Raw genomic sequence first — 435,537 nt, 5'->3', positions numbered from 1 at the left:
ATAGCAATACAATGTACGTATTAAATAGCACTATAATAGAATGATTTGATATAACTTTCAACAAAACTTTTTTTTAATTACAAAAGAGGAGAAATCACCCACTTTTATCAAATGGGTCAACGAGACAAACTAATTCAGTGACTTACTAGATCTATCCTATTGCACACACTGACAACAGAATTGTAATTTTTAAAGAAAAAAGTTCAAAAGTAACACGAAAGAATCGCTGCTCTATTTGAACATAACCCATTCTTTTGGAATGTGGTGAAAATATTTTCTTGAATTAATTGAAATGGTTCCTACATAGTCACCACAAATACAATGCAATAGTTGAAAATAGAAATAAAATAGCTTTATATGAAAATATAACATTCTATGATTATATACCATAGATACAAAGTTTCAAGAAGATGGTTATTAAAGCAAAAAACCTAGGTACATTAAAATTAAAAAAAAATCATGATAAGGACTATCATTATAAATGGAATATAAAGAAAGAAGTTATGCAACTGTGGTGCCAAATTGATCATAAAACCCACTGTCAGTTAAAAAAAAAACATTTTCCATGAGAAATTAATGTTGTACGCGAGAAACGATAAAAAGACAAATGATAAAAAGCCATAACCCCAAATGTTGGAGAACTGTGATTTTATTTAACAACCTCCCTCTGAGGAGAAGAAATAAACAAAACATTAATGAAATATCTCTCTTCATTTATTAGATGTAAGAGTTCATTTTCAGACATTGAGAATGTCCTTCTGTGAGAAAAAAGCGAAGGAGAGTCCTTCATTTGAGATAAACCCTAGCATGATATTGATGAGAATGGGCTCAAAAATACCCATGTGTACTGCCTAGTTATCATTCCAGACAGCGGTAAATGAAGAATGGTTTCTTTAATTGTCTTCAAAGTAAATCCTGACAGAGTAACAGAGGTGGTAAGCTCTCAATAAGATTTAAGTACTGAAATTGTTAAAATAACTATAAAATAACATTAAACACAAAAGCAGATGCAGGGACATTTGCGGTAGTTTGTATGTATAAAACACACTAACCCAATCAAATTTCTGTCAGGAAACAAAGCGTCTCAAATCACATTGGAAATTTCCATCCCAGAAAATGCAAACATTCTCATTGCTGTAATGCTGTGGCAACGCTGCACATCACAGCAACGCTGTGACGTTGTCTGTTCCCTGGGAACGCCTTTCATTCAGCCACACAATCGACACTAACACAGATACAGAAAAAACATCAGCTCCCATTTCCTTACTGAAACAAGTGTGTATCTTTGGTAAAACTGCTAAATTACATTTCCCCCAATTTGTTTGTTTGCGGATTTAAAGGATGACAAATCTTACTGTACCACGGTGTTTGTGCTGTATGAAGAATAGCTTAGTTTTTTTCCAATCAAGGCTGCACTTTCTCTGTCTGTCCCTAAATGAACATATCCAGCGATATTCCGTGTTAGAGGAAGAGAGAGAACAAGGCAATGTTGATGTTACAGTATACTATCATGTGCTTTGACTAGCATCATTTTTGGATAACTGCTTTGCTTAAGCACAAAAAAGGAAAAGTTGCCCAGGATTTCAGGAGAAAAGGTATATACCAAATTTGAGCTCTGTGTGTATGAAATAAATCACAACCAAAGGTCAGCCTGCCAGACTGTTGTTAAGGATAAATCCTTGAAATACACCATCCATCAAGGATCAATGACATTCACACAAATCTTCGGTGTAAATCGCCTATGATAGAGTTTTTATCCAGTGTAGACTGTTGGAGTTTAACTAACACTTCACTGTGTGAGGTACATAATTTTCCTGACTTTCATACTGAAATATGAAAGATAAACACTCACAAAGGAGAATGATAATTGCAGTTTTTTTCAGAGATAATGAGATTATCCAAATGTGCATCACATTGTATAGGACACTGGCTGTTCTCTTGGTTCGTGGTTACCATACATTGGAAATTCCATCATTGGCAGGCAGCAGCAAAATATATGCAACAGAAAGACCTTAGGACCACACAGTCTAGACAAGGCAGACAGGAAACAGGAAATCAACGTATAGTAAATGTAATCTCGGTTGTGTGTCAAAGCATTGGACCAGTTCTGGAAAGAAGTGGTTGAGGGGCTTCAGCAAAGGCAAACACTTATACAAAACCACATGTTCACATGAGTAAGCATATATTTGTTTGTTTGTATATATGTATATATATATATATATTAAAAATCAATATAAATCTCAGGGAAAAAGAATTCAAGTTCACAGTAGCTGTTGTAATACCACCTATAAAAAAATTAAATATGGAATTCACTTACAAATAAATCAGAGAGATTATGTTAAATGATATACGATTAGAATGCAAAGTGAGAACCCTATTGTTTTAGGGTGCTATTATATGAATTAACATGGTGGATTTATAAGATCAACATGTGGTTTCCAGTTCAGAGAAGGGTACGTCCAAAAAATCTGCACCATGACTTGGCAATGCAATACACGGTGCACTGGGAGCAGGAGTGGTAAGAAATCACGTCAACTGCTTCAAAATCTTCATCCATTGTCTTCCTCCATACAGCGAGCTGCAGGTGGGACCATGGGGATTCCTGTTCACAGTCGGACCAAGGAAAAAAGGGGCGGAGCCACACTGCAGAATGACTCAGGTCTTGATGATGGACATCACCAACTGAATCATCTTTAGGCAGTAACACTGGCAATATAGTGCAAACTAGAAAGAACTGCGCTTCTTGCTTCTTTGTGTGAACTTCAAACAGAGGTGCAAACGCTCAGTAGGATAACATTAAGACAAAAACAAAAACCAAAAAAATGGCAAAAATAAATATCAAAAACTTTTTATCAGTGTAAAAAAGTAATCAGGTTATTAATTTAAGCAAGAGTCTGGCAAAAAAGGCCTTGAAAAAAGTCTGCCCTTGTCCTTTGTTTTTGTTTAACAAATTTAAGTGCCTCTCTGCACCTCGGCCATCTTCAGACCAGCGACTCCATGCTTTCTGCAGGATCCGACTCGTCCGTGATGATCACCGTGCCATTTCTGTCTGAAGACATTAGGCCCATCACATTTTCCTTGGTGCTGACCAGGCTGAGCATAGCTTTATAAAGGTACTGGTACTGCTCCTGAAAGAACAAAAACAAAGAGTTACCAGGGAATGGAGTTCAACTCAATATGGATAACCTCTCTTATATGGTATCCTTAGAGAATATTAAGCTATGCCGTCCAAAATTTCAGTTGCTTATGAGCATTGGACTTTACATAACAGTTGACTTGGACAAAAATAAATGAGTTTATCAAGAGTATTTTTTTTAAAAACCAAGAAGCTGAGGTGAAGGGGGTGGGAAAAGTGGCAAAACCTGCAACCTGTGAACACACTCATATATATCCTGCATCTCATGTGATACTGCTTCATAAATGGGGGTGCAGTAAGGCCCCTCATTAAGAACATATATGATGAGTTGTGCTATAAAAATTAGCTAGATGTTGAAAAGCCTACCACATCAATACCTTTATTACTGAGCTGGGTATTTAGCCATTGCTAGCTTGTTAGCAATACTGCTAAGGGTCTGGGCACCAAGGCTATTGCATTTTCTGCCCTTCCAGAGCTCACAATACCTGCATAGAAACTCTAATGCACTCATGTTGAGACTTTTATAAAATAACCAACCATGAATCTATCATATGATCACAGGTGCTGATACACTTACTGGTCAATGAAATTAAGCTAGCTATTCCCCACAAAATTGAGCATTTCACTGGCTGTAAAAGCAAACATTGTAGCAATTCATTTTCCATAGTTTTGTCCATTTTCTATAAATGTCTCTGTACCTCCAGGATTAAATGCTGTGAAGGACCCAGAGAACACAACACACAGTAGACCTGGTCACTCTTTCACACTCACAATGTCCGTGAAAACTCCAGGCCGCATGAGGTTGATCATTTTGGCCACCTGATAGACGTCCACCACGTTTTCACTCTCCAGCTGTTGGGACAGGGTGGAGAGAGCACACAGCATTCCAGCAGAAACTGCCCCAAACCTGAGGAAAGCACCAAAAATCAGAAAACAGAACCCCGGTCAAACTGCCCCAAACCCAAGGAAGGCACCCAAAGTAAAATATTAAATGAAATGAAATTAAATAACACTGGTCAAACTGCCCCAAACCTGAGGAAACAGAAAAAGACAAGCTACGTCAAGAAGCAGCATTGTGCGCACATTCTGCTGGGGTTGGTACATGTCACTTCTGCTCCCAACCACTGAACCCAGATCAGTTTAATGTTTCTCCTCATTATGCCTGGGTTGTAAACTTAGCCTGGGACGACTAGGACTGCGTACGAAACCTAGTTTCTAAATTAAATCTACCACACCTACATATACACATCTGCGGAAATGTTGATTATTTTGCATTGTTCCTGTTAAATTAGCATAACAGTAAAGTAAATTTATTGAGATTTATATTTACATCCATGTATTCATACGTAACACAGGCGTTACTTGCCACCTTTTTATTTTTTGTATGGTTTATACCTGTGCAGCCTCTGCCTCCGCCATTTTAACATTTAAGAGGGTGCCAGTTTGTATTCCTAATGTGTATTTGTATCTATTTTTGCCAAAAATTTCCGGGGACATATCAGGGATAGGCGGACACTCACTCATCATGCACTATGGTTGGTCCGTCCCTTGTCATGGCCTCCTCCTTGATCACGTTGATAAGTTCAAAAGTGCTGCTGATTGGAGCATCTGGGTTCGGCCATTTCGGGCACTGGAAGTGACGCACCTCCAGTACATAATCATCCTGAGGCAAAAGGGAACGCATCACACACACAAATCTCAGGGATGACGCTGCACATGTTCACTGGTCTGGGAATGTCAATAACCATGCAGGTCTTGCACTGTTTTGCCAGCTGTGGGGCTTGGAAGCTTGGGAGCTGAGGTAAACAAGTACGATGTAAACTATCATTATATATAGCCAACAGTCGTATTGATTGTTCATGTTTAAAATGAACGATTCAAAATAATGATGCTTTCTAAATAGCATGTCTGTTTAACAACTTCTAAAGCCAAAGAAGAATTGTATAGACTGATCAGCCTATGACTGCCTATCAGCAAAAATTTTGAAGAATATGCAGTGATGACCAAGGTTACAGGCCTACAAGAATGCTTGTCCAACTGTTTAATCAAAGTGTGCTATGCCCCACATTGGAGGTTTGACGTAATAGCTTTGCCTAACCTAGAGACCCAAGTGCCGCTTAACAGTGATACGATACAAGTATGATTACTCCAGAGAACATTTTGTCAGTAAACCGGCTCTCAGCAAGATTGCGGGCAGGGTGGGTGAAGGTAATGATTGTAGAATAAGCGGGGGGGGGGGGGGGCACCAACTATAATGGATGTGACACATACTTTTTTTTTTTACAACTCCCAAAATTCTGGTGCCCCTGGCTACTCAGAAATAAGCTCCTCAAAGATAAAATAGTTTAAAAGAGTTTGTTTTAAAGCACAAGCAGAACAGGATGTGACCCTTTGTTCCGTCCATCAAGTGTAATGACGACAAGCAAGTAAATGTCCGCAATGTCTCTACTTAACAGGGAGAGTAAGGATATTGAAAAGGGCTTGCATCCTCAAGTAGGCTGTAAATGCAAGTAGTGATAGATGAGTGGCATGAATAGCAATGATTGGCGCCAACATTGCTGAGAAATTAGGCAATATCGCACTCCAATATTGCAGCGTTGCCGCTGCTTGATGAATACCATGGAAACGCTGATGTGTACTATGTCCAGAGGCTGAAAATATCTGGTAAATATTCAGCTGTCAGCCTTCTAATTATTTGTCCAATTTCCTAGCCCCTACAGCTGGGACCTCGAACTCAGACCCTGGAAAGTGCTTGCTAGTACTTGTGGTTTCCTTTCAATTAGCAGCAATGTAGACCATGGATATCACATGCTCTAGAGACACCACAGCCCTCCAGGACTGGAGTTGGAGATCTCTGTTCTACAACATCCAGCTAACCCTAGTTTCTTCATGAATGCTGATACCCATAAAGTGAACCTTTCTGCATACACAAGCACATCAGCTGAAATACTGGACAGACTAATGACAGCGATTGCGAGTCAGTGTGGAGGGACCAGAGAAGAGTAACGACCTGAGTGGCCTCCAGGATGAAGTCATGGATAACAATCTGCTCCTCGTTGGAGAGGCACAGGCGGTCCTTGCTGATTAGCGTGACGGTGAAGGCCTCACAGTTCATGGCCTCCTCTCGGCTCGGCCAGTAGACAAACTCGTCTTCCGCCTACCAAAACACAAACGTGCGTTAGCCCTCAGCCACCGCTGCCACTTGATGGTACACCCAAACAACGCGCACACCCTCAATCCCGAACTATAAAAACAGGGTCAGACAGTAAGCAGGAGCACGTTCTCGTGTGTACGATCAAACGGGATTGCTCTAATCAAATGTAATTCATTTTAATTTGAGCATTTCATAAAACATCTCTTGCTATATGTGTCACAACAGCCTGAAACCCCACAAAGCAAGCTGTTAGTGCCAAGGAAAAACTCTCTCAGTTGGAAAACAGGAAAGAACCTTGGTAAGATCCAGACTCAACAAGGGGAGCCCATCCTCTTCATTTTTTTAACACTTATATTTTCATCAAAAATGGAAGAAGAACGTGAATAAGCAGGAACAGAAGAGTTTGAGTCTAACTGGAGTGTTTATGTATGAGGTTCAGCGGATATACTTGGACTGCAGAGCAAACTATGACAACGGTTTATATGGTGGTTTGATTAAGCACTCAGTTCGGGTTGTGAGGGTATTGATTATTTTATTACAGCCTGCACTGCCTGAAAAATGGTCTAATGCATGGTTATGAAGTGGTTCCAGCGAAAGTGGCCAGACCACTGCTCAAAATGAATAAATGAGCCCATTCAACATCGTATTTCACTGGAACATTCTGTTTACAAATGAAAATCATGGCAAAAAAGTAACAAGGTAATAGCACCACCACCAATTTTGTTTGTTTAAAATATGTTAAAAGTTCATCCTCCATTTTGCACACACGTGTATTTATTAATGGTGTAACACTTCGGTTGACGGTAGTTGTTTTAAATGTGCTCTGGAAATACACTAGACGTGACAAAATTGTATTTTAGCGTTGAATTGTATCTGTTCCAAATAGCCATAGTAAAAGTGGAATAAAACAATTGGGGAGGGTTAACCCATCGGTTTTGCTTTGGGAGCACCACTGGTTTATTTTCAGACACCTGCACAGCCCGATGTGGTTTATTCCTATTCTATTACATGGAAAACACATTTTTATGAATGGAAGTGGAAAGCAGAGGCCATGGTTGGTGCACTCACCAAGCCCTGGTTGTCTGGGAGCATGACAATAATTTGTGCATTGTGGTCCCAGATCATCCGCCAGAAGTCCTTTGTTGTGTGGGGCAAAGGATGCTGCGTAACGATGAACTCATTACTCCTGTAGTAACCCTGTGAGGTGGTCAAGTCACAGATGCTGTCACATCAGCTCAAATGTACTTCTGCATTTCTTGACACTTCTGACATTTAGCATTCTCTCAGCATTTATTCCCTATTGTGTCCACTGCACAGTGAACTGGAAGGTCAAATCACTGGGAGACTCGGAGCAACATAGTGACTAAGTGTTTCTACCACTAGATTTCCCTGTACGATTCCAGGTTTGATGGATAATAGCCACGTATGACAGGCTAATAATTTCTGCCATTAGACCAGGAACAGCAGTTCAGAGCAAAAACCCACCCACTTTTTGGGATAAAACCAATATGTCACCAATCACATCAACTCAGTGAATCTGGGTCCAAGGCAAGCGTCTTCAATCATCCAAAAATGGCCGGTGTGGTTGCAGGCTTTGGTTTCAACCAAGCATTAACACATTTTGATTCTACTACTCAAGGTCCTTAGAAAAGACTCTGCTGGTTGATTAGTAGAATCAGGTGTTTAACTGCTTGGCTGGAACGAAAGTCTGCACCCACACGGGCCCTTTCTGGATAAGATTGAGGACCCCTGGTCTAAGGTGGAATTCAATTCCAAACCAGGAGACACATGGAAGTGGGTGAGCAGCAAGAAGAGGAATCTCAATATGTCACATTTACATAAACAGGGCCCTCAGAATCTGACCAGTGCCTGAGCTGATACATCCCAGGCACGCCTATCACCGCTACAGTTAGTGCTGTGCTCAGATGGTAAGGTCAGAGTATCTTGAGCTCTCCTCAAAATCTGACTGTCTTGGATTCAATTGTAGATGACCAAGAGCTGCCAGTAGGTGAAATGGTGGCAGAACTTTACCATTATGTAAGAAGCATTGATGTAATCCGTTCCTTTTGTTCCGGGTAGTGGTGCCAGACCCACTCTGGCTCGCTCCGCTTGAAGGGGAAGAAAATAAATGTAATTAATCATATCACAGCATAGCGAGCTTAGCTTTATGCATCCACATTGGTGCAATGTATTTAAACACATCACACACTGCATCGCAAACTTAGATCAATGCTACTCACTGATCCAAAAGCAGTGCTGGCGATATTGTTAAGTTAAAACTCAGTTGCAATGTCATGAGAGAATATACTCTAATAGTAATGAAAAAAATCATAGTACTCATATTAGTCTTGATATATCATCAATGTTGTTAATTTAAAATCAGGGTAGCATTGTTATAGGCAGATTACAATTATCATAGACAGAATAGCATTGTCATAGTCATAGGCAGAATAGCATTTTCATAGACAAGATAGCACATACAATTCATCAACCTTCAATCGAAGAGTAGTGACAGCAACAGATCAGGATCCACAATTTCTTATTCTTCAGGAATTCCCTGGAGGCTTGGCACCAGGCTCAGGTTATTTCAGACAGGTAGGCATTTAAGTTTTACGGGGGACCAATTAACTTTATTTCAAACTGATTTGGCAAATTCAATTCTGATCATGGACAGCACATGGGGGGAGGTGGGGCAGGAGGGGGGGGGGGTGTATTGAAACTGTGACTGCGGATTGGAAGAACTCTCAGTTTGGTAAAAAAGTAGTGTACTGACACAGCTCGCGCTGTTAGTTTTAAAAATTTGATGCACAGGAGTCCATTTGGAAGAGGGGTGGGCAGGCCCTCTAATGTACCCCCTAGCACCAACCCTGATCCCCTGAAGTGCATACACTCACTCATCATCTCAGTGACAGCTAACTTGCAAACACCAATACCCAGAATCAAAGACAGTTCCATTGTAAATTGAGGCTGAATTTATGATTCCTGAGCTCACTTACAGGGCACAACAGAGGAGTTTCGGTTCTTCTCCTTGTTGAGCTCTTTCTGCGCGCTGAAGCACTCGACAAATCTGGCATTGCACTGCGTCACCAGCTGCATGAGGAAGAACAAAAAGCATACACTTAAAAGAAGGCCTCACCTGCAGAGCAACTGACCTCATTTCTATTGTGTCCCAAAAGTTAACAACAAATTGTCCACAACAAAAACAATTTACAGAGCTCCACCCCAAACAATGTGACCTCGGCATCACCCCGCGACTTTCCCCCCACTTAGAGAAAATGGATTCAGAATGGATTTACATGCCCTTGAGCTATTAATGTTATTAAAGCCACTGACTGGATGGGAGTCTAACATGTCCCCGGTCTCAGTTAGGTGCCAGTGCTTTTTGAAACCCTAAAAACCAAAGGATATTGAAGACTAGGGTACAGACCTGGATACTTCAAATCTTTAAATTCCAATAAAATATGAATATGAAAACATTTAGTAATATTAAATAGAATTTTGTTTTTACTACTGGTTAAAGCAATGTTTCTTTTCAAAGTGTCAGTAATCTGCAGAAATTCAAGTTCTTCAAATGAAGTATGTGATCCAGCTCTGGTTCGACAAACAATCTATGCAGTGATAGGACTGTGCCCCTAACCTCACACCTGTACGCCTCATTCAGACTTCCTGTTTAAATAACAATGACTTCCTGAAGGCTTCCTCATGTCATTGACCACTTTAATCAATAAAAAAGGAAATTAATCAGAGATCGGTGACCAATCAGAAGCCAGCGATTCTGTGTATGTCTGTTTCAGATGAGAGAAAACCAAAGGCTGGGAGCTACAGAATAAATGTGCAAATATTCCATTACTTCTTTATGAGCTGACATTTTAGACTGCGTCCAAGTTTAATGCAGTGCATCCTGGTGGGAAAGGTCAGTCTCAGATGAGCTCAAATGGATCTGTTTTTACAACGTCTCTCTGAGCCCATTAAAAAATGCCTACGTTGGGTATCAAACACAACGGTAAAGCCAAAACTTGATGCAACTCCTCCATTATTACAAGCTGTTCAAAGTTCTTTATACACTTTTAATGTCAATTGAAGGATTTGTCCTCTTAATGCCAGAGTATGTGAGAAATATCTCTGCATGCCACGAAGAATATGTAACATATCCAAACAAGTTTGTACTACCTACATGGAAAACAAACTTTTAACCTGTTTGCTTTTCCTGTTGCTTCATCATGCATATAAAAACCGACTGAATGATTTCACATTGTTCTTCATTTAGCAAGTGACTACTGTCACGGTTGACACAGTCACCATTCTATCATAAGGGCTAGGAGGCACACACACACAGTCTTGCAGGTTTTGAAAACAACTAACTCCAAATTTCAGACTGAGGGTCTAACATCATTAAAATAGGAAGCAGTTCAATATAGGAAAGCAATGTTCTTATTTTGTAAAGGTCCATGAGGGGTTTGAGTCATGGCATTGACAATGTTGAGCATGCAATTAGCAGGTAGTGAATGAGGAAGGTACCTCACATTTTGGCTTGCATTTCTATTTTTTTTAAAACATCAATAAAAACGTCAATTCTGATTTCTCAAATGTTGGTTTTAAACCAACACATTTTGAAATTGGTGAGATTAGCAGGATGTTCAACATGCCAGAGATTTCCCATATTTACGGGCTACTGTTGTATTTCAAGCCACAGAACAAAACAAGATGTGCAAACATTCATATCATAAGCCAGGGAAGTCAAACTTGTGTCCCAAAGGCCGGGGTTTTGGATGTGTTTCAGCAACAAAAATTTAATTAAGACATTTATAAATTATCCTTGATTATGTAACTTTGTTTTTGGCTGGACCACAACAACGGGGCCAGCCCTATAAACGCGAATGTCTGTGACTGAGTGACTGACTGATGAAGTTACACCATTGGCCGGCCGGTTTGGTCCAGCCATATACTAGGTTTTGACCTGGTCTTGTTAAGTTCCTTTGTTTGCATGGCCTAAATTGCCTTCTGAGTCAAAGGAAGGGACTGGAGTTTGACAATCCTGCTTTATTTGTTATTGCCAATTTAAACAGTGTGTGAAGGCTACAAATTGAAAGAGGTGACTACAAACAGAAAAAATGACCCCAGGGCATGTTGCCTTTGTCCCAGCCTTACCTTGAACTGTTTTTCCAAGCCAGTTTTGCCCCCTGGGCCTGGCATTAGGATACTGTTGACGTAGCTGTGGAACTGACAAGCTGGGATCTCCGTCTCTTTGCCCAGAATGGCTTCCAGCAAGGCATCGTGGATAAAAATGTACTGCTCCTGAAATATGGAATGGAATATGAGTTTGATGTCGTGTTTGGTAAGTTTGCTTTTTGCTGAAAAGATTATCAGAAAGTATCTGACAAATCCTTGTCTGCTCAGAAAAACAGGTCAAATGTTGTCCTATTACCACGAACTGCATGCACTTGTGTCATAACAAAATTGATACTGTTTGTAAATATTTTGTTATTGATTGGTTTAAGTTTGAGTTGAGATTTCTTGGGAAATCTTGAATCATGTCCATGTCTTGTTTGCAAAATTTTCATTCTTGCTCATTCTTAAAATATATTCATATATTGCATACAGTGGGTACAACATATGCAATATGTTTCATGCTTCCTAAAGCAGTGGTCAAATTAAATGGATCACACATACAGACACATACACACACACACACACACACGCGCGCGTGGATACACACTGTTCAGGCTCACACCCATAGCACGTTGTGACAAGAACGCGGTCGTACCTCGGTCTGGACCAGGTAGTTGCGCTGAGTGCGGATGTGTTTGAGGAAGCCCAGGACGTTGACAGAGCTCTTATCCTTAATCTGCTGCAGCATGCTGTCAATCACCATGTACGTCCCCGTCCTGCCCACCCCAGCGCTATAACAGACAAGGGTAAACACGCCCGCTCAGGAGACATCACAAGCGCCATTCTTATTCACGTGTCAGGGACGCAGCACACGCTTTGTGTCGTTTTAAGCACCCTTCAGCCAGCAGACGGAACAGAAAAACACGCTCATGTGAGGTCAAGGTTCACGTTCACAGAGCTTCCCAATCTAAAATTCAAATCGGTTCAATCTGAATTCATTAGTGTACAGCTTTTCACAGAGTTGGTGTCACAAAGATGCTTTACTAGAAAACAGGAAATAGAAATATCTGCAAAGGCAGTCAGTGAAAATGAGTCAGTGCTCCAATTTATATTGCCCCCTGCAAACTGATACTAACCTTGTTGTAGCACTGCTTATCTCTACCTATTGTGGTGTTTGCTTACCACGTGCAATGCACTTTTTAATACAATCCTGCTACAATGTACACATACAACCAAAATAAGGCAGAGAGTGGAAGAACTTACTGACGTCACGTTTAACAGAAGGAAAAATGGCACTAGTGCAAGGGTTGATCGAATCGGAAACAATGATTTTGGCATTGTTGCTAGAGAGCAAAAAGCCATAAGATATGGGGAATGTCAGACTTTTGAAGGCAAAATGAAACCTCCCCAATGTAATTTTGAAACTCGATTACAATCATTATGATTCATATGAAAAGCAGATTGTGATGTAATCTGTAATAAAATACGTACGTTTGAATAAATATTTTTTATATATTTATCACAAAATATTGACCATTGAGGTTTTCTTTGGTTGTTAAATAACCTTAGTTTTCTACATTGAAGTCAATGGGCAGCAAGCTCTTTTGCACATTGAGGCTGTTTCCCGTTACCCCCTAGGCTTCACCACCTGGCCCTTCCTTCCTCCCTAGTTCATATGTATGCTCTATGGTCTGCAAGTCCATGTCAGATCAGCTGTCTGTCCTGGCCCCCCGGTGGTGGAATGACCTCCCAACAGCAGTCAGAACAGCAGAGACACTTCCCACCTCCTGCCACAGACTGAAGGACTCACCAATTCAAATCATGACTACTGCAGCTGTGATTGATTACACTTGTATTGATTGCATTTCTATTTTGTTGTTACATTATTTGCTGTTGATGTTTTTGTCATTTTTTAAAAGTTGTACATCTTTTCTATCTTGTAATCCTCTTGTATTTCCCCTAACAGGCTGAACTAGCTAGCAGTCAATCCAAGGTTTTCACATTTGTGGTCTGAGAGTATGTACCTCCCACCTCAAAGGTCACCGTTGCACTTAACGATACATACACTTGTCTTCTCATTCAAGTGACTCTGGATAAGAGCATCTGCCAAATGCCAGTAATGTAATGCAATACATTACTGATCTTTGATAAAGCTCCTTTGACTTATGGCAGACGTTAGCCCCAGAACTTGACCTCTGTACCGGTTGCTCTCCTCTTCCGAGCACTCACAATAAACTGCCTGAGAATCAGACCTCGACTCCACCAGGTACTTTCTTCAACTGGTACTGCTGGATAGCCTCCGCACTGTTCCCTAAACACTTCAAGTGAGGTAAAAAAAGAAAAAAGAAAACTCCCCAGTGGGAAGAGAAAGCTCTCAAATGCTAGCGAGAAAAAAGTCCCCGGTGGGAGCAAATCTCGGGGGAGGAACACCGAACTGTAAAGGAGGAAGCCATCCTTCGCTGGCTGGCCTGATGTCTGCAGTTAAAAATTTCATTTTAATAGAGAGGTAATGGGAAATCTTATCTGAGCAAATAATTACAATAGTTGGGCAGATTATAGCCTGAGGTATTAAACTAGCTGTAAAAATGGATGGTTCAAGCAAAGACCTGTATATTAAAATGGAAGAGCAAGGCGATAAAACTAGGCTCCGGGTTGCATCATGTCAAAAGCCCCAGAAATGAAAGGCTGTTGCAGGAACATAACTTCAGGATTCTGTGCCTACAGAGTCTGAGACGATAGCATGTCTTGCGAGAACGTATGACCTAATAATAACAAAAATAACAGATTCCAACAGAATCGCACTCCATCTACACAGCCCCACAATGAAAATATGTGATTGGAATTTTAAGATGAACTCCAGATCACTGCTAATAATCTACGACATTCACATAAAACTACAACTACAGTATAAATACTGAAACAAAAAAGTACAAAGTACGCCCCTGGTGTAGCGTGTGTGGAGTGCAGCAGAGCAAGTGTGTTGGGCCCCACGGCCGGCTCACCTGCAGTGCACCAGTACAGGGCCCATGTCCGGGGTCCGGGCGGCGGACGAGCGGCTGACGAAGGTGAGGACGGGCATCGTGTACTCGGGCACGCCCATGTCGGGCCACTGGGTGTAGTGATACTGCAGCACGGCACGCTCGTTCTGACGCCCTTTCGGGGTCCCTTTCTGACCCTGGAATGGGATAGTCACCCAAACAGCACAGAGATGAATGAATTGGTTTAACACAGACGAAAAGGGGAATATCCATCCATCCATCTATCCTGTGCAGGGTTGCAAGAGATGCTGGTGCCTATTTCAGTATGCATTGGGCAAGAGGCAGGAATACACCCTGGACAGGCCGCAAATCTATCACAGCTGGGCACACACACCATTCACTCACACACTCATATCTATGGGCAATTTAGAGTCTCCAACTAGCCTACCTGCACATCTTTGGACTGCGGGAGGAAACCAGAGTACCCACAAGAAACACACACAGACACGAGGAGAACATGCAAACTCCACACTGAAAGGCCCCAGAACTGATTCAAACCCATTATTATTATTATTATTATTATTATTATAACAGTTAACAAATGTATTAAGATTTAGAACTACTCATGAACTGACAGTCTCTTTGGAGCTGTGGTAAAGATGGAGGTCCATAACTGGAGTATATGACCATAAAGCAGCCTCCCCTTTGTATTTAAGTTTAACAGCAGTAATAACTAACAGGGTAGTGATTGCAGAGTGGAACGCTCACTGAGTCATTAATATATTCAGCCACTCAAACAATAAGTGAGTTAAAACCAATAAAAGAACCTAAAAATCAATAAAAAAGACACTATTAGCCAATATAGAGAACAAGCACATTAGCAAATAAATAAGTTTTACACAAAGATGAGTGGGCGAATGCATTTGACACAAAGATGAGAGGACAAACAGGTTTAACACAAAAATAACCCAGCTGAAGGTTGGCCTACTGCTCGCAGGGATGCTAACCTTCTTTACTTTGGTGTTCCGTATGAGGAAGTGGCGAAGTGTGTAGCAGGCGTGCACTTTGGTGCTCTTCAGGGTCACCACAATGTTGCCGTACTCCTCGCTGTTCTCTGAGGGCCAGTACTGATCGCACTTCCTCTGTTAAAGAGAGTCAAAGAACAGGTGAGGGCCTGGCCCTGCAGCTTTTACCATTCATTTCCTTGTTATTATGGCCCTCAACAATGTATTCAAAGTTTCAACTTTACAACTGAAACGAACATGTTAATCTAAACCAGCACAGTGTGTTTTTTTTTTCTCAAGTGCAATCAAAGACGCCCACTAAGTATTCAAGTGCTCCAGCTGAATGCTGCCACTTCAGATTGATTGAGCTGTTAATTGAATAATTACACTCATATTTTATTTCCCAATCTGAATCAGACAACTGTTGACATGCATAATATGTCCCCTCCCCAAGGTGTTTTTTGTCCAATTTTAAAATAAATGATTAAAATATCCACAATTAAAGGCAGCTCCTACTTTTATTCAAAACCTTCAATTGGTTTTTCACTCAGGGTAATGTCCTTTAACCAGTAAGCACTCCAAACATGGTGACTACATCCACACATCGATGAAGGGTGCTGTGCATGCCTTTCACTGTGTGTGTGTGGGGGCGTGCATATCGGTGCTATCTGTGATGAGGGGTTGTTTATGTGTGTGCTTGTGTGTGTCTGTGTGTGAGAGTCTGTGTGTGCCTGATTAAGTAGGCAGATACTTATTTTCAATCAACAGCTCAGTCAAGGCTGGTTAACAAGGAGCTGAAGTGGACCGATTACGCACTCTCCCTTTCTCCACCAGGTTGGTGATCATGACGATGATGCTCGTGTTCTGCTCCCAGATCATCCTCCAGAAGTCCTCGAAAGTGGACTTGAGAGGGCCCTGTGCCGCGATGTAGGCCTTTGGCTTGTTATAGCCCTGGTGGTTAGAAGAGCAGAGTGAGCCCACACATAAAATACAAACGCATCTATTCACACGCAGATACAAACATGTATGCGCATAACCATACACGGAAATGCTTAAAGGGACAATGTGCATGCCGTCAAACAACACAAGCACACCTGAGCAAGTGCTTGCACACACGCACTACACAAACGCATGCTCCCACACAACACCAAAAACACCGAAACGTATCTCCCGCCCCCCCACTCACGTCCACATAGTTGGCATTGATGTAGTCGCTGTGCTTGGAGTCCTTTCCGGCCAGAGGCCGTAACTTAACTCTGCTGTGGTCATCTGTGAAGGAAAGAGGGAGGAGAGGAAGAACAGGGTTTAACCGCCATTTAAGGCAAAGCCTGCAGCGCTCCACACAACGGGCCTTTCTCATTGGACGCCGTGCGTCGCCGGCCACTCACAGGCCATGATGTTGATGTATCTGTTCTTGTGTTTGTTGTCGGGGTGGTTGGAGTGCTCGGCTGTGATCTTCATATCAGCCGTACAGCGCTGAACCTCCTGCAGAGAGAGACAGAGAGAATAAATATACGTTTGGTTTATTTAATTTATTTTACAGAGACAATGCACATTAATAATAGCTGGCTGGTACACAAGACCTCCTTATTGCTAGGCAACAGTGCTAACCACTGCGCCACCGAGCCGCTCAGTACAGTAGTTATTCGATACATTCAGCTGCAGATGCATTCAACAATAACATCAGCTACTAACTTGTAATAACACACCTATTGATCTCGACACACACTGTATGGTTATTCTGTATCTGTCTGCCATGTTTCGTGTGCCATTGTTTAATCACTAGCTCCAGCTAGTTTCAAACCTCCCTCCATTTTAGTTTCTTTGTTCTCCGTGAACACGTGTCTTTAGTGCGCACTCAACATGCTACATAACCCCACATGCAGGAGAACATAGAACACTACTCACATGCTTGTGTAGATGTACCCGCAGTGCTAACACACACACACACAGACACACATACACAAAATCACACATGCACTCACACAGTTTGTTGTGCATTATAGTAATGAATTGTGCTCCTTCTACAAATGGTGGCATAATTTTAGGATAATAAATCAGTCTCATTAAGGAAATAGACTGACTATAAACTGCCGATTCCATTTCATAATTAAATTGTTTATTGTTAAAGGGGAATTTTATAATTCACTTTATGACACTTCTGGGCTCATATTATCAGTCATGAGAAGCAGTCTAACGTGGAGTTTGATGTTGAATGAGCTTCTATTGGATGGGGGGGGTTCTCACAAGGGAATCAAAAATCTACAAATATCTAAATATTGAAGCAAGCAACCTAAAAACCGTCTGGGATGCACACAAAACTCCAGGTAGGTGTGAAAATGAGCCCAGAAGTGTTATAAAGTGCAATTCCCCTTTAAACTTGCACATTAATACTTAGCCTTAACAAAATCATGATACTATATAGTTAGTTGATGCCACATTAATAAAAATGATTCAGCTAAGACGTACAGGCATTTTGGGAGTTATTTTGATTAACAGTGACTGACTTAATTCAAAAATTAAGTTTATTGAACACAAAATACCAAAAAGGGCAGAGCACAATTCATTGTGTAAAACCATTGTTGTCCACTTGGAAAAAACTGAAGAAATTCAGCCATAATCCTATGTTGGCCAATAGGTTTTCCCTATTTATTCCAGCTTTGCAAGAAAAGGCTGCATAGATGAAGCTCCATAAAAGGAGATAAATCTCAAGCCAGGATTCATATACCCTAGAATTCAAAGGGACACACCTTCTTGTCAGTGAGATGCCATCCAAGCCCCCCATTTATCATATTTCCATTCATCATATTTCCCCCCTGTGAATCCACAAGTTACACAGGACGCGAATGAGGAAAAGGAACTCTTAACTCATAACTAGCGCGGAAATTAGAGATAATTTTGAGATAGTCAGAGATAATTTCTCTCTTCCATGTCAGGCCAAGATTGGGACCTACGCTACACTGACAGATACCGCAAATGCACTGGAAATGAACACTTCCCAGACAGAATTATGAATTATGAATGAGGTTTATCGCAATAGAGACAATGCCACGTCCAGCATTTTAAAGATGTCTGGTTCGAAGGAATGCCCAGAGGACAGCAGAATTCCCGGTGCCAGCTGTTTGCAATACTTCCTCTATTCCGGGCAGCTCTGGGTCCGTTCGCTGGTCAGATGTGTTTCTCACACGGCCCAGCAGAGGGAGCTCTGCACACACTGATGGATGCACTGTCACAACACTGCATGGAGATCAGCGTCTCTGCTTCTTCGATCAACACCAAATCTTTTCACCCAGACAAAAGCACTATTTATTTTTGCATGATTTGCAGTTTATGGTATACTGTATATTACAAAGCGATTTACATAAGCAGAGGATGTTGTTGGATAGGTCAGATACTCTTTGACTTACTGTCCAAGGAAGGAGCCACTTTCTAAATCAAGACCGCAGATCTCTGCTAAACATAAGCCGGTATCAGAGATTGTAACTGTGCCTCTAGCTCCAGTGGTCCTTTCCTTAATGTGCTAAATGCATATTTTATCAGCTACTTCGGCTACTAACAAAGCAACCAAAGCAACTTTGCAAATGACAAATGGCTCAATTAGAAATACTACATTACTGACCGCTTCTAAACAGACTTTGGTGATCAGAGATCTATCTCTCTTTAATAGACGTGAGATTATATTTTCTAAATAGATACTGGCCCATTCTGATCTATTTTCCAAAACATATCTCAGAAATTGATAAAATGTCTCCCAAATATAAATTGATCTTCCTCTCCTAAATAGATATCAGACTGATGACCTTTCACATACAAATAAATATAAGAGATTTATGATACAGCTCTTCCTGAATCATCTGTCTGAGATCTGGCCATTGGGAAGAAGCCTGAGGTCCCTGTCAAAAGTGGTAACCAACCCTGTTCCTGGAGACCATTTTGTAGGGTTTCACTCTAACCCTAACAAAGCACACCCCATTCATAGTTTTGCTGAGCTGCCAATCAGTAGTCAGGTGTGCCAAATTAGGGTTGAAATGTAAACCTATAGGGTGGCAGATCTCCAGAAACAGGGTTGGTTATCACTGCTTTTAAAACTCAACAACTTTGTGCTTGTTTGCCTCAGCAATGACACAGCACACCTTAAATTTAATGGCTACTCAAATTTTAATGTAGTCCAAAATGCAATTTAGTTCAGTGTTCTAGTTCTATGTAATTTATTAATGGAACTTCTTACTAGAATTCCCCTTCATAATTTCTAATTTGCAAATAAATAAATGTAATATAGAAACCACTAGATGCAATTTCTCTCATTTTATTGTTTAATGCAATTTATGTAAATTGTTTATTTAATTTTTGCATGCCGGCTACTTCATATGAAGTTCCCCCTGGGAATAATAAAGTTATTCTATTCTATTCTATTCTATTCTATTCGATTCTATTCTAAATGCATATCAGAGATTGATGATTTATTTCATTTAAATACATATCAGAGACTTATGTTCTATCTCTCCCAAAAAGATATGAGAGAGCAGGCATTAGAAAGGAGAAACGGAGATTAAAAGTAGAGATTCTATAAACAAAGGAGAAGCAGCAGAGATAAAGGAGTCTTAGAAAGCTACAGAAACATGGCTTAGCCAGGTTCAGAAAACAGCATGGGGCTTGCGTAAGTTCTGAAATACAGCTTAGCCAGATTTGGAAACCAGAACAGCAAGGGGCTTGTGTAAGAACAATCATCATCAAAGTTCAATCATCATTCAAAGCAGTAGGCAGCTGGGACCCACGGATGAAATAAACCCAGCACTGACAACGCTGATAGAACATTCTTAAATATCTTCTTTTTTTTTGGGAACCTGCGTACTGCCCTCATAAAAATATCCACTTGAACCTCATCACATCCCACAACCCAGCTGAACCTAGAGATGAACTCAAATCCAAGATATGCAGATACCACAGACTTGTCATAATCACAGAACCCCAAAAGAAACTTTTTGTTTTTAGTCAGTGTCGGGTTTGACTGTGTAGGTAATAATTACTCCTTCAAGCAAAAAGTTACAACTTTTTCATGCTCACTCTCAAAGTTTCTTTAAAAAGAACTTCAGTTACTACCATTGCCGTGGACATGATATAAAACATTAAAAAAGAAAAAAACACTGAACTGTCAATTACCCATAATGACCTTGCATACCTGAAGAAGTACATGAAAGATAAAAAACAAACTTGGAACAAAAAAAAAAAAAAAAAAAATGTTCTGACTGGGCAACAAAAGCCCCCTGCAGTGGGACACTTCACTGACAGCAGCTACCGACATAAAGAAGCAAGCAACAGAAGGATTATGAAGGAAGGGCTGCAAATTTTTAATGTCCTTCAGTGGTAAAATGGCAGGTATGTGGGTGCGAAGAAAAGACTTAAAACGAATAGGAAAAAAAAGACTTTATCTAACACCTCTCTGTGTGAGAAATGACTCAACAGCCAGGACTACACACTTACTGTAGATTCCTGATACAAATGCTGTTGTAACCAACTTACAAAATCAAACAAAATGCGAATCTAGAGCATCCTTGGTGCATAGACAAGGACAAAACTATTCAAAGGAAAAGAAAGAAATCCACACTCATTTACATTTTTATTTGAGTTCAGTGCATGCAGACCTTCAGCTTGCGCCTTCATCAGCGCATGCTAATTAAAGGTTTCAAAAACGCCTTAGATAGGGCATTGTCAATTAGAGCAAATTGCAATTTTATTATTCTACGATGATGGGTGCAATGCTTATGCATATGGGATATATTTTCTGGCTAACTTTTCAAAATGGTGAACTACTTAAAAACAATGGTGCTGAAAGAAATATACTTACAAAGGCAGTAATGTCTGAAAATCCTGTCGCAGGAAAGTAAAAGCACAAAATAACATATTCCCAAAAATTTACAGATGTGTTCCACTGCATTTGGATAAGCAGAATATTAAGAAAATATTTTTCAATACCCAAAAATATTTATAAATATGTTTATAAAAACGATTCATTCCTCACAAACAGTGCCAGATTTGTCTTATCTGTGAATGCCAAAAGCACAACCAATGCTTCATCCGGTCTCGGTTGTCTGAAATGTTAAAGACATGTCATCTAACATTGTCATCAGTGTGTGAAATACCAATCACTTAATTCCCAGATGATCTGGCATCATAGCAAATCAGCCAGGCATAAGCATATGGTCAGGCCAACTATTCAGATTTATTAATAACTGCATATTCAGAAGGTGATCACAAAACTCATATTTCTAACTAACTAATTTTTAACTAATGTAACGGTAACAAAGTTGCCCGCAAACTCTGTTCTGAACATCTACAGTTGGAAGATTGGCTGCGTTCACATGGCAACGACTTATTTGGAAACACCGAACACTTGCAAACGCCGTCAGTGCAAAGTGTTCAGGTCAGCGCTGAACCAGAGGGTATCCACCCCTCCTGAACACTGAACACCTGAACATCTGATTCCCCACATTTCCTGGGCTGCTCCATCATTACAACAGGCAGGTGGTGCTCCCTGACAGAGCCTGACTGCACTCAGGGAAGAAGCCTGGACACTGTGCTGCCTTATTTTCACGCATCAGAAAAGCGAATTGATTTGTGAAACCCTGCTGGACACTACTTCAAAGACTCTTCGGCCATTCTGAATGCTTAAACTCGTCATAGTAACTGAGTGGGTCCAGAGCAATGAACACACAGTATATTAATATAAACGAGCCAGATACTCAGCTCCACATTCTTAATGATGATAGTTCTGTCTTTTTCTTCTATTCAAGTAGAAAATAGCCTTCCAGTTTTGGAAAACAGCAGAAACTCATGCTACTACCCGATGCCTCCTCTAGTTACAAAGAAAGAAAAGGTGGTTGGTGCCAACTCTCTGGTTAGTTCATTTTATCTATAGTTGACCTATTTCCTCATTCTCTGGGAGTGTTGACAGCTTTGCATCATGTGACCCCTTGGCCACACCCCTAATTCTCTGCCCTGAACCCTGCTGTATGAGACTGTGGCTCCAGAAAAGGAAGACTGTTCAACCTCCTGCCTCATTCCCCCTTTCCAAACCTTCCTGCATTCTGGGAGTGACAGTGAAAGGCACAGAACAGCTCTATGTGGAGTCAAGGAGACAAAAAGACAAAGAGAGGTCTCCCCTTCGCTCATTATGTTCATTAGTAACCTCTGGGTCTGGCCCCACTCCGGATTTGATTATGTAAATGAGCAAGCTGTGATTGGCAGGGTGACAACTGACAAAATCCAGACCACAGCTGGACCTCTATATCATCTTTATCCATCATGAGCTGCATAGCCACTAATCTGATTCCACTATTTGTTAACATGATACAAGACATTTTTCTTATTAAGGCCTTTAGACACCATTCCAGCCAACAATTACAACCCCTGAATTGTAACTAGCTGTTAATTGCTCTTAATTCGACACTGAGGGACCGTTTACCCTGTTAAAGTCAAACTGTGTCAGAAATAGCCATGCATTCCTGGAATAATAGACTAAATGTCCCATTATCTCATTCCAGGACTTTTAAATCAGGCAGACCCACTAATTCTTTCATTTTCTGTAATGTGCAGTATGTCAAACAAATCCTACATCGTAGACTGGCAGGTGAAATGAGTGGGTAATTTAGGTAATTTGGGTAATTTGCGTAAAACAAAGTGATCAAACAAAGCAAATGCAAATGAGCCAAATCTGCACTGTGTTAAAATAAGCTCGAGGAAAAAAATAAACACATTTTTTTGACAACCTTAATTGATCAACACATTGGCTGTAACAAAAACCAGTAGTCATAACGCCACACCAGGACAGTTTTCTCTGGAACAATCCATATTTGTAAGCACACTGTGACATTACCCAATGACATGAGGATGTGGCAGCCCCCTTCATTTTAAGCGAGAATGATTCATTAATTAATTAGCCATCAAGGACAACCTTGTTCTTAAACCACAGGGAGGAAAAGAGTGAAGAGTACAATGTTTAAGCTCCTGTAATAGCAGCCTTCTGTTGTCGAGACTATTATCACCACAAACTCCCGTGAGGCTTTGGAGTGAAGCATTAGCTCACATCTGGCAAAACCCTCAGCACCAGCACCAGGCAGCAACCGAGAACGAAGACTGACTGAAAACAAAGATGATTGTGTACTTGAGGTGCCAGAGACACAGCTGTGATCAATAGCAGAGCAGAGGGGGACCATAAATAATTTACGGCAGCACTGCGCATTTGATAAGCTCAGTTACAGCGGGTTCTCCAGAGGCGGGTCTAACGGATGAGCCTTAACCCCGGCTGCTGTGATCCCCCTGGTCCTGCACAGCCAACCAAGCAGAGAAATGCCTGAGACATAGCCTCATTCCTGCACCATCTGTTCCATGCGTTAGCAGACACACATACACACCCTCTCACACACACGACACACAGGCACAGACACGTATACAAAGAAAACACATGTTGAGACTGTCCTCAGAGAGACACTCTAACCACACTCACCCTCTCCCCGGGAGCAGAGAAGAACCTCACAGCCAAGCAGAGAGAGCTCTCACCTCAAATTCTTCAGAGAAGCCGTGCTGGTTGTTTGAGTACAGCTCCATGACGTGTTTCACAAACTGCTTCACAGGAATGGCCTCTGTGTCATCTGAAAGGGGAAACACACTGCCTTCAATGCCCGTGCAGATCAAACACAAAACAGCGCATATAGTATGTGCGTGTGCATGCATGCTTGTGCGTGTGTAGGCAAATGTGTCTGTTTGAGTATGTGTATGTGTGGATCATGTCTGTGTGTAGTGTGTGCATACATCATGTTTTGTGCAAATTCAGTGCCTGTGCATATGTGTGATACATGTGCATCTGTGATTCCATGATTATATATAAGCTTAAGTATATGTAGACCCATAAACCACTTGGACAAATGAGAGAAGCCCATGTATCTCAAGGTGCTGGTATTGACACTATTTCACTATTTCAGAATGACAAATGAACGCATGGGTTATTCATGTCCTTCAAGTGCATGTTTCCTATAGGTCATATGAGTTCAGGGCTTTCATCCTGTGGCAGTAAATCAATAAATAAAGACCAATCTGTCAGTATCTCTTCCATATGAGACTGAGCCACAGCAGGTCTTGAGTGAGATTTGCTGTCTTCGACAAATCAATGCTCTTCTGCTGGGAGGTCATGCAGGGGAACAACACCCAAACAGCGCAGTAGTGTTATTCATGTTTGATGTGACGCGACTTTACTGAGGTAGTTTGCAACCAAAGCTAGTTTTAATGTTCGAACTCTCTCTGGTCTTTCACTGAAGTTTATGCTAAATATTGCATCTGACAGGTAAGAGATGAAGTGGGGGTGGAGCCTCCAGCACAGAGGATGTAAGACATGTTTCCCTGCAGCTCTGTGAGGATGTGTCAACGTTTTTTTTTACTTTTTGAAAAGCACTCCTCTCATATTTTTGTGACCGAAAAGCATCTATTTTTGAAACTGACTGGTTCGCTTTCCTGCCTCTGTAACTTTTGCAATGTCATCCGTTAGACTGAAAGGAGATTCTACGCGCACAGGCAGCGGCAAACCCTTGCACTTTCTTGAACTGGCAACCCCGGCGGATGGCGGTGCAGGTGCTCCTGCTAATGCCCTTAGCCCAGCTGCTGCATCAGTGTCCAATGGACTCGGTGAAAATGATATCTACGGTAAGACTGATTCCCTGGCATCCGACCTACGTTGCAAGATTACCTCAGTCAGGCAGGAACTGAAAAGCAAGGTGGAGCCCCTGCGGCAAAAAGTAAGCATCAAGAATCATATGCCATCCATGAGCTGGAACGCAGTGACCAGATTTTGCTGCTGGATTCCAAGATGAATAAGCTCATGGGTCAGATGAAAGTGGTCACGGACAAATGTGGGGACTTGGAAAGGAGATCGAGGAGAAACAACATTCGCCTGGAGGGGTCGCCGGAGGGCATGGAGAGTGTCCGCGGCCCACAGACTTTGCTGCTCAGCTGCTGAAGGATGTTGACCCACCTGGACGTGAAGTGGCTTCTCGACCAGGCCCACCACACACCATGAGGAGCAGGCACCCTTTGTTATCCGTGTGCATTTTCTCCACTTCCCACAACAGAGATTTTGCACCGGGAGGGGAAATCCTACCAGCAGTCCCCTCCCCTGTTTAGAGGCAAGAAACTATCCATCTTCCCGGAGCACACCGCATCTGCTGCCAAGAACTGGGCAGCCAACGCCAATGTTAAGTGCCAGCTGCACTCCAGTTCCAAGGTTCAGTTTTGATTGCATTTTCCAGCAGTCCTGAGGATCACCCCGCCTGGCGGAGCGACACACAGGTTCGAGGACCCAGCTGCTGTCATGGACTTCGTCCAGGTGAAGGTGACCGCAAAAGGCCGTCACACCTGCTGCGGCAGTTTAGCCGGTGATGGAATTGCTGGACTGGGAATTTTCTGCATTGGACGGACTAGCACATCATGCAGGGTAAGAAATCACTGGACTGAATAATTTTACTTCAGCTTTGATTAGGGGGCCAAACAGAAAGGCTTGTGGTATTTGTATTATTACACTTCTGCCGTGTTTTTTTCAATTCTGCCAAAAACGCCTGGTTGTTTTTTTTTACAAAACCTGGTACACTGATAGAACGTTACCCTAAACAGTGATGATTTTGGCCACGACTGTCCACTTTTTGGCGCTGCAGGAAACAGTTGAAAATGCAAACTTTGACAGCCCATAACTCATGACCCCTTTGACCAAGAAAATAAATTATGTTTTCCTAGATTCCTCTTCGCTCATAGAACAAATTAATAGCTACCGCAAAACATTTTCAGAGGTCAGACTTTCTGCAATTTGGAATTTTTTGAAAAACGTAAAAATCGATCTCCTCAAATAACCATCTGCACAAAACTTGGAATATAGCATCTATTTGTGAATATCTTATAAAGGAACTTGCTTAGTTTAAGTTCAAGCACACAGTAAGCCAACAAATTTTCATGTGGGTATGGCTTTTTACCCAAAAAACTAATAAATCACAAATGGTTCCACATAACTTGGTGTCTATAGACAACTCCATCCTGAGGACACAAAGAATCAGCCTGAATAAACCACAGGGTGGCGCTATAGAGCTCCCAGCTAATGACTGTCTGACTTTTTGTACAAGTAAAAGATACAATTAAGAAATCACAATTCAGTGTGTTCCACGTGAGTAATAATCAACTGAGCAGACAACTAAAACCTATTTGTTAAAATAATACTTTCTTTTTCCTTTTTTCCTTTACAAATATAAGAATAATGTTTATACTAACTTCTGTAATATCAAACACAATTACAATATCTAGGCAAGTTTTTGGGACTGATACCTTAAAACAAATTAAAACTGTGACTTCTGAGAATGTCTCTTTCTTACAGAAAGTTTCAAAGGAAAGAAGTATGCCTTTTGTAAAACTTGCCACACAGCTTTTTCCATTGAGCGTGGGGGTCGCGACAATGTTAATAGTTAAATGAATGAACATAGTTAAATTTGATTTTTTCTAAAGGATTATTTCACTGTATTTCAACTGTATTTCCTGTATGAACAGACATTCTTAAATTGAACATTTGTAGGAAATGTATTTTTTAAAGTGAAAAATATTAACATAAAACGCAGTCGCAGTGTGCCTATTTTGTTATTTTTATGCTTTAGAAATCATCAGAATGCAGGAAATGAAGTCCTTGAAATCCTGAAAATTTGGAAAATGTCCTATTTCTGAGGACCTGAGGATGGCAAATATGGATATACTGTACCTCCCAGAGAAACCCTAGTGACATTTCACACGGACACACCTTTCATAACCTTAACGCACCGTCTGATCCCATACGCTGTACAGGCCACCTCAACCACAGCAGTGGGTTTTGTATTCACTCTGCAATATCCGATGGCCGTTTGGCAGTTGTAATGCCAGGGAGCTTAAAATCCCCTGCCACACTTAAAGAGAGATTAGGGAGATCCTGTAGAGACTATTAACTGTCCAAACAGTGGATCCATTACAGTCACGCCTGACCTTGCTTTGCTCTGTGTCTGTTGCGCACCTCTCCCTCGGAAGGATCAATAAATGCACACGGGCCTTTCCAAGCACAGCACACTCGTGCAGAGACACACAGACTACACGCACAGGAACGGGCCCTATTACAAAATACATGGATTTAAAATATGCATTTGTTATGAATGCATTTCATTTGTGAAATGAGCTGCTTGCTTCTTTTTTTTTGTATGGTTTGTACCTCTGTGCCACCTGTAAAGCAAGATACAGTTATTTGGGAGGTATTTCTAACAAAATACAGAAGTGAATTTTTGTCTATCCATGTAAAACACATGCTTGCACAGCATGTAGCCACAAATACACCGAATCAGAAGAACAAGACAAAAGGAAACAGCAAACAGCTGTAGGTCAGCCTGCAAACAGCAAAAAGATTATCATTATCTCATGATAATCCATGATAATGATGAAAATGATCATTTGTAATCCCTGGTGCTAATCTATCTACAATCTCCCCAATTCATTATAGAATAACTGACAGTGTCAAAGAACATTTCATTGTCACAAAAATGTATTGTTTTGTAAAAACAAGAAATTCAATTACGTCATCACACATTTTATTCTTCCTGTGTTCATAACCCATAAATATTGAGGTAATTTGAATACCTCAGTACGTAGCTGATTCTATGTTTAAACAAACAAACTGATCTATGCTGAATCTCAGATTGGTGAACACAATTCCCAGAATCCAATCTTGCCACCTTTCATAATTGAGACGAGAACAAATTGCATTGGCAGCGTTGGGAAGGAAGGAGAATTGGTCCAGTACTGAGCCCATCATTGACAATTTCCTCACAGACTGGAGGAAGAGTGCCATGCGCATGTCAAAATAAACCTGCTCTCTCTCGAGCTGAATGATCCCATTACCTCACATACTGGCACCCTGTCACATGAGGACACCACACACACAAAGCTGTATGTCACTGCTAGACCTGGAACAGCAATCACTTCCCCCGTCAGTTTCCCATAATCCTACTCTCCAACTGTTCCTGCCCACATGCCACAAGGGGTTTGAAGGAGAAGTGTCGAGCAGTGGTCTGGGAGCTGAACATGTAACTGGAAGATTGCAAGCTCAAATCCCAGCTGAGGCACAGTCATTGTGCCCTTGAGCAATGGAACGTTGTGTGAAACGCTTCCTAAAAATATCCAGCAGAAATAGCTGAAATGTCTCCCAGGGGTACAGCGTTCCCACGCTCAAGCAGAAAGCAGAAAAAAAACAGCTCCTGAGACTGACCGTGTTGCTACTTTATGGACAGGCAATCCTTCTCGCGCTGGGGTCAGGATAAATCAGGCAAATCAGGTGAGTAAAAGTGACAAATACCAACATCTTCATTTCATGGCATTCATTTAGCAGATGCTTTTATTTAGAGCAAATTATAGTGTAGGAGAACCTAAGTACATTCACCTGCTTTATTTGCGTAATAGTGCTAGACTTGGCTAACAGCATTCCTGGACCAGCAAGTGTATAAAGTGAGCTCCATAATGTTTGGGACAAAGACCTGATTTGGCTCTGTACTCCACAATTATAGATGTTTACTCATACAATCCATATGTGGTTAAAGTGCAGATTCTCAGCTTCTTAAAAGGCATTTTTATACATTTTGTTTTCACCATGTAGGAATTACAGAACTTTTTTTAGGGAGCCAGTGTTTTTAAATCATCTGTATTTATTTATTGATGACCATTGCAAATGGCTTTTAGAATTTTCCTATCATCTTATTTCATCTATTTTCATTTTAATGTCACCTTCTTTTCCTCTACATCGTTTTGTTGGGAATGAGTTGTCTTTTTATCCAGTATGGCCTCACATAGAGGGAAGCAGGTTATTCTTTCTTTTAATAATTTTAATGTCTTTCTGGAGAAGCACATTGAATTTTCCTTGTTCTGTATAAAATTTGCCTTGTTGAGCCTCTACAGAGGGAGTCACAGAGGAAGGGGAGGGAAGAGGAGGAAGAAAGAAAGATACAAATTAGCTGGAGAACCGTGAGGCTGGAGGTGGAGCAGGCTGTCAGGGGGACTAGGCCCAGCTGATTGCTTTGTGCTTGGGAGGGGACTGTGCCAAAGTGAAGTCAAAAGAGTGGAGGAGGGGAGGAATCTGGAGATTGAGTGCCACCCAGACAAACAGGAAAATTGCCCAGAAAGATTGGGGAGTTCCATCCTCTGGGAACGAGCCGAGAAGTAAATCCAACTCCTCAAGGAACCTTTTGTCACCATGTCCACCCTCAAGCCGTCGACATCTAAAGTCTAAGAACTCGCATACGTTTGATTGTATATTCATTATTTTTTTTCCAAATGTTCTAAGACTTGAGTGCACACCTCTTCAGTGTTGTGCTTTCATGGGTTGTAATGATTCCAATGATATCATTGCACATGAATCTGTTTCAATGTGCTTTTAAAAACATGGTCCTGCTCTCATCGGAATCAAGAAATTCGCTGCTCATTCCCTGCTGGGAAATGTGATGACGAGTTATAAATACATTGTACTATTAAATAGCCTAGAGCAAGTTAATAACTACAGCAGAAATCCTAACGTGTGATTCATGTTACAGAAATACATGTCCTCACAGCAGTTCCGTATTTTATTAGCCTAACTTGTGTAACCAACATTGACTTCTGCCAATTAACAGAAATCAATACCATTAATTTATAATTTTGTTTCCTGATTGTAATTGGTTTTTGTCTTGAAAGAATTATGACCAGTTCTCTTCACCAAAGTGTCCAAAGATGCAGACTTCTGAGAAGGGCTCATTAAAGATGGTGTCAAGCCGCCCCTGCCCGTACTACTCATACGGACCAACCCTAAATTGTGCGAGGGGTCATGAGTAGACTTTCGTGATGTAAATTGCAACAATGTATGAAATATGTATGATGGAGGGGAAGAACAGAGAATCCCCATGACTTTGAAACGAGTAAGGTAGTTCTGCCAGCCTGGGCCAGTTGGGCAGGTTGTGTGGAAGAAAGAAGACAGCAGAAAAGGCTGTAGGGGTTGCATTGGCATCTGGGGTGATCCAGGTTTCGGTGGAGGTGTATATCGGTGATGACTCTCACTGACATCATCAGTGATCAGAAAAAAAGTGCTGGTGCTCAAGTTAACAACTTGCCCATGAATATGCACTTTTTAACATTTAATAGGCTATTAAACTCCAAGAACCCATAGTAGGCATGTTTTCAGATGGTAAATAAATTCAAATGAACTTGATGTAAAATTGAAGAACAATTATGTTTATTTTGAATAAAAATTGAACTGTGGTTCAAAGGCAGAATTGTACAATTATTTCTCTCTTCAAAAGCTGACTGACTGTACTACATTGCATATAATTAAATAGTAAAAAATATAATAAAAATAAAAAGTTCACTATATCCTTACCATTCTTTTGGGGGGCACTGTATCTTAGAATTTGGAGAGATGATAAATGTACTTGTAAGGCACACATTGAGACACTTGTCATAAAGCTGAGATTAAATCTGAGCTTATTTTATAAAAATAAAGCCTCTCTTCTCAAGTCATGTAGACAGAGGGTTGTGGAAGCAAACTTACTCTCAGTATTAGATTATGGAGATGTCATCTATAGCCATGCTTCCTTGTCTATATTAAGACCATTAGATGCTATCTATCATTCAGCATTGTAATTTATGACAGGTGAAGCATGTTAGCCATCACTGTATTTTGTATAAAAAGTGGGTTGGCCTCATTATGTGAGAAGAGAGCAGCATTGGATTATGTTAATTTATAAGACCATTAGACAGAAACTCTCATCTTATCTCCACAAGCTTATTAGTTGAAGGGTTGGACTTTATCAGACTTATTCTTAGGAATGGTTGCTGCTCCGGGTGTGTGCTGTTAACAGAGCTAGGCAAAACTGCCTTTAGACACTGTGCACCATATACGTAGAATAAATTACAGCAGTCTTTGAAGCTCAATACCTTAGCTCCTATTTGCACGTTTTCAGAGGTAGAAAGTCCAGGGGGCAGAAAGTAAAAGTCCTGCCATGTATTTCTTCCACCCATGAACTCAGCCAGCTAATTAGTTTTACCTCATGACTGAAGAATTGTACTAATTAGCAAATCCAGGTGATTGGAACAACATACTGGGGAGGACTTTTACCTTCTGGACCTGAATTTTCCACCTTTATCCTTTTTAGAGGTCTGATAAAAAACCTGATTAGATTTAATTTAGAACATTTTAATTAATGTTGCATTACTGTTTGTATGTTTTGACTAGTGCCTAATCTACTGATCGTTTTCATTTTGTGTTTTGTAAATAGTGTTGCTTTGTCTGTAAAATCTGCACTATCAAAAAAGTATTTTTTATTTGTTTTGTTTTTGAGTACTAAATAGACGTAAATAACAAAAGGATAACAGGAACACTTCCTTGTTGAACAGTATGGAACCACAGGAACAAGGCTTTCTCCAAAAAGGAATTATTTGAGAGCATTTCCTGCTGCTATTTTGATCAGGGCCTTACCTCTCATGCATACATTATCTGGCTGACAAGCTTTGCATTTTTAGATGCAGACTGACAACACATTTAGTCGTTTCCTGCCAGTGTTATCTGTGTGCATTTTAACCTATTTTTTTTCCTACTGGGGTTATAACAAGTTTTTTAAACAATGCATTTGCAGATCAGGTTGTTGGCAGATTGCAGGCAGTGGGGGGTGATATAGTGGGGTAGAAATACAATGGTTGCAGGTGATAAGCAAGGATGGTGGTATAAAAAAGGTGTGATGGAGAACTGATCATCATAAACATTAGCAGATTTATCGTTCTGTGTTAATACACTGTGTTAATATATACACGTATATTACATTCACCCCACTTGGAATAGAGGCAATTATTTTTTAAAGGAATAAAGGAGAAAGATAAAATAAAAAAATAATTTGAGATGGACAGCCAATCAAAGTAATACCTAAGCAACGCAGCCATAAAACATATAATTACCAAAGTAATAGGCTTAAACAAAGAGCAGAAGTCTCATCATTGACTGCCTACCACAACTGCAATACAGCAATGCGTTTCAAGGCAAAATGAATAAGCAAAAGAAAATGGAGATTCTTTGTTCGTTTAGTGAACACATGCTGATGTTAAAGCTAATTGGAAAGGATTCATTTCCAAATAAATTAAACAAGTGAAATATATTTACATGCACACATCTCTCTCTCTCTCTCTCTTTCACACACACACACACACACACACACACACATTCAATAATACAGCCAAAGATAAGAATTAATTATCCAGTTAACAGAACAAAGGTAGCGTAAAAATAGGATAATTTACAATCATTCATTTTTTCTTCTTTGTGGCTCTGCTTATTGATTTAAGCAAATTAATTCTCAAAGTCTGCTCCAGCACTAATGGCGGTTGAGAAAACTAGTTACAGAGCCGGATGATATTGGAAAGCTGCCACGATTTGCAAAGGCTAACATACAGACTGAGTTCATCAACAGCTGCCTTCATTACAGTGCACTGCTGCAGGAAAGAAAAAAAAAAACAACCCTAGAACATTAGGAAAAAATAAACCTAAAGGCTGACATCGGAAACTTTCTTATGAGAGCAAGGTTTCCATGGAAACCAATGATCAGAGGGGAGGAGCCAGAGTTAGGGCAGTGGCCCCTGCCCTTACCTGGCCGTAGCAGGCCAGGAATGAAGCTCACCTGGAATAGGAATGACAGGGATGCTCTCATTGAGCACCACGCGAGGGGAGCTGCTGTCTTCCACGTAAAAGTGAGCCGTTTGGAAAAACCTCCTGCGAGACAGAGGGGAGAGAGGAAGAACATTAAGGAACCCCACATTTAATTGTGTTTTCTTTTGTATAGTAGTAACGTGCAATGTTAGCAATGTAGCAATGTCAGTAAATGTAGCTTGATTCCCTTTCATACGTTTTAAATCGGATGCCTTACAATTTGCCATTGTACTACGTTTCCCATCAGCCATTTTACCAACATCTCATAAGCATCATAGACAACAAACTATGGGAGCTTGAAGCAAGGGAAACACAGAAATGGCGGCAATACAATTTCTTTCAAGATCAAGGATAAAAGATAAGACAATCATGATGACACACCGCCTTTCATGACTCAAGACTTGTGTATGTAGACATTTCAGCCTCATTACCGTAAACCCAAATTCATATCAACCTTATCACAGTATTATAGGCAGTTCAGCCATCTTGTCATATCCCATATTACCATCAGGCTCCCGGTCAATCAAGCTATTTTATTTTTACACAGCACTCTTCATCTCAATGCGTCTCAGGTTGCTGAACAGATAAAAACCACAAGTGAAATACAAACCAAGCCACAATCCAGTCAGTCACATGCAGATTACTGTATATAAATCACAAGCAAGGAGAAGTGTCTTTGTCTAAAAGTAGCCATCGCTTCAGCATTTCTTTTATTAGTTGCCAGGGAGGTTCACAATTCAGAAGCACCATAGTCATTATCCTACCTTCGAACAGGCGGCCCCATTAATTACACATTAGTCTCCTACACTCTCAAAACAGATGTGCTAAAAACAGCACTTTACGTGTTCTGTTACTTACAACACAGTCTGTTAACAAGCCTCCTTTTGTAACACATAAATTGTATATTTGTAACGCAAAAGTAGTTACTTTGACACAAAATGTGTTGAAAGTAACACAAAAGCAGTAAAACAAAAAGTGATGGATATTAAGAGCTATCAACAACCATATATTCACTTTAGCTCTGTTTTCACAGTCTATAACCACACCAGAGTCCCAAGTTCATAGTCTTTCTTCTTTCTGTAAAAATGTATATTGGTATAGGAATATATGCATTCCATGTATTCCAAATGAGATTAATTATCCCACTTGTTAAAGATGTTCCTCAAAACCTAAAATGATGTCTGGCTAAAGTTCTAAAATCACAGCCACTCTCTCTTCAGTAGTCCAAAGCAACTCATCTTTCCATCATGGGAAATTCATGGTGCCTTACCCTGTACATCCCACACACAGGCTGCAGCGCATGCCCAGCACAGACACATGAAGTACCATCATCAGAGCATAGTGTGGTGCATATGACTGTCACACACACACGCGCACATGCCCACGCAACAAACTCATGCACACGCGCATGCACACAAACACACGCACAAGCACATGCACAAACACATTCACACACACAAGCACAAACACAAACAGAAGCACAAGCACACACACACACGCACACTTGCACATGCACACACACGAAAAAACAAGCATACACATACGAATACAAACATATACACATAGATACAGTGAGCTCCATAATGCTTGGGACAAAGACATATTTTTTTTTTATTTGACTCTGCACTTTTTGAGGGTATTTATATACATTTCGGTTACACCAGGAAAGAATAACTGCACTTTATATACATAGTCTCTCCATTTCAGGGCCCCATAATGTTTGGGACATATTAATGTTACGTGATGAAAGTAGTCCTGTTAAGTACTTTTGAGCATATCATTTGCATGCAATGATTGCTTGAAGTCTGTGACCCACACCCTCCAGGTGCTGAGTATCTTCTCTGGCGATGCTCTGCCAGGCCTGTACTGGAGCCATCTTAAGCTCCTGCTTGTTTCAGTGGCTAGTGGCCTCTAAGTTTTCTCTTCAGCATATGAAACGCATGTTCAGCTGGATTCAGATTGGGTACATGATTTGGCCAATCAAGAATTTTCATGTTTTTGACTTTCAAAAACTCCTATTGTTGCTTTAACAGTATGTTTGGGATCATTGTCTTGTTGTAGGATAAAGCACTGTTCAATGATTTTGGAGGCATTTGCTTGAACTTGAGCAGATAGGATGCTTCTATACATCTCAGTTGCAACTCTGCTGCTTCTATCAGCAGTTGCATCATCAATGAAAACAAGTAAGCCAGTATCTGAGGCAGCTACGTATGCGCAAACCATACCACCATTTCACAGATGAGTTTGGGTGTTTTGATTCTTGGGCAATTCCTTTTAGCCTCCACATCCTTGCCATTACTCGGATACAGCTAAATCTTAATCGCATCTGTCCACAAGACAGATGAGATCAAGATTTTGGCCAATGTCACTGACTGTTTTTTTTTTCTTATTTCGCATATCTCAACCTCATAAAGGCTTCTTTGACTTTCATTGGCACAACACTGAACTCTGTTGACAAACACCAATAACAACTCCAAATAAAATCAAACGCCTAGAATCAAGACTAGAACAAGACTAACGTATCCAATTAATCAGAAACACCTGGAAAGCCATTTGTCCGAAACGTTGTGATGCCCTGGGGTTGCCATTTATAAAAAATGCTGTAATTTCTACATGGTGAAACCAAATGTATAAAATACCCTCTAATTAAAGCTGAGAATCTGCACTTAACCACACATGAATTGTTTGATTAAAAATCCAAAATTCTGGAGTACAGAGTCAAATAAAGAACAAATATGTCTTTGTCCCAAACATTATGAAGCTCACCGTACACACACACGGAGACACACAAATACATAAACACACACACACACCTACATACATGCATGCATGCCTACAGCCATGCTTAAAAATTATGCTTTAAAAGTTTGTGAATGAAGCCAACTCTCACTGCTGTTTCTCTTGTAGAATCAAATCAGTAGCCAACCTCACAACACATAGGAAAGCAGGTCCTAATGCTATTAGCCCATAATGCCGCATCTTCCTTCACTAGCCTCTTCATCACAGGACCGAGGTCAAGCTACACAACCTTGCTTATGACAGGCAGGAAAGTTAGCCAGCAGTAAGCGAGTGAGAGCCCTAGCTCTCCCAGCACGTCGTCCTCAGAGACAGAGCACACACAGAGCCGCTGGGGCAGAGCAGCCGCCCAGTCACACGCTCGTATCTGCCCCCCGAAGCTTCTCCTACCTGTACTGGAGGCAAAAAAGGGAGCATATCCCAGCCATCCTGGACAGCAGCAGGACCAACACAGAGGAGAGTGCCTGCTGCATGGCTCTATGGAGAGAGAGAGCCAGCAAAAGAGAGGGGGGGAGGTGGGGTCTTCCCCAGACTGTGTTACTGACTGGGGTGGGGTGAGGGGGGGGGGGCATGGTGGCAGCATGCAAAGAGCTAGCGTTGCTCTGGCTACCAGAGGGGGAGGGGACTTGGTGCGTTTGTTGTCTCAATGGAATTAGCATCACACAACACTGCCTCTCTCTTACTGACGGCTCTTAATAAACTCCTCTTTTTCTACACCTGCTCCCACTACGCACCCCCCCCCCCAGTACCCCCTGCCTCCCCAGTAACCCCCCTGCCCCCTCTACACCATCCCACTGTCTGCTTCCCTTTGTTCCCCCATTTTTAAAAGCAACCTTGTTGACACTCCCTACCCTAGCTCTCCTGACGTTTATAAAGTACTACATCTTCAAGAATGTAAGAATTCACATGAGATCTCTGAAAACAACCTTTGAGTTCCAAACTAATAAATGGTTTTGCCCTTTCCGACCCGATACCAGTTACAGGCAATGCTTCGCTGTTTGGCATTGGGTTTCTCCTCACGACAAGAATAACAAGAATTACAAGTACAAGAATGTTCAAGGTTTTATGGAGAGTTCCAACTTGAGATCTACAAATTCTCCCATTGTCTGCATGTAATGCCACGCACAAAAGTGGAGTTCAGTAAAAGCACTCAGCCCTCTACATCTCCTCATTAAGATGTCAGTGTTCCCAGGAATCTGTGCTGCTGGCACTCCCTTTCAGAAGATTAGAGTAGAGAGAGAGAGAGAGAGAGAGAGAACACACAGAGAATGGGCCTTTCAGGAGAAGGCAGATTCCCTGAGGCACTCAGCACTGCAAGGGCGTAATAACTCCTCCTCACAGAGTAAACTGTGGGCACGAAATAAACTCACTAGGACTAAAAACTCACCCCCCTAAAAGACAAAGGGGCTTGACCAAAAACTCACCTCATTAAAAGACAAAGGGGCTGGACCAAAAACTCACCTCATTAAAAGACAAGGGGGTTGGACCCAAACTTACCTCACCCAAAGATAAAGGGGCATGACCCAAACTCACCTTATTAAAAGACAAGCGGGGTTGGACCCAAATTTACCACACACAAAGATATGGGAGTGGGACCCAAACTCACCTCATTAAAAGACAAGGGGGATGGACTCAAACTCACCTCACACAAAGACAAGGGGGCTGGACCCAAACTCAACTCATTAAAAGGCAAGGGGGCTGGACCCAAACACACCTCACTAAAAAAACTCAGAGACTGGACAAAAAAACTCACCTCCCTAAAATAAAAGAGACAGGATCCAATCCAAACCTCACTAAAAGACAAGGGAGTGTGGGCCCAAACACACCTCACTAAAAGGCAAGGGAGTGTGGGCCCAAACACACCTCACTAAAAGACAAGGGAGTGTGGGCCCAAACACACCTCACTAAAAGACAAGGGAGTGTGGGCCCAAACACACCTCACTGAAAGACAAGGGAGTGTGGGCCCAAACACACCTCACTAAAAGACAAGGGGGCTGGACCAGAAACTCACATCACGAAAAGACAAGGGACAGAATCCTAACTCACTGCATTAAAAGATAATGGGCTGCACCCAAAACTCACTTCACTAAAACACAGGGGACTGGAACCACGCTCATAATCCCACTCATTATTTAGGCAGGGACTGAAACTATGCATATGGCCACGGTTGTACTTTTATTTTTAAAAAGTATGTTTGTAAATATCTCACATACAATCTGGTAATGCGGGACATGTCCTGGATGTTTTGCGTGACCTGGAGGGCAAACCTGAATAGCAGATTTGATTTAAGCCAAGCCAGGAGGTTTGTTAGCGGAAGGTTAACAATTTTGAGGGTTATTAAATAAAAGTCACTAAATATTAGAAGCCAGTCGTTTCTTTCTGTTGTCTCAGTACTGTTATCACTGATGAAATAATCTGCATTGATGTGTGTGTGTGTGTGTGTGTTTGTGTGTGTGTGTGTGAGAGAGAGAGAGAGAGAGCAATGCTCCTTTGAGTATTCTTTTTGTACCAATTTTAAATGAGTAGTGATGTCGCATTGTTATGAGGGATGAAAGTAACAAACATTTCTTGATAAAAATTGAGTTGATGAAAGTCCAATTGAATTGTTAATTTGTCTGTTATGAGATAAAAAATCATAAGATAGAACTGCGAGTGATTTGATAAAAACCTAAACGATTTCATTAACAGCCTCGATCTGATAAATGAAAACACTCCTTTTTATTGTCCACCACCGCTGCTCTGTCAGTTCATTGTTTAATGCTTGCACTACCAAGCCATTTATTGTTTAGCGTGTGCATTAAGCCTCCTGTCAATCAAAAGGCCACACCCATCAAATTAGATTTTTTTCTGCTCCCGATTGCTTTTCTCCCACAGCCTTCAAGCAGCCAATCAGACCTGTTCCTAATTCTTAAACATGTCGAGGGAAAGTCAAAATAACAGGGAGCTTTGAGACTTTGTCCTACAAAAATGTATTTCTGCAAGAATCTCCTCTAGTAATTCTAGTCACAATGTGATACAGTATCAAATTGATTGGCTGCAGCCAAAAATACACAAGCCAGTGGTACTGAAGTGAATCCTACACTACTACAGATAGTTTGGGAGGTGGCAGCTGAGGTCACAGCAGATGATTTACTTACAGAAGATTTGCAATCAAGGGGCAGAAAACTTGGATCAAATTCGGCGGGCACGACTTTTTGATTGACGGGAGGCGTAATGCACACGCTACTCTATAAATGGTCAGGCGGTGCACACGGTAAACGATGAACGGGCAGAGCGGTGGTGGTGGTGGTGGTGAATGATAAAAAGGAAGGTTTGTGTTTATCAAATCGAGCCCGTTTTATTCATTCATTTTCTTATGAAATCACTAGGGCTTTTATCTGCTAATTTTTTCATAATTGAACTGCAAATTTATCTACATCACTCGCACTTTCATAAACTCCATTTTTATCGTGTAATATTTGCAATTTCCACCCCTCACACACTGTCACAGATCTCGCTGCTGAGGTGACAGGTGGGAGGATGCAATAATAAATTGAACTGTCACAAGTTCCCGCACTGCTGCTAGGTCAATGTGGGCTCGAGTGATGCACGGATGCTGTTTCGAAGCCTGGTGATAAGGGTAGCAGTGTCGAGCGGTGGGAAGTGGAAAAGAACACCTTCACGTGCTTCAGCAGAAGAGAAACAAGCATTCTCTGCATGGCCTGTGGTGGGTGCAGTGTGTAGGTCTCTCCAGGCTTTTGTGAGGGTCCAGTGTGTAGGTCTCGCTAGGCTTTTATGAGAGTGCAGTATGTTGGTCTCTCTAGGCTTTTATGAGAGTGCAGTATGTTGGTCTCTCTAGGCTTTTATGAGAGTGCAGTATGTTGGTCTCTCCAGGCTCTAATGATAGTGCAGTATGTTCGTGAGTGCAATCTGTAGGTCTCTCCAGGCTTTCCGGAGGGTGCAGGGTGAGAGGGGCGTTCCAGGTTTTTATGAGGGTGTAGTGTCTAGGTTTCTCCAGGTTTGAATGAAGGTGCAATGTGTGGGTCGTTTTTGGGTTTTGACTGGGTTTGATTTGTGTGGAACCAACATTATGCAATATGTAATGAGACCAGATTGCTTATGTAAATTATTTAGTCCCACCCAGAGGTGGAACTCCAGCAGGGGTCCAGTTACCATGGAAGCACACACATTCTGACAGCCCTCCAACCACATCACCACCAGCTGTGGTCCTTCCCCATTTCACTGTCAAACAATTGCACGAATGCGGAATTCTGGATCCTATGCACACCACACAGAGCACAGCTGTAGCTCGTTATACGAGGAGGTGAAGCACCAATATCTGGGCCAGTAGCCCAGGAGAGCAGCTGGACCAATCAGTCTGGAACCTCACTCTCTACAATGAGCAGAGCAGAAACCACAGCACACAGAGCTCTCCGAGGCATCTTCGTAGTCCTCTTACAACCCAGTTCATTTAAATTACTCCACAGCAACCAACTCCTCTGTTTCTAGAACGACACAGGCTTGCTTTCGTGTACGAAAAACACGGACAGCATCCTTGAACTCCGTGACAAATTAACAGAACAGACAGCGCTCTGATCAAACCTCTAAGAGCCAGTCCCTTCAGGGGTATCTGCAGATGTAAATAAATCAGCCGACGCTAATGAACTGCCATTCAGCCGCTCGATGGCCTGTGCCCGTGCGTGCGCATGTGCACACATCTTGATCGCAGGGCCCATTTTATGCGCAGGCGGGGGCCAAGCAGACGAGCACGCAGCTGGTGACCTGGCACCACCGGGCCCCTGAGGGCCACAGACAGGATGGAGTCGATTAATGAGCACGGACAGTGAAATACATGTATCTTAAATATGAATTTGCACATGTGAAGTCTATATGCGATTTAAGTAGCTCACAGGGCTCCAGGGATGGACAGAAATCCAGGTCACCAGCCCTGGTCTACTACTATAGACAACATATGCAGACTCTAAAATGTCTTTCTGCTTTAACAAGTCATCGTCCAAGGACGTTTTTTTTTCAAAGCACACAGGGTGATGCAGAAGCTGATACATTGGTGTGTGTGTACATAGCGTGCACCCATCAGAAATTAGCATGTGGCTGTGTCAAGTACTGAGCAGAAGCACAGCAAACACAAAATGTTATCACAATGTTACAGGAATGTATTGTGAACATTATAACGTTGTCACTACACGGCAGTAACATTGTGAGAATGTTTTGTGTTAGCTGAGAGGAGGCCTTGCATTGCAGCTGTGTGCACATATCGGAATCAGCAGATATTAAAGCAGAGCAAGACTGCATGATTCCTCCTCCAATATGTTTTATTACACTTTTACATTGCGACTACTGTTATTACAGTTGATGTTATCAGAAACAGTAACAAGAAGAAATAAATACAAGGCAGCATTTCATGATGGTGGCCTTGTTTTTATTTTTTACTCTTTAAAATATGAGCATGCAAATCTTGCATAACCTAAAATGTAAATTTGACGGTTATATAATATTTTGGAAAAAAAAACCTTTCACATACCCTTCCATACTTTCAAGAGAATGCCTCCAAAACAAAATGCACTGAAAGCCTACGCAATTACCCTACTACTAAATGAGATAAGCCACCCTTGGCCATGGTTTTCGATCACTGAATTTGAAGACAAATGATTTTCAAATAGGCTGACAGGACCTGATGTATACAAATAAAAGAGAGAGTAATGTCCCACTCATTTATTTGACTGACCTTGGCTCTCTGTCCTTCAGCAGAGAATCAGCACTCAAATGTACCATGATTACTTTCAGTTCACCAGGACGGATGTCTGCCAGTGAGTTTACAACGCTGGTAAAAGGCACCTGTCTCCTGTCAGCTGCAGCTCACAGGTCAGGATGAGCACCTCTGCAGTCCTGTGGCTAACATAATCACTCTGCATTTACTGTGCTGCGATCCTTCATTTTGACCACGCCGCAGAAGCCCATGTTTCTAATTTGCACAAAATGTCCGCCTACTGTTACAACACCACTGCTGGGGTGACCTGTGCCATTTGGCACTGGCCATTAAAACCCATTGATGACATAGGACACAGAGCTCCAGCTGTTCTTTATACCGCCGTGTTAGCCCAACTCTTTTTTGCAGGGCTTATACCGCTGTGCCACCTGCTAAGCGACCGGCACCTCTACCGTTTCTATAGCAGTTAACGGATACATTTATTTGGAAGCCGCCTTCCAAATAATTTAAGGAAAGACATTTTTTTTGTTCTCTGTTCACAGTGTCCCGTGAAGGGCAGCAGATGGCCTATGGCTCCCCGGGGGGTTCTGCGGACTCCTGGGGGAGGGGAGCCGGGACGAGACAGACAGATGAGGAGTTGAAAGATGAAAGCTGGAACCAGCCGTAATTGGCCAAATTGCACTGGATGTGGGAGTGGTCCGGGGGGGGGGAGATGGGGGGGGGGGGCGTGGCTAAAACCAGGCGATATTAAAGACAAATGAAGGTAGCTCCTGCATTGCTTTGTATCCCAGCTGCGCATTTATATTTCACTATGGTTTACATTTCTATGGTTTATGGTTTGTCTCCTTAAAGTTGACAGAGCTGCAAATTTTAGTGTGTGTATATTTATATGAGAGCTGTCAATGGCTCACTGTTTCACCCTATAACTGATGAGAGTTAAGGATGAGTAAAAGTATAAATGTTTTCCAAAATTTTTCTTCCATTTATTTTTTGCTCTATATTTTTTAATAACTCACTTTTTACACTCATAAAGCCTTCTTTCCTTTTATGGCCAGTGATATTCTATGACTGTTTCAAGCACTGTTACTTTAAGTTTCTGCACAGGCTTGCAGGGTGAAAATCCTCTTAATCAGCCGCTGGAATATGCTGACTAGTTACTCTTACCGTGGCTGCGATAACACCAGAGAATTTGTTTTGAAAAAGGTTTTTTTAATTCTTTTATTTATCACTTTAAGTTATTTAATCAAGGCACCTTTGTTTTTTGTTTCTATTTTAAAATGAAAAAAAAGGCAGAAAAAAGAGGTAAGGTCCCGGTAAGAACGGAGGTGGAGGAAGCGCGGGCCTGGTTTTGTAAGCGGTAAATCTCCCCCCCCCCCCCCCACTGTTTGGAGCGGGCTCGGTCTGCGCAGTCGGCCGTAGGGAATGTCTCAGCTGTGCTGACAGTAATGGCGAAGTAATGTATCCCTGAGGAAGGCCTTCAGCGCTCCTGCCTGGCTTACTATCACCAGAACACAATCACCCACTTCCAACCTGACACCGTTCCTCTTCTGCGCTGCCATAAAGCCAAGGCGAGACAACCCTAATAATGACGTCTTACGCTTCTCAAGGTAAAACACATTTCCCCCCTCGCAAAAGTGCTATAATTCTGCGTAACCAAGTTAAATATCTTGGCTAAGGATACTAATGTTTCAATTTCGCATGGGAGAGGGAAGCTGGCGGAGATAAAACATTAGAGAAAGACGCAGAGGACATTAGTGGGACAGAAGCGGAGCTGCAGAGGGGAAGCAAGGCTGCAGTAGAGGAGTAGGTGGGGCTACAGTGGGGGAGTGAGCAGAGCTTCAGTAGGGGAGTGGGCGGGGCTGCAGTTGTGGAGTAGGTGGGGCTACGGTAGGGGAGTGTGCAGGGCTGCAGTAGGGGAGTGGGCGGGGCTGCAGTAGTGAAGTGGGCGAGGCTGCAGTAAGGGAGTGGGTGTGAAAGGTCAGGGCAGGGCTTTCATCACAACCCAGATGGGTAAGGGTAAAATGGAGGCATTGTCAGTAGAGTGGTTGGGCTGAGTGGGGGCTTTGTGTTAGGTGTGGTTAAAGGAAGGCGATGAAGGCCTGTGGGTCTCACCTCCAGTACACCAGCACAGCCAGCAGCAGGATGAGGCAGACGAAGGTCAGGGCAGAGACCACCACCAGGGGGATGATCCATTCCACCCTGCTGACCCCATGGACGGGATTCCTAGTCATGTTGGAGATGCTGTTCCTCTCTGTGGAAGAGAGAGAGAGAGATAGATACACACCTGGGTTAGAACTTGTGTTTAATTTGCTAAATTTGCATTTCATTTAAGTCACAGATTGGCTAAGGAATCCACACACCTTGTTCTCAAGGCCTTAATTGGCAGCTGATTGAAAGGAAACCACAAAAACACACACAGTTTTACACCCCTGGTTTAAATGAATGGACAGTGTGCTATTGAATGTGTTGTTTACCTATGTTTAGGTCACAATCAGAATATTTAAGACACAATTGAAGGTTTAGAGTCTTGTGTGGTTAATGGAGACACATACCTGTTCTTTCATGACATATCACAGGAGGCAGTTTCAACTAATAAACAGCATATTCAATTTCAATTTCCCACATTCACACATCACACCCACCCCACAGCCGACAGAGTGGAGTAGGAGGGAAAACCTTTCTTATGTGGCTTTAGCATGCAGTCTAATAGACCAGCAGGGGTTGCTAGATAGGGATGAACGCAGAAACCCAGTAGTTCTCAAACTCTTGGAGGACCCCTATGTATGCTGGTTTTTGGTCACAGCTAATCTCTGGCTCAATTCAATTTGCTGAACATGTGTTTAAGTTCTTTCATAATTTTAACACAAAGCAAGTTTGGACATTTATCATTTGTTCTTTGAATTATTCATTTTATACTAAATGATTAGTTTTAGTGGCCACGTGTCCACACTTTCACCAATTAGGAGCCTACTGATTCACCTCAGCCTTCAATTTCATGCCATGCACACCTATTTTGGACATAATATTCTGGGATTGTGATTGTGGATGGAACGAAAACCAGAATACACAGGGGTCCTCCAGGACTGAGTTTGAGAACCACTGAACCCATCCGTACCCTGGGTGACCAAACGGCCAATTGCCTGTCGCCCTATGGAGTTACCAGCCACAGTCGACACTGGCACGGTCCAGATTCAATCTGAGGCTGTGAGGCTCATGCTTAACCAAATGAGCCACCCAGCAGCCCCCAGAAATGCTTATTTAACTGAAAAGGGAGAACTCATTCATTATTTAGCTACTTAACATGGGCGAGAGCTGAAAAATGTCCTCCACTTTTATGAGCAGGGGACACATCCCCATAAGCAACATATCAACTGACGCTTGGTGTAAAATGGCCATAATAAATGAGATTAGATGATACTCAATTGTCTGTTTTACAGAAAATCATTTCACGTAACAAAGCTGTTCGCCCTCCATACAGAGAACACCAAGAACAGTACAAGCAACAAAAACACTGCATTACAGATGATGGACATACTGCATCAACTACATGCACCACACACCACCCACACCACAGAAGTTCCTGTAATTGCATACTACCATCTATAATTGCTCTGTTTTCCACATCCACCTACACTGCCAAAGGCCCTGTAATCCCACTTCACCTGGACATTCTCATATTAATGTTTTTTTGCTGATTGAGTGGTTTGGCTGAATATTGAACAACTTGATTTTAAGACTTACTACTGTGGTCTAGAAGTTGAAAATGGCTCCTCCTTGACATGAGCTGATACTCTCCATAGAAATTATGGGAAGCCAATCCTAGCATGCTTTTAATGTGGGAGTCTTAGGAAATCTGTTCAAGCATATGACCGTCAACATATTCTCAGGAGTACAAGTATCTTGGACTTATACTGTAAAGAGATGTAAAGTTGTAGCAAATAGTCATACCCTACTGAATGACATTTTGGACTATAGAAAAATATATAGAAATATGGAAATAAGACTGCACGGCCCAAAAGATTGAAAGCTGGAACCTGAACCGGGTTGGCTGCTTAACGTATTTACTTCATTTTTAATCCGTCAGTTTCTGATCGTTTTTGATGGCGTGTGCCTACCTGCTCACAGGCGGGTTTCAGAAAGGGGCTCTTTGAAACGAGCGTCACCTCTCGCCGCTTCGTTTCAACATCAAAACAGCAGCTAAACAAAAAGGCATTTCGCGAATTCGATACGGCGATCTCTCTCTCTCTCTCTCTCACAGCGTGTGCTAAAGATTGCTCGGACGCACCTGCCATTTCCCGGTCAATTTGCCGGGAATACAGATCATGAGCGGCTCGTATCTTCGCGGCGCAGCTGCCGTTTGGCGAAAGCCCCACTCCACCGCGCGGCTGTCACCAATCAACTGGTAAAAGGGGCGAGGCGGCATGCTGGGTGTAATTCCAGGAAGGGGCCGGCTAGCCTCGCTGTCATTACCACCGCCGTCTGCGCAATACCGGGCCCCTGCTGAGGAACTCTGGGAAATTGCTGTTTTCAGGCATCCCTGATAAGCGTCTGTCAACCTGGGGATGTGTGTTACGCGCGTTCCTGTTACGTCTCTTCGCGTGGGAGTGGCTGTAGAGTATTGGCGGTCGTAATGCTTCAGATTAAGCTGTTGTGTTTGTGCTGAAAGCTTCCGATGAAGCGGTTGTGTTCACGTTCGTAGGCTGACGCGTCAGACGAAACAGGTGTATTTGTGATGAACGGCTAAATCTTCAGATGAAGCAGCTGTATTTGTGTTACGGAGCTGAAGGTTCAGTGCGTTTGGATTGGCGTGCCAAGCGTTTGGGAATTCACGCTTGACGCACGCGTGCGTGGCACCGCTACCTAAAGTGAAAAGTTGCAGCGAAGTTTCAACGAGGCATAAATGTCACTGAAGCATTATATTATGAACTGCTGCAGAGAGTGGCCCTAGTTGCCTTTAGGAGATCTGATTGGCTCGGATGGGCGATAGTGGAACAGCTCTCTCTGCTCCTGTATATTGTACTGCGCTGTTTCTTCAGCACCTCAGGTGACCTGGGAGAGCTGCAGGACCACGGACAGCACCAGGCCCTCTGGCAGGCATGGTAGCAGGCACCCAAATAAATACAAACTGTCTAATTATTTGGGTCTATAAAAGGCCTAGCTCTGGGGCCTAGAAGAGAGGAGAGATTTTTTTTTTAAGTCACCACATGGTCCGGTCCTCTAATTCTCCGGGCGCCTGTTTGTTCTGTTTTTTTTTACAGTGGCACATTCTTGTTCCCTTTTTCAAGTTATGTTTGTGTCAACATTTTCATCGCTTGAATTCATGAAGTAAATAAAAGCTAGTATGCTGCCGGCTGTTCACTACTTGACACAGTGACGACCCCCAGCACAGAGCCACAATGGTGGAGAATGCAGGCGCAGTATTCCCAGGAATTGCAGTGCTTGGCTGCAGAGGCGTATCTGGGAACCAGCGGGCACCTGGATCTGTAGCCCTCTGTAGAATTCCAGGGCAGCCTGAACACAGAGCTGCAGGCCAAGGGTATAGCGGGTCCCCACCCTCAGGACCTCCAAGGATCCAGAGGCCTGACTGATGCTACAGTGTTCATTACGTTACATTACAGGCATTTAGCAGACGCTCTTATCCAGAGCAACTTACACAACTCTTTACATAGTAAATACACTGCACCCATTTATACAGCTTGATATATGCTGAAGCAATGAAGGTTAAGTACCTACTGTAGCTCAAGGGTACAACAGCAGTGTCCTAGCTGGGAATCGAACCTGTGACCTTTATGTCACAAGGCCAAATTACAGGCCACGTCAATCCTTTGTGTGATGTGGCACCTCTGCGGAGCTTACCCACCTCTGATTAGTGTGCCCAACTTTGGGCCCTGACCATGGGGGGGGGGGGGGGGGGGGGGGGGGGGGCTCCACTTTAGACCCAGCGCCAGTGCCCAGTGCCAGAATACCCTGCCTTAACACTGGCTCCTGCAGTGTTTAGGCAGGGAGAGGGAAGCACTCATTTAATATGGGGATTCTGACTTCTCTCATTAATGTGAAAATAATGCTTCACAGTACTGTTATAATGGAAAGACGCTGGCTTTATTATGCGGTAGCCTGGTGCATGGGAAGGCCTCGTTTAGAGGTCTTCAGGTGAAGAGGTGATTAAAGCTTGGAGGAGCAGCCCCAGATCAATATCTCCATTTCTCTGCAAGGCCTCCACTACGCTGAGAGCGGAGATTACTGCGGGAGATTTCACGGCGATTCCAGGTAATGGGGGTTAATAGATTATCTACACACTTACTCTGGTGATAGCAAGTGCACGGGCACTGGATAAGGACACTCTGCTTCTCTGCCAGCCCAGATTCTCTTATATCGAACTTTTCTGGTAAAAAAAAAAAAAAAAACACTTGCATGCCCACCTGGGACTGCGGTAACCTTGAATGTCTTCCTCAAGACAATGGTTTTCAAACTTGGAAACTTCCTATAAATCACATCCCGGGCTTCAGTTAAAGCCTCTTGAAATCTCTTCGTAAATTGAGGTTGTAGAAAGCATAGATTTAAGGTGTTCGATTATTTTGTACTTAAGTGTATTTTTACATAATGCGGGTTTGGCTCATTGTCGCTTGTTTTTCCTTTGAACTCTTCACTTTTCCAAAGTTTTTAATTTAGTTACCAACTGTTCAAACTTTCAGTAATTACGACCCCACTGATTTCACCTGCTGGAATAGATTTAAAACCACTTTAAAAAATGAATCTTTTTCTAACAGAGTTATTCACCATATACAACATAACAAAAATCATAAAATGAAAGTACTATTTAGTAATTGTTAGTCCACTAGACAGGCTTCTGGTTGTCTAGTTCTTGGATGTGAACGTTCTTGGTTGTGAACATGGAACATTTATTTTCCAAAGTAGCTTGTAAAGAACCACTATGCTTCCAATGGTCGTATGCATGTATATTTCCTGATTATTCTTCAAAAAAATGTTCAGTATTATTATGGGTCAGAACTATTTCCTGTAGTGCAAACAACCTGAGACTGCTGTGCTCAATGAAAAAATTAACATTACAATAAATTAAAGTGTACACAAATATATTTAAACATAAGAACTGAAATGTATGTTTGTAATCATGAATAAACACTATTAAATTAATCTGTTCATGTGTACAGCCTCAGGAAACAGTATATCTCTGTACACGCTGCAACCTAAGCTTTAGATCATAAACCCCCAAATGCCCCTATGCTTGCCATCATAAAGTCAGCAGGTCATCACGAATAAAAAGAGGCTGATTGTGTGTGGGCTGACTGAACATATCCAGTAGCTTTAAAAACACTATGCAAGGTCATAAAGACCTACTTAGTCACCGTTCTGTGATTTCCTGACACGGGGCAGGAGAGTGCAGAATCTGTACTGCATGATGGAGACACGTGGACAGACACCGCAGAGATTCTCTCACCTGTGTGAACTGAGAAAGGCCAGTGACTCCTCTCTCCTCCTCCAGTCTTAATGGTCAGCGTGGGGCTGTTGGGAAGCTGGATCTCAAGCGTGTCATTCTCAGGTTCCCAGGTAGGGGGCGTCACACTCCCCTGCGCGGGGCTCTGACTGCCCTTCGCCAGCTGGTCCTCCCCAGCAGCGGCGGTCGGAGCCGCGCCGGACTCCGGCGTTTTCTCTTTGGCGGTGGACGTCGGGGCGGTCGCCGTGGCGTTCTCCCGGGCGACGGTATCGTTCGCTCGAGCCTCCGCGTCCCCCGGCGCCGTTTTGTCCTTCTTCGTCCTCACTTCCTCCTCGTCCTCGCCTTCCTCGTCTTCCTCCTCTCCTTCCCTCTCCCCCTCCTGCCCCTTCTCGCCCTCGCGGGCGCCGTCGCTGTCTTTGCCGGCGGCGGCATCGGCGTCGGGGCTCTGAGAGGCCGCTGGCTGTTTGGCGGCGGGTTGGCGGCTGGGGCTGGGGGCGGGGGTGGGGGGCGAGGCGGGGCTGGAGGGTGTGGTTCGGGCGGGCCAAACGGAGCTGGGGAAGGAGGACAGGACCCCCCCACTGAAGCCCAGGCCTGCCAGCAGGGTGCTGGTTACCACGGACGCCACCGTCGCCTGGCTGCCGCTGGACGAAGGGCCCATCCCTGTCGCCATGGAGACGAAGGAGAAGGGGAGGCCGGAGGAGGTCCAGGTGGACGAGCCCGAGCTGATGGGGGCCATGTCTGCAGAAGAGGCTGGAGATACTGTGGGCTGAGAGAGAGAACAATAGAGAGATAGAGGGATAGAGAGAGAGAAAGAGAGAGGCACAAAAAAAGTACAATTTTACATTTACATCCGATAAAGATACGTGTCAAAATTAGCAGTATCAGGTATAGGGGCTGCAAATGTTTTTTGTTTTAAAATACACTTCCAACAACTGCAAAGCTCCAATGTGGGTTAAAAAGTTTAAGCCTATACAAATAGCACTGTAGGCTACATTAAGTTTGACAGTTACCATACAATACTGCCGAAATATCATGAAAATCCTAAAAACAAAGGAATCATGGAAATGCCTAAAAATGGGGAAAGTCACGAAATCCGTGGCACCAGCGACTTCCATGACAAACGCCAAGCCTTACCAGTATATCCCCATCACTTCATGAAATCCCCACCTTAATTATATGCAATTATTACTATTGTCATCATCATGCTATATTATTGTGGGGGGGTACTGTTGCCAATGTACTTTATGTGAACTAGACTGAATGTCAAAAAAGAATAAATAAATTTGAAATCAAATTTACATGCAGCAACATGCAACTGAAGTAATAATATTGCCATTTCGTAAGCCTATCAAAACAGTTCATGCAGTCCCAAATGAGCTGCTAGACATTAGCCAACACATACCATTCCAGTTTTCACTATTCTTGTCCCCTCAAATATCCTGGTGGTATTTGCTGGAATAAAGCATAAGAACACGTTTTACATCAGCATCAGATCACAATCGCACATGCACAAATGTACCCACAAACAAAAACACATTCAAAGTTACCCAGACGATCTATTCAGAAATACTGGAGAAATAAACCTTCACAGCTTATCAAAAAAATAATTTCAGCCACTTTATTTCTCTCAAGTAGAATGCTAGCGGGGAATATTGCGGTTGTCAAAACCACCATAACAGAAGTAAAACTCAAAGGAGCAGACCTTAGTTAACAAACAATAGCTATGATTTATTCATGCGAGGCCCATGGATTGCCTAAAAAAAGGTCTTCAGGTTGAACCGCAGAGCGGTTGTGTTCCACATTCGTGTTTTTCCATTTTTGTTCTCGCCTGAAAGCACAATGTTAAGTTCTTCAAAACAGCAATTTCTGTTGCCTACAAGCAATGCATCACATAACATTTTTTCACGTCTTCATTTCCAAACAATCATGAACTTGGAAAAACCCATCTCTGTCACATTTTATATTTTGTAAACAAATCATTAAAGACAAGATGGCTTCCAGACCGGCAGACGTGGATGTGATCATGACGCATTTTCATGCATTTTTTTTTATCCTGTAACTACAAAAGCAGCAAAGGAACACTTGTTCCATGTGCCATAGGGTAGCATCATATGAGCACCATAATGTTTGGGACTTTTTTTTTCTTCTTGATTAGGCTTTGTACTCCACAGATTTAGATTTGTAATCAAATGATTCACGTGTGGTTAAAGTGCAGATTCTCAGCTTTTATTAAACAGGTATTTTCATACACTTTGGTTCACCATGTAGAAATAACAGTACTTTTTATACATGGTCCCCCCAATTTCAGGGTGTCATAATGTTTGGGACAAATGTCTTCACGGGTGTTTCTAATCAGTCAGATGTGTTCAACTGCTTGCTTAGACCAGGTGTAAGAGAGCTTTCAGTATCCAGTCTTGATCTAGACTTGCCTTTGGAGTCCCTTCTTAAATCTATGGATGTGTGTATGTGTGTGCGTGTGTGTGTCCGATCCTTGATATTTGCTTCAAAAGGCTTTGCTTCCTTTAAATGGATAAAGCAGACCCAGGAATTGAAGAAGTGTGTGTGTCTGTGTGTGTGTGTGTATGTGTGTGTGTGGAAAGGCTAAGCCGGGTTTAAGTGGATAAAGCAGCCCCAGGAGTCAAACCTGCACCCTCAGATTGTGTGCAGCATTGCCAAAATGTTCCAGCCAGGTCTGGCAACTTAACTGCAATCATCAGCTGCCTTTTTTCAAATATCTGCCTGTGTCAGTTACCAGGGCTTTCCGAACCAGGCAGCTGCACACAGTCAGAGGAAGACTTTGATTGAAGGCGCTTCGCAAACACGGAACAAAATGACACCTTTCATGTTAAATTCAGCAACGTGACCTTACACGTTCCAGCATTCCCCTCTCCGGGAAGACAAGTCCTCTTTATTGTTTGAGAGTTTTTTTTTCCCCGGTACTTTCTCTCCGCACTGACCTCTGAAGAGAAGGGTCTGGCTGAAATCGCTGCGCAGGTCCCTCTGACACACGGCCTGCACTCTGAAGAGGTACAGCACGTCAGGAGACACCTGTGTGATGACAGCCTCCTGTGGAGGAAAGGCACGCACGCACGCCCACACACAGACGCACGCGCGCATAGGCGCACAAGCACGCGCACACACACAGACACACGCACAAGCACAACAGCGCCGCCGCACACCCACAGCAGCACGCACACCCACACCAGCAGCATGCACACACACACACACAGACACACGCACAAGCACACACAAGCAGGCACGCACACACACACACAAACATACAATTGTATTACTCTATGTGAGAACTACAGTCAAACATAGGAAAGGGCTCCATGTGTGCACACACCCACAGTCACACACATATACACACGCGTGAGCACACGCACATACGCACACATACACGCACACGCTTGCATAACCTTCAGAGCCCACCATGAAACTCCAGCCCGTTGATCTGTGTTGTGATTGGCGAGCTGCAGTATGCGCTGGACGTATCTGTGCTTTAACGGCACACGCGCTAGTGTTTGGACCCAGAAAAAGCAGCAGATCAGCCACGGTGCTGGGGGCACCGCTTTGATACGGGCATGGCGTGGGGCATGTACCCGCGGCTCCCCGCAGGTCAGGGACACGTGGGGGAGGAGGGGGGGCTGGGGAAAAACAGCCCATGGAAACACACAAACGCAATGCAGGAACAGCCAATGCCACGAATATATGATGGGAGACATATTGCTTGGTTCCTGCAACATCTGCTTTACGTTACATCGCGTAACTCGCCTGTACCAAAAAAAAACCTTAGCCAGGGCGACCATTTTCACACGTCATCCATTCATAGAACTGAATATTTAATGAGAAAGAATCCAGAACCTTGCTGAGTGATAAATAAATAAATAAATAAATAAATAACGCAGTCCCGCTGCCCCCTGGTTATAAGTTCAGGGGCTGTGAACGCACAGTTCCGCGCGATTAAGCAAAAACAGCAGCCGTGACGCATCCGTCAAACTCTTGAGCTCTTCGGCGAAGCGCGCGGGTCAAGGAAGGGTGAGATTAGCACAGCAAAGCCGCGTCCCGCTCCTCCTTCCTCTCCCTTCCTCCCCCTGCCTCTCCCGTTCCACCTGCCCGTTCGCGCACCTCTCCTGACCTTTCCCGAGCCGGCGGGGGAGACGCTCGCCTCTCGTCTTCCTCTCCCGTCAAGTTCGCCTCCTCCCCGCGTTTGCGGGAGTTTTCGGCGGCGAGCCGGCGTAACAGATGGCGTTCGCGGCGCCCGCTTTCCTCCCGCCCGGGTTTTCTATTGACACTCTGACTCAGCTGAATTCAGATTCTCGCGATCCCCCCCCGCCGGACATGGCGGGGGCAAACGAGAAGCCGAGCCGTGTTTTCCGGCACTTTTCCGGCGACGGTGCTTTCCAGAAGCGCCGCGATCTCCGAGCGTGCCGCGTATCCGCGTGTCATTAACACACAGCAGCGGATAGCGGAGCTTCGCTGCGACTGCGCTAACGTCGTGACGAGAAACGCCCGCGGTACGGGCGCGTTTAGAACCGCCCCTCCCCGCGCGTTTACGATTCACTTTCCGTCGCACTGAAATCGGACCCGCGAATCACCACGTCCCCTGAAAGGCGGGAATTAATAGCGTATTAAAATCGGGACGGGCCCCCGTTCCGTAATTTGCCCGCGGGGGTTCTCCAGGCCACGGGCCGCCCGGCCGGGGGGTAAATTTGGCAGTAAGTAACGGCGCTTGTCCTTTGTCCGCCTCTCCGCGCTCTGATTTACGCAAGTGGCACTCGGTCTAATTTTTGCTGAGGACCTTTTTCCCCCGGAGTGGCCCGTGGTAATGAGCGAGCGGCCGCAAAGTGGCGAGGCGTCGAGTGGCTTCCGACTGATTCGCCGCTGATTGCGCGCGGACCGCCGGTCCCTTAATGTGACCCAGATAACAATGATGTCTCGGGAGGAAATTGAAAATAAAAATGGAAATTAAATGCGAGAGAGACAGGAAGAGGGGGGAAGAGAGAGAGAGTTAGAGAGAGAGAGAGAGAGAGAGAGATGGAGAGAGAGATGGAGAGAGAGATGGGGGAGTGGTGCAAGGAAATTAGATTTTGCCGCTGATTGCAAGGAGTGAACACACAAAGAATGAAAGCCGTGAGCTGAAAGAGCCCGGACTATTCCGGCTAGCGGTCTTCAGACACTGTCATCAGACCCTAGACTCCCTCTGAAATGAGTTCCCTTTTTTCGTGAGGAAGACCCTTCCGCACTTTAATACGGTCGTTGCTTGGCTGCCTGCTTCTCCCAGATTGATATTAAATTGTTTACACCGAGAGCAGTAAGTGTCTGGAATGCTGTCAACCGTCCCAGGCCCGCTGGCATAAATTCAGTTTTACAGAGAACATACGTCAAAGATCAGACATATTTTATACCACAGCTTGGTTAAATACGTGCTTCGGACTGGTGGAGAGGGTGTTGAATATTTCTTCTATAAACTGCATGGAGTAAGAGTACAGCAGCTATGAAGTAGTTCCAGGGAAAATGACCTTTGCGCCATTCCAAATCAAGACTCTCAATAATCTGTTTCAGTGAAACATTCTATTTAAAACAGAAGAAGGAAAAAAACCTATCAAGTTAATAACAACAACAACAACATAACACTCCTACATATTTGTTTAACTGCATTTGAATGTTGAATTTTTTCTGGCGCAGGTACCCAAGTTATAACCGATATAAACCACTATGGCCTGTGGATTTATATGAAAATAAACCTCAGCTTTGCCTCAGCACCGTATCTCACCACCCTGTCATGACCGTGGTTCATTCCTCACTTACAAGGCTTATTTCTATAGCATCACGGAGCGCTAGTCATCACACTGACAGCAATCCCCAGTGTGGCTGCTGAGATGGAACAGAACCTGGCCGGGTCCACACTGAGTGACTAGGGGGATGGGGGGCGGTGACCGGGTTGGTTCTCACCAGGTCCTGGTCGATGTCTTTGCTGAAGGTCCTCTCGTACGCCTCCTCATTCTTAGTCCAGCTGTAGGAGACCATGAAGCTGACGATGGGGTGGTAAACCGTCAGCGGTCGAGACCAGGTCACCACCAGCGCGGTCCTGTTCAGCGGGTGGACCTTCATGTTTATGGGGGCGCTGCTGCACACTGCAAGAAGGGAAGGGAACACCAAAAACGGTCGTTAGGAACGCAAACATGACTCCAAAACCTAGTGGCTGCATAGTTACACAGATATCTGGAGAAGCCTGTGAAGCCAATTCATTTTAAAATCAGCAGACCATGAGGGTAAAGATGGAGGACAAAAAATGCCTTACCGCTTCACCTTTCATCTGTTCTAGCCAGAACGTGGCGTGGTTGAGCCACCTGAGGTAAAGGCTAAAATCCTTCATTATGAAGCATTCAGTGCTGAATCATCAGGCCATCTGGCCGCAGCAGTTTCAAAAGGGCCAAATAATGCATGAGTTCATATATTTCCGCCTTCGGGCATTTTGGTCAGTTCCTGCCTGCACTTGCAATCCTACATGCCACCACTAGATGCTGCTGTAAGCCAAGGTTGAGGCAGAGTCCCTGGCTTTGTGCAACAGCCGTGCTTTTCGAAAGCAGCCTGCATCCCAGCTCCCGGTAATCTCCAAAGCAGAAGGTGTTTAATCATTGAGCATGTCAGGAAATGGAATAAATTGCCGAAACCTGAAACTTGGATTAATTTGCGAAGGAGATCAAGCAGAAATGCTCCTCTCCTTTTGTTCTGTCAAGACAGTGGCCTGCACTGCTGGGCCATTTACCAGCATATGGGAACCATTTCCAGATTATTATTATTATTATTATTATTATTATTATTATTATTATTATTATTTTATATGGAAATTATACAACTGGAATATTACCCACTCATTTGAGTACTTTTTGACAGTTATGAGGCAGATAGGAGGTGTCTGTTCCTGCCACCCAGCCTGGTGCTGTTTGCAGACTGGGAGAGACACTGTAGGTGGGGGGTTCGGGGTCTTGGGGAAATCGTACAGAATGTTTTTTCTGGGGTACAGCATTGTTTGTTGTTCCGCTCCTGTGAGTCTCCGTGTTCTTTTTCTGCTAGGCCAGTACTATGCAAACCCCTCTCTTTGTTATTAATGTAGCCATGCAACCAAGTGAGGGGGGGAGGGGGGAGGGAGAGAGAGAGAGAGAGAGAGAGAGAGAGAGAGAGAGAGACAGCACAAGAGAGAGATAGAGAGAGAGAATGAGGGAGAAAGAGAAAGTGAGAGAGAGAGAGAGAGAGAGCAAGTGAGAGACAGACAGAGAGAGAGAAAGAGAGAGAGAGAGAGAGAGATCCACAAAATTTTATAGGGCATCCATAAAGTCCAAACAATTCTTTATAAAATACAGCTTTAAAAAACCCAAGCGAACAGCTCAGAAAACCTTCCCCTCTGAAACCTCTAAACTAACACTAACTCATACTGACAGAAACCAGCTTCAGGTAAGCACTGTTTCAAAACTGACAATTATAAACAATCAAACAATGCAACAAATCAAAATGAATATTTCCCAACGATCAAAAATAAACTTCACTGCTATCAGGTTCTAAAAACACACTAGCTAGGTATTGTTCTTTGTCAGAGATACAAGTAAAGGCTCAGTGACTGTACCTTACTAATGAAAATGGGTAGACATAAAAAGTAATTAACCAAAGATTAATATTTATTTGATAACTATAGGGTGGGAAAGGTAGACAGGGACTTTCTCCTACATTATCAGCCATAATTTTTTTTTTTAAGAGTAAATTTTCTGAACACAAAAAAAAAAAAAAAATTCTTCCCTGACAGATGAAGACAAGCTTCAAGTCCTTTCAGCGTAAAAACCAATAGCTCCACTCTCTGTGTAAAAGGAAGATGTCCAATGTGCTTCAAGCCAGCTAAATAAAAGAGGTGCTCAATGGTCAAACTAGAAAAGTCAGACAAGCCTGTTCATTAAACAGTGCCTTTTGCCCTGAGCAGAGTGTGCTCCAGTGTTCCTTATTCCGGGCCAGTCCCTGTGAGGTGTCTGGGGTAAAGATTTTTTCTCTAGCTCAACTCTTAGCTCAATATGCATCAGCCAGCTACAACAAGTGAGTGACCCACGACACGGCCTAATCAATAATAACATAATAGAGATATACCTTAGGAACATAAAAATAATATCTACAATGTTTTTTCCCTCTTTTACAGCATCAGTCAAAATGTGTTATAATTTCAGTATTTTTTCACATGTTCATTGGTTAAAATGTATATATTTAAATTACACTGTGACAGAAAGACAGAGAGAATGAGCGAGACAAAAATAATCATAGAGATGAAAACACAGGCAGAGTCAGCACAATGCAGACAGAGTAAGTGACACATGAAAGCAGACAGTGGGAAAAAGAGTTAGTCAGGCAGTTTAACAGCATGCAGGACATGGAGTGTGTGTGTGTGTGTGTGTCTGTGTGTGTATGTCTGTATGTATGCAAGTGTCTCTGTGTGTGTACCTGTGTGTGCGTACCTATCTGCGAGTCTGTGCGCCTATGTGTGTGTGTATCTGTGTGTATGTGTCTGTCTGTCTGTGTGTAAGTGTCTGTGTGTGTGAGTGTGTCTGTCTGTCTGTGTGCGTGAGTGTGTCTGTGTGTGTGTACGCGTGTAGTAGCCAGAGCAGAATCAAAGATGTTTATGCTAAATGAAAGCCTTTCGTCCTTTACCACCTGAAGCTCCATTCACTCCTCACACTGATGGATGAGCGCTGGCAGTTCACGAGCCCCACAGTCTTCACAGCAAGCAATCACACCTACAGCTATGACTACAGCTGCAGGTACAGCTACAGCTAAAGCTACAGCTAAATCTAAAACTACACCTACAGCTATGATTACAGCTACAAATACAGCCACAGCTAAAGCTACAGTACATCATGTACAGCTAAAGCTAAAACCACAATACAGCTGCAACTACAGCCACAGCTAAAGCTACAACCAAATCTAAAACTACACCTACAGCTATGATTACAGCTACAGACACAGCTACAGCTAAATCTAAAATTGCACATATAGTTAGAACTGTAGCTACAGCAACAGCCACAGCTACAGCTAAAGCTAAAGCTGCCAATACTGCTGCAGCTACAGCCATAGATAAAGCTACAGTACAGTGAGGTGGATTTATCCACAGAGCACAGAACAGAGGTGGAGGTCCAGGTATAGGAAGGGGCACCATTACCTCACTGCGGCACAGAAGGGGAGGGGCAACTACCGCTCTCAGTCAGCTATTACGAAAATATAATGGGGAATTCAGCAGAACCATAGTGACGCAGACCTCAGATTTATGAACTTACCATTCACTTGAACAGGGTATGAACACAGTAGCAGCATAAAGAGTTATGCATATTCCAGCATCTCGTCATATAACGCAGATTCTCTTTGATAGAATCACTGATATGGAGTGAGCAAGACACACTTTCCATTTCTCTCCCTCTGCACGTTGAATCTAAAATCAGCAGGATAGGAGCACATTTCCAAGGGAGCGGTAATAATGAAGCAAAAGCAACTGCGCTTTTGCGCCTACACGTAAGGCGTCGTTTAAATGCACTGCTCAGGACATTGGCAGATGCTTTTATTAATGAACAGTGGTAGAAGCGGTTTCGTATGACTTACGCATAGATCTGTCTCGGCAACTCGCTGGCAGATTGCTGTTCTCTCCTCAATGTGCCCTCATTGATGCCGTGTCTGTCATGATATTGCAGCTATAACTACCCTTGCTTGCATTAAAACTCACTCACAGTCCAGCCAGCAAGCTTAAACTCAATATTAGCAAGACTGGTACAGTAGCATATTTAAGAGTTGTCAACTGCAGACAAGTCTCTATTAACTTGGGGGGTAACTATTGATGAAAACAATTACATTACAATACATTACATTACAATATACAAAGAATAATCATACCATGGAATGGAAGGCAAAAACAATCTCATAAAAGCTTCTAGTAGGATTACCAAATTATTTTAGTTCCCATAAATGAAATCCAGTCCAGATCCTTCCATCTGTTTCACTGCACATTTCATACGCAGAATGTAAATAATAAAACAGGGCTTCATGGCTTTCGCGTGTCTGTGAAGAGACAGGACCGTGAACCAAAATGGGCATTCCATTCACAGGATGTGACACACGGAAGTTTCCTGAAGGCTGTAAGATCTGAGGATCTGAGCACAGTGCCCTCCCCTGTTCAGTTTCATTCAGTTTTCTTAAGTTTTTAATTTTCTTTTTTGTATATGTATGAAATGTATAAAATACACAACAGCAAATTGTGCAAGTGGGAGAAAGAAACAATGACTCCCTTATAAAATTAAAGACAAAATGGGTAATCTGATAGAAGAGCAAGTAACCTATATGAAGAGCAGGTAATCTAATAGAAGGGAAGATAATCTAACAGATGAGCAGGTATTCTAATGGAGGAGCAGGTAATCTAATGTAGGAGCAGTTTATCTAATGGAAGAGCAGGTGATCTAATTAAAGATCAGATAATCGGATGGAGGGGCAGGTAATCTAATTAAAGATCAGATAATTGGATAGAGTGGCAGTGATCTAATTAAAGAGCATGATATCTGATGGAGAAGCAGGTAATCTAATAAAACAACAGGTAATCTATTGGAAGAATAGATAATCTAATATAGGGGCATGTTATTTAATGGAACAACAGGGAATCTACTAGAAAAGCAGGGATTGTAATGGAGGAGGAGATAATCTAATGGTGGAGCAGGTAATTTAACAGAAGACCACGTAATCTATTGTAAGAACAGATCATCTAACAGACGAGCAGATATTCTAATGGAGGAGCGGGTATTCTAATGAAGGAGTAGCTTGTCTAATGGAAAAACAGATAATCTATTAAAAGAGCACGTATTCTAGTCGAGGAGAAGGTAATCTAATGGCAGAGCATGGAATCTACTTGAAGTGCAGATAATCTGACTATTTAATGGAGGAGCAGCTAATGTAATGAAGGAGCAGGTAATCCAATTTAAGATCAGGTAATCTGATGGAGGAGCAGGTCATCTGAAGGAGAAGCAGGTAATCTAATGAAACAGCAGTTAATATACTAGAAGAGCAGCTATTCTAAAGGAGGAGAAGGTTATCTAATGGAGAAGAGGCTAATCTACTGGAGGACCACGTGATCCATTTAAAAAGGGGGTAATCTGATGGAGGAGCAAGTAATCTAATATAAAAACAGGAAATCTAATGAAACAGCATGTAATCTACTAGAAGAGCAGCTATTCTAATGGAGGAGCAGGTTATCTAATGGAGAAGAGGCTAATCTACTGGAGGACCACATGATCCATTTAAAAAGGGGGTAATCTGATGGAGGAGCAGGTAATCTAATATAAGAACAGGAAATCTAATGAAACAGCAGGTAATCTACTAGAAGAGCAGCTATTCTAATGGAGGAGCAGGTTATCTAATGGAGAAGAGGCTAATCTACTGGAGGACCACATAATCCATTTAAAAAGGGGGTAATCTGATCAAGGAGCAGGTAATCTAATAGAAAAACAGATAACATCATGGAAGAATACGTAATCCAGCTAATCCAGTTAAAGAGCAGGTATTCTAATGGAGGAGCAGCTAATCTAATGAAGGAAGCAGGTCATATAATAAAGGAGCAGGTAATCTAATTTGTGCATGGTTTATTTACATAAGTGAGTGAGAGAAGGCAGAAGCAGCAGCAGAAGCAGTTCATGTGTGACAGCATTTGCTTTCAGAAAGGCAGTAAACCGCAGCGATTCTGGGCCGTGGCGCTTGGAGGGAGCAGGCGGGCGGAGGGGTGGGGCCGCCACGGTGACGTTAGCTCTGCACCCCGGGCTCGCGTCTCGCACCGAAAGCAGCGCGGTTCAGAACAACAAACCCACCGGATTTACGGAGGGAAGCCGGTATTTTCAAACTAATCACGCCACCTGAGCGGAGCAGGGTTTAAAACGGCGCTGACTGAAGCGGAAACTAAGAGACAAGCGGTTAAATAACAACAGCCAGGAGTCAAGTGCCTCACAATTCGGCTAACGGCACTCCGAGTTTCTGACCGGTGTCTGAGCTGGCACGACCCTGGCAGTGCCCATGTCTGCTACTGTGCTACTTTCAGACAGCAAGGGGAGAGCGTGTTGAGATCCAGCAGCTTGAGTTCCAAGACTAGAGCAGGCAGCAGTGAAGCATGATGGGTACGGACCTGGGCTTGTAACCTAAAGGTTACACGCTACTGTTGTATCCTTGAGCAAGGTACTTAACCTGCTATTGCTTCAGTGTATATCCAGCCATGTAAATGGATACTAGGTATTAAAAAAAGTGATAAAATTATGTAAGTTTCTCAGGATAACAGTATCTGCTAAATGCCAGCGAGGTAATGCAAAATACCACATTAGTGTGAGCGGCATTCAGTGAGCAGACACAGAGTAAGCATAGCAAGCAGTGCGTCGACTCTGCTCTCTTCTCTTTCAGCTGTTTTCCCTCCCTTCATTTCTGGGTCACTGTGAGAAACCCGCTACGGGAAAGAGAACGAAAAAGCTGTCACTTCTCTGTTTTTGAAGTTTGATGTTTTTATCGCACGTGCAGAAATAACTAGCCTAGAGAAAGCCGCGGCTCTTTCCCCTTCATACCAGTGCGTTGAGTCTTCAGCGGCTCCAGAGTCTATTACTGTCATTACACCCTGCGCTCCTTTTGACATTTCTCTCTTTAACTTCACTCAAATCACTTTCTGAGCTTGCACACGGCGCTACGCACACAGCCACCGTGCACACATTCACATATATCAGCCTTTCCCCCAGAAATTGTGTTTGGATAGGAGGTGACCCCGAGAAGGGGGGCGGGGGGGGGGGGGGGGGGGTTCGGTGGTTGGTGGGAGAGGTGGAATACTTGCTGAAAAAAGAAAGTGCTTTTCTTATGGGGGAAAGAGACGCATGCTAATGATAACTTTTTTATTATTATTTACAAGCATAACATAGCCAGTTACCCAACATCTGCGCATTTCGCAGCATATTCTAAATTGCTTTCAACCCATGAGATTCTGATATGTACCACCTAGTAGAAGCATTTTATTTACTGCTAATAGTATCCAATCACATCAATTCAAGACTTAATTCAGAGAAAATTATTGGTCCAAATGCACGTCACGTTTTATCAATGTTACTGAGTTTGCTGCTGTTTCACGCTCAGTTAGAGGCAGTGCCATGCAAGGTCACCGCATATGTCTCTGATTCCCATGGTCTCGTTAAAGGAATCAGATCTCATTTGCTTGAGAGGGTTAGCATCAACCCAGTGTCCTTTACCAACAGGCTATTTAATACAACTGTTTCCAATAAAGTTAATATTTTATATTGGAAGCTATAATATCAGTTTGTTGTGAAAGCGTTTAACTAAAATAGAATAAGCGATAAATAGTCTTGACCAAGAAAAACCTGAAGATGTCATCATTGACAATACTTGCCATATTTGAGGAACTAGGGTTCTGCAAAATGGTAAGAAAAACTTATTTTAATACTCATTTTAGGCTACTCGTTTAATTTGAGTTACTGACATACCTAAGCGTTATCAAATATGTTATTCAAAAAGCCTGTGTTTGTCCAATGTTAGCAACGTTAAGTTACATTAAAATTGAAGTGTTTCTCCCCCTCAGTTGGTTCAAAACATTCTCTTGTTTATTGTCTTCAATTTTAGTTATTCACAATAAGACAGCAGTGGGAAATGCTTAGCTAGGTGGGTATTATTGTATAGTTGCCTGTTTTTTTAAATCTTTTATCACAGAATACATCCATCCATCCATTATCTACACCCGCTTATCCTGGCCAGGGTTTCGGGAGGTGCTGGAGCCTATCCCAGCGTGCATTGGGTGAGAGGCTGGAACACACCCTGGACAGGCCGCCACTCTATCACAGTGCACATACACCATTCAATAAACACACTCATACCTTTGGGCAATCTAGAGTGTCCAATTAGCCTTTCTGTATGTCTTTGGAATGTGGGAGGAAACCAGAGTACAGAATACAGCAAGTGCCTATTTCTGTATTTTCCCCCTAATGTTGGTGGAGGTGTTAGGCATTCCGCCTCTCATATAAAGCACAGGGGGAAACCCTGGATATATAAATCATTGACATTTATGTTACATAAACAGGCACATGCATGTGCATACGCATGTGTGCTTATGCCCACACATATACAGACACACACATACACACACAAACACACACACAGTAGTGGTGGATGTATGGGGACAAATAGGATGGGACATACTTCACTTGCGAATATCCCAAACCTGTCCATGATGGTTCTGCACAACTGCACCACAATTATGGGAATCAGGCATTGCCAATAACACCCTTTCACTTGATTCCATCTAGTGCTTTTATCCAAAGTGTCGTACAATAAGTGCATAAATTAAGTAACAAGGAATTAAATGCTGAAGGGTGATGCTTATTAAATCTGACAAGCTCAGCTATTAACGCTTTGTATTTCAACACAAACTGAACAGGATGGGAAGGTTAATTCTGACCCAGAAACATTTTTTCAATTTTGATGGTTTTCTTTAAGAACATGAATGAATAGACAACTAAATTAATTAATTAATATAAAATTGGAATTAATACATTTAATAGAATTATATTTAAAACACCACAGGCCCGTTCTGAGGGCCTAGAGGACCATGACGGTTCCCCACTGCCTCTCACACACATAAAAGTTTTTCTGATATACGGTATATTATCTTACCACTCACATACACAATTGTACCTCTCTCACACAGAAAATGTACTCTTACATACATTATTTTTCCTCTCACAAACTTAAAAGTTTCCCTCACATACATCATTTTTTCACTCACATACTCAAAATTGGCTTATTTTTAGAGTATGAGAGTGACTTCTGCGTGTGAGAGGTAAAATAGTAGGTTATGTAAGCCACTCTGCTGCCTGTTTGTTACCTCTAGTGGCATGGCAACAAGAGACACACAGCCAGCCTGAAATGGAGCCATTTTAAGAGGAGTTATGTGAACAGGAGGACTGAGCATTGATCTGCTCCAAAAGCCAAGGGTAAGTCTGTTACTTTCTATAGCACACTTCTCCTGTCTGATCAACAACAAAAGACAAAAGCAAGGACAGAGACAGAGAGAGACAAAGAGAGACAGAAAGGAGGAGGGAGGGAGGGAGAGAGAGAGAGAGAGAGAGAGAAAGAGAGAGAGAGATAAAAAAAAAACCCAAGCGAGCACCCCAGAAAACTTTCCCCTCAGTCGCCTGGTTCTGAAACCCTCAAAAGAAAGGTAAAATGGTCTATATGTAAGCAACCTCTGTGTGTGTGAGAAGTAAAAGGTGAGATGGTGTGTGCGAGAGCAGCTTTTGTGTACGCAAGGGGTAAAATCGTGTATGTGAGAGGCAAAAAAGTCTCTGTGAGAGTTAGAATAATGTATATGAAAGCAGTGGTTGCATATGTGAGAGGCAATTCTATGTAAATGAGAGGTAAATATGAATAGTGGGCTACGCAGCCCCACATATTTCCGCACCTCTGGAAGCTTCCGTGCCGTGTGGGTTCCCCACTCCATCCGTCAGGTCTGGCAGCCAGGCGTCCTTGATGGCAGACTTATACACCAGGCGGTTGTCCAGGTCCTGCAGAGGCCGGAAGTTGTTCCTCAGGTACTCCACAGACTTGACGTGGTCCTGCTGCTCGGTGGTGAAGATGGAGTAGAAAGCCTCCAGCTGTGAGGGGACAGGACCCATTGAGAAAAGGCCAGAATCTAGATGGCTAGAGAGGTGGGAATCTAGGATTTGACATAAAGACTAGGCTAGGTTAAACCCAATATACACAGGCTTCATCAGGATATAGGCTGGCTATGTCCTAGTCAGCTAGAACACTTTCATTTTTCAAACCGAATGTAGCCGAGTTTTCACCAGAACACCTAGAAGGTTTCATCCAATTTTCAGATTTTTCAGCAGAAAAATGTTCACTGAGAGCAGGCAGGCAGTGGCCCACGTCAGGAGGGGAAACCAAAAGAACAGAACAGCCACATCCCAGACCTGATAAATCCCCTTACAGAATATGCCCCCACCCCTCCCCCACACCCAAAACCCCCTCCCCGTCTTTCTGCAAGGAGACTACACCAGCTGCGCCCAGATCAGTGGCCTCATGACAGATTCCAGTGATTTCCATTCATCAAGGCTCATTCCCATTTGAAGCCACCCAACAGAAATGGCACATAAAGCAAACGCAAAAAAAAGAAACAAAACAAAAAACAAAAAGACACTCAGAACAAAAACATGTACTTGCTCTCTCAGAGTCAGTAATTTGCTTTGGAGAAAGGTTTACTTAGTCCCTTAAAACCCAGGGCTATTTGTCAGAATCCCCCAAGTCTTAAATAAACCCCATTATCTCCAAAACTATATACAGTATAGACAAGGTTCAAGGCTTGAAATAAAGAGAACTTTGTACCAAAAGGACCAAATCCCCTGATCCTATGGGAGTCTCAATCAGTAAACATAAAGGACATATTAATTCTGAAAAACAACAAAGAAACCCAAAAATCCTTTTGTGTTTTCTTTATTCTGTATTACATGTACTTCTGATACTGAACAAAACCAGATTTATTTTTCCAATCTTCCCCCCAGGATGTCTACAACACAAGGAAAGCCATTTTTGCAGTTAACTAGTGGTTTGCATCTTGCAGTGTATCCTCTGTAGTTCTGTGTGTGAAGTCTTCTGCAGACAGTAGTCACTGAAACATCCGTGCCGCCTGAAGAGTGGTTCTGATCTGTCAGACAGGTGTTTGGGGTTTGTTTCTTCACTATGGTGAGAATTCTTCAGTCATGAATTGTAGAAGTCTTCCTTGGCCTACCAGACCCTTCTGATTACTGAGCTCACCAGTACTCTCTTTCTCCTAAATGACGTTCCAAGCAGTTGATTTTGGTAAACCTAATATTTGGCCTATATCTCTGGCTATTTTTTTCTTCTTATTATTTCTCAGTGTCATTATGGCTTCTATGACTTTCATTGGCACAAATCTGATCCTCATGTTGACAAATGCTAAAAAGAGACTCCAAAGGCAATGAAACACCTAAAATCAAGACTAAATAGGAAGCAATTTAACACACACGGGGAGAAAATGTATTAAAAGTGCTATTATTTCTACACTGTGAAACCAAAATGCATAAACAATACTCTAATAAAAGCTGTGAATCTGCACTGTAACCTCAAGTGAATTGTTTGATTACGAATCTAAATTTATGGAGTACAAAGCCAAATCAAGGCTCTGCATTGACGTTTCCTGGCCTATGTATAAAGAGTGCATTCATTTGTTTTGACTCATTTGTTTACACAAATGCCAGTAGAGGATTAGCAGTTGTTTGTCTTGTTTTTTAGATTTTACAATACTGTCATCATCAACCTAGGGTATCAATTCCAGCCCTCCTTTGGGAGGAGAGACTGCCTTGTTATTTTGTTTGTTATCTCTTGTGGTTTTACTGATCAAGACAGGGTTTTTTGCATCACAGTGCAAAGACTCTATACTTTACAACATTATATGAGTTATAGTGCTCAACTCAATGACTGAAAAAAAACAATCATTTAAGACCAGTGTTTACAGCCAAATATGACCTGTTCAGAAGTCCAGGTAGTCAGAGGGGGCCGGAGTGTTGATTTTGTTTTTGAGCGGTTTATATCTGGCCCTGAGATGCCGATATAGAGGCCCTGAGTTGGCAGAAGAAAATAATCCTTCACTTCTCTCACAGATGGGACTTCACTGAGACTTCAGTGAAGTCCCAAGATGAGACTTCACTGGGTCCTCAACTGTGCAATGCTCACACTCATTGCTCTCTAAGTGCAATTACAACACAATTGTATGTATATTGCTGAGTAAAATAAGTTGCATACACTGTAGTAAAAAAAAAAAAAAAAAAAACTTGTTGACTGTTACAAACATCGTCTTTAAATTTTAATGCTCTGAGCTTTCTATGGACAAATTCACCCAAGAAATATTTCAAATGTGTCAAAACATCCAGATTTTTTTTGTTTGTTTGCTTTTACCTTGCAATATATAGCCAGCTTTGTTCCCTTTGAATTGCCCCCTGCCCCCATTTCGAGCAATTTTGTTTTGTTGTGACAGACCAATCATACTGGGCGTCTGTCCGGCCCGGGTGAATGACTGACAGATGAAATGGCTAAATGACAGGCGTGTGTGTGGAGCGAAGGTGATGGGGGCAGGGAGGACTGCTGCTGACGGTGGAACACGGTAATGACCCCATTTGCTCACCCCAAGCCTCTGTCATTTTAATATGGTGAAATTTTCTGAGATTGATCTCTTTGGCACGGTCTCCGTGCCGTAGGATGCTTTCATGAATATCATCATAGGGGTACGTGTAAAGCAAACAGCAGGATTCAGGAGTCAAAATCTGTGAGAGCGGCAAACAGTGCTGAGGCGATCAATGCCACCCAGTGCGTAATTCTACCAGAAATTGCTTCACATTTGTTAATGTGGGTAAATACACAAAAAAACCTAAGAGAGCCATTTTCTCTGCCCCTAGCGTACTGTCCATAAGCTATGTTAATCAATATATACAGCAATACATTTAATTAAACACATCACAACCGTGGTCAATGCGCAGTATGGTCAGTGCACCCTGCGCCTGTCAATTATAACAAGGTGCAGTTGCGATCAACATACCTGTTGATGTGCATCTACAGTCAAGGTACTGTGCATATGTCTGTCATTCACTCAATGATCCAAATGCAGTAAGCATGACTTTCTTTCAGTTATGGTGTGGCTACACCTTAAATGTAAGAGGAACAGCATTCCCTAATGCTACAGTACCGCTTATATTGAGAATATCATGACTGAACTAAAGCCGAATTAAAAAATAATGCAGACTAGCTTCAGTTGAGACTTTTTTTATTTTTAGAAATTCTATATAGTGATGATAGCTATCATTCTCATTAAGAAGTCAATGCTTTCTTTTACATACAGAGATGAAACTTAAATTAAGATATGAAAACTTCCCATCCCTTACTTTTACCATTCTTTAATGCTTCATCCCTTAACTCGCACCAGCCTGCATTTGGACCGGAGTCTGTATATTAGCATTCATTGTGTTTTTATGGTGAAATTTTCAATCAGCCTGGTCACACAATATAACATTTGAATGTGTTAAAACACAGCCCTATCTCTAGAAACTATCTTACAATCCCAATGTTATAGTGATGGTGGTTCCTTATTTTTTTTAACATGTGTGGACACAAAACAAGCTTGGGGGTCCTCACCTTCTATGTGTTTTGAAAATCCAGATGACAAGAATTATGGTAAAGACAGCAAATTTATCACAGCAAGGGTCCAGCAAACAAAACCAAACTAAGACCCATTTAGTCCAAAAAACATGCTAACTTGGACAAATATTAGTAGAATATCCATTGTTTACAGGGGTGAAGGGGTAAAGTCTACTTCTTTGTTCCACACAGCCTTTAGTTGGGTAAAATTTAGGGTTGCATTTGGGTTCCCTGGTCCTGAACTAAAGCAGCCATCAATGTGTGATCATGTGGCTTGAACCCTTTGTGTTTCATTCTCCACACATCTAATCTCTGCAAGTGATTCGACACATGTATACCACTGCACTGCCCCACTATGGCTGTGGTGTCAGCTGAGGTCAAAGGTTACATAAGCTACTCTTCCGCCTGTCTGTTACTTCCAGCGTCATGGCAACAGGAGACACACAGCCAGCCTGAAATGGAGCCATTTTAAGAGGAGTTGTGTGAGCAGGTGGGCTGAACATCAATTTGCTCAAAAAGCTAAAGGTAAGTCTGTTACTTTCTATGGCATACTTTGCCTCACTGATCAACAACAGAAGACAAAAGAAATCAGAGAGACAGAGGGAGTGAGACAGACAGACAGAGAGTGAGAGAGAGAGGGAGAGAGAGACAGAGAAAGAAAGAGAGAGTGAGGGAGGGAAAGAGAAAGAGAGAGAGAAGGAACATGAAAGAGAAATTTAAAAAAAATAAATTAAACCTCAGCTGGAAATCCTATAAGCAATAAGAGAAAGAAGCTATTACAGAAACCTGATCATTTCAACACCCACAAAAAACACTAAAAAGCAATTCCACCTAACTCCCTTTCCCTAGTCACTGAACCTAAAAAAACCTCTACTCCACAGATCCCCAGAAAACGCTGTACATTTGTCACTAATTTGTAATATGCCAGCCGTATGGACAATCCCTCCTTAATTAAACCCCTGAGATCACTTACAGGGCCCATTGGACCTCTGCCTCAGACCTTGTTGCGCTGGGATGGCTAAATTGCCATCTTTGCTCTGCTTGACAAAAAAGTTAAGCATCACCACTTTCTGCGTTTGCAGGACACGGTACTCTGGACCACAACTGAAAAGCGAGCTTGAATAAACTCCACCTGAAGCAGTAAACCCTCCAGATGTGCACATTCAACTAAAACAGTATCTCTAAAACCCCACAAAAGGAACATCCCCCCTCTACTGCAGGATCCAGGTGTGCCTTATAGTAACCGTCTGTTCTCGGCCATCACCCCCATGCATGACCCTTCCCCACTGATCACCTGATCTTTTCAATGGATCAACAGGGGGCTTGTGCAGGCCCTCCAGCTACCTTTCAGAAAAGAAATATAGAGGGAAAGAGAGACGAGGAAGGGAGAGGGGGAAATCAACAGAGAGAAAAAGAATGAGAAATGTGCTGCCCTCCTCAAGTCACCCTCCACGGGAATGAATTCTTTAATTAAAATGCAGCACAATGGAAAGCATTCACCCCTGAAAGTGTTAAAATCAGAAAGGAAACTAAAGGCAGAGGTGGAAAATCTGACTAAAGGAATCTAGTAGTGAGAGATGAATAGGAGGACAGAAGTGTATAATAACAGTTTTTTTTTATAGTGAGCAGGCCTGCTGTTCAAATTCACTTTTTTATTATTAAAAAAAAAACCCTTTTGTCCAGAGCAGCCACCTTGTGTATCGGTGAGGCTCATATGATGATTTCAACTGCTATGGTATAACATGGATGGCCAAAGGAGGAGCAGACTGAATAACAAGGACAAATTTTAAATTCTTTTAATTCAGGATAATAATATAACTGCTCTATGCTAGAATTCAGTTAGATCATTCCAATGTACTGCATTACTACTGCTTTATAAATAGTTAAATATGTGTACAATTCCTATTCAAACCATTTAATAATTATTTATGGAATGTGTATATGATTTCAAAAAAGACTTACAAATTGCTTGCAAATGGTAATTCATTTTTTAATAAAACAATTTTTAATATATTCATGCAATAAAGTTTTATTTCATAGTACTGAACAACCCCATGTTCATGTCAAACCAAAGTCTGTAAAAGAGTCTGTAAAACCAAAACATTTTTTTTTCATGTTACTTCAGTTTTAGAGTAGGTTTTTCGATTGGCCTCGTATCCATGTGTAGTGAAGAATCTGCTTTACAATGGCAGGTCCAGGTGTATTTGGGCACTGCATTTTAAAGCAAGGAAACACTTTAAAATAATTGCACAATGGCGCTTGTACAGCAATGGCATGTCAATGTTTGTTCCGGTAACATTTACATATGGGGCCAGAACGCATTTCTGCCTTAGTTCCCAAGCTTGTCGCTCCTTCACTCCAGTTCCAAACAAAAAGAAGATTAAAGTTATTTTTTTGGAATGAAGATACAGTGGGGGTCCATTTTATTATTTTTGTAATGAAAACAGACAAAACAACGAGAAGGATAAACACAACGTAAGATGCAAAACTCAGCACTAAAATGTCACTATCAGTAAAATTTAGGCCTGACTACTGTACTTCACTGTATATATTACTCCTATATATACAGGAGTCCATGTGTGTAATTGCAGCAACTGCTTTTTACATGGAAGAGAAGCCTGGAAACAAATCAATTCTCCCTTTCTGATATCAGCAAGTAGAGTCAATAAAGAGTATTGGGTCATTTAACGGCAGTAGATTAGACCGAGGAACACCTTGCTTGAATCTCGTTTGCCTCTGCTCTGCATTGGCTGCTGTCTCTTCTACAAGAGCACATAACCCTGCTTTCATTATTCACTCTAAGCAGGCTGCAACATCCATAAAATACACAAATAAACACACGCGCACACACACACACACACGGACTTGCACGCACACACACACACACACACACACACACACACACACAGTACAGTACAGTAAACAATCAAAACCAGATTGTATTTGAGGAGCTAAGCGATATCAATACACGGCAACCGCATAGTGAAAGAAAATAAATAAAAGGTAAAGATGCCTTCAGGATAACAAGCGTGCTTTTCCCGCACGTATTATTCCATTTCATTTTCCTTGATGGCAAAGCTGACGCACGGCTAAGCGCTACCTCCCGTTATTCTTTCCAACTTTCACACATCTTTAAAAAGGCAAATAGGCTTAAGTGTGCGTAAAAATACCATAGAAACGGGTGCTCTCCGCACCTTTCAGAATATACAAGACCGGAAAAAAAATGGAGGCAGACGGGAATGATGGTGCGATGAATTCTAATAGACTGAAACTGGTGAGTGATGAGGACTGGTGAATGAGGATGCACCTGCCTCAACAAAATAAATCTTTAATCCTGCTACACAAAAGGTGAAGAGTGACAGGACCCCGTCAGCCAGTTCTCCGATCTGGGCCCACTGAACTCTACACTAAATCACTCCTTCCCACCCGGCTTCAGGTCAACTCATTTAGGCTAGTTGTGCTTAACCCCTTGCTTTCAATTACCAGTAGTGATTGTTACATTTATCATTCAAAAGTTCAGCTAAGAACCCGCTAATCACGTATTTGTTACCTCACACATCAAAGAGTTAAATGTTCCAAATGTTCCTGGTATTTGTGAGGGGAAATAATCTTGTTAGTTGTACCTCACTGCTGTTAGCAGGTCTGGACTACAGGAGTGTTACCATAATCCTGACACAAAAGTGTGCAAATAAATGTACCTTACAGGGACCTCAGTAATACTAACTCATAGTGACATTTCGGGTCACACTTTGAATTATACACAGTTCAAGGGAACAAATTCAACATTCAACATTTAAATGATATATGTTTGTCTTGTGCAAACTCAGGTAGTGATCTGAGGAGAATGGGGGGTGGGTTGTCAGTCTGATCCACAAGAGGTAGAGTGGGGCAAAGTTGGTTGGGGATTGACTGTGTCCAGTCTCACCTGATTGGGTGAAGCTGAGGGTAATGAGATGCTGTTGGTGTGAGCTTTAAAGAGCGGGGCATGGCAGAAAGGGGTCAGGGCGTGTCCACGCTCACCTGTCTGTGAGAGATGAGCACGGGCCTGCTGAAGATGATCCACTCCACCACCTTGCTGCAGGGGGGCGTGGTCAGGGAGCCGGTGTAGCGGTAGTAGCTGCCCAGCGAGGACGGCAGCAGGTCTCTCAGGATGAAGGGATCCAGCAGAGTTTCCTTCTCTGGTGGAGAGAAAACACACACACACACATACACACACACACATGCACGCACGCACAAATGCAAATGGACATGCACACACACACACACACACACAGGGGATGAATGAGCATAAGCAGAGATCAGACAGACCAGAGGCCGACATTGCTGTTCCTTTGCTGAACATCACCAGGGCAGGGAAACAGAGTATGCTGTCTAGTTACCTGAGTCTGAGTTATCTTATTAAAGAGTTATTCACAACCTTTGAGATTAATGCCCTGTGTTAAAAAGGACATTAGAATAAGTGTACTTTAATGACACAGAACATCGCACGAGGAATGACATTTTTACTGCTGCCATTATGAGCCGACCTTGCATGCAAATAAACTTCCCGATGAGTGACTGAAATTGTTTAGCCTGTCCAAACATTTCATTTCTCAGAATTGAATGACCCCCTCGAGACGAGTAAAACACAATGATAGCACACGCTCAATACCCATACCTTTTAAAACACCAAATGGAAGGCTTAGGCACAGATAATGGTAATGGTAATTTACTGGGTATATTTTTCTAAACACTTTCAAAATTGTTGCATTTCAAAAATTTCCAGAGCCCAAACTAGAGACCCGTTACATGGTCTTTGAAAGGTAAACTAAAAGAAAACTTTTAATACATAGTTTTAAAAAAGCGTTTGGCAAACACAAGGAATCAGAGTTTATTTTGAAGGGGTTGCATTAATGTTCAAATATAATTGAGGGAAACAGACTGGTATTTTTTTCTTTTAATATTCAAAATGATATTCATGTTATCATAGTGCAGATGCTGAGGGATTTTGAGAAACCACGGGCGGGGCATGTGAGGTAGCAGAGTAAAAGATCAGCGTAATGCATCCAGACACATGTCTAAAAGACATTCGAGCACGAGCGCAAACACAGCACTGAGGTATATATTGCGAATTGTCAGTGCAGCTTTCCCGCAAACGGTGACCGTACAGTGCTGGATTGGCCGTCTTGTCGCCGGGGTGATGGATGTCTGGCGGTAATGATCCTTTGGAAATTTACCGCCACCACAGATGCGTGGACATAACTTTTACTGCCCGTTCAGGAAAACCACCGAAAGAAGCCATTCGCTGAGCCGTTGGTGACAGGGCAGTAACACGGGGAGCCTATGCCTCACATGAAAAGCACATTCCAAGAACATGAACTAGAAATGGGTATCAATTTGCACCATCCAGGCATGTTTAAGAGCATGCAACTGGAGAAAAATTGAAGGGATGATTAAATGTGCAGACAGATTTCCTGTTTCCACAAGCAACATGGGCCTAAGATTTCCCCAAATCCACAATGTTAATGCTATGGTAGACCAGCGAGACTAACCAGGCATAAGCATGGTGAATCAAAGGAATCAATGAAACAGCTGATGTGTTTGAGCCATGGATTTCATGACAAAGATTAGGTCATGAGTGACTTAAAGAGGCACAAATACATCAAATATTTTAAATATTAACGATGCACAATTAATTAAATGATGCACAATTACAGATAACTGCAACACAACTGACAAGCTAAAATGGCCCATACTGGATGTAACCTTGGGTGCAGGGTGAGAATAAAAATGCCATCAACAGTTATAGATGGATGAAAAAGAACAAGAAATACTGAATAAAAACAAGACATAGAAAAACAATGCATTCTGGCACAACTGTCTGATTACTAACAAAGCATCATCACCCAACCCTGAGAGAACAACATCCTTTATCTGAGAGAGTGTGTAAGCAATAAATCTAAGCACATAAATCTCTTCACCCCACCCTACTCCACACTCATACTGTAAAAGACAGCAGAAAATGACAGTCTCTTTAATGAAGAGCAAGGATGGATAGTATCTTCAATGCATCTCCTAAAAGTTCATAGTTGTACATGTGTATGTATTTAATATGTAATACAATAGTAATAGCAATCTGAGTGATAATAATAATAATAATAATAATAATTGCAGAGTGAAGAAAAGAAGAAAAATGCAATGTATGTGACCTGCCGAAACAATAAAAGTAAAGACAAAATAAGAACAATAAGCACTGGAGGAAAAAAATAAAAAACATGAAACTGAATAATGAGTCCTGAAAAGCTGTGGTAAATTATTCAGTGCAGTTGTAATAAAATACAATTCCCTCCAAAATTATTCTCACCCTTGATAAAGATGTGCAAAAGGTTGTATAAAATAATACAGGTAACAAGCTGTATTATAGCTCTATTATGCCTGGAAATTGTTTTTGATACTAAGACATTTGTTCAGAGAAAAATTTTGTTTAACAAGTAATTTTTCTTCCAAAAAAAAGATATGCTACAACCATTCACTACGCTAAATAAAACCCAATAAAAATAAGTCTGTAATGACATTCAATTTTAATGTTTAAACTGTTGTTTCATTGGGGTATACAAATGAGGTAACACACACGTAAAATCCACGTCACTTAACACCATGGGGAAAGGCAAGGAGCTCTCAAAAGAAATAAAACACAGGGTTGTTGACTTTCAAAAATCACCAGATGGTTTAAAAAAAAATTAATAAAACATGAGAGATGCCACTTTCCACTATTAAGCCAATAATTAATGTTGTAATTAATTAAGTTTAAAACCACTGGAACAGTGTTAAACCCGATTAATATAGGACACAAGAGCCTCTTAACCCGCACTCAGTGAATCAGATGGTTTAGAAGTCAAATACAAATTCAAGAGGCAGTAGGAGATCTACAGAACTTCACTGCAGCCTGTGGACACAGTCCAAAATCTCCTAATTTACCATCATAGCCCACATCCATGTCAGTAAGCTTTTTTGAAGGATTGCCAGAAAAAAATCCTCTATTGAGGGTACTCAACAAAAATAAGCATTTGGAGGCTTTTCATATGGGGGACATCTATCACCTAATAGAAGCATTTTATTTGTTTATTATTAATATTATCCAATCATATCAATTCAGGACTTATATTAGGGAAAAATATTGGTCCAAAATGCATGTCTATCTAGTTTTATCAACATTACTGAGCTTGCTGCAGTTTTACGCTCGTTTAGAGGCCAAGCCATGCAAGGTCAGTCGCTGAATATGTCTCCAATCAGTAATCAAATTGACACTTGTTTGACAAGGCTAGCATTTACCCAGTGTCCTTTATTGACAGGATATTTAATAAAGCTGTCGTCCATAAAGCTAATAGCTACAATATCAGTTTGTTGTGAAAGTGTTAAGCTGAAACGTGATGTTTCGCAGATATGTAATAGTAGTCACTCCCAAGAACCAACGTGAAACTGGCATCAATGGCAGCCGTATTTGAGGAACTGAGAGGTAAGAAAAACTTTAATACCCCTTTTAGGCCATTCGTTTAAATGTCTTAGTTGAAAGACCAACATAGCTATCGATTATGTTATTCAAAAAGCCTATTTTCATCCTATGTTAGCAATGCTAATTTAAATTGAAAAGTTTCCCCCCTCAGTTGATTCTACATTTTTTTTGGTATATTTAACTGATGCGGTCTTCTTCAACATTAATTATTCACAATAGCAGTGGAAAATATTTAGCTAGCTGGCTGTTACTGTCATCTTCAAAACATTCATTCCTTGACATTCTAATTGCAGAATTGTGTGATTGTATGATGCAGTGTAGGGACCACATGTGCTGCTATGTTAGATACTGGCTAATGCAGTGATTAGACTAGCAATTGGTAACCAAATTAAGTTTATTTTTATCTTTTACATTATAACAGAACACAGCAAGTGCCTATTCCTGAATTGCAAAGTACTATACATCTCTGTGCATGGCCTGTCTATTTTACCAGCTAGTTTAACTACCCCTGTTTGTATTCCACCTAACCCATTATATTGTTTGCTCTGATAGATTCCACGTTATATTTCTGTTAAACTCCCCCTGAATAGGTGGGCTCCTCCCAATATTTCTTCCGTTTGAGTGTTTTTCTTCCCACAGTGAAGCATCTCTGTGACAGTGTCTCAGAAAAAGCTTTCTAAAAAAATAAAATAAAATAAAAAATTAATAATAATAATAAATAAATAAGTAAATAAATAAATGCTGGGCCCTCCGCAGGTCACCAGCCCACTGCAGGCCATATTCTCAGTTCATACACAGAGGAGGCCGCGTTCCCTCTCAGGCTCCTCGGGGCTTTCGATTATCCCCTCATTACAGCCCCTCGCATGGTTAATTTTACATTCCGCGCTATCGCCGCCGAAGCGCCCCCGAGGCCTCGAAAGACAAACAATTAATCCAGGAACCAATTTTTGTTCTGATGCGCGGCTATCAACAAGCCTTTAAGAACCTGGGACTGGGAAGCCAATACCTGCTCAGATGGATTAAGCTGTGCCGGGGCGCGACGAAGAACAAACGCAGCCGTTGCCTTTTCTGCAAACGCAGCGCTAAAGTTTGCAGCTTTACCCTTAAGGTTATCTTTGGATTTCAAAAAAATAAGGTTAACTTTGGATTTAAGAAAAATAAAAACTGCAACTCACTTCCCATTTCAGGGTGTAAAACCTGAAGCACATCGAAACGCGCAATGCCTAATTTCACTGTGGCGAGAGTTATATGGCCACTTGTGAGTTTTGAATAGCTGTCTTAACAGACGTTTTGAGGTAAATGGAGGCTGCATTATTTAAGGTAGGGCATTTGCCTGTGGGACAGAGAGTTTAATGCACAAAACTTCTGTACCAGTGAGAAAGAAGCTGCATTACACATGGAATCCTCTAGAAACAAAAGTCGAGGAAATATATTAGTTCATTAGTGTCAAGAGCAGAAAAAAAATGAATAAAACAAACACTCAGACATTTTCATCTGGGTATTTCTCTACTATGCAAACAAAAACGATATTCTGGAGTGAGTCAGCCTGAACTGGGGTTTATATATGTGGTTCACCCTGAAGCTACTAGAATTCAATCAATTTTTTTTTTTGTCAAGCAGTCCCTGATAATAGTTTTTTCACCAATTACATAGGGCTGAAAGAAAGCTGAAGTGAATACTCTGTATGTAGATTATCATCCATATAACTGTGTCATAAATACTACTTAACACTTTCATAAGCATTATGTAAGAAATTAATAAATTCTAAATAACCTCAAGTGATGTTAGTCAATTCGTATGTCATGTGAATGTCACTTGTTACATCAGCGATGACATAACACACCACATGCAAATATGCCTTTATTGTCATTATTACTTTTGAATATTCATGCAGTGCTTATGAAGATGATATCTAGTTCTTATGAATAAATAATGCTGCAGTTGTTCATAAAAAAGTGTTACAGTGCAAAGGTTCGTAACAATGAGAGACACCCTTAAATCAAATAATATCGCTTTTGGGAACAGACCATCCTACCTTTGATGTTTACTAAAGTACATCGCAAGCAACCTGCTCTAAATGCCGTGGATTGGACTGTGTGGACGTGATTCAGATTCATGAACTATGCAGAGCGATTGATCTTGCGTATTAAGTTCCTATCCTATTGATTGCTAACATGTGATAGATTATTTTCCACCTTCAGATGACTCCTGGCAGACTAACAAGGCCAGCATTGGGTGGGAACAAAGAGAGTGACAGAGGATAGATAAGACCATGAGAGAACAAGAGCAAAGTGAGTGACATGGGGAGCAGAAGAGAGGGAACAGAAGAAAAAGAAAGGAAGACAGTTTGACAGAGTGGAAAACAAAGACAGGGAGCAGAAGGGGGGAGACAGAGAGAGAACGGTGAAGGCAGGGAGACTGAGAGAGAAAAAGAGGGAGGAAGATGGAGGGGGATTCGGAATTTCAGCCAATCGGGGCAGTGCTACATGCGCACTGGCTCACTCACCGTGATGGACCACGCCCCTCAGGCCAGCGATGATGGGGCCCACCGCTGGGTTGTCCTTCAGTCCGACCTGTGGCGGAGTGACAAATGAAACCTCAGATCTGCTGTGACATCACACAGCCGGAGACCACTTTAATCTTGCGCTCTCGAAGCCCCAAAACACTGCCGAGCTCCGGAGACGAGGAGGCACTCATCTAAGGACGGGACACAACAATTCCACAGTCCAATTCTGAGGCAGCGGCAAAACCATATAAGATCCTAAGCTTCTTTATCTTCTTCCGACCCTGGACATAAGCAAGGTGGCATTGGACTATTCCAGCAGCTTTTACTGTGTTCACTTCTGACATCACAGTGAGAATGTACCGTTCTAGCTTGACTGTGGTCAAGGAAAGATAGTGAATAAACAAAGAGTGCAGCTAACCCAGCTTTGATAAACTGAGTTTCAATCAAAAATGCCCTTAATGATTAGCTTCATCCCAGCACTGTTCTAGTCATGTTGAATGAATACGGTGAGACATAAATGGATAGCATTCAAAACCAAGCACTTGTTTCATAATTACAAGCAATGCTGGATCCTTTCTGTCACATTATCTGTGAAATTTTCTACCTAATATTGTTTCAAAACAAACACAATACTATGACAGCGTTGAACTTTACACCACACAGCCCCCATTGACCTTCAGGGTGCTTGCTGGGCAGTAGTCTTTGAATCTTGTTAAATTCACTTTTGTAAGGTGTGTTTCGGTTGAAATAATCTGCTACATAACTGAACTGAAAAATTATCTTTGTAAACCAGAGGGTCAGATTTCAAGAGATCTGAAAACACACTCTTCTTACAGTCTAGGAACAACGCTTGCTATGACAGCGATGGGCACTAAAGGGAGGTTCAATGTTACGCATGGGTCAGAATCTCAGAAGATGACTTGCGGAGGTCTGACGTACTTGATGCACGCACATTCTCTCGCCACTCAACCACTTCTCCATTCACGTTTTAGCTGCAACCTTCACCTTAGTCTTGTCTTCATTGAGCTGACACAATTGATCAGGAAACATTGGTTTTCCATCACAAAAGCAGGTGAGTCTATCATTCTGAATGGCAGTGTTCGCCAGACTCGTTGCTTGTTGTTTTCCCCCTTTTCTCTCAAGATACTGCATGAATCTTGACTGTGTGTGAAGTAGCTTGCTGTGAGACAGGTGCATAAATCACAGTTAGCGAAATTGTAGTTACGTTAACCCACACATTTTCTATTTAGTAAAACTTACAGATGTGAACACATAGACCTACATTTTCTTTCTTTAGTGGCTAGCTTGTTAGTGAGTAACGATACCCTCTCTGCGGGCTAACCCCCCCCCCCCCCCATTGTAGTAGTTAGGGGCTATACCTCTGTACTCACTACCGATAGAGAGCTGGCTAAGAGCTCATTTTAATCAGAACAGCTACTCTTCCACAAGCAAAAGTACATTTTGCAGTGGAATTCCCCTGTAAATGGTCCTAATTGTGTTTGACTGAATCCCCTCTGAGTGTCTCTTTAAAAAGCACAACAGAAATAAAATTGAAAACAGCATCCGAAAACGCCGCCACATCCATCTCTTCTGAATGGTACTGACGGACAGAAATACACAGGCACACGATGGCGACCAAATAAGAAATATGCATTTATTTTGATTATTATTCAATGACTTGATGAAGATGTAACTTGTGCTGCCAGCTTTAATTGCACAGACATAGCCACCTTTTGCTCAGCGATTGCAAAGGGCTGTGTAGTTTGTTCTAAGCTCAGTGAATAAAGTCCAATAAATGTATAATTGTTTGCATATATGGTCATTCTCCAGCTGAGAGCTCATCTGTATTGAGGGCCCCTATGTCAAACTGGCCAACTAAGCACTTTCCCTAGTTTTCATTTTCACACAGAAGAATCCTATGCACATATAAAAGACTACAAACCTGTAATACCACATCAGACTTAAAATTTTCTCAGAATCAAGAGCTCCCAATGGACAGGGCTACAAAACAGCAGCTCGTAAAATCGATATAAAAACAGGTAGAGTGGATTTTCGAGCCAGCAGCTCAGCACAAATTTGTTTCAAGGTCATAAATGCTGGACATGACAGCAGAATTTTGATATATGAAAAAGGGTTAAAAAAAAAAAGAGCTTTGTCTGAAGCTCTCGCCATTCTGAATTACAAGAGGAAAAAATTGCTCCATCTTGTTGCTCGTCGGCTGTTAGGCCTCTTCGGGGGTGAAGCACGTCTGTGAAAATTGCCCGGGAGGCTGAGCCGAGCTGAGATTTTTAGGGACCCTTGGGACCAATGTCAGCGGCCTAACGGGGTGCAGGGAAGACAGCCCTGCTGCCCTAAGGCCCTCTCTCTGGAGGGGCATGGAGGGGGAACTCCTGCCCCCCGGTCCTCCTAACGCTGCTCCTTTCTCACGTGTCCTAAATGCAGCAAACAAAAATCTCCCATAAGCCCTGCAGCCACCCACTCAGAGACCGGTGTCCCCACTCCGGAGATGAAACAGAGGAGCCCTTCAGGGCCTGGGGGCCTACTGTGATTCAGGGCAGCGGCTGAAGAGGAAGGTGACATTCGACGGCAAACGGAAAGTGCTGTTCTGGGCCACTGAGGCCCACTGGAACACACACACACACACACACACACACGCACGCACACACACATGCACATACACACACACACACACACGCACACACACAGGCAGGCAGACACAGGGATAGACACACACACACACGCAAGCTGGGCCTAGATGCTTCTGCTCAGGGCTCCAGGGGATGGCGTTTCATTAAGAGCAAACTGCAATCCTGGATGGAGGGCAGTTATGAGGTGCGAGCAGACACATTTCGGACAAAGCCGGAGGAGATGAATTAATGCCTGCCGACTGAGAGGCGGAGACTGTGCTCGCCGTCAATCAAGAGCTTTGATTGACAGACAGCACAAATCCCCTTCCATCCACACAGTCACACATCCCACTGTTCGCATGCCCATTTACAGCATCTAGAAGATCAAAAACCAGCAAAGGAGCTTATTTTAACAACGCAGTAACAATTCACACTAGACTAACTAATGTCCAGAACAGGCCATTCTAGGGTCATTATTTCCCTACAGTCTAGAGCAGGAGTCTGTAACGCTGGTCCGTGGGGTCTGCTGGTTTTTGTAGTACTCTGCACTTAATTGATTTGTTAAAGCAGTTAATTACGCTGTTAACTCACTTTATCCGGATCCCTGGGTTTGAAATGGCAGTTGAAAGGGAGAAAACAAAACTGTCTCTGTGCTGGTCACGATCACCCCAAGGGCCTTTCACTGCATGGCCTGGCTGCATCTCATTTTCACCACTATTCTGTTATGGCCGAACTGTACCCAGTCCGTACAGTTGCTAGGGTCTACTAAACTTCACACCAGCAGGCCTGGCATATAGTCACACACCAGGGGAAATGCACATACACACACACAGACACAAACAAACACACACATTGACCAACTTAACATTTAATTCCCAGAGTTTAACCCCTCAGCCACAAAATGCACTGGGCAGAAAGTTCCGGAATAAAACGCAGGACAGAGCCCCGAGAGGGCCCGTTATGCGCCACCTCCCGCTAAAGATGCTTGGGCTCATAATTCAGCGCGGTGCTACGCAACGCGCTGCTAATTGCTGTAAACGATCAGGCTGTCAGGATGCGGGGGGAACGTTTAACACCGAACACCAGCGTGTTCCCCACTCGCCTACCGGAGAGGCCTGCGTATCCGCACCTGCGTTCCCAATCAGCTTTCCCCGAGCCCGCTGAAGAACGACCCTGTCACCCCGGCGCCGGGGCCAGGATTTATGACCGCCGCGCGTTAACAATACCCTCGCCGTAAAAATAGCCGCGATTGCTTTAAGCGCACGCCGCTGCCGCTAAAGAAGTGCATTAGCTGAATTATTTTACTGGTGGTTTACATAAGAACGGCTTGCGGTAGTAAATAGGCCAACCAGTGAAGGAACAAGCAGGTGAAAAACAGAGTAGGCCATTCTTACCAAGATTGGGATATAAAGTTCATTTTTGAAGAAGAAAAAAAACTATGCCTTTTTTACTTTTTTACTTGTACCTACTGTATTAGAACAAATCTGTCCATTCTAGAGATACAAGACACATTTACAGTAATGAACTGACATGCTTTGACCTGTATGACTGTCGCTAGTACATACAGCTGAAGTGTTGAGTGTCAATTCATTGACCGAGTTCATTTTATCACTTAGATGGCTCGCATGAATTTTGTTAAGAGCTGATTTAGCTTCGAACATTCTACATTATGGTCTTTGACAAGTTCGCAAGTGTTCGCTGTATGGCAGGTGGAAAACCTTTCACTGGGAAGAGTCACACGTCAAACCCTAATGATTTTCTTCAATTAGCCGCACCTGCCGTTTTGTCAGTGACTGTCTCGCTGAATTAACCGAGCTAGAGTTCCCAGAAATCAGTGGGTCTCGCTCAACAGTCAGACCAATTTCTAAGCAGCAGTGCAATGCCGATACACGTGCAAAGGAAGATCTGGCAACTACAATCTACTTCAATAAAGACCAGGCAGTGGATAATAGAGCCATTCTGTGTCTATGGCCAATCTGTCAAATTGCACTCGCAGATGGAAGTAATGGACTTCACTTTGCTGTCACGAACACGTATGCATTCCCAAGTATGTCCAGATGCACGCTACTGTTCACCACTTCCTTCAGTTCTCTCCAGAGCTTCTTGCCAATACTTAGACCGAGGCCCTCACAGACGTTGATTGTGTTTTGTTTCAAAATTGCCAGTGTTTTTTTTTCCCTCCGTTCTGAGGAAAATGAGATGGCTGCTCCGTCCTACTGGGAATCGGATCAGTCTAGGAGGAAAGAAAGTGGGTTTTTAAGGTTATCACTGGAAGGGGGAGAATCTTCCCTCTTTAACGTGCGTCTCCTTCGTGATAAGGGCTCCAGGGGGACACATCAGCCTCTGCCGCCTGTCCCTGACAGCCGGGAGCGACCAAGCTAATCTCACGCCCAGCGTGAGGAGGTCAGGGGGTCAATGGACGCGGGTGAGCGAGTGAGTGAGTGAGGAAGTGCGAGTGCAAATGAACGTGTGAGTGTGAGAGCGCTAGCGAATGTCAGCGAGTGACTGAGTGGGTGCATTTGTGAGTGAGTGTATTTGTGTGTGACTTCACTCGGTGAAAATTAATTCATGATGGCAGCATTTCGTACTTGCTAAAGACAAGACACAAAGACACAAAATTATTGAAATGCATACAGAAATGTGGGTCCCCCGGGATCAAGGATAACATGGTTATTGAGCTTGTCTTCTCCATCTCCTGGCTCCATTGGAGCATGGCTGCTGTTACTTTCCTATGTTCATTAGTCTCCCCTGGCATGTCATTAGTTTTTGGTAATGTTGTGTATTCTTTCTTTTGTTTTACAGCTGGATTTGAAGACGCCGGTGTCTCGTTCATGGACAACCTAGTTGGAAGATGCTGTGGAACTGAAGCTTCTGACGATCAGATTATCTGCATCAGCATTCTCTCTTTGACTTCCTCAGTGGCATAGAGTCATCTCCACTGTCACCCCCTTCCCATTATAACGGCGGTGAATTTCTGGGGCGCAGCGGCAGCCCTGACGAGGAGACCGAGCTGAGCAGGAGTCGCGTCGGAGCCAGGAGGAGGGCCATCGCGGTCATTCATATTTAACGGGCCCGGGGGCCGGGAGGCCGATCGCGTTCATCCATATTTAACGGCCTTTTAACCAGACGGTCACACGAGCCTCCTTTCCGCACTCCGCTGGCTTTTTAAACAGCTCTGGGCATACTGACGGTTACGAGCCGGGTCCCCCGCGCTCAGGCCACCGGTCGCCGGCGTTCGTGATTAAACGCCGAGCCTCCGCGCTCCGCCGGCGGCGTTTTCGGTTTTCCTCCGCCTCTCCCGAAGTGATGTCGCGCTCCGCCTGTAATGAGCGGCTTCATCGTCTGATGCGGCGAGATCGGCTCGCCAGAACGACAAGACACGGGAAGGCCGCGACGGGAAACGGCAACACGTGAACCGCCGCGGCAAAACAAACGATGGGCCCCAAACAAGAACGCGGCACCATCGACCGGGTGTCATAAAAACGACCGCGAAACCGAAAACATTATTATTTTCCACCTCCTACGGTCCCAAACGACCCTTCTGAAAAGCGGTTTCCCTGGGATACGTATACGACCACAGCGCACATTCTGAATTAAGTGTAAAAGCACGGACGTGAACAGGAACGCATTTGAGCGGATTCGCGCCGATGACTGCAATTTCAAATAAAATGTGTTCAGAAGGGTACGTGCCAGATGCAGGTGTTTTTGCTTTGTTATTTTGATTATTCAACTGGTCATTAAATCTCAGTTCCCTCTGCACCATCAGGCCTCGAAAATGGGTTTCAAAGACAGTCTGGATACAGCGGACTACAAAGCAGTGCCACCCAATATCTGTTATTAATGTTTAAAAAAACATCCTTTAATGGAATACTTTTTCCCTTTCTCTGGTGTCTGTAAATTACTTTATGGATGGCTGTCGGCTCTGCTCCCAGGAACTACAATGCCCCTGTTTGTTGAGATTTCCCATTCTATAATGAGCACGCCGCACAAAGAAAGCCTCGCAATTCATAACCGCGACCTTGAATTTGGAGGGAAAATGGAGAAGAGCTGCCGTTCCGCTAATGACAATGACATTCTCAGATGCGACCAAAAACACAGGTCCCGTGTAGGCCTTCGCCTGCCACTCAGCACCCGAAGCGCAAACAAACAAACAAAATGGCCGTCCTTTAATTCTGTAAACCGACAAATACCTCTCGCCACTGCCGTCGCACTGGCTCTGAATAATAAAAAACGGCGGGCGCCCGTGTAATCAGTCACAAACGTACACACTGTTTTCAGAAAAGGAGGCAAATACGCCTCAGCTTGAAATCCGAGAGCATTTTTAATGCGGTCGGAATATGTAGATCTGGCTCTTGTATTCCAGGGTTGCTCGTTTAAAAATGGGGAGAGAAACCTGTGGAAGTGGAGGCGAGTGTCTGGGGGGGGGGGAAGGAAGAGAGAACCAGCGATCTGGCGAGGTAGTGCTTTTATTCCTTTAATGAGCCCCCAGTAGTGAGCACTAGAACTCTGAGCAGGAATGGCAGGGCTGGATTTACAAAGCGGCATGGCGCCCTGGCACTGAGAGCCACAGAGAGAGGTAACGGGCCGTGCAGAGGACCACTCAGGCAGTCACCACTGCTGACAGAGCTGCCAATTAAATTCAGAATAATTAAGAATTGGGCAGATTAACGTAATAATGCTTTAATTTCACTGTGCAATTTAAAGTGCACGAGAGCAAAAGAAATTCTATCCAAGTGAATGCAGATGCTTGTTTTCGCTTTTTTTTTTTTCCCTTCCTTGCAAAATAATTGTTTTCACAGCAGCAGATGGTACTTTTCCTGGATTTAATTTATTTCTTAATTTAATCATATCTCAAGAAGGCTTCTTTCAGAAACTGCATATCTTATGGAATCAGGACATGTAGCAACCAACAACAACACCAACAATAATAATAATAATAATAATAATAATAATATGAATTTATATACCACCATTGTTACAGAACTGTAGCCCAAAGTGGTTTACGAAACAGTGGTTAGAAAAGAAATGGAAAATAAAACAAGGGAAAGAATAAAATTTGAATGAAGAAAATATTCCATAAAATAAATGACAATAGAATTCAGAGTAAAGTAAAATATGAAATGAAGTTGGGTAAAATTGCACAATTGAACCATACCTGGAAGAAGACGGCCATGGCGGCGATTATTCTCTGCTCTCGAATGGCTGCGCTGATGCTGTCAAAGTCATCCGAGTTGTACAGGTAAATCTGCATCTGTAACACAGCAACAGAAATCACAATTGAACTCAATTTAAAGAAGATTATCCAGGGCACCGACCTTGCTCGTGCTGACGATCACGCACTGACACAGCTGTTTATTATAACGCACAAAAACGATTCCAAATCCGGACGAATGCGTGCTTTTCTTTATGCGGAAAGCTCAGGTTCATTCCCTGAGTGTGAGCGATGCTTAAATCCCGATAATTGGGCAGTATTGCTGTGTCTTTTACAGTTCAAGCTACATTATTTTGGCGGCTTTACTGTGCATCATTAACAGTATCTCTTCCTCATTTTCAGTACTTTTACTGTATACTGTATAAGACGTTGGTTTTATAATCGGTTTAACACTTTCAAAGATGAAACACTGTAATTCTTTCTTTTTGATTTTTTATTTCCACCCATAATGTTGCTTTTTTAACGGTTTATCCCTTTTTTCTACTTTTTCTCAAATTTCAGTCACAGCTGTGGCTATCAGGGGAACACCTGCTTGAGACACACCTGTTCGAGAAGCAGGTTCACTCCTCAGACACACCAGCATGTAAGCGGAGTAACTTTAACTGGAAATCAGTGGTCTGGGCCTCGGGCACTGGCAGAAGACCAAAAACTAGGCCACAAATAAGACTGATAATGAGCTAGAGTGTTGAAGACAGCACTCACCAGTTTACTTTCCACAGGAACACTTTGCTACTGGAGTAGGGTACTTTGCCACAGAACGCAAACGGCGAAAGCAAAAAGAAGAGAAGAAATGGTAGCGGGAAGAACACGCAACTTTCCTGTCGAGCTTTTGAGTTGGCTTATTTTTTCACAGCACACCTTCAGCAGTAACTCGCTCTCAAAAACTGTGAAAGGGCCGAGCTCAGTGGCTAACGAGACGGGGAGCCCGGCAGAATGGCAGAACCGGCTCCGTCACGGGCCCCCGAGGTCTTACCGTGCCCTCGCAGGCGAGCTGTGAGAGGAAGGAGCTCCAGAGGCCTCCTCAATCTGCGCAGAGTGACTCATTAAAACAATATTGGGCCAAAGAGGAACGCCGTGTCTGACTTCAGCTCCACTCACCAGGGAAGAAAACCTGAATAATATGTAAGCGCTCGTGGCTGCCTGTGCATGGACGGACGCGCACGCACACACACACATATGCGCACACACACTCAGTCGCACATACAAACACAGTGACGCACAAAATCACACGCAGAAGCATATGAATGTTCTAGCACTATCTGTCTTGTCTTCCCACCCAACAACTACTTGCACACTCAACTGCATACACACACACACTCACACACTCAGCCACACATATAAACACAGTGACTCACAAAATGACATATAGAACACTCTAGCACCATCTGTCTTGTTCTTCTGCCACCCACCCCCCACCCCCACACACATATACACACATACAAACATACACACAGAAAATAAATCCTGCCCCCCCTCCCTCCTTCCACAGGCAGCATGAGAGGGAGAAACCTAGCTGTGCTTATTCCACCCCAGTGTGCCACGCCATGGGGTTTAGGAAGCTCAGCGTTCCTGTCTGAGGTCCCCGAGCGCCTTTAATCAGGAGATAAAGCACTTAGCTGCCTGTAGCATGCGTGTACCAGGATAATCTCCAACATGCCACACAGCAAACACTATCCGCGCTCGTTAAGCGCAGCAGGAACGCTCAGTCACTGAACACGCACCGCGCTGGCAGGCCGGACCCTAGGCGGTCCCAGCCACGGAATGACACGCTTCCGCTGTAATCTTTTAAACTACCGGCAAATCCACAATCTCCAACAGTCAAATGATCAGGCGCACCGATGAAGAGATGGTGCAGATGGTCTTGACGAAAGTTGAGAAGTTTTAGTCGCTGTCAGCCACGGGAACACGCCGCTTTGTACAAGGGGAATTTCTTTCTTAGTGAAGTTAACAAGGTGCATTTACATGAAACTGGAACCTGCCTGATTGGTTCAGAGACAGGACAGTCAGTTACAAGACCACTCCGGACTACATTGAGCCATTGTCTAGAAAATCTCTCACATCTACTGTGAGTTCTCAGATTTAATTTTGTGTTGCTCTGACAGCCTAAAACTTTAATTCTCGCAATTCTTCTCTATTTCTTAGAGGGCAAGGCCTTGGTGCTCATGGAACTGAGCAAAATGCTTTCCAGTGCAATGTCAGTAGAGACAGCACTGCAGCTAGGCCTACACCCACCCCAAACAAAGACCGATTTCACCATGAAGTACTTTCTGTGGCGCCAACTCCCAAAAAGTTGTATAAATGTTTGTATAACATTCAGAGTGAGCCACATTTTTCAATAGGACAGTGAGAAATATGTGCTCATGCAGAACTCTAACGGGAACGGTTCATATCTGGCCAATTTGATTCATTCCCACTAGAAACATGCGCACATCCACATCTGTATTACTGACTTGTATACTTATACTGACTTAAAACAAACCTGACCTACAGTATACCGTTCTACAGCACGTTACACAGGGTCATTGTGAAACTAGCATGTTGGCTATCACTGTAAATGCGCGATCACGCTAAGTAAACACCTCGTTAGCGATGCCCGACGCGGCAGCGCATGAATAAGAAATGGCGCTTCCGCGTCTCGTAGCCTCACGGGGGGACCGTACGCTCCGGCTGGACGGGAACCGGCGAATCAGCACTCAGCCCACATTCCGCTGTGAGGCGGAATGGACAGAACTGTGACACGTCCCCGCATCTGCATTCAGAGGAACCATCCGGAAGGACACGAGCGGAATGTCAACGTGACCGCTGAGATCGAGCAAGGGGGCTCAAGGGCCCACCGGTGAGTCCAGACCAGGGCCCAAGAAGGAACACTCGCTGTTTAAAGAAAAAAAAATAACACTGCCGTTATTCAGTTTGTTGCGTATGTGCTGCTGTGGTTGTTTCTCTTTAATCAGATTAGAGGAGCCTGGGTGCACTGTTGAAGGGATAATTGGATGAATCATATGGTCTCTCTGTGCTCAAGGATGACACATTATGCTAAGTGGCTGACATGCTAGCGTTTTTTTACAAGCGCGCCGATCAGTCATACAGTTGCAATGAAAATAAAGGGTTTCTCAGCCACCAGCCGCCGTTCTAGCATTTGTTATCTGTGCTAATAAGGCAGAGGGGCTTCGTAACATATCGCTTCACAGCAGAGGATGCTACAGATCAACAAGGCCTGTTCAATTAGACACTCCTCTGCTACTGACCAGGGAGTATGGTCTCAATGCATTAAAATAAGAAGGTAAAAAAAAAATCTACTGTTGCTGGTTGCTAATGTCCCTGAGGTGAAAACTGCTAATATTTCACTGCCATCTTAGACCTGGAATATGTTGGACACAGAGAGGTGCTTTGCCCTTTCTGCTCCTTTTAGCATGTGTTGGTGTAGTCAAGTGCACTAAAGGAGAGTTTGAGTGGGTCAGAGGAGGGTGTAGTGCACTAAATGACAGTTTGAGTGGATCAGAGGAGGGTGTAGTGCACTAAAGGAGAGGTTGAGTGGATCAGAGGAAGGTGTAGTGCACTAAAGAGAGTAGTGGACAAAGGGAAGTGTAGTGCAGTAAATAGAGGTGTAGAGGTTTTACATGCTAATCATAGGCTGTGTGATAGCATAGGCTTAAAGTCTATTGTTAATAATGTAGCGTACTTTTAGTTGCCCAGACGAAGGTACACAACACCAGCTGAGAGTGAAGGTGGTTGAGCTCTGATTCTTAGAGGACGATTTCAAAACAACATTCTCCCCAAATTCTATACAGGTGTTCTAGTGAATTCAGAGCCTCTGTTTAACCTGAATAAAATTAATGGTAGGGTATATGCTGAGAAACAATAGTGTAAACGACACATCGATAGCAACAATACTTCAGCAAAGTTTAGAGAGAATTCCCACTGCATGCCAACATGAAGTCTTCCGAATGACAGAGTGATAATGGCATCATTCTTACACATAGTGACCATCCTTGCATCAACATTCACCAGTTTACATTCTCCACTGTAGGCTAGTATATCTGGTTTATCATTAAAGATCTTTATTAGAAACAGCTAAATAATCGAGAAACCACGAAATCATGAAAATCAGTAAGAGACAGCAAACATTAGTTTGAAATCAGTAGCCTATATGCAAAGTACCGGGGGAATATCCAGGGCAAACGGACATTGACTTCAGCAGCACCTCTGGGTGAGCAAGACCTGGGTGAGTCAAGAATAATAGTTTTTATTGCTACCTGCAATCATAAATTCTTCCCTCTCCCCTCCCCGGGATTCGCTAATCTCTTTTCTTTGGTACCCTCATGACATATTTTAAAATCCTGGGTATAGTGTACAAGTATGTATTAAGTGCCCAAGTGCACAGGGATTAAAAAAAATAATTGGGATACAATTCTTGTTCCCATGTCCATATTTAAAATAATTCATTTTGTCACACCAGTATTAATAGCTAGTAATAGCTGTGCAAAGCTTGATGTGGGCTTGCTAACAACAGACAAATTAACCGAGCTTGCTAATGTTATATTCACATTAACAATACAATCATGATGCTACAATATGAATAAAATATAAAGTTGCAACATTTGCATCTTCGCAAACATCTTTCTTACATTGATATTTCTTCAGTGGCATTTTCCTCTAGTAAACACACAAGCCGGCAACCTCGTGACTGGCGTCAACAATGAATGTCACCAACTCAGTGCATTGTGGGTCTGTATACATGGCAAGTACTGCACCGGAGTGGCCTTAGCACTGGATGAAGTGCACATCAAGCACACTGGACTTCTGATCATTCAAGAAATAGGACCCGCTTGCGCACCTAGGCTAAGCACATGAACTTGCATACCAAGTGCTCAAGCGTAGAAGTGCGCATATTGCGACAGCCTGCTAGAGTGGATCAGGGGAGGATGTAGTGCATTAAAGGAGAGCTAGCATGCATCAGAGTAGGTTGCAGTGGACTAAAGAGGACTAGTGAGGAAAGATACATGTCTCACTAATAACAATTGGTAATCTATAAGCTGCTGTCCAACAAAATCTAAGTTATTATAGGACTGTGCCAGAGCTTCTGTGTGTTGCCATTAACAACCGAGTTATTTGGGAAGCAGGCAATTTTGTAAGATTTTGTAAGCTGTCATTAATTTTAACATCTCCTATTATTAACATTTAATAAAATGCCAAGTTCATTTTTGACCAACATCAGCTGTCTGTCCATGTGTTGGCATTTTCTTACTCCATTTTAAATTATGCCTGAGAACACAAGATGGGCTTTTGAAAATGACATCAGTTTTTAATAAATATTAATCAATAATAGAAAAAAAAAGTAATTAGTTAAATTACAGCTTGACTATCTGTGCCTCCGCGCATGCAGATGGACGCTATTGGAAAAGCTTGGTTCTTTGACAAGCCTTTTGGAAATATGCAGTCTGTTCGGGAGCTATCGGATTCCTGCTGTGTCTCCTCCGATGCGCGCCGAACGCCCAACGGGGTCCAGAAGCCACTGCCGCCGCCGCCAGCGCTATCAATAAACATGTTGCGTTCGGCGGTCATAAATCATGGTTCTGATTACTCTTCCTCATCGATTCCTTCACCAATGACTGGAATTACTCAGGCCCTGACAGACCGTTGCCGGGGCTACAGATCTTGCATTCGCGTTGTGCGCGGCGAGCACCTAAAGACCTTTCCTGCAAACCCGCAACTAAAGTGCTGAATCACAATACTGGCCGCCGTTGACATCATCACAAAGCCTTCAATAGAGCAATATATATTCTGAGAAGAGAGCGGTCTCTTCCCTCTTGCCCACTGATCTCTCTCACTCTCGTATGCAAAATTGACCTTCCATGGCTGTTCAAAAACCTCATGTAAAATGTATCCTAATGAAATTCAGAAGCGGAGAGTGGAAGAAAGGTTCTATGAGGTGTCAGAACAGCAGCTGGCCAAAACTCCACAGCCCACACATAATGTGCATGTATTACCATAAAATAAACAATAAAACTTGAAAAATAAAACTAGTTGAACTATATGCCATAAGGTATATATAATGCTGTTATAAGCATGAAATGACACCTGTAATAAGCACTTATGACTGCATACTACATCATAAGATCAATGTCATAACATTGTTAAAATATATGCAAATTTGACTTAACGGAATAAACTGTCACTACATAGTACATTATGATAGTGTTATGACATTACACTTAAGCTGTAATACCAAAAGCTTTTGCGTTTAATTACATAAATACCATTGATTCTGCACAGTGAAATGAACAAAACTTTTGTGCAAGTTTCACATTGTGTAACATTTGTTTTATTTTTCAAATACGAAGCACAGAACGTATTGGAGATCAACTGAATTACATTGACATCCCAACCAACTCGAGGGCACTCAGATTTCTCTGAATCCCAAGAGCAGCATTAACCAGGAGCCTTTCCCACTCCAGACACAACACATAATGCAGACAAAGAGTGCAGCAGCACATAGCTGGAAACCAATGCCACAGCCATTATACTGCATACCAATTGTGTTGTCAGAAAGGAAGTTGGGGTACTGTCCACCAGGGGGCAGCACTGGCCCTAAAATGGCCACAGCTGTAAAGCATTGTAATCACTATAGTTGTGGCCCATTACCTAATCATTGGTCTTAATAAGGGAGATTCAGACTGGCTTTTTGGACTGGCTGCTTGATGCTGATGGTGGTTTACATGTTCTCCTGCATCTAGCTTTCTGTTGGATCCTTTCCTGCCTACCTTTTCCCCCTGTGGAGTATTTTGTTGACCGTTTCACTATTTTGAGTTTGAAGAGGTTTTGGGTTTTGCTTTAAAAACAAATATAAGGCAGCAAGCTGATCCTTACTTAGATTTTGTGCATCTGTTCACCCCATGATGCCAAGGCCCTCCCCAATGCAGCATCACACAACATCCACAAAGGATAATTTATATGTGCTCTCTCCTCATGCACAAGGTTTGTATGGTTTCACCCTTGTCTAGCTTCACCTCAGAACATCACTTCCTGTTTGAACTTAAACTGGAGGCATGCTATACTGTGCTGTTTGCTCAGTAGTTTCTACCAAAAATAACAATATTCTCTTAATTTTCTACAATATATTTCTAATATATACAAGTGCTCTGTCTTCAATTACTTCTATATTGTAGGTAACGTGTACTGTACTTACCGAATTTAGTGACATCAAGATCCAGAAAGAAGTCAACAAGCGACTCATTGGAATATCCATCCCATTAACTCCATCAGTGATCAGGCTAATTTCACCTTGCATTCCCTCCTTTCTCCCTGTTGTATGCGCCGAGGGTAATATGTTTTGTTACATCTCCTTGGCCATTTAGTGGTAATTATACCTGTAATAAATGTGGATTGCACGCTAGACTGGTGGAAGAGATTTGCGAACTGGAAGCTCATATCCGGACTCTTCAATGTCTTAGTAGTGAATATTTCTTAGATTCTTCTGGATATTAGTGCTTGCTCTCTGTCCCCTAGTATAGCCCCAGTGGTGTTATCCCACCAGCATGATTCTGTCACAGTAAGAGGGAGGCATAGAGGAAATAAATCCAGGCCCATGGGACCCCTCAACTGTCTCCTTTCAAACTATTTAGCTAGTTCACTATACTTCACAATACACCGGTCAAGGAATGGGAAATCAGAGAAGATAACTGGATCAAGCTTCTAAGCCATAAAGTCAATGACATTCTTGGTGCTAGAGTGACTGCCACTGAGGCAAATCTGAAAGTGCTGGCTAAGGCTAAATGTATATTTTCACAAATGTTTCATGGTGGCACTAACAATGTTTGATAGAGGTAATCAATGATCATGAAGAGTAATTTTGAGTCATCGTGATTAATGGCACAGATAATGTCCCAGTCAGTAATGTCCTATGGTTCCTTTGGAGAAGCAAAATTGCGGTGAGTGGTGTACAGCAAATAACATGAGTTATGCAGACAACTGGCAAACTATCTGGGGAAGGTTAGGTCTTTTGAAAAAAGATAGTGTTCACCCATCCCAGAAGAGAACCGTTTTCTATCTAGAAAAAAAGCGTTTAGTCTAAATTCTCGAAAATGACTCCTCAGAGCTGAAGTCAGGCCGCAGACATTTTATCCTACACAGATGTATCCAGTAGCTTCTTGACACCACTGACTTCTCAAAATCACCCTATTGAAACTGTATCAGTTCTCCCAATTCCAAATAATTTAAAATCTAAATATTTTGGAGTTTGCCACAAAAATGTAATCAATAATAAAACAATACATTCTCCTAAAACAAGTTCAGTAATAATCCTAAAATAAAAAACTTTCTCGAGAAGAGGCTTGCACCCTGACCACACACAGGCCCCTAAACAAAAGCTTCGTCAACTGGAATGAATTGACATTCCACTAAATTTTGGATATTCCACTTGGCCTAGAAATAGAGTCGTCGAGGTTCTTAAAAGCATACACTTTCCAAAGCTAGGTTTGCTTACTTTTCAAAGCTTATACAAAACATAAGAATAATTCCTGGTTTCTCTTTAAAACACTTGCTTAACTAATTAACAATCATGAAACAACTAGCCCTCAAATTCCAGCTTCATGTAGTAATGATTTCTTGATTTTCTTTAGTGCTAAAATAACAGAAATTGGAAAAAGATATTTGCCTCTGCCCCAGCTGTATTGACAGCTGTATTGACAATATTGAGCTGTCTCCTAGACACACATAACACCTTGAACTCTCCTGTACCTCAGAGCGAACTAATTAAATTATTTTATTCTTTTAAATCATCCAGCTGCCTTCTAGACCCCGTACCCACAAAGGTATTGAAGGAGCGATTGCCTGTGCTTCGCAAACCAAGTCTGGACATAATAAATTCTGCATTGTTATCAGACTATGTTCCTACATCCTTCTACTAGAAATCAATCCACTGCTCAAGAAATTAAATATGTATCCTACTTGCCTGTCTAACTATAGACCTGTTTCAAATCTCCCATTTCAAATCAAAGATCCTTGAGAAATGGGTAGCTCAATAGTGTTCTTTTCTACAGGCTAACAATGTGTGTTTGAGGATTTAATCTAGGTTTAAGAAACACCGTAGCACTGAGACAGCACTTGGCTCTTCCTGGACTGTGGCTGTATCTCCATACTCTCCATACACATCCTACTTGACTTCAGTCATGCTTTTGATACAATACACCACCATATTTTCCTGCAGGCTGGAAAAATCTGTTGGTCTTACCAGGGAAGCTCTTTTGTGGTTTAAATCTCTAATAGATTTCAGTTTGTGAGTGCAAACAGTGAGTCATCAGAGTGCTCAAGGGTAGACTTTGGAGTACCACAAGGATCCGTTCTGGGCCTTTTTCTCTTTTCTCTGTACAAAAAAAACTTTAACAATATCAAGAGAATGGCCTTCTTTCACCTGAGGTACATATCTAAAACTAATGAAGATGCTGTTGTTGCAGGATGCAGAAAAAAAATGTTCATGCCCTTGTAACCTCATGCTTGATTTACTATAACACTTTATTGTCCGGGTGCAGCAATTCAACCTTAAAACATCTCCTACTTGGACAAAATGCTGCTGCTAGGATACTTACAAGAACAAAGAAATGTGAACACATCAGTCCGGTGCTCGGATATCTTCATTGGTTGCTGGTTAAATTTCAAAATGACTATAAGATTCTACTCCCAACGTGTAAGAATTTAAATGGTTTGGTTTCAGAATAGCATAAGAGAGTTATTGACCTTTACTCTCCTCCAAAATTACTTCACTCACAAATTGCTGGCTTTTTGAAAATTCCAAGTATATCTAAAATTACAATGGGAGGCAGAGCCTTCTCCTACAGAGCTCCTGACATATGGAACAATCTCCTGTTGCATGTTCAGGGTTCAGATACACTCACTGTCTAAGTGTAGGTTCAAAACTTACCTCTTTAGTCTACCCATTTGCTAAAGATGTCTGTGAAGGGTAAATGAGGACCACAGAGCTGTTATGTAAGCTTAGCTGAATGTGCTGTTGCTCTGCCACTTCATGTGAACGCTCAGGCTAGCCATTCTGTGCCTTGTTTGGGTACTGTCATTACATTACATTACAGGCATTTGGCAGACGCTCTTATCCAGAGCGAAGTACAACAAAGTGTATAACCATAACCAGGAACAAGTATGATGAAAACCCTAGAGAGAAGTACCGGTCCAAGTGCAGGGAACAACCACATAGTTCAACTTGGACCCTGAAGGTTAAACTGTTTAACACTAACACAAACGAGAACAGCAACAATGCAGTCTATGCAAAAATACAAGCAGTAGTTAAGACAGGTGCATTAACTAAGTCACCTACAAGACAGCTACATAGTTACAACCCTAAGCTTACAGTCAGTTTAGGATCGCTCTCATGGTTGTGTACACCTTGTTTCACATCTCCCTGGCATGAAGAAATATAATCTTAGCTTAAAACTCAGCTTAGAGGGAGAGCCCATTTTCCATTGGCCAACCCAGTGTCAGAAAAAAACATACTAAAGAATTATTAAGTCTCGATTTAGCCTCACTTCTCAGGCTCATAATATTTCAGCAGTATGAGCCTGGTCACACTCGGATATGAGGTTAGTTCCAGAGATATGCTTTGCTAATAAAGCAAGGTTCAGTTATTCCTCATAAACCAATACCTTAGCTGACCTGAGGCAGCAATACAAGGTCACTCAGCCACTTACCAGAATGTAATATATCTTAACACTGGATAAAACCTGCTGAACAAATCAGATTTTAAAACATTTAATGGAAACCAATCTCAAAACGGCCCTTTCTAGATGCTCTCGTGAGGGCTGGGACTACCCAAATCTGTGGTTAAAACAGATACGACATCCTTGCCATAAAATTTTTCAGAAAGGCCTTGCATTCTCTGCCATCTCTTTTGCTCCTTTATTTGATAGACTGCATTAACTGGAATTCCCACATTTAACCAGCCCTGTGCGCTACCTTCCCACAATGCTCTTTCTCTCGCCCTTCATTTTGGATGCATGCTGCCCTTCAGGAACTATTTTACATCCATGATTACAAACATGCAACTTGCATTATCTGAGACAAATGCAGATATGTTGTTGGAGTCAATCTCAAAATTCAATAGTATTGTTGAATGATGCTGTTCGCGACAAAGTGGTAACTTGCAGTATCGAGGTACCACGTTAGCAAGAAAAAACTTTAAAATCAGATCAACTGATTTTCCTTGCAGAACAAATAAAATGTGCAAAACATACATGCCTGTGCCATCTGTTGACTCCGCTGTGACCATATTTTCTTTATGTGAGTCAGCAGCCTCAAGCGCACACTTCTGCCCAAGAATAATTTGTTTTCAAGGGAATATCCCTGCCATTTCTTCAGTTCAATTTCAATTTAAAATTGCACGTAATTTAGGGCCTTTTTCGAATGGAATGTATCGAAAATGCATTCATCAAATCTCAGGTGACGTCTATCTGCTGTTCAATTTTGTTTTTTTGCCACTGACAGAACATTCTCTTACATTTATTTCAGACCACAATTGATGGTGTGTGCCTGTATGGATTCATTGTAAACTGTGCAAAATATATTGACTCCATCAGTGTGCAGTGTACCATGAGGGTGCTCTTGCACCCTGATACTCAGATTCCATGTCACATTCCTTCCTCTCACCTGGTTTAACCCATTACACAATTTCATAACTGTCACAATTGCTCCCTAATTGTACAATCAGTCAGGTGCTTGCAATAATGCCTACAGTGACCCCATCTAGTAATTCCATGTGAAATCATTTTGGGTCATATGCCCTATGTGACCTGGTTGCCCTCCAACCATCCATTCATTGGAGCCTACCTGTATTGAAAAATCATACCGACAACAGCTAACAGTTTGTACCGAAAACCACAAGGCGAACCATGGTTCATACTGTATATTAGCACATTATTTAATTTTAATTAAATTTATTCTAAAAAGTATAGACAGATATATATATATATATATATATATATATAGATAATGAGATAATTATATTAAAAGACCTGTATGAGGAGCCCAAAAAACCAGTAGGACAATCCTAAGTGCCACGTTACCAATATAATCACGAGAGCTCACTCCTTCATTCAATAAGACACCATGGTCACACAGAAATCATGGCCATTGCAAACAGGCCCATTGAAATAGAAAATTCCACCACTTAAATGTAGAGTAATTTTGGAAATTCTTGAGATTCCCTGTCAATTATGAGGACAACAAAAAGGGTTCTAACTGAAATAACTGAATTTGCAGACTTGTGTAACAGTTTGATCCAGTACAGTGATGGAAATATGGCCATCTTATTTCACGTATTTCATTTCATAAAATGGGCTGTTTCAGCCCTGGATGACGATTTGTTTCGGACGCACTTTAGGGTGACTACCACTGGAAAGGCAAAGTGGTGCCATCTTGAGGAATGATATGTTGGCGAAATAATAGATGCATTCTTTTTTCCTAACAAATTTAGTGGATAAAACCATCTAAATATAAGGCTATAAATACAGAATATAAAACTACTTCTTTGATAATAAAAAGTCTTGTTATTTCATTGAAAATAAACAGCAGCAAAACAGAATAGTTTCTAAATAAACTTTTTCGAAATGTTAGTATCTATGAGCCACCCTGGTACTGTACGTACCATACCGTGCATCATGATACGAATCGTACCACTAGCTACTGCTAGATCCCCGGAGCCCATCCCAGCATGCATCAAGTGAGAGGCAGGGACACATCCTGGACAGGTTGCCAATCCATCGCAGGGCACACACACCACCCACACAAAGCCACACGGGGAGAACATGCAAAATCCACAGAGACCGGAGGCATTACAACACTGCGCAAGCTGCTTTGTACAAGCTGTTCCTCATTGGCCCTGAAGGAACACTGGAAGGTCATTTTAGAAATACAGCAGATCAACCACGTGATATAGTTATGTCAAAACAAAATTTTCAACAGCATTTTCATTTGAATACGTTTGACTGACATTTGACTGATATGTTGGATGTTTACGGACTCAGTGCTTTCCGTAAGCTAGCAAGTTAATCACTATCATCATGTAGCAGCTGCTTAAAAACACTGTCAGACTGTAATCCCCCTGTGGTGTGAACGCCGGGTCTCCTGCTCGACACACAAATGTTTAGTGACGTACATGCTACTTTCATGGGGGGGGGGGGTGTCCAAATGCAAAATTACTTTGATGCCCACAAAGGCAGCTATCTCCAAAGCACCTGTCTCCCAGGGCAACAAGCAGTAGGCAGCTGCCTTCGAAACGGGGAGCAGCCATTATGATGTCCTGCCTCTGTTCAGGTCATCAGTTTCCTTCCTGTGAGGCATCACTCCAACGCCATATCATTCTAACGTCAGTCCTGCACTACTCCATGATTTGCTCTCATCTTTAGTAATTCCCACCTGCCCTTTATCTCAAATAAATACAGTATGTCCGCTATCACAGGCACTTTTCTTATGGAGCTGCTTCTCTTTGCATTTTGACACTTCTATTGTGAAGGGCACTGTAGTGAGTTAAACTGGATTGATTTGATTGATTTAGTCATCAGAGGAAATGGGACGTAAAGAGAGTAACACCGACCACTTCACTGCTGTCCACGAAGGAGGCAAGTGTCGAATCTGTATTCTGTAGTGCAGGGGATTTAACGGCGGCTCTCGTGAAGCTCGGGTTTGACAGAACAAAACAAAGCAAAGGCATTTGTTTATTCAGAATAGAGGAAGGTTAAAAATTCAGCCCTCAGCAATCCGCAGCCAGGAGTCCCATGGCACTCATGCATAATTACTGGAGAGAAACATTGGGAGAACTATCTACCCTTAGCAAACATGCTGTGACTCCCATTAAGGATAAGTAGCTTGTGTTGATAACTGCGTTTTACTTCTGCTCAGAAACAACCGCTATTACTTTTATTCAGAAACAACTGCGTTATCCTGCACCTGATATTAACAAAGTGTGTGCATGTATGCACTGCTTTGGTGGGAGTTTTTTTTTTTTGTTGTTGCTTCTCTGTGCATGTGTGTGCATGTTTGTGTGTGGGTGTGTGAACATATCTGTCAGTATATGTGTATGTGTTTATTCGAGTTTTTTGTATGAGTTTGTGCGTGTGTGTTTGCATGGTTGTTAAAAACACATACATTAATCCATATTTTTCCTCACAAACGGGCACATTTTTCTGTGTAATGTCTTCAATTTAATTACGGCGAGCCGGGGTAGAACGAAAATTGAGGTTTTGCATACTTAATTTCACACGGGCGCGACACGTCAGTGAATTATTAGTACAATCACTTGGAGCGCTCAGAGGGGGACAAACGCACCTCCATTGCCCTCCACGTCATTTTTCAATGTATTAGCTTTGAGCAAGTGAGCCTGTTTATTGATTTCCGCAGTTTATTCCTTTAAAACAACAGATGTCAACGTCAGGCCGAAGATAAACGGCTGGCCAGGCCACAGTGGATCACTATCTAAAGATTTCCTCTCTCTCTCCTCCCAGTTTGCCCTCAGCCTCGCCTGTTTCTCTGTCCTTCTGTGCCACTTTCAACTTTCACTGAAGCAAAAATAAGCCAGTTTTCCATTACAGCAAAACAAACACCGAAAACAGATCTAAAGTCCTGAAAATACAAACTCTAATGAACAATAGCAAATGAAGTACATTTAACTTCAAATGGGGACTTGACAGGGCTTTATACACTGGCTTTAAATAATAAAATGATAAAAGAGAGAGGAATCATGGCGTCCGCATAAAGACTGAATGCGAACGCGAAATAAAACCACAGAAACCTAGAAAGCTTGGCTCCTCTCACTGACATTTAAAGGGAAGTGACATCCGCACAGATGAATCACATGACACAAAATGAATCGGTTAAACAAGAGAGGGCCCAGCTGATTCCTTCACAACTTTGCCCTCGCACTTCCATCACAATGCAGGGCTACTGAGAAACAAAACGAATGTGTGCCACTTCAGCTGTTTCAGTGAACTCTTCTGTGCATTTTATTTTGACAGAGTACATCTGTTTAAAAATATATATTTTAAAGAACATTTTCTGTGTATTCTTGCTATTTTTGTACTTGATACATAAATAAAAGGGTGCATTGTCTCTTGTGTACTGGCAGTGTTCCATGGCCATATCATTAAAACATTTATTTCAAACACCACGTAACTAAACTGTTTTTTTTTTCTCATTTGTCTTTTTGTCATGATGCAAACCATTTGATCTCTGTTAGTACTGAATTAAGACAGTAAGCCTTGCAACGCTGTAAAACACTCACTGTACAGCAAGTATTTGTAATGTCAAATGACGTCTGATCACTGATAAAATATTAACAATTAAAATCACATGCGATACAACAGGGGTATTGAACTGCAGAAAACATATTACCAGGATAAGTCGGTAAATATTTGTAAATGGTAAGCACGGCAAGAGTTTTATTTGATATACATTCAAAGTGGCAGGATTCCTGAAAGCTTGGTACGTCAAACCCTTTCTCTGGGATTCATCTTCTAGTTTGACCACCTTCAGGCCCTTTAAAGTGTCAGCAGTTCAAAAACCTCCAGCAAAATTCACATAAAAGTGAATTTCACATCAAAACATACTACAGTATACCTGATCAGATCACACGGAAGCTTACTTTGTGACAGGTCTCATCCAATGACGATAACGATAACACCATTTGAAACTCTGCTGTCAAAACCTGTTAAAAGAGATTGGAAGAGAGGAGTGGAGCAGGACAGCACAAACTTAAAGGACTCAAGACACCTGATTCTATATTTCCGTTGAACGTTTAAAAGCAGCCTGCCTTTGTGTCCTTGTACAGGCAGCAACGACGAACTCATCCATCTTTGAGATGGATTCAATTTCCCAACAGACAATCTCAGTAGAAAAAAGGTAGGAATTAAGGTCCATGCCGATGTAACACAGCCTGATTTAGATTTAGATTAAGAGTCATGAAATTACGATGCAGGTTAAATACATTACAGCCGGCCGATGCAGTCGGCATTAGCCGATTCAATGTCAAGGTGTGGTGCAGAGTCTGAGTACGTATCTGTGCGATAAAAGGCAGTGCATTTACATAATGAGGATAGAGCTGTCGCCGCTGACATCAGTCTGAGTGTCGAACGGAGGGAAACCATAAAGGAGGGGTAAACTCATGAATATGGATGTGAGCAAATTCCCCCAGGGCTAGCTCTACTCTTCCTTGGTGATGGGAGTAAGTGATGTTTAAATTCAAGGACAAGACATGAATCAAGGCCCTTCAGAACAGGGATCGGATTACATTCATTAGTGAGCACTATAATACAAGAAACCATCGGTACTTTTATTTGTCAGGGACCATGTACAATTTATGACATAAACTTCAAAGTATGAAAATAAATTGACATTTTATCCAGAGTTGGATAACCGCCCATGTTTATCTGTGCTCCCTGGGCAGATATTATATATATATATATATATATATATATATATATACACACACACACACACACACACACACACACTCACACAAATATAGGACATCAAGAAGAAAAAATGGCGGATGTATTCATATGTACTCCTGATATACCTAATTGACCAGGTGAAATCAGACTTTGAAGCCCCTGGGATAAAAGCCATGTTAACTGGAATGATAAATCACAGCAATGAGCTGTAACATTATTTAAACTGTGCTAGATACAGTGCTTCGGTTAAAGCAATATACACCGTCAATGATATCATTCCCCCAGCCACTGTTTTTCTGTTGTTTATTTCTGACCTTGAGGCACTGTACTTGGTAATATTTTACAGTATCGTCGTGTATAGTGGGAGAAAATGTGACTGTTGTTAAAAAAGAGACCTCAGAAGAGGATTAAATGATCCTATTTGTAGTATGTAGTACTTTCTCAGGTTTGTTCTAGCATAGCATCAGCAAGGCTGAATGAAACATTGAAAATACTGATCTACTTATTCCAAGTTTTTTATAAGAAATATTTTAAATATAATTAATTTATTATATTGACAAAAACATTTAAAAATTAGTGTATATTTCTACATGTGCTTGGACATTTCACTTTGGTAAACAACTACACTATAGAACAGTGGTCTCCAACCCTGGTCCTGGAGAGCTACAGGGTCTGCTGGTTTTCATAGTGACTCTGCACTTCATGAATCAATTAGAGCAGTTGATTACACAGTTAACTCAACTCACCTGGTGTCTTGGGTCTCAATTGTGTGCTGATTTTAAGGTGAAAACAAAAACCAGCAGACCATGCAGCTCTCCAGGACCAGGGTTGGAGACCAATGCTATAGAACAAATAATTTGCAGAGGGATATAGGATTCCGGTGCCATCTTTACTAACGTTACATGCACTTTGCTCTGTGGACTAAATCAGTGACAGCAGGTACCGTTAACAAGCTAGCTAATGTTACTCGGTCAAAATGCCGAAAGGATTCAAACAATGGGACGTGCATCTGCAATAAAAAAGACGTTCTTTAACGCTGTCATTTGCTCAATATTTCAGACTACCAGTTCAGGCACCGTATCATTTCAAAAGTTATTGTTTTAGCACGGGCATTGTCAAAATCGAAACAATACCCATCCCTAGTCATGAAAAGATGTTATGTGGGATTTGCACAAAATAACCCCAGTTACGGGCTTTATTGTGTGGACGTGTGAAGTTGTATTTGAATTATGTGTGTTTAAATGAGGTCAGAAGGTACAGAAGAGAGTCTGTGGTCATTGTGGTTATTTCTGTAAGAAACGCTGAAAAGTGCCAAACTCTCAGTGCTGTATAGGTGTAGGGCATGCACCGCCAAGGCGTAACTTGGCAGATGGCATACCTGCCATCGCAATGTTGAATTTATTGTCTTTTGTGTAGGGGATATTTTGTTGCATTAAGATTCTAAGGTGTAACAGGACAACATGTGGCAAAAAATAATTTTAGTTCAAGGGGGTGAATACTTTTTGAAGGCACAGTACTTCTATTCACCTTCCAGGCTGGACCCTAAGCACAAAGGAATTTAAGCCGTACTTTAGAAACAGACCTCCAGAACAAGCTCACAAAATGGAAAAGCTTATTGGAAAAAATGAAAAACAATGCATAAATGTGAACGATTAATGAATAAGTAAGTACGTAATACAGAGGTACAGAAGTCATCATTTACCTCTGAAGGTTTAATGGAATGCAGCTGGATGAGACAGTGCAAAGCCAATAGCCTCATGCATTAAAACAGCTCTAATTCACTCAATAAAGGCCCCCAGTTCCACCAAGTCAGCATCAGCAACAGACTAAATGTCACAAAGCTTTTACACCCAAGCTCAAATGCAGCATTCCTTAATTTTCTTTTAATCTTCATTTTTGGGCTGTGGGTGTGATAAATCTGAATGGGATAAGGCCACTTCAGACCTGATTGACACCCTACCTACTCAGCACAGCTAAACATCTTACACGGACCAGTGAGTTCTTCTGTTATTGCCTGATAAACAGATGCCTTCCTGGCTGGTTCCCCTGTGTTTCGCTTAATTATCCCTACGTGTGAATGATTTCAGCTTCACAATCAAACCCAGTAAACACATGCTGCACGCTACTGAAAGGGCAAACTGAGATGTCGCCTCTAGGATTTATTGATGCCGCGCTCAGTCTGGAAATCAAAAGTCACAACCAATAAATATATAAATACACAGAGGTTGGACTAAATAAAGGGAACGTCGCAAGAAAAAAAGGAATATGGACTGTGTTTCGGTTACAATGATAGCGCAGCTTCCCCTGGGCGCTATTGAAACTGCTCATTTTCTTCTGCACAAAAGAAGTATTTTTTGCTTCTGCTGGGTTTGGGGTTTGATAGCTTCGTGGTCGGCAGTAAACCTGTTTGCATCAACATGGGTTGGGCAGAGAAATAGTACGTCAATAAAACAATCAGCACTGTGCAAGCTTGATGTCGAATAACAAGTTCGCATTTCAACCAACCCAAACCACCTTCTAACACTACTGCGGGTGCATAGTGCTATTTTGGTTATCTTACCAGTGTGCACATATGAATGTGAACATATGGGGTAGAGAACTGACCACTCAAGAGTTTTTACCCGATAATAAGAGAGACAGTTTCTGCATTTGCCAAACTGTCGTAGATATGCATTTGTTAGATATATCTATATACAAAAGAATTAGTAAGATACTATATTTTTGGAACTCTAATGTTTCTACATTACCTTAGGTCAATTTAAAGCACTTGAATCATTTGAATTGTTACTTACATTACTATTATATTGTTTGTAAATTGGCTACTCCTGTTTTGTTTACATCAGAAAGCACTGCAGAGTTTATTAGTCCTCGATCTTAAGGTACACTACCTAACAGGATTACACAGGGATGTGCCCAAATGTGTGCAACAGAAAAAGAAGCACAAATAAATGATACCCAGGTGTGTACAAACACATAAAACAGATTAGAGGCAATGTGTTTCAACCTTCGCAAATATTTTTCACCCTCTTTGGAACCAAAAACATCAGCAGGAAAAGCACTGAAACAGTCAAAACAAATGTCCTCTACTCTGCTTTATCTGTTGATAAGCATCTGGGCAATTATTTATTTGTGCGTGTCCTTTTTTCTGTTGCATATACTGTGTAAGCGTGTAAGTTGATGTTCCTAAATAAACTGCACTGTTTTTGTGATAACACAGTGATAGCATATTTTTATTTATTCACATATAGTTAGGGTTTTTGAATACATCGTTTTTACAGTTTTGTAATATTAAAGGCAATAAAGGCGGTAGAACTGACTGGCCACAGTTATACCAATTCTCCACCACACCCACCAGTAATTTATTCCTCTTAAATCATCCACTTTTACTGCTGCGGTACCGCCTCCAGTAATTAAATTACTCAAACTGACATGCTTTAATTTGACAGACCTTGCACTACAGCTTGTCAGTTGCATCTTGGCATGATAGCTACTAAACACCCCCCAAACCTACGGCTGCAAAAATTGAAACAGAACTGTATCAACACCTATGAGACCCAAACAAAAACTGTCTGCCATGAGCTCCAGAAAGCTAGTGTTTATGCCGTGTCTGCCTTTCGGAAACTGCTTGTTTCCAGTGCTAATTCACAAACTCTTCCCAATGGGGTTTTTCTTCCCTCAGTCGCTTACTTTTTGGGAGTTCAGGCCTGGTTTTTTTCCCAGATTTCCTTTCTATTTCCACTGTGAAACATCTCTGTGACAGTGTCTCTGTAAAAAGCCCAATACAAATACAATTGAATTCAACTGAAATACTCATAACCTGAAGCACAAAACCCCTGTGCAATGGAAAAAAGTAATATGACCAAACACATACTTTAGATTCTTTTTAAAAACATTTTTATGTTTTCATTTGATGTTAAAGAACAGAATCAGAGTTACAAAGTGAGCTATCATTTCCTGAAACCAAGTTAATATTTCTGGAGCTATGAGTATTGTGTTTTGACAAAGCATAATTTTGAGAAAACTGGCTTTAAAGATTTTGTAGGTAATTTAGCCCTTTCGCATCATAAAACACACAATCAAACCATGCACTATTGTATGAAATTGCAACATTTGTGTAGTGCCTAACCTAGTGCTTCCTGTGAATTTAATAGGCACAATTATGGCAGTGTTTAAACAATAAATTCATAAAAAATGAAGAAAACATTTCAGAAGTTCAGCCTCAGATTTAGTTCTAAAACCATATCCTTTTTTATTCTCCCAGTTCTTTGACTAGTTGGCATGACTCCCCCATAATCATGTAAATTCAAAACACTGACAACTGCTCTCCCTACTGAAATATAACAATACTTCGTCAAGGGGTGCCCTAAATTTTGATAGCCCTCATCAACAGGTACTTATTTGTGGCCCGGTAGCTATCCCACAATGCCCTGCATTAAAATTCTTGGAGGTAAATGGCTGCCTGCCTGTCGTCTTTTATCTGCCCACACTCTAATTTGCATCTGAATCTTGGAGGACTAATGGACCTGCTGTATAACACTTATTTTTCTTCTCTCTTTTGTCATGTGAGACATAAGGAACAAGACCGTAACGGTTCAAATGCTGGTGGAGTTGATCCAAGGTGTTTATGCCCATACTGTGTCAGAAAATAATATGGATTATTATTTGGGATATAAAACAGAACCTGGTTCATCTTATATGTAGGCTACACTAATGGTTGCCACACTGTGCAGCCATGCATTACAAAATTCAAACAATCATTCAAAAAAATCTTTCCCAAATCATTCCATTAATTAGCCTACATTTTGATCATGCAAGCAGTCAGCTGTCTGGTTGACTTCACAACGATAAAAATTAACTGTGCAACTGTTCTGGTTTTGGTTTTCGACATTAGCTTTCTTTAGTAAGTCAGGTAAAAAGGACAAACAGTAACAAGGACAACAGAAGTCAACATTATGGAAAGATATTTTTGTACCTGTGAGATACTAGAGGACCAACTGTTGCCAATATGTAACAAAATTGCACATATTTACACAATGGTTTAAATTTAGAAATGTAGGTGATTTTCTCTCCAGGATTGCAATTCTAGTATGAACTCCATTTTGACTAGATAGTGATTTTGCAGTGTTTCTCTCCTGTAAAAATGGTTGAGCATGAGACATGTATCTGAAGCCCACATTTGGTCACATGTGGTCTGATGAGTCATCTTTTACTCTTTCTTCCTACATCTGGACGGGTTTATATTTGGAGAAACCCAAAGGAAGCGTTCAACCCACAATATCTGCTGCCAGCTGTTAAACATGGAAATGGCTCAGTAATGATATGGGCAGCGATCTCATGGGAGTCATTGGGTCTGATGATTGCTCAGCATGGTTGTGTAATGGCCAATGAATACAAAACTATTTTATAAGACCAGGGGCCTGTATCACAAAGCAGGATTAGAGAGCTAGCAGGATATCTGGATTGCCGGAGTAAAACCTGGAACCCTCCCAAAATTGGAACATGGACTCAAGTGAAAATAACTGTTCTGGGTTTTACTCATTGCAGTTATCCCGCTAACTCAGTAATCCTAATATCCATGATACAGGCCCCGAGTGCATACACTGGGGTCTCCCCATATTCCAATTTGATAACACCCCCATATGCACTGCTAAGAAATTAAAAAGCACTTTCACGGACACCGGCATGAGATGAAATACATTACATGGCCTCCACAATCACCAGATGAGAAGAACCTTTATGAAAAGTTCTGGAGCATAGAGAGCGATGTACATTTCTACCTCCGTTCACAACTTATGTAACTGCACTCCAAGAAGGATTGAAGCTGTTCATATTTTGTTCAACCGCCTTTTGTTCAGATGGCTGAAAATTTTTTCCAAATATTTTAAAGTCAAAATGACAGCAGTAACCTTATTAAATCCTTTTTAAATGTACACATTTTAATTATGTAACAAGAAAAAAAAAAAAGTTTAACATTTGAAAAAGCGTATAGAGGAGGTTTGAGCAGCCGCCGCTGGTAGGCAGCCATATTGCCTGGTCTCGGTTCATCTTTGCTCGCAGCTTAATTTTTGGAATGTTTTTATAAAGTCTCAAAACTGAAGAGCTAGTTTGTGGAACGGTTGACAACAATAAGCAAACACTTGATCACTTGGGAAATACACAACAAATAATGTTCAAAATGTTCAAGGAGTTGAGATGAATATATTTTTTTACAAAAATAACTAGCCTCTTCTCCTCATCACCAATTAAGGTAATGAGCTCTGTTATTACTCAGAAAAGTCTCCATGAGAACACACATTTTGGGTGAGTGGAAATGTTACTTGGCTGTCAATGGCTGGGAGCACAAACATATTTTGAGAAAATGCATATATGATTTCCAGCTAAGGTCACAAGCCTGCATTGGAAATCAATGCTACTGTATTTGGAGCAGCTCACCCTCTGGGGCTTGCTTACCTGAAGGCGCTCAGAGGAAGTGCTGAACTTTGAGAGGATTATGGTTTTCCAGACACAAGGATAACACCACTATCTTATGAAAGAAGTGAGCCAGGAGGGGATAATGCTCATTCACACAGTCCCTCATAATCCCAAAGGTAAGCCAGAATTCTTATTTATTTATTTCGATGGGCAGTGTTTGTGTGTGTGTGTGTGTGTGTTTTGAGAGAGAGGGAAAGCGAGAGAGCCAGAGAGAGAGAGAGAGAGATACAAATCTCATATTTCATGCTTTGTACACATAAATGTATACTTGTCATGCAAATAAAGAACATTTTAACTTGAGAATGCTGTTTTGATGACTGATGGTGAAATTAAGTTCATTTACATGCATTTTCTTGTATTTGAAGATTGTCAGTTTAATCAACTGCTGGTATCATTAATCATGGAGGACAGGGCAACAGAGGGAAGATATTGAAATATCTGAAATCCAATTCTCTTCCTGGAAAAGAGACATATTTCTTTTTTATGCTGGAACCTGTTTTGCATTAAAACTCAAACATAATATGTGTGCTTAACCCCTTCATGCAAGCTCCCTAGTGGCCAGGATGCTGGCATCCTGAGATTGCTCAACTCAGACTTTCAGTGTTCCAGCAACCAAACTATGAGTAGAAACAACAAACTCTGTATTCTGGCTTTATTAGTATATGGTATTTGGATAGGTTTTTGGACCCTAGATATCTTAGACCCTATACTGACGAAAGATAATTCTCACTTGAATATTATGTGAACGTGAGTTTCATGCATCAAAACAGTTGATTTGTAGTGAAATATATGATTAAGTGATCGTTTACAGAAATGTACAATTTAGCCATTTTGGATAGACTAGGAGTATGGTGTATGAGACACCAGGGTATACTGCCCACATTTTGCTTCATATATCTTTAGTAGTTCTGCATATTATTCTCAGATTCCGCACATCTGTGGTCAAGGAGTTTATAATCCAGAACATGTATAGTTTAACCTGTTTTACATTACGTGGCCCTCAGGAGCCTATTTCATTTCAAACTAAAGGTGAACAACTTAATTTTTGTATTTTCAACAAGGTACTTGCATTTGTGGCACTATTTCTAACTAAACTATGGATACAAACTAATCTAAGCACTATAAGTGGTACACATGTTTTGCTTCATTGAAGTCATTTTCCAAGTCTCTGTGATGCTCACATCTGGAGTTATAAAACCTTAAATGGAACACTACCTAAATGGGTGGGTATTGGCCAGATTTGGCCTCTGTGCGAAGGGTTAAATTCAACCTCGTATCTTCTGAAGATCCAACAAAATTAGGTCAACTGACTAACCATAGCTTGCATTTAAAGTTTCTAAATATGGATATAGCTTTTTATACATATGGATGCATCTTATGTCAGGCTATGTGTCATGTGTTGTCATGTGTATCCTAATGCGCTGTACATCTGTTTGAGTACAGTGAGCTGGTAAACAACTGCAATATCAACAAACATCACACATACACAGTCTTTCCTGCATGAGTGAATATGTTAGTCAATTCTCATACATCCCTGCATGCATCTAAGAGCAGTGTCTGTCCTGCATTAAATGAGCCTCAGAACGGTGTCCGATTCCATCCGCTGCAAAGGCTGATGGGAGGAAAATAAATCCATCCTTCAGTAATGGCTCTTATCTGTCGCGCCCACATGTCGCCCATCATGTGGGGCTCTGGTGCCTCACTGGTCCCCAAGCAACACGGGCACTAATTCCCTTAAGGCCTATATCTGCAGCTGGAGAAGAAGATTTACGAGGCTCTTCCTGTTTCCTGCCCACAGTCCTCGCGTCTTTGCGAGAAGGCATCATGGAAGGGGAACGTTCGCTAATCTGATGTTACAGAACCGTTTGTACGAGAACCCAGGTGGACAGATCTGGAGAGGTCTCAACATGCTTTCCGCTTACTTTCTGGGACTTGCTGTAGCAGCCATTGGAAAAGTCAGGGATGTGTCAGCCTGGATACCAGTCACACTCTCAGTCGGTTGTTTGTGGCTGTGTGATGTTCTCGTACACAGCTTCATTAGTATGATTACTTGGAAAGTGCTGCCACTAATTAAGCACAGATGATGATTGACAGCAATGTTTACAAGTGACACATGTTAATGTCAGTTAATTACTTACTGTCGTGGACATGTTACAGTATTTTAAAATGTTGTACAGGGGAATGTTAAGTATTGTTAGAAGTCGTGGGAAATGCCCCAATTTAAAAAGTTAACTTGCAAAATTTAACTTGCACAAAAAAGTTAAATAAACAAAAATTCTTTGTGATTTAACTAATTAACTAATAATAGTCTTAAATCAAGGCCTTAAGTAGTATCAAGTGCCTTATTGCTGGGCTAAAACAAACAACAGCTTTATATGGATGCATTTTTGTTTTTACTGCAGTGATACTCAATCCTGGTCCTGAAGAGGCAGAAAGTCTGCTGCTTTTTTTCCCTTAAGATCAGTGACTGATTCAGACCCAAGAAACCAGGTGACCTGAGTTAACTGTGCAACTGATCAATTGCTGTGCTACTCAAGCGCTGAGTAACAACGAAAGCCAGCAGACCCTGCAGCTCTCCAGGACCAGGAGTGAGGGCCACTGGCTCAAAGACATGCTATTTGCAGCATTTAAACCTCCTTCCATGTTCCTTTTCCTTCCTGACTCTCTCCATATTAGATCAACAAATTGTATCTATAAATGTCTCTATAAACGAGAATCTCTATTGTATGATTAGCCACTTGACTGTTCCGTCGGAGTGCCTATGGGGACCCTTGGAGGATAACTGTTGAAATACAAGTTTAAATCCCTGCAGGTCACATGGTGGAGACAAACCAGTGGCCATAGTCATATGGCTCAAAAGATTGCTATAATTAGGCTGGCACCAATATCGCCACCTGGGGTCCAACAAGGGTGCTGCAGACATCATCCTGTTGACACAGTCTCTCCCAATCCTACAGTTAATAGTGATACAATGTTGTAGCATTTTTGTCACTTGGTAACTGCAAATAAATAGCCATCACTATTGAAAAACACCACGCACAGAATTGTGAGATTGATGAAGTTTGACTTGCAATTGAGGGGGGTTGATTCTCTTCATATTCTCTTCTCTTTGACTGAATTGACTATAGGTGAAATGCAGGGAAACAGAAAAGCAGAGTAGAGACATGACTGGGAGTGGCCTTGTGTTTAGCAAACCTGGATTTCCTTTGTGTATTTAAATTAATACCTTCAGTCTTAGAACTCAGATGTTTAAAAAAAAAAATCTCTTTGGTGTGCAAGGCAATGGCCAGCTCTATAAATACTATCTTTGGAGGATGCTCTTGAGAGACGGACATGGCAGAACCACATAAGAAGTCTTAGATAAAACATGGAACTTTCTACACTGGCACAAAGGCTTTGGCTCAAAAAGCAGATAAATCTAATTGGATCAGAGGAATCTTTGCCAACCAGAGTGGAAAATGTTGAATGCACACTGAACAGACACACACAGCCTTGCTGTGGATATAGGCAGAGGAGGATTGCTGATTATGAGCCACTGTAATCTCTTGTGCTAGTCATGTACCTCTCCAATATAAGCCTGGCAAAGGCAATGTTACTGAGAGTGATAAACCCTCCCTCTTTTCCTGAGGAAAGCAATACTATCTGACCAATCACTTCAACTCACTGAAGGTGACATCAGCAGTTTAAGCAAGCTACGATACACAGGGAGGTGGTTTGGCTTGTGTCAACCACTTCCTGCTAGCAGCCCTTTAACCAACTGGACACTTTATAATTAGGCTGGCACCAACATCGCCACCTGGGGTCCAATAGGGTGCTGCAGACATCATCCTGTTGACACAGTCTCTCCCAATCCTACAGTTAATGGTGGTACAATGTTGTAGCATTTTTGTCACTTGGTAACTGCAAACAAATAGCCATGACTATTGAAAAACACCACGCACAGAATTGTGAGATTGATGAAGTTTGACTTGCAATCGAGGGGGGTTGATTCTCTTCATATTCTCTTCTCTTTGACTGAATTGACTATAGGTGAAATGCAGGGACATGCCAGTTTCTGCTGAGGTAAATGCTGTTCCTCAATGACAAGACAATGATAAGACAATGACAATTCTTAGACTTGGTACAATAGAGGTAGAGACCAGCATACCTGAATGAGCTTGGGGATATGACAATGTTAAAATGCAATGTACATCTACAGGACAGTAGAAGCTAAAAATGTCAGGGAAAAAAAGCATGGCATGTTTTTTTTCTGCACAGTTCAAGCAGGGCCACCGCACACAATTAACAGTTATGTATTTGGCATACTAACTACATTTTATAGAGCTGAAAGTCGTACCTATGAGCAACAGAACAGCAGGTCTTCATTTAATCACAGACTTCAAGGGTTTATTAAAGGGCAATTACTAAATGCCAGCACTTGAGAATCATTTAAATTCATCCCAAGGACTCAAGAAGAAGAGAACAGGTATGAAATAAGAGCGGTTTTCACTTACTAATGAAAAAAACATTCAAAGCCTGAAAAAAATGAAAAGACCATGTACTTAATTCAATCCGACTGCTTCTACACGTAACTTGTACAATGTACTTCGGCTCCAGCTTTCTGAGTTAAATCCAATGTCATTAATGCACTCAACATTCCTCTCTTGTGAGAGAGAAAAAGCAGTTGCCACAGCAAGCACTAACACAGATCATAAAGAATCTGTGTTGATATTTAAAAATGGTTGCTTCATATACAATGGTTTGTGAATTGGGCTGGTGATTCCCAAGTGGGGCACTGCTGTTGCACCCTTCAGAAACGTACTTAACCTGAACTGCTTAATATATATATATATATACTGTATAATGATTGTATGTATGATGTATGATTGTATGTATAATGATTACATTGGTTGTATCTGATTGTATTTGGGTGAAAGCATCTGGTGAATGCAGAAAATGTAGGCTCGAGCTTCTCGTGGCGGAACTGTCATCCTTGTGTGGTTCTGTAACCGAATTTACACTTGTTAAGGTCCTTCTGCATCTGCAAAATAGAACCCAGCATCGACGATGTGAAGCCAGAAGTTTGCCAGCTTTGGTCAAACGAAACGCCGGGAGATTCATTTTGTGAAATAACCCACCCCACCATCCAGTTCCAAGCTTGATTGAGGATAAGTACACTCTTCTGAGTACTACTTCGCAGCCACTGTAAAACTGTGAAATGAAACAAGGGGGCTATAAATTGACTTTCCTCTGCACACGACTAGCAGTACACAGGCCCCAGTGTAAGGGTTGAGTGTTCCCAGCACTTCAGATCGACAGCTGTTCCTCAGCACCCTGGTTAGCCATGAAGAGTTATTAGTCCAGGAATCTGCATCATGATTGGGGAATAGCAATCTGTCAGTGTGATTGGCTTAATTGGATTATGTACAATAAATGTATCTTAAAAAGATAGTGTAGGAATCATTCGGCCGGACTTGGTGTCAGTCCAGCATGCATGTTTCATGACACATAAGGCACAACATCCCAGAATAAAAGTGCAGGTCTGTGATACAGAAGCAGATTAATTTTTAAAGTCTTTTGGAAAGAGATTAAATCCACAGAAATATAAAAAATTCTGAGACTGTAAATCAGGATGAGTAACCAAAAAAATACACAAACGTAGATATATAAAATATAAGAATCATGAAATTTCTCATATATGCATTTGAAAATGCTGAATTTCGTAACCACAGCCCCTGAGATTATATCTGCAGCAATGACACACTTCAAATTTAACATACAACGGAAAAAAAACAAATTTGGACCATCTTTTTTTTATTCATTTATGCACAATTTATTATTATTATTATTATTATTATTATTATTAGTAGTAGTAGAAGTAGTAGTAGTAGTAGTAGTAGTAGCAGGTCCAATATGCAAAAAAATGCCTAACTTTGATGATTGAGAGAAATAACATTTTAAAGTCAATTAAAATGATGATTAATGGATTAAAACAGTAAGACTGGCAACTCAGCAAAGATGAATGACTCTTCAGTAAGCAAGGCCAGGTTCAGCTGACTCCATTATTACACTAAGGCATGGCTTGCCACTTTGTCTTGGGATGCATGCAACCATAATTATAACAAAAAAAAAAAAAAACTGAAAAATGACTACCGCTCTGATTTTAAAAGGAAGACTAGTGGCAAAAAACATTCAGGTGAATGTAAGTATACATTCATGCAAATAACATAAAAACCACACTCCTGGATACCGGAATTGTCAAAGTCCTTACAAAAATGGAGCCAGAGAGCCAGCAATCCCACAATTGAGTAGTCCACTGTGTTAAAAAAAAATAAATACAAGTAACAAAAAATATGCCATTTAAAAATGGAAACAAAATGGGGTCTTTTGTAAATTTACTGAATGACCTGTTCTTCCTTTATCTATGCTGGAAAATTAATTGGATGCGCCCCAAACAGGTGACAGTGCAGTTATTTATTAAATCAATAAGGCATAGCATGAATGTACTCACAGCCAAAGGGCGGTGTCTGACATTACAGGCAGTGTCAAGAGGCGCGACTCTGTAATTAGCAAGGTCATTTCAGCAACTTCAGTTTGCGATTTGATATCATTGCCAAGTTTTGGATTATTGAGAATGGAGAGCGAGAGGAAGCCCTGCCATTATCGTATCATCCACTATCGCATGGTTGGGCCTGTGTACAGACCAGCCAGTAAGCAAGACCAGGACTTAAAAAAATGTTTTTTTATACAAAACTAATTAAAGTACTTTGAGCATTACACATATTTATTTTCAAATATGCTTTAAGCCATTTACTGGTGTATTCTTTTACTTGGAGAGAAGCCGATAAAGTGACAGTTACAGCGCCTCCGTCTGTAATTCAGTTTCGAGCGTGAGCACCTCAAACGCTCTCTCCGACGCTCTCCATCCTGAACGCGGAGCGCACCTGCTTTAAGGCAGAGAGAGAGAGAGACTGACTGGGGTTTTTCAGACGATAACAGTGCTTTCGGCCCTCGGGAGGCTCTTATTAAACTCAGCAGCTCAGCAGCCTCGCGCGCGGTCTCCGCTATTTGCTTTTTCCGTAATGATAATTACACATTCTTTTTTTTCCGCTGTTTTCTCTCCGGGCCTCCCCCGGTCACCCGCGGCTCCCGTGCACAAAGGAGCCGCCCGCTGCGACTCGCGAACGCGAGAGCTCTCTCCTTGGCGGGAGATGAAGATTCGACTGCACGGCTTGTGTTTCGCGAGAGAATTGCCTGACGACGCTCGCTGCTACACTTTTAGCGAGGGGCTCGTAAACTCGGTCTCCATTTTGTATGCGGGTTTTCGTTCCGTGTGTAACTGAAGCCCCTGAACTGCCAAAATTGTTATTCCACATGTTTAATATCTATTGAGGAATAAAAACACACTACATCAGAAACATCTGTGCTTATCATGAAGAATAAATGTCTCATCGTGACAGGTTAAACCAATGCTTTCACTTTGTGCGTATGGCAAATCGCCCTTTAGAAAAAGGTTAGATCTGAACTGATTAAATGACTGACGGGTAAAATCAATGGGCCCTAATGAAATTAAATCGCCTTGTCGACGCCTTGGGTCTCATTTATAAAAAATGTTATTGGATATAAAGTTAAATGTAATCTGAACATCATTTCCCAAGTCGTGCTTGCTCTTCACAATAACAGACGGGAAAATAGTTTCTTATGTTGCCGTAAAGTGTCTGGCGTATCTGATTCTTCCACATCTGTCATATACACATCTCAAATGAAAACCATGTGAATGTGTCTTGTGAATATGGCCAATAACAGCCAATATCTTCTAAAGCAAGCATGGTCTATCAATTAAATCCATCCATCCATCCATCCATCCATTATCTAAACCTGCTTATCCTGGGCAGAGTCACGGGGGGTGCTGGAGTCTATCCCTGCATGCACTGGGTGAAAGGCAGGAATACACCCTGGACTGTGGGAGGAAACCCACACGGACATGGGGAGAACATGCAAGCTCCACACAGAAAGGCCCAGGCCAAACTGGGATTCGAACCCAGGAACTTCTTGCTGTGCTGCCCCTATCAATTAAATGTTTCTCTTAACTTCAGGGAGAGGAGCCCTAACACATGCAGTACCTCTGCATAACCAGCAGGCAATTGACTTGTCTAGTGTACACACTGCATAGATATGATCGTATCCAGGTCAAAGTGGGATTTTAGAACTACTTAGTCATGGTTTTCTGCCTAAGCCACTATTTAAGCTACAAGATCATAAGGCCATTTTATAAATGAGGCCCTGTTCACTGACACTAAACCCATTTGTTGAAAATGAAGTGCTCAAATACAGAAAATGAGCTAAAATTGCACGAATAAGGAAAATACAATGCAAGAACTTAAACGCATGTATCCAACCAACTCTATTGTTGAATCAATGCAAAAATAACAAACAAATAAATAAATAAAAACATAGCGTATAGTGGTTCTTTTATTTTTTAGTTCCTATGAATTTCTTTTATGACCCAAGAATAAAATGTCTAAAATTTGGTGTATCTCTGCACTAGTGCTCTTAGAGGAAGGTAGACTTGTTATTTCAGCATATATCCTACTTTTAATTTAATTTTCCCTTTTTCTCTTCTTCTTCATTCTTTTCTCTGCTAGCTCAGATGTACTCTTTCACCGATAAGACTGCTTCTAAAATAGTGCATAACAGCTTTGAAATAACACATGTCCTTGCAGGGACACTCCCTTCTCCCTTCCGAAGGTTGAGCAGCCGAGGAAAACATCAAATTGTCCCCACATGAGAAAAGGAAGCATGTAACCAGTAAATTAAGGGAACATCAGTAGTGTGGGAGAATAACCTCTCCTGTGCACAATGCTATAAAAATACCCGCGCCGGGTGAGAAGTTTCTGTCGCTGTACGTGACCCTGCGAGGTAGCCGCTCTGATTCTGTAACTCACTTGGGGTCTCTGTAGTCTGGACTAAAATTATATTGTGTTTTGCATTAAATATAACAAATTCTGCACTCTCACTCTGAGCTTTTGATCGGTCTAATATGCAGGAGGGCCCCAGGACTGAGTTTGAGAACCCCTTCATGGTTGTGAGAGATTACGCAACCGCAAATACCTTCAGCCCACTTCAGCTCTCTCCTGTGTCAAAAAATCTCTACATTCTTCGCAACGCTCTTTTTTTGTCTGTTACATTTTGTATTTAAGCCTTTAGTCAAACCCTTGTCCTGAATTGAAAACTAAATGTGTTACTAAACCTTCATCAGCAGTTTTTTATTTTATTTTTATAGGGGAGTATATACTGTACAATCATTGATCTTGGAAAAATGACTACATGACTACAGATATAAGCCGGTTCAGTAATTACAATTTTATTTTACCATTTCTATGATGCAATGTAATGATAGGTTGGGAAATTTCCAAAGACTGAACAGGGCATAATACGTGATTACACAGATTGCAGCTGCTCCTCATTTTATGTGTGATGTTTAGTGAAGGTCAGAGAAGTGAAATGGGCGCTCATTGCCGGGAAGAGCAGGGGCGGCAGAGGTAAAGAACCAGGTATCATATTACAGACAAACAACATTAAGGACAAGACGGGACTTTTTAATGTGTCCTTTTAAACTTGAAGCCCAGGCTTTCTTAAAGGTGCAGTATGTTACTTTGTTTTAGAATACCTTTGTTCATATTTTGTTAAATTTTCCGCAGATATCAGGAAGGATTTTGTCAGTATTTTTTTCCTGACAGACATCAATAAATGAAAAGCTCTAATTAAAAAAAAAAAACTGGCCTCTCTGACTGCCCTAGGCTCTGAAATTAGCCACTTCAAACTCTTCAATGCTCTTGTCCTCTCTCTCTCTCTGGTACTCAGGCAGTGTGTGTACATGTGTTTGGAGGGAGGGGCTTTGGAGGGAAAGCAGAGGTGAGGGGGTGGGAGGAGTGGAACTTTTTTTTCCTAAATCTAGCTCTCTCTCGCTCTTTTCTCCAAACTTGCATACTGTACCTTTAAGGATGCTGAGAGCAATTCAAATGACTGCTCTGAAGGTCTGTCATTCACATATGGAATGTAACAAATTTGCAGCTAGATTTTAATAAAGAACATGAATTTTAAAGGAGAGACTTTGAGACTCTGCATTTGCATAAATACCACCCCACAAACCTAAAATCCACAGCTTGTACAAGTGTTTGCACATCTTTAAGGTATGGGCAGTAATTTGTGGATTCTAATGGCCCACTCCCCTCCCTGGGGCCTTTAAATGCAAATGCAGTGGGTGACCCTCAATAAAAAAATGTGACTTCTTCAGTGGATATTTTGTTTCTGGTCTATTACTGGTATATCATCACGCCATCATCCTGGACCACATTTTACTATTTTTACACAGTTTAAAAAACTAAAACAAAGATCAATTAAAAACACTTAAATAAAATACAGAAATTATATTTGAACGTATATTTGAGCAGTTAAAACAGAAATAAGGTGTGAGAATCCAAACAATGCTTGGCTTCCAGCACTACACACCTCTCCTGTCCAAAGTGGATGCTTAATCACGTAGGAAGAAGAAAGGACAGATTATATACTCGTGTTATTTCCAGACAGAAAGTGTCTCTTCCTTCCCAGAACTTCTCACATATTGTGATAAAGTGCAGCGCAGACTCAGCCTCCTGTAGACTGCAATGTGAGCACAATCTGTCCTTCCTCGGCACCGTAGGTCAGGACTGCCTGCGTCAGCTCTCTTTATCTCTTAGCCATGCTCACGGAGCCCATGCATTATAAAGGAGAACCTCCAAGATACAGACCCGTTGGGAATGGGTGTCGTTTAAAACTCTGAAACGTTCCTAACTTTGACAGCGAAGTCAACATAGACCATTTTTTCTTTATTTGAATCATTCACTGGAATGGTTGCTTTTATCCTTCAAAAACAGGCTCTCGCTTTGAACCTGCGAATTGCTTTGTAAGACAATAACCAATACTCAATAAAGTTTTAAGTGGGCTCTCACGAGAAAAATAATTATAAATATAATAAAATGTTTATATATAATAATAATAATAATAATAATAATAATAATAATACATCATTTTTAGAAAGACACCACATAATAAGATGCAGCAAAATAATAACCAGTCCCTAGCTGACAACTGCAGAAATTCTACTTGTCTTGTCTTACAACTGTAAGATAATGTCATGAAGAATGTAGCCATGTGAGAAATATAGCAACTGCACGCTATTAACCAGAAAGCTAGAATGCTACGAGGGCCAAACTGTGAATTCAAAGCAAAAGCATCAAACATTGGTGTTAAAGGGGCAGCTCTGCTACGCCTTCAAAAGACCATCAGACCCTGCACACCTAGCAGACCTCTCTGTTCTGCTACCTCTGGGCATCTGCCCCGCCCAACCCCTCCATCCATGCCGGCACTTCTAGGTCACGTCTGCTGTCTGTTCTGGCCCCCCCAGTGGTTGATTGAGCTTCTCACTGCAGTCAGAACAGCAGAAATCCAGCCCATCTTCCATCGCAGAGTCTATTCAGATTGCATCATGGCTCCCATGAACCCTGTTTTCTTTCGTTCTTTGGATATAATTTTGGATGATGTTTCAGTATAGTTTAGTTTATGTCTCTTTTGGCACTTTTGTTTGTTGTTTGTTAACATTACACTTATTTATTACAAATGGGCCAATGGGTATGTGCCCTCTTGGTGATACCAAATTTTGGTATTTTTTGTTTTTTGTTACCCTGTAATTTTGTATTGGGGTAACACTGATGATATCCACTTAAACCATCTCCATTTAAACTGCTTCTAGCACTGTTGCCTAATCAGAGCATCTGTCAATATGTGTCTATATACTTCTGGACTCATAGCTGTAACTCTGAAATATATGCATTGAACTCCTAAGATCTCTTTTGTAAAGTGATACCGAAATACACCAATTGTTGAAGTTTCAGAAATTTCAACAGTACTTCAGAATCTCTTTGATTGTAAACTGTCTTGATGGGAAACTCTGTTTAATGGCTGGTCCCCCCATCACAGTTGGGTATTCCTGGTTGAATACATGAATAAACAAATAAATACTCATACCAATACTCCCCTTTTTGTGTCAGTAATTATTTAGGACTTAATACTTGTAAAGCATATGCTAAATCCAGTGTCATACCATGCTTGGTTGACCAGTAAGTATATACATTTCAAAATGTAGTGTCTTGTTAGAGCCTTGCTCAATTTTATGTTACACTTTTTTTTCGTGCCCCAGTGGGTGAAGCAGGTTTGTTTCCATGGTAATTTAATTTGACCAGCATGCCTCAGGAGTGATAGACTCCTCTTACCTCCACGGGGAACCTCCTGCCGTTGATGCTGTGCTCGGACCCGGCCGATCCGTTGCTCTGGCCCCAGTGAAACTCCACTTTCTCTGCCTTGAAGCGCCCCGGCAGCCCTGCCCCCCTGACGAAGTAATCATCCTTCAGCAGGATGGCCACTGGAAGAGAGGAGGGAAGTCACACGCGCGTGTGCGCACACACACACACACACACACATGCAAGCAAGCACGCACGTACACACCCACACCCACCCAAAGAAGGAAAAAAAAGAAGGGGAATGCTTGCTGGAAAAAAGGACTTGTCCTTCGTATGGGGCGGGGGGTGAGGGGTTGTGGACGAGAGATACCTTTTTTATTATTTAAAGCATAATATAGCCAACATCGGCGCATTTTGCAGCATATTCTAAACTGCTTTCAACCCATGAGATTCTGACATCTATCACCTCATAGAATCATTTAATTTGTTTGTCATTAATATTATCCAACTACATCAATTCAGAACTTATTCAAAGAAAATTACTGGTTCAAAAACATGTCTGTCAATTTTTATTGACATTACGCCGCTGTTAGAGGCAATGCCATGCAAGGTCAGTCGCTGCATATGTCTCTGATTCCCACGGTCTCATTAAAGTAATCAGATTCACACTCATTTGACACGATTGGCATCTACCCGGTGTCCTCTATCGACAAGCTATTTAATAAAATTGTCTTCTGTAAACTTAATATTTTACAACTGGTAGCAACAATATCGATTTCTCGTGAAAGCATTAAGTCGAAACAGGATATGTGATGCTACTCTTGCCCAAGAACCAAAAGACATCAAAGGTTGCTGTATTTGAGGAACTGGGGTAGTGCAAAATGGTATGAAAACTTATTTTAATACCCATTTTTGGCCACTCGTTTACTTTGACTTGCTATCAACAGTTATTAAATGTTTTTTGTCATATGTTAGCAACGTTAAGTTACTCCATTCCAATTGCAGAGTTTACCCCCCTCAGTAGGTTATGAATAACTATTTTCTTGGTTACTGTATTTAACTGATGTGTTGTTCTTCAAAATCAATTATTCACGATATATTCACATATATTTTGGCTGGTATTACTGTGTCATCTTCGTTCATTAACATTTATTCTTTAGCATTCTAATCGTACATGTGTGATAGCATGCCACAGGTAACAAAATAATTTTTTTTTTAAATATGGCGGGTCAGTGATGCACCGTAAATTGTAAGAAAGTTTTATTCTTTTTCTTTTTTTAAATAGCATAACGCAGCAAGAGCCTATTTCTGCCTTTTTTCCAAACAAGGGGATGCGTACCAACTATAAAGCGCTGCTGGTATTGACCAAGAAGTAACCAGAAAGTATCATCCAATCACCATCTACATTGTTCTATTGATTGCTCCTGTTTTTACCAGAGGTCATGTCATGTCTTATTCTTATTTTGTTATGTCTGACGTTCTGTTTTGGGTTTTCATTTTTCTTTTTTATTGATTGTTTCCATTGCAGTGTTTTGGAGGATTGGTGTTGCATCACTTTGTGTTTAGCATCCCTCTCCTGACACTTTAAGGGTTGTCTGCCCCTTCAAAAGTTTGACAGTTTACACAAAGACTGAGAGAATGAGTAGCAGCTAATTACTCAAAAGCAGAAATATCCCATTAAGATGAAAAGGCTACTATGACCACTTACCGCACAAGTGAAAGGCCTGAATGTGTGAAAAGTCTGGACATGAGAATGAGGACAATTGCAGTCTGACAGCGGAGACAGTGAGAGAAAATGGCCACCGCAGCGGACAGGTGGACGCGGGGCCCGCAAATGCCCGTCTGCTGAGCACGCGGCAGGATTGCAGCTCTCCCGACGGTTCCGCTAACGCTGCGTTAAGCGGTATCGCCTCCGACATGCCGCACCGCCGCTCTCTCCGCGACCGCACGCCTCACCCCGGTAATCGGCCATTTCGATACGTGAGTGGTAAGCATCACGCGAGAGGCGGCCTGGCCTTCAGATCCTCATTAGCGTTGCCAGTCGCCGTCTTTGGAGCTCAGGGATCCGAGCAGGAATTAGACGGTAGACATGGAAGCCATGTGAAAATAAAAACCCAAGGTTCCTCTAGCAAATTTGTTTCAAGTTTAATTTAAATATCTCAGAATGTGACAAGAAAATAAAAGGGCTACAGAAGACTTTGATGAACTTGGGATGGAACTTCAAAAGAAAAACGTAATAAAAAAGTTATTTAAATGTTTGATAAATAATTTAATTTTAATCCTTAGCACAGCCCTGCTCCCTACCCTAACCTCACTTTGACCAGTCAGATATATGTTTCATGCAGATTAATGTGCATTCCTGTATTTAAGAGCACAGATGAATGTCCTGCACTTCACTCTATGTACAGCACAATGTGGGTTATATAACATACTTCAAATGAATGTACTTTCCCAGCAGAGCAGAGGATTTCGACTGTTTGATTGTGACAAACAGCCACAATACTCCACTGTTAAAGGCCATTAAGTCACTCCTGGGTAGGCAAAAGGTCACCAGTCCTTTTTGAATAAACAATTTGGTGATGAAAAAAAGGCCTTTCACCGTGAGGTCAGATGAATTTTCTCCTTCCAATGCACTAAAGAACTGGCAATTTTAACCAGTGAAGAAAATCTGTATGTGCTTGAGGAAGTAAGGAAGGATGTCTCCATTCCGTTACTTGAGATTCCTCCTCCTCTCCACAACCTCTCTCCACCCCTCTCTTTTCTCCTCCCACTTTCATTCTCTCTCTCTCTGTCTCTCTCTCTCTTTCTTTTTGCTGAAGTGATGCAAGAAGCAGTAACACAGCATGCTGAGATCAGTGGTCCGCGCCTGTCAGTGAAGATGGATAGCCCTTTGAGACATGACTGTCACAGTGTTCTTGTCCTGCTAAAGAGCGCCTTTCATTCTCAGGCACGGAAACAGAGGCATAACATCTTCACTGAACGGGGTTGTCCAGACTCATGCATATGTCCACTGCGAATGCAAATCGCAGACAATACCATTAACCCTGAAAAGAGCATGTGCCAGAATCTATGAGTGTCAACCGAACTCACTATCGCTCACACGTTCTGCTGTCATCAGTTGGTAAGACAAATTTACAGCAAAAACCCATGTATTTCTGAAAGGTCTAACAAACCTGACACCAGCTACTTTCACATTTCTCAATTTCCAAATTTAAATTAACTTGAAACAAGTCTCCAACTTCATGAGTATGGAATGCCTCTTTTGAAAATTAAAACTAACCGCAGATTTTGGTAGGATAGCACTGAATTATGGATCAATTACTGCCCTGAAATGAGCTTAGGTAATAAGTAGGGATGGCCAATTAACAATGTCAACAATTGCCAAAAGCCATCACCATAATGCGATGTATCAGCTTTCTTTTTGTCTTTCTGTCTTTAATCATACCCAATTCAGTACTGAAGGTCCACATTTTTTAGTAAAGATAAGATTAAAAGATTCAGAATGTCCTGGCACGTTGTCTTCAGTGGTGACATGGTGTTTTGTCCTGAACAACCAATCAGAGCTCCAACTTTCAGGTAGCCTATGGACAAGTACGTAATTTGTGGAAATCAATTTGAAATATAATCAACATTTAAAAAAAAAAAGGGTGGAGGTCTTGTTTCCGCTCTTTGGGTAAAAACAGAAAAGATCCACAAGTAATGAATTAGTATCTCATCAGTGGATCTTTTCAGAATGTGGTTACTGAAATCCTTAGATCTACACACTTCTGTTGTTAACCCAAAATACTGAAAGAAACCCATTTCTAGTTGTAAGGGATTTGGAGCAGGAGCGACTCTAACCTGTTTTTCCTGTGTTCTTCATTGAGGTCTTATTTGAAGACTCCATCTCAAAGCCATCCAGAGTGAGCTCTTGGTATTCTTCAGAGGTTTGAGTGTCCTGGTCCATGATGTCAATGGGGGACTGATTCCTCTCTCGACACTCAGGATTGGTGGAGGCCCAGCTGTCTGGCCCGTAAGTCCCTGCAGAAAGAGAAGGAGAAAGCTCTCAGTAACAACATAAGAATATGTAATGATGAGAACATGCCATTCAGCCCAACTAGGATCACCATTTACTTACAGTCTAGAGAGTGGCCAACAGGCCTACACTTGAACACCCCGAGAGCCTCTGTCTCCACTACATGACCTGGCACGCTAAAGTGTTGGGTACAGGCCTTCCCGCTTCCCATATCCAACGTGTCGCACTCGACAGGTTGTTTCCCTAATGTGATTGGAAATGTAACATCATGGTTGGTTAAACTTGCCAGAGCTGCTTCTGACCTGCGCCGCTCATGCATGCGAGCAGTGTGCTGCAGCGGGCTGAAGCCAAATCAATCCTGTGCTCCGTTTCTAAGGGCAAGAGCTGCCCACGTGCAAAGCAGCGGGTGGGCCAGGGGGATGATACATCCTGTCTGTGCTACATGACCAGCAAGCTGTTCCACACATTGACAACTCTCTGTGTAGGAAAAAATAACATAGGACATGGCAAGGGCAAGGAGTTCTTTTTTTTCTGCTACATTTCAGTATGTTTTCCCAGTAATGCTACAGAGCTGGAGGTGCAGTCAGCCTTGAAGAATGGTCACCAGGCCCGGATAAAAATGTTCCATTGGATTTTCTGCATTTCAGAGCACACTGATGCTCACTGGAGTTTATCAATAAGTGACTGAGAAAGCAAAAAGTAAAGCAAAATCCTATTCCCATGATTGACAACCCACCAAGCCAGTAAGGGTTATTTAGTAAGCACTTAGCATGTGTGGGTTGCAGGGTTTGGGTCAATTCCCTCTCAATAGGGGAAATTAACTAAAATTCAATTCACACATTGTAAGTTCCTCACAGAACAGTACGGTCCTTCTCAATTCCTGAATTGCATTTCAATTAATTTAATTACTGAACTGAAATCGATTTGACACTGGCAGGACTCTATAGTAGAATGGGTCAAGAGAGCACATACAGTATAAAGGGATCTGAGACCGTTCCTCCATACACAATCTCTCTAAATCCAAACCATGAGTCCTCAAGGGTTGTGACATTTTTAGTGCACAATGTTCCTCCCTTCACAAAAAAGTGACATGGTGGGCCCTGAAACAACAACTCCTTCATCCCTGAAAGTGTTTGTCACATCATAAAATTCCACAAAACAATGGGACAATGTTACCCCCTCATCAGTGAAGAAAACATGCAGCTCTGGAAAAGCAACAGACCTTGCTCTTTTTAATACCATGTTACCTGCCCAACACTACCCACTGTTGCTATTCCTAAGCTCATTTCCAGCTCTGCAGAGAAAACGGTAAATGGTGAAATTTACTTTTGTGATCATACATGGCAGGGACACAAGTTTTCTGTCATAATTTGTTAGGCCAGACAGTGAAATTAACTTGCAGCATAAATTATTATTTAACATTACCAGATTCAATATTTCTTTTGTGCCAAATGTCTGACAGCTATAACAGTGTGAAAGACGGGTGCCAAATGTACTCTCGGTAAGCTGCCTGGTGCGGAGCTACTATGCCTTATTTCCAATGAAACCAGTAAGTCCTACTGTAAGTCTTAAAGGGGCAAAAGCATGCCGTAAATTAGATATTTTTATGTAAACGCTGGTTTACCTGCTACACCACTGCAGTGGCATGTCAGTCTACTCAGAGACGCCGTTTCAAAAAGTCATTCTGACACGTTCTTGCCCCTTAACGCCGTAGAGGAGCAAAATCACAGGATGCAGCAAAATCACCAAATAAAGCAGCAGGCCAGAACGTAAATCCCGCCGCACCGCAAAAATCGCCTGAAAGCCGCGGAATCGATCGCGTGGTTTGAACCTGCGGAAAATGGGAGCGTGATTGAGCCCAGGACTTTAGTCGGATCTGCGGAACAAAGTGGCCGTGTCTCAAATGGGAGGCAGCTGCCTGCCTCCTCGCTGCCTGATGAGTCACTGTTTTTCCGGAGGTGCCTGAACGTGAACCTGAATTAAGTCCAGGCTTCCAAGGCAACTAGCACATCATGTGCTTGAAAGTTTTTTTTTTGTAGCCAGCCCATTTATTTACATCCATTGTGCGACCCTCTTAACAGCTATCCTCAGCCTACCTCTTTGTGTACGGTTAATGAAAATAGACACTATGGACATTTTCATTTTGATTTGAATTCATGCGTTTAGTAAAAAATAATAAATTGTTAAAATTGTTTAATAAAACATAATGTATCAACGAAGACTAGACTAACATATTTAGACTAGCTCTCAGTCTCTCAGCTAGATGATAATTGAAGCTGAAAAAATGGTGCTACAAAACAGTGACCTATTCAAGTCAAATACATTTGGAACAACATCTGAATCATTGAGCTCCCAAATATTAACTGATGAAATACAAAATAATATCACTAACATTTGAACATGATTCAACATGATTTGCCCCCCTGGTTGTCTTCCATTTTGACAGTTAATTTCTGAGATGTTTGCACAGAATTATGGGATATCCTACCTGAAGAAGGAAATATCCAATGTGGCCTTCTGAAGGCAACTTAGCAGGATTAATTTTAGTCTAACAATTGAGACATGCCTTGATGCCTTCCTGCCTTCAAAAGCTGCCTGTGCAGGCAGCAATATTTCCATTTGAGACACAATCAGAAACTAAAGCACGACCAATGATTTCTGCCAGTGTCAGAGTACCAACATACCATACAGCCCTAGCAATGCCGGAGAGCCACAGTACCATAGAGTCATGCTATTGCCAGAGTGCCACACTAGCATATATTCCTGCCAGTGCCAGAGTGCCACACTAGCATATATTCCTGCCAGTGCCAGAGTGCCACACTACTGTAGAGTCCTGCCAGTGTCAGAGTGCCATACTACCATAGGGTCATGCTATTGCCAGAGTGCCACACTACCATAGAGTCCTGTCAGTCTCACAGTGCCACACTACCTAGAGTTCTGGTAGTGCAAGAGTGCGCAAAGAATGACTAAGTACATCCCTATTGCCCAAAGTGTCACATGGTTTACGATTCTGCCTGTCTTCCACTCTGCTGCACACTTGACATGCTCATCTGAAATAAGGCGTTTCTGGGCTCAGAATAAATAGGGAGAATCTACGATATTCTCACTTCAGGTTTTCTTGGACAGAAAAGTGTAAGAAACAGTATGTAGCACAATGCAAATTTTCAGCTGGCACACCTCAAAATGCAAACAATCTGCATCAAATCCCCATAACCTAACAATGACAGGTGGTACAGTATGCAAGTCTGGATGACACAGCTGTTAAAGATGTCAAGAGAAGCAAACTTGGAAAGATCTTGAAATTCTGACCCATTAATACACAATATGGTCTCAGAATGATTCAAATGTTACAGGAGCTAGCAGAACTAAAGCAGAATTAAACCTCAGAAACACAGTTATGTTCTTGAGAAGAAAACTAGTACAGATTTTTTAAAAATATATATTTATATGGCCTTTTCAGCTTTATTGAACAGGACAGTGTAGAGAGAGAGGAACAATGGGGAGCAAAAGGGAGCGAGAGACATCAGACAAAGATCGCACGGCTGGAACGGCCGCCATGGCAGCTTGGAATGAGCATGAGAACAGTTTTCTACATGCTATGCCACGAGACACCCCTGTACAGCTTCTGTTGATATGTGTTGTACACAACATCTTCACAGGAAAAAAAAATCCAAGAAGAATTTAAAACTGCGATCTGATAAACAGCCAGTACCTCATCTGTACCGCAGTTCATCTGCAGAGCAGAAGTGTGCTTGCATTCATAGTGTGCTTTTCCATGCTATGACATGCGTTTGTATCATTATTACTCAGATCACACAGTGTGAGGAGTTTCTTTTACAAAACTTTTTGTCCCTGTTGTACAAGGTGATGGGTAATGCAGGCAGTCGTGTCACCAGGGAAAAAGAACGTTTCCTAAAACCACTGCCCCAGAATCACAGCTGAACTACAAACGAAATGAACGAAAAGACAAACCACACACAGCACTGAAGCAATGAACATGCAGTGCACTAAAAGACCACTGCAAATGCCTGCTGGCAACCTGAATGTACTGGTAAGAAGCAGAGAAGATGGCAGGCACACATGAGATGTCGACAAACACAGTACTGCAATATAGGCCTATGGAGGATAGAGGGAACATAGTTGGTGATAATCCAGCGGGTCTATAAAAGCTCTACAGTAATACAGTACAATGGAGGAGGAAAGAGACACAGTAGGTGAGAATCCAGCAGATCTGCAAAATCTGTGGTTCTTCACATTTCATGTAGTATTCCCTGCCTGGATTGTCAGTGCTTAACAGGTAAAGCCAGTGGAATAAAGCAGTGCTTTTAGTAGAAGCTCTATATTTATGGATGGCCCAGGAGAGCGGGCATTACTCTACCTGTGGTTGAGACTAGGGATGTGAACAACACACATTTCTGACCGGCAACTAATGGTGAATGAAAAGGATGATTATCGACTAATCACTTTTTTTTTTATTTTAAAGAATACTGCTCAAGAGCATAACTTTTGTTTTAATATTGGGGGTGGGGGGGGGTTGAAATGCATAGACCCGGAGAAGTGCATCCCACTACAGGAACCCGATATATACCCCCCAACCACCCATGGAATACATTTTTTAAAAGAACATGATCACTTCTGGTGAATTCTGAGAGGAAAATAGGCTGCTGCAGATTACTGATCAGTAAGGTTGGGTGTTTGTCACGGAAAATATTGGCTGTCATTTAAAAAAAAAAAGCTTGCGCTATTTTTATCCAGAATAATTGCATGCTTCTTCACTCACCGCACAGGTTAACACATGACCCCATCTTCAATGACTTGGCAAGTTATAGTAAGACTCAGTAGTAAGTGTTGTCCACACATAGATGTTTATCACAACATTGTCGGACTTGGAGAGAGAGAGGTGGCTGTTTCACTACATTTAAGTCGAGTTGTGATGGTTTTTCACGCAACAGTAGTCTACATCACACAGGAGTATATTCGGGCTCAACCAATGCCGGTATGTCCCAAAACCCTTCACTCTCTTAAGTTACCATTGTAGCGATTAAATCTCTCATGGTTTCAGCTGGACAGCTGTCACACTATTTCGCACTGAACATTGTTTTCATTCGGCTTTTCAAAACCATTCCAGAACGGCACTCTTTTGTGAGCTGGCCGTCTTTTCAACTGACTGAAGTAAAGTGAATGAAAGCTATGTTATGTTCTGCCACGGATTTTCCACATGAATCTGTTCATGCCCAGCCGGTGTGATTTCAGAAAAAAAGGCTTCCTCTGGCTTGTCTCAGAGCCAGAGGCATATTGATTGGAGAGGTCTGGGTTTCATAGAAAAATGCAGGTTATGGATTTCCAGATGGGGGGGGGGGGGGGCGCAGGGTTGGGGTGATGCCCACTAATGAACACGGCAGCCCTGAAGTAATCACACTTCGACAGAAGTACAGGTGACTTCTGTTCAGCTGCTAACAAAAACAGCGTTATTGCAGAATTATAATTGTGAAAATCAGTGAATTACATCACATTAAGCACATTAAGGAGCACAATGAGGGGGTGGACTTCCGGTGGGGTTGGGGTTGGGGTTGGGAAATGGGCTGGAGTCTCTGCTTTAAAAAGGGAGATATGATACCTTGTGATTCTGTGGGATGGGAACAGGAGAGAAGCTGCTAGGATCTGGGACAATTAAAGCTCAGTGATGTTCACAGTTTTTATCATAATTATTCATATTGTGAAAAAGGTATATGCCTATAGTAAATAATGCTATTAATACATTATGAACAGCCCATTAGCACAGTTTTGCATACACCGTCAGGGAGGAGAGTGCAGAGCAAAAACAAAGCAGCAAAGTGCTTTACCCAGAGAGTTTCTGCAGTCTCAAAATGGCGGAGTAATCAAACAATAAGCAAAAATTTGAAAAAGTCACCCTAGAATAGAGCATCTGCCGAGCATTTAAACGACTGTCATGATATCTGCAGTGAAGTCAGAGGTATCTACATGGCACCACTGTATGGCAGCACTTTGAGTACACGCGTATCCACAATGGAGCGACTTGATAAATATTCAATGTCACCTTGTACGTTTGACCCGCGCGTTTCTCCGGAGGCAAGGGAAGCTCCAATTAAAGCAGAGTGCGGGGAGAGGTCACGACACGTCTCGCTCCTCACTGACACACTTCCCTTACCTTTCCTGGGTGAGCGACGACCATTTTTCTCCATCGCAGGATTTAGTTAAGAGCCAAATAGTGATGGCTGCCACTCACGTTTCAGGCATTCCCTTAATGGCCGTGCCTTCAATAGAGGAATGTACCCCCTTTGATTAATCGGTCTTTTTAATTAAGTTTAATGCACATTAGTCATCCGGGCTCGTTTGTTTTCTGTAAACCTTTCCTTAGAAAAATCAACAATTCTTATCAGTTTCAGCAAACACATTCATTAACAATATAACCAGCTTTTGTTGTGTGAAAGTCTACTGTAGCGAGCAAGTTATTAGAACGTTAGACTGGATGTATGTTACTATAACAGATAACCCGTCTCTGTGAAAAAAAGGGCTGAAGGGCGGTTTAAGAACTGAAAAAGACATAATTACAAGAAGAGGCCATTCATCCCATCTAGGCTTCTCATTTACTCACAGGCAATAACCCAGCCAGCACTGCGTCACTCCTGGATTTGAACAATGCCTGAATGTGCTGCATATACTGACGACTCTCTGTGGTAAAAAAATAAAAATAAAAAAAATAAAAATAATAATAATAAATACTTTCCAATATATGTGTGAAATTAATTTCAGCAGCCCATTTAAATAAAGTGTATTATTATTATTATTATTATTATTATTATTATAGATAGTGGTGAGAGGTGGTGGTGGAGACTGGGGCGTCAGTAGGAGAGATTAAGACAGGCTAGGAAGGGTACGGTATTTCAGCCTGGAAGCAGTAGCATGAGTGACAGAAGACGATGATGTGAAAGGGCCAGCATGTTACTGCGCCAAATTGGACAGTTCAGATGAAGACCTGGCTTCCACGGGGAATTTATTATGGGCTGTCAGTCGGCCGGACCGTCTACTGTACACGCGCGCAGCAAGGTGCCGTCAAAAGGCAGTGTAACAGTCGACTACCACCCGGGCGCTCTGGTCAGCTGTTTAAATCTGCCAGATGAAGCCCATTAATCAAGCACTTCATTCAGTACCAGCAGGAAGCTCGCCGATGAGGTTGCGATGAAGAAGGGAAAGGTAATCCTGCAATCGCTTTCTTTTTGGAGCACGCCGGAGACGGATTTCCTGTTTATGAGTCGCATTGTTTCCAGGCAAACTCGAAAAGCGGTTCCAGCGCAAAACAATCGTAATTTTGCATCTTTAAACTTGTAAATGTTCCCTTATATTGTCTTCTTTTATTCAAGCCATTGCTCTTGTTTTATTAAGTTCTGAACAGACTTGTTTAACAGGCCTTATGTTTACACCCCGATATCTCATTCAAATTTTCTGCATAAACAAGACAATATGTGCGGAAGCACACACTGAACATAATTACAGGGAATTTTCACAAAGTCAGCAAATAAATCTTCTATTCGAGAACACTTTCAATACTGCAAAACAACAACTGCTGCATTAAAGCAGCAGATGGGAATGTATGCCTTTTAAAATGGATACCCTGAAAACAATGTTGTTGCTTTTTTTTTGCACTGGGTGCCTATTGAATTAAAGCTACACCCAGAATCTGCAGCTGTGCATTTTCGCACACACCTTTGAATCTGTATGTTTCCTCTCTCAACAGAAATGTGTTTCTATTTGAGGAAAAGGAGAAAATAAAACTGAGGAACAATAGTTTTTTTCTTTTTTTTTTTACCTCCATTTGGGAATCTCAGAGCATCGTCACGGCAGGTGAAACTGCGAGTTGTTAATTAGAGGAAAAATTTGATATTTCCGTGTATTTTTTTTTTCTTTATTGCTGCCTGATTCTCTTCACACTCCACTACCTGCAAACAGAGCCCAGGTTCACAAAGGAAGGAACTCTTCCCCCCCAGCACACCGCCCACCCCCTTCCCTTTAGCACGCTTGTCATACTGGAGAAGTGCAGAGAAATAATGAAGCTCGAAACCGGTACGTTTCGGCACGACCCGAATGGTCACCACAGAGGACAAATAACCAAAATGCTCATGTTTTTAATTAACACATTTGTTCTAGGGGGAAATCCATCCAAATTCAACAGATATGAATCTAATTGTGTGCTGTGTGCCTTTACAGGCCAAACCTTGACCAAAGTCTCTGATATGATTTATGTATGAAACATGGTCTGTGATGTTTATACAGAAATCATATCAGAGACTTTGGGAGGGACCAGTTCAGGTATTTTCATCAGTTTCAGAAAGCTATTTCATCATACATTATTCTCGGACAAACTTATCCAGGGCAACAAAGCACACAGTATGCTTATATAACCTTATTTGGAATCTTAAGATGCAAAAATGTACAAAGCAAATAAAAGCAATGAGAAGTGGACCGCAAAAAAAAAAAAAACAATCATGTTTCCAACAGTGCATAAGCCAACAGGATTTACAGCCATCAATACAAATCCTATGAGTTTACATGGTACACACTTGAAAATGATTGCGCTGTTCTTGTATTACTTTTGTAATACAATACATTTATTTATTGTATTACAAAAGTAATACAAGAACAATACTATCATTCTCAATTTATTTATCATACTACTTTATTGCACTTTAACTTGAAAACGAGAATCTCACACATAAGGTGACATCGCAGTGTAAACACTTTCCTCTGTATTTTCTCAGGCTACTGCCAATAAATGGCAGTTACAGTCACCAATAACCAGGGGGTTACAATATATATATATATATACAACATCACAAGGTCATACCAAATTAATATGATGTTAACACCAGTTATTCTTATACACAAAACACAACACAGGACAGAATAACAGGATCAGTGCAGAGAAGAAAAAAAACAAGCTAGCTAGGTCTGCTCTACATTGTGCAACCTTCTTATCGACAATATAACAAAATCATCCACATTCTACACAGCTACACTAACATAAGCTAGTCAGTGTACACTGCCCTGCCCTACAACTCATTTTAAAAATATGATATATGGAACAAAAAACAACCAAAATCCAAACTAATAAGGTAACAAAGTCAAAAAATAATAAAACAAAAACTGAACTAAATGCTGATCACAATAATGCAGATTATGCATCTAGTTATGTGCCATTGGCTTATACATACATCTGCAGAGAAACGCTCTAGGAATTAACAAAGCCATTAGTTCTGACTGCATAAGTAAGTCTTGAGTTTGGAGAGGAAATGAGCCTTCATGAGCAGCCTTTCCCCGACACAGGCCGTCTGTGTTTAACGCTTTGCCCAGGAGCTAAGTGCTGATTGCCTGCAAACCCAAGGAGGAGCAAATCTGAAAATTGCTCCGTTTGTTTGTTTGCATAAATTAGGAGACGCGTCTCACTTTGCAGACTGCAAGCAACCAGGAAACCCCATCGGAGTTGAACACTTCGCTGACAATCTCATCGCGACGTGTTCATCACAAAATGTCGAAGCCTACTGCCAAGCTGTGCCTAGGACCATCAGACTGGGTAAATGTTTATGGGGGGACACTGCCATTGTATTTGGTAAATAGGTATCAGAGTTATCCATTGTGTGCCCCTGTCAACCACCAGGACAAAAATGGTTGGGTCCATAAAAATAAGCTTCATGCTAAATATTGTTCTCTGGTCCTATGCTCTCTTAAGGCTTCGTTGGTCATGTGTAGTAATACTGCAGACTTAGTACACCTGGGCCTCACTCAGCCTGTGAAACGATTCATCATTCAGCATTATCAGATAAACAAACTGAATATGATTCCGCCAAGTTACGGCTTGGCGAGGCGGCGTGCCCTATACAGCACTGAGACTTTGGCACTTTTTAGGGTTTCCTACAGAAATGACAACAATGACCACAGACTCTCAGCCCTTAAGAAAATTAAGTTCTGTACCTTCTGACCTCATGTAAACGCACAGAATTGAGATGCAACTTTACCCGCACAATTAAGCCCCAAACAAAAACTATTTCGTCTTTTTCTCCTTCTTTTTCCTGCCTATTTTCATCCACCAATTCTCCAGCCCCACAATCAATAATTCTCCCCATTGGACATTTAGCTACATTTTCTGCCAATAATAACATTTGATCAAAGCAGTCTGATCAAAGTAGCCATTTGCAGCATAAGCTTTCATGTGACACAGTTTCATGCGACACATACAGTTTTAATGACCACATTCACTACAGATGATAAGATGAGAAAACAAAAGGTCAAGTTACATGAAATAATTTAGGAAGCACACTGGGTAGCATTGTTTTGAAATATAGCTTGTTTTATTTGTGTGAGGTAAGATAGCCAATATTGCTTTTTGCAACGTGGCTTCATTTTGATATCAAATATGGCATGCCTGGATTCTGCAAGTTTTAATTAATGCCTTATAGACCGTGGTTTTTATGCATGAGTAACTTGTAGTTTTGCACACTGAAAATGTAATTTTTTTTTTTAGATTAAAACAATACCTAGCAGCTAGTTTGACGAGTGAGTTAGTGTTGCCCTCTCCTCAGTGAGTTCACATATTAGTTTGGATACTCCCATGAAAAGAGGGAACTGTAAATGCAAAATAAGGCCTTCTGTCTTCTCTTCTCTGATCCCCGCATCTCCCCTGCCATGTCGTTTACTGGTCATCTTCATACTACTTTATACACTACAGTCATGTACTAGGTCTATGCAGACAAATAATAGCCGTCACCAAATGTACCAAACCTTACAAGGAAACCATTTTTCTCCAACAGTTTCTAATTTCACACTCATAATCACAACAACAAGACGTGTGATGCCACAGTCAGATAGATGCCTGGGACCAAAAAACGCGTCCTTGGTGAGAACACACCGTAGTTACTTTACGGGCTGCAGCTGCAGGCAAATTTGACCCGTTTGGTTATGTTAACCAGCATAATCACACAAATCACCTGTTCAAGCAAATCTGCTTTGTGTATTTCCCACCATTCCTGCATGCACCCCAGCTGTTACAAAGAAGAAGAAAAAAACCCAGAAAAGATGAAGACACTTCAGAGAAGCAGAAAATAGGTTATGGCACATAATAACACTAATCTTTTTCATATTTGTCTTCAGAGAACAGAGATACCATTCATCTTTCTAAGCTCACAATCAATGGATTCTTTTTCAGGTTGTACTCAGGTTGTTTTTTTTTTTTTTTCCAGGACAAGACAAGTAAATGTATGCAAAACATAAATTCACAATCCTAATAGCTCACAAAAACAATTTAAGGTTTTTGAGTACTGTTTCCTTAACAATGGCAAGCAAACTCCTGTGAATACTCAGTGGGATTACAGTTTAGTTTTTTGTTTTGTTTTGTTTTTGTTAAAAAAAAAGGTTTACTTCCAAGGGTCTGTTTTTCTTTTCGTTATGACACTATGTGAAATGTTAATTCAAATTCAGCCAGAACATTGATTCTGTTAGACAGGATTTCACCCTCTCCCAAACACACACACAAACACACACACACGCACACACACACACGCATACATACACACACACGCACGCAAACACACACACACATGCGCGTGCACATACACACGCAAGCACGCACACACACACTGTACAAAGACAGTGAAGCTGGAGTTTGATTTGGCTTCAGCCCACTGCAGCACACTGCTCGCATGCATGAGCGGCGCAGGTCAGAAGCAGCTCTGGCAAGTTTAACCAACCATGATGTTACATTTCCAATCACATTAGGGAAACAACCTGTCGAGTGCGGCACGTTGGATATGGGAAGCGGGAAGGCCTGTACCCAACACTTTAGCGTGCCAGGTCATGTAGTGGAGACAGAGGCTCTCGGGGTGTTCATGTGCAGGCCTGATGCAGTGTTGGACGCTCTATAGACTCATGGTGAAAGACAAGTGAGTTGAATGGACTGCCCTTGTAAATGAAATGACCAGCCTGTACATTTCTAATCACCCCATGTACCCTAGTTCAGTCTTGGAACTGCAAAATGGCATTTCTTTAAAACGCACTCAGCAAACTATATAGACAAGAGCAAACTATTGTCCAATTTCTGCATTTCTATTTCTTTTTTTGTTAAATAAAAGATAATGAAACCCCTTGAGCTACAGGAGAAAAAAAAATCCAAGGGAAAAAAATCCAATCCTCATAATACTTCAAAGGGTTTAAACCAAGTTAGCGGAGGGTAAAACCATTAGCTGGATAAAAAAAAACCTCTTTCTGCAATAAAGATCCAGCAACACAGTGCCTTTGGCGAGAAACTCATTTATTCAGTAATAGGACAGCACCATTCCTAAGTTTAGACAACCCTTTGAAGCTATTCATGTACCCCCAAAATGACACTATGAAGACTATCACCAAACACTGAATAAAACGGGGGTGTGCATGGCCACATTCGCGGCAACGCGAGGGGCTAAACAATGGCGCTCTCTTGCTGGATGAAATTAATTCCCTTTTCAGAGTGTGTGCAGGTGATTATCCCACTGCAGCGCAAACCTTTTTCTCTGGTCACACAACAGGTTTTAGCCAGATTTTCATCATGAGCCATTCCAGGTAAAGCTCTCATCGTTTCATTGATTTCACATATAACACAGAAGTATTACAAAGTAGTGCAGTTTGTGCGAATGTAAATATTGGCTTTACAAACTTTAAACATCTTTGTTTTTTGAGCATACATACAAATCTAGTGTTGTCTGTTCTAGGAGACTCTAACTTCAACTCATGATATACTTATACCCATGCTTTTCTAACTAGATGGGATATGCCAGCACATAGGCTCACTAATATTATCAAATAGTTCCGTATCTGTAACACTTAACTTTTAAAATTCCATTCCAGTATTAAGAGCTGGGGGTTGTAAATCTCCAGGCTTACAGGATTTCTGGCAGGCCTACAGTGATAAACATTCTCCTTCTTTGAAACCAAGGTTGGTGCAGGACAAACCCCCCGCCCGCCCAACAGCATCTGTTAACAGTGTTGATCTTTTTATCTCCTGGAAGCCCTTTCAGATATGCTGTCATGAAGGGGGGTAAAGCAGCATTTGCATTTTTCTGCTCTAATCCACCGAATCCCCTTTTGTTCTGAAACTGGTGACTTCTATTCTGGTTTTGGACTCTTATTTTGTGGATATCTTATTTGGCTTAAAATGTAAGGTATGTATGTCTTACCCTCCCACCTCCTGAAAGTAAAATAAACCCCAGCAAGGAAAGCTTTCTGCAAATTACTAAGTAGCCTTCGTAGAGAGTAACAAGGGTAAGAGGGTCCCTGATTTTACACATGCCAATTTTGCGTAAATACTACCAATGACTAATTCTAATCTAGAAATATAAATGTTCCATTCAGAAATGTATAACATTCCATTAAGCAGGATGGAGATAATTTTAGCCATTCATGTGAACAGTGAAGGGGAGGAGAGGAGCTGGGATCAGATAATGAGGACTGCTGAGCGGTCAATTAATCCGTCTACCAGCGATCAATCTTCTTCACCATCATTGCTGTGATTACCCCTCCTTCCTCCTCCTCCTTTTCACAGAGGCCTACAAGAAAAATATTAACAGCAGACAGAGCCGGGGAGTGTCATTCATGATGATTAGGACATGTTTTTTTTTCTTATGTGCAATACCTCTAGAAACAGGAATTAACAAACCATTACACATCAGCTTAAGTCAATCTAAGTCTATCTTGCCAGGTGCCATTAGTCAATATGTTTACATCTAAAGACACTATATGTGGGGGGGGGGCACTTAATTTGAAACCAGAGGTTCAGAGGTTCAGTTAAAATGTGTGGTATTGCATCCTAACTGAAATCATCTACTAATAGAATTATCAATTTACAGCAGAATAAAAAGCATGTTTTTTTTTATTCCTGTACTGTACTATCAAATCCAGACATTATCCAAATAACAATGTCCTAAAGGCCCGGTTTCCATCTTCTGGAAATTACAGAAGTGTTTGGCAGTTAGTAGAACTTGAGTTTTTTTTTTTTTTCAGTGTGTTTATTTTGTGCCTCTTTTCAAACTCCCAGAGAACCGAACTTCGGGGAGCGCTCAGTGAGTCGTGCTAAGATAGAGACTTAATGGCAGACAAGGCGCTGTTTATCTCCTGTCGGCTAATCAATTAATAAAGCAAAAAGGCTGCTGTGGGAGATTATGGATTTGTGCGCCTTCGCCCTCCGGCTGCGGTATCCCCTCAGAGCCAGGAGACGGGCGCAGGGGTGGGAACGAAGGCTAATTTATGTAGCAATATTTGACTCTGCGTGCTTAACAGCTCCCCAGCCTGGCTTCCTTCTGCTGCTGTCAGGCTAGCCTGTCTTCTGCATAGCAACAGGCTGCTCTGTGGCGACTAGGGAGAAACGTCCACTTTTCTTTTTTTTTGTTGTCGAAATTTTGACATAATTTCCCATGGTTTTTTAGCTGCTCTCTGTATCAAAATGTGTGGATGAAGGGACAAAGGGCATCATTATCTGGGGAAGGCTGGGGTTTTCAGCATAATGTCTGATGTGTGTGTAGTGAACAGATTCTGTCTGCCGTTGATACTATAAACTTATTCAATTTTCATACATTTAAACTCTCATTCAAAGGAAATGTGGTTTAATTAGTCTTTTCTCCCAAGATCATCCAGCCTGAGAGAGGGGGAGTCTGAGATGTTCTGTTATAAAACTGTGGCTCAATAATAGGAAATGTGCATACACATACAGTATCTATACACATAAACACATATGTACGTACAGTAGTGTGAAAAAATTAAGTGGTCATTGCTAATTTCATTTTTAATTACATTTTGAATTAAAAAAAATATATTTCAGCCTCACAGGTAAAATATGACGTGATATGCTAAACAACACCAATATCCCATTGATCCTATTGAGAACATGAAACAAGGTGGCAGAAAGGCGATGGTTTTGGGATGCTTTTGATGGTTCAGGACCAGGACATTGAGCAAATCAATGCATTCACTGTGTATTACACACTGTACCAACGGATTCTAGAGCACAATCTCTTAAACAGCAAAAAGCCAATTGAGATTGGCAGAAAGCTCTGCATGAATGAAAGCCAAAGTTGAAGCAATCCTGTGAGAAAGAATTCCTCTAAGGCAATGTGAGAGACTGATGAACCCTTATAGAAAATGTTCGGTTAAAGTCATTGCTGCTTAAGAGGGTTTTACACTTACTGAAGCTAGAAAGGGCACTTAATGTTTCCTTGCAATATCACATCACTTCTTATCTATCCTTGGACATAGGTAATGACAAAATATCCTGTATGCCAAATACCAAGAAAATTGCACAAGGGGGACTTGTTGTTTCACAACACAGCACATACACAGGTGAATACATATGTGTGCTTGTCTGCTTTGCTGTATGCTTGGCCGTGGAAATGATGAACCACTTCCAGGATCCAGTCGGAATCCGAATCCAAGCCAACGGGCCCATCATTCCCCAAAGCATCTGTGCTTTAGCTGGGCACTGCAACTTTTGCAGAGATAATTATTCAACAGGCCCAACAAAGCCCTCCGACAGTCTGACGTAAGTGCAGTTCGCACCACTCGCTACCGAGTCCAGACAAACGCTCAGCCGCAAAGTTAATTACAGCATCGGCAAAAGAATAAATTAGCTACCTGAGAGTGCGCGTTACACTGACAAAGCCTCATTACAGTATACTACCAGATCCCCAACACCTCTCCGAGTCTGAGCTTCCACAAATAAACATCACACCACGCGGTATCAGTGAGATACAACCACATCGCAGCTGAAATAATACAGCCGTACTTTCTATGAAATATGCAGAAAAAAAATAAGTTCGATTTTCTTTTGAACGTTTTCTTATGGCATTTCTGACGACAAACTGTCTTTTATACTAGAGCCGCTTTGTGTAACTGAAATGATTTTGTCGTCGATGGGTTCCATCTCTCCCGGGACAGACCTGAATATATTTCCAGAAAGGTTAATGTGAGCACAGCTGAAACCAAAAGAGAGTGGAAAATGACAAATCAAATCAAAGACACCAGGCAACTAAGAAAAAAGAGAATAAAGATGCAGGAGAAAACTGGAAAGATTCAGATTGCATTGTCTGACAGAACTGTAAATCATTTTCCATAGATTTACAGGTTTGCTGAGCTTGGGCACAGATGACATTAAGCAGACACTTTACTTTCTCCACCTTGACAGGTGTTGTGAGAAAAAAATCCATTCTTCTTCCAACAGCAACATTAGAAGATGCATTGACTCTCTATGCAATATTCAAAACTTTATCAAGGCAATTCATTTCCCCAAAAAATGCCCTGCCTGTTGACCCTGTAAAAGATATATTATACATAAGGATTAGCAGCAAACCACTTTACAATCGGAAAACAATGAAATGCAGCTTTCGTAGGGAGTGTACAATCCATAAAAATTCAATTTGGCCCACCTTTATTTCTCAAAATCAGCAGAAATGGCAGTCATCATTTCCAAAGGAACAACTGTACTCCTGAGACGATGAAATTGATGAAGGGGAAAAATGAATTTTATAATTCTGACATCCACCTGAGATACGAGGTATGAATAAAACAAAGAGGAAGGTCTGAAGTAATGGAGACGAGAAGATGCTTCTCAGTTCCTCAAGCATACTCAAGATTCTCATTAGCATAGACATCAGGCTCCAACGCACTACAGCTATGGCTCCCCCAGATGAAGCAAAGAGGGCAAAAATGCATTTGCACATCTATTCTAACATGGGAGGCGTTGCTGTGAACACACACAATTGACAAATACCCCTGCTCCAAACACCATCCTGGAGGAATGCTAGTTCTATCCATTTGAAGTTTATTATGCAGAAATTTCCGAGTACTTGTCTATGCTTAATTTTTTACCCCAAACTGCCCATTAGGATTGTTATTCAGCAGGCCCACCCACCAGGGCATATATATGCAGGTTTGAGCAAAGCACTGATGAAAGGCTCTCCTTTAACTCTATGGTACGCTCTCCAGTTTGATTGGTTAAGGATTGGTGAATCGAGCCGGTACGGGCCGCCGACCCCTCTGGGACTCCCCTCTCCCCGCCTGGGGAGTTCCGCCGTTACTGCTTCCTCCCCAAAGGCCTGCCCGAATTTCGCCGCAGACCATTTTTCACCCGATGCTTTTAAGCAGCTGAGCCAAGCGGTGATAAATGTCCTGGGCGATTCTCGGCTGTAATAATCTGCCGTCCCCCCCTCCCTTCCTGCTTCACTCTGCCTGAGAGAAGCACGATGCAGCCTGCTCTCCTCCACTGGCTGTCGACTCTGGAAATGAGGGACGGGGGGGATGGGGGGACGGGGAGGAAGGGGCTAGCTGTCCCCCACCAGCACCATGCGAGTGTAGTTTTGTTCTCTCATGAGAGCCAGGGATGAGAGAGTTCCACAGAATCTTTGTGTTTCTTAGCTTACTGTCAACATACCAAAAGATTTGCAGACCATGCAGACTACAGCAAAACCTTGATATTACAGTAGCTTACCAAGCCATTGATAACTGTATTTAATAGCCATTTAGCATGTATGCATTGTCACATTTGAAGTGGAGAAAAAATAAAACTTCTGCCAATTAAAAAGGATTTAACAAGGGGAACGAACAGTATTTTTCAGGGGAAGCCAAGTTTGGTATTTTTTCATTTGGTGTTTTATTTTTTATTATTATTTTTTTACAGTAGTTAAGACAAAATCCTTAGAAGATGGCTGCTTCAGTGTTAACTTTATTTGATTATACTTTTACTTTTTATTGCTAAGATCTTTGCACAAAACATTACAGCACACCAGTGGAAGTGGCTTTGACCATGATACAAGTAAAATTAACTACATAAAGAGAACAGTGGACAGAAGGGAAAAAGACATACAAAAGAAAATGATATAGAAAAGGAGAAAGTGAACATAATGTCTTCATGCAAAAAAATCAACATCTTATGTTTTTTTCCTCGACCACAATCTGAACATAAATCAACAGATAATTTGGGAGTCTAGATTTTGTTCCATGAATTGAGTTTGGTTCCCATAGAGGAAATGCATTATTTCACATGCACAAGTATGACCGTGCACCACTGCATTTTCAGCACAGTAAGCACAACACAGACACACAAACACACGCATACACACACGCACGCACGCACGCACACATACACACACAAGCACACACGAACCCACGCACGCACGCACGCACACAAACGCACGCATACACACACCCACACACGCACACACACACAAACGCACACGCACGCACGCACGCACACACACACATTCCAAATGAAGATGTAGGAATTCTGGTGGAAAACTGGACTTATAAAAGTTTATTTTCTATTATATCTTGTTTGTTGTGTAATTTTTGCAACTGCAATGAAATTATACAAGGCACTGTGATTGTATCTACATTTAAATCTATTTCTCAAAGTGCGAAAGTCAGAGCCTGCAGTTTATTAACAATTTGAAAGAATGATTCTGCCAGTCGATATCTTTGCTTATTGTCTGCATTTTCTTGCTTATCTTAATGTCTGATGAATTTAGCTTATGAGTGCATAAGAAAAGTGTGTGTCTGTGTGCGTGTGGAGATCAGACCATCAAATTAAACAAGACTACCTGTCAAAAAAAGAAGGAAGAACAAGTCTTGAGCTTTGGCAGCGTCAGTCATTCCCATGGGGAAGTCTGAAACGCAATAGCACTGGGAGGTAGCCATCAAGCAGGCACCCCAGAAAAAAGACATTCATAATCCGGTTGCCAGTTCAGATGAAATTCGAGAGCGAGGCAGGTGATTTCACTTTCTGACCCTGAAAGCGCCCTTGCAAACCTGCCTTCCACAAGATTTTTACAGCTGAGGCCAATAAATTAGAAACCTGGATGATAATGTTCCTGTCACATTCCAGGTTGTCCACGCAAATGAATTCATTTCAATATGAACTCTGCTAACCCTGATGTTCCCTCCTGCTATACGAAGCTCCCAGCTCCCCCAAGAATATATTTAAAACTATTTAACTGCATTATTTAGTTTTAAAAGCAAGAGGATCTTAAAGTCTTCAAAGGCCTACTCAAATTTTCATTGACCCTCTATATTACGGCACTTGGTTTATACATAAATGGTTTCACTCTGTAAAACTTAACAAAGGCATGAAAGCAGAAATGATAGCACTTTCACAAATCGTCAAACACTGCAGTTCCAAAATCTGAAATAAGCCAATTGACTGTGTGTCTGTACGTATGTCTGTGTGTGCATGTGTCTCTGTGTGTGTGTGCGCACGCGGTGGGGGCATAGTGTTCCAACAAAAATGAGCAAATATACAACCATAATCAAGTCAAGAGGGTGCATTTAAAAAGGCAAACCTTAATCAAGTCAAGAGGGTATGAGAAGTCGCAAGAAATGCATCCCTGCGCTGTTCTAAATATATCTGTATTCTACTCCAGGCCAAGGGTAGTGGGGAAAAATGCACAAGAGCCATGTCATAAAGGCTGTCTTGTTAGCCTAGCACTCTGGGCTTTGTTTAACATCTCACAGATGACATAAATCTGAATATATTTAAACGCATGTTTTCATATGTTCGTGACCTGCCAGTATATACTTGCCATCATGCTCACTTGCCTTCTCCTTGTTATTTTCCATTTAAAGTCATTTGCCCCTGAAAGTACGGCATTCTCATCAGAAAGAAGCTCCTCAGCTTCCATCATTCAGCAGTGAATAGAAGTCAGCTGGAGAAATGGCAGGTCATGCTAGATCAAAGTATTCTCTCAAAGACTGCGGGGTCAACAGTGAGAGGAAAACTAGCTAATTACAAGTTACCCCAACCGTAGCGGCACTGAGATGAAGTGTACACATTTTGACAGGTTTCTTCCAGGCTGTGATGTGTGCACGCTAGAACTACCTCTTTCATATACTTTCTTTAAGATGAAAAAAGTGAAAGATAAGTTCTTGAGTCTGACAGCTTTTGTAAGTACTGCAACCTTTGCTTACAGTTAGAACTCGTAAAATTCAGGCAGTAGTACGAGGTGCATCTCTAAGCAAAAACAGGACATGCAGTACTTTCCCTTACAGTTTAAAAACTTCCATAATTAAGATCAGTCTCAGAGTCTTTCACACGACTTCTGACAAACTCCAGGTGTGATTTAATATCAGCCTTTCTCAGAAGCAGAATGCTTCTAGCCTTTGTCACAATTAGGCTAAATCTGTGAATGCGCTTAACATATTACTGATCTTTCTCCCATTTCAGCCAACGTCAATGTAAAATCTGTCAAGTGTTTTACTTAGCTTCTTTGGCACTTCTGTGACAGTTGCCGCTCTCATGTGGTTGCTCAGTTTGGTAGGATTGCCTGATCTTTCCAGTTCATGGGTTGTGCCATATTTTTAAAATTTGATAAAATGGATTTGAAGGCGTAACCTTTTTCCTGGTCTTTGCCAGTTTCATCCTGAAGCTCCGTGGGCAGTTCCTTGGTCTTCGTGGCAGTGTAGCACTCACGTTCTCCACTTCAGTAAGTTACTATGGTAACTGTCTGATTAGTGACTGTAATCTAATGTTCATGCAGTTGAACAAGTGGATTTGAAATCAGCATAGGTGAACCTCATTAACATGTTTATTGTGATCTCTCATGAAAATGGAATGTTCCTTGACTTAATTTAGGTTGAAAATATAAAGGGGATATACTTATGAATTAAATCACGTTTTATATAAGTCATTATTCTTTATATAGCCAAAGACATCAAAATACTTTATTTCATTCTGAAGTTGAGTTGACTATTTGAGCCTCAATCAGACCTGGGTGTAAAGTAGTCTAGGTATAAAATTGCCCGGTGCTTTTTACTGAGGTCAACATTAAAGGAAATGTATAAAATATTATCATTTATTAATTTCAACTCAACAAGTTTTACAAATAAGATCTATTTAGTGCTACAATACATAACATCATATCAGAATTATATGTTATATAAAAATAAATAACTAATAAAATGGTGGTGTAAATCAATAAATACAGAATTATGTGTATAAAACATTCAGTTAAAATTTGGTGAATCTTTTACTTCTACCCTTATTGATACATTGCTGTGTGTCAACGCAGAGCAATGTCTACATGTATGATGTAGCTGTTTGTCTTCTGTGGTATCAAGTATGCTGTCTGACCAGTTAAATAATTTTTCATATTAAGGTGTTTCTAAATTTGTCCGCAAAATAGCCCGATATCAAACATGAAAATTTCTTAGTTTTTAAGCAATGAAGCATGAGGGTGTGGCCATAAGCAGAGATGCACCAATGAGGACGTCCCTTTGAAGACTGATCTTGGACAATAGGGGACGAATGCATTTGCACATGTCGCTCCTTACATCATCATCTGCATGCTTCATTCTTACAATCACAAGTACATACACCTTAGTATACAAGGAATTGCTAGGAGATGTTCCTTGTGGATAGAGGTGGGAATCTTTGATATCAATTTTCTATTTTAATAATAGGCTGCAACCTCAATGACCACATCGGTCGATGACCACATCACACGTTTACATAGTAGTATTGGATATGTGTGTGGCACATCCTCAGCAAACATTGGTCCTGGAGAACTGCATCATGATTTCACTTCAAAACGAGCAACCGATTCAGATTCAAGTAACCAAGTAATTAACTGCTTCAGTTGGTCAACTGAGTGCTCACTGACTAACAACAAAAAGCAGCACAGTCTGTGGCCTTCCAGCTAATACAGATATCAACCATGTATGCATTTTTCAGAACCATTTCACTGTATTGGCAGATGCATGAACTAGTTTACATCCCCAGAGAATGTGATGCAAACTACCAGCATACAACGCTGTATATTAGCGTTTGAGAATATGTGGTGCAATACACATTTTATACACCAGGGACGTACTCACTTAATTGTCTGACTAACTAATTAAGAAAGTCGATAAAACCATCTGGTTAAGCTTGTAATCAAGGAGCAGTGCACTCAGCTGATTGATATTTAAGAGATCATTTTTCCTCTAATTGTTTCACTGAAATTAGCTAAATTAAAAGGGTTTCGTTAATTTTTGCACTAACTTTCATCTGGTCACCAACTAATCTGCTCACACATTGTATCCAGCGTATCCACAACTTTCTGCCACAGTACACAAGCCTGTGTGAGACACCCCACTCTCCCCCTGAGTCACACCTTCATCTGATCTGATCTGAAGAGTTTTGTTCCTTCAACGCAGACAAACAATTCACTGTCAGATCTCAGCATAAACATATTATTGAAGAGATATTAAAGATGACTTCCGGGATGTTTATTCATACCAGACATCTCATTGTTGTCATTGTACCTGAGTTCAATTAATGATGGCAAAATTGGAATGAATAAATATATTCAAAAGCAAAAAACGGAAAGGAATAAAATATTCAGTTTCAGTGTTAGATAACACTGCGTTATAATAACACAAATGGGCTTCGTCTGTAAAATGTTTTTCAGTGTTTTGTTCCATGTTTCTTTGAATCCTGTTATAATAATGCACTGAGAAAAATCTGTATAGTGCCATATGTCTCATTAACTAATGAACTGATGTTAATTGGTAATAATATGTCTAATTGGTAATATGATATTCGACTGATAATTAAATAACAATGACTGTTTAAAAGACTGTTTACATTTATGCGCATATACATAGGGCAGCATTGGGCACAAAATGCCTGCGTAGGCTGTTAGGAAGACTGACATATCTATAAATAAAATATAACAAAAACACAGACAGTTTCAGGTATTTGGTGAGTACAGTTTTTTTTTCTTTATTCATAGGAAAGAAAGGTTGCATGATTTGGAAGATAAACTGCAGTAACGCAATATATAAAATACGTAAATAAAATGAAGTCTTGTCCTTTGATACTATGAATTGAAGCATAGAAATGAAAAGTCGACTACTACTTAAAATCAGTAAAAATCCATTTGAAAAAGAGCAGGAAGCCGGGTAAGTGGAAATAAATAAAAGTGGCCACAAAAAAAAAAAACAGCAGCATTTGTTTCATTGGCAAGGCGACATGCTATATGGCACAGTGCCTGTTTTTTTATTTTTTTTTATTTCCTTGGACACTATGGCCATTGCTAGACAGCCTCTGTACCTTTTGCCCAGATAAGATTTTGTTTCATGGGACACACTAGAAGCATCCTTTCACATGGAACACATGCTGTGGATTCACTGTAGTGGTGTGTAGCAATGTTCTCCTTTTTTCAGGCCTGATAGATCCAATCTGTGGGGATATACAAGGACTAAGCCTGTACAAGATTATCAGAGTTTGAAAGAGCTAAATTCTCTCTTGGGCCCTATCCAGTGACAAGCCTGGGGCCCTGAAAGCTTTTCCCATTTCCCACCCCTCTTGTGTGGGCCTGCTCTTACCCAATATTCTATATAGGCTAACGACAACAAAGCCATACAGTGAGGTATAGCCAGTTGGGATATACATGACAGGAAAGAAAGAAATAATCAAATAGTTTAGGCCTGTTGGAAATGAATATGTGCATATCCCCTCTCCCAAGAAAATATGAACATTCCAGTCAAAGTAAAACAAGTTTGATACTGAAACAATACACAACATGGAGACTATGAGGCGACATAGCTCAGGAGGTAAGAGCGTTTGTCTGGCAGTCGGAGGGTTGCCGGTTCGAACCCCCGCCCTGGGCGTGTCGAAGTGTCCCTGAGCAAGACACCTAACCCCTAATTGCTCCCAATGAGCTGACTGGTACCTTGCATGGCAGCCTTCCACCGTTGGTGTGTGAGTGAATGGGTGAATGAGAGGCATCAATTGTATTGTCAGATTTATTGTCAGATTTCACTGAAATTTGTCTTGCATCACAGGCTGTACTCCTTTTCACATACAGAGGAACAGATACACATTGATACAACAAAATAAGACAAACAGCAGTAGCACATTTCATTAATAATAGACCATTAAACATACACAGGTACCCATCTGAGATCTCTTGGCAGTCAAGTAGAAGCCCAATTATCAGGCAGTATGCCTGCCATTTTTTGGAATTTCACATTGCACTTTGTTTTGAATTTGGAACATTAGAGCAATTTGTTTGTTTGCTGAACAGGTTACTCTACAGGGTTGGAGTCCTGATCTATGTGGTCACTTCTGGCACTACGATCTTTACTTAACTCTAGTATGTTTCTTTTGCACCTCTGCACCTTGAACTAATGCACTTGTTGCACGTCGCTCTGGATAAGAGCGTCTGCTAAATGCCTGTAATGTAATGTAATGTCATTTCAAGAGTTTATCTCCCATCACAGCTCCTCATACTGCAGCCTAGGCCTTCTCTTCGCCTCGTTCAAGCCCTCAAAAACTTCAGTAACCCGACAGTGTCCGGAGTGCTGAAAGATGGGTGCTGCTACAACAGGCTGGAAGGGGCCATTACTTTTTAAACAGCGTATTCTTTGTTTAGTTATTGTTTCAAGTGAAATGGAATGTTGCATCACTCAGTTGGTGATGCACATAAAACATGCATGCGCAGCAGGCTTAGTGACGCGCATGAAATGCGCACGATGGATACGTCACATACTCTGTGATATGCTATGATGGAAAGGGATGGGTTGCCTGCGTGGCTAGGTTCAGTGATATACAGTAGCGTGTATGCATACAAAGCCTGCTTTCTGTCACTAACCGAGGCAGTGTTTGCAACAAATGTGAGGCATCTTCTGAAATGTACATGTGTCGTCGAGTTCTTGTTGACAAGGTTTTTGTTATTTTTATCTGTTGGGACACAACACTCTGTTCTAATACTTTTAAGTGCGATATGCTTCTATCTGGTGTTGCTCACATACCAGAATGCCAAAGTTAACAGCCTTTATTGCTCATTCTGACCGGATACAAACTGAGGTGAAACATGACGTTCTGGTGGAAAACCAGACATTTGTCAACCCTACTGATGGATTTCATCTTCCTGCACTATACACTACCGCACATCAGACACAGAAACCCCTGGATAAGCCTGCATCCTATTACCAGCAATGGAGCCCAAATGGACTGTATGCAAATGGACCATAAATGAAGCATCACTGACCTACTGTCACAATAACTCTAGCACATTAGACAGTAGAAAAGTGTAAGTCTAAGTACTCCAAAGCACCTAGTCTTCAACTGTCACAGCCTAAACCAGCTTATTTTTTGAATAAGCATTGCCTGAATGTACAAGTCAGTTCACTAGGTTCATTCAGCCTACACCTTGGTCAGGTGGTTGGTTGGGGTTGATGGTTGGGGGGGGGCTTGGGCGCGGGTGTGAGGCACCAGTGTCCTAAAAATTAGTCTGAAGCTGCACTGCTCTGTTTCTCCCCAGAGTGACCCGTATCACAGTCGTGTGCAGTTTTTTTTTCTCCATGGCTGGGCTGTTGGTACAGAACCAAGTCGAGTGCTAAATGGTATGAGTAATTCAGTGCGAAATGGCAATTAAATGAGGTGAGCCAGTGACTGCACCCATGAGGTACTGGTCTCCAGCAGGCGTCGAGATTCCTCAATGGCCCTGTCTCGTATATCACCCGCGCACGGTTGCACCAATCAGAGCCCTGCTCGTCCAGACAGTGACTTAATCAGGCATGTTTCAGTAGCTGGTTTGCAATTTACTAACTAATTAGAGATTCCACCACTTGCATTCATCTAGAAAAGAACTGTTGTTAAACTCTCTCTCTCTCTCTCAAATTTTCTAATTCAAATGCTTTATTGGCATGACATATTTATATTTAAAAACATATATTGCCAAAGTGTAGTGATAACAAAAATCAACCATAGTAAGAACACATATATATAAAAACAAGCACCACAACAATAAATAACAGCATAAATTACAATAACATAACATTTATGAACTATTAAATTAACTACTAAATACTATTAATGTACTATTACTATAACTGTATTATACTATGCTCTATTAGTTCAATTTATTATTATATTCTCAATGAAGGTTATTTATAATTTTTTGTTTGGTTATATGTTTACTCACTGTCCCACTGTCCCTCAGGCTGTGACAGGAAAAAACATATTTCGCTACGAGTGAGGCAGTTGGTCCTTCTCCTAATAGGACTCGCAGCTTTTGTTCATTTGTCAGGGAGGAAAATTTGATTTGGAATTTTGACATCTTTTTAAAATATGTTTTTCTTATCAGTGAATATTTTTCACAATACAGCACGAAGTGAAAATCTCTGTCTCTACCACTCCTGTCTTGTAGTGACCACATATACATTCTCTCTCTCTCTCTCTAGAATATTCATATTCAGGGACTACACAAGCCGATATATCATATCTCGCACAGTAAATCCTTCTCACTTCTAAAACAAGTTCTGTATTAATACACCCAAACATACTTGCTGCATAAGCAGGATCATATTTCAAAGCTTATCACTTCCTATGTACTGTAACAAAGTGTACAGGTTACCATTTCTCAGTAGGCAGCTGTAGTATTGAGTTTTCTCATTTACTGAGGCAGCCGTGGTTATTGTACGCTTTGTGTAACTTGACTTGTTTACTGCCCAGTAGTTCTCGGTGCAGTGGTATTCCTAACGCAATTAGTGCAATTCTGGTTTCCATTGTTTTGATAATTACCTGGCCTCATTTCCATGGCAGTGCCGTTTCGTCTCCATAGCAGCGGCATTTATTACTCAGCTGATCGTGCAGCTGAGCAGAAGACTACATTTCATAAGGTGTGAGCTACCGGTCTTCTTCCAGATGAGGCTGTGTGTTGGAATGAACGTCCCACAGCGGTCAGGACAGGAGAATAACTGGCGGCCATTTTACTCCACAGACTGAAGGCCCACGTCTTCAGTCTGCATTTTGGCTCCAGTCCTATTCCCACTCCCTATCACTCTTCTATTTTATAATTACTTTAGGCTTGTTAAAATGCTTTATGGTTTTATATGGATATTATCTGCATGAATATATGAATTGTATTATGGTTATAGGTTGGCATAAGTTAACTTAAATTTAGCATTTTAGTGATGTTGCACTTCTGGAAGTGTTATTAGCTGGGTCTGGTGCCGTTTCTCACATAACTCAGGAGGATGCACTTATTCACTTTAAGTCACTCTGGATAAGAGCGTCTGCTAAATGGATGTAATGCAATGCAATTGAATGGATCAACATTACTTCTCTGCTAGAATTTCTTATTTGTAAAAACAAGACATTTTAAATGGACCCAGCTGCTCATTTACTGATGTAATCCTACTGAAATAATCAGTGAAGAAAGCGAGTTCGCAAAAGCAACAGGACTTGTCTATCTAATATATAGAAAATAAATGCAAGAGTGGAACTGGAGTCTACCCATAACTGCGTCTAGCTAATTAGCCAGTCAACTGAAGATTTCAGCTACATCAACTCTGTCAGCCTCTGTCAACCTAATGCTGTGAAATGTTGATGTTTCCAGCTGGGACTAAATGATGATGTTTCCAGTGATGCTGTTTTAAACTAAACTAGTTAGATGTCTTACTTTCTGTTAGCTGGATAATGTAACCATAATGTAACACGTAGATAGTGCATGGGAGGTTAAATCTTAGCTCAAACCATTTTTCAGTGCAGACAAAATTGTGACCATTTTTACTTTATAATTTTTTGTAGTTTTTTTTTTTTTTTTTAGTATAAACACACACACACACACACACACACTTGAATAAATGCACAAAAAGTAGTGTGCAGAAGTATCCATGTGTTTGCTTGAGAGTGCACATGCATATTTTGGTGCTTGAAAGTTTTGTGTTTGTGTGACACTGATAATGTCCTTCAGTCTATCAGTTAATACATACGCTTACTCTCTGTGAAATGGGGGACATTACTCGCTTGATTTACAGAGAGGCAGAGTTTACTATACGCTTATGAAATAAGCCATGTTGACTGTCAAAGAGCTACTGGTTTTGCAATTCAATTAGACTGATGAATCTAATTGAATTTCAAATGAAAGATTTTCCCTGTCACAGTCATTCTCCACCATAAGGGTGATTTTTTTCATCAAATACTTCGAGCCTCCTTTCATTTAGTGTTGTAGAGGGGACACAAGAAGGTTATACAACTCAAATTTCCACTAGCAAAAGTGTTTCTGTCATTTCAGATTCAATTTCAGAACCTTTATAACTTTCTCTTTGTGAACAGTTGGCTCGTGTTCTTTGGTGAAATTGCAGGTTGTATACTAAAGTGTGTGTTGCTGTATTGTACTTTATATTGCATACGCTCCTACGAGCAGAATTTATGTTTTATCTTGGGGGAAATCAATTTTATTGCCTACTACTTATTACCCTTTCCCTGACGCAGGTTTCTTTCACATTAAAAAATAATTTGTTGATGCTCATGAAATATGCCAAGAGTGTTTAAGAAACCAAAGACTAGAATCAAAGCAGGACAGTGCACAAAAATGTGAAATGAGTTAATTATGTTCATCATAATTTGAACAGTAACTGTCCACTTCAAAAAACAGATTAACACCATTAAGCATGATATATTCAGAACTGCTCTATTTTCTGAATCAGAATTCAAAATAAGCTGCTGTGTGTCTGTTTTTAAATTATTTAGCACTAAGTGAGAGTAAAGAAGTGTGCATGATATGAGACTTCCATTAGTACAGCAGATTGGCCTTATTTGTCAGGCTCATAACTTGAGTTTGACCAGGTTGACACCCAAATGTGAGGAAAATCAGCATATATTTTGCTTAGGTCTGTTAACCAAAGATTTGCAATACTTCTGATGAATCGTGAGCCTGTTCCAATTCAATGCTATCTTAAACAATCCATTCTAGATTGTTTCATATTTTCTAGATGCTCGGATCAACTGGATTCACCTCAAAGAAACACAACTAGAGGCACAGCATCACCTCGACTAGTTAGGTAAAGATGTGCAGCTTCTCTCAAACAGGTAAGAACTTAACAGAAACAGTATCATTGACAAGACTATAGAACCGAATAATGGTACTTAATGCTATTTCTGTATCAGCAAGACAACAAGGGAGTCTCTGAGCAGCATTCAACATCTGTTGATATAAAGGATAATTATTTCACAATATGAAGCGCAGCAAAGTATTTCTATCCAAAAACAAGGCATGTTGTGCCCGTTTTTCACTGTTATGACTTTACAGACAGCATCAAACTGCCTGATGAGTGGAGAAAAAACATTGTGCATATTCTGAACTCCTCAAAACTAACACGAACATTTAGACTGCCGGTATTTGTCTTGTTAATTGTGCCTCTGTCACTGGGTGTATGCATGTATAGTTCAGGTTTATTAGTGTATTACATTTAGTGCAAATTTGAATACTTTAAACCCATGACGGTTCTATCTAAAAACTTCCACGCTACTTTGAGTTCTTGTCTGCATTAACTGGAGTCCACACCCCACTGAGTTTATACAGGCAAACACTTGCTGAAACTGTTCAATTTATGTTACATTAATTCTGAAGTCTCATCTGCATTTTGATGAATTGCCATACAGTATTAAATATTTAATTAATTAGTTTATAACATTAAAATATCAATTGCATATTTTTGTAGTCATATCATATTCTAGTATAATATCCCATAAACAGCAACACCTGTAATCAAAGCAACCATGATGAACAGAGAGATATTTAAACCTAAACAAAATTATGTGAGCATTGTACTGGAACCTGGAAATCAATCTGGAACTACAGTGGCCATTTCAATTTAAAGCACAATGTAAACAGCGGCAAAGAAAGTCAATGCGCAGCGTCTATCCGAGCCCCAGATTTGAGCGCCAGACTCCATTTTCAGATGTCTCCTGGGCTGGAACTCTGCAGCTCTTTCAGAGCTCACAAGAGTTTATGCACAAGATGGTGATGTCCCCACGCACTTCCAGAGCTCAGTTCACATATCGGGCACAAACAGTCCAGCCAGCCGACATTCCCCCAGACGTCATATAGCAGGCAGAGGAGAAAGCAATCCCATTTTCTGCCGTAAAGTAGTGAGATCTATGCGCTCGGAGAAAGAAAGAGAGCATGGAGGAAGATATAAGGTAGGGTTATGACCAGAGGTGAAAAGTCCAGGGACCAGAAAGTAAAAGATGTGCTTCTTCCAACCATGAATTCAGACAGCTGATTTCACTAATTAGTTTTACCTCCCGAATGAAAAATTGTGCTAATTAGCAAATCCAGGTGATTGGAACTAAATACTGGAGAGGACTTTTACTTTCTGAACCTGGATTGACCACCTCCGGTCACGACAATTCCTCCTGTGCAACAACCACACGTTGGGGAAAAAAAAAAAAAAACCCACTGACATCGTGCGGTTGAATACAGGGGGCCAATTTGCTTGATCTCTAATTATGCTGATGAGCGGAGACCGAGGCGGCCAATCTGTCGCTCCCGGTACAGACCGACGGGGAGGAACCGAAGGGCTTGGTGGCGCAGGCGCCCGGCACGCTAATGACAGGTGGGAGAGGATGTGGCGCGGTTGCCATGGCGTCAGATGACTCGTCACAACACTGTCTTTCACAGTTCGGCGTGAGAGCAGCGGAGCGCCTCTGCAAGCCCTCACTCGGGGGAGACAGCCTCGACAACACCACCTGTGGCCCGTGTCATCCGACATCCTGACACACAAAGCGCTGCCACGTCCGTGACATTCAAAAGGGGTAATTTCCAGCCAAACATTTAATATGCTGGCTCTCAATTCAGAGACAGTTCATATCTGATATATCAAATAAGACACAATATGCTTTATGCTTTCGCACATAATAATAATTATTTAGCCCACAAGGAAAGGTGAGCAGAACTTCACCGCAAAGAATGATGTCACCCAGGTATAACACTTTGCCTTTCCTCCCCTTTATAGAGAAAGGATTCAGAACTTTTACTGCAGTTCAACGACAGTAAGACTCCAAACCTTCAGTTACGTCTGAAATACTGTGACCGTGACTTCGGAAATATAAAGAAAACAGCAGAATTATTACAGTGTTCTCTCATTCAACAGAGACCTCCATTCAGTTAAATGATACAAGAATATGACATATTTGGTTCTGACACATGGAACACAGGTCATACCAATTATTCTGAGGGTAAAACAGAACATTCCAAATTGTGATTTTTGGGTTGAGTTTCCTTTTAAGTTACACTCTTATTGCTACATCCTTCTTTTGTGAACATAACCAGGCAGCACGAAATCGAAGCACATCCTCAAATATGTCTACATCATACACAAAGTCAGTCTGTTTGCACATGCAGAGATTCACTGACCCACTTGTAATCAGGATGGACCAGGAGCACGGTCTTAGCATGATATGAGCGTTCCAGTTAAAAGTGTTCACAAATACAATATTTTAAATTGATTAGACTGATTACCTGTTTGATGTGGAGGACACGGTGGCATCAGATCCCAGACCAGGGAACATGAAAAGAACAAAAGCAAACATTAGCATCAAAGCAAACTAACGTGTGAAGGGAAATGCTTATCCAAGCAAAAGCAAATAAGATTAGAGTTTATTGACCACCGCACGTCATGAGTTTACATTGCATATCTAACTCTCGCTATAATTGTACCGTTTAACTGTAAACACATTTTCTGTTTTACATAGAACTGAAAATATTTAACCTGTGAGAAGAAAAGAAAAGAAAAGAAAGCTCAATTCACGAGGGACATATTTGTCCTTCATGTACTCGCATGCATCTTATTAATGTGCCAAACCACTCGGGAAAGTACACAGTAGCGTGTACCTACATAGCAATTACAGGGTCCTTGTTTACTTGCCATCATTACGCATTTCAGATGTTCTGAAAAGCTAATGCAAAGCGTGAGCCGTTTCGATTCTCAAACAGAAATAATGAGGGGGGGGGGGAATAAACACGTCTGAAAACGAGCACCAGAATAACACGCAGACGTCACAGGAACATTCACAAGCATGCCGCAGCCCTTCTTTCTCATGCAAAATGGCCGGGTTCAGACAAAGAGAGGTTTTGGTTAGAGGTTTTCTGCTACGGGAAGGCCATTAGTGTTTACTACGTGATTATTATAACGACCATGGCCCCTTCAATCCCACAAGTGCTGTGCCTGGTTGTTTCATGAAGAATACATAACAGTACCATACGAGATGAGCTCTCAATGAGTTTTTATTTCTCTCTTTTACAAGATCACTGATTTTGAATTAAAAAATCAGTAATCTTGTAAAAGAGAGAAATATATGCAGAGATTCAGATGACCTTTTATTACTGCATTGATTTATAGATGATCTATGACAAACTCAATTCTAAACTCTACATTGACGTTGGTGGATAACGCAATTTAAAATTGTATTTAATCTTTATTCACTCAAGGAGTCACCTTGAGACCTAGGTCTCTTTAACCCTTGTACTTAAAAAGGACATTTTTGCCTGTTTTGCACTACTCTTAAATAAAGGCTTATAACTTTGTGGCAATACACAGCAGAGAAATGGACGATGGTAGTATTTGAAGGGCACATTTGGACATAGTAAAATGTCCAGTGTTAATTCAACTCTAACAGTGTTCATTCAACTCTTAACAGATAACATTTGGTCCCACATTCCAGAGTGGGACCAAATGTTATGTGTTAAGAGTTCAATTTACACTGGAGACAAGATGAGTGTAGACGGTATAAAGAAGTCTATGATATAGTTTATTGTGTAATGAGGGGTTGGGGGACAGGGAGGCTCCTTCTGTTTTAATGCCCTGAGCTTAAAGTAGAGCTGATAATGATAAAAGCAGTCTCCTGAAGGCTCTGAGTGGTGAACTTGTGATGTGTTTGTCAGACATGTTTTAATAAATTGTGGATTTCTCAGTCAAAATTATGTGGGCGCTACCACCCACACCACTAAGGGACTGGCTATAAAGTGGAGAGCCCTGATTACAAAAGTGCAAAGCACCAAAAAAGTTCAACGTACAAAAAAATATTTAGAAAGTAACTCAAAATATACCGAATAATTTATATAAAAGAAGCAGACAAAAAAAAAGTCATCAGGTAAAAACATTACATTACTACCAGGTGAAATGAAATGACCCCTCAGAACTAGAAATTCATGTTTCACCTTATTTTGGAAATAATTCCAAGAATGTGGTGCACATAAATTAAAAGCTGTTTTGCCCAGGTCTGATGGGGTACACAAGATGTGAAGAGCAAACCTATTTTGAGAGGTTGCATTAGTTATTCTAGAACAGAGAAACCCAGTGAGGAAAGCAGAGACTTTCTTTAGAAGAGCCATATATGTACATAGCACGATCTTATCTCAGCAAAGCACTGTGGGACACAAGGACAGTTTTTCCTAATTTATACAAATGATCTTGATTTGGGACCTCGTAAGTTACATCTGCAGGTGGCACAACACTGGGGGATTCAGTCGTTCGGAATCTGCTAAAGTAATCAAAGAATATTTTAACAGAATCTCAGAAACTGGAGACCTGGCTAATTAAATTATGGATAACTGATGTAAAGTTCTGCATGTGGGAAATGCAACTTTAATACAGGAGTATTTTATGGGAGGAACAAAATTAGAATGTGTTGCAAACTGCAAAAAAAGTTGATCAAGTCTGTTAGGGCCTTAGCATGTCCTTTCAGAATGGCCTGTCATCATTAGGGATGACCCCCAAAACGGGGACCGGTTTTAAACGAGTAAAACCCAGAGTACTGGGAAGCGCTGACATTATCGGTTCTGCTATCGGTAATGGAGAAATTATGAAGTGAGATTTCCATTGCGCCAAGTTTCAAGGAATTTACAGAAATGTAGCAAACGTGATCTTGCCACTCTCTCTCTCTCTCTCTCTGACTCTGTTTACACCTTGCGTCAATACGCATTTCTCATAATCCAAATAAAATATCTAGATACTGATCACATAAACAGGATCTCTCTGTCTCCCACCCTAATTTAAAATGGTCAAATGTCCATCGCGTTCATGGAACCACACTGGACGAGGCACACACATGGTCTCAAGTGTGATTACAAGTGTGGTTCGCTATGATAATGACAAATAAAAATAGCCTATCAAAATAAATCTAATTGTTTATATAGATATGGCAACTTATTGTAGACTGTCAGGCTGAAGCTGCAGCCATCATGACCCAGCCTATACCCCCTCCCTCTACTACCAGTCCCAGCCGAGTCCAAAGTCCCTTCACACTTGCAGCTACTGGGAGCGGGAGGATGACTGAGCATAGCTAATTTTCTAGGTTCTGCAAACCGATAAGCAGTATAATTGAGAGTAGTAGCATCAATGAAGTACTAATGATACCCATCCCTAGACATCATTATCTGCTCTTATGTACAAACTAAAACTTCATTCTAAAGGTGTACATAGATGCGCAAATAATGAAATTTACATTCTAAAGTTGTCCAATCATGGAGCAAGGTGATGAGGAAGCTGGATAATTCTGTTTACTCCAAAATTTCAAATGAGAAGAATTCAAGCCATCCATAAAGGTTTCTCTATTTCTGTAAAAGACTACATTGCAGTATATCAGAAGGAGCAAATACATTTTTGAAAATCTAACAATATTTTTAGCTCAGTTTGCGGTTACATGCTCTGTATCACTCTATAACCTTAGCTTTAGAAAGTCTGCTCCCTCACCAGGAGATGGAAGGGGAGGCTTAGGTCTTCATTGGCTGAGACCTAAGCTTGGGTGACTAATAACTGGATAGATTCTGAAGGTAAAATCACAGCATGAGCTGAACCCCAACTGCCAGATAACAAGTGCGGATTAACCAGGCTTTTTATGTTGATTTAATGTGCCCTGTGCAGCCAAGGTCGACAAGACCTCCACGTTAACCGACCATGGACATTTTTTTAATGATGAAAAACAAAAAATATTTGTAATAAAGCATATCTCCACTTGTGTTCAGAACTTTAGCCAGCTGTGTACAACTCTAGTCCTGCCTGTCAGGCCCGAACAGTAATGCATTATTGACCCATCTGCAAGATGTGAGTAACAATTAATTTTTAACGAAAATAATGCCATTTCAATACTTACAGTACATTAAGCTGGTCTCTTTGATTTCCGTTGGGCTACTTTCAAGTAAAAAAAATAATGCATATAACTGAACTGCAAGAAACCATAATGCTTGTGTCATTACGGTGAAACTCCAACAAAGCTTTTAAATGCTTTAGCTTCTATTGAAAGTTTCCAGTTTTAATATCATTCTGGGGTATGCACTAAAATGAGCATTTATGTGACAAGAGAGACATACAGCAGAATTTCAGCTAGTTTAATTTATGATTGTATGTCTATTTTTCATTGTGAGCACTTGCATATTATTTTCAATGGTACAAATGCCAACTGTAAACCCAAACTGAAGTGGACAACCTTCCGGATCTGAATGACCTTGGCCCCCTCCCCACCCCGAATTCCCTCTCTCCTGTTGCTCACTGAAACAGTCAAGTCAGATTTACAGTTATTGCCATATTGGTGAAGAGCATGTGAATTTCAGCATTTGGAAAAGATATAAGCGGATTAATTATTCATTCACTTCCACTAAAACTCAAACCGTGAAGAAAATATAATACAGCTCCCTCCATCTTGAGCTGTCTATCACCTCCCTTCAGACAGTGCAAAAAGAACGTTCTGGAAGTCTGCTTTTACACATACTTACACCTGTACAGTGTGTGACTGTTCATTCCCCACTGAAATGATTATGTTAAATTCATTTTAATCCCTGTAACAGGTTTTGAATTCATGTATTTTTTATATGTTTTGCAGATTCTTTCCACTGCAAGTCAGAAGGCTCTCTCTATATGGAAACATACATTAACGTCATATTAAATCAGCTAAAAATACAAGAACATATGTGTAGAATAGTCAAGTATCAACAAGAATTACAGAGGTCAAATAAATACAGTCCAGAAATCTAAGAATTATCCATCATAGCAAACCATCTCACATCATAGTGTTCATGTGTTGGCAACATCAAACTAACATTCTCATGGTATTTGTATGGGGTGTAGAGATTACACAGTACATCTTACATCTGTATCTGTTCAGCCAACAAAATTATCTCTATCTGTACTCTGATGGGGCACTGAAAGGGGGCGTGGCTGAACCCTGAAGCGGTGAAATGACAGAAAATAGCATTATTTCTCATCTAATGTACATTGGCATTGCAACTGTTGCATTTTAAAAGCACTGAACTTGTGATTTAACACAGAAGTATCATTAATCATACCGAGTAGATACGTTTCTTTATAAAGCTGTACTTTGCTAACAACATGAACCCTGATGCTCTAAATGATTAGACATTATTTATAGCCATACTCTATAATAGTCTGAGCCACGAGTGCTCTAGCAGGATGAGACACTACAGGAGGGTGTCTCATGCAGCTCTTTAAAAACAGCACCAACCTCTACTATTGCCATTGCTAACAGTAAGAAGAAAACAATACTGGGCCATTGCTAGTTAGCTAGGATGTCAATGTTGACTAGCTAGCCAAGCAAGCAAGAAAGCAAGCTAGCAAATACTAGCCTTCTTCACACGTGCTCCCTCTCACATTCATATTTGTGCTGGATGTAGACGGACCAAGGCAAAAGCATAGATAACCAAAACTAGACAAAACACTACATACTGTAGAGTCGCTGACCCCTGCCAATCACAAATTCTTCTGTGACATGGGATTTCACCAACAAATGAAAAAAGAAAATCTTCCAAATATCATCAGTCAACTTTGGAAGGAAAAAAATATGTGCATGCAGCACATTATCTGTAATCTATGTATAAGTTATTTGGGTTCAGATACAACCCTAGTAATTATACTCTCATGGAACCACCACAGTCCATACACCGTACTACAGGAGAGCCAGTGACTACTTCATTCCTCAGAGACCACAGAGTACTACAAAAGAGCTAGTGACTATTTTACCGCCCACAAGCCTCACAGTACTACAGGAGAGCAAGCACCTAATTTACACCCTGCAGGCTGAACATTAAAGATAAAACACACCTGTCAATGGACAGGCTCATCTTTCACTAATGACCACTGGAAGCCTGCAAGCACCTGTCATGCTGTTGGGAGGAACTAATTCAGCAGTTACAGGAGGAACCCTGGCTCTAACTAAAATCCACCCAACTAAAATCCAAGACACAGCTCAACCCGCAAAGTCTAACCTATCAGGCTCAGTTTGTTCCTCCGGCAAATGCCTTTACCCACTGAGATGCTCTGTTTGCATGACAAAGATTTTTGAAAAATATCTTCACGATCATCTAATTTATTTCTATCTAATCAATAACTCAGTGGGCATGAAATATCTGTGTGCCAACTGATGGGTTTAATATTGCACAAATTCAATTACAATATATCAGTAGGGCCGATATGTATATTTAACTGTAAAGAATTACAAAGCATACATCATAATGAAATTACAATTAATATCAGAGATACCATTCTAACTGGCTATCAGGCTTATTTCCTATCTAATGTTTAAAAGATAACATCAGTGTGATTGGGAACTGTAAATGGTTTTGCATTTAAAGGGTGCCGGTATGCTGTGCTGCTAGTTTGCATTCATGTTCTGGAAGAGAGCCAGAACACCTGTCAGAAGATGATGCGTATTTTCTTGAACATCTTGGCCAGATTTAAAAAATAATTTTTTCTATAAATGACGGCGGTGCCGTGACGGGGTGCAGCACTGCTCTTTGTCAACTTACAGGAACGATTTTAGCTCTTATGCTCCCCTTTCCATTATTCCTCCACATGACAACAGCAGACCGGTGTCACCACGGAAACCATCATTCTGTTTTCAAAAGGGTGAGGCAATTGCAGAACTCATTGATTTGGTTATTATTTTACGTCGTGACATTTCATATTTTGTCAGTTCGGCTTTGTCCTCCTGATTCAAATGACTGATTACTCCTTGTCACACGGGGGCCTGATTTGATCAAAAAAAAAAAGTCCAGGAACTTATTACTTCCCTCAGTCAAATGAATTACTGCTGTGAATTCCAATACGGCGTCGAAAATAACAATTTTGGGCGACCGTCGGGGTGCAAAAACCCTCGTACTAAGCAAGCGAGCCCTCATACTGCAGACTGCGAGTGAAAGCCTTAGCGCGGGGGGTTAGCGTCATGCTAACGCCCTGATCGCTCAACCCCGCGCTAACCGCCCGTGGCCTCTCGCAGTTCATCGCCGGTCCGCGCGATTCGGCTAATTATCATCTTGATTTATCAGGCTGGAGTTTCCCAGTTGTGAAACCGTAAAGAGGATTAAAGAGTCCGCAGACCTGCTAGATCACAGTGCCGCAGAACAGAAACGTCCGCTAAGGCATTTCACCATCAACCTACGAGTGCTATAAGGTTTTTAAATCTATGGGTTGGCATTTAATTGTGCTTAAATTCAAAAGCCAAAATACATCAGCCTTTTAAAATAGCGCTTGTGCCTCTTCCACAGTTTAGATGAACGGATGGTATTAACAGTAAAAAAAAAAAGACACAAGGTTGTAAGAATTTGTGTATTGTTTAACTGAAAAAAAAAAGATAAATGATCACAAGGAGATATATATTTATATATATAAATATTTATATTTATATTTACCACCAGATAAACCTGAACACATGAACGCTTTTTTTTTTTTTTTTTACGGAAACGCACATTTCTTTAAATTAGATCATTTTCTGATCAGGCTCAGTAATATTTCATGCCAAATGTATTAATGATACATTTGATATGAATGATTCGAAGCCATGCCTTTGCCGTAGATCAAAGAAAATGGATTTTAATTCATGTTCTGATCAGAGAGAGAGATAGATGAGGAGGAGATAGTGAGCAAGAGAGTGAGAAAGAAACAGAGGGAGAGAGAGAAAGAGAGATGAGCAGCAACAGTTTTGGTGACAGTGAACAAAACAGGAACTAGCGAGGAAATGCAGCAAAAGACAAAATGACGATGCTGTGCACTCAGAATTTGAATGCTGGTTGGCAGAGGCTGGGTCCAGTACTAACATAACCCAGCTCTGGACTGACAGGGGCTGGGTCCAATACTAACATAACCCAGCTCTGGGCTGGGTCCAGTACTAACATAACCCAGCTCTGGACTGACAGGGGCTGGGTCCAATACTAACATAACCCAGCTCTGGGCTGGGTCCAGTACTAACATAACCCAGCTCTGGACTGACAGGTGCTGGGTCCAATACTAACATAACCCAGCTCTGGACTGACAGGGGCTGGGTCCAATACTAACATAACCCAGCTCTGGGCTGGGTCCAGTACTAACATAACCCAGCTCTGGACTGACAGGGGCTGGGTCCAATACTAACATAACCCAGCTCTGGGCTGGGTCCAGTACTAACATAACCCAGCTCCGTGCTGGCTTGGTTGGGTAATGACATAACCTGGCTCTGGGCAGGCAGGGGCTGGGCTGGCTAATGACATAACTCAGCTCTGAGCCTGCAGGGGTTAGGCTGGGTAATGACCCAACCCAGCTCTGTGCTGGCAAGGGCTGGGTTGGCTAATGACATAACCCAGCTCTGGTCTGGCAGGGGCTGGGTCCAATATCAACATAACCCAGCTCTGGTCTGGCAGGGGCTGGGTCTAGTACTAACACAACCTAGCTCTGGGGTGGCAGGGGCTGGGTCATGTATTAACATAACCCAGCTCTGGCCTGGCAGGGGATGCATCTTTTTCAGCAGCACTCTGGAATCGATCTGGCATGGAAACACAGGAGCCCGCCCTCACCGTGCCCGAGGGTGTTGTCATCTTGACACGGGGCAATCGCACCATCTGTGCCGCCGCCCCTCAGGCTCTCCAGCCTCCTGGAGCCACCTGTCCGTATTCATCAGCAAGGAAGCTCACCGGCACCCGGAGGGACACGCCCGGTGGAGGCCGGCGTTCCAAGAAGGGAAGCTGAACAATCTCTCACACAAAGGCTCAGGTTAACCAGCTCATGCTTGAATGCAAGCATGCATGCACACACGCACACACACACACACACACACACACACATGCACACACAAACACACACACGCCTGCACGCACATAAACACGCACACACACATGCACGCACAAACACACACACGCCTGCACGCACATAAACAAACATGCATGTGCGCACCCACAAGCACACACACACACACACACACACACACACACACACTGCGTTAGCTGTTCAGATACAGGCCCCTTCCTGCGAGGTGGAGAAAGGGGAGCACGCAGCTCTGTGAGTCCCGACAAACGACTCAGCGGGGTCCCATTGTGCAGCTCCTAACAGCGATCCACGGAGATCCAGATCTGAGGGCCGCTAGTATTCTCTGTAACTGTTCAAGAAAGATAAGCACACGCACACACACACATCCACAAATACACATACACAAGTTCACACGGACACACACGCACACACACGCACGAACACACACACACCCACAAATACACACGCAAGTTCACACGCACACACACTCACACACCCAAAAATACACATACACAAGTTCACACGGACACACAATCACACGCACGCACACACACACGCACGAACACACACACACCCACAAATACACACACGCAAGTTCACACGCACACACACTCACACACACGCACAAATGCGCACGCACGCACACGCACGTACACACACTCACGCGCACACACACAAATGTACACACACACATACACACACGCACACTCACACACACACACACGTGCGCGCGCACTTCTCTCTGAGGCCGCCACACTGCGGGCAGAGCTCAGTTGCAGGCAGAGGAGAGCGGAGTCTGAACACCTCTTGGGTGCTCGTGCTGCTCACGCTGCTCTGACTGCCTTGCAAATGCTGGGCTAATAAACGTAAAACATGGAAATCCTGCACTGACGGGGAAACTTCATTAATAATGCTGAGCACTGGTGGGGCTTTGTAAACTCAGCTGGCTGTGCGGTACGAGGGCTGAGAAACAGCCTCTCACAGTCTCACACACAGTTACTGAAACACTCGCTGAAAGGACACCTATTGCAGGCAGGGATAGGCAGCCTTAAAGCACTCTGGAGCACTCTTGATTCAAATACTCTGGAGAATGCATCCAAAACGTATCTGAGATTATATCTGCATATATGTGTTTCATATGTAATACATGCTGATCTTTTTGTATGAATATTCTTCTGTGCTGCCTGTGCTTCCAGTCCAGTGATTTTTCTTCCAGTCGTTTTTCTCATCAGTTGTTTCTTCCAGTCCAGTTTTCTTTCTTCCAGTCCAGTTTTTTGCTTCGCATTCTTTCTTCCAGTCCAGTTTTTTGTTTCCATCCAGTTTTTTCCCATCCGGTTTTTTTTAGTCCAGTCCAGTTTTTTTTTCATCCAGTCCAGGTTTTTTTTTCTTCAGTCTTTTCTCAGTCCAGGTGTTTTCTTTCAGTCCGTTCTTTTTCTTCCTGTTTTTTATTCTTCCAGTCCAGGTTTTTGCTTAAGAACGCTGCAAATAGAACTACCAACCAGAGTTTCTGCATAAAGACGGTCCAAATAGAACTACCAACCAGAGTTTCTGCATAACGACGGTCCAAATAGAACTACCAACCAGAGTTTCTGCATAACGACGGTCCAGATAGAACTACCAACCAGAGTTTTCCTTGATAACGGTAAAATAATATGCACAAACGCCCGCGTTTGAAAGAATATTTCATTTTCAGCTTATTAAATCTATAAAAATCAATAAATATAAAAGTAAACATATATAGTCATTGTTGGTATAACTAACTCTCACACACACACACACACACACACACCAATAAACTTTGAGCCACTGCGCTGCAAAACATTTAATAAATACGTTCTGTGCGTCAGCCATTGTGTTTCTTCAAATCGATACATATCATTGTGGATGATGGCCACAAGATAAAAATGCCCATTCTGTTTGCAACATAGGACTTTGATTTCACTATTCGTTAAATTTACAAACAAACTATTACTACACATTAGGCCTATTGAAAAGTGATCGCTATATTCTGTAGTCACCCCCACCGAGTTAGCGCACAGTAGGCAGCGGGCTGAGAGCTGACCGTTCCCGGCTATCATTCAGGGAAACACTTGCATCGAGGAGGCGGAGGCGTCAGGTGCGGGAGCTAGCGAGACAAAAGCCTGGTGTGGCAGCTGGATTTCTTTCACACCCCTGCAATCTATACATCAAAATGAAGCTTAGAACCTGTAGTTTTTAGCTGTATGTATTAATTTCCTCCATTAAAAAAAAAACCAAGTCGAAATATTGAAAAAAACGACATTTTACCTTGTATTTCAGTCAATGTTCATCCGTTTAAGATGTAACATACTTTATGTATCAGCCATAGGTCTTGGCTATCAAATGAACACAAAATCCAGTCCAGATTTTCATGGTAATAGTTGCCACCAAGGGAAAATATGAGGACATCAGATGGTTTGCAGTCTATCCTAACTTAGTTCAGTAGCGGAAAAAAAAAGACAGTTCATAAAATTTAGTTTAGTTAAAAATAAAAATAAAAAGAGAGAGATAGAAAGTACAGTATGATGATATGGAAATATATTTCATAATTAATTATATACCAATGTTAAATCAATTTGATGCTTTAAAGCACAACAATTGCATTGCCAATGAATATTATGTTAGAAAATACAACATTTGCCCGATTTAACGTGACTTCCGGTATAAACCACGCCCACTTCCGGCCGTCTGTCCGAATACAGATACAGATAATGATATCTCTGCACACCCCTAACAGAGACCTGACCTCAGTCCCATCCAACACCTTTGGCTCAACTGCAAAGCCAATGAAGAGCCAATGGAGAGCCAGGCCCAATCACCCAATCAGTGGCCTATCTCACATATGGGCTTCTGGCTGAATGGGAGCAAATCCCGGCAGAAATGCTCCATCATCTAGTACAAAACCATCCCAGAAGAGTGGACAACACAATACAGGTCACGTGTGCTAGAACTGTACGTTACAATATTATACATCTAATATGTGCTAGTACATTACAACACAATACAGATAGTGTGTGCCAGTACTGTACATTGCAATACAATACAGCGAATGTGTGCAAGTACATTACAACACAATACAGCTAATATATGCTATTACATTACAACACATAACAACTAGTGTCGAGCATTACTGCTTCTGCAACCATGATTCAGTCAATGTTCAGAAACCAGGCCAGTAAAGTGAAGAAATAGCTACTGTTTAAAATATTATGGTAATACAATGAAAGATAAGACTGTCTGCTGTACTTTGTTTTTCTGGGCCTAGGCTCACTCCTCTAAAATTCTCTCACCCCTCTAATTCCCTCACTCCGCTGAGGGGAACTTCACAAAGTTTGGGCCAATAAAAATGGAGAAGTTTCCACACATCTCTGAAGTTCCTTCATTCCTCTGAAGTTCCTTCATTTGTCTAAAGTTCCCTCACTTCTAGTATGTAGTCTGATCTATACACCTGCTCAGGTCTGTCTGAGACGAGTGAGTCTGCACCCCAGACTATGTCAACACCCCGGGCTGCCTTCAAAGTTACTTGCTGGAAAACGCCTGTTGCATTTCATTCCGGGGCAGACTTTCACAATAAGGTTTCATCCACATTTAAGCCCAAAGGATAGCAGATATAAGCGTTGGCGAAAATACTCGCTCCCAACGTGGTTTTCGATGGTGTTCTCCGGGCCGAGGAGGCACGCAATTAACCCACTCGCAGTGGATAATGGCAGCGTGCATCTCCCTCTGCTGTGGAAGAACCGCTTCAAACACAGGCCAGTAAGGCTTTTATATCAATTTATATCACAACGCAGCCACAGCGCCATGTTTGTTTTTCTATCCTGACTGCGCCTCGATGCCACAACAACGGCCAATTTACAGTTTAACCCCCCAACAGCTAATGTGATAAGAAAAGATTTCTTAATTAATATTGTCTATTTAGACGGCCATTTTCTGCCTCTGTTGGTTATTTACAATGTCCCAGGGTACACTGCACAGGAACTCCACTCCACCCAGACATTTATCAAATCTCGCTCACTCACAAATACAACATCTCCCAAATCACAAAAGACAAACCCGAGAAAATTCCGGAATATTTCCGACAAAATGCATTCATTTGGGTTAGTTTTGTACGTGCCGTGGGACGACTGTCAGGAAGGTAACGGGCCGCGCCGTTTAAGCACGGGATAAACTCAAAGTGAAACTACTACTGAAAAATCTCAAGATTTGAAGAGTAAATGTGTCTGTGCTTCAACTGGCTGTTCCGACTAAACATTATGAGCGTGTGACATTCAAGCTTGTCATGCTCCTATTTGACAGCCTATGTAATCTATCCCTCAGGCTTATGTTCCCCTACCCTTACTAATGACTCTATGTTAAATTACAATTGCATTTCAGAGGGATTACTACAGAATTATTCAGTGCGTGAGGATGCTAGGTAAGTATTTTTTACAAATCAGAAACCCTGGAAGGGGTATAACTGTGACTCACCAGTGACTATTAGACCAATGGAAATGCAGTGTTTACACCAAGAATGTCAATGATCATACCAATGCATAGAGACACCTGACACCTCTTACAAGTAAGCAGGCTGCCGAGCACCCACACTGACAACAGGCCACTGTTCGGCTAAAGTGTGCTTGCTAACTGAATCGCGCATGTGTGTGTGCATCCATGTACCGATCAGAGAAGGTGAGAAATAACACGTCCCTGTGTGACTCTGACTTCTGTATGCGCAGCATCCAATTAAAAGGGCGAGCTGTGGTATACACTGAGTGGCCATTAAGTGAGGTGGGACCGTGAACGCATTGGCGTGATCTTACAGTGCGCGTGTGTTTGTGCCAACTGAAAGGTCAGCCATTGTTTCCCGCCACTGAATAACACCGAATACTGCCACTCTCCATTTAGTGTGCTGTCGCCGTTTTCTATTGGAGGGAGAGGGAGCGCATTAAGACATTTCATTTACCAGACAGTGACTTAATCAGGCATGTTTCAGTAGCTGGTTTGCAATTTACTAACTAATTAGAGAGTTCAACACTTGCCTTCATCTAGAAGAGAACTGTTGGAACTGTGTGTCTCTCTCTCTCTTTCTCTCTCTCTCTCCCTCCCACCCTCTCTCTTTCTCTCTCTCTCATGACAGATTCCTGATGAGTGCAATTAAATGAAAAGATACATGAAACTTAAATATGAAAAGGGAGACGTGAAAACTAAATGAACTAATAATAAACAATAATTGGCGGAAGAACAAACAACAGCACTGCCACATGCCTGCACCCCCCCCCCCCCCCCCCCAGTACCCAGACAGCGAAGCAGGCTCTAGGCACGGTTCTCCGGGCTCTGATAAACACGAGGCTATCGCTGTGGTGTGGATGGCTGGCGCTCTCCCTTCCCTTTAAAGCTGTCACTTCTCCAGGGACGCCGCAAAGGCAAACAATAAGTACAAAAGGGCAGGAACCCAACGAGCCGGGGAGCCCGCTTTGATCCGCGCCGGCCAGCCGCCCGCCCTTACGTCCACGGCCCGACGCCGCCGCCGCGGCCCTTACATCCACGGCTCGACGCCGCCTTCGGCCGGCCGCGAGAAGCTCACAAACGCGGCTGCCGTGGGTTTTTTTTTTTCTCTTCTGCTGCACGTTCATTGAAGAACGCTGAACAGCCACCTCGCGATAGCAGAGCCCTGCTTTTATAACACAACAGAAGCAGTGACGCCCTAATGTGTTTGTAAGCGAGGGGGTCCAAAATGACAGGAAAAAAAGACTTATTTCTTAATAAAAAGGACTGTCCCTGTATGGACTTCTTCAGAAATACACAGGATGATGTTGAAGTCCAAAACCTTTCTGATGGTGTAATTTATGTATTGTGAATCCATCCATCCATCCATTATCTATATGCGCTTATCCTGGTCAGGGTCGCGGGGGGTGCCGAAGCCTATCCCAGCGTGCACTGGGCGAGAGGCAGGAATACGTATCGTAAATGAATAACTTAGATGAAACTGTGACGTATTGTTTTGTTGCACAACATCTCTCATCCTCTCGTATTCATATCACAGGGTGGAGGTAATAGCGCTTATTAATGCACTCAAAAACCCTCTCCTCCAGCTGGGGTGATAAGAGTGTAATTATTTCAGCAGGCCTACAATTGAAAGACAATGCTGAACGCTAATTAAAATTTAACAAATTAAAAAAAAAAAAAACTTATTTGCAGTATACTGTCACAAAAACAATGAAAGAACAAATCTATTGTATCAATCTGTGCATTAACTGTAGGCTATCAAGCTACTGTGCATGTGCTTGTTAAAGCTGTTAAATAGAGCTGCTGGATGGCTCATTAGGATAAGGCACCGCACTGCGGCGAACGAATGAGCCCCACGTCTCGGATCAAATCCAGCAACCGTGGCCGTTAGCTCCATAGGGCAATGTGCAACCGCCGATTGGAGTTTCCCAGGACATTCAATCGGTTAGGGATCCGCGTTCATTGCTACCTAGCGACCGTCGCCAGTCAATTGAAAAGCAGCATACAAGAGGTCTTCCCCCGACTCCGCTCTGTGCCAGCTTAGCTGCAGCACGCGGCGTGAAAAAAAGAAGCAGCTGGTGACATCACATGTTTTTCGGAAGGAGAATGGTGGATGTCTGCACTGTGCTGAATCGGCAGTGCGGTTCGCAGAATAAATGCGACTGTGGTTGCAGATGATACTCCAAATTGGGGTGGAGATTGGAGAAGCTCAGACCAATAGTAGATACCAAAGTAGCTAGCCAAGTAGGCAATTACTTTATACAAATGTTAGTTCAGTTAATGTAACAAAAAAAGGTGCAGATAAAGTTAACTTGCATAAAAAAGTTAAATGAAAAGCATTAATGCAGCCTGTGCTGTACACCAGTTGGCCATGCCTTAATAGGTTAGGCTCATCCTTAAAAAATCCAGTGGGTTGCACTGGATGTTACTACATGACACCGTGCTTTCATTGCATCTGTAAATAATTTATATATTTCATTATATAAATGATGTTGTTATTGTAATCAAAGAACATATTGAACACAAACAACACATGAATGAGACTGGAAAGTTATTTAAATTATAATTTGTTTGAAACAGCTTAATTTTCTATTGGTCAAGCTGATGATGACACAACTTTATAAACAGAAACAGATTCTTTGAATATGAATACGTTTTATGAGCGGTAACCTCGCATGGTTATTCGGTGGGAGATGAAAGGAACGATACAACTGCAGCCTGACACCCTTAAAGACAAAAGATGCAATTACACATTTTTCACAAAACTAGGCAACCTCTCTGTCCCTACATCCCAAAGCTAAAATACCGATCCCTCTTTAAGATGATTAGCTGGACAGGTGCACTGACCACCAATGCAGTAATGAGAACCTGCTTCACACTGGTTTTTCAGTTGGTTAACTTAAAGTAAGGAATACAGGTACAAAATAATTGGGGCCTGTTTTGTAAATGAGGCTATAGTAATGCGAGTTAAGATTCCAACCAGTAAAGAATAAAATCGGAATATTCTACAGTGCTTTTCAAAGTTCAGGAAGCTTCATGGTTTTGAATGAGCTCTATTCCTTATGTGGTCTTATCACAGAGGTTTGACTGTGCTGTACTCTGGGGTTTGACTGTGCTGTTCGCTGAGGTTTGACTGTGCTGTACTCACAGGTTTTGCTGTGCTGTACGCTGAAGTTTGCCTATGCTGTGCTCTGAGGTTTTACTGTGAAGGAAACTCTGATTCCTGGGCTTTCTCTGGCAGTAAAGAGCAGGCTTAGAGTCCCCTCAGCCTGAGGCTGTAGCGAGTGACCCATCTCTTCCATTCAAATCGGCCTGCAATGTGTGCAAAGTGCATTTGAGAACTCCACCGCTGGGACCAGCCCCTCCCCCCAGTGTCCACACGTCAGGACAGTCCACTTACCCAGCGTTACCATGGAGACAGGTCTCTCTGATAACTACACAAAAAGCCCTTTTTTTTTTTTCCTCTCCCTCTCTCTTTTTTTTTTTTTTTTTTTGCCAGGACGTACAAGAAGTGGGCAGAGATTTCCAAGAGCCCCCATCTCCCGAGGGAGTCATGCGGGTCACCTCTGCAGCTTTCGGCGACCTTGCCCCTACCCATCTGGGACAGACGGTTCGATAGCCTCCACAAGGACACGTTTTTTTAGTCAAACCGATCCTCTTCCATCTGCCATTGTTTTGTTTTTCAGAGAGAATGTAGCACATACTAAGATGACAGGACCTCAAAAAATCCAGGATTTTAACCCGCAAGTCGCACTGGAAATGCAGCAGCAGTCGCCACCGTACACTGCAGCAGGGGGCCCACAGAGGATCCCTGCCTACGGTCTGTGCACATCCCTTGTAACTTTCATAGCAATGTAATGTTAAAACGCAGAATCTGTTTAATGTATGGTAATTTATGCTAAAATACCGTACATGAAAATTGTAAATTCACAAGGCAGTGTGGGATGGCAGCTCGTGGACACCATGAGTCTGGATTAGCCCCTTCAGGATCAAATGGGAACCCCAGGAGCCCTGGGACAGACCCTTCAGATGAACCCTTTGGTTTGAGCAAACAGAGGTGCTAAATTCCAGCCGGGCGTACAGTAAGCATCTCTCTCTGCACCTCCTTCATGGGAGGCCAGCCCCTGCTGAGGCTTTTATCCATGAATTCATTTTTCACATTTTTCTATTTACCCATGAAGCAGGTTAAGAAGAAGACATTAATCTTCAATCAATGTGCAATGACGTTCATGGAAGCCTAGAAGGGGGCTGGTGCCGGACTCCCAATATTGTGCGATTATCAGCATGCAATCATTGAAGCAACACAAAAATATTATTTCATATGTGCTGGAACATTGACATATTAGCAACAATGAGAAAGCACAAAAAATGATTCAAATATATTGATCCTATTATTTTAAAAAAAAATCACTGTCTAATATATGAATAAATAATGATAAATAACAGGTGGCTGGCCCTAATTCTCACTGAGCAAATATTTTGTTTGGCTGAGTTTTAAAATTGAGCAGGGAAGGATCAATGCAATGGGAGGGGTGCCTGTTCCGGATTATAGGCCCTCTAATTGGTGCTGAAATGTGACGTAGCTCTTTTTGCAACAGGAGAGTGGAGGAGTGGTGACCTCCGGGTCCTTATCAGCCAGACACAGACATCTCTTATTTTTGCCGTTCGGGTGAAATCCTTGCATTGCATCCCCAGTTCCCACAGGTCTGTCTGCGACTTGACAAACAACCACGGCTGCAATACGGAGTTTTGCCTCATTCTGTCCTACAGAGATTTCTCTCAGTGTGCGCTTATATATGCACGCACGTAGAGTGCATTCTCGCGCATGCAATGGATTGTGTAAATACAAAAATGGCCTATGTATACTGTACACAAACACATGCATGCTCCTGATTGCCCACAAACACACAAATGCGCAGGCTCGACTGCAAACACATGCACGTGCATGCATGCCCGCAGAGAAATGCATGCACATACATGCCTGCAAACATGTGCACACACCTCGGTAGTGTGACAAATAAAAACTTTGTCCTTGCAAAACTGTACGGTGCCCTTGAAAAGCACGCTATGAATGGGGTTTGTAGTCCTCGATCGTCCCTATGAACTTGCTTGTGTGCATTGTCAGACCACTTCCTATATGATGAGATTCAGGGAAAGAGTGCAATAAAGACAAGCAACTAAGCACAACTTGATTTCCATGCAAGACTCCTGCACTGCACATCTTTAAATGAACTGAATCCCTATTAAAAACTTTGTTTAGTCTTCAGTTTTGGACCCCTCTAGCTTCATATTACAATAATCAGTTCCCATAAATGCATTGCCCATGAGAAATTTTGATTAGTTTTATAATTAATTTTTCCATAATTTTCATTCTTGTTTCAAACAGAGGTGCTCTGCAATAAATGTCAGCCTAATGAAAAGCTGCAAAGCATTTTCTTAGGATTGTTTATGGTTTAGGTTAAATAATGCACTCAATTCCAGGACATTCTTGATGAACTTGTAATCCACAACTTATACTGCAGGTAGACAAATGAATCATATGGATGAATAAAAAGTAATTTAAAACTTTGTGAAATAACTTACAGAGCAAATACAATATGCAATTACAGTATGTATTAAGATGAACAGAATGAATAAATGCACCTCAGTACTGTTCAGTATATTGTTTAAAAAAAAACATGGCTACACTGTCATGGAATAAGAAAAGAAATGACACGTTTTCTTTGCCACATTATAAAATATTGTCTCTCCTAATTTCACTCTATTCATTTCATATATGTAGAAGTATTCTGAATGTATTTGCTCACACGTTCTTCACCCACAAAAACACATTTATATATATTTCTAAAAAAACAAAAAAAAACACCTATGGTTTAATAAAAAAAATTACGCTTTTATTTTTTTTAAGCATTCCATTTTGAGACGTCTGAATCAATGCTTAAACAACTTAAAATGACTTACACATTATTTTTATACAACTTCTTGTAACCAAAAATTCCTCCCATAAGACTAATATAAAAAAAAGAAAATCAAACAGAAAAAGGTTATATGGTATAGCTCTATCAGTATGTATATTGCCGGGGGAGTAGATGTGTTTTTCTGTTTTGATCTGGCCAAAAAAAAAACTGATTAAAAACATAAAATTTCTAAATGTGCCTACTAATGGGCTAAACGTTTGTTAAAGCGGTGCACTGAAGCTATCAGGTTCTCTCACCCGTGAAAACTAACACCAAATCCTCTCCCAATTCTCATAGTCCTTTGTTGAGGTAGTGGGATCAAAAAAATCCATAAATTCATTTTTGTCCAGGCAGAATAGCATGCACGGGAGAGCGAGGCCCATCGGCTGGGAAACCGTAAACTGAAGCATCAACTGGAGAATGAGTTACGAAAAAAACATGTTCTTATTTTCAAATGTATCACAAAAAATAATGCAGAAGATCAATTTCTTAAGTAGAAACCATAAAGAAAATAAAGAAAAATAAATACATTTTCTAAATATAGTGGGCAGCGCATTTTTCCTTATGGAAAAAAGAGAAAATGTACTCTTCAGAACCTTACATTTTTAAGATTACATTTTTCAACAGCCTTGAAATGAGAAACATTTTCTAGTCAGAAGATTGGCTCCAATTTTGAGATGGTATACTTGCCAAGATGTAGCCAAGGAGGAAATTGAATAATAAAACATAAAAATAAATTAATCCTGCCCACAGTTTAACACTCCAAGGTAAATGTATGAGAGAGCAGTAGTGATACTCTCAGCCAACAAATGTGGTTAAAACACTGAATTTTATTCACTAACTAAACCAAACCGGCTGCCTCCAACAAGAGTCAAAATGGGAGTAATTTAACCCTTTTGTGTGTGTATATTTCTAAGTATTAAAATCATTCAATACTTTACATTCAATGTGTTGAAAGTGTACGTCATCTCTCCTGACAGGTATTATTTATTATGCTGACAGTCTTTTTCTAAAGCACATAAAGAAGCAGACCATAGAATGGAATGGAATCAAACAGATGTTCATTAACATGTTAATGAACATGTTCATTAAGCTGTTCATCTGACCCCTATAGGATAAATCCCAAGATTAACATCGAGCTATCCATTTTATTTATTTTTTTTATATTTTTAATATGATCGTATGATTAAGAGCTCTAACCCAATAGCAGGCTTAGCAAGTGTCATACTATAAGCAATTTTAAGAAATGCTAGGAGTGGCAGTGAAATACTACAGCAACGTTGAGCATCACTAGCTCAGTAAAGGGTGATATCTCTCTCGGCATGTAACTGAGAAACAGAACGCCATGTGAGGCTACAGTCAGACACCTTTAAACAGCAGCACAATGGAAAGCACTACCAGCGCTGCGATTGCTAAAGGCTTATCTGAGGTGGAAGTGCTGCTTGATGTGGAAACCTGCACTGAGCTCCGTGATCAGCGCGGCTGTTCGGTATTCGTCATGCATGGCTTTACCATTGCTGACCACACAACATACAAATACCAGGGACTGAGTCGCACTGTTCACCGTTGGGAGCTGGTGAGACGCTAAGCAGTGGGCCAACTAACTCCAGGGCATCGAGAATGGAGTATCCACAAAGACAACATGGTGGCAGATACTTGAGGTAGCCCTTACAGAAACTGGTCGCATTAATGCAGGATTCTGCATTTTTTAAAATAAAATACAGAAAAAAATACGCTGCATTCAATAAACGTAGATATCCTGAGCTTTTTTTAAGATTACAAAGGGCAATAACCCTGACTTGAACCACAACGAAATAATTACTTTTGTTTCTCTGAGCCAATTGTCCAAACAGAAATTTTGTAACGCCCTTTGTTTCAAATACGCATCAATCCATTGGCTAGCGTCACTAAGAAATGCATTGTAATATAATATGTGGTCATATTTTTGAGTACATAACAACTTGTGCATTTCAAAGCAATGTATTTTAAAATATAATAATGTACTTCAATATCTAGGTGATGGTACTTGTATATTTGCCCATATTTTAGGACGTGTTGCAGTATCTTGATCATATATTTTACTTTAATTTATTTTCAGTACATTTCAGTTAAATTAGAGGGAACATAGGCAAATAATATAGAAGTGCAGGTGGCTCCTATAGTAATGGCAATGCGGTAAAAAAAGGTGTCACTTCCAGTAGTGAGTGAGAAGCTTTCAAGCCATCAGAACTTTTAGCACATTTGAAGAGTCCTGCCGCGTGGAGCACTAATACCTCAGTGGTATTATATTAATGAATGAACACATAATGTGCTCAGTCATTACAGGGAACCATTTGCAGATTCCCGCCAATCACTACCCTGGCTGATCCAAGCAACATCGTTATTGGAGGAACTCCTCAAACAGTGGAACGGCAGGCCTGCGTTTATACCAAATGTCTATTGTCTGAACAGTGGAAGTTAGGCCCAGAAAACTAACTGGGTCACGACCCGCCAGCAGAAGATTATATTTTGCACAGCGACTGCCATTACCTCATTAGCCACAGAGCTCATTTACAACAGAAACAGCCAGAAAATTCAAATATTAGATGTAATAAATGTGAAGCTCCCACCACAAGCCTTTGCTCGCTAATCACATTGTTTATATAGTTGGATGGCATACGCGCACACAGCACTGGCAAGCTGGCCCTTAATTCCCCTCAAACAAGGCTCTCTCGGAACTAGTGGAAACATCTTAAAAAGCTATGAGCTGAAATTGATTTGGCCGCTTAAGTCAATGGATATTTATTCTTCAAGGCACATGAGGACACACTGTGGGGTACTGCAGCGGATTGAATATTCCTGATTTTGGCCATAGAATAAAAAAGTATTGGGGATTCAGAACTAATAATAATAATAATAATAATAATAATAGTCATAGACAATGATAATTTGATACTCATGATTATCATCATAAATTAAAAACACAGAAGAGAAAAATACATTGGGTAGATAGACAGATGTAAAATCTGCATGGTGACATTCCATAACTTATCTCAGGCCCCTGGTTTCAGGTAGCACAACAGCAAGAGGGCCAGACTTTACAAGCATCCGAGTTTGTTCAGCCCTCAACCCTCCAGCACAACACTGGACCATATCTCATTGCTGTGTCCCACTCTCAGACATCCAGAACAGGTGAGGATATGCCAAATCAAACAGTCGTTCACTTCTAATTGCTTAAGAGCGATCGAGAGCCAGTCCGAGCCAAAATATCGCTTTCCCTCGTTATCTAATATTCCATCCTGTAGAATTTAATAGAAACGGTTTCCTTTACCGGGGAGTTGGCTAGAACATTTACTGATGTCCTGAGGCCAGCAAAAATAATCTTTCAGCCCTTGTTTGGAGAACGGGCTCTCAAACACGATCTGGGTAATGAGAGAAAACTTCATGTTGAACTTGGAGCAACCCCCCTCTCCGGGCCCCTTGAACAGAAGCCCCGCCTGCTTCAGAGAGCAGACTCCAGAGCTACTACACAGCAGGGAAAACCGTGTAATGTTCATCGGGCTGTTAGCAATGCACTTTTTCTGCACCGCATTAACCAGCTCAACGGCTAACCAAACGAGCTGTCAATGGTCTCCTACTTGAAGTTTGAAGACTGGAATGGGAAGGTAGGAAAACATCATTTCAATAACAAGAAAAAAAAGGGAAGTTTCACTCAGTATTGTCACTAGAGAAGTTTTGGTGAATGAGAATGCCACAGTGTCTCATTTATGCATATACATGTATTTGTATGAATTGGTGTCTGCATACTGCCCTAGCACAGGGAAGATACTGCCACTCGGTAGGACAGGAAGGCCATCCACATCTCCCTTCTGCTTTGTGTTGAGCTTCTCTCAAGAAGTTCCAAAAAGACACTTTCTGGCCCCCATGTGGTTAAATTATTCCATACCAAGACACTTGGTACAGGACCTCCAGACAATCTACTGTAAAACATACTGGACTTAGATTTTATTTAAAAGGATTTGACAAGTGCTCAAACTAATAAAAATATGTAAACTGTACTATACTGGCTGTGATGTCAGCAGACTTCACTTAACAGGGATGTTATGTGCAAAGTGATATCTACGGGAGTTTTGTATTGGACGGCTCTGTATAGGCATAATTAAAGGATGTGCTGTTGAGAAATTGACAGAACACTGCAATGAGCATACTGTTAAATTCAACTTAGAAATAATGGCACAGGCATACAGTATGTTTTCACTTATGTATTCTGGGGAGTTTTTTTTTTACTTAAGAATGTACTCTTTGTCAGAGCATAAGGTCCTCTTCATTGAATTGTTCATTCTCAAGGCACTAACAGGCTGATCTTTCCACACACGTTCCTTCACTGTGTGTCCAAAATGGATTCCGAATCTCCTCTGCCTGTGGAAGGCATGGGTCACGTAGCTCTCCAGTACTAATCAAACACTTTTCATACCCTGTCAATGTTTCTTTCACAGGCTACGGACACCAGCTTTGCTACCATCTGAGAACTCAGCTGAGGCGCACTAAATACTGAATATCCAATTCTGCTTATTGGATTCCACCTCAGTTCACACCGCCTAGACTCCACCCTATGCAGAAATCAACCTCAGAGTTGTTGGACAAAAAACAATTTCACAGGAGCAAAAACAAAGATCCACCATCTTGGCACAAATGATGTTATGGATTTTTTTAAGGAATGCTCTGTCATGTGCATGACCACTACTGCAGAGCTCAATCACTGTATTCCTGCATAAACATTGATTTATCTCTGTGGAGAAAAAAAGGTTTGTTTCAGAGACTTGTGGATCCGAAACTATAACTAATCAACTTAATGGCAATTCAAGTTCAAGCAGATTGTGTTGTCTCATGTGAAAAAAATTGGATACTTCAGCATTCTTGAAGCATATTTATATAAGCTTTAATTTACTTCAAGTATTCTAAAGTGTAAAATAGTATACTTCAATTTTTTTTTTTTTAATCAAGACTTGCTGAAACTGAAAACTTACTTTATTATCGTTTTAGCTATAATGCCAGGGGTGTTACTGAGAGACTTTGAGGAAATTTTCTAGAGCTAAATTTATGACACACTTAAAGGGAATATATGAACTTGCTGGCCAGCCTAAAGTTGATGATCCCAGAAGTCCTTTTCTCACTTCGTACCAGAAGTCTCATTTACATTTTAATGACTTTCTGTCCAAATACAACTTCTTGGGGAAACACCAAAATTGAGTAAGGATGTGGATGGCACGTCTCAACAGGACAAATGACATGCATCGTCTTCATGCAGAGCTCCCATCGCACTGCTCATTCACAGGACACACTGAGCTTCAGAGCTCTATTACCAGCCAGCGCATGGCGTGTAGCGAGCCGTCGTACTGGCGAAGTGGTATTTTCATCATGGATTTTGACGAGGCCGAGCAGTTTGGTAATTTCTTGGCTCGCCGTGCACGGAAGCGGGCGAAGAGCTGCTGTTGGAGGTGTGTCAGGCGAGATCGATCTGCACACTGCAATTTCGGCGCAGCTCATTGTGATTTTTGTGTCAGCATAGTCTGCGATTCACACTGGCACCGCCCACCTGGTCAGACCAGGTCTACGGCACAAGTTGCAGCCCAGCATTCAGTGAATTGCTCATTTTGGGGCTTAGCCATTCAATGCCTGCAAGGTCAGAGCCTATTCAAAGGACAATCAACGGTTTTTTGCGGATCATATGCTGTCCAATGTGATACTTTGTATTTATTGTCCATTGTCATATTATTATTTTTTTCATCATTTTAATTGTTGTATTTCCAGTTTTAATTGTTTATGGCTGTTCTTATACTGCTCTGTAGTCGTACTGGCACTGTATTCTATTCTGTTTGTTACACCCATCTGTAATGAGAAGAATGACAAACACAACTTGAACTTTCTTTTCATTTTAATTATGTGACTGTAGTTAAGATAACAGGTACATGCAAGCTACATGTCATTATCTGCATTAGTTACACTATTAAGTCGCCTAAAAATAAAATTCATGTGTGGGTCACATTGTATTATCCACATAGCTTGTAAGCTGTACATTTGAAATGGAGGAGCCAAGAAAAATCGACACTCCACTGCACCTCAGGAGTGCCATTTGGAAGTATTATGGCTTCTGTGGAGACAAAATAATAACCAAGGAGAAAGTTGCCTGCAACGTATGGAAGTGGCAACTGCCTGCTAGCCACCCAGAGGCTTTTTCTGCTCTAAAAAAAGGTCAGTCCTTTCAGTTTGGTTTAAGTAAGCCATGCCATTGTTGTGAATTAATGATGGGCTTTTGTGCATTATATTTTTCATTCATTAGACCAACAGTTGATACGGAGTCATTTCATTGCAGTGACCTTCCCTGGTTTTATTTCATTAAATAAAACTTCAAGATGCTGCTGTCATAATTTCTTAGTAATACCATGGTGAATTTAAGCTATTTAGCTACAGGTTTACTGGGAAATTAAAACTGGGACAAAATAAATATATGTTCGAGCAATGTTTAATAGAAATTTTGACAATTTGAATGAATTTCTCTTATTTATGAGATTCATTATAACTTCACAAGAACATCTTGGAACAAACTTCTGATGAGTATATCCTTGTCTTCCATGGCAGTGGCAGACCATAGAAATTTTCAGAACACCAGTGCACAAAGCGCACGGCACTTAAAGGGAATGAAAAGAGATAATATGATTGGCTACGACAGAATCTGACTGCAACACACCCACTAATAATATATTCAGCCCATTTTACATCACCCCTGTGCGCTTTCAGCTGTGCGCTCCTCACCTCTGGTCACAAAAATACCAACGTTCAGTGACCACGCCCAGTGCATCGATACGTAACACCACTGAGAGCACCCACATGGCCTGCGACATTGATTCCATAAAATAGAGCCCTCTGGCCCATTCCTGACAGAAATCTATTTATTTTGTGACAAGCATGGCAGATGTCAAGATGTCATTTAAGTGTGAATACCCTCATCATGTTTAAACAACCCTTAAATAGATCAATAAAACCACGTAAAATCTATAAATTCCATATGATACAACTTAGAGAAAATGAAACATGGAAAACAGGCTTAATTGAGTGACATCAATGCAGGTGACGCACACCAGTTCTGTCCTGAAAGACTATGTGGTAAATATGTCTTTTCACAGGAAATTACCATTGCTCATTCTTGTATTTAGCACAACAGAACCAAAACCAATTCAGTTTCCTGTGCAAAATGGTTAAAAGGATAAGATTTATCCAAGCTGAATTTCGATCTACGGTGTAAATTGTAAAATGATGCAAATTGGAGAATTCTAAATTACAATAATAGCAATGAGGACAAATTAATCTTTGCCATTAAAGCATAACATAACATAAATTCTCACCATCACCGTTGATTGTCCTGGACCTTCCTGATTTATGCAGAGCTTTGTTGAATATGAAAGGAATTCAGGGAGTTTTTTTTTTTTTTTTTCGGGTACAGTGCTCTGTCATTCAAACCAAGGCGCATTTCAGAAAAGCGGTCGCTTTTCTGTACAAATGTTAAATCAGTGCAATGCCATAGAGGTGTTGTAATATTTCAACATCTCCTCCTAAATCAGTTTGGATTGATCAGAATATCTCTACTGTAGACAGAAAAGGTGGGCAGAGGACTGGGCATGCAATCAGGCACAGAATTCAGTGAGGATGCCTGATGTACGATGCAGTCCCAGTCACTGAAACACGTGGACTAATGTAACTGAAGTCAAGTTACATTAGTTAGTTTTTATTTTGTTTTTTTTCTTGTACCTGTTGGTGCTGCTTTGCAGAGATCACAGTCTAATGACAGCCTTCCGAAATTATGAGAGTAAACTTTTTTTTACAAAGATTATGGACAAGATTTCTGTGTCACCACAGATTCTACAGACCCATCAGACAATCAGCTTCGTACTCATAAAACTATCAGTTCAACAGTCGTTGAAGCTGGAAAGTTCCAGCTTGATTCATCTTATGAAATGCATTAAGGGGCGGGACCTTTCTGAATGTTCTGTATGGTAATTTAGCACTGGTTACTAAAATGGAAGCCATCTGGCCCACCACGAAGGCAGCACAAGTGGTTGCAGCATTTTCATGTGGGCGGAGATCGAAATGCAGTCGCAATCGAAAACCTGGCCAGTGCTTTCCGCACTACAGTAAAACCAGAGCCCCTGCAATAGCCTCACTGTCAGTTTACATTAGCAATGAACAACTGGCCTTCAAAGTGACTTTCAGCATTAATGTACATCAACTGTTTGACTTTTGCCAACTGTGAATATTAATAACGCATAATACATGCAAGTGCTATTCATGCCAGTCTTCTCTTATTAGTTTGACGTCGAAACACACCGGAGATTAGCATTTGCATTGTTATGGTCTGCAGGTGTGGTGAGTGGCCTACCAGCTGTCACTTTCATTCCTGAACTAGAACAGATGGACTGCTTTTTCAAACCCTGGCCAACACCGTGCATGAAAAAATGACCAAGGAATTGTACAAATTCTCACAAGGGGTCAATGGTGAATGCAAGTTCTCCCAATGTTTCTGGATGGCAAAAATCACAGAAGAAAATTCTGAAAATGTGACGTACAAATATGTAGGTAAAGTGTGACATCAGGGTCCCTAGTCACCCAAAACTTGGACCAAAGCCTAAAAACTTCCCTGCGATCCATCAGTCGAAAGTTCAAAATCCAGGTCCGAAAATATCATTAAATGTCTATAACAAGTTCACAGCTAAAGCATGATGTTCTTTTTTTCTATGCTTGTTCCTTTTTTCTTCCCACATTGGAATGCCCAATCGTATACACATCGGTGTTCACTGCTGCTACCTCCACTATCCATTCAGGAGGGAGGAGAAAAGCTTCTATGAAACATAATACCAACTCTTCCATGAAACGTAATATCAACTGCTGCTCCTTCACACCATAGTTTGATAGCTGAGCTCACACAGACATACAGACATAAGTCAGAGGAAGACACTTCATTAATAGGCATGCAATCAACTAGCGGGGGTCATGTCGGCTGAAGCCTTGCCACCCCTGAGCAATACACTAGGGCCAGTGGTGCATTGCCCTGTTGGGCTGTCAGCCATAGTCGATACCCGTCTAGAGGCTCATTCTTGCACTGGAACAGCACCTTAACAGGATGATCCAGCGAGCAAACTCTCTCATTATGATTTGTGTTCAGCAGCTGATTTGACTCCAATTCCGTTGAGGTTCTGATTGCAGCAAGAAAATAACGCGAACGAGCGTGAGCAAACTTTTCCCTTTTCTTCTTCCTGCCTTCACATTCTGTGCAATTTCAGAGGGACTGATTGAGTCAGCCTTCAAAAGAAATTATTTTTTCATTTACTTTCATTGTCAGCGGATGTAAACACCTCCACAAATACCAGGCCAGGGGGAAGAACAACATGTTTCAGTGCTCCATTGTCAAGTTCTCACAGCAAATCCATCCTATTGTATGTCTGCCTGTCTACGTTTGTAGCGTTCCATTAATGTTTCAAGTCAAAGACTGCACATCACAATGTGGATGGGATTGTGAAAACCTGGTTACAATAGAAACAATGCATTTCATTTATAGACAGCAGTGGGAAATAAATAAATAACAACACTCAACACAATTGAGTTGCTGCAGTTCTGTTTTTCCTCACAATCCTTCAGAAAGTCGCCCACGTGTTACAGACATTACAATAAGATTAATAGCACTTACTGACAGTAGAAAAAAAGAATTATGAGTATATTCCAGAAATTAATTTTTGAACACTGTTAACATAGCTCTTACAGGTTTCTAATTAAAAATGTGACAGTTTGACCACAAAAACAGGAAAACTTTGTGGAAAAATGTAGCATTTTTTTCACGGGTCTTGAAACAAACACTTGCAGAGTGCATTAATCAAAAAGAAACAATGGGGAACAAGAACCTGCGTTCTTCACACTTAAATTCACACATGTCAATGTCATTGCATAGATCTGAGGCTATGAGACAAACACAAGTGCCAGAGCGAATAGATTTTTCACACGGGTGTGGAACAGAAGCTAATCCCATTTGCTCTTCTCACCGACTGACCCTCCCTGAAGAGACCAATGGGGTTTTAATAATGCTCCTATGGTCTGTCAACCTGTAACTTATCCCAATCGCTCCAGTCTATTATTACAAAAAAGACCTTATATAAATATGCGAACATGCCTGGCCCTGGTAACAGGGGTAGGTCTGCTACAGGTTGCAAAGCACCGTCCCTCCTGCCAGTTGCTCTATACCGCAAAACAAGAGATGATCTAATGACCAAAGTCCCCAACCAAGGGACACAGATCACAAAATTATTGCTCAGTCAGAGGTAACATCACATTTCCGTGGTAGCTGTTCATGTGCCTCCCCTTGAAAACTCCACTACACCCAACCGGATTCGGCGCCTGAGACGACCAAAGGACGCCTCCTTGCAAAACGAACCCTGGAAGAGGCGACATCGCACACAGCCACGCATCGATTTCGCAGGTTTCAATCAGGCGCAAAGCAGACAGCCGTAAATATAGGGTCCTTCCCCCGGCCCGTTACACATCTAGTCCGAAGCACACTGCGCCGAGGTGCGCGGCGGACATTTTCTCCTCATTTTAAAAACGGCGACGGGGGCGTCCGCTCATGCATTCAGGACAAATTTCCCACTCGGCGCACTGACAGAGCACAATCCTGATTAGTAATGGTACATTAATTGTGTCCACCCAAGGGCAATTGCTTCATACCAACAAGAGCCTCAGCAAACAAAGCCACTGCAGTGCAGCATCAGCTCCCTCCACCGTCAACCGACAGCTGACGTCACGTCACACGCCGCGAAATCATCGTTCTCACGCGCCTCTCGAAAAAAGCCTCGATTCCCGCAGTTTCCCCTACTACTTTTCTCACATTATCTAAATAAGCCAGGGCATTGTTTAACACGTTTTCATCTATATTTTTATTCTTTAATTGAGTTTTTTTCCCCTTCCCTCTGTAAAGCAAACACAATGTAAATCGTGACTGTTGCATGCCATTCTTTTCAACAGGCTCCCACCTCTGCAAATCCATCCAGTACCACATGGCTCAGTATAATTAGAGCATTTGCATCTGAATGGTGATTTTCCAGATTTTTTTTTTGTATCCGAGCTCCATTCACAGGTGAGACAGAGTGAGAGAGGTAGAGAGAAATTATTTCACCTCGAGAGTCGCACTGCGTCTCAAAAATGGTGAGGAACAAACTCTGCATTTCATTACTGCTCTTGCTGCAATGCATGACGGTTAAAAATGTGTGAATGACAACATCAAACCTGCGTGGAAATCAGATCTGGAGAAGTGGCTTGTTATGACTTATAGCACCTGTCTTGGCCTCCCTACACTGCCTTTGAGTAGTAATTGCAATTGGTTATAAGATTTTAAAGATTTAAGCTCTACATGACTTGGCCCCTGATTACATGATAAAACTTGGTGGTGCTGTCCTGCAAGCCGGAAAAGCAGCTCAAATCAGCAGTTTTTTTTCTGCAAGGTTAAAACAAAAGATTGTGCTTTTACTGTACAAACTGCACAAACTCTGGAATGCTTTACCTGAGGTCAATGAAATGCACATTGCACATTGATGCACGCTTTACATTAATTTTATTGTTTTATTTCATCTTCCAACTACTTTTGGCCTGTTCTTTATGCATCAATCTATTATCTATACCCGCTTATCCTGGGCAGGGTTGCGGGGGGTTCTGGAGCCTATCCCAGCGAGAGGCAGGAACACACCCTGGACAGGCCGCCAATCTATCGCAGGGCACACACACCATTCACTCACACACTCATACCTATGTTCAATTTAGAATGTCTAATTAGCTAACCTGCATGTCTTTGGACGGTGGGAGGAAACCGGAGTACCCGGAGGATGGACACAGGGAGAACATGCAAACTTTACATAGAAAGGCTTGGGATTCAAACCCAATACATTCTTGCTGTGAGGTGACACCGCACCACCCAGCCACCCCCTGCTCTCGATGAAAGATGCTTTGAGCGCAATGTATGAAAAGCACTGTATAAATAAGGTTATTATTGTTATTGTAATAAATGGGTTATAAACACGTTATAACACAGTTAAAACTAAGGCAAAACAAGGCACAGTTTGAGTGTTATTAAAGAAATGCTGCCCATGGACTATGTAAGGAATCATATTGGGAACAAGACTCGGAGACAGTGTAGCAAAACGGTTGGGGAACTGGGCTTGTAACTCAAAGGTTGTGGGGTCAATTCCCAGCCGGGGAGCTGCCTTCGTTCCCTCGAGCAAGCTGCCTGACCTGATTTGCTGCAGAAAAATATCCAGCTTTATTAATGGACTGCAAAAAATGTAAAAATGTAATCTGTGTTAGTCACTAGTGGGGAGAAGAGCATCTACTTAACAGCATGAGTAAATGTTCACACCACAGCTTACTCAATGTAGCTTTTTCCAAAGAAATACGCATTTGTCAAGCGCAGCATTAATATGCGTACCTTCCGTCACTAAATTTCACTTACAAAGTGTTTCCACGGTGGACAGTCCAGGAACGGGCAGCACCGGGGATGGATCTCTTGCACCCTTTAGAAAGCCTCCAGAGAGGAAAGGAAAGGCATCCCCTAGCCTGGTCACCTGGCCTGTCAGAATCACTCAAGGCTCCTATTAGTCAACGCTCCTCACCTGTCTCCTGTCCCTTCTCCTTTCACTTTTCCGCAGTCGCTCCATTAAAGCGCCTGCAATTATTTTCCCTCTTTTCTCCTAACTCGGCCACGGGCCTCCAGCAGGCAGTGACAAACATCCCGTCCTCTGTCTCCGGATGTTAATGGCTGACCTCTTGAGCGCTTGCCAATCAAGGAGGAGCTTGTTAGCGCTGAAGCACGCCTGAGGGAACGGGGGGGGGGGGGGATTGGGGGTAATGAGGGAAGGACGGGAGTCACCGGAGAGGCTCAAGGACACTCAGGGACCAATGGTGAGCGTGCAGGGCCTTGGGACAGACTAGACTCCTTAGCCACTTTCAGTCCAGAAACACAAGAACACAGAGTGACAGGAACAGGCTATTGAGCTCGTCTAGACTCATTGTTTATCTACAGACTATCGAGTTTCCAGCACTGCATCAGGGCTGGACTTAACCCCAAGGGTCTCTGCTTCTAGTACATGCCCTGGCAAGCTGTTCCCTGCATTGACAACTCTCTGTGTAAAAGAAATACTTCTCGATATCAATGCAGAATTTACTTTTAACTAACTTACCCCTATGCCCTGTTGTACTGCTGAGAAAACTCAACCTGAAAAAATCTTTAGCACTTTATTCATCTCTTCTATGAATTCAAAAGTGTCAATCAAATCCCCGCTGATCCTGAATAGATTTAGACTCTCAAGTTTTTCCACACGGACCGTGTTCCATGCTTGCCGTAAGCACGGGCATCAGACATTCGTTTCTCGCAAGACTTGTTTAGTCGCTCGCAAACAGAGGTGCTGCATTCTGTGCACGGTAATGGACAGAGGTCAATCTATCACTCGGTAAAACGAGAGTGATGTTATCAAATTCAAAAACATGCCTCAGTTTACCAAGCACAGCTGAGGCGGATGATCGAAAGCCCTGAAATTCATGCTTTTACCCACCGATTGTTTTATGGGAGCTTTAAAAGGGACGGAAATTCGTCAAAAAGACAGCTCTTGGAAAAAGGTGTGCTGTCACTCAGTCACGGCCAGACATTCTGCAGAATCCTATGGCTCTGAGATGATTTAAGTAATGTCTTTTGTATACTGCACGACTTTCAAAATCCTAACGAAATCGAAACAAGGAAGAACACATTTAATGACCATCTTTTATAAAAATGGCTGCCGTTTTACATTCTAGGAATGCTCACACTACACGCGTCGCCACAGTCTTGGTCACAAGAGGACACACACTGCACGAGCCATGCCTAAAGACTTGTGATAAAATTCAATCGGTTTGTTGTTCTCGCAAGAGTCCCAGGCTAGCTTAAGACAGGATTGGGAGAGCTGTGATTGAGTCTCTGATCAGCTCACATTAAACGAACATTGATGGCGGGCACACGCAGAAGACTGGGGATTTTCTGAAGATCTTAAAAGCTGCAAAATCTTAACTAAAAATCCTATAGTGTATGCTAGGAACAAGAGGGGGGGAAAAAAACTAAACGTCTGAGAAAAGAGCTCATAAAAGGTCTCTCTACTGCAGAAACGACCTGGACGTGGGGCTATTTAACATCCAAAAGCGGGGACAAATCTTCTCCAGACCAAAGGCCACCATACTAATTTCGTACCCAGACTTGCGACCTTGTGCAATCAGGGCCTGTTTGTTCAGTCCGAAGGCAATTTAACGGCTGGTCAAGCCAGGAATCTTTCCCCTTGCTCCACTAAATGATTCTGCTTAATTATTTAGATGCGGTTTGTATAATTTATCGCTGGTCTTTGGTCCCATTCCTCCAGCCCCAGAAAAGTGCCACTGCAGTGCCACAGAGTGGGTAGAAGGGCAAGAAAGTCCTCCAAAACAGTCCATTAGCCCAAAACAATTAAACACTTTCAAATCAAATGCTTCCCTGTGTTACAATTCTAAATTCTAACAGGACCAAACCAGCGCCAACACTAACAGTGGGTAAAGGGTGTAATGAATAAGCCAGGTTCTAGCTCTACAGTGGGAAAAGGGTATAATGAGCCAGCCTGGTTCCAGCTCTACAGTGGAAAAGAGGTATAAATGAGCCAGTCTGGTTCCAGCTCTACAGTGGGAGAGGAGTATAATGAGCGAGTCTACATTACAAATTTGACTCACGAAATTGACATATTATTTATGGTTAACTCTCAACCAATGTTTGAAAATATTTTGCTGTTATTGATGAACTACACAGTCTTGCAAATTGCTTTGGTTCCCGTTTATTTTTTTTATATTTTAGTTTTTTTATTCATAGGTTATTGAATTATCACACTTCTCACACTGCCTAGTCAGATACTTAAAAATCTGAGTTTATTTACACTGACCATTTCACTGTGTTGGCATATATCCCTCTCTGTTTAAACAGAGTAAGACCTTGGAAAGAGAGAGAGAGAGAGAGAGAGAGAAAAAAAATCATCCTTCACACAAAAAAAACCTTGACTGACCATCTAAGACCTCTTTTCCAGTCATAGCCATCCACCAGGGAGAAGCGCACCGTAATCTGATATTGTTAAAATGGTACGAGAGCACAGGGGAAAACAGAATACACTGGAATACACTGAGGCGGAAGGGCAGGTGAGCTTCGGAAATTGCCGGCACAGAAGCCTCCTGAGGCCTGGCTGAAGACCGCCCGGGGTCAGGGTGCATCCAATCGCCGAATGCAGCTGGGGCGTCCAACTAGAACATTCCGCACTCCCTCCTCCCTGTACCGCAGCACTGGGATAAGACAGAAACAATGTGGTGCAACGAGGCTCTAAAGACTTATTTGTTTCTCCTTTGCATGTAGGCAGGAAGTTGTAAGGGTGCGTGCGGTGTCATCGGAGACTCGCAGAAGCCTTCTCTGATGCCGGCGCACGCATCGAGGTGTGTGTACAGATGGGAGACCAAAGAGCTGTCCTTGAAAAACAATAGGTGCAATCTCTGAGGTCCTTCAGCCGGTATTATTCCCGGCCATTTTCACAGCGAGGCTTCCGCCCGCCGATGTTTTTATAATGGCTGGAGAAAGGGAATAAAAGGAGCCGCAATTGTCCATAAAAGAATGTATGTGATGAGCGGGACAACAAAGGTCTCATTCTTAAAACGGTCCATGAAAAGATCGCAGGAATCCTCCTTTCAACATCACGGAGGCTGTTTACGAGCTGCGGATAAAGTTAGGCTTTACAACGCTTTTCAAATTAGCATGCATTATTAATGATGAATGATTTATTCATGATATAACAAAGAAAGAAGAACAAAATAACAGTCAAGTCCTTTGTTTTAAATCTGTGACATGGCTTAACAGTTGGGGTCCTGGTCTCGTGATGTATAGAGTATGGGGAATTGCGCTTGAATCGCGTTTCCGTAATCATCCTGCTGCACAAACGGATTGTATGCACAAGGTAACTGCTGCAAATGGCCCTTCACACGCCGTCTGCAAACAAACAAATTGAATGTAATGCAACATAACGCAGCGCATCGCAATGCGACGAGACGCACGCCACGCCCTGCAACAAGCGGAGCCTCCCGCGGTCTCCGTGGAGACGGCGCGGTCCCGGGGTCACCCGTAGGGTCCCCGCTGAGGGGGCGCCTCGCCCGCTGATTTATGGGCCGGCGAGTCGGAGGAGGCAGGGCTCTGGGTCCCACGGGCCCCCATTACACGAGCCCCGAATCCGGCCTGCTCTGCCCCCCATTACTCCCCCAGCGTCCCCCCTCAGCCCACTCCTTCCAGGGGGCCGGTCTAGCCTGATTTTACCTGATTAATAAGGAAAGACTGATTGTGCCCCGCGGACTCGAGTTCTCACGATGTCGTTTTCGAGCTTGGATAGCGCACGCGGTTGCTGTAGTGTACGAGCTGCACATCAGCCCCGAGCTCTGATAGCGGACGACAACAATGACTCTGAGCCTGGGGCCGCTAGCATTGGGCTCCATTGCCGAACGTTCTCTCCGATCAGCTCTTAAAGAGCGCAAAATCCTTTTATGTGCGTGTGTGTGTGTGTGTGTGTGTGTGTGTATACGACGAGTCCTCTGCCTCCGGTTGTGACATTTATGGTCTGAAAGGCATTACTGTTGGGTTTGGGTTTATCAGGAAAAATCACATCATCACACCTGTCCACCTCCTGTCTCTCTCTCTCTCCCCCCTCTCATTGCCCCCTCTCTTCCATGTATACTGTACTCACTCATAGTTGCACCAGTGCCACACACCTTTGGTGTAGAGGGCAACGCCCGGTGCTGGCTGTACAAACAACAGATGCTTAACAGAGCTTCTTTCCCATCTTTCTACTTTTCCTTCCAAATGAGTTTACACAGAATTTGATTATTCGTCATCAATGCAATCAAAATACCTCAAATGCTAACCATGCCACAATAAAAGGATAAAAAGACAGCTAACTTGTCATATTATAAATATATATATATAAATATAAGTACAATCACACTTTACATTGGCAGTCATGTTCTTTATTAAATGATGTGCTAAATGTGATGCAATGACAAAGAAAAGCACAGAAGTGTAGTGGGTGTTGCTTGGCTAGTTGGCTAGTAAGCACGGTGAGGTGCGGCAGGTTCCTGTGACAACACTCTCTGGCGATGCAACCCTCAGGTTCGAAACAATGACATTACCCTTAGCTAACACAGATTTCGCCTTTACAGTAGGTGACAGGTTTGTCTCTGGGGCCTTCGGGGGAGTTAGAGTATAAATAAATGGTAAAAAAAGTTGTGTAAGTCTCTCTGGATAAGAGCATCTGCTAAATGCCTGTAATGTAATGGAATGAGAGGTATGAGATACACTGGTTACATGAGCAGCAAAATGGTCATATCCCCTGACAATAAGGAGCTTATCTCAAATAATAATATGAAACAAACACCAAGAAACATTCATAGCACATATACGGTATGCAGACACAGGGCTCTGATATTGTTTGAAAGGCAGCACTTGATGGATTATTCAGACAAGTCCTGACCTACTTTGACCTCCAAAAATAAAAACCGCACAGGCAGAGTAGACTCAGGCAGCCACATTTTGCATTGTGCATCTTTTTTCTGGCATTATGGAGAACTGGGGCCTCATTTATAAACGCAAAAAGATGCGTACGGCACTTTCCCAAGCAGATTTGGAAAAAAACTAACGACGTAAAAACGTTATATTTACGTAAACTATGACCCTATGCGTACACACATTTTGGTGACTGTGGGAATCGGCAAACGCCGATGGCAAAGCATTCAAATGCCGATAAATGTCCCACAGACCCCATTTCACTCAATTCCTTTCATTTCATATCAAAGTACACAATCTTCTAATAATCATATCCCTTGTCTGAGGAATATCTGGGCCCAAGTAGTTTCTGTCTTTCTGGAATTTGACTGAAAGTTCATATTTAAGCATCGACACAGTCCAAAAAATGATAATATTTCTGGTGACACCTCCCACCTGTCACATTCAGTTTCAACTTGTCAGGAGGAAGCAGTCTAGAATGTCACAGTACAAGTGCATACGATTCAAGTGCTCATTTATCCCAGAATCCATTCGAATGCTGAATGCAAGGTCCAACAATACGATTTCAATTTGATGGTGAGGGGTTTAATCAGGGAGATATGTACATGGATGTATTTGTATGCTTTGAGGCGATGTATCTGTCTTTCATTTTTGTACACCTATGTGAAACTGTGCTGCTTTAAGATGCAAGATAAATTTCGGCCTACTCAGACAAAGTATTATCGTATCATACCGTATTTTGAATAATGTCTCATGACAGGCTAGTGCCATGACACAATTAATTGCAACAATTATTAATTCCTGGCTATGGTAGTCTAACTTTCTGAAATTTACCATGGGCACATATGCTTTCCTGTGCGTGCATTGTGTGTCTTTGCATCCACTTTGCATGTCCATCCACTTCTTTAAAATTTCCTAAATGGATCAGCTGCTGTATCATGCTGCCACTCCACAAATGTTCTTTTATTGCTTATACCACAACTATTTCCACCAAAACAATATAACCTGTGTGGTCTCTTCCTCCGCAATGAGCGTCTGGATTTTACACTCTTTTTCAATTTGCGACTTTTGCAACTGGTCATCCAACCCTGACGATTCATTGGAATGACTAGCTGATTGATATGCATATAATATTCACAAGGGGCGTCCCATTAACCATTTATGGTTAATTGTGGGAGTTAATGGAATGAAACACTATGCTCATGAACATACACAAACAAAAAGGTGTACAGTTTTATAAATTGTACACACTTTTCTTCATTTTGTGCATATGTAACCTTTTAGTGTAGAACCTCTGCAAAGTTGTGGCCCCTGGTTTCTTGTACCCTTACCCATCTTGAGAAATCAATGTATGTTCTTGATATTTTATGAAGCCACCTCAGCAAAAAATGTTAGCTCTGACACTGAGTAGGACAGAGGCTCTGCTTTATTTCGAGACATTGGAGATAAACGCAGGTAATTTAAGGCCAGCAGGAAACTTCAATGCGAGATGAAACTTCAAACATGCAAGATGGTGTGGTCTGGGTGTAGTCATCTTTGTAGCCAAGAAGCGCAGCTGTTACACTTGTGCCCTGCTGCCAACAAATCAGTTGGTTAATATCTTTCCATTCATTGAATTAATCAGTAGATTAATCAGGAATCTTTACACCTGTTCATTAAATATTCAAATTAATATACATATTCTTTGGAATCCAAAGCTATCTGTAGGGCTGTTTATAACCCCCTGTCCTTGGCAATGTTAATTGGTTGGCATTTGTCACAAAGCAGACTCCGATTTTAGTTGGTAAAGTTCTTTTCTTTTTGAAACACTCAGTTGACACAAAACCTATAGTTTCTTGCTTAAGCTTATGTGCTGCCAGTCTTGCTGAGTCAGATGGGTCATTGGAAGTTTGCCATCACCATGTTCCGTTATCTGCATATTAACAGTAGCCTTAAAAGAATGCTTTACTTGTTGCAAACTAGTCACACAACCCTTATGCAAAAGGCGGACAGTACAATGCAGACAGTTCACTTTGTTACAGTCATGTTTTCTTCAGCATCTGTTTTATAACCAAACTGTCCTTGCAAATTCCCCTTAAGCAATCGGTATCCCTGAACACCATTAGCCAATGAAATGCCAGTAGCTTTAACGACTCGGATGTTGAAGATTTCGCAAGACTTCCCTTTTCCCAGATAAAAGCATTACAGTACGTATTTAAAATGTACAATTTCACATTGAAAGGACAGATACCTTTTTATCTAAAATTAGCTGACGATTAAACCTTCAGCTGATTAATCGAACCGATTAATGTGTTAATTGGTACAGCCCTAATCTATGTGTAGAGAGAGCGAGATTAGGGCTCTCTGTCTATACACCAACATGAAGAAATTACTATTAGCACTGTGCGTACTGCCTAAAAGTAAGGTTGACCAAGCCATGCACAATTAATTTCCTGCCATTGCAGAGGGAGCTGGTGAACAGATGAGAGGGCTAAAAATAGCCTCCAGCTTCAGAGTTTCAAACCCCTGATTTAAATAAACTGTCCTTCATAACTCATATTCCGGATGTGCACACTCGCTGAAAGTTCCTGTTTATAAACCTTAAGTACATGGATGCTCAAAGCTGGCCCTCAAATCCAAATCCTGGTTTTCTTTTCTCCCAGGTAATTAACTGAACAATTTGTGCTACTGATTGGCCAGACTGTATTCACGCCTGACTCCCAGGTGAAGGGAGGGAGGAAAACCAGCAGTTCTCAGCCTGCAAGGAGTTTGATTGGAAACTAGTCATATAATACCTGCACTGACTTATGGCACGTATTGTGCTTACCTTATCTATGTCTTACCCCTCCCCCACTCTTCTGAAAGCTTGAGTTTCAGTGATGAATTTCACTGTGTATATTTTACTACCTTTTTAGCAAAGACACTAAAGTGATGTAGATTGAGCACCGTTGCGCCTACTTGCCGAAGCTAACAGAGACAGGTTTACTCACTAAACATCCCACTAATTTAGGGGAAAGGCAGAAATCAATAAGCATTTGTGTAATTTACTTCCTTAAAGATAACTAGGTGACAAAGGGGGAAAGTAAGAACACAAAAACAATGAATAAATAAATCAGCTGATTCTAAGAAGCCCTGCTATCTGCAGAATATCCCCAAGCAACCTTCACTTAGCACCATCTCCCCAATAACAATAAACTCAATAAAAATATCAATGACAATGATGATGACGACGATAACCACAACCATTAAAGACATTATAACCACTCATAATAATGATAAACATTGAGATTATGACAATTACAATAACCATAAAACAGTATTGCTTCACATAATAATGCTGACAAAGATTAGAAAAATAATTATAGAACTTTAAAAGACTTTAGAATGATTACTGATTTCACTGCCAAAAGCAAGAACCAGAATGTAAAGTTTATGAATTAATTTTAGTGTGGTTGTTTCAGCAGTTGTTTAGTTGTTAGCAGATGAAAAGGTTAGAGAGCTGTAGCACCTAAAAACTTTTCCAGTCTAACCTTATGACCATTACAATCTAATGGGATTTTGTGGACTATCAAACAGTGGCACGGTTTTAACACTTCCAAACACCCACCGAAAAAAGCACCCAAATTAATTTTTGAATATTTCAGTCATCGATCGGTGTGCAGAAACAGCAGAAAACTCAAAAGCTTTATACAAGCCATGTACTCTGAGCCAAGTTGAATATTAAAAAGTTGGAATGTCATGTCTAGAGTAAAAGCTGTAGGAAGAGAAATGTGCAGAAAATAAGAAGAATAAGTATGCAAGACAACAGGTAGTGTGTTGCAGAAGAAACCACACTAATAATCCTTCTTCTCATAATGTTCAACATCATTATCACAAAATCATACCATCATCGCAAACATAACAATCGCATTACTTTTAATCAATTAAAGTTTCATTTAAAAATACTTTTTGGTAAAGAAGCCCAGATATCAGTATATGAGTGGCTGAAGTAACAAAAATGACTAAATAAATGCCAATCAATTAAATTGCAAGCAAATTAAATATTGAATCAAATAAAATGCTATCAAATCAAATGTCGCATCAAATAAAATGCAATTAAATTGAATACTGAAGTGTTAACACCGTCAAATTAAATAATCCCTCCATGAAAAAATAAAATAATTTACAAAACATTTTATCATTCTATCTGATCACCTCAATGGTTTATTTTTTCGCTAGCAGTTAAATCAATTTGATGCACTGCTATTTCAATCACCACTGCTTCTCAGTTCACCGCTGCATTCACTACCACGTTTATCAATTCAGTGCAGCTTTCAACACCACTTTTATCAGTTCAAGTGCAGTTTCACCACGTGTCAATCAAATTATCCCACCCACCGACGAAGCCGATGTCTGTGCACTCAACAATCGACAGTTCTCGTCTGGACAATCCAGCTGCCAATTCCGCTAAAAAAACGTGAGTTTGGGACTGTTTTTTTTTTTTTTAAATGTCACGTGAACTTGTGGGTTGCAGGTTTTTGGGCTCGTTTAAAAAAAAATCTGGGATCCCATCGCCGCCAGTCACGGCCCGCTGCTCGACCCGCTAATCCCATTCCCGCGGTGAATCCGGCGCACGCTCCGGTGCGCGGGAGCCTAAAACAAAAATCACTCCCCAGCCCTGCTGTGATCGTAACACACTGGCCAGGGGCAGGGGGGAGGAGGCACTGGCTGCCAGAGTAGGCAGGGAAGACATGCGACGATTCTGCTACTTTGTCTGGCGCCATCTGTGCATAGGCAGCACACCAGTGGCAAAACTTGTGACAAATTGGCAGGCTCATGAAAAAAAAAAAAAAAAAGATCTGCATATAAAAGGGGAATTCCATATGGCACTCAGTTTCTAATTAAATTTACTGGTTCAGAAAGAAAGGCGTTTTGATCGCCTAGTTGAGTATTAAAGGGGTTTTAAATACCTGATGCGGTAATTATACCAGCCATTTTGTTTTTTATTCGGAAAACCATGGAGAGCTATATCAGATCCATAAAGAAATGGATATGGCTCCCAAAGTATACTGTAAGTGAGGAATCTCTGGTGTCCATTGAAGTTATAACACGAAGAGCAGCTCGCATAAAGACAACGTAGATCCAATGACAGAACTTATACTATAGTTTGCAACGTGTCTGTGCGGATCTGTATGGTAGTACTGTGAACAAAAGAAAAAAAAGAAAAAAAAAGCAACACAAAAACACACGCCAGACATACAAGAGTTTGTTTTTAATGAGAAGAACAATGGTGATGAGAACAATCACAAAAATGATTAAGCTTGCCAGATATGTGTTTTGCAGCAGATGGTGATGTAGGTATAGAGTAGATGTAGGGATGCAAGTCTCCAATGTAAATATTATGTCAAACAAAACAACTACCTATAGGCACCAACAGCAATTGATAACTCACACAACCCATTACTTTGGTAGGTCGACCTTTAGAACATTAACTTCTGTACTTTCTGACCTCATATAAACACGCAGAATTTCGATATAACTTCACATGAACAATTAGTTATTTTGCATTTTCTCCTTCCTCTTCTTTTTCCTGCTGATTTCATCATCACAAATGTACATGGCATAGCCAAGGCCATATTTGTTTCATTTCCTAGCACCTAGCCGGCTTCCTGGCTAAACAGCTTCACTGGACCAACTGCATGGTTAGCTAGCTTGCTAACTTCAGCTCAGTTCAGTCAAAAAAAAGAAAATATCATTAGTGAAGTGCAGGTAGCTAGCCAGCACTGGCAAATGGCATTAATGAAATCATTAACATTAGCTGGATGGCTAACTACCTGCCTACTTAAAAATGCATAGAAGCCGAATGATGCAATTTGCGTGAAAAAGCAGTCCCTTTAACCTCCATCGAAAAACTCTGATTTCTTAACGTAGAATTTTTATTTTTTTTATTTTGTTATGCAGAAGAGACTTGTGACTCTCAAATATGTTGAATCAACCAACATTAAAACCACAGTTGCACATGAAAACAATGGTCACCTTTCATTAAGTTTAAAACAAAAAAAAGTAAACTTTAAAAGCAAACATTTTCCTCACCACCAGTAGTAGCTGCTGAAAAAACACAGAGCCGAGAAGATGCTGAACTGAAGCTGTGGTACTTCAAAAACATGCCTCCGACATAAACTTCATCAGTAAAACTGCCACTTCAAGCCATACTCATTTTAGTAATGAAGATGCCTGTATCCAGTGAGTATCAAGCACATCATGAATAAAATGCATTATTATTATTATTATTATTATTATTATTATGTTGCTCTACAGTATCTATCTTATAATCATTGCAAATTAATGTCTTCTTCCATTTTTGTTATGTGACACATTGATATGATGCAAAATGAAAAAACACAGGGCCAAGTTACATGATATAATTTATACATTGGGTAGCATTGCTTGGGAATAGAGTTTGTTTAATTTGTGTGAGCTAAGATAGCCGATATTGTTTGTTGTAACTTGGCCTCATTTTGAATAGTTCAAATAGCAGGTCTAAATGTAGCCATTTTAATGACTTACAGACAGTGCTTGGTTTGTACATTGAATACGTATTCAGTGGAGATATGTAAATATCCACTTCTTGCCTTGAGGGGGTCACCTAGAGGCACCGCTCTCATCTCTCTTTTGTTTCAACTTCCTCTACAATTTCAGTAATTACAAGAAAACCTGACTTCTTCTCTTAACAATTGCTAGCTATATATTAAAGCTAGATATTATTCAATGTGTGTATGGAAAGTGTTTCAAAATGAACTCCGGTGACAGATATAGCCTCTCACTTAGTTCAAAGATATCGCAGGTCAGTTTGCTAATGGCTCGGAGTGGTGTGTCCACCAGAGCCGCTCCAGCGGAGCTGGGAGACAGCCCACTGGGACATTCAGACATGCTGAGATGTCTGAAATTATCCGGAAAGGTGAGCGGATCCTTGCTCTCTCTTTCCTTTTAAAGATTTTAATTACCGCAGCTGTCTAGCCGGCGTTACTCTCTACCCCTCCTGTACTCTGACACTCACCTGTGGGAGATTATGTACTCATTATCAACCCGAGCCATTACCATTATTAGTTTAAAAATCTGTTGTTCGGGGCCCGAGCGCTCGGCTAGTTTCTCTTTCTGACTCCCGCTCATCTGCATAAATGGATTATAGGTGGAGAAGCCAGCAGCTCATCCATCACAGGTTCCGCGCTATTATCTAAAACCGAGGCAAGGTGTGGGAATTCAACAGATCCAAAGGCCTCAGGAAAACATCTTAGAGAGAAAAAAAGGAGCTCTCACTGCCTTTGTGATGGTCTTTATTGAAAAGAGTAACCAAGTTTTAGCCAGGTTTGGTTGTCTCCTGTGAGCTCCGACAGTAACAAATTCGGCCGAATGAGAACAGCAGATTGCCTGGGCGACCGAGATGGACACGGGAAGCAGACGAGCGCATTTCAGCTGTGATGTGGGCGGGAACTTAACTTTTGACCTTCAAAACAATTTAAATCTGCTTTTTTTAAAGGAGAACAGACAGTCCACCCATCCTTTGGTATTTTGTGTGCTTCATTCAGACAGGGAAGAAAAGCAGAAAGGTTAACGGACAGAGATGAGATCGCAATTCAGAAGCTGCCGTGGTGGGGACTGAATCCTGTCTGCACAGAGGGACTCATTTATGGCTCGAGAGTCTGCCGCCCTACAGACTGCGCACCATCTTACCCACAATTTAAATCCCCTATTTATTTATTTTTGTAAACTATTATAGGAAACCCAGTTTTATTTGCAGAGAGATCCCATCACTGTCACATCCTCCTTTGATTTGGGACATTGCAGACTATTACATGCGCACAGAAACTCATTGCTAGCTGCAGGGTTCTTGTTTCCTAAAATAATAATAATAATTCTATTCCAGAATCCAATAAGCATGTTTTGAAGAACAACCTATCTCCTTTGTATAAAGAGGCGGCTGGTCTCCTGCTGCCAAAACACTTATTTAAATTTATTATAATATAATCTGTATATAGCCTAATAATATAAAAGAAAACTGTAGATAGTAGGGATTAGAAAAGTTCAGGGAATGAAAATTTGTCATGGAAACATTCAAAAAACAAAAACAAAATCACTTTCAAGAGAGAAACCCCTATTTTAATAGTATGCAAAGTTAATAACATTATATTTTGTTCCAGTTATTTTTTCTCCTTGCAAACCCCAGGCAACAGTCCAATCCATTAAATGTCATGCCCTGAGGGAATAGCATTAGACACCGAAAATTATGTAGCCAATGCCCCTCCCTTATCAGGCCAACTGGAGAGGTGAAATGGAGCGTCCAACATCTTATCCAAATGAACCAGACATCCAGACCATACGTCCGACATATAATCCAAAAGTAGGCACATTAATATGGAGCTGGCCCACCCTTTGGTGCTATAACAACCTCCATTCTTCTGGGAGGGCTTTATACTAGATGTTGGAGAGTTGCTGCAGGGATTTGCTTCCATTCAGCCAGAAGAGCATTAGTGAGGTCGGGCACTAATTGGGCGATTAGGCCTGGCTCGCAGTTGGCTTTCCAATTGATCCCAAAAGTGTTAAATGAGCTTGAGGTCAGGGCTCGGTGCAGGCCAATCAAGTTCTTCCACACCGTTCTTGACAAAACCATTTCTATATGGACCTTACTGTGTGCCCAAGGGCACTGCCATGTTGAAACAAGAAAGGGCCTTCCCCAAACTGTTGGGAAAGCGCTGAATCATCTAGAAAGTGATTGTATGCTGTAGCATTAATATTTGCCTTCACTAGAACTAAGGGGCCTAGCCCAAGCTATGAAAAACAGCCCTCGACCAAGGGGTGACCAGATACATTTTCTCATATAATGTATGCATGTCTGCTTCCTGTATTGTAACACTGAGTTTCTATAGAACTAAGAGACTGATGCTTTTCCTTCTCAAGCATACACAATCAGCAGCATGAAGGCATGTCTTTTTTTGTTGTGGGTTTGTCATAGGTTGTGGGAGCAATTGATGGTATGTGATGTTAGCATTCAGGCTCCTTCCTCACATGCCCACCAGTGCATCAACAGGGAGGGATATCAATCACAGCATCAATATACAGGTGATCTGTTACTCAAGGCTAAAGAGTTTATGCTTTAGGCATTTTAAGTACCTTTTTCAAGGCATTTTGCTTGGGGGCAGAGGATACTCACTAAAAGTGTGGCTGCTCGCGCTTTTCATCTCTCCAAGCGATGTGGCCCAAATCCAGTAGAACAGTTCCCATTCACAGACAGAAAACGCAGCGCTTTGGTGTCTTGAAGTGAAGCTATGCTTGATGCCTGAGAGAGTGTGCAATGTGATCTGTCATCCGACACAAAATCACAAGGTAAAGGCAAATGTCCTTGCATTTGAAATTTTCTCCTTGGTAAATTGTGCATGTTATGTCTGCAAGCATGCGTACGCGTGGATTACAATATATCCCTTTCTTAACTGCTTTTTAGGGACCCCTCTTTTCCAGACCCAGAGGAAGGGCTACAGTAGGAGGCAGAGGAAGGTGAGGGGGAAGGTTCAACAGGAGGCATTGAAAATGGAGGTGGGAGATACACCAACCAGATGACAGAATATTAAAAAAACCTGCAAAATAACCTCTGTAAAATCATCACACTCTTTTCTCGAAAACTAATTAATTCAAGTAAACCTAAGATAGCTTTTAATTTAAGGCAATTGTAGAAGAGTGCACTTCATTTTGGTGCTTTTCATTAAGCATGCTTATTATTCCTAAGAAGGAAGCTGGAAATAAGGGAGATTATGTGGCACAGTTCGTAGGGCAACCGATTATCAACCCATACACCCATCCCAGCTGTGCAGCACAGAGTTCAATGACCTCATCTCCAGCTGTAACCCTCTCTCCTTTCACTCCATAAGGGTGAAAGGCCCCTCTCCTGTTCAAAACTAGTAGAAATGCACCACCTTCAAACTAAATATCCATATACATAATCATCATGTATAGTTTTGCAAATATGAACATACAGTATTATTAACAAGGGTGTCCTTCAAAACTGTTAAAAGATAATTTTAGTTCATTTAATTAATTTTCTAAAGGTTCCCATTCGTCGATGTGAACGTTTTAGATAATTACTGGTTGTCCATTATTCTAATTGTAATTTAGGTTTATCAAGTTCCAACTTAAATCTCAAAATGAAGCTTTTGAATTTCTAAATGTAATTTTCGCTTTCCGCACTGCCTCATTATTTCTATGGCAAAACAGTCCCTGTGATTATGTTCCTTGTCTCCACCAGCTGTACCTGACTGACCTCGGCAGGAACCACCTCAACTAAACTGCTAGCTATCCTACAAAACACAGGAAACTCCTTCCCATAAACTCAAATCACAAGCTGAGTTTACCATTTTAGTTTAGGGAAAGGCTCTTTATTTTCTCCTCCCTATTACTTTAGTTGCCTCCTGAATCATTTTTTCAACATTTTTCACTGAGTAGGCCAATGAAGAATTGATACTGGATACATTTTCAGTTATTCTTTCCCAGGTTTTATGGTCTCAGCGTTTGAGTTGATGTCTGAGAATTTTCCCATTACATTTGCCTTCTCTGGATTACACTCCCCTAAAAGGCAGAGATTTTCCGCTGCAGTAAACTGCATCGATCACTGAGAATGAACTCTGCCTTCTACCATGTTTGTTTGCTCACAATCATAATTTACTCATGGTTCAAAAAAATAAAATCAGTATTAGTCAGACTTATGTTAGAGTAAAACAGCTTTATGCAACTGCTGAAATGAGACACCAAACCTAAGTCCAACTTCCTGTTAGACTAAGTAAGTCATAGACCTCAGGCTATGTTTATGCCCCAGGTCAAATATAAATAAAGTATGGCTGCACTGTAATTAGCAGTAATGTGGGAAATGACCAGAAACTGGTGTCTCACTTTTTTCTGTGCATCATTTCTTATAGGCTTCTACCAGTACAAGCAATAAACTTCCCAGAACACAGTCAGCAAACATGATCATTGTATGGATATCAGCTGTAATTTAAAAAATAAAAACAATTTCTGTTAAAAATTACAGCAACCCTCCGTCCATGTAGATTGCCAGGCTTCAGTGCCCATTTTCCAACGTACTTAGACTATTCCATACATTTCTGAGGCTTGAAAATGGGAATGTATTTCTTTGTGATTTAACCTCAATTAAAATCTGCACAAGAGCACTGTGGCTGGCAGTTCTGTTCACACTGCAGTCCCCCAGCTGAGCTGCACAGTCCGTCAGCCGAAGACTCCATGTGCAGCTGCAGCAGGCGAACTGCAGGCGCCTGATCGACCAGAAATCTTGAGCAGCAAAGAGGGGGGGGGGTCCTGATGACTGAAACCATGGCGATGTTATAGCCAATCACACCCTGAGACACAGGACACCAGACCACCCTCAGCAATGGCACAGCTAGGATTTACTCTAAAATTGCAGGACAGGGACAGTGGACTTGTGCTTTTTCCAGCAACTTTAGTGATAGGCCCAGGAATGAGCAACTACACCGTTAAAAATGCTGGAATAAGGCCTGTCCACAGGAATCCAGGCAGGGATTTCAAATGCATGCACTTCAACCCTTTGAAGAGTAGGCTTTTTTTTTTTTTTAATTCAAAGTCTGTGTTCTAGAACACCATTGTTTTCAATTACCAGTAGTGATTGTTACATCAGCATTAGAATGTTCAGTTAAGAACAGACTAATCACTTATTTGTGATCTTACACCAGTTAAAGATGTATTTTCCAGTACTGGCTGTTGTTATAAGTATAAGTATAAGTATAAGTATGATATTTGTAATTCTAGCTGCTGACCCCTCTTTTTTGTTTATTCCATTATACCACCAGCAAAGCAACCTAAACCTCCACCATTTTAATTGTATATAGATATGTGTAGTTCTGATTAATATGCACTTCTGCCCTCTCTGAGGGTAGGGAAGTCAGTACAGTAGGGCACTGAATACACAGAGAACCAACCGGGCGCCATCAGCTTTCATGTTTGAGACTTGCGTCTACTGAGAAGATGAAAAGCCACCCTCATGCAATGGTTTGGATGAGACCATAAACATAATCTCCTCATGGATAATCCGGTGGCGGGGATGAATCCCATTCGATACACGCATTCGCGGGCAGAGGCCAGCCCGGAATATAATCCTGAGCTCTGCAGAAGGCCGTGTGAGGCGGGACTGAGGGCGGGCTAATTGCAGTGACACATGGCAGATGTTTGGCCGGGCTGAGGTTCGACACTGCGTGTGGCTGCCAGGCACAGGATTTGTGGGCCAAGTGGCTCCAAAAACAGAACACGCACAGGCACCACGTGGACAGAAGCACGGAATTACAATTCAGGCATTTAGCCGACACTTTTAGCCACCAAAAGTGAACTACAAAAGCTGCTTTTAACATGGCACACAAACGCCACCAAAGACCTGCGTGCACACAAACACACTGAGCTTCAGCAAGGTGCGTGAAAAATTCTAAATGCTACTTTAAGCTCTAGCGGGGTGCTTGAAACCAACCAATTACAGACACCTATACTGTCACACAGTCCAATTCAGTCAGCATACATTAGCATGCTGTTCAGACACCACATGACACTTCCACGCATGCATGCACACACACTCACACTCACACTCACACACACACACACAGCCACGGCGATGCCCTTCATTAACACACGCTCGGGCCTTTCCTTTCCGCGTGGTTAGCGGTGCCTCATCACAGGCGTCTTTAAAGGTGGGAAGGGACGGGACCTCGCAACCCGTCTGCATTGAATACACTTGCAAATTCGGTCACGGCAAAGACTTCGGCTTTCTGTCCGGGACCAGCTCATCCGAGGCTAATCCCATTCCGGGCCATTATGGGCAGGAGAGTTTAAACTCATTAGGGTCAGTGCTTGGCTGTTAATAAAAAGAAATGTCATCCTCTTAGCCGTGACACGTCTCCACGCGTGTCCGCGCGGCACAGCGACCGAGGAACCGAGAGCCCCGCTTCTCCTTCAGCGGTCAACGGCCACGTCGACGCCGCTGACCCCCCGGGGAATTCTCTGCACCTGTCCCATCTCAAAGTGCCATCTGTCCCTCTGCAGTGCGTCGGACAGCCCCACCCCACCCCATTCCCGAGTCGTGCATCTGTATAAACCCTAAGGCCAGTGGACTGAGCTGACACTCTCAATGCAGGCACAGAGAGGTGGTTTCTCCAGGCATTCACGATCAATCAGGAATTTTAAAGGCCCTGTTTAACAGTCAAGGCGCAAGTGTCAAACGTTAGCCTTAACGCAAGGCGCTGGCAAATTAGGGCGTGTCCAACTCAATTGCGGTAATTTTGTGACACCAGGCTTTGGCACGGTTACGGCGCAGCTGTAAAACAGGCTGATGTGACAGGCAAACTCTGGGAGTGACGGAGGTTCGCTTTCATTATCGCAATCAGATCGGCCCATTTCTTCCCCTTCAAAAACAGTACGCTGATATGTCAAGCAAAGCTTTGTAGATGAATAAATACTGATGTTGACCTCGTCGTAGAGACCGACAGGGCCAGCCAACCTCAGTATAAAGAGACAGCGATATGTATCATAATTATCACCAGTATTAAACCTAAGTGCAGAGTGATAAACACAATCTATGGGTCTTAGGGTGGTAGCAGTTGCATGACTGGTAATTACATTGCCATAATTCTCTTCACATTCAATTAAGTGGCCAAAAAAGTGATTTCCCGTTGAATGTGGGTGAGACATCAGTGCCGCAGGACGTCCATTTTAGAAGGTCCCCGTGGAGAAAGGAGCTTTAAAACTCCCCAGGGACCCTGTCTGGTAGGTTCTTCAGCCTCCCTGTCACTAATCACCCCCCTCCCCCCAACACCCACACCCCACCACCAAAAAAACTCTCACCACCAAAAACCTCTAAAATATTAGTTCAGCCATCATGAGTTGCTCGTTCATTTGCATTCTTAATATATTTACTTTTTCAGAAAACGTTATAAATTCCGCGCAGTGGAAACTGCGAAGGTGATTTAGGGCCCCGCTCCACACACAAATTGGTTCCCGCCAGCGCCATACATCACGCAGAATTAAAAGCGGGGCTTCTTTTTTTCGGGCCAGCCCCGAACCCGCGCCCCGCTCGTCACCGTATTGGCCCATCAGTCACGGGGGCCGGCCCGGGACAGAGACGGATGAGCCGGTCGCGGGCGGCGGATAGATGATTTGATCGTTATATGATAACCAAGATGAATCCCGCGTCGCGCCGCGTCCCGGCGAAATTCATTTTTAACAATTAGCGTTTCGCCACCTCCGAATCCTGGCTGAAGTTACTGCGGTCGCAGCCCCTGGGGGGGTCGGCACTCCAGAGCAACCTAACAGCGGGGGGGGTGGGGGCCTAACTGATGGGGAGGTACGGCTGATCGTTTTAGACACTCGCCGGGGCTATAAATTGCGGACGGAGGAGGACGAGGAGGAGGAGTTTTTCCGAGAGGTTGAACTAGCGTCCCCTTCCCTCAGGGTGCCACGCGCTAACCGAATCAACCCCCCGAGCCGCCGGCTACGCGTTCCTCAAACGTCCCTGAGACGTGAGACTCCCGCTTACGAGCGTACGCGCGGGCCGCACGCGTTCGCAGTACGCCGGCTCGTTTCAGTAGCGCGGGGGGAACGACGCACGTGCGGATCGCTCGCTTCACCGGGAGGAAAAGAGCTGTAAAATAGAGGAGGAGGGAGCGAGGGAAGGAAGGGTAGAGCGAGAGGTGTGGCCACCCCAAGGGCAGAATGTTTACACAGCAGGACGCAGAAACATCAGATTACAGTCAGATAGCTCGCGTTCTGTCCTGACTGCGTCTCAGCCGCAGGAGGTTCCGCGCTGGTAAAGGGAGTCTCCAACCCTGTGTTACCGTACAGAACACCCAGTGCCACAGAAGCGTAGCTGTCACACCCCTTAACGGAGGATGCATCAAATTGGAATGCTTCAGCTTCAACTACCGGGAGATAGAACTTTAATGTAAAGAACACTGAGCTGTGGGACTACTGAATCTGTGACAGACCTTTAAATGCTGTGAACAAGACGCTGGGTATCTGGTGGGACTAAAGAATCTGTGACAGACCTTTAATGCTATGAACAAGATGCTGGGTAACTGGTGGGACTATAGAATCTGTGACAGACGTTTAAATGTTAATAGCATGGAGCTAACTATCTGGTGGGACTACAGAATCTGTGACAGACCTTTAAATGATATGAACAAAGAGCTGGGTATCTGGTGGGACTATAGAATCTGTGACAGACGTTTAAATGTTAATAGCATGGAGCCAACTATCTGGTGGGACTATAGAATCTGTGACAGACCTTTAAATGCTATGAATAAAGAGGTGGGTATCTGGAGGGACTATATAATCTATGACAGACCTTTAAATGCTATGAATCAGGTGTTGGGTATCTGATGGATCCAATGAATCTATAGCTGCACTAGATCCTTGCCTCTACTTTGGGCTTTACAGATGGCAAGACAGCTCTCGCACAGACACGCTGGCCTTTGAAGATTGCCTCCCCTGTGTGATTTTTGGAGCGTGAAAACTTGAGTCCCGCATATTTTACAAATGCATAGACTGCTCTTTATTAGCTTATTAAAACTCTGTCGCTTATTAACATGTAAATTCAATGTGGGTCTATGGACAAACGCCAACCAGCAAAATATTAAAATGTTTACTATTGTAAAATAAAATGCTAATTAATAAAAAATAATAATAAAGACATCATATTTGTTTTTGTTTGTTCTATTAATTAATGTTGTGAAACACAATACTAAAAAATAAAAAAAATAAAATGAAAGCAGTTTTGGTCAATTTTAACATTTTCTTTGCCAAACAATTAGGGATGCACAACAATGTATGGGACATGTGTCTCAGTGGATAATAGGTTGAACCGAATTTATCAGCATCAGCTCAATGCTAAGATTATTGCCATTGTCATGGACTGATGACAACCACGCATCTGCCAGAGATGCATTTGATTCTCTACGGATGCTATAAATTGAGTGAAAATGTCACACTCAAAAAGTACCAAAAATTTGTTTTTCAAATTAAAAATTAAAATACTTTTTCTGGAAAGATATTGGGGGATGGTCATGCTTCATTGGTAGCAATCATAGAAAGAGCCACTGTGAGAGAAATCCAGCACCATACTCTGTGTTTATACCCTCAAAGTCTGCATTCTAAAACCAGGAATTCGGCCCAGATTTCTGTTTACGAAACAAAGGGCTTTACAATGTTAACAAATCAAACAACTTGAAGCAATCAAAGAGATACGGTGCTGCCTTCCTGATTTCCTCTACTACTGCATATTTGTCACACTGAATGGTTTCAGATTTTTTGACAAATGTAATATTAGACTAAGGGAACCTGACTAAACAGAAAACAGAATTTTTTTTAATTATTATTGAATTAATTTAAGGAAAAAAGATATCAAACACACGCAGCACTCATGTGAAAAAGTAATCGCCCCCTTAAACTAAATAACTGGTTGCATCACCATCAGCAGCAACAGCTGCAACCAAACACTTCCTATAATTTGATATCAGTCTTTCACATCGCTGTGGAGTAATTTTAGGCCACTCTTCTTTGCAGAACTGCTTTAATTCAAGCAAATTGGTAGGTTTTTGTGCATGAACTGCTTGTTTCAGGTCCTGCCACAGCGTCTCTATTGGGTTCATGTCAGGACTTTGACTAGTACACTCCAAAACATTAATTTTGCTTCTTTTCAGGCATTCAGATATGGCCTTGCTTTTGTGTTTGGATTATTGTCTGCTGCAAACCAGTTATGCTTCAGCTACAGCTCACGGCTAGAACTCTGCTCTCCAGCTGTAGCCAGCCAATGGCAGGTTCAGCCTAAAGTGACACAAACTCAGTGTAACCGATCTGTCGTCATAGACGAGGCACGATTTATAATGCTTTGATCACCAAATCTGATGGGGGGACAAACATTTAGCCTGAGTCTGGCTAGGCCCAATCGAGACTAGCACAAACTACATAAGTTTATATATCTCAGATCTTTAAAAAAAAAAAATTAAATGCTAGCTATATATTTCAGGAAGTCATCACAGTAAATCGTAATGTTTGAGTAACACAGACTCACTGAAAGCTTAGCTCTATTATTTTCTCCTATTATTTCTTCTAAATCAGACCCCAACTTCAAATCTGGGCAAGCGGCATGTTTTCCAGTTGCACCTTAGCTTAGCAAAACCATCACTTTATTAGCGACCATACTCAGTTTCTAAATGGAAAATGTTTTTCTGCATTATCGTAAGCTCTGCAACAACAAATTCTGTTGTTTTATTTGGACTCCTAGAGCTGACTTTTTTAGTGTACTGTAGCTATGCCAGTCTGTAATTCCGCTTGCTAAAGAGTTGTAGCTAGAAATACTAATGTGCATTCACAACAAAGTGTGTGGAGAAGCAGGGAGGTGGGGGTGTGCATCTTCCTCTGTGGGCACAGCTGATGGGTGTTATTATTTTCAAAATGTTTCCACAACATTGAGATCGTTGAGAAAGTCGCCTACCAGCCAAATTCACAGGAAAGCTGTACAGCAGAAATTACACAATATTAGTTTGTGGTGGTAAGAAAATCAGATTCTTTAATCATCCTGAGAAATACCACAAGTAACACCAATTTCCTGGTACCAATGAGTAATATAAATGCATTTAATCAGCATAGGTGTGTATACACTGAATACATTAAAAGATATGCACACATATTAGAGAACATACATACCTTCTGAATTTACTAAGAGAAACAGAAAATTTGAGTTTATAAGAACAAACACGGCAAAAATGACTAATTTCATTCAAATGAGCTTCAATAAAAGAGCACGTCTGATTCACAAGATAATTCAGTCTAATTCGCAAATTACTACTCACAATGAGTGCAGATTTTTTTCAGATGACTTGACACCAAATGCAGCGCAGTCTATTTGAAAGCCGTGCATTGTGAACCTCGTCAATGACCATGGCAGCTGTCATAGTTGCAAGAGGAAGATGCCAATAGCATGTTAGGCATGCAAAAGAGAGTGGATCTTCCGTACAATCCCTCATGTATTTCTCGTTGAGTTATCAGAGACAGAAGCCATTCATCATTGCAGGCACACTAAAATTGCTTGACAACGAAGACGATGCTGAATGTGCCCCTGTAATTTGGTTTCTGCCATAATTTCAGTAGCCTGTTACAAATAGGTGACAAGTATTTATACAGCTCCGATAACCATGTTACTTTAATAATGACCAAAATGGTCCAATTTGATGAAATGAGATAGGAAGTCGTTCCATGAAAAACTGAGGAGGTCCATTTCCTGGTCATTCAACCCTTCTTGCCTATGGCTTATTGGTTCCTTTTTTCAGTCATTATTATATCCTGAACCATTATTTGTGTGCCTAACAAAAATGAATCCCTTGTAAACAACAGGCAAGGTTCCAAATAATTTCTTTGAATTATTGCTTGCTTAACAAGCACAACCACCCTTTTACATTATTTGTGCTCTCGGAGATAACTAAACACCATCAGCTCTTTTCAGTTTCAAAAGAAAAATAGTGCATGGACAAGCACTAATGAAACTAGACCATCGCTCAAAAACATATCTTATGAAGGCTGATCTGTTGGCTGAATTGCAGCTAACAATGTGACACGTTGTACTTGTGAACGGCACTCAATAGCTATTTGGACGTGTTTGTGCAGTTACTTGGTCTGCATCGATATTACAGTGGATCGGCTGTCAGCACTGCACAGATGTCTTTCACAAACTGTTCAAATTAAGCAAGACAAACTGTTCAGTGTTATTTTTTTCTTAGGGAATCTAACCCTGATAATTAGCTGAGAAATGGATGAACTGACGTGGCTCTCGTTAACTTATCATAAATACGAAAGAATGCATACAAAATATGGTCATCTCTTTCCATCCGAAGCAACAACAGCACCAATGTTGATGAGATGACACTTTTTTGGTTTAGACTGAGCACATTTTGAATATGACAAAGACACCCAGTCACATGACAGGTGGACATTAAGCAGCGCCGTGCAATGGCAGCTAGCTTGCTAGTTCATAAGCTCACATTTAACACTCACAAGGCAGCCAATTTAGTCACTGTTCACATTAATATCACTGAGTTAAGAATAAAGTGAATAGGGTACGCGCTAGAACTGATGTAAGAGTGGAAGAGTTGACTTTCTTCAGGAAAGAAAAGTGTGAATAAAACAGGCATCCGCAAGCACTAAACTCAATGCTGTTTAATAAAGCAAAGCAGCACAGGCAAAAAAAAAAAAAAAAAAACCCTGTCTCATTGTACCTGCCCAAAAGTGCCATTTTACATTAAATCTATTTTCCCTCTTCTAGAATTAACAAATTTAATTTACAACCATAAACAAAAACCAAGCTCACAATAGCATATAAAAACCAACACACTGGCAGATTGTCACCAATACGAGTGCATGCCTTGTCTTATATTTTCTTGCTAATCTTTCTATAGCCTCACTAGTGTAGGAGTTCACAGGTTAACCATCTCCAAATGAGACTACTTTTACCACACTTGAGTGAAATCCACAATGCATAGAAACAGCAAGTATTAGCGGACAGTCGCTGGGACTCTTTGGACAATCCTTTTGTTAAAGGTGTCTGGGAAGAGTATATCAGGGCCACAGAACTTCTCTGTGAGGAGAGCTGACTGGGCTGTTGCCCTGTCACTGCATGTGAACGCTCAGGCTAGCTGTTCTGTGCCTTGTTAGGGTACAGTTAGTCTCGCATAGCCAGACCTATCTCCACACTTTGTTTCAGCGCTATGTCAGCGTTGGAGAAAGGTCAGGCTGAACCCATTATCATTCTGGTATAGGGTAAAAAAACGCTCTGGCTTGTTTGGATTTCTTTAAACCAATCACAATCGTCTTGGGCGGCGCTAAGCCCAGGATGCAGCGACGGTGCCCTTGCAAAAACGGTAACACGCAGATAGCGGAAGGGGAGGAGAATTCTGACTGAAATAGTCAACCAATGGCAGGCTTATACCCACAGTCTATATCCTGTGAGTCAGACTAGGGTACAGTCTGTTCTGGATTACTCTCATGGTTGTGTGCACCCCTTTTCTTCACATCTTTGAGACATGTTGCCATTGTACAATACGCTCAGGCTTTTCCATATTACATATGCAACAGTTAATCTCATAATTACATAGTGCTTAAGCTTCTGCCCCTTCCCTCAACCTAACATTGCAGACTGCTCCAGCCTAATCCTGGTTCCAGCCCACGCAATGATGCAACCTGGAATGTACATTTTGCCAACTTCTTGCATATACCTTTCACACCAAGATATATTGGTGTTTGGTCAATCAATCAAATCCTGTCAGGAGAATTTTGAAATTAATTATGAATGATGATCTGTCCAATGATCAAGTTCCAATGATCAAAAATTAAACATACTGTAACATCGACGCTACAATTAAGTGACATTTTTAAGGAAGCAATTTTTTATTTATTTATCATTTTGTGCTGACCAACAGGTTTTTTATTAAAGAATGAAGACAGTCCTCTATGCAGGGGTTGCTGATCTTTTTATTTTGAGAAACATTAGCTACCATGTTAGCTGTATGATAAAATAATAAAACTGTTATTACACACAGTGAGAGGGATGAAGCAACAGACCTCTATGGGCCTATATAAACATTCGATTTTGAATGAGACCATTATTATCCTTCCCAAACGTAATAACTCTGGGAAAGAAGAATCTATTTTACTATTAAATGTATCAAGCCCCATTTCCATCTTCTTTTACATTACTCTGTTTTAAGTACCAAATTGGTTCACCAGAAATAAGCACAAGACAATTAGATGGGCCAAATTGTGCAAATGTGTTCTTGCATCCTACAGTACAGCAGCTCACCAAAAAAAAGCAGCAAAAGGCAGTGGCCAGCTAGAAATGTTAAATCTAGCCAGTGCTTGCTGCATGCTGTTAATTTAGAGGCTATTGTTTGTAGCCAGCAGGCGGCCCCCCAGTCTCTAGGGCCCCAAGCAACTGCGTGGTTTGCGTGGAGCCAAAGTCCACCTCTGTTTATAGCATGGTGATAGCATATTTATGGAATGGACATAGCATGTTTATAGCATGGTGATAGCATGTTTATGGAATGGACATAGCATGTTTATAGCATGGCGATAGCATTTTTATGGAATGGTCATAGCATATTTATAGCATGGTGATTGTGATGATGTGGCTTCACCATTTCTCTACTTGTTTAGACACCTAAGGACTTTTCATATTGTTCATCCATCTGTCTGTTGTCTGTTTCTAGGTCATTCATTTCATTGCACTGTTTGTTTCTGGTTTTCATTTATCCATTTAAAACATCGTTACTTCACAGCTACCTCACTTTATCAGTTAAAACAAACACACGCAGTCATTCATTTACTTACACACCATTTATTAAGTTCACCATCCATTGTTCCACCGATTTGCTCTTTCTGTTTGCCATTTTCTCTTTACCTTTCTCAGTTTGAAACCATGTTTGCTCTGCTGGAGGCACCGCCATCAGACGCGCACGTTGTTTCCTGGATGCGACAAAACTGTCCATATCCGGGAAATACCAATGTTCAGATTTCAAATTTCCCGGGTTATTTTTAAAGTGCACCTCAGAATGGTGCTAAATTATTTATTTTATAATAAGTTTAATTAATGAATTAATTATTAAACTTATATACTGTATTGCATTGTGATCTTTGAACTAATTTCCAAACAGATTAAATCCAAACCTTAATGTATCTCCCCTTTCAGTTGTTTGGTACAGTCCTTTGGAGGGAAATTCAAATTGTGCCTCCTCTTTAAGCAGTGGGTTTTGGGACTGTAGGGGAGGACTGGGTTAAGTAGAGGTATTGTATGTTATACTTTATACTTTGAGCCATTGAAGCGAACTTTCATTATTTTTCTTTCTAGTTAAGACATTGTGGCTGTTTAGCCAGTAATTCTCTTAGGGTTTTTGTTTTTGTTTATTATTTTTTTTGTCTACTAGCCTTTTGTTGTTTATACTTACACTTCTGATCACTGTAAATAAACCTGGCACTTTTTGCACTGGATTTTGTTGTCCTGCGTGCTTCCCTACCACCCCCATTTGAAACTTGACCAACTATGGCCTACATCTTTACAGTGATAGCATGTTTATAGCATATTATGCTTAAAGCGTGTGTTATGGTTCCTTCATTTATATTATCTGTTGGATGGTTTTACATTTGAATAATTCACATTCAGCATCTCACTGATGTTGGAGACGCACTTGCACTTGGAATGTTTCTCATATAACACTGATGCGTATACTTATCTCTGGGAATCTTGCTCATATGATACTGATGGGCATACTTATTTTCTCTAACACTGTACGTTGTTCTGAATAAGTCTGCTAAATGAGTGCAATCTGTTGTGATTATAATGAGTGTAGAGGAGGTGAGCACAGTCAGAGTCATTAAGATGATTCAGCTCCAGCCTACAGATCTGGTCACAGAGTCTCAGACAATGCCTTTGGTGCAACTAGAATGTTTTCTCTGAACTTCTGAAAGTTCTAACAGGGTTTTAAAGTCACATAACGGAAAGAAGCCAGTTTTACTTCTCTTACCGGTTAATTAGCTTCTTCTTTAAAGCCTGTTAAAGCTCACCTGTACTGACATACCACTAGCCCTCAGCCAGGAACAAGTCACAGTCAACACACTTTAAAACTAGAACACCCTCCCAAGCAATGGAATAAAGTCAACACACCTTAAAATCACAACAGTGGCCAAAACAAGACACGGTCAACACGTTTTAAAAAACCAGAACACATCTCAGCTACCGAACAAATGAAAAAGAAGCACTTCTTGGATCTAGCAATGACAGGTGCTCATTGGGATGGCAGGCAGACGAACACTAAACAATAATCCATGAGAAAAAAACTGCCACTGAAAAGTGAATAAGCTTACAAAAGTGTGGCACCGAGGAAAAAGGCCAAAGCACTCTGTCTCCAGGTGAAAAGATAAATAAAAAGCCTTTATTGAATGGGCAAGAACAAGGGGGAAAAAAACACCAAAGCGTATCCACACGAGGTCTTCATCAGGGTCAGAAAAAACCAGGTGGCACACGAACTGAACTACTTCAGAGTATGAAATGAGCATGAGAAAATATTCATGATATGCAGGGAGTACAAACATAAACACACTCTCAGTATTTAAAAATATATATTAAAATGGTCAAGAGCGCCACAACAAGCATTTCTGTGAAGAACAGCACAGCCGCTATGGAGCCGGCTCAACGCACGGCCCTTCACCTGACTTCACCTCGGCGAGACAGGTGAGGCCGTAACCAGCGCTGAGCCCATTTTATCGCACCGTGGCACACAAAGACCTGAGCTTCAAAGACACTAACGCGATTTGGGGCTCGCTCGGTCAGCGGCTCGGAGAACACAGCCAGCGCTCGGCTTCTCGGCCGAGATACAGGGAACAGGGAATTATGGGAACCTCGGCAACAGTGGTCAACCCAAACTGAAAAGCAGTCGACTGCACGTAAGACATGAGCCGGAAGAGTAGCCTACACATTCAAATAAACATATCCAAGACACCCCACTGGCTCTCAAGATTTGGGCTACATGTTTTGATCCCAAAGAGCTGTCTGTGTGGAACGGTGATAGGACGAGCATCGCTGAAATGGATGCCCTTCAGCTGCAGGGAAACTGCACCATGCTAAAGGCAGGGGCTGCCTTAAGAGGGCCTAATTCAATTAGAAATGATCTGAACAAAATGCAAAGGCCTAAAGGGCAGAGGAATACGTCAGACTCAATGCTCTCTGCTCCCTTTTCCTCGGACACAAGCTATCCCGTTATCTATCAATCTCAGGAGTAACATAATTAGCTGAAAGATTCCCGCTTTTACGTGGAAAATGTCTGCATGATCGTTCGCATCAATATAAGGCTAGGGGGCAGTAGTTACTGCATTACATATTTAGAGATACCCGTATATACTTGCACTCTCACACAAATGCATAGGCCAATTTTCATAAAGATTTATTTTTTTATGTAGTCATGCGCATTCCATCTTTTTTGGTTTGCTGATTCAATCACTTTGTCCACAATTAGTATTGATGCGTTTTATGCATCTAATAAAATATGCGCCATGACTGAACGATGAATTTCACCAGAAGTGCAGAAAAGAGAAAGATGGAATATATAGAGATCAATTGAATATATTTAAGGAAAATGTATTATCAGGCTTTTGTTGCAGAGCAACACTGGAAAGGCTCCCCGATATTTTTTAATAAAAAGTTTCTGGAATACTGTTGCTTTATGTTACCGTTATAGATAGTGATGACTTTTTAACAATAGACCATAACTCATAAGCAGTGGCTAACAGCCTCCTGAGAGTGAGATGCATTGGCTGCTCGAACGCAATTGATTTGCGCAGCTCCTAGAGTTGTTTACGAGACTGTCATTTATCACCTCTCTCAGATGATGTACGACGACGCTCGGAAAAACTTAGCCGGAATGATCTCTGCAGAAGGGATGAATATTTCATGACTGACGGAGACTTTTTAATATTTCGGGTGTAATTACTGAGATTGCGCTGAGTTTCCCCCGCAGAGGATCTTTCACAGCCCATCAGCAGAGAAATGCTTCAAACAGACAATCACCCGCCAACGTTTAACGTTGTAACCCGAAATAGTGAAATCCTACAAGCCTCCAGCTTACCCGAAAACCATGTTGTTCATTTCCCGAAATTGACCTCTCATCCCCACCTTCGAAATCAGCGTATTTATCAGCCTGTGGCCAGTGTAGCATCTTAACAACAGCACGGCTGTGGTTTCTCCTAATTTTTTCCTGAATAATAATGAAATACTGATTTTCAGACCCTGTATATTCAGAAGCAGTAGATGCCTGTAACAAGAGATCCACTCAGCGTACCCTCAATCCATCCATTTCCCAGAATGCTAAAGCCATGTTAACAATGCTGTGAAGTAATCTTAACCCCCCCCCGCCCCCGCACTCGCACCCTGAAAGCACCGCTCGACGTATTGGAGCTGGCGTTCGGCGCAGACGCGTCGCTGGTAATCGCGCGTGGGTGGGAGCGGGCGAGTCCGGCCAGGCTGGCGGCAGCCTTGCGGAGAGACCATTTCTCCTCCGCGGGGGCCTATCCGAAGGCTGGAGGAGGCAGTGCCTCTCCATCCTTCATTACTTCCAGGAATGAGGACTCCTCCTCCCTCCTCGACCCTGAGCCCGGTTCGTCCGGATCAGGGAGGCGGAAACCGCGCTCCAGGAGCGAGGAGCACCAAGGACGACCAGACGGCCTGGGAGGGCCGCTCTTTTCTAAAAAAAGAGGAGGAGTCACTGAGATGGGCAGCACAAGCTAGGGGGCTGCATCTTTCCTTCTTTCCTTCACCTGATTTATAGAGCATGGACAGGTGTAAGCAGTATGCCAGCTGACACAAAATGTTCTCATAATGTTACTGTAATATTTTGCCAATCTTACAACATTGCCACTACATGGTAGCAACGTTGTGAGAACGTTTTGTGTTTGCTGGGATGGCAGATACTTCAGCTAGTCACACAGTAGTGTAAATCTGTCAAATGGCAACGAATGGAAGAAAAATAAGACACTACATCACCCTCAATTCATTTCATCCCTGTACAGTCACCAAGCTTGGCCTCTACACACACAGAGTTGGATTTAGGTACATAAACCTTGCAGCGCAAAATGTGGCCTGACAAGGGTATGTTGGTGTATTATTTACTAGGGCTACAGCTAATTGCACAATCAGCAAAAGGGACTGCCTACTAATCACATTTCGCGTTCGAAGCAGAGCTTAAAAGGTGCAGTTAAAAAAAAACTCCAATTTACTGCACTGAATATCTTCATCGGACGTGGGGAAACTGATGTATCTTCTGGCATAATGTAAGAGCATATCTACGGTTAGCACAGGAAAAAAATGTGTATTAACGTATTCCAGCTGTGGTGGCAATTGTCAACTGAAATGGTCCAGATGCGAGATACTGCGATGATGCAAGGCTAGACTATTGGTGGGATGGAATGGGAACATTGTGTGGGAGGTTTATTTCTCTCAGAAGAGCAATTACTTCTCGGGCTGGATGTTTGTCCCCATTTTCAGTATGTTCTGTGATTTTTCAGCAGTTTTGAATGGTAATTACAACGCAGTCTACAGACAGTTTCTGCAGTCACTGACAACAGGTGCTCCATCAAAGTCTCAAACTTCGCACTGTAGCCTACAGTATGTACTAAAAATCTGACTTTAAAGTAAATAAATAAGAACAAACACACATTAACCCGGTTTTAATTATTTTAGTAATGCAATTTGAACATGCTGTTTCTGACAATGTTCTGTATGCTCTTTCTGTAATGGACTAAAGCAATTTAAATTCTTTTTTTTTTCTTAGTCATAATTTCCCACTGATTTTTTAAAAACTTCAAACACTTGTTACTGTCGCTACAGTTGCATATGTTATTTAAATCAGTTCCCCCTGCTGCGCATATATTGGTTAATTTAATAAATTAAAACACTCTGTGATTTCTGCCTCTTTGTTCAGTTTTCCGTGATTTTTAACAACTTTGCCATGACTGCTCCATGACTTCAGTCAATAATTTCCGTAACGAACACCCAGCCTTAATTATTGCATGGCTTCTTAATGTGTGCCGTTTGATAAATTCCTACTTGGGGAGCTGAAATACTGTGATTCTTGTTGTAAAGATTCTCTCAGTGCATCTTCGATGCCTATACCTGTGTCTGTCTTGCTTAGGCCTTGGTTTACACCTGCTCTTTAGAGGCAGAGAGATTTAATGAAAAAATCGACTCTCGTTAATTGCATGAACCTTAGTAAATTCAACACAACACACAATCAACTACACATATAATATCACCACCCATTATTTCGAAGTGATCATCCCTTAAATACATATGCATTAAGTAGAGCACACCTTGAAATGGCTTCCAGCCCCATGCGCCCGTTTCATACATAGCACGCATGTTTCTGGGGCAGAAAGTGTCATATCTGCGCCTGAACCTAGTCACAAGAGCCATAGTGCATCTAGACAAAATTCTGCTGCATTCAGATTTTGTTTCCGTTCATATGAATGGAAAAATCATACAACACACTTACAAATTTAGAATTGAAGTTAGAAACTGCCTTCTGCCGCTTCTCTCTATAAAGCTTAATCACTGTGTAGGCCTGCAGGCATTTAAATATTCCCACAGTTATTGGAAAAAAAACCTGCTGAACTAAAATGACCCACCCCCAAACCCTCATCACACACATGCAGATATTAGTGTGCAGACACAGACAGACAGTCTGGGAAGTGTACCCACAATTCATCTACCATTTAAACTATACCACAGCATCATTGCCCCTCACTAAAAAAACCTCAAATCCAAACACATACAAACAAAAGCGCACGCACGCACGCACGCACGCACACAAACGCACCCGCCTACACGAACGCGTACGCGGTACCGCACACATACAGAACGCAGATAAGTAAATAAAACGCACAACTTGAGCAATGATTCACGCGCCTCCGCTCCCGTGGGGGCATCGCTGTGTGCGATATCACCGGTCCGTTATGAAAAATGGCCCCCGTATACGCGCGCTTTAAATAAACTTTAATCAATTTCGGAGCGCGGATCTCCGGCTAATGCATTCGCCAGTTCATAACTCGGCGGCGGCGGCGGAATGAGACTTACCGGCACGCAACAGAACAAAAATAAATAAATAAAGAAATAAAAAACCGCCTCTCCCTCAGCTCAGCAAAATTACCCTTATTTGCATAGCAGGCAATCAAAGAGGGCTTGGGTACATAGTGGTACAGAGGATTCTCATATTGTCTCTAATTACTGAACACTCCACAGCCAGGAGCTGTGTACGGGCCTACACGGAGGGCGTGCAGGAAGCACGGAATAATTATCGCCTCCCAGTTTGATTTCATTTTCCGAAGATTAATATTTTTTATTATTTCATTCTCAGCACAATTATTAAAAGACTGAAAAAGAAAAGAGGGGGGGGGGGGGGAGGGGGGGTGGGAGGGGAATGTTTGAAAAAAAAAAAAGACCTTAAAGTGGAACTGGAGGTTCGGAGCGCTTCGGTGACGCAGACTGTTACACAGACACGCTCCAACTTCTCTCCGCAGGGAATTTACTCCATTTCAAGGTGCAAAGTTAATCACTGACTTTTTTTAAAAATTTGAGTTTGCAAACTAATTTGATTTGATGCAAGAACAAATTTGCATTTGTTCAAATTTCACAAAAAAAATTGCATTACAATTCATCACTTTCGAAAAACTTTTTTAATTATCCGTTTTAACACTTAAGGGCACATGCACAAAAAATAAATAAATAAAGATCGCTGATCGCTGTTCACCCTGCTTAATGCGAGACAGCTCGGAACACTTTTGAAGGCCATCGAACAAATCAGTGGCGCTGGCGCAAATCAGGTTGCACAGTTCACAAACGCAGTCATTCACCACGTTTTTAGCTACGACACATGAAGCTTCTGTCAGATCAGCCTCCATAAAACATTACTTGAGCGAAGGTTGTCCCAGGTTTCATCTTCTCAGCAGGCTACACCGTGTCTCATTTGTTTGAGAGGAATTTTTTAACATAAAAGCAGGTCTTGGTGTCACTAAATTCCAAAGGCTGGATACAATTATTTTTGAAGTTGAGCAAGCACCAATTTAATAACATTAAATGGAAAGTTGCCTGAAATTTGCCGAAGACTTATTAGTTTGGTGCACACGCATTGCTGCAGGAATAACGACTAAAAAAACCGTGGAGAGTTGCAGACGAGATCGGTTGAATGACCAGGAAATGGACCGCATCAGTATTGCTAGGAACAACTTGCTATCTTAATTCATGGAACTACACCATTTCGAATGAATGATTTTTATTAAACTAACATGGTAATTGGAATCTAAATATTCATTGCCGTACAATGAAATATCCTTCTTAAATTATAGCAGAAAAATTACAGGGGGCATGTTCAATGTCATCTTTAGTATTGCATTGCTAAACCTGCAAAGGTGAATCATTTCTGTTTCCATAACCCCAGGGAAGGAATATCCGCATTAACGCCAAGTTTCAAGTGGTCTTAAAACAAATCCCTGCTTATTAGTGGTAGTCTAACTTGGGTTCATCTTTGTGAGCCTAGTTTGCATAACAAATAGTACGTTTTCCACTGAAATATGTGTAGATAACAATTTAAATATGCATGGATCCACACGGCGCACTGTTGTATTGCAATTGCGTATGCTTTCCATCCACTGTGGCTGTTTTATGAATCGGATATAATTTTTTCCTCCTTGAGATGGTTTAATGGGTGCACAATCATTTCAATCCATGTGTGGATTCTGCCCTTATTTCGACAATATGATGTTTGCAATCTGCAAGCTGAGGGCTCAGAATACATTTAATTCTTAAAAAAAAAAAAAAGCTTTTATGTGAGCCTACTAGATATCAAATTCGGAAGGAAAAACATAACATAACCAATGTTATGTATTCATTCTGACGTACAAGCACACGGTGCTTTCCCAAACTATATATGTTCTTCTTTTTTAAATAATAATTTTATTTGACGAGACAACAGTGGTGTAAATGATAGAAACAACAGTTAAAATGGAGCCCATTCAAACTACTCTGGAACTGAAGAGAAGTAATTAATCTGAAGGCAGAGTGGAATTGACCTCCAGTCCTTTCCAAGGTTAAATCAAATCTAGGGACAAGCTGCCGCTTGCCAGTCTCATAATTGAACAACGGTCGCCGTGATAGAATATAAAAAGCTTGCTTTTAACACTTTCCCCCCTGCAACCTTTGAACCATGGCTTTGAGCAATAACGGGCTGGGAAAATGCACGTGTATGGTTAATTCCCCTCATATTTACACCCGCGGTGAGTATTAATCAGAATTTGCTCTTCGGGGGAATCTTGCTCCTCCGCCAACCATCAAAGGGTTTCTTGCCAGCGGAAATTCTTCTGAGCGCGTGCGTCGCTGATTAAACTCTCCTCAGGTCCGCGGAGCAGGATATTGCCGGCCTGGCTGCCTCACCTGCTGCTGATATCTTCATCTCAGATCTATTATTTAAAAGGGCGGGCCTGGCAAACAAGCTGTTTTCCCCCCGCGACCCGCGCAGGCGGCGGAAAGTTTGGGCGCCGCCGCTGTCGACTGCCTCTGGTGTGACCTGCGCTCGGCTCTCGCTGTCAGCGCGCGGAGCAGCTTGCCACATCGCGCAGCGGAGGCAGAGATGTCCGCTGTTCGAGTCCAGGCCTAACGCAGCGTTGGACCCTTTCCAGTTTACACAATAAACTGCCTAAACGGTCTTCTGTGTCCATATACGCATTATGAATCATGCACGGCATTTACTCACTATCTGTCGGCCTTCTAACTGACATTATGTATATTTGTGTATACAGTACACTGAGCGCAGACAGCCTCTCGTGGTAAATTATGCTAAATGGACATTGTCTGAGCACGGCAGACTTCCTACACAGGTTTGTAGCTCATCCCATTCCTGTGGTGTAGAGCTCTAAGGCCCAGAGAAAATGGCGGTTGAGCACAATGCAGGATCATTGTGCTGAATCCATGCCCGGGAAGCAACACCAAACAAGCCCAGGCAGCCTTTGAACTCCCAGTCCTCTAATGACAGGGCAGCCACTGTGACATCACACTTTACAGTGGCTCACAGCAGCCAATCATAGTCTGCTCACACATAACTGACTGTGGAGTGCGTCACATGACCTTAATGGAGGCAGGGGGATACTGAGGTGGTTTGCTCGGCCTCGTCCTCTGGGTTTACTCCCAAACGCCAACACAGTTCACAGCCCTGTTTGTCTAGCACCTGGAAATGGCCCAATCTCTTTCCATGCCCTTTCCAGGGGAGTGGGAGGGAGAGAGAGGCCAGTTTTTCCAATCCAGCCTCCCAGCGGTCTTTCTCTTGCGGCAACCCTGTTACCAAGGCGTATCCCAGGGAGAATGAGGGGACAGGCGGAGTGGAAAATGAAGAGACATCCTGGAGTGCAGCGGGCGAACACATTCTTCACTTATTTTATTGGGGGGGGGGGGGGCAGGGGGGCGGGTGGCAGACATGACAGGAAGAGAGAGGCATCTCACTGACCCCTCCCCCCCACCCCCCCGTGCAGATCTTCAGCAATATCTATGTCACACCATGAAACAGTGTCATCACTGCAGTCTTCCGTAACTTTCTCTTTCTCTCACTTTCTCACAGTCTCCCTCTGTCTCCTTCAATGTGACCTATGCGGTTAATTTGAAAGGGCTCCTACACACAACGCATGCAGTATTATCGCTGAATGGAGCGAGCCCGTCGGGGTCACACTCTCAAACAGAGAGATTACTCAGACTGCGCAGAGTCATATTCAATTACCCGGCCGCTTACCGGCTGCAGACTAAACTGCGCTATTACCGCCGCGCGGCGGCCCCCGTTTTAGAGAGGAGCCTGGGCATCTCCCTTAGCAACGGCGGGCCTCAATCTTCCGTGGCGCACACTCGAACAAATGTAAAGAAAGAAAAAAAACTCAAAGAAACTGAAACGAAACCTGTTCCAGCATCATGGACGTTCACATTGCACCCTGCAAACTTGTTACCGCACACTACTGATATCGCATACATTAAATATGAGCTGCCTGTGGCCAAGAGATATATACATCGCATATATAAAGCTAAAACATGAATAAATTATTTGAAACTTTGCTAAATTTGTGTAAATTTAAGAGAGAGAGACAGCAAGGAGGGAGAGACCGAGAAGGGTAGAGAATGAGAACGGGGGGGCATGTGTGCGAGAGAGAGGAATCGAGATAGAGAGAACGTGAGAGGCAGGGAGATAAAGGAATAGTCGTCACCTCGCCACTGACGGCGTGCTTCGCTACCGAGGTGGCCTTCGTTGGGATGCGTCCTTATCGGGACTGCGTGGGGCGCTGACACGCCCCAAAGAGAGATACCGGGGGAGGGGGGGGGGGTGCAACGGCGGAAGAGAAGAGAAAATGGAAGGATCCCAGAGAAAGGGAAATCTCACGAACCCAGCCAGAGTTTCATTAATATGCCCGGTCAGGCCTTGCGCTGGTTTTCTCATTCTGTCTCCTCTCCTCAGAACATGTTATTAATAAACATTTAGCCGCTTCGGCGCGACTGCCCTTGCCAGTTCAGCGCGAGGAGGCAATAATTACTTCTTAAGGCAACGGGCATCGCCGATTCCGTCTCCGCGTCCGCGGTCCTGCTGCTTCGCAATTAGTCCGTCTAATTAATGTAAAACGATCCTGCCAAAATATTTCAGATCACAATAAAAACGCAAACGGCTTTACGGTCTTTACCGAGCCCGAGCGGCGGAGCTGGAGGCCTAAGCACACAGCGTAACAAGCGCGCGCTAACAAGGGGTTTGCAGTGCTTCGGATAGCGGCGCTCGGAAGGAGCCGCCATTGGACCGAGGGGACGGAAAAGCAAAGAACGCGCTTTTGTTTTCCAGCCATTTAGGCAGCGCTCACCACTGGCACAAGAGAGAGGAGAAAACCAGATAAAAATGAAATGATATCATAACAACGATAGCTTCCAAAAAAAAATGAGTTGGTAGACAAGCAGAGCAGTGTGCAGCAATTATTTTGCGTGAGCTCTAACACTTTTTTTTGTGGGCACTGTGGTCCTCATTAAGAGGAAAATCTCTGGTTAAGATATTGTTGAAAACGTTGATGCTAGCCTACCAGGCTGCTAAGGCGACTGCCCTTCCAAACCTTGATCATCGGGCCCTGCACACCAGCCAGACAATCCGTTCTGCAATGGGAGGTGCGGCTGCCCCCTCCCTCTCCGAGCCGGCGCATCCCTGTCATGACTGCTTTCTGTTCTGCCCCCCCGGCGGTGGAATGAGCCGCCCAGAGCTCACAGAACAGCAAAGACGTCGACGATCTTCAGTCGACCGAAGGTCCCCTTTGGCCCCTAACCCTCATCCTCTCTTTAACCTAGCCTGATTAGGGCTGAACGTCTTTCCTATTCGCAGGCCCCAAGGCTCTTTGTACTTGTTTGCACAATTTAGATTAATGCTCGCTAAAGAAATTTTGTTCTCGTTTGAAAAACTTTTATAATTTTATTGTTCAGTAGGGTGGCTGACAATTTCTCAAATGTGTCTGTACTTTTTTGGCATTTCCTGCCTCTACTTTCTCCCTCTGTGGAATTAATTCACTTCCATCCCTGATCTTTGCACTTTATTTGTTTGTGATGTAGGGCCCCGGGTAAGAGGGTCCGCAATTGTTAGTAAAGTAACTACTTAATTTACATATCTGTTTTTTTTTTCTTCAGTTGGGTCGTGTGTGCGTAATTGTACCAAACAATGCTAAAGGGCTGAATTTTAGTTGCTCAGAAATTCTGGATGTTGGTTCATGAAAGCACAGAAAGTTTATCCCTAGAGCTGTTACAGCAATATGAATACACCCTGGACAGGTCACCCACCAATCCATCGCAGGGCACACACACCATTCACTCACACACTCATACCTATGGGAAATCCAATTAGCTAAACCTGCATGTCTTTGGACTGAAGAAGGAAAATGATGTACCCAAAGGAAACCTGTGGGGACACAGGAAGAACATGCAAACTCATGCCACCCCACATTAATATTACCTGGGGTAATTTGGTGCAGAGTTTCATTTATTTCTATTTGGATTTATTTATATTTGTTTCGACTTGGCTACAACAAAATTGCACCTCAGGGACAATGCACCTATTTTTATTGGTTGATTGGTCATTTAGGACAGAATGTATATACAGTCACAAAAATGCACTTGTTTTATGTCATGTTAGTCTATTTAAATTTTTTGTTGACATCATAAAAATATGTAACGGTCGGAGGTCTACTGCGGGTTTATGTCACATACTGTAGTGAATGGCGACGTGCTGCCAACTCATGCACATGCCTAAGCTCCAGGATATATTCTCCCACAGCAACCACAGAAGGCTGACATGCATTAGCCGTATTACCCGAGTCGCTGGTGCAAATGGAAGGGGGGCAGGTCTGCCCTCGCTGGCCGATCTCCACAACAAGCGATAAGATTAGCCTGCTGAGCTCAAGGCTAAGGTCCCCCGGTAAAGGCAACAAAATCCAGTTTCACTGAGGATCCCGTGGTGACATCACCTTCCTTAGAGAACTCCACCAGCAGCAGAACATGAAGGTATTCGGAATGATTTTAAATGGAAACTTTCGGACTGCTGGGTGTCTCATTCATTAAGGCACCATGCCAGTGCCGACCATGGCCAGTCGCTCCACTAATGCAAAATTGGCGATTGTGTCGCCCAGGGTACAGGAGGGTTCAGTTTGTTAGGAGTCTGTGTTTCCTGTCGATCGGGCCCCCGTGGACTGCTGGTTGCATATGGAAGGTCTTCCTCAGACTCTTCTCTATGCGAGCTTGGCTGTGGGCTGTGGTGTGAAATGAGGCAGGCAGGCGACACCAGGTGAACTGGAGGAGGACCATGGATGTCTACTCTCCTAAATCAGCAATGGTTCGCCAATGAACATGGCTGCTAATAGTTGGACACTGGATATGTTCAGCTATGGTACATGGTAAATGGACTACATTTATATAGGGCTTTCACCCAAAGCGCTTTACAATTGATGCCTTGCATTCACTCATTCACACACACACACACCAACGGTGAAAGGCTGCCATGCAAGGTACCAATCAGCTCGTTGGGAGCAATTAGGGGTTAGGTGTCTTGCTCAGGGACACTTCGACATGCCCAGGGCGGGTGATCGAACCAGCAACCCTCCGACTGCCAGACAACCGCTCTTACCTCCTGAGCTATGTCGCCCCAGCTCCACACTAGGTGCCAATTTTTAAAAACAGTACCACACACACACACACACACAAAAAATCAAATAAAATGTTAAAGAAGGGAAAAGAATCCCTTTTAAAGCATTTTTCATTGGAAAACATTCAAAAAGACAAACAAGGAATTCAGATTTGCTTACTTCTCTAAGAGGCATCTGGGACTGTCAATAGTTTACCTTAAAATACTCAACAGGATGTAACTGTAGCTGTTTCTAAAGCCAAAAAAAATCCAATATGTGAAAACAACCCGGAGGCAGCATTCTGCAATGTCAAACACGTAGCTAAACAGACTGTCTGAAGAAGAGCTCATGCATATTTTGGTCATTTCATATCCTGTCAATGCAGCATGTTCCCAGCTGGGCTAATTAAAAGCACAGAACTTACTGACTGTGGAGCACGCTAAATCAACAGGTAAAGTCTGCAAGGAACAGGTACAAGGCCATTGCCAATACCTAAGGATCGCACTGCTCAGTGGTGTAAGAATCAAACACACCTACCAATGTTATAAAGATCAACCACACTGATCAATGTCATAAGGATCAACAACCCTACCAATGACATTAGGATTAAACACACCGCTCAGAGTCATAAAGATTAAACTCGCTGCTCAGAGTCATAAAGATCAAACATGCCTACCAATGTTATAAAGATCAACCACTGATCAGTGTCATAAGGTTCAAAAACAATGATTAGTGTCAAAGGATCAAACACACAAAAATGAGATCTTTGTTCTTTGCAACAGTCCTGTATAGATAGCAGACCCCGCCAATGACCACGTAAAACACAATTACCAAAATACCCAAACTCACCATTTAAATACGTTACTACAGGACAGGCAAAGTCAATACATGAGGGTACGAGTAAAATATTTCAGACTTTACAAACAGCCGAAAACATTTTAGGACATAAAATGTCTCCTAAATGCCTGCAGGCATTTCAGTGTCGCCTCATACACACCCATCCCGCCAATTAGCATGCATCAAATGTCATTGGTTTGGCACAGGACACAGAGGCATTAACTAAGAGCCCTATTGATCAACCCACAATGCGGGCGCTAGGGACGAACAGCTCGCCCGCTCTCGTGAGAAATGTAATCACATCTGTAATCTGTACACAGCAGGGTATATGACACGCGGCGCTTCTTTACCCATTTTCTCGTATGGAAATGGGGAGTGGTGGGGGGGGGGGGATGTCAGCCCATCAATGCAAACCCAATTAAGATTTTTTTTTTCTTTTTGCGGTTTGAAAGCATGCTTGAGGAAGACATTCTTGCTCATACCACAAGCTTCACATGGCCATCGACAGAATGAAGAACGGCGAGGAATAACGACCTTTCTTTGCTTTTTTTTTTTTCTAAAGTAGTATCTGCCTATTCTTCATATCGCCATTTTCAATCTTCATTTCCTCTGCTGCCAATCAAATGCCTGAAAGCTCTCAATTCAAACACTCCAGTTAATATGAAATTGCCTTCAGGTGCCATTTATGTAACCACTATAGAAAACAACATTGGGCCAAAAATTAATATCCAGTGAATAAAAATAAAAAAACACTAAAGTCTTCTGCCATTGCAGTATTTTTTTTTTTTTAAGAGCCTTCAACCATTTGTAAAACTCACTTGAATGCAAATTGATTTTTTTTTTCTTATCAAAGGAATAAGCGAAGTCGAAAATGAATATGGGCTTGGCTTGTGATAATATTATATTCCTCCATATATGAAACTGCTTGGCAACAGCGGCTGGAGTGTCAACACCCCAGACCCGGGGATGGGCGTGGCTACCCGTCATCCCCTGAAAACCCTGAATGCGTCCATATAGGCAGTCAAGGGATCAGCCCCAGCATACCTCCACAAGATATTCAAACCCTACATGCCAGCCAGATCCCTCCGTTCTGCTACCTCAGGACGCCTGGCACCTCCCCCTCTTCGCACCTGCACTTCCAGAACACGTCTCCTGTCTGTTCTGGCCCCACGATGGTGGAATGACCTCCCCGTGGAGGTCAGAACAGCTGAGACACTGACCCATTTCAAGCGACAACTGAAGACTCACCTCTTCAGGCTGCACCTCTCCCCATCCCTCCCTACCCCCCTGTAAATGACTGTAAGCTTAGGGTTGTAACTAGGCAGCTGTTTCGTAGGTGACTTAGGTGCATTAACTGTCTTAACTACTGCTTGTATTTTTTCCATAGACTGCGTTGTTGCCATTCTTGTTGTGTTAGTGTTAATCAGTTTAACCTTCAGGGTCCAAGTTGAACTATGCGGTTGTTCCCTGCACTTGGACCGGTACTTCTCTCTAGGGTTTTCGTCATACTTGTTCCTGGTTATGGTTATACACTTTGTTGTACGTCGCCTGTAATGTAATGTAATGTAATAGGGCGAGCTCTGTAAACGGACAAGAATGAGCTTGGCAAAATGTAACCTGGACCTTTGCCGGCCACTGTGCACCGCAAGGGGCACAATTAACCAGCTGAGACAAAAGACCAAGATCCCCAGCAAAAGGAACTAATCACATATCTGCTTCTCCAGAGCTGACGTCACGTTCTGCAGCAGAAAGTCATGAGCTGTCTCCGTTTCCTAGGAGAAGCTTCTCTGCTCAGCAATAAAGAATAACAATAATTAAAGGGCGCACCATTAAGAATAAATGTATGTCATTTACTGTTTGTATTGTACTGCATAACCTAATGTTCAATGTATTGAATACGACTGAAATTGGCTCCTTTTGAAAATATGGAATCCCTCCCTCAATTTATCTACTACAGATAGTTCCTCTTCAGAAGATTCACTGTTCTGCTGTGCTGCAGTTTATCAAGCATCGGCTTACATGTGATTGAAATAATAGAAATATATCATTACCGAAAACCTGTCACCGCAGATACGGTGCTGTGGTACTTCAACTTTTCACTTGCCTTTGAACTGCATTCTTCAGTGCCACAAGAACCTTCCGCAGGTTAAAGTAAATGAGCGATTCGGGAGACAGCTCTGAATTTAACATGAGGACCCGTCAAAGACCTTTAAAGAGAACGGCACCGAGACGCACGCCTGCAGTGAACGATGAAAACAATCGCTAGCGCACGAGGCTCGTAGCGGCAGCCTGTTTACCGACAAAGTGCCGCGCTAACGGCGCGCGGCGGCTAGCCCAGGGCTCCCTGTCACTTAAATCAACAGGGGGAGAGAAAACCAACTGTTCCCTCCGTGCAGCAGGCACTGAAGAGGTGGACGTGGATCATCTCAGACTCTGTATGTGTCACGCGTTGAAGTGACGGACAAGCTTCGGCTGCAATTAGAATTCAAATTCCTTCGCAGATCATCCTTCGACGTCTTTTTAAAGTTTTTGCACACAGCCGGGCGATGATGGAAAATCCCTGGAGAGTTTTTAAAATGGTTTTCCTTTGCTCCGCGTTAAAGCCGAGGCAATGAACAATGACAGATAGGGAGAAAACACACTGCAAAGGAGACCGAGCAATGTAATCGTATTTTCTGGGCTTAAAGATAATGTCCTCTCAGATTTGCTTAATGTGAATTCAGTAGCCCAAGGAGGCGTCGTTCAGCGAGCGGAATAATGTGCCGCTTCCCCCTGCCCCCCCCCCAAGACCCCACCGCAGGCTCCGAACCCCCACCCCACCGCACCCCACCCCCTTCCCGAGCCCAAACAGAGCGTGCTTGCTCTGAGCCAAGAACTAAGCCTGTGACGGGACTCCGCTGTAAAATGCTGCTACACTTTTCCCCCCTGCATAATCCAAACAAACAGAAGACGGAAAAACAGACAGCGAGAGGGAGAGAGAGAGGAGGGGCACTGTAGCACAGTGGGTAAGGAGCTGGGCTTGGGTAGGACACTGCTGTTGTACCCTGGGTAGGACACTGCCGTTGTACCTTTGAGCAAGGTACTTAACCTGATTTGCTTCAGTATATATATCCAGCTGTATACATGGATACAATGTAAATGCTATGTAAAAGTTGTGTAAGTCGCTCTGGATAAGAGCTTCTGCTAAAATGCCTGTAATGTAATAAAATGAGGGGGAGGGTGGCCATTTATACAACTGCAGACCAATATCGGGCTTTTCGTAGCAAGGACAATGGTGTGGCGTAAGTGCTAACATCAAGAGCCTCCGTGCTAACAGCTGATAGTTGAGAACCTTCAGCAATTAAGCCATATGCTAGCGGCACCAGATACATTTACGGCCTGAAAATCAGGATTTCCTGATTGATCAGGAAAACCTCTGCTGATAGGTTGAGAACTGGCGAGGTGTGGACTCAGGGGAGCACTCTGTGGTGTGTGGCATCGGCCTGCCATGGTATTTGAAAGGAAAGGGCACAACCCACCTGCTGCATAAATAAAAGAAACACAGAAAGGACAAACCGCTCAAGTTTTTAAACAGATCTCAATTCGCTCCGCAGTCTGAACTCACGACTCCTGATATTTGTGAAGCCAGCATGAGGCTGGATTTGCTGTGTCCACATTAAGGCCCCACAGCTGCCTGTAATTGGAATATCAAGCATTAGACCTTCACTAAAGGCCACGGCATGGGGAAAATCGCATTGAGGCTAATGTCTACATTCAAATACAGAGCAAATTCAAAATCGGGAAGCACAAATAGACTTACCACAACTCTTAGAGGGCGATGCCAACTAATGTATATTAAGCTTAAAGCTGGGATCTGACAATCCTGAGAGCTGAAATCCTGGAGGGCAGCTGCATCTGCTGGTTTCTGATGTGTTCCCTGCACTTAAATAGCTTTGCAGTCATTTAATTAATTGATTCGCTGAAGAATCTGCACGCCTTGTTTCCCAGGCCCAAATTGGCTGGTGATGGAAAGGAAATCGCAAAAACCAGCAAAGACTGCAGCCCTCCAGGGCTGGGGCCCCTGGCTTTAAGGCTATTCAGATATACAAGGAATCTACGTAAACTATAGAAAGCATCACACCAACAAAAGTTATGTCTCAAAGTTCTAAAGATATAATAATTCGTATGTTTGGTTCTGAAAGGAAACTGAATAAATTGTACCATTGACATTTCAGTTTAAGAAACAAGCTATGCACAGGTGCGAGCGTGCGCACGCGTGCGTCTACGTGCAACCCAGTGCCTCTCAGAGCCAAAGGTATTCCGGATCATTCTGACCCAATCGACCTTGGTGCTCCCAGAGTCCCAACACGGGACTTTTACTCCCTATTACAGATGCAAACTTATGTCCTAATTAGCCTCTACTGATCAGAGCTCACAGCAGACCGGGCAGCATAATTATCTGCCCAAATGTAAAACCGATGGTCTGCCATTTCAGCAGGACCTTCAGGTCAACGGGGAGAACTCGGATGAACCACATCCGTCTAAAAACTTCAATCCTCAATTTTTATGTTCAACGTTTTATTAACCGTTTTAATTCCATTACTGTTTTTTTTTTTATTTCAAGCTTGTTTTTATTCTGTTTTATTTTATGTACATTTATTATATACTGTATAGCGCTAGTGCAACATACATGAAATGCCCTCAACAAAAACTGGTACAAAATTTGTTTTTAAATCCTGTGGTGAAACTAATTTATTACATGGAAAGTAGGGCTGTCACACAATGGTTTGATATTCAAATTCTATTCAAATTGTTTAAAAAAAAAAAAATGATATTCCAGCATGAAAATTAACATTCAAATTTGAAAGGAAAAAAATATGCAGTGCGCCCTTATTGCAGCTGTCTTCCTTCCAACTTGGGTTGTGTTAAACCAAAAATATAAGAATACAAGAGATAAGCACTGGCCTCTTCGCAAGTTGATCGTCTGGTGTTTTAACCTGCAGGCCTGACATTGGCATAAAATGCCTTAACCGGTTAAGGCAGTTTAACTTTTTTCTGTTTCCACGCTGGCATTTTGGGAGTTCTAGCATTTTTTCAGGATAATGTTACAACTATGCTGAGGTCTTAGGTCTCTCTCCAAAAGGTCCAAGAAATAGCACTTTACTGTAAATTATCGATCAGGATCAGGGGGTCGCCGTGGTACACAAGCACACATGCAGGCAAAAAGATTAAAATGAGATTTTTTACACTGCAGTACCAGAGCTTTTTTTATACAGCGGTGCTGAAGATTTTTTACACTGCATTACTAGAGTTTTTTTATACAGCAGTGCTGGAGTTTTTTTGCACTGCAGTGCAGGAGCTGTTTTATACAGCAGTGCTGGAGTTGTTTTGCACTGCAGTGCAGGAGCTGTTTTATACAGCAGTGCTGGAGTTGTTTTGCACTGCAGTGCAGGAGCTGTTTTATACAGCAGTTTACAGCAGTGCTGGAGCTTTCGTATACAGCAGTGCCAGGAGCTTACGCTCAGTCACATCAAAATGCACCCAAAAGAAAAGAGTGAGGAGGCCAACAAAGGAAGCTCAGCTTGTAGCAGCACTTATACTATTCAAAAACACTGCTAAATGACTTTGCGTTTGGATCGAATTTAATGATCAAGCATTATCATTTTAATGGTTGAATGATAGAAAATGGCCACATTAACCTAATTTGACAAGAAGATTTGAGACAAAAGCACATATCTTGCTGAGACAATGAGGGTTACTGCTGTTTGCAACTAATGCAAATGCACTGTGTGTGCGCTCTTCTCCATTTAGAAGCAGTTTTGTACTTTCTTTCCACTTGCTTTAATTTTGGGTTAAAGAACGGGTCATTTAATACCCCGGGCTCAGGTGGAGGGATGGGAGATAATGGATCTGGACAGGTAAAACCTGATGTGACAGCCGCCTGAGATGGGCCTTCATTTCAAATGCTACTTTGAGCTTTAGCAGGGTGCTTGAATCCAGCCACTCTCAATTAGAGCCACCTACATTGTCACATACACACAAAAGCACACACACACACACACACACACACACACACACACACAGAGACTGGTAGTGAACATACATTAGCATGCCATTTTGACACCATATAGCCTACAACAGCACACTCATACACAAGCGCACACACACACACTCACATGCACACACAGACACATACTCACATGCGAGCACAGACGCACGCTCACACACACAGCTAGACATCTGCTGAGATGCATACATCACAGTTTACCGCGTACATGTGAAAGATCACACCACCACATCTTTGTGATAAAACATACATATATATACCATGGTGTGTTAAAGTCAACTTTCAAGAGACCAGTGACTGCACAGAACCAGTTTTCCAACTGCTCCATTTCTGCAGTAGAGCTCACTTTAAATGCAGTATCGCATATATCGTTAGACAAGATGAGAGCAGACGTGTGTAAAAGAAATATTTAAATATACAAAATAAAGATCATTGAGTGCCCAAGGCTTGGTAGAGCAATAAAAGATTTATGCTCTTCTTTGACAAATACTGCTCCAAGGGACAGTCAAAGTCATATTTTCTCTGCAGAAAAATTCATAAAAAATAAATTTATATTTAAAAAAATAAAGAACCTACAGCCAGCAGCTTCCAAGGGGATCAAGGGTGGGGGGGTTGAGGGGACATGTTGCAGTCTAGACAGCTCCTGTGTAAAGGTGGCCTTCTGTGCCAAAAACCTCTGCAAATACTCTCCTCATACTTATGCAGATGAGAAATGGCTAGTCTGGCCAATCGCAATAGACAAAATGGCATAAATTAGCATATGCATGAGGTGCCGATATGGTTGTGAGCATTCACTTTGAGTCTGTTGATACATTCTTTTCCCATCTACATACAAGCCAGGAGATGCTTTTCTGGAAGGTCAAACCTTTCATGGTTGATTCTGGTCACAGTGTGCACAATGTTGTTTTTTTTGCCATAATATGCCAACTCACAATTATAAGACAATAAATGTATGTTGTTCATAATTTTGTTAGCTTAGAGACAGCTTAGCCTAGAGACAGCACGGGTTAGTGGACATAGCTGTCACATGCATCACTACTTCATCAGCAAAATCTAACCTTACCTGCTAAGATTTGCACGAAGACAGAGGCACAATATGCCTGCATGCATTGCCCAATGTCTGTCCCTCGTATACTGTATTTTCTATTCAGTAATAGCCTACTGGGAACATAATCACTATAGTCATTAGCAGACAAGGAACAAATCACAACACTACAAAGCACATTGTTTTCTGGCTGAATATCAAAGTCAAACGAAACAAATTGATCGGGCAGATGCAGACCCCCTGTTTGGGGCAATGGGGAGGGGTTAGCCTTCTGATCAACGGAAGATCAGAACCAGTTTTCAAAGAGCAAAGGCAGGTAGGCAGTAAAATCTCATAAGTAAGTTAGTAAGAAATGAGTTGTTTTAATGTCGTAGTATTCGATGGATGTCAATGATATTACATTAAGCGAGTAATGAGTTCCTTTCATGCCACGTCCGGTTTAAACAACACCCACTTCCGGTTTAAACAATACCCGCTTACAGTTTAAACAATACCCACTTCCAGTTGAAAAAACACCCAATTCTGGTTTAAACAATACCCACTTCCTGTTTCTATCCGAATGAAAAAAATAAAACTACAAATACAAATGAATTTATCAGTTGGACGAATACAGATATAGATAGAATGGCATCTCTGCACACCCCCTGTGCTGCACTGTGGCCCAGCGGCCATTGCGGGTCAACGTATGAACCGGCCCTACGTCGTATACGCAGGGGGTCGCACAGATACATGGTTTCCCTCGGGTTTTTGGCGCCGGTGGCCTTCTGTATGCACCCTGGGCGTCGACGGGATCGCGCCGCGGTTCGAAAGGCTCACCTGAGTACGCCCAATAGGACTCCTCCGCCGCTCTCCTGTCTCTCGCCTCGGCCACCTTCCCATCACCCCATGCTCCCGACGACCCCGGCTGACCTTCCGTCAGAGCTGGAGGAACAGAGAGAGAAAGAGAGAGAGAGGAAGAGTCAGACCAGAACAACAAACCGAAGACGAACGGCGCTGCACTTTTCCACCCCCTGATAATCTACTGTAGAGCTCCGTCAAGGAGGCTTTGTCCTATAAATCCAGCGAGACGTTAACATGCAAAAACTGCACTAATAGCTCCGTGGCTTGGCAGCCCATTCCAAGACGGCAGTATTTATGGCTTGTCCTGTGGAGGTTCACTTGTAACACAGCAGATTTGGAATGAAGTAACCACCGAGAAGATGATAGCGGGAATACAAATGCAGTGTAGCCAGTCACACGGGTTCACTTCCATACATTAACAACAATACTGCAGTAATAAAAAATAAATAAATAAAGGACCCAATTAAAACAGGACAATTTCAAGTGCTCCCCAGGCATCCTAGCTGGGGCAGTGTTCATTATCGCATATGCAATATTCTATCATACTGAATGTTTCAGTGTCTTTTTGCCAAATGTATTATTAGGAGAAATACGCTTTACAATAACCAGGACAGTCAGGGAAGGATCACGCTATGTATTTTCTGCAAACTGCATTATCATTTACAAAGTTCTTTGGCCAGAAAAGGCAAATGAGAATGCCACCTCCTCCTCCTAAAGACAAAAAGCACCTAATTAAGAAAAATGAACAGCTCGTTATAATTCTGTGTGCAGTTGAGACAGTTTTGGAGCCACAGGTTTAAGCTATGGTGACATATTGTATAGACACACATTGTATAGACATATTGTGTAGATAGTGTAACTGCTACCACCCTAAAGCAGTTAGATGCTGTCTATCACTCGGTCACCACGGAGCCCATCACTGTATCCTATATAATCATTTTTGAAAAGTTGGTTAGTCCTCTCTGTCAGTACGACATGGCAGACACTATGTTCCTTATCGATTAAGCCTTTTATGTTTTTATTGATATGCTAGCTCTTCAATGTGCTACTTCCATGCTCAATATGGCAGTCTGGAATACCACCAGATACCATACTCGTTCCCAGGACTGGCTGGTCTTCAAAGTTCCCACTGTTAACTCCAATCTAGGTCGATGTCATTCTGCTTCAGTGCCCCATACACATGGAATATTTACAAAATACACTAGAGATGGTCTCATTGTTGTGGCTAAGACAATTCCAGAGCTAGATTTTAAGTTCAGATACATCTTGTTTTAGGTTCAAATACATCTTGTTTGTTCGGCTCTAACTCGGCAGCATCGCAAATGAGGGTCTCTTCCTCAATACCTCCTCCTCCTCTTCCCCAAGATTTAAATGAAGGTTGAAGGAATGGTTGTGGGGAAGCAACATAAAAAACAGACTCAAGTAAAGTCATGCTGATCTGGTTTCTATACCTACAGAGCAGACTGAACTCCAACATTTTGCACACTGGTCTCTGCTGCACGGACACCACTTCCTCTTTAGCAGTCATCAGTCATATGTCAGTTATAATTCCCTATGAAATTAGTTTCATCACTTTTGCACAATATATGGCAACAAACACCTGAAAACACACAGTCAAAATAAAATGGTGCATCCTGTTAGTTCAACTTCAACACATTGTGAGAATGAGCCTGAATAAAGCATGGTGAACTGTTGTTCAATAACACCACGCAAATAATTTCATTTCAATTTTGTTAATCGATAAACATGGCCACATTGTTGCCCCACTGCATTAAGAGAGCTAGAGTTAGTATTTGGTTAAATAAAATGATTGTTAATGTTGCTACCCACCTAACTTTTACATGTTTAATGTCATCGTTCCTGCAGTGAATGACAGTAGCCGTTTCGGCTAACGGAAACGCAAAGACCTGCATTGATTTTCCCAGTTTCCACTCTCCTGGTAGTTTAGGCGAGCACGCTTTGGCGGAAAACAAACTACCGGCCCGACAGCTTCTGCTCTCGCGCCTCCAGCGATGGCGGCGATGTCCGCCGTGACGTGGGGGCTTTCCTAGTGTGTAACCGAGTCAGGAAGCATCAGCGCTCGAGCCTTCCCCTGCTGCCGGCGCCGGGCGTGGAGAACCCCCGAAAACCGCCGATGTGACGGAACATTAATTCCTTCAAGCGGTCCTGTGGGGAGGCCGTGCCCTCCCCGGCTGTAAAGCACGCTGCAGCATTCTCACGACAACGCGGCCAAACTGCAGAAATGTGCTGTACGAGGGAATGCAAAAGGTGTCGTCTCAGTCAAAACAAGGCAAATAGCCCAAAATAGTCTATATTTTTAACAAATGTGTTAAAATGTAGGCAAATATTAAAAATGTGCCCATTTTTGTTTACTGTACATTTTATTTATACTGTGTATTTTTAAAATCACATAGTGTATACATAATAGAGGATATTTTAATGGATACAAAATATCCATTAATATAACCCATTGCTACAATAAAGCAACATGTCAATGAGTCATCCATTTCACAATAGTAGATTTTGCATCATTACATTATAACCGTCTTCTTAAACAAAGTATAAAAGCTGAGCATATTCGCAAGTCATAGACAAGCCACACTTTTGGACCAGGTGCCATTCCATCCTCCAAGCGGGATCCCATAGCTACAGTTGCCAGGGTCTGGTGACGAGTCCATCACTTGGCAACGGCTCACGCACAGTAGCCGGTGGAGGAAGGATGTGCACGGTCTGAAAGGAAGCCCAGCGAAGCGTGAGGCCGGGGCTGCTGCACAGTCGCTAGCCACACCCACCCGCGCTCGATTTAGAGCACAGAATAACAACAACCTCGCCCTGCTCTCCCGCTTCACCAGAAGGCATGAAACCTTAATCAACTTAAATTTTAAAAAAGAAAACGAGTCAAAAATGGCCAAACAACACTCAGATATAGTTGTGCTCGTTTGGTGGCTGTGAAACTGGAGCCTCTCGCAGCGATAGCTTTATAAAGAGTCATCTAGGGGAGATGGGACCGGTTCGTGTTTTCGGGTTAAAGGCAGAATTTCGTTTTTTGCACAGCCTTCCTTTTTTTCCTGTCAAGGCTGAAAGAGGGCCACTTCCAGCCTCCTTCCCAGAAGCACAGAGGTGCTTCTCTGAGAGAGAGTCTGGGCTGGCTGTGATCCAGATCAGAAGGCCCCAAGTCCCCCTGGTTCCAGCCCATGCCAAAACAGGCTGTACAGCCGCACAGGCCTACAAGCGGACGTGTGCGCCGACGCACAGGAACAAAGGGACCCACGCATTTATGGAAACACAGTACCCCCCCAACAGACACACACACTCGCACTCACATACGCACACACACACTGACAGATGTCAGCTGAGATTCACAACTTACACAACTTTTTAAAACTTTTTAACATTCAATCTGTTGACAGCTGGATATATACTGAAGCAATTCAAGTTCAGCACATTGCTCTAGGATACAAGGTAGCGTCCTACCTGAGAATCGAACACGCAAACCATTAGGTTACAAGCCCAGTTCCCAAACCATTATAGTGCACTGTCACCCTATAATACATTCAACTGTAATAGCAGCAATGCCAGAGATCAATTTGGTTGTGCATTTTAAGCTGAAAAATCCATCTACAACCATGTCAACCATGTGTGTTTGTGTGTGCGCACACAAACACACACACATACACACACACGTGCACACCTACTTTTGAAATTATATTTCAGTTACACAACAGTCCTAGCTTAAGTTAAGAATGATAAATATGTGAAGCATTCAATATATGGCTCCTTAAAAGAACTGTGACTTAACAGGCCAGATCAGATCTACAAGAGGCCCCTTAAGATTATCATCAAATTGCTAAGATTATCATCGGTAAAACAAAAAGAACAAATAAGCCATTTATATGTAAATGAACAACAGGTTCATAGACTGTCTGAGTTTTACTTTTTCCACATATTCACTGGCAACATGGCAAGGACAATAGTCTAAAAATAAAAGTACACTCGGTATAACCCTTCAATCATAAGCAATACAGGAAAGACAAATGAAACAAATGCTTGACAATTGTGTTCATACTTTATATCAAGGTTATACTTAGTTTTTTTTTTTTTTTCCCCCAAACACTAAATGCACAAACTACCCATAACATCCTTAGTGGTACACTGTGATACCATACACCTGCGTTAAAAAATATTTAACCCAAGGACATTCACAGTGTGACTCACACAATGCCTTCAGCTCTGACTGGCCCACCCCCCGCTCAGCATCTCAAATATGGCTTGGCAGTTAAAATACCAGCTGTTACGTCAAATGATCTAAAGTGGCAACAAAAGCAGGTAATGTATTGGGTGATGAGCTGGGCATAGTGTAGGCCAGCTTCTAAGAGGTGACACTGCCGCACTCTAAAGCTGGGTGCTTGACTTGAATGGCTTGATAAGTGCATCTCCTAAACCAAAACATATATATTTGCTTTAATGGAGGACTATCAAACAGCAAAAAAATGCTGTAAGCACAGCTCTGGCAATGGAGCCTTAAAGAATAGGGACATGTAAACCTGAATAAATAATTCTTCTGGAAAACTACTACAGACCAGCGTTGCATACATACCCAACTTAGTAGCCCCATAGATTAGTAGAAGTGTTATTGGAAGCGTGTCATATGCTAAACCGTTCCATGAAAATGTAGTGGTACCGGGTGAATAAACTGGGAACAGCAAACTTGATTTCACACCAGTTTGGTCAGGATGAAGTCAATAATAACGCTGAAGTGATAAAGGACGGATGCAAATCTTTGAAGTGTACCAAATAACCGAGTATTTGCTGTAAAACAATTATAGTTAGTTTTATTTGGACAAAAATATGCCAATTTTCAGACGTACTTAATCACACGCTAGAGCAGTCTGACATGTTCAGCGTGCACCTGCATTGCCCGTCGAGCGCATAAAGGCTAAACAAAGTTAATTAAAGTGCATTCCGGATCAGAATGTTAAATCCCCTGAGAGGAAACAGCATTTTGCAAAGAGCATGATTGTTGGTGATTGAAAGGTAATGGAAATTTACTGCAGTATCTGCCTGCGGCTGCCGCAGTAAGCAACAGGAAGTCAGTAATGAGCATTTTCTTAGGATGTCTCTGTCATTTTCTTGGTTCCGGAGAAGTGTCAAGTGGGAACATTCATTGAGAGAACATTGTGGACCATGCCTATCTTCCCATGTAATACAATGCAAGGCAAAACCGCCCATTTTCAATTTTTCGTCCGATTTGCTTTTAAAGGCGAAAACAGGGAAATAACAATTACTGCACAGCCTACGGAAAATCTTCTTTTTCCTCCCTTTGACGTGACACTGTTACACAGTTTCCACAATTATCGTTGGCATTCACCTTAGGAGCACACACATTAAAAAAGCTTAAAAATAACAAAGGTCATTCAGAAGAAAGGGAGTTCATCTGAATGTGCAACGCTTTAAAGCAGCCATTTTGGCTCACTGTCGTCTGCCGAAGAGCGAGTGGCAGAAGGACGGAGGGGCAGAGCGTCCCAGGCTGAAGCCGCCGCAGAAACGGACGCCGATCGATTTGGGTAAGGGTCTCGAGCAGATGAAGACGCCGCACCTGGGAGAGCCGTCCCAGAGCTCCGACATCATTTAAAGTAATGACCGCCGCCCTTTAAAAGCATCAGGAGCCGTGTGAAGGATGACTTCTCGAAAAACCACCTCTGTCACAGCGGACGCTATCTGCCCACAGCCGAACAGCATCACCGCTGACGCCTCTCCGCTCCGTCCAATAAAGAGCCCGGAATCCACAAAGATCAGCCCTCCTCCACGCCCAGCATGTGGTCACAAAGTATCAACCTTTCACGAATGGGGAAAACTTTGGTAATGGTAAATGGTAAATGGACTGCATTTATATAGCGCTTTTATCCAAAGCGCTTTACAATTGATGCCTCTCATTCGCCAGAGCAGTTAGGGGTTAGGTGTCTTGCTCAAGGACACTTCGACATGCCCAGGGTGGGGTTAGGGTTAGGGTTAGGGTTAGGGCTTTGGATAAGATCATATGCATCTGAACCCTGAACATACACAGGCTTAACCAAACACCAAACTGACTGGGAGGTGCTTGATTGAGAAGTTTTTTTTTTTTGTTGTTTTTTTTTTTTTTTTTTTAATTTAAGAAATAAAACAGTGACAGAAAAATAGAACTTTCTTCAGAATGAAACGGGATTGTTGCCAGGATGCTGTCGGGAACACTGCAGACTCTTAGCGCATTCAGGAGGTGGGTCAGAGGACTGTCTGTGGGGTGTCGGCTGGGGTTTGTCAAAGGCAGGAAGTCACGAATTGCCACGATAAGGACCTAAAATAAGCTAAATTTGCCAGCTCTCATCTGCATGCAAATGCTGTGCATGGCTGTGAGTGCTCTCCCTGGGGGGATGGGAACAGGGTGGATGAGTTCGTACATTTACCCAGAACCCCACTGGGCCCATCAGTGGCTGCATTATTCTCGCACCCAGCCTTCACTACAGGGATGTGCGGTGGTCACACGCATGCAGACACACAACACGCACACACACGCACACGCACGCACACACAGACAAGCATACATAAAGAGAGACACACACACCCACTGATGCACAATGACACAGCAAGTACCAACACACACACACACACACACATACAAACACATGAGTGCACACAGACTTACAGAGAGACACAAACACCCACAAACATACAGACATAAACAGACATTCAGACAAACACACACACACACACGCACACACACACACAAACACATACACACACGCACGTACACACAGACAAGCATACATAAAGAGAGACACACACGCACCCACTGATGCACAATGACACAGCAAGTACCAACACACACACACACACACACATACAAACACGAGTGCACGCAGACTTACAGAGACACACACACCCACAAACATACAGACATAAACAGACATTCAGACAAACACACACACACACACACACACACACACACAAAGGGCCGTTCCCCGCATGAGCTCTCACTGGAGCCTTGGGCATAATGTGGAATCCAATCGACACAGAGGAGGAAAAAGGACAACACACACAGAAGGAAAGATTTGGGAAGAGAAACAAAGGTCAGACAGACAACAGAGAGAAACACAGGGACACAGAGAAAGGGACGTGCATATAAAAGGGGGACAGCAATTTGCTAACAAGGCAAAGGGAGAGTAGAAGTTGAGAGAAGCAGAGAGATAAGACATGAAGAGCAGAAAGAGTGTGTGTGTGAGAGAGAGAGAGAGAGAGAGAGAGAGAGAGAGAAATAGTCAGCCCCCCACTGCCAGGATTTAAATAATCCCGCCCCAGCTCCACCTACTTACCTATAAGCAATAATATAACCCCGCCCCGTGCCTTGGTCTCTCCAGCTTCTCTGCAGCCGGTCGAGAGTCTTCACTGTTTTATTTAACACCTTTAGTTTCCCATCACTGAGCTGGCAGGCTAAAGCAGCGGGTTTCCAAAGGAGAGATCAAATGCACTACATCTGGGGCCCAGCGAGTCGGAGAGCGATCACTCAGCCCTTCCACACCTGCCCTTCGCCGGGCCTCGCCTCCAACAAACGGCAGTTAAAAAACGCAGACTTAAACCACACTCATCACACACGGCAGCCCCCCTACCGGGCCGGCTAAACGCTAACATCCCCCAGCCAAGCTTTCAACTCAAACCCGCGCGCTAACCGCCGCGCGCTAACAGCCGTGCGCCAGCGCGCTTTTCCGGAACACTCCGGGGGACCGGGCGCGGGTGATTATTTCAGGAGCAAAATGAAGCCGCGGGGGAATTCTTTTCTTTTAGCCGCGGTCCCCCCTTGCGACTGTTGCAAGGATTTAGGATTATTCGCCACCCTGGAGACTTGACTTTAGACAAACATGTTCTCCTATTCCGAGATCAACTCTTACAAATGCTTGCATCATTACACAGGGAATTAATTAACAGATGATGAGCCAAGTTCATTCATGCCCTCTTAACAATTTAAGCAGTAGGCTTCACTCTGTTTGCCTGATGAGAACATGAGACTCTCAAGCATTCTAATATACACAGAATCACCAACAAGTCAATGTTTAGTAAATAGGTATTGAAGTTTAAATTAAGTAAACATGGCGGCGTGAGCCATCCAATCTTGAAGGTGGGCGGCATTAAGAATGTATTCTCACCGATGCCACTGTTCTCAGCAAGACACAGAGCTGGTCTGCGTGGAACAAACTGAGGTTGGAAGAGAATACATTAAATTAAAATCAAACATGTTCTGTTCTGCTCAGCGATTGGTCCTTTTTGAGGGAAGGATGTTGGAGTCCAATATAAGGGGATTGAAACTAATATAGCACCTATGAAGCTTATAAACTTTTTCCTCACAACCTGACCCCTGATTTGTGAAACAAATATATATTATACATATTTTCCCCAGTTTGTTGAGGATGTGAGTTTTGGATCCCCTGGTTTATGTAATAAGTCTAAATGCAGGTATCTTTCTGTTAATACCTAACGTCCAGGCTTCCCCTGCTTTCACTAACCACATGCAATCAGTCTGAGCCCTCTACTAACAGCACAGACAAATACAATATGCCCCAGCAAGCATCTGTAAGAATGAGGCAGCTCTGCAGTTTATGGCTGGCTGCCTCTGTTTGCCACCTGAAATGGACCCTGGTGTTTGGCTGAGGTGATGGACGGGGTCAGAAGAGGAGAGATGAGAGAGAGAGAAAGAGAGAAAGAGAGAGAGAGAGAGAGAGAGAGAGAGAGCGAGAGAAAGCGAGAGATGGAGAGGCTGTATTGACGATAGGGAGGACACAGGGGTGGCAATGGGGACACGCCCTGCACATTAGCTGCAGGGACCATTTAAATTCACAGCTTGAGAAAGCCATACTGGAAATTGACTACCATCCTGTCTGGCGGACTACTGATAAACACAGCAGGTCTGCTTGTTGGTTTCTCTGTAGACGGCTCCCATCTTAATACTGCAGACTGAATTCCAACCAAAAAAATATAGTAATATGTTGGTCCATATCTTAAGAATACCATACATCACATTGAATATGTACACCACAGTAAATAAAATGCACAGGACCCCATCCCAAACAATGCTGTCAGAAGTTATTCCCCAATTGTGTCATTGCAACAGTTAGTTTTTTTCACACACGGTTATTTTCTATGCATTTATTTTTCATTCACTGAGGGAGACCCCTTGAGACCTAGGTGCAAAGTGCACAGCAAACGTAGAAAGTAACACAAAATATACAGGAGAATTAACAGAAGAGAAACAAGTGGAAAAAACTAGTGTTAAAGATGAAAGTTTTGGTCTTGTCAGATGAAATACAGGACATACTAATTCTTCAGAAAGGAAGACAGAACATACCAAATTATGATTATGACATTACCAGGTTTGTTCCACTTTAAAATAATAATGAATAATGCAAAAAAAAAGGCAGCACGACCACGGAAAAATGCTTTACAACATTTCGGCAAAATGTGATTAAGGGAAAGAAAAGCTCTCAAGACTTATTCTGGATAAAGTAAGACAAATGCTGCTTCGGCAAGCGTGAAAGTAAATGACGAAAAAAATGCAGCCATCTTTTTAACGTTTCCACACAGTGCAGTGCGGCGTGTCGCGGGGCTTGGGAGTCAAGCGGAAAAAGAAATTCCTTCAATTAGACATTTGTAAAGCACAATTCCTCGCGGTGTGAGCTCAGAGCAATTTCCCAGAAAGCCACAGCTTGGTGAACTGAATCCGGCTCAGAAATGAATCTGGGACGTACTTTCAGCCAAAGATAAAACACACCTTGGAAATACGTTTCTTGAGGGAGGAGGAGGGGCAAATAAATGTACTTACTTTAGGATGGAAAGAAAGGGAAGCAACATAAAAACAGTTCTCTTAAGACACCGGTTTAACAAATCTATATAAACAGTGAATTTGTCATGGGGCATTATCAGAAATACAACTGCACATATAAACAAGCCTCAAGGAACGAACGAAATATAGGACCGCGGCATCTCTTATCTCTCTAGCCTGCACAACCCCTCCCCCCCATCCCACCGCGCAAACACACAAACACAGACGCACTTAAACAGTTTCAGCCTCTTACATTAAATAAACCTGTCAGGCTGGATGAAAACGCCACATACGCAGGGAGGGAGAGAGGGAGAGAGGGAGAGAGGGAGGGGTATCTCAGCCCTACTGATTTGATGGGGGAGGGAGGCTGATAACACTATCAGGGCAGGCTGGAAAACAAAAGGAAGTCTTCCACTTTGATCAGTGAGGAGATGGAATGTCAACAGGTCACAGTTCTGCATGTCAGTCTCCAGGAAAGAACATGGGATCAAAGGGAGTAACCCCCTAAGCCCCCCAAAGCCCAATTTATCCCAGAGCAGAACAATCACACACAGGGTCACCCAGGACAGCTTCTGCAGCCCCTAACCGACACTTGTTCCCTTGCCCCAGTGTAATTCCAGCAGGCAGTCTGGCTCCAACGATAGTCCAGATGCTTCCATTAAACCTACCAATAATTCTGCCACACCATGTGACTCAAATGGACTTCCTCATTGGCCAGAATAATCTAAACTAAAATCAGCACTGCCTAAATAACTGCAAATAGACTCTTGAAAAAAGTGAGACACACAAAAAGCCTACTTTTTATTATAACTAGGGACATGACATATCTAGAGAATTTGACCCAAAATGGTTTCACTTGGAATTACCATCCCTGAGGGGTCACTATAGGCATTGGATTGTCGCAATCACCTGGATAGCTATACAATTAGGGATCAATAGTTGTACTTATTAAAGCAATTAGTTAATGTAGTAGGCCACCCTTCCTGGCACACTACAGGCCGATGGAGTCAATTTATTGTGTACAGTGTACAACAATATAAACAACTACAAATCAGCATTTTCAGACAAAAACATCAATCGTGGTCTGAAAAACAAAAAAAAAGTTCACGTGATAAATATTGTGCAGACGGCAAAACGATACTTATTTGATCCAACCGTACCCATTAATGCAGAAAGTTGTGTCTCTTCCTATGGACGTTTGCAGTTAGCACCAGCAAAGTATGTCAGAGAGCAACTGACTGTGATCACATTTAACCACATTTAATCAAGTTTTTATTTTTACATGTGAGTCAATATGTTTTAGCACTTTCATTTTTAATAAGACTACACTGCTGCGAATGATTTTGATGTTACGATAAGGCTTATTTAGCTATTTCTGTGAAGGTAATGCTGTCCATTTCTTCTTTTTTTTTTTTTTGAAACGTCCCACCCAACACTCAAAAATGACTGTGATCTTGTGGACTCAGAGCAGCAGGTGATGGTGTGGGAACATTGCTCTGAGTCATACTCTGCACTTAATCAGGGGCAGCTGATGTAGACTACTGGGGAGGGGAAGTGTGAAGAAAGCTCTATTGGCCTCTTTCTGAGGGACGACTGCATTGCAAGTGAGAAAACTGCCCTAGATAAACTAATTATAAGCATTTTGTGAACAATTTGAAAAATAGAAAAATCTAAAATTATTATTATTATTATTGGTCGTACTTTTTAAAATGGACAGTGATGGAAACTGAGGCTGTATCGGGTCACTGAGTCTACAGCACTACATGGTTTCTCCTTCTCAGAATTATTATGTCCAGTGTTTCTGCAGGTAAGAGCTCTCAGACATTTCATACTGTAATATCCCCTGATTTCTAGCTGGCTGGTAGTGCAGGGCTGAGATTGGTTTGTTGTGTTCCATTTTTTTAGTCAATTCCAGGACCAGTGTACTCCTTTATGGCTTCATCTCTTGGGTTTACAAGGGCTTTAATTTGCCAGACCTGATTTAAGATGCATCTAAGTTCTTAAACTCATTTCTGAATATTGATTGCTTAGGCTGCACAATTTTGTTGAGTTGTGCAGTCTGACTGGCATGTCATTATAAAAATATTTAGCTATGAAAATATGCTTATGAGTACATAAACAATTAACTGAAAACCCCTAACAGGTTGACCAGTTTAGGGTAAAATGCATATCGCACCATTAAATCAGTTTAAGAAGAGCAGCAGAAGAACAGCACTCCAGTACAGCAGGTCTACAGCAGTCTATACTCCAGTACAGCTGGTCTACATGAGTCTATACTCGAGCACAGCATTGATTACTGCACGTACCACAGGTCCAACAGTACAACAGTGGACTATTTCACAGGACAAGCAGACCTTCAGGTAAAGGCTAGTTACTATTTTACACTCTACAGGCACAGTACACAGTACTACAGGAGAGGTAGTGACTACTGTACCTAGCATAAGCCATAGTTTCATATCAGAGGTAAGAAAAGTGAAAAAAGCTGTGCTCAAACCAGATTTAAGCAGGTGCAGCCAGAAAATATATAAAGAACTAACCAATGATCAGTTGCAACTATTGGTCTCAGTTAAAATATCTTTATTTAATTTACTCCATCTTTATAAAACCATCAACGGTTTCAGTCAGATTGTCAGGACTTCATCAGAATGGATAAAAGTCTAGAAAGGACAGCCTATCTATCATCAAGTTTAATTGGAGGCAGCTGAACTTAATAGTCTGTCCGTTCTAGAACTTTCTGCATTCTGATGAAGGCCTGACAATAGGGCCGAAACGTCAAAGGTTTTATAAAAAAGGAGTAAATATAATGAAAATATTTTAACGGAGAGCAAGAGTTTTTCCAACACAGATACTGCAATCCTTGCACTTGTAACACTCTGACTTAATTATTGTAATTCACTTCCCGTAGGTATCTCAAAGAGTGCTCACAACAAAGTACTACTAATTAAAAACTCTGCTGCTAGATCATTGACCGGTACAAAACCACATCACCACAGAGTTCAACAAGCTCCACTGGCTCCCAGTTAAATTCCACATTCAATTCAAAATCTTCCTCCCCACATACAAAGCACTCCATGACCTAGCTCCCACCTATCTCTCCGACCTCCGATGGACCCTCCCGCCCACTGCGCTCCTCTTCTGGCCTCCTCGCCATCCCCTCCTCACACCTCCTCTCACTTGGTGAAAGGGCGTTTAGCTGTGCTGCTCCAAATCTTTGGGACTCCCTTTCTCCTCACATTCATACCTCAGACTCACTCACCATTCAGAAAAAGCTCAATACCAACTTATTCAGAAAAATATATACATAATACTCATAACCATACACACACAAACACATACACACACACTTACATACATGCATGCATGCATGCATACATACATACATACATACATACATGTAGTCTTTTCATTTTAAACTTTTCATTCTAAACACGGCGGAAGATGGGCAGTGGGAGGGAGTGGGAAAAAAGTGGCTTTGGATAAGTGAGTCTGTTAAATTCTGAAGTGTTATGGATATGGTTATAACTGCACATACAGCCACCAAAGTACTTATGTTTCACATTAGGTGGTATTAGTTTGGTCATTTTATGTATTCTGATGAGATTTAAAGCAGAATCTTAAGCTACCATTCATTTTGGTAATGAGGCCTTTTGAAGCCTTTTTGACAGACTAATCAGACAAGGTCAGCTCAAAAGACATTTTGCGAGCCAAAAAAGAAGAATGAATAGCATTCATTTAAAGGGTGAAGTATTCCTTTAATCATCAACAAAGTCAATGAAGAGAAGCAAGAATGGCTACCCTATGGTCGCCATTAGGAGTATTGCCTCATTCTGAACCAGCTGAAAGGGTGTCAAAATATAGTTGGGACAAACAGACCCCAAAGTATAGCACTAGTCTTTTGTTTAAGTCACAAAACCATGAATAAGCACTTCTGTATCTTTTTGAGATAAAAAGCATGTAAATGAGGAAACATTGCGAAGATGAAAGGCAACCCTAGACACATCTTTAACACAGCATTCTATTGGGTTCAGCCAGCCCTTGGCGACATGTATATTTACCAACTGAGTGACTTAGGAGTCCTTAGTATCTGTTGTTGTGTATACTGTTTTTGTAACCTGGATTCACTCAGCATTTGTTATTAGTTCCTTGTCTAGGCATTTAGGTATGCATTTTTGTAAGCTGCACTGGAAAAGAGTGCCGCCAAAATGCCTAAATATAATGTAATGCAGCTTTGACAATTAAATGCAAATGTCAGTTATTTTTTTCCACAAATGCAGTTTGCCGAGTTCAGTTCCAAACTGTACTGAGGTTGTACCTAGCATGTACTGATGTCAACACAACCACTGCAGGGTTCAAACCTATATATGACATATTTCTTCAAACATTAATGCACAGTTACTATTTATTTGCCGAATTTAACAGATCGAAAAAAATAAAATGGCACGTGGTATGTGCAAACATTTAGGCACCCTTCCAATTGATTCATTTATATATTTTTAAGGTCTCAAAACCTGATTGAAACCAGGTGAAGACAATTGTAGAGTTTCAAAAATACTTTAACTCTTAGAATCTCTTAGGCTGTGCTTATTCTGAACAACCAACTCCTCTAAGCAGCTGACTGAGGACTTGGAAATAAAGATAACTGACTGTTATAAAGCAGGGGAAGTTTAAACGCTTATATATAAAAGAAGATTAATTTGTTCCAGCTGTGCATTTCCACTGTCATAACCAACCTTAGGAAATGGAAGTTAAGGGAAACTGTTAAGGCCAAAGCAAGATCTGAAAGAAAAATCTCAGAGAGATGTGCTCGTAGACTGGTTAGGTACGCAAAGCAAAACCCACACATCACCAGCAGAGAGGATGAATTGACACAGAAGTAGCACTGAAACTGGTCACTGTGCAGCGTTACTTACACAAAAATGATTGGAAAATGGAAGTCGTTTCAAGAAAACCTTTTCTGCAATCTAATCACGAAAGTCATCGTCTAAAGTATCGTTGAGGAGAAAAACGGGAAGGATTTTAAGAAAAAACCACCATGTCAACCATTAAGCATAGCTGGTGGATGTATTTTGCTTTTGGGTTGTGTGGCAGCCAGTGGCACAGGAAATATTGTGCAGATGGAAGGAAATATGGATTCAACTAAATATCAACATATCCTAAAAGCTAATGTCCCAGAGTCAGTGAAGAAAGTGAAGCAGAAACAAGGTTGTATATTTCAACAAGACAATGATCCAAAACATGCCTTAAAATCAACTATTAACAACTTGAAGGAAAGAAAGGTCTTGGAATGGCCTTCACAGTCCCCAGACTTGAATGTAATTGAACATCTGTGGGGAGATCTCAGTGTATGCAATAAGACCTAAGATTGTTTCTGAAATAGAAGGGTTCTGCAAGGAAGAGTGTGGAAACACCCCTAAAAAAGAATTGAAAGACTGTTAGCTGGCTACAAGAAACATTTGGAAGCTGTGATTTCTGCCAAAGGAGGTGTTACTAAGTACTGACTGACAAGGTGCCCAAACTTTTGCACATATCACATTTTATTTTTTTTCAATCAGTTCAAATCAATTGTGCATTAAAATATACATAAATACATAATGTTTAAGTTTGTTCCCTGCAGAGGTTGATTTAAATTCTTTTCACTTAGCAAAGCGACAAACCATGCAATTTGACCACGGTTGCCCAACTTTTGCATACCACCATTTCATAAAAATGCGTCCATTTGTAATTCAAAGTCAAGGAAAATTGTTAACTTAATCTCAGCCTGTCTTGTTAGCGATGATTTCAAAAATCAGAACGACAAGGCAGAGTCATCCATGTAAATACAGAACAGCACCACCGACTTCAACCCCCCCCCCCCCACCCAAACCTCCACCCTGCCCCTATCCCTCACATTGCGCATAGAAAGCACCTGCTTTACTGCTATGCATGTAACATGAAATGCATTCATCATGCGTGTTATTGCCTGCTGTGCATTTACAATGTCTTATTTCTTCGCTTATGCATCCACCAATCTATTTTAGGAGCAGCCCTTTCCCACAATGCCCATCTCTGTCTCCACTTTGCTCATCTCCTGCGACACAGTGACACCTCATCTCAGATGCAAGAGAGTGACGTGCGGCTTGATTTCACTGTATGCAATATACTCACCCTTGAGAAAGCTATTAGAAGGCATAAAATGAAATGAATTCCCTATGCCTGATACGGATTCTCCTGCACTCTGTTCATTTCAGCAGATGACCATGAGATATAGCCCTGCATGACAATCTACCGGTGCGCCCCAATAAATCTGGATCTCCTCCACGTGTGCAGTGGCGTCGCATTTTACATACATAACTTATTGCTTTTGGATCGAGACTGTGAAATATCGACGTTAAATTCTTGATGTCATCGATAAGCAGCTGATAAATGACGGTACGATAAAGTATATTTTGAGCTTTGGTATTGCGATTTATGCAGGATTTTTAAAAAATCAAACCTTTCCGGGCACTGAGTATTAGACTCGCGCTGAAATGAAGTATTTTCTCATGGGAATTCAGCAACTGTGTTCAGGCAACATTTTCGATTAGGTGCCCGTTGTTTCCTCAAAACAATCAACCTTTGGAAATACCTGCAAACATTGCACAGCATCAGCCATGAGAATTCATTCTTTCTCAATACGGTGAAGCTAAAGTAATTATTAATGAATAAATAACGCCAAATATTTTATCCTTATGAGTAGGATATTTTGCACTGATGGAATTTAATGACCGCTGTTTGAAAAAAATGCGGGCGTATATCACTTCAATGCAAAATGATAAGTTCATACACACACACACACACGCATATACAGTACACACACAAGCAAACATACGCATATATAACAAGTACGCATATGTGCATACTGTGCACAAGTCAGAGACCTCCCTTCTTAAAATTTACTTTCCAGTGAGAACAGCCATAAAAGTTATATATTTTTCAGTGTAAGAAAATAATTCAGCAAACATACTGTTTATTTAACACAAAATTACACAAAAACCTCCACAACTATGTACAATATTAAATCTTGCAGCATTTTGTGTGTGCACACCTTTATTACAGCATCCATTCCATCCAATTTCCTCCCAAGAAAAACATTATCATGAGGGTATTGCATGATACACTAGGCTATATGACAAAGTATCTGGGTACCCCTTTGGTCTGGGGCTGTTTTTCACGTTTTGGGCTTGGAAGGACTCTGTATAACATGGCTGCAATTCCTATATGTTTCACCCAATAAGGATGTACATACCCAGAAATTAAAGCTGACGGTCTGCACTTTAAACTCATACATATTCGTTATTTCATTCAAATCCAATGTGCTGGACTAGAGAGCCAAAACAACAAAAAGTGTGTCTAAATACTTATGGACTGCACTCTGTTCAATTGCATGTACTAAGCACAAACAACATACACAGCCTTCTCTGAGTGTTTGTGTATGTAAGTACCTTGAGTACTTGAGTACCCTTAGATTATTGCACATTGAATCTCATACCTCCCAAGAGAAGCTGAACAACAAGTTAAGCGCACTGCTGTACTATGCCTAACAAGTACAAATGATAAACAATAAAATGTCCTAAGAGTCCTAAAAATATCCAATGTTTGGTAACCTGGGGAACAATTACTCAATTAAGCAATGCACTCAAATTATAACTATGGTACCCAATGGCTCCTCGGAAAAAAATTACAGTTCTCCAGGCAAACATAAATAATAATAAATTAAAAAAATAATAAATAAATAAACGTGACACAGTTCCAGAGTTTGCATTGAGTTAGAGCTTATATAAATAAGTTCCTTTTTGTACAGAAAGTGGGGGCGGGGGAGGAGACAACAGCAAGCCATTATTAAGCTCAGTCTGTTGTGAAAAACAATTGTAATCAAGCAGACAGCTCTCGATTCGTAAACAGCCAGGCACCATTTTAAAACAAGTCTGAGGTATAATTACCACAACACTGTAAGCAGTGACTGGCACATTTACACCACGCCCTTAAAACAATTTACACCCTTGATAAAGATGAGCAAACAATGCTATACAATGAACAGTGAACAGCACTGTTCATGAGCTATACTGTATGCTCAAAAAGTAGAAAAATGATTTCATACTAATAAAAATTGCACAAAGAAAAGGAAAATAATTTTGCACTTTATCTTAATCTTAGGGAACAGATCTGTGGCCTCCAATGGCTTCCTGTTTCACTGGGGTACACAAATTAGGTAGCACACATACAATCCATAGGCCCTCTATCACTATTGGGAAAGGCAGAGAACTCCCAGCAGAAGCAACACAGAGGGTTGTTGACTTTCATAAGTCAGAAGAAGGTAGAAATAACATGTACAAAACGCAGGAACACTGATAAACCTGCCTAGCCGAGGACTCAGCCGCCTCTTGCCCCCGCACAGAGTGAGCCACGGGTTGGGAGGCAATTAAAAATTCAAGGGTCACAGTTGGAGATCTGTAAAACTTGGCTGCGCCTTGGGGACACAACATTCTCCTAATCTGCCGCCAGACCCCACCTCCATGCCAACAGGCTTTAAAGAAACGGCAGAAAAAAGGCCCCAAACAACACAAAAGTGCAGCAGTCCAACTGGCATAAACAGCACAGGGCACATTAATGCTTTTCACTTCTTTTCTCACACAAATTAATTAACATTGTCACTGTTTTTGTTGACTCGCTCCATTTACTAATTAATCTAGCAAGTTGGACATGGTAGCACGCAGTTGCTCAGCAGAACATTACAGAAATTAAAACGCGACTTTCCCAGTCGTTACGGTGAACACAGTGACGGCACAGCAAGTAGCCATGTTAGCATTCGCAGATTGTGTCTCCAGCAATCACAGCGACTTTGGCACTTCTGTGGCTTTCTGAGGGAAGTCAACAAAAAGAAGCATCTGGAGTTTGCTAAACAGCATTGGCACTTCAACTAGAACCGGGTGTTACGGTCAGATAAGAGCAAAATTGAGCATTTTGACCAAGCACACAAGCAATGGGGTTAGTGGTAAAATAAATAAGTTTGCGTTAAAAAGGACATCATGCTTACAGTGAAATATGGTGGCGAATCTGTATGGGATTATTTTGCAGCTAGTGGTCTTGCAGCTCTTGTTAAGGTCAATGGCATCTTGCACTCCATCAAAACTAAATAACTAGTGACAGTATGAGTCTTTTCACTCAAATACACTTAAAAAATGTTTTCACAAAAAAAAAACATGCACATATTGTACATCTTTTAATGGTCAAAGGTACGCATTAAAAGATGGGTCAAAATCGTTCTTAAAGCTGCTGAATACAACCGTAAACTTGCCTCAACCCCCAGACTTAGTTTTCCTAACCCTAACCCTAGCTGAAGTAGAACTGCAACTGATACGTTACTGGAGGACAAACTTTTTTTTTCAGTTCACTAATACTTAAATTAGGCTCAAGAAAGAACACAGATACTTCCATCTTAAGCTCAGGCAGCAGCCATCTTGGCTCAAGCATTCAGTCACCGATCCATCTTGATACGGTTTTTTCTCTCATTGAAGGAATTACGAAACAATGTATGAAACACAGCGGATCACAGACATACAGTAAAGACTCTGACATTGCAACACTTGTGCAAAGATAATAATAACAAAAAAATTCTACTGGTAAAGTATAGATGGGCTGAATGGCCTGTACTTGTCACCACATACTCTTATACAAAATGTCTAAGAAGAATACTGGATCAGGCCGCTGGATAAGGCTTGGTTGCCGCTGCTTTTCCTCCATCTTAAAAAAGGGGGAAAAAAAGCAAAATCGCAACTCAAGGTCTCACAGCGCAGAGGTGTTATAAAAGAAGCAAAGTTCAAGAGTCCTGTGACACGGCTCAGCATTCAGCACAGCAACATGAAGAGGTGTCTAGGCCGGGGGTCTAAAGAAGGCCAACAGCTCTCAGGTTCAGGAAAAGATGCTATCGGAGGCACTGGTGTTGACCCGCGCCGCTGATAAAAAAAAGTCAATGGAGGGAGCTTGGAGAGCCGCGCACCCGCGCCGCAAATGAGCCGCGCTTTGATTAATGTACGACCGGAGCCCGCCGAGCAAAGCGCCATTTTCCCGGCCCGCGGACTAGACTTCCGGCTGCTGAAAGACCAGCTGGTCTCATTGGTGAGCGATGTTCTCCGCAGGGGGATGTTTATTTACCCTCCACGTACGTTGGGTGGGTGAGGGAAAGGGCAGGGGGTCACAGTGGGGTAATTAACAGCCTTGCTGCAGGGAGATTGGAGTGGAGGTGGAAGGGGGGTTGGGGGGTTTGGTTTCCAGGGAAACCCAGGCTGTATCGGCGTAGAAAAAAACAAAAAAGTAAAGCCGCTTCAGACTAATTTAGAGCCTTTAAAAAATAAAATTAATAAAAATATTCAGGGCTAAAAAGGGAGAAGGTAGCACGCTGTGTGGTAACTGGGATATTCCATGTATGTGCTACAGGTTGGCAACGAAGTGGGTCTCAGCCTGGAAATGAGTCCCAGATGGACCGCAGTGACAGGAGAGGACAAAGAGCTAAAAGCAGCCATACATTAAAAGCAAATTACCCAGCTTGATTCTCACTGATACTACAGGACCAGGAGAACACTGCTGTTTACAAACAGCCATTGTGCAGCGCCCTAATGAAGTACACCTCTTTTCTAAAGTCGGAACAGGGAACAGTACACAGATCACAGACCGCGATTCTGTCAGGCACAGCTAACGCAGAAAGGTCACAAAAAAAACGGGATGTTTGTTTTGCAGGACAACTGCACGTGCTTGCCAATGAGATACTCCCCACACACAGTAGCTCTGTGAAATGCTCTCCCTGACGCCCTTGTAATGCTATTAGCATAAGCTCAATCCATACAGCACAGAGTGAATAAGAATTGGAATCCCTGTGTAACAATCATGTAGAACAGGGCACTAATTTAAAGTCAGTTTGCTTAAACAATCTGCTCATTGCACTCAGGAATCCTCCACATCCTGTTTCTGAATAAGAACATATACAGCACTCAGCCACCTGGACACATTACAGAAGAGGTTCACCCTAAGTGGCACATGTAATGTCCTTATTTATAGAAGAAACAATTCTTAAAATTAGACTAATTTCACCAGATAGCATAGTTAGGTCACAGTTCTACAGTGCTCCCATTTTAGGAGCATCTTCTCCTTAACTTTTATGAGCGCTAACTGGAAAAATAATTTAGGAGCACATATACTAATTGTGATGCATCAGTATACTCCTACATTTTTCGACTTAGGAGGAAAAAATGTTAGCCTAGAGCCATGTGGGAACAGTTCCGCTCGTTAACCCTCTCATGCGACTATCACTGAAATTTTAAATCAATCACACATATGTGGGTGGATGCTTATCCTCGTCAATCAAGTTAGTGTGTCAACACAGTTTCCTATCCTTTAAACTTCATCTTGTTCAAAGTTCCCTTGCCTTAAAATGGTCAGAGTATCATTTGAGTATCACAGAAATGTTCAAATGCTTGATTGAAAGCTTGCGTGTAAACGAATGAAGTTACAATTGATTACACATTCACTACAGCCACAATGAGCTTAAGTACAAAGAAAGATGCGTTTAACAAAATGCCGTGAATTTTCCCTTTGAGTCTGACACTTGAGTGGCAAATTTGGGTTCCTGCTGGATGGGAAAACCAAAAGCATCTCGCAGGACTGTTTACTCTGTCTGCTTTAAAAGGGACGTCAAGATGAGAAGGGTCCTAAACTCTTCGGCGAAAAAGGCAGAGAATTACAGACCCAGCGAGCGAGTCACAGCGGAGACAGCAATGTGTCAGCCGCCGTCTGACAGCTGAATTTTCCCGTTTGAGGAAATGACCACGCTGTCTAGCCCAGAGGACAGGGTGTCAGGCAGACATCATAAACGCGGGACAGTAAATCACTCAAGAGGCGGCGCATAATAAATGTGTAGACTGCACAAAAACACGCCGCTTCAACCAGAACTCCAACAACTATTTAAAAAATGAGATTTTTTTTTTTTGGCTGAAATGCTTGTGCAGGGAGCGTGAAAATCACAAAGGACAAATGTGTACAGCTTGCTATCAACGTTTTCAAAGGAAAACGCAAAGGACAAATAAAACAAAAAAGTTAACTGCTGAAATTTCTGAGGGCAGTCTAAACAAAAAGTCACATGAGATGACGACGTGGCAGTGCCCTGCTGTGTGGCAAGCAGGTTGGGTGACCACTCCCCCCCCCCTTAATGTGCCTACTGTACCATTAAGTACAAAGTAATGGCACACAAGGGTTGTATGTAGGTGCTGAAGTGTCGTTCACGATGTCTATACATAAAAGTGCCTCTTTCAATTTTTACACAGGAGACTTATGTCACACTTATGCCTGAATTTACACACCACTTATCAAAGGTGCTAAGTAAATGTTATGTTATGGTATGTAAGTCTGTGATGTACAGCAGCCATTTTGGACCAGAATGCTCACCATGCACTGGTTAAGGCAGACAAGGAAAGACATATTCATTCTATTAGAAGCCTGCACTAAAAGACCAAGATGGCCAATATCCCACCCTTTTTGTGCAATATCAACAAATATCCTGCTGCATATATAATAATAGCCATACTTACATCTACCATTGTGCCAAGGCTATATCAAACGATTCATTTGACTTGATTACAGGAGGCGCTTGACCAATTAAGGTGGATTAGATCTTCAGTGCATAACTTCTGAAAGCCACTAACTTTCATTACTCAGCGGCTGGAAGAATATTCATCACCACGGACAGCAAGCACAAATTGTCCTATTGTCATCTTGTTGCATGAGCAAAGGTTTTCTTATTGCATGGTTATCTTTTGCTCCAAATTATCCTTTTTTAAAAACCTTGCGAAAATGTCAAAGTATCATTTCTTGTCTCAGCTAGTCTCAAGAGGGCTGACATCAACCTCTTATGACATCACATTAACATTACAATCTCTTGCTTCAACAATATTTTAACTGCACCAGACCCCTCGGTGTGGACTGAAGAAGAAGGGCCTAAATACATCCAATGTCAGTGGATGTGTTTGCACCATATCAGAGTGTGAGGGAACCGCGTGTATGGAACTGCAAGGCTGTGTTCACATAAACACCTCTTGCAGCAGCAGCAACTTTTCCAGTTTTCCAGTTGCTCTCATAACCACGGAATAACAAAATCCACACTAGTTTAGCTTCAGCAGTTTAGCATGAGGAGGGTACAGGGTGTACCGCTGCAGGTAAGTTCTAAAAATCTATTGGCTGACCTAGGTGCTAACTTCAGAATCCAAAGACCGCCATGACCGGCCTGATTTTGAACGGGCAGCACAAAGATTCCGCTGATCAATTAGCTTAATTGAGCAAGTTACTGATGATTATGCGGTTTTGAAGTATGTTAGAAAGGGAGTAATTGCTGATGATGAGAGTTGGAGCGGGAGGGAGAACAAGCACATGTTAATTGCGCGAGGCCCAGACTTCTCCTGTTCTCCGGCAGGGCAGGGAATGCGCATTGGAGCTCGCCAGCCTCTGCCAAATCATCCTCACTTCATTTGCATTAGTTGCACCAGTGCTGCAATACCTCCTGGCGAACTAGCAGACAATGAGAAAACACAGCCACTCAAACCGTTTAACCTCAAATGAGCCAAAATCACGCCATTTAAACGACAGCCAAAGATGCGTGCGATTTACTGATTTACCGGTGGTTGCCGAATACTTCCACTGTTAGATGGATGCAAATTCCACATGACAACTTTAATAGCCAAACCTGTGCCACACACATTTAAAAGGGACCTCCAGCCAAAAATCATTATCTAATATGTTGGGTCTCATTTTTCAGATTTAATTTATAAATTTCTAATTATTCAGATTTAACAATTTAGCCCAGAAAAATAAATAATTGAAACAAAACAAATATTCTCTACTTACCCCCTTTGTAGAGAAAAGATGTAAAGAGATAAATTTAAAGATTTAGAGAGACTCAAATATCTCTGCTTATTTAAAGATAAGTCAGAAAAAACAAATGATTTTGTGTGTGGGATTTCCCTTTTAACTGCAGGAGGTTAGTGAAAAAAGAACTGTGTGAATAATAAAAGTACAGACATATCAGCCTCACAGGGTGTGATGTACTTGAGCATAAGGTTTACCAGGAAGGGAGGGAGATAGTTTGCATGGTACTCCCTACCTGACAAAACAGACTCACTAGTTCCCCTGGACTTTCCATAATTTCCTTTCCCAAATAAAAATGAAGGTTAAAAAAAGACTGATAATGTTGTCAGAAATGTATAGGCACATTTGTGTATTCTAAGATCAACTGATCTTATGATATGATATCCATATACAGTGTCAAGGCCTGAGTTAAGATAAAGATAATGTGGTAACATCTCATATAGAACAGAGTCAGACACGGTAGGGAATGTGTGGTAATTATATTGTCTACTTTCAGGTCAGCATAGCACATAATATGAGTCAGCACCATCAGGCTCAATCAGGTATTTTTCTTTGTAATCCAAGGTCAGTCTTCTATGATATCAGGAGTTTCGCGTTAAGACAAATATCCTCTCCACTTTGCAGACAGAGAGCAGCGTAAGCTACTTTCTTTTCTTATGGATTAGCAAAATGTTAGCCAGCAGCAATGCCCCCCGATAAGCATACTCTCTGTTCATGGGAACCTTACTCTAAATAATTAATTAAAAGTACGGAACATTTTATTTCTTATGTGTTAATTATATGTTAACATGTAGCCATAAATTATTAAATTTTGTTTCTAAGTGCGCATGAATGAATGAGGCTTAAGGTCAATACGGATTATCAATTACTTGACAAATATCACACATTCCTCAAAAATGGTATTCCCTGGTTCAAAGCCCACAAACCTGGCTCTCCAAATCAGCCACTGAATCAACCCTCTCAGATATAGGGGGTTGATTTAGTGGCTGATCTGGTTCAGATGTAGATAGCCAGGTTTGTGGGCTTTGAACCAGGGAATACCATTTTTGAAGACAGTGTGATATTCCCCTTCATTTGATAAGCTATACAATCCCCTACATGTGATTGGCTACGCAATCCCTTACTATTCCCAACACCCCTTTGATGCCCCAGATCATAACTGCAAGGAAACAAAATTGAGTTCTCAATGTGATAAATTTGAGGGCTAAGCAACTGATAAGATAAATATATAAACGTGATGGGGAAGATACAGATCATTTTTAAATGTAATATGAGGGCCTGATAAAGCAGCAGTTAAATGTCCTCACACAGAGAGCAGGATCCCAGAATATAACATTTAATGAACAAACACAAGATCCGAATGACGGCCGCACATATTCGATGCCACAGAATGCACAAGGTATTGCCACGAGAGTAAAGTCAATAGCCTACGTAGACCTCTGTGCATCGAGCAAGCGCAGCACACAATAAAATCGACAAGAGTAGCGGGCCGCGATTCGGGAGTGGGAGAAGGATTAAGGAAGCGGCCTCTTCACAGCACAGCACAGCAGGCATTTATAAACACAATCACTCGACCCCTATCCAGCGCTCCTCCTCCAATAATCTACGCCGATCCGGCTAACAAATGCGGAGTCACTCCTCCGAGAATTCGTCAAAAACCCACGGCACTGATCCCACCTCCGGCACCACAACCCTGCAAGCCGAAATCCGGATTAAAATCAGCAGCACTAAAAACGGCCTCCATATAATTTCACAGGATGTCATCTGTGGTTAGCAAAGTCACTCATCATGATAAATAGTGTCCCCACCACCTCTTGGAATAAATAAATTCTTGGATCGCAACACGACCATAGATTGGATTTGTCTTGACAGTCTTACGGTTTTTTCAGATGGGCGGGAAAGTCTGCCTACCACAAAAAAAATAGTCTTGGCAGTTGATTTAGTGAGTTTATTTCCGTTCTCTAAACAAGGTCACGGTTTTTTAGGTTTTTTTATAAGGTCTTTATTGTACACTTTCGACAGAAATCCCTGTCTGGAAAACAGGCTTATTTTCCCATATCTGCCTGAGTTTCAGAAAACAATAACTTTGAAGTGGAAGGCTTTTTTGCCGTTATGTCGCCTCCTGAGAGGGATGCCAACTGATCCCCTGAGCGGTCTCTTCCGGCTCCCCCGCGGTGGGACATGGCTCGCCGATCCCGCTAAGTGACAGGAACAAGCGGCCCGGTAAAGCTTGTTTACTCCACCTCCGCGGGCGGGCGGGCAGGCAGGCAGACAGGCAGACGCGTTCCCGTCCGCGGCCGACTAGGACATTCACACCGTCCTTGTTCTCCACAGCTCGACGGAAAAAATCTATAAAGGTGCCCCTCCGCTAAGCGATATGATCTCTTGCTCGCTTCCCCTTGAAACACGGAGAGCCGCTCGGAGCCAAATCTAATTTCTCCTCCCTCCAGTCCGCCCCGCTAATTCCCACGACGCGCGGGTTGAATGTGTCAGTTTACATCTTCCATTCTGCGCCTCTCCTGGCTCTGACGAGGCCAGCTGTTTTTGGTCACATACGCACCTTAAAAAAAAACTGTAGCCTGACAATACTTTTTACATTAGGAGAACTTGTGTTACAATTTATATACGTAAAATGAAAAGGTGGTGTTCCAACAAAGCATTGCATTGATGTAAAGCAAAGTATAGACTGGACTTTCTGTGAGATATTTGTTATCCAGGCATCTTACCTAGCTAGTTCAACATGCACAGCAGTACCCATTGTTCATATATCAATAGTTTATATATATATATATATAATATATATATATATATATATACACACACACAGCACATTCCTTTTCCCTTCAAAAATGCACCCAAACATATTGGCTATTTAAGCAGGACAAGAAGTTCACTGGAACTTCTATGATAAATGGACACAGCAGCTTTTCACCTACGCAACAGTAATAAACGTCAAGACCATCAATCAGAAGCAGGAGCTTGCAAAAGACTCAACTTAAATCAAGGTATTACATGAGTGGGACTGCCCTCAGTTTATACCTGAAATTCATCAGACGACTCCTCCAACTTTTACCAACTCCAACCAACATGTTGTAATGTGCTGACTTAAGTAGGGCGACCAGACTTCCTGGTTTGGCTGGGACTGTACCAGTTTCAAGCCAAGTATCCCAGTGTCGTAACAAATAGGCCTAGCTAAAAAAAATTGAATGTCCCAGTTTTCACCACATGTCCTGAAAATGCCCCAATTTTCATGGCAGTTAAAAAAATCCAGTGACTGTTTTATGTTTTAGAGCGTAGAAAGACTTAGACCTTAGTAATAACTACCTCACCTTCAGCCCCACTCATAAAAATGATCCAATAATAAAACAACCTGCAGCAATCCTACATGGGAATTCACACCACGGACTTGTCTATAATGCTTTGGCATGTTATAGCAGGCATAGGCCATTATCTTAATGAGGTGCAGTGATGGCTGAGCCCCTCAGTTGGATCCCTCACATCAAACGTTGCAAATGAAGAAGGGCAAACAGCCTAGCCAGCTTCATCCACAACAGTGCCACCAAACTGTAACATGTCTGCCAAACTCCAACATGTCTACCAAACTCCAACATGTGTACAGAACTCCGACATGTCTACAGAACTCCAACATGTCTGCCAAACTCCAACATGCCTACAGAACTCCAACATGTCTACCAAACTCCGACATGTGTACAGAACTCCGGCATGTCTGAACTCCAACATTTATCCTCTTTACGCAAAGTGTGAAACTGCAGGTGCCATTTAATCTGCCCACTGAATGTCTTCATTTTCATTAGTTCACTGTTGTAGTCCTGAAATTAGTGACTATGTGCAGCCACCCAAACAGACACAGGGCTTTTTCTGCCATGAAATGTCTTAGGTGGGCCACTTAAATGTTTTTTTTGAAGGTGCTTAAGCCTATAGGAGAAATTGCACAAAAAAATAAATAATGATAAAACCTGTAAAATGATTAGAAACCTGTAATACAATTTTACGTCCGTAGATTTATTGGTAAAATTTTGTTGTGAATGATACTGCATTTCACTTTACTAAAGTTTTAATGGCTTTCAAGTTTACATGCAACCTTAGACACATGAAATTAACTACAGTGGAATCCGCTTAATTGCAGGGAAGAATGAAACAGAGGGCTAACGACTGCATGTGCCACTTAGACATCCACTATCAATGTGATTTTCAACAGAAACCGGCTACCTTCAGACATTTTTGAAGCTTTGTGTCTTTATAGGGCAATTGTCAGATTATTTATGCCACAGCTGCTGACTTTTAACATATATTTATAGATCATTATGCAATTGAACATACTTCCACGCAAATATCTGAAAATATGCACTAATGGTTTATGCAAATATGTGATCACTTCACAATGGAATGATTTGGCAATTATATGCAAATACACAAATTATGCGATAATCTGTTATGCAATTAAGTGGATTCTACTGCATTAACCTACAGTGTTTATGCCTGTCTGTGCACTGAAAAATAAAATTCAGAAAAGCCTTTAATGTTGTCTAGGGTACAAGTAACACCAGAGACAAAAAGGATGGTGCACGCATTCTTTGAGTGAACGGACAAAAATAATTTACATACAGCAGGCTGGCATGTGTGTGGATTCATTAAGTTAAAAGGTTAAAATAAAACCCATTTCAAGATATGTGATAATTCCAAATACCACTATTCTTGTAGAATGGCCCCCCTTACAATGCATAAATCCTTCAGTATAGGCTGTATTCCCCCCACCCCCCCCACCCCCCCGCTCCCCCATTCTGGTACTTACAAATGCTAGCTAGCTACTATACAGTACTATGCAAGCTTGCATGGGTAGCAAACATTAGTGCATTCTGTCTAACGCACTTCCATTGCCCAAAGAGTTTTCAAAATGCGTATCCTTTTTATTTTGATCATTGGAATAACAGACTTTTTTGGCCTATTGCTGCCTAGTAATGTTTGTTACACCTCTTAATGAACTGACAAATATGTTTTTTTTTTATTTGAAACCATTTATTTTTACATTTATAGTTTAACATTTATAGTAAAACAATATTTAAATATATAATCTTTGAGATGGAAGAAGGAATGGGGAATATGGAGAGTAATATATAATATTGAGTAATACACATTCTATTGATTTAAAAATAAAGTGGTCCTTCACAGTTGAGATGGGGCAGGTGGGATTTATTTAAAAAAGGGCCATTTTGCCGAATGTGACCGTGAGACCGTGTTTCTTCTTTGGTAGATGATCTGGGGGGGGTCAGAGGAAACGGGGTCCCGGAAGAAACGGGGTCCCGCGTTATCCTGCCTTCCTGCCGCGAGTCCCTGAGGCACACAAACCCCAGTGACCTCACCGAGCCAGATCCACAATCTAATCTAAGTGAGCCACGGCAGACTGGGGGAAAGGTCAGGGGTCACCCCACCAGCCACAGATTATTCTGTTAGCAGCAGGTACGGCAGAGCAACAGGGTGTCAAGGCTAAGTCCGAATACAAATGACAGGGCGTGCCTTTTGTGATTGCATTAGCAGATCTCATCGGATGTTCAGACTGGCAGAACAGTGTCTACCTAAAAAAAATAAAAATACATCCCAACAGGACAGCAGGCATGTTAAGCATTCATCTTTTTAAAATTGCGTGCCCTTCCACATGCCAGCATCACAAATGATCTGCTACAGTCAGAAAATAACATGCTTTCTAAAAAACCGGATTCAAACATCAATCAATGCCTGCTGTCTGCCATGCTGGTGACAAATTAGGGAGAGGGCTGTAAGTAGAAAGTACAGCAAAAAATTATGGATAACTGGTTTTTATGACTATGGAATAAAACGAAGAACGAACATGCTGATGAAAGTTATGAAAGTTATGCACTGTGACTGGATTCCTCCTCTCATGATAATTCTGGGAATTCATAAGCGCATGAGGTCCTCCTCATAATTTGTTACTTTTTTAGTTCAACTTAATATTCTACACACCCCCCTCGCATATGCGGAAAGCACAAAACCAATCTTATTCCATTTTTACGGTTGGTTCGGTTTTCATTCTATGGTAAATATTGATTGGACGACTTGAATATCTGGGTCACATAGTAAATGATATAAATGGGATGGGGATGGATGTACTCTTTGGCTGATCACAACCCCTGGCACATGCTGAGTTCCCCACGGCCAGATGAGAGAATGACTTTCCATGTCAACTCTCTAATCTCCGAGGTTAACCCCTTATAACCCACTTAAACCCCAAGGCCTTTTGTGAAAATCCCCTGTCTTAAGCCCCATTATCTCCAAAACGACATACAGTACAGGCATGGTTCAAAGCTGTAAATAAAAAACACATCTGTACCAAAATGACTGAGACCCTTGATCCGACGGCAGTCTCACTCAGTAAACATATGGGACATAATTATTCTGACAAATAAAAACGAAATCAAGAAATAATTTTGTATTTCCTTTATTTGTAGTAATTGCATATACTTCTGACACTGGATGAAACCAGATTATTTTCCAAGCATACCACAGGATGTATACAACACCAGGATAAAGGTCTGGAGTGGATTGAACAAAGCAGTAAAATTCCAAAAGCCCAAGCATCCCCAGAATCTCTCTCAAATGGCACCAAACCTCTCCAAATTGGATTACTGTGCATTTATTTTCCCAGTCATATTCCACATCTAGAAGCTAATTATATTGAGGGTGGTACCCTCTGGAATCCCACAAAACAAATATTCTTTTGACTAAGCCCTATATTTCAGTAAAAATGTGTCTTTTTGGAGAGCTTCTATGTACAAAATGTGTTCACAATGGTTACTTATCACACAGACAAGATTCACCAGGAAACAATCGAAAACAACTTGGTTTTACCTTGCTGTGTGCTTTGACTAACTTCTTGTACTCGGCTGTCAGGTTTGCAAGTAGTCCTCTAATTTGTATATGCAAACAGTAATTGTATGACATGAGGCAGACCCTCCCAGCACCTCTTTAATTACCAAACCTTACAAAGGAGATTCACAGGGACGTGTGAAGCGAGGAAACTCATACCATTCACCAACAGTAACATGTCTTTTGCACCCACAAGCAGACACACATACACACGCATGTATGTGAGCAGGCAATGCTTTCTATTACAGTTGATTTGATGATGTTGACCTCCCACCTTAGACATGACCAGTGTGGTAACAAACCTGACAGGAGTTTCCTCCCACTGGCACAGCTCATAGCATCAATGAGGTACACAAGCCTCCAGAGCACAAGAACGTGAAAGTCCACATGGAGGAAAATCTGAAGTATTTACAAAAATATATAATCAAATAATAAACCATTTACAATACTAAAGTGCCCTTCATCACTATCACAGTGTCTTTTATGCAAACATTCATAGTATAAGTAGGTTTACATACTTTATTTGCAGGACCAAATGAATGGTGTGGAAAAATACACTGAAATGTGTAATTATAAAATGCTTGAGTTTTTTCTCCTTTCCATAGCGTAGCATAACAAATTACCCCGTAATAATCGTAAAATCGTGAAACCGTGATATTCGCTCACACTATAATCGTACCGCCAAACTCTCATACCGTTACATGCCTAGTCATAAGCATCCAGACAAAACATTTTTTTCATTCTGCCAGGGGATATCAGGAGAGATGGTTCAGCAGCATAGCCTACTAGTGGTAGCAGGAGCATTTAGAGTCAGTAAATTAGTATTTCCTGATTAATCAGGAAAAGTCACTGGCAAAACCCTGGTATTAATATAACAATGATCCACGAGGTCCTATTGCTTTCTCCTCACATGCACATCCAATTCTAACCATGCCTGATGCCAGCCCACTGAACCCAGCCCATATCTCACCCTCCACCCCACACTGCTCAGCTTCATAGCCCACCACTTGCTGTGCACAGACAAATTTAGCTCAGAGTGCATCTCACCCCACTTACACTCATTAGATTACATAAGACCCACATATCAGATAAACCACCTTAATTAATGATGGCTTGGTGGTAGGAGAAGAGAGCAGTGTAATTACAGCCTTAGCGCTTCTTCTTAAAGGGCGACGGCACACCGTCGGCAGGAACGAGGGCCGCCGTCGGTTTACCGCGAGTTTCTGACGGCAAGCGCGAAGAAACCCGGCTTCCTGCCCGCAATCGGCGGTCCCACCGGACCAAGATGGGAACAGCATGGACTTAGGGATGTTTGCACAAGTCTTTAATGCTCTCCTTGAGTGACTCTAACGACTCAAGCCCTGACAGCAGCAGAAGCTGTGCGCAAACTATATACACACGCATGTCAGAGCAAACACATTGTACAGAAACAACCCATCCATCCATCCATCCATCCATCCACTTCCCTGAACAAGCAACAGTGTAGTGCAGATGGCAATATGGAGTCCTATAGCATTATGAAGCAGGACCTCATAGGACCACATACCTCAATACTCATAGTACTAAATATTGCATAGTATTTTTTTAAAAAGCATGTATGCTGCAATGGACATGACTGCAATTCTTAATGATACAGTTCTGAATTTGCCTTCAGAAATGTGCAAGTCTCACCACATTGCAAGAAAAAGCAAGCTTGTGCCGAACAGCGGAATGGAATGTGCTTTTACATCCAACCATACTCCTAACAATCATTTTGCATGTATATTTTAATTCTGTAACACAAAAATACATCTTAAAGTATGCATTTTCTGTTGAATCCCCTATGTGCAATTTCTGCTTCTGCCAGGCCGAAGAAACATGCATGGTCTGTTTGCAGCATTGGGCCCAGTTAATTCAGCTTTGCTGAAATCCACAGCACACTGGCTGTATTAGTCAGCTGAAGATTTATAGGAACTGGTGGGACTTATTCAGCTGGAATGAGTTGCAATGGGGAAAGAGGTCCAGGGTCATTCCTCTGATGATTAACAGGAGTTATGATATCTTGTATGGGTAGCGGTATCAGTACAGTGATGGATTTTATATATAGTACAATGCAGAGGTAATGTACAAGCTGTAATACCATCACAACACAATATCATAGATTTATTTTATATCCCACACAGACACTGTGTGTGTGTGTGTGCGTGCGTTGGTGTGTGGGTGTGTGTTGTGTAAGCATGTTTGTGAGGCTACTTCCTCCATTCATAAATTTGTCTGTAAATTTGAAGATCAGAAAACTTCTGTATTGACTGCTCGCTGCTTCATCGATGCCTTCCTCCACTTTGGACCCCTTGTCAGGGTTCATCTTGAAAAGGCACCTGTTGACGAAAGTAAACCTTGAGTTTTACAAGATTTGGTCATGGTACAGTTTGGTAATGATCAATATCGGCGTGGTGGAACATAATGGCTCAAACAATCACTTTGGAGGAAAAGTTAATTCGTCAAGTGTCAGGATTTACTTTCCTTTTCCCTCTCAAGACTTCAATTCACAAAACCCACACCAAGTTCTGTAAAATATTTCAAAGGAACAGCTGAGATTTACATCCAAACAATGCAAACAACATGCATACTGACCAATTGCTTTGTTTTTGTGAAAGCCTTGATGTTCCCCATAACTTTTTAATGTTTTGACAGAAATACAACAATATCTGCTGCGCTACAGTCCTTACTTCAGTATTAAGATTACCACAGCTTGACAGGTTTGCACAACTGCATGACAAAAAAGATAAAATACCGTATAAGCAATAAAATGTTAACTTGCAATACAACTCAATATGTCTAGCTCACTAATAGATATCTCCCACTTCATGAAGAACACAACTTCAAGCAGGTACACTAAAATATAGCTAGATAAGTAACAAAACCAAGGGCCAAACTTTGCTAGCTAGCTAGCTAGCTAGAGTTACCTAACTTAGCTGAGGTCAGCCTTAACATTTGTCATTGTAACGTTAGCCCACACTCTAGCTACCTTAAAATAGCAGATGGGCCAACGATCTGACAGTTAATTGCCTTGCTGAAAATTTGTAGGTGGCTAGTAGTCTTTTGAAGTTAGCTAGGTGCCTACAGTTACATCAACTAAAAAGATACACACAACCACCAAAACTGATACAACGTTCAAGGTATGTCCGAAATTCAAATAAAGGTTTTACCTTTAGGCTAACTAACTAAAATGTGTACTATCTAGACATACTTGCCTCCATCTGCAGTGCATTCCTTCATGGAAAAGGTGCAGTCTCGCTGGAAGGTTGAGGCCACTCTTGACCAAAGTCTCACCTGCTCACAAAATCATGGGAGGAGCTCACCCTCCCTACATGAAAACTCAGATGAATGTATTTTGCAATAATTCAGTAAAAAAAACAGTAAAGTATTGTAAAAATGTTTTTTTTTTTTGTAACCTAAATGTGACCTCATACATGCTGGGATGTTATTTACTTACAGTTATTAATGGTGAGCCACACCTGTGCACCAGTTTTTCTTTTGCATATAGTTTTTCCTCATTTACCAAGGTTTTGTGAGCATTTGTTCTTTAGCCGTTTCGCTCTCAATTAAATTATTTGTTGGCATTTAACAGACTCTCTTTTCCAGGATAGCTTACACAGCTCGCATTCCTTTTTTACATACAATCCATCAACTCAGTTCAGGTTAAGTACCTGCTCAAGGGTACAACAGCAGTGCCCCACCTGGGAACTGAAACCCCAAAGTTGGAGATGCCGGACCAGTTCCCTAACCATTACGCTACACTGCTGGTAAGGCATGGTATGACAGTCTGTGAGGAGCAAGGGATTACACCACTGAAATAATGAAAATTCTTCTCTTGCTCCGGCTTGAAAAAAGTAAATTTAGATTTGAATATTAACCCATATAATTCCAAATTAAATGTTTCAATGGAATAAACAGAAGGTGCTCTGAGGCATGTATTGTACTTTCCATAAAGAATGTGCCTAAGAAGGCTTCTTTCTCTTTCATTTTGAACTCAGTAGTAGACAGAGACAAGGGCTTTGTTGGTGGTCGTTAAAGTCTATTTTTATTGACTGAAAAAGGACTGTTTTTTTCTCAGAGATTGTGGTGGTGATAGACAAGTGCATTTGTCATTTCACTTATATGATATGCTTTCCACTTTCAGCCTAATCTTCTTAGCTTCCTAAAGCCAACTGGCAAAGAAATCAATCTGAGCAGATGTTATTTTTTAAGGCTGCTTGTCTGTTGCGGGCTGTGTACCCAAGACAGATCGCAGGTATTTCAAGCTTATCGTTGATATCATTTTATTTAGGCACTGTAGAACGACAGTCAACAGACTTACAATTCAGACCTGAATAACTCGACTAGTAGTTACATGGATGCATAGCTGAACAGCTTTTTCAAATCTCAGACTATAATGTATTATTTTATACAAATTGTACTGTGACTTCATAAGCCAGCACCTTTTGTTGCAATGGGTTTTATGCTTTACTGTGCAGACATCTTCCACACAATGCATTTTCTCTTATTAGTTGTACCTGCCATTATCTCGTGCTGGAAAACCTAAAGAATTCAGTTCAGGAATGACTGCAGCTATGACAAATGGCCAAATGCAAACCTACTGAATCTCTGGTCATGTAAACCTTGGACAGCCTCATAAACCTCTTAGGGAACGTGTGATTGAGCCCATTAGAAGCATTAGAAGTGCCTAGCAACAGACTTTAGTCTTCTGGAGGGGTGGGTACCTGTGGGAGCAGCAGCTGGACACGCGCCCTGATTTTCACAAGGACTTTACTTTGGAGTGTTTGTTATGGTAGAGGATGTTCTATACAATTTCAAGGACCTAAGCCTGAAGACTGCTTGTCTCTCTATGTCCATTTCTATTGGTGATCTTCTATTGGTGGCACTTAAGATTGAATGAACAGACCACTTGTTTACTGAGAGGAACGATACTAGAATGCACTAGAAATTAACTAAAGAAATACTTAAGTGTATTTTTCCGACCCATTTCATTTCTGGGGAAAAAAATAATGCACTGTTTTAAAAACTGAATTTTTAGTTGTATATATCTCCAAGGATGTGCTATTTTCTGGGTTCACAGTGGTTGTTGTGTCTGTTGTTCTTACAGAGCAAGGGCCAAAGTTTCTACAAGCTTGATTTCAATTTTAAAAATGCACTCCATAATCAAGGAAAGACAATTTATGCCCATTGTTGGATAGTTGACAGGAGCAAGGTGGAAACATGCTGTTACATCCAATTAACAATTAAGAGTTTGAAATTAACCTGCAGTGAGTGAACTCTTATTTTGAGAAAATGTTTTGTGCTATGTTAAACAATGGCTAAACTTGGGAAGACTGGAAAGACACCTATTTTTGGGGCATAATGGAGGGCTAACCTATCAGTGTGTTTCAGGGCTACACTAGAGGGCCACTTAAATTTCATTCATTTTCCTGGCGAGATGGAAGCATGGTGAGAATGAGTTAATATTGCTTCAGGTTGTGTATTAGGATGCTCGCAGTAGCCTTTTGCATACATTCACTTTATAATCATTTGCTCATGCACGTGAATAAAATGGGATAGAAAAGACAAGTAGCAGTGATGTATGGGCCCACTGATGGTAATTGAGGTTGCAGGGGGAAAATGGGGTTTGGCTTCAGTTGAAGTCAACTGAGTGAACTGATAATGAGGTTTCCCAAATGAATCTGTAACGTTTATTCATGGAGATGGTGACCGACTCAAATATTAACAGGCAATAATGGATTGGGACAAAAAATGATCTTGTATTATTTTTATATTTATAAATTAAATAATCTTTATTTTAATTTATTGTTTAATCTTTTTAGACTCTCCAATTAACTGAACTTGACATTCAGGCAAAAGAAACCTCAAAATTGAAAGTTACTGGCACATATACTTAACTTTTTCAGGAACTGGCCTCACAAACATGCTTGAATATACACGCACACACGCGCACACACACACGTTCAGGCAAAATAAACCTCAGAATCACTCTCAGGGTGTAAGGCTGGCTGTTCTATTTCATGATGTGATGCAAGAATTGAAATTCAATGGCACATGCTTCAACTGTTTCAATGGCCATGCATGAGCATAATGAATCCACACTGCATAATATTCCACAGAAAGTGGCAAAATAGAAAAGATGGAATAAGAAACAGTAGGCTATAATTTTCTCTTTTATTAAAGGGGAAAGGTAATTAATTTCTCAAAAACATTGTTGAAAAAATACTGCAACCCGCTTCTCGCCATTTAGCGAGAATGCAATGGAAGATCATCAAGTTGTACGGTCGTCACAGAACAAAGCCACAGGCTCCTAATGGGGGAATGAATGGAATATGGGATTGCCAAACCGCCCAGTCTAAATACATTTGCTTTCACAATCTACATCTGTATTAATAAACAATTATAGGCAAGAAAGAATAGTGAGTACTGTCCATAGACGGTGGTCCATGTGCATGTGACCATTGTTTCCCTTTCAATGGTTTTGAATGGTGTTCAAATGTTTTTCTCTGAGGGCTGTTTGTACATTTACAGTCAGGGCTGAAATTATTAGCAACCTTGATAAAGATGAGATGAGAAAAAAAGGCTGTATAAAATAATCCATGTAATGTGTTCTTTTTAATCAATTTATTCTAAGAAACTGCTGTATTAAAATACAAGAATGTTATCTTCTCATATTTCTGAGCATAAAATATAGCTTATTATCTGTGTTGATTATTTTATATAAACCTTTTAGCTCATCATTCTCAAGGATGCCAATAATTGTGGAGGCAAGTCTGAAAATTGCTACAATTTTTTCGCTCTTCTGGAATTCAGAGTCACCATTCAACACTGCTTTGAGTTATGAGATGTCAATCAGAACAAATCTGAAAACGATACAATCTGTTTGAACATCTATATTACAGGCAAATATTCTAAATGTTCAGAAATCCCACAAGATGACAGACAGGAAGTTGGCTCAAGCATATTTCTTTGGCAGGGCAAATATTGTTCTGAGTATGTATAAATTCCTGAGGATTACAATAAATGCCTCTGAAATGTAACTTTCTTCCATTTTTAAAGTAACTTTTTAAGATTTATTTTTTTTATTCCGAATGAAATAGTAATAGTAGAGATGGTACTCATGTCTATCTCAAAGAATGTGTCCCCTCCTGTGGTATGGTTAATAAATAAATTAAAACAGAAAATCTGTGTCAGTAATTTGTCAACAAGAGTTTTATAATGGTAAAATGTGGCAATTTTTCTATTTTTATTCAAAGTGATCTACAATTTACAGTAGTTTTTTTTTTTTTTTGAATTGTTAACGTGATTATCTGCACCCCAGATTTTTTTTTTGTTTTTTTTTCGTTTTTTTTTCAAAGATCATTACTCATTTTTTAATGTGAATATTTCTGTGTTTTTACATTCAGTTGCAGTTAATTGAATAAGACTCCACTGGTGGAGTCAAATATTTTATCTTAATATTGTAAACCTATACTCTATTTGTGGTAATAAAAATTGCCGTATTTTACGGAATATCTCTGTCACCCTGTCCGACAGTGTTTCCCTGTTACTTGACGGAATTTTTCTGCCACCCTTGCTGCCAGTTCTTTTACAGTTATTTTAGTTTTTTCCCTCCATGTAGGCTGGGCTGCAGGTAATTATGGGCCTCACAGACTTTGAAAGAGGGGTGATTCTTGGGTCACATTTGGCAGGAGCTTCTGCAGTGAAGACAGCTTAACCTGCCGACGTTTCACAAGCAAAAGATGATGTCAGTATGGAACACTGAGGAAAAGATATCATCAGCAATGGACAGCACCAGGCTGAAATGCATACTCCAGGATTTTGGTGTCCATGCATTTGTTTAAATTGTGAAACAAAACAGGTCGGTTGACTACAAATTTCAACATTGGGCAAGAGCAGCCAGCTTCATCAAAAACAATGAAGGACCCAACACCCAGTGACTTTCACATTGGAGTTTGTTTTTTTTTTCTTTTGGTACAGGCTTCCTCTTTCTATCGTTCTATATGCCTCACCCTTAGAGCGTATATTGTAACTGGAGAAGCTGGAGCAGCCAGAAGTTGCAGAAACCAATAAGGCATAGCAACTCCCAGTTGCCCCATAGGTTAAAATGGAGCCACTCCTGCCTTTTTCTGTCATAGTAAGGTGTTTACAGTCATATTTGCAACCCAGTTATACCCAAAATTTATATGAGAATAAGAATAAATGTGTGATTTTACTTGACATGATTCGATAATGAAGTTATAGTCAAGTTGTTTTACGCATCGTATGCCAACACTGGACTCTGGTTGGCCAGCATAAGATTCAACATATTACTCTGATTGGTGCAATGTGTACAATTGATGAATAGCCTACAAGGAGAACCATCATAGTTTGAACTTCCATAGTTACTGAACTGCGTATGGCTCACAGAACTGTATCGAGCCAACAGACCAGACACACTTGTACCAAGGTTAACACAACCAATTCCCCTGACAAGGGAGTCCCTGATATGAATCATATTTCAAACAATACACTGTCCTCAAAATTGATATTTATAAATTATTTCAGCCGTCTTGGACAAAAAAATCATTCAGCTGAATAGATTGGATTGACAGACACGAACAAGAGAATCACTTTTTGCTCAAACAAAATTGTGGTGTCGCAATTATATTTAATTGAACCTGTGCTTTATGGTCTTTGTAGGGTATCTGCTAGCCATAATCACGTTTAATACAACCAACCAACTTCGTTATCCAATAATGTCAAGTAAAATCACACATTGATTATTATACGTATAATGGGTATAACTGGGTTGAAAATATGACTGTGAAACCCTTCATTTTGCACAAAAATGCATGAGTTTCTCCATTACAGCCCATGGGAAAACAGAGGTGCAGTGCGCTGGACGCCATTTTGGTCTCTGCAACAGAAGCAAGCGGGTTCAGCTCAACCATTTCACTCACAGTATCTCAGGAAATGACAGAACCCCAACACCTGTCCTCTCACAAGAACAATAACCATGACTATTCCATTATTATGCTCGACGTCAATGGCGATCTCCATAAATTCTGAAATTCCCATTTTTTGAGCCTGTGTGAAGCATGATGTGCCCATCGCCACAGCTGCGCGAGCGCACGCGGTGCTACCGGAACTTTCCGGCTGAGGACGCGGCTTCCGAGGCCCCATTAGCTCTGAGTGACTCCGCTCCTCTCCCAGCGGGACAGAGGCCCGTGGGAGGAAGAAATGTATGAAAATGAAAGGTGTGGGATTGGTGCGGGTTCGCTCGCCGGCTGCGGCGGAGGAGCCGGGGGAGCGAGGAGCCGCCACTGCAGAGATGATGATCTCATTTCTGTCGCTCCTCTCATCCGAGTCGTGCCTGCGCCACGGATGATGATCCACGAGCACCCTCAGGCAAGTAGGGCTATGATCCCACATTTAGGGTAAACTGAAATAGCATCCGCCCGCCAAGGGAAGCACAGGAACGGGTCCAAACCGTGTTCCACCACGCTGGTTTGGCCCCCGCAATGACTAATTATTAAATCATCTGGTTCATAGGCACAGCTAATCACTCTCTTTCCTTTTCCATCTCCTTCTCCACCTTTCCCCCTCTTAGAAAAGCCAATTCAGACCAATCTGAAACATGTGCATATTCTCAATCTTGTAAATCACAACAAGATTAAGACTGTTTGGAGCATTTCTTGACTCTGGGGGCACGTTTCACATTTTCCTTTGGCCTATAAACTTTTCTGGCATCTTGGAAGAATGGCTTTACTTCTTTCCTCCACTCAACTTAACAGTGAAAATATAAAATATAAAATTGGTAGCTCTTTGATGTAAGAGTTCAGCAAGTATGCACACTGTTAAGCCAGGAGCAACTTTCACAGTCCATAGAGCTCTTACATAAGAATGTCAGATTTTATTTAAAAAATAAACTTTATTTAGAGACCTTTCATACAAAGATTAAAGCAGCTCAAAGTGCTCCACAGTGGAATAGATGATGTCACACATCAGTGTAAATCACAATGGGACACTAGATTTTTAATTAAACAGAACAAAAGTTTCACCCCCCATACCAAAGCCTCTTACACTTTTATTTCAAACTCAGTCCACTTATTTCGTTCTTTCATCACATTTCATTCTTGCCTGTTAGCATGCAGGAAGCAATGCGCTAAAATGATTTAAATTCAAATTCCATATAGGAATACAAATACAAGGATAGGGACTAGGGAGTTGCCTAAACTACAGATAAGCTTATTTTTATAAGCCGTTTGCAATGCAATTGGCAAACATGACTTTACAATGAGAAGTAGAACAATACATCCTTGGCTCAGATCAGGATGATGCTCAGTCACACAATGATTTCCAAGTTTAAATATCATGTTCAATATCGCCTTGTGTTTCTCATGTTATGAAATATCAATACTGCCCATGTCTTCTAACTAATAATGCAATATTTATTATAGATAAAAAGCTGGACAACAGAGGTGCTGTGTAACAGCCAAAGTACAACATGTTACCTTGTATAACTGTGGTATTTATTTCAAAATGCAGGATCAATTTCACAAGAGAATAAAATAGTTCTGTGGATGCAATGGTTACATCCCAAACTTCTATTATATGAACAACATTCTCACATCGATAACACACAAGTCTGGATTTAGATTACTCAGTAAGATACCAACTTCTTCATAATCATTTTTTATCACAAGTTTGAGCCAGCAAAATAAGAGCCTAGAGTCTCCCTTACAAAGGGGGCAATTTTCAGGCTGTGTTCCTGGTTAACAGGGTGGCAGAGTCGCATTACTGGCGAAGCTCGAGTCGTACACTATTATTTGGCAGCGTGTGCCTGCAGCGGAAATGTAAAATGGTATTTTGTTACCAGCCATCTGCTGCCATCAGTTGAAGCCACACAATCCCCCACTGTCTGGTAACCACCAAGTTTGGCTGGGTACAATCATTTAACGTCCACCCAACACACACCTCATACACTCACACACACATGCACATAGTCAAACAAGCACCCATGTTTGTGCATACGCATAGACGCACACAGGCACACACGCACAGGCAAAGAATTTGGCCACAGAATTTATGTTCTTAAATGGCCTCTCTATGTCAGGTTTTTGAGCAGAAACTGTGCTCAGAGGCATAGCATTAATCCAGGGCGACCACATTAGAATGGTGGTCATAAAGAATGTGCTCTTATTTAATCCCAAAACAACCAACATGTTTCAATTACCAGCAAACTGCCTGGGGACGAGAGGTATGCCAAATATATGATAACCTGATGCATATCCTCATATTGGCCTGTACGGCTGGAATTTGAGGAGCCAAGGGTGAGAACATGAAGTCGGGGTGAAAACACTCTTGGCAGTGATCTCCGAAGTTCCTGAAAAATGTCTTACGCACATGACTTTGGAATTTTTCGGACATCATCTTTTTAAAATTCAGTACGGCACAGCGTTTCAGAAAAAAAGGAGAAATAGCAGAGTCCACTGTCCTTGTTATGAAGATTATGATTATGATGAAAATGACTATTGCTGTTGTTATTATGATAGCTGAATCTGTGTTTTATAACGCTGAAAATGTAGTCCCTCGAGCTCCTTTATGGTGTAACAGACACCACATAAGTTAGTAGATATTAAGAGTAGGAAAGACTGCAAGCGAGAAAGGCTTCGACCACAAACTCGAAACAAAACCTTTCCGTTTTGCTCAACTCCACTTAGGCTAAATGGTACCAAAGTGATCTTTGGACACACAGTTAGTTGTTCAAGGATAATTTACTATATAAGCATAAATATTTACAAGGTAAAGTATAGCCTGTCTGAGCTGCTGTAAAGATGGTTGCTTTCTGACAGACAGTCAGCCATCTGTTGCCTTGGACTGTGGTATCAGACTGAAGGACTGCCAAGACACATTTTCTATGTTTTTTTATTAGAATTCTTGTAGGTTTTTGTGACATTTTACGCATTTAAGCATTCAAAAAACAGTATCATTCATGTATCCCTATATAAAAAGATACACAAAACAGCGATATGAATTGGAGAATAAACAGAACTGTAAAACACCTGGGCTGCTACTTTGACTTCCTTGGCCTAGGGGCACGAGACCTTGTCACAGCTGTTTCCAGGGTGAGAGCAGCAGACAGTCACAGAGCAGCTCCTCCACCAGAAGTAAAGCAACTGCTCATTTTCACTGTTCATTCTGCTCCAATAAAGGCACTGCATGCCTATGGAATCACAGCCACGGTGTCTGGAAAATGTCCTAGTGACCTTTTAATTAACAATGGCTCCTTTCCCATTTCAAGTCAGTTGGCTCAAGATCCTGACACTGAGTTCATCCATTTTGTACGACTATGGTTTCTAGCTGAGCTAAACATTCAATTTGTACACTGACTGGCTCCGCAGCATTGATAAGATTTAGCCATCATGCTAGCCGCGCTTAATGATAACATTAAAAACGTATTCTCAGTCAAGAAGATTCAACTGAAACATTTAGCCTCTGAATTTAAGCAGCGAATGAGTTTCCAGCGATCAAGAATTCTGTTACGGTGCAGAAGCCCGCCCCCTGCTTTATTCACTGTGGTTTAAATCTGAGGTACTAACCCGGGAATCATTCTGTACGTATACTTTCATTTCCTGGAAATGGAGCCGTTATGACACACTGAAAATAGAAAGAACTAAATCTCAAAGGCACAGTACACTGCACCAGGTCTTCTCTGGCAGGTAAGAGATTCAAATCTAAAAAGCAACTGCGCTGCGGTGTTCACCCTTTGATTTCTATAATTAATTTCAAAGTGACACAGCATGCATTTGCATAGTAACTAGACAAATAGTTTTGAAAATACCAGATATGAGTAAGCAACGCAAGCATCCTGCCTTTGTCATAGCAACACTGCCCACACTAACATCCTTATGATGCATCTTTACACCTTTGCAGACAATGTAAGCATCCATGGCGCAAGACACACCGAGGTCTTTGCAAATGATTATACTCCCAGCAAGCTATATTTATCAAACGCGTGAAAGAGCTGCACTATGAACTCACGTGTTTTTCTCATATTTCCCACCTAAACATGTCTACGTGCCAGCATGTGCTTAGCGCACAAACACACTGCACATTATTCTGGAAGATTCACCTGTCAGAACAGAAGTAGAGGCCTTCAGAAAACCAAAATTCCCCCAAACTTCCATTTCATGTTCAACGTGCCACAAGAGGCTGACCTTGTTACAGCTGGATCTGAGAATGAACGTGCCTGCGGTCACAGCTGCAAGCCGTCCACTGTACTTCTGAATGGCTGAGGTTTCAAGGGAAGGCACTTATTCCCCTTTCTTAAAATCAATCAAATATTAAAATATTCACCCTCTCCATCTCTGTTAAAAAGAATATAATGATAATAGCATTTAAAAAATGTTTTACTTCAAGTTTCGTTTTGAACATATTTATCAACGGCATCAAGGGCAAGACTGCACCTCCCATGGCCCAGCCTGTTTTTGGGACTGAAACACGGAAACACACGCTGTTTTTGCCGGGGCAGTAGGCCGGAGGGGGGGAAAAAATTCAAAATCAATCAATCCTTGCTTTCTGTATATTGCCATTTCCAAAAGCACAGTCACTGCCATATGGCCTGGTGTAACTACTGCTGTGTTCAGAGTGCAGTATCAGCACAAGCCAGCTCAAGCAGGGTATAGACTTGGATTACAGGACAAACGTCGGCCGAGAGGCCGGAGAGGTGACTTTTGAATCTTTATTTAAACAGAAATACATTTTCTGCTTCTCGTACCATCTGGGGAAGGTCATTCCGAAGCCTGGGAGCCCTGAAGCTAAAAGCTCTGCTGACAGTTTCAAGCTTTGAAATCACGAGTAGAGCAGGATTGCCATGTCTTGTGATACTGGTGAGGTCATATTTGCTAGATATGAAGAAATAAGATCACTCAAGTATGCTGGCCCCAACCCGTATAATGTTTTATAGATTAGCAACAGGACTTTGTAAGAAGCACACAGTATTTTAATTGTAAGCCTGTAAAAAGGAGGAGGAAAGAGTGAAATATGGCTGTCATCCTTGCATGTAGACAGGGGGCCCTTGCAGCCACATTTAGGACTACAAGAGTCTGGCTTAACAAGGCCCTGTTACTACTGATTCAGTATATTAGCTTCAAAGTGCAATCAGTGACAGACAACATATTCAAATCTGAATGTGTAAAATTGTTTAAATTAAACCATACATTTCATTTCGGGATGTTGAAGGCTAATCTGGCAGTGTTGGGCTGTAACACATCATTCACTGCACATTGCTGAGCACATTACCAGTATTTAACACACAAATACAGAAATGCTGGAGGACCAGACACGGAATGTCACAAAACAAACGCCGATATAATATTAAAATGACACAATAAAAACACCATTCTACTAAAATATTTTGATAATTACAGATCCAGTGCGCGGGGTATCTCAGAGTTTCTGCTGAAAAACCAAAATATAATTATTGCATGAGAACCACACGTCAAACAGAACCGATAGGGATCTCATTATGCACATCGCTTCTCTCCGCTCTGTTGCCCAAAATAACCGCTGCAGCCATTTTAACATGAAATCTTTAACAGAGCCATTAACAAGCAACAGCTTAAAATGGGAATATTTAAATATTAATAAATCTTCCAGGGTTAATGAAGGATGGCTTGCATCGATCATGCCAGGGTTATATGCTCAAAACGGGTGAGTACACTGAATACAAACCACAACTTTGAGATAAAGATGTGAAAACAAGTTTGTGGCAGGCCACTGTCCTTAAAATACACATTTAGTAACAGCTGTAAGAGAGCTACATTCCAGCCCCTTCCCAATTTATCAGGGTACAGTGCAAGTATTTACATTTTTATGCATTTGGGCAGTCAGTTCTGATCTGGTCATATCATTTTCTGTGACTGTGTAGCCATAGCGATGACTGATGATTGAAGGCATAGTCTTGAATACTCAAACGAATTGTTCCAATTTAGCAGCGGAGAGGGCATTAGAGTTTAGAGTTTGAGTAGCTTCCCTGAAGTAAGACAAATTTGGCTCAGCAGTGGAGTGAAACCCATATCCAAATCTTGCCATGTAGGGGGCCAGAACTACCCAGCACTATAGGGGGGAAAAATATCAACGCTACCGCGAGAATTTAATGAGAATGTTCTTAACTGCAACCGGCCTCAGATTCACTAACTTAATGTTGTGTGGAATGTGATTATTTTAGGCCAGGGAAACAGAATGAATATCAGCATGGCAATCGTGCTGCTCAAACACAGAACACAGAATTTATGCAACATTCATGCAACATCCGACATTCCATCTTTGCACAAGCCTTTATTCACGCATTACAAACTCACACAAAATTCACATTTTTATTGGGTCACTCTTTTTGCATAACTGACAAAAACAGTGCAAATATTTTAAAAGAATTTTTCATTAAAATCTAGAACACTTTTCGAGATGCTGATTAAAAATTTTGGTTGATTGTGCACACCTTGTTGAAGACACAGTTCCCAGTTCTGTAATATTGGAGTGGTATAAATACAAAAAATGGCAGCTGCATTCAGATTGCAGTTGTCATCCTTGGTTTTATTAAGCTCTTGAGTGATTGTGTGTATGTGTGCATGTGTATGTGTGTGTGTGAGCACACAAGAGCTTCCAGATGTAGACTGATTCGCATTACATAGGCATTATGGGAGACCCTTCTGGTGCTTTCCTACACCAAATAGAAATAAACATATTGTTATTTGAAGAATTAGGTTATATTTTGTTTCAAATAATACCATAAACAATTTAATGATTATTCATGATGATAAGACCCCCCTGAAGCTGTACATGCGGGGCCTAACTGTCCATAGCGCTGTCCAGGGTGGGTGAGTTTCATTGAGCTGGCTTCAATCACCGTCCAAATGTAACTCTAAGGACACCAATTATGCAACCACAATGGGGTGCCTGCTTCTTTGATAATCTGGTGGTTTTCAATATAATATTCTGCCCAAATATTATGCAGAACATCAGTGAAGAACTTTTTTTTTTTTTTTTCGACAGAGAGTCAATATGGAATGCAAAGAGGCCACAGATAGTAGACACTTCCATTGTAGACTTGTCAAGTACTACTGGACAGACCTAGTGTGCACATAATCAGGTTGGCACGCATTACTGAAATAAGAAAAAAAAAGATATTGTAAAAGTGTTATAGAAAAATGCTCAATATAGCGACCATAACTCATTTATGAGCTGTGACAGTATATAGCTTGCCTTGTTCCCTTATATGTTAGAAAATCATGAAGAGGTGCATGTAAAGAAAAACAATAAGTTCTTCAGAAGAATGGCAAGAACTCTTCAAGCAAAGCACTTATTGACCACTCCATAAATTTATGAAAATCGATAGTTTGCAGCAGGGGTGACAAACTCAAGTCCTGAAGGGTAACACTTTCTGCAGGTACTTCGGGTTTCCTTTCAATCTGCCGTCAATTACTGTCTTGAGAACAAAGTGTGTGGATTTTTTAGCCAATCAACTTAAGTGGATCACTGGTGTTGAAATGTGCCAAATACCAGCAGAAAATGTGGCTCTCCAGGCCTGGATTTTGACACCCATGGTCTAGAATAGAAGATGCTTTGTAAAGGCTGAAGAATCATTTTAAATCCACTGTATGTATGAATGCATACATACAATGGATTTCATTCATAAAACATCCGTACAGGCAAATTTGATCATTAACCGTGCTCACAAACGTTTCCATTTTTAAAATCTTTAACTAATCAAAGAATGAGGTGAATCAATGCACTCATCAGTGGTGAAACTGATCACCCGACCACTAAAATAAACCATCTGTTAGATACGAGTGACCTTCCCCCTAGTACCAAGTTTGAGAACTACTGTTTTAGGTGGAAAAAAACAACTCATAATCCTAACAGTGGAGAAACAGCCAGGAGTAACACACCTGATCAGTCTAAAACAATGACATTTGATTTCCTAAGGAGCAGTTCCAGCAACAGCATTCATTTGTGATGAATACACGTACTTTATTTTCAGCCTCACCTGCACCAACTGCTCAAAACGTGCCAATTATGACTTCAGACTCCTTTGTAGCTAAATGGCCCCGCTTCCTGTTTTGCAGTTATACACACAGTCTCCTCCATAAGCTGTGCTGAAGCAAACACTTCCACAGTGGTCAAAACTGAATGGGCACAAATCACCAAACACATTAAACCAAGACCTTTTAGCGCCACACTAGAATTCCATTTCCTTCCATCGTGACTCTTTACAACACAATAATGCAACAGGCTGTGATGAAATAGTTGTGAAGTTAATCATTTAAACCCTGCAAGTCTGAAGACCTACTGGAATTAACAGAACGTGTGGAGGGCTATGTTGCGCTGGAATTGTGTTACCTCAGCTACTGGCATGGACCTTCTCCATGGTATTAAAGCAGGCGCTCAATCTCACAGGAACACAGGTCATGCAGTCCATTCATTAATACAAGACGGCATGCTAAATTGGAACTGGTATATAGCTACATGTAATTAACCAGAAAAAGTGTGCATTTCAAAAGCAGTTATTAGCTTTTGTACAAATGAGGTAGATAAGGAACTAGTTGGGAAGATTTGCAGCTAAGTACATTAACAGTAAACAGAATATGAAATGTTGCCAGAGACAGCTCTTGTATTAGGGTGTAGTGTATTTTCTTCTTCTTTAAACAAGAATATTAACTTTAGGAAACTTTCCCTCTCTTTTTAAAATTTAAAACTGCGTACAGTATAATGCTTAGCTGTGCTTACGCTGCTATACTTGCCCATGCCTCTGGTGCATTACTGAATATTTTACTTCAATAAAAATTGGAGTTTTTAAAAAACAATCATATTTCTCATTTCAAAAGAAAAGGGACAGTGTCCCAAAGCTTCACCGATTCCTAAAAAGCATGGCAATCTGTAACTGTCAACATTCTGAGGATGCTTTTAAAAAAAGCTATCATACTGTTTGCAGCAATCTGTGAGCTGGCATAAAATCTCAATATATGCCTTTTCATTTTTTTTCTTTTTTTACATGCTCTAAAAAGTGATTTTAACAGTTCATCACAGTTTTATGGTGGCTGAAAATGTGTGAGGGAGGTCAGTGTATCCCATTAATTTCAAAGCCCCATTTGGTTCTAAAATACGATATTTAATTTAAATTAGAAACTACAATTTTCACAGGTTAGGCTTTAAAAAATAATGGTGAGACAAGAGACATAAGTATTTCTCTCATATTTCTAATAATATATCAATAATATATCAATTAAGATATAAGGAAAAGAACATGACATTTGAGGATAAATACTTTTCTTTTTTTTAATTAAGCTCCACAAAATAAATCTCAAACACAATAACTTAAAATTTCTGTAAAGCCTATTTCATGTTAACTAAATTAATTTAAGGTAAATGACTTGCCTGCTTTGTAAAAAAAAAAATCATCCTGGACATTAAAATAAAGCCTAGCTAAACCTAGATTTATCACTGTGGATACTCAGCACCCAGGCTTAGAAATAAAGTATTCTCTTGAAAACTGACCAGCAAAGAGAATCCTCCCTGATACTTTACAAATAAGTAAAATAAAATAAATCTGGACAGAATTCGCAAAACATTGCCATATAAAGGACACATATTTGGCAAAAATCCTCAGCTTCAACAAACTGCTAATGAGAGAAGTATATTGGTATATTATTGTACCAAAAAGCTCAAATGTTTTTTTTAAGGATGAGATGTGTTACACTGATGAGCAGCGTTAGACAAAGTGATGGACACCGTGTCAGTGCTTTCCTCAGTCTTGACCAGGCTCCAGTGATTTGCAAGTAGACTGCCAACTTTGCATGGTATCTCCAACTCATCAGTACTGCTTTGGCTAGTTCAATCGCTGCATTTAATATACGGTGCAGATAGCACAATGCTCAAGCAGTTCAGTGAATTCATGTTGCTATGGTTTCCTGGCCCACATAAATATAAATTTTACCCACTACAAACCACTGCAACTGTCAGATATGCCCACTAAAGGGCCCCGCAATCTTGTATTGAATCTGGATCATTGCATGCAAATAAACTTCAGCAAAGCATTTGGCTCAGAACGCAACGTGTTTGTCTAAAGAATAATAGTGAGTGCATGGGCCCCAGTCGAGCATCGAATCCAGCTCGTGCCACTGCCATGCCGGCTGGAAGCCCCATAAGGCTACGCACAACCGGCTGTAGCGTCGCCCAGGGAAGGGAGCGTTTCAGTCGGCTGGAATGAAAGTGTCTTTACATGCAGAAGCATCCCCCACTGGTCCAGTTTGCCTGTTGAGCTGTGCACTGGAGTATCTGGAAATTTCTTCAAAAACTCAATTTCTCAAAACTTAAGAATGAAACAAACTGAGGAATTTAAGTTATTTTCTTTTCTTTTTTTTCTTAATACCATGTATTTAACTCCTGTGTCATGTCCTTCCTTAAATCCGGAAATGAAGCCTTTCCTATGGGGAATTAAGTGTAAATGTGCTGTAACATGTGTAGGATGACTTGTTTTGCATGAGATATTCAGTGTTTGGGGGATTGTACAGGAAGGTTATACATTATAATAATTACAAGAAATGTATAAATAAATTTTAGGTCACTTCAGGGACATAGGGAACAAAACCTACCTAGGGGGAGGGGTACAGGCAGACAAAGCTGCATTATGGGAAATACTGTTGCCACTATTAAAATGATTTTTTGGTCATTTGAGGAGGGCAATAAAGAATAGGGAGGATTTTTTTCATAAAAATTTAAAGTGTCATATCATAGCTTAGACCCCAGGCCTTTAATAAATAAGGCCATCTAGCAGTCTTTTTTTAAAGGCTGATTTGGGCTGTTTGACAGTTTGAAAGTTTAAAATTTGCCTCTGGATGAGATGTGTGATGCAGTCCATAGGGCAGCAGAGTCTTCAGCCATATGAAAGATCCCCCATATGGGCGGGGTTTTTTGATGCCCCTCCATTCTCTCAGCTGCGGTCCCTCCTCTATCTTGTTACCCTCTCTGAATTCTACCGGTCTGAATAAAGCAAAACAATAGGAAAGCAACGAAGACTGTCCTGCTCTATTTAAACAAACAAATAAATAAATAAATAAATAAATAAAAATGCCTCTGAGCACTGTTACTGTGAAATTAAGTATGTGTGTGTGTATCATATATGTACACAATGAGTCATATCAATTATGAAACAGTGCGCCCACAACCAATCTTTGTAACTAGTTTCTCAAGTACCTACTCTTATTATAGTGGAGTATTGTTGTCTATCCTTGTAGGCATTTGATTTCATATTTAAAGGTCAAGCTTATCTTCCAACTTATTTAAATGTTCATCATAACAGTGCATATCTTCAGCAATCAAGCAGTCTTCTGAATGCTTGAGCACTTGTTACATCAAATGTTTTATTACAAATTTTGCAATAAAAGTCAAATTCTGCAGTCTAATCTCCAACATTCTCCCAATCTCATGGCAAAGTAAAGCAAAAGTCCCTGCTAGTCCTTTTCTTTCCACTGTTACCAATACATTAAGCAGGTAGGGTCTGTGGAGGGAACACTCTACTCACCTGGGAGATGTTTACCATTAAAATAAAAATGGCACTTCTGTAAACAAGAAGTGCAGAATAAAAAGGAGAAAGAAAGCTTTGGATTCAGGTTGTTTTTAGTTTTGTCTAAAACTTTAACCTAAAACGATAGAAAGCTTTATACAAGAAGCATGAAACTCACGCAATCTATGTTTTAAGGTATAAATGTAAAAAAAAATTAAAAACAGCAAATCCGCCAAAAGTTATGTAAAAAATGTGATTTTTTCTAATTCATCAAGAAGCAGAGACTTTTACCTCATAAATGTCTCAACCAGAGGAATTGAATAGGTTGTGTCATAGGCATGTACATCAACCGCAGTTTCACTGTTTGACAGCCGATAGCAGGACAGGATATTCAACAGTAAATACTTGTACTGGCAGCCCTAGAGAAATTTAGGGTCCGAAAATCAGCATTTTAATCACATACTTGAGAGTACAATTACTGGATTTATATTTGATTTAGAAACTTGAAAGGGGGGAAAAAGGTCCTACAAGGCTTACACGTCAGAAGAAAGCCTTGATCAACAACACTGGCACTGTGGAAGATAGCAATTAAAAACTCTCCTTGACAGCAAAACGGGAAAAGAGAGGCACTGGATATTCACAGCATGAAATTCACTCCTCTCACGGAGAAAATCCAAACAGGAAACTGTGCGCTCAACCAAAGTAGCCTCGGAAGAAAGAAGTGAATAACTCAGAAATAACTCTAAAAGGCTGAAGCCTGACTCCAGCGCCATTCTTAAAACAAAGAGAATCATGGGAAACTCCCACCCTTCCTATGAAAAATTATTCAACATGCCCGGTTTAGTTCCCGAACAGAAACAATGAAATTTCAACATGAGCACATCTCTCTTTAATGAGCCGTAATGAAATGGAATTCCATTAAACTTCACAGAGCAACAAACTAATAAAAGCAGCCTGGAAGCTTGGGAACCTTTGATTCCCAGCTTTTCTTAAAGTCTTTTTTACAACTGCCCAGTGTCAAAGTGATCAAAACTCAGACACTGAAAAATGATGGTGATCTGACTGCTGGCAATGTAAATGTGTCCCTCTCCTTCCAAAAATACAATCAGAGTCTCAGACTTATTTTCACAATGAAAGAAAATTAATTTCTCTGTGGATATTGAGCCCCTGGCTCCTCAGTTGGTCAAACACCTATGCTGATGTTTGAAGGTTTTCCACAGGTTTACTAAGCTTCACAAAACAAAAATAACCTCTGTCAATCCATTGCTTGAAATTTTAGGCGAAGACTAAAAGATTATTGCTGTTTGCATGAGAACATTTGTGGCTGGAGCTCAAGTTGATGAAGACAACACCCAAGATTGCATGGCATCATAACCAAAGGGTCCTGTATAGCCTAAACTGTACCCGTGTCATTCAATATTCAGAAACACAGAATCACTCTAGGACAAAGCAAAGGGCACTGCACATAAATATGGTTTACCAGAAAACTGATCTAACACACTGACATTAAAAATTCATAAATATAAATCAGACAGTATATATACCAACAAAACACTGCTGCATTAGAAGTAATACAGAAATAAAGCGAGGTCAAAGCACTACAGTATGAGATGCACTGCATTGACATCCAGCAGTTTCACAATTCCAACAAGTGTTTCAAAGTTCCCCTGCAGTTTCATCAAACTGGCCATAATGCCAGTGTCTTCTTGACATGTCTTGAATAAGTATGTAAGCAGGTAAGTAAGTAAGTAAATATGTGAATAAATAAATAAATAAATAAATAAATAAATAAATAAATAAATAAATAAATAAAAACGTCTCGTACTGTCGTTTTGACTGTTGTGGGTTTTGTTTATTTTTTAATGAAAGCCGAAAACTTACACAAAACTGCTTAAATATTGTGCCCCAGTGTCTTATTCAAAACATTCCCTGCTGCCATACGTTCTACAATGTCAAGTGCAGAGGTGGCTCGGTTGTTAATTACAGTTCGGAAGTTACACATTTAATATTAATTTGTTTCCGTTTCTGATAAACGAATGCAATTGTGGGACAGCATAAAACAATCGGAATAGCCAGCAAAGTCGCAGAAATGTATCCAGACAACATGTTTAGCCTAACAGACCAGTGTCCGTAGAATGAACCCTTTCATCGGCCAGTACTCCGCCCGTCAGCGCTCCCTGCCAAGCACCTTAACGATTACCAGAACTGACTGATCCACACGTGCGCCCTGGAACAGTGGGGCAGGCTGGTGAGAGCGAAACATAGCCTATCAACAGAGGGCGAGGCATGTCCTTGAGTCCAGCGGCATCCGTCCTTCTGACAACATCTTACTCTTTGGACATTAATCACATTACTAATGAAGCCCACACGTGGTGCACCATAATTCGTTCAGAGGCGCCACGTTACCGGGATTCAGAATGGTCCAAATCTAAACGACTCCCTGATTAGATGCGCGTTTACAATTTTGTTAAGATGAATCCTGTGATAAACCTGGGAAATTGTAGCTCGAAAAAAGGTATATCAGAAAAGCAGGCTATCAACTGAAACTCAACACGCGTTAGATTTTCCACAGATCTCTTCTGTCCCGCTCAGAAACTAGCCTACAAACATTCTTCAAAATAGTTCTTAATTGTGCACACGTCTGAATTTGGTTAAAGTAGGCCTATTACAATTGCGGATGTGTGTAGGTTATGCAATAGACAACCGTTTGACATTCAGTCAAACAAGGTAAGATGCGCGGATATCTCAAATTTAAGTGTTTAGTAGGCTATGCAGCAACCTTATTTATTCCAATGGCTAAACACATAAACGTAGGCTTTGTGGTAGCTATGTACCGATAACATAAAAGTAGACTATACGCAACCGTTTTATCTAGTAAAAAGTATACTGTAGCCTACGCAAACTTTCTATGTTAATTAGTAAGTAATCGGTTATGTCAATGGGAGCAGCTGTCATTAGGGATGTAAATCCCGATTTGGATTTCCTGCCTTAAGTTTCAGCGGACTTCAGCTCGACCATTTCGTGCGCTATATCACGCTCCGCGGACTGTCATGCGAACCGGCAGTTCGTTTCCTCCGTCCCCTCCCCGCAGCAAGCCATAATTACAGTAGGCTCGTGCAGGGATGGTTCCTGAGATATACGTGCAATCAAGAATCAGTGTAAAGGAGATACATTGTCTTTCTGCCGCTAGCTGTTCTTCGACTGATTTTCCAGTTACGCGTCTCTATTAATTATATTGAAGGTAAGGGTTGTATTATATTTGCAACTAGTCGTGTGCACTCAAGTAGATTTAAACTAATAAATTCAGTATAAAATAAAATGTGTGGCAATAAAGACTTAGCCTATCTAAACTTTATAGTGGGCTAAATATCCTACCTAATGCACCAGCTGGCTGGTAGAATCCTCTCCATGCCATCAAACTTAACATAGCCTAAAGAAATATACGAAATGGTGAGCGCTGGTTTCTGTTTTAGCCCCAGCAAATTCACAGAACATCCAAATACACAGTAGGCCTACCATACTCACCTAGTTAAGCTCATTCTCTAGGCACGGTACGTTGGGTTACTTTCACTAATGTCATTAAAGGGAAATTAAAAGAAAAAAACTGTAGGAATTTCTCACTCAAGGTCAGCCAGCCAAGTAAGATGCTACATCAAACCGCCCCTCTATTTACCCCTTTTAGTAGACTATGCTTTCTATAATCTCTAGGATTACTAAAATGCAAGTTTATCTAATCGGATATTCCAATATTTTATTTTCTCTATTCATCTGCAGCCAATAGGGCTACAGTTAGGTTAGTAACCGCCACATCATTCAACCTACACCCGGATTTCTCCGTAAAGACACTGCGCCAAAATCAAGGAGCGTACACGGAGTTTGAGAAGAAAAACGTTCACAAAATACCTAGGACGTTTGCCGCTCATGCAACGACTCCGTTTAAAATATTAATGTTTAAACATTAAACATACCATGTGCTAACAATTCTAAAGGATTCTGTGGGAAATTGTGAGACGCACGGGACACAGGGGGAAACGAACCGTTTTCCGTCAGTATCCAGGTATCACAGGCTACTTTTTTATGACATATAACATATACGCTTCTGTAAAATAGCCTAGGTACCGCTGTCAACAGCAGTTGGCAGTGTTTTAAGTAACATTTTAAAACGAGCCATATTCCTTCGGTTGTGCTTTACTTGGAATACACTGTTATAGCACTACAATATCAGGCTACCTACACTGACACTGCTTTGCCATGTATGGACCCTAATGTGTGTTTTGTGTAAATAGCTCCACGTTAACGGTTGAGGTACAAATGTAATATACTGTGGGTTTACGGCGATTTTGAGCGGGGAAAGCTACATTTCAAAGAACTGCAAGCTACCGATGAGCGTCTGAATTTTGTCTGCATGCCATTTTCATTTCGTGGGCCGAGTAAGCTGGTCATTATTAATGTTAGTTCGCAAATGACCATTTCGGCTGTTAAAATTACTTGAAATGCATCAGACTAAAACCCGTCGGAAGGCTAGCACAGAATGTGACTAATTAGGACATGAATAATAATAGGTTATAACTTACCGGGGTGACAGTCGGCCCAGAAGAGCACGAAGGCAGATAAAATCAGAGACAAGATCCACCAACAACACGATTCCAGTAGTCTCTGCATGTCACAATGCTCATCGAGAGCAAAAGGCAACTGCTGACAAAGTTAAACCTCTAAAACCACAAACTGGACGAACGCGGCAAATGTAGCTAAATTTGTAGCTAAATCAACCCAGGCGCCAGATGAAAATAACTTGATTGCAACAAATGTTCACCTCTCTGTCCAGAGGAATATTTTAAGTTATATGCTAACGGCAGAGAAACACTTATTGCTTCTCAAAACCGCCTGCATGCATCCACCTTCTCCATAATCCAAAAGAAAAATGTGACTGCTATTCTCATTAAGCCAGTAATTAGCTCACTTATTTAGGGAGGGGGGAAAGGCAGGACGAGTCTAGTTAGCTATAGTAGTAGTCCATGTAGCGGTTCTTGCGGAAAGAGAATAGTTGTTCGTGCTGGAACCTATCCATTCTTCCATCCAGGAAGTAGGGAACATGTGAGAGAGGGTCTGGCAGAGACTTAAAGCAGGGACGAGGGAATGGGAGAGAGAGAGGAAGCTCACTCCTCTGGATCCTAGCGCCGGAAAACCAATGGAATGCCAAGCCGATCGCGTGTGTAGATCCGTATTGTAGTTTACCTTTCCTTCTTTTGTCTGTTTTCGTATGCTGGCGCTAATTAAAAAACATCCAAGTTTAAAGAAGACATCTGTAGTCTAGTGTATGTTAGGCTATAGTTACACATCTGATGAAAAACACGTTTTCAACGCATAAACATACCAAGTTACTCACACATGCAAAGCACTGTCTGTAAATCCTTAATTCAAATCTAGGCCTGGCATTAAAAGTATTGATATCAAAAATGCGCCAAGTTACATAAAAAAAATATTGGCTATCTTAGCGCATACAAATTAAGCACGCTGTATTCCAAAGCAGGACTGTATCTTTTCCACCATATACAGTACATGTTAGATACAGTAAATATTAGACATATTTTTCTTGATATCTCTCTGTAGAGTCTGTACTCCACAATTTTAGATTCGTATTGAAGCAATTAACATTTGGCTCTAAGCTTTTATTTGAGGATTATTATATATATATATATATATATATATATATATATATATATATGAATTTGGTATCACCATGGAGAATTTACATTCATAGTCCCTCCCATTTCAGGGCATCATATGTTTGGGACAAATGGCATCACAGGTGTTTGTGATTAGTCACAACTTTATCGCGTCGGATACAATTTAAACCACACACAGTACAAGCAGTCCGATGTTACAGTATATTCATATGACCTATTCGGAATAATTGTAACAGAGGGGCGGGATAAGTGTAGCAGTAAATTAAATCAACCTATAATGCATGCATGGAGGTATTTTCTGCACATAGTGATGCTAATTAAAGAAACACATTTCCAGAGGGGATGTAAGACCAGACACATCCTTAGATTATGAAGCATTGGGCATTATTTACGGGGGGGAAAAAAATGAAGCACAGGCAGCTTTGTAGCTTACTGTGAAGTGAGTTGTGGTAATGTCCAAATCAATGAGGAAATCGTATTTTGTTTGTTTCTTAAGACCCAGGTCAGCTTTTTCAAAGCAAATAGCCTACTATAAAGACCTATCTGGTGTGTGCTTTTTATAAATGGCTGTGACCTGGTGGTTGTTTCTTTTTCATTAATCACTTGAAGCATCCAGATCATGATGCTATGTCAATACTACAAGCAAATTAGCTGAATACATTTAACATTAAACACTGAACCAACTTAAAAAGTCAAACATGTTTATGAGTACAATTCATTTCTATAATGGATATAAACACCATATAAAATGCTTAAGGTCTCCCCAAAAGGACACATGCAGATGGTTTTCATCACCATCTAGTGAAACTAATCTCCAATTCTGAAGCTCTCTCCATGTCCTCTGTGGGTACCAACCCTCTCGTTTTCTCTTTAGATGGCATTCTGTAAACATAGGATATAACAGCTAAAAAGCATGTTTTTTGTATAGCAACTCAGAGGTGGCATAATTGTACTATACTATACAGACTGGGACATCATGTTTTTTTCGGTCTCCTAGAATCCAATTCCTGTTAGAATACACTCCAAAAACCAGACTAACTTTTCAAGGACAGCTAACTTTTTTAAAATGATGCATGATTTGACTTATTGTAAAATAAATAAAGCCTTATACCTGCAAATTGCTTCTGGTAAAGATTTGTACTTAGCTTGCTCAATAACAAAAACAAAAAAATTCTCGCAAAGTTATCACATTGCTCCATTCCTTTGAGAGGTAATAGAGGGACAGGGGTGTGTTTGCCTGTATTAAAAATCATTATATGTTTCTTATACAGGCAAACACACCTTTCTTTCATAATTAATTACCTACAACCCGTTACTCCTCTATCTAACTATCACCAACACACAAACACACCCACAGAAGAACCCACACAACGGTAATGTTATGCTGCGTACCCAACAGACACGCACACACACACACACAGGATTCAACATGTCTCTCAGATGGATTTCTCTTCTTGTTGTTGCATTCTTTAGAGGAAAAAAATAGTATGTTTGTTAATGTTTAATTTGAAGAATCGAAATATAATGTTGCAGTCTTGTGGTAATTCCCTGGTCATTAATATGAAACGACTGCCCAGCATGGCTATCTTGTTTCTGTAGGATAAAAAAACCAAAAACATTCTGGCCACTGGGGGGAGCAATTCATTATAAATCAATTTGTCCCCAAGTGTATAAAAATTTGTCTGTCTTCTGGAACAGTCTGTAAAAGTCCACTTAACAGCACATGCATCACAAGATGACATGCTGTGCCTACAACAATTAAACCAATTTCCCTAAAACAGTGAAATGTGCTGTAAATGTACGTACATCTGGCATTATCATCTATATGTCTGACTCTTTCTGTTGAATTAATTGAGCTTTGTGCAATGTGACCAGTTTGGTTGAGATGTAATTTGCAACAAATTAAAGTAATTTTCAGCAAAGCTATTTGTATTAGTGAACACAGTATGTACAGATCCTTCAACCAGAACAGTTGTCAAAATAATGGCTTCATCTGAGATCTGAAAATGAACTGTAAACTATAACAATATTTATTTAAGATATACATTTATAATATATATTATAAGCGAACTATATTAATTCAAGATTTTAAATTTAGAGTACAATAAGTAAGTTTTGGTGTCAATATGGAAGTAGTTTCAACTTTACATTAAACTTTTAAGTCACATGTTTGTGAGCTTCTTTACCTAGAGTAGCTTTACTACTACCCACCAGTAGTAACGTGATAACAGAATTTTTGTCAATATAAATAATAAAATTATATTATAAGAAAATTTAACTGTACTACACTACAGTATCAATATACTGTAGCAGGATCTGGGGAAAGGCAACAATAATCTGTGCAATAATCTGACAGAAAATTACAAAAGTTGGTTAAAGATTCAGTAAATTTACTGATACTTTCATTGAATGCAAAAAAAGAAAAGAAAAGCCTATGTCCATTTTGGAGACTATCTATACTCAGAGGTTCCTTATTCAGAGAAACCTACAATGCTGTTATTCTGTGGCGGACGTGTGAAGTTTTTTGTGAATTCTGTCTGCTTACACAAGGTCAGAAGGAACAGAAGTGAATGTTTTTTAAGGGCTGAGAGTCTATGGTCATTGTGGTTATTTCTGTAGGAAACCCTGGAAAGTGCCAAACCTTTGGTGCTGTATAGGTTGGGGCATGCTGCCCCATCCCAGTCATAGTCATATAACTAACATCCATAAAACAATAATATAAAAAGTGTTATAGTAATATTAAAGTAACAAACTGCACTTCGCTCAAAAATGAATTGGTGCATTTAATTAATAAAAGTGTGTGTGTCTGTCTGTGTGCGTGTGTGTGTGCGCATTCTTGGATTTCGATCATGTTTCCGAATTGTTGTGGCCACCATGTTCATGACCTAATGGTGACTGATTACCGGTTGATAGCAGACAATGGCAAGCAAACTTCTCAAACAAAGATATAAACAAAATAAATCCACAATATTGGTCGATGTGACCCATATAATTTGCCTCTCAAATCTTTATGCCTGATTGCTGACAAATTAGGCTACCTGGTGGACAGCTGGGGTAAAGCCTGCACACTTTGTTGATGGTGTAATTTAAATTATGATCATGGACTGGCCATAATTAACTCACAATAATAAGACAATAAATGTATGTTTATAATTTCATTATGACACTTGTAACAGAAGCTGGATGCAATAGCAGGATTGGAATGAGATAAGCTGACGTTGCATGTTTCTGATCAGTTTTGCTACACAGGTTAATAATATATTTTTTTTAAACCTAGGAGGGCTTTCTGTTTTAATTCGAAAGCAAGTTCCATGTTCAACTCACAGCTCCTAGCTCAAGCTTGTAGCTCCAGTTTGACAGCATGGAGCTCACGGCTCGAGGTTCCCAGCTTGAAAGCTAGAGCTTGGAGCTCCCAGGTCGACCTTGTCAAAAGTCCTCTTGTGCTACCGTATGTAAATTTAATGTTGGAGAAATATTGGAACATGTCAGTTATTGCAATGCTAATATGAATCATTGTACAGCAAGACGCAAAGGGAAGGTTAAAGCCGGAGTCAGCAATTTTTATCAAGAGACCATTAGAAAACGTTCATTGTGTAAAGGGGTTAAAGTGGGATGTCATTCTCGGGTAGTTTGTGAGCTCCGGGTGACGAGGTCTTGTTTGGCAGCTGCTGGGTGTTGGTTGTGCCTCACACAGGTGGCATGAATTAGCCTACCTTGTTCCCTTGTTGCACTGGGGTGCCTGATGCCATCAGCATATAAATAAGTGTGTTGTACGGCACGGGGGAGGGAAAGAACAGGGATAGAACTGCTGACTCCATGCCACACGTCGGCGACCTGGGAAGATTTGTAACATGTTTTGAAATTGTACCTGGTTTGTATTTTCACGTATTGGATATTTTAAAATAGAAGTAGGCCTATGTTAATAGTAATTGAATTGAAGGATTGGTTTGTGTATATTGGTATCTTCAGTTGGCTTGTATAACACTCATCTGGAAGAGTGGACCTGGGGTAAGCATGCAAGTAGCCAACTGCATCTGGCCCAGATATGGCCCTAGTGCAGCTTCTGAGTCAGCTTGGGTCTGATCCGAGTGCGGCCTCTGAGTTGGCTTACCCGAGCCTGGCCCAGTTCACGTGGCCCGATTCTGGCCAGTCAGAACCGTACCATATGTGCCAGGCTTGGACCAAACCTGAGCCAGAACTGTCTGGCTCAACTGCCTTCCAAATAAACATCTGAATAAAATCACAATTTACAGCAATCAAAAACTGAACGAATGACCTATTGCATAAAACATCAAAATTATTTGCTTTTCAGTGCTCAATTTGATTACTCAAAAATGGGTGCTAAACTCAGAAACATCATGGCCTGCATCTCCCTCTCTGCATTAGCGATGCTGGGCTTCTCAAAAAAGGCATTTACACAGTAAAACGTTATTTGTTGACTCCACTTAACTTAGTCATTTTGTTGTTTTGACCCCATTCAGTTCTCTAAATATAAGTTAAGTTTTAAAACTCATCAGACCAGGATGGACAGAGGGAGAAATAGACTATCCGACACTAACCATTTCATCATTACAGTCTAGTTTCATTGAAAAATGACAGACATGTCGAACATTTTTTATTTGGCAAAATGCATTTATTTGGACCCAAAGCGTGCCAGGAACATGCCCACCACAGCATAAATGAGCCCCCAGACACCCTTCCTGTACGGGTCAAGCATTCAGGCCTGTAACATTCTCTAGGTGTAAGTCACACATGCACTCGCCCACTTATCAATAATATGCTGAAGGATGACTTATCTGAGCATATCACTTGTTTCCATATCTCTGTAGACCAGTGCCTATGATTTTTGCACCACTGAACTCTCAAATGTTCATTTGTCTTTGTAATGAGGGGCTTATGCATTGCAACCCTACTATAATATCCCTCTCTATGTAGTTTTCAACAGTTTTCATTGCTGACACAGTATGATCACTTCCTGCATTGACATTCTCAGCCACCTGAGGAAGAGTTGCTCTTTGGTTTTTCCTTGTATACCGCACTTATGCAAGAGCATCACAGTCATTGAATGTGCGCTTTCAACCACAATTTCTGACCCTATTTAGTGATGTCTTTCCCTAAATGATGATGTCACTTTAGTCACTGTTCCTATTAAACTAAAAAAAAAACTAGCCAGTTGAGCAGTCTTGCCCTCACTGATTTGACATAATCATGTTTACTCAGATTCAGCTAACCAATCCGATTTATGTCATATATGGTAATTGACGACCTCTGACTTTACCTTTGAAGTAGATGCATTTTGATGGAACTCGATGAACATGGCAACACTGCTGTGGCCAATGCCTGCAGCCCTGCTGTGGAAGAAAGGGTTTACGTCAGCTGGCCTGTCTTGGTTTCAGCATGCCAAGCAAAGCCTGTTTTGGTACATTTCATCTTTGCTTGTTTATCAGCATTCCATTTCATCACTGAATGAAATATTGTGTCTTTTTTCTATTCAGTTGACTCTGAAATTGTGCAGAATTATCCCCTTGGAGGTTCTTGTGCTAATGTGCCTGTTATCCTATTCACTAAATTTACTTTAAACAATGTAGCCTTTTGTTTACCAGTGATGCGCAATAATATGTAAAACAAGTCTTCTTCACCAGAAAAAAGGCACATGAACCACCTACTGCTGCTTCTCCCACTCATCCATATGATCAAACATACTTATACAGACCTTCGCTTAAAGTGAAATATAAATAATTCAGCATTCTTATTAGTTTAAAAATAAACTCAAGGCATATCACCTGAGAACAAGAACATTTTTATAACATGGACATGAGGATACCATGTATACTCAGAGAACAGGTTTTTATAAGTGATAACAACGAGTCAAATGTATTTATTTTTGGGAGTTACATTTTCAGAGGTTTAAAAATATCCAAATGACTCAATCTAAATGAATGTTGAAAGCTTGAGCTGCCTGTCCAAGCAAAGGTTACCTCACTGGGTATTTGTGGCACTTAAAACGTATGAGAAAGGAAACAGGACCCCATACAGTAGTCAGAGATTCAATGAGCATGTGAGTCTGAAATGAACTCAACATAAAGCATCAAAGGTGAGGTAAAAGCCGAGGTACAAGAATTAAGATCTTGAAACTTTTAAAGACCCTGTTCAGCACATAAGGCTATGAACATTGTTGCTTGTCCAGATAAAACGTGTGAGGTCTGCCACCTAATGATTGTGTGACAAATGGTGGAAAATCTGAAAGTGCTTTGCTGCTTTGTGCTGTGTCAAACTACAGTGGTATGGAAAGGTTTTGGACATTGCTGCTCAAATTGTATTTTTGTTTGTCTTTAAATGAAAAGAAGTTAACTCAACCTATGCAGAGTACACACATGAACATGACATTTCTGCAAATTTTAATGCAGGATTACCATTTATTAAAAATAGATAAAACAGTACATGTGGCATGTGCAAATGTTTAGGCACCCTTCCAGTTGATCCAGTAATACATTTTTTAAGGTCTCTGACCCCTCTAACCTGACCCAATAACCATGGGCTCCTCTAAGCAGCTGACTGCGATAAAGATAATTGACTATTACATAGCAGGGGAAGGCTATAAGAAGACATTTAAATGCTTCCATCTGTGATTTTTTTCTGTCAGAATAATCAAGAAATGGAATTTAAAAGGAACTGTTGAAGTCAAGGCAAGATCTAGAAGACCAAGCAAAATCTTGGAGAGAGCTGCTCATTCAACCCAGACTTGAATATTACAAAAAAATATTTAAGCTCTCAGACATGCAGTGCATGCAAGAAGACCTAAGAATATGTCTGAACTGGAAGGGTTCTGCAAGGAAGAGTTAAAAAAAAAGAAAAAAAAGAAAAACCTAAAGCAAGAACAGAGTGACTGTTAGCTTCAAGTTTGGAACTGGAAGCTGTGATTTCTGCCAAAGGAGGTGTTACTAAATTCCAACTGACAGGGTGCTCAAACTTTTGCACATGCCACATATATTTCAATCTGTTAAATTCAGCAAATAGAAAGTAATTGTGCATTGAAATGTGACAGAAATGTGTCATGTTTAAGTTTGGTCCCTGCAGGTTGTCAACTTTTTTCACTTCTAAAATCAGCAAAACATGCAATTTGACAAGGCTTTCACATTTGCATACCACTGTATATTGTCAAGGACCTCAGTTGACAGTTTGTTTGCACTCGTTTGCAACTGTTACTGAACTCCATTGAGTCCATCAGCTTTTGCTTTACTACCTAACTTCATTAGCTAATGATACTAACCTTGATAGCTAGGTAGTTACAGTGCCAATGATCATGACGTGAATATGAATGGAATCAATTATCAAATTTAACTAGCTAGCTGCTTGCAAAATGCATATAAAGCAATGGTGCATATGCCATTCAATGTTACCTCCCAGTACTAAAAAGGGAGGTAACTAGCACTTTTTAAGGTCATACCATATGCTAAGCCATGCCCTCTTTGCATATTGGCTGGATTACTGTGAATCCTTTTCCTCTGCCATTCCAATCAGATCTACCTGCAGACGTTAATTAATCCAAAATCCAGCAGCATTAATTCTGACCCGCTGCTCAACATCATCTGATCACATCTCTCTGATTCTGCACAGGCTTAATTGGCTGCCAGCGAAATACTGAAAATAACCTGCTAACCTGCAATGCACTCCATGGCCCAGCCCCGGCCTACCTTTCTGACCTACTCCTGGACTGACTCACTCGCTCACTCTGCTCCACTTCTGCAATCTGTTTACCCTTCTCCCATTCTGCAGCTCCACTCTTGGTGATACAGGTTTCTGCTATGCCACACCAAAGCTTTATGGAACTCTTTCCCTCCTCACCTCCATATTATAAATGATAAAATATGCTACTGTGAAAAATGCACAGTAGTGTACACAAACAGGGCATAATTACACCCCCCCCCTTTCCTTGTGGAGCTGGTAGGCTACTGATCCCTTCCTGTATGTGCTGTGTACTAACATATCTTGTGTGACTGCAGTTGTATTGTATATGATATTTGTATCTTACGATGATGTTATGTATTCCCATATGTGTTAATGCCCAACTGTGTTTACTATCATGTAAGGTGACCTTGTGTATTTGGATGGTGCAGGGTGAATGATGTGTATTATTCTTAATATCATTACTCATTAGACAGCTAATTAAAGATAAGAAGAACAAAGATAACAACGTATACATTCAAATAAACCACAATGCAACTGAAATTCCCCTCATAAACCAATGGCTTTTTTTGTTAAGATCTGATTCATTATATTAATATATAGCCTGTGATAAGCACTGTGGCTCTTGCATTGCTTAGAGCGGAAAGTTGGTCACAGACATATAAAACTTATATGTCAATATGTTTCTAAAAAAAAGATGTAGTAACAGTGGTGGCTGCTCAGTAAAAAATTGATTGGACGGAAAACTTAATCAACTTTCCCTTGATTAGCAATACAGTGATTAATTCACAAAATATTCAATACCACCAGATATAGCCAGTTCTCCTCAATTAGGCTTCACCTTCAATTAGAAGAGTGAAAAAATAATGTATATTTGCATTGCAAAATAGTGCATATTTTATCAACAATATTCAAAACTATGGATACATGGTAGGCCTATTCTTTTTTTTCTGCATTCAGAGAATATTCATTGCAAAGATCTGAATGTGCCGATTTTGTAATTTAAACAATTTTAAAGCGCCGATGTTGTTAGTTAGCCTTTTTTACAAGTTGTGCTGAAAGCTAACTTAGTAATTAGCAGGGTGGTCTATCTTTTTTCACTAGGTAAACAAAACATTCAATTTAGAAAAATGAGTTTTCAGTTCAATCTCCCTGATATGATGAGAAGAATGAATCGGTGCTTGCTTTTTAATCAAGGGAAATTAATAAAAATGGGTTGAGACCAATGATCAGTTTAAAGGGATGCTAAGGGACCAGCTGCCACTGAATAGTAATAATAAAATAGTAATTAAGAAAAGCAGGACTTTGAGTGGTGCTTGAAAAAGGGCTCATTTAAAGGCCTGCAGAACATTCAGAATGTTCTGCTGTGTCAGCCAAGCTCTGTCAAAAAAAGCTAAGTATTATAAAGGTTTTCAATGCATATTTGGCCCAGGTGCTGTATGACTTACAATTAACTACATATCAATTTCCCAACAAATGCCTATATTATTGTAATTATTGTCTGAATTATATTGTGAACATTGCGGATAAGTAACTGGTTTCTGGACAAGTAAAAAAAAAGAGTTTAACGTAGAGGCCTGTTGAAAAATTAACATGAATAAAATTAATCTTAAAGCTAACAGCAACATGTAGCCAACATGCTGTGGCACTCCCATTGGGAGCCACAAGTTTGTATCATATCAGAATATATAGCAACCGCAAAGAGTCTAAATGTGGAGCACCCCAGGGGATCTCTGCTTCTTTTAAGGAGCAATGTGATTACTGCAGGGCCCTGATCTCTATGGAAAACATCAGTCTGCAGAGAACAGACCAGAGACCCGAGGATTACCTCTTGTACCAAGTACCAAACTGCTAACAAAAACTGGGGAGGAATCCAATCTAATTCTGGAGATTCAGCTTTCTGCGTGGAGGCAGCAGATTCCTGTAGTGCCTACAGGGAGGCAGGGCCATGTAACTGCCCTGCTTGATCAGCTGTGAGAGAAGGTCAATGAAGTGGATTCAGCAGTGCATTTATTTCATCTGTGCCAGTCCCTCTTTCAAACTTGGTGTTGCTGTTAGAAATACATTGCATGGACCACAATTGAGAAAGTTTATATAGCAAAGTATATGGATATAGCATACGAATGCCAGCAAAGTATATGATATGGATGTCAGCTCAGTAATAATAATAATAATAATAATAATAATAATAATAATAATAATAATGAATTTCTATAGCATCTTCAATGTGTAGCACTGAGTTTGATGCACAGAAGCCATTTTATTCCAGAATAGTCAGCATATACATTAGAACAGGTGGAGAATTACTGAGGGAATTATTGAGCCAATTAACCTAGGGGATGCTTTGGAGGTTCAGGTTGGGAATTTTGCCATGATATTGACTTGCCTCGACTCTTTGCAATGAGTGCCATGGGATCTTTAATGACCGCAGTGAGTCAGAACCTCATTTTAGTTAAAGTCTGATTTTATCTGATTTGATCTGCTCACGTTTCAACCATGGGAAGAAATGGCCAGTTAATCATATGTAAAATACAAAATCTGTGTGACACAGGAAAGGATTCCTGAACAAAAAGATTTAAAGTGTTTAAGTGTTGATAGTCATATGACATCCAGTGCACTTGAACCTTCACCCAAACTCAAAAACAGCAGAGAAAACATTAGCTGTCTTGAGCATCAACTTTCTACTATGACCTAGCCTGAGCTACTACACTGCGCACACACACAAACACACACACACAAACACAATTATGAGAACCGGCCATTCAGTGCTCGTAAGCGTTACATTTTCCTAGAACTTAGAACTATGGGGTTTCCAGAACTGAAGCCTAGACTTGAAATTCCAAAGGGTCTCTGCCTCTGCTACATGAACTGGAAAACTGCTCCACACATACCAACTGTCTGTGCAAGAAATACTTCCTGATAGTTTTTATTTTTTTTGCAGAATGTATGTTTTCCTAATTTCCATTGAAGTCCCCTTCTTATTTGTATCATCTGCAGATTTAAATGATGTGCTTGCAATGTCCTTATCAAGATCATTCATATGAATAAGGGAAAGCAGAAGTCCAAACAATTTATGGGACTCCACTTCCCATAGTACCTTGCTCAGTTAAGATCCCTCGTGCTATTTGCCAGTGTGTTTTGCTCTGGAGCCAATTCCACTTTGGAGCTAACAAACTCAGGGTAACTACTGTAACTCATGTAATTCACACTAACTGCATTTTGCCAATGAGTCTCTCAAGTGGTAATTTATCAAATGCTTTTTGGCCATTCAAGTATACAATATGATAAGCCTTGTTTAGAATCAAACTACTTCCTCAAAGGAAGTTTGTTAGGCATAACCTTCTCTTCCAATTTAGCTCTGTTGATCCAGACAGGCCAGCAGTTGAGCACAACAGGGGATTAATTACTGGTACTTGTGATGGGAAATGGGGGTCGGTTAGGTCCTGGAGATTAACAGTGTCACATTTAATGTAAAAATTAGCATTCTTTATCTGCATCATTGTGATCTTTCTCATATAAAAAAGGCATGCCATACTTTTAATATCTCAAGACCACATTTTCAGATGAGTATGTCAAAAGAAATAAACATGGAGAAAGCCGCAGCTGCCTTGCTCAGAAAGGAAACTAAATAAATTTAACATAAATTCCCAGTGGCCTTTATGTTACCACTTGGAGAAAGCATGTAGCAATTCAAGAAAAAATTGGAGAAATATATTTTTTCTATTTAAGATGTTATTTCTTTCTGTATGAAAAATTGGAATTTTCTGGAAAATCTGAGACATCAAGGTGGCTGGATTTACACAGAATGTCCGAAAGGAGGTAAATAGGATTTAAATACCACTCTCTCTCTGATAAGTCGCAGAATCACAAAATTCTCACTTCAGACTAGTTGGATATTACCGTGGTACTAAAATACTGAAGGATGGACATAATGTAATTAACAAAAGCTTGCAGTATAAATGTTCGTGTAGTTGACAACTGTTAACTTGCTCCCCTCAATAACTCACCTTAGTGAATCAGTCATAATAAGGAATGGAATCTACAGTATGCAATTTATAATAAGGTACTTGAAAAGCTAAATTGCTTACGCTACTTCTGGGTTCATTCCCTGTTTGGTTGAATGGTCAGTGTTCAGGTCTAAGATTTGTATGTTTGAGGTTCTACTGCAATACTGAAATATTCCGACTGTGAAAAAATAGCACTGGGTTTTCCACATATGTCATTCTTGGTTGCTCCTCTAGGGCTCTATTTTTATGAGAACAGTAGCAGGAACAACCCTGGGTGCTTGTGCTATTGCTAATTTTATCTTTTGCCCCGGCCGAGTTCGGCAATTCTGTGGTGCAAAATAAATGCATTTGGGTCAATGTGGGTTGGGACAACACAATAGGTGGGTGGGTAAGTCATAAAAATGCTAGGCACTGTGCAGGCTTGGTGTTGAATTATTTATTTGCATTTTAACCCACTCAGACCACCTCTAAAATCAGCAGGTTGGGACCTCCCAACAGTTGCAGAAGCAGTCTAAGTTGAGCTGGGCAGTTAAAAGCTGCCGGTGCGACTACTGCTTCCTTTTGAGTGCTCCCAGACTGATGTCATGTCTGTTATGATACAAGGACCATCCATAACTTGCTTTGAAAGAAGGTTACATATCACTGTTCTGTGCGCTAGGGACTACCGCAGTCATATTATGGGATATCCTTACACCTGATGAGTTTAAATATGAAATTTTGGAATAATCCTTGCCATTGGTGTGGTACGTCCGATGCCACCATAAATAACTGGATGCACTAGAATTTCCCAAGGACAAAAAAGAACTGATAGCTGGACTAACATAGTCCCCAGTTCACAAAACGGTGGTTTTAAGAGTAACCTTTGTACTATTTTGCTTATGTCTAGTCACACTAATGGGATGATAATGAGTACTTTAGTTTCTGGAGGGCACAACTGCCTAGGGCAACACAGCACCTCAGGGATGCTCAAGGCAGAACATAAGGTACAACCACAGACCTGCTGCTGGGTAGGGCCACACAAAGCTCAGCTGAGCCCACATTATTGGGGGTAGCCATGGTGACATTGTAAAACCAGGAGCATTTGGCAGCATCACATATGTTATAAAGACAGCTCCCCTAACTTATACTGAAGAAGCAAACTCCAGTGCTGGAATATACCACAACAGAAGATGAGGCAGAGTGACTAGCTCAGCAAGCAAGATCATATGTACAAGATTGATCTTATATGAAAACAGTTATTTTGAGAGAGGCTTACACTGTACTCTATCTTCAAAGCATACAAACATTTGATCATTGCGACGCATTGCCCGGGTCCATCTAATGTATGCATCTGGGGCTCTCCCTGCACACAGAGAGCATACATTACCAAGCCTCAGGGAACAAGGAAGTGGAGAAAATTGCCATTATCGTTTCCCTGTTTATGTGATTCATGGACAAGGTATTAAGTAGGAACACAGGGTTAATTCAGATAGTTACTCTACTTTATCTGGGCCTGAATAAAAACATTCAAAACTAACAGACAATGGAGCTCAAAAAAAAAAATTGCAGTGCTGAAGGCTACCAGTAACACTGTCTTAAGACATGGTGTCAGGCTGGGCGGGGAAATGGACCCAAACGCAGAGTCAAAAAAACACTCAAAATCCAAAGGGTAGACACAAAACTGAGGAAGTTACTTTTAATTAATACAAAAACAAAGCCGCGCAGGGCAAGTCAAAAATGGACAAAGTTCTTAACGTGCAAAAACAGAGAAAATGCAGAAATTCAAAAACAATGCAAAACAGAGCACGGGCAGGGAGGAAAACACTCAGGGCAAAACACTGAGTCACAAGTACACGAAGGAGCACAAACCAAAGCACAATCCAAAACGCACACAAAAAAGGATCCAGCACCTGAGTCAGGGAGAAGGGAACTTAAATAGACACGACACTGACGAGACACAGGAGGGCACATTAAACAATCAGGCCACAGAGAGAGAAGGGAAAACGAGACAACCCTAAAACAATAATAGAATAATTGAAAACAATAATACACTTAAACAGGGGTAAAAGAACAGAACTAAAAACTGAAGTGCCGCCATCTGGCGGCCCAAAAGGGGAAACGCAGACAACCACAGAACCATGACACAGAGATGCTTCAGGTCTGTATAATCAATGGGTTCAAAAGGTCTGGAAAGTACTCCGAAAACCAAATACAAATCTCACCCAGGAACCGAGGCCGCGCTTAAGGGGTGTGACTGAAGGATGACCTTGAGAAACTTGGGGAGGGATAGCTGCCAAAGGGTCAAACCTGCCTTTCATCATGGCATGATGGAAAATAAGGACTGTAGAGTACTGTTGATGCTGAATAATTCTAGTGTCCCCTTGGATATTGAAATAAATCAGACAATTTGTACTGTTAAATCCCATAAATGTACGCATGAGGCATTCAGGTGGCAAAGTGCACACTCCAACTATGACAGCAAGTCCAATATCTGAGGCACTTACCATGCTGTGTTTACTAGGAGTGACAGCATTACACTGTGACAGTGCTGTCTTGGTGCTCTCTGAGCCATCAGCAGAAGCTGGTGACCCACTTTCTGGACTCTGTCCAGAGTTACTAGAATCGTCACAATTGGGGGAAAGGCATACAATTTCCCCACACAGCTTGTAGGACACTGTTCACTTTTTTGGGTGGGGGGTCAGAGGCATTGGATCAAGTCTAGTTTTGGTATAATTTTCCTTTATGTTTCCTCTGTAAAGCATCTTTGTGGCAGCATCTACAGCTATGGTGCTGTCTGTCCATGCCACCACACGCTTGCCCCAGAGCTTTCACCTCTACCCCATCAAACACATGGGATGAATTGGAATACAGACTGCGAACCAGCACTTCCACCCAGCATCAGTGCCTGTCCCCACTAATGCTCTTGTGGCTGAATGAAAGCAAATCCCCGTAGCCATGTTCCAGAATCTATTGGAAAACTACTGGAAAGTCTTTCCAGAAGAGTCGAGGCTGTTACACCCTATGGTTTTGGAATGAGATGTTCAACAAATACAGTACATATGGGTGTGATGTCCAGGTGTCCACATACTTCTGGAAATGTACTGTACATTGCTCTTAGCATGCTATTTGGGAGAAATCTCCCAGTTGGAAAGGAATATATGCAGTTAATCACACTGTGGTGTGTGTGTGGGTTATCTCCAGGGAGTGGTGGCGACTCTAGCCATTAAGTAGGTGTTGGAGAGATCATCTACAAACCAGTGGGGGCTTGGGAGCCAGTGGGTGACTTCTCAATTGTTTCTTTGTCTGGGGGCATCTGGGATGTAACTACAGGGATCTACAGCAGGGTACTGCTCCACCTCCTACTCCAAAATGTGGTGGTCCAAGTTTGCATTAACTTGAAACACTGAGGGCCGGATTTGCAACAAAAATGATGTATTTTGGCCTAGAAACATGTATGACGTGTCAAACGGGTGCACAGGGCTGGAAGCGCAATAAGCATATATGTGAGTCATTACAAGGTACGCTACTCTCCTGAATGCATATGCATTTAAAAAATGCAATCACGTTAGGAGGCATTATACATGTGGATAATTGTGTATTCCCTTGAATTTACTAAAGTTAACGCAATTAATGAAGGTCAATTTTTGTGTGAAATTTCTCTGCCTCTAAAGAGCAGGTGTAAATTAAGATGCAAGCAAGACGGAGGCACAGGTATATGCCTAATAGATGCACTGAGAGAATCAAACAATACAGATTCAGCAGCCATACAACAATTGAGAATGGAGTTTGTCAGATGTGAAAGCAAGTGCCGGGTTTGTGGAGCTATTTGGGGGAAACCCTCCAGTTGGTAAGTAACGTGTGCAGCCAATTACACTGTGGTGTGTGTGGGTTATCTCCAGGGAGTGGTGGCAGCTGAGTTGCATTTGCATTTTCATTCCACCCCACGCAGAATCAGTGTGTGGCAGAGCTGAGTTCAACTCCCCTGGCAAGAAATCAATGGTACAGATTATGCAGTCATGCAATAATTAAGGCTGGGTATTTGTTATAGGAAATATTGGCTAAAGTCAGAGAGCAGTCACAGCAAAGTTGTTAAAAATCACGCTGAAAAGAGTTTTTAAACATTAGGCTAATTTATTAAATTAACCAAAAGATCTAATGAGCAGCAGTGGGAAATGATCAAAATAATATGCACAACCATAGCAACAGTAAGAAGTGCTTGAAGTTTTAAAAAAAATCAGTGAGCAGTGGCTGCTAGTTAAAAGTATGAGTAAATGCACTGCAATGCAATGCATGCATGGCTGGTGCATTTAATCAACTGTTGGCAGCGTTAAGGCCGAACAGTTATCAAATACAGACAAAAAAACACAGCACTAAAAACAGGGAAATTTACAGAAAAGCCAAAAAAAGGCAACACCTACAACTTCCCTGACAAACACTCAGCTATAGAAATAATTACTTTTCTGGAAGAAATAAAAGATGACTGAGAACCTCCCACACAATGTTCCCATTCAAATCCCAGCAATAGTCCAGTTTCTCACGACATTTCAATATCTTGCAGTTGGATCATTTCAATCAACAATTGCTGCCAGAGCTGGAATATCTCTGTCTGCATTTTGTTGCGTGCTGCTCATAGTGCTGGATACACTCTTATGGCACACCAGCATATATATAAATTTCCCTGCATCCAATGAAGATATTAAACACACTAAACAGGAGCCTTTTAAGCTCTTCTTCATACATAAAATGCGATTAGTAGGCAGTCCCATTCTATGAGTGCTTACTTAGCTGTAGTCCTAGTAAATAAGGTGTTAATTGCATGCAGACTGCAAACAAACTGACATACCCTCGTCAGGCCTCAGTTTGCGCTGCAGGTTTTATGTACGTACATATGTCCCTGAAACTATCATACACTTTAGGCTAAGTCAAGTGTCTGTGAGAAATTGTGTCACTGGGGAATGTTCACTTTGAATGCTGGCAGTGTCTGGTTTAATCTCTAGAGCTCCCAGAACCGTAGAAAAAAAAGATATTTTATGTCTCTGCCCCTCTCTCTGAGTATTTGTCAGAGCCATGGATCCTGAAACAGGATAGCATTCCACCTGTTTCCAAAATAGAGAACATTTCACATTAACAAAAATAATAAATACAAGTAAAGAATCTCTCCCTGGAAAATTTGTCTTGGGGGAACATTGCCTGACAGAGAAAGGGAAAATTCAGCCCTCAGATAATGGTCCACCCAAATGACAAGGGCAAATATGTTTGGATGATGAAGCTTACTGTTTCCCTTACAGGGGGAGAGACAAAGTCTCTTTGACTGGGCAAAAAACTGGCCACTGTATAATGTTCTGGCTATTGAAATGAAGACAAGTTGTTCTAGGATGATAACACTGCCTGAGTTTTCCCTGTAGAAGCAAGCAAGAGCATGATTACACCAACTAAAGAATTGACATGAAACTGATACTGATCACCTACTGCAGTAAAATAATGGTGTATGATCAGAATTGTATCAGAGTGAATATAGCTGACAGACTTCCAGTCTCTTTGAGAACATTTTACACATTTTGACAGCAGTTAGTTCCATTTGTAAGAACCATGTATCCTGCCACAGATTTTTGCTGATATTGTCAGTCAGAGGCTTCAAAACTAGCTTGTGCTTCAAATCTTCCATAATCTGAGAAAAGTACTAATGCCTGAAATGGAGGATCGCCTGCTAGGAGCTGCCATGGAACAATCAGTCTTTCAAGAGGCATGTTGAACAGCTAAATAAGAAATGTCTCCCAAGGTATATATGAGTCCTCACCCTGTCTGTAATTTTAACAGAAAGATGCACTGAAGTTTTGATATTACTCAGCAGGCGCTACTACTGTCTGGTTCTGTTTATTTTAAATGTCCTTGAAAAGTTGGCACGAGAGGCTGCGCCCAAACAACTGAAATTTCTAATTCATGAGAGCTGTCAGATGGGAAAAACTCTATTTGATATTTATGTTTCACTTCTTGTTTGGAAGATTATAGCATGGAGGAATTACATGTGCATACACATGCCAACAATTGTAATGGTCAAAATATGAACAATGTACAATGCTGGACAAGCATCACCATGTACGTTCTCCTGACCGGCCTCACTAAGTTCAGCTGTAGTTGGTGCTTTGGTGTTGTTGAAGAGTCCTGCCATGTAATCATTGTTCAAATGATCTAAGAATATTCAGACGGTGACATAGAAGAGCACAATCTAGTCAAAAACAATTTTCCTGAGTGAGGAAAATGCAAGGATTTTCCCCAAATGGCTAAACGCTAAACAGCGCTGGTACCTGTATGAGGAAAGCAGTCCACTCACTGCTGATGGGTGCAAAGATATTTATTCCACTTCCACCAGTTCTAAAGCCTGCATGTAAAGAGGACTGAACTTACAGTTACACCATATGATGGTTGACCTTGGCCACACATCAAAATTATACGTTATTTTTTTCGCTGCAATTTATACATCAATTTGGCAAGATGTTGTTGGTAAGCGCCCTCTTGTCATATCCCAAGTTTTATTAGAATCAGATAAGAGGTTTAGCGAGAAAGGTAATAGAGGATTAAATATAATCCAATATGACAGTCAGTTCAAGATGGCAATAACCCGTAAAATAAATGGGTATATTACTAATGAGGGGTTTGGTCACTGGAGCAAATATGACATTTTCAAAAGAACATTCATTTTTGTGAATATTTAAAAATATAGAAAACGGATCCAAACAAAAAAAGATCAAGGAACCAACATCTACAATGCTTGAGCCCCAATAATAAAATGGAATGGAACCAATGAACTGGCTAGCAGTTGCTACCATCAACCAGATTTGTCTTATGCAATGCTTGCAGAGTGGGATATCCACAAATAATTTATAAAAGGAAACTAATTATGTTATTACATATTTACGGTATAAGGTATTATTTCTTTTACCATTCAAATAAATTTAAGAGATGATTACAAGTACAAGTATTGTAGAATAAAGATGAAGATAGCTTATTTTGAATGAATTCCAATGTAGGGCACTGTTTCCCCCCTGCTGTGGACATGACGTTGTTATGATGTGATGCTGTTTGTCCTCAAATACTAGCTACAGTGAGCCAATGAGGATAGTAGTGTTAGCTAGGACCTGCAAAGCTTGGACATATGGTGTGATTTGGCCATCAGAATCCTTGTTTGCTCTGGGAGAACAGCTGTGTGATAAGCTATAAACAAGTGAAAACCAACCTAGTGGTTTTAGTCATGAAATTACAGAAATTGAGTTAGACACACCTTGAGTTAGATCTGGAGTTTGGCAACAGCACCTTAAATACAAAAAGTACACACACAATCTCCACAGCTACACCTTTGCTTTTACTCACTGTGCTGATTAAGTCTGGTCCTCTGAATAACTTTGTTCAGTCTAATTCCTCCTTGAAAGAAACACTCCTGAAAAAGAAAGAATGAGAAAAAACTGCCAGCTGGTTTTTGATTAGTCACATGCACATTTTCTGAAAAAAAATAAATATTTTGCGTCAAAGAATTGTTTTTTTTAATTATTGAATCTGCCCAAAGACATCAAGGACTTCCCTCAAATGATCAAATGTCTTGCTTACAGTAACTGATCAATAATGCTTTCCCAATGCTTCCCAAGACCTCAGTCTCCAGGGCATTTATTTTGCCGACTAGGAAAAATGTAAGCCATGGTTATTTTAAACGAATGCTGTATATTTTGCTACTTCATTGTACTTGAAAAATAAGCTGTTACCTTGGAAAAACACAATGACCTAATGGAAGCCGTTTTACCTCGTGTGACCTTCACCCGGGGTGATATGTGTGTATGTGTGTGTGTTTTGAGATATTTTTTCCTTGTTCCTTTTTTGTATTGAAAAAATTTCCACCTCACTGGGCTCAGGAGATCTGAGCCCACATGTTCCAACCATTATGACACCACAGTAATATACCCAGAGAGATTCTCAAATGATAAAAGAACTGAAATCAATTTGAAAAATCATATTCTGCAGCAAGACGCGTGGCACAGTCTGTAGAGCGACTCTTGAGCCATATCCACGTCCTCCTGAGTGGGCAGGGGTTCAGTCCCCTGCCATGGCAACCTGAGAGCTGCAATACCTTCTCTATCTTTACCTTCCCTACCTGTCTGAACAAAGCCAAAAATATTAAACAGAGGGAAGGCTGTCCACACTTCTCTGTTGACAGAAACTTTGTTGTTTTTTAAAAATATGTGTTTAAACTTAAGATATATTTAACACATATTTAAAATATATATATATTTAAATGTGATTGTGAAGGAGTCACACAATTCCACACTGATAAAGTGGTAAGTCCCCAGACACCGCCTAATTTTAATGTGCTTATTCAGTTATTTACGTTTATTTTAGCTTTTTAAAGGTTTTGTTTATTGGCTAAATAAGGGCCCTGTTTAGCTGGTAACACACTTAGTTTCACTATTGTGTAACTTCAATCACAGCTTGTTGTTATTTCATTATAAATGTATTTGCTTTCGCTAATCTGTGTTTCACTCGAAGTCCATTCCGGGTTGGACACTGTGCAATCACGTCTGTGCTTGTGAGGATGGTTCCTGGACCGACTCACAACTGGTGTGCAAATCGGAATGCTCCAGTTTGACATGGGAGGGGGGAACACTGGAGTTTTGTTTTGCTTGTTTACTGTATGTGGTATTTGTTTATACCCACCTAATTTAATGTAGCTAATATATTATTTTGAACATTGCTAAAAGTAACAGGTTTGAGTAAAGTTTTTTTTTTTTTTTTCAATCTAAGGTCGAAAGTAATGGCAGTAATACATTTGCTGGGTAACCCCCTATTGCTTAAATCAGAGGTTTACTCTGCTAAGTACAGTATATTAGTGAGGGGGGATTATAAATCTTTGCGGGTGTGTTACTGCCTGTGGGACATTATGTTTCTCTCTGTTCTCTGATCCTTGGACTGAAAAGCCTTTTCAAAATGGCCTCAATAAAGAAGCTCTCCAAAGAAATCTGTGTTCCGCTGCTTTTTTCTGCAAACCACAAAGAACCACTTAGTGACATCCACCTAGTAAGGACAGACCACCTGAGCCCTACAGAGATACATATGAGAGGGGAATGAGAAGAATAGGGAGACTCATGTGCTTTGGTCCTGTAACTTTGGAGTTTAAAATGCTATTATCACCATTACAGTTACAGTGGCTTTTTGCAGATTTCCAAGCAGCGTCATCCTTAGTAATCCTGCAGTAGCAAAAAAAAAAAAAAAATGAAACCATCCGAAATTTTGGTAGATATTTTGGAAAATCAATATGTTGTTTTTTCATTAGCAATGTAAATGGCTTTGAGACAGCCTAGCTGAGAAAATTACAGTGTAGTCACCAGGCTAGTATGATAGAAATTGCACCACCGAGATTGGTCTGTTTGCTTGTGCAAGTAGACCAGTTGGATTACTGATAGCGCTAGCTGTTTACTGGTGGCAATAACTAACACTACAGAGATAAGTTTCTTACTCAGCAAATTCCCCTTACATTGCACCATTGCTTACATTCCCCTTATATGTCCTGAATTTGTGATACTATACTGATAAAGAACGACCGTGTTGTGATGGAGGAGACGCCATCTTGTTCACCCGACATGAACTCAGTGAGGTCCGCTGAGATGCAGTGGATTGGTGAGTGCTAGTCCATGCCCACATGTGCTTGCTAAGCTGTGCACAGAGCTTCTCGGTGAGTGAAACCCCATTCCCCAGAGAAATGTGTTCTTGTAATATCAATTCCAAGTCTGCTCCAAAGACTGCAGGGCGATGCAGTGTGTGACTTCATTCCAAAATGAAGGAAAAACAAGTTTAGAAATCAGAGTCCACAGCAGATAAACGTCTCTTTCCAAGAGTGTAGAACACAGAACAAGCAACTTTACGAAATATATTTTAAAAATAACAAAAAAAAAATTATTATAATTTTTTTAGCTTATTTTAATAGTCATTGTAAGGTTAGGAAATAAATAGAGGTGACTAAAGGGCTCTTTAAAAAGATAAGTAAAAAGCTATTTGAAGTCAAGAAGGGGCTGCTAATATATTTACTCTAATGACAGTGTATGATGGTTAGTTTGCACTCATTTATAACAAATGCAGCTCAAAACAGAAAAGAAATTGTAATACGACCTCTAACACTATAGATTTTCTATAACTTTGCGAATATGAAAGTGAAATAAAAGAACCAGAAACCCAAAATGCACTTAATACATTAAATTGTTAATTATCAAGTCCGTTGCATTGTGATAGCCTATCAAGGTGATAAACGTTTTGCCCCAGAGTTGCGGGAGCATCCTTTTTTGTTTACCAACATGAAGTGGGTCTATTAGACAGCCAGGCCAGCCTGACTACCTCAGGCTAGCAGCCATAGCTACTGCTTCGATGGAGTTTTCACCAGATGTCTAAAAAACAGTGAACGATGTTCACAGGATAATTCATTCACTGACTAGTAGCCCCTCATTTGTGAAAAGGAGAAAGTAACCCCAGACAGGCTCTACTGACAGGGCAATGTAGCGCTACAAACTTTTAAAAAAATGTTTATTTGGTTGAGTTAAGTCATAGATGCATATTCTAAGAGCATCTTTTTAAAAAGCAAATTTGTATTCTTTTTGTGTACAACTAATAAATAAGGGAGATGGTGATTTGTGGGGGCGCAATGGCACCACTTGGTGCTGATGACCGCATGCCCCTGTGTATGAATCTTTTGCAGTATCTCTAAAGATAGCCATCATGTTTTTCTGCAGGATGACAAAAATACCACCACAGAAACATATTGTTAAGCAAACATTTTTTAAACTAAAATAATTTTACAATAATTTAAAATAATCCAGTCATAGTAAATAATTCCTGTAATGACAATAAAACAAGTAAAAAAAAGAAAGAATTCTGGGATAAATGGTATAATAAATCAAGATGACTGATATATAGGGGCCACATTTCACAGTCAGTTGTAAAAACAGCACTGCTTTTGGGGCAATGGCAGATTAAAGTGGAAGTTTAAAAAATATATTATTTCAATTTTAGTGCATGTTAAATATTTGCCCAGACAGTTTTGTGGGCAATGAAGAATATTTTTTAATTATTTAAAACATTTCTGACAGCCTGCCAGATTTACAATGGCTGCTACAGAAGCAATTGTGGATTCATGATCTAAAAAAATACTCATGCATGAAAAATAAAATGAAAAACAACAGACTTGAGGGGTGAATTTTATATCGCCAACTGTTACATGAAGAGTTTTATTTTTTATTTCCTTCGAACAACAAACTTGCTGATGTGGCCAGTTTGAATGGCTCCTACTTCAAATTTCTTAACAGCTTTTTTTAGTGGTGGCCAGTTGGCCCAAAAGTGGATCAGGCCTGGCCAGATCTCTCAGATGCCCAGTCAAACAATGCACCTAGCTTTGTTACTAATCACTCCACAAAACAGTATAAATAAATGATTTAATTAACTGCTGTGACTAAGTCACAAACAACACAAATTTGTTACATTGAATACATGTCAATAATATACCGTAACACTGTTGATTAAAAAACTGATTCAGCATGCATGGATTATCAAGAGGTAACTGCAAAATGTGATGCCAATCATATGCCTCGGGTTGACGGAAGCTGAAGGAATATTGAAAAAAAAAAAGAAAAGTTAAGTAATGTTCAGCAGAAGCTGCTCAAACTAGCCACATGGTGATGTGTTTGAGGTCAAGGAGCACTTGTACAATCTAAGAAGGCAAACCAAAGCCAAGCAGGTCACAAACAGAGTGTCTGCTCACGCCACAGGCAGTGGCCCCTCTGAGTAAGAGCCTTTGATTCTGCTGGAGGAACAGGTTCAAGAGACCCAGTGCAGGTAAAAGGTGTGGTGGGTGAAATACTGTAGATACCCTGGAGGACAGCTTTGAATGTATGCCTCTGGCTTGTCCCAGTTGCGTGCACGCACACCTCCCAATTCATGTGTGCCCTGCTACTATTTTAACATTATAGCTGACTGTACATTTCTGTTGAAGTTAACATTTATTCATATTTTACTTTCTAGATGAATGCATCATCTTGACCTTGGAAACAGTGCCAGATTCAGGGCCCACACTGGCCTTGGTGGAACCACTTGTAGAGAGTCCTCTGAATCTATTGGACCAGCTACAGCCCCAGAGGAAACAACAAACATAACAAATCCTCCAGGACATCAAGACACCCCTCCCAAGTCTGCTGTTCAGAGATGGGCCAGCTGCAGATGAACTACTGAGAACTTTGAGAACCGGTCTAGCTGAACTTGTTAATGCACTGACTGGCATGGTAACAAGAACAACAGTCTTACTTAATACGTATCCAGACAGACAATGCTGAAGTGGGGAAAAATAAAAATAAGTGCAGGAACTGAGGGAGAGTGATTGAATGTGGGGGGGGGGGGGGGGGTGGGGGTGGGTGTACTGGAGAATAACAGCAGGGCGGGGTGGGGAGTAGATGGACGAGAAAGGAAGTCTCATGGGTGCACAAACAGTGTGTTCATAGAGTTTGAGAGGTACTGGAACACTAGATACTGTAAAGTAGATATAGCTGATGTCCCTCCATGGCGTTCCAGTTCTGCACCAGCCCATTTCAAGCACTGCGGGCAGAGAGATGTCACTCCCACAGCCTGGAGACTAGACAGAAACCCCTCACCCCCTTGTGAGGCCAAGGTAGCTTTGTATTATTTAGTTTGCCCATTTTCATTTGTCATTGTGGGTAGTGTGCAAAGTGAAAAAATGCAATACCTCACTGCATCAGCATTCATTTGTCATTACACTAAAATATTCAGTAGTCTTCCTAACATGGGTGCTGCACTTGAGAAACTTAATTATAATGTCCTTTCAACACAACACAAGTTCAGGCTGTGAAATTTTCTCATACTGAAGTGCTGAAAGTATTCAGTGTGTCCTGGCTTATTAAAGTGGGAGTCTTTTTTTTTTACATAAAAACATCACTGTTGCATTTGCGGAAGTCACAATAGGACATATTGGAGTGTGAGTATCACATTAGAAGTGCACTATGGTCATGTAATGGGATATGCGAGAGTAAAGAGAGAGAGAAAAGCATTGACTATCTTTAATTGCATTTATGCAGTGTTTTGTGCTATTCCTCCTTTTACATACTGTCTTTGTGTGAAATCTACATTGACTACCTTGTATGTTGCTTGGTTTTCTTTTACCTAGTGTCCTTGTAATCAGGTTATAAATGACATTGTATGAAACTAATGGATTTCATACAATTCGGTTTTCATTGTATGAAATTGATGGATTCGCATTGGTATGAGCAGAAAGGAATAAAAACTCAGGAAATAGGGGAGGAGGGATTTATGTATATATAAATGATGAGTGGTGTTGTCAATTCACAGTGGGGGGGCTGCTGTGAGGCTCACCTTGTTTAGTCAATGGTATTGTGCATGGATGTGTCTCACGGTCTGGCTTCGAATCCAATGGTGGCCTGCAGCAGTGGCACCTGCAGGATTCTCTCCTGAAGGATGCAGACGGGACAGATAACATGACTCTAATTAAATGAAGATGCCTTTTTGTTTCAAATCCAGTTGGATTTTTGTGTGTTTCCAGTCTGAAACTTGTAGTTATTTAATTAAAAAATTATTATTTTTTTTAAACCCTAGAAGCTGCCCAACTTTTAGCCTGTGGCATGATATGATGTGACAGCTGACATCATGTGCATTGGTGTAGAGCACAAGCTTTTCTGCACTCTCCTGAACCAATAGTGGAGGCTGCAACAATGAACCAGTAAATGATTGGACATTTCAAACTGGGGAAAAAAAAGGAAAAAGCATAAAAAACACAGTCAAGGACAAAATCTGCTATAACCTTGGCCCAAAGACTGGTTTTTACTTGCTGATGGAGTCTGGTTTCTGTTACCTTCTTGCTGCATACACAGGTGCCAAAGCAGTACAGGTGGTGCCTCCATTATGGACTGTGTCCACAAACATCAACAATTTCCACAGGCCCCGGAAATTGTGCAGGAAGATTTAAACCTATTTCCTCTGGAGATAACAATGCCTTGGGTTTCATCAGTAGGTGGAAAGTATTCATTTCATTGAACACTTCAGACAAGTGCTTTGTCAATTTGAAAGGGGATGATACAGGAGCAGACATATTTCAAACCTGTAATTAATACCATTTTACACTACCTAGCAAAATGAACAAAATGAGCATTTTTTTTACGCTAGGCATGACACAGTTGATAACTGAAAATTATGCTGAAGTTTTGAATTCAGTCTCACTTTCCAATTCAGATGCAAATCAGGTGACTAATGACTTCCTAAGAGTAAATGCAAATAAGAATTGTCCTGGTAGAATGTGTGTTTATTCTCAGATCATTTTCAACAGTCTCAAACCTGGGGCATGCTAACTGCTCTGTCCAAAAGAATGCAGAGAAGCTTGATCATTGCCATTATGCTAACCACTGGAATGAATTAAAGTTCAGAATGGTTTTAGGTCAGTGTGGAACAAATCAGATCCATATAAATGTGACTATTGAGATGGTCTCAGTAAAGTTTCTCTTATCCAGAGTGACTTGCACATGGATATATGCTGAAATGATTCAAGTAAAGTAGCTCAAGGGTACGACAGTAGTGTTCTATCTGGGAACTGAACCTGCAAGTTCTGGGTTACAAGCCTGGTTCCCTAAGCGGCATAGTACATTGTTGCCCCGAAAAGCTGCCTCACATTCCAGTCTTTTAACAGAACCACAAACACGGTTTAGAGTTTGTTTGATTCTTTGACATCGTTACAGCTGGAAGCTCCCGGCAGCAGTTCTGGTTGAGTACCTTGCTCAAGGGTACAATGGCAGTATCCCACCTGGAAACCAAAGGCATGACCAGCTGGCTGCAAGGACACATTACATCTTATCATTAAACATACGGTGAAACCAAAAACATATGCAAGCATGCTTTTCATGGACATTGCATATGTAACCATATGGTCTGATATAATGCTTGAGTTAAAAATGAACCCACATCTTACTTCATGGGATTTAGTGAGATTTGCTAAGAACTGCTCAGAACAAATTAAGTTCAGCAACTAATTAGAATTCTGTCTGTAGACGTATGTAGAGCCAATGAAATAATGTAGACATGACAATGGTTTGGAAAATTATAGATATTTTATTGCCTATGATAACGAATATATGGATAGGCTAATTGAAAGCAATAATTAGCATAATATGAGGGATAATGTTATATGACACTTTTTTTTTTTAGGAAATTCTAATTCTATGGTGGCTAAACATAGAGGTTAACAGTGCTACCATTTAATGAAGGTTACTTTTGTGTTATGGGCTACTGACACTCTGTGATACCTTACATTATATGGTTAGTTCATTTGTTCAGTGTATAAAATAAAGTTTTAACAGGGTAAAACAACAAGGTCAGGGAATTTGCAATTCCAGACCAACACATTATTATGTCCCGGTGTCTTTTTTGCATTGTGTTTTGTTGCTGACATCTTTGTTTCCGTCTCCCCTACAAGTGGAGATAATGACATGTCACACCCCCGCTGTGGAGATCCTGATCGGAAAATCAGGAGAGGAGATGCACGCCATTGCCTAACAACCCGAGACCGATGCCACTGGGCATCGCCAACCAGCCAGGCTGAGGGATGCTTGTTGCATAGGATGCAGGACTATATATTGATCATGCATCTTTTTCATGTCTATGGTTTTCAGTCCACTGTCCACAGTCCATGCTTTCTGCCATCTTCTTATCCTGACAACACCACCGCTTCTGTGTGTACTAACTTTTCTAAAACATACAAGTTGCCAGTTGTAGCTTTTGTGTTATTTTGGATAAAAGTGCAGGTTGTTAGGATAGTTAGCCAAGGTTAGCAACCCAGATTCCTACTTTGGAAACATCTACAAGGGACTGGAGGTGAACGTTTTCCAATGTGGTGTGGGTTTCATCTACCCACTGGCTGCCTGGTGCCCTCTGCAAACTGCACAGAACCTGTATACAAACCTACAACACTTTTAGGATCAATCTAACTCCCTGCTTTGCTGTACAATAAATCCTTCCTTCGTGCTTTCACGTTGTAGTTATTGTTGAAGTGGCTTCATGTTATGACCACTAGTGTACACCTGGTTATTGCAATGCAGGTGAATTTTGGGCAACACGTATAGCAAAAACAAAACACAACAGCAAACAGCAGAAAAATGACTGGCTGTCAGTGCTAAATAAATTGCATTTCAATACTTAACAGCAAGAAGAGGACAGTCAGTCCCAGTTCCGTTAAATGTTTGTCGGTTTGTCAACTGGTCCAATGTCGTGGCAGGTGTGTGTACACCTGGGAGACTTCTTTTTTGAAGTCAGGTCACGGCGGGGTTCCAGTCAAGATGATTTTGATGTGCACAGGTCTCCACTTGGGCCCATGCCGCAAGGGAGATATTGGAGAAAACCCCTCAAGATATTACTCGTTCTTCAAAATAGCTGTCAAAAAAAATGACCCAGCTTGGTTTATTTTGCGAACAGTGGCAGGCTAACACTGACTTGGTTATCAAGTGAGAAGATGTTGGGATGCACAGTAAAGACCATCAAAGTCCTTAAGGGTGCATCTGGTGAGGTTAGACAGTGTCTTTACCATCAGACCAAAGTTGGTAAGTATTTATGCACAAAAATCACTGGCGTGACGGAATCCCACACGCCTTACCTCGGTCCACAATGGTGGATGGTTTGGGGCACCCAAACATTTGATTGCCCCATTGTTTTGGAGCTGTCAATCAAATGCTGATGTATAAACCATTTACTACCACTTTAATGTTTAAGCTTACTAAATCGGGTTCCCCCATTTTCTTACCAAAGGGGATGTTCCTTCCCAAGCTGGTGCTTACTCAATCAAGCAGTGAGTTCATTGAAGGACATAAGAGGAAGGGGACAGACACTTCAATATAACTTGGTTGACCAGAGAGGTTAATTGTAACTGTAACTCAACAGAGGGCTCAGTCCTGTGGTCAGGAAGGCAGAGTTTATAAATGTCCCTGTGAATTATTACAGTGATAACACTATTCTCAGTAACACACTGAAATTAGTCAGTGTTAATGATGCATTTACCTTCCTTATAACAATTAACTTTGGGGCACACAGCCTAATCACTTTACCTTTTTATTCTTTCATTTAAATTGTTGTGCAGTATGGTATTACAGTATTTGGTACAATAAAATCTATGTGCAGCTGAAATCTATAATAGCTAGCCTCCTAGATGTATGTTCTAAGATTGTTGGCCAACCATTTAGGCAGACTTTACAATACTTCTGTATTATAATAATGCTTAGAATGACTAATACGATTAAACCTGTACCAACTCATGCCATCAAGAGTTAGACTCTCCAGCTGCAGACAATTATACATTTAAATTGTCCTTCATTACACATTCAATTTAACTTCACAATCAGCACATGATTTTTACAACATTACTATGAGAATACCTTGGTAAAGTGCATATACAGGGACTTGTGCAGTTTAGATGACAGAGTGCAATAACTAGGATTTGGAGGTTGTGCAATTTTCACCTGGGTGGGCGGCATGTGGGGTATTCATTGAATGTTATTTGTCCTTCATCAGTAGTGCTGTCATTTTGTGACTTGCATTATTGTGTGTATTGAGAGGAAGTGGCTTTATATTTGAATGAAATCTTATCTAACAGCCTTGCACCCTAGCATTCTTGCAGGTTATATTCATGTTCTGATTCTAAACCATTCTTTTTTACAAGAGCCACCTAATGTTTCCACTTTCACCTCTCTCAAGGCTGTGAAAGGCAAGAGCCAATACAGCTAGTATCCTATTAACAAGGGAGCCATTCTGATCCAGAGGTGCTGAGTTAAAGACATTTTCTAATATGTCATTAAAGCTTAATGTTCAGAAATAACATGAATGTCCTCTCTGTCTCGGACCATGGATTCCTATAGAAAACCTAACACGGTTGGCTCCTCTGATGGGCACTGCTGCAAAGCATCTCATCTATGTACTTAATGCCTCTGATATTATTCAGTTCCACTGCTCGGTTATCATTACACGTTCTATTACCCATTAGGGTGACTTTTACCAGTACAATAATTTGTAGACTTAAATTCATGCTGCATGCCTCAGTCAACCAATGAAATAGTAGCTCACAAGTGCATATACTGACTGTATGACAGGGGTCCCTAGTCTTATCTAAATAAAAAAGGCCAGTGTGGGTGCAGATGTTTGTATTAGCCCAGCACCAATAATTGACTAATTAGTTGAATCAGGTTAGTCAATTAACTGATCATGGCCTTAAATCAAGTATACTGATTTATTCTGCAAGTAAAATATGTATACTTTAGTGTACTTTTCAAGTATTCAGAAGTAATATACTGAAGTAGTGTTACTATTAATGCAATTGTAATAGAGCTTTCAGTATTTTGATTCCAGGCTTTTTGCCTATTGAGTCTGTTATTATAGGACCCCCTTGAAAATTAGATGCTACATCTCAAGGGGCTATCCTTTCAATAAATTCCTATTGCCACTTTTCAAGACGAGGACCAGTTTGCCAAAGAAAGTCAAGGAAGCCATAAAGAGGCTGAGCAATAATAATAACTTTTTTTTTTTAACTGTCAGAGACATAGACCAAACCTTAGTCTTGCCAAAATCTACTGTTTAGATAATCATGAAGAAGAAAGAGAGCACTGGTGAGCTCAGTAATTGCACATGGTCAGGTAGGCCAGAGGAGGACCTCTACAGTTGATGACCAAAGAACTTTCACAATAATGATGAAAAGTCCCCAAATACCTGCCTGACAGATCAGAAATATTCACACATTCAGGAGGAAGTTGTGGATGTGTCAGTGACAACTGTCCACAGATGTTTTCACAAACAGAACTACAGAGGCTATACTTCAAGATGCAAACCATTAGTTAGCCACAAAAACAGGATGCCCAGATTACAGTTTGCTAAGAAGTACCTAAAAGAACCTACATAGTTCTGGGAAGAGGTCTTGTGGACAAGTGAATTTTGATGAGACTAAGATTCACTCGTATCAGAGTGATAGCAAGAGAAAGGTGTGAAGGCCAAAGGGAACTGCCCAAGATCTAAACTGCCCTCCATTATTCTCGCTGCAGGCAACACAGATAAAAGGTAGCTCTAATTATCTAATTGCCTACCGCTGCGGCTGGAACCACATCCCCCTTCTCTCTACCTGCAGCTGGCATTGTAACCATGCCATCCCTCCACAATCAACATAAAATGATACGATGATTTTAACTTCAACGGTTGGCTAGGTCATAGTCATGGAAGCCATTTGTCTTGCTGCATTCACACACTTCCATGTTTTTTCCTGCCTGTCAGATATTGGAGCCTACTCGGAATTACAGCTTGAATGATTTTTCCCAGTCGGAAGGTGGTAATTCCGGTAATTCCCATATGTGAATATGGAATTAGCTTCCATAGGAGGTGATACATCTTTCTACATCAATGGAGTTGGTTGGAACAAACAGGTATAATTTTGGTTTCTGCACAATATATTTTTTTTTTGCCTGTGTCCTAGAACTTCCGAAGCATCAATTCAGTGCCTTGTTCAACTTCGTCAAAGATTTTGATGCAGTGGGTATTTAATAATTTGACAGGGCTGTGTCTGTTGAGTCTGTGTTCGGTATTCATTTGCTTGACCTTATTGAATGTTTCATGTGTTGTGATCTTACACTCAAATGAACTAATAATTAAACCAGACATTTGCCATGTTCTGCAAAGAACTTGAGCGTAGTCTGTGAAACTAATAAAAACACTTTAACAATTTCAGAATTTGCTGATAGTCTACAAGCCACATTTTTGTTTTATTATATAAACAGTTTCTCTGAACAGTTTGAAATGTATATGTTGTTTCTTGTGAATTCTGATTGTATGACTGGTGTAAATTTGATTGTATGCTTGAAAGTGCTTTTGCAGTGTGCTTTTTGGCCTTGATGCCCTCATGTTGAATTAGCCTTTTTACCTTGTGATTTGGCTTTGGAAATTTTGGCTTTGCCATGGCCAAGTTGACCTTGCCCTAAATATGATGGATTTCAAGGCCTGTGGTACTGGAATGGGGTAAATGATGCTCTGTTGTCACTGATACTTCTGTTCTGGTAGCAGTTGTAGAGTATTCCATTAGATTATGACTTATCATATTTTGGCAGGAGTCCTGCCTGCCTGGCAACCCCTTATCTTTGCCATTCATTTGGAAATCAGCACCACTACAGCATCAGCTAGACAGCTTTTGCAGAAGCAGTAGCTTATACACTTTTTCCAATTTGTACTTTCAAAAATACAAAAGGATGAGTTTCACGTCAATAATCTTAGACATGGCTTTCCTCAATATAGCCTGCTTTGGCTAAAATCATCCATCCATCCATTATCTATACACGCTTATCTTGAGTAGGGTCATGGGGGGTACTGGAGCCTATCCCAGCATGTATTGGGCGAGAGGCAGGAATACAATCTGCTTCTCGCCCAATCTATCACAGGGCACACACTCCATTCACTCACACACTCATACCATTGGGCAATTTAAAGTCTCTAATTAACCTACCTGCATGATTGTGGGAGGAAACCAAAGTACCTGGAGGAAACCCACATGGACATGGGGAGGACATACACACTCAACACAGAAAGGCTCAGGCCAGATACAAACCTTCTTGCTGTGAGGCGACAGTGCTACCCACTGCACCACCGTGCCGCCCGCATGCATTACCAGCTTATGTTAAATGACAAGAATCCTAGCTAATCAGCCAGCCAGTCATACATCAGAGCGAGAGAGCATTCATATTTAATCCATAGGGTGTATGATATTTTGAAAATTATATTTTATTGTTAAGTGAATGGCGGTGGGATATGCAGGGGATAAAAAGTAGCCGGCCAGTCTCAACTGAGCTACCAGCAATTTGACTAGTGGCCAGATCTTGAGGAACTTATTCTTTATAAATAACAGACTTGGGTCTGATCAGATGCTAAAAAATAAATACAAATATATTGCTTATTTCATAAGACCAACACAAGCAATATTTTTTCCATGAAAAATACATCAATACAAAAAATATTGTAATATTATGTCATGCTTGTGGCATGTTGAGAAATATTCCTGAAATTATATTGGAAAAAAATGTGGAATTGAGGCAGTGTAGCTCCATGGGAATCTTGTAGAAAAGAAAACCATGCATGACAGGAAATAATAAGCCAGAGCTACAGTAACATTTCACATACAGCTATGAACAGCTACTCTGTTTCTATGATGTGCCACTCAAAGCTCATCTGCCTAATTCAAAGGGCTAATGATCAAACATTTACTGCTATGTATGACACTTTAGGAACGGTAGCAGATCGAAAGCTTGTTGGAAAGCTGAATAAAAATGCATTCAGTATATTTCTAAGTCAGTGCTGGATGGAAGCACATTTGGTAGCAATTACCGTACTGCTGCGACTTTATGGAATTGTATCTAACATCTTTGCACAAAGAATGGAGTGATTTCTGACCATTCTTCCAAGCAGAAATCACTCCAATACTGACAAGTTCCTTTGGGATCATTAATGGATTGCAAGCTATAGTTCTCACCATGAATTCCCCATTGGGTGGAAGCCTGGGTCCTGGCAGTGCTACTCAGTTCAATTCAGTTAAATTTCTATAGTGCCTTTTACTGAGATGCTCTCGCAAAGATACGTAACAGGGGACAAACAATAGAAAATACGGCAAAAAAACAGGTCTGAATCCCCAAAAAGTGAGTCTCACTGGGGTTACCTTAAAATATTGTGGCTTTGCCATGTGCTTTGAATCAGTTCTGAGTCATTGTTCAAGTGTGAACTTGAAGCCCAGTTTTAGATTTTTGATTAACTCAAGCAGGTTTTCCATTCAAAAATTGACACACAGCAGGGCCTCCTGCTGAGAAGCACCTCCATAATGTGATGCTTTCACCACCATGCCTGATAATTTAGGTGAAAACACTGTATTTAGACCAGAAGGTTTCAGTCATTTTGCATGCTGCTTGTCGATTGACATACATTTTCCTTATTATTTAAGGTGGGAGTTTCTTGAATAACAATAAAAAATGTATATGCATATCAAGAAATGTCATATTTGTAACAAAGAAATAACATCAGATGTTTGAAATATAGTATTACTCAACTCTGAGACTGTGGACTTTTTGAGTCAGGTCTATTTGAAGAAGTAGTTTCAGAATCAAGATGCTAAAAGACCATGAAAACATTATTTATACATAATTTAACACTAAATAATGAACTCTTAACCCTTTTGTTCTATTTACTTATTAGCACCTGTGAAATTGGTAGCCTGAGTCAAATATACCTAGTATATTATTGGGATGTTAAAGCAATACTGAAATAAAATGTATACAACAATATAGTATATATATTATATTTTTCTTAATTCCAAACAATATGTACTGTATATCAGATCTGCCCAACCCTGTTCCTGGATATCTGTATATCATACCTTATTGAACAGCTAGAGATCTCATTGAGCTGCTAATTAGAAGAATCAGGTGTGACAAATTAGGGTTGAAATGAAAACCTACAGGATGGTAGATCTCTGGGAACAGGGCTGGGCAGCCCTGATGCATATGTTTAATGGTTGCCATTTACCTCTGCTAGATCACATTTAATAATGAAAGTGGCATACTTTTTTATGATAAAGATGCTATACAGAAATCCACTATAGTGAAGGCATGTGGGGCATAAATCATATTTGTCTGTGAAAAATTAAAATGAAGCAATTTTTCATGCAGTAGATTATTGATATTTATTGTTTTGAACTGACATTCTCAATTATTTTTCATCTCTATCTTATTATATTCAAGGCAACCATATTGGCAAAAAGACATAAAGCAAATACAGATGATGAACAACAAATAGAAACACAAAAAAGTAGCTGCATGGGCTGCAATGAGTCTGGTTCCAGTGCAATGCTGAAAATGGCCAAAATGGTGTAAAAATATGGCTGGACTTTATTGATCCTAGTGGAAAAGTCTAGTGGTACTGAAATAATGAATAGGTTATCCCACTGTGGTTCAAAGGGAGTGACAAGGGTGATTGTTCATATTTTAGACCATGTTATACGGCAGGGGTGCCAACTTGGGGGTTTGGGACCCTTTCAAAAATTCATGCATTAATATTGCTTTCATTTTTCAGTTACTTACTTGAAGTTAAAATACATTAATGTGTTGACAACATGTATTGAACAACATCGAATTTGGTGTCATTCAAACTTGGTTCCAGAGAGGTGAGTGTACATAATGTGTATAATGGAATAGCTACATTCTTAAAAATCAGGAGAGGTAAATCTGCACTTTTGTGTATGGGACAGGTAATGCAAAACATTCTTAACCCTTTTGGCAGATGCCAAATCTGGCCAATCCTTGCCCATTTAGGGGGTGCCCTATTTAAAGCTTTGTAACTCCAGGTGTGAGAATCACAGAGACTTGGAAAATGGCTTAAATGAAGCAAGACAGTTCACAATAACATTTACAATACTAACAACTTAAACACTTCAATTAGTTTATATTCATATTTAAGTATACGTAAAGTGCCACAAATACTGAGAAAACACATAACAGGTGAAACTATACTATGTCCTTGATCATTAAATCTTTGTCCACATGAATGCAATATTTGAAAGTGATATGCAGGACTGCCAAAAATGTATGAAGCAAAAAGTAAGTAGTGTACCCTAGTGTCTTCAAGTCTTTCCAAAATATAGAAATTTTTCATTACCGTAAATCATAATGTATATTTCACTACTAATAAAATTATTTTGATCCTCATTTTTGCATCATTTTCAAGTGGGAAATACTATCTTTTCATACATACATATATATAATCAGAAACAAATATCAACATGACAACAATGGGACTTTTCCCTGATTCCTTCACTGTGATAACACAGTAGAGATACGCCTCAATCCCTACAATTGTCAGAGAGTCAAGTGTGCTACTTGTTTCTGTTTTTCATTATATTTATTAACATAGTATTTATCACATAGCAAAGCATTATAATAAATTGTTTTGCATTATAAAGTCTTTGTTTACAGATGCATATCCAATAACTAGAAGGGGCAGAGACCCCTGTTGGTCGCTGTACACACTTCAACATAGAAATCACTGGAGATGTAGCAGTGAGGTTTCATGAACCCTATATTGGGTGGAGCAGGAGCAACAATGAGCTATCACTGACTCAGCAAAACACACAAAAAAATTAAAATCACTGATATTGCTGATGTCATTTATGTAGCTCATGAATCGTGAATCCTCATTCTCCCATTACCAGAAACCAACTTGCGATCTGTTCCAGAAGATCCCAGAGAATGTGGTGATCCAGTGACGTGAATGCAGCCAAGAAACAGTGCCAGATCTCGCTGTTCATGTTTTACTGTGTATACATGTCCACCCATGTCATCGAACATGAAACAGTTGATTTCTGAGAGGTTCCCTGATTTTAACCTGACTATTTAATACTTGTGTTAAGCAGGTAAGGGTATGTCTTAGTGAAAAATGTTTTAAATGATGCTAACCAGAAGCAGCAGTGCTAAGGGCAGTAGGGGTCTGGAAAAATCCAGCTGGATTTTTAATTTGAAAAATGTGATTAAATTCCTTATTTAATTGTCCAGCTCCCAATGGTGCTATCAGGGGCTGTCACACGCCATTCTTGAGCCATCCATCTTTTCTCTGAGAATCCTGCTTGTGGTGAACTACCCCATGTTAGGACTGGTTATAATTTAAAATGGTAAACAGTTTGCATGGTCGCGGGTAAACACTGCATTCTGATTGGTAAAGAGACTACAGCAGGAGCTACGCGGTTCATGTGTTAAATGAAATGACACATCCACCACCGAGTGGTTTTGCTTTGTGTGCCAGAGCCCGCAGGTTTATTCCGGAAGTTTCATATTTCTAGCTGTTTGTTTGTCCGTGCTTTCTTTTCATTTTAAATCCTGTATGTCTTCAGCAGGGACATAACTCTACTCATGTGTTCAATTCACCCCTAGTGTCCCCCTCAGCTTCAGTCCATTCCAGTTATGATTTGCTTATTCCTGTTCACCTTCCTAATCCCTCTCTCTCACTCTGATCCCCTTCTACTTGCTTATTCATCTTACCGCCCTCCTCTACTCTGAACCCCTTCTATGTGCTTATCCTCTTCTTACTCACCTACTTGAAACCTTTTCTACTTGCTCAACCCCCTCATCTCTCTCCTCTACAAAGAACCTCTCATGCACAGACTGTTCCCATCTCCATAAAACCCCCAGCTGAGGTCATATTGATGCTTACAGATGTATTTGATTTAGACGTTGTACATTGATGTGATATTGAATTTGCTAAATGGACACCTTTATTCTACAATGCTTTTAGTATTCACTACAGTACTAGGAAGTCACAGTTAATGTAAAAAGCATACTTTTAAAAGCAGTCAAAATCCTTACTGATAAACAATTACGGCAAGCCCATTTGGGTGACAGCGCTGACACAAATGCATGTGGGCAATAGTGACATTGTGCTTTCATCCTGTGCAAAAGGAATATCTTTGCCTCTGCCCAGTTTGGTCATTGTTTGGTCTGCAATAAAGGCATTTGTGTCGACCTGGTTTTGGCGATAGGGAGTATGTCAGTATGAATAATTTGTCGCTGTGTTCATTTTGTGTCTTATAATTTGTTTGAAATTTAACCCTCCCAGACCAATTCTTAACTCCAACTGTCTGATCTGTGCTATTTTGTTTGCTTTACCAATACGTGTGCAGTGAGCTCTGTAAAGCTTGGATCAAAGGAATATTTTTTCTTTCCTTGATTTGAGTCCGTACTCCACATTTTCAGATTTGAAATAAACATTTCACATGAGGTTAAAGTGCACATTCTCAGCTTTTATTAAAGGGTATTTTTTACACATGTCGGTCTCACCTCATAGAAATTACAGCACACATATATAGACAGTGCATGCATATATGTGTGTGGGAGAGGGATAAGGGAGGTATACAGGAATGATCAAATCATAGCTGGAATGGACTGAAGTTGAGGTGCAAGTGTAAATGTGTGTGTGTGTGTGTGTTTCCTTCCATTATAGACAGATGATGTTGTGTATATTACAGACTGTGGGGATACACCCTAATATTTGGGTAAGGTCTTATAACAGCAGCATACAGTTAACAGCATGCTTTGTTAACTTTATTAAAGAAAACCATACCTTGTGTCTTGTAGAACATTTGTAACATGGTTGCCCAAGCCTGGCTGTGTAATTCAACTTTCCTGTCGTTTGCCACGAACACTGAGTCTGTTCAGCGATGCACATAGATCATTTGCCTCCGTTTGATATTATGGATTGACTGAAGTGTTTAGAATGAACAAATCGTGCATCTCCATTCAATGTAATATCACATATATACATGGCACATTCATGTAGGAGTATTGTCAGGTTCACGCCAACGCTACGTAGGTGTTCTCTGCATTTATTCCTCCTTTCATATTATTGCGCTGACAGTGGTGCAAGATGTACAAGATTTCACATCAATTATGCACCATTTATTCATGCTCCGGTGATATATAATTGATTTGATTCTCTCTGTTACATGTATTATTCACTGAGATAGAGCTATATTTTATCTTTCTGTTCTCCCAACAGATTGCAAGTTGATTTAGCATATTTATCAACCCGGGACCTTACATGCAGAACAGGAATGAACCTATAGGACAACACGCCACTTAAGTCCAACAAGTATTTCATGTATCGTCAGCACAGTAAGTGAGGCCTGACGAAATCACTCACTCAATTCTCTGAGGACCTGATGGTGTGCAAGGTCAAGTAGAGGTCATTGTGGTGCTGTTGGGCAACAGCTGTTTTGCATGCCCTGTCCCACATCTCTACACGCTGCTACGGCTGACCCTCAGCAATGTGGTGTGATAACCATTCATCTGATTGTGAGGTGACACATGCATTTCATTTGTCATGTATTTTCTTCACAGGGTGGACAATGGCATGAAGTCTGATTTATGCCCAGTATTGTATAAATACTTTCATATAAATTCCTGTTTGACAGCTGTTTATTTTGATGATACTAAAGGAGTCTCCAAACTTTGTTCAGTTCTTAAGATGAGTTTATCTTTGACAGCCACTTAATACTGATATGTGTAGAAATTTCTTGATTGGTGATTGTAAATCGTGTTACAGGCTTGAGTTCCAACTGTAGAATCAATCTTGATGTCCACTGTTTGTTTATTTTATTACCTTGTGTCCTCGGTGTCTGAAGGTCACAAAGAAGTTCTACCACATTGAACTGTTGGTCAGTCACTGTTCACTTTGTCATAATACTTATTTGCAATGTTCAGTTGTTTTATGTTGTTTTTTCCCCTTGGAATCTTTATTTCTAATTTTTCTATTTCCTCTTATTGGTTGCTTGGGTTACTCTTCTGTTTCTGTGGTGTACAGTATATATGTATAAATTTTAAAAATAAATGTACCTATGTACCTGTACCTATGAAGCAGCAGTCTTGTTTAATAAGTTGCAGGCTTGTGCAATTTTTCTCACAAAATAATTTTATGTCTCTTAAAACCATTTGTTTTAGCAGTATTTGTGTATATGTTCCCTCCCTCTCATAATTTAATTCTTTGAGGCCTTTCTGACCACATGACTGATAACAGTAAACTCAATTCACAAATCATCTAGTCCTGGTGTCCTATGGTGCAAATGTAGAATAATTGTTGCTATATGCTGTACAGTACATTCTGATGCTAGCCAAGTATTAGTCAAATAAAGCTGACCCTCCCACCCTAAACACACGCATACACACATACACATGCACACACACTTAATTAGAAAGAAACCTATCAATGACTGAACAATTTCTTTTTCGGACATTTTGAGATTAGACATTTTTATAATGCAAATGGAACTGAGACAGTAAATGCTGAAAGGGATGAATATTAACTAGAACATAATACAATAGTGTGTCAAAGGTTTTCCAGAAACATATGAAATATTTTAAATCGAGTGTTAAAGCCCTACTTTACCTTTGGGGTTAGCTGGTAGATATGACTGAACTCTTTCTTAAATTTGACAATATCTTGTGGAACATATTGAGGTCATGTTCCTCTTAATATCAAATGTCTCCTGGCATTTCAAGGCATATCAGACAACTTAAGGACATTGCTCTTGAGTATGGCTTTTTAACGCTTAGCCCCCCCCCCCCCCCAGTTGCAAAATTGCTTTGCAGATGTGTTCTCCCTCCTGCCAGGGCATGCAAACTTCATTCACCACTATACTGAAATTCCTCCGGGGATGTCAGTGCATTCTGGGCCCCATCGATTGTCTGAGCAAAAAAAATAAATAAAAATTTTAAAATTAAAAAATCAATGCACGACAAACTGCAGGCTATACTGGAGATGAGTCAAACAGTGCATGGAGCAGCTCCATTGTGCTGGTGCAGGATGGGTCTATCCCCTTCTGTGTTGACTATCGCAAGGTGAATAATGTCTCACAGTTTGATGCTTATCCCATGCCTAGGGTTGATCGGCTGGGCACTGCTCATTTCTCGCTACACTGGATTTGGCCGCTGGCGGAGTCTAAGGATAAAAGTATGGTGCGTACCAATTTTTGACTCTTTCAGGCTGTGGTAGCTCCTGCCATGTTTCAGTGGCTCATGGATCAAGCTTTTTGCCCTCACTGTGCATATGCTGCAGCCTGTCTGGACAATGCCATCATCCATAGTGGAACCCTGGAGCAGCAGGTGGGGGCCATTCTCAAGTCCCTGAGGCTGGCAGGGGCTCACAGCCAAGCAGAGGATGTGTGCAATTGGACGGGGGGTGGGGAGGTGGGGGGGGTTCGGTATCTAGGGTAACACTTGGGTGGTGGACAGGTGCGTCCACAGGTAGATAAGACAGCAGTGACTATGGACTGCTCATGGCCCAAGATGTGAAGAGGTGAGAATGTTTGTTGGACTCGCAGACTACTATAAGTTTTTTTTCCAGCATTTTCGGAGCAGACCAGTCCCCTGACCAATCTGACCCAAAAGGGTACCTCTGATCCGGTCCAGTGGGCATTTCAGAGGGTAAAACAGGCTATTTGTGGGGAAACCGCTCTGTAACACACTTTACTTAATGAGCATTGGGCTGCCAGTGGCCGGATGTCTCCTTTGCCTAGATTGGGCGATGGAAGTATGTTCAATTCAATTTTATTTGAATGGCACTTTTTACTGAGGCACTGTCACATAGGGACACTACACATAGGAAACAGAAAGGAAACAGGGAAAAAACTTGGACCCCCAAAAAGGGAGCAATTGGGAAGAAAAACTATTAAATGGTGATGAGAAAATCTCCCCAGTGGGAGTGCAGAGGAAGGGGCTTCGGGGAAAAAATAGAGAAGAGAAGAAGGTTAGGTACTGTATAATTATGAAAGTAACTGTTACAAATATAGGGACCTAAGTGTAAAATGGAAAGGCCCCAGTGTGTTGTGCTATGGTAGAATATCAAACATATGAGAAGAAAGGGGGTGTACACAACCACGAGAGTGATCCTGAGATGGTAGTTATCTAACAAGGCACAGAACAGCAAACCTGAGCATTCACATGCAGAGGCACTGGCAGGACAACATCAACTCAGCTCACATCACAGCTCTGTTGTCCTGATTTACCCTTCCCAGAGATCTTTAACAAAAGGATTGACTAAAGAGGTAAGTTTTGATCCTACACTTAAAGAGTGCGTCTGAAGCCTGAATATGAAAAAGGAGATAGTTCCGTATGACAGGAGCTCTGTAAGAGAAGGCCCTGCCTCCCATTGTAATTTTATATATTCTTCATTTTCAAATAGCCAGCACCTTGTGAATGAAGAAATCTTCAAATAGAATAAAGGGTAAGTAGCTCTCTAAGATATTCTGGAGCCAAACCATTTAAAGCCTTATATGTCAGGAGTAAAATCTGATAGTGAATTCTAAATTTAAATTTATTGCAACTCCGCAGTCTTGAGCTGTAACAGCAACCAAGAGAATTGAGAACCAGACTGATGTGTTCACATTCCTTTGTTCTTGTAAGTAGTATAGCGGCAGCATTTGGTACAGGTTAGAGATATTTCAGAGGTGAAATGGTGCAACCAGACAATAAAACATCACAGTAATCCAACTGAGAGGTCACAAACACATGAACCATTTTTTTCAGCATCCAGTAGGGACAACATCTTTCTTAATTTTAATATGTTCGTAAGGTGGAAGAAGAGCACTCTTGTGATATTATTAATGTGGGCCTGAAAGGAGAGATCTTAATCTGTAGTCATGCCAAGGTTTTTTATCAACTGCATTGGCTGAGACAAAAAAGCCATCTAAAATTAAAGAAATTATTTTAAAACTTTTTTAAAAGAAATTATCTCTAAGAGATTTGGAGTCTACTAATAATGCCTCAATCTTATCTTAATTCAATAGGAAGAAATTTTGGGTCATCCAGGCCTTTTTTGTCTTTAAAACAGGCAAGATGGGTGACTTTAACTGATGTATAAATTTGGCTGTCATCTGCTTATAATGTCCCCCTGGGAGAGTATGTAAAAGAAAAGAGCAAAGGACTCAAAAAACAGATCCGTGTGGTTATCAAAAGTTTGTTCATGAGGACTTATTGTTTAGCCTCACAAACTAAAATCTGTCAGAGAGTTAGGATTACTGCTTAGCCTTATCCAGAACTTTCAGGTTTGCCTCGATGTTGGTCCCTCCAGGAATGCAACTGACTACAGTCACTGATTTAAAAAATGCTCACGTTGTGAACTATGGAATCGCTAGATTCTGTTTCTTGACTAAGCTGTTTTCAAGTTGGGAGAACAGGTTAGATGAGTGGAGATGTTTGAGTGGGTATACTGGCTTCCTTCCTCTCTGCTTCCCTCTACCGGTGGCAAACTCATCCTGCTGCAAGGATACCACTGAAGCTATACCAGAGAAGAGAGCCCTAGCATTACTCCAGGTGGGCCAAAAAAAAATCCAAGAATTCTTTACTAGTTCTAATGTGTTGAAGCGTACAGACGTAAGCTTATAATTGGCAAATCTTGTCCACCAGTGTAGCATGCGATATGCATTTATTACAGGTGAAATTACCACAAATGGCAGAAGCGATGCAACTAAACATATTACACATAACAGGGAGAGGGGTGGGAGTGCACGGAGAAGTGAGCATGGTTACTTATGTAATCTTCCTTCACAAGGATAACAAGGATCACAAGCATCTCCCATAGTGTTTGATGAGATTGAAGCACATATTAGGTAGATCTCCTCCATAAGGAATCTCGAAATATCCTTCAGTCTGTTTTATGGACTGTCCTCTTCAACTGAAACCACAGATTTTAGATGAGGTTCTGGGAGGTCTGGGATGGGGTTCAAGTCTTGGACCATTACAACACAATGATTTTATAGTCCGTTAAACATTTTTGATTGATGTTCAGGCATGCTTGCGATCATTGTCTTGATGAAAGATCAATTTTCAGCCATACTTGTGCTTCTTGGCAGAGAAAACCAGGTTTTTTGCCAAGATGAATCTGTACCTGCTGGAGTTCATTATTCCATTGACCTTAACAAACATCCTTGGCCAAAAAGATGCAAAACAACCCCATAACATCAAAGGTTCAGCAGCATATTGATCCAGGGTTTGGGGGCATTGGTTGAGATACTTTAAAAAAAATATCACTCTAAAATGGTTAATTCTGATGACTTCTGAGAGTAGAAAATTACTTCATTTAACAATTACAAAACCTATGATGGATGTATTTTGCCAGTCTTAAAACGTGTAAGCAATTGAGGATCTTTCATTTCCCTTTATTTATTATACAGGAAATGGTTATAAAAACTGCCCTACTCAGCAAAATGACTGGTTTGCAGAGGGTTCCTGTCCTGCAGTGGTAAAGGAAGGGAGGGGAAAAGAGAAAGAAATGGAGAACAGATAGATAGAATAAATGAGAATTGAATACATGAATAAAAATAGACTCAGGAATAGATAAGAAGAAAGAAGGGAAGTTATAGATAAAAAAGCTAATAACTAAAGATGGAAAATATAGTAGGCTAAAGAAGAAATATATAAACGACAATAAGGTGTGCCAGCAGAGTTGTTCTTCAGTGTATCGTCTCAATGCTCACATTCATAAAATGAAATCATGAAACTGGATTTTATTTCTTCATCAGTAAGTTAACGTTTGTCAAATTAAAGAGCATTTTTCTTGAAGTAGGTCTACACTTTAAGATATACTGCATGTAGCATGCATGCTGGCAATTAGCAAATCCCAGAGAGAAATTTTTTTTTGTCAAAGTTAGCCCACATTGCTGTTGCATTTTAAAGCGTGGACTGACAAGACAAGATGAAAATGAGAAAAGGTCTGTTTTAAAGACAAAATTCAAACATCTATGACTTCTTAATCCCGATATGATTGTTAGCAGGACATTTGGCTAAATAGTTTTTAATATCCAAAATACCAATATAGTCCTTTAAGCAGAGCCTGTTTGACTGTGATGAGATAGCTAGCTAATATGTTAGTGTTGTGTTGTTCACCCTCTAGTAGTTCTGGTACTTGGCTATACTTTTAAATGAGTAGTTTAATTATTTCAAATTGTATCAAATATTGGCAAGGAAATTTTTAAGTTGCATCATCCTTTAGGCTATTTTCCCCTGTTGCAGGGGGCAAGAGCTCATTTACCACAGTGCCATAAAATAGTTAGTGCTATTGTTAACCATCTACTTTTGTATGTTTTAATATCCCAATAATATTATAAATAATAAAGTCCCAAGAATACTCTAATACCTCAACAATAGAACTGCCTATGACCAAAATAAAATAATAAAAAATCTAAGTTGTCAGCCAAGTTTTTAATCATTTTCCTGCGAAGCTACTTCCGATTTAAACCATGCCCACTTCCGTTTTATCTGAATTCAAATACAAATAATTTGGCTGTCACAAAGAATACATATACAAATACAAATAGTGGCCTCTCTGAACACCCCCATTGTACACAATTACCTATCTTAACAAGGGGGACGGCTTTTCCAATTACTTTTAACAAGGGGACGCTCCCCCATGTTCAATGACAACTGAAGGCCTGATTCCGGCCCTTGTGCTGTCCTGGCTGGACTACGGCAGCTCTCTCCTTGCCTGGCTTCTGTCCAATGTGCCAGCAGGTCCCTCTAGCTCATTCAGAATTCTGCTGCTCAAATATAATCTTCAAAAATACACACTTTTCACAATTGTCCTCATCTCCTTCCACTGGATATCAGCTGCGGCTTGCATAAAATACAAATATCTAGTCTTGGCCTATGGTAGCAAGAGGAACTGCACCCTCTTACCTGCAATCTATGTATCATCAAGCATTACACTCCTCCCAGGCCATTCTACTCTTCATGTTCTAGTCACCTTACGGTCCGCTCTAGGGTTGACACACATCAGATTTTCACTCAGACAGTTTGGCTTTCAGTCTCATTGTCTGAGCAGTAGGATAGCATGTCTTTTTTTTTTTATACGAATGCATCATTAAATGTAAAAAACGGTTTTATACAACATTATTTTCAGCACATGTGTGTCAACATTGAACCAATTACCCATTAAAAATTACAAATATGTATGATAGGGCAAAATAGTAACAGTAAAGAATGTCAAATATTAACAGAGCTTGCACAGTACAACAGTTTACAGTTGGGCTCATCCTTATAAAGCTCCCATGGAATTTGTACTGTGTTGCTCCTGCTGGTTGTTGTTATGTAGTTAGGTTACAACATTTCAGTGAGCTAGCTTGTTAGCTAAGAATCATAATTGTTGAATTTACTTGGGGATATGTATATGTAATTAGGCTTGTCAACAAAACAGCTGAAATCCTTAAGTTTGGTAGAAGGTCTTTTTAAAGTTAGAACTGAAATATGTTCCTGTAGGAGTCAAACAGTGAAAAGAGAAAGTTATGGTGCCTTAAAGTTATTGTTGATAAACAGAACTGGTCTTGTCTGTTGTCTTCAAAGAGAAAGGGTTTTGATTGTTTGCAATAACACAGATATTTGGTGCACAGAGGTCTTTTTTTGTCTCATAATTCTGTTATGAACATTCTCCATCATATCATCCAGCTGGGAGCTCAAAGACATGTTAAATCCATTTCAGTATAACTGAAATGCTATTATATACCTATCTGGTAAGTCACAAAAGCAATCTGACACAGGCAGACACAGAATCAGCAATATCTCATTGGGGGTTTGCAGTAGTAGGAGAGTGAGAAAGGGGGGATTATCAAATATAAAAGAAACGGTGCAAGAAATGATAGTCCTTTGTTCCCATAAGCCATCTTGCCAATCAAATGATGAGCGAGTTTCCTGCAGTGCTTCAAACTCAAACTAAAGACAACCACTGAGAACCTGAGGGAATGTTTGGATTATCATAATGGAACATGTAATTTTTATGAAAATTAAGAGCACTTCACTTTGAAACTTACAAACACTTCACTTTGAAATGGAAACATTTCCTGCTGAATGTGCTGCTGGATTTTGTCAGTTTGTTTCCCAAGGACATTCTTTGGTTTCATTCTGATGCTGAATAGACCCTGTCAGTTTTGAATACAATTTGAGTATTACATATAATGTACCACTTTTTTTTCCAAATGCAGGGCTTTATTTTATTTGATATGATTTCAGGTTATACTGCTGGTTTGCAAACGATGTACTCCATGCCAGTCCTGCTTAGGGCCCTAGCCTTTGAGGGACCCTAAGCAGGACTTCATCCGGGGTCCCCCCTACCCACCCACCCACTCCCATCGGCCGTTGGCTGACCTACTATCTTATGAACATACAAATTACAAATGAGATATACTAAAGCCATATATCGGGGCCTGTTTAAAGCCATAATGCCATATTAAAAAATAAACAGATTTGCTCTACTATTTTAATGTGTATCCATGGTGTATGTATGAATTATCAGTTATATTATGTTTTTGGAGGCAGGTATAAGTCATCATACCCAAACTGAAGAGAGCGCTGTAGTAGTACTGTAGTTCTGTACTTTTTTATTTTTATTTTTTATTCTTCTCTTCTTTGAGTTTCCTCCTCTTTCTCTTTTCAGCCCCAGATATACAGGTTCTTTTCTGAAATGTTGAGCCAGTAACTTCGCCTAATCACTGCTAACTCTCACAGTCGCAGCTGAACTGAACATCAGTACTGATAATTGCCTGATCTACATCCATCGCACGGGCTGCTGACTCTCACGCTTTCCTACGCAAATCTTTAGAATTAGAACTACGAGTCAATTTTTAAATGTGTATATGTGTAATGTGATTGCTTTTATGTAAGTAATGACACAGCTCTAAGCAGCTGCTTATTGGGTCAGTGCTCTGTGCATCCTGGCCTACCTCAGGAAATAAAACATAAGAAAGATACACCACATAACAAAAACAGGTGAGAGCAATGGTAGAATCCAATTCCAGCAAATCAGACCCGCAGAATAAAAGGACATGGACAACATTAACTAGAGAGTGCACAGATGCATAGATGCAGCAAGAACTGATGATGTGAAACGCACCAAATGTTCAATATCTAAGATATAACATTACAGGCAATAAAAATGAACAGTAAATATACTGAAACTCCAGTCTCAATAAACATGAATCTCTCAAATTATGCTTGTACATTTTTGTAAATTCAACTTCAGTATGGTGGTATTGCATTCATTTTTAATTTAAAAGTTTATATTCATTATTACTTTTTGTGCACTATTTGTTTTTATCTTTTAGGGAAAGTAAATAAACTATAATAATATAGATAAAAAAGAGGACATATTGGGAACCGCATAGCAAAAATTATGATACAGAGACCCAAGGAGGCATATATCCATACTCAAAAAGGGAGATAACATACATATACTGTACAAAAATGTTATCCAAAGTTTAGAATTAGAATACATCTTTCACATATTCAGTATGCACTACCCATAAGAGATTGTTGATTATTTAAGATGGCTTCAAGGTATTTAAATCATGTTCTAATCATAGGTAAATCAGGATGGTAAATCATTCCGATGTACAGTGTAGTCTTTGGTCAGTGGTCAATCAGCAGTGCACAGCATGAACAGACACATGGATGTGATTGAGAGTGCTGATGAAGTCGTCAGTATGCAATATACACCTTAAACACATATATGCATGTGATTCCCATGCGTATATGGTGAGGTGGGCAGGGTTTGCTGATGTTGGGGTAGATAGGAATGCCAGTACCTCTTAGCTTTTACAAACACTTATATTTTCTAATGAGGTGTTTATAAGCTTTAAGCCTGGTTTTAAATTTTCAAAGGATACCTGTTTCATTGTACATCAAATGAATCAATCATAACTGTCAACCAATCATAAAAAAATCATCAAATGTCCGCAAAAATTTGGATCTTTTTATTTGTTTTAATAGCTTTAACTAGATATTCAATGATTTACATTTGTCTCTGAGCTTTGAGCTTGAACCTAACCTGATATGACAGCATTAAGCTCAGTTATTACATCAGTGCTGCTATATTTGTACTTCTTCAAATTTCTGCATGGCTGGTACATTGTGGAGATTAAATGCTGATGGTTAGTTCTTTTTATTATTGGTGTGATGTTGAAAATACTTGATGTGCACCCTGTCCTGGTTATGGGTTTTAAAAATCTAGTCAAGCTGAAGCAAGCACACGTATTTATTGTAGCCTAGGTAACACTGCCCATGTGTAGCACTAATAGGCTACACATTAGCTGTCCAAAATTGTTGTGAAACTGCCCTTTGATATTGAGATTAGTGGACAAATGTCAAAGCTTTTTCTTGCCCTGACTCGCATTTACCACTATTCATTTAAAGTTACTGATGTAGAAACAAATGCTTAAGTTAGACTATGATCAGTTTAGCTAACTTTCACTATAATAGATGTATGAACCTCTTTCTTTCTACCTGCATAGCAGCAACGGTGGGGGCGGAGATGAGGGTCACTTTTTTAGCTGCTAAAAAAGCTTTGCCTGCATGTGAGGCCACCACTGTCCATGGTCCTGAAGACCTTCCAACATAGCACAATTCATTTTCTTCAATTTATTAGTGCACAGCAGTTACGGTGTGTGAAATGCGATTGAAATATGATTATGATTTTCCATTATCATTATTGCTATTGTTAGTAATTATTCTGGTGCCGGTCCTTTAAGTGAAATTACATTCAATTATTACATGCTCTTGTCCTGAGTGATTTACAACATGAGAGAACATGCAGTAAGTACGGTCACCTGACCTAACTGAGCATTTATCTTCAAGATATTGGACAATGAGAGTGAGTCACACAGGCAGCAGTAGCTCACCAGCACCTCAAAGCTAGGCCTACTCTTTATAGCAGTTCAACACATGCCAACTGGCACACACCTCAGGCCCTATTCAAACTCTACAGACCTGTTTAAGATTCTTTGGTTAAGTGAAAGTTACACGTTTGAAAGTTACGCCTTGCTAACCAGCTCATCTGTGATATTGGGGAAACATTTCCCAATTCCATGCATACGCTGGAAAATGTCAAATCTGCTCAGATTATTGAGCACACGCCCAGGGGTTGACAAAATGCTGGCACTGGAACCACACTGAATTCCTAGTATCTCCAATTTGTCCAAATACAGATAAGGCTTCACTTATGGAAACTATTAAATTAAAGCTCACATTTGCATTTGTGACAGTCAGCATCATCATGCCGAATGTAGGCCCTGCTATGCAAAAAATGTATTGATTTATAGCCCATATTGTTTCTATTTGACCAACATGATGAGAGTGCATTTTTCTGGCACGCCGATGGCTTGTACATTGGAACGAGGTCCAAATTGATCATTTAAATAACAAAGCTGCAGACCAGCTAAGAAAATATTTTCGTCTGCCTTCACTTTAAAATTTAAATGCATAAACGGGTGAAATATGCGAAAAATTATTGTTAGCTGTGCTTTAATCTAGAACCAGATGATTGCAGAAATACAGCCTGCTGTGACACTTCTCGAAGTATATATTTTTTTATAATTAGCAAGTAAATGAGCAGATAGATTAATGTCTGCTGAGTGTTGTTTTAGGGTAAAAAACACATCCAGTGGAAAACTTTCACCACAAACTTTTTTTATTTATTTGTACCTGTATTTAGTTCTAGTGAAGGCTACAGATAATGCGAACAGAAAATCACATTCTAGAGAATTCCGTATTTCCCAAACATTTTGGTGAAGGCCCTTTCCTGTTTCAGCATGACAATTCCCCCAGGCACACAGCAAGGTCCGTATAGAAATGGCTTTCTCGAGAACAGTGTGGGAGAACGTGTCTGGCCCGCACACAGCCCTGACCTCAACCCCATCCAGCACCTTTGGAGTCGGGTGGAAAGCCAACTGCGTGCCAGACCTAATTGCCCAATCAGTGCTTGACCAAACTAATGCTCTTCTAACGGAATAGAATCAAATCCCTGCAGCAATGCTCCAGCATCTAGTATCATGCTTCCCCAGAAGAGTGAAGGTTGTTATAGCAGCAGAGGGTGGACTAACTCCATATTAATGACCATAATTTTGGATGAGATGTTGGATGTCAGGTTTCCACATACTTTTGGTCATATAGTGTAGGTAACCAAAGTTGGATATGACATCCTCATCCCAATAGCATGTCTAGCTGATGAGATTGAATACACAGAACTGTAATGGATCCCAAATTCACCAGTTGGCACTTGTAAGTATAGCTGATAACAAATTTCCTTTGCTTTGGTAGCTGCACCAACAGCCGATACCAGTTAAAATGTACACTTTTACGAAAATCTATTCTGAATTCAGCAAAGAGCTGGATTAATTAAATATTTGTCACGATTATTTCCTTAATCATCAATTTAACGAACACTTATGTAGTCCTTAGTTAAAAAGATATGAGATCAAATTTACACAACGTTATTATTTAATTCCAAACCTATTAGTAGCTAATTGAAATCATTTAGGAAATTTACCAGTTACAATATTATGTTTATTTTATTAATAATTAGAAATAAGAATCACTGATTGAGCATTCTATGTGAAATTTTAATAAAGGTTTTATTGAACCCACATATAGTTATGCAACATTCTGTTGGCTGCACTAGATATGCCACCCTTTTGTGTGATGAGAGGTACTCAGGTCAGTCTAACATGGGACACACCTCAAAGTCCATCCCATGTGCCTTTCTTGTTCCCCTTTACTTGCCCCAGTTACACATCCAAGTGCTTATCGCGTATCTTGGGGGCGAACAGGCCCCCTCACGAGGCCCCAAATCAGAACGTCTGCAGCCGGAGGGGGAAGACCAGACAGCACCTGTGCAGCTCAGATATGCGCATACGACCGGCCGCGTCGACGCGAGCTGTTTTGGTTGTTGAAATTTGGCTGGGCTGCTGATTGTTCTGGGATTTGGAGCTGCGACCTAGTTCCGCAATCTGAGGCCTACGCTAGAGGGAGGATGAATGGTCAAGGTCCTGAGAGGAGCCGCGAGCTCCCGCCTCCAGCTGTTTCTCCCAATTAGTCTCTCTCTCACACTCCCTCAGAGACCTCGGATACCGATGACTGCAGCTGGCCAGAACTGGTTCTTCACTGACCCTGCCCTTACCTCAGGCTTGTTTTGGAAGACGGTTATGCCCTTATCCTGCAAGACCCTTCCCAGTGAGACCTGCGTGAGCAACTTTCCCACACCCCCATCTGCCCACTAACTTGGCCTTCATTTTGTATTTCATGCCCTGCTATACAGTAATCAATATATATTTTTTACATATAAATTTGTATCTATTTTTTTTGCCACACAGGCATCTATAAATACCCTGTTAAATTCCCAGTGGTAACTGCTGCGTGAGGTCACCTCAGGATACTGTCAGAAAAAGAGAAGATTCAGGTGAAATGAGGAAACCTGTTACCAGCTCTCCAAAAACACTCCCTTTCATATCTCCACAGCTGCTGCCTCAAATTTAGTAATGATTGATTGAGGTTTTGCTTCCCCTGCCCAGATTGCATTATTCATATGGGATTAAGAATAAATTTAACATGGACTGGCTAGCTACACAACAATCCCTACTCCAAATGCAAATGCACACTTAAAATAAAATCAACATTTAACATCCCCTATCTGTGACTTAGAGGATTATGAAACAATCATTATAATTATAATCACATTTGATTGTATGAAGCATATAAAATTGAGGAATGATTATAGAACATTATTAATTGTATCATTGGCATATCAAATGATTCATAAACATGTTTCCATTAGTCGCATTTAAGTCATATTTAAGAAAACGCTTTGCATTTGCGATTCCACCATGACTGTATGGAGCTTTATTGCTGAGTTCCCATGTTTCTGGATTTGCTTTACATTGCAGACTGTAGGTAAATGTCTGTGCGCTGCAGACCCCACCTGCATCAGACCAGGAATAAAAACACTTTGCATCGCTCCCCTGGGTGTCTAGGCATCTCTCGTCAGGACATTGAACATTAAAATGTGAGAATGCATAATGATGTGAACATGCCATTCAGCCCATCTAGGCTTGTCATTCACCTCCAGTTTAGAGAGCACCCAGCACTGCGAAAGATACCCCAAGGGTCTCTGCCTCTACTACATGGCCCAGCAAGCTGTCTCGCGAACTGAAAGCACTCTGTGTATAAAAATGCTTCCTTGTGTGAGCGCGGAATTAAGCAGCCACCAGCCGCCATGCTTGAACCTCCCCACTGACTCCAACGTTCGACAGGCTGTGCTTTGAAATATGGCTTAACTCCACCTAACTTTATACTTTATACTTCTGATGGATCATGATCTTGTGTTTTTGAGAGACTCTGATCTGAGGCAGTGATTCAAATCCAGAGCATTCTCTGGGGATGATTCCTTAAGTAATGTGCGCACTAAATTGTGGGTGGGCAACTCTGTTCCTGGAAGGCTGGTATATACTGTTTTTTCGAACGAATTACTGTGACTTGGCTTAAAATAGCTAATCAGCTGTATTCATTAAATTACAGGCTTTTAGCAGACACTCTTATCCAGAGAGACTTACACAACTTCTACATAGCATGTACATTGGACCCATTTATGCAGCTGGAAGCAATGCAGGTTAAGTACCACAACAGCAGTGTCCCAGCTGGGAATTGAACCTGTGATCTTTAGATTACAAGACCAGCTCCTTACTCATTTTACTACACTGCCGCCCCTATTCATTAATGCGTTCAGCAGTCATTCATGGGCTCACCAATGAGTTTAGCTAAAATGTGAGGTAACAAATGATTGGGCCAATTAAATAATGAGAGAAACACTAGTATGAAAGACACGAACATGTGCCTCAAAACCCTCGGAAATGTACTCAGCAAAGGACAAGGTTGTGCACTACTTGTACTAAGTATGTCAAGAAAGTCTCATGCAAATCTAACCTGACATGCATGGAAAATCTCAGTTTATTACAAAAATTGCCACATTGATTAATTTAAATCTAGACAGGTTGCACATTACAGCCATTACAGCTATATCATGGTGATGCCGACTGGTTTAAACTCCAGTATAAGGTTACATTAAATATACAGGTCGATCCTGAATCTGCAAAATCTATTTTTTCCTTCTTGTTCCTTTCTACATCCTGCATGTTTCTTTACAATAAGGGTCTGCAGTGAAGCATAACTTTTGTATCACAACTTTATAGTTTTCTGCAATGCAGGCCAGGCCAATCTCCTTCTATCAGTTTGTGACAAACCGCTCACTAAATTTGCTTGCTGTGGCAGTCACCCCTAATATAGCAGCTTTAACATGTTTCTTATCATAACTGTCACTGTCACAAGAGCCCTGCTTTTCCCCCTTTTATCAGATAATTTTAAGGACTGGAAAATAATCCAAAAAACTTATACCCACAAGGACAAAATAGGAAGCAGACTGACTGGGTGAGGTATGTATGGTTGTATGTTTATGTGTGTATGTTTCTACAGAGTCAAATGGCTTGCTAGCAGGTTGACTAAATTCATGATATGTCCCCAATCCAAAAAATCATAATTTTTACTGCAGAAAAATCACTGTGTCATATATTTAATTTACCTCAAAAACCAAATACACTATATGGCCAAAAGTATTTGACCACCTGACATCCAACATTTCATACAAAATTATGGGCATTAATATGAAGTTGGTTCACCCTTTGCTGCTGTAACAACCTCCATTCTCCTGGGAAGGCTTTATATTAGATATTGGAGTATTGCTGCAGGGATTTGCTTCCATTCAGCAAGAAGAGGCTTTCCAATTGATCTCAACGGTCTTGGATGGAGTTGAGGTCCGGGGCTCTGTGCATGTCAGTCAAATTCTTCCACACCGATCTTGACAAAACCATTTCTATATGGACCTCGCTGTGTGCCCGGGGGCACTGTCATGCTGAAACAGCAAAGGGCCTTCCCCAAACTGTTGCCACAAGTGCTCTAATTTACTTGTAATGTACTGTGAGTTAAGTGTGACAGCATACAATTTTTTGTCAATTCACTGTGTTTCACATAGGTTATTTCTAAAATATTGCCATTCATCAGGTAAACTATGCAATTATTTATTGATTACTTAATTTTCTGTGACCTATTATTCATGTTACAGCAATTTTAATATTGAAAAATAATTTTCCATACAGTAACTTGGGAAATCAAATATTTTGATCATAAATAACTGTTTGAAAACTTATAAATAAAAAAGAAATGAATTTACTGCAAATCAGCTGACATGCTTTTTATAAAAAACATTATCAGATTATTGTACATGATCTAACATCATTATCTTTCATGTATCTGCCTCCCCATTGGGTCCAATTGAGTTTGGTTTTGTATTAAGAATACAGCAAGCCAGCATTGCTACTTGTGACTCTAGTGGCCATGAGTTTGCCGAACAGCAGTAACATTATCGTATGTTCATCAGTGTTACTAACCATCAGTTGACTAGCTTGCCATCAGCTAGCTAACAACTGACATTTATTAAGTGCTTCATGACACATCAGAATTTGCTGTTTTATTTCACATGTAACCATATTAAACACCCGGCTTAGTCTTGGCTTTTCTTCCCCCATTTACCTTGGCACAGAGGGGCACCAAGAGAGGTGATTTGTGGGCCAAAGACAATAGCCAGTGAGTGATGGAGTGACCAGTCAGGGACTTGCAGGAGGAGGAAGGATCTTACTGAAGAGCTTTTCCTGGGCTGGGAAAATACTGATTTTGTGAATGTGGCAGTCACCCCTTTGAGCCCGGGTTGGATCTGCTCCAGTTTTTATCAGTTGATTCAATTTGCATTGTGCATAATAAAAGTCCACTGTTTTCCATATTGCATACATATTTTTACATGTAATATCCAAGCTGAATTATGATCCCAGCTACTTTCCGTAACTTACTGCTGGGTTCAGTGAAACTTGTTTTCACCCACACCATAATTGCATGATACTCAGAAGAAGTGCCAGTGTATGTATTTTTATACATACCTTTTTACATGTTATAAAAGCATAGCAGGGCAGAGAGAACCACTTACATGCAGATGAATGCTACCATGGGCATATTCAACATTTTACATGCACTTCCCCTCCTACACCCACTGTTCATGTTAAATTTCAATGGGTTACATCACATCACATCACATAGTGTGGGTGTAAAATGTGAATAGAATACTTCAATGCAAAATTCCATAAAAGAATCAATGGGCCTCATTCACAAAACTTCTTAAATTATTCTTACTTTTGTTTTTAAAAATGTTCCTACAAAAAAAACAAAAAAAAAAACAATATGAGACTCATGACACATGTGCAGACCTTTGTTTTGTGCATATCCCAGGTGTATGAGATGATGAATGCTGGCTGTTAGTAAATTTTATGCGCAATCCTGTTCATGTGATTTGCATAAGGAAACAGCCATGAACAAGTAGAAATAAAAAACAAAATGATGGATGCCAAAATGTTCTTGGAAACGTTTTTATACGTTTCAACATTTTTATATCAAATGTGACCGTACACACGTTTCGCGAATGAGGCCCAATGTCTTTGTGGAATTACAGTATGTGGCAAAGACATACAGATTTAATAAATCCTATATATTTCGTTTGAGCGCCTATCTCGAGGGTACAGTGGATTTGGATTTGCGAATCTTTGGTTCCCGGTCTTCCAGAGTCCTGTCGATGCCTTCTTGACTGCTGACCCAGCTCTGCGAGAGTGATAAGAAACTTTAGAGCTTACACAACCATCATTAAAGCCTCTGAGAGTTTTATCTTCCCTTTCACTGCAGTCGCTAGCGGATCTGCTGAATGTCCAATGAGCTATACATCTTTCTGCCTCGCACTATCTTCTGATACTCTGCCTCTTCTCTCAAATTTACTGTACATACAAAGCCTGTCCCTGGATTGCAGCCAAATACCCCCATACAATCCCATTTGTTTCTCTATTGTCCTGATATCTAATCACATCGGTTAAAACATATACTCATAATTTATACGTGCTTTTATTAAACATAATATCTCCTGCCTCATTCGTGAACAGTTGTCAAAAGAAAGTGGACTGACTGAAGTGGAATGGATGAATATAAATAGTTTACACAGACTGCATCCAAATCCCTAATTATATAATTATTTAATGAAGCCAGGACAGCTCATAATATTGGCACATACTCAGTTTTTATGGTGTGAGAAAGCCAGACATACAAGCACCCCCAGTGGTCAGGAGGGCCATTTCCCTCTCTGTGTCGTGATTTCCAAGCAGAAAGGCTTGTGGCTGGTGAATCAAACTCCTGACTTCATGCTTGGCCCGCCAGAGTTTTAATCGATTTTTCAAAACATGACTCACCGCTTGAGTACAGACCTAAATTCATTACTGATTCATCTTGCTTTTTGCAGAAATCCTGAAACTTTATCTACTTAAGCTGAGTGAATATGCATCAGCTTTCCACAAAGTGACTTTAAACATAAACCATTCAAGTCCATTACCGTTGGCCGGTTCAAATATTAATGAATACATTGTCATTACATTACATCTTCAGATTACATCTGACTATTTCAGCATACTCTGTAGAGTAAAAAGTTACTTTTTAACTTAGTATTCATTTTCATTTCTGATCATAAAATTATCATAAATTAATGTTTTAATGAGGTTAAACATAATAGTGCAGCCAAACCCCTTAGACCAAATGTTTTATTACTCAGTGTGGGGTGGCATATCCTGTTTTGGCCCTTCTAATACAGGGGTTTTAAAACTCAATCCTGTGGACGCACTGTGTCTGCTGGTTCACGTCTCTATCATAATTGCAAATTCTGAACTGTAGCCTGTTAAATGTTATTATTTAGACACTCAATGGGCCAGACGCAGGAAGCAATATAAGAACAGATTTGGTGCCTTCTGGGTTTCAGCACCAAAACTGTCACATACCGGCATGACACGCCTAGGCGGGAGATGCGGCAATTCCAGGAAACATTGTTGGTTGCCGCAAGAAGAGAGAGCACGCACCCACACAAACGCGAAATCAAATAAACCAGCAACTTCAGCCTTCCCCCTCACTGGTTCTGGGCGAAAACAAACTAAAACGACAAACTAAAATAACAAAGACAAAAAAAAGTAAAACTGAGCAGCAACTATTTCAGTTCACCGCACGTAGCTGTCCCGCCTTTCAGAAGACCAGCTCCAACTTTTCAACGGCGGTTTTAACTTTGTCTTGCTGGGACAAACGGAACTGAAACTAAAGGAATGTAAAATCAAAACTCGCTCTCTCTCAGTGTGTGCTCCCGGTCTCAGCCCCAAACTATGGAGAGCAGCACACCTTTAAGCACCTGGGCTGATCAGCTAACACAACCCAGGTGCGTGTGCTCTCTCCACCAGCTGGCACAGCCAAGACCAATCCCTATCACTGCCGGACCGAATGTCACTGATCCATTCGAAGCAGAAAACTGAGATGGTATCCTCATTCAGCAGCAATTCATTGTGTGTTTTAATTTTTGTTGAATTGCAATAAATTTGATACAATTGAAATAATTACAAACAAGATTTGACACATTTTTGACTTGCTTTTTGAGTGTTTCATTTATGTCTGCAAGGTTGTCACATCTTATTTGATGTATTATTAATGAAGTCAAAGTTGTGGAAATAAGCTGCATTGTTGTTAAAATCTGATTTTGATTTTGCCGAGCTGCATCAGAAACCAATTTCACCTGAGAAGGTGGATTGCGACAGCATTCTGGCTCTTCTGGTGGTGGTGATGATGATGCTTGGTTTTGTTCTGAAAAAAAAAAAATTTTAATCTAGACATTTGACTAGTCATTTCAAAATGGCACAAAGCAAAACAAGATATGCTACCTACAATAATGTGTGTAGAAGAGTAAATGGTGCTAGACCATATTTTAAGGTGGGTACCTTCAGTAACACAGGCGGCTGGACCTGCATCACCATCCAGAGGAACGTCTAAATGGACACTGTGTAACCGTGCAACAGCACCTCTCCTACGATGTTTGCTATTCTTTCGTCCTGTTCCGAGATGGAAATACTTTTCTGTCCCGCTTCCATTGTGACCGTGGATTGCCTGGCTTGGGCAATGAGTTTTCTGGCCTCCATTTTCATGTCAAACCATTATTTAAATTTTATTTCAAGGACAGTGCGTCCTTCTACTGAGACCGCATTCACTTGCACCGCAAATCCTTTCCCATTTCTCCATTTTAGTGGGGCCTGTTACATTGCTACTCACGCTAACACTTCTAATTCCAAACTTAAAAAGTTACTTTTCTTTTTGGAGCCTTTTTTTAGGCAGCATCTTTCACCGTTCGTTCATTCACTGGAGTATAGACCTGAGTATTTTGTGCATGACATGGCCTTATATGGTGTTTTTGGGCATTAACTTAGGCTAATCACTGATGCGTGGCCACGAGCATCCTATTTAGTTAGTTTAGTTAGATTCACTGTTCAACGCATCTTGGTAAGAACAATTTTGGGTGGTTAAGAAAGCCTTGGTGAATCCAGCGTGTTTTTTACACACTTCTCTTAGGAAAAAAACAAAAAACAGGGAAATGCAAGAGACATGGAAGAAAATATTTTTGGACTTGGACCAAAGTTTACCCTCCTAAGGTAGCATTGTCTTCCTAAGACCAGGCAATTCTTTTTTATCCCCTGTAGGAGACTACTACCTACCCTCTACTATGCCTATACTAGAAGGAAATTCAACAGAAACAAAATAAATTATATATTTTTTAATATTTTCTCTGCAAATCTTTTAATAATAAAATTGGTCATTCCTACCAGGCAGCAAAAAGGGCAAAGGCATAAGAAAGTGATTGTTAAATCTAAAGGTGGAATGAATGCTACAGATAAAAAGGCCACTGCTGAAGACCCACTGCAAGGAGGGGTCCATTATTTTTGAGTTCAGTTAAGGTTAAAAAAGTGTAAAAACAAGCTCTGGTTACTTCAGTAGAGATTTCCCAAGGCCGTTGGGTTGGCTCTTCATTGGACCCAAAGGCCTGGTATTGAATCCAGACCATGGCTGTGACAAATGTGCCCTCCCCAAATTTGTAATCAAAGTTAAGTCAGTTACATGGCATTTATTCAGCACTCTTAGCCAGACTAACTTAAGGAGAAACAGAAGGTCATTCACCTGATTAATAGTACCAGACCTGGCTAACAATATTCCCAGATTAATGACTATAGATGCAGCGTCACTAAAGCACAAGTCCCAGTTAAGTAGGTAAGCCTAAAACCAAAATACAAATACGCTATACACACCAGTTATATCCATACCAAGTCCTAAGATGGGAAACCTAAAAACTTTAAAAAATAACATAACCTGAATTAATACAAAAAGATGGAATTGTTAGGGGGTGGGGTTTGGAAGGAGTCGAGATGCAGTCTGAAGAAGTGAGTCGTAAGTGTGTGTCAAAACATAACCAAAGATTCAGCTGTCCTTACCACCACGGGAAGTTCATTCTATGTTGTTATGTCACCCAATATGCGCTAATCAACATCAAGAATGGAAGCATGTGATATGTGATGACCACACCATTTCAGATTGATGTTCTTACACGATGCAGTTTCTTATCATCTCAAAGATTGTCTTTGCTTGGCTTGTGTTCATTCCTCCACACTCCTCTAGACCATTATCTGGTGGCTTCTCTCCATTGGCTCCTACTTGGCTCTCACATTCACTTCAGGAGCCTTATCCTTTTTATTAGGATTCACAGTCAGGGGTAGACTCAACTTTTATCAATAAATTATCTGAGCAGTCACATGATGAATACCACATTACTATATTACAGCTTCAATATACCAAGATTCCCAGAATGACATTTAATTTTAACATTATTCTGAGGGAAATTGGATCTGGCAACTTGATTTAATTTAGACACCGCAGATGGATGAAGACACTAAAATATCTATTCATTATATTTGATATTATATTATCATTATGTTCAATATGAATTCACATCATTTAAGGAAGAAAAAAATAGACATCCTTACATTGGACATCCGGGAATATACTTTATGTTGATAAATCTTTTGTGCTTAAAGGTGGTGATGAGATGGTGAAGATAAGTGCAGCCCTCCCTCAAATATATCTGATCAACTTTATTAAATGCAATTTATTATAATGATCATATTTTTCTATTCTTAGTCATCTAACTCTGAGTCATTTTACCTTTTCAGTGGATGGCATTGTGCTTGTTATTATACCCACTGGGCTTGTCAGACTACTGAAAAAGCTGGACACTGCACAATGGTCTTTGCCCTGCTGTGGGAAGAATATTTCACATATAACAATAAAGACTGTCCATAAATATTTTCTTATTATTTTTCCCTACTAGCCACAGAATTGCATTAGTTAGATATTTTTTTTGGATAAAGAACAACTCTTCTTCTAGCAAACATTTTGTTTCTGTTCTAATTCTGTTTACCTTGGATCCACTGAAAACCAGAATGATAATCATGAAGAAGATTATTATTATTATTATTATTATTATTATTATTATTATTATTATTATAGGAATGTGTGATTATGAGAACAGCCCATTCAGGCTTGCCATTTGCCCACAACCTACAGTGCATCTAACACAGCCTCAAACTGGACTTAAATACAACCCCATCCTCTGTTACATGACCTAGCAAACTGTTCCATACATTAATAACTCTGTGTTAGGAGATACGTCATGATATCGGTGATTTCTTCATATCTGTTCATAAATTACCTTTCGTTCTTTTTCATCAATGCCCGATCTACCGACAAAACTCGACAAAAAAATATATTTTGTTTGTCAACTTTGTGGATCTTTTTAGTACCTAAATATTTGTATTTATTATTACATCACACTGCATTCATTCAGCAGATACTCTTATCTAGAGGAACCTTCTCAGGCTGCTGACTGCACAAGCGGGAATGGCGTAACGGCTCATAACCGGCTGCTCAATGGACTGCACCACACGTCTCGCCACAAATCTGGGTTTTCGCAGACGGCATTCTCCCTTATTGTTTATTTTAGACCTTAATTGCTGTTTTTTTAATCTGTAAATGCCAGTCTACAGGTTTTAGAGTGTGTCTGCTGGTAGATGTGGGGACAGAATGCTTGATGTGCAGACTGCTGGTTGATTTTAACCAGAAGAAACCGAAAAACAGAGACTTTGAACAGCTAGATTGGGAGCTGGTGGTCATGGAGAAGTTCTGGACCTGGAAAGGATGAAATAAATGTGGATCTGGGTTTTCACCATTTGTCTCTTCTGCGGCCATGTGTTCTAAACTTGGTGATGGTATCTGCAGTGAGGACCTTCTGGGCCGTCAAACAATGTAGCACCAGCAAGGCGTTTTAACACATATAAAAGTGTGAAACACGGCCAGTGTTTCTTCTGGGAAAGTGTGGGCGTTTAAATTTTATTAAAGTCAGACCATATTCCAGTCTTTCAGACGTATAACTATAAATTTACATCAGGAGATTGGCCCAATTTAAAGCCAGTCAGCTTAGCTAAAACTCAGAATTTGATGGCATGCTGTGAACACATTTTTAATCTTGAACGCATTACAGAGCATAATGTGTTTAATACCTCTGTCCATGACTTCTGTGAAGATACCTGCCTGCTATTGAGTAGCTATTCCAGCTATATAGAATATTTTAACTCTTTTTTAATTATCACATGTAATTTCCTCCTGAAACACATGCACACGCACACACGCACACACACACACACGCGCACACACACACACACACACACATACACGCACACACTGATTTTAAGGAAAAGGATCACTGGCTTAAAATCTTGATTGTGTTGTGGGGGAATCATCTGTGTTTAACTACACAATGATTGCTTTTGCTGAGTCATTTTGGTCTCATTAAAAGAAAAGAAAAAAAAAAGTTTATAATTGGTTCTCAGCTGCATGACTTGATATTCTGAAAAACCTAAACAGTAAGTGTAATTTTATATCATGTTGTGAAGCAAGTTAATTTATCCTGGAAACTGATATAGAATGGAGTGTTTTTTCGTTTAAAAAATTGAATTAAAATTGACTCACCCTACTCTGTGTGAAAGTGTTATAAAGTATTGTAGAACTCTGTTTGGGTGGATGAAAGCATGGCTTACCATAAATAAAGCACTCAGACCAATTCCAGACTTCTAATGCATAATATATGATCTTCCCAGTCTTTATGGGATTGGCAAATATCTTTTATAATGCAATAAAGCAGCACCTCTAGACAGCTTGCGGCGGATATAATGCAAGGGACTGTATTTTGGCAGTTATCAACTGTAAAATGCAATTGTCTGGTTCTGATCAGATTACTTGTATCAATTTTGACATTTTAGGACGGCTGCCACAAGCGCAGGAGGTAAGCGGGCTGTTTATGTTCAGAGTACATGCAGGACTGCATTCCAAGAACTGTCTTATGAGATTTTAACCCTTGCCAGTTTGTGCATCAGAAATGCAGCAGGCCAAAATGGATGTTCTAAGTACCACTGAATACCAACCCATAGCTCACAGTTTTTGTCATGGGTACAATGCTTTGCTCACCAGACAGTGCATAAATAATGGATGACTTAAATGGCTTGTTGGCATCATTAATTACTTCTGCATTCTCATGTAAACAGTAATCTATTGTGTTACCGAGCATTACTCACATAAGTGCAGTAGCTGTATAGTGATTCTGTGATTTCTCAGAAACTCCTTAGTGTAAGCTTTTCCATTTCCAGGGTTACAGGAAATGTGATGTATGCAGGAACTTGTCCAGTGTGAGACAGTATAAGGCTGGACTGATTGTCAGTTGGCACATGGTCGTAATTAACCAGGTCATGCTATAATAATCCTTTGTGTTAGCCTCCTTATCACTGTAACAGATAAGGATATGGGACATAGCCAATGAGTTTTGAGACGTACTGCAAGCCAGCATGCACCCAATCTCTTGAGCATGGTGCTGTTAACTAAACTATTATAGTAACTCTATAGAACAAATTATAATAGTCAATTACAGCCAACAGAGAAAGGCAGCAACACAGATAAAATAAATAAATAGATAAAATAAATCTGTAAACAACATTATTATTATTATTATTATTATTATTATTATTATTATTATTATTATTATTATTATTATTCAAGCAGGATCCAATGTTGCTTGAGCCAGCTAGCAGGCATTTACATTGCATTCAGTGATGTAATGGTAAAAAAGTGGGTAAACCCTGATGCTTTAGGCCTACTTCTCCTGTTCTCTTCAAAGAACCACATGTTGAAAGAAAGCATTAGTTGATGTGGCAAAGTAACAACAAACAATATTGGCTATCTTATCTCACACATCTCACACAAATTTTAAAAAAGCTCTATTTCAAAGCAATGGAATTATATGCAGTCCATACCATAAGCTACAAGCTACCATTTATGCTAATACAACATCTGAACTACCAAATCACACAGTATGCCATATATGAACATGACAGTAGGATTTTGTACTTGGCATCAATATACATATTAACAGGAACCACTCCAGATTTTCTTAGAGCTTAAAAAGGGTTGAAAACAATTTTAAAAGCTTTTGTTTCTATCAGATACTAAGGACACACTAAGGGTTAATTATAAGGGGACAGTAAATTTGGACCTCACCAGTGTGAATCAAAACAGGTACATCTGTAGTTACACTCCATTGCTATTCTGAAACTCTGCTTTAAATCTCTGAACCAGATTCCCAGTGGGATAATTTCCCTTTATCTCCCTCAGTGTGTCACGTAAGGTAAATTCCAGAATAAATAAAGTGGTTGATGTGATAAACACCCAAATGATCCTACATAATTAATCCGCCCATGTCTAGAAAAGTTTGAGTCACTTTAACAAGGTTACAGCAGTCAACTTTCTTCTAATATTTCTGAATTCATCAAAATTCATACTTTTTTTTGCCCCTTATTAGAGTGATATAAATAGTCACTGAGAAAGATATTTATTATACCTGCTGCAATGGAGATTTATTACAGCTGTACGAAGGGCTTTTTACTGAGTGATATGCAACCTTATGCATTTTAATGAGTCAGTATGTGTCTCATTATGAAGTCATATGTCATATACGCTCCTGCATTCTTGATAGTTTATGCAGATTTATTGTATTTAATGCACTGAAATTTTATTGGTATTTAAATTTTTTTGTCTTATTGGACTGCAAAATTAAACCAGGTTTGTCACATTGCTTCTGGTAAATTCCAGGAATTACTTAATGTTTACCTTTCTCTGAAGTGGCTTTCATATAGCCACTGTCCTTCAGAGGCCAAATCTGGGAAGTGCTGAAGAGATCTGGGTCTTGCCAATTCCCTGCTTTTCCAGTTTTGAGACCTCACCAAACCGGTACTATTTATTCTGCAATCATGCAATTGGACGCAGTTGGCTTTGAAAGCAACATAGGTGGACCTTGTTTACAATTTAGTGTGATAATTCAAGAAAATGGAAAACACCTGGTCCAATTTAGGTTGTTGATACAAATGGGTGAATACTTATCAATTAATGAATACTTATGAATGAATTAATGACATTTTAATATAATTCCAAAGACATAAATACCAAATACTAGACTAAATCTTTCATTTTAATAGCGCTAATTATATAGGAGTTGAAAAAATATTTTTATTTGACTTTGTGGAGCAGCCAAAGCAGCAATAATCAATGGGGGGGGTGCAAACTTTCTGGAGACACTGTAAATATGAGACAGTTGTTCAAGGATGCACTTTTCTTTTTTCTTTTTTTTTACATAAAATGGCTCAAGAGGGCAAATCATCCTTCGACAGATGTGTCTAATAAACTGTGAGATATGTGGGACAGTGCATAGGGTGGTCGATTTTCAAGCCATATGCGAGTGGGGGCCCCCACATGGGTGGGGGGTTTTGATCCCCTGCCATGGCACTTTGAGCGCTGGTCCCTTCTATATCTGTTACCCTCTCTGCTTTCTACCTCTCATAATAAAACAAAGAAATATAAAAGAAGGGCGTTGACTGCCTCTTTTTTAAAAGAATGTGTCTAATTAAAAACAATTAAATGCTTGTTAAAATTCTGGTGGATTCTAAAATGAATCCATTGTGATTGAAAAGATACCTCGCCACATGATAAATCCAAGGTGGTAATGGCAATGGTAGCGCAAAAAAAAGTGTGCCACCCACCACCCACTATACTGCATTAGCCTGCTTTCAAAGAGATCACAATTTTAAAAAAAGAAAATTTAAAGGGCTTGAGGTCCATGTCCCGTGTGTCCCACTGTTGAGTGTGATAATGGGCAGACTGCAGCCATATTCCTATTCCTGTCCGAACTACTGTGGCTCCAGGAGTGTGTGATGCCTGTTTCTTTTAATGCAGTGATTTTGTGAAGGAGTTGGAGTTTTGGGAGACCAACCGCGACTGAACAGGGGGTTCTTTAAGCTATTAACCAGAGGTAAAATAGCCACAAAGTCTCAAGAGACAAGGGAAAGGAAAACAATACTCCTTAGGGAGAGTATCCCAAAGAAAAGCTCTACACAACCCACGTACTGGGTAAAAAAGAACTAAGGCTTAAGGAGTATGAAAATAAAACTGCCGGAGCAGAAAACGGGGCAACTCAAAGAAAACAGACCTCGAACCGAGGCTGAAAAAGTAAAACCCTAAAGAAAGAATACTGAGCTTAGATTGTGGCACTAACTTGTTGCCAACAATCTAAAAAAGCTAAAGACTGTTGTGCTAATTTTATAGCCACAACAATCCAATATCGCAGCTCAATCCTTTACCTTTTACCTTTTACCTTTTACCTTTTACCTTTTACCTTTTACCTTTTACCTTTTACCTTTTACCTTTTACCTTTTACCTTTTACCTTTTACCTTTTACCTTTTACCTTTTACCTTTACCTCGCTTGACAGAATACCGGCTCTCGTGCAACATAAGTGACACTGAAGCAAAGCTTATCGGCTTGCTCAGGGTTTAAATAGAACACCAACAGGTGCAAATAGTAAAAGGAAATTTGCACGTGTATAATTCAATCAACTCAAATGGCCGTAATAACTGAAGAAAAGGTGCATGAAAAACCAATGGCCGTAATAACTGAAGAAAAGGCGCAGGAAGGAAAAGAAATGGTGGCATCAGCCAAAACCATGACAGATTTAGCTGTTGAAAAAAAAATAATACTTAGTAAGCAAAAGGCTCTGTTAAACTGACCAATTTGTACTATGTTCCTCCCATTGTGTTTTTGTACAGGAGGTGTTGACCTGCAAGTAAGCATTAAGCGGATCTGGATTAGAGTGTCTGGATTGAAATCCTTCCAGTGTTGTCAAAATGATCTTATACTGCTATTCTCACTCACACACCATTTAACCAATGATTCTGGTTAAAATAATTCTATTCAATTATTTATGGATGTGTAAGAGGCTCTTGAGTGTGTGAGACGTAACATAGGTGTATGAGAGGTAGAATGAATTACGATTCAAGTGACTCACGTAAGTTGCTCAAATTTGTAATGACTTCTGCGAAATTTTACAACTTAGACTTTCTTAGTATGAACATAAATTGCAGCTAAAGACTAGGCTTGTATACGTACATATATGAGACATTTTACTGTGACATAATCTACAAGTGAAGAAGAGCTGATGTACATGGCTAAGTGAGACTGGGCAGTTGGAGGAAACAAAAACCTGTGCACGATACCTCAACTGTATTTGCATTTCTTTGGACTTCATTGTGCGTATTGCATTTATTTGATATTATTTCCTTTTTTTGCCATTTTAATTTCCCATTGACGTAATGTTTACAGAAAGTCAATGGGAAATTAAAATGGCAAAAAAGCTGTGTGCATGTGTGCAGAGCTGAGTGATATTTCATATTCGTTGTTTCGTTTCAAATCTAATCTGCTAGAGTAGACTCAAAACAAGAAGAATTGTGTCACTGTACATTACTGAGCAAAAGTCAGAGACCACCCTTTCTTTCCACTGAAAACAGCCATTAACTGCAAGATAATTTTCAGTTTCAGAAAATAATGCAGTAAACATATATTTAATACAAAATTACACAAAATCCTCTATGTACGATATGAGCTATATACATTATCAAATATGTCAGTATTTACAGTAGTACACTTTTATTACAACTCCCATTCTTTTCAGGAGACTTACATTGAGTTTTTAGAAGAAATCTGCAGGGATATTTTTCCATGCTTCTTGTAAACAAAGTCCAGTCAAAAAGTAGAAGTTGGTTGTATTTTCTGGTTCTCTCAATCCAAGTAATCCGAAACACATGCAGTGATGTTGTGGCCTGGACTCAGTCAATTGTATACTGTGACAGCCTACATTCTATTGTCAGTACATTGCATTTCATATAGACTAATTCAGAAACATGTCCAATGATTTCCCACTGTGACATCTGAAATCAAGGGTGGTACGGTGGTGCAATGGGTAGCACTGAAGGTCGTGGGTACAAATCTCGGTTTAGGGTCTTTCTGTGTGGTGTTTGCATGTTCCCCCCGTGTCCGCGTGGGTTTCCTCCGGGTACTCCGGTTTCCTCCCACAGTCCAAAGACATGCAGGTAAGGCTAATAGGAGACAAAAAATGGTCTGGTATGAATGTGTGAGCGAATGGTGTGTCTGCCCTGCGATAGATTGGTGGCCTGTCCAGGGTCTATTCCTGCCTCTCGCCCAATGCACGCTGGGATAGGCTCCAGCACCCCCTGTGAGCCTGCTCAGGATAAGCGGGTATAGATAATGGATGGATGGACATCTGAAATCAAATTTGTTGGTAATAAATATGTCCTTTGGAAATGGTTGGTTGAATAAATTCAGTCATGCATAGTCACATACTGAACTAATAGTGGCTGTCATGCTTATTTATGTTTTGAGGCATGTTTGTTTAGGCAATATGAGGGCATTGTTGTCTCACAAATAAATAAAAAAATACATGTAACTGATACATATTTTATTGGTAATGAATATATAAATAGACTAATTGAAAGCAATAATTTGCTTGATATGAGGAATAATATGATATGACTCTTAATCAGAGAAAATGACAATTCTGTAACACATAAATATAGAAGTTAACAGTACTACCATTTAACAAAGGTTAATTTGTTATCGGCCACTGATATGCTGCCCTATATTATGTAGTTCGTTTGTTTAATCAGTCTCATAAAATAAAGTTTTAACAGGGTAAAGAAAACAAGGTCAGGGAATTTGCTATTTCAACAACACACAACACACATAGCAAAAACAAAACACAGCAACAAACAGCAGTAAAATGATCCAAATGAGTATTACAAGTTTTATGCTATCCTATTGATCGATGTCAGTAATGTAATTTATGCATGCTCCATTTCTAACAATGTTCTGTTGAAGGTATGTACATAGTGTCCTTCAAAAGTGTGGAAGTCATGGAGTGAAATTTATTATATTTGCTACATAAGTAAGGCATATGGATCTGAGATCAGTAGACAAATCTGAGACAAAAGTACAGACAGACCACTTTTGTTTCATGCCGTTTACATGCATATATGTTTTACCATTTTACAGAAAGGGCTGTCCCCCCATTTTCAACTGTGCAAAAATAAGTTAACGGTTAACTGTCAGGTGTTCCCTTTTGCATGAATTTTTCACATAAGAGCAGTGTCTAGTCTTGATTTTAGCCTTTTGTTTTCATCTGTGGAGATTGCATTTGGAGTCAGAGGCATACAATATCACGAAGACCAGAGGATTATGGCTGAAAATAAACTATTCTGTAAGCTGAGCAGACAGAAGTATTCATTAAAAAGGATAGCACAGACACTGGGCATATCAAGTATAGCAGTTTGCAAAGTCTTGAAAAAGAAAGAAACCACTGTACAAGTCAGCCAGGGAAGACAATTGCAAATAATGACAGGAAAATCCAAGAGCTGTTAGGAAAAACCCTAAAACATTGTTCAGTGACATTACCAGGGCAGAGGTGAAAATATCACAAGGCACCAGAAGACTTTGAGTGAAGAATTATAGAGGCTACACTGCAAGATGCAAACTTCTCATCAGCAGCAAGAATCTAAAGGCCAGATTATAAATTGCAAAAAAAATTGAGACAAACCAGTGTTCTGGAAAAAAGTTTTATGGACAGACCAAAATAAACCTTTACCAAACTAATGGAAAGCTGAAAGTGTGGAGAAAGTAAGTCGTTTGTCTATTGTTTTGTGTAACTTCATAACTTTTTGTTTCATGTCAGGTCCCCCTTGCAAAAGAGATTTCAATCTCAATTGGATTTTCCTTGTTAAATAAAGAGTAAAATAAATAAATAAATAAATAAAGAAGGTACAATCCTGATTTCACTCCAGTAATTATTTGAATATGTAGTATTCATGTCTATTCATGTCTTCCAGTGACTGGCTCTCCAATGAGGAAATTTTGTCATCCCATTGAAGTGTCTATGCAGGGTCATCTCTCCAGTAGATGGTATTAATCCTGCCTTGAGTAACACAAATGGTCTGTACAGGCTGTTCTGACTGTTACAGCACGTGAGAGATATTGAATTTTATTTTGTTCAGATTCATTCAAACCACTCTCGCCTCTCTGAAGATTTCAGCATGGCTATCTTCAAGAAAATCTTTCAGGGCAGCTTGGAACTGTGGAGAACAGCTATTGTTGACAGAGGATTGCCTGCCGTCTTAAATGTGGTATGCCTGCTAAATTAGCAAAGTCCTCAGTAAGAGCTTTTATACTTCTTTTGATTGAGGCTGGGAGAGGTGTGTTAATAGATGACAGAGGGTGGCTTCTCTTCATCAGTGTCTCCCTGTTTTATTTGTACTCACAAATAACACTTTCTGACAATGATGTCATGCAGTAGTAAAGAATACAATGCTCTCCAAGATGTAGCATTCAGGTTATGTACCCACCTTGAGGCTCCACCCAATGGAAGTCAATATGATCTCTGGTTTTAACAGTGATGGAAGACAAATGCACGTGGTTGAATTTATTGCACACAGTGTGTTTTTCCTTTCTTGGACCTTGTCTAGAAAGACAGTGTATGCACTCAGCCTTTTACAAGCCATATGTTAATTGAGCTGGTGTATGAAATCAAATCTTTGCAGGTCCAGAGCCAATCTATTGATGCAGCTTGTGGTTTTTGTGGAGCTGAGTAATCTGTGTCAATTCTGAATAGTTTGTCCTCAAGATAATACGGCCATTTTTCAAGAGCCCAAATCACTGCAAGGCATTTTTGTTTCTGTTGCTGTTGTACAGCTGCAAGACCCATTTCACTTCCATCTCTAAAGACATTGAACGGAATGTTGAGGTTACGGTGACCTAAGATAGAAGCAGACAGCAGTCAGGTCTTTAGCTGTCCAAAAGCAGCATGGCACTCTGGACTCCAAAAGAGAGGTCTTCCTTTCTTATTTAGAGCATTGATAGGCTCTACTATTTCAGAGAAGTTGGGCACAGATCTATGACACCGTCCAGCAAATCAAAGGAAATGCTGAACTTCTTTGAGGGTCTTTGGTGCTGGATAGAATTGGATGGCCTTTGCAGGACCTGCTGAAACTCCCCTGACAGTATGCACAAAAAATTTCATTTCTTGGACACAGAACCAAGACTTTTTCAGGTTCACATCATGAAATTCTGGGACACAGATGAAGAATGGAGAATGATGAAAATCCAAGTAGACCTGGCAAACCCTCCTCTAATCTCACAAGACAGTTTCCATTAACCTTTCAAAGGCACCTGAAGCATTTCAAACCAAAAGGGAAAATTTTGAAATAATACATGACAAATAGAGTGATGGGAGCTCTCTTGGCTTTGCTGTCAGAATCTATGGTTACTTGCTCTACAATAGACCTGAATAATAACCACTATTCTGGTCTATTGTAGAGAAAAGAGCAGCACCTGAGAGTGACTCAATGATTCTGTTGATGTTGAGAAGAGGATATGCATCATTTCCTGTTAGGGTATTGAACTCAGAAGTTAACACAAAATCTTTGGCCACCATCTGTCTTTGGTGGTAAAAGGTCCGGTGAGGCCCATCCCAAGTGTGATGGCTCCACTATTCCAGCTTTCATCATCTGCTGCTAGATGGTCCTTAATTATGTTTATCAGCTTTAATTTAAATTTTTAATTTACAACTATGTCCACTGATCCACGCAGGAACTTCAGCCCTTTTTATACATCGTCTCCTAGTTTTAGGGGACCAAAATTAAATAAGAGGACAGTTGGCTGGTCAGCTGTTTCTTGGCAAGCTGTGTGTCAGTCCATCATTAGTTCATGCACAAGAAAGCCAAAAAAAGTTCTAGAATGAATTCTAGGTGTGCAATTTGCATTTGAAGACTGTTGCTGTTGTCTCATCTTGGGAACCACTGTGTCAGGTCCCTGCCGTTTCTCATGTTTTCTGTTTTGCCTCGTGTATCTTGTCTCTTTTTTTCACCATCTTTACTCACCTCCACAGCGGCGGCGGGTCTCGATTTCAACGATCTCTGAATACCTAATTTTACCCACCTGTTTCCCCTGCATTCCGCACGCTTTCCCGTCACGCTCACCAGTATTTATTCTCGGCTCGCCTACCACTCCCTGCCAGATCGTTGCCTCTGTTCTTTGCAACTTCTCGTCGGCTCGCGTAAAAGAATTTGCGTATTCTTTCTAGTTCCATACCTCGGTTTTTTTCCCCTAGCCTTTTTCCACTTCTCGTCGCTTTGCGTTCAGGTTCCCCAGTCTGTGTCTTTCCCGCTGTCGTGTCTGTCTGGTCTTGTTTTCTGTTTGTCCCCGTCCTATCTGCTTTTCCTGTTCTCTGTCAGCCGTGTCCAGCCTGCCCTTCGCCGGCCTCCCAGTCCAGCCCTATCCAGTCCTGATCTGCTTCTTTGCCTGCTCAGCCCTGCTCCAGCTCCGGCCCTGCTCGTACCTGCTCCTGTTCCTGCTCAGGCGTGCTCCAGCCCCAGTCCAACTCGGACCTGCTCCTGTACTTGCTTCGACCAGCTCCGGGTGCAGTCCTGCTCAGCCCTGCTCCTGTTTTTGTTCCTGCTCCAGCACCAGACCTTCTCGGTCCTGCCCCTGTTCCTGCTCAGACCTGCTCCAGCTCCAGGCCTGCTCTGTCCTGCTCCTGCTCCAGCTCCAGTCCTGCCCCTGTTCCTGCTCAGCCCTGCTCCAGCTCCAGCCCTGCTCGGGCCTGCTCCGGCTCCAGTCTTGTCCAGTCTGGGTCCAACATCGCTCAGTCCAGTTCCGGTTTTGAATTTCCCTGCTCTGTTTAGTTACCTCTCAATAAACTGGTTGCTTTTCTCCTAAACCTCTGTGTTTGAATCCTGCATTTGGGTCAGGCATTACACATCGTGACACACTGATGTGTCAATGTAAATGAAGCAGCCTACCATAGGGTGGAAAAATCGAAATAAATCATTCAGACATAACCAAAACATAGCATGTGTCAAAATGTATTGTTTAGGTAGATTTTTAAGAAGCAAGAACACACAGGGCTGTTAGAGAATTATACAGAAGTATGTCTGTATAACAGACACTAATGCATGGATGGCAGGTATGTTCCTCCAGTTAATCAAGGACAAAACTGAGGGTCTGGAAATTGGACCCAAGACCTCACAAGAGAACCTGACAACACAACTGAAATTGCTGTCAAAGAACATTAAATGTCAGGATAAGAACCTGGGTGTCGTCTTTAATAATGATTTTAGTTTTGAAGCATACATCAGAAATTTAACAAAAACGGCCTTTTATCACCTGAGAAATATTGCCAAAGTCGCATCTTTTCTTTCCCAAAAAGACACAGAGAAGCTTATGCACGCCTTTATCACAAGCAGAATTGACTATTGTAGTGCACTTCTTTCTCAGTTTCCCCACAGAGACACGAGAACTTCTAAAACAAGGAAGAGAGAAACAGGAGAATTCAAAAACGAGAAAGGGAGTATATATTATTAAGTCCCTGCACTGATTACCAGTCAATTTTAGAGTCGATTTTAAGATAACTTTACTTAAAATCCATTCACGGACTTGCCCAAGAGTACATTAATGATCTTCTGGCTACTACATATGTTCCTGGTAGAACCCTGTTCCTCTGACTTCCTTCTTTTATTTATACCTACTTCCAGGACAAAGATGTATGGGGAAGCTGCTTTCAGTTCCTTAGGCTGTAGAAGAGTCTCCCCTTGGATCCGAGAGCAAGTGAAACTGACATAAGACCAAGCTTTTTAGTTGTGCTTTTCCACAGCATCTGTTATGATGTTGTAAATCTTTTATTCTCTTCTCCTATTCCTTTTATGTTTTTATTGTGTTTCTTACACAAAAAGAACAGATGTGCATCTCATTTTATTTTTATTGTTGTTTAGTGTTTCATTTATTTCATTTTTAACTGTAAAGTGCATTGCATTGCATTCAATTGTATGAAATGTGCTATATAAATAAAGCTTGACTGACTGATTCATTAATTCCTGGAAGTGGCTTTACAGTTATTTTCCCTCTGCTGTTCATCATCTTTCTCAAGTTCATGACCAAAGCATAGTAGCTCGTTAACATGGCCTATCTGGCTACAGAGTTGGCTGGCTATGTAAGGTTTGATATTCTTTAAGATCATTTTGACTATGGTGGCCTCAGTTAAAGTGGGTTTTCTGTACAGGGCTCTGTAGAAGAAAGCAGTCTGTGATGGTTTTCTTCTCTCCTTGTTTTTTGTTTTTCACCCGTTCTGCTAACTCATCCTTATACAGTAGTCTCCAGCAAGAAATGAGACAGTAAAACAGACTCAAACTGGCTCCATGCAGTTACATTGGATCCGGTCCTGGTTCTAGACTGGTCTGATTAGGCAGCCGACAGAGATGTTTCAGTGGAAATTTTTCTTCAGGGCACAGTGTGTGGCAAACCATTTACAGGCTTATTTCATCCGTTGTATGCTGCACTGTGTATTGTATATTTTTTTTTTTACATGGCATTTACATAAAGCACCTTGCCCAAGAGTACAACAGCACTGTCCTACCCGGAAATTGAACCTGTGACCTTTAGGTTACAAGACCAATTCCTTACCCATTATACTGAAGCCCCAATTGCCTACATGAACACGGTTTGTGACATGTATTTGCGGCTTGCAATTGCAATTTCTAAGTCAAAGGCTCCAAAAAGAGCAGGATAAAATTAGAAATCTATCTCATAGATGTCAGCTTGCTCTTGGCAAATTTCATAAAATGAGCCCCAAGCTTCCACCTGTACGAGCTGTACTAAGCACAGTTCTGAAGATGGTTAAAATACCAGAATCAGATAAAGGATGCAGAGCAGGCAAATAATGATATTTAGGCAAGTAATTCAAGGGGTCCAGGTCATCATTAAGCTTTTCACAGGTTTGGATTTTCAACTTGATATGATCAGTTTTTGCGATGGCAGTGGGAGTACATAAAACCATTGAGGGGTTTTAATGAATAAGAGAAATTTAAGATATTTTTTCAATTTCACTTTTATATCTATTTTTCTTGCATCCAAAAATTGATTCCGTTCAATCTTTTCCTTATATGAAATAATTTCTCATTTAAGATAACAGTAAAATGCATTTGTTCGGTTGGCCCGGGCTTTTTACATCAGAATGAGTTTCCATTTCTATCACGCATTTTGTTAGCCGCTGTATTGCTTTGCCTTGTTACTCCATTGCCTCATCTTTGGCCAAGTATCCAGACTTCTGGCAGCAAGTTGGTCTGACTCATGCAGGTGTAGCAATTGCTCATGATTAATTCCACTGCAACATGGAGTCAGAAGGTGAAGAGGGTAAGGGTGCTCTACTGGCCTCTTGTGGCTGACTGAAGGATGGTGGAGGCTGTAGTCCAGCACCTTCAGTTACCCATGTACAATGGGTTACTGAATGGGGGTATTGTAATTTCTAGGTTGTGGTACAGGAGAGAAGCGCGCGATGGGCTCCATGTCATTCTGTGGGAAGCTGGGGTTTGGAAGCCAGCTTGAATGTAAGCACCATGCACCATTCTGGTATTATGTGGTGGTAAGGGCGTTTGAATATCAGTGGGATGCATTCATGCTGTTCTGCTACTATAGCTTCTGCAAGAGGGGGACTGCAGTGATGAATGCCTACAGCACAACAACCCTACTCACAAGGAAAAACTCTCTATGCAGAGATTTGTGTGTTGCAACCTCCCACAGCCTTTATGCTAGATCTGCTTGTGTCACTTACTGGCCATTTCTCATTAGAAACACAGTGTAAGTGATGATGAGCTTCCATTAACTGACACAGCATAAAGCAATTCCGCAGTCAAGAGAGGATAGAGACGGGCAAAACAGCCAATAAGCTGCTAAATGTGTAGTTTAGCACACACATTCTAATGGGGGTGACTAAAGGCATATTGTGGCACTGTCTCCCCAGTGGCAGCCAAATGGGAGCTGGCTAATGGAATGTGTAATTAACAGAGCTGATGAAGACGACAGAAGCAGGACACAAAGAGGAAAGCAGGAAAGCAATCATGAGGAAAAAAAAAAAACACTGACCACCATAAATGAGCCTTGGTGTCACTAAAAGTTTCCATTTCTATTGCCACTGAGACCTCCACAATTGTGACCTCACAGTTGAGACTAACATGCTTTCAATGGCTCAGTTTAAATAGTGTTTTGATTCATGTATCACAATGGATTTTAATCCTGGATAAATGAAATAAATAAATGAATCCAAATCAAAGGAAGTTGTAGTGATGAGAGAGGTCCATGAATAGTAATAGGCATTCCAAATTTAAAGAAGAGGGGGAGGGGATTGGTTAATAAAGATAGATTATTGTAAGATGTGAAAGAATATGAATGTTAAAAAATGTGAGGTTTTTTTTTTTTTTTATTTTTTACTAATGATGACGACTGCTTATATTTACTTTTATCTCATGCCTACGTGGTCAACTTACAATGGTACTGTAACTTTTTAAGGAAGGTTGTGTTTGTTACCCAACAAAATCACAAGAACACTTCCATCACAAAAAAACTTTTCAAAAACCCCTTTAAAGGGGGAAAATGGGGGGGGGGGGGGGGTCATTTAGGGTGCATTAAGGGACATGACCAAACCTATGAAAACCAATTGCTTTATAATACCGTTGAGATCACTGAAGGAAAACAATTTCAGAAAAATGATCGCAGTTCCACACTTCGGGTAGTACAGTAATTTCGACCAGGAGAACTCACGGAGCACCATCATAGAAGGGTACAGTGTGCTTTCTCAGGGGAGCTTGAGTTCAGACAGATTTCTCATAGGGTCATGTCCGGTTGTATAAATATTAATTTTGCAGATGCCCGTTGGCAAGAATTTCATTGGTTACAACTGCTAGTATTTTCATAATCATGAGACTGTGATTACACCCTCCTCTTGTGGCTAAGCTCATGTAACATTTCTATTGGCTGGTTTAACGGGTGCCTGTAGCTATGTTGAGTAGAACAATTATGCAAAACACATGGGTGAAATGAGACCTAAACTTATTTGAGGCATGCAGCCAGCTTCTGCATATTGAATCAGCGTAGGTTTTGTTATCTAGTTGTACCCTTCCTGCATGCATCTTTCTCAAAGCCACAAAGTTTCAATGTGTATTTCTCCATTGTCAAGCCATGCTTGCACTTGACTGTTACCTGCTGTACTGACTGTTTTGCCAGTGGTGATGGTGAAGGCATGGTCAACCTAGATTGGGGAGATTTCCTGCAGCTGGTTAGACGACTACATAGTCCTGATTATGGTCAAATGAGTTTTCAATGTGCAAACATGCCAAGTGGCTCTCGCATGTCAAAGACTATAAGTCCTTAATTGAAACTTGCTAAATCTAGGCCTACCATTAATAGTATCGATATCAAAATGATGTTTCCATAATTATTTAATGTAATGTGGCCCTGAGCTTACCTACAGATAGTAAGATCTTACCAACCAATGGCAAGATGAAAAAAAACACCCATCCAAGTAATTTAGGTTATTCGTTTTAAGTTGTAACACACGAAATACACAAAAAAAACCACCCTCCCTCCACCTCCCACAGCCTCAGGTCCTGCCTTACACACACACATACACACACACTTAAGTATATATGCACGCACACACACACACACTTACACACGCTTATACATGCACTTACACACGCATATACACAGACACACACATGCAAACACACGCACTTGCACATTCATATATACACACACACAGCAAAATTGAAGAAGCAAATCCTCTAAGCGCTGTTTACTTTGAATTATGTAAATAAAGTGAATACATTGTCTGGGCACGCTATTCATTCAAAATTATGCTCCATCCAATGATGATATTATAGCTGAAATCTGAAATGGATGGATAGGCCATCTGTCTGCACAGTCACATGCTACATTATTGCCGTCGGATATAATCAGCTACAGTAATTACCATAACCATTTTGTTCTTTAGTCAGTCACAAAATTGACAGTGAAATTGTATGTTTTTATGATTGATATAGAAAATGGCCAATTATTCTCCAGATGCTTTCAGACAATTCCAATTAATACAACAGAAACTAGGAAGGAATTTGAGCCAGTTAAGTTTGGAAACACATATTGAGGAAAATCTGGATTATTTGAATTTAAATACTCACAAACAATGAAGCAATGGCAAATAATGGCAACATATCAGTTATCCTATTTTGCCATTGGATTAGCAGTGGGACTTCAATCACGCTAGGATTTACTCAAAATGCTTAGCCATTGATATTCATGGTCTAATTTCAGTTAATCTGTGTTTCAAAGAAAGTATTTTCTCATGGTCTAGTTTATAGCAATACATTCAGTGTAAGATTATGAAATTTGCACACAAAAGAATTGATTCTGTAAGACTACTACTGTAAACAGATTCTAGACACAATGCTATTCAATTTTACACTTGTGTAAAATGTGCAAAGTTTTTCTGGTTTAATATTCGTACATACAAATCAGATTTGATTTACTGTAAAATATTCAGAGTTCAAAGCTAACAGAATCTGTGCACATTCATGTGATGTTTTATTGACCTGGATTTAATATTCCTTATTTTTATACCAGGGGAGTTTAATAAACCATATTTTGTGTGAACCTCATGTAGTATTTAAAACATAGAAAAAGACTATAAGAGAAATGATACAAATGCAAGCAATGGATGTGTAATATAACTATGATATGGTTCAGAACATAATAAAAAACAGGGTATATTCCTACCTCGATAACCTGTTTTTGTTCTTTTTGGATGATTATTAAAATGACTTGCATACATATATGTGTATATGTTTACATACGCTCCGCAGTGCAATTGGGATACGTTGTGGGAATCCACAGTTTCATGTCATCATAGATTTTTATTATTAACTACCCAGATGGTCAACACCTACCTTCTTTCCCTCCTCACTTTTTTCTTAACTGCAGGGAGTACTAGTTGGTAAAAGGAGTTCCAGGTGCTATATTACAATATCAAACATCCATTGTTTCGTTGTTGCTTTTGCCCACAAATGATTTCTCAGAACAGTGCCCACAACTGAAATGTTTCACCCTAAAATAGAAGGGTCACTGAAAGATAATAGAGGGGGGAGAGGAAGTGGGATGTGGGACTGCAGAGTAGCAGTTCCTTTATGACGTGAACATATTAGCAACTTCTTTATAAATACAGTCACCAATTTTTACAAAGCGGTCTTGTCACCTGCATTTCCGCCATTGCTCATCATGAGGTCATTAAAGCTTTCTTTGATCTCATGGTCACATGTTTTAATTATCACATCACACCTCCCCAGTCATTCACATTGATATTTCAGTTGCCACTTAAAATGAACTGTATTAAGTTGTATTATTTATATTATTATTGATAATAATACTAGACCTGTATGTTTTTGCCATCCGCACAATATTTACAAATATTTTTTTTCACCACTGTCCCAGCACAACCCTAGTGTCAGTGCAGTGCCTTGTTTGTGTGTCAGTAATTTGTAATCAATTAGATCGGAAGTACTGTACTTTTTAAATCCTGGAATCCACGGGCAGTGTTGTCCAGTTTTACAGTCATGCCTGAATTTTGCTTTAGTGCACTCATTATAAATGGTTTGCAGTGCAACTTTCTTCTTGAACAATGCTTGAAAATCTTTTAACTAACAAATTGCAAGTGTCACAGTGTGAGAACTACGTGTTAAATTAACTACAATTGGCATTAAGCCGTTGAAAGCTTAATTTAATATTTTCAACATATAACTTGCGCTATCATGACAAATGCAGTTACATTGTTGAAATCAACCACAAAGTTCAATAGGCATTGTTTAATGCTATCTACAACTTCACACAATGTCGGCAAGAATAACTTTCAAATCAGATGCAATTAATTTTCTTGCAGAACAAATAAAATGTGAAAAGCATAATTACCTGTGCCATCTGTTCACTCAGTCTGTGAACATCTTTTCTATATGTAAGTGAGCCGCATGCAGCATGTATTTCTGCTGAAGTTGTTTACAGCAAATATCCACACCATTTCTTAAATGCGTATTAAAAAATGCAGATAATTTATGATTTCATATTTTTTAACCTTTAGAGACCCAAGGTGATTCTGACTTTTTTTCACTATCCTCAGTTTTATACCAATTAAGTAGGTTTATGTAATACTTAATGCACATGAAACCGACAAGACTTGTTTTCATCAGGAAATGTCAAGATTAGGCCTGGATATGATGTGGATTAATTAGTAATTGTTGCTTACTGAAAGAAGAAATGTGCTCACTAAAGTACATCTCCAATACCACAAGCGTCAGGTATATCATCTTACCAATTCAGCAAGAACATAATATCAGGAGTGTATATGCATTCTGTATGCATTCAGGCTCATTCTGTGAGAAATCAATTGGTTGTTGATTTTGTCATGGGAGATGCTCAGTTTGTCCAAATTTGACCACTTTTTGACAAAAATGATCAACAATCAGGGGACAAACAGATCCCTACCTTTACTTGCCTACATTTTATTAACAGATACATTGGTTGCTTTTGGTATTGGCTTAAAGCTGAAGTTTACTTTATATTTCTAAATTTCTAAAACCTCAAAAATATTTTCTTTTATATTTTGACCTTTGTTAGAATGGTCATTAGCATAAACTTGAATACAAGGCATCAGGTCAACTGTTCAATCTTTCAGGTGAATTCTCGATATCGCTGTAATAATGTATTTATTTTTATGTTAGCCTTGTTCAGGTGGAGAGAACACCCAGAAATGACTTCTGTTTTAATGTTTGCATACTATCATGTGGCAATAATGCCGAAAATAAACTGCAATCTAGGAACATCGTAAGACAGTGATTCCCAAACTCAAATTAAAGTGGGGTTGTCTAATTTTAAAATGAGGTAGAGAGAGAAAACCCTAATCAGTCTCTTAGCTTCACATCAACTGTACTTCTTTGCAAAGGAAAACATCCTACTTGTTGGAGCGGAATATGTCACAACTGCTTAACGGCTTAACAAGCTGTGGTTCAGTCAGGCAAGAACTGTCTCGATTAACAAAATATTCATTACTTTAAAACTGTTTCCAGAAATAAACATCATGATATGGAAATTTATTTCCATTCAAAAATTAAAGAGGGGGGAATGAGCCAAAGCTGAAGACAATGTCTGGCCCTTTGACCAATTTAATGCAGATTGAGGTCAGTTGGACAGGAACTTGTGGCTTAGGTTGGTGCGATCTTTTAATTCCAGAGATGATGAGGTAGAGGTGGTGTGATTCTGATGCTGTGCTGATATTAGTGGAGCCAGCATGTAGAACATACAACGTGAGTCCGAAGGCGATGAGCAAACCCCGGTAGCCTAATGCCTTTAGCCAGTAGTTAAGTAAAATAGGCACTAAAGTTGCAAGAAATATGGCAAAGAAGAAGGAGATAGTCGTAGATGTGCAGGGCCAAGTAAACATCGTTTCGTAGTTTTTCCCAGTGAGAAATTGCAAAGAAGCTTACGATTTACAGGTTTATTTCCATGTTCAGTACACCCTCAGAAGGTTCCAGCTGAGCAGTAATGTTAACAGGAGAAGACCAGGGAGATCAATCAGCAGAAGACAAAACTACAGGAACACTCAATGCAGCTAGAGAGAAACCAGCTCCCCTGACTACAGTGAAACGGCAACCAGGTATTAGGGAATAAAATTTTGTCATCATGTTCCACATTGGACAACAACAACACACAAACATATATCCCAGCAGTCTTTGCATATCAGAAAAGACACTACCACTGCCAAAGAAAATACCTCAGATAAATTAATTAACAGAAATTCATTCTCTACAAAAATTTGATACGCTTGGAGGCTATGTAACATATGCTATGTAATCATAATTGTTTTTCAATGTCAGTAACTATGAATTAGATATGTTTAATACACATTCCAGTGGCCTGGACATTAATTTCCTAACATTTCTTGTTCCTACAATTTGCCTTTAACATTTTTGTTGTTTGAGGGAGAAGGATGTTGGGAAGACTGGACCACCATTACATCAGTTTTTATTTCTTTTCTAGTCTGGAAGCAATCTCTTTTTAGTCAAACGTAACAGTGCTGAATCAAAACACACAGCCTGTGGTCCTACACAAGTCATAGTAAAGGCCTCATATCAGCTGTGCAGTTTTACCTTAGAAGTAGCAGTTAAATATTGAATATTTTGAAAAATAACGTACGTTATTATTCTTAAGAATCTGCTTGACTGTGATTGATAGCACTAAAGTCTATGCTTAACAGTCCCCCTGAGGGCTGCCAATTACCTGAGTGTACCTCAGTCTCAGAAATGGCATCTAAAGCCGTCTTTACACTTGCTATAGCAGTTAAGAATGCCAGATCTGAACTGGGAAGAATGAAGCAATTACCTATTTAGACTGATGTTCGTTATTGTCTTTTACCTGGTGTATTTCAATGGAGGGCACTCTTTTTTCCACATGGTTCTAGATGGCAATATTTGAAGTTATATTAAGCTTATGTTTAAAAATGTACCTAGAACAACTGACCACCTAAACCAGCATTGGGGAGAGAGAAGAAACAGCTTTTTTAAAATGTATCCCAGTCAATTTGTACAAATACATTTTTGCGCCAGTGACAAAGGATATAAATAAATTTGACACAATCAAGTGGACAATAATAACGTAACTACTGCTAGACCGCTGTCTTCACAGTTGGAGAAAATGACGCACAATCAAAACCAAATTGCCATAATTATTATAGCACCCTTGCTGCGTCAAGCATCTGCTGCAACATGATTGGCTGTTACTGTGTTTCCATGGCCTCAGACTTTAAGATATATTCTCTTCATCATGTTTACGTTAGAAGTAGCGTGCTGTTTGTTTAGTTAGCCTTCATTCCAAAGCTTGCAGTCATTCTATGATCGTATGATAAACAATTTAATTACAGGCTGTGGCTGTGCCATCAGTTTTATAATTTCCCTTTCCTGCCTTACTAATTTGTGATTTCTATTTCTGTCCAATTATTTCCCCTCTCTCCTCCAGTGACAACCTTTTTTTTTTTTTTTTTTCAATCTTTTCCTCGCACCACAGATTTTGCCAATGCCTTATATCAACTTTTGCAGGGGGTATTGTTTAATTAATAAACCAAAATAACAGACACACCTTGCTAAATTGTATGTATAATACTATTGTCCTCTGTTGGGCTCTATTCAATGACAGGGCCCCTGATAGCTTATCATGCTTATGTGCAGCTCTGCCCTTGTTATCTGTCTAGCTTAGCACTCAAATAAAACACATCCGCTTTGTATTAAATTGGGAGTTCAGCTGTTTACTTCAGCATACCATGCACACTCATAACACGCTCACTTTTAAAGAGGCAGTGTATATGTTACATTATGTGCATAAATTATGTGCAAAAGTGCGGTGTTGTTTACAAAAATAGCAATCCATTGTCAAGAATTAGGGTAACTGCTGCGTATGCGATTCTGTCTGGCTAGCTAAGTAACTAAGAAATAAATATGTAGGCTTCATGTAAAGATATTTCTGTATTAGTTGGGTGGCTAGCAAGCTAATAAATTACAGATCAATTTAATTTAATTTTCTAATTTAATTAAAGTCTGTCATATTTATGTGAATATGCTCAATTATGGTAATTATAAAATTGTTTACCAGGTTTACATTAATTGCAATTAATCAACATAATAATTTTCTGGACCAAATAGCAATTATAAAACTGAATATCCTCCTATTATATATCATTCAGATGGTTCCTAAATACTATTCAATTACATGTTTTAATCCTTTAAGTAGTGCACTTTCAAAATATATTTGGAATGGCAAGCATTCCAAAATAAAACTGAACCATTCTTTTTTGGCTGTTAGCGATATTAAATACTATCATTATTCTACTTGGTTCAGGGATCGATGATTAGATCAAATAAAGACTCTGTTATAAAGTTGCAGTTTAGAATGTTTAGACATAAAGGTGATTGGATAAAATCCTGCTAGTCTGTCCTCTCCTCCATTTATTAGCTCTACTAAACTGCCTGGTTGGTCTCTAATACCACAAAAACATTGGAGAGAGTTGAGAGGAATTTAATTGTTAAAGGCCTACTTTCTTTTCTAGCACCAGTTAACCACAATATTCCTCCTTCCTGTTTTGATGCTGGATTTAAGGGACAATGATGGTATTTTTTTACAATTAATAACATTTTTTTTTTTTTAATGGTAACTTTTGAAGAGTTTGAGTTTACCTTGCCACAGTCTAATTTGTTTCTTCAAATTAGGACTTATTATTTCTTCCATCTGAATATTAATTCTTCTATTGGCAACAGACAGTCAGTGTTGGAATAAATTTAATTTAAACGTTAATCACTTCTGCTTGTGTCTGTGAGAAAAAGGTGCTGAATTTAATTTAGAACTGTTCTATTTATGGAAAAGTACATGCAAATACCAGTGGGCTATTTTGGCAAACAGTTATAGGGATTCATATGAACAAAGGGGAGCCACCAGCATTTCCATTGTATCTTGTCCCAACATCGCCTGACAAGGTGACCACCCCCAGCACTGTATCGTTGGGTATGTATGTATACGTGACTTTTTATGTATGCATATATTATAAGAACTACTGTATATTAACCAAACATATTACACTTATTATTAATAAAATTAAATTGTTCTATCTTTGTAATATTTCATTGTCCTTTGACTGGTCTTCGGCTAATGTTCAACTAGTTATGACTATGATCTATACTGTGTGGTTTAACTCAATAATAAAACAATCAGATAATACTCTGGTGATAAAAAGAAAAGATCGGTGATGATACTCTGTGGTTGTTTAACTTCTGTTTTCTGTTGTGTGAGATATATGTTACAGATATATGTTCCAGGTGAAAAAATTGATCACTGCAGAAAATTTTTAATCTATAAATGCAACAGTGATTTATTTGTGAATTTCTGAATGTTTATAAAAATAACGTGCTCTATAGCACCACCATGTGTTTCAACTGGGTGCTCTTGATGGGAATGCCAATATACTTACAAAGTTTCATCAATTTATCGCAAACCACTTGGTTGAGTTATTAGCATTTTAAAAATATTTATTAGCTTACTGTCGCCATGTTTTTTGGATTATCAACTTTCCTTGCATAACCTTTTTAGAGGATCTTCCACTGAACAAAATAGAGAAAGTTTCATATTGAAATGTCAAACGGACAAGGAGGAGATGTTTCTTAAAGGTTTAAAAAAAAAAAAAAAATCTAAATGGCGGAAAATCCAATTTGGCGGACATTATGGGTTCTATGGAATTATTTTTAGGCCAAGAGAAGATGCATCTATTAACATTGGTCTCATGTCTCTATCATACATACAGATGTCATGTATGTACCTTAATCAGATTGAAATGAGTTTAAATCGATTTACGAATAGTGCAATTAACACACCTAAACTGTTTCCACACAGAGCTGGAAAGAAGGCGACTTAAAATAAACAGGCTCTGACCCACCTCACGACATAGGAAAAAAAGCCTGACCTGACCCAGTATTGCTTCTGTGTGAAGCCAAAAAATGCCAGTGGATCACCATGGTAACAAGACAAGTGATCTTTCCATCAACTGTCAGCTGTCCATGTGAGTTACTTTGTATCAACAGTTTCAACAGAAAGGGCCGCATAATGACTTCCTTGACTTTCATGGGCCAAACCCTGGTACTTATGTTGACAAATGTCAATAACAGACTCCAAAGGCATTCAAAAGCCTAGAATCAAGACTAGATACTGAAAGCTCTCTTATACTTTCACTAAATAAGCAATTGAACACCCCTGGCCAATCAGAAACCTGTGAAGCCATTTGTCTCCAAAAATATGGCACCCTGAAATGTTGGAGAGATGTATAAAAAGTGCTGTTATTTCTACATGGTGAAACCAAAATGGATTAACATACCATTTAATAAAAGTTGGGAATCTGCACTTTAACCACATGTGCATTGTTTGATTGCAAATCTAAAATTGTACAGTACCGAGTACAGAGAGAAGTCAAGAAAAAAATATTTCTTTATGCCAAACATTATAGAGCTCACTGTGTATGCTATGGGATAATTATGGAATCAATGCCAGTTCTTCTGAGCAGTGTAAAGAGAAAATACCGAGTAAAATGAGATCTGTGTAATTGGCCATTGTTTAATTTTTCCCAGCTCTGATCTGTCATTCTTGACCGGTAGTATATCAGTGTAAAGTTGGCTGTAGATTATGCAAATGTCATTCCAATTACTGTGCTATGGATATACCTTAGAGGGGCTGTTCACCCAGAAATGAAATTAAGGTACGTTTCCATTTACCCGGAGTAGCATCTGTCCATACATCTAGTTTTGATAAAATTAGTTTTCTACATATATGCTCAACCCCTCATGGGTCCATCTTCATGTGGCCTCAAAGCACCAAAAATTTACATTGAAAAAATTCAACAGCAACACCTCTCTCAAAATTCAGTTATTCATGAACATCCACAGAACTTAATTTGTGCATTGTTTTCATCTAGAACTACTTCTACCAAACTACACCAATTGTGTAATATCCATGCAAAGCCTGTTGCAGGAGGGCTAGTACAAAACTTTCGCAGTGAAGATGAGACATTACCTTTTTACTTTTTTAAAGCATATAACAACTTTGAAAGTCATGGTTGACATATTAATGGGTGTGATTTATGTTTTAGAATACAATGTGAAACTCTTAACCGTATGTTAACTACAGACCTTATTTTGAGCAAAAATTGAAAATCCTATGGGAAAAAAGGGAACCCATTTTTCAAAAATGCTACTATAACTCACTTCTGGGTTTTAGGACTACAAACTTCTATTCGTAATGTAAACTTTGAGATTGATGGAATCCTATTATTATAAAGACATGTAAACGGCTTAATAAAACTATTGCCTTAATCTATTGACAAAAGTTGCATAATTCCGTGCATGTAAATGTAGTGAGTGTGGTATGAGGGAGGGGGTGTGGCCTGGATTGCAGCTACTTGCCTGCTGCTGGAGACAATGTCATCTAATTAGGAGCAAATTGTTATCAGCAGCAACTGCACATGCGTCCTGTCTGAATCTCTGGAAAGACTTAAAAAGGCAGAGCCAGCATTGTGAGAAGCAGAGGGGAGTGTGGCTTTCAGCTGTTTGGGGGGGGGCATAATGGGACTGTTGCCCCGGGCCACCCACCAGGCAGATTTTGTTTTCTGATCAGCCGCCACTGATGTCAATAATAACGTGCGCTTCTTCATTGTGCCGTTTCACTGCTTTATACATCCTATTGTGGTTGTAAGCTCATCAAAATGTGAGTGACTATAGTATTTGATTTTTTTCTGTTATGTATCAGAAGTGTAGCATGGGGTAAGCTATGTCACAACAGCAGTGAAGGGTGCATGACGAGCACATTTTTTACGATGCATCACGTGTATGTTGCGCATTATGATAAAGGCCTCATGCTTCAGTCTTAATGCAGGGCCTCACATTGAGTGTCATTGATTGACACGGCCCTGCATCATGCAAAGAATTGCACACTTCTCCGGTGAGAGCAGGGGGGGCTAAAGTTCAGTTATAACTGTGTTGGGAGGGCTGCCTTATACTTTCCTTTGTCTGCATTCATTTGTGGGCACACTGTAATATGTTCTGAATTAACTGAGTATTATGTTAGTTACTTCTGGGAAGTGATCCATCGCAGATAATCACTGGTTATCAGAAGTGGCCTTGATAGACAACTGGAATTCAGTATTTAAGGGTAGGCCTGGTCTTTTGAAAAGAGATGGTATTCACCATCCCAAAAGGGAACTGCTCTTTTATCTAGCAATATAGCTCATAGTCTGAATTCATGAATGACTCCTCAGAGTCAGGCTGCAGGCATTTTTACTAGACAAATGTCTGCTGGCTTCTCCAAACTGCTGTCCAGTAAAAACGTCTGTGGCGTGACTCTGAGGAGCCATTTACGTGAATTCAGACTACCAGCTATATTGCTGGATAAAAGAGCAGTGCCCATTAGGGATGGGTGAATACTATCTCAAGTCATGGCCTATGCTTAAAAATGAAGTCCAATTGTCCATAAAGCATGCATTATTTAATGCACACCACTTGGATAACCAGCGGCTATTAAGTAAGCTATTCAAGTTGTGCCAGTTCCCCAATTTCCAAATGGCCTTAAGCCTAAATACTATGCCATTTGCCACAACAATTTGATGAATAATAAAACATTACATGTTGTTTTTTCCTCCTGCCATAACATTACTCTTTGGATTTAGTTTGCTAACTGTTAGGTCCCTCGACTCTAAAGCAGATTTTGTGAACAAACTATTCACAGATTACAGTTTTGATGAATTGTATATTACAGCAAAGCGGCTTAAATGAGATTTTGCCTTAAAGGAGCCCGCCCCCACCTGGTTACCTGTTTACTCAAAATTTACATCTCTGTAGACAAGGAGATGGAGTGGGACTGTCTTATTATAGTATCAAGAAATCAGTGTATATTTTTGATGGGTTTTCTCTCCAGCTGTGCATGGTACAAGGTTTTTGTTATGTACTGACTGTGTGTTATGGATTACTTTTGTCGCAGTGTGAACCTTTTGAGTTGTGCAACGTTTGCTGTGTATTGTGCAGCAGGTTTGTTTTTTCATTCAAACCCATTCTGTTGTACATTTCCTCCATTTTCTGTGCCTTATAGTGCACTAATGTCCTCCACCTGTGACTCATTTAGGTATTAAGCCCTCCTGAGCACGCAGAGGCAGTTTACCTGGTGATTGGGGATCCTGAATCCACCCAGATTTTTTATTTACAAGGAGATCCTGCACTGCATATACATTTTCTAGGCCTGGGTATGTTTGTTGTAGAGGTTTGGAATAGAGGGGTCAGACTGTAAGTGTGATGGATTCTAATCTTTTTGCTTACCTATTTTGTGGAGTGCAGTGCTGATGGTGTGCATCCCTGTGTGACGTGCCATGTCTTATGAAGGTAGTAGTGTGTGGAGTGTTTCAAACCTAACTTAAGTGGTGTATATTCCCAGAAGCTCTTTCCCCTCTGCCATGCTGAGTAATTAATTTCAGCTGTTGAATAAACCGTAGAGGGAATCCACAAGGATTGTGATTGTTTTGCACCCATTAACCCTTCAAAAGTACCAGAAAAATAATTACATACAATTTTATGCACCTGCAGTGCGCGGAAAGCATATGCAAATGCACTAGCAGGGAAATGGTACAGTGCACTGTTTGGGTCATGCACATTTAAGTTGTTATTTACGAAATATCAACAGAAAGATTACCCATTTTTTATGCAAGTGGGCCTCAATACAGGATGTGTCTAATTCACAAAGATTGCTAATTACCGCTTATGAAAATTGTGGATTTAAGATGGCCTGAAGCCTGGTAATACAAGGCTATGTGTCATGACAAACTGAGTCAAGCAATACTAAAATTGCTTAACAATGACAACACTGAAGCTGCTGCCTGTTATTTGTTTCCTGCCGTAATTTAAGTAGGATATTTCACTGTACACAGAAAATATTTATATTTTCCAATATATAACTCCAATTACCGTGTGACTTCAAAAACGAAAATCTAAATGGTCCAATTCAGTGAATTGAGATAAATTGTTGGAGTATTGCCTTGCAAAAAAAATAAATTAAAAAAAATAATTTAGAAAAAAATAAAATGTGATTTTTATATTTACTATTTACTAAGGATTTGCAGGGGTTTTATAGAAGCTAACAAGACAAATTTTTCCATATTTCCAAGGTGCCACACCACACTGGTAAAATAACAGAAAAGCAGCATCCCTAAAATTTGCATGTTTGCATTAATAAGTATGTATTTTAGGGAGTTCCGATGTTAGACCACAAAAATGTGGGACTGTCTGTAACATCTGGGAAAAACAATTGTTAACTTCTTTCTGGTGGAAGATCGGCATTGTGACAGTTACTATTCTTAGGAGGAGACATTGTCAGCGTGGTAGAACGGGTTAAACAGTTTTTGGATTTTGCTCATTCACTCAAGAAATATGAAAATATTTAGCCTAGCACTATTAAATTTTACTTTGACATGTTATTTGTAATTAGCCATTTGAATTACATTCATAACTTAATAAGGTTGGATACAATTAAAAAATGTTCTGCACATTCTGATGTTAATCAAAGAAACACATTTCCAATGATAACATGCAACCAGTCACATCATCACATTATGAAGCATGGGGCTTTATTCATGAAAACAAGCAACTTTGTAACTTACTGTGATGTGAGTTGTGGTACCATCGGAACCAATCAGGAAAGCTGTTTTCGTTTGCTTCTTAACACCAAGGTAAGCTTTTGCAAAGCATATAGCTTACCATACAGACCTATCTGGTGTGTGCTTATTATGAATCCCTTCGACCAAGTGGCTGTTTCTTTCCCATTAATCACTCAGAGCATCCAGAAGGTGAGGCTATGCCAATGAAACAAGCAAATTAGCTGAACACATGTAACATTAAACACTGAACTAAATTAAAAATGTATTTCATTAAGACATATTAAACACCATCTAAGATGCCTAAGGTCTCCCCAAAAGGACACTACATGTAAATGGTTTTCAACACTATCTAGTGTCCCTAGTCTTCAAATCTGAAGCCCTCCCTATGACCCCCTTGGGTACCAACTGTCTCATTTTCTGTTTAGATGCCATTCGGTAAACATATAATAGCAAAAAAGAGCACATTTTCTGTTATGGCAACTTAGAGGTGGCATAGCTGTAACAGCTGTTACATTTATACGGATGGGGCCATCATTTTTTTGGGTCACCTAGCATCCAATTTCAGCTAGAATACACTCCGGAAATCATACAAGGATTTCAAGGACAGGTAACTTTTTAAAATGATGTGTGATTTGATTTATTATAAACAGAAATAAAGCCTTATACCCAAAAATAATTCTTCTGGAACAGAAACACCCATCTATCCATCCATCCATCCATCTAACCTGCTTATCCTAGTCAGGGTCACGGAGGGTGCTGGAGCCTATCCCAGTGTGCATTGGTCAAAAGGCAGGAATATACCCTGGACAGGTCGGCAATCTATCGCAGGGAACACACAGCATTCCCGCACACTCTCATATCTAGGGGCAATTTAGAGTCATGGACTGTGGGAGGAAAGCGGAGTACCCAGAGGAATCCCAAGCGGACACGAGGAGAACATGAAAACTCCACACAGAAAGGCCCACGCCGGGACCTTCTTGCCCTTGAGGCGAAAGTGCTACCCACTGCACCACTGTGCCGCCCCACTCAAAAACATATTTCCAATAAAGTTCATCACATTGCTCCACTCCTTTGAGAGGTGGTAGATGGCTGAATTGCACATATACAAACCCCAAATGGCTACACTATCTGCATTGTACATTAAATTATTGACCATGTTACATTTATCAAGCGCTACAATTGTTGACTCTCCCCTGTTTACCGTATATGATTTCCTCCCATACAGCTTTTCTTCTCACTGGAACAACACTGGGTGACTGCACGTCTGAAATGCGTTTAGTGGTTTCATCTTCACATTCTCAGCTCCACGGAGAAGAATTTACATTTTCTTTGGCATTTCATTGGTTTGATTTCTTGCAATGCGCAAGACACTTCTTTACTACCAGCAGCACATTTAAATGAACTCGCTGCAGCAGTGCTCATGTACATAACCTGTCTTAATACCCAGCTAAATTGAAATCATGCGGCTAAGCATAATTTTGTGGCCCTGACGGTACTTTGCGGCATGCTTAGTAAATATGGCCCCTAGACTCAGCACGCTACAAAATGATCATCCGGAATGTCTCAGGGTCTATCACATGGCTTCAGGCAACCTCTAGGCATAATTTAATATTGGCCTTTTTCAGAAGTGGCTTCCATCTAGCCCTTCTTTCAATTAGGCTAAATCTGTGAATGTGCTGTAGAGATAGTTGATCTCTGGACAGTTTCTCCCATTTCGGTCAATGAACGCTGTCAGTGTCAATTTCCCTTCTCCTCAGGTTGCTCAGTTTGGTTGGCCGGGCTAATCTTCCTTATGTGTGGGTTGTAGGGCTGTGAAAGAATACGAAAACCATATTTAAAAATACACAAATAATGACCTTGTAACAAATTATAAGAAATAATAAACCTGCCAGAATATTGACAGAATTATTCAGATTTTTTGTAAACAATAAACAATGCCAAAGTCATAGCCCAAGGTTGTATTTTTCTGCAGCCTTGATCACATTTTCAGAACTGTCACAGCACTGAGGAGCAGGAAGTGGGAAAGGGTGACAGTTCTTGAATGTGTGTGTCGTGTGGGGGGGGGGGGGGGTTGGAGTTGTCTGTGTGGGCTATCCGGGGGGGTTGGAGTTGTCTGTGTGGGCTATCCGTGTCTGGCCAGGCTGGACCTATCTCAACTGTTTGTTGTGATATAGCCTCATTTCCCTTTTATGTTTTAGCATGATGAACAAGAACAAGTGAAAGCAAACAGGGTGTGAGTCATAAACTCATCCAAAAACAGAAGTAAAAAAACAAGATGAATCGGTAGAATTTACTATAGAAATATCCAGTATTATTTGCGTGATAATGCATTGTCCTCCTCTCGCTCCTCATTTACAGGCCTCTGATTGGTTTAAGCACACACTTGCAGTATGGTTATACATATTTATACTGTTACTTACAACTTTGTTTCTTAGAGGGCAGTATGGCTGCGTCCAGTTAATATTATTAAGAAAACATTCTACCTGGCGCTCCAGCTTTCTATGTGGTTGTTTTGTTTACGTGCTCACAGTCCAAACTGAAAAGCATACAGCTTCAAATGAGCTTGTCGTTCAATATCGCTGCGGCTGTTTTGGATGGCTAGGTACACCATAGCATATTTTGTGTATGCTTTATGTTCTGGATAAACTGATGCGAACTACATCAATCCATGTGTTTCCCAGCTGAATATTAGTGTTATGCACAGGTTTTGCAAATCAATACAGACACGTCCCAACTGAACTAAATGTCATTACACACTAGCACTTTCACACATTTTTTTTCCTGCTTGAAAAACACAGAATCCTATATGAATGTAACCTCTGTAGCAGAAAACATCATTTTCACTGTTTATTCTTGGCTGCACAAGAGGTAGGCTTATAGCCGTGAAAGTAGTTCACAAAAATGATTAGATTTAATATGATTTGATAGCCTACAAATAATCAATATAGCCTATTGCAGCACACATTTATTCTTTTTAGGCCAAAGCAAGTTGCATATGCAGGCGCAGCTTATAATATATAATCATGCACAGTATCGGAGACTAACACTTTTTCCTGCGAGTATCACACAATTGTGTTCTTTACTGTCCTAATTGTTTTGGTTTGGAACCACTGTCAATGTCAAAGAGTGTACTGTCCTCAGTCCCTTTGTGTGCAGTCCACGCAAAGACACAAAACTACAGGCTTAAGGTTAAGGGGTCTATTTTTTGCAATCAATGCCACAGTGCCTAGGCAGAATCAATAGTGCAGGACGTGGGCTCACTGGGTGTGGCTAGTGAATGTTGATATTTTTGTGACCAGAGGTGAGAAGCGTACAGCACAAAGTGTGCAGCGTACCCAGAAAATAGGCTTGATTGTGCTGAATATGTTATCAGTGGGTGTGGTGCAGCTGGATTCATAAATAGCCAATCAAACTACCTCTTTTCATTCTCTGTAATAGCAGTGCACATTGGACAGGGCATACTGCCAATGTTTGTAGTCTACAACTGCAATAGAAGATGAGGATAAGGATATACTAATCACATGTTTCTCATAAGACTTTCTTTTGTGGGAGTTGGGCTGCCGCTTTTGTCAAAAATTGTGTTGGAACGACTCCCATAAAATACATTTGTTAGAATTTGTTCAAATTTTATTCTCTCAGAATTCAAATAAAACATTGCCTGAACATTTATTAGGGGTCCGTTTTAATTTCCCATTTAACCCGTAGCTAAATAGAATAAACGTGCTATTCTATAACTAAGGCTCATTGTTCCTGGGCTTTTACAAACAATAAATAAATAAATAAATAAATAAATAAATAAATATAATAATTTTATCAGAATAGCTACATGAAATGTTTATAAACAATGTCTGTAGCCCGCTAGTCTACAACTGCTACTAGCCTGAAAATCACAGCAAGGAGACTGATAGCTGTCAGCTGCTTTTTTCAGATCTTTTTTCATTTCGCCAAAGTTATTATCAGAATTGCAACATATCATTAATATTTATTAACCTTGCAAAGCAAGACCCACACTTACATGCATCATCGTTTAAAACCCACAGATTAATGTCACCATGTTTCCTAGAAGCCAGTTGTATGGATTATGAGGTTTAGGATTTAGAACAACCACAGGAGTCATACTGTGATTACATTGTATCCAAATTTGTGTCATAATGGGACGGGTTGTAATGGGGTTACACTGACGTCATTTGAGTAATGAACATATTTGCCATTTACTGATTTTCCATTTCTGATAATTGTGTTAATTTCTTGTCAATCATTTTTTTATATATATTTCTTAGGATAAAACAAGACCAGGCCAAAACCTCGTATATGGCTGGACTGGCCGACCAATGGTGTAACTTCATAACTTGGCCGACCAGTGGTGTAACTTCATCACTCACTCAGTCACTCAGTCACAGACATTCGCGTTTGTAGGGCTGGCCCCGCTGTTGTGGTCCAGCCATAAATGTTGCAACATATTTTATTCATTTAGCTTTTTTAACAAGTAACCTGAATTTAAATATTTATAATGTTTTAATATGTATCAGTCTAGGCTGGACATTTATTAACTGGTTGTCAAAAGCATTCTGCTGTATGAACTCCTGTCTGTACAAGCTCCAGAAGAACTTTAATATACCAGAGTCTTGGGGTTGGCAGCAATCTAAATCTGAATGTTTATAGGGGGTGAACTGTTTTATACTCACTTGGCACATTCTCTGAAAATAACACTGTTAAACTAGTAATAAAATTTGTATCACCTAATCAGGAAAAAAAAGTCTTCACATGATGATTTCATAGTATCACCTGGGATTTTATCTTGCCATTATGACCAAAGTGTATGACTACACATTAAGTTATCCTTACAGCTTGATTAAGCCTTGAAATATCTAAGCCCAATTTGTATTAAACGCCCAGCAATAGTACATTGTATGGAATCTCTACTGCTTTGAAAACTTTTACATCTATGATAGAATGGAACCATCACTCAGACTATCAGGCATTCACTCTGTCTCATAGGTTTAATTATTTGTTGTAGAAGGGAGTTTTCAAATGGCAATCCATCATGAATTATTCTGTTCTACTGTATGTATGATGTGTATGTAGAACAGATACTCATTTCATGGGGTAACCATGACAACTGCCTCCACTGGGGAAAGTGCGCAGGTCAAAGGGCTCGTGTTTTCACCACTGATAATAATCCAGCACAACAAATTGAATTTCAAAAAGCAACATTCAAGTCAATAAACAAACTTATCCACCCAGCACGTGCGACATATCAACTATGACTACTGCAGCTTCTCTAAGTTTATTTGTCCAAGTTTGCAAACTTGTTCACTTGCCCTCATGTATTCAGAAACATTGGATCGCCATAAACCTGATGGGCCTGACTGCTACCATACCCCATACAATGCTTTAAAATCTGAGAGGTGAGTAATGGAAGAAGGGATGGGTCGGGTTATGGAAAAGGGCAGAAATTTTACATTTTGTATAAATCAGCTGGACAAGCAAAGAGGTGAGCCTGCAACTTGAGAAAAAGCAGTGGCTTGAGGAAAAGGGAAATCACCGAGGACTTTTCTGGTGAGAGGGTTTTATGCACTATCAATGTCCCTACTGACCCATTCCGATGGCCCCCCCACCCACCCCACATATGTCATGTACAGTGTTCCAGAGGGCACCATTCCACACTTGATAAAGTTTATATTGGAACAGTTCCACAATGAGAAAACCATAATCCTGTTGCAGTTCAACTCTCAATTGGAAAAATGTTGCTCTGGACATAATGACAGGAAATATAAGCCAGTGCCGTTCAAAAAAGCAGAAACGCAGTGGATAAGAAGACTTTGTGGTCTTTCTTTTCTGGCAGCTTTATCCCAAAGATAGTCCTCACTGGCATCTGTACCTGCTTCTGTGAGAGATTTGTTATATTGGATTAGCTCCACAAATAGCTTGGTCACGCAGCCCCACCAGTCTCCAAATTTTTTGAAAGAGGTCCAGATCCATTTTCGCTGGACAATTCCCCCTGCACTACTTTGGATATTAACCATAGTCAGAGGTGAGAAGTAACAAATTACAACTACTCTCATTGCAGTACTTAAGTACATTATCCCCTGTGATGGTACTTATTTGAGTGTAATTAAATCATAGTACTTTTACCTGAGTTGAATAAAATTGATGATTAATATCCTGGAATGTAAGCGACTGATAGTACTCCAGCTCCAATTCTCTGATCATGCTGAGTTGCGAGCGCATAAGACACAAGCATCTGGCGAGAACTGGCAAGAGTTGCAAGTGGCACAATTTAAGTAATGGTATTTATCGATGGGACTCAGGGGAGGGATCTTGGTTGAATCTAGCCGATCACGCAGCAGCTTTAAGATAATGTGTTGCTCCAACCATGCACATTAGTCCTCAGTGGTCAGACAGCATTTATATCCGGAAAAAACGCACAATATCCGTATAGTCAGATTTTCCGACTATTCAGCTCACTTCTAATTCAAATGCTGTTTTCCTTTTCCATGGGCATTTCACTACACCTAATTATTTCATTATTAAATTGTAAATAAGTTTTTATTTAAAAAGCCACCCCCTGGTGGCTAAGCAACCGCCTATAACAAGAAATGGACTTGGGAAGAGCAGTGGACAGGCTGGGGACATCAGGCTCAGGATTGGCTCACAAAAAGTAGCAGTTGCCCCATTGGTGAGAGTGGAACATTCAGAATAGGGAGTCAGAGAACAGCTAGTTAATTTGGCTGTGTACTCCACAATTATAGATTTGTGATTAAAAAATGTTCACATGTGGTTACAGTGAAGATGTTCAGTTGTTATGAAAGGGAATTTTATACATTTTGGTTTCATCATGTAGAAATTTCAGCACGTTTAATACATAGCCCCTCACCTCAGGGCACCATTACGTTTAGGAAAAATGGCTTCTCAGGTGTTTCTGATTAGTTAGGTGTGATCAGTTGCCTCCTTAGTGCAGGTATGAGAGCTTTTAGTATCTAGGGAATGTCAGAGTAAACTTGGGTCTGCAGTTGACTTAGCTGGAGTCTGAGCAGATCAAACTGGATCAAAGATGGAGAAGTTAGCAGTTCATATATGGTTGCAGAGGAGTGGGAGGTGGCAGAGATGCAGTATTTACTTCAAAATGTTGAATAAATGGAGGAGAGAAGGTTGTTTTAATACTAACTGCATTATTTAGCTAAGCTGTCATCTGCTTTGATAACATACCTGCAAACATTAGACTGCTTATGTTCTTCTGCTCATATTCAGTTGTTTGCTAAGTCTATTTATAAACCAAATTTGTCATTTCTCTTTAGACTAGCAAACATGTTAGACATGTAAACTTATTTAATCTAACCCCAGAAGATGTCATAGCCATACACTGTAATGTGCCAATCTATTTATGTAGCTACATTAAGTACTGTACATGCATGTTTTCATAGACCTTTGACTGATGGTTCTAAAGCATGTTTTGTTGCAGAATATCTTTACCAATATAAATGGGAAATTCTAACAGAAATCTAATTCTGTCTGCTATGAGGTATTTTAAGGATGGTCCCAAAAGTCTAAAATTTTGTATCTGAGGTGACCCCTTCATACAATCTGGCTGACTTGAAGGCCGATTTCAGATAACGTGGGATCAGGTTGAGGTAAATCACTTTACCACTCATTTTTAATTCCACACCTTCCTGCAGGAATTTTTATTTAATAATGTTGAACTTTTTCCTGATGCAGGACCTGATCAGGGATTTGGGGCCTCATTATAATGACCTGCTGGGCAGGTAATGGTCCCTACAAGACTCCTTGTTTGCCTCTGGATTCTATGATACCAAGAGTCATACTGGGGAGTTCCAAGCCAGTTCAACACACCAAGAGTCATACTGGGGAGTTCCAAGCCGGTTCAACACATCAAAAAAAAAAAAAAAAAAAACTAAACAGAGGTGTACTGCTCCCTCCTTCCTATCACACATACACCCCAGATCCATCTCATCTGTTGACTCAGCTTAGGAAAGGATATGAGGTTCTAACCAAGATATGCCTTTTCTGAAAATGAGTGCATCTCTACTATGTAAAATGTATATCAGCACTTTTCATGTTGAACACTCTTTGCTTAACACTTTATTTTTAGAATATTCCGCACAAAGTCCACTCCTTTTTGCTCCGTTTGCCATCTCTGGGTGCATACACAATACTGCATGAAAAGAGATCCTTAATTTGGAACATTTCCCCTGAATTAAAGCAAGATTTTTTTTTAAGGTCCTGGTGCCTGGTGTTTAGAATGGGCTCGACAACTGGTAACCAGCTGTAGAGCAAAGCACATCTAAGAAAAAGAATGAATTGAAAAGACCTGAATTTCCATAGTCCATGTTGTATAACCAAAACCATGTTGTTCAGCAATTACTGAACGAAGTACACATGCCAATGTCATTTATATGAGCACTTTAAAGAGCTCAAGGAGTCGGTCCTGTTTTTGGACCACATCTCTTAATGTCACATTCATTTTCTTAAGCTCTTATAATATTGCAGTCCCCCTCTGCTCCAGCCTCCTCTCCTCCACACCCCAGCTAAAAATGACCTCCAGGGCTGTAGTCTTGCTTGTGACATGTGTCTGGAATTGTTTGAGAAAGCACTGGCTGGCAAGGGTTGTGGAAGTAGAAGTGTCACACGCCAACATGACAACCCTGGGAGGGAGATGCGGCAGTGCCGGGGAACACCGTTGGTTGCCGCATGGAGAGAGAGACAGCGCACCCACAAAAACATGAAATAAAATAAACGCCATCTTCACCCTTCCCCCTCACAGGTCCCAGGCAAAAACAGTTTACTAAAACGACAAAAAGTTAAAACAACAAAGACAACAGAAAGTAAAACGGCATGACCACTCTCCCATGCGCCGCCCGTAGCTGGCCTGCCGTCCCGGCCAGGTCCAGCTCCTCCAGCATCCCAGCTGAGGATTCCTTTCTTTTCCTTTCTCGAACAAATCTCCAAAAATAAAACGAAAAGAAAATCATAAACGGACTCTCAGTGTGAGGTCCTGGTCTCAGCCCTGAACTGTGGAGAGCAGCACACCTTCAAGCACCTGGGCTGATTAGCTAATGCAGCCCAGGTGCGTGTGCTCTCTCCACCAGCCAGCGCAACCGAGACCAATCCACCTCTCCGGCAGATCAAATGCCACAGGAAGGGTTTGTTGTTCTCCTATTGCTCTGGTGCATTTTCTGAGGGAGCAGTGGGGATGGTTCAGCAGCAATGGCAGCTGTGGCATGGGCAGCTGTCTTGAATTTTTTCCATCTGCAAATTATCTTTCTCACTGTGGAATGATATTGCTTGGAAACGGCTCTATAACCCTTCCCAAACTCACGCACAGCAACAATTGCTTCTCTGAGGTCAGCACAGATAACCCTCTGTCCTTTGCAAGCAATTTTAATTCAAACCAGAATAATCCAGACCAAATTATGAAGTTCCATGCTTTTATATTTAAGTGGTAGCCTTTTCTGAGGATTAACTGATTGTTTGCACCTGATTAGTAGCACCTGGTTCTAATTACCATATTAATTGATATGGAAGCAGCAATGGGGCACTTTTCCACATATGGCTTTTGTATGTTGGCTTATTTTTGGAGGAATAAATAATGGCAAAGTAAACATGTGTGTGCGTGCTATGAGTAACGTGAGATTAGATTTATCTACTGTCATGATTTTGTGAGAACTTCATGAGATGAGTTTTGTCCTAATGTGTAAAACAACAGATTTCAAAGAGGGTGTACTTTCCTATTCACATCACTGCAAGTGCCATCCAGGCCTTTATATCAGCAATGCATGCATCTAACAGAGAGAGCTGAAGTGGACTGGCTTTATTGAGATGTATAACCGTGTATCATCTGCATGTGGAACACAATATTTTACCTCTGAGAGGTCAGAAAATTCTTAGTTGAACCAACCGGGTCCTCCCACAGAAGTCCCCCATAAACCTGGGGTGTATCTGTCCTTGTCCAAGTGCAATACAGCTCTGGAGTCTGTCCCACAGGATGATAAACAGTGCCAAAAGCTGCGCTTGCATGAAACACTAGTTCAGATAGTTCAGAGTCGCGGGCTTTGACAGGCTTCAATAATTTACAACCTTGACTAGGGCAGGTTCAGTACTACAGTTTGATATAAATTCTGACTGTAAAGTTTCAAGGATATGGTTTGAACTAAAATATGCACTGAGTTGCTTTACAATGGCTTACTCTCTTTTTTTTAAGAAAAGAGCTTAGTGATGGGCGTATAATTGTTTAAAATATTTTAGTATTGAAATTAGGTTTCTGAAGTGTTGGCTTAATAGCGACCATATCTCTGGCAATCCTGTTCACACAAGTGTGCTAATGATATTGGGTATGTGCTGGCCAAGCACAGGGCAAAGTTCTTCATCCATTTTAGTTGGAATTGAGTAGAGCAGTCTTGCAGTTGGTTTCAGGGTTAGAACCAATTTGGTCAGCTCATCTACTTCAATTGGAGTGAAATAGTATAGTGTTGCAGCCGGTGCTTTTTGCTCTAGTATCCCAGTTCTGGTGCTTTTCACAGTTTTTTGGAAAGTGATGCCAGGAGCAGGAGTCATCAGGGACATCTGGTATCTAATGTTTCCAATTTATCAAAAAAAGTTTGTAAAGTCATTACTGCTATGATAATGAGGGTAATGTGATTCTGGAATTAGCATTTTAGAGGATTTTTTTATAGTATTAAAGAGAAATATTGTGTTGTGTTTATTCTGCTGAGATTAGGGAAATGTGATGATCTTACAGATGCGAGAGCTAGCTTGTACCAAAGAAGACTACCATCAGTAGAAGCTGGAAGTCACATCTCCTGGATTGTTACATATTTCTGTAATCTGATTAGATTTAATTTAGAAAGCTCCTATACAGAGAGCTGCTGCATACAAAAAGTCAGTAGACATACAGGATCTGGTCTGTGGACATGTGTACACATATACTCAATGAGGAGCACCTACATGCCTGTGAGGCATAAGAAAGTGGGTTGTCCTCAAGCCAGGGGAGGAAGCTAATTTTAATCACTCAATGTATACACAGATGTTAACAATAACCTGTTCATGACTCTATACCACAGGCTAAGACATTTCTTCAGAGAGGACTGAGACAGCAAGCTCCATAATGTCTGTGACAAAGCAATATTTTATCTTGGCTTTGTACTCCACAATTTTAGATGTGTAATCAAAGAATTCACATGGTTGAAGTACAGATTCTCAGCTTTTGTTAAAGGGTATTTTTATACATTTTTATAGATGGAGGAATTACAGAACTATTTAGACTTAGCTCTTTTACACATGGTAAAACCAAAATATATAAATACATTTTAATAAAAGCTGAGAATCTGCACTTTATCCACACACAGATTATTTGGTTACGAATATATAATTGCGAAATAATTGTAGAAAAATTTTACAACCATTTATACACTGAATTTTCACATAGCAATCTACAAAAATGACATGTCCAGAAAACAGCTGGAAGCGCTCCTCTGGGTCAGTTTGCTTTCGAAAAATTGTGACAGGATGCTCTTGAAGAAAAATACCTTGGATATAAAAAGTAATAAAGTCTGTTTTAATCCCACAGCTGTGTGTCACCCTCAGCAACAGAGATTCCTTGTAATACGCTTGGTAGGCCTGAAGGTTTTACTTGGAATTGTACACAATATAATGTTCCCTACAAGATGTAGAAGTCTGGTTGGAGTGATTGGAAGAGGGTCGTTTTAATCACCGAGAGAGTGGAAAGACATCAGACACATCAGTCAAATGATTTTCTTGTGTTTCGTGATGCTTCAGCCATCACAATGAGCCTGTCACTGACGCCAGGGGCCTCCACTGATGTACATATACCATTTAGCTACAGTACCTATAAAATTATCTAATGTTAAAAGAATAGGTTCCACCACTTATATTTTCCTCCAAAGTACATCACAGCCAAAAAATATACAGAGACATGTCAAGCTTGTTCATATCAAGGAGAGATAATTGAATCATGACTTTTTATTAGGCAAATAATACAATCTTTTCCATTCTTTTTGAGATGAGGTATGTAGTTGTATTTCAAACAAAATGATTTCATTAGTCAAGTCAAATCAATTTTATTTGTATGGCACTTTTTACAGAAAAGGGTCACAAAGAGGCTTTACAGAGTAAAAAAATAACAAAAAACTAGACCTGAACCCCCAATAGCACATATTAGATGTAGGCATGCCATATGTGGTCTAAAATCATCAGATTTTAGAATCAGGTGTCCCTTTAAGTTAATTGTTCCTTCTGTGGTTGTTGCATGGTTTGCTTGAGCCTATTAAAACAGGGCTTCACAACCCTGCTCCTGGAGATCGACCATCCTGTAAGTTTTCATTTCAACCCTAATTTGGCACTCCTTGCTTTTACTAATTAGCAGCTCAGTGATATCTCCTACTAATGCGGTGTGCTTTGTTAGGGTTGGAGTGAAAACCTACCGGATATTAGATCTCCAGGAACAGGGTTGGGCAGCCCTGCTCCAAAAAAATAAGTTAAAAATGAGAGGCATTTACACACACACACACACACACAAATGCTCATGCACACACATACACTCACAATGTGTTAGTACTCTCTTGCACCATCATAACCCATAAACAGGCCATTTTTATATTTATGTTGCCATTTTTGACATTGGAATCAATTTCTGGCCTTTAAAATTATAATGCATGCCTTATTTTAAGGTCACATCTTCCATACCTAACAGGTTTCTTGGCTATTGGTTTGGATTTTACATCAAACGGGAGTCGTCTCAATCTAATACTCATGTAATTTTGCTGAATGCACTATTGCATCAGAGGGACAGAGATGGGAGGATGGAATAAAAATTCAGGCTCACATTCATGGTCTTCTGCAGTGATGCCTAAGCTACACGCAGGCCTGGAACATTTAAAAGAGGGAATGAGCCAGACCTGTGTATACCAAAAAAAAAAAAGAAAGCCTTCATGGCAGATGCCTAGACTGAGAAAGTGCTGAAAAAATGTCCAGCACTGAAGCTTCTGGAAGTGGTGTCCTTAAGCATTGACAGGATTTGATTTGATTTGATGTGTGATATTGAACATTTTTCTTAGGATAGTAGGATACTTCGGTCATTTCTCTCAGCTTCTATGGGAGATGGGGCATTTCCTTATAGATGCAACACGGTTACAGAACTGAATTAAATGGCAGCAAAGATTTTTCAGAGCACATCACTGCAACCTAAGTGAGCATTACCAGAGGGCAATGGATGACTGCCCGGCTGATGCAGAAAAACAAGCTATCTGTATATTTATCATAAAGCTATAGTCTGTGTTTTGAAATACACCAAAACACCAGCCATAAAAAGCTCAACAAGAACACGACAATATGACTTTGTTGTCATTTCCTCAGGACTTATTCTGGGCTCAGCGATTTTATTGCTGCCTTCTCTTCTCTACTCATCCTTTCTGTACACTGTAGAAGAGAGGTAAATATTTCAGCTCGCAAACAATGTGTATCAACTTTGTCGTCTCCGAACAGGTGTTATCCGCAGTATGCCAACAGTGATCTCATTGCTGTTATTGCTTTTGCTGTGCTCATAGAAAGTTTTACTTTTACGGTGTATTACTTTCTGATCTCTTTTGTTGTTGGTTAGGAGCAAAAGGTACCTCCCCTGTCAATCATGTACCAAACAGAAAGGAGAAAAACACATTGCAGGTAGATTGGACGTGCCTATATGGGATCCAAGTTATGACTGAGGGCAGCGGTATGAACATATCATTTTCCATGAGTAATATGCAATAATATCACTATTTTGTACCCATAAGAACTGGCTCTCATTTTCATTAAAATATTTATTTTGGGTATCATGGACCACAGTGCTGTACCAATTTCAGCCAAGAGACTGTACAAATGATGTGGATGGTGGTGAGTAGAATAGACTGCTGCTGCATGCGTTGGTTTTTATATTCATGAAATGAATTATATTATATTACATTGTGATGAATTTGAGTTGAGTTCCATATACATTTGTAACTAAGTATCAGCCACATGATTTCAGTGCTTCAGTGCCATTAGATCTGTTCCACTCTTACATGTAAAACCACAGAAGACTGGAAATTCATATCTGTCCCTGTGGAATACAAGTCTTGGGTTTTAATTTCAAAAACCATATATTCCACTATGCTGAAACCTATACCACAAGACATTCAATAAAAATAAAACTAATAATACTTTTGAAAACTAATAATACTATTTTCACGGCAACATGTTTTATGTCAAACAAACTTATGTGAAACTTATGTACCTAAACTTTTTTCTGCTCAGGTGTCTCAGGAGGGTAATGTGCCCATCCTCTCACAGCTCCCATAGGGCACTCCATGGATTTATGCTGTTTATAGATGGCGAAGGGTCAGACTACTTCATCTGCAGTACTTAGAGGACTTTGGCATGCTATAATTAACCTTCTTTTTTCCTCTCCCGCTGCTGTGTCTCCATAGCCGGAGGTTACATGAAGTAATCTGCTGAGGACAGCCTGCCTAGTCTGGTTTTCGTCAGTCAGTCGCGATGCTCTTCCATTGCTGTAATGCTCTCTTATGAACTTTTTCCCCAGCAAGGTGTTGGATCTGCATGACCTCTCCTGCCCCGACTGCTCCTCTCTTTATGCACTCCCCACCTTATCCACCACTGTTTTCACAAATCTGCGTGCCTAACTATATTAAAGAGAACATTGTTGGTTACCATCCCCAGTGAAATAACATTTGGGGAAATGATATAGCAATGGGATATAAAACATTTTTGGAAAATGTGTCACGCTGTCACAGTTGGGGTACACTACTAACTAGTTAGCAGTCCATCACACTAGTTAGTAACTAAACAGCTTTTGTTAATCTGTTGTGGTAACTAGTGCTGTGTGTCTACATATATGTCTGTACACAAAACCCTTTGAAAAGAAATTATTCATTGCATCATTAGAAAGCACTGTCATAGCCTATGTCTTTCTACTGTTATTTTGCTGCCCTGTATGGATTTCTGTTGTGAAAATCAGCCTCATGGCTATTTACATAGCTAAGTTAACCAAAGCCAAGTTTTCCATGTGTAAGTATGGGCCTATGCAATTTCAAATAATAATGGTAGTCAATAAATCTGTCTACAAGAGATCATAGTTTATAATAGCCTAACAGAGACATTCTGTGCAGGCTATACCTCAGAAAAAGGCTGTCTTTTTCACCATGGGCATTTCTATCATGATCAATTCTATCAATTCTTTATTAGATAGCCTCATGTGCAGAGGAAAGCTGGTCCACGGAAAGTCTGTCAGTCGGGACAGGACCTGCAGCTTAGACTACCAAAAAACTTTATTTAAAAAAATCGTGTAGATGTCAGTTTGTTATAACCTGGATTTTTTTTTTTTTCTTAATGCCTAGATTATTAATACAGGCAAGATTACCAAGGTTGATGAGCAGGTGAGGCACAGTCTGTGTTTGTGTCTCATGCGGTGTTACTGCATTTATTTGTTTTATCATAGTCTCAAGTGAGTCGTTTCTTGTCGAGTCTATTGTCTAATGTTTTGTGACTTTTTTGCGAGATTGATCAACAATGGAGATATTTTTCCTACAATTTTTACTTATGGTCAATTGTTTCCTGCTCGTTTTTTAATCTCACGTCTGTTAAGTGTCTGTACTTTTATGGCTGTCGTGTAAAATGTGGTCTGTGTTGTTTTAACCTTTGTATACCTGCCTGCAAAGCAAATTTCTCTCCGGGGACAATAAAAGTATTGATTGATTGATTGAACGTCTTTTGATACTGCAGCGGTGGCTAGCTAGCTAGCAGCTACATAACCACATTCAGTGGATCACTAAAGCTAGCCACAAGCTTTGTACAGCCATAAAATCAAAGTGGAATATAAATACTGCCTCCCACCAAAGATGCCACTTGGCATAGCTAATAAAACTGTCTGCACTATGACCAACCAAAACCTGGTGTTAAACCATGTCCCAGTTTCATTCGTATTTTAAGGATGTAGTATTAAAATTACATAGGTGGGTGCAGAACACACAGGAGCACACACAAACACACACAAACACACCATTTTGGGACAATGGCTATCTGATAAAGATGTGTCTGATGACATGCAGGAGAGAATAGAGTACGCCAAGTTGTGGCAGTCACAACATTTTTGGGGAAATGGGTTACTCTTCCACGGTCATTATAAGACGGGGGACTAGCCAGGGATATTTTCTCCAGTGCATGAGCCTTCTTACAGAATTCAATCACTTCCTTCAAAAATATAAGGCTCCTTCACATGGCACATATTTATCCTCATTCTCTCAAAACAAGATTATCCAGTGCTGCTCTGAAGAGATGACAGCTACAGGGAATTAAGGCAGCATAAATGTACTCAATCATAGCAGATGAGGTCAGGGACGGACAAACTGAACAGCTTGCAGTATGTGTGCATTATGTCACTGTACCTAATGGTTGCTGGGACTCCAGAAACTCACAGATTGTGATGCAGTCTATCAGTGAAGCATTAGAGCTAATGCTGGTCTCCAGTAGCCTGGAAAAATAGAAGTGGGTGGCTCAAGCTTACAATGGTGCATCGGTTATGAGCAGAACAGTTGGTGGGGCACAGGCCCACTTTTGTGCTAATCACCCAAAGGCTATCTATGTCCACTGCTACACACATGAGTTGAACCTGGTGTTGTGCCACATGTGCGAGGCTATCAGTTATTTCTTATGGTTTTCTTATTCACCACAAAAAGTTTGCTGATGTTCAAAAACTGCTTGGCTTGAGAAGTAGTGACATTCAGCTTTCAGAAACCTGCTGGTTATGTCAGCTGTGGTCAGGGTATGCTAAGGGGTTTTCCTGCTGTCATGCAGTGCCTTCAGGGTTTTTCCACAGCAGTGGCAGTGAGGTTCTTCACCATCTATACGCTGGTAATGTTCCAGAGTTAATTTATCCACCACTGAGAGACAGCAAAGGGAGAATGTGGACTTGGCCAGAGCTGTTCAGCTGAGTTCAAAACAGCAGTCCATGACACACTCAACGAAAAGTGGACTCACAAAATAGCCGAAGACACATACACAAGGGCTAATGCCATCTGTGAGGCCGGTCACATCCAGGAGCCCTCTGCATTCCCAAGATGCAAACAAAAGTGGATGGAGGACTATGTGGTAAAGGTCTCTTTCGGCACAAGTACTAACCCCTGAAGTGAGGAACAAATAAAAATAAAACTGCATTTTCCACGCCTCGGCAGAATGATGTATGAGCTTGACCAGCGGTTCTCTGGAATTAGAGAGAACCTTATGAATGGTGTACAGACTGCCACCCAGCCTCAGAGAACTTCCTCTCTGAAGAGACTCTCGCCAAATTAGCCAGACACTGCAAACTTCCTTTAAGATCTGAGGAAGTATCAGTGGCTTAGAATTTAATTTGCTCGGAGGGAGGCAGTAGCCATTCCCGACATGGTCAGTGCGTACAACGTGCGTATGACATGTTCCCAACCCGGCATTCTCTCTTTCAAGATGCTCTGACCAGTTCAGATAGTAGCTGCGGCTGTGAGAGATGCATCAGTGCACTCAGATTCCTCAGTGTGCCAGGAGGGTCCATAGGCCAGAAAACTCTGGATGGCATAGGACATGAACAGCTGAGTTGGCAAGCCGAAAGGGTAAAGTCTGATGCTCCCAATAAGTATTTGATCATTTTTTATATTGTTGGTACTGTCCGTTTCATCCTATTTTCTCCTTTGATTTTGTAATATTTTTTTATACTTACTGCTTGTATTTATTTATTTATTTATTTATTTAGTATTTTATTTTTTTTAATAGAAAGAGAAAAATGAATCAATTCATAATTTCTTTTTTATTGCTGTTGCAGAACTAAGGTTCTGGGATGTATATTATTGTGTATTATGGGCATAATAAACCATGACGTAAAAAGAATGAATGGAGATGTGAGCTATGTTGTTCTCTAGCCAGTTATTTACAGTGGCCTTTCTTTATGAGACCATTTTTTTTTGCTGTCATTCACCTCTAGAGATCTATATTCTGAAACCAGAGTATCTTTAACAACTCTCTCAACAGCATGGCTTGTAAATATAACATTAGTAGTACCATTGTTATTACTGCTGTGAAAATGAAAATGGAGGGACTCCACAGAAAAACAGCCATTTCTGTAAAGTCGTAAAATGTATGCGCATGTAAATACTATGAAATAAAAGCTGACTGTCTTTACTTTTGACTGACTTCTCATTTTCATCTCATCTCATTCATCTCAAATTCATGTGCCTTAAATATACAGCAAACATGACAAATTTCACTCTTCTGTTCCCAAACTTTTAGAGGGCAATGTAGAAAAAATAACTGAACCAGATCAAATAATAAAAAAAATAAACATCACAATAAGCAGGACTGAGCTAAATTATCACAGAAAATAAAAAATAAAACCACCAGTAACCGAGACACCAAAAACGAGACACCAAATGAGATTTAAACACTGATGCTGACCCAGCAGTTCAAATGTTCAGATGAAGGCTGTTCCACAGTCTAGGAGAGTCATTAACTGCAGGCTGCAAATTATGTGTGCGTGTGTGTGGGTGGGTGGGGGTGTTCCAAAATCTTTACATAAACTAAGTAATTCTAATAGTAAATATTCAAATGAGTTTCCCCAGCCCTGTCCAAAGTAAAAATGTACTACAGTTTCAAATACCCCGACAGTGGGTCTTGACCTTTGAGATTGCCTGAGCTGGTTTGACTCAATTACATTAGCACATTAATTGTTAAGAGAGAACGTACCACAGGGTTCAAATTATGGGAGAGCCTGTGGGAGCTTAACCACCCCAAAGGAGATTGCAATCCCCCCCACCCACAGCCCATGATCTCACAGCCCCCCCTTTGAAAGCCAGAGTGTGACTCAAACCCTGGTTAATTGAGAGGGCTAGGCCCCCTTTACAATAGTCTAATCTTGGTGGTGTAAAAGCCTGAATTGTTTCCTCAGTATACACAGAAGACATAACAGATGAAAGTTTAACTGTTTAAGAATTGGTGATAGCATGCATGAACAAGCATACTCAGAATTTTGGAATTGAAAAACACACCAAGGTTTCTGGAAATAATATTGGAAGCAAGTGGCCCCAGAAATGACTGGATTTGATCCAAGGCTGGTATAGGGCCAAGGCTAAGGACAGATTTATCAGAGTTTAGCTGAGCTGCAATTTGAACATCAGTTAAACAGTCATTCAGCATGGACAACTTGCCAAAACAGGTTTAGCTGTCAAGCTCTGCATTGCAATGCAAAAATATGGTGATGAGTCCATTGACCCAAAGATAACATGTAAATACAAAACAAGATTGGCCTGTGTTTATTTAGCGTAGTCTCAAAACGTAGCTTTTTTAGTCAGTTCTATAGATAGATGTGGGTAGGGTGGACCAGGACCCATAGAAGAGTCTGATGATCTGAGCTGATAGTGCTGTCTCCCTGTCACTGCACGTGAAAACTCTGATTTGTTGTTCTGTGCTGTGTTGAGGTTCTCTCAGTCCAGGATCACATTCATGGTTGTACACATTTGGTGTGGTATTACATTCAAGACAAATCAATGAAAGTCAGGAGCAATTTAATGAGTCACGGACATAACCGGCTATTCTTGCAAAGACACACAATGGCAAACACAATGGCTGCATACAAGTGAAATGGCCATGAAAATTCACCAACTTTAAAGCCAACTACTTCCTTTTTAAAAATATTTTGCTAAAGTTATCATAATAAGTGGTAAGTAATTTTTAAAAATATTATTAAGAGACTTGAGCTGTTGGTAACAGCACTGTCTAGATCACAGGATACCAGGAATAGGGGGTCGGTATTGGAATGGTTTGCCTTAGCCTTATGCACTGCACTGAAATATGTAGTTCCTCCATCCAGCATGCAACATGGCTGCAATCCCTGGGCTCTTTTAATGTCATTAGCAAATAGTGAGGAGAGTGGCCAGCCCTCACAGTGAAGAGAAAGCCACACGCTACACAGTATTTGAAATACTCAATAGCCAGCAGCACAATGAGTCGCTCCCACCGGATGATGAATTGCATCTATATCATGCTGCACCAGGTGAGTCGGACCTACTGAACATTTCTCTCATTCGGTGTGAGGATGTTTTTGAACTCTGCCATAGTTCTTATTGCTGAGGCTCCAAGCCATAACAGTTATTTTCCCATATCTTATTCACTGCCAAATCTGTCCCACTCTTCCCTTGTCCTTTCTTGGGGTACTGGGCCCATAGATTTGGGTCCAGGACTGTGGCGGGTTACTGTGGGAAGGGAGATGGGGGAAAGCCATTTACAGGGAGGGTGAGAGGACAGCCTCATGGGGCAGGCAACTGAGGGAATAAGGAAAATCACAGACAGTGCAGAGATAGGGCTGTGAGTCTCTGAGGCTTTAATAGCATGTACTGGAAAGTTGGTTTGGAAGGGTGAGGAGGGGGGGATTATTTTCAACAAGGGGCCTCCTGGAAAGTTCAATGTACCTGTCCCTAGGTCTAGCACACATCATGCGCTTTTCATGTAGTCCAAACCAAAGATGCAGGGGTCCTGTACCCCAGCCATCCACACAGAAGTACACATGGACTGGCCCTCGCATTTATTATGAATCTATTTTTCCTGTCTTTGGGGATCAGGTCCACCATTACAGTGTGGAGCAGTTGTACAGTAGTGCGCCTTAACTCTGTCCATCTTGGTAGGATGTCAGTCCTCACCAATATTGCTGGGGACCCAGCGTCTAATACAGCGGAGCATGCAGCCCCATCCACCATGGCTAGGATGTGACAGAAGTCTCCAACCTGAGTTCAGCCCACTACCAACAGCTCAGTTTGTAAGATGTCCTGTGGTTCTGGAGGGAGTCAGGCTCAGTTCCCCCATCTGCGCTGTTATCCCCCCCTCCAAGGCGGCGATGGCGGTTGGTATGGAGATCTGAGGATCTGCAGTGCCTTGTCTATGCAGCCCCCACATAGTTCCCTGGGGGTATATGTTCAAGTTTTTCAGAGTTTTTTGTGTTATGTATTCATCTGAAGGCCAGCAAACTCATGAAAGAAGGGAGGAAGGTTACAGTGACCTAGAGGGGACCCTGCTTCGGAGGACCATCTGACCTAAAAACACAAGACTAGGGTTTCAGGTTGTTCTGCAAGAGAAAAATCATATGATTGTGAAAAATACATGACAGCATTTTTAAGATAAATGGGAGAGACCCGGCAGTAGTTATGGGCTGCAGAAAGATCAAGGGATATATTTTTGGGGGATTGGTGTGACTCATTTGTGTTTGAAGGCGGCAGGAAAACAGCCCGAGGACAGTGAGGTATGAAAGAGGGAAATGAAAGTGAGAAGATCAGGAAAGATTGCTTGAGGCTACCAATGTTTTTTTAATATTTGAATAAAAATGAACTCATTTACATCTACAGATGCAATTTCAAGATTTCATGATTAAAACAATAGATCTGTGTTTGGTTTATAATTTCTCAGTGGGGGAAATATTTTTTTATGAATAATATCAAATAAACTGAAGAAAAAAGATTACGCAAATGCATAGACCTCAGATCATTCATGGGTCATTTTTTGCCAGAGCCTTCTATTTCACACAGATGAGGGAATTTTAATCTCCTGTTTAAAAAAGTGCTTTAGCTTTGCATAAACTACATCATATTACCCAAGACTTACCAAGATAGAAATCAATTGCCTTTTCCTTCAAGATAAAAGTCACCAATTTAATAACCTAAGACTTAAGACCCATTTTATATTGGCCCTTTAAATGCCTTGAATTTCCATATAAGTGCATAGCTTGATAATGGGAAGCAAGAGAACAAAAGCTCCGTCTTTGAAAATCTATTTGAAATAGCACATAGTAAGTGCAGACATTAACTGCCATTAAATTGTCAAGGTGTTTCTGAACTGTCTTTGGTGAAATAGAACTCTGCCCAAATTATAGCTCAGACCACCCATTAAAGAGAAAATGCAAAGTAATATGTAGATGATTTTGAAGTTGCTGCATCTAAACCTTGGTTAAAATAACTTTTGTGCTGTTTTAACGATGTATCTGGTTTTCCTTCATTGACTCATTCAGAGAAATCTTTTCCTGTAATCTGGGGAAAAAATATTTTGCAATGGAATTATACAAATACATAATGAAGAAGAGCCTAGGAGCATGTATTTCATATTATTTAATTATATAATAAAATACTAGAAAATATGACTCCATCCCAAAATGGAGGGGAAAAAATAACATATTTGTTTGTTTAACCAGTTTTTGTATCAAATCTGTATTTCTCTCCCAATTTGGACTGCCTATTCGTCGTATGTTTAGAAGTGCAAATCACTACAATAACGTCTTCCGTCAGTTCAGGATAGTGGATCTTAGCACACACTTGGTGTCACCATCTGATGTGGTGAGTCTTTGGAGTATTAGACCTTGTGTGCAGTTGGCACAGGTAGACCACAGACACCCAACTGTGTAGCTCTTGTGGCATGAGGAGATGAGGAGGGTGAAATCTTTGCAAACAAAACAATTCTTCCCTGGGCAATGTAATAACCATTTTTTTTTTTTGTCATTTTTGACTGTCAGAGCTTTATTGTTATTTATACCCTGAAGAAAAATAAGGGACTCTGATGCTATTTCACTGAACTATCAAGGTGCATGGAGTGAAAAACAATATAAAAAACTCTAGCCACAAGTAGAAAGGAAGAAATTAGTTTATTTATCCTTTATTGCTTAGAACCACTGTATTTCAGCAGTAGTCTTTGTCAGGGTCTGTTCAGGTAAATAAAACAGGCAATACGCAAGTATTGTTTTTTATTCAAATTAAATCATACGATAGAAAATATAAAGAGGCACGTTAAAACCATCTTATTTACTCCTAACAGGAAAACAAATAAGCAAAAACATACTGTGTAACAGGCTGCTCTACATCGGGGGTCCTATGGTTCCCCAGTGCACGCTGGCCATCTCCCCAGCCACAAATGCAGTCGCTGAGTTGTAACAAACTGTTAATTATTCTTAATGAAACACATTTAATGTCTGGCGAGACATTTACGCTCTTGAGGCCAGGATCATATTCATGAGGAGACAATTGAAAGGATACGCAGTGCAATGAATGAAGCAATTCAAATATGTGGTGCAGTGAATTTTAATTATAATAATTATAAGATATTGTATAACCACAGCAATCATGACACAAATAATACCTGGAAGATTAGGCCAATATTTGCAGAACTGTGGGCAACAAAATTCAATTCACCTGTACTTTCTGTTATAACGCCCAGAATTATAATGATTTCGAAAGTGTGTTTTTAATGTACATTAAGTGGCTAAAATGGCCAAAATTCCAGCATACTCAGAGTCATGTACAGAAACACTAGGCAGGCCTGGTTCCTGAACTAGCATGGCTTAAATGGATATAAAGAGTGTCTCATGTGGGCGAGATCATGACCAGAAATAGCAATTTTGAACATTTATTAACTTTTTTTTTAACCTAGAATACAGTTTTACAAAGGAGTTCCAGCCAGCAATCTTCTTTTGAGTAGTCAAGCAAAAAAAAAGTTTCCTCCAATAAAAGGGAACAATGACCTTTAAAGCATCCCAGTTTGAGGGGGAGGGGGTTCAGGAGAGTTCAGGTATGTCTGTCTTGGAGCTCTGGGCAGGTCCAAGGTTCTGTCACAGTACCTGAGGGGATTCTGGAGGAGCGACAGAGCGCCGGTTAGGGCAGAGAAACACTCGACAGCCATCCGGTTCCCTCCCCTGAGCCCCGCTTTCTCCCCTCTCCCTCTCACGCAGCCATCTGATCACTGTAAAACCGGCTGCACCTGGCGCTTAATAATCCAGGTACATCTGTCCCTTGTTTCGGCGCTCCCGTCAGGGACGCTGGCAGCCGCGCGGCTCCTGGAAAGTCACTTTCTCTCCGCAGCTGCTGTCTTACAAGCATTCAACCAGCGTGGATAGGAGACGAGACCTCGGCAACTTTGAAGCAGGGGTGATTCCTGGGCCGAATTCTGTGGGAGCTTCAGCGATGAAGACAGCAAAACTTGCTGATGTTTCATGAGACTCGCTGTCTAAGGTGGTGTCAGGAACTAGGATAGGAGAACTTAATTTACAAAGGGCCACTGTGGAACTGTGGACAGAATTTCATACATTATATACATTGAATACTCCTAGATCAGAGGTGGGCAACAAGGGTCCTGTTTCTGGTCTGAATGCCTTAATTACTTAATTAACCCCATCATTTATGGCATCTGATGTTTTGGCTGCATTTCTTGATAAGCGCATGAATGAGAACAGAGGACTGTTCTTCTGTCGCTATATGAAATGTTTTACTGTGATCTAATCGACATGTGAACCAGTGTTGGTGTATGCAGTGAATTCACTCATTTTGCCAGGGTAATTGGTGGAAACAAAAATCGGCATACGCACCAGCCCTGCAGGACTGGAATTGTCTACTCCTGTCCTCACTCATGATGCCCGTGCATTAGTTTGCAGTGCAAGGCGAGCAACAAAATCAATTCACTGTCAAACTACAGCATAGGCTGTTTCATCAAGACTAGTTTGTCAAGAACTCCACCGAGCAGTACATCACAGTCAGGTTGCAGTGGATAATGTACTTGTTAGCAGCGTCTCGGGTCTGTTTGTCCTTCGCTGTGTTCTCGACAAACGGACAAGTGCATTTGTGGCACGCACTTAAAGAAGCACACGGGTCTGAATGCTTTGTTCCAAAAGTGAAAGGTTCTGCCAGTTTCATAATAGGGTTGGGTGCATTTTCCTGGCACGGTTTTGATGCACTCATTCCTTTAGAAGGCAAGGTCAGCGCTAAACGCTACTTAATGATTCTGACTGGTCACCTTCATCCCGTGTTGCAGTATTCTTTTTCCTTCTAAAAAAGGAAAAAGGAATGCAGGGGAAATAGGGGTAGTTTCATCCTGGATACCTTTCCTACACAGTAAAGTTGCATACATAAAGTAGTGTGAATTCCCTACACAGTAAAGATGTATACTGAAGGAAGCAGACTGAATTCAGGGAAATTAACAGCTTCTGGTGAATATCTGGTGAAAATAAAAAAATCAATTGAGTGGCTTCAGCTTCTTCAGAATCCCACTGCTTGAATAAGTGGTACCAAGAACTGCGCCCACATCACCCGTTTTAGCTTTTCTGCACTGTCAACCTTTGTCTTTTAGAATTGATTTTAAGGGATCTTTATTAGCATTTAAAGCACCTAGCACCTGAATGCATTAATGGCTGCTTGACTGTGTACCAGCTTCAGTGAGCATTCCACTCAGCAGAAAATACCCTGTTAGATATTTCTACTGTTTAACTTAAAAACAGAGGAGAGGCTGCTTTTTGTTAATATAAATCAGTTAAGAAACTTATTTCTATGGTACATAACAGAACATAAATCCATGAGTAGTTTTTAAATATCATCTTAAGACTCTCTTGTTTACTCGATAACTTAACTTACTACTGATCATTGCTCTTTTTTTACTCTAATTTCATAATACTTTTATTATTCACATAGTATTTAATTTCACTTCATTTTTATCACATATTATTTGCTTTTCTTGTTTTATCTTTCCTTTACTTTTATTACACTGTTATTCACGCTAATTTTGTGGAAAGCTGCTTGAATCCTATTGTTTTGAATGGGTTCAGTGACTATTATTCTGTGCTTTTTCTTTATCTTGGGATTTTGGTCTCTTCAAATTTGGTGATACTGGCACAGTGGTAGAGAGTTACATGGATGCAGATTGTGCAGAAATATGTTCAGTGCCAGTTGACCTCTTGACCACGTTATCTTACTGACACAAACGTAGTGCCTCTAAATTATGCTTACCAAAGAACAAATCTGTCTTTTGTACCTTTATAGTGTGCTTTAAGTGAATTGATTGAAAAACACTTAACAATATTTGTTCCTACAGCAGTTGACAGATTTGCATGACACTTTTACCAAGTTATGCAAAGTTAAATTCAATGTGCTATTTATGTATAATTGATGTAAATTACTGTACAGTAATTCACTACAATATGCTTTATTGGCTTGAAATATTGACTGGTTTGTAGGACATATGAGGCTGACCAAAACAATATATTAATGTTGTTGATTGATATGCGTGGACCCCATAATTGCTGCTTGCATCTATATTTATTATTGTTGTTGTTGTTGTTGCGTTAAATACTAATCTGATGAGATAGGTTTTCAGAATGGATTCTGAGGAAAAACATGAATCAGGAGGGAGGGCATGTCACAGACTGGGTACTAAAGTAGAAACTTGTCTGGCATCCATGGAGTACATGAAGTGAATAGGACAACATGGCTGCTGAGCTCTCAGGTGGCATCAAGGGGTACACTTCTGGGGAAGCTGTCTGATGTAATATGGGGTAGGGCTTTGTAAGTAATTAGACGTTGAATTCAATGTACTACTTAATCGGAAGCCAATGAAGCTTATAGAGTGCGAGTATAATATGGTCTCTGTTTGAGGTACGGGTGAGGATTCTAGCTGCAGAATTCTGAATCATCTGCAGCTGTGACAGGTGTCTGGACAGAAGTTCTGCCAACAGACCATTACAGTAGCATAAACGGGATGTGATAAATGCATGCACTAATTTCTCAGGGTCTGTGGCAGACAGGGATGGCCAGAGACAAGCCATATTATATACTTTGATAAATTACACCTTTCAAATCTTTTTATGTGCGCCTCAAATGAGAGGTTGGAATCAATTATTACCAGACTTTCTGCAACAGAAGCTGGGGAGATTAGTTTGTTACCCAAGGACAGGGCAAAAGCATCAATTTTGTTCAGCATACCCTGTGAACCAATCAATAGAAGCTTAGTTTTGCTGCAGTTCAGTAAATTAATAAATAAATAAACTGAGCTGTGTCAAGCTATGGATGGCCTTTAAACAGTTTCTTAACTTTTAACTGTCAGTTTGCTAACAACTAATATGAAGGTCCAATGGCCTTGCTCTGTGTCCTCACATATATTTGTGTGTCATCTGCTGAAAAGTTTTATTCTGACCCACAGCTATGGATGGTCAATCCCAGGGGGAGCATGTAGACACAAAATAAAAGCAACCCAAGACAGATCTCTGTGGCAGGCCTTATGCTACTGTGGCAGGGCTAGAGTTGCAGTTTCCAGAAATCACAAATTCCTGTTGATCAGTGAGATAAGACTCAAACCACTGCAATGCAGAGCCTATTATCTTTACACCTCTTCCATTCTACTGAGCAGGATGTTGTGGTTAGCAGTATGAAATGCACTCATGTCCATCAACAGGGGGATGCTTGTGAATGCAGCATCAGTCAATGTTGGTCATTTATCATTCTCTCCAGAGCAATTTCAGTACAAGGTTGTACCCTTAAACCTGACTGAAATGGTTTGAGAAAGGTGTAAGGGGAGAGGTAGTTCTGGGCATGGGTTAGTAGAACATGTACAGTATTTTCTGTGAGGAAAATCAAATAAGAAAAGTGTTTAAAGTTACCAAGGATGTCAGTATTTAGATGAAGAGTATTTGGAGTTGGTGTGATAGAAGCAGTATTAGGAGTGATGGCACCATACAGCACTGCAGTCAAGTGAGTCCTTTATTATATGTGCTATTGCACAACTGAGAGTGGAGAGGTAGGATTTTGCCAGGGCTGTGATGATGGGGCCCAACAAACAGGCGATGGACCTAATCTTTTTTTTTTTTTTTTTTGAAATTTCAGAGTCCTAACTGCTAAATTGCAAGCTACCACTTGTGTAATCACTGTGGCAAGGTGTGTACAGTGCATATATTGCGCATACCTGCATATATTAACTGCATTCACAAGATGTTGACAACAAAAAATATCATTGGTATTTGCCTTTGTGTTTTGATTAAGGGTATTGTTATACACTTTAGTTTTCTGATGTTCATTATTTAGTCGCATATCCTTTGCATGCCATGACTGTTTGAAGTCATGTGAAGTGACCCATAGACATCACCAGGTGCTCAGTATCTGGTCATGCATTGCCAGGCCTGTACTGCAGCCATCTTCAGTTCCTGCTTGCTTTGGGGGCTAGTTAAGTTTCCCCTTCCACATTTGAAACTGATGTTCAGTTGGATCTAATTGAGTGAATGACTTTCAAGAATTTTCCAGTTTTCGGCTTTGAAAAATTCCTTTGTTGCTTTATCAGTATTTTGTATCATTGTCTTGAGCACGAAGCACTATCCAATGGGTTTGCTTTAACTTGAGAAGATGCTTGTACATTTCAGAATTCATTCTGCTGCTGCTATCAGCAGCTATATCATCAATGAAGACAAGTGAGCCAGTACCTGTGGCAGCACTACATGCTCAAACCATAACACCCCCATCACAGATGAAGGATCTTAGGCAGTTTCTTTTGGCCTCCACAGATTGCTCTTTTCAATTTTTTCTGAACTCTTCGGGGTCTTTTTGGTACTTCTTAGTGTTGAGCAGGGAAAATTATCCCCTTGTAACAACCAGGCACGACAATGTATATCCATCTAAGAAATAGGAATTATTTCAGCAGAAAGAGCCAGTCACTTACACGCAACAGGGTGGCCAAGCCCAAACATAAGAAAGTAAGACTGGTCCCTACTTTTTATGAGCAAAACGTGTTTTACTAATAACATACTTAATTCCATACCTGATTGGTACATGGTTAATGCATAAGCATATAATACGATTTAACAAAGTAAGTGATTGGTTATGTAATCGTACAGCACAAATACTGAATAAGGGAACATCGACCTTTAGCCTTGGATGTTACAAGCTCTGTGTTCCAAACAGTTGATTTTTGTAAGCCATAGGTTTGGCTTATGTCTCTGACTGTTTTTGTTTTATTTCTCAGCCTCATAATGGCTTTCTTGACTCTCATTGGTACAACTCTGGTCCTCAATTTTACAAATGCCAATAACAGACTCCAACAGCAATCAAAAGTCTAAAATCAAACATAGATCATGAAAGCTGTCTTATACTTGCACTATGGAAAGGAAGCTATTGAACACACCTGACTAATCTGAAACACCTGTGAAGCCATTTGTCCCAAACATTATCGTATCACAGGAACTTCCTGGGTAACTCTGCCACATTTACAGAAAGTTATTAATGTGCATTGTCCTGTCAAATAAACTTTAAAAATGAATTTGAAAATGTCATTTTCCCAAGAGCTTATATTCTGTTTCTGGTTCCTAATAAACCCATTATTCATTGCTACAAACGGTGACTTGAATTATTAAATGGTCAGCCGTTACGTGTTTAAATGGGTTTCATTTCTGTATCTCGATCGCCCAAGCACACACTTAAATAAACAGTTAACAAGCTGCATTTTCATTTAGACAAGTTAGATAAAGAAACTAAGCCAAAATAAGGGCCGTTCACTTCAGTTTCCACTCAAAGTTTGTGCAGTTAATCATGTAATTTACAGGCAATATCAGAAAGTGTTTTCTTTGTTATTTTTTCAGTTTAGGTAAGCTGAATATTGTTGATTTAACTTGATGAAAATGAACACTATTGTGTGAGACAAAAATAACGTACCTGTAGACACAGATAATTATGCATGTTGGTACATTTGTTAATGAAGCAAATGAAACATTTTGAGAATTTTGAGTCTTTCCATTATGTTTGTGTTCATCATACATATTTAAATAGCTTCAGGTTTAACAGCAGGCCCATTAGATGTTGGCAGAATTAAGCAATAAACCTTGCACTGAGTTGCTATATATCCATATAAAAAAGCACAGGCTTGGTTAGTTCTGCTGTAAGCAAAATAATGGAGTGGATGAGGGAAAAGCCTTTGAAAAGCTCTAAGTGTTGGCGCTAGCATTAACTACACACTGCACTCTTTCGGGGCTGACTTACATAAGGATGCTCATGTCCATTAAAAAAATCAGAACATATGTACTGACTGAATTGCATTGTAACGATAGAGCTGTACAATATTTTGCATTTACAATCCATTAGTAATGTCCTTACAAAATAAATAAATAAATAAATAAATAAATAAAAATCACAGGTGAAATTTGCCTAGAAACTTTTTTCCATTCTCAGTTTATAAGTGGCATTATATATATTTTTAGTTCAGATGTGTACTTTGGACATGTTGGTGTTCATGTGCACATGATTTTTTCAAAAGGTTGGGTAGGGACACCAGTTATCTAGTGCAGTTTTTTCACCTGCAATTCAGTCATCCCTCAGCAAGAGACTTCTTGTCAGTCAATTACCACATGGCCCATCCCTAATAATCTACATCAATTAACACTAATTAAGCACAGATGATGATTGACAGCACACAACATTCTGCATTCAGTACGTAGAACCACAGACATACAGCAGACATTTTTATAGTGTTGAGCGGGCTTCTTTTTTTCTTTCAAGCAATGACAAGTAGGTCTACACAGAAAAAATACAATGATATTGCTTGATCAAAAATTGTAATAATGAAATTGTTTGCAGTGGTATAGACTTGATTAAATAATATTGCAGATGAACTGAAATGTGATGGAAACGCAAGATTAAAACTTTGTGATGATTTGATCAAGGTTATTTGTTTAACAGTCTCCTGTGTAATTCTTTGGCAGTGCTTAGTATCCATAGGATAGAGATATTCATATATAGATAGGGATCTTTCTGCAGCAACAGAGCTGGTTTGATTGGAGAGGTATTGTTTGACTTCTGCACAATATTTGGAAGGTTTTTTTCCACCTCTGTCCCAGAACTCCCCAATTATCAGTGCAGTGCCTTGTTCATTGCCAATAATTTGGTTGAAAGATCCAGTTTCTTTTGGAGCGCATGTTGTCAGCTTCTCAGAAACTTCTTAAAATGGTCAAAAGTACCAGTGTTTGCTATTCATTTTTCAGTTGTTAAACCTTATTGTATGTTTTCTGTATTGCAATCGCATAGCTCTCAAACCAGCAGATAATTTCAACCAGACTTTTGCCATGTTCCATGAACAACTGGAGCATAAACTGAAGTAGTTACAGCAAGGTATACTGTACACAGTGTCAGTAAGAATAGGTTTTAAAATGGATGCAATTGATTTTCCTTGTAGAACAAATGAAACATGCTAAATAATTGTCTGTGTCATATATGTTGACTTGGCCAGCTCCGTCACCCCTTACATACATATTTAAAAATGCACAGAATTTAGGATTTGGTTTCAAGTGAAATGTTGAAAAAGATGACATAAAATTTTGGATTTAAAATTTATTATCAATTTCCTCAGTATTGTAAAACCATTGTTGTCCACTTGGAAAAAAAAGTATACATATATATATTATTCCCCTGGTGATTGCCTGCCATTGTACCATATCTTGGTCTTGTAGATATGCAGATCATATAGATATCTTACAAGATATGTAGCATGAAAAAGAAATACTGTTGAAATAAATTTAAATACATGTTTGTGATACATTCAATGTACTTCACTTAACAGAATTAAGTTCACAGCATCACACTTGCTCATTTAAAAAGCAACTACATTTGCAAAATGAAGTTGAAATATAAATACGGAGTATTTGCATAAGATTTACTATTGTGCTAGCAAATTATACAGACATAGATGTGACTCCAACAAGCTTCTAAGCTCTCTTTACTGCTGCTACTTTACTTAAGATTAGAACATGTTCAGAAGGAAATATCTCACTGCTCCATATAATTTGGACTTCCTCCAACCTTTTTGTTACTGTAAGCTGTTCGAGGCTGTAGACCGACAGAATAATTACGGGCCCTAAAGCATTGTCAGGCTGTTGTTGGTTATTGATGGAGCCGATTACACCCACAGTCCATGCACGGGTGTATAGTCAGAAAGTTCTGTCTTCATATAATGGCAGACGTGTGACCATTTGGGCTGGAAGTTGCAGTTTTGCATTTTCTTTATTCTGGCAGATACCAAAAGGCCTGGCATAATGCTTTTAGCTTGATAAGTTGATATGATTGTTTTTGAACTAGTGACTCAGGGGAAAATACATTTGTCTTTTTGTCAAATGAAAATGCACCCAGTCGTCTATTTAAATAGACATTTTGCTGAAAGCTTATTTTGTATTTAATTTTTTTTATGAATGGGGCTCAAATTCCCTTCCTGATTTTGAATATCCAATTTACTATTTGCAGCTGCGTTCAAGCGAGATTGCGACTGCCGATTGAGGAGAGTGAGCCACAGCCGGCACTGAAATGATCGATCTGAGACTGTTGGGCTCATCCAAGCACCACAGCATATTGCCTTAACCGAATGAGCCACAGGAGCTACTGGACAGCTCACTGGTAGAGGCAACGTGCTGCAGCAAATTTATTTAGTCTTTTTTTTTTTTTTTAATGGTGGACTGTATATAGCCCTGTACATCATGAAAGATATAACAATAGCCAGTGATTAATTTATTAACTTGATCATTAAATAAATAATTATACATTTTTTAAAATGTCTTTTGTGTTTACACATATTCCCTTTGTCTGATATTACATTTAGTCTAAAGATTTTAAACCTTTCAGAGAAACACATATGCAATGATAGATAAAATTGAAAAGGGGGCAAAAATCATTTCAAGCCACTGAACCTGATTCTACATTATGCCACTTATTAAATTACTTTGCAAAGTTTAGAGAGAGAGAGAGAGAGAGAGTGTGCATTGTCTGAATACCTCTTGAAGTGCTGCAGAAATCACAGAAATACCCCCTCGTGTTAGTTCCCTTCCAACATGGTGAATATTGATATTTCACTTTTGGCAATTATGTCAAATTTTGAACCTCCACAAGGAGGTAGAGGTTTTGAACCTCTGCTGGCGCATTAAGACAGAGCTATTTGCAGGTATAATGAATGCCTGGTATCCTGCTTTGTGGGCACTAGAGATTAGAAGCACATTGATTCATGCAGTGGTTCATGCAAGCCATTTCAGGTTTAAGATATGTCTCCAAGTGAACAAATCTCACGCTATCAAAACCTGGACCAGTGACCTTTCACATTCAGCCTAACAAGTATTTTTGAAGTGCACCACTAGCTGACACCTTCACTTCAGTTTAACTTTATTTGATTAAATTTATAAAAGGTTTCACAGATTTATTTCAGATACCTCAGGATGCCTTATATTTTTATATGAAGGAATGTAAGGGCTGCACAGGCTCCCAAGGCAAACATTTTTGATTGTGTGTGTGGTGGAAGTGTATTCTGAGACATAACCCTGGGGTGTGCCTTCACATTGGAAACTAGCATGGGGTTTACTTGGAACTTTTTGAATTTCCTGGATGTTGAACATGGTAGAGACCAAACTATCTTTTGAACAACGAGGAAAATTTGGACAATGAATCGAAAATATTTAATAGACAATTAAATATAAATGATCATATACAGTTATTTAAATATACATTAGCCTATATGTAATTCATTCAAAGTGTACATAAGGGGAATTAAATTTTCATATTCAGAAAGAAAGATCAAGATCAGAACTTGAAAAGGAAATACAAGTAGAAAATCAATTTCTAAACTGGAAAAGTAGCAATTACATATTTCACAAAAAAAAAACTAATAAATGAGTTACACAACCTGAAGCTAGAATATGATGAACTACTACTGAACAAAGACAATAATTAATGATTAAATTGTAATGAAATATTTTACCTATCTGAAAAAAATAAAAGGAAAACAAGTAACAAAACGAGCTTCTAAGGGGATTCTTTTTCAAAATTTAGGGATCAAAATAAAAATGATTTGAAAATATAAGAAAATAATCAATGACCAGTTAAAATCTTTCTATGAAAATTTAAGCATATCAGATAGTGGTTTTGAGCCAATGCCATTTCTCAGTTCAATAAAGATTAAAATGGTAACTCAATAAAAATAAATAAATTAAAAAAAATAAAAAAATGATTTAATAGCTGTTGTTAGTTGTTATTTTCTAAATTTTGTAAAAATATAAAGAAAGGCTCCTGGGAGCTCATCCTAAATGTGAGCATACAATCGTTTCCTAAAATGTCCTCACAAACAATTTATAAAATGTGATGAAATAAAATGAATTCTATGCAACTACATGCAATATCATACTAACATCGGCACTATGCATATTTCAAAATGTGGAAGAGGTAAGATACGCTATAGGCTGAGTGATACTTTTTTCATCACTTGGCCCAAAAAATGTATTAAAAATTGTAAAGCTTCAACAGTTCCCACTCTTGAAAATTATTAATGAGATACTACTCGACACTTGAGAAAACAATGCCAGAAGAAAACAACTAAAGAAGGCAATTTAATGACATCTGCGGTAAAGTATATGGGCTGTTACATTCCTCTATATGAAGTCCTGAAACAAAATGTAAATCATTAATTTGATGGATGAAATTATCTGATTAAATTTGTTGTTGGTGAATAAGCATGAGAGTATTAGATTTGTTGTATATTAGCATGTTCTGAATATTATTTTGCCTTTCAGTCATGTCCCTTTTATTTTTGTTTTTTTGTCACTTGAGTGTAGCAGTCAACTTTTTTTTATCTAGGTTTATATATAAACACACACACGCACGCACAGACACATGCATACATAAATACACACACACACACACATATGATGTATGGTGTGCGCGGTCAATTTACATTTTGAGCTGTGGTGTGCGTTCCGTGAGCTACAAGTTATTCCAACCAAGCAACGAAGGTCACAGATGTTAGAGGTAATGCGACGTAAATGTTCAGGTAATGTGTACCTTATAGCAATTTCACAGGTTGAAAAATATGTGGACATCTGTCACATGCCTGCGTGATACCCCTGAGAGGGAGATGCAGCAACTGTTGGTTGCCACAAGGAAAGAGAGAGCCCGCACTCACACAAACAAGAAATGAAATAAACAGACATATTCACCCTTCCCCCTCATGGGTAAAAACAATTAACTAAAACAACAAACTAAAATAAAGACAAAGAAAGTAAAACAGAGCAACCGCTTTTCAGCACGCCGCTTGCTACTGGCTAACTTTTCAGTTGAGCAGTTTCTTTCTTTTCTTATTGTGTGCCAACAAACACGCAAACAAAAGCTAGAGACAGGATCCCAGTCTAACCCTCAAACTGTGCAGAGTAACACACCTTTAAGCACTTTGGGCAGTTTAGTTAACGCAACCCAGGTGTGTGTGCTCTCTCCACCAGCTGGCACAGCTGAGACCAATCTGCTTCTCCAGCAGACCGAATGCTACAACATTTATCCATTTATTTATTAACATTTAGCTATTGACATTGACCAGTCAGCAAAATATCGCCACACCATCTGTAGTTTGATTCTTCACTTTCGGAAACCATGGCAACCATTTTCCTATACAATATGAGTCCAGCAACTTTGAGTTTGTTGAGCTGAATCCCACTGGGGCCCTGTGTTGCTGTTGAGCAAGGTCCTTAACTGGGATTTGCTTTTCTGTAAATATGCAGCTTGATAAATGGATTACAGTATCTCTAAAAGAATTTGAGCTGTTTAGGTTGCCATGGATATGAGAATGTGCTAAGTAACCCTTAGTAGAAAAGGAACACGAAAGCATTCAGTTCCCCATTCCACTTCCCTTTAGTCAGGCTGATTGCTGACTGTTTGTGGGGATGGACTAACAAATCAAATAATTAAAAGTACTTTGAAGTAATGGCAAATTTGTCTAAACACTGATGCACGTACCCTACCTCGCTTAAACGGTGGTTGAAGGTTAAAAACCATTCAAGGACTCTTTGTAAATTGCTCTCTCATATTATCAGCAATCTCAGCCAGGGGCCAGGTCTATAGTTCCTTCTGAAATTCTACCACAAGTTCTACAACCTCGTCCAGCATCCAGTTCTACAACATCATCTACAGTAAGCAGCAAGGCATGTTAGTTATAGCACCCAGAGGCTTAGCAAGTACTTTGACCACATCTATTCAGTTGGTGGCTAACACTCAGTCAGAGGTGGAAAGCCCAGGAGTCAGAAAGTAAGTCCTGCCATGTCTTTCTTCGACCCATAAACTCATCCAACTGATTTCACTAATTAGTTCTACCTCCCTGTGAAGAACTGTACTAAATAGCAAATCCAGATGATTAGAACAAAATACTGGGAAGGACTTTTACTTTCTGAACCTGGATTTGCCACCTTTACACTCAGCCCTTCACCTGACTTCTGTATACACATTGTGAAGGATTTATATGTAATTCAAAAGATGTGTGACCTTATCCAATGACCATTTATGCAACCTCATATGAACAGAGGTTTGCCTCATTCAACAGCTGCAATGTCTTCAAGGATAAGGCATCAGCCAACAGTCAAGCATGCAGTGTAATTGGGCAGTTTATTTCCGCAAAATGTCACCCACCTCGTTTATTATACACCTGTCACCACCAGGTGCAACTTTGTCTCTGGACTCCTAGCCTAAGATCAAATGCATCAATTGCCCCCTACTGCAAAGTACGGCATGCTTCAATAAAACTCATTTTCTTTCCTACCCATTGTGTGAATATTTTACTCGACTGAACTGGAGACTGTTTTAAAGAAAAATGTAGATTCTGTAGAAATTTTCATACAAATTATCCTCTGGCTATTATCTTAAACCTTCTAAACCGGTTTTACCCGTGGGTATAAAATGCCACCCACCTCTGTTCCTTTTGTGTCAGCTGTTTCTGGAAATCCCTCCATCTCCACCTCCATTTCATTTTTTTATTTTTATTTTTTTATTTGCCTCCTCTCCCCAGTTGTCAATGTCCAGGGGGGTCAACAACCTTGTCCTATGACCTGATACGACCTCGCCTCTGGACTCCCAGCTCAAGATTAAATACATCAATCATTCCTAATGCCATTCCTAACAGCATTTTAAATCTCCTTTTTTTTCTTTGTTATTCATTGTGGGATTTTTTTTATTCTACAGAATAACAACTTAAGTCACTCATTTATCCCCCTTTGGTTTAGTATTTTGTTTCATCTTTCTTCCTTCTTTCTGTACACTGTTTATGATTCCAGTCAGACTAATAGAGTTTGAATACCACTCAGAAGTAATATATGTCATGCTATGAAACCGCAATCCTCTCCATTTTCATTCCAGTCTATTAGACGTTGAGATTACGTCGAAACAAATGTTTTTTAACTGTTATAAATGTATAAATACTAGAAAAAGGGCACAACTCTGGATAAAGAAACTTAATTGGGCTGTACACGTAACACTTTAACCATGTGGCTTTTATCGATACATCGCAATCAGATACAAATTAGAATAAAAACAAATGTGCACTGCCAGTGCAGCATGAAGGGTACTGTGCCTTCAGACAGTATTTACTCCCCTTTCACTTTTTTCTTAAAATTTCATCCTTCACCAACAGATGTTTGGTGCAAAAAATAGTTTAAGTCTGACCTTTCTCAGAAGTGGCTTCCATCTATCCTCTCTCCTGAAGAGACTGCTGATCTCATTTCAGTATTTCAGCCAATGCGCTCAGCTACTCACTGCAACCGTTTTAGCTGACCTCTTCTTTAGCAGAACTTCTTTAACAACTTTCTTGTCCAAGTATTTGCAAATATATAACGTGTAGGTGGCACCTAGAGAAGCTCTCAGCCCGGTTCTGTGGTCCATCTGTTGTGGTCTATGACTTTTGGTTCCATTTAATCAATATTGCAGTTTTTACTTTGCCTTAAGCTTGTGCATACATTTCTATTAAGGGACTGCGACACGTATGTATTTTTTTAGTATGTACAAGAGGCAGAACATTTTGTCTGAAACCATACAGTGATATTGTGTGTTTGTGTATTAGAGGCTGCATCATTGGGATGTCGTGTAACAATGGTGTCTCCAAAATGTGAATGTACCCTGTAATTATATTTAAATGTATTCTGTCACACACAAATTGAGTAGGTCTCTTCATGAAGATTATTTAGATTATTGTATTATTGTCTCTCTGTTGCTACTTTCCAGAGAGAGAGAGAGAGAGAGAGAAGAAAAAGTCACATGATACAGAATAGCTATATGACAAGCAGTTCACAACAGTTTTTAACACTGGTTTGTTACTGAAGGGGAAGCATCAATAATATTAGTTAACTTTTGCCAGCCTAGAACCGTAACACAAATCAAATTCATATAGCTAACATCCATATAAAACTATAAAGCTTGACATGTGAACAAAAATAGATTTGTGGGAAGTTTGTGGAAGTTCTTCCTGTAAAAGCTGTTACTACACCCAGGGGCGACCACATTTACTTTCTGTGCAGGCTCTTGTGATGTCATAGCCTGTCCGACAGCATGTTAACCAAAATCTTAGCTGTGGTGGAACCATTCCTCAGACATCATCAAGAGATGATAAAGAACATGGCTGCAAGACACTTCTATCTGAGGCATCTTAAAACTAATTTTACTTTTCAGCTAGTTTTCACGCATTTTTAACAGCCACAATGCTTCACAATTCATTTCATCTCGTTAAAAAATTACCCAAACCTCCTAAAACACTTCAGGTCCACTTTAATCATCATTCAGCACATCAGAATACGGAATACAACAAAATACCTGAATTATTAATGCTTTGTGTGGAATACTCAACCCCAATTTACCAATAGATGGTAAATTATACTGTTCACAGTTGAAATAGCATTTACAACCTGTCTTAACAATGTTTACCCTATGCATCACTATTACTGTGGCAGAGGCACCTCCTCTCAACTACTGTACCACTTGGCCACCCATCAAAACAAAACCTCTGCAACGAATAGCACTCAGACAAAAAGCAGAGATCCCGTATCATCGCATGCTCCAAATATTATAGACAGGGAAAATATGTGAACAATAAACAATAACAAATAGTCAGGGGAATTGTTTAGCTGGCTTGCTTAAATGAAACAATGATAATGAACCACAGTTTTCCCTGGTGGCTGTTTGTAATGAAACAATAAAAAAATAATCCATAACCAAATCCATTCTATCTACCCAGAAAGGAAGCCCCGAAAATAAAATAATAAAATAACCTATTCATTTTTTTGAAGACATAATTACCTGTGAAACATAGAAGAGACATTTTGCCCATTGGAAAAAAGACAGCAGAGACTGATACCCTTAATAATGTGCTTTAGCAAGGAAATCTTCAATTGGTACCGTATAATTTCTGGTTATGGAAGCTATGGGTGGCACGGTGGTGCAGTGGGTAGCACTGTCATCTCACAACAAGGGTGTGAATGGGTTTGAATCCCAGCCTGGGCCTTTCTGGGTGGAGTTTGCATGTCCCCCCCATGGATTTCCTCCCAGGACATGCAGGTAGGCTAATTGGAGACTCTAAATTGAGTGTGTGATTGAATGATGACTGAATGGTATGTGTGCCTTGTGATAGATTGGCGACCTATCCAGGTTGTATTCCTGCCTCTCGCTCAATGTATTCTGGGATAGGCTCCAGCACCCCCTGGGACCCTGACTAGGATAAGCAGATAAGGATAATGGATGAATGGATGAATGAATGGATGGATGGATGGATGGAAGCTATGCATAGTTTTGCATATTACATTTGAGTTTAAAATGTTGAATTTGTTGTTGCTTGGATTCATCAAACTGTGTGGCTGTTCTCAGAAATGCAAATAAATTTGAAAACCATTAGGACAGAGAACATTGATTTAAGATGAATGCTAGGAAAAATACACACAAAAAAAGATTCAATTGTATCAATGAGTGTGAGACAAAATAATGATAAACAAAGCCATGATAGGCATTTAAACATCTGTGAGTATCAGTTTGTAATAGTAACATAACAAATTGGTTTGTAGGACACTGCTAGCTATATGATGGGAGTCTATTGTATTCAAATCATGAAAAACTGAGCAAAGGCATTGCAAACGAAAAAAAACAATGATAATGAGGGTCACTGACCTTTCCACTGGACTCCTGAATCAACAAAATGAAGTAAATAAAAACAAGATTGTCAATGGAGGCAGATGCTTGACTCCTAGAAATTCAATGTGAGTGGGAGAGGGACAAAGTCAAGGTGTGCTCAGCAGAATTTTTAACTTTCTTGAAGAACACAGTAAAGAAGCATCATAGCTTTGTGACCAGATCCACAGGCACAGATTCAAAACATAACAGAAGTATGAAACACAACTAACAGCCATTCCTTACAAGTCACAGAAAAGCTAGCTAGGAAGAGGTTGACATTCATTTTTACTTGCATCAAGTTTGCAAACAAAAACAAACTTTGCACACTTTTTCTGTCTCTGATATGCACACACACCCCCCCCCTCTCTCTCTCAGCACATTTGGCAATGTTGTTTAATCCATAATATCAAATGCCATTCATCTCTACAAACAACTTCATTTATAAAACTAAGATGCATTCACAGTTCCTCATTATGTGCTTCTCTACAAACCCAGCAGACACAAATGTGCTAAATATGTGGGAAATAATTAGTGATAGAAAAGATACAATTATGCAGGCAAAGAAACTGACTATTTCTTCCAAAATTGGGGGATAAGTACAGTGGTGCATAGTCATATGCATTTACCCAGGAGTCGGCCTGAGCTTGCCTCAAACACACATTAACACTTCAGGTGTCCGGCAGTAAGCTAGAGCTTCACAGCAGGTTATTGGTAGGAGGCAGTTAGAGTTTGACCTGACCAGCAGCAGGCTACTAAGACCCTAAAGTAAGTGAATGCCAGGGACTGCTATATTTGACAAAGGCAATGGCATGTATGCCCCCTAGTGGACTCATTGAACATACTGAATGCACAAAGCAGCATATGCTGCATGTGTAGGCAGTTAATTGTTTGTTCTAAATTGTAATGATGAGCTAATGCTTTCAGTTAAACACTACGAGTAACATGCAGAATAGTGGGGATAAAGTAATGACCTGGGCCCTGTTTCACAAAGCAGGGATATTGAGTTAGCTGGATAACTGCACAGTGAAACTCAGAACCCTCCCAAATCTGGAACATGGACTGAAGTAAAAAGAGCCATTCTGGGATTAGCACAGTTATCCAGCTAGCTTATAATCATGCTTTGTGAAATACCCCGTTTGTATTATCAGCTGAGTTTGTTGGTTAAGTGAATGAAATCTACTGGAAAATAGAATCCAAATTTTTTAAAAATGGATTTAAACAAATGTGTCCTAAAGATTTGATTCTCCATAAAAAAAATCGAAATGCCCATCACTAATTGTTTCTACTTAAAAAAACATTAACCGATGATGTGGGCTTGTGAAAAATATTTAATAAGTACCTTTATTTGTGCAGCACCTTACGATATGGAAAGCAGCCTGAAGTGCTTCACCTAGACAAAGAAAAGAAAAAACTGGAAATAAAAGACTATTTGAAATATTAATAATGAAATGTAAAAAAATATTCTCAATAAATCAAGATACTCTGATCTAAATGCAAGGCGTCGTACTACAGCAAAAACAGTAAAAGACAAAAGACTGAAATACAAACAAATGCAAATGTAAATGCATGTCATAATGCATCTGTTCACTTTTAAAGGAAATAAAAGGCCTGGATATGTAGGTTTACATAAATGTGTACCAAACAGTATGAGAAACTACACCAGTGATGCAAATTGACAGTTTGAACCTTGAAACCTTAAACTGTCACTGTGAAGAGAAGAAGAACCCACACAATGCAATCTGCAGGAGCATTACAGGAGAAATAAGGACCTGAATTCAATGAACAGTAACTAAGAATAAATGCATGGGATCTTTTTTTCTTTCCAATCTGTTTGGTGAGTTAATTTCAGGGGTGTATGAACTTGCATTAAACATTTTAGTTGTCAATCAGGACATGTGAGTACTGAATACAGGCACATTCACTTCTAGATGTGTTAAATAAAACAGGAAGATATATTCTTAAAAATGCTGTTGAAAAAATGCCTGCCATAATTCTGCCAAAGACCAAGATACTAATGTCACATTTCACTTGTATATGCATGTGTGCAGTTATGAAGTTATTCGTTTATTATGACTGGACTTACTAATCTTAGATCTCTTTTGTCAAGCAAGACCATTACAAACAATTGAAAGATGTGGACTAGTTGTTAAAACTGAGGCTTACAATCATGCAAATTCATGTCTATCATAATGAAATACTGTAAGGCAATACAATTTTGGTGTAATAGGGATGTATGATTATTTTTTGGTTGTGCTTTAATTTTATCGTGTGTCATTGGGGGGGCCAAGACAATACCTTATAATGTGGTATGTACCTGAATACATGATCAAGAAACAAGAAAACACAGTGTAAATCCATTATAGGATCTTTGAGCAACGCACCTATTATGGATTTTATGGGTTGGGGCACCTATTAGTGCAAAATGTGGCACAAAATGGCTGCTGTGCATCACCCAGTTGCGTTCTACACATTGGTGGTCATCGAGGTGAGCACTTTGAGTGTCTGGAAACAATTGCTACAAAAATGCAGTGTTTCATTCATTCATTCATATCAGTGATGTTGGCATGGGTTTAAAATTGGCATTCTATCAACATGGCGGGCTCAGATCAAGCGCAGCAGAAGACGGCCCATGCGGAACCGAGCTCAGAGGTATTGTAACAAGTGTTTGATATGATTGGGTTGTATTTTATACCTGATGCCTCTTGCCATTGCTTTTCTTGTAAATGTAATTCCTGTGGGAGTAATTCTCTTTGGTTTCAGCGGTAACGTGCAGCAGTATCTGCTACTTGTGTTCTTTTAATGGCACTCCACCTGCTCTGCGTTGGTGGCTACGTGCACACGATTCAGGTCACATGGCTGTGGCCTTTTAGCTTTTCTGTAGGAAGGAACGAGTGTATGTTAACAGGGGAGTGCATCCTGGTTCTAAGCCTATACCACACATTGTTTTAATGCAGTGTTCCTAGGGTTGGATGCCGACGCACAGATGTTTGGACACGTTTATATAACAGTGTTCTTCTTCCTGAATTTATTGTGTGAAATCAGAGTGACAGAAAATGTAGACCGTTGTGAATTGATTGCAGTTTATAAATATCATTGTGATGTAGTTAAATATCATACCGGAGGCTGGTTATTCTCATTAAATAGAAGTATGTGTTGTATAACTGAAACAATTAATTTAAGAAACTGTATCGTTATCTAATTTTACTAGACAGTGCTACTATTATATGCCATACCCTGAATAAACATGGTTATTGGATCCACCACCGGTATATAGTTGTCAGTATATGCACCCATCATTGAGGTGCTGTCCAAACGGTTATTCAGTTACTCTCACCTGAATCCTGAGAGGGGCATAGTCTGATGTCAGCGTTACACTGGTTCAGTAGGTCATAAATAAAACACACTACAAAAACTGCCCAATGGCAGTAAAGCCTAATTAACTGCAGACAATTAAAGTTCATCCTCATAATATTCAAGAGGTAATCGGTTCTTTGTAAGCAGACCTGAATAAGCACTGAGACCTGTGCATGTGCAGCTGAAAAATTGGGGCTTCTCATTATAAATATTATTGTAAAATAATTATATTTTGTTGGGGAAGTGAGGATAGGGTAAAAAGTATGCTAATATATTTATTTGATTTTAAAATGTTTTGATTTTAAACATGAGATTCAACTACCTTAAAAAAAGAAAAACAATGGTTACAGACACAGACAGTTACAGTCACAACAGAAATGAGTGAAAGAAGATGCTAAAAGACAGCTTGTTTCTCTCAAGAAAATCCCAAGGGTGTCAAGCCCGATTTTAAAAAACCAAAAGACAGTAGAATATTACAAAAAGACCAGAAGGCAAAAATGTATAACGCCAGATCGAGATGCAGGACTCAGATGCCCACTTCCAACTGTCAAAACTTACTAAAAAGAACAAAAAAGAGAGAAAACTAAAAGAAAGGCACACGTCAATCTGCAATACAACACATATTTTTAAGGTTATAGATAAATTAACTCTCTCTCCTACTGAGCATTATGGTGACATTAAATATTAAGGATTTTCTGATATTTTTGGGAGGGACAGCTTTGGCTATAATGGGAATGTCTCTGAGCTACTATGTGAAGACACTATTATTAGCAATGATTAAACCACACTACAAAGTCTGCAGTGACCACCTGGCTTTTGCTTTATTCTGGTATGGCCTGCCCAGAATATCTAAAAGAGTGCCTGTAGATGTATTAACACATTCTTTTGGGAATCCTATGTGAAATACCAGCATGGAGTTTTGCAGGCCACCCCTGTTCACACACACACAAACAGGCCCACACTCACGCATACACATTCACAGCAAATGGCTACACCACCCAGTTCCTGCTCTCTATAGCTTATCTCCAGGCCATGCTGGCTGAGCTCTTTGAATATTCCTAGAGCCTAGAATGGCTAAATGGTGAATTAGAGGTTCCTGACAATTTATTTATTAAAATAAACGATGGCACATTCTGTTATATTAATGTTTTTTGCTTCGCCATTTCACGCTTCAGTTCAATAAAAAAAAGTGTGGTCTGTTCGGTAGGGTGGAGGCCCTTTTGTATTGTAGGCAGTAGCTGGCTGGCTGGCTCCCAGTAATTGAATAATCACTGTAATTACCACGGCGCTTGCTGTGCTGCTCTACTCTGGGCTGCAGCTGGGCTGCAGTCCGTGCTGCTAATGGCATGGAGCAGCGGGAGAGGTGAAGAGTAAGGGAGAGAGTGAAGGGTGCAGTGGGGTTGGGTGCAGTGGGATTGGGGTGGGTTTGGGTGGGAGTTGGGTGGGTGTATAAAAGCACAGCTGACAGTAGCAAAAGACAGTTAGCACGCCTCTCTGATCCTCGTTTTACTTTGCCTGGCATCTCACACTCAAAGAGTTCAGTTTGAGCACTGGTTTAGAGCAAGACTGTTCATTTAAAAATGTTTATGTGGTTGCATAGTTTGTAATTCAGTAGAGTATTAGTTCATTGGAAGAGTGTGAATGGAATTGCAGGCCTTGTATTGAATGTGTTGCGCGCAACCAACACGATTGAATGTGTTTATAAGAACCAAATAGGCACATAAAATAATAAACTCTCAATATATTATCTCTCATTTGTCTTGGTCCCATAACCATTTATGAATGCATTTCATTCCACAAATGGTTGTTTCCACAAATTAATTTTTATTTGAATATTATTTCAATTCAATAGCCATTTTTATTTGAATGACTAAACTTTCATCAGTTTGCCCTAATGTGAGAGCACTGGATATTACAGAGTAAATTATTATTCAATACCATACTCAGCCAATCAGATGTCTTCTTTTTATTCTTTTCCCCTTTGGAAAGCACTATCATATTAATCAGTGCTCATTCAGGAAACCATCCTCTGAAAGACGTGATGCCAGCTGCCACTTGTTATCATACTACTGTTTACGAGTTTGGCTTGCACAGACATGAGTCAGAGTAAGGGTAAAGCCACACAGCCTCCTACGAGAAGCGACTTCATAATGGCCTCCATTCATTTCAATGGGAGCCGAGTTTTCGCGTCCGCAGGGAATGCTGGGATAGCTGGCGATGCAAAGCAAGGGGATGGAGCGACAAGGAACATGGTGAAATAACAAAACAGATTAAAGATCCACCGTGTAAACTGTCTCAGATTTTTTTTTTTTTTCCATTCCACATAGTTCTGGTAAGGAGGACTGGTTCATTATTGCTGTGTGGGGATTTCCTAAATATACAATCAATATATGTGTAAGGGACACTGTTTTAAAAATGGAAAACACACCCACAAGTGGCCGACTGTGGGAAGCAAGAGTGTTGCCAGGTGATTTCATTGGAGGATGTGTGGCTTTACCTGAAGGCACATGATATGCAGCTCAATGGGGGGACCACAGGCAACTGATTGGCCAGCAGGGGCTGATGGTGTGCAATGACACACCAATTAAATCCATCCCTTCCCTGGGCATTGGTTGTGTCAATTATGCTTCACCCTGTGGAACCACTAATCAGAGTCAACACTGACACATTCTGTACAGCATGTGATGCCAGAATGGTCAGGGTCTATCCATGCACAAAAACAGAAGCTTAACCAGATAAGCCACCCAGCAGTCCCTGCCAATCTTATGTCCCTTACAGGTGAGATGCATTTAAATATATGACTTCTTATAGAAGTAATGTGAACCTGATTGTAGTCAAGAATATACATTGAATACCCTGGATAAGGGTGTAAATAATAATCATTGGGAACCAACGACTAAATTTATTCTATGAATAATTACAGACAGCAAATTGGTATTGTTTAAATTGTATTTATTTTAAATAATGTATAAATCATTGGTTCATTTTTACCATGTTCGAATTTTGTTAATTTCTGGCACTTTTCATTCATGTATCATGTATTACATTAAAAACACTTGCGCAAATGTGCTCAAAGAGGCCTAACTGTACCGTAAATATCCACAACAAATTCATTACCACATTTTTATCCTTGAGTAGGAGGAAGAGTTGACAGACCATATTAATAGCGCATTCTCAATGTCTTATCCATCACACTGTAACAAGTTTCCTCTAGAAGTGGCAAGCAGCCACATTTCCAGTCTGATCACCCAGGTGAATCCAAAAAGCTTGAGCAAGTTTGTCCCTACAGTCACATGCCAAAAACTTTGACTGCTGGCATATTTTCTTCTCCACCATCAGGCCTCAGAAGTGCCACCTTCATAAATCTAGACCATAAAACACCACCTTAGTGTAAGTATCATACTCCCATTTCAAAGATGGATACTAGCATCTGTGTTTTGATGCAAGCTAGCTGTGATGAACTCGCCCCTTATCTTGAACACCTCTTTACCCAAGGGGATAAAAGAGGCCAAGAATGTGGGCTTGAGGCACCAAGAAGGTGCCAACAAATCACAGAGGTGGGTGTGCAAAAAGTTCATGAAAGAATATAAAAAGTTAGATTCTACACAGACTCATACCCATAAACTGTGAAACTGAAAATCTGATGGTGTCTCTTCATTTTTTTGCAGAGCTGTAAAGTATAAAAACCATGCTGCTGGCATGTCTGCCACAGAGACAATGTTCCACTGAGTTATACCTCCTTATTTGCATTTTTAATCACCATTGATCACCGTGAACCTGCCCAGGATAAGCGCCAAATAGCAGCAATGGAAAACAAATGCATTAGTTAAAATAAACTCTCCATCAAGACTCATGTCACGCCATTGTCTTTTCAAGTCAAAGGGGATAAATTTGTCTTACGTTATTTGCATTGTATTTCAGGGATGGGAAGGGTATTGATTCATTTCTCTGCTTTTATATGCAGGGAATGAAGAGTTGAGCTTTCACTTGATATTTATTCACTTTGATGGTGGTTTTTGCAGACATGATGAAAAATAAACTTTTGAAACCTTAAAACACTTAAGTTGCTTATTTGCACTTTGTTAAAGCCCATTCCCTATTGCCCCAGCACATCAATGACAGTAAAGGTGACACTAATTATTTCTGACAGTTTGAAAATACAATATTGAAGATTTAAGCTGTATAGCGTTGCAATGTGTAAAAACCCTTTTTATTCACCTGCATGTATCAGTTATCATTGGCTTTAATGACGAGTAGCGGGCGGCAGTGTAGCACAGTGGGTAAGGAACTGTGCTTGTGACCGAAAGATCATGGGTTCGATTCCTGGGTAGGAAACCCTTGCCGTTGTACCCTTGAACAAGGTACTTAACCTGATTTGCTTCAGTATATATCCAGCTGTATAAATGGATACAATGTTTAAAAAAAAAAAAAAAAAAAAATGCTATGTAAAAGTTTTAAGTCGCTCTGGATAAGAGCGTCTGCTAAATGCCTGTAATGTAATGTAATGTTGCCAATCACTGATAATATTATGAACAAGGATCCATTTCACTCCATGACAAAACAACTAAATACAAATCACTTGGCTGAATTCAGCCTTGTAGCAGTGTCGTGACCATGCCCAAACCATCAAGCAGAACCATTAAACCACTCACTCATTGCAAGTTTGCAACCAAACTCAGAAGTATTATTCTACACTTGCCAGTGTTGGATTTTGGAGTTCTATTGGGAATTTTCCTTCCAGGCACAGTGTCTTGTCTTCCAGTACAAACCCAACAGAAGCTGAGCCGGTGGCCTGCCAGATATGATATCTGCATTAAAAACTGAAGCATTCTCCAAAAACATTGATGCTCCCCCCCTCCCTTTGGCTGGTGGGGCAGGATGGGCTGCCAACAGGCGATTACACAGGACAGATGCTTGAGCAGAGGGCTTTAACCACCCTCTCAGTAGGAGAATGTGCTGATGCCTGAAATGCAGCATGGCTTTGGCGGACTCAAATTCCACTTGCATTTAACATGAAATTAGCTGCTGCTAAAATGTACAACCTTACATAAATTATTCAATTGTTGCTCTCTGGAATTCAATGCTAGGGGATATTTATGCTTGTTTCCTGAGAAAATATTTTCAGTGATTTTGGCTAATTTGCAGGTTGTTTTTGCTATAATTCAGGGTAAATACCCTTTGGAAATGCCGTATAAAACAGTTGAGCATACAGTCAATACTAAATTTTAAATGACTTCACAAAGCCTTTTGAGGGAACTGTTTCTATGCAATGTGCATAATGTGCATACAAATGCATACACTGCCACAACATCTTAATCAATCCAAGGTATACAATATATCCTAAAAAAATGTCATACAAATGCCATTTACTGTAAATTGGTTTAATTTGAAACTGTTTTGCCTGTTTAGACTTTTAACAAATTATGAACTGTGCACCAATATAGTACACATGTAATGGCAGTACTTTTAAGTTAATGCTTATACATTTGTTTGATATCCAGTTTTTAGATCGTCTTTGAGAGAGACAGTATATTGTGATCTGGCAAATTGATCATAGTCCATATTGTCATTGAGTAGCTCTGTGCTTGACCTGACTTAGGAATCTCATCTATATCTCTCTTCTCCCCTCCACAAACAAAGGAAACATCCTTGGGGCACTTAAGTCAAACTGCAGGTCTTATCTGAATATATATCTAAAGGGGTCCTGGGGTTTTATTACCTTCTGAAAAACAGTGCACCAGAACCTTTGGAGGTCATTGGCCAGTGTGGTCACATAATGCACAAGGATCATGGTATCTTTTTGAATTGAAGTTTGAATTCCAGTTCCACTTTCAAGCGGAAACCAACTCAATGCAATTTGATTTTGTTACTACTGGTTGAATTTAACATTTGTCTACAACTATCACCTCTGTTGTTAGAAGTAAACTTATATAAATATAAATTCCATAAAACACGAACAAAGTTAGCTATAAATAAGGCACAGAAGTCATAGCCTTCACTGCTACAGTATGGCTGACCTCACTTCATTAGAAGATTTGGCACATGGCGTACTTCAAAGACAAAAGCGATTATTTTTTTTTGCCGAGGATGCTGAATGTCTCTTGAGTTGGTTCCAAGGTAAGTCCATTGCTGTTCCGGGGGAAGTCCAGACAGCGACGTCTCTCCTATAATTTGGCCAATTCATTCAATGTAGACAACCGGGCCAAACTCTGACCTCCCCCTTGTGGTTGATGTGCTTTGTTTGTTGGCTAGGATTTTCTTTTTGCTTCCAGTTTCATGTCAAACCATTTTTGTTTTACTTGTCGCATAGTACATGGAATGGAGACACAGGGTTTACAAGAGCTACAGTATATCTTACCAGGCTTCAGTCTTCCCTGGCGATGACACTGAACTGCTTGCACTAGTGAATGAAATGTATTTTTTGGCTTGTTCTTCTGTTGATAGCACTTAAGTCTCCACTTCAGAGAAGTTTTTTTCCTTTTCTCTTTTTTCAGCCATCTTAAATTGCTTGCAATGGAATTCCAAGCTCCTTATGCGGTATTTTAGGGACATCAATTTATGCTAATCTCTAGTTCTGTGAACATACTTTTCATTTGCAATTGAATGGTATTTATCAACATACCCACGTAAATACAACAAAAATCTGTGTCTACACATGTTTGATAAATCCGGCGAAATTTGCTAGTTCATTTCCGACTACACCTAAATTTAAACATAAATAAATGTTTCGTTTTGTGGTGGTCCTGTGTTTACAATCAAAGTAGTCACCTGGACCACTTTAAGCTAAAAATCCTGCACAGTATGCATTTAAATGTCCATCATTAGTTTTACATACAAATTGTAACATGAACTAATGTATCCTGTTTATCCACATTTTAATTAATACCATTACATTTATCGAACTACCGCCTAGTCCATTTATCCTCAAAAGCAGAGGATAAATTATACTTGGTCTAATTTGGCTTTGTATATTCGGACATTGTGAATACTGAATTATCATCTGCTGTACAGTGTTCTATTACATTCCTATTGAGCCACTACAGTGCTTTAGATTTCAATCACATCTTCAGTGAATTTTGGTATAGAGTGCATTTGGGAATTTGTTCATAAGCCTGGTATTACCACCTAAATTGTGGAAAACAGGTATGTTCCAATTGTCCAGGTATCTTTTTTTAAGGGCAAGCATACAAAAAGTAAAGGATAATTGTGTGCAAGATATACTGCAACTACTTTTGATGCTGGCCAATATCGAAACACTCCTGTAGATCCCAGAAATTGACATTTTTGTTGTTAGTAATTTACAGGCATTTAACTAGTGTCTAAAAGGTTCCAATATTTAAGTAATTATATGAAGCAGACCTAGTACCCTTGTGATTCTACTGTAACTTGAATGCTAATTTGCAAATAAGAACAATAGTTAAAGTAGAACTGCTGTAATGCAAGAATCCTGGTGCCTCCCACTGTATGTGGTTTGTTGTTCTGAGTCAGACATTTAGGATGATTTACCCTCTAATGTCAAATTCAAGGGCAGAGCTATGGTTCAGTGTTATTTATTTATTTTTATTTTAAAAAGCACTCACTTAACAAAACAGCAACTTTTTTCCCATTCTTGCGTTCTCCAGATCTTTTTCATATGCACTTTGCAGCTTTATTTTATTCGCAGTGTAATTTTGTATTTTTTAAAAAAGGACCATAAATTACCTTTACCCGAATGAGAAGTTTCAAAACACACATACAAAATCACCAACAATAAGCTGGAAGTAAGCAGAATATAAATGTGTGCAAGCGGTGAATGTCGACTGAGGATCTAGTCAATAAAAATAATTTTAGGTCGGCTGAATCAATGCACTACCACTAAGAAGACCAGAACTGCAGCACGGAAGAAGATTACTGTCCTTGTATTTCTCATTGATTTTATGAAAATACGGCTAATGCTTTTGAATGATGTTGAAAACAAATCCATGCGCATTTCTTTACCATCACAGAAACAGTTGGATGCCGTCAGTTTGAGCTGTATTTTGAGGCTGAATTGCCAGGGAAGTGAAAGACAGTAGATCATTGAAACTCTCTGCAGTGCAACCATATGTGAAACAGCTGTGGCTCCTGGATTCAACCATTGCAGTGTTGCTACACCAACTGACAACTTCAGACAATGCAGCCAACTGCCTGGTGAGACAGTACACAAATGTTTTGCTATTTTCCTGGGGTGGGCGATGTCCTGTTAATTTGGTAATCCACACAACAAAATGAGAAACCTTATGAGAAAAATATTCTAGAGCTCTGTGATAGATTGGTGCTCGAGTTTGATGATTTAACTATGAATATAATAGACATTGCTTTTCAAGTGGAATCAGCTGGTCAGCTTAACTATAACAATTAAAAGGCCTACTTATTACATTACAATACATTAATAGCATTTTGCAGATGCTCTTATCCAGTGCGACTTACGATAAGACAAGTGCATAAATCGGGGTTAAGAACAGCAGTTACCCTAGAGGTTGGAGGTACACTTTAGTAAAATAAGATTGCAATGCAAAAATGTCAATAAGAAACAAACAATGAAATAGAAGTGTGATCAATAGTAGTTAATCACAGCCACAGTAGTCAACCCGTTCGCGGAAGTGTTAGAGAAGGTCAGAGGTCCAGGGAGAGAGTTACGGTATGATTGGTGAGGTGAGTTCTCAGTCTGTGGCAGAAGGTGGGAAGTGTCTCTGCTGTTTTGACTGATGTGGGGAGGTAATTCCACCACCGGGGGGCCAGGACAGACAGCAGGCCTGACCTGGAAGTGCAGGGATGCAGAGGGGGAGGGGCTAGGTATGCTGAGGTTGCAGAATGAAAGGGTTTTGCTGGTCTGTAAATTTTAATGATGGTAAGCCAGAGCAGTTCACTTAGCAACC

General features: G+C 40.7%; 1 protein-coding gene and 2 long non-coding RNA genes across 4 annotated transcripts; 2 read left to right on the top strand and 1 right to left on the bottom strand.

The window, feature by feature from the left end:
- Positions 1-631: 631 nt before the first annotated feature.
- LOC135234582 (receptor-type tyrosine-protein phosphatase gamma-like) lies at positions 632-293,211 on the bottom strand. 2 transcript variants are annotated; one of them, XM_064299308.1, is made up of 29 exons: positions 292,682-293,211; positions 236,845-236,949; positions 125,194-125,373; positions 121,387-121,535; positions 86,124-86,219; positions 78,342-78,408; positions 72,364-72,521; positions 64,598-64,790; positions 55,048-55,229; positions 52,050-52,158; positions 50,495-50,544; positions 49,096-49,858; positions 43,752-43,890; positions 33,108-33,199; positions 23,938-24,029; positions 16,770-16,866; positions 16,568-16,650; positions 16,198-16,332; positions 15,385-15,519; positions 14,402-14,574; positions 12,055-12,190; positions 11,439-11,585; positions 9,287-9,380; positions 8,322-8,398; positions 7,359-7,487; positions 6,147-6,293; positions 4,657-4,799; positions 3,908-4,043; positions 632-3,128 (listed from the first exon to the last, which is right to left on the bottom strand). In XM_064299308.1, exons 1-29 carry the CDS (start codon positions 292,767-292,769, stop codon positions 2,982-2,984), a joined length of 4,242 nt encoding a protein of 1,413 aa, XP_064155378.1. In that variant the 5' UTR covers positions 292,770-293,211; the 3' UTR covers positions 632-2,981. The 2 variants fall into 2 exon arrangements, with proteins under 2 accessions (XP_064155378.1, XP_064155380.1); XM_064299310.1 differs by lacking the exons at positions 236,845-236,949; positions 292,682-293,211 and adding an exon at positions 126,993-127,554.
- On the top strand, positions 63,991-70,099 carry LOC135234587 (uncharacterized). Its single transcript, XR_010324141.1, has 3 exons — positions 63,991-64,130; positions 67,190-67,315; positions 69,426-70,099. It is a non-coding gene; the product is annotated as an uncharacterized LOC135234587 (long non-coding RNA).
- On the top strand, positions 179,196-182,082 carry LOC135234580 (uncharacterized). Its single transcript, XR_010324139.1, has 2 exons — positions 179,196-179,333; positions 180,165-182,082. It is a non-coding gene; the product is annotated as an uncharacterized LOC135234580 (long non-coding RNA).
- Positions 293,212-435,537: the final 142,326 nt, after the last annotated feature.

The sequence above is a fragment of the Anguilla rostrata genome, chromosome 11 (genome assembly GCF_018555375.3).
Source record: "Anguilla rostrata isolate EN2019 chromosome 11, ASM1855537v3, whole genome shotgun sequence".
Classification (NCBI taxonomy): domain Eukaryota; kingdom Metazoa; phylum Chordata; class Actinopteri; order Anguilliformes; family Anguillidae; genus Anguilla; species Anguilla rostrata.
Note: the sequence above shows the minus strand (reverse complement) of the source record. Positions and strands in the feature narration are given on the sequence as shown.

Excerpts from the sequence above, each read along its gene's own strand:
- LOC135234582 (XM_064299308.1), bottom strand. The coding sequence starts at position 292,769 with ATGCAGAGACTACTGGAATCGTGTTGTTGGTGGATCTTGTCTCTGATT. Across the intron at positions 33,200-43,751 it reads GCTGTGCTGGTGTACTGGAG|GAGGTTTTTCCAAACGGCTC; the intron begins GTGAGACCCACA and ends TCTGTCTCGCAG. Across the intron at positions 9,381-11,438 it reads GCTTGGAAAAACAGTTCAAG|CTGGTGACGCAGTGCAATGC; the intron begins GTAAGGCTGGGA and ends TTCCTCATGCAG.